Source organism: Budorcas taxicolor, chromosome 13 (genome assembly GCF_023091745.1).
Source record: "Budorcas taxicolor isolate Tak-1 chromosome 13, Takin1.1, whole genome shotgun sequence".
Lineage (NCBI taxonomy): Eukaryota > Metazoa > Chordata > Mammalia > Artiodactyla > Bovidae > Budorcas > Budorcas taxicolor.
In genome coordinates this window covers 10,119,275-10,695,990 of record NC_068922.1, presented here as the reverse complement: position 1 = coordinate 10,695,990, position 576,716 = coordinate 10,119,275, and the positions used below count along the sequence as shown (strand labels likewise).

Sequence of the window (576,716 nt, the reverse complement as noted above, 5' to 3'; positions counted from 1 at the left end):
ATTGCAATGCCTTTTTGTTTCTTGGGTTTTCTTTGCTGTAAAGTGAGTAACCTAAGAGTGCCTAGTTTATTTATAGTGCCGTGTTGTGCTTAGTTGCTTAGTAATGTCCAACTCTTTGAGACCCCATGGTCTGTAGCCCGCCAGGCTCCTCTGTCCATGGGATTCTCCAGGCAAGAACACTCAAGTGGGTTGCCATGCCCTCCTCCAGGGGATCTTTCCAACCCAGGAATCGAACGAGGGTCTCCTGCATTGCAGGTGGATTCTTTACCAGCTGAGCTATCAGGGAAACCCAGTTTAGTTTACAGTGAAGTCGCTCAGTCGTGTCTGACTCTTTGTAACCCCGTGGACTGTAGCCCACCAGGCTCCTCCTTCCATGGGATTCTCCAGGCAAGAATACTGGAGTGGGTTTCCTTTTCCTTCTCTAGGGGATCTTCCTGACCCAGGGATCGAACTTAGGTCTCCTGCATTGCAGGCAGATGCTTTAACCTCTGAGGCACCCAAATTTTATTAATAGTTATATTACATATACATAGTTTATGCTTCCATGTACAATTCAATTCAGCAAATATTTATTGACCATTTATTATGTATGAAGTATTGCAAACAGGCCTTCCCAGGTGATGCTAGTGGTAAAGAACCCACCTATCAATGCAGGGGTGGAAAGATCCCCTGGAGGAGGGCATGGCAATCCACTCTAGTATTCTTGCCTGGAGAATCAATCCCATGGACAGAGGAGCCTGGGGGGCTATGGTTCAGAGGATCAAAGAGTTGGACACAACCTAAGCAGACTTAACACACACCCATTGCAAATAAGTTGCAGTTCCAGCCTTCAGATAGTCCTCAGGGAAGTGATTATCCTTGAGGAATTAGGAACCATCAAGGATTTTACCAACGATGTTCTACATTTGACTTGCCCAGAAATTGACCTTGAGACAAAATACGAAGGCTAGCTGTTTGCGAGGATCTGCCCATATCCATTACCTTGCATTTATCTAGGTAAACAGCCAACAGCTGAATAGTGGAGGATGGGGGTGGGGAGGTGGCAAAAGTCAGTCCCCTGTAATTCCAGAGTGTTACAAAGTCTTGGTCTCCAGAGTGTTCCACAGAATCCAGCTGAAGTCAGACTCCTCCTAAAACCATGCCCTTGCTCAGCCCCTCCCCCCTCCATCCTGCTTCCCAGCATTCATTCAGGTTTCTCCTCAGAGCATTCCCTCAATAAAACTCTTATGTAAGAACCCCTTGCTCTATTTCTAGGGAATCTGAAAGTGGGAGGGAGTCTCAGGAAGCACGGGTGGGAGAAAAGTGAAGTGATTCCAAGAAGGAGGCCAGAACCTTCTACAATATCAATAGATGACCGTGTGGGCAACTGGGGTTCAACTTCTCTGGTGTAGAGTCACTACATTTAGCAAATAAAAGCACTCCATGAAATTTGAATGCCTGATAAACAACAAATTTTTTAATTCAAGAATGTCCCATGCAATATTTAGGATAGACCTAACTGAAAATTTTTTCATTGCTTAACTGAAATTCACATTTAACCGGACATCCTGTATCTTGTCCTACAACCGTTGTCTGCAGGTCCCTGGGTGAGAAAGTGATCTGGAGCATACCTTGTCCTATTCAAGGGGTAAGGGAGCTAGGGGTGTTTATCCTCCAATCCTATCCATCACTGACAAAGTGACACTCCTGATAGCATTAACTCTTTGGTGTTTCTGACTCAGCCTAGACACAGGCTGGGAGAAGGCCATCAAATCGAAAGAAGCAAACTTCCAGAAGAATGCTTTCAACAAGTACTCGGATGGAGGGTGCAAGAGGATGTGAGCAGGACACACACACGTGTCTGCTGCACACCGCAGCTGAAGTGAGAGGTTTTCTGAACTCCCACAAGCAAAGCTGGATGAAAAGGCAGTTTGTCTTTCCTCATTTCTCTGGATGAGTTCACGTTATAACCACAGGATGCAAAAGAGAGAATCAGACTGAAAGGAATTAACTATTACACTAAATTATGGCAGCTTGAAGCATGTGGGTTTGTGCGTGTATGTGACAGGGAGAGAGGAAAGGCCGTGTTTACTAGTCCAGAAATGGCATAAGAAAATGAAGATTTCCTGACCTGTCATTTTCAGCAAAATAATGGTGCAATTATAGGAAGTGTCTGGGTAGTTCTAAAATTCTTTCTGAAACTAGGGACCAAGTTCTCTTTCCATCTTTAGTTGGAATAATGAAGCCAAATGACTGTCTTTCCATCAGCAAGACCAATTAGATTTTCAAAATTCTCTTTACACCAATAAGTGTCAATACCATGGGTATGTATTTTTATCATCAGTTCATTGAGTTTCCATATGCCATCTGCTCTAACACATGGGGCCTGTATATTTTCTCTTGTTTTTACAGTTCTTTGGGAATTGTTTAATCTCTAATCAAAACCAGAGAAAATGAACTACCCATAATTTTAGTGTTATTTCTTCATTCACTGGGTAAATGTGTGTGTTCTTCTGGTGTGAAGGGCCATGGCCTCACTCAGGAACAGTACAACTCATTTAGACAGTGGTAAAAAAGTGTTCCTTCCTTTCTGGGTTTTCATGGCTCAAATTCCAGTTTTAAATTATTGGGAATAAATGTAATTTGGTCTTGTGACATGTGATCTATTCAATTGCTCTAAGCAAAAGGCATAAAATATTAATGAAGTGAAGTGTCCTTTAGTAGTATGGCAGAGGTTAGAAGGTGAATCCCATTGTTTCTAAATACCATTAATGACTTTCAGATTCTTCCCCCCCCCCACCCCCCACCCTTTTTTGTCCTTAAAAGGACAAGGTGAGATTCTATTAGATTAATTTTGAAAGGCAGGGTATGGACCGTAGTCCAACACTGGGCCATAGCCCATTCAAACAGATTTGTGAGCCAGCTAAAGTGTTGCCTCACTTGTGCCATTCCAGTCTTGAGAGGAAATATAAACAAACGATAGCAAAGGCCATCATGTACAATTGTACAGGTTGTCTACAAAGACACCCAGTTAAGCAGGTGAATTGAAATCAAGCCATGTACCCTAACGCAGGGCTATTTATTTCTCAGAAGAAGGGATACTTTTTCTTAATAAACACAGAGGTGGGCAGATGGACTAATGCAAATCTTATCCATAGCCTTCAAAAAGCATGAATTCTTCTGATTTTGAAAACAAGTTATTTAGGCTTTCCTGGTGGGTTTTTCACTATTACCAGTTCCACTACTGTGCTTCACTTCATGGCAGTTTATATACAATATCTAGGATCTCTGTGCCTTGTTGCAGGGCCCTTCTCTGTGCCTCCAGAAAAATTCAGAGCGGCCTAGCTGTCCCACAGTGCAGGGGAAATTGCTGCCTGGTCTCTGAGGTAGGTAGGTAACCCATCCTGGACTGCCTGTCTGCAGATTGCTTCTTTTAAAAAAAAAAAAAATTTTATTTGTGACTGTGCTGGGTCTTTGTTGCTGCCCTGGGCTTTCTCTAGCTGGGCAAGTGAGGGCTGCTCTCTAGTCCAGTGTGCAGACATCTCACGGCGGTGGCTTCTCTTGCTGCCCAGCACAGGCTCTAGGCACGTGGACTCCATAGTTGCAGCTCAAGGGCTCGAGAGCTCAGGCTCAGTAGTTGTGACGCATAGGCTTAGCTGCTCCCTGGCATGTGGACTCTTTCTGGACCAGGTACCGAACCCATGTCCCCTGCGTTGGCAGGCAGATTCTTTACCACTGAGCCACCTAGGAAGCCCTGAGTTAGGCAGGACTTCATTCTCACAGATGCACTGGAACAAGGAATTTTCCAGGCCATTTAGAACTGTCCATCACCACAGATTTCTTGGCCCTCAGAGCTAACGTAACAGCCTTTGCAGCACAGTCCTTTTGGGGGGTGATTTTGTGGAGACATGCTGGGATTGACTGGGGGAGACAATCCTAATCACCATTTTGGTGAGTACCATAATATAGAGTGTCCAGGAGGCTAGTGCCAATTTAAGCTTTAATTATTAATACTTGGGAAGTGTAAATGCTATAAACCTACAACAAATAGCATCTCAAAGATCAGTTATTAAAGCTTTGCAGTAGTAATATGTTCCTATTAAATTCAACATCCCCACCTTCCTGTACTAGGTATCACTCCAGTCAGTTTCGAATGTTGTAAACTTTTATCAGCAGCTGTTCAGTCATCCAGTAACTGAGGCTTCACTTCATCCATAAGAGTTTTAATTAATTAATTAATTTTGGCTGCGTTGGGTCTTGGTTGCAGCCCTGGGCTCTTCATTGCAGCATACGTGAAGGATCAAATTCCCTAGCCAGGGCCCAGCCCCAGGCCCCCGGCACTGAGAGCTTGGAGTCTTATCCACTGGACCGCAAGGGAAGTCCCCATCTGAGAGTCTTTGACGCGACTCCCACAAGGAACAGCCTAATGGGACTACATGAGGTGATGACACTGCCAAGCCAGAGGACCCTACTGCACATCCGCCAGCCTGAGAAAGCATCACCCAGCAACAGCGGCACAGGAAAAACTAAATATAAAATGTATTATTCAAAATTTTTGAAAGTAGACAAGTGTCAAGTAAATGTAAGCGATCAAACTTCTGAAGGATGGGTTTTGTAGGTTGTAACGTTGATACTTCTGAAGTTGTTAAAGCTTAAAACTGCAAGAGGAGTTTTGTGCCACCCCACGAGATCCTTTAGGAATGACGTAGAACTTCCACAGATAATTGTACCTCATCCGCACAGCACATCAGGGGGGCAGCCTTTTGTGCCCACTTTACAATCCAGTAAATTGGATCTTTAGACCCGTAATGGCAACATGGTGGCCACTAGCCCTGTGTGGCTACTTAGCATCAGAGATGTGGTAAGTTGGAATTGAGATCGGCTATAAACCTAAATGATGCTAAAGCTGAAACTCCAGTACTTTGGCCACCTCATGAGAAGAGTTGACTCACTGGAAAAGACTCTGATGCTGGGAGGGATTGGAGGCAGGAGGAGAAGGGAACGACAGAGGATGAGATGGCTGGATGGCATCACTGACTCGATGGATGTGAGTCTGAGTGATCTCCAGGAGTTGGTGATGGACAGGGAGGCCTGGCGTGCTGCGATTCATGGGGTCGCAAAGAGTTGGACACGACTGAGCTACTGAACTGAACTGATAAACCTAAAATATATCCAAGATTTTGAAGACTTGGTAAGAAAAAAATAATATAAAGTATCTCATTAATAATTTTTTAAAAATATTGATCACATATTGAAAAAAAAATATTGATCACCCAAGCTTGGACTGGGGTTAGATAAAACATTTAAAAATTAATTCCATTTGTTTCTTTATAGTTTTCAATGTAGCTACTAGAAAATTAAAAATTATATCTGTGGCTCACATTATTTCTCTTGGACAGTGCTGTTCCAGACCAATGCATCAACGCTGAACAAAAACCAATATAAATCTACTCTATGTCCTGCTCTGAAGTAAGAAATTAACTGGATAGATGTGTTATCCTTTTGGGGAGATTTTAAATTTCTAGATTTTTAAAGGCTACACTGGAGTGGGTTGCCATTTCCTTCTCCAATGCATGAAAGTGAAAAGTGAAAGTGAAGTCGCTTAGTCATGTCCGACTCTTCACGACCCCATGGACTGCAGCCCACCAGGCTCCTCCGTCCAACATGGATGGACCTAGAGAGTATCATACTAAGTGAAGTCAGATAGAGAAAGACAAATACCATATGATATTACTTATATGTGGAATTTAAAAAATGGTACAAATGAACTTATTTACAGAACACAATCAGACTCATAGACATAGAAACAAATTTATGGCTACCGAAGTGGAAGGTGGGGGTAAATTAGGAGTTAATAGATACACACTCGCTCAGCTGTGTCTCTTTGTGACTCCATGGACTGTAGCCAGCCAGGCTGCTCTAGTGAGAAGCTATTCCCTTCTCCAGGGGATCTTCCCAACCCAAGGATAGAACCCAGATCTCCTGCATTGCAAGCAGATTCTTTACCATCTGAGCCAGCAGGGAAGCCCACACACACTGCTATTGTATATGCAAAATAGAGAAACAACAGGGATCTGCTGTATAGCACAGGGAACTATATTGATTATCTTGTAATGACCTATAATAGAAAAGAGTCTGAAAAAAAAAAAATGTATTCAGCCATACATATATATATATTGCTGAATCACTTTGCTATACACCTGAAACTATCCCAACACTGTAAATCTACTATACTTCAATTTTTAAAAATTACATAAAGAAGTAATATGCCCTGTGCCTTGCTCTTCTTCCTCAGCAACTATCTGAAGGATCTGGACAACCAAGGAGATACGTACCTTAGCCTTGAGCCTCCACTTCCTCATCAGTAAAGTAGAAAATAACATCTGCCTCACAGGATTATTGTGTGATTTAACTAAGACAACAGTTATGAAAGCAGCTGCCTTTAGGTTTGTCAGTTAACCTTTGCTGTTTAACAAATGACTCCAAAGTTTAGTAACTTAAGCAAAAAAAATTTTTCTTAAAATTCCATCATTAACCTTATTGTATTCCTGCCCTGAGCTGGTCTCACTTGGACAGCTGCATTCAGCTTCAGGGTTGGCCGGACCATTCTCTCCCTCTCTCTCTCTCTCCATGTGGCACTTCCTGCCCCAATGGGTTAGGTTGGGCTTCCTTATGTGGTGGGAGGCAGCTTTCCCAGAGGGAAAGCCCCAGTGCACAAGCTCTTATCAAGTCTTTCTTCCAGTCACATTTGCCGATGTCCATTGGTGAAGGCAAGTCACACAGCCAACTCTAGACTATGACTGATGTCAACACCAGGAAGCAGGTCATTGGGGCCATTGATTAAACAATTAAACAATACCAGGCGACCATTTATTGAGTCCTTAAAACATTTCACATACCTATATCATCTAACTTATTGGCAACCTGGGGAGTTGGGTGCCTTTGGCTACATTTTACAGATACAAAACTGTGGCTAAGTGAGACTGAGCAACAAGCCCAGGAATCCACCAATAGGAGGTCAATAATTAGCCATATGTTGTCCTGATCCCTCTAAAGTTTGTGTTCTGAAACCACTGATTACATCTCTCACTGCATATTAGGACAAGGAAGGGAAAAAGAACGGAAAGATTCTACTCTCTGCAGTGCCTTAACTTACTCTCAAGGACAACCTCTGGCCTGTGTATTAGAGGGACAAAGCACAGGGACTTCCTCGGTGGTCCCGTCGTTAAGAATCCACCTTGCAATGCAGGCGACATGAGTTCGATCCCTCGTGGAGAAACTAAGATCCCACATGCCGAGGAGAAACTAGGCCCGCGTGCCACAACTGCTAAAGCCCGTGCTCTGGAGACCCCACACTGCTGCCACTGAGCTGCAGCTAGAGAGTCTGTGCAATGCAGTGAAGAATCTTGCACAGTGCAACAAAGATCCCTTGTGCCACAACTAAGACCCAATGTGGCCAAATGAATAAATATTTTAAAAAATAAATAAATAAAAGAAGGAAACAAAGCAGAGCGCTAAAGGAACTAGGCAGCCCAGCCTGGAGCATTGTCATGTGCCTCGCCACTTAAAAGTACATCCCTTAGTGTGAGAAATGGAGGGACAGCAGACAGATGAGGTTGGGGCAACCACTATTACACACATCGCTACAGCCCTGAAGTCGTTGGAGGCTGATAAGAACTATGAAACCCATTGAGATTTTAGTACTATTTGATTTCCCCCTTTGCCCAATTGCACATTTATTTTTAAACCTCACACATGAGGAAGCAAAGATTTTAGACAAATTACATATTCCAACCAGCAGATAAAGTCAACAAAAGCCATCACAGACAAGCTGCAGCAGAATGGGCCTGCCGTTATCTTCCTTAGAAAATGGGATTTGACTTGAAAAGTGAGCATCTCCATAGAGAAGTAAAAATCGCCTCCTTAGATAAAAATCTCATTAATAATTCTTTTCTCAAACAAGAGGAGAGGAAGAAAAGATTTGTTGAGCTGGAGCCCACAGAAGCAGATAGCAGTGGTCCCCTGCTGCAGCCCGGAGGAGCTGGAGGAAGGCACTAAAGGTTACATGAATGAGGATCATTAATATTCACGGCAGCATCTGGTGCTATGTTGCCAGGAGACAGTAATGAGAAAAGAGCATTTTCCAGGTCTAATGGCACTGCGGCTGCCACATCAATCCCGATGTCCCAAGAAATGAGATCTCTATCATTTGCAAACAGGGAAGCACTGGTGGCTTGGCTGTCATTCTGGAAGGTCACTAAAAGATATGCAGATGAGCTGCTCATATTTCTCGGGCTGACACCCACCAGGCTCCCCGCACAGCTTCTCCTTTCCACTGTCTGACACAGCAGCTCTACACACGTAGAGGGAACTGGGGACCTGCTCTTGGTCTTCAGCACACAAATTCTGGCTTCCTGGTTTTCCATCCAAATATCTGCTACATGCACTTTTGGGGAGGCATTTAGCCTCGTCAGACTTGTACTCTCATAACTCCAGTGAAGGTCTTAGCTTGCCCAGCTGTGAACTTCCTGAAGATCAACAAGCTAAACACGTAATCAGAACCCCTTGGCCCTATGTCGCATTCGGTTTCTCCCAGGAGCCGACCCTGAGACAAAGATTTGCCTTAAACAAAATGTTTGCTTCTCTCCGTGGTTAATGAGATTCTAAATGGAAGAGATGTTTCTAGATCTTTTCTGTCTTTACTTCTTGCCTATCAGGGCTGAAGTTCCCATTATATATGTTTAGAGACCAGCTAGGTATACGGCGCCTGTTACATTTGTATCCCCATTTCCCACTTTTCTTAGCCCTTTTGTGTTAACTTCTCTGCAACTTCATGGATCAAAAACTATCTCTTACTTGCTATATGTGGATGAGCACACAGCAGTGAACAAAACTACGCAAAATTTACACCCTTGTGGAATTCCAGACTATGAATGAATATGCACATAAATTCATTCATGCAGTCAACCAGTAGTTTTTAAATCAATTGATATTTTGTTTTATTGAAGCAGAGTTGATTTACAATGTTGTGTTAATTTCCTTTGTACAGCAAAGTGATTCAGTTATATATATATATATACTCTCTATTTTAAATATTATTTTCCATTATGATTTATCGTAGGATATTGACTATAGTGTCCTGTGCTATACAATAAGACTTTTTGTTTATCCATCCTATATATAATAGCTTACATTTGCTGACCCCAACCTCCCACTCAGTCCTTCTCCCAGCCCTCTCTTCCGTGACCACCACCGGTGTGTTCTTTATATCCGTGATTCTACTGCTGTTTTGTACATAGCTTCATCTGTCATATTTTAGATTCCACATATAAGTGATATCATTTGGTATTTGTCTTTCTCTTTCTGACTTACTTCACGTAGTATGATGATCTCTAGTTGCAACAAATAGTTATTGGTCACCTATCCTGGGTCAGGGATCCTTCTAGGCACTGAGGACTCAGCTTGGAATGAGACAGAAAACTGTGCCTTCTTGAAGATTACAACCCAGTAGGGGACAGTGAAGCTTAGGAATAGAAATGCATGGTCGGTGGAAATAAACACAATGAACTAAAATAAGAGAAGAGCAATTGGTTGGGGAATGGTTATAGGATTTTATCCTGTTATCGGGGAAGCCCTCTTGGAGGAAGTGACATTGAGCAGAGACGTGATAACATCACCTGATCACTGATGCCTTGAGTCAGCTGATGCTGCCTCTTGAGAAGAGGACGCACATCTCTTCCCAACTTCACCTTCAATGACCTTACACAGGCAGCTTAAAACCAGCCATAGTGGGAATATTTGCACACCAGAAATCAGCAAATGCTGTGAATGAAGACTTTTTTTCGGATAGTCAGTCATTAACTTGTTTTTTTGGTTTTGTTTTTTTTTGGCTACACCATGAGGTATGCTGGGGTCTTAGCTCGCCAACCATGGACTGAACCCACACTCCCTGCATTGGAAGTTCAGAGTCTTAACCACTGGACCACAAGGGACGTCCCAGTCGTTAAGTATTTGTCAGAACTCAATTACACACAAATATCCAGGGAAAGTGTCTTCCTGGAAGAAAGAGCATCCAGTATGAAGGCCCTGGACTGGAAGAGTCCTTTGTATGTTGAGACATATCAAGAAGGCCAGCAGACCAGCATGTCTAGAGCAATGGTTCTCATCATCTGGGAAGTTTTTAGGATTACAAATTATTGGGCTCTATCTCAGACCTACTGGATCAGAAACTCTGGGGCTAGGGCCTGGAAATCTGTTTTCAAAAAGTGATTCTGCCACATGGACATTTAAGAACCGCTGATCCAGAATGAGCACAATTATCAGATAGGAAGGTGGCTTGGGTGAAGGAAGTCTGGAGACAAGGGCTGCCATTCGAAAGGCAGAGTCAGAGAGGATGAGTAATGATGCCAGGGGGATAAAATCTGAAGTTAAAGCTGACTTGTTGACTACCTTAGAATTCTTGAATTTGTAAATGAGAGTCCTCATACTCAAAGAGACTTATATGAAAGAGTTTGTTGCCTCAAGTAACAGAAAAGTCAGATGGCAGGCATGATTGGATTCATGAACTCAAATAACATCATCCTGGCTCATTTCTCCCTTTCTCCATGGCCCATTTCCACTCTCCTCTATGTTCACATAATTCTCAGGTTGGCCACCATGTCGTCAAGCTGGCATCATTTCTACAGTTAGCAATACCACAGGGAAGATGGTTTCTCTTCTCCAAGTAGTCCAAGAGGAGTCTCAGAATTGAGTAAGTAGGCTCACCTTAGGTCCTGTTCCCTTTGCTGGACCAACTTTGAAGGAAATCAAAATTTGTCACCTTCTTTGGTATAAAAATTATTTTTACCTGAAAGCAATTAAGAAGTTGTAAATGCAGAAAAATCTCCCCCTTTCTGCGTAAAAGCAGGAAATCAATTCTCCTTTTACTGGAGACAGACTTATCAACCCTGCAATGGTACCAGTGGAATCTGCAAGCAAATGTTAAGCTTGCCTAGTTATTTCTTCACCATTTATTAGCCACAGCCCAAACCCCTGTATCTAACCAGTTCTTCACAGATGTATTATTTCTTTGTCTAAAGGACTTAAAAGCTGCCCATTCTGGTTACTTCTTCAGCTCTCCATTCTCTTGGGAAGGCTCTGCTGCTGCTGCTAAGTCGCTTCAGTCGTGTCCAACTCTGTGTGACCCCATAGATGGCAGCCCACCAGGCTCCCCCGTCCCTGGGATTCTCCAGGCAAGAACACTGGAGTGGGTTGCCATTTCCTTCTCCAATGCATGAAAGTGAAAAGTGAAAGTGAAGTTGCTCAGTCTTAGCGACCCCATGGACTGCAGCCCACCAGGCTCCTCCATCCATGGGATTTTCCAGGCAAGAGTACTGGAGTGGGTTGCTATTGCCTTCTCCTGGGAAGGCTCTAATGCACATATAAAATTTTTATGAAATGAGTATGTTTTTCTCTTGTTAATTTTTGTCGGTTTAATTTTCAGACCCAGCCAGCCACCCTAAAAGGACTGAAGAAAACTTTTTCTTTCCCTACAACTTCTTGGGCAACCCATAGGATACACTGATTGGCCAGTACTGGATCATGTGACCGCCATTAAGGCCAGGGGGGAGTGAGGGTCATCTTCAACTAAACTCAAGGCCAAGAGGAGGAGGAGTTTCCTAAAAGAAAAATAGTTTACCTGGAAGGGGGTGAATGATGAGAGATCAAATTAACCAACATCCAGATGGTAAAGTAGATAACACAAATGTTTTAGTATCTGTGGGCAAGTCAAGGTAGGGGCTTCCCTGGTGGCTCAGATGGAAAAGAATCTGCTTGCAATGTGGGAGACCCAGGCTCGATCCCTGGGTTGGGAAGATCCCCTGGAGAATGTCAGGGGATGGCAACCCACTCCAGTATTCTTTCCTAGAGAATTCCATGGACAGAGGAGCCTGGCGAGCTACCGTGCATGGGGTTGCAAAGAGTTGGACACAACTGACCGACTAACACATACACACAAGATGACTGACTTAGACTCCTAATGATGAATAAATGTCTGACCACTGTCTCAGAATTCTTTCTAGTTCACTTTCTCATTCAGTCAGCCTTGGAGATCTCTTTTTGAATGGTTCTATGTCAACTCTCATAAAGAAAGTGTTTAGAAACCAGAGTTGAGAAATAAGATTACTTACATTTTCTTTACTTGCCAAAGTGTTAAGTGCAGACACTAAACTAATATAAAATTTTAAAACTCTTGAAATTTGGAAATCTTAACCCTTCCTTCCTTCACAAAGCCCTGAAAGTAAAACTCTGGTTCTCTCTCCCCACCCTCCATCTGTTATCCTGACATTCAATTACTACTAAAGGGAAATGGGGGAGCCAAATGGATGCCCTCCAGGAGGCCAAAGCTCTGCAGAGCTCCCCGCGGCCCAGTGAAGTCATCAGTCTTCGAGTCTGCACAGCCCACAGTGGAAACAGGGGCCCAAGAGTCTGTAGCTGCGGCAGCAGGACTACAAAGGGGATGTGGCTGGATGGGATTAGGAAAGCTCCCCACCAGGAGCTAACTCAATTTTGATACATGTCAGCTTGGAGAGCCCTGCCCCACAGTGCAGTGATGACCAGGCAACAGAGAAAGAGAGAGGAGCAAGCTAGGTTCATGGGTTGGCAGGCTAGCTGCCCTAGCAGGACCTCCCAAGGGGTCTGCCCTTGACGTGGACAACATGGGCTTGGGGTCCAATCCTCATCTGTGAGCGTACAGGGTTGACATTTATTTTTCACTTCTAATCACAAACCCAACCCATCAAAGGTTAGAATGTATGCCAGAATGAAGCAGTTTATTGATTTGCAGTAAAAATGCCTTTGCAGTATTCAGTGTTCAAATTCTCCATCCAAGATAGCTCTTTCCCAGGATCAAGGTAGTTGGAAAGCTAATTCAGTCACTAGAAGGCTGCTCACAGGTTTTATGAGAAGGCAGAGCCTCAGAGCAAAGGGATGTGGTAACTCTTATACGATCCTTTATCCTGCACATGGTAGAGTCTAGCAGATTTTCTCTGCCACAGAAGGGCAAAACTGGGGCCAGATAAGGTAGGCACCCTCTGTACTTCATATGGTTGGAAGCTGGATGAATTTCAACTGTCTCATTTTCAATTGTATTCTTATTAGCCACAAACATCCCCTGGGCATGTACTTGCTACACACAGTCTCCAAGAATGTAGTTTATCTCAAATTAATTAACTGTTCAATGATGCCGTCTTGGTGAGATTCTAGGTGACACCTTTGAGCCCTTTCAGTAATGCAGGAAACATCTCGGCTTCATCATCCAAGAGCGTTGTTCTGAAAGTCCAGCGACTACTGGATTTGTTCCCAAATTCTGTAGTAAACTTTGAGTCATGAAAGTTCCTGGGTGTTGGATTCCAGACCTAGGTTCTTTATCTAACTCCTTCTCTCCCTTCTCTTTCTTCCTTGAAGCAAGATAACTAAATCTATTCCTGTGTATACCCTCCTCTGATGACATCCCTGGCTCCAAGGGGATGGAAGGAGGGGAATCTCCTGGATGGTGATTTAAGTAATCCTGGCTAATAAAATGTGTAATTTAGGTAATCCTGACTAATAACATATAAGATTTATGTAATCCAGGCTAATAAAATGTGAAGTCTAAGAGAAGTCATTTGGGAAGGATTCCTACTAACCTGAGTAAATAGCTTTGTTTCTTTCCACTGAACAGTTAACTGAAAGTAAGATGTGGCATTCGGAGCCATTTGGAATCCACGAAGGAGTTAACCTGAAGATCTGAAAGAAAGCGGAATCTGACTCTTGATGACCTTTTGGAACTATTGAATTAGTCGCCCTTGGTGCCACTCTCTGGCAATAGTCCTTATGAGAGGTAGGATTCCCCTCACTGCTCAAGCCATTTTAAGTTGAGACTTTTGTTTCTTGTAGCTTGCAGCTCCCTCACGGGTTCATTTGGTTAATGGGTTCTAGACCTACCGCCAGTTGTTCTGTGTGTCTAGGTCATTGAAGAGAGATCAGTTAACTTCTCTAGACTCCCATTGCTTCATTTATGAAGTTGGCAAGTTGAAGGAAAGTCTTTCTTCCTTCTCTTTTAGCCTGGCATTTGGAGTTTCTGATTTCTCTTCTGTGGGATACAAGGAAGAAACCCCTGATTCATCTCTGCTTTTTGTTTTCTGGATTCTCAAGGCAGACAAGCTCTCTGCTCTGCTCCTTTGTTCTGAGATCTGAATTAGATGTTCGATATGTCAGGATGACCTCCTAAATGATTTATTTCTCTTGGATCATCTTAGAACCTGAAGGGGATCAGAATATGCCACCCCCAAATATGCCACTTTGGTATAAAGATTATTTTGAGCTGAAGGGAACTGATTCAGGAACGGTTCTCTGCCCTATCCATATCTCCTAAACTAGACATTAATTTTTCTTTGGGGAAGATGTCTGTCTGTACCAGGACAGAGAGACTGACTCATCTCTGGAGAGGAATGGGGAGTGGTCACACTGAGATGAATTTGCTTAAACAGACTTTACTAAAATAACCCTTATCTTCCAATAGATTTCCTTATATATTTCCTAGCCGTTTCCCCACAATTTATCACCCCTAAGAGCCCAAAGTGAAAGTGAAAGTCACTCAGTCGTGTCTGACTCTTTGCCACCCCATGGACTGTATAGTCCATGGAATTCTCCAGGTCAAAATACTGGAGCGGGTAGCCTTTCCCTTCTCCAAGGGATCTTCCCAACCCAAGGATTGAATCCACGTCTCCCTCATCAGGTGATTCTTTACCAGCTGAGTCACAAGGGAAGCCCAAGAATGCTGGAGTGGGTAGCCTATCCCTTCTCCAGCAAGTCTTCCTGACCCAGGAATCAAACCAGGGTCTCCTATATTGTAGGTGGATTCTTCACCAACTGAGCTATCAGGGAAGCCCAAACCCCCTTTCTTTTTTCTAGTTGCTCCTCCACAATTTATTACCCATTTCTTTAAATGGTATATAAGCAGCCCCACCACCACTTCTGCTTAAATTCAAACTGCTTCTTTGAATTTTTACTTCTTTTTTGAGAATCTTTCATGTTTGTAAAAAATATTAACATCAGTTTTAAAATTGTATATTTTCTTTGTTAATGTCTTTTGTCAGCTTAATTAACAGGATTCAGGTACAAAACATAAGAGGGTAGAGAGAAGTTTTTCTTTCAGACAAATTCCAACAGCTCCTAAGTTTTCTCACAAATAAAATTAGGACCTAACGACTCTAAGACACCTTCCGATCTAAACATTCCACAGATTTTAAAAATCATGGTAAGATTCATTTTCAGTGATAACCTCTATTAAAATGTGGTTATGGAGTAATATATTTATGTTTTCAAACATTCCAACTCTTATTCCACTTCTCCCAGCTCAGCTTCACGTGAAGATAAAAGATCCCCTCAGCCTTTAACCTTTCACCCAATTGTTCCAGCCACAGAAGTACACTTTCTTTAGGAAGGTGAAGCCAGCCTGGACTATTCCAGTTAGTTCACGACATAGCTGATGGGGACTGGGAGAAAGGATGTTAGAGGTGGCAAGTGTGTCTACCCAGGCAGGAATCAGTCGAAGAGGGAGTGTTTGGGGAAAGTGCTGTAATCCATAGCCATTTTGACAAACATTGGAGCTAGACCAATGCCCTCAACACACACACACACACACACACACACCCCTAACCAACAACTACTAATGCAGTATTTCTGGCTCTTAAGCACAACAGCCCCTTTGCCAAAAAGCTGACTAGTTGAAATATCCTGCCAACTCATAGAGAAAACCTAGCCGTTTTAAGACTGGTATTCCCCACACAGCCACAAAGGTGAATATCTAGTTCTCACATAAGAAAAAAAAAAAAAAAAGGTTTATTGACTTCTCTGAATTAGGAAGTTAAATGCTTGAGAATCAACAGTACCTCCCCAAATTACAGATTTAATATCAGATAACATTTTGATATCTAACCACCCCTTTTTCTCTTTAATTCTAGCTCCTTTTTATTTAGAAAGTTATGTATCATGCAAGATTTATGCTCCTGCTGATTGTGTTGCAGTTTATTCAGAACGCGTGGGTTTTTGAGTACCAAACAGGTGCAGTACGGAGAGAAAGCTTAAAAATAAATCAACAGGAAATAACATAATACAGTTACACTAATAGCTTTTTCAGCCAGTTTCTATAACATCTGCAATTAGGTCAGGGTCCCATGAACCATTAAAAGGGGAAAATAATCATGAGTCTTTTGAAAGAACATGTTCACAATCTGATTATCTACAGGTCTGCTCTGTATGGAGTGTTTTCAACTTCTCTGCTTTATGCTAGTATTGACAATGGATTTTTGTTCTTCAATCTACATAAAGCAACATGGAGAAGAGTAATTTGCAAATCAGCTATTGATAATGATTTTAGATACTCAGTGCGGTGAGAAGATGGCAGTAGGGCCACGATTGATTTGATATTAATAGGTTTGTGAGAACCGCTGAAACTGAAACAACACCGCAGCTCACACTGCCACTGTCTTCCTCACCTCATCAAGGCCGTCGACATGCGGGCTCCCCACTGGAAGTCTGGGTTTGGGCATCTGAAGTTTGGGAGGTTGCATTGTTGGTCAGCCTGGTCTTGCCTCATAAACACAGTCTGAGAAAAGTGCTTATGAAGGGTGAGGTAGGCTGGGGTCCCAGCAGAGGCCAACTCCTGATGTAAGTGTTGTTTGGAAGGTGATCCCAGGAGCACTAGTGGTAAAGGACCCTACCAGCGCGGGAGACGTGGGAGACGTGGGTTCAGTCCTTGCGCTGGGAAGATCCCCTGGAGGAGGGCACAGCAACCCACTCCAGTATTCTCGCCTGGAGAATCCCCATGGACAGAGGAGCCTGGCGGGCTACTGTCCATAGGGTCACAAAGAGTTGGACATGACTGACGTGACAACACACCCAGGAAGCCTCCATAGGCGAGGGGAGGAGTGAGAGAAGGAGGGGAAGGAGGCTGTGCTAGTTTGGGTCCTCCAGGAAAAACAGGATTAGAAGTGCAAGAGGTATATTGAGAAACCACTTGTGAGGTTGCAAGCGCGTATAGACAAAATGCAGATGGAGCAGCAGCTTGGCTATTTACAATAGCCGAGACGTGGAAGCACCCTAAGAGTTCATGGACAGGTGACTGGATAAAGAAGAAGTGCATATATAATGGGATATTATCCAGCCATAAAGAGGAATGAAATATTGTCATTTGTAGGAACATGGGTGAACCTAGAGATTATCATACTAAGTGGAGTAAGTCGGACAGAGGGAGACAAATGTTGTATGATATTACTTATATGTTGAATCTTAAAAAATCATACAAATGAACTTATTTACAAAACAGAGACTGACTCGCAGACATAGAAAACAAATTTATGGTTACCAAAGGGGAAAGGGAGGATGGGGATGGATAAGCTGGGAGTCTGGATTAACAGATACACACTGCTATATATAAAATGGATACACCATCAGGTCCTACTGCAGAGCACAGGGAATTCTATACAATATTTTATAATAACCTACAAAGGAAAAGAAGCTGGAAAAATATATATGTGTATATCTAACTGAATCACTTTGCTGTTCACCTGAATCTAACACGACATTATAAATCAACTATACTCCAGTTTAAAAAATACAGGTGGAGCTGCAGGTATCACCCCTGTAGAGCAGAAGGGAGGAGGCTTGGATGGGAAAGTCTGAGACCGTGGTGCAGCTCTAAGGACGTTTTGGCGAAGCCAGTGGCAAGTCCCTGAGCCACAGTCAGCAGCAGAAGAGCCCTGTGTCTCCACTGGGCCTGCCTCAGCTTCCCTGCTGTGCTGCGCCCCAGCAGCACACAGCCCTTGGGAGGCCCAGACGTGGGCCGACACAGTGGTGGATTTCAGAGTGCCTTTGCGGGATGTGCGCCCTCCATACTCTCTGTGGTCAGAGGTCTAAGAGGTGCATTTTCACGGACAACACGGAAATCACGTCAGAGTGGGAGGGTGGGGAAGATTGAGCTTAAAACTACTGGCAAAGGACTTCCCTGGTGGTCCAGGGGTTAAAACTGCGTGCTTCCACTGTAGGGGGTAAGATCCCGCATGCTGCTTATATGTTGAATCCTTTATCCTTTATGGCATGATCAAAAAATAAACAAAATAAGAATAAGAATAAAATACTTGTAAAAAACTACTGGTGAGCTCTTGGAGGTTGTGTAGCACTCACATCAGAGATGTCACATCTAAGAAGTGAGGAAGCTAGATTATTTAGTGGCTCTGGCTTATTCTTCAGGCATTAACTCCCCAGCGCTTCCCACCCTGCTCTGGAAGGGCTCACAGACAGCTGTCAGGAAGAGTCCAAGATGCTTGCAGTTGGAACTAGGAAGGTGTCCACTTACACAAAGCGAGGGGTTACAGGTGGGTCCTGGAAGTGTCCTGTGTTTCCCTGCTAAGAAGGAAGCACAGCCTGTGCAAGCGTTACGTAATCCGCCCTGGGCATGTCATATGACTGGGCCTTCTGCACTGTCTTCACCACGGCTGGGTCAGCCCAGGACTCTCCCCCCACGTAAATGAGCCAGCAGAATTCAGAGCCATGAGTCCAGTCACCGTGAGGCAACAGTCAGCATCCAGTCCTTCATAACGTGGGCAGCTGGGCTCATAGACTAAAATACAGGGAGAGAAACTTCCAAATGAATGTGCCTCATGTGGTCTGTCCAGCAGGGCAGACACACACTTATACTAATCACGAATCAGTTCCAGATCTCGTTCAGGCCAAGGCTTAAACACAAACTGATACATCCAAACATCCACTGTTGGAAGTGGCACATGAGATGCTCTCTTTTAGGTATTTACATACTTAGTTGGAGAGGAAAGTTTTTTTCCTTTATCCTTCTCTAGGTTCTTTGGTTGATTTAATAATCAAATTGACATAAGACAGATTAACAGGAGAAAAAAAAAGATTTAACTAACATACATAAAAGGGACCCCACAAGGATGATGAGACCCAAGGGTAAGTTCGAGATCGAGGCTTATATGCCATGTGAGTTGAAGAATGAGCTAGGGGCCTCAAAAGGAGAAGGGTGACCACACAGGATGATAAGAGCAGATCTTTTGTGGTTAGATGTTTGTCCTGCCACAGAGATGGGTCATTCAGGTACAAAGTTATCTCTTAGTAATAGCTCTCCGTCTGGGTCAGGCCCCCCTATCTAAATTCTTTCAGGCACTTTAGGATAGAAAGTTGTTTTTGTTTTGTTTCTTTGCATCTGCTGGCCTTCGGCTGCTTTCATCTCAAAACAATCAGCATGCCAAAGTGGCACCCATTTTTGGAGGGACTCATTCTGATCCCCTTCAAACTCTTTAGGTATATGTTTCATATATATATATATATATATATATACATATAACACTTAAACATTGTTTATTTATTTAGCTGCACTGGGCATGTGGGATCTAGTTCCCCCACCAGGGATCAAACCTGGGCCCCTTGCATTGGGAGCTCAGAGTCTTAGCCACTGGACAACCAGGGAAGTCCCAAACATATTATATATGTGTGTGTATGTATACATACGTGTGCATATATGTATGTATATATATTTTAGATGTGTATATCTCTTTTAGGTATATATGTATGATATATGTGCATATTTCAAGTATTATGTATCTCTTTTAGATATATAAGATATATATCTTCATTTATATATTATAGTATATTTTATATATTATATATATATTTGTTTGAAGACAGTAACAAATTTGGCCTGGGAGTCATAGCTTTCCAATCCCTGCACTAAATTGTGAAAGTTATTTCTAAGTACTCTGGTCAATAGAAACTAGACTAAAGGGAGTGCATTTCTGGTGCAGGACCACGGCAGCAGTGTGGAATGTGGGTATTATGGATAATGTGGATAATATCATGACTGAGAATATTAAAGGTCTTCAAGGTAGTAAGACCTGGCAGAGGCTGCACTTAAAGCTCCACATAGGAAGAGAGAGGTGGTGGGTAAGCGTCAGCCTCAGGGGATCAGCATCTTCTGTTTTAATTAGCGTGAAAATGGAGAAGTTAGAAGCCGGAGTCCGGAGACCTAGGTGCCAAAGTCTTAACCTTAGTTATTTTATCTTCCCCTGTTGGTTTCTCCTTTGTGACACCAGTGAGAAAACCACTATCAATGTACATTCCCGGCTTCAGAAATGCTCTGGGGGCTGTGGGGTAAGAAGATGAATTTCTTCTCTTCAGAGCCAGAAATGAATCTAGATCCAATTTAGAAACTGCAGAGAAGAGTCCTCCTAAACTCTATAGCTTTAAGCAGGGCACGCTCGATTAGAGGCACCCTAGGGTTCTCGTTCCCCCTCTCTTTCTCTCTCTCTCAGTGAGATTCACAATGAAACACTTTCTTCACACGTACAGAACTTACGGAGAGCAGTTTTGATGTTGTTATACTCCATTAACTTTGTAAGGCTACTCTTTTGGAAAATTGTTTTTGCTTACATGCTTGAAGACAGGGGGAAAAAATATTCTTTCGGAAAGCTGCAGAAACTTTGAATAGATTCAACAGCTTTTCTAGAGGACTTTAGAGCACTCTGTAATAGCACGCATGTTGACATACGTTCTGGTGCACCCACTTCATAATATCTTCAAGTTTGGTCCAGCAAATTCTCTTCTTCTTTTTCACTCTGGACAGAAATGGAAGAAATAGAAATGAAGATGAGTCAGAGCCTCTGGCATATTCCCAACAGCCAGGTAATTTGGTGTGGAGATGACTCTTTTTTAAAATTAAAAAAAAAAGAAAAAAAGGAACCAGAAGATGCCTGTGATACCATGATGCCTCACGTGTTGGAAATTTACCTACAGGCTCGCCAAGCTTAGAACTTCTTCTGAGGGATGACTTTGGCCACCGTCATTCAGGGAGATGTTCAGTGAGGAGAAATGTTGAAAAAGAGAAGGGATGTCACACATTCCCAGGGTGGGAACTCCCAACACCAGCATGAACTTCCAGGGCATGAAACGTTGGTATTAAATTCTAACACAATGTTAAAAGCCAGTGTTTTCAGGTCATCTGTTGTGTATTATTTCATTATCAATTAATGGATTGAAATGATTCATTTCCACTGATGTATGTGAATAATTTAGAGACATTGTCCCAAAGCAGAACTTTCCAGTCTTCTCTGCCCTTCTCTGTCCTTCCTTCTTTTTTTCTGTAATAGTTTAATTATGGTTGTCAAAAGTCACCTGCTTGTAAATAGAAAGGAATTTGAGGCAGGGAGGTAGATGTTTGTAAAACCGTTGGGAGCACAGCAGAAGGGCTCTTGGCTGTTTCCAGGAATGACACCGAGAACAGTCCTCCCAAAGGGGCTGCTTCCTGGCCTCGGTCAGGAAGCCACAAACCCTACCCACGGTGCCCCAGGACACGTGGGCTCTGAAGTGATCTGGGCTCAGGAGGCCATCCTCACACCCTTCCTGCCAAGAACATGTCACCTTGGCTGTGACCCGTCCTGATAAATGGGCCCCTCTGGCTGGGACCTAGGGACCCCCTCATCAGGATGATAAACAGAGCCTGGGACCTCCGCTGCCTCCGCGGCTGGCCAGCTGCGCTGTGCCACAGCCACAGCTCTCTGCAGAAACGTCAAAGGAAAGAAGGACCGGAGGTCTCTGTCTCACAGCTACCTTCCAAGCACCTCAGGCATCCCTGGAGGTAACTTGGTTCCCCAAAGTGCAAGGGAGTCTTTCAAATGTGGGCTTCATCTTTCCAGCCTCTACTGCTAAGGTTATTGGGGTGTAACAGAGTGGAGTGGAGTGGGCCAAACCAGAAAGTCTGCTCCACTCTGTTTTCTTGCCCAGTGACTTCATTTAGAGATCTCTTTCCCACTAAAGTGGAAATGACTGGTGGCAGCCCAAGTATTACGCTTTCCAGCTCGGTCTATATGGACTGAAAATTTAAAAACGGCAGGACTTTCAGTGTGATGAAATAAAATTTATATTTTAAGGCCGGACTAAACATAAAATCTGTGCATTTGTTTGGCCTCCCTTCCCCATCCACCTGTTCTTCCCCGGTGGCGCTAGTGGTAAAGAACCCGCCTGCCAGTGCAGGAGACACAGGAGATGTGGGTTTGATCTCTGGGTCAGGAAGATCCCTTGGAGGAGAGCATGGCAACCCACTCTAGTATTCTTGCCTGGAGAAGCCCATGGACAGAGGAGCCTGGTGGGCTACAGTCCATAGAGTCGCAGAGTCGGATATGCCTGAAGCGATTCATTACAACCCCCACCCCCCTGTGCAGTGTGTATCTGTTACACATTAACCAGGGCTCCTGGAAGATGGGAAGATTACCCAACCATAAAGATCAATTTTTTTCTCTTTTCTAATGCCAGCAATGTAACTTCTTAAAACAATAGAGTTATTTCCCATCTCTGTAGGGAGTCATGGCGACTTTCTGCTTACTTGGTATGTGCTTACCAGGACTGTGTGTCCTTGGTGAACTTTATGTAAAATATCAGTGTGTCGTTTGGGTGTACAACCCTTTGTCTCAAAAATGTATGTGACCGCACCTTCACCTTCTAACAGGGAGATCAGAGCTCAGAGCTTTCCAAGAATCTGCTTCCTGGATTTTAATCCTCAGTTTGACTCAAATAAAATTCGTTTTTTCCCCCTTAACTTGACAGTTAATTGAATTTTTGTCTATAAGTGAAAAGATAGGAAGCTACATGATATTTATAAAATTATTGCATTTTAGGAAAACGATATGGGTGTGCATGCATGCATGTGTGGTCGTGCACATAAATGTGTTTGTGTAGGTATGTGCGCAAACATATACATGTATAAGATGTATTTGCTTATACAAGACTATGAATATAAATATAATATAACATAGAAAAGGCCTAGAAGAATATACACCTCACACAGTAACAGTGATTAATGCTGGATGTAGGAATAAGGGATGATATGAGAGGGAAATTATTAATTTTCATAGCTTTGTTATGTTTTAAAGTCCTGTAAAGAATCTATATGACTTTTTGTAATATTTTAATATTAAAACATGGTAGGGTCTTCTAGGGTGCTGATCTGTGTGGTGTTCACATATGTAAAAATTCACTATACTACATGCTGCTGCTGCTGCGGCTAAGTCGCTTCAGTCGTGTCCGACTGTGCGACCCCATAGACGGCAGCCCACCAGGCTCCCCAGTCCCTGGGATATATATATATATATAAGAGTATACCACTATAGTAAGCTATGCATTCATATATATGTTTGCATAGTTTACTATAGTGGCATATTCTTCAATAAAACAAAGTTTAAAACTAATGGATGATTTAAGTGAAATAGTAAAAGAAAAACCTCAGACACTTACCAGGTGTAAAAGAACCTGAGGCAGCCACACCCAAACAGTAAAAGTCACATGCCCTAAGCAAGTCATGTGACTTCTCTGAGACTCGGTTTTACTCATCTGCAAACGACATATCACAATGGTAGCTATCCCAGTGCTACAGTGAGGATAAAATGAATTAATCTGTATAAATTGCTTACCGAATGCCTAGGCACCCAATAGTAAATGTGGAAAGGGTCTTCGTTCTTCTTCATCAGAGTCATTGTATTACTTTCCTAGGGTGACCATAACAAATGACCACAAGTTGGGAAGCTCAAACCAACAGAAATGTATTCTCTCATAGTTCAAGAGTCCAGAATCCAAAATAAAGGTGTTATCAGCAGGGCTGATTCCTTGTGAATATGCTGATGGAGACCCTCTCCATGCCTCTATGTTAGCTTCTGGGGGCTGCTGGTACCCTTGGCTTTCCTTGGCTTGTATTCACATCTCCAGGCTGCTTCCATCTTCATGCAAGCTTCTTCCCTGTGTGTCTGTCTCCCTATGCGTCCTCTCCCCTTCTTATAAGGATGCCAGTTAGCCCACCCTCACCTAATATGATTTTGTCTTGACTAATTCTATCTGAAAAGACCCTATGTCCGAATAAAATTACATTCTGTAGTTCCAGGTGGACTTGAATCGGAGTGACACTATCTTACTTGGGCTTTCCTGGTGGCTCAGTGGTAAAGAATCTGTCTGCAATGCAGGAAAGGCAGCTTCAGTACCCAGGTCAGGAAGATCCCCTGGAGGAGGGCACGGCAACCCACTCCAGCACTCTTGCCTGGAGAATCCTGTGGGCAGAGGAGCCTAGTGGGCTACAGTCCATAGGGTTGGAAAGAGTCGGACACAACTGAAGTGACTTAGCACACACACTATCTTACTCACTGCAGAAAGGCATCATTATTCAGAGATAATAAACATTTAAGGGCAGGGCAGGGGGAGTATCTCATTCTCCCAACAGGCTGCCTGCAATCAGAATCTCTGACTACCCAATATTTGTAGACTTCTATTTTATTGTTTTTAATAAAAAATAAAAGTGCCAAGTGAGTATAAATCACTAAACTCTTATGGCTATGATCCAGCCTGTTGTGTTGACAGCAATATCATTTGGCATAAATAAAGTGCAAACTTTTCACCACGATCGATAATAAACAAATATTATTAATCTCCCAAGTCTTGGGTAAACTCTGTTTGTTTCCCTTGATTTTAATGGGCAAGACCAGCCTCTGTGTTACTTGAGGTTGCTTTTTAAATGTGCCACTAGAGGGAGAGAAGGTTGTATGTTTGTTTTTGAAGTGCCTGTTGCAGGATAATGAGGTTTTCTTTGTGCAATTACTGAGAGTCTGAGCTCCGTGTGTGATTGCAGAGTAATTTCATCTTAATGTCGATGATGCATGCTGCACCGCAGATCAGAGCGAAACAGTATAAATCACAAGCTGTGTTCCTATTAAAAGCATATTGTTTGGATGGAGATGGGAATCTATAACAATTCAAATGCTTTCTTTAATCACTGAAGTTCAAATGCTCTCTTTAAAACTGAACTTTTGCAAAGTGAGGATGGGCATTGCATTATACACAGAATAGCTTCTAAAAAGAACTGTGGTATAGAAATTTGAGAAGATGGAAAATGCCATCAGAAAGCTTCAAGGTATGACCTCTCAGCATTGTTTTTAATGCAACTTTGGGCACCAGGTAGCAAAGCAGTGGTCCAGCCCTGGGTAAAATAAAAGCAATAATAATTATCACTAAGTAGTACTTCTTCTGCGGAGAAGGCGATGGCACCCCACTCCGGTACTCTTGCCTGGAAAATCCCATGGACAGAGGAGCCTGGTAGGCTGCGGTCCATGCGGTCACGAAGAGTCGGACACGACTGAGCGACTTCCCTTTCACTTTTCACTTTCATGCATTGGAGAAGGAAATGGCAACCCACTCCAGTGTTCTTGCCTGGAGAATCCCAGGGAGCGGGGAGCCTGGTGGGCTGCCGTCTATGGGGTCGCACAGAGTTGGACACGACTGAAGCGACTTAGCAGCAGCAGCAGTACTTATCCTGTACCAGTGCTTTATGTATATTAACTCATTTAGCCTTCACAACAACCTTTTAAAGTAGACATTCTATCATTATCCTCATAAAGGTGGAAACTGAGATCCATGTTTACAAAGGTACTGAGCACCAAGGCTGACAGCAGGGTCTGGACTCAGCCATGAGGCTCTGCAGCCTTCTAAGGTGAACATACATACATCCATCCTTCGTGCGCCCTAGATGCTTTCATGCCATACTATACCACAGTATACCTATTGGAATTCCTGAAATTAAAAAACAAAAACTGACAATGACAAGTGCTGACGAGAGTGTGGAGCAATTGAAACTCTCATCCACCACTGGTGATGATGCACAATGATTCAACCCTCCAGAAAACAGTTTGGCCATTTCTCTCTCAAAGGTAAACATAAATGATCACATAATACAGAAAGCTCGGCACCCACATCACAGGTTGCTAAAAGATCATATGAGTCAGTATCTAGAAAACAAAAGCCACACAAGGTATTTTAACAGAGATAATGTAATTACAGAGATATTGGAAGAAAGCAAAAGGGAATTCCGAGGCCGTAACTGCAGGAAGCAGCTGCAGCATGCAGCTGCTTAAGGGCTAGGGCAACAAGGGGAGGAAATCAGAGTTCGGACAGATTCTAGGAGGAGGAGCTCCGTGGGGCTAGATCCAGACCTCTGAAGTGTGTGGGTGTACCACACAGCTGTGGCAGGTCCTTTTGTGTGTGTGCGCGTGTGTGGCGGGTCCTTCTAAGGGGAGATGAGGCTGATTCTGGGAGAGCAGGATGAGGTTGAAAACTAGAGCCAACCGACGGACGCTGCTGGGGAAAGGGCTCTGGCGGGGCCATGCTGACATGCTGACGGGAATAGCGGCAAAACAGGAACTATGGCGTCTCCCTCCCCCAGCCTGCTGAGCACCACTCCCAGCCTTCCAGTTTCCCTCTGGGTCGCTCCTTGGCAGAAGCTGCCCGGAAGCCAGGTGACAAGGCGCCTCGCAGTTTGCTGAGCTCAGCGTCCCAGGCCGTAGAAGGGGTCGGGTGGGGCGCCCTCTGGAGCAAAGAACCTAGCAACAGTCGGAGGCGTACAGTCAGCACCCCTCACTCACTCATTCATTCAGTCGTTCATTCCTCAAATATTTGTTGAGGATCAAGTACTCAGCTAAGACTCCCATCCTGAAGGAATTACAACTAAATAAGAAAAACTGAAGCAGACGGAGGTCTTCGTGGGTTTTGCCGTCTGGTATAGTGCCATCTCCATGGGGAAGGCACCTCCTCCAGGTGCCACATGCTTGGAGCAGTAAAGCTGGAACCACATCACTTTGTATGGCATTGAGACTGGCTGTCTGGGGAGAGAAAGCACTCTGCATGCCTTCCTGACATTCCTGGGTCACTATAGATTGGCAGGATCAATCACCTCAGATACGCAGATGACACCACCTTTATGGCAGAAAGTGAAGAGGAGCTAAAAAGCCTCTTGATGAAAGTGAAAGAGGAGAGTGAAAAAGTCGTCTTCAAGCTCAACATTCAGAAAATGAAGATCATGGCATCCGGTCCCATCACTTCATGGGAAATAGATGGGGAAACAGTGGAAACAGTGTCAGACTTTATTTTTGGGGGGCTCCAAAATCACTGCAGATGGTGATTGCAGCCATGAAATTAAAAGACGCTTACTCCTTGGAAGAAAAGTTATGACCAACCTAGATAGTATATTCAAAAGCAGAGACATTACTTTGCGGACTAAGGTCGGTCTAGTCAAGGCTGTGGTTTTTCCTGTGGTCATGTATGGATGTGAGAGTTGGACTGTGAAGAAGGCTGAGCACCGAAGAATTGATGCTTTTGAACTGTGGTGTTGGAGAAGACTCTTGAGAGTCCTTTGGACTGCAAGAAGATCCAACCAGTCCATTCTGAAGGAGATCAGCCCTGGGATTTCTTTGGAAGGAATGATGCTAAAGCTGAAACTCCAGTACTCTGGCCACCTCATGTGAAGAGTTGACTCATTGGAAAAGACTCTGATGCTGGGAGGGATTGGGGGCAGGAGGAGAAGGGGACGACAGAAGATGAGATGGCTGGATGGCATCACTGACTCGATGTCCGTGAGTCTGAGTGAACTCCGGGAGTTGGTGATGGACAGGGAGACTTGGCGTGCTGCGATTCATGGGGTCGCGAAGAGTCGGACATGACTGAGCGACTGAACTGAACTGAACTGATAACTTGAGCAGCCTAGAAGGAATCTTACATGGGATTGTTAGGACAGCAAAACAATAAGTCTGAATTTCTCTGGGATCTCAAGTAGTCAGGTCTCTCCCAAATCCTCCCTATTTCCTTAAAAGGAAATTAAAAGACCTGTATTCTATTTGAAAACAAGGGTGAAATTCTGTTCCCTCTTGCCAATCATATATACAGATATTCATGTAGCAGTCTTCATGAAGGTATTGATTTGACCCAATTCCCAGTTTGAGGATTGTTTTTGATTGTTCTAGCTGACGTTATGACTTTATTATGACTCCTGTAGGCAAAATGCCTTCTGGCTTAGCAGCCCTTCTTACACTCAAAAAACCTTGCTCTCCATCCCAGTGATTTAGCTTCCAACTAAAACCTGTCTCAGGCTTTGCTTTTAAGGAACCTGGTGTGAGACATCAGTTATTTCTACTAGTTTTCAAAGTGAACCCTTACAGGAACCCCCAAAGCAGTTAGGGACAGTCGTCACCTGCTGCTGGCGGGCACACTTGCATCAATGCCTCCACACTAAGGATGACAGCACGAGGCATGCTCGGAGGTTACAATCCTCCGGGACCTGGGCTCTGTGCAGGGAGCTGGGAGGTTGAACACACTGCACGGGCCGTCCCGGAAGAGCTGATAGGCCTCCATCCTATACGGAGTGCTTCCGTCCTTGGTGGCCTGCGAATTGCTATCAACACCAGGTAAAAACAGGTTTTCTATAAGTTTTATTGGAGTGTTGCCAATTTACTGTTCATGGGGTTCTCAAGGCAAGAAATCTGAAGTGGTTTACCATTCTCTTCTCCAGTGGACCACATGTTGTCAGAACTCTCCGGCATGACCCGTCCGTCTCGGGTGGCCCTACACGGCATGGCTCATAGTTTCATTGAGTTAGACGAGGTGGTGATCCATGTGATCAGTTTGGTTAGTTTTCTGTGATTGTGGTTTTCATTCTGTCTGGCCTCTGATGGGTGAGGATTAGAGGCTTGTGGAAGCTTCCTGATGGGATGTACTGGCTATGGGGAAACCTGGGTCTTGCTCTGGTGGGTGGGACCATGCTCAGTAAATCTTTAATCCAATTATCTGTTGATGGGTGGGACTTGTTCCCTCTCTGTAGTTTGGCCTGAGGCCAGACTGTCCTAGGGATAATAACTGCAGTAATGGACCTCCTTCAAAAGGGCATATGCCAGCATGCCGCAGCTCCCAGGACTGTTCTATTCAGTGCCCCTGACCCTGCAGCATGCCACTGTCGACCCATGCCTCCGCCAGAGACTCCTGGATGCAAGGCTGAGCACCGAAGAACTGATGCTTTTGAACTGCAGTGTTGGAGAAGACTCTTGAGAGTCCCTTGGACTGTAAGGAGATCAAACTAGTCAGTTCTAAAGGAAAGCAATCCTAAACATTCATTGGAAGAACTGATGCTGAAGCTGAAGCTCCAATACTTTGGCCACCTGATGCAAAGAACTGACTCATTAGAAAAGACCTTGATGCTGGGAAAGATTGAACCAGGAGGAGAAAGGGACGACAGAGGACCAGATGATTGGATGGCAACACTGACTCGGGGGACATGACTTAGAGCAAGCTCTGGGAGTTGGTGATGGACAGGGAAGCCTGGCGTGCTGCAGTCCAGGGGGTCACAAAGAGTTGGACACGACTGAGGGACTGAGCAACAAAGTTGATTTATAATGTTGTGTTAGTTCAGGTGTGAATCAATTATACATATATATAAAACATACTATATATATATAACATACTTTATATATATAACATACTTTATATATGTAACATATATATATATATATGTATATAGCACAGGGACCTCTACTCAATACCCTGTAGTAACCTATATGGGAAAAGAATCTTGAAAAGAGTGGATATCTTTTTAATCTTTAAATTAATATCCACATTAATTTAAAAATGGGAAGATCCTTTTCCCATATGGGTTACTACAGAGTATTGAGTAGAGGCCCCTGTGCTATACAACAGGTCCTTATTAGTTATTTATTTTATATATAGTTATGTCCTTGTGTCAAAACTGAAGACTTAAATGTCAAGGGATGGTGTGCTTGAGCCAATGTGCTCAACCTGATTCCAAATTCAGTTTTTGCCAAACAGAAACCATCTTCTTAGTGATCTGGAGTGCATACCACTCTGCAGGGCAAAGAACATACACTTTGGAGCTAGTTCAGATACAAATGGTGACTTACAAATCACTTAACTTCTCTGTGCCTCAGCGTTCTCAACTATAAGACAGGGCAATGCAGGAATTCCCTGACAATCCAATGGTTAAGACACCACTTTCACTGCCAAGGGGTCAGTTTCAATCGCTGGTAGGGGAACTAGTTATACCATGTGGCTTTAAAAAAAAAAAAAAAGGATAATAAAACTTGACAGGATGTGAAAATGACAATTTACCTGTGTGAAATAACCAACATGAGGCCTGGTGCTTTTCTTTTTTTCCTTTTTTTTTTTTTTACTTTATTTTAATTTACAATACTGTATTGGTTTTGCCATACATTGACGTGAATCCACCACGGGTGTACATGCGTTCCCAAACATGAACCCCCCTCCCACCTCCCTCCCCATAACATCTCTCTGGGTCATCACCGTGCACCAGCCCCAAGCATGCTGTATCCTGCGTCGGATATAGACTGGCGATTCGATTCTTGGCCTGGTGCTTTTTAAGTAACAGTAATGTAGTTCTTATTAAAGGGTAGCAAGAATTGTCCTCACTCTTCCTTTATCAGCTATACCTATTTTGTTATCATGTTGTTATTATTTAGTCGCTCAGTTATGTCTGACTCTTTGCGACTCCACGGACTGTAGCACACCAGGCTTCCCTGTCCTTCACCATCCCCTGCTGCTGCTGCTGCTAAGTAGCTTCAGTCGTGTCCGACTCTGTGCAACCCCATAGACGGCCTCCTACCAGGCTCCCCCGTCCCTGGGATTCTCCAGGCAGAACACTGGAGTGGGTTGCCATTTCCTTCTCCAGTGCATGAAAGTGAAAAGTGAAAGTGAAGTCGCTCAGTCGTGTCCGACTCTTAGCGACCCCATGGACAGCAGCCCACCAGGCTCCTCCGTCCATGGGATTTTCCAGGCAAGAGTACTCACCATCCCCAGTTGACTGCAGATGTTGACAACACTTTGCTGCACCGTCGGCCGCTTGGGACTTCCTCCATCTTCTGTTGTTTCTTTTTCCTCCTCTCACGTTTCTTTGCCTCTTTTTCATCCCTCTTCTGTCTCCTTATCTCATGTTCCCTTTTAACCCTGTTCCCTGAGATCTATTTTAATGTTACTAGAAAGATAGGCTAACCCAACTTTGGGAATCACAAGACGGCATCACAGATCTGCTGTCATGCATTCAGTCTATGAAAGATTTTGTCCATGCCTCGATTGTGTCTCCTTGGCCCTCACCTTTCCATGCGTGCTCTTGAAACATCTAGGACACACTACAGGCTCCCTCTGGCATGCTCAGTCCACCCACACCTCTGTCTGGAGGTGCTGGGGATGTAATCAAGAGCAGCTCTCAGTCAAAAGGAAATGAGATTTGGAGGATAAATGTCCCAGTATACTTGCCTTTCAGGAACATCAATTCTGAGGCATGTTTTCCACAGTTTCCCAGATGTTCCCAGCAGAACTAAGCTCCCGCTACCAGGTGGAGAAGCAACCCCATCAAATTACTCCCCTCAGATTGCCTTCCTCCCTTCCCATCTTACCTGCCTGATCCCTGGCTGCTGTGGTCAAATCTTTATCTCAGGTTCTGCTTGGAGGAGCTGGGAGCAACTCGACAGAAGGCATCACCTCACCTACCCTGCATCTTCAGGCTCAGGGCCATCCCTGGCCTCTTCCTGTCATGATCTAAGAGTTAAGAACCAGGCAACTGGTACAAAAAAGAGATACAGGGAGATTTGCTGCAGGGCTCCTGCCACCAGTTTTCTTTGTTTCAAGTAGAAAACATGATTATGGTCACAACTCACTGTGTGTGTGTGTGCTCAGCTGCTAAATCGTGTGCGACTCTTTGCAACCCCACAGACAATAGCCCACCAGGCTCCTGTGTCCATGGGATCATTCAGGCAAAAATACTTGGGATGCCATTTCCTTCTCCAGGGGGTCTTTCGGACCAAGGGATCAAACTCACATCTTCTATGTCTCCTGCACTGGCAGATGGGTTCTCTACCACTGGGAGGCCTCAGAATTCACTGGATAATACTAAATCTTGTTGGTTCTTGCTTCTATAGGCATTTGGCACCCAGCATTATCTCTTTATTATTTAACCATAACAATTTTTCCATTTCTCAAAAGACAGAGCAACAGTTCTATGAACAACAAAGACAAAATTGGCTGATAGGGGAAATATATTAGGAGTACCATGAGCTCACCAACAGAGTCATTAAAACATCTCTCTGGTTCAGCTAAGAAAGAAACCAACAAATTGTTCCATTTCGGCTGATGTGAGACAAGTCGGTCGGGGAAAGAAAGAAGAGATTCCTTAGAGACGTTTTCATTTTCCTGCTCCCTGCAGTGATTAGATGTCAACCAGGAACACCTATTCTTCATGTATTCCCGTACGTATTTATCTCCAGCCAACATTCTTGCCTGAAATTGGAAAGTTGTGAAAGGTAAATTTTTTTTCTTTCAAGAAATGAAACTAATGGTCAGATTTAAGTGACAGGAAAACATCTCTCATGATAAAAATAAGGCCCAAAGCTCCAGTACTGGTGTACATTGTTTTCAATTCATCAGAACCCCTGATATTAGCAGAAGTGTCCGGATACAGTGATCAAGCATCTCTACTAGATGTGTTCATCAAGAATTCTTCAGGTTTCTACTTTTGAAATATAGAAAACCCAAAAACAGTAAATTCACCCATAACCCCCTTATAATTATTTTCATTGATTTATAAGATAAATAAAATTAACTCCTCTTTCCCACTCTTCCAATACCCTCCCCACTCCATGGGGGGCATAATTCCACTGTGATAGACATACCTCCAGTCCCCTTCTATGTCTACCAGGCATACTTACACTCACATTTTTACATTCAGTTCAGTTCAGTTCAGTCGCTCCGTTGTGTCTGACTCTTTGTAACCCCATGGACTGCAGCACAGCAGGCTTCCCTGTCCATCACCCACTCCCGGGGCTTGCTCAAACTCATGTCCATCAAGTCGTTGATGTCATCCAACCATCTCATCCTCTGTTATCCCCTTCTCCTCCTGCCTTCAATCTTTCCCAGAATCAGGGTCTTTTCCAATGAGTCAGTTCTTTGCATCAGGTGGCCAAAGTATTGGAGTTTCAGCTTCAGCGTCAGTCCTTCCAGTGAATATTCAGGGTTGATTTCCTTTAGGATTGACTGGTTTGATCTCCTTGCAGTCCCGTCACTTCATGGAAAATAGATGGGGAAACAATGGAAACGGTGACAGACTTTATTTCCTTGGGCTCCAAAATCACTGCAGATGGTGACTGCAGCCATGAAATTAAAAGATGGTTGCTCCTTGGAAGAAAAGCTATGACCAACCTAGATAGCATATTAAAAAGCAGAGACATTACTTTGCCGACAATTTTTATATTCACCTACCCACTATTTTCCTTTTTTTGTTTTTTTAATATAAATTTATTTATTTTAATTGGAGGCTAATTACTTTACAATATTGTATTGGTTTTGCCATACATCAACATGAATCTGCCATGGGTGTACATGTGTTATTTGCCTAATGATAATATATATACATTTTTGCAAAATTCTTATTTCTATCATATATCATGGGCATTCTTCTAAGAAACCATGTAAGAGCCTGTTGTAGGCACAGTGATAAAGAATCCACCTGCCAATGCAGGAGACACAAGAGACAGTCATTTAATTATATGCTCATTATAATATTGTTGTTCAGTTGCAAAGTTGTGTTCAACTCTTTGCAACCCCATGGACTGCAGCACACCAGGCACCTCTGGCCTCCACTATATCCCCCAGTTTGTTCAAATTCGTGTCCACTGAATCAGTGATGTTATCTAACCATTTTATGCTCTGCTGTCCCTTCCCCTTTTGCCTTCAATCTTCCCCACCATCAGGGTCTTTTCCAATGAGTCGGCTCTTTGCATCAGATGGCCCAAGTTTTGGAGCTTTGGCCTCAGCATCATCCTTCCAATGAATATTCAGAACTGATTTCCTTTAAGATTGACTGGTTTGATCTCCTTGCAGTCCAAGGGACTCTCAAGAGTTCTCCAGCACCACAGTTTGAAAGCATCAGTTCTTTGGCACCCAGCCTTCTTTGTGGTCCAACTCTCACATCCATACATGACTACTGGAAAAACCACAGCTTTGATTAGATGGACCTTTGTTGGCAAATTGATATCTCTGCTTTTTAATATGCTGTCTACATTTGCCATAGCTGTCCTTCCAAGAAGCAAGCATCTTCCAATTTCATGGCTGCAGTCACCATTCCCAGTGATTTTAGAGCCCAAGGAAAGTAAAATCTGTCACTGTTTCACTTTTTCCTCTTCTATTTTCCATAAAGTGATGGGACCATATGCCATGACCTTAGTTTTTTGAATGCTGAGTTTCAAGGCAGCTTTTTCACGCTCTTTCACTTTTATCAAGAGACTCTTTAGTTCCTCTTCACTTTCTGCCATTAGAGAGGTATATCTGCACATCTGAGGTTGTTGATATTTCTTCCAGCAACCTTGATTCCACCTTGTGATTCAGCCAGCCCAGTATTTTGCATGATGTGTTCTGCATATGAGTTAAATAAGCAGGGTGACAATATACAACCTTTTACTCCTTTCCTAATTTTGGACCAGCCAGCTGTTCCATGGAAGCTTCTAACTGTTGCTTCTTGACCCATATGCAGGTTTTTCATAAGACAGGTAAAGTGGTCTAGTAGTATTCCCCTTTCTTTAAGAATTTTCCACAGTTTGTTGTGATCCACACAGTCAAAGGCTGTAGCATAGTCAATGAAGCAAAAGGAGATGTTTTTCTGGAACTCTCTTGCTTTTTTGATGATCCAGCGGATGTTGGCAATTTGATCTCTGCTTCCTCTGCCTTTTCTAAACCCAGCTTGTACATCTGGACGTTCTCAGTTCATGTACTGCTGAAGCCTAGCTTGAGAATTTTAAGCATAACCTTGCTAGCATGTGAAATGAGCACAAATATATGGCAGTTTGAACATTCTTTGGCATTGCCTTTCTTTGGCATTGGAATGAAAGCTGACCTTTTCCAGTCCTTGTGGCCAGTGCTGAGGTTTCCAAATTTGCTGATATATGGAGTGCGCATTTTAACAGCATCATCTTTTAGGATCTTAAATAACTCACCTGGAATTTGGTCACCTCCACAGAAAGAACTGTTCACACACAAATGAGCTGCTGTTGGCCTCTGATGCTCTGAGCAGTCTGAGAGGTGCCTGGTGCCCACTCCTAGGGTCAGGGCAGAGGGCTGAGGGTGAAGAATGGGCTGCTGGCTCTTTTCTGTTAGCTTGTTTAAAAGATGAGAATTGAAGGGAGAAGATTATGCTACCCCAAACATGCCTCTTTGGAGGCATAAGGTTGTTTTGAGCTGCTTATTTTGAGAAACTGAAGACAGTTTGCAACTCTTTGTGACTCCATGAACTGTACAGTCCATAGAGTTCTCCAGGCCAGAATACTGGAGTGGGTAGCTGTTTCCTTCTCCAGGGGATCTTCCCAACTCAGGGATCAAACCCAGGTCTCCTGCATTGCAGGCAGATTCTTTACCAGCTGAGCCACCACGGAAGCCCAAGGAGAAGCTCTAAAAACAGAATAAAAGTTACCCTTTCAGAAGGGAAATTTACATTAGAAAGAGGGCTGTTTCCAGAAAGAACTTTTTGCTTGACAGACTTCCTTGCATGGCAGGGCACCTTTATTTATGAAACGTTTTATCTTCTCACCTTCCCCTCTTGAAGCCCTGACTCCATCCATTAGCTCAGCAAGGTGTATAAGCCTCAACTGTCTGGATTTCTTTCTAGCCTCATATCTTTGTGGTGCTCTCATACATACATAATAAAAGTTGTTTTTCTTTTTGTCCTGTTAACCTATCTTTTGAGCACCGAAGAATTGGTGCTTTTGAACTGTGGTGTTGGAGAAGACTCTTGAGAGTCCTTTGGACTGCAAGGAGATCCAACCAGTCCATTCTGAAGGAGATCAGCCCTGGGATTTCTTTGGAAGGAATGATGCTAAAGCTGAAGCTCCAATACTTTGGCCACCTCATGCGAAGAGTTGACTCATTGGAGAAGACTTTGATGCTGGGAGGGATTGGGGGCAGGAGAAGAAGGGGACGACTGAGGATGAGATGGCTGGATGGCATCACGGACTCGATGGAGGCGACTTTGAGTGAACTCCAGGAGTTGGTGATGGACAGGGAGACCTGGCGTGCTGCGATTCATGGGGTCGCAAAGAGTCAGACACGACTGAGTGACTGAACTGAACTGAACTGAACCTATCTTTTATTACAGGGGCATCTCAGCCAAGAATTTAGCGCAGAAAGAAAGTTATTCTTCCTCCTCTACGGAATAATCATGGAAAGTGTTGTCTGTGAGCGGGTTGGAGAAGCACTTTCAAACAGAGGCAGAATGAGAGAATGAAGTTTATTAGAGCAGGAGATGCTGTTAAAAGTGCAGGTTGGCTCAAAGGAGAGCTGAAGCCTTTTGAAGGCTAGTAGTCAATTTTTATAGCCTTGAGACAGAGAAAGTTCCTTTGGAAGGGTAGCAATAGGTGGTTGGTTAGGATGCTACAGGGTGGGAAATAGAGTGGGTGTTTTGCCTAATATGGGGTCAGGGAACTGGACAATATTGATTAGGAGGCTCATGGCAACAGTTGCTATGGGAGATGTTTGTCCTGTGACCTTGGTGTAAGGCTCCACATCTGTGACCTTGGTACAGGTCTACACAGAAAGTGAAAACAAAGCAAAATTAGAAGATAGACAGACAAGGAGGAAGGAAGGAGACAAGGAGGGAGGGAAGGAGCTCGCTACTCAGAGGCAGCATGTAGCCCTCGGGTCCAGCTGCAGGAGATGATGAGGGACTGAGGAGCACCACGTGAGGGCATCATCTTTTTCAGCACAAAATCCAGCTCTAAGCTTGAGAGAGACACTGAAGTCCTTTGTGAGAAGGGGGTCGCATTCCTTCTAACAGGAATTCGTAGACAGGAAGAAGATATGGTTGCCTTAAAAGTCCACACAAAACTGATAGTTTCCTTTCCACTTTTAAAATTTTTGTTTTATCTGACTACACTGGGACTTAGTTGCAGAACTTGGGATCTTTAGTTAAGACATGTGGGATCTAGTTCCCTGACCAGGGATCGAATCCTGGCCCCCTTCACTGGGAGTGCAGAGTCTTAGCCTTTGGACTATCAGGAAGGTCTGTCTTTTCCAGGTTTTTGAAATGCTGACTCTGGCTCAAAGTTAACGATGATGCTTGGAGTGTAAGAAACCAACTAGTTCCTCAGCCTTTGGAGAAAGTTTTAATGGTATAAGTCAAGGCAGACCCAAGGCCATGCATCTGTCTCTTTTTTAAGTAATAATAATGCCATAGCTAAATTTATTTAGCACTCAACTGTGGCCAGGCTCTGGGGAAAGAACTCTCTGGGAAAAGCTCTGAGAGCTAATATAAACCTTAACAGAGTAAAACCTTAACTCATTTAACTGCCCTCTAAGTGGGTGCTTAGAATAGCAGGCAAATTAAGCCTTGGAGTACAAAATGAAGCGGGGCAAAGACTAATAGAGTTCTGCAAAGAGAATGCACTGGTCATAGCCAACACCCTCTTCCAACAACACGAGAGAAGACTCTACACATGTGCATCACCAGATGGTCAATACCAAAATCAGATTGATTATATTCTTTGCAGCCAAAGATGGAGAAGCTCTATACAGTCAACAGAAACAAGACTGGGAGCTGACTGTGGCTCAGATCATGAACTCCTTATTGCCAAATTCAGACTTAAACTGAAGAAAGTAGGAAAAACCTCTAGACCATCCAGGTATGACTTAAAGTAAATCCCTTACAATTATACAGTGAAAGTGAGAAATAGATTCAAGGGATTAGATCTGATAGACAGAGTGCCTGAAGAACTATGGATGGAGATTCATGACATTGTAGAGGAGGCAGGAATCGAGACCATTCCCAGGAAAAAGATATGCAAAAAGGCAAAATGGTTGTCTGAGGAAGACTTACAAATAGCTGAGAAAAGAAGAGAAGTGAAAGGCAAAGAAGAAAAGGAAAGATATACCCATTTGAAGGCAGAGTTCCAAAAAATAGCAAGGAGAGATAAGAAAGCATTCCTCAGTGATCAATGCAAAGAAATAGAGGAAATCAATAGAATGGGAAAGACTAGAGATCTCTTCAAGAAAATTAGAGATACCAAGGGAACATTTCATGCAAAGATGAACACAATAAATGACAGAAATGGAATGTATCTAACAGAAGCAGAGGATATTAAGAAGAGGTGGCAAGAATGCACACAAGAACTGTACAAAAAAGATCTTTACGACTCAGATAACCACAATGGTGTGATCACTCACCTAGAGCCAGACATCCTAGAATATGAAATCAACTGGGTCTTAGGAAGCATCACTACGAACAAAGCTACTGGAGGTCATGGAATTACGGTTGAGCTATTTCAAACCCTAAAAGATAATGCTGTGAAAGTGCTGCACTCACTTCAGTTCAGTCACTCAGTTGTGTCCAACTCTTTGCAATACCATGAACCACAGCACGCCAGGCTTCCCTGTCCATCACCAACTCCCAGAGTCCACTCAAACTCATGTCCGTCAAGTCAGTGATGCCATCCAGCCATCTCATCCTCTGTTATCCCCTTTTCCTCCTACCCTCAATCTTTCCCACATCAGGGTCTTTTCAAATGAGTCAGCTATTCTCATCAGGTAGCCAAAGTATTGGAGTTTCAGCTTCAACATCAGTCCCTCCAATGAACACCCAGGACTGATCTCCTTTAGGATGGATTGGTTGGATCTCCTTGCTGTCCAAGGGACTCTCAAGAGTCTTCTCCAACACCACAGTTCAAAAGCATCAATTCTTCGGCACTCAGCCTTCTTTATAGTCCAACTCTCACATCCATACATGACTACTGGAAAAACCATGGCCTTGACTAGAAGGACCTTTGTTGGCAAAGTAATGTCTCTGCCTTTGAATATGTTATCTAGGTTGGTCATAACTTTCCTTCCAAGGAGTAAGCGTCTTTTAATTTCATGGCTGCAGTCACCATCTGCAGTGATTTTGGAGCCCAGAAAAATAAAGTCTGACACTGTTTCCACTGTTTCCCCATCTATTTCCCGTGAAGTGATGGGACTGGATGCCATGATCTTCATTTTCTGAATGTTGAGCTTTAAGCCAACTTTTTCACTCTCTTCTTTCACTTTCATCAAGAGGCTCTTTAGTTCTTCCTCACTTTCTGCCATAAGGGTGGTGTCATCTGCATATCTGAGGTTATTGATATTTCTCCCGGCAATCTTGATTCCAGTTTGTGCTTCTTCCAGCCCAGCATTTCTCATGATGTGCTCTGCATAGAAGTTAAATAAGCAGGGTGACAATATACAGCCTTGACGTACTCCTTTTCCTATTTGGAACCAGTCTGTTGTTCCATGTCCAGTTCCTACTGTTGCTTCCTGACCTGCATACAGGTTTCTCAGGAGGCAGGTCAGCTGGTCTGGTATTCCCATCTCTTTCAGAATTTTCCACAGTTTATTGTGATCCACACAGTCAAAGGCTTTGGCGTAGTCAATAAAGCAGAAATAGATGTTTTTCTGGAACTCTCTTGCTTTTTCCATGATCCAATGGACGTTGGCAATTTGATCTCTGGTTCCTCTGCCTTTTCTAAAACCAGCTTGAACATCTGAAGTTCATGGTTCAGGTATTGCTGAAGCCTGACTTGGAGAATTTTGAGCATTACTTTACTAGCGTGTGAGATGAGTGCAATTGTGCAGTAGTTTGAGCATTCTTTGGCATTGCCTTTCTTTGGGATTGGAATGAAAACTGACCTTTTCCAGTCCTGTGGCCACTGCTGAGTTTTCCAAATTTGCTGGCATATTGAGTGCAGCACTTTCACAGCATCATCTTTAAGATTTTGAAATAGCTCAACTGGAATTCCATGACCTCCACTAGCTTTGTTCGTAATGATGCTTCTTAAGGCCCACTTGACTTCACATTCCAGGATGTCTGGCTCTAGATGAGTGATCACACCATCGTGATTATCTTGGTTGTGAAGACCTTTTTTGTAAAGTTCTTCTGTGTATTCTTGCCACCTCTTCTTAATATCCTCTGCTTCTGTTAGGTCCCTACCATTTCTGTCCTTTACTGACCCCATCTTTGCATGAAATGTTCCCTTGGTATCTCTAATTTTCTTGAAGAGATCTCTAGTCTTTCCCATTCTATTGTTTTCCTCTATTTCTTTGCATTGATCACTGAGGAATGCTTTCTTATCTCTCCTTGCTATTCTTTGGAACTCTGCACTCAACATGCCAGCAAATTTGTAAAACTCAGCAGTGGCCATAGGACTGGGAAAGGTTAGTTTTCATTCCAATTCCAAAGACAATGTCAAAGAATGTTCAAACTACCACACAATTGCACTCATCTCACATGCTAGCGAGGTAATGCTCAAAATTCTCCAAGCCAGGGTTCAGCAATATGTGAACTGTGAACTTCCTAATGTTCAAGCTGTATTTAGGAAAGGCAGAGGAACCAGAGATCAAATTGCCAACATCTGCTGGATCCTAGAAAAAGCAAGAGAGTTCCAGAATAACATCTACTTCTGCTTTCTTGACTATGCCAAAACCTTTGACTGTGTGAATAACAACAAACTGTGAAAAATTCTTCAAGAAATGGGAATTCCAGCACACCTTACCTGCCTCCTGAGAAATCTGTATGTGGGTTAAGAAGCAATAACCAGATATGGAACAATGAACTGTTTCAAACTTGGGAAAGGATTATGTCGAGGCTGTATATTGTCACCCTGCTTATTTAACTTCTATGCAGAGTATAACATGCGAAATGCCAGGCTGGATGAAGCACAAGCTGGGATCAAGATTGCTGGGAAGAATATCAATAACCTCAGATATGCAGATAACACCAACCTTATGGCCGAAAGCAAAGAGGAACTGAAGAGCCTCTTGATGAAAGTGAAAGAGGAGAGTGAAAAAGTTGACTTAAATTTCAACATTCAGAAAACTATGATCATGGCTTCTGGTCCGATCACTTCACAGTAAATAGATGGGGAAACAATGGAAACAGTGACACACTTCATTTGAGTGGGTGGGGGGCTCCAAAATCACTGCAGATAGTGACTGCAGCCATAAAATTAAAAGATGCTTGCTCTTTGGATGGAGAAGGCAATGGCACCCCACTCCAGTACTCTTGCCTGGAAAATCCCATGGATGGAGGAGCCTGGTGGGCTGCAGTCCATGGGGTCACTAAGAGTCGGACTTGACTGAGCGACTTCACTTTCGCTTTTCACTTTCATGCATTGGAGAAGGAAATGGCAACCCACTCCAGTATTCTTGCCTGGAGAATCCCAGGGACGGGGGAGCCTGGCAGGCTGCCGTCTATGAGGTTGCACAGAGTCGGACACGACTGAGGCGACTTAGCAGCAGCAGCAGCTGCTTTTCTTCCTTGGAAGAAAAGCTATACCAACTTAGACACCATATTAAAAGCAGAGATATTACTTTGCCAACAAAGGTCCATCTAGTCAAAACTACGGTTTTTCCAGTAGTCATGTATGATTGTGAGAGTTGGACTATAAAGAAAGCTGAGCACCAAAGAATTGATGCTTTTGAACTGTGTTGTTGAAGAAGACTCTTGAGAGTCCCTTGGACTGCAAGGAGATGAAACCAGTTCATCCTAAAGGAGATCAGTCCTGGGTGTTCATTGAAGACTGATGCTGAAGCTGAAACTCCAATACTTTGGCCATCTGATGCAAAGAACTGACTCATCGGAAAAGACCCTGATGCTGGGAAAGATTGAAGGCAGGAGAAGGGGATGACAGAGGAACAGATGGTTGGATGGCCTCACCGATTCGATGAACATGAGTTTGAGCAAGCTCTGAGAGTTGGTGATAGACTGGGAAATCTGGCTTGCTGCAGTCCATGGGATCGCAAAGAGTTGGACATGACTGAGCGACTAAACTGAACTGAACTGAAGTGGGTTCTCAATTTATAGATAAGGAAACAAACAAAAAGGGTTTAACGACTTGCCTGGGGTCACATGAATGAAGGCCCAGGAGCCCAGGCAGTCTGATGCTGGATCTCCACCCAGTTCCCCCTGGTAGCTCAGAGTGAGGCTCTGTCTTGCTCCATCCTCAGTGCCCTGTGGGTCTAACCGAGGCCAGGCTCAGACCTGCTTTCTCCACCTTAGTTCATGCCTAGATGTCCTTGTTTTGCTCTTGGCCATTGTTGCTTCCCTTGGCTTTCCTACAAATGGGACATTTGAAAAATCCTAATGTTGTCAATTGACCCAGGAATTAAAAGGGATTTTCTTGTGCTTTAGTCAAAGATGGAAAGGGAGGCTAACCCCAGCTTAAAGGTCCTACACAGGGAGGAGTGGAGTTACCACCTCTCATTTGTGGTAAAGGATGAAAGCTGAGGATGGGGTGAGGACTGTGGCAGCGTGGGTGGTCCCCGGAGGGTCAGACAGGGAGAAAGATCTTTTGGGCTGGCCCCTCCCAGATCAGTGAAATGATGGTAAGGACCCCAGCCTGATTCTATGCCTAAGTTTTCTAGTTGATGGGGTTGAGGGGGAGGGAGGAAGGAAAGGAGATGGGAGAGAGGAAAGTGAAGATCAAAGTTGGTGATGGGAATCCTGCGGGCACTGAGCAGAGCAGATCAATGTGTTCCTGCTTCAGATCTCTTTCTTTAGCCCACCCACATGGACGTGCTCACCTAAGCTGTATTTAACACCAGATGCTTACGGGAAAGGAAAAAACATATTGGTCACGTGGAGAAAAGTAAAGAAAGAAGGGACACCCTCCAGATGCCTCCTTCCCCTCGGCCCGAGGCCAGAAGTAATTCAAGGCTCAGCTCTGTTTACCTTGGGAAGGAGGAAGAGGGGGAACCTGCCTGACCTCTCAAGCCTCATTCTCCCCTAAACCAGGGAGAGCTGCCCACCAGCTCAGCAGCCCAGGACACAGCTCACTCCGCATGGCGGCCCACACTCAGTTCAAGCGCTGCCTCCTCGATGAGTAGTTTCTGGTTCTCTCAAGAAGCCTTTGTCTCTCCTTTACATGTCCACCCTTCACCTGTAAAACTGATAGTTCAGAGCTCTCATTCATGTCACAAGGTTGCCCATGCCCATTAAATGGAAACCCCTCAGGCATGCGGGCCCTTAGCTGCCCCAGCACACCTGATGTGTGGTACATTGTCCAGCGCAAAGCAGGGACTAATAAATATTTGCTGAGTAAGTGTAGTTGGGTGGGTGGGTCAGTGAAAAAGCAAATTCATGCCACTGCTTGGTGGGAAACCAAGTGGGAACAGCGGCTCTTGCCCAGATTGCATAGCGCGTTTCTCAGCCGCCTTTGTACTTTGATGTTGTTGCTTAGTCACTCAGTTGTAGTTTTGTGACTAAGTTCTAAGCAATAGGATATAAGTGAAAATACTGCGTGTGATGTCCAGGGAGGCTCCTCAGGTGCAGGGCCTGCCATTGTTTGCCGTTTCCTCTTCCTGCTGGTGAGAACGAGGGCGGAGCTCCAGCTGTCACCTAAGAGCAGTGCTGTCCAGCAGACATACAGGGCAGGCGGCACGTGAATGCCACACACACAGTTTAAACTTTCTAGGAGCCACATTTTTAAAAGTAGAAAGAGAACCTCCCTGGTGATCCAGTGGCTAAGACTCCATGCTCCAAATGCAGCGGGCCTGGGTTCAGCCCCTGGTCAGGGAACTGGATCCCACGTGCTGCAGCTAAAGAGCATGAGTGCTACAATTAAGACCCGGAACAGCCAAATAAATAAACAAATGTAGAAACAGGCAAGTTAAATTTTAATACTACATTTTTTCATCATACTAAGTTTTCTAAAATGTCAGTTAAGACTGTGATGTGGCTATTATGCTGGGCAGCCCAGTTTCAGATCACAAGAAACGAGCTGTGCTTTAAAAATGGCAGAGTATAGCCAGGACATGGAAGCAACCTAGATGTCCATCAGCAGATGAATGGATAAGAAAGCTGTGGTATATATACACAATGGAATATTACTCAGCCATTAAAAAGAGTACATTTGAATCAGTTCTAATGAGGTGGATGAAACTGGAGCTGATTATACAGAATGAAGTAAGCCAGAAAGAAAAACACCATTACAGTATACTAACCCACATATATATGGAATTTAGAAAGATGGTAACGATAACCCTGTATGTGAGACAACAAAAAAGGCACAGATGTATAGAAGAGTCTCTTGGACTCTGTGGGAGAGGGCGAGGGGGGGATGATCTGAGAGAATAGCATTGAAACATGTATATTATCATATGTGAAACAGATCACCAGTCCAGGTTCAATGCATGAGACAGGGTGCTCAGGGCTGGTGCACTGGGATGACCCACAGGGATGGTATGGGGGGGGAGGTGGGAGGGGGGTTCAGGATGGGGAACACATGCAAACCCATGGCTGATTCATGTCAATGTATGGCAAAACCACTACAATATTGTAAAGTAATTAGCCTCCAACTAAAATAAATAAATTAAAAAGTAAAAAAAAATTAAAATGGCAGAGCACACAGTAGAAACAGCCTGGGTCCCTGAACATTATGGAGCTGCCGTGCCAGCACTGAGTAACTCATCTCTAGACTCCATTTACATTGGAGAGAGAGTGAAAACAACTTCTGTTCTCTTTTCAGTTCAGTTCAGTTCAGTCACTCAGTCGTGCCCCATGGACTGCAGCATGCCAGGCTTCCCTGTCCATCACTAACCCCCGGAGCTTACTCAAACTCACATCCATTGAGTCGGTGATGCCATCCAACCATCTCATCCTGTGTCATTCCCTTCTCCTCCTTTCTTCAATCTTTCCCAGCATCAGGGTCTTTTCCAATGAGTCAGTTCTTCCCGTCAGGTGGCCAAAGTGTTGGAGTTTCAGCCTCAGCATCCGTCCTTCAGGACTGATTTCCTCTAGGATTGACTGGTTGGATCTCCTTGCAGTCCAAGGGACTATCAAGAGTCTTCTCCAACAACACAGTTCAAAAGCATCAATTCTTCAGCGCTCAATTTTCTTTATAGTCAAACTCTCACATCCATACATGACTATTGGAAAAACCATAGCTTTGACTAGGTGGACCTTTCTTGGTAAAGTAATGTATCTGCTTTTTAATATGCTGTCTAGGTTGGTCATAGCTTTTCTTCCAAGGAGCAAGTGCCTTTTACTTTCATGGCTTTAGTCACCATCTGCAGTGATTTTGGAGCCCAAGAAAATAAAGTCTCACTGTTTCCATGGTTACCCCATCTATTTGCCATGAGGTGATGGGACCAGATGCCATGATCTTAGTTTTCTGAATGTTGAGTTTTACGCCAACTTTTTTACTTTCCTCTTTCACTTTCATTTTTCTTTAAGCTTTCTGTTTTGTTTAAACCATTGTTATTTTTGGTTTTCCACTGCTTGTAGAAGAACTGAGTTCTAACCACGGTCACTAACCTGTGTTTGACCTCAGCCCTGATATGAAGTGTGCATGCTCAAGCTAGGGGCTCTGCTGTGCTGAGCATGCATGAGTCCAAGAAAATGGACCACTGAAGACACACACAGGGTTTGGTTTGCCTTCCCAGTGTTTGCTAAACATTTAATAGTCCAGACTTTCAGGTGCCCTCATCAGATAACTGGCAATGCCGAGCCAGCTGTAATTGGCTGAGGCAGGGGTCCAGGTGATTCAGACAGAACCTGTATTCTCTGTTTGCCACAGAACCTGCCTCTCTCTTTTCTTTCTTTCATGTTTAAAAGTATTTATTTTTAGTTGTGGCCCACGGGATCTTTCATTGTGGTATGTGGACTTCCTCCTAGTTGTGGCATTCGGGCTCTAGTTCCCCAGCCATCGACTGAACTCACATCCCCTGCACTGGAAGGAGTGTTCTTAACCACTGGACCTCCGGGAAAGTCCCCTGCCTCTCCCCTTTCTTAAAGGCGCAGGTATGCCTCATTCCAACACGTGCAGTAGACGCTGGCTCCGCCCCAGGCCAGTATCCCATCCTCCGTGAATACTATTGTTCACAGCTCTTCCCTCCTCCGGGTCGCTCTTCTCGCTAAACCGAGGCTGCTTCATGAGAAGTTGTGTGTCCTTCCCCACTAGGTGCTCTCCTAGCTAGTGATGGGCTGACACAGGTGTGCAAGAGGCGCACACTACTCCAGCCTCCTCTGCTTCCCTGTCTCAAGCTGGGACCAACTCTGTGATATACTGCTGCTCCAGCGTTCCCCCTGGCACCAGGCTGTGTGCCCACCCCAGCTGAGGCCATGTTCCGGTTCAGCTTCTTCTCTCGCTCTGTCCTTTCCCCTCCCTCCCTCCCTCCCTCCCTTGAGAGTACACAGGCACAAAGTAAATGCACCAAATTTCTTGTACCAGGTACAGCTTCTGGAGAAGAAGCCCCCTGTAGAAATTTGAGTTTTCAGTCCTTGGATTAGAGGGAGAACTGAAGCGTTCTGAAACAGTTAAAATATAACCTCTCTACCAGGCAGGGCTGTAGTAGCTGGCCAGCATGCTTCAAATAGTCACAGTCGATCTTCAGAGATCAGTATAGGCTGCCAGGTTGATGGCATCACGCGGGACCCAGAATGCATTCCCACAGTGATCCGAGAGAGTTACCGTTCTGAACAAGCACTTGATTCTTTGTACTGTACACCATGGGCTTGTGCTGTGTTCTGTCACTAAGTTGTGTCTGACTTTTTGCAACCCCATGGACTGTAGCCTACCAGACTCCTCTGTCCACGGAATTTCTCAGACAAGACTACTGGAGTAGGTTGCCATTTCCTCCTTCAGAGGTATCTTCCTGACCCAGGGATAGAACCCAAGTCTCTTTCATTGCAGCCAGATTCTTTACCACTGAGCCACCTGGGAAGCCCACACATGGGCTTAGTTATCTCCTAATTATTGCCTGCCTTCTCTATCATCAGCTAGGCAAACAGCCCATCTAGAGTCAACCCTATAAAACCAATAAGATCCCTGACTGCTGCCAGCATGGTGTGGGTAAGGGGGATGCCTTCCTTGACATGTGTCCTAGCAGAAGTGCTGCTTTTCTGGGCATTGGGTGGCTAGCTCATTATTCTACACTAAGGAAGTCATGTTCCATCTTCGTACTCTGCTGGAGATAACTGAATCTCTGAGTGTACGCTGAAGGCATCCAGGAATTTTCTAAGAGAACCTGCTGAGAGGAATGTCACTGGCTGAGAGCCTCCAGCTGCTGCAGCTTCAGATCACTCAGCATCCACGCTGAGGCCATGATGAAACGTGGCGGGGGGACTTGAGCCGGGTCATTTTTGCCAGGGGTCACGCCATGAGCAGCTCTCTCTCTGAGGCTCCCCAGTGGTCTGGCTGTGACTTTCTCAGAGCTGGAGTGCAGTCTGAGGCTCCCCTTACCCCACCCCACTCTGTTTCTCTCCCTCCCTTCCCAGGGCTCAGGCAGATGCTCTGAAGGCTCTCGCCACCTACTCCTGTCTCCTCTTCCTGTTATTCTTTGCAGGCATTTCCCCCAGGAAACTTCTCAGTCTTTTCATTCTATCCTGGCATCCGTTTCTCACAGGATCCAAGCCAACATATCCAACTTAAACCTTGAGGTCTGATCCATGGAGTTGTGGGTGCAAAGTGAAGATCAAACATAAACAAGACATTACAATAGAATCCAAGGTAGCAACACTTAAAATTACAGGAAACACTTGTTAATTGGCATGGAAAGATGCTTATGATAAAGTAAACCGAGAAATTACATTAGTATATAGTGTATGTATAATGTGTGTGTGCTTAGTCCCTCAGTTGTGTCTGACTCTTTGTGACCCCATGGATTACACCCCTCCAGGCGCCTCTGTCCATGGGATTCTCCAGGCAACATACTGGAATGGGTTGCCATTCCCTTCTCCAGGAGATCTTCCCAACCCAGGGATCGAACCCAGATCTCCTGCATTGCAGGCAGATTCTTTACCATCTGACCCACCAGGGCTAGCTTGCTAGCGTATATAGTGTAAATAGTATATAGTGTATATTCCAAATTTGTTTTATGATACTTAAATATAAAAAAAAATTAGAAGACTCTACCTCAAAATGTTGTTTGCTTTGCAGAAGTCTTTGTTTTGTTTTGTTTTTTGCACATTTGCATTTTCAAATTTTCTCATAGTAAAAACTGTTTCAGCCTGTAGGAGGAATACCTCAGAGCCTAGAGCATTTTGGGAAAATCACGCTGGTCTAAGATTCCATCGAGCCTCAGGGCTGCTCCATGAAGGGCACCATGGGAGTACCCAGGACCGAGGGAAGAACTTGAGAGATGTGAGGGCGTAAACCTGGAGAGAAGTCCCTGGAGACAGTGTGTGTGAGGTCTCCCTCTGGGTCGATGCAGGGTGCGTCAATAGCTGTCCTCACCAGCACCAACCACTATTTATTAAGCCCTACCCTTCGCTGGTTCTGTTAAGTTCTGAGGATTCTAGGATATGGAAGACACCAACAGTGGCCTCTCGATATCCATTCTCCTATACAAGCAACTCCTGCAGCTCAATTCCAGAAAAATAAGTGACCCAATCAAAAAATCCCTGGAGAAGGAAATGGCAACCCACTCCAGTAGTCTTGCCTGGAGAATCCCATGGAGGGAGGGGCCTGGTAGGCTACAGTCCATGGGGTCACAAAGAGTCGGACTCGACTGAGCGACTTCACTTCACTATCAAAAAATGGACCAAAGAACTAAATAGACATTTCTCCAAAGAAGACATACAGATGGCTAACAAGCACATGAAAAGATGCTCAACATCACTCATTATCAGAGAAATGCAAATCAAAACCACAATGAGGTACCATGTCACACCAGTCAGAATGGCTGCGATCCAAAAGTCTACAAGCAATAAATGCTGGAGAGGATGTGGAGAAAAGGGAACCCTCTTACACTGTTGGTGGGAATGCAAACTAGTACAGCCACTATGGAGAACAGTGTGGAGATTCCTTAAAAAACTGGAAATAGAACTGCCTTATGACCCAGCAATCCCACTGCTGGGCATACACACCAAGGAAACCAGAATCGAAAGAGACACATGTACCCCAATGTTGATTGCAGCACTGTTTATAATAGCCAGGACATGGAAGCAACCTAGATGTCCATCAGCAGATGAATGGATAAGAAAGCTGTGGTACATATACACAATGGAGTATTACTCAGCCATTAAAAAGGATACATTTGAATCAGTTCTAATGAGGTGGATGAAACTGGAGCTGATTATACAGAGTGAAGTAAGCCAGAAAGAAAAACACCAATACAGTATACTAACACATATATATGGAATTTAGAAAGATGGTCACGATAACCCTGTATGTGAGACAGCAAAAGAGACACAGATGCATAGAACAGTCTTTTGGACTCTATGGGAGAGGGCGAGGGTGGGATGATTTGGGAGAATGGCATTGAAACATGTATAATATCATATAAGAAATGAATCGCCAGTCTAGGTTAGATGTAGGATACAGGATGCTTGGGGCTGGTGCACTGGGATGATCCAGAGAGATGGTATGGGGAGGGAGGTGGGAGGGGGATTCAGGATTGGGAACACGTGTACACCCGTGGCAGATTCATGTTGATGTATGGCAAAACCAATACAGTATTGTAAAATAAAAAAATATATATAAAAATAAATATAATAATAAATTCCATGTACCTTTCCAAAAATAAATAAATAAATAAATAATATGTTTCCTTTAAAAAAAAACAGAAAACGCTGATTTTGTTCAGGGCAGCAGCCTGTCTGGTTACAAACCACATGTCCCAGCCCTCCTTGCAGCTGGGAGGGGCTGGCTCAAACTATGGGCTCCTTTGCTCTTCCTCCTCTCCCATCTCTGGAGAGTAGATGTGGGGCTGGAGAGGAAGAGCCACCTTGGGACCCTGAGATGAACATGCGGGACAAAGACTACACCAAAGACACTGGAACAAGAACCTTGAAAGGACCAGTCGTTGGCAGCGTCATCAAATCGCTGAGAAGGACCTCTAGACTTCTTGTTATGTGAGAAAAACAAACCTCCCAGTCTGTTTAAAGCACTGTTCGAGTGGTTTCTGTAACTTGCCACTTAACAATCCTAAGCGGTGCAAACAGAATGAGCCATGAGCCCCGCCCTGTGTATGGGCCGAGAGCAGACAACTGAAAGGCAACCAGGCAAACAGTGCTATCAGCAGGGAAGAGGAGAAACATACCTGGCTCTCTGGATATGTGTATCAAGGACAACCCACCAGAACCAGGGGATCAGAAAGGATTTCCTAGAAGATGCAACACTTGGGATAAGTCATGAAAGGTAAGTGGGGATTTAGGGAGTGAAAGGGAGGGAGAGAGTGTGAATGGTTCTGGGCAGAGGCTGTGTAGAATGGCTGGAGCATAGAAAGAGTGCAGTGATGCGGGAGATGAGGAAGTGAAGTTGCTCAATGGTGTGCGACTCTGCGATCGCATGGACTGTATTACCTCTAAGCTCATTCATCCGTGGAATTTTCCAGGCAAGAGTACTGGAGTGGGTTTCCATTTCCTTCTCCAGGGGATCTTCCCGACCTGAGGATCAAGCCCAGGTCTCCCACATTGCAGGCAGACACTTTACCATCTGAGCCACCAGGAAGCAGGAAATGAGGCCTAGGCTGCAAATCTTAATACTCTGGCCACAGCAAGGAGCTAGATGTTTATCCTTCAGACAACAGAGGCAACCAGGCAACCTTCTCATTTTATCATATAGTGGAGAATGGATAGGTAGGGCAGGGTTGGGTGAAGAACATTGCCGATGCTGTCACCCAGAAGAAAGGAGGCAGTGGCCAAAGGCTCAGAGGATGGAAAAGGATCGCAGGAAGGTAGAGGGGTCTGAGGGGCAGTAGGAAACCATACCCAAGCAGCCTTGAAGTGTAAGAGTCGCACAAAAGGGAGAAGCAATGATAAAAATGAGAGCATTCAGGGAGTGTCTGACCTGGGGCTGAACCACGAGGGCTCAGTAAGGCCAGAGGTGGAAGGAACATTCAGGGATGATGCTCCGTGTACCCTCACGGTGCTCTTGAGGTTTCATGGAAGGGTCAGCTGGGACAGGGGCAATGGGCATGTGGTTGGAGTATATGCCAGAACAGTGTGGGCAGAGAGAAATAAAGGTGGGCAGCTGTGTTTGACACAGATGACAAGGATGTTAGGTGGTAGCTGGTTTCCAAGAGAATTCATCTCTGCAATCCCAGCCTGGGATGAGTCTCTCCACTACTAGGCAAGGGGTTCCTGCCATGTGCTCAGAAAGCTGGATTTCAACAAGTCCTCTTGGGACTTCTAACACCTACCAAAGATTGAGCATCACTTGGCTTGACTGATGCTTCTCAGACTTTAATGTGCATCCCCAAGTTTCCTGCAAAGTGTAGATTTCGATTCAGTAGATCTGGGACTAGGGAGGAGAGTGTGTTTCTAATGCACTTTCGGGGAACGCTGCTGTTGCTGGTCACAGACCACACTTTGAGTAGCAAGGGTCTAGGCAAAAGAACTTGTTGAGATAGTAGAGAAACAGCTTCTATAGAGAGATCAGAGAATTGGCTTCTTAGCCTGCACAAGGCTGAAATGATTTACTGGCATTCTCCAAAGGACGTTGTTTCAATTTTTCTTTTTTTATTGAGGTCGAGGCACTAGAGATATGGGCCAGCTTTGAAACAGGCATAATTCAGGATTGGCTGCTTTTTCCTCAGCCTCAGTAATGAAATCTTCAGAGGGTGCTTGTCCCAAGGTTTCTGCCCACGTGGGATTTCCTGAGAGGTTTCCCCTCGTCACCACCCTGCTAACATCTACAGTCTCTGCTGTGTTAAGTCTGAAGGTGACACATTGGAGGGAAGGCAGGACAAAGACATTGCTGGAGTGAGTTTACTGAAAATGGCAGAGAAGAAATGGAATTTTAAGTACAGTTGTCCCTTGGTGTCCATAGGGTATTGGTTCCAGGACCCTGCAGATACCAAAATCCATGGCCATTCAAAATCCATGAATGCTCATGGCCCTTATAGGGAATGGTGCAGTATTTGTATATAACCTCTGTACACATCCTCCCCTATACTGCATTTTTATTTTAAAAAGTATTTATCTATTTGGCTGTGCCAGATCTTAGTGTATGTTCATTTTGACATGCAGGATTTTAAAAATTTATTATTACCATTTTTAGTTGCAGCACGGGCAATCTTTAGTTGTAGCATGTGGGATCTGGTTCCCTGACCAGGGATCAAACCTAGGCCCCCTGCCCTGGGATCATGGAGTTTTAGCCACTGGATGACCAGAGAAGTGCCCCTCATCTGTACTTCAAGTCATCTTTAGATTACTTATAATACCTAATACAATGTAAATATTATGTAAATAGTTGCCAGCACATGGCAAATTCAGGTTTTGCTGTTTGGAACTTTCTGGAATTTTGTTTCCAAATATTTTCAACCCATGGTTGGTTGAATCCACAGATATGAAACTCGCAGATTTGAAGGGATGACTGTAACTGCTGTGGTGACAAATGAACTGGAATCAATAACTAAGATTTCTCCCAGTTCCTCGGAGAACCCTCCTGGGCTGAGGGAGGAGCTGGAGTGCAGGTCACAAAGAACACTCTTCCTACTTACCTGAACTTCAGTCAGTTCAGTCGCTCAGTCATATCCATCTCTTTGCGATCCCATGGACTTCAGCATGCCAGGGTTCCCTGTCCATTACCAACTCCCAAAGCTTCCTCAAACTCATGTCCATCGAGTTGGTGATGCCATCCAACCATCTCATCCTCTGTCATCCCCTTTTCCTCCTTCCTTCAATCCCTCCCAGCATCAGGACTTTTCCAAAGAGTCAACTCTTCGCATGAGGTGGCCAAAGTATTGGAGTTTCACCTTCAGCATCAGTCCTTCCAGTGAACACCCAGGGCTGATCTCCTTTAGGATGGACTAGTTGGATCTCCTTGCAGTCCAAGGGACTCTCAAGAGTCTTCTCTAACACCACAGTTCAAAAGCATCAATTCTTCGGTGCTCAGCTTTCTTTATAGTCCAACATACATGACTACTGGAAAAACCATAGCTTTGACTAGATGGACCTTTGTTGGCAAAGTAATGTCTCTGCTTTTTAATATGCTGTCTAGGTTGGTCATAGCTTTTCTTCCAAGGAGCAAGTGTCTTTTCATTTCATGGCTGCAGTCACCATCTGCAGTGATTTTGGAGCCCAAGAAAATAAAGTCTGTCACTATTTCCATTGTTTCCTCATCTGTTTGCCATGGAGTGATGGGACCAGATGCCATGATCTTCATTTTTTGAAAGTCAAGTTTTAAGCCAACTTTTTCACTCTCCTCTTTCACTTTTATCAAGAGGCTCTTCAGTTCCTTTTTGCTTTCTGCCATAAGGGTGGTGTCATCTGCATATCTGAGGTTATTGATATTTCTCCCAGTAATATTGACTCCAGCTTGTGTTTCATCCAGCCTGGCATTTCGCATGGTGTACTCTGCATATAAGTTAAATAAGCAGGGTGAGAATATACAGCCTTCACATACTCCTTTCCCAATTTTGAACGAGTTCATTGTTCCGTGTCCAGTTCTAACTGTTGCTTCTTGACCTGCATACAGATTTCTCAGGAGGCAGGTCAGGTGGTCTGGTATTCCCATCTCTTTATTGTTGTTATCCACACAGTCAAAGGCTTTGGCATAGTCAAGAAAGCAGAAGTAGATGTTATTCTGGAACTTTCTCTCTTTTTCTAGGATCCAACAGATGTTGGCAGTTTCATCTTTGGTTCCTCTGCCTTTCCTAAATACAGCTTGAACATCTGGATGTTCATAATTGATGTACTATTGAAGCCTGGCTTGTAGAGTTTTGAGCATTGCTTTGCTAGTGTGTGAGATGAGTGCAATTGTGCAGTAGTTTGAACGTTCTTTGGCATTGCCTTTGTTTGGAATTGGAATGAAAACTGACCTTTGCCAGTCCTGTGGCCACTGTTGAGTTTTCCAAATTTTCAGGCATATTAGGTGCAGCACCTTAATAGCGTCATCTTTTACGATTTGAAATAGCTCAGCTAGAATTCTATCACCTCCACTAGCTATGTTTGTAGTGATGCTTCCTAAGGCTGAACTTGGTAAAGACAAAGCAAGACTGCTGTTCTTACCAGCAGAACAATGGCCTCCAGATACCACGGCAGAGCCTCAGGCTAGGGAGAGACCCTTCCATCCCCATCCTCAACAAGAGTTTTCGTGTGTGCCTCTGGGCAAAGATTTCCCAACTCATAGCTTTCTCCAAGAGGAAAGCCAAAGAGGAAAATGACTATAATAATAGCTCACAGTTCAGAAAGAGAAGCAGTCATAGGTGCCAGTCTCTGAAATCACAACATCTCGGTTTGAGTACAAACTCCAGCATCTACTAGCTGTGTGTCCTTGGACAGGTTTCTTTACCTCTCTGCGCTTCAGTTTCTTTAACAACCAGCTCTATTTGTTCCCTCCCTTTTACCAGGCTGTGAACTAAGGACAGTAACTTCATTTTGCTCATTTTTGCCTTCTGGTAGCATCTGATTGAGCTTACAGTACTTAAGTGACCATTTTAAGTTGGGAACTCCAGGCAGGAAGTGCCACTGACATTCAGGAGAAGGAGAAAGGGGGGCCTCTGTGATTGTGGCAGTTGTGTTGGGAAGGTTTGGAGAAGAAAAGCTGTTCCGGCTAAAACGGCATAATCATACATTCCAGAAGAGGTGACAACTGCAGGGGCTCAAATGATGTCATCAGGATTCAGTCTCCTTTTCACTCCTAAGCCCAACTTGTCCCAGGGTAGGCTCTATCCTCCTGGAAGCTTCCTCTTCAGACCAGGTGGAGTCCCCAGGCAACTCCAGCTGAAAGAGTTTCCTTTTTTAATAATTCTGAAACTCCAATACTTTGGCCACCTCTTGCAAAGAGTTGACTCATTGGAGAAGACCCTGATGCTGGGAGGGATTGGGGACAGGAGGAGAAGGGGACGACAGAGGATGAGATGGCTGGATGGCATCACCAACTCTATGGACATGAGTTTGAGCAAACTTCCGGAGTTGGCGATGGACAGGGAGGTCTGGCATTCTGCGATTCAAGGGGTTCACAAAGAGTAGGACATGACTGAGTGACTGAACTGAACTGAACTGAAGGGAAGTCCTGGAATTGAGCCCTTCATAGGCTCTAATTGGTTCACAAGCCACATCAGGGTCTTCTCTTATTGGTCAGGCCAGTGTCACATGCTCAGCCAGGATGCTGAATGGGGGTGGAGCCTGTTCCACCTACTACACATGGACTGAGGTTGGGGGAAGGTGATGCCCCAAGGAAATAGCAGCGTTGCTACCAGAAGTAGGCAGAAACACGCCCCTGACCCTCAGAGCATCCAGCCCTGCACCCTGGGCTTTCTGACTCTGCTCACAACTCCATCCTCCCTACCAGGGGAGTTGGCCATGAGCGGGCACCAGGTCACGCTCCATGTCCCTCCTATCTTTCCACAGCCTGCATCTGATTCCTGAGCTCAGTAGAGTCAGGGATGATCATAAGAGTAAATGACTCCACACAGGGAGCAGCCCAGCCTAACTTGGATCTTATGGTCAACTTTTATTACATTGTTTCAGTGAGAGATCCAACCAGTCAATCCTAAAGGAAACCAGTCTGGAATATTCACTGGAAGGACTGATGCTGAAGCTGAAACTCCAATACTTTGGCCACCTGATGTGAAGAGCTGACCCATTTGAAAAGACCCTGATGTTGGGAAAGATTAAAGGCAGGAGGAGAAGGGGATGACAGAGGATGAGATGGTTAGATGGCATCACCAAGTCAATGGAGATGAGTCAACTCCAGGGGTTGGTGATGGACAGGGAAGCCTGGCATGCTGATGTCCATGGGATCACAAAGAGTTGGACGTGACTGAGCAATTGAACTGAACTGAACAATGAGAAAATGCACACAACTGCTCTGCAGATGAGATTTTGGAAAACCAGTATTAGAAGCTAGGATGCTCTTTTTCCATTTGGACCAATAACCATCGGTCCATCTTCCCACTTGGGAAAATAAAAGCAGCTGATCAGGATGTCCTCAAGGAAAATCCATCACACTCAGTCTTGGCCCTGGATGGCAGTGTAAACGCTTTCCTCCTCTGGCCACTTTGTCCGCTTTTGTGACTCTCCCACTCTCAGCTCTCTCCATCCATTCCCTGCTTCCAACCCCTACACCAGTCTTTCCTTCCCACTCACTCTGGCCCAACCAGGCAGCCCCTCTGCCTGGAGGAAACAGTAAAGACTGTCCTCATCTTTAAGGATCAGAGCCTCTGCTTTTCAAACAATTCTTCTGTTCATATCACAGCCAGGTCAGTCTTGGAAGCAGGGGCGGCAAGAAGAGTTGAGAAGCAGGTGCTCCAGAAGAAGGCAGCCAACAGGTAAATCACCTGAGTGAGGACTTCTAGGAAAGCAGCTGCTGAAGTGGGGCCAGGAATAGAAAACAAGCTCATGCTTTGTTAAATCTAAAAAGGCTCTTTAAGCACAAGCAGGAGAAATCTGTTTTTGGTGCCATGAAGGGAGCAATGCACTTTGTCACAGGGATGGGGGTGCCCACAAAACAGGAGGAGAATCTGACCAGCCATGTCTTCAAAAGGACGGGAACCGATGAGAGAGTTAATTCTTAGGTAGGTTGATAAGGAGTCCTGGGCCCTCAGGGAAGAAGGGGTCCAGGGCCCTCAAGAAGGAGAAAGGGGTCTGGGGCTTTTAAGGTGGAGAAAAGAACAAACATTCTTTTTTTCCCCCCCCCTACATTCTTTAGTCTTAGTCACATAGGATATTATTTTCTTTAAGCCCAGAGCTAATGATTACATATCAAAACAACTCATCTTAAAAGCTGTACTAAGGATTAAAAGATGCTTACTCCTTGGAAGGAAAATTATGACCATCCTAGATAGCATATTAAAAAGCAGAGACATTACTTTGCCAACAAAGGTCCATCTAGTCAAGGCCATGGTTTTTCCAGTGGTCAGGTATGGATGTGAGAGTTGGACTGTGAAGAAGGCTGAGTGCCGAAGAATTGATGCTTTTGAACTGTGGTGTTGGAGAAGACTCTTGTGAGTCCCTTGGACTGCAAGGAGATCCAACCAGTCCATCCTAAAGGAGATCAGTCCCAGGTGTTCATTGGAAGGACTGATGCTGAAATGGAAACTCCAATACTTTGGCTACTTCATGCGAAGAGTTGACTCATTGGAAAAGACCCTGATGCTGGGAGGGATTGGGGGCAGGAGGAGAAGGGGACAACAGAGGATGAGATGTCTGGATGGCATCACCGACTCGATGGACATGAGTCTGGGTAAACTCTGGGAGTTGGTGATGGACAGGGAGGCCTGATGTGCTGTGATTCATGGGGTTGCAGAGTCGGACACGGCTGAGTGACTGAAGTGAACTGAACTGAAGATCCATTCACGTTTCACATTGTCAGGAGTCTGGTTGACCCACCTCTGAGAGCCCCTCAGTACTGTATGCAGTGAAGGGAAGTGGATTCCCCAAGGAGAGCTGAGGGGCTGTTGCCGAGAGGCAGGCAAACACTGTGGTTCTCCACTATAGAGGTCTTCATGTTGCATAAGGTTTTACCATGTATTTAGACTTTGGATATGCTTTTCTGGACTGTTTCTCTTGGCCTCCATGTGAACTCCAGAGACAAAGTTGTAAGTAATTCATTCAGTGAGGACATTCCCCGGGTATTTTACTAAGGGCCTGTGTCAGACCCTTGTGCTGGTCACTGCAACACAAATAAAACATCACCGTGGCCCCAAGGTTCAGATAGGGAAGGTCGATGCACTGAGACTCAGTGCAGGGGAACAGGCGGCAGGTCTGCCAAGGCAGTGGAGGCTTGAGGAAGCTGTGGAACCTGGCAGGTGGGGAGGTAGGGGCTCAGCTGGGAGACACTCAGGTCAAGAGTCAGCAGCGTGGCGTTCCAGCCAGATGTGGAGTACTCAGCGCAAGAACAAAGGGGCAGAGGCAGCCCCAGGCATTCTGGGTTGTTAGGAAGAGTACGATCTCAGATGCTGAGGAGAAAGTGCAGTGTGGTGCTAGAAAAAGCTAGAGGGGAAATCACAGGCCAGGCCAGATCACAGGTGGCCTTTGCAGGCCATGCTAAGGACTTTGGAATGACTCTGTAGGTAAGGGCAGGCCCTGCAAGGATTTGAAGCAGAGAAGTGATGTGATCCGATTTGCATTTCGGGACGATCCCGCTGTCCCAGGATGAAGGCTAGAAGTGGAGATAGATAACATGTTTATTGCAAAATCCTGGGCAGGGACCAGAACTAAAGTCATAATCGTGAGGGCGAAGAAGAGTCAACAGGTAGTGAGATGTGTAGCAGGAACCATGTAGGACGTAGAGCTGATTTGCCAGGAAAGGTGAGGGTTTACAGCTCGGCAGAGGTGGAAGGTGACGCCATTCTCTCCAATCAGGGTCTTCACAAAAGAGGAAGAACAGGTTTAGAAGAGAAAAACACTAAATTCAGTGTCAGGTATTGGATCTTGGATGTCTGTGGGGCACCCAGGAAGTGCTCTCCCATAGAAGGTGGGACCTCAGTGTCCCAGAGCTGAGAGACAGGGGTGAGTGGAGGTGGGTGTGTGACTGTCGGGGTGGGAGAGGCCTTAGGCTTGAAGGCTTGGGAGTGAAGATGGAGAGGCCAGGAGAGACTGTCGGGGAGGAGGAGAGAAAAGGTGTTCTCAGAAGAGGACATGCTCAACCTCAGATGCCTCAGATTAAGTCCCTGCAGTGAAGCCTGAAAAAAAGTCCCAATTGGATTTGTCATTTATGAGGTCACTGTTGACTGAAGCTAGAGATCCTTCAGTGGGGTGGTTGGGCCAGACACTGGATTGGGGTGAGTGACAAGTCAAAGAGAGGGATCCATGATCATAGGAAGCTAAATTCTAACCCCTGCACCTCTCACCTTGGGCCCCAAGCTGCTGGCAGCAAGATGACCGAGGCTCTCAGGGATGATGAAGGTTTTCACTCGTGTTCATCCATGGGTTTGTCAAGCATTGTCTGTAGAGGGTCTGCTGCATGCCAGGTACTGTTCTGGGCACCCAAACCCGGAAGATAAATAAGACCATTTGCTGCCCTAGAGACACTTATGATCTAACTGGAGAAACACACCCAAAGGTCAGACATGTAGCCATGTGATGAAGTCCCTGTTATAACTGAGTTATTACCAAAAGTGGAAATCAAGGAAGGCTTCATGGAGAAGTGTCAATGGAGAGAACTGGATATTTGAAATCTGTCCTTATTCCAGTGGCCAGCCAAGAAATCCCTTGAAGCAGGGGAGGGACAAGATCAGCTTTTTGTGGTTGTTTCATGCAGATAAGTGTTGAATTTTCATAAGCAGCACCCAGAACGAGACAGAGGCCACGACCAGCCTCCAGAAGTCCCTGCTTGTCTCGTTCCAGTCACTGGTCCCTCACTGTCGTGACTTCCCCACCCCCACCCTTTTTAGATTTTTTTACACTCAAAAGGAATAGTCATTTTCCTTTTGTGTTTTCTGTCTTTAGCTTGAGATTCCATTTATGAGATTCTTCTGTATCACTGCATATAGTACTGGCTGGTCACTCTCTGATGGTCTGTTAGGAAGATGTGCAAAGATGTGAATGAGTAGATTGTGAAACTCAGTCCCTTCCTTTGCTCTGCAGTTCTGGTATATCTAATTCACCAGGAACCTTGGCTCCTTACCCGTCCCCAACTTTAAATGGGCAGGCCCAGCTCTCCCCACTCCTCACCTTTCTCCTTAAGACTCATCATCCTTTTCTCGCATTGCTTACAATGTTCACTTAAGTGTAAGTCCTCTCAAATGTTCACATGTGCACATGTGTATATATGTATGTGTGCGTGTGTGCCAGTAGGGATGGAGCAGGGAGGGACTCTGCAGGGTTTGCTCCCGCCCATGTCCCCTTTGGAGGGGTGGCCTGTGAGGCTGACAGCCTGTCCTGGAGAGAGACAGGCCAGCTTTCAGGGGGAACTAGGATGGACAGTGTGGGAAGTGGAGTGGTGGATGGCATGGCAGGCTGTGAATGATGAAGCCAGAGCCTAGCCTGTTCCAGTAATGAAGGGACCACCCTCTGGGGAGGCCTGAGTCATTACTGTCATTCTAACTGCCACCCTCTTGAACGCTCAGGAAGCTTGCAAATCCCAGAGCAATTCATTCCCCATTTCTGCTGGAAGAAAAACGAGAAGTCATACACTGGGAGGAATAAGTAATTCATGCCTGTCTTCTTAAAAATACATCAAGACCCTGCAGAGAATATGCTTTCAAACCGAGGCCTTCAGATTCCAAGCAACTGGGTGGTTTCTGCTGCCAAGGTCTCTGCTACCTGACAGGTCCCCATAAAATTCCTGAAGGAAGAGGTTATATCACTAATAAAACCTACCCTTGGAGCCGTTCTTGGCTGAGTTTTGCCCTAGGAGCCCTTTATTCTTTCCTTCATCTATTCAGAGGTTAATAAGCTTGTATTTTCAAGGGCAGCTCTAGATGTAAAGGAGCATTGGCTCGGTTCCCTCTCGACCTGGGATGAAGATTTGTTCTTTCTTGACAGTAGAAGTGTTCAGAGACCTGGCCTGCCATTTGAAAGGGCCCTCTTGTAAATTCTACAGGGCTGGGGGACTTGTGGGGAGTGGTGGGATGGGGCTCTGAAAGGTGACCAGGGACTCTTGTCTCTAAAATACATATGGGCTTTCTCCCCACAGGCATCCAGTCCAGTGTTCTGTTTGCTCTGTTTTTCTGAGTTTCCTCGTCTGCAAGAGTCTGATTATCTTAAAAGCTGGCAGGTTGGCCTCTGGCTCCAGCTACCTTAGAATATGGTTGGAGCCAAGACCTGAAAAGTCTGTCCCAGAACTTCTAGCTCCTTAGGGGCAGAATCAGGCCTAGGCGGTTTCAGGAGTGCACCCAGCATTTAAGAGGTGTTCATTGGGAGCACTCATTGACATAAATGTGGAAGGAGTGTTAGAAAGTGAGCCCAGGCCACCAAACAGCTGCTTCATTCCTCTTCAGAGCCAGACATCTCCGGACACCTGAGGCCAGATAGACAATGTTGGTTAGGCCCAGAAGATGCCTGGGCTACAAGTCCAGGCTGTGTACATGATTGGATTATAAATGACATTCCTTTGCCCTTGTTTGATTTTTCCCTACATTGCTTTTCTCTAAAAGCATAGGTCTTTGCAGACAATATTATAGGAGTCAGCCAAATCCATCCCTGTATATTCTCCAAGTCAACCACTGCAAATTCAACCTCACAGAATTTTGTTAAGAACCTACTACGCACCCTTAGAGATGACCCCTGTCTGAATTTTCATAGTCTAGCAGAGAAGATGGAACATTAAAAAATAATCAGAACAAAATGTGGGACTTCCTTGGCAGTCCAGTGGTTAAGACTTGTGCTCCGAATGCAGGGAGCACAGCTTCCATCCCTGGTCAGGGAACAAAGATCCTGCATGATGTTTGGTGCAGCCAAATAATAATAATAATGATAATAAATAAATACAAGTAAAAAAATAACTAGAACAAAACGTAAGCACTTTATATAGCTCATTCATCCAATAAACATTTAGTGAAGATGCTTGTGTCCCAGGCAACAGAGGTTGTAAGTGTAGATGTATGAGTAGACAGTAATAGAAACATTTAGGAGCAAAGATCTCCTTTTGGGTGAAGGGAGGTGTTCTAGGTACTATAGAGCTTTGTAACAAACCCTCCGAAACCTCAGGGACTTAAAATGGCCATTGTATTAAATTCAGGCAGGGCACAGCAGAAATGGATTACCTCTGCTACTAACATCTGGAAGGACACTGAGTCCGGCCGTGACCTCATGGCCCCAGACTAGAGTCATCGGAGAGTACTTCACTCAAATGTTCGGTGCCTGGACTCGAATGATCAAGGAGGAGGCCTTGCAGAAACTGACAACCTGCAGGTAGCCTTTCAGTGTGGCTTGAGCTTTTCACAGTACGGAATCTGGGTCCCAGTGGGGAATATCCCAGAACGAGTGTCGGGAGAGTGGGGGATCCACAAGAATCAGGAGCCCACGGTGAGGCCTTTTATGACCTAGCCTCAGAGGTCTTACAGTGTCACTTCCTCTGCATCCTGCTGGTTATAAGACAGTCACTAAGGCCAACCCAGATTCAAGGGGCAAGACGTGATGCCGCCTCTCAATGTGAGAAACATACAAGAATTTGTAGACATGTTTTAAAACACCACCACAGTAAGGGAGGGTTCAGAACTTGCTATTGTCTTAATTCAATTTTATTTTTACCTTCTTAGGAGCAGAACCCTTCTGTTGATCACCCAATATGCCAGAGAATAAAACCCATATACATTGTAAGGGATCAGCTCGCATCTAATAACTATTGATATAATCAGAAACAATGAAAACACAGTGTTCCTGGACTGATGTTGCATTCAAATTTTCTGAAACAATACAGTGAGTTGTTTTTCTTACAACAGGGGATTGTTTCTTGGGTACATTGTCCAAAAGGAAACTAAGGAAAGATAAAGCAAGCTCTGTACACTCAATTTCTGAACACATACACCACTGTCACCTTCAACTGCTCTGCTGAGAGAAAATAAAGTGTGGTGGTTAATAGCTTAGCTCCTGAGGGCTGACTCCCTAAATAGCTGTGTGATCTTGGTTAGGTACCTTTGTCTCTCTGTGCCTCAACTTCTTCAATATAGCATGGTAATAATTTATGCCTGATTCAAAGAGTCACCATAAAGGTAAAAAGAGATCGGCTCTGAACAGGTTTGAAAGGTAGGACGAATTCATTAAGTGTTAGAAATTGCAAAAAGCTAATTTTCAAAATATGTAGCTTTAGAGCATTCTAGTTCCTCTGGGGCATAAATCTTGCCATTTCCATGCAGTGCTAGTGTGATGTCATACGCTTAGTCAATTCCTGCTTGTTGGTTGAGTTTAATACCTTCTACAAGGAGCTCGTGCACATGTGTAATTGGAAAGGAGCAAGGCTGGGGAGAAATTTGATTTTTGAGATGTTATAGCACATATTCATGATCCAGAAATGCACTTTGATTCATTCATGACTCATTTTGTTTTCAAGGCTTTAAAAAACAAAACTCAATTTGGAAGTCTATTAGGGAATTGGGTAAGTAAACCTGTCTATTTTCTCACATTATTTGATACTGGAATAGTACTTGTCTAGGGAAGGCTTCTTGGAGAAGGCAATGGCACCCCACTCCAGTACTTTGGCCTGGAAAATCCCATGGATGGAGGAGCCTGGAAGGCTGCAGTCCATGGGGTCACGAAGAGTCAGACACGACTGAGCAACTTCACTTTCACTTTTCTCTTTCGTGCATTGGAGAAGAAAATGGCAACCCACTCCAGTGTTCTTGCCTGGAGAATCCCAGGGATGGGGGAGCCTGGTGGGCTGCCGTCTATGGGGTCGCACAGTGTGGGACACGACTGAAGCGACTTGGCGGCAGCAGGGAAGGCTTCTATTGCAGCTAATGTTGGGGGTGCCGCTCTCTGCTCAACCTCTCCATCCATTCAGCCACTAAATCGTCACTGAGCTCCTCCATGTGCCATTGTCAATGCCAGGTGATGGGATTGTTCATGCCCATGTCCATGTCCTAAGTCCATGCCCTCATGCTTACAAACTGATGGAAAGTCACAAGAAAGAAATGCTATGCTAGTAATTGCAACAAGTGCTCTGAAGAAAAATGGGTACAGCGATGTTTCCTGAAGAAGGCGGATGTGTATGCAGGTGTGTTGCCAAGTGCATGTGTGTGGGTGCTCAAACACTTGTATATGTATATACATGTGGATATCCACAAACATCCAACATGTGCTTTAAGTTTAAGGGGAGCATGAATTTTATTGTCAACAATCGGATTCAAACTGCTGCTTTGATGTAATATTGTGCGTAGTCTCTTGCTATTGTGTGTGTCTGTTGCTCTTTTCCAACTAATAATAATAATTGGCATTTGTTGGGCACTAACAGATACTGTGTCAAAAGCTTGAATATTCCAACAACACCCTCAGGCAGAAACTCCCATTAGCCCTAGTTCCAGATGAGGGATCGAGGCCAAGTGGGTTCAGTACCTTGTCCTAAGTCAGTCATGGGGCTTGTGTGTCTGCCCACCTGCTTTTGAGTTCCTTCAACAATCACAGTGGAAGACTGAATCCTGTGGAAGCCACAGGAGCGCAGGATCTGCACAGAGGGGCCGGGAGCATGCACGTGGCGACGGTTCAAAGTAACACATAAGGTGGTCTTGCGAGAGCAGCCCCAGTTGGCTTTTACTGGCACCACCTGGCCCCTGGCTCTCCTTGAGTGAGCTGGATGGCATCCTCCATTTCAGCTGCCTCTGGTGCTTGGACAGCCGCTCATCTCAGTCCGTTGCTGAGGTTAAAGGCGTGAAATGCCAGGTGTCTTCTGAAAACCTCTACCTGGTTGTGTCCAGCCCTTCGAGTTCAGCAGGACCACACTCGTCGCCCCCCACCCCATCTCTTGTTTCTTTCCTGTTCTCTCATCACCACTTATAGCATGGGTTCCAGATTCATCTTCAGCTTCCCCAGCCCCAACACGAAGCAGCTCACAAGGTGAGTGATTGTATCTCAGAGATATTTTGTTCAAATGCTTCAACCCCGTGACTCTTGTCCGATGATGGTGTGGCTGCCAGAGTCTTCTTGGAAATGTGTCTTTCCCCACTGACTTTTCTTGTCCCCTCATTCCTCGAACTCTGGGTCCCTGCATGAGCACCCATAAATTCACCCGTGCCTCTCAGCTCAGGTGTTGAAAATCATTCCCATGCTTGAGATGTGAGTGGCTCTGGCCACACTGAAGGTCCCAGGGGATTTCCATGGAGGGGAAAGTAGGCCGAATGTCTCCTATGGCAGTGGATAACAGGGTCAGCAGATGTACCACTCTTTGAAAACTGAACTTGGCAATTTCTCAAAAGCACCTGGATCCTCCCAGTGTCGTGCTCACAGGTCCGCCAAAGAAGCTGGCTTCTGACTGCCCTGAAGTAATCTGTCAGGGAAGCCAGCTGCTCCGAGAGTCCAAGGCCAGTTTTCCAGAGGCCTGTGCTAAGCTATGCTTCTGTGCAGTGTCTTGGGGCAGCTGTGTGTATGTGCCCAGTGGGTGGGCAGGCAGCATCTACAATTTCTGGGGGAGCAGGGAAAGGGTGTCTAGCCAGAGAGGATTGAGAGGACTAAGATAGTGATTGAGGTACTTTGAAAAGGACTAAATTTAAAAGAAAACTGAGTTCCATATCTGCACCAAATATTAATGACCAGTAACATTTGTCAAGAGGTTGATGGGATTAACAGTATTTCACTTATGGTATCGTTCAGTTCTTGGGAGAATTCTAGAAGAAGCTTCTGTTATTCTGCTGTGTGCTTCACCTTCAGAATATTTGTGATAATGACAACTATGCATTTCTTTCTAGATTTGTTCAATGGTTGTCTTCCCTATTAAACCATAAGAATCATGAGGACAGATCTTATTTTCACTCTGCATTCTATGCCCAGCACCTACAGCAATGCCCTGACATACAACAGATGCTCAATTCATACTCAGTGGATGAAGGAATTTAGTAAGTAAATGGACAACTGTATGATGAGGAAGTGATATTATATGGTAACTACATAAAAAATATTATCTAAGGTAAAACACATCCCTGACAAATATGCATACAGGATTTACCTTTTTGAATGAAGAGAGTCTATTCTTTTTATTATTATTATTTTACTTTATGCCTAATGCAACAGCAGACTTTAAAAAAAATTTTTTTGTTTTGAAATAATTATAGATTCAGAGGAAGTTGCAAAGAAATGTAACTTCCCACGTACCCTTCACTCCTCTTTCCCCCAATGTTGAAATATTACATAACTGTAGTATAATTCTAAAAGAGTTGGAAAGAAGTCATGTTCTAAAAAAGAACCTGAAGAAAACATCATCACCTCCAGAAGCTGCCTGTACCACACCCCTCTCCCCAACCATGTTCACTGAAGCCAAGATATGGAAACAATCTAATTGTCCATCTATGGACAAATGGATAAAGATGTGAGATATATATATATATATATCACCATGAAAAAGGAGATCTTGCCATTTGTGACAATATGGAATTGGACCCTGATAGTATTATACTAAGTGAAATAAATCAGGCTAATAAAGGCAAATACTGTATAATCTCACTTACGTGTGGAATCTAAATGAAACAAAACAACAACAAAATAAACTCACAGATGCAGATTTGTGGTTGCTAGAGGTGAAGGGGTAGGGGGAGGGTAGGTGAAATGGATGAGGGTGGTCAAAAAGGATAAGTTTCTAATTATAAGAAAAATGAGTCCCAGGGATGTAACGTATAGTAGGGTGAAAATAGCTATCTTAAAAGTTCTCTTACATGAAATATAATGTGACTTATATGTATGGTGATGGGTATAAACTAAACCTCTTGTGGTGATCATTTCACAATACATTCATATATCAAATCATTATGATGTGCCCCTAAAATGAATACAATGTTATAAGCCAATTATATCTTTAAAAAATGAGAACCCAAAGAATAGAGTAAGTGGTACCTGACAAAGCAGATCATCTCTTTTTCACTGCAAGACTGAGCTACTCACCCTCTAAAACCCTCCCGTGATCTTCATGTTCCCCTCTCCACTCAACGCAGGTGAGCAAGGAGGGTGACTGACAGGTGCACACGGACCTGGACCCAGAAGCACACTTAGCTGCTCCCACCTCTGTGTTCCCTGGAGCTTGAGAGCCAGGCCTCAGTGTTGGTTTCTCCACTTTCCTGCAGTTACTGAGTCTGAAATCCTCACTCTCAGCACTCGTTAACTCTAGGACTTAGGAGCTAAACCTGAGCTGCTTGCACCTGTGTGAATAGTATTTACAGTAATGGAAAATGAATCTCTGGAGGCTGGTGTATGAGGTATTGTACCTTCCCCACCTGCTCCCTCTCTGTGTATATTCCTGCAACAACAACAGCAACAACAACAAAAAAACCCCAGCTCTGGCAAACATTTGACAAATGGAAGCTTACCACTTGTTTTTCATTTCCAGTGCACCTAAGGCGTTCTTAGCGAGGGGGACCGACCATCCATCCCATCTGCCACTCGTTAGCGTGACAGGAATTAAATGCTCTTTCCTCCAGCCAAATCAAGTTTCCCTGCGGAAGGCAGGCATGAAACTCACAGAGGGGTTGGGGGCACCTGATTTCTATAATATCCTGTTACCTTAGCACTTATCCCGAGGTGTGGAAATTGTTTGTCTCCCTCCAGCAGACAAGATGAGAGCAGGGATCATGACTCAAGTAATTCTCTTAATGCTTGTGGGTTCAGTGAAGAATGAATTAAATCAGTATTGAATGGCAATTCTTGATTTGTTTTGAATAAAATTTGGAGTGATGAATTTGCCCATCTTTACCAGCCAGCTAACCTGGCTAAATTAAATCTTATGCCAACAATCCCTCGTGTCTCATTATGTCTTGGCACTGTCTTGCCATTGCTTTGGGACCAGGAAAGGCATGATCTGGTTTTTTCTCCTAAGTCTCTCCACTCTGCTTATGGATCAGTGTACAGGGAAGAAACAGTCCTGTCACTGCAGTGCCTTTCTGGCACATGTGGGCCTTTCTGGGTAAGCAAAATCTCTAGGAAATTATACATGGAGAGAATTGACTGTGCCGTACATCCAGGGTCTATCCAAGCCTGGTTGCTTCCCAGAAAAGATAATTTAAAATGTGCTGTTTTAATCTTTTTGTTTGTTTAGTTTATTTTTTTTATTGAAGGATAATTGCTTTACAGAATTTTACTGTTTTCTGTCAAACCTCAACATGAATCAACCATAGGTATACATATATTCCCTCCCTTTTGAAACTCCCTCCCATCTCTCTCCCCATCCCACCCCTCTAGATTGATGCAGAGCCCCTGTTTGAGTTTCCTGAGCCATACAGCAAATTCCCATTGGCTATCTAGTTTACATATGGTAATGTAAGTTTCCATGTTGCTTTTTCTATACCTCTCACCCTCTCCTCCCCGTCCCCATGTCCATAAGTCTATTCTCTATGACTATTTCTCCATTGCTGTCCTGTAAATAAATTCTTCAGTGCCATTTTTCTAGATTCTATATATGTGCATTAGAATACAATATTTATCTTTCTCTTTCTGACTCACTTCACTCTGTATAATAGGTTCTAGGTTCATCCACCTCATCAGAACTGACTCAAATGCTTTCCTTTTTATGACTGAGTAATATTCCATTGTGTATATGTACCACAACTTCTTTATCCATTCATCTGTCAATGGATATCTAAGTTGCTTCCATGTTCTAGCTATTGTAAATAGTACTGCAATGAACAATGGGATACATGTGTCTTTTTCAATTTTGGTTTCCTCGGGGTATATTCCTAGGAGTGGGATTGCTGGGTCATATGGCGGTTTTATTCCTAGTTTTTTAAGGAATCTTCATACCTTCTTCCATATTGGCTGCATGAATTTACATTCCCACCAACACTGCAAGAGCATTCCCTTTTCTCCACACCCTCTCCAGCATTTATTGTTTGTAGACTTGTTGATGATGGCCATTCTGACCGGTGTGAGGTGATATCTCATTGTAGTTTTGATTTGCATTTCTCTAATAATTCATGATTTTGAGCATCTTTTCATGTGTTTGTTAGCCATCTGTATGTCTTCTTTGGAGAAATGTCTGTTTAGGTATTTTTCCCACTTTTTGATTGGTTGGTTGTTTTTCTGGCATTGAGTTGTATGAGCTGCTTGTATATTTTGGAAGTTAATCCTTTGTCAGTTGTTTCATTTGCTATTATTTTCTCCCATTTTGAGGTTTGTCTTTTTACCTTGATTATAGTTTCCTTTCCTGTGAAAAAGCTTTTAAGTTTAATCGGGTCCCACTTGTTTACTTTTGTTTTTATTTCCATTACTATAGGAGGTGGGCCATAGAGGATCTTACTTTGATTTAGGTCATCGACTGTTCTGCCTATGTTTTCCTCTAGGAGTTTCATAGTTTCTGGTCTTACATTTAGGTCTTTAATCCATTTTGAGTTTATCTTTGTGCATGGTGTTGGAAAGTGTTTTAATTTCATTCTTTTACATATAGCTCTCCAGTTTTCCCAGCACCATATATTGAAGAGGCTTTCTTTGCCCCATTGTATAGTCTTGCCTCCTTTGTCAAAAATAAAGTACCCATAGGTGCATGGGTTTATTTCTGGGCTTTCTATCTTGTTCCATTGGTCTATTGTCCTGTTTTTGTGCCAGTACCATACTGTCGTGATGACTGTAGCTTTGTAGTATAATCTGAAATCTGGAAGGTTGATTCCTCCAGCTCCATTCTTCTTTCTCAGGACTGCTTTGGCTATTCGGGGTCTTTTGCGTTTCCATATGAATTGTGAATTTTTTTGTTCTAGTTCTGTGAAAACTGCCATTGGTAATTTGATAGGGATCACATTGAATCTGTGGATTGCATTTGGTAGTATAGTCATTTCACAATATTGATTCTTCCTACCCAGGAACATGGAATATTTCTCCATCTGTTTATGTCATCTTTTATTTCTTTCATTAGTGTCTTATAATTTTCCTTAGATAAGTTTATTCCTAGATATCTAATTCTTTTTGTTGCAATGGTGAGTGAGATTGATTCCTTAATTTCTCTTTCTGATTTTTCATGGTTAGTATATAGAAATGCAGGTGATTTCTGTGTATTGGTTTTGTATCCTGTGACTTTGTTAAATCCACTGATTAGCTCTAGTAATTTTCTGATACTAACTTTAGGGTTTTTTATGTACAGTATCATGTCATCTGCAAACAGTGAAAGCTTTACTTCTTTTCTGATCTGGATTCTTTTTATTTCTTTTTCTGCTCTGATTGCTGTACCTAGGATTCCAGAGCTATGTTGAATAATCGTGGTGAAAGTGGACACCCTTGTCTTGTTCCTGATCTTAGGGGGAATGCTTTCAGTTTTTTACCATTGAGAATAATGTTTGCTCTAGGCTTATAATATATGGCCTTTACTACATTGAGGTAGCTTCCTTCTATGCACGCTTTCTGAAAAGTTTTAATCATAAATGTATGCTGAATTTTGTCAAAGGCTTTTTCTGCATCTACTGAGATGATCATATGGTTTTTATCTTTCAATTTGTTAATATGTTGTATCACATTGATTGATTTGTGTATATTGAAGAATCTTTGCATTCCTGGAGTAAACCCAACTTGCTCATGGTGTGTGAGGTTTCTGATGTGTTGTTGAATTCTGTTTACTAAAATTTTGTTGAGAATTTTTGCATCTATGTTAATCAGTGATATTGGCCTGTAGTTTTCTTTTTTTGTGTTGTCATTGTCTGGTTTTGGTATCAGGGTGATAGTGGCCTCATAGGATGAGTTTGGAAGTGTTTCTTCCTCTGTAATTTTTTGAGTTTTGTAAGGATAGGCATTAGCTCTTCTCTAAATGTTTGATAGAATTCTCCTGTGAAGCCATCTGGTCCTGAGCTTTTGGTTTTTTGGGAGATTTTTGGTCACAGCTTCAATTTCAGTGCTTGTAATTAGGTTGTTCATGATTTCTATTTCTTTCTGGTTCAGTCCTGGAAGATGGAACTTTTCTAAGAGTGTGTCCATTTCTTCCAGGTTATCCATGTTATTGTCATATAGTTGTTCACAATAGTCTCTTATAACCCTTTGTATCTCTGCACTGTCTGTTGTAACCTCTCCTTTCCCATCTCTAATTTTGTTGATTTGATTCTTCTCTCTTTTGTTCTTGATGAGTCTAGCTAAAGGTTTGTCGATTTTGTTTATCTTCTCAAAGAACCTGCTTTTAGTTTTATTCATCATTACTATTGTTTCTTTCATTTCTTTTTCATTTATTTCTGCTCAGATCTTTATGATTTCTTTCCTTCCACTAATTTTGGGGTTTTTTTGTTCTTCCTTTCCCAGCTGTTTTAGGTGTAAAATTCGGCTGTCTCTGTGATGCTTTTCTTGTTTCTTTAGGTAGGATTGTATTGCTATAAGCTTCCCTCTTAGGACTGCTTTTGCTGCACCCCATGGGCTTTGAGTTGTCACGTTTTCATTGTCATTTGTTTCTAGAAATTTTTTTTATTTCCCTTTTGATGTCTTCAGTAACCTGTTGGTTATTTAGAAACATGTTGTTTAATCTCCATGTGTTTCTGTTTATTATAGTTTTTTCTTATGATTAATATCTAGTCTCTTAGCGTTGTGGTCAGAGAAGATGCTTGATACAATTTCAATTTTCTAAAGTTTACTGAGGTTTGATTTGTGACTTAAGATGTGGTCTATCCTAGAAATGTTCCGTGTGCACTTGAGAAGAAGGTGTATTCTTCTTTGGAAGGAATGTCCTGAGGATAACAAGAGCCATCTCATCTAAGTTGTATCATTTAAGCCTTGTGTTTCCTTATTAATTTTCTGTTTTGATGATCTGTCCACTGGTGTGAGTAGGGCGTTGAAGTCTCCTACTATTATTGTGTTACTGTCTATTTTTCCTTTTAAGTCTGTTAGTGTTTGTCTTACGTACTGAGGTGCTCCTATGTTGAATGCATTCAGTTCAGTTCAGTCACTCAGTCATGTCCAACTCTTTGCAACCCCATGAATCACAGCACGCCAGACCTCCCTGTCCATCACCAACTCCCGGAGTTCACTCAAACTCATGTCCATCGAGTCAGTGATGCCATCCAGACATCTCATCCTCTCGTCCCCTTCTTCTCCTGCCCCCAATCCCTCCCAGCATCAGGGCTTTTTCCAGTGAGTCATCTCTTCACATGAGGTGGCCAAAGTATTGGAGTTTCAGCTTTAGTATCAGTCCTTCCAATGAACACCCAGGACTGCCATCCTTGCATAGATATTTACAATTGTTATGTCTTCCTCTTGGATTGATTTCTTGATTATTTTGCAGTGTCCTTCCTTATCTCTTGTAATTTTCTTCACTTCAGGGTCTATTTTGTCTGATATGTAGATTGCTACTTCCGCTTTCTTTTGCTTCCCATTTGCATGGAATATATTTTTCCATCCTCTCACTTTCAGTCCATATGTGTCTTTAGATTTGAAGTGGGTTTCTTGTAGACAGCATATATATGGGTCTTGTTTTTGTATCCATTCAGCCAGCATATGTCTTTTGGTTGGAGCATTTAATCTTTACATTTAAAGTATTATTGGTATATATGTTCCTATTGATATGTATGTTCCCATTGCCATTTTCTTGGGCTTCCCTGGTGGCTCAGAGGTTAGTGTCTGCCTCCAATGTGAGAGACCTGGGTTCGATCCCTGGGTCAGGAAGATTCCCTGGAGAGGGAAATGGTAACCCACTCCAGTATTCTTGCCTGGAAAATCCCATGGATGGAGAAGCCTGGTAGGCTACAGTCCATGGGGTCGCAAAGAGTTGGACACAACTGAGTGACTTCACTTTTTCATTGCCATTTTCTTAATTGTTTGGGGTTGATTTTGTAGATCTTTTTTCTTCTCTTGTATTTCTTGACTGTATAAGTCCATTTAACATTTGTTGTAAAGCTTGTTTGGTGGTACTGAATTCTCTTAACTTTTGCTTGTCTGAAAAGCTTTTTATTGGTCCATCAGTTTTGAATGAGATCCTTGTTGGGTACTGTAACCTTGATTGTAGATTTTTCCCTTTCAGTGCTTTAAATATATCCTGCCATTCCCTTCTGGCCTGCAGAGTTTCTGCTGAAAGATCAGCTATTTAAGCATATGGGGTTTCCCTTTTATGTTACTTGTTGCTTCTCCCTTGCTGCTTTTAATATTCTTTCTTTGTGTTTAGTTTCTGTTAGGTTGATTAGTATGTGTCTTGGCGTGTTCCACCTTGGGTTTATCCTGTATGGGAGTCTTTATGCTTCTTGGACTTGATTGACTATTTCCTTTTCCATGTTGAGGAAATTTTCAACTATAATCTCTTCAAAAAATTTCTCATGCCCTTTCTTTTACTCTTCTTCTTCTGGGACCCCTATAATTCAAATGTTGGTGCTTTTGATATTGTCCCAGAGGTCTCTGAGACTACCCTCAGTTCTTTTCATTCTTTTTACTTTATTCTGCTCTTCAGAAGCTATTTCCACCATTTTATTTTCCAGCTCACTGATTTGTTCTTCTGCTTCAGATATCCTGCTATTGATTCCTTCTAGAGTATTTTTAATGTCAGTAATTGTGTTGTTTGTCTCTGTATGTTTATTTTTTAGTTCTTCTACGTCTTTGTTTATTGATTCTTGCATTTTCTCCATTTTGTTTTCAAAGTTTTTGATCATCTTTACTATCATTATTCTGAATTCTTTTTCAGGTAGTTTGCCTATTTCCTCTTCATTTATTTGGACTTCTGTGTTTCTAGGTTGTTCCTTCATTTGGTAGTATTTCTCTGCCTTTTCATGATTTCTTTTTCTAACTTATTGTGTTTGAGGCTTCAAGGTTGAATTCTTTCTTCCTTTTGGTTTCTGGCCCAAGGTTGGTGCAGTGGTTTGTGTAAACTTCATGTAGGGTGAGATTTGTACTGAGTTTTTGTTTGTTTTTCCTCTGATGGGCAAGGCTGAGTGAGGTAGTAATCCAGTCTGCTGATGATTTGGTTTGTATTTTTGTTTTGTTTGTTGTTTAGATGAAGTGTCCTGCACAAGGTACTGCTGGTGGTTGGGTGATGCTGGGTCTTGTATTCAGGTGGTTTCCTTTGTGTGAGTTCTCACTACTTGATACTCCCTAGGGTTAGTTCTCTGGTAGTCTAGGGTCTTGGAGTCAGTGCTCCCACTCCAAAGGTTCAGGGCTCAATTTCTGGTCAGGAATGAAGATTTCACAAGTGGTTTGTTATGGCTTTAAGTGAGATTAAAACAAATGTCAAAAGATAAGAAACCAAAGATGAACCCCAGACAAATGGCAGTTACAAAATCTGGCAAATAATAATTAAAATAATGGAACATATACATATGCATATATACCCATGCTGTTAAGTCGCTTCAGTCGTGTCCAACTCTGTGTGACCCCATAGACGGCAGCCCACCAGGCTTATCCCCGTCCCCGGGATTCTCCAGGCAAGAACACAGGAGTGGATTGCCATTTCCTTCTCCAATGCATGAAAGTGAAAATTGAAAGGGAAGTCGCTCAGTCGTGTTCGACTCTTAGTGACCCCATGGACTGCAGCCTACCAGGCTCCTCCATCCATGGGATTTTCCAGACAAGAGTACTGGAGTGGGTTGCCATTGTCCATGAGCAAAGTCAAAACAGTCCAACAAAAATAAAGTACAGTAGACTGACCTGGTGAACAAAGTAAATCAAAAATTATATTTACCAGTTAAGAACAAAACTAACTAAAGCACAAATGGGAAGACAAGACTAAAGCAAGGTGCCAAGTGGGGAATAAAGCAGTGAAAATCAAACTCACAAATATGTTGAGAGGAAAGCAAAGGAAGAAAAGAAAGAAAGAATAGATGTGCAAAGTTAAATAGAGGTAGCTAAAGAAGATTTATATACATTAAAGATTAACTGCTTTAATGGGGAAAAGAACAGTAGGGACGGCAAACAGAGGAATAAATGTATAAAAAATATAATAGGTTTTTTAAAAAATTAAAATTATAAAAAACAAAAGGGAAAAAATGGAAGAAGAAAGAAAAACAGAAAAAAAAAAAAAAGAAAACTCCACAGAGCTGTAAAAGTCCACCTTAGATGCAGAGGTTTATAGCAACAATAAAAACTGTGAGTGAATATACACATATACATACACACCCATAAGCAAAATCTAAACAGCCCAACATAAATAACGTAAATAGATCAACATGGCGAACAAAGAAAACCAAAAATTATATCTACCAGAACAAAACTAACTAAAGCACAAACTGAAAAACAAAACTAGAGCAAGGTGCCAACTGGGGAATAAAGCGATGAAAATAAAACTAACAGATATGTCGAGAGAAAAGCAAAGAAAGAAAAGAAAGACTAGATATGCAAAGTTAGACGTAGATAAAGAAGAGTTTCTCATTGGAATGACTGATGTTCAAGCTGAAACTCCAATGCTTTGCCCACCTGATGTGAAGAACTGCTCATTTGCTCCATGTTTCCCAAACTCCAGCTCCCAGCCGCTGCGCCTCCCAGGGGACCCTCATCCCTGCCTCGGGCGTGTATGGCTGTGGCAAGGACTGTCTGATTCTCATTCCATTTAGGCTGCCACAGATCAGCTGTTTCACTCTCAGCCTTAAATGTCTCTCGTGTGACTCAGACAATTGCCCTGATGTGGGGATCAGACCCCTGCTTCAGTTCCCCCACCTGCTGAGGGCAGGTCCAGTCCTGATAACACTCCTGTTTTCCCCCTAGTTCCTTTGTCCTACCAAGTTTTGCGTGGTTCTCTGTGTTCTTTCCCTCTGGTCAGGAACTCCTGTCCGCTCTCAGCTGGTGCTCTGCGTGCACTTCTGAAGGTGTAGTCCTGATGTATCATCTGTGGAGAGACATGTATCCATGTCCACCTACTCCTCTGCCATCTTGTTCTCCTCCTGCTGTTTTGCTTTGAGTTAAATTATCTGACTTGGGAACTTCCCTGGTGGTTCAGCAGTTAAGACTGCATTTCCAATGGAGGGACTAAGTTTCAACCTCTGGTTAGAGAACTAAGACTCCACGTGCAGAGTAGCATGGCCAAAAAAGATATTAAATTATCTGACTAGGTTGTCTATATAATGATCAAGCTAGTCAAAGGCTTCCCTGATAGCTCAGTTGGTAAAGAATCCACCTGCAATGCAGGAGACCCCGCTTCAGTTCCTGAGTTGGGAAGATCTTATCCGAGAAGGGATAGGCTACCCAGTCCAGTAATCTTGGGCTTCTCTTGTGGCTCAGCTGATGAAAAATCCACCCATAGTGCAGGAGACCTGTGTTTGATCCCTGGGCTGGGACGATCCCCTGGAGAAGGGAAAGGCTACCCACTCCAGTATTCTAGCCTGGAGAATTCCTAGGTTGTCTACATAATGATCAAGCTAATCAAATAGTTATCTATGTATTTTCATATGATTATACTGAGCCAATCTCAGATTGTAAAAGGAAATGGGGCTTTTTTTCTGATTAGCTGAGAGTTTTTGAATTATTTTAAAAACATAGGCATTTTTCTTATAGTTTCCTTTGTTGTGCAGAAGCTCTTAAGTTTAATTAGGTCCCATTTGTTTATTTTTGGTTTTATTTCCTATATTCTGGGAGGTGGGCCATAGAGGATCCTGCTGTGATTTATGTCGGAGAGTGTTTTGCCTATGTTCTCCTCTAGGAGTTTTATAGTTTCTGGTCTTACGTTTAGATCTTTAATCCATTTTGAGTTTATTTTTGTGTTTGGTGTTAGAAAATGTTCTAGTTGAAGTAAGCCAGAAAGAAAAACACCCATACAGTATGCTAACACATATATATGGAATTTAGAAAGATGGTAACGATAACCCTGTATGCGAGACAGCAAAAGAGACGCAGATGTACAGAACAGACTTTTGGACTCTGTGGGAGAGGGAGAGGGCGGGATGCTTTGGGAGAATGGCACTGAAACATGTATAATATCATATAAGAAATGAATCACCAGTCTAGGTTCGATGCAGGATATTGGATGCTTGGGGCTGGTGCATTGGGATAACCCAGAGGGATGGTATGGGGAGGGAGGTGGGAGGGGGGTTCAGGAGTGGAAACTTATGTACACCTGTGGCAGATTCATGTTGATGTATGGCAAAACCAATACAGTATTGTAAAGTAAAAAAAAAAAAAAAAAAAAAGCCAAGTGCAAAAATAAATAAATAAAATAAAAATATAGGCATTTTTCATTTAGTCTATTTTACTTGTGTCAACTGGGATATTCTGGGATACTTTCAAATCTTTATTCCAGGCAGCCTGCTAGGGTCACAAAAGCACAAAGGTAGTCTGAATAATTCAGCTCTGTCCAAATGTGTGATTAGCCCAGAGGCTTCTCAGGCAGATAACAAGATGCCAAACTTTAAAATTAGAAATTCCTCAGGCTGAGAAAAATAAGCTTGACAGTTGATTTTGTAAGCAATACTGGGTCATATCATTTGGTACTTTTTTATTCCACAAATAATGTTGCCCACCTGCCCTGTTGAACTTCTATAAACAAATACTTGTCAGGACTTCCCCAGTGACCCAATAGTTAAGAATCTCTGCTCCCAATGCAGGGGGCATGGGGTCACTTCCTGGTTGGAGAATTAAGATCTCACATGCCATATGGTGTGATCAAATTTTTTAAAAAATTAAAACTAAATACTTATCATGTGAGCAAAGGTATCTAGGGCTGCCAGGGGTGAGCATCCCAAGAAGCAAAGTTGGTGTGTCTCAGAGACCATCCATCATTTCATTTCTTTGATTTTGGTAGTCTGTGGTTCCACTCCATTCTGTACCATTTCTTACCAACTTATTAAGCACATATAGATCAACGGACCTCCCTCTAGGTTCCATTGGGTTAGGAGAACATGAAAAAACACCCACAGAGTTCTGTCTCTTGAAGTGTTAATTTATTTAATTTAGATCAAGTTGAACCAACACGTCACCACTTGAAAGGAAATTCTTTTATAAAGGCCAGTATGTTGATTATAGAATGTGTTGTATAGTTACTTTCAACATTAGCCTGATAAAGATGGCACTCCACTGAATTAATAACTGTAGGACGTTTACCAGTGGAAATGGCCCATGCAAGGTAAAGAATCCACCTGCCAATGCAAGAAACATGGGTTTGATCCCTGGGTCAGGAAGATCCCCTGGAGGAGGAAATGGCAACCCATTCCAGTATTCTTGCCTGGGAAATTCCACGGACAGAGGAGCCTGGTGGGCTAGAGTCAGACACCACTGAGCATACAGACACACAAGTGAATGACATTGTTGAAGATTTGGACTTGAGCCATTTCATGCAAAATGTGAGGCACAGCAAAGAAGTGGAAGTAAGGCTCCTATTATCTTAGGAGGAGCAAGGTCTGCATGGATAATGAATCCAGTCTTTCTAGGTGTGCTTGCAGCTATGAAGGTGCAATAGTATGATGATGGGTCTCTACTGGTGCGTAGTCCCAACCAAGGGACAATTCTTTCCCAAAGTTGCATACAGAACAACCACCTTATTAATTTCCCTTTCCTAACATCTCCTCAATTTCTTCAAGGTGAATAGTATTACTATCAAATCTAGAAAGGTAATTCAAACAGCCTTTCAATATGTGTCCAGTTACAGTGCTCTGAAATTTTTCCTGGTGCTATTAAATATAACTGTATATATTTTAGCCAAACATTATTGGAGTTTTCCTTTCCGTTTCCATAGCAGTCAGTGTGTTCATGTTATGGAACAGAAGGGAAAAAAATGCTTATTTCCATATTTATTTTGTGTGTCACTTCGCCCCGAAGTGATTGATCACTTAAAGCAAGTTATTGGGCATGCTTCCCGAAAGCTGTAAATTTGTTCTCTTTTCTCTCCAATGCTGACTTTCAGTATAGCAATATAGGCAGCAATGTTAAAAACAAAGTCAAAACAAGCTTACAATTTTTAAAAGCAACTTTATTGACATAAAATTCATATGCCAATGGAACATAGGCACTTAACATGTATAATGCAATGGTTTTAATATATTCACAGAACTATGCAAAATTCCCTAATAATTTTAGAATATATTAAAAGAAATATCCCCATGAGAAGTCACCCTCCATTCTCCTTTTCCCCGAGCTCTCTACTTTCTGTCTGTATACATTTGGCTATTTAACATATTTCTTTTAAATGGATTCCTATATCATCTTTTTGGACTGTTTTCTTTTCCTTAGCATAATAGCTTCATCCATGCTGTAGCATGTGCTGCTGCTGCTGCTAAGTCTATTCAGTCGTGTCCTACTGTGCGACCCCATAGATGGCAGCCCACCAGGCTCCCCCGTCCCTGGGATTCTCCAGGCAAGAACACTGGAGTGGGTTGCCATTTCCTTCTCCAATGCATGGAAGTGCAAAGTGAAAGTGAAGTCGCTCAGTCGTGTCCGACTCTTCGCGACCCCATGGACTGCAGCCCACCAGGCTCCTCCATCCATGGGATTTTCCAGGCAAGAGCACTGGAGTGCGCTGCCATTGCCTTCTCCGCTGTAGCATGTATTCATACTGAATTTCTTTTCATGGCTGGATAGTATTCTGTTGTATGGATATAGCATGTTTTGTTCACCCTTTCATCAGTTATGGATATTTGGGTTGCTTTCACTGATAGCCCAATTTGAATAATATTGCTATGGCTATTTGTGTATAAGTGTTTTTATAGACATGTATTTTCAGATTTCTTGAATTTATACCTAGGAATTGCCGAATTGTATGCTAAATCATACGGATTCCTTGCTGGTTCAGTGGGAAAGAACACTCCTGCCAATGCAGGAGACTTGAGTTCTATCCCTGGGTAGGGAAGATCTCCTGAAGAAGGAAATGGCAACCCACCATAGTATTCTTGCCTAGGAAATCCCATGGACAGTGGAGCCTGGCTGGTTATAGTCCTTGGGGTCACAAAGAATCAGACATAACTTATCAACTAAGCAACAACATTGGTAACTCTGTGTGTGACGTTTTGAGGAACTGCCAAACAGTTTTCCAAAGTGACTAGACGCTCTCACAGCAAAGGGTTTCAGTCTTTCCACATCTTTGCCAACATTTGTTATTGTGAGTCTTTTTGACTGCAACTGTCCTAGTGGATGTGAAGTGGGATCTCATTGCAGTTTTGATTTGCATTCCCCTGATGAATAGTCAAGGCTATGGTTTTTCCAGTGGTCATGTATGGATGTGAGAGTTGGACTGTGAAGAAAGCTGAGCACCAAAGAATTGATGCTTTTGAAGTGTGGTGTTGGAGAAGACTCTTGAGAGTCCCTTGGACTGCAAAGAGATCCAACCAGTCCATCCTAAGGGAGATCAGCCCTGGGTGTTCTTCGGAAGGAATGATGCTGAAGCTGAAACTCCAGTACTTTGGCCACCTCATGCGAACAGTTGACTCATTGGAAAAGACTCTGATGCCAGGAGGGATTGGGGGCAGGAGGAGAAGGGGACGACAGAGGATGAGATGGTTGGATGGCATCACTGGCTCGATGGATGTGAGTCTGAGTGAACTCCGGGAGTTGGTGATGGACAGGGAGGCCTGGCGTGCTGTGATTCATGGAGTCACAAAGAGCTGGACACAACTGAGGAACTGAACTGAATGAATAGTAATGCTGAGCATCTTTAACGTACTTGGACTACTGTATATCTTCTCTAAAGAACTGACTTTGCAGAGCCTTTGTCCATTTTTTAGATTGGGGTCTTTTTACTGCCAAATTGTCTGATTTCTTTAACACATATATGATTTGTAAATGTTTCAAAATATTTTCTGTACTTCTATGGGTTGTATTTTCACTTTTTTAATGATTTACTTGGAAGAAAAAATGTTTTTAATTTTAATAAAATTCAATATATCATTGTTCGTCTTTGACACTTTTGTTTTTGGTATCAGATCTAAAAAAAATTGCCTAACTCAAAGTAATAAGATTTATTCCTATGTTTTCTTCTGAGTTTTATAGTTTTTAGCTATACATTTAGGTCTAAGATTTATTTTGCATTAATGGTATAAGAAAAGAATTCAACTTCATTCTTTTACATGTGGAAATCCTATAGTCTCAGGACCATTTCTAAAGAGATTATTCTTTCCCCAAATAAATTGTCTTGGTACCATTGTCAAAAATCAATTGAACATAAATATAAAGGCTTATTTCTGAATTTTCAATTCTGTTCCACTGACCTATATGTCTATCCTTATCTGGTACCCTCCTGACTTAATTATTGTAACTTTGAAGTAAGTTTTTAAAATGGGAAGAGTGAGCCATCTATCTTTTTTTTTTCTTTTTCAAGGTTGTTTTGGCTATGCTGGGTCCTTTGAATTTTCACATGAATCCTAACATCAACTTGGTCACTTCTGTGAGAAGGTGAGGTGGGAATCTGCAGATCAATTTGAGGAATATTACCATAGTTACTGTAATATGTCTTTTATGCATGAATGCAATAGCTTTTCTTTTATTTACATCTTTTTAATTTCTTTTCAACAGTGTCATGTAGGTTTCAAGGTACACATTTTATGTGTGTCAGGCTGGATTGAAGCCTGTACTTGGGGAAAAAGGGGGATGGAAAGAACTTTTGCAGCAAAGATTCAGCAGCAACCTGATAGCTGAAAACTGCACAGTGGGTCTGGTGATGGGCTGCTGTTGATAAAGCAAGGTCAAGGGCCGGGATATTAAGGATGTGGCTTCCTAGTGAGCAGGGGTAACCTAGGGTAGCAAGTGTAAAAGTGAGGATACTGAGAGCTCTCCTGACGTCCTCACTATGTCCTGGCCCCCTTGATTCTACTGACCTGGGCATGTTTTAGCAATGGATAAGAAATGCACCAGGGAACCCTAAGTTCTTCAACATCAAGCACATCGTTAACCCTTTGCAGCAAACACTTGTCCCCACCAAGTCCACATGTCTGAGTGTCTGCTGACCCACCAGCTAATGGGGGTCTTGGTCTCTCGTAGATGGCTGCCTGCAAATTCTTCAGGGTTCCTGGGCGTATTCTATCTGACAGCTCTGTGCAGATAATGGATGAGTACAGCCCCAACTTTTTCAAAAGGCAAAATACACAGGGATAAGACAGACCCAGAAAAGTCATTTCCCCTGGAAAGAGCTCAAGGAGACTGGAGACTGCCTGTGGTGATGAACTGGTCTATACTTGTGACAAGCTGGTATTGCTCCTGAAAGCGGCAATGGGCTTCAGGCACGAGAGAGCTCAGGAGACAATCTCTCTGAAAAAGACGAAGCACCGATAATGGTTTTATTTCATCTGACCCAAACAGGAAACCACCTCCCAAACCCTTTCAATCACTCTGCCATGTCATTATTCCCCTCCTTTAACACTGCTCATCATCCCTGACAGTGAGAGGAAGACCTCCAGGATGGCATTTATTTCAGGGAAGTGGATGTATCAGCTCCTTGTGTGACCTCGGAGGGGAAATATTTGCAAGCTGAGAAGTGTCCACAGAAGCCATCCCTCTCGGTAGCTGTGTTTGGGAGTAAAGCTGACATGTTGTTGCTGGGATTAGATTTCTTTTTGAAAATAGATGTTTGGGAGAAAATGCCAATTTCTTTCCACCTTGCCTTGTCTGCTCCTCACCATCCCTATCTCCATGCAAGTTCTTCTGGTCTCAGGATAGATACTGCTGTCTAGAATTAGCAAAGACAGAAACAGGACTGGGTATTCATCTCTGGAACTTCACTGGTATCTGAACTTTAGGTAGCCCCCCGTGTCTTGACATCAGGCCACCCTACTCTCATCCTGCCCCTGCCTTGGACCAGCTGGTGTTGAGAACCCCCTGGGAAAGCTCTGCTTCTACACCCCCCAGTGAGCAGGTGATCTATTAGGCAAACCCTTCTTTTGGTTTCTCTTTACACTCCTATTTTCTATTGATTTTTTACAATGCAAAATCAGGCACACCCCACACTGAATATGAAGACTCTAACACTGTCAAACTTTGCAATTCCACAGTCCTCTCTGCAAAAAGAGGCAGCTGTCTAAGGGGTGTTTCAAATCTAGAGTTTGCACTAGATTAGCACTTTCAAGAAGATGAACTGTGCCTCTTGTTCTCAAAGAAGAGGTGAGGAAGCAAATTGCAAATAGATGAAATGATAGGAAATACAGATGACCCTTGAAAAATGTGGGTTTGTGTGGGTCCATTTACATATATTTTTTTTCAATAGCTAATACTACAGTACACTATGATGTGAGAGTTTTTTAAACCGGGGATGTAGAACTGTGGATACAAGGACTGCATAGATGGAGGGCAGACTATACTTTTTCCACTGGGTGGAGGGTGGGTGCCCCTAATCCCCATGTTATTCAAGGGTCAGCTGTACTTGATGAGGTCCTAGGGGCCATAGACACTCAAATAAACGGAGGCTCTTTTTACATAGGCACCATGAATATGTGAGTGTGTATATACGTGTAGTTGTTCAGTCACCCAGTTGTGTCTGACTTTGTGACCCCGTGGACTGCAGATGCCAGGCCTCTCTGTCCCTCACTATCTCACGAAGTTTGTAAAGTTCATGTCCATTGCATCAGTGGTGCCATCCAGCCGTCTCTGACACCCTCTTCTCCTTCAGCAATCTTCTCCTCCTTAATCTTTCCCAGCATCAGGGACTTTTCCAATGAGTCAGCTGTTTGCATCAGATGACCAAAATACTGACGGTTTAGCTTCAGCATCAGTCCTTCCAATGAGTGTTCAGGGTTGATTTCCCTTGAGATTACCTGGCTTGATCTCCTTGCTGTCCAAGGGACTCTCGTGAGTCTTCTCTAGCACCATAGTTGAAAGGCATCAGCGCTTCCGCACTCCGCCTTCTTTACGGTCCAGCTTTCACAGCCACACGTGACCACTGGGAAGACCATAGCCTTGACTATACAGAGCTTTGTTGGCAGAATAATGTCTCTGCTTTTCAACCCACTGTCTAGGTTTGTCTTTGCTTTCCCGCCAAGAAGCAAACATCTGATTTCATGGCTGCGGTCACCATCCGCAGTGATTTCAGAGCCCAGGAAGAGGAAATCTGTCACTACTACCACTTTCCCCCCTCTATTAGTCATGAGTGGGGCCGGATGCCATGATCATAGTTTTTTTAATATTTAGTTTTAAGCCAGCTCTTTCACTCTTCTCCTTCACCCTCATCAAGAGGCTCTTTTGTTCATCTTCGTTTTCTGCCATTAGAGTGGTATCATCCACATATCTGAGGTTGTTGATGTTTCTCCCACCTGTCTTGATTCCAGCTTGTAACTCATCCAGCCCAGCATTTCTCATGATCTGCTCAGCATATTGATTAGACAGAGTGACAGCAGACAGTCCTGACGTACTCTTTTCTCAATATTTATTCCGTACAGTGTTCTAACTGTTGCTCTTGACCCACATACAGGTTTCTCAGGAGACAGGTAAGATAGTCTGGTATTCCCATCTCTGGAAGAGCTTTCCATGGTTTATTATGCTCCACACAGTCAAAACTTTAGAGATACCTAGGGAACATTTCATGCAAAGATGGCCACATAAAGGACAGAAATGGTATGGACCTAACAGAAGCAGACGATATTAAGAAGAGGTGGCAAGAATACACAGAAGAACTGTACGAAAGATCTTAATGACCCAGGTAACCACAAAGGTGTGATCACACACGTAGAGTCAGACATCCTGGAGTGTGAAGTAAAGTGGGCCTTAGGAAGCATCACTACGAACAAAGCTAGTGGAGGTGATGGAATTCCAGTTGAGCTATTTCAAATCCTAAAAGATGATGCTGTGAAAGTGCTGCACTCAATATGCCAGCAAATTTGGAAAACTCAGCAGTGGCCACAGGACTGGAAAAGGTCAGTTTTCATTCCAATCCCAAAGAAAGGCAATGCCAAAGAATGTTTAAACTACTACACAATTGCACTCATCTCACATGCTAGGAAAGTAATACTCCAAATTCTCCAAGTGAGGCTTCAAGAGTATGTGAACCAAAAACTTCCATATGTTCAAGCTGGATTTAGAAAAGGCAGAGGAACCAGAGATCAGGTTGCCAACATCCATTGGATCACAGAGAAAGTAAGCGAATTCCAGAAAAACATCTACTTCTGCTTTGTTGACTATGCCAAAGTCTTTGACTGTGTGGATAACAACAAACTGTGGAAAATTCTGAAAGAGATGGGAATACCAGACCACCTTACCTACCTCCTGCAAAACCTACATGCAGGTCAGGAAGCAATGGTTAGAATTGGACATGGAACAACAGAACTGGTTCCAGATTGGGAAAGGAGTACGTCAAGGCTGTATATTGTCACCCTGCTTATATAAGTTAACTTATATGCAGAGTACATCATGCAAAATGCTGGGCTGGATGAAGCATAAGCTGGAATCAAGATTGCCGGGAGAAATATCAATAACCTCAGTATGCAGATAACACTACCCTAATGGCAGAAAGTGAAGAACTAAAGAGCCTCTTGATGAAAGTGAGAGGAGAGTGAAAAAGCTGGCTTAAAACTCAACATTCACAAAACAAAGATCATGGGATCCGGTTCCATCACTTCACTGCAAATAGATGGGGAAACAATGGAAATAGTGACAGACTTTATTTTCTTGGGCTCCAAAATCACTGCAGATTGTGATGGCAGCCATGAAATTAAAAGACGCTTGCTCCTTGGAATAAAAGCTATGACCAACCTAGACAGCATATTATAAAGCAGAGATGTTCCTTTGCCAACACAGGTCTGTCTAGTCAAAGCTTTGGTTTTTCCAGTAGTCATGTATGGATGTGAGAATTGGACTATAAAGAAAGCTGAGCACTGAAGAATTGATGCTTTTAAACTGTGGTGTTGGAGAAGACTTCTGAGAGCCCCTTAGACTGCAAGGAGATCCAACCAGTCCATGCTAAAGGAAATCAGTGCTGAATATTCATTAGAAGGGCTAATGCTGAAGCTGAAGCTTCAGTACTTTGGCCACCTGATGCAAAGAACTGATTCATTGGAAAAGACCTTGATGCTGGGAAAAATTGAAGGTGGGAAGAGAAGGGGACGACAGAGGATGAGATGGTTGGATGGCATCACCGACTTGATGAACATGAGTCTGAGCAAGCTCCAGGACTTGGTGATGGACAGGGGAGCCTGGCGTGCTGTAGTCCATGGGATCTCAAAGAGTTGGACATGACTGAGCAAGTGAACAACAGCAACACAGTCAAAGGCTTTGACGTAGTCAATGAAACAGAGGCAGATGTTTTTCTAGAATTCCCTAGCTATCTCTATGATCCAGTGAATGTTGGCAATTTGATATCTGGTTCCTATTCCTTTTCTAAGTCTAGCTGGGACATCTGGAAGTTCTTGGTTCGCATAATGCTGAAGCCTAGCATGCAAGTTTTTAAGCATGACCTTACTAGCATGGGAGATGAGTGCAATTGTCCGATGGTTAGCACATTCTTTAGTACACCCCTTCTTGAGAACTGGGATGCAGATTGACCTTTTCCAGTCCCGTGGCCACTGCTGGGTCTTCCAGATTTGCTGAAATACTGAATGCAGGATCTTGATGGCACCATCCTTTAGGGTTTTGAATAATTCTACTGGAATTCTCTTGCATTCTCTAGCTTTATTAACAGCAGTGCTTCCTAAGTCCCACTTGAATTTGCTTTCCAGAATGTCTGGCTCTGGGTGGCTGATCACACCATCATAGTAATCTCGTTCATTTGGATCTTTTTTGTACAGTTCTTCCATGTATTGTTTCCATTTTGTCTTGACCTCTTTAGCATCTACCATGTATATATGTATGTATGTGTGTGTGTGTGTGTATGTATAATTCGTTTATGCAGACACCTGCACATATATATATACACAGAGAGAGAGAGATCACTTAAGATTGAAGCATCCTATGATGTAGGTAATATTTATTTCTATTTTACAGATGAAACAGTTCAAACTACTTGCCCAAGGACACCCCAGACTGAGAATCCAACTCAGATAGCCCGGGTTCAATGTTTTCACCTGCTCAGTATCAGTCTCCTTTCTTCCAGGGCTTCCTTTTTTCAGAAACAGCCTACCCCCATGTTGTGTAGTCTTCTGGGGACTGTCAGTCAAGGGGTCATGCCCTGCTCTGCCCAAAAGCAAGTAGGTGATCGAGGTCACTCTATCCTAGGAGCCAGAATTCTGAAAGGGCCAGCACAGTGACGGTCGGGGCCAGTTCACCCCCGTGATTGTTGCACGAGAAACGGTCTCATCTGTTCCTGCAGTCCACACTCCCGAGGCCACTCTGCGCCAGCCCTTGCTGAGGGCTGCTCCTTTAGGCTGCCCCTCTGAGCTGCGAGCTTCCCTTCTGCACAGGGAGGTGGATGCAGGGGAGTGCCGTCAGATCCCCTCTCCTGGGCCGCAGGGGTGCTGGCCCTGCTGGCTCACAGCCAAGGCCCTCCCACTGCTTGCCCTCAGCCACGCAGAATCTCGTCCAGGGCACAGCCTGCAGGGATACAAAGACCTGGCCCTCTTGGCTCAGCCTGGATTACCAGCAAGGGCATCTCAGGTCCAGAGCTCCCCCTGGGGTCAGCTGAGCCTTCTGCTGCGGTCACAGTTCAGCTGCTTCTCCCCGCCGCCTTCGCTCCCTCGCAGGCGCGGCTCCCGCGGCCGCCCGCAGTGTCCCTGCTGTCAGAGGCCAGAGAACGCGGCCCGAGACTGCAGCGCTGAGTAAGCTGCTGCAGCCTGCTGCCAGAGACCCCTGACTGAGTCAGCCAGGCCTATGTACCTCTGTGTGGGTATCCTAGAGCTGTCCTCACAAAGTACCACAGACTAGGTGACTCCGACAGCAGACAGTGATTTCTCACATTTCTGGAGGCTGAAAGTCTGAGGTGTCAACAGGGTCGGTGTCTTCTAGGCCTCTCTCTGGCTTGTAGACGGCCGTCTTTCCCTTTGTCTTCATGTGGCCTTCCCTCTGTGTTCGTCTGAGTCCTGGTTTCCTTTTTTTTATAAAAATACCAGTTATGTAGGATCAGGGCCTACCCATAGGACCTCATTATAACTCAATTTCCTCTCTCAAGGTCCGCTCTCCAAATACAGTTACATTTTGAGGTACTAGGGCTTCAACATATGAATTTGGGGTGGACACTTGTCAGTGTAGAAAAACCTCTATAACCTGAATTCCTTCCCCATCAACACTTGTCAGTCTAGAAAAACCTCTTTAGCCTGAATTCCTTTCCCACTCTACTGTTTAGCAATACCTGATTTGGAATCTAGTCTGTGAACAGATGAGTCTGGATGCTTAACCCTCTTGGTGCTTAACTCTTCTCACTGCAAACTGGATACAACTGCAATGTGTGACTCTAAAAGGCAGCGAATAATATCACTGACAGTACAGGAGCTAACAAATAGGAAGGACAATTAAGATGCATCCATTTTAAGTGACTAAGAACTGTTGTCTTCCTTTGAGATGTAGCCAAGCTGTCAAATCAGTGGAGGAAGGTGACTGGGTCAGGGTGTCAGGGTAACCAGCAGTCATGTAAAAATAAATCAAGTTGGAGCTTCTTTGTAATTATTATTAGTATGAAAAAGAATATCTTAGGACTTTTTTTTTAATGACTTTGGTATGGAAAGCACCTTCCTAAGACTGTCCCAAGATCTAAAAGCATTTTTAAAGAGGGATCAATTTAGCCACATTAAAAAAAATTACCATCCACATCCTGAGTGATGTGCAGCTAATTAAGACTGGAAAGAAAGGGAGAAGCTATGAGCCCAAGGCCCCTGACAGCATAGACTGTGTTCTTGCTTCCTGGGGGTGTCTGCAGACCCACTGCCCACCTGTGGCGTCGCTAACCCATTCTGTCATCAGCCGGTCCAGGTGATCATGGCTTGGTCTGCGGAAACTGACTATACCTTTCCATTTGCTGCAAGATTAAAGGCCTTTTGGCTGCTGCATGTGTTATTTGTGGCTGCTGCCCCAGCTCCAGCCAAGGTTGTAGGATATGAAGTGTCAGACTGGAATGAGGATATGGAATTCGATCCCTCTGACTAATCACCGAATAGCAACCAACTCTGCTAAACTCTCCTTGTGAAACAAAGAAATAAAGGCTTCCATCCCTTAAAAAAAAGTCATGGAAATAAAAACAATAAATAAAATCAAAACTATGAAAAAATATTTATCACATGTACTACTGAAAATGTTTATTTCCCAAACTTATGAAGAATTTCTACAGGGCAACAAGGAAATGATCCAGTGAACAAAGGGGCAAATGACAGAAACCATTCAGAGTTAAGGAAATACTATTAATAGAAATGATACATTTGAAAAAGTACTCAGCTTAACTAAAAATAAGAGAAAGTCCTATTAAGTCAAGTTAAGACTATTGGGGGTACTGTATTTTAGCTATCACATTGGTAAAGATAAAGATCAAAAAATAAAAATTGTGAGCAGTCTGGGAATTGTTCAGGATGTGGGAGCATTATCACAAAATGTTGGTACAGGTATGCATTATTCCCTTGTCAGTGGGTGGCGACTGGTAATATCCATGAAAGTAAAAATGCACACACCATGTAACCTAGAAATTCTACAGATCTTCCCACATAGTGAAATAGAAGGTTCACAAAGGTATATACTTCAGCAGTATATGTAAGAGTTAATGAACCAGCAACAATTCTGGGACAAAAACGGATTGTTGAATCTCAGTATTCATTCTTCTCTCCTTCTTTCTTAATAGAACCCCCAATTTTCCACTGACTGCCTGGATTGTGATGACATTTCCCATCTTCCCTTCCAGCTAGGTGTAGCTTCGTGACTAGTTTTAGAAAATGAGATATAACTGAAAGGATTTTGTGAGCTGGGATGTGTCCTTCTTGGTAGGGAGCATGTTTGCCTTCAGGCTGGATTGCATATATGAAGGTTGGAGCTCAGGCAGCCACCTTTAAACATGAGAAATCCACATGCTAAGAACAGAGGAACAGCAAGATGAGAGGACATTCAGTCTCTGAGACACTAGCTACCAACACCAGCCCTAAGCCACCTAACTCTGCTCATCTTTCTCATGATATACACTTCCATCTTATTTAAGCCACTAAGTCATTATTTTAGGTATGTTTAAAAAGACTTTGCTGAAATAAACCATGTGTACATATATAACATTGAGCATTAAATAACTTTTTTAAAGAATGAGGCAAATCTATTGAGGTTTACACAGTAGTACATGCAGGTATGCTGCGATGAAATCTTTTACAAGATATACATTTTATGTGGAAAAAAGGCACATAAAGATGTTTTAAATTGTTATAGTTTCTGCAAAGAATAAAAATCTCTAGATTATGTGTTGTTGATTTGTAGACTACTTCTTTTTGGAAGGGCATGAGACACTGGTAACAGTAGTTAACTCTGAGCAAGGGAACTAGGGAAACAGGAAACAGAGACTTCTAGATCTATGCCCCTGGGTACCTTTAAGATTATGGGTTCCCAGGTGGCGCTAGTGGTAAAGAACCTGCCCACAATGCAGGAGATGTAAGAGACACAGGTTCGATCCCTGGTTCTTCCCAGGACATGGCAACCCACTTCAGTATTCTTGGCTGGAGAATTCCATGGAGAGAGGAGCCTGGGAGGCTACGATCCATAGGATCACAGAGTCTGACCTGACTGAAGTGACTTAGCAGGCACTCATGTGCCTTTTGGATTTATCCTTCGTGTATGTATATCTTATTATTTACAGTAAGTAATATAATTTTGAAAAAATGAGAGGATGCAGCTGAGGATGTCTAGCGTGTTCTTCTGTTTAGGGATGAGGCAGAGATATGGGAATTGCTGGGGCAGGGGGAGAGGAGGGACATATGTAACACACAGGATGTGACCCATATGTCACAGGCTAAAGGCTGACGGCACAGTGTTAGAACCAGCAGAGAGGGTGGCTGGCTATCAGCAGAGAGATGCAGAGAAAAGCCACAGGAGGGAGGAATTTGTATAACCAGTCTGAGGGGACCAGGTTCTGACTACATGAGTTTTCTGCCCAAGACAGAAAAATCAGCCTCAGTTACTCCTAGAAAATAACACAATATGATCTGTGCATATTGAAGGCAGAGCCAGAAAGGGATTGAATTCTCTAGGGACCGCCTAAGCGTGACAGCTTGTTTGCTGTAATGAAGCGTGTTTTTCCTTCCTCCATCTTAGAGTGTTTTTGATAGATATATATTTTTTTTCCTGCTGAATCTTACAATTTTTTTTAATTGGAGGATAATTGCTTTGTGTCGGTTTCTGCCATACAGCAACGAGAATCAGCCATATACATATCCCCTCTCTCTTGAGCCTCTCTCCCACCCGCCTACTCCACCATTCTAGATCATCACAGAGTATTGGGCTGAGTTCCCTGTGTTATACAGATGCTTCCCTTTGGCTATCTATTTTTTGATAGATATATTCTTGAAAGTAGAGCTGAGGATGTTTCATCATCTGGGTACAGAAAACGCACATAAACAGAGTGATTAGAGCTAGGTTACAAAGTGTTTTAAAGGTGCCAGAGGAAGTGAGGAGCTGTCACATTGAGGCATCACCTGCAGGGCGGTGGCAAGTAAGACACAGGACTCTCACCCTTAACAAGTGTGCTAAGGAAATTGGCAAGGATGCTGCTTGAGTTATAAACATACTAGTCAAAACTGGACTGACTGAGTACAAGTAATTCCAGTCAGGGTCATTATATGAACTCCCTAATTAACAGGCAGCCAAGTAGCTCTCATATATATATATATACATATATACATATATATATATATAGAGAGAGAGATGTTTAAGATTGATTTTAAGTCTTCTCTGAAGACAGCAATAAAGCCTGTGAACATATTTATTCAGCTTCAAAAATCTGTCCCACATACCTAGTGAAGTGACTTTAAAAAACTGGTGATGCCAAGTGCTCATAAGAAAACGGAGCAATTGAAATCTCCTGTGCTGCTGGTGGGAATGCAAAATGGTACAAGCTCTCTGAAAAACCATTCTGCTTAAAAAAGTAATAACATTCAACATGGACTTAGCTAGACCAAGATATCCACTTCCTGGGTTTTCACCCAAAAGAAATGAAAACTTAGATTCACATAAAACCCTATATGTGAACGTTTATAGTGGCTTCATTCATAATTGTCAAAAAACTGGAAACAGCACGCGTCCTTTAACTGATAAATATACAGAATGTGGTATAAGTAAGTACTGCTGCTGCTGCTAAGTCGCTTAAGTCGTGTCCAACTCTGTGCGACCCCATAGACGGCAGCCCATGAGGTTCCCCGTCCCTGGGATTCTCCAGGCAAGAACACTGGAGTGGGTTGCCATTTCCTTCTCCAATGCATGAAAGTGAAAAGTGAAAGGGGAGTCACTCAGTCTTGTCCAACTCTTAGCGACCCCATGGACTGCGGCCCACCAGGCTCCTCCGTCCATGGGATTTTCCAGGCAAGAGTGCTAGAGTAGGGTGCCATTGCCTTCTCCTAATGAAGTACTACTTAGGAATAAAAAAGGAACTATTGATACACTCAACTTCACGGATGGCTCTCAGATGTATTATGCTCAGTGAAAGAAGTCTGACTCATACTGTATGGTCCATTTATAAGACATTCTAGAAAAGATAAACCATAGGGACAGAATACAGATTAGTGGTTGCCAGGGGTTGGAGAAGGAGGGAGGGATTTACTACAATGATGCAGAGGGGAATTTTTTTTTCAGAGATGGGTCTGAGTGATGGGACAGTTCTATATCTTGATTTTATTGGTAGCCACACAACTATAGGCCTTTGTTAAGACTCATAGAACTGACTACAAAAAAGGGAAAATATTGCCGTATTAAAATGGTACCTCATTAAATCTGACTTTCAGATACAAAGCCTGTAGCTTGATGGACTTACTGTGATGATGGATGTGTTCTGAATCTCTCATGAGGGTTACATGAGTGTATATGCATGAAACAATTCATTAAGTTGTACAGTTAATATCTGTATACTTTGCGCATCCCACTGAATAGATTTTATGTCTTATTTTAGAAAAAATGAAGAAGATAAAAGTGTCATAGTTGTTAAAAACCAAAATTCAACCGAGTAAATTAGAAAGATCTTATTGGCTTTATTCAACAGTTCACGACTTGGGGAACATCCCTTCTTAGCGGAAAGAAGAGAGCTTCGGAGAGCTGTACAAAGTGGAAGACTTGTGTAGGCAGGAGGGGAGTGTGATGAGGAAGTTATACTGGCAAAGAGCTGACTGTGGCGAGATCATCTAATTTTAGGGGATGTTGGGGTTTATCAAGCAGATTACCTCACTAGTGCTGACAGTAATTCTAGAAATTGGTTTGTGAAGAGTGGGCTGGAACTATAATTAGTTTAGTCACTAGGTTGTGTATACTTTGCAGTGCTATGGACTGTAGCCTGCCAGGCTCATCTGTCTATGGGATTTCCCAGACAAAAATACTGGAGTAGGTTGCCATTTCCTTCTCCAGGAGATCTTCCTGACCCAAGGATCGAACCTATTTCTCCATTCACAAGTGGATTCTTTACTGCTGAGCCACCAGGGAAACTGGTATAAGGTAGGTATTAAATCTTGGTTTGGCCTTCCCAGGTAGCTCAGATGGTAAAGAATCTGCCTGCAATGCAGGACACCCGGGTTCAACCCCTGGGTTGGAAAGATCCCCTGGAGAAGGAAATGGCAAACCCTTCCAGTATTCTTGCCTGGAGAATCCCATGGACAGAGAAGCCTGGTAGGCTACAGTCCATGGGGTGGCAAAGAGTTGGACACAACTAAGTGACTAGCAGTGATCAGTTGGTGACATGAGGCTTAGCATAAGTGGCTCCATTTTGGGCCTATTGCCTCTCTCTCTTTTTTAACATAGTTAGGATAGAAAGAGAGAAGGAGAGAGGAGGGGGATTAAATGAGTCTTTACCACCCTGATGGGGTTGACATAAGACCCCAAACCTGATGTTTGATAATGACAGGTAGGAAGGTTGTGGACCCAGGACAGATGTCAACAATGTCACCCTTTGTATCAATGCATGTTTGTGCTTTTTCTCTTTTTATTTAGTTCTGCTTCTGACAGCTGCTTTTCCATTTCTAGCATTTTCTCCAACACATCCTGTGCTGAGGAGAAGGGCTAAAAAAAAAGAAATCCCAGCTCTGAGGACACAGACATTTGAATTCAGAGTCCAGTTTCCATACCTAGAAGCTATATGCCTTCAGAAAATTCTCCATGTTTTTTCATCAGGCAGGTTTTTCTCCATGAGGCACATATGTATATAGAAGTCCTAGTAATCAGGGATCTTCCTGAACATTACGACTCTTTCAATAACAAATTTGAAGCCTCCTATTTTGAACTAACACTTCTTTTAGGGTTTGAAAGATTTCCACAGCAGTAACAGAAGTCCACGGCCTCCTTATGAAGTCATCTGCACAGGGACAGTTCGATGGTAACAATTCTGATAATCTTTCCCTGGAGGGCAGTGGGGCAGAGTCCCATTTACATATTTTGTGCAGAACAGAAACTGCTGCAGCTCCTAAACAGCCCATCTCTGTTCCTACAAACACAAATGTTCAACTGTGCCATCCCCACTGACTGCTGATTAGAGTCACAGGTGAGCCTAGTGGTGTACTCTTAACCCAGATGCCAAGAATACATCCATGGCCTCTGAGGTCAGAGAGAAAGGGAACTTAAACACAGTCTTGGATATATTAGAATATAGAGGTTTGGGTGGTGGTGGGGGAGCATCTCAGGTGGCCCAGTGGTAAACAATCTGCTTGCCAATGCAGGAGATGCAGGTTCTATCCCTGGCTCAGGAAGATCCCCTGCAGGGCGGAATGGCAACCCGCTCCAGCATTCTTGCCTGGAAAATCCCATGGACAGAGGAGCCTGGCGGGCTACAGTCCATGGGGTCACAAAGAATGAGACATGACTGAGCACCCACGAGGATGTTTCTGCTTGTTTGTATTTTATATTCTGGAGGGGCAGATAGTTTATTTTCAAGTGATTTGTCACTCAGAGCTTTTCGGATCCAGTGTCTCTGGGCGCTGATCACTGTGAAACTTCGACCTGCTGCCATCAAGCCTTGGACTCAGCCCAGAGCTACGGAATGCCATGTTGGCTGCATCACCATCTGTCACGAGGCTTGGGGCTGCTTCGCTATGACGGGCCGCTCCGCCTTCCTTCCTTCTGTTGGCTTTGAAATGCTTCCTTCTTTCGGACCAGTGATGCAGTAAAGCAAGTTACTTGGAGCTGTGCCTTCAGCAATTCGAGGTTTCAACAGTCATAGATGGGTACATGGGGCAAAGGTTTAATCAGGTGAATCCAATGAACAAACTGTTTAGTTTCTAGGCTAGTGTTTCATGGTAGCATATTTGTTTCCATATGTAAAGAGAGTGCAAATTACTACCCCATCATCTTCTATACTGTATTGAATTACCAATGTAATTGTCATCACTGCTTCTGGAAAGTGCTGATGGCCTATTTTGTACGCCTTTGTGTTAATCAATGTTAATTACGAAGCAAGCACAGGGGTTAACGAATTATAATGGGCTTAATTAAGCTTGACAGTAACAAATGGCATAACCTTTATGTTATGACCTGGTTAGAGGAACAGAAAAGGACAAAAAATGGGCCAAAGAATCATCACATAGAAATTCATATTTATATACTGGCCATCTACAGAAACAGAAGAGTATAATGAGTTTATTGGTTTTGCCAAGTGTCAATGTTAACATTTGCCAACCTGGCATCAACAGGAAGGCAGACAGCTACTGAGGCCTGTTCTTTACCCTTCAAGGGTTTATACTCGGACTGGGAGAGAGACACAGAAAACCAAGCTTGAAACTTTTCCAGTGAGTAACGAGTGAGTGGTGCTGATTGTGTTATAGGGCATTTGGAAGAGGGAGCAACTGCCAGGAACTGGTGCAGTGGGGGAAGACTCAGTTCAGTTCAGTTGCTCAGTCGTGTCCGACTCTGCGACCCCATGAATCGCAGCACGCCAGGCCTCCCTGTCCATCACCAACTCCCAGAGTTCACTCAGACTCACATCCATCAAGTCTGTGATGCCATCCAGCCATCTCATCCTCTGTCGTCCCCTTCTCCTCCTGCCCCCAATCCCTCCCAGCATCAGAGTCTTTTCCAATGAGTCAACTCTTCGCATGAGGTGGCCAAAGTACTGGAGTTTCAGCTTCAGCGTCAGTTCTTCCAGTGAACACCCAGGATTGATCTCTTTTAGGATGGACTGGTTGGATCTCCTTGCAGTCCAAGGGACTCACAAGAGTCTTCTCTAACACCACACTTCAAAAGCATCAATTCTTCGGCACTCAGCCTTCTTCACAGTCCAACTCTCACATCCATACATGACCACTGGAAAAACCATTGCCTTGACTAGACAGACCTTTGTTGGCAAAGTAATGTCTCTGCTTTTCAATATGCTATCTAGGTTGGTCATAATTTTTCTTCCAAGGAGTAAGCATCTTTTAATTTCATGGTTGCAGTCATCATCTGCAGTGATTTTGGAGCCCCCAAAAATAAAGTCTGACACTGTTTCCACTGTTTCCCCACCTATTTCCCATGAAGTGATGGGACTGGATGCCATGATCTTCATTTTCTGAATGTTGAGCTTTAAGCCAACTTTTTCACTCTCCACTTTCACTTTCATCACGAGGCTTTTTAGTTCCTCTTCACTTTCTGCCATAAGGGTGGTGTCATCTGCATATCTGAGGTTATTAATATTTATCCTGGCAATCTTGATTCCAGCTTGTGCTTCTTCCAGCCCAGTGTTTCTCGTGATGTACTCTGCATAGAAGTTAAATAAGCAGGGTGACAATATACAGCCTTGACGTACTCCTTTTCCTATTTGGAACCAGTCTGTTGTTTCATATCCAGTTCTAACTGAAGCTTCTTGACCTGCATATAGGTTTCTCAAGAGGCAGGTCAGGTGGTCTGGTATTCCCATCTCTTTCAGAATTTTCCACAGTTTATTGTGATACACAGTCAAAGGCTTTGGCATAGTTAATAAAGCAGAAATCGATGTATTTCTGGAACTCTCTTGCTTTTTCCATGATCCAGCGGATGTTGGCAATTTGATATCTGGTTCCTCTGCCTTTTCTAAAACCAGCTTGAACATCTGGAAGTTCGCGGGGGAAGACTAGGGACCATAAAATTCAAAGGGAGAGCTGGAGCCAGAAGAGGAGAGGAGACAGCATTCCTGCTGGGCACACAGGATGTGGTGCAAATAGACAGTGTGTTCAGACAGCATCCGTTCTATGAATTGGCTTCATTGATAAGTTCACTGAGCGGGGGTGATCAGTGGGGAAAGGGGTGTCTGTGGTTATGTTTCCTGTTTCAGCCTTGATCTTCTCACATGTAATATACAAAATGACCCTAAACACTTTCAGCTTCAAACAGTAACTCCGGAGACCCCTGATTGGGGTCCCAGCTCAGAGGTTTGTTTGTTTTTTTATGTTGCTCATATTTCTATATGATTAACAAGGATATTAACAAGGACTTTAACATGGACATCACCAGATGGTCAATACCGAAATGAGATTGTTTATATTCTTTGCAGCCAAAGATGGAAAAGCTCCATACAGTCAGCAAAAACAAGACTGGGAGCTGACTGTGGCTCAGATCATGAACTCCTTATTGCCAAATTCAGACTTAAATTGATGAAAGTAGGGAAAACCACTAGACCATTCAGGTATGACCTAAATCAAATCCCTTAACGATTATACAGTGGAAATGACAAATAGATTCAAGGGATTAGATCTGATAAACAGAGTGCCTGAAGAACTACGGACAGAAGTTTGTGACATTGTACAGCGGGCAGTGATCAAGACCATCCCCAAGTTAAAGAAAGGCAAAAAGATTGTTTGAGGAGGCCTTACAAATAGCTGAGAAAAGAAAAGAAGTGAAAGCCAAAGAAGAAAAGGAAAGATATACCCATTTGAATGCAGAGTTCCAAAGAATAGCAAGGAGAGATAAGAAAGCCTTCCTCAGTGATCCATGCAAAGAAATAGAGGAAAACAACAAAATGGGAAAGTCTAGAGACCTCTTCAAGAAAATTAGAGATATCAAGGAAATAATTCATTCAAAGATGGGCACAATAAAGGACAGAAATGGTATGCACCTAACCCTGCTTATTTAACTTTTATGCCAAGTACATCATGAGAAACGCTGGACTGGAAGAAACACAAGCTGGAATTAAGATTGCCGGGAGAAATATCAATAACCTCAATATGCAGATGACACCACTCTTATGGCAGAAAGTGAAGAGGAACTAAAAAGCTTTCTTGATGAAAGTGAAAGTGGAGAGTGAAAAAGTTGGCTTAAAGCTCAACATTCAGATAATGAAGATCATGGCATCTGGTCCCATCACTTCATGGGAAATAGGTGGGGAAACAGTGGAAACAGTGTCAGACTTTATTTTTGGGGGCTCCAAAATCACTGCAGATGGTGACTGCAATCATGAAATTAAAAGATGCTTACTCCTTGGAAGAAAAGTTATGACCAACCTAGATAGCATATTGAAAAGCAGAGACATTACTTTGCCAACAAAGGTCTGTCTAGTCAAGGCGATGGTTTTTCCAGTGGTCATGTATGGATGTGAGAGTTGGACTGTGAAGAAAGCTGAGTGCCAAAGAATTGATGCTTTTGAACTGTGGTATTGGAGAAGACTCTTGTGAGTCCCTTGGACTGCAAGGAGATCCAACCAGTCCATCCTAAAAGAGATCAGTCCTGGCTGGTCATTGGAAGGACTGATGCTAAAGTCCTGAAACTCCAGTACTTTGGCCACCTCATGCAAAGAGTTGACTCATTGGAAAAGACTCTGATGCTGGGAGGGATTGAGGGCAGGAGGAGAAGGGGACGACAGAGGATGAAATGGCTGGAAGGCATCACCAACTCGATGGACATGAGTTTGAGTGAACTCTGGGAGTTGGTGATGGACAGGGAGCCCTGGAGTGCTGCGATTCATGGGGTCGCAAAGAGTGGAACGCGACTGAACTGAACTGAACAGAAGCAGGAGATATTAAGAAGAGGTCGCAAGAATACACAGAAGAACTATACCAAACCCAGATAATCACAAAGGTGTGATCACCAACCTAGAGCCCGACATCCTGGAATGTGAAGTCAAGTGGTCCTTAGGAAGCATCACTACAAACAAAGCTAGTGGAGGTGATGAAATTCCAGTTGAGCTATTTCAAATCCTAAAAGATGATGCTGTGGAAGTGTGGCCAGCAAATTTGGAAAACTCAGCAGTGGCCATAGGGCTGAAAAAGGTCTGTTTTCATTCCAATCCCAAAGAAAGGCAATGCCAAAGAATGTTCAAACTACCACACAATTGCACTCATCTCACACGCTAGTAAAGAAATGCTCAAAATTCTCCAAGCCAGGCTTCAAGAGTACATCATGAACTGTGAATTTCCAAATGTTCAAGCTGGATTTAGAAAATGCAGAGGAACCAGAGATCAAATTGCCCACATCTGTTGAATCATCGAAAAAGCAAGAGAGTTCCAGAGAAATATCTACTTCTGCTTTATTGACTACGCCAAAGCCTTTGACTGTGTGGGCCACAACAAACTCTGGAAAATTCTTAAAGAGATGGGCATACCAGACCACCTGACCTGCCTCTTGCGAAATCTATATGCAGGTCAGGAAGCAACGGTTAGAACCAGACATGGAGCAACAGACTGGTTCTAAATAGGGAAAGGAATATGTCAAGCCTGTGTATTTCCACACTGCTTATTTAACCTACATGCATGAGAAATGCTGGACTGGATGAAGCACAAATTGGAATCAAGATTGCCGGGAGAAATATCAATAACCTCAGATATGGAGATGACACCACCCTTATGGCAGAAAGTGAAGAAGAATTAAAAAGCCTCTTGATGAAAGTGAGAGAAGAGAGTGAAAAAGTTGGCTTAAAACTCAACATTCAGAAAATGAAGATCATGGTGTCCGGTCCCACCACTTTATGACAAGCAGATGGGGAAACAGTGGAAACAGTGATAGACTTTAGTTTTAGGGGCTCCAAAATCACTGCAGATGGTGACTGCAGCCATGAAATTAAAAGACGCTTGCTCCTTGGAAGAAAAGTTGTGATCAACCTAGACAGCATATTGAAAAGCAGAGACATTACTTTGCCGACTAAGGTCCATCTAGTCAAGGCTATGGTTTTCCTGTGGTCATGTATGGATGTGAGAGTTGGACTATAAAGAAGGCTGAGTGCCGAAGAATTGATGCTTTTGAACTGTGGTGTTGGAGAAGACTCTTGAGAGTTCCTTGGACTGCAAGGAGATCCAACCTCTCCATCCTAAAGGAAATCAGAATAGTCATTGGAAGGACTGATGTTGAAGCTGAAACTCCAATACTCTGGCCACCTGATTCGAAGAACTGACTCACTGGAAAAGACCCGGATGCTGGGAAAGATTGAATGCAGGAGGAGAAGGGGACGACAGAAGATGAGATGGTTGGATGGCATCACCAATGCAATGGACATGAGTTTGAGTAAATTCTGGGAGTTGGCGATGGACAGGCAGGCCTGGTGTGCCTGGTGGACTGCAGCAAAGAGTCAGACTGGACTGAGGGACTGAACTGAACTGAACTGAGCAATGCTCCTGAATTATCCCATTTATCCAAAACCTTTCTCATTAGATAAGATAGGATGTATTTGGGGGCAAGCAATAACATACAGATCCCCTAAGTCAAAGCTGTGGTTTTTCCAATAGTCCTATACGGAGGGGAGCGTTGAACCATAACGATGGCTGAGTGCTGAAGAATTAAAAGTCCCTTGGACTGCAAAGAGATCAAACCAATCAATCCTAAAGGAAATCAACCCTGAATATTCTTTGAAAGGACTGAAGCTGAAGCTCCAATACATTGGCCACCTCATGTGAAGAGCTGAGTCATTGGAAAAGACCCTGATGCTGGGAAAAACTGAGGGCAGGAGGAGAAGGAGGCAACAGAGGATGAGATGGTTGGATGGCATCACTGACTCAATGGATATGAGTTAGAGCAGAGTCTGGGAGATCCGGAAGGACAGGGAAGCCTGTTGGGCTACAATCCATGGAGTCACAGAGTCAGACATGACTTAGTGACCGAATAACAACACCACCCTAAACCAAATGGCTTAAATGACCACCACTGGTTTATTGTTCATGAGTCCTGTCAGGGTGGGAAAAAAAGAGCTTCCTTTACCTTCTTGAGCTGATTACCTGGGTGTACAAAGTAAACTGGCAAAACAGTTTAACAGAACAAAGTGTTCTTTTCACCATCCAGTCTCAATTAAAGTTAAGGTTCAGTTATGTTAAAGGTAAGGTTAGATTAATGTTAGGTTAAGGTTAGCTCTGATTAGACTGAGAAGAAAGGTTTAGTTTTTATCTGCATGGAAGGCATCACTGAAAAGAAGTGAAAAAACCCAAAGCAATTAGGCATTGGAATTTATTATTTTAACAAAAGGCAATACATTGTGGAGAAGTGACTACAAAAAGGAAAAGGGTTCTCATCTCCTAGTGGCTATAAGGACTGGATGGTTGTAAATCATGGGAAAGTAAGTATGTGGGGGAAACAAATGGGAGATCAAAGTTAGCTTAGTAAGGTTTGTTGCCTTTCTACTCTAGTAAGAAGGCATGTTCTTTTGGTATGGGGGAGGGAAGGAGGACCAGCTTCACCAAGGAAATTTCTGTCCTGCTTTTTGGAAGATGGGGGAGGACAAAGAGCTCTTCCTGTGTTGGCTTATTTTTAATTGCCTTCAGATTTAAGATAATTCTTATGCCAAGCTGCATATTTTGGCATCCTGATCCCCGTCCATCTACAGGTCGGCTTGCTGGTTCTGGTGGTCTGGACAGGCTCTGTCATTCTGGGCTGCTCTCGTACATCACTGACCAGCTCATGACATAGCTGGGGCTGGCTGCTGCAAGGGGTCCCACTCCCACGTCTGGGGGTTGGGTGGCTACTGATGGTGGCACTGGGTTTGAGCGGTCATGCCATCATTCAGCAGGCTAGCCTGAGCTTGCTTGCTTCACATGACTGTGGTAGGGTCCCTGGAGTAAGAGTGAAGCACAGGAAACCTTTCAAAGCTTATGCTGCAAGGTTAATTCTGCTGCATTCAGTGGGCCAAAGCAAGTAACCAGGCCCACCATGCAAACAGGTGGAGAAACAGACTCCTTTCCCTGTTTGAGTGCTGCAAAGTGACACTACCAGTCCAGGGCTGTGGGGCGTGGGGAGTGTGAGAAAGTCTCACTGTCTTTATCTTTTTAATATGTATTATTTGGCTGTGGCTGGTCTTCACTGCAGCAGAGGAGAGCTCATCGCCAGGTGTGGGATCTTGGTTTGGCCTGGGGGACCTTGAGTTGTGGCATGTGGGATCCAGTTCCCGTCTAGAGATACTTCCCTGCAATCAGTTCAGTTCAGTGCAGTCGCTCAGTCGTGTCCGACTCTTTGTGACCCCATGAATTGCAGCATGCCAGGCCTCCCTGTCCATCACCAACTCCTGGAGTTCACTCAGACTCATGTCCATCGAGTCAGTGATGCCATCCAGCCATCTCATCCTGGGTCGTCCCCTTCTCCTCCTGCCCCCAATCCCTCCCAGCATCAGAGTTTTTTCCAATGAGTCACCTCTTCACATGAGGTGGCCAAAGTACTGGAGTTACAGCTTTAGCATCATTCCTTCCAAAGAAATCCCAGGGTTGATCTCCTTCAGAATGGACTGGTTGGATCTCCTTGCAATCCAAGGGACTCTCAAGAGTCTTCTCCAACACCACAGTTCAAACATATCAATTCTTTGGTGCTCAGCCTTCTTCACAGTCCAACTCTCACATCCATACATGACCACAGGAAAAACCATAGCCTTGACTAGATGGACCTTAGTCGGCAAAGTAATGTCTCTGCTGTTGAATATACTATCTAGGTTGGTCATAACTTTCCTTCCAAGGAGTAAGCGTCTTTTAATTTCATGGCTGCAGTCACCATCTGCAGTGATTTTGGAGCCCAAAAAAATGAAGTCTGACACTGTTTCCACTGTTTCCCCATCTATTTCCCACGAAGTGATGGGACCGGATGCTATGATCTTCGTTTTCTGAATGTTGAGCTTTAAGCCAACATTTTCACTCTCCTCTTTCACTTTCATCAAGAGGCTTTTTAGCTCCTCTTCACTTCCCTGCATTGGGAGTGTGGAATCTTAACCACTGGACCACCAGGGACGTGCCCTGTATCACTATCTTTAAACCTCAACACTATGCCCTAGGTAAGAGGCTTTCCTTCCTCACTATCTCTGGGGCAGAGAGAAAGGAAGGAAGAAAAGTTGCTCAGTCATGTCCAACTCTTTGTGACCCCGTGGACTACACAGTCCGTGGAATTCTCCAGGCCAGAATCCTGGAGTGGGTAGCCTTTCCCTTCTCCAGAGGATCTTCCCAACCCAGGGATTGAACTCAGGTCTCCTGCATTGCAGGCAGATTCTTTATCAGCTGAGCTACCACGGAAGCCCATTTCTGGGGCAGGACCCTTCCTTTCCTGTCTCTGAATATTTGTTCAAGGTATTTCCTCTACCTCAGAGGTCATCTCCTCATCCATCTTTAGGCTCAAATGCTGTCTGTCCTGCCAGACTTGTCTCTGCAACCAATTCATCCATGAAACTTTTCTTTACCCCTCCAACTCAATGTGGTTTCTCACTCTGAAGAAGTTGAAATGCTTCCAGACTCTACAAAGTCCATCGATTCTGAACTCTTTTCGACAACAGGTCTAGTTATACACAATTGAAAACAATCTTTTTTCTATCTTAGTGTATAAAATGACTGTGATTTAGGGTGATAGCTTCTATTAAATTGAATCTCTGTGATTCCTTCATTCCCTTCTGCAGAAAATTGCCATTCATAGCTACCTGCCTATAGCTTGCCAACAAAATTATTATGTATGACTTTCAAGATTATCTTTACTGTTACTTTGGTGCTCAGGCTTCACTTTCAGGTCCCCAAGTACATTTTCTCAAATGATGGTTGCTTTTAATGTTTAGTATTTTAGGAGATTCTAAATTCACTTTAAAATTTTGTGACTTAGAACATGAAAATCTTCCATGTTTGGATTTGATATCTATGATTTCTGTCTCTAATACAATTATGTATTTGTTTGAGAACCTGAAGAATACTTACTTTAGTTTTTTGGCTCACTGCATACCTCCTAAATCCAACTTAAGTCCCATGATGGACACCCATATGAAGATACTAAGTGTGCTGTGTGATATAATGCTTAAAGTCAGTACCTGCAAAGAGAAAAACAGATGGGTTTCTGAGATGTCAGTTGTATTCTATGTTCCAATTGAAGTGTGCCCGTCTGCTGTTTGTCAAGCTTTTGAAAAAGTCACACTGGTGAGAGAGTAAATCAACTTTGTTCCTTAGAGACTAGAGGAAAAATACATAACTGTACATATAGCAGATAGGAGTGTGTGTGTTTTTTTTTCTGATAATGGTATTTCAAGATGATTCAAATATTTTGCAGTGGAGTAAACATTTCAATGCAATCTCACTTTGAAATGAAGAAGGTAAGTCTCAGGGAGTTTACATGAGTCACAACTATTTGGCAGTACTGAGACTGTGAAACATTAGAGGGGAAAAAAAAGAATACAACAATAAATGAAGACCCAAACAGGCTACATCAAAACAAGCAAACAAAAGCAAACCATACATACACACACGTGGCTTTAAGGGTGATGGGTCAATATTCCATTCTTCTTTGATAGCATTCGGGGTTTTATTGTTTTACAATTTTATCTATTTATTTTTGGCTGTGCTGGGCCTTTGTTGCTTTGCCCAGGCTTTCTCTAGTTGTGGTGCCCAGGCTTGTCATTGCAGTCGCTTGTGGAGCACAGCTCTAGGGCGTACAGGCTTCAGTAGTTGCTGAACGTGGGCTCAACAGTTGCAGTTCCCGTTCTCTAGAGCACAGGCCCAATAGTTGGGGTGCATGGTCTTAGTGGCTCTGCGACACATTGACTCTTCCCCCACCAGGGATTGAACCAGTGTCTCCTGCATTAGCAGGGGCTTCTTTTACCATTGAGCCACCAGGGAAGCCCCCCCATTCCGGTTTTAACATAGGCCTCAGAAACTTTTCTTCTCTCCATCACCATTCAATTTTTTTTTTTTTTTGAAACTAGAATTGCCCTTCACTCATCCAAATGAAATGAATTTCCAAATTGTAGGTTCTTAAATGCTTTTGTGCTCTGGACCCTTTTGTCTGGTGAAATGTCATTTTCAGAATAACCTTTTTAAATGCATAAAATACACGGGATGGAAAGGAAAATCAATTTTAGTGAAACAGTGAGCAAGATATAAAAAAGATAAATTTGTGATAGACTAACATATGTGGTTATATTAAATAACAAGATGTAGTGTCATTCTAATGAGGACCATAATTTCAATGTAACAGCGACTTTTAACAATTTGAGAAAGCTGCAACAATTAAAATTGAACAGGAAAATTTCTAGAGGTGTCAAAATCTCTGGTATTACTAAAGTGAATATATTTTATTTAGAGGCTATAACAGATATTTACACCCCACCCTGCCCAGCCCCGCCAACCCTCCCACCCCTCAATCCAAGTTCAGGGACCTTCTGGTAGATTTGTAATTTTGGTGGCTCTCATGAGTACCTACTCCTGGTGGGTGACGCCCTCCACACGGATGCTGGACTTGCTGCCTTTGACCAATTCGGGAAATCGGCAAACTGACCTACAAGAGTCACCGGGTGTGCCATCCTGAAAGGCTCCCTCGCCCAACTAAGAAACCTCGGCTAACTTTTCGAGGCTAAGAAAGAGAAAAAAGCACAGGATTCCCAGTAATCCCAATTGAGCCCAGCCTCCAGCCCCGGGCCCCATAAATTAGGCCAGGTGAGACCAGCTGCACCCACAGAGTTTGCTGGAAAAGCAGCATCTCAGGTTTCACACCAGAGCTGTCCAATCAGAATCTGCCAGTTCACGTTTCCCCAGGTGACTTGTATAAGCGGTTTTGTTTGCAAAGTATTCCAGGAACGTGCTGTTTACTTTTGACAAGTAGCGCCACCTCCTTATCTTGTTCGTCTTCCCTTTCAGAGACTTCTTTCACTCTGAGTTAAGAAATGTTCTCCAGCCAAGTCTCTGTCCCATCCTGCCCAGCGTGAGTCGAAGACTTACAGCCTCACATTCAAAAGCTCCAGGAGTGCTGGGTGAGGCCAAAGTGTCTGCGGGGCTGTTTCGGTCTGTTTCGTCAAATGGCAAAGTCACGAAGGGATAGAGGGCTTAGAGGCAAGACCAGGGTGTTGGAAATGAATGAATGAACAAAACCTTCCGAAGAGCCAACCAGTGAAGCCCTAGACACAGAAAACAGCTTTTAACCCTGAACTCCTCCTGCAAGCTTGTGTAATTTGTTGTCTTTAAGAATTGGGCTGGCTTTGTCGGCTCTAGGCCACTCGTGTGTTCTGTGCACTGAAGCCCCCGACCTTAATAGAGTGGTCGTTAGCAGGCGCCGCGGCGGCTCACGCAAACGTTGGGCCGCGCCCCCCGGGAAGGCGGCCCGCGCGCAGTTTGTCCCCGCGCAGCTCCCATATAAGGCGGGCTCCGCCCCTGCCCGGGCATCCCCCGCGTCGCGCGAACTTCTTCGCGTAGTCTTTACCCCACCCACCGCTACCGCGCATGCCCGGTCCGCTCCGGGCTCTAGCGCGCCTAGTTTCTCCGCCTCTTGATGGTCGAATCCGCACCCAGCTCTGCGCTCCCCAAGGGAAAAAGCCATGGGTCTCCGGGCTCTAGGAACTCGCAGGGTGCTGATTCCCGGCCAGCGTCAGGGCTCTAGGGGAACTGACGCGACCATTCCTTGTTTAAGTGGGTCACGTGTTTGCAGGCATCAACTCAAAGCGTGAACCAACAACCAAGAGTTTTTCCTGATTTGTAGATAAAGCAAGAGCCTTACAGGCGCCCAGTAATGCAGACTGGGCCACCCAAAGCTAATGTTGGAGCCGAAGCTGAAACCCAGGAACCCAGCCTCCACTTCTTGCGGCCCCCATCATAGCTGGGCTTGTGGAGGAGCAGTGCCCCCCTCCCCAGCTCTCAGGGTGCCCTGGGGGTGTGAAACACCGGCAAGGAGATGAGGGCAGAGCATCCTTTTGTGGCTCCATTTGGAACGTGGGGGCACACTGGCTGTTGAGTATGGGCACTGCCTTGTGTGGATTTTGCTGCCTGCCCCCACCCCCTTTCAGCTGTGAGACCGGAGGCAGGAAGGGTGGGGTCGTGGGGCTGGGATGGGTGGGCTGAGTGGCCCAGAGTGGGGCAGCGGAGGAAGGCAGAATGGATGTCTTGGTTAATGTGGCCTGTGGCTCATAGGTGGGCCCCTGGGTGTGTGTGAACCAATGCCCCAAAGAGTGCATGCTTGAGGGACTGACTGAATGAATGAATGAATGTGCATTCTTCGGGAGAGGGGAGCAGACGGAGCAGGGATAGGACCTCGGACTTCACTTCTCCGAGACCCTAAGCCCCAGGAGAGTCGTTCCCACCCCTAATTCCTTGAAGATGGAACTGTAACGTTCCATCTGAGCAGAGGGCAGCCGCTCAGTCGCTAAGTCCTGTTGGACGCTTTGGGACCTCATGGACTGTAGTCCACCGGTTCCTCTGTCCTTGGAATTCTCCAGGCAAGAATACTGGAGCGAGTTGCCATTTCTTTCTCTAGAGAATCTTCCCGATCCAGGGATGGAACCCCCGTCTCCTGCACTGCAGGGAGCTTCTTTACCACTCAGTCACCTGAGAAGCCCAAACTGTAACATATGTGCAAAAAAAGTCCAATTAAGATCTGATTTCAGACAATAGAGCCATTCTTGCCGTACGCTTTTTATTTTCATTTCTTCGTATCCCTGAGTTGAGGGGTCCAGAACAGCTCAGACAGCTTCAGAGTAGCAGAGAGGACCTGAGGAGTGGCCCACTACCAAGCTGTGATAATCTCTGTGCTCCGGTTTTAAATTGGATGAGTTAACTCCTTCCCGGTGTCCTAAAGCCAGGTCCTTGGTTAGGGCTGAAAAACCGTTTTTGGTAATTTGACCTCAGGATTGTGGTCAAATTCTTGAGCTGGCCCTAAATTGCTGCGAACTCCTCTTCTTCTGCCTCCTGCCAGTTTTTTCAAGGGATGAGGTTGGGTTTTAGGCTTTCTTGAAATCGCCCGGTCCCCAGCGGCGCTGAGGCTCGAACTACCTGATTTCTTGACCTCGGAACCGGCTCCCGGGCACCCTGGCTCCGCCCCTGCGCGCCGCCCGGGCGCCGCCGAAGCGCGGAGCGCGGATCACGCGGGCCGGAGCCGCTCTGGGCATGCTCAGAGGCGGGGCCGGAGGGCGGCCGCTGCCGCGGAGTCCGGCCCGAGCGCAGGGGCGAGGGCCGGGGAAGGGGGCGGGAGCCGCGGGCAGTGTCTCGGGAGTCGCGGGCTGCGGCGGGCGCACGCGGGCCGGGCCGGGATGAGCGATGGCCTCGGTCAAGGTGGCCGTGAGGGTCCGGCCCATGAATCGCAGGTGAGTACAGGGGTTGGGGCGCAGGTGGCCCCCGCGCTCTTCCCCACCCGGAGGGAGCTGGTGTCCAGCTCCCCTCCAGAGCCGTCCTGGACTTGGGGTCCAGAGCCGGTCCCCGGCGCCCCGGGCCCGGTGGTGACCTCTGGGGGCCTGGGGCAACTTGAAGCTTTGCTCTCGCTTTTACACTGCTCGGGAGGAGACTCAGGGGGTAAAGAGTTTAAGGCGCCATGGAGAAGATTCCTGTCAACTCTTCCCGGTCCCGAGAATTTGAGGAAGTTTGCTCCCTCCCCGTTTAAAAAGCATCAAGGGATCACTTTCCTGAAGGTGTAAATTCACGAGCATGAGTACGGGGCACCAGAGCTGTGAGGCAGAGTCCCGTCAATTGTGCCAACTCAGAAGTTCTCTCACTATTATCGGTGTAACTTTTTAATTTCTTAATAAGAGATGATTATGATTGATTATGATTCACCAAACGTGAACCTTGACTTCTTCTGATCCGTAGTTTCGCTGTCCTTAACTTCAGGTTAAAGAGTGGATGGGAAAACTTTAAGTTTTGCTTCCTGGGAGAAAAAAATTCAAGGACCCTTAAGTACACGTGTTTGAAATATGCTGATGTTAATAGGGAGGTGGTTATAATTTAATCTTGAATGTTTCTACTAAGTGATGCTTTTCAGAATGATTTGACTCTGCATTCTCTGAAGAATAATCTGTTCTTCCTTTTCAGTGACTATAATCACTGGCTTTAGAATAGTTACTTTTTAAATTGGTTTAACTTTAAAGAATGAAGTGGATCTAAACGGGATATGTCCTTCCCAGTTGATAGGAGCAGTTCACACAAGGCCATTTGTTTTTATTGGCTTCTCAAGCAAGTTGAACATACCATATGGCCTTTGCTACTTTTCTTGTGTTGACTTTGGAGGTCATTGTTTGTTAGTTCTGACAGCTGATTGAGGCATCAGAGGATTATAAAATCAAGAGATTGCTGGAACCTTCTTTGATTCACCTGAATCTGTTTTTCTGTTGGCAGATAGGGAGTCGTTATTCTGATTTGTAGCTTTTGGAAACCAATGCTTTTGTGATTTTTAAGTTATTTCTAAAGCTTTTTAGGGAATAAGTTGGACTTTTGGGTAAGTCAGATATATACATTTCTATGTGTATTCAGTCCTACAAAACAAATGGGCCCCATTTAGATGTTTTTAAAATATTGTTCTTTATTTTGGATTTACATATACAACATATGAAAGTTCTTTTCCTTCTTTGAACTAAAGAAGCTTTGGAGCACATGCTACAAGATTGTATTGAGTAACTAGAAAGCATTTATTAAGTGCCTGCCAATGCTGGAGACCTGTGTTTGATCCCTTGGTCAGGAAGATACCCTGGAGAAGGAAATGGCAACCCACTCTGGTATTCTTGCCTGGGAAATCCCATGGACAGAGGAGCCTGGCGGGCTACAGTTCGGACACGAGTGAGTGAGCACAAGGAAGCAGAAATCTGGCTACAGGTGGGGATGGGAAGGCTGGAAAGATCCATGGAGACAGTTTGTTGGCAGAATTGACAGGAATTGGTAGTTCATTGGGTGGGAAGGTGGGGAGACGGGAAGAACAGTCACTAACTGAGGTTTGATGCTTAAGAACGTGGGAGAGGTTTGGGGAAGGTGTGTTTTCTTGGGTTGGTGAGTTTCAGGAGATGCAGTAAATGTCAGATACAAGCACAGTGTCCCACTAGAATGAGTGCTTCCCCAAGTGTTGACGAGTCTGAAGTGTCGGAAGGACATCCATTTCTTTGCTGGTGTTGAGGAGACTGGAAGAAAACACGAGTCTCAGGTGATCTGAGGATTGGCATTTGGAAATTTTTAGCACATGGATGACAGTTTAAGAATGTTACAGTGAGGTGTTGATTTCTCAGGAGGAGAAATTAAAAAAAAAAAACATTTTGTTTATTTATTTATTTGGCTGTGCTGGGTCTTAGTTTTGGCATGTAGGATCTAGTTTGCGGGATCTAGTATCCTGATACCCTGACCCAGAGATTGGACCAAGGCCCCCTGCACTGGGAGCATGGAATCCTAGCCACAGGACCACCACGGAAATTCCTGGAAACCTTATTTTTCTGTGTAGAGCACAGATATACAGTAGATTAAAAAAGAAGACTGTTTACCATCAGAAGAAGAGGGAGTCAGGCTGGGCGCTGGGATATGCTTCTCTGTAGGTTCCAGGGAGGTGATTGGCCTGCAGGCGTGGAGGAGAACCAGCACAGCACATGGTCATGAAGGGAAGGGAGAAGGGGCTCCCGGAAGAGATGGTGGTTGCTGGTGTCTGGTATTGCCAAGGGAGAAGGCAGTGGCACCCCACTCCAGTACTCTTGCCTGAGAAATCCCATGGACGGAGGAGCCTCATAGGCCTCATAGGGTCGCTAAGAGTCGGACATGACTGAGCGACTTCACTTTCACTTTTCACTTTCATGCATTGGAGAAGGAAATGGCAACCCACTCCAGTGTTCTTGCCTGGAGAAGCCCAGGGACAGAGGAGCCTGGTGGGCTGCCATCTGTGGGGTCGCACAGAGTCGGACACGACTGACGTGACTTAGCAGCAGCAGCAGCAGCAGCAGGTATTGCCAAGATGGTGCTCTGCTGATGCCAGTACGTCTTTGGTCTTGGAGATGAGTTTTGATAACCTTCCAGAGAGCAATTTCAAGGAGAGAAAGTGTTCCGGAAGTTGGCAGTGAAGTGGAAAGAGGTATACTAATGGCCAACCAGAAATGCTTGACTTAACTCATAAGGAAAGAGTTGCAGGTTATAATATTTGTAAGAAACCATTTTTCACCAATGAGATTGGTGAATATTAGCTGAACTTCGAGTGCTGGTGATGGGATCATAAAGGGTCAACACCTTTGAAACTTCCGTGTTGGGAAATTTGACAGTAGCTGTCAAGATATGAAATTTAAAAACTCTTTGGTTGAGAAATTTCATTTCTAAGATTTTGTTTTATAGATTGTATTCCTGTCTACCAAGATGTATGTATAGGGATACTTCTGCATCATTCTTTGTATAACAACAACAAAAAAATCATAAATGAGCTAAATGTACAGTAATGGGGGAATTTTAAAATTGTGGCCAAGTCATTTGGCAGAGTACAATACTTACAAAAGACTCTTAGGATCTTTGTCTTAAAAAGAGTTCCAAGATAGAGAATTAAGTAAGAAAAGCAAGATACTCACAGATGCATACACTGTTGTAGAGTTGTGTGAATGTTAAAAATGTTAAAAATGCACACACACGGCCGTATCTGTATAGAGTGATTCACAAGAAGCCTGACAGCTAACTCCGGGGAGGAGGGCTGATGAAAAGTGTATTAGGCCGGGATAGAAGACGTTTTTTTCCTTTTACTGTTTGAGTTTTTACTTTGCTCTTGGTAGTTTTATAATTAATAATTCAAAACTTGCTTATGTAATTTTAAAGAGTCATCCAAGAAGTCATTGGTGCCACAGAAAGAACTTTTAGCTCGTTGTCCAGGAGGTTTGAAGGAACTTGTGAAAAGAATTTTCCCCCAGTTTGATTGAAATGTGATTCACATATTTGTAAGTGTCAGATATACAGCCTAATAACTTGGCTTGTATACGGTGTGAAATAATTACCACAATAAGGTTAGTTAACATCCATCATCTCATATTGTTCCAAAAAAAAGAAAAAAATGTTTTTTTCCCTTGTGATGAAAACTCTTAGGATTTACTCTCAAAACAGCTTTCAAATACCTTCCAGAGGTATTAACAGTGGTCATCATGTTGTACATTATATCCCCAGGACTTATTTATCTTATAACTGAAAGTGTGTGACTTTTGACGCCCATCATCCAGTCCTCCTGTTCCCTATCCCTTGCCTCTGCTGCTGCTGCTGCTAAGACGCGTCAGTCGTGTCCGACCCTGTGCAACCCCAGAGACGGCAGCCCACCAGGCTCCCCGGTCCCCGGGACTTTCCAGGCAAGAACACTGGAGTGGGTTGCCATTTCCTTCTCCAATGCATGAAAGTGAAAAGTGAAAGTGAAGTCGCTCAGTCGTGTCCAACTTCCAGTGACCCCATTGACTGCAGCCTACCAGGCTCCTCTGTCCATGGGATAACCACAAATCGAATTCCTTTGACCTAGTTGTTTGTTGCTGTTTTTTTTTTTTTTTTTGATTCCACATGTAAGGGCCATCTATACAGTAGTTCTCTTTCTCTGACTACTTTCACTTGGCATAATGCCCTCAAGATTCATCTATGTTGTTACAGATGGTAGGATTTCCTTCTTCTTTTTCATGGCTGGGTAATATTCACATATTCATATTTATGTGTGTGTGTGGGTCCTGTCTTCTTTATCCATTCACCTGTTGATGGATCCTTAAGTTGTTCCCTGTCTTGGCTTTTGCAAATAAGGGTACAGGCCCTGAAGGCAGGCAAACAGGAAGCAGCCAGTAGGAAGGAGAGGCCTGGGGTGATAAGGCAGTTGGGTTGCATCCTGTTGAAGGATGGGGCAAGGGGGTGAGATACTGACTCTAAGCCAGGAGGCTGTGTGGTCACCAGTCCTCTGGAGAGGCGCCCAGTGCTTGATTAAGGACAAAATATGATGCGTTCCCTTTTAGTAATTGTCCAGGAGGAGGAAACTTCTTCCCCTCCCTCTTGCTGAGTTCTTGTGGCTGGTCTAATAATGAAATTGACAGAAGGTTAACAGGCAGAAAAGAAACAAACTTGTAAGGAATTGACAGGTGAAAGAACCTTAGGTTTTGTGTGCCCAATTAGTGGGGAATCTAAACAGGGTTTGAGCTTGGGGTGGTTGTTTCATTGCTAAGTGGCATCTCGCTCTTTGTGACCCCATGGATTGTAGCCCACCAGGGCCCTTTGTGGAGAATCGCAGGGACAGGCGAGCCTGGTGGGCTGCCATCTGTGGGGTCGCACAGAGTCGGACACGATTGAAGTGACTTAGCAGCAGCAGCAGCAGCAGCAGGGCCCTTTGTCCATGGGGTTTCCCAGGCAAGAATACTGAAGTGGATTGCCATTTCCTTCTCCGGGGGATCTTCTTGACCCAGCCATTGAACCCGCGCCTCCTATATTGACTGAGCCCCCAGGGAAGCCCCTTGGGGTAGCACACTGAAGAAGAACAAGGTCCGGAATCCCCGTCTTTGGCAGTAGTTGGGGGGGTCCTTCCTCCTCCACAGGCAGGGGGTCTGCCTTTCACGTGGAGATTGGTGTCCTGCTTTCAGGGAGACAGAGAGGAGGGCCAGAGTGTCCCTCATAGATTGACCGTTTCTTAAGTAACTTTAATTTAAAACAATCAATGTGCCATGGAGGTGAATTTTGGGGTGGCCCACCCTGAACCCCAGCACTACCTTGTGGCTTTTGGTTATGTGGCAGTAGTAGTAGTTTGAAATTTGAAAAAGCCATTACATTCCATCACTAACAGCCCCTCCCTTTATTGAGAGTTTTCTCTGGACCAGTGGTGCAGAACCTCATTTAATCTTTCTCGTAATATTAGCAGGTAGAGGCTGTGATTATCATGCCGTTTTCCAGACTGAGGAAGATAGTTAGCTTGTCCAAAAGTCAGTTTCCTAGACAGTCACAGCTATGCTTTATAACATGAATGAAATGTCAGCAGATACTCCATTCATAATTTTTATGGGCAAAAGCTTACTATTTATGTACTGTCTCTGCCTTTTTCTTGGTGATTTCTTCCCCTGGTCTTGTTTTGTTCTGGAAACACTAGGTGATTCTTCCGGGTTATCCATCCTATCTAGTTGATCTATTGGGGTTACATTTTCGGGGTCTGAGGGCACACGGCCTGGGTTCCAGTCTTAGCTGTTATTTACCAGCTGGGTACCTTTGAACAAGAGACTTAATTGTCTTAAGCCCCAATTTTTACATCTGCAAAATGGTGATGATAATTATATATGCCTTATAAAATCTTTTGTGAGACAAGGTCTTTTCCACATACTTTTTACTATGACTCACAATAAGAAACACATTTAAAATGGAAGCCCTGTAGATATGTAAAAGATACATGAAGTGTTACATGCAGTTCACTCATAGTTTCAATTTTATCCTATTCTATTCTGTCTCATTTAAAAATTTTCTCTTAAAATTAAAAAAAAATTAATTTCTTGGCCACATCTTGGGACATGTGGGATCCTAGGTCCCTGACCAGGGATCACACCCACAGCGCCAGCAATGGAAGCCCGGAGTCTCAACTACTGGACCACTAGGGAAATCCCCCCACATGTGTATTTTTAGGTCTAGTAAATCCACTTTAAGATCTACTGATGAGTTGCAGTTGGCAGTGTGAAGAACACTCATGAGGTTCAGAAGAGATACATGCATGGGGCAAAGCTCCTGACGTGGTGCCTGGCATATAGCATGGGCTCTGTGAAGACTGCTGCTGCTGCTAAGTCGCTTCAGTCACGTCCGACTCTGTGCGACCCCATAGACGGCAGCCCACCAGGCTCCCCCGTCCCTGGGATTCTCCAGGCAAGAAGACTGGAGTGGGTTGCCATTTCCTTCTCCAGTGCGTGATAGTGAAAAGTGAAAGTGAAGTCACTCAGTCGGGTCTGACTCTTTGAGACCCCACGGACTGCAGCCCACCAGGCTCCTCCGCCCATGGGATTTTCCAGGCAAGAGTGCTGGAGTGGGGTGCCATGGCTGCTGTTATTACTCTTACTTTTAGAATTTCACAATCGCACCTTTATGCAATAACTTGTGTCTTAAAAATGTTCTCCCCCCAAATTTTTTTTTGTTCAGTGCTGGCCACAGACCAGATGTGTTTTCTGGTCTGACAAGGCAGGTCCACCCCACACCTTCTCTCCATGACAGTTCTCAGCCTCTCTTCCCGATTAGCCTCTAGAATCTGCTGTCATGTCTGTCCAGTTAAAAGGGAAAGAAAAAAATGCCAGTGGTTGTCTGACTGGGGTTGCTGTCATTAGGCTCTGCTGAAGTCTTCCCGTTGGAGGGCAGGCGTGGCGGGGAAGATGGGTCTGCGGAGGCCTCTGCGATCTGTTTCGGCACCAGGCTCTGGTGGCCGTGTCCGCTGAGCCGCTGCCTCGCCTTGCACCAGGCATGTGCTCACTTCTTCACCTTGGGGACTTCCTTTTCCCCTCCCACCAACTCACTGACAGAGGCTTTTCACCCCCTTTTGACAGAGGGGAAATGGAACGGCCCCCCCAGATAATGAATCGGGCTGAGCTGGCTCCGCCTCCCTCCGGAGCCCTCTCCCCGGGGACTTGTTGTCCTGGGCTCGCTGATGGCAGAGCTGTTGGCCTCGGGGGATGGCTGGGCTGCTGGCGGAGAAGTCAGGGCCACAGCCACGCACGCTGGCAGCAACAGAATCTGCCTGTGGTTGTCAGGGGACCTCAGGGTGCTGGAGGCTGGAGGCAGAGGTCTCGTGGCTCCCCAGGGTCCCTTCGATGAGTGGGTGGAGACTCAGTTGAGCCCTGAAGACGGGGTGTCAGCGACCACCATTTAGAGGGGATCTGTGAAGTGCTTGACTGATGCCCTTTGAAAGGGCACCGTCCCTCCATTCTGCAGATGAGGAGCAAGGCTCAGAGAGCCTGCCTGAGGTCACACAGCTCGGTCATGGTGGAGAATGGGTTTCCCCCCCATAGTACAGAAGGCTCAGATGAGGACAGGTGGGGATGCCTGGCAGATGGCACTAAATACAGTTACTGGGGATCTTAGACAAACTGGAGATTTTGGTGAGGATTGGTTGAGGGGTTGGTAGGCAGGGTGTTCTGAGGACATTTCTTTGTTCAGCTTGGGAGTTGGGGCTTATTATAGTCCTGTCTTGTGCTGGCTAGCGTCTTAGCCCTTGGCTGCATGCAGCTACTTGTATCAGTATTAAATAGGATGTAAAATGTAGTTTCTTGGCTGTACAAGCCACATTTCAAGTGCTCAGTATCTACATGTGGAACAGGGCACGTCCGTCCTCGTGGAAGGTTCCGTCGGACAGGAAGGCTGGGCTGGGCTGGGCTTGAGCCCCAGTTCTCCCGCTTCCTCGCTCTGGGTCTCGGCGCTCTACTCAGGTGTTCTGTGCTTCCGTTTCTTCGCCTGTAAGGTGGAGATTGTCGCAGGAGCTCCCTCGTGGGGCTGAGATGGCTTTTGAATGAAGTAACCTTTGCTAACAGTATCAGGCCTCAGAGTAAGGGCTCTGTAAATATTGGTTGCTCTTTTTAGGCGCTGAGAGCTGCTGATGGCTTTTCAGAAGTTTCGTCCAATGGCAGTGTAGAGAAACACTACTGCGACCAGCTCCAGCAACAGTGAGCATTGGTTGACTGTTTCCCAGGGGTGATGCTCAGTGCCTTTAAGGCACCATTATCCCACTGGCTTCGCTACCACATTCTGGACTGCAAGGCCCCGAGGCCTCAGCTCTCTGTGCAGCAGGCCGACTTTCAGGGAACTGGAGTGCGACTGAGAGGGCTGCGACCCTGGATGAGGCTGGAGTTCTGAGTAATAGGAAAGGGCATGAGATCGAAACTTATGAATAGGACCCTGAAAAAACTTTCACAGTATTGTTTTGATTGTGAAAATACTGTGTGCTTATGAAAAACGTGTGCGAAAAGTGTACCCAAGAAATCAAATCGAAAATTGATCGTAATTTCATGATCCAGAGATGATCCAAATTTGGTTCAGGTGCATTTGAATCCGGTCTTTTTTTTTTTTTCCCTGATTGTGTAGCAATGTAATGTATAGCTGTTTTATATCCTGTGTTTGGCATTTGCAAGAAACATCTTGAAGACCAGTCAGTAGGGCGTAGAGGGGGGAAGAGCCAGATGACTGAGTGGCTTGGGGCCCTGTTAAGTGGAGGCATGACTTTTCCCAAGGTTAGGATGTGGGCTGAGCAGGTCGGAGTAAAGGGCCACCGTGGTGAACTGAGTTGGCTTAGGATGCTAGTGGGGGATCCAGGCAGGAGGCACTCGGGTGGGTAGCTCTGGGGTCCCCGGGAGACTCCCTGGGGAGTGCTGTGCTGGCGCTGACCCAGACTCATGAAGTCTGGGGCAGATGGAGGCTTTTTCCTTTCTTTTAGGAAAGGCTTGACTTCCTCCGCTTTCAGGGGAGTGGACTTGACAAGTAACGTGAAGCAAATGACTGGCGATGCTTTTTCATACACAAAATTTAAGACTGTCTTAATATGTTTGATGCACTTGCACATGTGAGTTCCAGAAGTTTGAAATAATGTTAAGTGACTTGAGTATTTAGTAAGTGAAATTTGATATTAAACTTGGCTTTATTTTATTCATGGCATCTGTGTGTGTGTGTGTGTGTGTGTTTGTGTCAGAGGTTATTTTGAAATGTCCAGTGGTGCAATGTAGAGAGAGCACTTTGGTCTAAAGCTGATTTAGCCTACACAGTCTTGTTTTATGATTAATTTTCTAAATCATTTCAATAGCTTTTTCTGTTTTTTGTGGATCCTGGAATTGGGACGCAATCTTGCTAAGGCCTGTCTTGTGGGAGGAAATATGTTATACTTCTGGCCTGGGGCCGATGTGACAACGCCCCAGCACCTCCACCCCCTCCCCAGGGCAGGGCCTCCCTCTGTTCTCGATGGCCTGGATTGCCTTCTGTCTTGCTGCAGTGACAGACACCAGTCCTCCAAAACCCCTCACGGAAAGGTAGTCCTTTTCCCCTTGGGTTCAGCCCAGTGACTCTCATCAGGCACAGGGGAGGGACAGCCAGAGGGGCCTGGGTGCATCCCTTCACTTCCTCCGACTCTGCGTTGAGCTTGTGTTTCCTGCTCTGTTCTTTTACAAGTATATTCATTCATTGTTGCTGCCCAGGGGAAGGGAAGGAACTGTTCTGTGACCAGCAGTCCACTCACAGACACGTGGAGCAAACGTCAACACAGAATTTAAAGTCAGTTGAGAAAGTGCTTTCACTTTAATAGTGTTGATAAGTGATTTTTGTCGCCAGTTACTGTCTCTAGGCTTTCACTCACTAGGAACTCTGCTAAATCCTTTGCCATCATTATCTAATTTAATTCTTGACAACAGTCCACAGCAGTGAATATTTTTTAGCTCCACTTTCTAGATGAGGAAACTGGGGATTAGAGAAAGGTCAGGTCCTGGCTCAAATACCACTTCTTCCGAGGAGTCTTTATCATTCTGCATCGGTCATCTGGCTTCATGGCATTTACCGTGATTGAGCTTTGTGTGTGTGCATGTGAAAGGATTTTTGTTTGGTTTGTTTATCATCTCTCTCCTTCTTGCACGTAAACTCCAGGAAAGCCGGTAACATTGTCAGGTTTGTTCGTGGCTGTTTTCCCAGGGCCCAGAACGGTACCTGGCAGGGATGGGCACCCAGAATGTACTTGCTGCATCAGTGACTGTCACCTCCTCCCCAGTCTCTCAGTTCGTGGATGCATACAAGGAATCAGCATCCTTGGGATGCCTCGCATTGCTCCCTGTGAGTGCAGGGGAATCTTGATGATCTTCCTGTCAGATGTTAGGGGATGGGGAGGTAGGAGCAGGCCAAGGAAGGGCCTCGGTAAGGACGGCTTTGGGCTTTCCCTGTGTATGAAGTTCAAAAAGTGAAACTGAAAGTGTTAGCCACTCAGTTGAGCTTGACTCATTGTGACCCCATGGACTGTTGCCTGCTAGGCTCCTCCGTCCATGGGATTCTCCAGGCAAGAATCCTGGAGTAGGTAGTCCTTCCCTTCTCCAGGGGATCTTCCCAACCCAGGGACTGAGCTCTGCCCTCCCACATTGCAGACAGATCCTTTACCCATCTGACCCCCCAGGGAAGCCCGTGTATTAAGTTAATTACACACAATTCATATAAAATTTGTGTTATGTTTATCTCTTAAGGTTAGAGGATTGGTGGTAAAACACTATTTTTCAGTGATATGTGGTTTATGGGACAGAACACTCTTGTTCCTTTGGAATAAGTGTGTTTTAACTTGAAATAGTTATACAGTAAAGTTCCCATATATGCTTCCCCCAGCTTCCTCTGAATCAGCATTGTAAGTAACCACGGTGCAGTTGTTAGGACCATGGTATTAACAAGGGCAACCCTGGTAACTGGACATGGTTTTCCCACTAACATCCTTCTTCTGTTTCGGGATCCAGTGCAGGATCCCACATGCTGTTTAGTTGCCTTGTCTCCTTAAACTCCTCTGGTCAGTGGCAGTTCCTGAGACTCCAGAGACTGCCAGCGAGTTATCTAGTAGCTGCTGCTGTTCACTTGCTCAGTCGTGTCTGACTTTTTGTGACCCCATGGACTGTAGCATGCCAGGCTCCCCTGTTCTTCACTGTCTTGGAGCTTGCCCAAACTCATGTGCATTGAGTCAGTGATGCCATCCAACCATCTCATCCTCTGTCACCCCCTTCTGCTCCTGTCCTCAGTCTTTCCCAGAATCAGGGTCTTTTCCAGTGAGTCAGTTCTTCGCATCAGGTGGCTAAAGTATTGGAGTTTCAGCATCAGTCCTTCCAATGAGTATTCAGGGTTGATTTCCTTTAAGATTGACTGGTTTGATCTCCTAGGAGATCAGCCTTCTTTATGGTCCAACCCTCTATATCTGTACATGACTACTGGAAAAACCATAGCATTGACTAAACGGACCTTTGTCGGCAAAGTGGTGTCTTTGCTTTTTAATATGCTGTTCAGGTTTGTCACAACTTTTCTTCCAAGAAGCAAGCGTCTTTTAATTCCATGGCTGCCGGCACTGTCCTCAGTGATTTTGGAGCCCATGAAAATAAAGTCTGCCACTGCTTCCACTTTTCTCCCATCTCTATGCCAGGAAGTGATGGGACTGGATGCCATGATCTTCATTTTCTGAATGTTGAGTTTTAAGCCAGTTTTTTCACCTTCATCAAGAGGCTTTCTTGTTCTTTTTCGATTTCTGCCATTAGGATGGTATCATCTGCATATCTGAAATTATTGACTTTTCTCCTGGCAGTCTTGATTCCAGTTTGTGCTTCATCTAGCCTGGTATTTCTCATGATGTACTCTGCATGTGAGTTAAATAAGCGGGGTGACAGTATACAGCTTTGATGTACTCCTTTCTCAGTTTTGAACCAGTGTATTGTTCCATGTCCGGTTCTGACTGTTGCTTCTTGACCTGCATACAGGTTTCTCAGGAGGCAGGTATGGTGGTCTGGTATTCCCATTTCTTTAAGAATTTTCTATAGTTTGTTGTGATCCAGTCAAAGGCTTCAGTGTAATCAAGCAGAAGTAGATGTTTTCTGGAATTCCGTTGTTTTTTTCTATGATCCAACCGATGTTTGATCTCTGGTTCCTCTGTCTTTTCTAAATCCAACTTGTATATATGGGAGTTCTCAGTTCATGGAGTGTTGAAGCCCAGCTTGAAGGATTTTGAGCATTATCTTGCTAGTATGTGAAAGGAGTGCAATTGTGAGGTAGTTTGATCATTCTTTGGCATTGCCCTTCTTTGGGATTGGAATGTTAACTAACCTTTTCTAGTCCTGTGGCCATTGCCGAGTTTTCCAAATTTGCTGGCATATTGAGTGCAGCACTTAAACAGCATCATCTTTTAGGATTTGAAATAGTTCAGCTGGAATTCTATCACCTCCACTAGCTTTGTTCTTAATGTCCCTCAGCGTGAGTTTCTCTGACATTTTGTCATGACTAAAGTGAAGTTATTCGGTTCTGGCATATGGAGAATTTGTAGAATGCCACATAAGTGCCCTTCGTCTCCTATCATGGGGGTTCATAATGCCAGTGTGTCTTTTTACTGGTGATGTTGACCTTGGTCCCTTGGTCAAGGTGGTGTCGACTGTATTGTTATATTTTTTCATTTTTGTAATTAATGCATATCTGAAGGAAATACTTTGCAGGAAAAGTTTTTGCCTTCAGTTTCAACAGTATTTATTTATTTATTTATGTATTTTTGCCTGTGGGAACATTTCAGATTTTCTGATAAAAGTTCTTGTGAGTATAAGTTCATTTAAAACATTTTTCTACCTCTGAGTTAGTGAAAAAGGATTAGTCATATTTAAAATGGAGGACATCTGTGCCTTGGAAGGCTGATGACGATTGTGCGGGACTATGCACCTAAAACGTCTGCAGTAAATCATTTATCAGCTCAGTGCGTGCTCGTGTTTTCTACTCTCTAACGTTTCATTTTTGTTTTTTAAAAGATGGTTATTATCCACTAAACTGATTTTATAATCGGCAGTTTGAAAACCCTAGTGTAGTGAATCCAGTATTCAGAGCAGAACTTGGTAAAATCTGATTTTTCTATGTGAGAGAACTTCGAAATTAGGATGTTATTAGAACGTGCGTCTTCTTTTCCTCTGGGAAGCTGGGGGTGGGGGTTGGGCTTTTGACCCCCAAGAGGATAAATAAAGCTTAGAATGAGGATTTTCAGCCAAAGGATCTAGGAACCTGAGCCGACCGTGGGATGTCCACTGCCGGGAGCTTTCTTTCTTAAGTCCTTGTGGCCTTGTGGTCTTGGGGTCTCTGGCCTGGCTGCACCTCCAGATCCTTATTTTCAGGGTTTATTAAACAGAGTCTTAAGTCATCACGGTGACTCAGCTTGGGGTACAGGTAATTCACTTTGTGAGTTCCCTCTGAGTGGGACTTGAACTTTCCCACGGAGCTTTCAAGAAGAACCATTCAGGCTGATGGAGACTAGCTCGGAAGTGAAGCACGTTGCAGACATAAAGCTTTTAAAATATTGGGTTTTGGTCTGTTCGCTCTCTTTTTGTAAAGTTAGTGTTTTTATAGGAGTTATCTCTTGCTCGGTCAGATAGAAGGGCAACTATGAGAAAATGTCTGTAGTCCTGGGCTGGCGCTCATGTGTGGGGATCCAGTTGAGATGTTTTTCTTCTGGTTTGAAAAATATTAAAAAATTTTTCATTTTGAAATATGTACAAAAGTTACAAAAATAGGGCAGCGTTCCCATGTATCTTTCACCCTGTACACCTGTAGCATAATTAAAAACCAGGGTGGGACTTGATACAGTATTATTCAGTGGTCTGATTCAGCCAGATTTCCCAAGTTGCCCCCATAGTATCTTTTTCTCTGGTCTAAGATCACACAAGACATTTAGTTGTCTTGTAAAATATCTACTTTTTTAGCTTTTCTTGTTCTTAGGGCCAACTTTGACTATATTGATACACTATATTAAGGGTGAGAACAGGTACCCTCCTCCCAGGCCGCCAGTACCTCTGTCCACTCAAAGGACTGAGGAATTTTGCCTCCTGGCATCCTTGATTATTTGAGCTGCTGACCCCTTGGTTGGATTGGTTGTTCCACGTGTCAATGAAAAGGACAGTTGGGGACCTTTAATCCTCAATGGGGCTTTTCCCCAAGAGAACCTTATTTCTAGTGGTAACTTAACCTGTGCTTCCTACTAACAGCTTTCAGATTTTCTGTTCTTTTTGATGACTAATAAATGAATTAAAGGACCAGTGGAAGGAATTTATTCTTTCTTTCCTGGAACCTAAGTGCTCTGGAATGGATTTGATTATCTCTAATTTGATCTTGGCTGGAATTCCTCTCTCTTTTGATTATAAAGAGTCAGAGGATTTTGTGGTGGTTTCTGCTTTTACCATCTTTCTCCCTCTTCATTTTATTCTACTCTTGACTTTTGAGAGACAGCTATTGATAATCAGTCTTGGATAAATCTGATTTACTTTCTCTACCGTCTTTTTCAGGCTTTGGCCCATGTTTGTAGTTATTGATTTTCCATTTCTTATTCATTCCTGCCTTCACTCAGCAGACATTACGTGCTCTCACATAAGAGAAAATGCTTTTTTTGTGTGGGATCTTTTCCTTGGAGGGACATCTCAGTACTGTGGCTGGATTAAATTAGCAGGACAGAAATTTCACGGCCTCATAATTCCAGACTTTCACATGGTGTTCAGTGAAGGTGCAAGAGAGGCATGGGTGTTAAAAGATAGGTAAGTCAGATGGTCCCAGAGTTGCATCCTGCTATTGCCAGTAACTACCTGCATGGTTTTCTAAAGGATAACTTTAGTCTTCTGGTCTCTTCTTCCTTCATCTGTACAACAAGGACAGTGATACCGACTTGTATGGTTACTTTCACAGTGTAAGGAATTCATGGCAGTAAAGTGCTTGCACAGAGTGGGCAAGTCAGTGGTAACTTATAATTTCGTGTTGTGCCTTTGGGGATTTCACATGAATATTGTGATGATGGAGCAGAATCTTATATAACTCAGTAATGAGTGGACTTTGTCTGCCTGTCACCTAGTGTTAGGGTCACTGTGTAGATAATAAAATGCAGTATATGTTCTGATAAAGGAGAGAGAATCAATGTGAGCTCAAGTCTACAGGTAGACGTTATAACAGAAATGGAGCTCTGTGGTCTGTATAGGCTTCGTGTGGTGAAGAGCAGGTGTTTTTCTGGTGACCTTGGCATCTGTCCAGCCATTGAGCTTTTATTGGGCTTTTTCTTTCATCAGAGATGAACAGGCTCACGATCCCTGCCCTCCAGTAGCTTATGACCTAGTGGGAGCTGTAGACACAAAGAGGATGTCCCCAGTTCTGTGGGTGACGGTGGGTACTCAGGGCATGGGGGTGAGGGGCTGCAGAGGTGTTGAGTGGAGCACCTTTTCGGGGCTGGGAAGGACAGCTGGAAGACTCCATCACTGAGGACTCCGTACACGAGTTGGCTGCGCAGACAAGGTGGGCAATGGCATTTTAAGCAGAAAGGGTCCATCGGCCCTAAGCTGGGGAGTGTGGCTGGGGAGCTGCGTGTTGTGACGTGTCCAGAACTTCAGATGGCTGCTGAGCGCGGGGGCAGGGCCGGGAGGTCCAGATTCCGGGGGTCCTGCCGTCTGGACTTCATTGTCGTTTCTTCCTTTTCGTTGTCCTGAAATGGTATAACTTAAAGCTGATTCTGTAGGTAATGGGAACTGTTTTACAAATGGATGTAATACTTTTCTAACGCATGTTAGAAAGCCAAGGAGTGAGACTGACAGGCAGCCCTGGGGGGGCATCAGAGGTGACTGAACACAGAGGGGTGGGAACTAGTGCCTTGGAATTGGAGCAGCCCTACTCTCCCAGCCACCTGCCACCACCACCCCACCCCCCACCCACCCATCCATCCATCCACCCCACCCACCCATCAGTCCACCCACCCACCCATCACTCCACCCACCCTCCCACCCACCCATCACTCCACCCACCCTCCCACCCACCCATCACTCCACCCACCCTCCCACCCACCCATCACTCCACCCACCCACCCACCCACCCACCCATCCACCCACCCACCCATCCATCCACCCACCCATCACCCCACCCATCCATCTCCTCTCCCACCCACCCACCGCCAACTAGCTGGGGAATCTGGTTCTTTCCCTTCTTAAGAAAGAGTCAACTTAAAAAAAAAACACCAAAAATCCCTGACCCTTGGGCACCTCTTTTCTCCATCTTTTGTCTGTACCAGACTACAAAGTAGATGTCAGTGTATTTCTAGAAAGAGGTTTCATTTCCCCATCATTGATTGATTGATTGATTGATCAAACTCTGCCAGGTATATGCCAAGTCTTGTATTAGACCAGCAGTTCTCAAAAAGTTTTGGAGATCGTTTAAAAATTATTGATGAACCCAGAGAGCTTTTGTTTTGTGGGTTATATCAGTATCTTTACCACATTGGAGGTAAAAGACATAATACTTGTATTTTTCTATATTTAAAAAAGTGTTTATTGTTTTTAAAATTTTTTGACTGTGGTGAGTGGCATGTGGGATCTTAGTTCCGTGCCTAGGGATCGAACCCGAGTCCCCTGCACTGGAAGTGTGGAGTCTGAACCCCTGGCCTACCAGGGAAACCCCAGAGCAGACATTTTTAGACAAGTATACGAGCACGTTGTCATCGCACGTCTTGTAGCCTCTGGAAAACTTCACTGAGCAGTCATGAGTGAGAGTGAAAAGGCACGTGGTGTCCCGGTGTCTTTATGTAAAGGGTTTGGACCTCTCACAGTTCCCCGCCCCCCACCCCAGACTCTGAGAAGCCGCTGGGCTGCATGTTGGGAGTCTGGTGAGGCTCCAGCCCCGCGCAGGCCCTGCGGCTGTGGGAAAGGGTCCCCTGGTGCTGGGAGCCTGTGATGGGGGTCAGGGCCTCGCTGAGACTTGGGGTGCTGGGGAAGGCCCTTGGAGAGAGAGGCGGCTCAGGCAGGCCTGCAGCAGGCACCCGCGAGTGTGGCGGGTGGAGGGGCAGCACCTGGAGGCCCAGAGGCTGCGCGAGAGCCGCTGAGAGCAGTTCCTCAGGGCTCTGTTACTGCCGCATTCGCTCGGAAGAGAGCGGCAGTTTGCTCTCTCTGTGTGGCTTCAGTGTAGTGTGATTTTATCCACCTGCTTCATCTCAGAGGCAGACACAGCTGCTCTCGAGTCTCTTTCCCATGTGACTCAGGGAAGCCTGGGGCCAGGTCTCAGCACTCCTGTTGGAGAGCCTCCTATTGCAGATGCTGAGCAGGATTTGCCAAGCTTTAAGAAGGCCAACAGCAGAGCCACGAAGCGTGAGGGGCTGAGAAGCAGCGTGGATGGTGCAGCAGAGTGGAGGCCGCATGGAAAAGCTCGATCAATCATCAGAGAGCCGGAGGGCGACACTTGCGAGCCGAGGACTCGAGTGCAGCAGAAGTCCCTGCTCACCCGGTGTCACCGTATTATCAGTGAGAGCCCTTGCAGGAGGGCTGTCTCCCCACCTGCTCACCTCCGCCTTTGAGATGACGTCCAGACTAGAGGTGAACGAACGCCCTGGCCAGGTGCAACCTGAGACCTCCTTCCCCCTGTGTGGCCGTAGGAGGGGCCTGCTTTATTGTGCCAGGACTCTGCGCTTGGCAGAGCCCAGAAAAGAGGCCCGTCCTGTTTTGCTCTGTCTCTGTTTTACTGCAGAAAGCACGGGGGTATCAGAGGACTTTCTGACCTCAGGCCCTTTAGGCTTGATGACGAGGTGAGTGCTCTGATTTCTGTGTGTAAGTTGTGGCAGGGTATTTGGTTTCAAGGAATCTGGGGTGACTTCTTGAATTAGGAGCCTGTGAATGCTGCACCAGCGTTACAGCTCAGGGAAGGGCAGTTTCTTCTTCTTGAGGTGTCTTGAGAACACTCGGGGGTGAAGATACTATCCAGGAGTCCGAAAGAATAACCAGGGAGGGTGCAGCCCACTCTGACAAGGCAAAAGGAAATGAGAGAAAGCCACTTCCTGGTGGTTTCTTAATAAACCCTTAATTCCTGAACAAATCAAACCTTATTTGCCTCTGGCTGAGTGAGATCATGTATCGTTCAAAGTCAGCTTGATGAGCTTCGGGGCCTCTGCCAGCTTTTCCAGGACTCTGTCGCCCTGTCCTGGCATCGTGGGTGGGAGGAGGTCATGAAATCCCGCAGAAGGTACAGGAAGTTTGAAAAGGCATGGTCAGATCCATTAACTCTGCTGGCAGTTGGTCATCTCAAGGGTTTTACTGTTAGAGGCACAGCCCCTTCTGTGACGTCTGTGGGTTTCTGGGTGTGGGGGCTCAGTCCCCAGGCCTGGGGAGCCAGGTGAGGGGCCGGCTGGCAGGACCCTGCGAGGAGACGGTCCTGCTGTCGATGCGGATGCAAGAGGGCCCTCTGCTTCCAGAGAAGTCTGAAACCCAGATTTGTATGTTTGTATGTAAAACCTTCTGATTTTTAACATGTGATGACACGCCAGCTGCCGACACCTGCATTTCCTGCCTGACGACTGTCTTGGGCACCAAAGTGAAACAGGCTGGAAACACTGGGTAATTAACACCCTAGAACCAGCCCTCAACCAGTGATCCACGAGTATAAATTCCCCCACTCCCTCACCCTCCGATGGGGTAACTTTGAAGTCTGTGTGTCACACCATTTCCAGAGTCCCAGGTGAAACTAAGCTCCATCGTCCGCAGTGTAACTGGCTTGATAATACACCTCTAATACACCTCTGTCCTTTCCCCGTCTCGTTTCCCTTGCCTCCTACTGGTGTTTGCCAGGATTGCCTCCCACATCAACGCCATGGATTAAAAAAAACACACACCCCAAATTAAAGGTATTTTATCTATTTACTTTTATAATTTTTTATAGTTTTAGTGAAGTATAGTTGATTAACAGTGTTGTGTTAATTTCAGGTGTACAGCATAGCAATTCAGTTATTTTCTTTTTCAAGTTCTTTTCCATTATAGGCTATTACAAGATACTGAATATAGTTCCCTGCACTATGCAGTAGGTCCTTGCTTATCTGTTTTATGTGTAGTAGTGTGTCTGTTAATCCCAAACTCCTAATTTATACCTCCCCGCGTAGGTGTTTTAGAACACAGCATAGGTCAGCCCTTAGCCCGGGTGTCATTGTAAAACCTTTGGTGTAGAATGGAGGTTTAAAATTCTTCCTCCTTTCTTTATTTTGTTTAGAACTCATATACTTTGCACCTTTCTCTTCCTACTCACCTGCGTGTCAGTGTTGCCCACGTTTTCCAGTCCCACGGTCGAGCCACAAGCATCCCTGAATCTCACCGAGCGCATAGAGATGCCAGTGCTTCCTGGTGGCCGCGAAGATCAGGAGAGAGGGCACATGGGGGCGGGAGCTCCTGGGAGACGCGGGTCTGTAGGGAGCATCTGTGGGCTCCGGGTGCCCCCGAGGCTTGGTCCTCTGCCTAGGGCCTGGGGTCTGCCCTCTGAAAGTGGCGCCCCCTCGGAGGCAGGCTTGGGGATGGGTGGACAGGCCTAGTGGTCCCCAGAGCGTTGGTCGGTCACAGATGTGGAACCTCAGCCTGGCTGTTTGGATCCGAGCCTCAGCTATGGCTCTGAGCACGCTGCCTGCCTGCGTGGGGCGGGGCAGGGCGGGGCGGGGTTCTCTCCTTAGCCCAGGGATTTGGGGGCTTGGTCCTTCTCCGTCTCCCTCACCTGGTTTCTCCCCGGTCCGGGTCATGGTTTGTTCTCCTCTTAGGGCTTTGGTGGTGGCGTGAGTATGGGTGAGCCCTGCCTTGCCCCTGGGACACTGAGTGGGGAGACTGGAGGAGCCAGGAGCTTGAGACACTGGCCTCCTCCTGGACTGAGACTTCCCACCCCAGAGAGTTGGATTTAATGAGTGTGGGGTGCAGGTGGGGTGCAGGGGGCTCCCGGGACAGGAGCCCTGCTGGGAAGGGATTGACGGCACTTTGCTCTGGGGACCGGATGCCTCGAGTGAGGTCTCCATGCTCTCCTGCTGGCGCCCTCGTGTTTCCCAGGTGAGACCCTCTGGTGCCCTACCCCTTCAGTGTCACTTTCCCTCATGATTGTGCCTCCTTTCTGGGCTGAGTTTGTTTCGCGTGCTGACCGCAGCCGAGTCTCTCCTTGGTCTGGACTCTCACCCGTCTGTATGCTGGCTTGCCTTCTACAGCCTGTTTGCTCTCATCCTCGCGGGGTGATCGCGGGCAAGAGCTTTGATCATATGCCTGCATCCCTGGAGAGCCCCGTGAAGGGGAGACCAGTGTGTTTGTCCACTGACCTCCTCCTGCCTCTGGCGACTGTTGCTCCCATTACTTGTGTGTAAGAGTGTGCATTGCACGCTTGCCCCGGGGACGGGGGTGGGGCTGCTGGGCACGGTGCCGGAAGGATGGCGTATCTTCAGGTGGTGCGGCCTGTGTGCTCAGTCAGGAATAACCAGACCTAATCATAGATATTTAAGTGAATTTTGGTGTTTCTGATGTTCTTTTTTTTAATTTTAAATAGCTTTTTAAAAATTATTTGTTCGGCTGCACTGGGTCATAGTTGCAGCACGAGGCATCTTGAATCTTCATGGCAGCATGGGAACTCTTAGTTGCAGCAAATGGGGTCTAGTTCCCTGACCAGGGATTGAACCCGGACCCCCTGCATTGGGATCTTCGATTCTTAGGCACTGGATCACAGGGAAGTCCCTGTTTCTCATATTCTTATCTTTTTTACGAACTATGGCCTCTGGATTTGTTGTTCATCAAATGATAAGCATTGTATGCTTCAAATGATATAAAAGATCAGCTCTATAGTGGTTGCTCATTTTGTGAGATCTGGCTAGAAAATTTGGCAAAATTTGTTTTTTGGATTCCCTCCATTTCCACTTACTTTGGGAAAAGATTGGAAAGGTTTTGTTAAAATGAATATCAGTCCCCAGAGGGCAAGAGAAGCACCGTGAGTATTTGTTGAAGAAATGTTTGGGCCTTGGATTTGTGGTGTCAATGAAAGGGCACTTTGGTTTTCTGCTGGTGTGGGGCCTTGTGTGGTCTGCTTTCCCCTGTCCCATCTTTCAGCGAAAAATTATACATGAAGGAAGCTCAGTGCTTTTATAGGCGAGAAAACAAAGGCTCAGCAAAGTTAAATGAAGTGCTGACATCTCGCAGCTACTCAGAGTCAGAATTCGCGCCCAGCTTACCGAAGCGTGGTGCTCTCCTGATATCAACCCGCTCGGCTGGGCAACACCTGAGGCTGGGCCTGGTGGAAACGCTGCGAGAGACCACGGTTGCATCTCGTTCCACTCTGACGCCAGGTGAAGTCCTAAAGAAATAGCCCTTCAGTTTACTACTTCGTAGCACACCCGTCTGTCAGGTATACTTAGCTGGCAGTGTTGTAAAAGGAATCAGTCTTCTCTTTACCGGCCAGCTATTGTATTTTTTTTTTCCCCTCTCTAAAGCTGCCACTGAGAACATTTTTCTAAAATGGAGGTAAATCTGGAAGGAGTGTTGTAGTGGTGGTGTGGGTACAGGGCAGACAGAACTTGGTATTTCGCAGGGCTGTAGCACTAAGCTGATCTCTTTGTGCATCAGTCAACTTAATGTCTGAACACAGGAGAACAAAAGAAGTATTAATAGATCTTCTTATGTTCTCATTGTTATATTATGCTACCCCTTTTAAACTTTCACTTTAAAAGAAAAAATGAATAGGTCGGTTGTGTGTTTGGAGAGGCACACTGAAGAAGTTTGGCCACGTGCACATCCTTGCTTTTCCTCTTTCCTGTGACTCAAAAGAGAGAGAAGGTCCCTGTGGCTCACTCTTGGGAGTCACAGTCACAGCTGTGGGTCTGCAGCAAGGGTAAGCTTCGTGTCTGCTTTGGAGTTGACATCTGCCAGCTGAACTGGTGTTTATGGGGGTGTGCTTACCTGCGTTGAAAAATTGAAAACATGCCATAAACTCAAAAGCATTTCCTTCACTTTAGTGCTTGAATTTAAGAGAAGTATCTTGCTTTCATCTCAGCTGTTTCATTTATTTCATTCGCTTACTCATTCTTTCGTTCATCCATTCCTCCAAGTGCTTGCTGTATATAAGGACACTGCAGGTCGTGTTGGGGTAGATATCAAAAGCAGGGCATAACCTCTGCCTTTGGAAGCATCTAGACCGGTGGGGAAGATGAAGTGTAGTGGCCCAGCCATAAGTGGGTAGAAAGTGGCAGCTTCCATGGTGTGTTGTGGGCTGTCACCGCTCAGATATAGTGAGTGATGGTAGGACTTCACACGGAAGGTGTTGGCTAGGTCTGTTCTAGGAAAACCTGCTGGAGGAGGAGGCTCGTTAAGCATCTTGAAGGGTAAGTGAGGTGGAGGAGGAAAGCACCTTCCAGGCAGCGGGACCGGTGTGAGGGTCTTTGTCTTGGAAGAAGAGCTAGCTTAGAATGGCAGGGAGCTCAGGCGACCGGCATGGGTGGGGGCTGAGGCTGGATGGGCTTCTTGTGCCCCTCCATCCAGCACCTGATGCAGCTGGTGACGTGCACCTGTTTAGACTAATCTTCCTGTGGGCCTCTTTTAACGTGCTGACCTGCCCACTGGGATCCCATGGGTGCCGAGTTTGCAGAGCTCCCACCTTGAGGAGAATGTCGCTGAAATCAAGTTGGGGTCCTGGCATGTCCTGGACGGTCCTCTGTGGCTGAATCCCTCTAACCTTTCCCAAGGCTGACTCTGGAGGAGCAACTTCAACCCGGTCACTTCATCTCTGGGGCCTTGGGTTCTTTGTGGGTGAGACCAGGGGTGGGCTTGGGCTCCTCTCTCCTGAGCCAACCGCCTCTTGTCGCCTCCACACGGTGACGAGCCTCCCCCTCGGCTCTCCAGCCGTCAGCATCTTGATCTCAGGTGCTTCCCCTGTGTCGCCTCCAGAATTCCCTGAGAAAATGTCATTGTCGTCTTCAGTCTCGAGCACAATTTGCTCCTTCAAGATTTGAGGCTTGAGTTTTGTCTCGTATGAAATTCTTGAGCTTTCAACCAGCTTTTCTCAGCTGGAACCAGGGTTCCATGGCATAATTAAGCGTAACTCCCAGAGTAAGGCATCCATTATATGCAGTGAACTAACCTTGCTCCTATGCTTTTAGAATGCTACTAGCTGTGACCTTCTTTAGGGAAATTGAGAATATAGTTGCTTGGTGTATGCACATGCTGTTTTCTGTTCCCTGCTTGCTTTTTTGCTGCAAACTGCATCAAAGTTTGCACGCTTCCTTGCTCCCTGCTCTTTCTCCCCACGTGAATGGTGTTCCTCAGTTCTGTGATGTTCTAGACTTCAGAAGAGAAGCCCCAGCCAGAAGCAGCAGTGATACGCAGAAGGCACAACCCTGCCCTGGGTTTTTGTCCTGGAATTGGGGATTCAGAGGAAGAGAGGGCATCACTGAGCAGAGGGCGCCTGAGAAGGAGCTGGAAGGCAGTGAGGCTTCCCCACACTTAGGATTCCAGTTTTTCTGGGTTGAGGAGGGCATCACTGGGCAATGAGGGCAGCGGCTCCCAAACCAGCCTGGTCATCAGTGTCTCCCAGGAGGTTAGATACCCACATCTGGTCTCTCCATCCTGGAGATTCTCACCTGGGAAGCCGGGGTTGGGCTCTTGAGATGATTCTGTTGCTCGGCGGGGCTTATGAACCCGGGTTTGGCCGTGTTGCCTTTTGCACACGTCTTCGTTCTCGCCCCTGGTCCAGGGTCTCTGTGTGGCTTGTATTGGCCTCCTCACTGGTCTCCTTGCGCTCTCTTCGTCTCCCTGTGTCTGAGGCTTCCTATCCCACGTCAGTTCCTGGTGTTATCTGGCCCCTGCCTCCTTTTTGGCCTGTCCTGCTCCCCGCCTCCCCTCCTGTAGTCCCACCAACCTTCCCTCTCTTCCCCAGACCTCTGGCTGGGTCCTGCCCCAGGGTCTCTGCACCTGCTGTTCCTTTTACACGGGCTGCCTGCCCTCACAGCTGTCTACCTCGCTGCAATTCAGCCCTTGCTCCCACACCACCCCTTGGAGAGGTCCTGTCTGACTGCTTGCCTCCCCCTGCCTCTGCCACTAGTCCTAGCCCAGGACACCCTTTCATTTCTTTCCAGCAATTACCTGTATCTACAATGGTATTTATTTTTTTCTAACCCCCTCCCTAAAATGAAGACTTCAGACAGTACTCTGTGTTGTTTACCACTTTATCCCTGTGCTGAGAGTGCTGTTTGGCATTTGAAGGTCTCACGAATATTTGTTCACTGAAGGAATATCTGGATCTCTCCATCCGGCATCCTGGATAAGAATCTGTTGTCTAAATCTCCAGCTAAACCTTCTCTGATGATTCTGCATGTCTCAGGGCAGCCTGTTGGATATTGAGACACTTCTGATGGTTAGGCTGTCCTTCCTTCAATGGAAAGCTGAAAGCAGGTGGTGGTTCAGTTGCTCCGTCGTGTCCGACTTTGCAGCCCCATGGACTGCAGCAGTCCAGGCTTCCCTGTCCTTTACCATCTCCTGGAGTTTACTCAAACTCATGTCCATTGAGTCCGTGATGCCATCCAACCATCTCATCTGTCGTCCCCTTCTACTTCCCCCTTCAATCTTTCCCAGCATCAGGGTCTTTTCCAGTGAGTCAGTTCTTCGAATCTGGTGGCCAAAGTATGGGAGTTTCAGCATCAGCATCAGTACTTCCAATGAATATTCAGGAATGATTTCCTTTAGGATGGACTGGTTTGATATGCTTTCAGTCCAAGGGACTGTCAGGCGTCTTCTCTAGCATCACAGTTTGAAGGCATCAATTCTGTGGTGCTCAGCCTGAAAGCAGGTTTAAGCAGGTTTAAGGCCTGCCTGAAGGCCTGCAGCCCTGGCTCCTCACTCTCTGCTGGGGGTTTCAGGTGGTTGAAGCTGCCACTCAACAGCACCTTCTGGTTTAAGAAGACTCGGGGTGGTGGACCCTGTGCCTTGATGCGCAGAGCATCCTTTGTGAAGCATGGGCTCCCTGGCCGCTGGGTGCTATCTGTGTGGCCTTCTGTATCAGCCCCTCGGGGGCTTGAGGTTAGGCCCCTTTCCCAGGCAGCTGATGGTCCTGGTGGCTGGCTGTACCTCCAGAACAGCCCATGGGTCAGCTGGGACCGGCCCTGGGTCTGGTCACAGCTTACTGCACTCTCTGCCCTTCCTGATCCCCTGTCCTCCTCTCCCAGGGCCGGACCCCAAGGGCACACCCTGCCTGCCAGGCTCCGTCAGACCGTCTGCTCCTTGGGGATCCCAGCCCGGAACAGTTGGCTCTTGCCTAATCTTTTAGGTTTATTGCACGCTTTTGCGGCCGGGGAGATTGTAAGAAGCACAGCCTGATGGTTGTGTCCCACAGTGAGGGTCCCGGCCCAGCAGAGGATCTCACTTGGCCTGAGATGCTCCCAGCATTGGAGGCTGGGATGCTGCCCTTGGCTCGCCGTGGACAGCCCCCAGGGAGCCCAGCAGAGCAGGCTCCCCGCTGGGATGTGGGTCACGGCCCTGCTGACATACCGCTCACCGCTGTGTGGCGAGGCATGTTCCAAGGTGCCGTCAGGGTGATGGCCTGAAAACCCACTCCTGTGTGTCTTTGAGGAGAAAAGCCCTTGGGTTTTTTGCGAAAGTTGAGCCAATGCTTTATGATTTTTATGAACAGCAGCTAAGAGAAGTCAGCAAGATCTTTGCATGCTCAGAACCAGCTGGAAAGGCTGGGGAGTAGCGTGGGGAGAGAGGGATGGGGGAGAGAGAGATGCAGGAGAGTGGCCTGCCCTGAGTTTGATTTCAGGCTTTGACATGGGCAGGCGAGGCGACGTGTCTTAATGGAGTCTCTGCTACTGCAGTGGGCACTGAGGCTGCTCCCCCTCTGGGTTGGGGGAGGGAGGTGAGTACAGTTACATCTAAGTGGAAGAGCCGTGGAGTCTGAATAGGTCTCAGGCAATATTTGGAATGCAGTTACATTAAAACATCCGTTTATCTGAGATTGAAGTTTATTTGGGTTTCCCATGTTTTGTCTGGCGTCCTAAGGGAAAAAGTACCATTGGTTGGGGAGGAGGAGTGAATCGCTCATTGGAAATTTGGAGAGCAGGACTGCTTCCTGCAAAGGCGGGATCTCGCCTGGTTTTGAATATTGACCTCGTGGAGCCTGGTGGACATGCGGGTGGCGGGGGGGGCGGGTGTGGCAGAGGCAGATCGAGGTGGTGGGTGGTGGTGGCGGCGGATGTGTCCCCTGTGACTGGAGAGCCGGGGCCGTGAGCCAGCCCTTTGAGAGCCTGGATGCACCCCAGGGTGCTGAGGAACCACCCGATACCTAAAGTCAGAGACTTTTTGCATTTTTTCAGTTAATTCATTTCAGTTGCTCAGTAGTGTCCGACTCTTTGTGACCCCCATGAACCGCAGCACGCCAGGCCTCCCTGTCCATCACCAACTCGTGGAGTTTACCCAAACCCATGTCCATTGAGTCGGTGATGCCATCCAACCCTCTCATCCTCTGTCGTCCCCTTCTCCTCCTGCCCTGAATCCCTCCAGCATCAGGGTCTTTTGCCTTTTAATTAACTAAATTTATACTTTAATCAAAGTCATATCAAATCATGCTGAAATAATTCCCATAGTGAAATATTTCAGTTCATTTTCTCATCCCCTGAGGTCTTGCTCCCACTTACTCTCCAGAGGCGACCAGCTTCGCACTTTGCAAATATTCAGCGGTGTTCTCTGCATCTAGAAGCATCAATGTGCATATTCTCTCTGCTTTATTTATCTACTTATTTGATTGCAAACTGGATGTCATCTGTGTGCTTGGTTCTTTCCCCCACTTAACAGTGTTGCTTGGACTTCTTCCCATAGTAGTGCCCATGGAGGTCTTGCATTCTTTTTATTTTGTATTTAGTTACTGCAGCCATGAAATTAAAAGACGCTTACTCCTTAGAAGAAAAGTTATGACCAACCTAGATAGTATATTCAAAAGCAGAGACATTACTTTGCCGACTAAGGTCCATCTAGTCAAGGCTATGGTTTTTCCTGTGGTCATGTATGGATGTGAGAGTTGGACTGTGAAGAAGGCTGAGTGCCAAAGAATTGATGCTTTTGAACTGTGGCGTTGGAGAGGACTCTTGAGAGTCCCTCGGACTGCAAGGAGATCCAACCAGTCCATTCTGAAGGAGACCAGCCCTGGGATTTCTTTGGAAGGAATGATGCTAAAGCTGAAACTCCAGTACTTTGGCCACCTCGTGCGAAGAGTTGACTCATTGGAAAAGACTCTGATGCTGGGAGGGATTGGGGGCAGGAGGAGAAGGGGACGACCAAGGATGAGATGGCTGGATGGCATCACTGACTCGATGGACGTGAGTCTGAGTGAACTCCGGGAGATGGTGATGGACAGGGAGGCCTGGCGTGCTGCGATTCATGGGGTCGCAAAGAGTCGGACACGACTGAGTGACTGAACTGAACTATATCAATTAATGTATACTTGTATTTTGTTTTTAGATTGAAGTGTAGTTGATATACAATAAGTTACGGGCGTACAACATGCTGTTTGGTCTCGAGGTTGTATTCGACTCTTTGCCACCCCGTGGACAGTAGTCTACCAGGCTCCGCTGTTCATGCTATTCTCCGGGCAAGAATACTGAAGTGGGTTGCCATTGCTTTCTCCAGGGGATTTTTCCAACCCAGGGACTGATCCCGAGTCTCCTGCTTGGCAGGCAGATTCTTTACCAGTGAGCCACCTGGAAAGCCTGTACAATATAGTGACTCACGGTGGAAATTTTTTTTTATTTTTTGGAGTATACTTGATTAATGATGTTGTGTTTACTTTCTGCTGTACAGCAAAGTGGGTCACTTACATACATATCCACTCTTTTTAAAAGATTCTCTTTCCATAGAGGTCATTACAGGGTATTGAAGAGAGTTCCCTGTGCTATACAGTAGGTTCTGTTTTGTTTTAATATTTATTTGTTTGGCTGCGCTGGGTCTTAGTTGCAGCACATGGGGTCTTCAGCCTTCACTGTGGCGAGTGAGATCTTTCAGTTTTGGCTTGCAGACTCGGTTGCAGCTTGTGGGATCCACTGCAGCTTGTGGGATCCAGTTTCCTGACTAGGGACCGAACCCAGGCCCCTGCATTGGGAGCATGGAGTCTTAGCCACTGGACTGCTGGGGCGTCCCCTACAATAGAGTCTTTGTATCTATTTTATGTTAATAGTAGTGGGTATGTCGTTCCCCGCGCCCACCTTCCTACCGGTAACTGTAAGATTGTTTTCTATATCTACATGTTTTCTATATGTGATTCTATTTCTGTTTTGTAAATAAGTTCATTTTTACTGGTTTTTAATTTTTTTAGATTCCACATATAAGAGATATCATAATATAGTGATTCACAATTTTGAACGTTACATTTTATGCATTCTTTTAAAAACAGAGTTTAAAATTTTTGCTCTTGAGTGTCCTCCTGCCCCTCAAACGAAGGCAGTTAAAGTATTGGTTCATAGTATGTAATTCTTCAGGTGAATTTGGGAATGCTAGCTCACTTCAGAGCTAGGCTGAATGAGCCACTCTTTGGACTCTTCAGGCTAGTGATGCAGTTCGGGGATCTCGGCGTCACCCACCCTTGCTGTTCTGTTATGGGATGACCGAACACTATCAGCTGCACAAGGGGAATCAGTCTGAATTGCTGAATAATTTCGAAGCATTTAAAAAATACTTGAATTAACATTAGTTTTTTTTCCTAACAAGTTTTCTCTGCTCTCATATCTGGCAGCTGATATACTTCATCTCTTTCTCCGATTGGATATTTTGCATCTGTTCCTTTCTCCCCCCTTCCCCCAGGATTGATCTGTAACTCAGTCTGATTATTCCAGTGGGTTCATTTGTAGCATCTTATGATTTAGTTTCCAGATCTTTCAAATAAATTACTTATTTATATGAGTGAACCGTAATTGACTTTTCGCTTGAGAAACCCAGTTCACCAAAGTGGCCAGGGAGAGACATAGTTCATTTTGCCCTATTATCAAATCAGTGTTCAAATAATATTTCAAGATGATTTATTTTCCTCAATATGAGAATAATGTCAAGATTTATTTCCCATGTTTCGTAAATGTCAGAGGAAATTGACCCGAACCTGGCATCACGTGGATTTTAGCTGAAGGACTGGAAGACAGAGCGCTGAGCTGTGGTTATGAGTGTTGTCCTTGTGCAGGGGGCTCAGCTTGTGGGGTGCAGAGGAAGTGGGCTTCTTGCTTCCCTGGGATCCTCTAGACGACAGGAAAGGTGACACCAGCAGGGTTGAAGCCCGTGTGGGTGGGATGAAGGGGTTTTCTGAAGGTTCACAGGGTGGGGGGGTCAGACTAGACCTGGGACAAGCCTCGCTCGAGAGCCTGAGTGGGAAATCCAGAAGCAGAAATGATGAGAGGCCAGCGGGGAGCGTGGCCCTCCGGAGGGGAATGCCCCTGGGGAAGAGCAGTCTGCACGGGGAGTGTCCGCTCAACGCTTTGGTCTTGAGTCAGTTGGTCTGTCACAGGAACTGTCCTACGGGCACCCATCCCTCCAGGTGCAGGCGTGCACACCTGTCACATGCCGTCCTTCCTTCTGTGAGGTTCACACTCGGGGTGGGGTGTGAGACCAGCTCACGAGGGTCTGGGGCGGAGGCTCAGTGAAGCCTCAGGAAGATACGGAGGGCAGGCCGAGCACTGCCCGGGATTGGGGGGGGTAGGTGGGTAGTGTGGATGGTTAGGCTGAGTTGGGTCAGAAGGCCTTGGGAATAGCCAGGAGTTGGGCTTCACCCTGTGGCCCGTGGAAGTTGCTATAAAGCTGGGGAACCACGTGATGCTCTGTATGTTCAGAAAGAGAGGAGGAAAAGGCTGGAGGTAGAGACTCGAGGAGGAGGTGGTGGCCGACCTGGGATGGTGGCAGAGGTGACCAAGAATGGTAGCCTGGTGGTAGGTCAGATGGGACTGTTGGTTGGGGGGAAGGGGAGAAGGCAAGGCTGCCCGAGGGAGTGTCATGGGGACCCTCAAGCCACCCACGATACTTAGAAGCCCTGGGGCTGCAGAAGAGGCCAGAGCAAAAGCCAGTCTCCAGGGGACAAGGAGCCTGGGCGGTGGGGTCAGCAGGGTGGAGAGAAAGGAGCCAGGGGTCGCCGCCTTCCTTTCCTCCATCTCTGAAATCCTAGGAAGCCGGAGAGCTGCCTGGAATCCACCAGGGATGAGGGCATCAGGGGTTTGTTTCAGCATTTAATCACCCCAGCCATCATAACCGCTTTCTAGAGATTTCATTGGCTTTCCCGTATTTTCCGTAACTAGACTGAGATTCACTGTCTATGGCTAAATCGCTAGCTAGCTTCTTCATATTTATAGTACTATTCTTAGGGATTACTTTCAGATTAAAGATACATCTTTTTCTTACAATTTTAGTTTTTATGCTTAAGAAAGAAGCAATCTAGGAAATTGTTATTTGTGAAATTTCCTTCTGGAACAGACGGCTTTCCTTATTTATCTTAATGACCTGTGCTGTGACTTAAAATGACTTCAAGCTATTGGCAGCAGCCTTACAATGATTTTGGGAAACCATATGGGTATTGAGAGGGCTGGAAGCTTGGCCGGGTACTAAGGATGTGGGAACCTGGAGGTCAGGACACTCAGATGACTTCTGAGATCTGATGATGTTAGACATGTATTGCTCTTGGTTCGAAGCCACCGTACAACTCAGAACAAAGAGTCAAGACTGTCAGCTGACTGAGGTTATCTCCAGTTCTGTCATGAGATTTTGCAAGTAAGACTTAAAGGTCGAAGTACAAAGTTAGTGTGTTTTCCAGCATAGGAAGCAGATTACGTGGTAGAGTTTGTCCCGTGAGAGTAGCTGTGAGGCCAATTATGACTTTGTCATGTGCAGAGAGTGCCCAGCCTGGCGTCCCAATATCAGTGGTCACCGGGGTCCCTTGGGGCTCCTGTCCCAAGAAGGTTCTGTTCAGTGGGTCTGTGGTGGACCTGAGATCCCTCATTGCTAATGAGCTCTGGGGGCTGCTGGGTCCTGGGCTGCACTTGAATAAGAAGGGTCTGAGCTGGGGTTCCCATCTTTTGGGGCACAGAGCTCTTTGAGGAACCGAGGAAACTGGACCCTCCAAAAAGTGAGCCTTCCACCTCCCCGACCCCATCCCACCCTGCCCCACCCACCTGCTGTTTCTAGGTTATAAACCTGTTGAAACCCACTGAGTGTCCTCAGGTTTTTTTTTTTTTTAATTTATTGGAGCATCTTCAATTTTGATTCGGACGTGGCTGGTAGAAAAGATGCTCGTTCAGTCAGTATCTTCCTTGGTGTCTTTATAGAGTGGATGTTAATTTAAAACTGGACACGTACTGCCGTGGCTTCCTATGGGTTTGGAGTCAATGATCCTGGGGAGAGCCCTTTAAACGTAGTGGCTCTCAAAGACGCGTGGCTTCGAGCCTGGGGCTCCTTCCCCTCTGGCTTCCCACTGGTTAGAGTGGTGGGCACCATGTGACCTGCAATTTCATTTTACTTTATTTAAATAGTTTTTCCTTTATTGTTTTAATCTTTCACATTTAGAGCTATGATCTATCTCTAATTTTTGGGTATAGTGTGAGGTCTGTTCTTTTTTTTTTGGCCATGCCTGGTGGCACGTGGGATCTTAGTTGCCCGACTAGGGATCAAATCCGAGCCCCTGTGTTGGGAGCATGGAGTCTTAACCAGTGGACCGTCAGAGAAGTTTCTTTCTTCCTGTTTTATGAGTAAGAATTGGCTGGTGATGTGAGTGCCTGTCAAGGACTAGTCCTCAGATCCCTGGGTGATTTCTGTGCTCTTGGCAGGTATTTGTTGACAATATTAGTGGTTTTAAAGTGCAAGAGCTAGACACAGTAGGTTGGTGAATGACTAAGAAATGGCCCAGGTGGAAACGGGAGGGATGTCACTAACAAAAAGAATCCTCCTGGCTTTCTCAATGGGCAGAACGTGCTTTGGAAGGTGCATGCTGCCAACATAAGTGTGTGTTTTCGAGCTCCGTGGACATGGGGTTTCTGCGAAGCAGTTCTCACTTTTGGGTTCACGGTGGAGCTGCCCAAAGACCTGGAGGGTGGAGTGGAAGCCCCACACAGGTGAGCGGGGTTCGTTTATTTGTCTCTGGGCCAGTGTTCTGTTCGCCCAACCCCGGACTTCTGCAGACTGGCCTGGAGAAGCTGAATCAGGCCACGGGGACCCATCGTGGCTCTTGGATGGTGTTTACCACAGCACACTCTTCGGCTTAATAGTTCTGGCTGGTGTTCACCCTGAGGTGGTCAGGGTGCTACCCCTTCCCAGTTCCACCTGCTACTAAATTATCTGAAAATAAGTCCCAGACATCATTTCATTTGAAATATTTCAGTGTTTCTCTCTAAAAGGTCAAGACCTTGTAAGACTCAGCATGATAGCATTATTACACTTAATAATTCCTTAGTATAATCACATATCTAGTCAGAGTTAATATTTCCCTCATGTCATATAATTTCTAAAAATGTTTCTCTATATGAATTGAGATCCAGTCAATGGATAAGTCTCCAAAATCTTTTTTAATCTATAGGTTCTGCTTCCATCTTTACATTCCTTGCAGGTTATCATCATTATTGAACAACCCAGGTAGGGAAATGACATGATGTCTGGGCCTCTTTCTTCCCCGAGACACAGTCATTTTGAAAGTGGCCACTTAATAATCCTACTATGGGCTGTAAGTGTTCAAGTGAAAGGAAGAGCGCATGTCTCATCTCAAATCAAAAGCTTGGAACGATTACTCTTAGTGGGGAAGGCAAGTTGAGATAGGCTGAAAGCTAGGCCTCTTGTGCCAAATGTTTAACCTACCTGTGAATGCAAAGGCAAAGTTCTTGAAGAAAATTCAAATTGCTGGTCCGGTGGACACATGAATAAGAAAGCGAAACAGCTGTATTGCTGATGTAGAGAAAGTTTGAGTGGTCTGGATAGAAGATCTAACTAGCTACAACATTCCCTTAATCCAGTGCAAGGCCTTAACTCTCTTCCATGCTGTGAAGGCAAGGAGAGGTGAGGAAGCTTTGAAGGGACAAAAGTTTGAAGGCCGCAGAAGTTGGATCCTGAAGCTTAAGGAAAGAAGTCGTCCCCATGACGTCCAAGTGCGAAGTGAAGCAGCAAACGACGCTGATGCAGAAGGTGTGGTTAAGATCATTAATGAAGGCGGCTGCGCTCCACAGCAGATAATCAGCGTAGACACAGTAGCCTTCGATCGGAAGATGATGTCGTTTAGGACTGCCATTGGGTAGTGCAGTTGGTAGCTTTAAAACCGATACTCATTGGCCACTCCAACAAATTGTAAGACCCTTTAGAATTTATGCTCTGTCTGTGCCCTGTAAATGGAACAACAAAACCTGGATGATAGCACATCTCTTTGCTGCTGCTGCTGCTGTTAAGTCACTTCAGTCATGTCCGACTCTGTGCGACCCCATACACGGCAGCCCACCAGGCTCCCCCGTCCCTGGGATTCTCCAGGCAAGAACACTGGAGTGGGTTGCCATTTCCTTCTCCAATGCATGAAAGTGAAAAGTGAAAGTGAAGTCGCTCAGTCGTGTCTGACTGTTCGCAACCCCATGGACTGCTGCCTATCAGGCTCCCCCGTCCATGGGATTTTCCAGGCAAGAGTACTGGAGTGGGGTGCCATTGCCTTCTCCGGCACATCTCTTTACGACATAGTTTACTAAATATTTTAAGCCTTCTCAAAAAAAAAAAAAAAAGATTCCTTTCAAAATGTTACTATTCATTGACACCTTGCCTGGTCACCCATGTGATGGAGATTAATGTTGCTTTCATACCTGCTAACACAGTATCCATTCTGCAGCCCATGGATCAAGGAGTAACTTCCACTTTCAAGTCTTATTCTTTAAATATGTTTCACAAGGCTGTAGTTGCTATAGATAGTGATTCCTTTAATGGATCTGCGCAAAGTAAATTGAAAACCTTCTGGAAAGGATTCGGCGTTCTTAGATGCCATTAAGAACATTCATGATTCGTGGGAAGAAGTCACAATACCAGCATCAGCAGGTGTTTGGAAGAAGTTGATTCCACCCCCCTTGGATGATTTTGAGGAGTTCAAGGCTTCAGTGGAGGAAGTAATTGCAGAGGTGGTGGAAGTAGGAAGAGAACTGACTTAGAAGTGGAGCCTGAAGATGTGACTGAGTTGCTGCACCTCGTGAAAGAGCTCTGATGGGTGAGGAGTTGCTTCTCACGGATGAGCAAGGAAAGTGGTTCCTTGAGATGGAATCTACTGCTGGTGGAGATGCCGTGAAGATTGTTGAAGTTACAACGATGGATTTAGAACGTTACATAAATTTGGTTGACAAAGCAGTGTTTGAGAGGAGGACTGGCTCCAATTTTGAGTCTGTGGTTTAAGTACTATCAAATAGCATTGCGTGCTACAGAGGAATTGTCCATGAAGGGAAGAGTCCATCAGTGAGGAACACTTCGTTGTTGTCATAGATTAAGAAACTGCCATAGCTGCCTCAGTCAGCAGCCATCAACACTGAGGCAAGACCCTCCACCAACAAAGAGATGACCATTTGTCAAAGGCTCAGATGATTGCTAGAAGTTCTTAGTAACAAAGAGATTTTAAATTAAGGTGTGTACCTTGTTCTTCTTTGGACACAATGCTGTTGCGGATTTTAAACATAATTTTGATCGCTCTGGAGAGCAGCAAAGTTAAGGTGACTCACGGTGTTGTGATGCTCGCTCTACTGCCACCGTCTGGAAGGGACCCACAGGATCTCTGAGGTCTGCCTGAATATTTGAATTGAATCTTCTCCAGTAAGCCCTGGCATACCTTAGTGGAAAATGCTCTTTAGATACTACTTTGGCCCTGGTAGCTAAGATGGTAAAGCGTCTACCTACAATGCGGGAGACCCGGGTTCGATCCCTGGTTTGGGAAGATCCCCCGGAGAAGGAAATGGCAACCCACTCCAGTACTCTTGCCTGGAAAATCCCATGGACAGAGGAGCCTGGTAGGCTACGGTCCACGGGGTTGCACAGAGTTGGACAAGACTGAGCGACTTCACTTTCACTTTGGCGATAAGACTCTAGGCCTTTTCCGAGGACAAAACTGGGGAGTACTTCTTTTCAATTTCAGATAAAGTTCATCTTAGATTTCCTTTTTAGATTTAGGACTAAGGAGTTTTTTACCTTGCATCATCAATCTGTTTAAAAAAATTCAACCGAGTCAATTTGAAGATCTTATTGGTTTTATTCAATGATTCATGAATCTGGCAGCATCCCCACCTGGCAAGTAGAAGGCCCTGCCAGGAGCTGTACAAAATGGAAGGCTTTTATGGGTAGAAGGAGGCTGTGACAAAGAAGTAAAAAAAAAAAAAAAAAGTGAATTATATCAGGCAAAGTCAGCTTCCCTGGGGGACTGCAGGGGTTCTTACCAGGCAAGTTACCTTAGACCAGGAATTTCCAGATGGACTGGTTCAAGACTTACTCTTGGGAGAGGCTGAAGCTGCCTTAAGTTAGGTATTAGGTCTTGGTGGGGCTTAGCTTAAGTGACTCCATTTTGGTGTTACAGTTTCTTTTAACAAATCTGATGTTTCTATCTCCTTTCAAACCAAAAACTTTGGCTATCAGGGGCAGCAACATAATTACTCATGTATTATCCCTCAATATACAGACAGAAATGTTAGGATAAATATACTTATTTTATCACCAGAATATGATGCCTAAAAAAAACTTGACGAATGCTTTGTATTAATAGTTCTTTTTTCCCTTAGCCTAGATTCCTTCTGCCCAAGGAATCTAGCATGAGATCTTTTCTCACTGTCCAGCACACAGATTGATTTACTTCAGCTTACTTTTGGGTTTTAGGTTATTTAAAAATTGTTTTATTTTTGTGTAAATTATTTTCATCATTCTAAACACGATCTACAGATCAAGATGTTTTTGTAGAAATCTAGCTTCGTTCTCTGTCTCTTATTTCTCCCTGGGTGACCTTTTGAAAGATAAACAGGTTATCCTTTTTATCTTTAAATACAAGCGGTGGTATCCTATGTATACTTTTCTCTGCTTTGAATTTCCCACTCAGCGTCCCTTGGCCTCTATCCGCAGTAGTACCTAGAGACCTTCCTCCCCCCATTACCAGGGACACCGCACTCCATTGTGTGGGCGTGGGCTTGTTTATTTTAGGAGTTCTCTTAACTTCCTGTTCGAGTGTTTTCTGGGAATGCCATTTTCTGGATGAAGGTAGAAAGAAGGTGGGGGCGAGGGGTGGCCTGGCTGCCTCTGGGAGCACCCTGGCTGTGAGCCCTCACCCCTCTTTCTTCTCAGTCCTCATCCTGGATGGAGCATAGGTGCCTGTCCTTCATCCCAGGTGGGCAGGGCCCTCTTACCTAGAGTCAGAGCGCCATCCGCCGTCTCTGTCTTTGCATTTATACTCCTGTTGGCTCCCATGGAGAAATGCTCCCAGGGTTTGAGTCATACAGCATTTCCAGTCTTAAGGTTTTGATAAAGGCCTCTGTTTTGTGTGTCCTCGTGTATATGTTCCTAAGGATTTGGGAGGAGGAGTTAAGGGATTGTGCCTCATGTGCTGAATAAAAACAGATCACCGTACATAAAAAGTAAACACAACAAGCATCATAGAAACACCCTTTTCTGTCCTACCTAACCAATACTGAATTACTTGTGTTGCAGGGAAAAGGACTTGGAAGCCAAATTCATTATTCAAATGGAGAAAAGCAAAACGACCATCACAAACTTAAAGGCAAGTAGTGACCTGGCCTGGCTCCAGTTCTGTGAGTTACGTGCTTTGTTTCTGTGTTAAATGGTTTGTGGGTGAATACGACGCATCTGTTTTCACAGCTTTCTTCCCTCAGTTCAGTTAACGATGTCAGCTTGAACTTGGCTTGGGCTCAACCATGAAGCAAATGGGTGACAAGTGATTATCTGTTACCTGTCCTGTCTCTGGTTTTGTTGACCTTAGCTGCAGAGCCAGGCCGCAGCTGGGGGAGGTAAGACCAGGCATTTTTATCCTCTATCCTATTGTGGATTTTCAGCCTGGAAATTAGCTCATTGTGGATTATTATAAACTTTGACCCTAGATTTGTTTTCATTTTTTAAGAAGTATTTATTTTTATCTATTTATTCAGCTCTGCCAGGTCCCAGTTGTGGCACACGGGGTCTTTGATCTTCATTGTACAATGTGGGATGTAGTTCCCTGACGAGGGATGGAACCCAGGCCCCTTGCTTTGGGAGTGTGGAATCTTAGCCCCTGGACCACCAGGGAAGTCCCTGTTTTCATTTTTACTGAAAGTAACTTTGTAAACCTTGCAGGAGGAGCTGGTATTACTATTCAAAACTCAGGAGATGAAAAAATGAAAAAACATGAAATTTTTTTCTGGAAAAAAAAAATTTTTTTTTGAAAAAAAAATCCCAGAATTTTCTAAGATGGCAAGTTCTTTTGTATTTAAAATATCCTGAATACTTTCCACTTATGGGGAAAACAAGTGTGTAAAATCAGTAATAAAGGAATCACGCCCCTAAGGACCCAACCCCCTCCCCTCCGGGGTTTGTCATTAGCTCACAGGTTTGGGTTTCAGAGGCCTGCTGCCCCGCGGCCAAGTACAGATCACCCTCTGGTTGGATTTCTGTTAATTCATGGCTCAGGGGACTGGACATTTTGTAATCCAGTTTCAAAGTCATGCAACCTGAGCCCCAGTGATGGAAGCCAGTAAGTAATGTGCCCATCTTCAAACAGGCCGTGCCCTGGGGATTTCAGAGGCCTCCTCTGAGGCGCCAGTGCCCCTCGCCTGCGGCCTCTGCAATGGAATGTCTTTCTTGCTCTGCTGACCTGCACTTCTTGTTCCTCCTGGCTCTGCCCAGCTGCACCTGGCTTCCTCTCCTCTGAACACCCACATCTTCTCACTTAGCTCACCCTTTCTCTGCTGCTAGTTTCCTTCGCTTTGCTCTGCTTGCTGTGTCTTTGTGTACTCACAGGGCTGTAGACAAAGTCCAATCATTCTAATACTGTATTTACTGGAACCAGTGGGGAGAGCCGAGCATCGGATGAATATCCTTTCTTCATGTGTTATGGAATCTCATTTTCCTTGATTACTCTGTTGCTTTTTGAGTTTTGCAAACATTGCTTTGTTTGATACAACCGCAATAGGTGCCTGGAGTTTTAAACATTTTAATAATAAGAACCTTAAAATTCTTTCTTTTTTACAGCTTATAGTACGCACAGTGTTGTTGTTGAGTCGCTCAGTTGTGTCCGACTCTGTAATCCCACGGACTGCAGCATGCCAGGATTCCCTGTCCTTCACCATCTCCTGGAGTTTGTTCACATTCATGTCCGTTGAATCAATGATACCATCCAACTATCCTATCCTTTGTCACCCCCTTCTCCTGCCCTCAATCTTTCCCAGCATCAGGGTCTTTTCCAATGAGTTGGCTCTTTGCATCAGGTAGGCAAAGTATTGGAGCTTCAGCATCAGTCCTTCCAATGGATATTCAGGACTGATTTCCTTTAGGATTGACTGATTTAACCTCCTTGCTGTGCAAGGGACTCCCAAGAGTCTTCTCCAGCACCACAGTTCAAAAATATCAATTCCTTGGCGCTCAGCCTTCTTTGTCCAGCCCTCACATCTCTACATGGCTACTGGAAAAACCATAGCTTTGACTAGATAGACCTTTTTCAGCAAAGTGATGTCTCTGCTTTTTAATACACTGTCTAGGTTTGTCATAGCTTTTCTTACAAGGAGCAAGCATCTTTTGGTTTCATGGCTACGGTCACTATCTGTAGTGATTTTGGAGCCCAAGAAAACAAAGTCTGTCTCTGTTTATATTTCCCCCCATCTATTTGCCATGTAATGTTGGGACCAGATGTCATGATCTTAGTTTTCTGAATGTTGAGTTCTAAGCCAACTTTTTCACTCTCCTCTTTCACTTTCATCAAGAGGCTCTTTAGTTTCTCTTCACTTTCTGCCATAAGGGTGGTGTCATCTGCATATCTGAGGTTACTGATATTTCTCCCAGCAGTCTTGATTCCAGCTTGTGCTTCATCCAGCCTGGCATTTCACATGATGTACTCTGCATATAAGTTAAATAAATAGGATGACAGTAATCAGCCTTGACGTACTCCTTTCCCAATTTTGAACCAGTTCATTGTTCCATTTAAGGTTCTAATTGTTTCTTTTTGACCTGCAAAGAGATTTCTCAGGAGACAAGTAAGGCTGTCTAAGAATTATCCAGTTTGTTAATGATCCACACAGTCAACAGCTTTAGTGTAGTCAATGAAGCAAAAAATAGTTATTTTTCTGGAATCCCCTTGCTTTGTCTGTGATCCAACAGATGTTGGCAATTTGATCTCTGGTTCCTTTGCCTTTCTAAACCCAGCTTGTTCATCTGGAAGTTCTCGGTTCAGGTACTGCTGAAGCCTAGCTTGAAGGATTTTGAGCATTGCCTTGCTAGCATGTGAAATGACTTCAGTTGTGCAGTAGTTTGATCATTCTTTGGCATTGCCTTTCTTTGGGGTTGGAGTGAAAACTGACTTTTTCCAGTCCTGTGGCCACTGCTGAGTTTTCCAAATTTGCTAGCATATTGAGTGCAGCGCTTCAACAGCATCATCTTTTAGGATTTAAAATAACTCAGAATTTCATCACCTCCACTAGCTTTGTTCGAAGTAATGCTTCTTAAGGCCCACTTGACTTCACATTCCAGGATGACTGACTCGAGGTGAGTGACCACACTGTCATGGTTATTTAGGTCATTAAGACATTTTTGTATGATTCTTCTGTGTATTCTTGCCACCTCTTAATATCTTCTGTTTCTGTTAGGTCTGTACCGTTTCTGTTCTTTATTGTTCTCATTTTTGCATGAAGGGTTCCCTTGGTATCTCTAATTTTCTTGAAGAGATCTCTAGCATTTCCCATTGTATTGTTTTCCTCTATTTCTTTGCATTGTTCACTTAGGAAGGCTCTCTTATCTCTCCTTACCTTCTTTGGGATTCTGCATGCCAATGATGTATCTTTCCTTTTCTCCTTTGCCTTTCGGTTCTCTTCTCAGCTATTTGTAAGGCCTCCTCAGACAGACATTTTGCCCTTTTGCATTCTTTTTTCTTGGGGATGGTTTTGATCACCACCTCCTGTACTGTGTTATGAACCTCTATATGGTTCTTCAGGCACTCTGTCTATCGGATCTAATCCCTTGAATCTATTTGTCACTTCCACTGTATAATCATATATACCTGAATGGGTTAATGGTTTTCCCTACATTCTTCGGTTTAAGTCTGGATTTGGCAATGAGTTCATGGTCTGAGGAACAGTCAGCTCCCGGTCTTGTTTTTGCTGATTGTACGGATCTTCTCCATCTTTGCCTGCAAAGACTAGAATCAGTCTGATTTCCGTGTTGGTCATCTGGCGATATCCACGTGCAGAGTCTTTTCTTGTGGTGGAAGAGGGTGTTGCTGTGACCCGTGCGTTCTCTTGGTGAAACTGTTTGCCGTTCCCCTGCTTCTTTTTTTTTTTTCACTACAAGGCCACACTTGCTCATTACTCCAGGTGTCTCTTGAGTCCTACTTCTGCATTCCAGTCCCCTGTGATGAAAAGGGGACATCGTGTAGTGTCTGAATTATGCTGGCAAATACAATTCCGATTAGATTTACTTAGTGCATAGCCAGGGAGCTGTGTGAGGCATATGCAGATGTTTAAACATGATTTTTTTGTTCAGTTTTGGTATATAGCAAGATAGATCAGATGTATGCAAACATACGCAATAGACTCATAATATGACGTGTCCTGGGAGAGAGGCTCGTGTCTCAGAGGTGGGAGAAGTTACTTCTGGATGGAGTGCCAAGGGAAGCCTAATGGAAGAGGAGGCGTCTGACTTGGAGTTTTCAGTGGGGCCAGTAGATCACACATCTGTTCTCACATTGTCATCTGTATGAACAGCACCCCCTGGAGTTGTGCAGACTCTAGCTTTGGCCGGAATGTCAGGCTCATATAAGGTAATCGTGATGAAAAGTCCAGAAACGTTAGCCTTGGATCGTATTGTAGAGCGCCTGAATGAGAGGCTGGGAGGAGTTATGTTTGCTTTCTTCTGCTTCATTGAGAAGGTGGTCAGGAGGAATTAAATGGATTTGAGTCAGGGTATAAATAATGCACGTTGGTGATTGTTGTGAACTTTTTACACAATTTTTTTTTTTCCCCTTGAATTGGGTGGATTACTTGTCAGCTAACAGTATTCTTCACATTATCATGGTTTTTCTAGTTGCACTGTTATTATCACAATCTTCTCTCTCTAGATACCAGAAGGAGGGACTGGGGACTCAGGAAGAGAACGGACCAAGACCTTCACCTACGACTTTTCTTTTTATTCTGCTGATACAGAAAGTCCAGATTATGTTTCTCAAGAAATGGTATGATGTTTTCAAAAATCTCTATTTTGGTTTATTTTCATGTTGAGAAAAACATGCCTACCCTAAAACTCTTTAGAACGTCGTCTTGCTAATTTTTTTTTCTGAAAATGATTTATATAAAATTAGTCTTTGCTAACTTAGCTTTTTGGTTGTTACATAGCACCATTTCTCTTAGGCCTGAGATAAATTCTATCCCCAAAAGGTGGAGTTTATTTTTCTCTTCTGAGCATGATCGTAATTTTTGTTTGAAAACTTGGCAGTGACTACAGTTTTAAAGGAGCTTTGCAAATAACGCGTTTTGAGGGGGACATTTATAGACATACTTTATTTTACTGTGCTTTGCTTTATTATACTTGGTAGATGGTAGATACTCTTTTATAAATTGAAGGTTGTGGCAACCTTGTGTCAAGTGAGTTTGTGTAATTTTTCCGACAGCATTTGTTCACTTGGTATCTCCATGTCATGTTTTGGTAATTCTTGCAATATTTCAAACTCTTGCCATTATTATGTTTGACCAGAGATCTGTCATATTACTTTTGCAACAAGATAATGACTTGTTGAAGGCTCAGATGATGGTTAGTATTTTCTAGTAAGAAAATATTTTTAATTGAGGTAAGTATATTATTTTTTTAGACATAATGCTACTACACTTAATAGACTACAATACAGTATAAACATAACTTTTATTTGCACAGGGAGCCAAAACATTTGTGAGCCTTGGTTTATTGCAGTTGTTGCTTTGTTGTGGTGATCTGAACTGGATCACAGTGTCTTTGAGGGCTGCCTGTGTGTACTGCTAAGCCTGGCAGATTACTCATTTGACCTTGAGTCCTACCCAGATGCAGAGCTTTAGGATGTAGGCTTCAAACCCAAGTCACATTTCCCCTTCTTGGGTGCACTATTGTAGGTTCCAGAAAGGATTCTAGAAAGAAAGGGCGTTTTGCCCAGAATCTTTCTGGAACATAGAATGAAGATGGGGTTTGTCCAGGACACCTGTGCTGTGGACTTTTGTGGTCTGAAATGTGGACCTGACATTGGCGGGGAAGAGGTCCCTCCAGGACCATCACGTGATGCCGTGCCACGTGGCCAGAAGGACTAGTGCATCTCCTTGGGTGGGACAAGCAGGGTGTTAGAGCAAAGCGGGGTTCTGGGAAGGCAGTGTTGTGGGAGAAACTGGTTGCATCTCTGGGCTTCTTCCTGGCTTGCTAACAGCTTCTTTGGAGATGTAGCTTCGGGTCTCCAGGTGTTAAATGAAGGGTATTAAGGGTGGTGCAAATGTAATTGCTGTTTTGGACCATGCATTTTAAATCATGGTAATGAGGCTCAAACACATTTTTATTAATCAAAATAAGAACCATTACAATCAACACATTTTTGCCAACAAGAAATAAGTTTGTTTATTCCTGTAGCTTAAAAATCTGTGGCTCAGGATTCAACAAACTCTTGGAAAGCATTTTCGCCTCCTGCTGGTTGTGGAAGCATTTTCCCTGCAAAAAAGTCGTTGAGATGCTCAAAGAAGTGGTAGTAAGTTGGTGAGAAGTCAGGTGAATGTGGCGGATGAGGCAGAGCTTTGTAGCTTAATTGTTTAACTTTTGAAGTGATGGTTATGTGACATGTGGTCAGGCATTGCCCTGGAAAAGAATTGGGCCTGTTCTGTCGCCCAGTGTCGAATGCAGGTGTTGCAGTTTTCAGTTCCTCTCATCTATTTGCTGAGCATACTTCTCAGTTGTAATGGTTTTGCTGGGATTCAGAAAGCTGTAGTGGATCCGATCGGCAGCAGACCACTCAACAGTGATCATGGCCTTTTTTTGGTATGAGTTTGGCTTTGGGAAGTACTTCGGAGCTTCATGGTCCAACCACTGAGCTGGTTGTATAAAATCCACTTTTCGTTGCACGTCCCAGTCTAATTGAGAAATAGTTCATTGTTGTTGCATAGAATAAGAGAAGATGATACTTCAGAACAACGATTTTTTTTTAGATTTGTGGTCAGCTCATGAGGCACCCGCTTACTGAGCTTTTTCACCTTCCTAAGTTTCTTCAAATGCTGAACGACCGAAGAATGGTTGACGTTGAGTTCTTTGTCAACTTCTTGTGTAGTTGTAAGAGGATCAGCTTTGATGATGGCTCTCGATTGTCACTGTCAACTTCCAGTGGCTGGCCATTGCACTTCTCATCTTGAAGGCACTCCTTTGCAGAACTTCTTGAACCACCACCACACTGTACGTCCGTTAGCAGTTCCTGGGCCAAATGTGTTACTCATGTTCTGAGTTGTCACTGGTCCTTTTGACCCATTTTGAACTTGAGTAAGGAAATCACTCAAATTTGCTTTTTGTCTAACATCATTTCCATAGTCTAAAATGAATATAAAATATACAGCAAGTAATAAATCATTAGCAAAAACATAAAGCGAGAAATGTGCATTAAAATGATGTATAACATAACTGCATTTATTTAAGAATGTATTCCGGCCAGCCTAGTAGAATTCCCAGCCTGGCTGTCCTACCCATGTGGCAGCATCTTGAAGTGGTATCATCATCTAGTTTCTTGTCAGATGGTGTGTCCACGTGCTGGAATCTCAGCATTGCCTGAGGAAGTGTTAGAAATGCAGAATTCCAGGGACTATTCCTGCTGAACCAAACTGCATTTTTAGAAGAGCCCCAGATGACGTGCATACTCCTTAATCTGAGAAATGTAGTTGGCTTAGAAATGTTTCGTGGAGACGGCTTTCTGAGGCAGTGTAAGTGTTGGGTTAGGGTTAAGATGGGCTGTGAACTTGGAGAAGTTGTTCCAAGGAAGGGCCTGGAGGGATTGTATCTGGAAGATGTCGGTTCACCATCAGGGAAACATAGACAGGGCAACGGGAGAAGGAGCGGGGGCTGTGAGCGGAGGGGAGGTGCCTGGCACGAGGGAGGCGCAGGGAGAGGAGGGGGACTGGTGTTGGGGAATGTGCCCCGGAGTCAGAAACAGTGCTGGGTGCTCATGGCCGCTGCCTGTTTAAGCCCCTCAGGAGCCAAACGAGGTCAACGGTAGCTCCAATTTTCTTGTCAGAGAAACTCAGGTTAAATAACTCAGTATATTAGATCAAGTCCGTAGATCTAATCCACTGAATTGAAAGAAAGTGAAGTCGCTCAGTCGTGTCCAACTCTTTGCAAACCCATGGACTGTAACCTACCAGGCTCCTCTATCCATGGGATTCTCCAGGCAAGAATACTGGAGTGGGTTGCCATTTCCTTCTCCGGGGGATCTTCCCAACCCAGGGATTGAACCCGGGTCGCCCGAGTTGCAGGCAGACACTTTACCGTCTGAGCCATGAGGGAAGCCTGACTGGGCAGCGTAGAAATCCTAGGGTTTCTGTATAGGACGGAGAGATGCCACTGGAAGGCCTTAAGGGTATGGGAGAAAGGGTTGGTGTGTTCTCAGTGGCAAGTGGACAGGGCCGCCCAGTTGAGTGAGTAAATGGGCCAGCGAGGGAATGAAGATAACTTTGGTCCTGAGATTAGTGGACTTACCAATGTTGGTAGCTAGGAGTCTGGCGAAGAACAGAATGTTACAGCTAGTGGAATCCAGACTTGGGCTTTCGTGTAGGGATGGGGATGAGGTGACCGGTGTGAGGAAAGCTGGTTCTTTCCCCCTCCTTAGAGCGTCTTCACCAGAGGATGAAGGAAGTACCACAAAGGCTTCCCTCCTGACTTACACGGCTAGTGGCTGGCTTTCCCTGCCTGGAACCTGGGTTTGAGGCCCCTAGGGACAGGGGCTGTGCTGAGGGAAAGCCCAGGCATGGGAGTGGCGGCGTGGACAGCAGGGCCTGGCTCCCTGGAGGTGCTCAGCATGCGTTTGCTAACCAAGAAGCCTCGTCTGCGGTTGGTGGTCCATTTATGGGAACAGGTGACAGTTCCTGGATTCAGTGAGAGTTAAGGTCAGGGAAGCTGTAACAGGAGGCAAAAATACCTGCCCAGAGTTAAAAATAGACTATGAAGAGTTCTCAACTCAGGAGCACGCTTCGCAGCTTCCGGTCTGAGCTTCAGATGTTTGGGTTCCTTGACTGTGAATAGTCTCAGGTTATTTATACTCACTTCAAAACTGATAAAACCTTTGAGATACGTGAGTGAACGCTGCTTTCTGCTAGAACCACATGTTAATAGAACCAGCAGAGATACAGGAAAATACCTATTTTTTTGCATCCCCCCCCCCAGTTTTACTGAGAAGTAATTGACATACATCACCATGTAAGTTTAAGGTATACAGCATGGTGGTTTGCCTTATAAATGATGACCACAGTAGGTTCAGCTGACATCCATTTTCTCACATAGACACAAGGAAAAGAAAAAAAAAATTCTGCTTGTGATGACAACTCTTAAGATCTTCTCTCTTAACAACTCTACTGTATACTGCGCGGCAGTGTTGACTGTTGTCATCACTGTTTTATTTTTCAACCTTAATTTGTTTCTCTAATAACTGCAGGGTTGTACCTCTTGTCCAGCTTCTTCCAGTTCTCGCTCTCCCTCCTTCCCACGTTTGTAACCACAAATCTGATCTCTTTTTCTATAATTTTGGCATTTTGGGGAAAACACCCATTTTCTACTCTGTTCAAAAGGCAGTCTCCCTCACCTCTGATTTTATTAGCTGGTGTTGTGTGGGCTCACGTTTCCATGCTGGCAGATCCTGCCCAGGAGCTGAGCTGACAGCTCACACACCTGCTGTAAACAGGGGGAAGATCACTAGCTTAGCGTGCGTGAGGTCACCCTTTGTCTTTTTCTTCTCTTTAAAAATGATTAAGATGTAAAGGCACCTTGAGACAGTATATCGTGCCCATTACTGTAGTACAAGTCAAATTTCCCATAATGTGAAACAAATTCCAAGTAAGATGACGGTTAATATTTCTTCCTTCCAAATTAATTTTGAATTTAGAAAAAAAAATCAGTGAGCAGTTAAAAGTCCATACTCATCTTGATTAAAGACCATTTAAGTAAGGTCTGGTTTTCTTAATGGTTCTTCCAGCTCCAAAGGGAGGCTCTGCTCTCAGGCTTGCCTGTTCCTTGATTCGACCCCAGAGAAACTTGAGACTTAAAATCTCCCCCTTGACAGCTGGATGGAGAGTCTTGTTTGCACGGTGCCCCCCTGTGGGCAGTTGCCCTCCAGCGAGGCCCTGCAGTGCCTTCCTTTGCTCTGGAATCAGCTTTACAGCCTCTTAGACAAGCGTGGCGGGTCTCTGGATCCCTGGCCAGGAGGGCAGCCCGTCGGCCTGTCCAGCAGCCCCTCCTTCCCCACCTCAGTTGGTCGACAAGTCCTTGGTGGGAGCTGCCATGGGGAGCCTGTTTCCCTGACGGGGGCCCCGAGGTGTGGGCACTGTCCCGTTGATCCTCTGGGTCCCCAGCCATTTGAAGCTGAGACAGGGCCAGGCCTGCATCTCAGCCCCTCGGGGCCTGCGTTTCTCTGTGCCAGTTGTAGGGTCCTGTCCACCAGCCCTTGCCCTACCCGCAGGCCCCCTGAGTCAGGTGGAATGCCAGCTGAGTAGATTTCTAGAGAATAAAAGAAGAGTAAAGTGGCGGGTGTGGATTTTAACCCAAGGGAAGAATCCCATCTTGAAAACTTTGGGGTTTATTTTTTATTACTGCTGTTATTTTGGCCACACCCTGCGGCATGTGGGATCTGAGTTCCCTGCCCAGGAATGGAACCCAGGCCCTCTTCGGGGGAAGTGTGGAGTCTTAGCCACTGGACCACCAGGGAAGTCCCTGGGGTTTGGTTTAAATACGGTCTTTTAACAACTCTACTGTATACTGCGCAGCAGTGTTGACTGTAGTCATCACTGTTTTATTTTTACGTGACTTTGTTCTAGCCCCAGACAGAAGTATGAGAGAGCGTTCCTTTACTCTTCGGGAAGCTTTTGGAAGGCTGTTCTTCCTCCCCACTGCACCCTGTGAAGTGTCAGAAATGATCATCTGCCATTTGTTTTCTCGTCTGATCAGGAAGAATTACATAAATATTTACGATTTTCTTCCTATTCTGTATATCGTGGTGAAAACCAGCCTCTCAGATGGTTAGTCTGGAGCCCAGAGTCCCTGTGGGATTCCTGGTTCTGCTTCTTCACGGAGGTGTGGGTGTGGATGTGCGTGGAGGGGCTGAGGGAAGGCCTTCCGCGTGGGCTCGGGCCTCCAGGCCGATGCTGAGCGGCGTGCGGCTCGGGGCTGGGGAGGAGGCGGTGGACCCCAGCCCCGCGGCCGCTGGGGGCCCGCCGCGCCTCTCCGCCCGGACAGCGGGCCCGGTGGCCTGCTTGCCGCGAGGGTGGGTCACGAGTACAGCTGAAGGTGGAGTCAGTCATCCAGCTGTGAGAAAAAGATGAGAAAATGCCAGCTCCTACAGCGGAAGTGGATGAAGCTTAAGTCAGAGTGAGGAGGGTGATGAGAGGTCCTCCGTGGAGACGGCTCGGTCGAAGGCGTAGGCTGGACGCCTCTGACTGAGGAGACGAAGCCTGAACGGGAGGGCCGGACGCTGGGGCCGGAGGCGTCCTGGCTGAAGGCCCGTGTTGGTAGCGCGGCGCGAACCTGGGGAGGGGGGAGCAGGGGGCTGGTGGTCATCAGGCCGTCTGGGGTGGGGTCTCCCCGGGGGGCCCAGATCCCCACAGGGAGGCGGTGTTTCTAGAGTCGGCTCGCTCGGCATTGCTCCCGGAGACTCCGCTCTCCTGCGGGGCTGATGCGGATGCTGCCCCGGCCTGTGTGCATCCCACACCTCTTCCTGCTCTGAGAACCTGATCGCACCCCCGCTCTCTGCTGTCTCTTCAGCTGCTGATGTGGCTTGTTTTTGGAGGAGGGAGGTGTTCTTTGTGCCCTTGGTGTCCTGGTCCGAGAGGCCAGGGGGCAACCCGGAAGGCAGGTGGGGGTTAGAAAGCTTTGGCTGGCCCCCTCCCTCGCCGGGGTCAGTAGGATGACCAGGCATCTCGGTCTGCTTCATTCCCATTGATCATGTAGGTCAAACATTTGGCCTTCACTCCCTTCCACTCCCCAGAGCGTCCCACTGCGGTTGTGGGGTGCAGTGGACACGGACTCAGGACTGTGGGCACCGTCCCAGGCCCCACAAAGCTCAACTTCCTGGGAAAATATCCAAAGAGGGAAAATCGCCTGGACTCTGACTCGATGGAGCCCATCATCCCAGCCTCACCTGCACCCACCTGTCACTCAGCTCGTGAGAGCCTCTGGAGACTGACTGTATCCTTAAAACGATGGCGTTGATTTGGCACGGTTTGAGCCATAACTTCTGGCTGCTGTGACTTTCAGGTTTTGAATATTTAGTTTCTGGAAGCTCTGGTATAGAGTGAATCACTTTATAAGTTTATTTACTTCTGAGCTGGTAAATCATCATGCTTTAAAATTGTCTCTGCTTCTGTACATGATTGTCACTTTGCCTTGTTTGCCTTTTTATATTTTAGGAATCTTTTGTTAACTTAAGTAGGGAAAAGGGTGAGACTGCTTTTTGCTTTGTTAAGAAGTTTCTTTCTGATTAAAAACTGGAGTACACATATTCTGTTGTTAACAGCTCTTCAGTGATTTCTTTACATGGTGTAATATTCAAGAATATTGTCAGCACTGAACGGGCTTCTGTTAAAATCCATGGTAATTATATCTTTTTTTTTTTTTTTTGCTTCCAGGTTTTCAAAACCCTTGGCACAGATGTCGTGAAGTCTGCGTTCGAAGGTTATAATGCTTGTGTCTTTGCATATGGGCAGACCGGATCAGGAAAGTCATACACTATGATGGGAGACTCTGTACGTTGCTTACACTGTGTGGGAAGCAAATTTCTCATTTTCTCTTTGGACTGATGAGAGTGTCCCTTTTGTCTACGTGGTTGGTACTAAATGTGCTTTTTGTGTTTTCATCATTCTTTAATAGTAAGATAAAACTCAGTAATAAGTGGGATGAAATTTCCTCTGAGAGATTTTAAAATTAGAAATAGTTTTAAGTTTATAAGCATGAATAATGGATGGGAGTCTCAGTTCATTTTCCGTTTTTAAAGGCTTTATAATCTTATAAAAAAAGAGTGCTGCGCCCTCAAGTAATTTATTCTTCTTTTCTGCCAACCCAACAGTTTGAATAAAATTATTGAACTCTTCTTTTTAAAATTATTCAAAACATTTTTGCCCAAGAAAAATGTAAAAAAAGAATCTCCTTGGTGGAAGGGTACTGCATAAATCCAGTGAATACATAAAAAGTGTTAGAATTACATGGGTTGTATAGAGTCTACGCAGTTATAAACATAGTGTGTAGAGTTTAGTAGTCATGCTATTTAAATTAAGGATGTTAAAATTATACTTGCCCCAAAATAGGCGGCAGAGGAGGAGCTGGGAGTGATTGCAGAACCTTATCCCGTCCTGTGTTTTCTCCAGACCTGGGCGGTGCGAGTGTGTTTCACTTTCCTCCTGTCATGGGTTGGAAAACTGTTCACTGACTCTGAGAGTCGAGGACCTAGCAGAGCGTGGCTGGGCTTCCTGCCGGCAGGCTCAGAGGTGGCCCAAATGCTGCAGGTTCGGTGGTTCATGGGAGCAGTAATGCATTAAAGGAGGGTAGGTCTTTCTGGATGAAAGCCTTTCAGCCCACGCGTCCTGGCGCCTTAAACCCAGGCGTCTGCTTTGCAGCAGGAGTAAATGCAGTGCTGCGAATCCTCCGTCCTGAGAAGCAGGGACAAGGAAGAGAAGAGCCGACGAGTTCAAGAGTCTCACGTTTCCTTTCACCGTTACGCCACCCTTCCTTCTTTCCTGCTGTGCTTTGGGAAAAAGGCCTTCTCTAAAAGTGAAATTTACGGGACTTCCCCAGTAGTCCAGTGGTTAAGACTCTGAGCTTCCGCTTTAGTGGACATGGGTGTGATTCCTGGTCAGGGAACTAGGATGCCACATGCCGTGTGTGGCCAAAAAATAGAAAAAAAATTTTTTTTTTTGCTTGTTGATTTCCTCTTAGCTAGTTTATGTAAGTTCAGCATTTATAAAGCACTCACAAGTTACAGCTATTTTCTCTGACCTTACAATTGAGTACCATTTGAGTATTCTTTTTTTATTTTTTAAAGTAAGAACAAAAAATGTGGTGAAAGGGCCAGTTTTTCTTTTACAAGAATTGGTATTGATTTAATGGTGTAAAGGAAAAAAAGTTCTCCTAAACCTTGTGATGATATATATATATATATAAATGTGTGTGTGTGTGTGTGTGTGTGTGTGTGTGTATATGTGTGTATATATCTTTTTTTTGGGGGGGAATGTGAAATTAAGTGCAAGTAGAGAGAGATTTCAGAAGAAAACATTGAAACCTCAGAGTTTGGCCCCCTAACAGGAGCATTTTTCCTTGTCCTTGGTACCATTCTGAAACTCGTCCAGCTTGTCATTGCCGACCGAAACATGAATACAGTAATTATACCCACGTCACATAAGTAATGTGATGTATTGAAACCTTTCTGTCGAGGGAGGCCAGGGCAGGAATTAGTGCATCACAGTCTGTATGTTTCAGTGTAGTCATCAGCTCCTTTGTAGGACAAATACCTTCTTTGAGGACTTCCTAAGGTTTCTGCCCAGTGTGTACTTCAGCCTTTTTTGTCCTTTGACCAGATCAAATTTTTTAACGTTTGTTTTACAGCAGTAGACTCTCTGGTTTGAGAGCTAGAGAATACATCTTATATTGGCAAGCCACGATTTAGCTGATTGACAGCTGACAACTGTCTATTACTATGGTCCCAGCATGTAGAAATTAGAAGGCTCCATCCTCTTATTTCAGAGGCTAGGAAGCAGCCCTGGAAGGGGTGAGTGGTGAGCCCAGGTCCCTGGGGTGGGCCTGTAGGCCCCCGGAGTCTCAGTCCACCCCAGCGCATTGCAGATGCAGCCATCAGGTGCTTTTATTTCAAGTTACAGCTGAGGCACCCCTCTTTCCCACTGCAGGACGATTCTGGCTTAATACCCCGGATCTGCGAAGGGCTCTTCAGTCAGATAAACGAAACCACCAGATGGGATGAGGCGTCTTTTCGAACTGAAGTCAGGTAGGGCTTGTGGCCTGAGGGAGTGTGTGTGAGCTTGATTCAAGGCATGAGGAATGGACCTTTGCATCCCTGAGAGGAGAGTCTGCCTTTCCCCATCTTGCGCTGTGCTGGTTGGAAGTCAAGCTCAAAGCACAAATGTGTTCAGTGACCTCCTTGAGTACCATGTGGATGAGGGCTTTGGAGGTTAGTGGAGGTAACCCAGCCTGGTCTGAAACTGATGTATGATGCTCATCTCAAATGCAGTGAGCTTTTGACCTTTCAGTGTGTACCCACTTGCCTTATTCTTTTATTTGAATAAGGTTTGTGTTATTCTTTATGTTGGTTGGATCACTTTCATTCTGAGCTTTAAATAAATCTGGGCGGCTGAGGGAGTTTCCCCGCCCCCGCCCCCTGAACTTAAACCTGTGTGGAGAGGCAGTTTGGTCAGTGGTTTGGGGGCAGATATGGCAATCAGGGTATTCTGGCTGCCTGAGCTCTTGGAGGCTGTGAGGCCTCGGACAGGCTGTTTAAATCACCCCAGGTCTCTACTGCTCAGTGTGTAAGACGAGGAAGATAGTACCTACCTTTGAGCTATTATAGGGATTAAAGGAAATAATCCTCGTAAAGTGCTGTACCTGACACATAGTTACCTCCCATAAATGTATGCTGCTGCTGTTGTTGTTATTAGTGCCTGAAGTAATTTTACTGAATTCAACTCTGTTTGACCTTTCTAGCTACTTAGAAATTTATAATGAACGTGTGAGAGATCTGCTTAGGCGGAAGTCATCCAAAACCTTCAACCTAAGAGTCCGTGAGCATCCAAAGGAGGGGCCTTACGTGGAAGGTAAGAGCGAGTGTCTTCACAGCTCTGTTCTTCTTGGGAATTGTTACTAAGAATAATAGTTTCAGAGGAAAACAAAGGAAGGATAATGGTGACATTTAAAACATTTCATTTTGGAGTTTAATTGTAGTAAAAATTACACGTGCTGCCACTGAACGCTGGGGCTTCCCAGGTGGTGCTAGTGGTAAAGAAACCCCCTGCCAATGCAGGAGACATAGGAGACGCAGGGTTTGATCCCTGGGTTGGGAACATTGCTTGGAGGAGGGCACGGCCACCCACTCCAGTATTCTTGCCTGGAGAATCCCATGGACAGAGGAGCCTGGTGGGCTGCCATCTATAGAGTCTGTATAGAGCCCGACTGTACCGTCTACAGAGCCTGACGCGACTGAAGCAACTTAGCACGCCACTGCGCTCTATTCATTTAATGTGCTTCTACTTTACTGGCCATTTGCTGATTTTACAGGGCTTGCCAATAGGTCGAGTCTGCCTTTAAGAACTCTACAAGCTTATTTTCCAAAGTTCTCAGGCAAGATAAGCAACTCTATAGCCTCTTTAAATGGCGTTGCATTTCAGGGGTGTGTTTTTTCTCATCTTAACAGTAACATGACTGTAGGGTGATTCTGAGACCTCTCACCTTTGGGAAGAGTGTTTGAAGTTCCCGTGCTGTGTTCTCGGCCTTTGTGTTGGGATACGTTCGTCGGGTCACGGTCCATTGGGAGGACTGTCCCAAGGAGTGATGGGTAAAGAACTGGCTCCTGCAAACTATTTTAAAAACAGGCTGGATGGAAGGCTGTCCTTAGAATAGTCAGCTCTGCACATTCCTCTGTGTGTGGCAGCTGAGGTGAGGCCGGAGACTAGGAATCGCACACAGACATGCTCGCTTATTGTGGTGGCGTCCTTCCTGCGTGTTTCATTGCAGGCAAGGCTGAGAACTGGTCATGGATTCAAAGATGTTTCTACTTTTGTTGTCTTCTTCACCTGGAAAACCAGGTGTGCTAACAGCACTCCATCTGCATTTTAGTAAATTTTCGATTGAACTTTTGTGTTTCATGCCCACAGCAAGGTGAGTAACTATGTATTTGTTCCATGGAGTGTGGGATAAATACTATCGTTAACAGTTTTTAGCCTAACTGCCTTTTCCCTTTAACTGTCTTATCAAATGTTAAGACATACTATAGAGCTGGGTTTTTGGAGAGACAGGTTAATCAAGCAGGGTAAAAATCCAGAATCTACTGTCAATACTTAATGGGGATTTAGTTTCTACTAAATCTGCTATTCAAACACTGGGGAATATGGGTGATTAAGTTGTCTGGGAGAAAAAAAAAAAAAAGAAAATTGGTACCAGAGCTCAGTTTTTATACTAAAGTAAATGGCAGATGGAGCAAAGATTTAAATGTAAAAAGTGACATAATGATTGCAAGAAACCCTGGATAATTTTTTTTCTGGAAATTTAGAGAAGGGAGGGCTTTTAAAATTTTTTACTTAAAATCCAGAAGCCATGAAATAAAAGTGTTAAATTTGAAATGCTGAAACAAAACAAAACATGAACTTTATACTTGGTAGAAACACCATAGGCAAAGTGAAGAAACAACTTACAAGGCGGAGAGGATATTTTCAGTTCAAGTTTCAGACAAAGGACTTGTTTTCCTAATATATAAGGAGCTCCTGTAAATTACGGACAGCTCCACTACCAAGGAGAAAAATGAAGAAAGGATGTGACTAGGTTGTTCACAGAAATATTGATGATTTTTAATCAGTATTAAAAAAAATTAATTTACAGTGTTGTGCTAATTTCTGCTATACAGCAGTGATTCAGTTATACATTTATACATATGTATGTGCATATATGTGTATATATATATACATATACATTTTAAAAATACTCTTTTCCATTATGGTTGATAATAGGATATTGAATATAGCCCTTTGTGCTATACAGTAGGACCTTGTTGTTTATCCCTTCTGTATATAATAGCTGACATCTGCTGACCTCAGCCTCCAACTCCATTCCTCCCACAACCCCCTCACCCTTGGCAACCACCAGTCCTTGGTCCCTGTCTGTGATTCTGTTTCTATTTAATAGATAGGTTCATTTGCGCCATATTTGGATTCCACATAGGAGTGATATCATATGGTATTTGTCTTTTTCTTTCTGACTTAATTCACTTAGGGTGAGAGTCTGTAGTTGGATCCTTGTTGCTGCACATGGCATTGATTGCTTCTTTTTTAATGATGTGCATACACACACGTGTGTATATATGTATGTATCTCACACCGTGCTTTACCCCTTCATCTGTTGATGGATGTCGAGGTTGTTTCCATGTCTCAGCTACTGTAAATAGTGCTGCTGTAAATATAGCGGTGCATGTATCTTGTCTGGCTGTATGTCTAGGGATGGAATTGCTGGGTCACACGTAATTCTACTTAGTTTATTGATGAACCTTTATATTGTTTCCCCAGTGGCTGCACCAACTTACATTGCCACCAGCAGTGTAGGAGGGTTCCCTTTTCTCCATATCCTCTCCAGCATTTATCTGTAGATTTTTAAAATGATGGCCATTCTGACCAGGGGTGAGGGAGTACCCTGTAGTTTTGATTTGCACTTATCAAATAATGTTGAGCATTTTTTCATTTGTCTGTTGGCCACCTGGAAATACACGTGATTTTTAAATGAAGGAAAGAAAGAGTGACCTCACTAATAATCAGAGGAAAGCAGAATAAAAATTCTTTGAGATAGCTTCTGTTACCTGTCCCCAGCAGCTGTAAGGAACCTGATTGGGACAGTGTTGGGAGACAGGCAGTCTTATGCATTGTTACTGTTGTGTGTAAATTGCCGTCTATGGAGGACAGTTTTGCAATATCCATCAACATTTTGTATATGCTTCAGTCTAGAAATTCCACCTCTTAAGAATTTCAGTTCAGTTCAGTCCCTTAGTTGTGTCTGACTCTTTGCAACCCCATGGACTGCAGCAAACCAGGCCTCCCTGTCCATCACCAACTCCCAGAGCCTACCCAAACTCATGTCCATTGAGTCGGTGATGCCATCTAACCATCTCATCCTCTGTCATCCCCTTCTCCTGCCTTCAATCTTTCCCAACATCAGGGTCTTTTCAAATGAGTCAGCTCTTCGCATCAGGTGGCCAAAATACTTTGAGTTTCAGCTTTAACATCAGTCCTTCCAAAGAACACCCAGGACTGATTTCCCTTAGGATGGACAGGTTGGATCTCCTTGCAGTCCAAGGGACTCTCAAGAGTCTTCTTCAACAGCACAGTTCAAAAGCATCAATTCTTCTGCGCTCAGCCCTCTTTATAGTCCAACTCACATCCATACGTGACCACTGGAAAAACCGTAGCCTTGACTAGACGGTATTCTAGGGTAATTCCCCGGCCTGAGAGAGAGCACACGGCTGTGGGCGTGCGGTGGGCAGAGGCGGTGGCGGGCCAAGTGCCCTTTCCCGCCCCTCTGGCCCCCCTGACCCCCGCTTGCCCGCGTCCACGCGCCCTGCGCAGCCCCCTTGACCCCGCGCCTCGCGCCGCTGCTCGGGCCGCAGACCCGCGCCCCTGCGGCCAGCCTCACCTGGCCGCGCCAGCCACGCGCCACCCGGCCGCAGCCTCCGCACCCACGGTGACCAGCAGCGGTGGGGTACGCTGCTGAGTCGCAGAGAGTGCAGCCTGGTCACCGGCCCTGCTTAACGCGCTTTGCTGATTGTCCATTTTTACGAGTTTACAACTTTTCTAAGAACTTTTGTTTACAAAGCAACTTTTACTTTAAAGGCATCTCCCTTTTGTATTTAATCCAAAGTAGAAGGATGTCGGGCAGTTTGCGGTTTGGTTTTGGGTTCGTTTCTAAATTTTTTCCTCTTCGTTGACTTTGGGGTTTGGGTACCTACCGCTTCGGACTCCCGAGGACCTTTTGGGCCCCCACGTTAATGAGCCACCTGGCGAGTCTGATGTGGCCGCCAGCGAAGCGCCGCTCACGTCCCTCCCCACGTTCGCGTCGAGGGCGAGGTGCCCCGAATGACCGCTGGGAGGAGGAGCTCCCCCACATGAAGCGGCTTCCCCGGTGCTTCCCGGCTGCCCCTATGACCTGGTGGCGGCGACCACGGCCACCGACCTGGAGAGTGGTGGAGTTTGCAGCCGCAGCCCGGCCCTCTTGCTCTGGAGGGAGGCAGGGGAGTTCAGTGATCTCCTGGACCTGTACCTGGACCTTGTCCTCTCCAGCTTGCTGTCGCATCAGGAGCCCGTGGCCGCCATGGCGTCCTGGTAAGCATCAGCCTCGTCCTCGCTCTCCCCGTGGAGCAGCGGCCCTGCCAGTGCGCCCTCCACCTGCAGCCTCAGTGATCTATCCGGGCCGGGGGGCGACCTGAGCGCAGCCGCCTCTGCAGCCGGGAGTCTGCACCCGCTCCGACGGCTCCCTTCAACCCGGCAACATCAGTGATGTGAGCCCCTCTGGCGGCTTCGTGGCCAAGGTTCTGCGGCCCGAATTGGACCCGGTGTGCGTTCTGCCGCAGCCGCCACGTTGTGGACTGACGGGCGCGTTCGCCTGAGTGCCCCTGGCAGCGAGTACGGTGGCCCTTGGTTATCAGCGTTCCCACAGGCAGCCTGGATGGCAGCCACTCGGTGGTGGTGGGCCCAACAGCGGCAGGCCACTGCGCATGTGCCCGAAGATCAAGCGGGAGGCTGTCTCCTTGTGCACCGTCGGTCGGCCCCTCTAGGCCTGCTTGGGCACTGGACTTCCTCTCAGCAGTGGCCCCCGGCTGCCTGCGCACAACTTTCCCCTGGGGCAGCAGCTCCCTGGCAGGGCCACCCCGACCCTGGGTGCCGAGGAACTGCTGAGCAGCCCAGACTGTCATCCTGCCCTGCCGCTCCCCGCGGGCTTCCATCCTCACCCGGGGCCCCAACCACCCTCCCTTCCTGCCCAACCAGATGCAGACGCAGGCCCCACTGCGCCATGACCAAGCGCGTGCCAGCCGGTTCCTGCATGCCAGAGGAGCCCAAGCCAAAGAGGAGGAGAAGGTCATGGCCCTGGAAAAGGATGGCCTCTCACACTTGTGATTATGCAGCTGCGGCTAAACCTGCACAGAGAGTTCTCATCTCAAGGCACACCTGCGAACCCCGCACAGGTGCGAAACCTTACCACTGTGACTGGGATGGCCGGGGGATGAAGTTTGTCTGCTCAGATGAACTGACCAGGCACTATGGCAGACACACCGGGCAGTGTCATAAGGGCGACCGGGCACTCTTGAGGTTGGCCCACCTCGCCTCACACATGAAGAGGCACCTTTAAATCCCCAGACAGTGGGTGGGACCCACGCTGCCAGAAGAGAATTCAGCGTTTTTTACCTTTCACACTGTCTTCCTTGTGAGGGGAGGAACCCAGCTAGAAAGCACTACAATCATCGTCAAGTTCCCAAGGAGTATACTTGTGAATGGAAAATCAGGAGACACAGGAAGCCAAAAGACAAACTCAAAAAAACCAAAAAAACAGATGGATGTGTGCCTGGATCTCCTAGCATTCCAATTCTAAATCCAACTTGAATATATATATCTGGACTTACAACACGTCAAGGGGTGACTGGAAGTTGTGGATATCAGGGTATAAATTTGATCTGAAAGTTGGGGGGAGGGAAGACCAGAACCCCTCGAGTTGTTTTGATGCAGTATAAACATAAAGATCACACTGTATTCTATTTGCCTTCTAAAAGCCATTATGATGAGCCTAGAAGAAGAGGAAGAAATCCAGGTACAGAAAATGGTGTTTAATAGCCTGAACGATGGTTCTCGGTAAGTCTTGGTTCTAAAGGTACCAAATGAGGCCAAAGTTCTGAAACTGCTGCTTGCTTTGACAAGGAAAATCTGTTTTTGTCTTCTGATCTACATTTATGACCTAACTCCAGTAAATACATCTGGTTTACTTTAATCTTTTATATAGTCTGTTACGCATTGTGGTTTCAGATGTGCAATAATTTGTACAATGGTTTATTCCCAAGTATGCCTTAAGCAGAACAAATGCTTTTTTCTATATAGTTCCTTGCCTTAATAAATATGTAATATAAATTTAAGCAAACTTCCATTTTGTATATTTGTAAATTACAAAGTAAAAAAAATGAACATTTTGCGGAGTTTGTATTTTGCATACTCAAGGTGAGAACTAAGTTTTAAATAAATGTATAATATCTGAAAAAAAAAGAATTTGTTCTGCAGAATTATTCACGTATTCATAGAAACTTGTGTACAAGATTGTTTGTAGCAGCATTGCTTGTATTGAAAGCAAACTCTCAACAATGTCATCTCAATAGGAGACTATTAAATTGCCTCTGGTGCGTACATACAGTCTAGTGCTCTGCAGCCGTAGAAATGAATGAGGGATCACTTTGATACACAGAATTCTTCAATGTATTTTACATGGAAAAAAGCAAGATGCAAAACAATGTGTATGGTATGCTACCATGTGTAAAAGGGGGAAAAGATGGTTTAATATTTACGTAATGGCCTGGCCACCTCATGCAAAGAGTTGACTTATTGGAAAAGACCCTGATGCTGGGAGGGATTGGGGGCAGGAGGAGAAGGGGACAACAGAGGATGAGATGGCTGGATGGCATCACTGACTCAATGGACATTAGTTTGAGTGAACTCCGGGAGTTGGTAATGGACAGGGAGGCCTGGCGTACTGTGATTCATGGGGTCTCAAGGAGTCGGACACGACTGAGCAACTGAACTGAATGGCTTGTATACATATGGCTGATTTCTAGAAAGTTTTGGAAAAAGTAAGAATGTTGGATTGCTTGACAGGAAAGTGTGGGGTAGGTTTTCAGATCGTGGAGGGGAAAGACCCTTGAACAGTGTACTTTTTGTAGTTCTTGACTATAAAGGCATATGAATGTTTCTCAAAAAGATGAATGAAAAGTTTCTTTAAAAAGAATTTTAAAGAATGTGGTCGTGTTTTGCCTGGAGGTAGTGTTTGCATTTTCCCTGAGTGTGATTAGGGCTAATGATGTTGATGGCGATATCTCACGGTTATCCTGCATACTGTATGCAATATCAAGAGAGGTGACCGAGGCTCAATGAGGTTAAATGACTTCTTCATAGCCATGTGAGTCCACTGGTCAGCCAGAGAGCTGGGACTGGACCCGAGGCAGTCAGCTCCTGAGTCTGCATTAGAAACCACCGCAGGTTTGCACAGGTTTGCACAGGAGCTGGGACTGGACCCCAGGCAGTCAGCTCCTGAGTCTGCATTAGAAACCACCGCAGGTTTGCACAGGAGCAGATGGGTGTGCGCTCAGTTGTGTCCGACTCTTTGTGGCCCCATGGACTGTAGCCTGCCAGGCTCCTCTGTCCATGGGATTTCCCAGGCAAGAATTGTGGAGTATTGTTGCAATGTCCTCCTCCAGGGGATCTTCCCCACCCAGGAATTGAACCTCGTCTCCTGCATTGGCAAACGGGTTTTTAAGCACTGTGCCATTTGGGAAGCCCACAGATTTGTACAGTCATGAATTATTTTTTAGAAATACCTCTCTTCTTCCCTCTACTATCTATTGGGTAGATTTCTTCACCCCCCTCTTTTTTTTTCAGATTTATCCAAACATTTAGTGCAGAATTATGGTGATGTCGAAGAGCTTATGGACGCAGGGAACATCAACCGGACCACCGCTGCCACTGGGATGAATGACGTCAGCAGCCGGTCTCACGCCATCTTCACCATCAAGTTCACGCAGGTGAGGGCCGTCGCCCCGCCCCCGAGCGCGTCATGCGCTCATCAGCGCCGGCTTCGGACTGATCTGTGCTGAGCCGGGCGCCCCAGAGGCGCCCCACCGCTGTTTTCTTGTTCTTTAGACCTGAACATGCGGAGAAGGCAATGGCACCCCACTCCAGTACTCTTGCCTGGAAAATCCCATGGACAGAGGAGCCTGGTGGGCTGCAGTCCCTGGGGTTGCGAAGAGTCGGACACGACTGAGCGACTTCACTTTCACTTTTCACTTTCATGCACTGGAGAAGGAAATGGCAACCCTCTCCAGTGTTCTTGCCTGGAGAGTGCCAGGGACGGGGGATCCTGGTGGGCTGCTGTCTATGGGGCCGCACAGAGTGGGGCACGACTGAAGCGACTTAGCAGTTGGCAGACCTGAACATGAGCTGCGTGATGGTTTCTCTGCAGTTGCAAACACGCTCATTTGAAATGTAGCCTGATGAAGACCTCTAAGACATATTTAGCAGGCTTCTGCCCTGTTCTCCACATTAAAAAAAAAAGGTGCTCTGTGTTTAATTAAGCCAGAGTTTTCATTGTTGCACGCTTTGTGGTAGATAATGGGTTGCCAGACAGAGCAGCTGGAGGCCAGGGTGAGGAACTCATCACCCTGAGTGGTCTAAGGTGGGTGGTCCTCTATGGCTCCGTGGAACTCACCCCACAATGCTAATTGTGATCATTAAAATGATATTAAAGCACAAGGGATGTTTTTTAAGTATTAATGTTCTGATCTGGAGGTGGAGAGCGTTTAGAACACACGTGGAAATGACTCGGGAAATAATGTTAACACAAGGCCAGTGAAACCAATCAGCCTGAAAGTGTTGGGGGAGTCTGGCCTGTGTTAACCATTGTGCATGTCAGGTAGGAAGACTTAGCATAATTCATGAGGGGGATCGGAGAGCAAAGAAGATGAAAAAATTCTCCAAGGTCAATTGGAACAACTCCTGATAAATTCTCCAGAAATGTATCTTTTATTACTTTTGCTAGTTTTTCTCCTGTTTTCTGGTTAATGTGGATTAGGATGTGGCCATCCCTAGTTCCTAAGAGGCTTGCTTTTGTAGCAAAATGCAGTAACTTCTTCTTGGCATTTTGGTTCAGACTGTAAAACATGGGTTAAAAGTCTTGGGAAAGTAAGATTTTGGTAGAATTCGGAATCAAAGAATACAGTATTTAAGATTTTCGCTATTTTATAATTGTGAAACAAATTGTATTTTAACATCAAATAATGGTTGGATGATCTTTCACGTAATTGTCTATCATATTTTGGAAAGCCATTATACTTGTCTTGTTCAAGATTTTAGGTGAGAGCAAAACTAATTATTTGTGTACTTACATTTTTCTTTATGGAATGAGTGCCCCTCAGGGTCTAGCTTCCTTCTCCCTTCAGCCCTTGTTGAATGACTGAGTGATTTGGATAATGGAATTCGTGGTTCTTCAGAAAGTTTAAGACTTACATATGGTCGGCTTCTATTGTATCCAGTATAATTATTGTGATCAGGAAGAAGCCCAATGAAACAACAAAATTAAGAAAAAATGTACCCTGAGAGATCACAGTGAGGAGTGGGAAATAATTAGAACTTGTATTGGTGGTTTAGTTCATAAGTTATGTCTGACTCTTGTGACCCCGTGGACAGTAGCCTGCCAAGCTCCTCTGTCCGTGAGATTCTCCAGGCAAGAATACTGAAGTGGGTTGCCATTTTCTTCTCCAGAGGATCTCTCCGACCCAGGGATCAAACCCAGGTCTCCTGCATTGTAGGCAGATTCTTTACCAACTGAGCTATGAGGGAAGCCCTTGAACTTATGTTATAAACACAGAAACATATGTGGCAGTCTGGATGGGAGGGGAGTTTGGGGAAGAATGGAGCCATGTATATGTATGGCTGAGGTGCTCTGATGTGCACCTGAGATTATCACAACATTATTAATTGACTATATTCTGATATAAAATAAAAGTTGAAAAAAGAGAGTCAACCAAAAATAATTTGATTGCTAAATATGTTGCCAGTCCAATGCTAGTTATCAATGAGGATGTATAAGATTTTGTTTCTGTTAAGAAATAATAATCTAGTTGGGGAGAGAAGATTAATAAATGTGAATGACACAGAAGAAAAACAAACACACAATGTTATATATATTGGCGTTCTTTATACCTCTTCCATTTTGCATTTTTATTTCACCATAGGCAAAATTTGATTCTGAAATGCCTTCAGAAACCGTGAGTAAGATCCACTTGGTCGACCTTGCTGGAAGTGAGCGGGCGGACGCCACTGGTGCCACCGGGGTCCGGCTGAAGGAAGGGGGCAACATCAACAAGTCCCTCGTGACGCTGGGAAACGTCATTTCTGCCTTAGGTAGATTCACACTTGCCTCCTGCCTGCTCTCGCTCCCGGTGCGCCATGGTGGCATGAAGAGCTTAGGCTTAATGCTTGTGTTACAGACTAGAGTAATAGCTTCAAGGCTTTTTGAAGCCAGATTCAAGAGGAAAAAAAACAAAAAAACCTTTAATAATTGTCGTTGCCTTCCCCCACCTTTTCTTTCTCCCTGCAGCTGATTTATCTCAGGATGCAGCAAACCCTCTCGTAAAGAAGAAGCAAGTTTTTGTGCCTTACAGGGATTCTGTTTTGACTTGGTTGTTGAAAGACAGCCTCGGCGGAAACTCTAAGACTATCATGATAGCCAGTAAGAATTTTTGTTTTTCTTCTCAACATACAGTGTTTCATGTGAATTGATTGTGGCTATTTTAAGTTTAAAGTATTTCATTAGGAAGTAGCACCTCTTTAAAAAAAAACAACACAACTTTTCTATTTTGAAGAAAAGTGCTTACTGTGATCCAGTATGGTATTACTGACTCTTTCCCCTCTTCCTGGTTACGTTAACGTGCCGTTTCTTTGGTTATGCAAACTGACATCCATGCAGGATGATCCTCAGTTGTACTTAGAGGACAGAAACTTCCAACTCTGCCAACTCTAGACATCAACTGGAAATAACCCAACTTTATTTTTCTATTTAAAAGCAGAAAATAAGGATTTTAAGATTAAGAATTCAGAGGAAAAATTGTGATATATATGATAACAATAATATACATCCATATTTTCACTAATTAACAGGAAGAAGCAGAACAGAGGGGAAAATATGCAAGGGGGAGATAACTGTTGAGAATTTCCCTTCCAGCTGCCCCCCGCCTTTTCTTGTCTCCATGTCTCCTCCTGCCCGAGCCATGCAGTCCCTGTGGAGGCCAGGGGTCTTCCCAGGGGTGTGCACCACAGATGCAATTGTGTAGTCACTTTAGCTCTCAAGTTTGTTGGGGTTGAGGTGGGGATGTGATCAACCAAAGCTTTGGGAGGAAGAGCGTTAGCTGATCTACAGACTCTTTACAAAAGTTATCACACTCTGGGTTTTCATAGGTGGTAGGTTTTGCCAGAACTCTTTTAAAAGGATTTAAATTTCTGCTTTATCTTGAGAAGTGTAAATAGTCTTGAAATCCTCTCTTTATATGTTCAACAGAGGAAATTCCCTAAGCGGCAATGGAGTGTTTCCAGTCTCGTTTTAGATTTGGTTAGATGGCTGATTCTAAACTTAAGAAGAGTGAAATGGCATTTAATTTGGCATAGTGGGCACCTTTCCTATGAGTCCCAGATAATTTGTAATATTCACGACTGCAGTAATGAATATTTAGTCTATCCAGCGACCTGGGGTTAATCTGACTTTTAAATTACAAACCAACTTTGTGTTAAATGAAACAGAGTGCTGGATAAATTATTTTTTGAATTCATTCTTCACAGCCATTTCACCTGCTGATGTCAATTATGGAGAAACCCTGAGTACTCTTCGCTATGCAAATAGAGCCAAAAACATCATCAACAAGCCTACCATTAACGAGGACGCCAACGTCAAGCTCATCCGTGAACTGCGCGCCGAGATAGCCAGGCTGAAGACGCTGCTTGCCCAGGGGAATCAGGTTGGCTCTTTTCTGAGACTTACCAGTAATTTTCTTTGAGTAATGGCATCTATTTCTGGATCTTAATGAGACACTCATCTCGGAGTCATATTGACTCGAGTAAATAAGTGCTAAGTAAAGCTTTGAGTGAGTTAGCCCGGTCTCTCCTTAATATCACCCTCCCGTTGGCCTTCAAATTCATTATATGCTCTGTGCTTAAGATTTTATCCACTAAACCCGAGATGATTAACTACCTAATAGTTATCAATTATGGATGGAAATTTAGCATGCAGTAGGGTTAGCAGCATAATCTCCATTAGTGGAAGGGAATTGAGGTGCTTGGAGCAATGTTTAAAATTCTGCCAAAGCATTTTATGACTTGAAGATGTATTTTAACAGAGTGAGAGACTCATATGAGCCCCTTTCTGGGCCTCTGTTTGGTACTGCTCCTTACAGCAATGGTTATAGTGATGCGGGACCCGGAGACATCCCCGTGGCCTGGCTGAGGTGATGGGCCTGGGCCCCCACGTGATGGCGGAAACAGCCTCCCTTCAGGATCCTTTGGGGTTTTTGTGAAGCAGCCTTGTCCTTTTCACTGTAGCCTTGTGCATGGTGTGTGTACCAGGCTACGTTCTGTGATCACAGCGTGATCCGTGCTGGTTGGTTTAGACACAGTCATGAGAGAAAGTCAGGATCACTTTTTAAAACACTCGAGTTAAAGTGGAGTTGGAAATAAAGAGGGACTTACCTGGTGGTTGAGTAATTGAGACTGTGCTTCCAAAGCAGTGGGCATGGGTTCGGTCCCTGGTTGGGGAACTAAGATCCTACATGCTGCATGATGTGGCCAAGAGAAACACCCCCCAACAAAACGAGATACATTTTCCCCATTTCCTAACTCATGAATGGATGTCTGAAGTGTATCATTAAAAGAAAAAAAAAAAGAACCCAGCTTTTCTTCAAATGCACAGAGCTGTCTTCAGAGCAGCTTTCCCTCCAGGAGCATGGGGAAGCCCTTGGCATCCTGTGAGCAGTTTGATTCATGAGACTCAACAGGCCAAGAGCCTCACAGAGTTTCCCGCGTCCTGAAAGCCCCAAGAATTGCTGTCCTCTAAACTGGGGGACTGGAGTGGGCTGGGAGCTGATCTCTGCACCTAAAAATAGCTCCACATAATTGTACTCTTTTTTGTTTTTTTTTAAATCTTTGGCTGTGCTGCTTCGAGTGTGGGATTAGTACCTTGACCAGGGATCGAACCCTTGCGCCCTGCACTGGCAACTCAGAGTCTTAACCCTGGGACCACCAGGGAGGTCCTAGCTGTGCTTACTGGTGTGGAACTTCCCTGTGTGTGCGTGGAAGCCTCAGCATGACGAGTCCAGCAGCTCATGACGTTACCACGCTCGAATCACTGATGACGCCAGCCACAGCTGTCATTTTCATTTATATACTACGTCATTGGGATCTTTTTTCCATGTTTTAAAAATATTTGCCTGAGGTAAACATATAAAGGTGATTTGATAGAGTTACCCAGACTACTGCGTGTGAAGGGAAGGACTTGGAACATTCTTGTAGTTAACATTTAGTAAGTCATGAGAGTGAAGGAAAAGAAAGATCAGCCTGTTAAACGTTAAACCGAGGAAGTCCTTGAAAGGAGCCTTATCACACCAACAGGGAAACTTCATTCAAACGTTTGCACATTCTGTCTGAGGAACGTCTCAGAAGTGTCGTGTACGCCAGTTACCTTATCCTTTGTGATCTTCGGTTGCCTTTTTCTTTCATGGCCGAAGACCACCACAGTCATTAAAGGATTATTTTAGTTACTGTAGCTTTGGGGGTGAGGGTGGAATGGATTGTTGTCCACTTTAGGATACAGTGAAGAACTCTGATAAACAATACATTACAATAAAAACGAGTCCAATTTAAAGTAATTTATTGCACCGTGAAGCTATAAATTGTTGTGAGACAATACAGGCTTATCCAAAATTAATTAAGTTTGTGATGCTTAATAAAATAAGCAGAGGTTCTTAAGCGCTCATTAGAAAAATCTCTGTATAAAATCTTTTGGTGACATTCTTGTTTTCCTACAGTATCCTGTTCCAGATGGCTGCTGTGGTTCATTGAAAATGCTGTTCAAGTCAGAGCTCCATTTCTGTGTTGTTGAAGTACAGTCAGATAAAAGCTCCTGCTTTTAATAATTTTATGTTTAATAATTTGCCAACGCAAAATGCCATGTGTATCAGAGTTTCAAAAGCACAGTTTCAATACAGCGAAAGATTCTGACACGTATCTGCTTCCGTTGCATAGATTATAGACAGATAGATATGTAGTGGTATATATGTATATATATGTCCATGTGGACTCTCCACTGAAGAATGATACCCATTCTGACTGTACATAGCTGTGAATATTCACAAGCTGTATTCACCCATCTGACCTGCATGCTATCAGGAAACAGAATGTTCCCCAGTGCCCTAGAAACTCTCTTCACGTTCCTCTCCTAGACCCGCCTGCTCCTCCCCTCAAGGGTACCCTCTGTCCTGACTTCTTCAGGCAGGGTTAGCTTTTAGTTTTGCCTCTTTTTGTTCTTTATATGAATGTAATCATGTGGTACGTACTCTTGCTCTCGCTTTTATGTAAGAGCAAATTTATGGAATTGCAAAACACAGACCTACAAAAAACCCGTTTCATGAAGTTGCAGACGTGCAAGGGTGCTGGGCTGCGGTACGGCCTGGGGAGGTGACAGTGCAGGCAGCAGGGTTGAGGGACAAGCGGAGACGTGACAGAACAGAGGACAGACTGGGGGGCCCCACGCGGCCGGCGGGGATGCGCTGGCCCCGGATGATCGTGACCAGCTTCCGTCTGAGGCCTTGTGAGGTTCCTGCACGGTGGAGCGTGTGGGTTCGGATCCGCGTCTGAGCATCGCTGTGCTACGCTCCGTCACACGCGTGTGCACCAGCTCACCCGTTCTGTTTGATGGGCTTTGGAGATTTTCCCTTTGCTGCTATTGCTGCTGCTGTGGACTGTCTTGTATGTGTCTTTTTGTGAACATCCAGCTTCATTTCTGTTAAGTTTATACCTAAGAGTGGTATTTGTGTCAGAAGGGATACATAATGTTTGGTTTACAGATAACTGCAAAATAATTTTTAAAGGTTTTTATACCAACTTGTATTCCACCATCAGTATATGAAAGTGCCAGTTCTGGTTGCGTCAGGTCCTTGCCAGTACCTGGCGTTCTCTATTTTTCATCATAGGCCATTCTGATGGGGCTTTGTGGCATCACAGAATGATTGTAGTTTCCGTGTCTCCGATGATTAATGAAGTCAAGCGTTTGTATATCTTCTCTTTTCACATGTTCTCTTTTGTTATATTTAAAGCATCTTTTCAGACTTCTGCTTTGAGTTTGGCAGAGAGAGAATGTCCATTAACTTTTCTCTCTTAAATGTCTCCAAAGATAGCAAGAAAATGAACAACATAGAAATAGGCAGGAACAGTCCAGGAAGCAAAGAAGGCAATGAGTTAGAGAAGATGGAAGGAGAAAGGGTTTCTCATTTGTGTAGCTGAAGTTGCAGATAAACTTTGAATAATAGCTGGATAATAAAAGTGTCACTATGTGTAAACTTTCAAGGTAGACAACATCTCAGGGAGGGTCACAGAGTAAAACTAGGTGATGGGGTGTTTGTGAAGATGGGCAAAAGCAGACCAGGTAGTCAAGGAAATGTGAAAGCCTCTGTGGAGGAGAGACAGTAAAAAAAAGTCGTGTATATAGGTGATTAACAAATTCCCTTCTAGGAATTTATTCTGTTGATACTGCCATGCGTACTGTAGGCGGCTGGTATAGGAAAAGTCACTGTAGCGTCACTGGTAAAGCAGAAGATGAGAAAAAACTACCAGTCCATTAAGAGGAAGTTGTGGACATAAATTGTAGAATAACCGCACAGTGGAGTGCTGTACGGTGGAACTGGAGTTGTTACAAAGAATAAAATAGATTTATTTGCACTGAATTTTTCCCAAGATAGATTGTGAGATGAAGAAGGCAATATTCAGAATAGTGTTCATGCTGTTTATATTTGAAAAGCAACATGAGCACACTTGCATATGACCAGAATAACCGCGCAATTATGTAGCAGAACGGGTGAGACAGGTTGCCCTCGGCCTGCAGAGGTGGAGCGGGAGGGAGACCCCCTTGCGGTTTCCTCTCAGGTAGCCTCGTCTGGAGCCCTGTGTTCCTGCCTCTCGGGCTGCGAGTTACGAATGCAGTCAGAGCCCCTTCTGTGCCCTGCCTGGCTGTGTTTCGCTCCCCCGCCTCTGCCTTGCAAGGGAGAACCTGATTGTGGGGCTTATCACTCTCATATGCATCTTTGCAACACAGATAAGGAAATGGACACAGACTGTGGCCCAGCCTTCCTGTAACAGTGTGTGACCCAGCAGTAGTGATAAAGGAGGGCCATTTGCACGTATCAGTGTGGATAAATCTCAGAAACCTCTGGTTGAATGACCCCTCCTTTTGAACCTGTACTCGGTGCAAATTCAAAACGGAAGAGTCTTTCAGGATCTAGGGATTTAAACTGTGTTTGATTTTGATAAAATGTCAGCCTGTTACGTGTTGGTCTCTTTCCTTGTCTTTGCTGATTGGTGTTGCAAACGTAGTTTTACCAGGATGCTGTGGTTTTTTGAATATTACGAGGCATGTACCCTGTGGATTAAAGATTTCGTGGTGACTAACACTCTTAGGGAGGTGTGGGAACATACTTTTCACCTCTGTTTAATAGTTTCTGTGGTGGTTTTTGATGGCTTACAGCGTCAGGGCAGACCCTTCCTCTAGATTACCGGTGTGTACTCATTGCCTCTGTCTTTTGTGGTTTCATTTCAGATTGCCCTCCTGGACTCCCCCACAGCCTTAAGTATGGAGGAGAAACTTCAGCAGAATGAAGCCAGGGTAAGTGACACCTTAACTTGTTTTTTTTTTAATCATAAGTTTCACTATTTTATTTATTTGTTTTTTTAAGTGTCACTATTTTAAGTGGATACTTTTTTAGTATTAGGTTAGCCAGAAAGTTTGTTCAGGTTTGTCCACAAGATGTTACAGGAAAACCCAAACAAACTTTTTGGCCAGCCCAGGACTTGCTGTCTGAGACTCAGTGTCTTTCTTCATGACAGTTAATGCTCCCACCATTTTTAAAGACCCACACTCGCTGACTTCCAGTGTATCTCCTGTGTCCTCTGTGACTTAATAGATGGGGTTTGTCTGGTAGTCAAGGGTTGAATACAGCTGAGACTGGGCCATGGCACGAGGCAGTGAGGCTGCTGCGCCTTCAGGGGAGGGAGGCTGTGTTCACGTGCTGGTCCCCACAGCCTCACTGTAGGGTTTTTTGGTCATCCTTTTACTTATTAGTGGGGACTGCAGCACTGAGGGAATCACTGGATACTCTGGGAAGGTGCTTAGCTGCTCTTAAGCAAAGTGGGATTTGAGGTTGGGGGAGAGAGTGTCCTGGGCTGAAGCCAGTATTATGTGCTGGTGCTTTCTGAAAACTAGTTTCATGGATGACCTACTTCTATACTCTTTTTCTTTTTTTTTTCTTTTTAAAAGAAAAAGACCTTCTTTGAAAAGAGAAACAGGTATTAATAATGTTTTCAGAGTGGATTTTGTTCACTGTGCCAAATGGTTAAAGCAGATGGAGAAAGAAAATAGGGTTCTGTTGGTAAAGCTCTTTCAAGAATACACAGTATTGAAGATACAAATCAGAGTGTAGTTAGGAACTTGTTGACACTTCCTGGATAATTATGTTGATTAATTTGCTGATAATAGCATTAGTGAAAACATTAGTTTCTTAATCCCTATTTTTCTCCTGACATTTTGTATTTTGGTACTTGAAATTTTAATTTTGAGGACTTTGATGGATGTGTCTGGATAGTGTGTGTTCATCGCTCAGTCATATCCAACTCTTTGTTATCCTGTGGACTATCCCAGCCCACTGGCTCCTCTGTCCATGAAGTTCTCCAGACGAGAATACTGGAGTGGGTTGCCATTCTTTCTTCAGGGGATCTTCCTGACCTAGGGGTTGAATCCGGGTCTTCTGCATTGCAGGCAGAGTCTTTACCATCTGAGCCACCAGGGAAACCCGTGATGTGTCTGAATATAGTCTTAAATTATTTCTTACTGATAGTTTTCAGGAATACCTAGCAAGTTAATAGAAACTAATAAACATTTTAATTTGAATTGTTATACATGTGGGGACAGACATGACTCTTGTTAATAACATCTTCTAAATTTTTACCTCTTCTTTTGCTGACCTTTTAAAATTGTTTGCCATCCACTTGGCTGTAAATCTTATCACCTGGTCACATTGTGAGAGGTGCTATCAGACTTTGCATTTTTTTTTTTCGAATTTTAAAAATGAAGATTATTTGGTTTAAATTCACTGGTGAAAGAAACCCAAGGCATACTTACAGTTCTTCAAAAGCTGGAATTATTTGATTGAATTGGAAAAGGATTAATTGGCTTACGTTTCTTCAGGGAGAACATACCTGTTGGTAAAATCCCAAAGCATGCTTTGTTAAATACTTGGTGTTTCTCAGATAAATTGCCAATGAGAATCTGTTAACTGATTATTATAAATTAGTAAATTCATCACCCCAGTCTCTTCTACGTCTGTAGGGAGAGAAGGTGTAGGAATATTCCTTCTCTGAAAGCTTTTCCAACACCAAAAGCCCTTTGACCCATGGGGCTGGCATCACTTGAGTGATGAAAGGAGAGCCTGTGGGTGTGGCTGGTCCAGGGAGGCGGGCAGGACAGCCTTGTCTGACATGTACCAGTGAGCAAAAGAAGAAGTTAGAGAGGCTCAGTCCTGTTTCTTCTCTTACTAAGAAGATGATAGATTTGACATTAATAACTAGTTAAAAAAGATGTGTGTGTGTGTGCGCTTAGTCACTCAGTTGTGTCTGACTCTTTATGACCCCATGGACTGTAGCACGCCAGGCTCCTCTGTCCGTGGGGATTCTCCAGGCAAGAATACTGGAGTAGGTTGCCATGCCCTCCTCCAGGGGATCCTTCCAACCCAGGGATCAAACCCAGGCCTCCCGCACTGCAGGCAGATTCTTTACAGTCTGAGCCTCCAGGGAAGCCCAAGAATACTGGAGTGGGTAGGCTACTTCTCCGGGGGATCTTCCCAACGCAGGAATTGAACTGGGGTCTCCTGCATTACAGGCATATTCTTTACCAGCCGAGCTACCAGGGAAGCCCAGTTAAAGAAGATATATTTTTAAAACCTTTTGTTTTGTATTGGGGTATAGCTGATTAACAAACAATGTTGCGATAGTTTCAGGAGAACAGGGAAGGGATTCAGCCATCCATATACATGTTTCCATTCTCCTCCAAACGCCCCTCCCATCCAGGCTGCCACATAACACTGAGCAGAGTACCTGTGCTGTACAGCAGGTCCTTGTTGGTTATCCATTGTAAATGCAGCAGTGTGTACATGTCCTTCCCAAGTTCCCTAACTATCCACCCTCTTCTCTCGCCCCAGCCTGCAACCATAAGTTCATTCTCCTTCTCTAAGTCTTTCTCTGTTTTGTAAATAAGTTTATTTGTATCATTTTAAGGAAGATATTTTATTTAAAAAAAATGCTACCTTAGAACTCCTGTAGTTGTTTGCGGTAAGTGTTCAGTTGCTCAGCTGTGTCCAACCTTGCGACCCCAAGGACAGCAGCCCACCTGGCTCCTCTGTCCATGGGATTCTCCAGGCAAGAATGCTGGGGTGGGTTGCCATTTCCTTCTCCAGGGTGTTTGTGATAAATTGAGGAGTAAAATGTCTAGCCATTGAATGAACAAGATGAGTGAGAAGTGTTTTGGTTTTGCTCTCGGGTAAACTATCACTCCAGTCCCTCCTTTTTTGTCAGTAATGAACGCAGCCTTTCTTGAAGATTGCTGACTCACGTCCTTTCCGTTTATGATACTTAATGGCCTGTGGAAAGTATTTTCCTCTTAGCATTGAGCATGTAATCCAGTGTATTCTGTGCTTTCGCTTCGACCTGGCTGAACAGGGTAACTTACTGGTAGGGAGACCAGTCAGGTGAACTGGGATGGCGTCTGCTGCTGGGTGGGGAGGTGGCAGGAACGCTGAAGGACGGAAGGGAAGAGGCTTCAGGAAGCTGTGTGCCCCGCACTCCCCCCAGCCTTGCGGAGGTCACTCTCTTTTAATCTGAAGTATATTCCTTTTGACAGAATTTTCCATTCTTTTTTTTCTACCTCTCAATCAGGTATCACTTTACTTCTTAATGACTCACTCAGGTCATTTAAAAAGTTGTGTGGAACTAGCAGAGTATTTTCATTAACTGAGAAGCTATTTCCAACTGTGCTGTGTTCGACAGTGGGGGATATTTTCTCCCTTAAGTTACTGCAGACTGGAAAGAAGCTGATTATTATCAAAAAGATACTTTTACCTTTACTAAGAGTCAATTAAAGAGCCACCTTAAAAAAAAAAGATAAAATGATATTTAGAAACCTTATTAATTAGCTACAAAAGCAGACTGTCTCCTAAAAGAAAATGGCAGTTTCCAAGGTGACTTAATCATCACATCTAATGAGAAAGTAAAGTAAATCACCATTTCGTAGGACTTAAAGTATAATCAGGAAAAATTAACCCATGTAATGGGATGGTGGCCTCTTTGAACTTGTAATTTTGGTTAATATCCAAGGAAGCAGCTTTTATTTAAGTGCACCTTGAAAAAGACTGCTGTAAAGCTCTAGGCAGCTTGACAGATTTTTTTTCTGTTCTTTCCTTTGCCGTAATGTAGGTTGTAGGGTGAGATCAGCTAGTTTGATTTATATTTGGTAATGGTACTTTGCGGCATTGCTATCTAATTTAAAAAAGTGTAGTACGTTCTTCTGTAGTCTATAAGAGTTTGAAAACTTTCTAGAAGAAAATCACAGTAATTTTTTAATAGAGCAATGACATATGTATTTTTTTTTTCTTTTAGGTTCAAGAATTGACCAAGGAATGGACAAATAAGTGGAACGAAACCCAAAATATTTTGAAAGTAAGAACTGTAAAAAGGTGTCATAATCTTACTGTGCTTGCTTCAGCAGGTGAACTCTTCTCTCTCTGCCAAATGTGGCAGTTGTGTGCTTTGCTTAGGTTGGGACTCTGGTTTGATTTTAAAGAAACAGAAAAGGGAGCTATTAGTCATTAAAGCTGTGTGTTTAGAGACGGTGCTATATTTGAGACATTTACTCTCACTTGTGAAGTTTTTTCCATTTTTGACTCAACATATGTTAAATTCCATTTAATATTCAAGAGCTCCCACTTTGTCTTTCTGCTTTTTGTTAAACCCAATATAAAAGCAATATGTTTGAAAAAATGTAAAATGGGTAGCCAGTCGGAGTTTGATGGATGATGTAAGGCACCCAGAGCTGGTGCTCTGTGACAGCCTGGAGCCTTGGGGTGGAAAGGGAGGTAGGAACAGGGTTCAGGAGGGAGGGGACACGTGTATGCCCGTGGCCGGTTCATATTGATGGTGATGTATGGCAGAAACCATCACAATATTGTGAAGTAGTTATCCTCCAGTTAAGATAAATGAATTACAAAAAATAAATACTTCCCTTGGCAGTACTGTAGAGTATGTGTGTCGCATGCTAGACTTTAGAAGTTTCCCAACTAGTAATTTCCTACTGGAATATTTTTTTCCTGTGTGTCTTACGGGCTAGGCAGTGATGGGCTGCATTTTTGGTAAGATTCATGGTGAAAAGATGTCAGTAATAGCCTCCATGTTTCATACTTTATGCTTCAAAATACACGTTTCTTTGTGGTCCCATATTTTTTTTTTTGCTGAGTTGGTAGGAAACTTGTGTCATCTGTGGAGCATCAGCCATGTCAGATTTGAGGTTCAGCCTGGAATTTCACGCTTTGATAGCATCTGTCTGTCTTTACACGTGAGAGAAGGTGATTCAGAGATGATTACTGAATCCTGTTTTTTTTTTATGATCTGTGGAGGTAGAACTTTCCCAGAGGACTGAGGCCTCCCTTGAATGTTGGTGAGGATGATGAGGTTTAGCTGTGCGTCTTTGCAGAACCCTGACTTGGATGGCCTTCACGTGAGGATGGAGCACCTGGTGACCGTTGCACAGGGTTGAGGGGGAGCTTTTGAAGGCCTGGGATAGCTGCTGCATTACTCGCTCTGAGAGTGGGGTCTGCATCATCTTATGAAATCTTCCTTGTACCATGTAGGCAGTCTGGCCTGCTCTGGGGGCTACAACGCTTATTGCTCACGAGCAGAGTTGAGCTGCAGTCCTCGGTGGCCGTGGGTCGTGGAGGTCCCAGAGACATTCTTTCCAGCTCTGAAAAGGGCTGCAGTAAATAAGGCTTCCGCATCCAGAATTTCTTTTCTTTCCTCCCGATGATGATGATAGCGTCATGTTATTTTAAGGTACTTTCTCATGTTTGTTTTGTCGAGAGGTTTTCGTGCAGGAAAACTGAGCAAAGACTTCAGTTGCATTTCTGAAGAGTTGGGTGGGAATAAGCACGGGCAGAGATGAAACTGTTCTTTATCGTCCCTGACGCGCCCGCTTGGAGGTGTGGGGCCGCACCCGAAGCCCGATCGTTGGACTGTTCATGGCCTGGTGTATACATTCCTCAGCAAATTAGCCTGAGAGGACTAAAATCTGCTGCACATAAGGAAAAGAGAAATCAAGTCATTAGCTATTTGCAAAGCCATTGGTGTGTGTTGTGCCTTATAGCATGGGAGGCAGTGCAGCAGTGAATGTGAAGACGTCAGCCCACCCTTTCTGCAGGGTCGCTCCTTGTCACTGTGCTGGGGGTTTTATAATAGCCCTGCAGAGCTGTCCACACTGAGGCACCATGGTGAGCCTCTGAACCTTTTCTGATGCTTTTTTCTCCTAATGTTATTCTGGACCCTGAAGCTAAATAAATCCTCTTCCAATTCCAACTCTGTTTTGCATAAATCTCACTATTTTTATCTTTTATTAACTTTTGAGATGAGAAGACTAGCGAGGTGTTACGTGCTCAGTGTTAAAAGTTATGAGAAGGGCTCGTGATGTTTCAGATTTCTCCCTTCTTTTGACCCGGCAAGCCCTTTTTTAGATCTCTCTGCTGGTGTCTGGGTTTTAAACCCGCAGTTGCTTTCTGCTCACGTTTGGTATTTTAGGAGCTGTCTTCATCTCTTATTGGAAGACAGCGCCTGAGGGCTGAGGTGAAGAAGAGGGCTACTCAGATGCTTTTGAAAACATTCTTTGGAAACTGTTGGGGAGAGAGATTGCTTTGCGATGAGTTTGAGTCTGTTCCGTTTGTGAATCTTCCTGGCATTCTTGCTGCCTGACTGTTCCTTCATCAGCTCTTGTTCCAGTCGTGCTACGGAGAACCCACTCCAGTCCAGTGGCTTAAAGCCACATGCCTTGCCTCTCGTGCCTGTGGCTGCTTGGCTGGTCTGGCTGGGCTTGGGTTCAGGCTGCGGGTGGGTTCCAGGTCTGTCTCTCGCTCTCTGGGACTGGCTGGTTGTCCTAGGCACGATCCATGGTCAAGGCCAGTGTAGAAGCAGGCACACCTGGTCTTGCAAGCGCATTTCAAGCGTCTGTTCATATCGTGATGGAAGCAAGTCTGAACAGAAAGTCAAGGGGGAAGAAGTGTATTTCACCCAAAGGGCTGTGACAAGGGTGTAAAGATGTAATCTTGCTTTGAGATCAGTGGTTTAATCGCCGTGTGGCCCCGTTAAAATATGAACCTTCAATTCTAGGACTTTGTTTTCCCACTGCATTTGCTTGTTTCTAGAGATGAGCCCCGGAGAAGGTGATGGCACCCTGCTCCAGTACTCTTGCCTGGAGTCCATGGGGTCGCTGAGAGTTGGACACGACTCAGTGACTTCACTTTCACTTTTCACTTTCATACATTGGAGAAGGAAATGGCAACCCACTCCAGTGTTCTTGCCTGGAGAATCCCAGGGACGGAAACCCTGGTGGGCTGCCATCTATGAGGTCGCACAGAGTCGGACACGACTGAAGCGACTTAGCAGCAGTAGCAGCAGCAGAGATGAGTCCAGTGAGGCAGTAGATTCCCAGGATCATCTTCACCATAGCGCTGATTGTTTACTTTGCCGACTTGTCAGTATTATCCCTTCCAAGCCCTGAATCCTGAACATCCAAGGAGAGACCTTTGGAGAGAAGACCGAGTGAGACCGTCTGAGGGACTGAAGGGTGATACAGGATGCTTCAGTGCCTCTTGGCACACTGGGAGCCAGCCTTTGGCTTTTTCTTTCCTGAGCTCTCAGATGCTCAGAAACCAAGGAGTGACTTTGTCCCCTTCTTTGTGATCTGGTCTGGGGCTTTCCTTGCTGGGGATGAGTGAAGTCTCAGGCGTGCTGAGTGGGGTGAAGAGGGGATGAAAGGTGCTCTGATGAGATGCTGGGTGTTTGCAGCTGGGCTGGTGACGCCGTGGTGATAATTGCACGAGCCTGGGGCTGTGACCTTCCAGCTCCATCTCAGGCTTCAGTTCTCTTCCCGAGTCACTTGTGGGTTGTGATACTTACCCACAGGGTCATGTCCCCTCACCCCCAGCTTGAAAGTCAGGGTGGATGGCAACCTCTTCCTTCTACCCAGGTCATGAGGCAAGAGGTGATAAAGTGCTTGGGATTAGGATGCAAGTAGCTGATGACCGTGTGAAGAGTGTTGACCTTGAAGAGGTATTTCTTAGGTGGGTAGTAATGCAGGCTTTATCATCCTCTGCAGTTCACACTGTATATCCATTCTTTTGCCTGTTAATCTAGCTTTCTCATTTTCATGAATCTTCATTTCTAGAAATTAAAGTCTAGACCCCCTTGCTGGTCCCCAGAGGCACTGAGCTCCTTCCCAGTTCCACAGTTGCATCTGCCTTTAGCTCCTGGTCTCCCCCCCGCCTGGCCAGATGCCTCGCTGGTCCCTGTCCGCGCTGGGGGTTGGGTTCTGGGGGTCTCCCGGCCTTTGCCTGTGCTGCTCTAACATCTCAGGTCCTGCCCTTTCCACGGCCATCAGAACCCACCGTGAAGCTCTTTCTGATCCCTATTCTCAGATGGAATGATTTTGTCTTCCTCTGGCGTCTGTAAAGGCTTTTGGTTCTGTCTCTTTTACAGCATTCATCATAATTGGAGTTTGGTGATCTTAGTTTCTCCCTCTAAGCAGGAGCAGGACCTGGGCTCAGACTGTGTCCTTATCATTCTGTGTACCAGCTCCTAGAAACTCAACTGTTTCTCGCAGAGCAGGCATACAGTGAAAACTTACTGGTAGTAGTAGTATCAAGGAACTAAAGCAAAATCTTTATATTAGTTTGCACCTGCTGCTGCTAGTCACTTCAGTCGTGCCCGACTCTGTGCGACCCCATAGACGGCAGCCCACCAGGCTCCCCCGTCCCTGGGATTCTCCAGGCAAGAACACTGGAGTGGGTTGCCATTTCCTTCTCCAATGCACGAAAGTGAAAAGTGAAAGTGAAGTCGCTCAGTCATGTCTGAGTCTTTGCGACCCCATGGACTGCAGCCCACCAGGCTCCTCTGTCCATGGGATTTTCCAGGCAAGAGTGCTGGAGTGGGGTGCCATCGCCTTCTCCATATTAGTTTGCTAGGACTATCATAACGGAACATCACAGACTTGAGGCCTAAGCAGCAGACATTTATTTGCTTGCAGTCCTGGAGGCAAGAAGACCAAGATCAAGGCTTGTCCTGAAGCCTCCCTCCCTCCTTGGCTTATGAGCACTGCCTGCCCTCTGGGCCTCATGTGGCCTTCTGTCTGTGTGCCTGCAGCCCTGGTCACCCTCTGTGGCCTAATCTCCTTTTCTTGTAAAGACATTGGTCAGATTGGACTAGGGCTCAGCCCCATGGCTTCTTTTTTAACATAATTATCTCTTTAAGGGCTATATCTCTGAAACAGCCACATCCTGAGATACTGGAGCTCGGGTTCAGCAGTTGAACTTTTAGGGGGACACGTTTCAGCTTGTAACAGCCGTGACCCGCACATGCCTGGTGAGCTGGCGGGGAAGGCAGTGCGCCGTGTTGTGCAGCAGCAGCCCCGCGCCGGAGCTCCTTCCTGCCTGTGCAGTCCAGCCTGTTTTCCTCACTACCAGTTGAAAGGCTCACACACGTCTGTGTTCTCCATCCTTGGAAGGAATGTGGCCGCGTTCCTGTGGATTACAGTTCAGTTCTTCCCTTGGGTCAGTTAGGTTTTGCTGCTCCATGTATGGTTGCTGGACCAGCAGCATCAGTATCGTCCGTGCGCTGGTTGGAAGTGCAGGCGCTCTGTCTCACCGCAGGCTTCGAAGTTGGAACCTGTGTATTAATAAGATGCCCGGCTGACGTGTCTGCACCTCCAAGTGTGTGTATTGGACCTGAAAAGCTGGGGAAGGAAGGGTGAGGCCATCCTGGACTCTCTTGCCCTCAGTCCGGGTTTTCCCTTCTGTTCTGACCTGTATCGTGGGGAGCTACCAAGCAGGCTGCCCTGTGCCCAGTGGGATTTGCTGTGAGGGGTTGGAGGGAGGAACCAGACATCTCTCATGCCATTTCCTTGAAGAATCCCTGGTGCGGTACCACCTGGCGATACAGCCCTGACTTCCAGAATCTCCTCCTCACCTGCCCCTCCTCCTGGGGCGGTGCTGGTTTCCTGGCCTTGTCAGCTTGTGGGTGGCCTCACTAGCTCCACCAGCTGCCCAGTTCTGCCATCAGCAGGGTAACCAGTTCCCTGTCTTAAAGTCCCCAGGGATGGGAACACCTGGCATTTCTGTCTGATGCTGGGCACTGCCAGCTGCTCAGAATTTTCAGCTGCCCCAGTGCGTTTTTCACTCTGGCTGAATTTGTCTTTAGCTGCTATAACTGTTGGCTCTTGGAAGTTAATGTTGTGATGAATCGGCTTCTGCCAGGCCTGGGGTCGGTGCGTTCCCAGGGCCTTCATGTCAGCCCCTCTTTCCATGGCTTCCATGTGGCATTGGCTGCTTTGTATTTGGGATGGTTTATACGGGGACTACTTAATACCCTGCCCTTCTGGCCTGGCTTTGTACGTCTTACTGCCAATGAATTTTTTCAAGTCACTCAGAATCCCTCCATCCATTGACCCCTCACCCCCACCCCCTCTCCCCCTAACCCCACCCAGTATGCACCTTTTTAGTTTTTCTGCTCAGGATGCATTTTCATTTCTCTGTTCTAGCGTCTTCAAATGATAAAAATGAAACTTTCAGAGGTAGTTTTTTATCTGACTTTATTATCTGACTTCCAAATAATGCGTTGAGCTCTGTGCTTTAGAATAAGTTGCAGCCAGCGTGGGCCGTGCGGGCAGCTCTCGGGCATCGGGCAGCTGGCCTGGCAGAATTGCCCGTGGCTCTGTCTGTGCAGGTCTGTCCAGGGCCAGGCTGCTGTGCGGATGCTCACAGCCTGGAGGGTATGTTCTGTCGAATCCCCCAGCAGGGGTTATTCTTCCCAGTTCTCAGCAAACAGGGTCCCTTCCTTACTGCAGGCATATCCTTGGATTATTCTAGCGCGTGACCAGCTTCTGCGTTTTCATGGCCCTGTGAGGGCCATCTGACTGGTTTGGCACGGTGTGGGGAGGAAGCAGGTTGCTCACGTGCAGAGGCTGTCCCTGCAGAGGCTTGTCCTTGAAAAGTGGGCGACTTGTTGAATTAAAGTGTCTTTTTTTTCCCCCTAGACATTATTTGGAGTTTTTTCTCACGATAATGTTGAATTGAATTGGAGGGTGGTACATACTTGAATCTACTTGATGATGCGATCCTAACACACATGATTTCAGCTTAACTTGTGCCACTGTCTTAAGATTCCGTCTCCGAAGAGGAAGGAAGTATCTCACACATTGACGGAGAAATTTTTTTGTTGTTGTTCTTTTAGAATGTTTTGACTAATAATAAATAGAGTAAAATGAAATCGGAATCCTTGACTGGCTTTAGATTTTCTGAGTTCAAATTTCTTGGAGAGGCATACTTTAAACCAACTTATTTCCATTTTATGATAGAATCTATCAGCTGAACTTCTGTCTCTGGAAGATTACAGAAACCTATCAAAGAATTTTTTCCTGCTGTCTGCGGTTTTCCATTTCACAGAGGAGACGTGTGCTGGGGAGGGCAGTGGATTTGGAAGGAGCGCAGATTCCTGGGGCTGATGCTCGGCAGGCTTGACACCAGCCAGGTCATGGACCTCTGGATTCTTGCCACCCAGGGCCCTGGATATTCTGGTTTCTAGATAACTTACAGACAAACCAGTGGAGAGGTGACATCTTCTGTGGCCGGTGTCTCTATTTGTATCAGTTAAACTTGACCTCTTCTTGGTATAAGAACTGAACCTGGGGGTAGCTCTAGGATAGAATTCTGTTTACAGGCATTGATTTTGCTCAGCTTTCGGATGAAAGGGGAGACAACTCTTTCAGCCATGCATCACCCTCCTTATTAGCAACCATGTGGGGATTTGATGGTTCAAAATTCTGACCTTAGACAGTCACACGTACTGTTTCCAACTTTATGAGAGAAATTGTCTCCCTGCTTCAGTGTGCAGACTAATGTGAATGAGTCTGTGTCTGGACAGAAGTTAACTGTCAGTACCCCTGGTGCAAAGCCCGTGGTGGTCTTGTAATGCATTCGCATAAGCTGCCTTGCTGGCTGGCTCTCAGTCTGAAGCACGTGGAAAAAGACATCACTGCTCTTTATATATTAATGGTACTCAGTTGCCAGTTTGTCGACTTCTCTGGTTGTTAATTTCCATCAGACTCTTGTGTTCTCCGCTTTCTAAAGTTCTGCTCTTGCACCTGTTTTTTTTAATATAAAAGGCGAAGTAATCAAGTTCATTGTGCTCCGAAACCGGGGTTTGATAATTAATAGCGGAGATGACTGTCAGTGCCTTCACGCTGGAGGTTGACTGAGAATGTGGCAGAGTCAGAGGCTCAGCGAGCTGTTCCCAGGACCAACTCTGATGCTGTTAATAATGCCAAGGCTCCCTTATTTTCTGTGGCACTTTTCATCTTGAAGGAGCTGCTCATAAATAAAGGTATTGCAAGTGTATGTTAGTTCTTACTTTTGAATAACGTTTCTTGGAACAGAAGGCTCGGAAATAAGTCAAATGCGCCCTGTTAAATGTTGGAACCACGTGATAAATAATTTTGAATGCGTAGGGGATTTTCCTTCTGATGTTTTGCAGTGAGGCATGCACGCTGACGGGCTCTTACTGCGTACTTATAGCTGCAGCCAGGGAGGAAAGGATTGCCTTGGTCATATGGAAGTAATGGTTTATGTGCACCTGAACTCTCTGGAGGTGCTGAACTGTAGGAACTTGGTTTTGTTGGCAGGAAAGCTTGAACAGTGACCATTTCACGGTACAATCAGTTTATTGTTCATGTCACCCAGAAACACACTTAACTCCCCTTGGAGGAGTCCTCAGAGTTGTGAGTTTGCAGAGGAGCGAGGAGGTGGTCCTCCTCCTGCCTGGCCTAAGGCCTGTGTCTGTGCATACCCTAACCTTGGTCCCTTTGACCTTTCTGTGTCTCAGAATCTCTCTGTAAGATGCGGACAGTAGTACTACCTGTCCTATAAGGTGAGTCCAACACATAGTCAGCATTGCAAGCATTACAGTAATGTTAGCCAGTTTTTCCTTTATTTTTCCTATTGAGGTATTATTGACATCTAACATTGTATTAGTTTCAAGTGTACAACATAACAGTTCAGTGTTTGTGTATTTTGAGAAGTGATCACCACAGTAAATATAGTTAACATTCTTCAGCATCATTACTTTTTTTTTTTTTCACGTAATGAGAATCTTTAAGATCTACTCTCTTGGCAACTTTCAAACATGCAATAGGTTTTATTAACTGTACATTGCATCCCCAGGACTTATTCATCTTATAGCTGAAAGTCTGTACCTTTTGACCACGTTCACTTATTCCACTTCACATTGCCACCCTGTGCAAAAAAGTGTGAAAGTGAAAGTCGCTCTGTCATGTTCAACTCTGCAACCCTGTGGACTGTAGCCCACCAGGCTCCTGTGTCCGTGAAATTCTCCAGGCAAGAATACGGGAGTGGGTTGCTATGTTCTCCTCCAAGGGATCTTCCCAATCCAGGGATTGAACCCAGGTCTCCTGCATTGGAGGCAGATTCTTGACTGTCTGAGCCACCACTGGTAGCCACCAAACCACTAATCTGTGAGCTCACTGTTTTTTTTTTTTTTTTCAGATTTCACATATCTTTCACCATTTTTTTCTTGTTTTATTTTCTCCAAATCCATCTTTTCACATGTAAAACTGGCTTGACAATAATATATGTCTTCTCACTGGCCAGAAAAACCAGAAATTATGTATACACAGACTTTTAAAACAGTATAGTTTTATGCAGCTACAATGCAGCTACTTAGAAGGCATTTTATTATGTAGCGTTTTATGTTTGTTTGTTAATTTCAAATAACAGAAAACCCAGTTTCAAACTGGCTTATAAGGTAGAAGAGTAGTGGTCAGGTGGTAGGGTGGGGTTTAGGCATAGTTTGATCAGGGCACCGGCTCTGCTTCTCTGGGACTTGGTTATGCCTTTTTGGTGTAATGACTTCATCTTTAGGCTCTCGGAATGGCCAGGTGAGAGCAGCAATGATAGCTTTGTATTTACCCACCACACCATCTAAATTCAGAGAGTCTGGGTTGAGTCTCCAGCCAAGTTCTGAAGTTTGCACTGATTGACTGATGTATTTGTGAACGAATCCCTGGGGCCTTGTGCTGACTGGCTTAGGCCCAGAGTATCTCTGCCAGTCACTCTGATAAAGAGAATGGGTTACGTGGATTGGTCGAGGTGAACCAGGGCCCACCTTTGAGCTGGGGCGAGATCACAGTAGCTGCTGTGCACTGTTGGAGCAGTGGGTGCAGGTGGATCCTGGTGATGCCATCCATGTTTTCCACTGGAGACACAGAACCTGGTCACTTAGACTGTGAAATATACATTGTGAAATGTATTCAGGGCAAACAGAAGGTGTAGTGAAGTATTCTTTTAGTTCTTGAAAAGTGAAAGTGTAAGTTGCTCAGTCATGTTTGATTCTCTGTGACCCAGTGGACTGTAGCCTGCCACGCTCCTCTGTCCATGGAATTCTCAAGGCAAGAATATTAGAGTGAGTAGCCATCCCTTTCTCCAGGGGATCTTCCTGACCCAGGGATTGGAACAGTCTGAACTTCAGAGAAAATATTTTCAGTCACTCCTTTCTGACTCAGAAGTTCCGTGTCCAGCCAGGAGACTGTGTGAAAGGCCCCTGGTATCTGTACTCTCGTGGGAACATTCCACGCAGGAGAAGTTGGTCTTCTCTGGTGTTGGACTTGAAGGGTGGCACGCAGTAAATTCCATGTGTTTAAGCACATTTCCCTTCCTTTTCTAGATTGATTATGTGATTTTAAAAAGAGCTCTAAATGAGTGCCTGTTCTCCTTTGGCTTTTTGCATGTGGTTTTAAATTTGGCTTCATTTCCCGTCGACCCCTTTAACTTGATGTTTCCCAGCCCAGCCTGCCTAGCAACTGTTGCTGTGCGCGGCGAGTTGGCACTGCCCTCCATCTTGTGCACAACGGCAGGTTTTAGGAGATTACTGTTCCTTAGCATCTGGGTTGATTTTGCCTTTGCATCATTTAAGGATGACCATCATTTCTCCAAACTCCAGGCGCTAGAGTTCCAAGTCTCTTAGCAGAAGTGCTGGTTTTAGAAAGTATATATCTGTAAGACAGGCTCATTAGCCATGGGCAGATATTGAAAAACAAATATGGACCTAGGTTGTGTGTGAATATTTATTACCAGGATATTCTGATACTTGCAAGGGGAGAGATGGTTATAGATTTGTACTATCTTTTATAATACTTTATATTAATAACATTGGCTTTACCAGCTAAGAACAGCCTTCCCGAGAAGTCATCTGGGGGTCATACATGAGAGGAGTGATTTCCTAACAGCTGTGATTTCTCCTTGGAAGACGAGCAACATGAACATCACTGAAGATGCTCATTTTCTTCTAGATCGAATCTACTCTATATCAGTGTATTCTATTTAGGCTTTCCTGTCCTTCTATTAAAGTAAAAATTACACTGGCATTTCCAGATGATTAAGGGGCTGAAATGAAACCACAGAACTTGCTATGATGCTGTTTCATTCTCCAAGTCCAGTTTCTTATCCAAAGCAACGTAAGTACCAGTTATTCCGCACTTCATACCAGTTGACTTCCCATAGGGAAGTGTTTTCAGCTCAGAATCTCTTGGGGATCTTTTTAAAAGACCATTTTCTGGGCTCTGCAGTGTCATGGAATGAGAGTTGTGGGGGATGATACCCCCAAATCTCTTTTTTTAAACAGTACCCTGGAGCCTCACAGGAGTTGGGACGCACAGGCCTAGAAAGCACATCTTGATATGTTTATCATATGGGTGAAGGCTCCCAGAAGAAAGTGGCCCATGTAACTTCTTGCAGAGTTTTATAGTCCCCAAATTGCACACTCATGCAAGTGTTTGGAGATGTTGGGTGATGGCATTTGAAAAGACATTTCAACTGAGTAGATTATTTGTCATTAAATAAGGTGGTCTGTTTACAGGACCTTTTTTAAAATCCTCACACAGGCGTTTGAATTTATTTTTTAATTGAGATTCAACATACACAAAGTATGTACATTTGAAATGTGCGCCTTGGTGACCTTATAAAAAAGCGCATGTCTGGAGTATCCAGCTCCTGAGTTGTCATCTGTGTATGTCTCCCTCTAACCCACACCCAGGTCAAGATGCAGACTCTTTCCTGCTCCCAGGGTCCCCTCTCGTCCCTCCTGGTCAGTCGCGTCTTGTCCTCACATTCCGGAGGTGTTCGGACAGCTCTTAGGTAGGGGGGTGCTGGCTGTCCCTGAGCTCCCTGCAGCGTGTTCTGTGTCTGCTTCTGTCTGCTTCCATGCAGGCTGTCGTCTTTAAGATTCATCCATGCTTTGCTTAGCAGTAGTTTCTACTGGATTCTGCGACTGTGCTGCTCTCTTTATCCATTCTCCTGTTGGTTAGCTCTGTTTGGGTGGTTATCTCCAGTGTTTCGGTTATTGTGAATAGTGCTTCTAGGAGTGCACGGGAATGTGTTTTGCTGGGTGTGTGCATTCAGCGCCCCCCCCACCACCCCTGCCCTTTTCTGGCTTTCAAACCTGGTAAGAATTTGGCTATGTATACATCTGGCCAGTATTGATGATCAGAGTGCCCCCAATCCAAAGGTCCCTTATCCCTATCCAGGTGGCTCTCAGTGTGGTCTGGGCCACAGAGCAGAGGACCCCCTGCCCCAGTGGGTCAGATCTGGGCCTGGCAGGAGCATCTCCCCCACCCCCGATCCACCAGCAACAGATGTTTGCCTTTAGTCTGTGTGGGTTCCCATGTAATATTTGTTTTCTTCTGTTGTCATCTGAATATAGTCTAACTGGGTGGGTAACACAAATTCTAATTTCTGTAGATTTTTAGAATGATAATTTTGAAGTGGATTGAATACATTCTTTGTGGATTTTTTTGTTTCTTCCTGAAAGTCCTCTTTTCTCACAGCTAGATATTTGATGATTTGTTTTCTGTAAAGCTATAATATTATGGTATGTCTGGTTTTCCTTTGCTCAACTCCAAGGTCCAGAAGGTAGAGACATGTTTAAATTGTTTTTGGACTCTCCTAAATGCCTTGCATTTAATATTAATAATAATAATATTAATAGGGATAATAGTGGATAATATTTACTGCACTGTTACTGTGTGCCAGGCATTGTTCTAAGCCAGCACTGTTTAATAGGAATGTAATGCAAGCCACATATGGGAGTTTAAATTTTCTAATAGCCACATTTAAAAAGAAACAGCTGAAATTAATTTTAACAGTACATCTTATTTAACCCATTATATAAACTTACCACTTGACATATAATCAATATAAAAATTATTAATGAGGAATATAATTTTTAAAATAAGTTTTTAACATGATGTAAATTTGCAGTACCTTTGCATTTATAGTACCTCTCAACTCAGTGTGAAATTTACATTGGATGCACTGGATCTGTATTTTGATTTTATGAAATTTACAGTTGAAAAGCAGATTCTCATTGCAAACTGTGTTCCAAACATATTTAAAAGTTTTCCAGTCGCTCAGCTGAGCATAGTTTATTTTATTTTTTTTTTTATTATTATTATTATTATTTTTTTTTAATTTTAAAATCTTTAATTCTTACATGTGTTCCCAAACATGAACCCCCCTCCCACCTCCCTCCCCATAACATCTCTGTGGGTCATCCCCATGCACCAGCCCCAAGCATGCTGTATCCTGCGTCAGACATAGACTAGCGATTCAATTCTTACATGATAGTATACATGATAGAATGCCATTCTCCCATATCATCCCACCCTCTCCCTCTCCCTCTGAGTCCAAAAGTCCGTTATAGACAGCTGCGTCTTTTTCCTGTCTTGCATCCAGGGTCGTCATTGCCATCTTTCTAAATTCCGTATATATGTGTTAGTATACTGTATTGGTGTTTTTCTTTCTGGCTTACTTCACTCTGTATAATCGGCTCCAGTTTCGTCCATCTCATCAGAACTGATTCAAATGAATTCTTTTTAACGGCTGAGTAATACTCCATTGTGTATATGTACCACAGCTTTCTTATCCATTCATCTGCTGATGGACATCTAGGTTGTTTCCATGTCCTGGCTATTATAAACAGTGCTGCGATGAACATTGGGGTACATGTGTCTCTTTCAATTCTGGTTTCCTCGGTGTGTATGCCCAGCAGTGGGATTGCTGGGTCATAAGGGAGTTCTATTTGCAATTTTTTAAGGAATCTCCACACTGTTCTCCATAGTGGCTGTACTAGTTTGCATTCCCACCAACAGTGTAGGAGGGTTCCCTTTTCTCCACACCCTCTCCAGCATTAATTGCTTGCAGATTTTTGGATCGCAGCCATTCTGACTGGTGTGACGTGGTACCTCATTGTGGTTTTGATTTGCATTTCTCTGATAATGAGTGATGTTGAGCATCTTTTCATGTGTTTGTTAGCCATCCGTATGTCTTCTTTGGAGATGTGTCTATTTAGTTCTTTGGCCCATTTTTTGATTGGGTCATTTATTTTTCTGGAATTGAGCTGCATAAGTTGCTTGTATATTTTTGAGATTAGTTGTTTGTCAGTTGCTTCATTTGCTATTATTTTCTCCCATTCAGAAGGCTGTCTTTTCACCTTGCTTATATTTTCCTTTGTTGTGCAGAAGCTTTTAATTTTAATTAGATCCCATTTGTTTATTTTTGCTTTTATTTCCAGAATTCTGGGGGGTGGATCATAGAGGATCCTGCTGTGATTTATGTCTGAGAGTGTTTTGCCTATGTTCTCCTCTAGGAGTTTTATAGTTTAAAATTTAAACCAGTGTGTCGTTAGCTGCCTCTCGAATGCTTGGTGGCCACATAGTTGCATGACTTTAAATATTGTTTGTATTGATTTGTTCTGCTCTGCTCAGCAACCTTGTGCAAGGTGGAAGAGTATTTATTTTCTCACTCTGCAGACAAGGAAACTGAGGCCCAGAGGGTACTCAGTTAAGGAAGGAATAGATGAGGTCGGAATTTGAACCCTGTCTCAAAGTTGGCTCGTGACACCATTCTGCTGTCTAGTTCTTAATTGTTCCAAACTGACCTTTTTATTCCCATGTTCATTTATTGCCTTTTGTGTGTGTGTGTCTTTCTCTGACCTTTGTCTCTCTCTCTTTTTTTTATGTTTTAAAGATTGATGGAAAAAAAAGTTGTCTGAAAAAGGGATACTTTATTTGCTGTGAATTTGGTTATTCATCGGTGTTTTAAAAACCAACACCGGTGACGGCCACTGTTTCAGCACCATCTGCTCTGTTATCTCCATAAGTGTCAAGACAAGATTTGCTTTCTCTGAAACAGTGGCTCAGGTTCCCTTTTGTGTTTTGTGATGCTCTTTCTTTAATCAGGACTCTGACGTTTATTTCTACCACCATTGGGCGTAGTCATTTCTTCTGCCTTGGCTCTTTTGTAGTTTTTTTCTATGAAACAGTCATGATTATTTCTCTGGGTATCATTTTTTTTTTCTCCTGATGTGTTATTTGCATTTGTTCTTATGTTAATGACTTCTCTGAGCATCTTTCAGATGCTTCTTTGAACTATATTCAACCAGCTGGGTGTTCTTGTCTACCTTTGTAGGTAATATTTTACTTTATATGAGACTTGCTTTTATACAAATGTTCTATTGCTCTTCACTGCAGTGGTGGTTTGTTTATAAAACAGAGATCTGAAACGTGTTCTTTGCAAGGAAGAGTAGTCCGGACGTGCAGAGTGTTATCTTTTTAAGTGCTGTGTGGGAGGAGTGTGCTGTGTTCCCAGGTTCCGCAGGACTGTCTTCCCCTCCCCTCTCTCTGAGCTCCCCTTCTGTCTGTGGATACTGTGTGCACCCGTCACCTTTCACTGCTTATCTCACTTGAGTGAAATGGACAACAGCTGTGTCCTTTCTTGAGTTCTTACCCATTCAGGGTGGTTGCTCAATTCATTCTTTTGAAATATCTTGACCGTTTTATAATTAGTTGTCTTAATTGAGGTGACCCAGCTTTTGCACTTGGATTTATCCTTAACTAGTTCTCAGACTTTGAGCAAATTATTCTCTCTGTCTCAGTTTTTCTCAGTCATGACCAGGTGGGTGGTGAGGTGAGCTCTCAGGATTCCTTTTGTTTGAGAAGGATGTGGGTTCTTTCTCAGGGGGCTGCATGGAATTTTCCCTGTGGGTCGCCTGTCTTGGGTATGGGACCCTTCCCCATTTCTGTCTTCAGGGGTGGCAGGTGGTTTTGTTTTGCTCCACTTGCTGTGGGAATTCTTTGTTTGGACCGCTCTTCCTTTGTGAATGTGCCCTGGGAGCTGTTCTCAGTCTGGGCATTTATGCGTCACGTGTATGCACGACGCACAGACGGTGAGTGTCCTGCCTGATGGATTGCGCAGACTGAAGGCACCCACGTAGCCTGTGTCTGGGTGAAGAAGTGGTTCTCAGTGCCTGCGTGTCCCGACCATGCCCCCTTATAGTCATCACTCCCCGCGAGAAAGATGTCTGGCTTGATTTGAGAGAAGAGTGTTGAAACATGTATATTACCATATGTAAAATAGATGACCAGAGCAAGTTCCATGCATGAAGCAGGGCACCCAAAGCCTGTGCTCTGGGACAACCCAGAGGGGAGGGATAGGGTGAGGAGGAAGGTGGGAGGGGGCTTCAGGAGTGGGGGGGACATGTGTATCTGTGGCCAATTCATGTTGAGGTATGGCAGAAACCGTCATCGTAGTGTAAAGTAATTATCCTCCAGTTAAAATGAATTAAAAAAATAAAAACACAGTTTGGTTTATCCTGCTTTTAAACTTTGTGTGTAAGGAACCATACGGAACATAGTTTTTTGTTTTTGTCTTTTTGGTAAGTGGCTTTATTTGCTCTGCATTACGTTTGTGAGATCCACCTCTTTTTTGCACTGTTGCGTTTATTTTCATTGTTGCATAAACTATATAATGTGTAACGTGGCTATATCACAGATTATCCATTATCTCTTTGAATTTGGGCTGTTTCCTGGTTTGGGCTGTTAGGAATAGTGCTGCTGTGAACCTTCTTGTCCGTGTCGTGAACGAGTGTACACATTTCTCTTGGGTGTCCGCCTAGGAGAAAAATTGCTGGGTTGTAGAGCAGGTGTCTGCTCCGCTTTAGTAGGTGGTGAAAATAGTTTTCCAGAGTTGTTGTACCATTCACACTCCCGCCTGCCGTGTGTGAGAGGGCCGGTTGTCTCACCTCCTCCCCAGCGTTTGCTGGTTTCAGTCTTTTGAATCTTTTGGGGCCATTTTCATTAGTGTGCAGTGGTATCACGTGGTGGTTCTGTTTTGAATTTCCTGATGATGGTAATAAAAAAAAAAACTCGCCATCATTTTTCATTAGCTTCATTTCTCAGATGCCTTTGCCTTAGAGCTTGTCGTCGAGTGCGTGGTCCTGGCGTTGTCTGTCCTCCATCGCAGGGCACTGCTCCAGCCTTCTCCAGCTCCCCTCACCTTGTTTGTCCATAAACTAGCTCTTCATCGCCTCCCACCACCCCCCGCCCCCCGCAATCCTGGAGAGCTGTCACTCATTCAGACAGCAGCTCGTCACAAATGCCCATTGAGGGGAGCTCCCTCCTGAGATCCTTGGGGGATACCAGTGCAGTGATTGGAACCGACCTGAATCTTGCTGGGAGCAGGAGGGTCTTCCAGATGCAACTCACCAAATTTCCCTGTCTTTGTGGGGTTTCACTGCCCCTCATTCTGGTCTCTCCACCCCCACAGGTCACTTATCAGCTCTTCTAAGATAGAACTGTTACTTTTAGCTAGGTGAGCGTTCTCTGCGCAAGGTGAGAGTAATAAACATACGTGTAGTCGGAAACTCCAGACAGATTTTAAATCAGTTGCATCCTCATCCTCATCTTAGCCTTTTCAGTAAACAGTCCCTGTACACTAAAGAAAGACCTCAGTTTTTCTGGTGGCAAAACTTCACTTGACCAGAATGTTTGTGAATATCCTGGTTTAGTGACAGAGCCCACTTGAGTTTCGTGAATTATGAAAATCTTAATTAAAGGGACTCAGCGTTCCTTGTGGTTTAGAATATACAAGGCCTTGGTGCATGGTCAGTCCCTGTGGGGTCTCTGGGTCCTGGTGTGCAGGTTTTGTTTGAGCCCTCCAAGCGTCTCTGGCGGGTATGGAGTTCGATTCTAAACGAGATTTCGCCCCTCCTGCCGTCTTGCTGAGGCTTCTCCTTGGCCCTCGGATGTGGGCTGTCTATTTTGGTGGGATCCAACGTTCTCCTGTTGATGGTTGTTCAGCAGCGAGTCATAAGTTTGAAGTTCTCGCGGGAGAAGATGAGCACACGTGCTTCTTCTCTGCCAGCTTGTCTCTCCAGAAAGCAGCAAATGTTGGGGAGGAGGGCTGAATGCAGCTCAGTATGCCTTTGGTGAAGCTCAGGTTGTCGGTGTTAGTTGCTAGCTTGTGCCCGACACTTGCCACCCCAGGGACTGTAGCGCGCCCGGCTCTCCTGTTATGGCACTCTCCAGGCAAGAGCACTGAAGTGGGTTGCTGTTTCCTTCTCCAGGGGAATCTCCCAACCCAGGTGTCGAACCCGTGTCTCCTGCATTGGCAAGTGGGGTCTTTACCACTGAGCTGCCAGGGAGATACCTTTACGTACTCCACAGTGATTTCACTTCAAATCTCCTTTGTTGAGTCTTCGTTTGTCCTGAATTTCTTAAAGTGCTGTGTCATTGCCTGTGATTTAACTAATTTTAAAAAATGCTCCTAGATTGTGAAGCTCATCTTGTTCATAGAGCGCAGAACATAGCACAAACAACCCAAGAAAGAATTTAGGTGAAACTCTTCCCTCATCCCACAATAGAAAAACTTTTTGTTTTAATGAGGAAGTTGAAGCCACGAGAAATTAAATGAGTTGGTTTTGATGTTCTAGAGTTAGAAGCAGGGCTAGACTGGGTTATTTCCTCCTAATCCAGTGCTTCTTAATTATATCTTACTTATCTTTTAAATGGTTTCCAAATGCCTAGATTCTTAATTCCAAAGTGGTGCTTTACTTTGATAAAGAGACTATGGCTGGCCCACATCTTTTAGAATAATTTTAATATGTAAAATCTGAAGACAAGATTTAGCCCATGGCATATTTAAATCAGCAAGCCATCCTATAATGGGCTTCATCTGCATTTAAATTATTCTCCTTCAGAGATTTTTGAAGTTGGTTTTGAATAAATGGCTTGTATTATATTATTGTTAAATTAAGCCAGAGTGCTTTTTGGTTAATTTTAAATGGAGTCTTTTAATGTCTCCAAAATCTCCTAACTTCCCAGTCTGCTGTTGGTAAATAAAGTTATGTTTGCATTTAAAACAAAAAATTGGAGAACAGAGTGATTTCTTCCCCTCTCAAACAATTGTATCTTCTCAATGGGTTAATCTTATGAGATACTTTAAATTGGGAGTTAGAAGACAATTGAAAGTCAGCAATTCCAGTTATGGAAAAAGCGATATATTTTTGAATTATACATACTCTGATTTTATAGTAGGTGGTTATCGTTATAATAATTGGAAGGAATAGTGTGCTCCACAGTGTATTTCAGTTTCTTAGCACTAGATGTCGCTAGAGATAGGAAGAACCAGCTCTCCTCCCGTCTGGTAGTGAAAGGACTCGGCAGGTATTGCTAAGTGGACTGGCGCCTATTTACTGGTTTCTGGATAGAGTCTGAGCAAGGTAAATTGTGAAGAGTTTAGTAGAAGGAACGTCTTTTTGCAGCCTCCTTTGGAGTTGATCCTGAAAGATGTAAATATGAACCCTCACATATTTGGAGGTTATTTTCTCAATTTTTAAAATAGTTTTTCCTAAGTTGCCTCAAATCACTGGATACTATCTTATAGGTAAAAGATGTATTTTTAAATCTGGGTACTAGGTAGTCATTTTGACTAGCTTGCATTAGAAAGCTTTATTTGTCATTTATTTGTATTTATTTATTCGTTTGCTTGTATTTGCCCCTTAAAGGACTTTTCTTCTTTTACCTCACATTTTCCTCATTTTCAGCTCTTAGTTTTCCTTTTTCAATTAATTAATCTTTTGCAGCTCCGAAAGTTCCTAAGAGAATTAAAACATAGAACCCCTTGCCTCTTTCTCCCCAGTTGTATGTCTGACCATATTTACTTCAGCAAAGTAACCTTGACTCTTGGGATGGTGGCTGCAGCTTTTTCCTCTTTGGTTTCTCCTGGTTTGTGAAGCCAAGAAGTTTGATAGATAATCAGAGTGAATTTTCTCCCAGCTCGTTCCTCGTTTTTGTAGAAACAGGAGGAAGGAGACAGCCATCCTCGGTGACTGAGAGGCAGTGGAGATTGAGAGTTAAGGACTTGAACGCTTGAGTTCAGTTGATGGAATGCAGTCTCAGCCTGGCCAGTTGCTGGCTCTGTGACTTTGGGCAGCTTAACTTCTCAGTGCTTCAGCTTCCTGATCTGTGAAAGAGAGGCAATGGTACTTGCCTCCTCCCAGGTCGTTATGAGGATTCAGTGAGTTGCTTGTGAAGGCGGGCTTCCCTGGTGGCTCAGTGATAAAGAGTCCACCTGCAGTGCGGGGGACGCAGGTTCGATCCCTGGGTCGGGAAGATCCCCTGGGGGAGGAAATGGCAGCCCACTCCAGTATTCTTGCTGGGGGAATCCCGTGGAGAGGAGCCTGACGAGCTGCAGTCCACGGGGGTCGCAGAAAGCTGAACACGACTAAGTGCCTGAGCAGTTGTGAAGGCATTGAAAGCGGTGCTTGGCAGTAGTGTCTCAGGGCTTGTTAGGTGAAGAACCATAGCTTCAGGCACTCTGTGGGCAATTTATAAATGCTAAATAATCTACAGGATCTCCAGTTTAACTAGGGAGGGACAGAGATGAATTTTTTTTTTTTTCCTCTTAGAGTCTTCTCTTAGAAGAGTCTGGGGACAAACTGTGAATGGCTTTGTTGTTTTTTTGTTCATCATGGAACAGTTTTGAGCACCTGCTTGGCGAGATGGATTGTGTGAACATGAATAAGACACTTTCTATCTGTTGGGGAGACCAAACTTCAAACAAATAGTGAGAAAAATTGTTACACGTTCTAGGTTAATAAGAGCTGACTCTATCAGGGAGGCATTTGACTGCAGATAATGGTACCCTTAGTGCAGAGAAAAGGTGCCTTAAGCTAGCGGAGGGTTGTTGGTTTTCCCCTCCCTGGATGACAGAGCTGGGCTGCTGCTGCTGGGAGTTCAGTGGTTTGTCCAGAACCAAGGTCTGTGAAATTCCATTGGCCTTTCTCTCAGTGGCTTTGAGACAGTTTCTGCAACTACATAATCACGTGAGATTTAGTTAGGAGGCCTGGGAATGGCAGCAGGGTGTATCTTTGCAGAATTTATCCCTCTCTTCAGCCCCACTTCTGTCTTGCTGGGGAGCTGCACCGCGTGACCCCTTCTGCCTGCAGGGAAGGCTGGGAATACTGTCTTTAGCTGGGAACCCTGCCATCTCTAACAAAACTGAGATTTTGCCCAGGAGGAAGAACGGGAAAGCAGAAGGCGGTTTTGACCACAAGCACTTGCGGGACCCTGTTCAAAGTGCTCTACAGGTAGTAGTAACTGGTTGCAATCTTTTAACAGTCCTACCATGTGAATGCTGATGGCTCTGTTTCAGGAGATGGAGACTGGAGTTGATAAGAAACTTGTCACACAGCTAACGAGTGAGCCGGCCAGCTGGAAATGAGTCTTAGGATTGGTGGAGGCACAGGAGGCCTTGGTCAACAGGTCAAGCCTTCTGGAAGACAGTCAGAAAGGGTTCAGAGAGGAGTTGCCCTTGAAGGCAGTGTAGAATTAAGTAGCTGTTGGGAGTCCTGGGTGGGGTGATACAGGCTTCCTGATGGCCAGGGCTCAGCTGAAGCCATTACCCTGGGGTATCGGGGCTTCCAGGGAAACTGAGTGGGCTTGGAGCAGGGGGGCAGGGGAATGGGGTCCCAAGCTGGAGAAGGAGCGTGTGTCAGGCCACAGGGAACTCAGTCGCCCCCTTTTAAAGCTCTCACAGTTTCATCATTGCTTCAGGAAACATATTCAGAGCTCATTTAAATTCTCAATGTACATTCTGGAGACGTTTCCAGTTTAGTTTCATTATCTGAGCCATCAGTGTGTCTTTTGAAGTGTCTAAGTAGTATATTGAAATTTCTTGCCCGTTTCTCTCATTTCACATTAAATTAATGGCGTAGAATATTTGAAATGGACGGGGCCCGAGAGCCGATCTTCTTCTGCCCTTCCTGTGCCACGGTTGGGGCGTCTGGCACCTGAACCCAGGGAGTCAGTGTCTGAGTTTAGGTCAGAAAATAATAATCTGGTTGTCCAGTGCCCTTCCACCAAGCAGTGTTCCCAAGGCGTCCTCTCTGATCCCTGTGCATCTTCTTCAGGTCCCTGATACTTGGTTAATCACGTCTAACTTGCGGTTATAACAAGTGTCCGCACCAGGACACTTGGATGTGCTTCTGGTCCTAGCCCTTAGTTGAGCTCTTGCTGCAAAGCAGGGACTCAGAACTGTGTGTGGATAGGCTGTTCCAGTGTTAATACGGTTCCTTGAGGGGGAGGTGGGGGGACACAGTAACTCTTGTTCAAATAAATCTGGGCAGTTCTGGGTGAAAAGAATTAAACAGGCTTGTTTATGAGCCTTGTGCTCTTGTGTCTGTAGCTCTGAGGAGGGGCTGTGTACTTCAGATTCACTTTGTTCTGAGAATGGCTGTTTGGCCCTAAGCCAAAAGTCCTTTTTTCAGTTTTGTGTCCAGACTTTATGAAAACCTTGTAGCCTAAATGGATTCCTTAGAGCAAAAGTGCTTTTTTATTCTTTTTAGGTTGCCTTTTGGTCTTTTGCTATTAAAATAGTGAAAAAAAAATTTTTTTTTTGTCAAAACTCTGTTGTATTCAATATTAGAAGATAGTTATGTTCCAAAAATTGAGTGATGTACCGTTTCTCAGAACCTGGACTTCTCTCTGTCCGTCAGATGCTGACCCTCAATCGTGGGTAGGTTCTGAGGTTGGCCGTCAAAACCTGTTTAGCGCAAGGAACGAGGTGCTGAGATGCTGAATCGGCCAGTCCTTAGGGCATCAGCACGTTGATGGCGCATGGACTGGGTCGACAGGGCTGAATGCAGAGTCAGTGGATTGAGGACCAGCCCACTGAGGGATTCTGACTCAGTTCACAGTGTGTCAGGAGCACATAACGTGATGTCACAGGAACATCGATGATACTGTGGTGCACATCACATGATGGGATTCAGGAAGTGTTTCCCCAGAGTGTTTCCAGAGACTGTCTTCGGCTCTTTACTTTTGTACCAGAGCTTGTATCACACTAGAGTTACGTTATGCCCCACCTCCCACTTGGTAGAGCTTGATGGTTTAGAGTACCTTCTCTGAGCCTGTGAGTTTGGGGTTGAACCGTGGCTTGGCCACTTGTGAATTTGGCCAATTACTTAATCTTGATAGGCCTCATTTTAGGGCAGTGAAGCTGTTCTATGATGGGACATGTGTCAAAGACCCTAGAATATACAACACCAAGAGTGCAGACCGTTTTTCCCCAGTCACGGCTGACCCTCTGAATCTCTTGACATTGTCTTTCGTAGAGCAGAAGTTTTGAATTTTAATGAAGTCCAGCTTGGCAGTCGTTTCTTTCATTGGTGTTGCCTTTGGTGTTGTGTCTGAAAAGTTATCGCCATGGCAGAGGTCATCTAGGGTTTCTCCCATTTTATCTTCTAGGAGTTTGATGGTTTCTGTTTTACTTTTAGATCTGTGATCTGCTTTGAGTTCCTTTTGGTGAAAGGTTCCTCCATGGCCAGTGCCTCTGGACTGTGGGCCTCACAGCGCCTCTGCTTGCCCCGTGTCCCCTTACGTGGGGCAGGGGGCTGGAGTGGGCTGGAGCTGTGTATTTCTCTTCCCCCAGCAAGTTTGTTGTTCTTGTTGAGTCCCTAAGTCATGTCCAAGTCTTTTGTGACCCCGTGAACTATATAGCCCACCAGGCTCCTCTGTCCATGGGATTTCCCAGGCAAGAATACTGGAGTGGGTTGCCATTCCCTCCTCCAGGGGATCTTCCACACCCAGGGATCGAGTCTGTGTCCCCTGCATTGGCAGGTGGATTCTCTACTGCTGAGCCACCAGGGAGGCCCTCCAGGAAGGTGAGATTCCTGTGAAATGTTTTCTCCTTGGTAAGAAGAACCAAGGGTTTTGGGATATGTAAAAATGGCTGTTTTCCCCACCTTCTTCTGAAAGCAAGAGGGACTTTTTCTCTGATATCCTCTATGAGGATATGGGGGAGCTCTGGGAAATTGTCTCACAGGGGTTTTGGGACCTTCCCAACTAGTGGCTGAGGCTTCCTGGAGCTTTTAACCAGCAGAGCTGTCCACTCTGAGCCTCCACTGTGTTGTCAGATGACCAGTTAGGTTTTCATAGCCTGGATTTCTGCTCCAGTGAGATGTGATCGTCTGTGTCTGTCTCTCCAGTCATGAGGATAGCAGTTTTCCCTGTGAGCTCACTTCTCTGATGGATCTAAGAAAAGCTGTTGGCTTTTCAGGTCCTCCCCCGCCCCCCAGTTTTTTACGTATTGTTAGGCTGTTGGGGCTTCTAAACTCCCTGCATGGTGAACTAGAAACCAGAAGTTAGCGCTTTTTTTTTTTTTGAAATTAATCCCAGAATGGAATTCTCGTTCAGGCCCTCATCTTAGTCATGTTTTGCCCATTGTAATAATTCGTATTTTTGTTACAAAACTATGGTAGTCAAACACTATGACCCTGGCATATAAACAGACATACAGACCAATGGGACAGAATTGAGAGCTCAGAACTAAGCTCATGTATATTTGATCAACTAATGTTTGATGAGGGAGCCAAGAATATTGAATGGGAAAAGGTGTCTTCAGTAAAAGTCGTGCTAGGGAAACTGGACATTAAAGAATAAAATTAGATGCCATCTTTTACCACTCACGAAAATAGACTTGAAATTAAAGTCTTAAATGGAAGATTGTTACTGTAATACTATTATAGGAAAACATAGGGAAAAAACTTCAAGACATTGGTCTTGGCAATGAATTTTTGGAAATAATACACCTAAAGTGCAAGCAATAAAGGCAAAAATAAACAAGTGGGACACCTTAAACTGTCAGTGTTTAAACTTAAGGTGTCCCACTTGCTTATTTTTGCCTTTATTGCTTGCACTTTTGGTGTATTATTTCCAAAAATTCAGTGCCAAGACCAATGTCTAGAAGTTTTTATGATAAGGCAGCCTACAGATGGGAGAAAATAATTGCAAACCAGCTATCTGATAGGGGTTAAAAACAAATGATTAAAAAATGGACAGAGGACCTGAATAGATGTTTTTTCTGAAGAAGACATACAGATACCAACAGGTACAAGAAAAGAAGCTCAACATCACTAATCATGAGGGAAATACAAATCAAAACCACAGTTAGATTACTGCCTCATCCCTGTCAGAATGGCGCTTATCAAAGACATAACAAGTGTTGGCGAGGATGTGGAGAAAGAGAACCATTTTACACTGTTGATGCGAGTGCAAATTGGTGCAGCCACTATGGTAAACAGTATGAAGGTTCCTGAAAAGTTGAAAATGAAACTACCATATGACCCAGCAGTTCCACTTCTGGGAATATATCTGAAGGAAATAAAATCACTCTCTGGAAGAGATATCCGCACCCACATCCCTGCAGCATCATTTAAAGAGCCAAGACATGAAAGTAATCCAAGTGTCCACTTACAGATGAATGGATAAAGAAGATGTGAGATAGATATCTGTATAATGGAATAGTATCCAGCCATTAAAAAGAAGGAAGTCTGCCTTTGCATAAGAGGATGCACCGTGAGGGCATCATGCTGAGTGAAATCAGTGAGACAGAGAATGACAGACACTGGATGGTCCCACATGTGGAATCTAAAAATGCTGAACTCCTAGAAATTGAGAGTAAAACAGTGCTTACCAGGAGCTGGGGGAAGGGCGGGGGAAATGGGGAGATGCTGGTCAAAGGGTGCAGGCTTCCCGTTACAAGGTGACTCCGTTGTAGGATCTCACGTACAGCATGGTGACTGTAGTTAATAGAGTATCACATACTTGCAGGTTGTTAAGAGAGTAATGGATCTTGAGTGTCATCACCATACACACGCACACACACACACGAAAGTGACTCTGGGGTGAAAGAGGTGTTAACTAACTTTATTGGGTAATTGTTTTGCAATAAGTGTGGGTATCAAGTCATCACATTGTACACATTAAAACCTACATATATGTCAGTAATATCTCAGTAAAGCTGGAAAAAATAAATTTATCAGTATAAACTAAACAAACTTCACTTAAACTGCTGTGTTGCCTACCTGCCCTCCACACTTGGGTTGTGTGGTCGTGAGACCTCATGCTCTCCATCTGGGTCCCTGTCATATCGTCTGTTTCACAGCGTGGAGCAAAACAGACTTGGTTTCCACTGCCACTGAGCTTCCATCATTCTGATTTTCTCACACATTTCTGAAGTTTAAGGGAAGAAGGAAAGAGAAGTACAGGAGGAATGATTTCATTGTCTCTTCGCTAAGCCTCCTGCTCTGCTCTGCCTTGGCTGTGTAGACCTGAGTGTGTGACGGGGTGAAATAAATGTTCTCAGTGAAAACGTGGACGAGTTGGACACTTACTGGAAGTCTTAGTAAGTGATTTTTTTCTTTCACCTTTGGATGCTGAATTAGTTGAAATAATTCACGTAGAGACTTCGTATACACGTGCGTGCTCTGGATAGGAATGAATGTGTATGTCCAGATAGGTGGCCACATGTTTTAAATTAACACATTTTAAAATGATTTAAAATAAATAGTGCAGGGGCTCTCTGGAATAGCCACCCACACTTTTGAGGTGTGTGGAAGGCATCACAGGAGGATGGCAGAGGCTGAGGGATGGGGTGGGGTTATCTGACCGCTTCCCATGACGAGAGAGGCTGTGGAGCTGTAAGAATCGTTTCTATTCTGAACCTCTGGACTTTCCACTCATGATGGTTAAATACGAGTGCAGCCTGCAGCTCTGCGTGGAATCAGTTGGTTCTGGTTTTATCTCGGGGCAGAGAATACACTAGAATAAATGATTGCTGAAAATCGTTTCTTGTCCCAGTGTTGAGCGTTTCTTTCTTCTTGGAGCTGCAAATGCTTCTCCAGGAAAGTATTCATTTTCTTAGGCCGCTTTTGCAGCAGGATCAGAGTCCTGGTCTCATCCACATTTGTTTTTAAATGGATGGATACGGGCATGAGGGTTTATCAAAGGTCAGTCCTGGAACTCGTGGTGGCGAAAAACTCATCTCCTGGCGTCTCTTCATCTAGTCTGAAGTTCAGCCCATCTGCTCTCCTGTTTCTGATAAATATTCGGCTGGAACAAGTTCTCAAAGAGTAAGGAAGTGCTCTCAGACCTTTGGCAAATATAATTTGATACCATTTTGAAAATCAGCACTTTTTGCCTGACTGTTGTTTGCCATTGTGGCAGGCAGTTGGGAAACAGGTATGAGAGTAAACAAAGGATTTCAGAGACCAGTTATTTGAAGAACCTACCAGCAGGGAGCAGGGCGCCGGAGAGGAGTCACTGGAGCCTGGCAGGCACGCCTGTCGTAAGGTGTGGCCATGCTGGGAAGTAGAGGACAGGGGCCTTCTGACTCTGCACTTGCACACCTGCCCAGGAAATTTTCAGAGCTCTGCATTCCTTGAACATTTGTAAGTTGGTATCTATGTTTTGTTATGTATTTAATATTTGCACAAGGTGTCATTTTTGATGGATTTCAAATACTGACATTTTAAAAGAAAATCACTCCTTTACATGAATCCAGTAAAATGTAAAACCATAGGGATTCAAAATCCACTACCATTCATGCAAAAATAAATGAAATTTATTTACTGTCGGAAATTTTGCCCTGTTCTCTTTTGTCCTTGGACTTGTGTATCCAGTTTGCCCTACAGAAGTTTTCCCTAGTTTAATATGTTTTTTTGTGCTTGGTTGTTTTTCTTTGATCATCTTATCATAATGCCTTATAATAAAATCATGCAAATAAATTTAAATGTAATTAAGACTGTTTGCTACAACCATGAAGCTGTGATCGTTAAGAAAATTTCTTCCAGAGTGCGTGCCATCATACTCATTTGTGGTATGTACTTTAAAGCAATAGAAGTATACACTTTAAAAAATTTGTTAGGTGTTCTTTCTTTTTTAAAAAATGTATGATTTATTTGTTTTTTGTTCTGGGTTTTGTTGCTTGCTCTGATTGTGGCGGGTGGGGGCTGGTCTCTGTTGTGGCCTGAGGGTTCCCCTCTGTGGCGGCCTCTCTCGCTGTGGAGCGTGGGCTCTCGAGCGCTGGCTCAGTAGCTGTGGCTCACGGGCTTAGTTGCTCCACAGCACATGGAGGCATCCCAGACCAGGGACTGAACTGTGTCCCCTGCATTGACAGGCGGGCTCTTAACCATTGGACCACCAGGGAAGTTCAGAAGTGTGCATTTTGATAACTGACTATTAAACATTAGAAGTGCTTTCAGAGACATGTCATTTAATAAAACGTATGGCACATAGCCTTCAGGTAGGTGACTGTTCACAGGGACATCATCGGGGGGCACAGATTTCCCCTTGATGGATCTTTTCACTTATTATATGAGTTGATGGCCGTGGAAGGAGGGCTGCTTCAGCCGCGGCCTTTCATTCTTCAGAGTGGTTTCCGGAGATGAGTGAAAAGTCACGTGATGATCTCTTACATAGATCTCTAGCACTCCGTGTGGTGACCAGCTGAGACCCAGCTCTCCTTCCAGTTTGCTGAAGGTTAAGAATTGGAGACCCCCCAACATCCACAAGTCCTTTGTTACTCAGTTACTGGAACCTTTCACTTTCTCAGTTTCTGGGAAGCTTACCAAAAAGACTTTACCCCGATGTGTCAGATGTCTGTCAATGACACCTGTTGTGTTTTCACTTTAAAAGACACTTTTGAAATTCCATATACACTGGAAAGGCTGAGAATGCATTTCTATATTATTGACTTTAAATGTAGTTTTGTCTCTGTGTGCGTGTGTGTGTGTGTATGTGTAGTTAAAAACCATGGAGCTGTAGAATTACTGTCATTCCAGTGAGAAAATGTAGGCTTTTAGTTTTAAACCATCTGCCTTCATTCTTCAGTTCAAACAGGTATGTTAATATCTATTCCTCTGTCATCTCCATCGCTTCCATTTCCCAGGTCTAAGGTAGTTAGAGGGGAGCAGTGGGGAGAGTGCCTTTGCCACCTTGAAATAAGGAGACTGTCTTCAATATGTGCCATCCATCTGCTTGCCTTGTTGTCAAGACCCTCTGGCATATCTGCATCCAGAGCCTCCCAACACAGGACCGAATACCCAGAGTCTGTCATCAGATTTGCCCAGAGCAGAAATATGTGCCAGAAGAGAAAGGCAGAGAGTTGGCCTGATTGCGGACCCTTAGATTTAAACCAGATATGGAAAATGTGTCTTGCTTGGTATCCTGAGTGCACCGTAGAGAAGTCAGGATGGGTACCGGGTGTGTCTTGCTGGTGTGAACAGGAAGAACAGTTGTGATAAAGAGGTGGGACAGAAGAGGGGAGTCATGGAGGGGTGTACAGCGGGCACTTTCTCAGGAAAACCTGTGTTAGAGACACACACACGCAGAAATCAGAGGTCTGGATACGGATCCCCGTAAGTAGCTGTGCTCAGTATCTTCTGGAAGGTTCCCTCCTTAGAAAACTTCCAGTTTGAGTCTTCTGCTTTTGAACAGTAATTCTCAGATACCCCGCTTTGTTCTAGGAGGCCAGAAACTTAACTGAAGAATCCATGTCTTTGTAATTATTCTGGTCATGTGGTTCACAATTCTCTGGGATCACAGTTCTCTGGGTAGACAGTTCTGTCAGTTTTTGTTTTTATACCTAACAGTTCCTTGTTAGTAACTTATTAGGTCACCAAAACTTGATCCTTATGTGGATGAATTGGAAATTATTCGTCAGTATTCCCGTGAGGTCTGTAATTTTTAGGAAGAGCTCTGTTGTCAGTCAGGGTCCTCAGTTTGGCTTGAGTTGGGTAGTGGTTTTCAATCACTGGTATTCTTTGGGTTTTTTAAAATGTATAAATGATAAATTTCTTTAAGATTGGGTTCACTATGATCAATATACTTTATTATGTTTGTTAAATCTTTTTAGGTGTAGTGATGGATAAAATGGGCCTGTTTATTTTAAGCAGAGGTGACATGATTTCATTTCTTTCCTATTTTTTTTAATTTTTCCATGGAGGGAGGAACCAGTGAGTTTCATGAGCTTTGGGTTCCTTAGTCTAAGTGAGTTAAAGAAGAAAAAGGTTGGAAAACTACCCAAAAGATGCAGATTCTTCATCTTTCTCTTTATTAATTTTGCATATTTGTATTTTCTCTCTATTGTTAGTTGTATTAAAGCTTTGCCTGCCTTTTATTCCTCTGTATGTACCTTCAAGTCTTGTGTTTCTTTGTTTTCAAAGTATTAGTTTCTTCTTATGTCTTATTTCCTTATTCTCTTTTTTGATATTTAAAATTTTTTGATTGTTTTTTGTAGAAAAATGCAATCATACAAGGCTATACATTTTCCTTTGGGTATAAATTTGGCTGTATCCTCTATGTTTTCCTATGTAATGTTATATTTTTGTACAGGTTTTTAATTAAAGTTTTATTTTCTTTGTTGTTGTAATAGATATTTAGGAGAATGTTTGTTTTAAAAGTTTCCATGACTTGGGGTTTTAATTTCAGATTATTGATTTATTGTTATACTGTCTTTTCAAGGTCCACCTTTTCCCTGTATCTAGGCTATATTTAGATTAAACCCAATGCTTTTTCTGATCTTTATTGCCTCTCATCAGTGCATTTGACCACTGGCTGCCCTTTCTTCATCTTGATAGATCTCTCGGGTGAATGGAGGTGCCATGCTGGGGATGTTCATGGCTTTTGCAGGTGAATGGTAGCTGGAGTGTCTGTGGGACTCATAGTAGTCTTATTGAAGCTTAAACCGTATGCTCTAGTTTCTTCCCAATACTGGAGTTGAGAAATTTTCGATTATTTTTGCCGCTTGAAGCCAAGCTGCATTTAATTTTCATTTGTACTTCTTTGTGGCAAATTCTGTTTATCTTACAAGCGTATTACTGTGAGATGTGCAGGTATTGGCCACTTCTGTCTCATTTTGTATGGATCAGTAGCAAAAACTAGGTGAAACTTCCATTGTTTAGATAGTGGGTCCTCCCCCTCTCCCGCCACCCAGTACTGCTCCTCATTTTCTCCATTTTCATACTTAACGGTTCTTTTAAATCAGGCATTTTGTGAGTGGAGAGGTGAGACTGAGACAGGTGAGTTTGATAGCTACCTAGGAAGTAGCTGAGGACTCAGATGGGGGGCCTTTGAGCACAGGTCAGAAGGCAGAGAAAGGCAAGAAAGGATTTGAAATGTGTCAGAAACTTAAGCGAGAGACCCTCCAGTGCATACTAATCTTAAGAAGGATTTCTGAGTTTGCCAGCCCACAGGAGATTAGGAAAAAGCAAATTAGAAGTGGAATAGGAGCTGTGAGGAGCCAGGCCCAGGTATCAGGGATAAGTGACAACCTGCTGATTTTGAAAGAGGCAGAATAATTTCAGCAAATCTAAGCACTTTGATGGCACCTTGGCTTAGGATGAAAGCAGCCTCTGGACCACCTCCACATGCTCCGACCAAAGGCACAGACTGAGTTCTCTTAGAGTAGAGTCATCGGAGGCGGCAGGGATGACTGTGTCCCAGGGGTAGGTGGCAGCGTGCTCAAGAGCCAGCAGAGGGTGCTGTGCTTCTAGGGCAGCTTCCCTGGGGTGCAGAACCATTTTAGAAATCGGTTTGGAGCTTTTCGAAGGAAGGTCTGGACTTTGAGGAAGATTCTTCGGAGAGCGCCTGACACCCAGCCCCAGCCACAGCGCTGGTCAGAGATGATGTTGGTGGATGGTTTTTCTGTTTTAGTTCTTGACCTAAAACAAATAGGCTGCCAGTTATTCCTCCAGTAAAAATGAGTTTATTCGGGATCAGCAGAGTGTTTTTGCTTAGCTAGTCAGTCTTGGCTGTGCTGGGTCTTCGGTTGCGGTGAGTGGGGGCTGCCCGTTATTGGGGTGCGTGGGCTTCTCGTTGAGGTGGCTTCTCTTGTGGAACGCAGGCGCTCGGGCACAGGTTCGGTAGTTGTGGCGCTTGGCCTTGGTTGCTGCAAGCTACGTGGGCTCTTCCTGGAGTGGGGATCCAGCCTGTGTCCCCTGTGTTGGCAGGAGGCTTCTTACCCGGTGTGCCACCACGAAGTCCAGGGTGCCTCTTTTAAAGACAGGTTAGTGTGCTGGCTTCTGGTTGGCTGGGTTGTGACAGTCTCTCAGTGACTGAGCTCTTGCCAGTCTAGAAGAGGACATCTTCCTTCTTTCTGTTGGGCTCTGCTTTCCCTGTGGGGCTTCCCAGGTGGTGCTAGTGACAAAGAACCCGCCTGCCCATGCGGGAGACGTAAGAGACGCAGGTTCCATCTCTGGGTTGGGAAGATTCCCTGGAGGAGGGCATGGCAACCCGCTCCAGTGTTCTTGCTTGGAGAATCCTAAGGACAGAGGAGCCTGGGGGCTGTACTCCATAGGGTCACAAAGAGACGGGCACAACGGAGTGACTCGCCACCAGCCACCACCTGCTTTCCTTGTCGGGCACAAGAGCGCCCCCTTCTGGACTCCAGACTGTCCTAACTGAGGCATCTGTTCGTTACTTTTCACAGCTCCTGTGTCATCTCCCTTCAGTTGCAAGCTTCTTGAGGTCAGGCACTGTGTTCCATGCTTCTCTGTGTTACTTGGGGTAGGTCATCAATAAATGTGCCTGATAGTCTTGGTGAGGAGGGCGCAATTTTCACAAGTGAGCAATACCTCTATGCCTGTAATTAAATTTATAGTAATTTAGTTTGGCAAGAAATCATGACTTGAGGCACTTGTTTAAAAAGTGGTAATCATATAAGCATTGGAGTTGGTGAATAGGGAATGGGTGTTTGCTTAATAGAAGTTCTAAAGAGACTTCTGATTTGATTCATTTTCATTGTTAAAGCAAACTGGATATTAGTTATACTTCATCTGGAAGTGAATGGAAATGCCTTTTAGAATAATAAGAAAACGGATACCTTCTATTTATGTTGCACCTTCTTCCAAAGAATTCAGAGCATTTTCCAGAAATGATCTAATTAATCTCTTTTCCAGCAGCATGGTTGGTGGTGTGTGGAGTGGTGTGCATGTGTGTATGAACACATTTGAACGTGAATTTCTCCCTTCCTTCACTTTTCATTCCACCTAATGGAAGCTATTTTCTGAATCTAATCGTGGCATGAACTTGGCATTTTTTAAAGTCTGATGTTTTAAACAGTTGCATACCATTTTAAGAATATTAAGTCACGTTTATTCATAAAGACAGAGTCTTCTGGAAAAAAACAGCATATGTTAGCCATGCACGTCAGACCATTTATCAAAAATTGATAATCAGAAATGCTGTTAGAACGTGAATTGCAGCAGTGGCTTCCTGTTTTGGCTTTTCTAATAGGATTTGATTTCTTAATAATTGCTTTTATTTTTATGTCAACCGTTGGATGAGCAATCGCCTAGGTGACGAAAGCACGTAACAGAGGAGAAATGAGCACTGTGAGAAGGTGTGGTGTTTCTCATTTAACATTTTCTCTTTAGACGGAGCAACCGTATTTTCTGTTGCCGTGTTTCTTAGTCAGACTTGCTCACTTGGGCTGCTTTTCATGCTGTGTGTGTCCTTTTCTTTAATTGACATTCATCTTTGGCAGCCGTCGCCGCCTCCTTGGACCGTCCTCACAGCAGCTGCATTTGGGCAGGAAAGTGGCCCAGAGCAAAACTACATGGTTTCGATCTGGGTTGTGGCAGAATCTTTAATAGATTTCTTGATGGATTGAAGTAGCAGAGCATTATGAAGTCAAACCTGTTAGCACCCCTGTTCTGCACCGCCCCCACCACCCCCCAAAACACTGGGTCGGGGCTTTCCTCTGGGTGGTGCTTTACTTGGGTAGTGCGGGTCAGCTTTTTTTCTTTTCAAAAGAGTGAAAGGATTTCACATCCATCCTTTTTCCTGTGATCTTGAACCAGTGGTGGAGGCCCGTGGACCTGTGATGGAGGTTTTGCTGATCAGCGAAGCTTCCCTTGATTACCTCGATGCCGTTTCAAGTCCTTCTCCGTGAAAGGGGTCAGTCCAGCGGGCTTACTCTTTTTTGTTTTTGCTTAGATTGTTGTTATTCACTCACTAAGTCATGTCTCCTCTGTCCGTGGAATTCTCCAGGCAGGAATACTGTAGTGGGCTGCCATTTCCTTCTCCAGGGGATCTTCTCGAGCCAGGGATCAAACCCACATCTCTTGCATTTGTAGGCAGATTCTTTACCATCTGAGCCACCAGGGGTTACTCACTTTTATTTATTTGTGGTTTGATCTTCTATTTATTTTTTACGGAAGTATAATTGCTTTGCAATGTCATGTTGGTTTCTGCTGTACAACACAGTGAGTCAGCCACATGTATACACACATCCCCTCTCTGTTGAGCCTCCCTCCCATCCCCCATCCCAGCCTTCCAGGTTGTCAGAGAGCACCGAGCCGAGCTCCCTGGACCGGATGGCAGGTTCCTACTAGCTGTTTACACATTTATAAACATCATGAGCTGGAAGCTTCAAGACTGCATGAGACAAAGACTTTTCAAGGTGTGGACAGTGATCTTTTTTTGTTTTCTACTTGAGACTAGAGAAGAAAACAAAACCTAACTAGTAGGTTAGGCAGCATGCACACCCAGCCTGCTCAGCTGTTTATTACAGCCAGGCTTTTTATGGATGAAGCAGGTGAAGGCTTTGGAGGGCAGGTAGCATTCAGTACCCACCTTTTCCCCTTTGTCGACATCTCATAAAGCAGTGTGAAGAACAGGAAATCACAAGTCTGTGACTTCATTTGAGCAAAGGCAACCATTGAGTTTTTACTCTTGGATAAGGAGCAGTGGCTGTAATTTCTGGGCTGAGATGTTGCTCGCAGACACTTCCAACATTAGGAGTTTTCTGTCCTTTTCAGAATATGTGTAATCGTCATTTGGCAGCAGTGCACACAGATTTAGAAACAGTTAGGTTACTGGCACGATTTGTATGTGTGTATGTATATGTGTATGTATGTATATGCATGTACACATATGAAGAAGGCTCTTCTTGCAGCCCTGAAGTGTAATTTGACCAAAGGTCATCCAGAACCTGTACCAGTGTAAAGGGTTGTTTATCAGCAAGAGTTGTCAGCATGAGTAAGATGTTGCTGGGAAGAGTAAAACCCGGGACTCGTTTTATTTGCCATGCTTGGACTGGCCTGTACATGAGAACAGTTGGGGAAATAGGGTGAGGAGGGGGATTATCCTCATTTATGATTCTGTGTCTTACTTGATATATGACTGGAATCTTCAGGGCTCATAGACTTGTTCGTACCCAGTGGCTTTAGAAATAGACACTTGTCCCCCTGAAGCCCAGAGCTGTGTAGTGAGGCAGGCGTTGCCACGGCTGACAGAGCCGTGGCTCCTCCGCAGCCGTCTCGGCTCACTGTTAGGTAAGCGAGTTAGATCCCATCTTTGTACTGTTCCCGAGCCAGCCAGGGGCAGCACGCACAGCTCTGCAGGCCGGTGTGCTGTGGGGAGTGGTACAGAGTAGTGTTGGATGTCCTGCTCTCTGAAGTCAGGTTACTTAAATCCTCTTCCAGGTGCTCTAGCTCCTAGTTGTGTAACTTGGGCAGGTTAGTTACATTTTTAGCTAGTAGGACATTAGTGATCTCTTGTGGTGCCTCTCATTGTCTTTTTAGTGGCTCAGACAGTAATGAAGCTGCCTACAATGCAGGAGACCTGGGTTCGATTCCTGGGTCAGAAAGATCCCCTGGAGGAGGTCATGGCAACCCACTCCAGTATTCTTGCCTGGAGAATCCCATGGACAGAGGAGCAGGCTACAGTCTGTAGGCTCACAAAGAGACGGACGCGACTAAAGTGGTTTAGCAGGCACCCACGCGCACGCGCGCGCGTGTGTGTGTGTGTATGTTTGTGTGTATGTGTACATGTTTTAAATTGGAATAAGAGAAAAAGCAAGGCTGTTTGTAGCAGGATTATGGAAGCTCTTTTCTGTTTGCATTTTTGTTTCGAGAGAGAAAAATAATTTATTGCAACGGCATGAATGTCAGTTTAAGAATTTAGGCGTCACAGAGCTGTGTATTCCAAACTGGGCCTCCCAGAGGAAATCCGAGCCTGCCATGTGTTTATCTGAATGGAGTGTGTTGAGTTGGATTCTAGATCCTTAGAGATCTTTCCCTATATCAGGTCAGACCTTCAGAACTGTATCTCTGGACTGGATGAAATTAGCTCCCCGTACAAGTGCTTCAGTTGAACTGGTTTTTGGCCTCATCCTATTAACCTGTATTGAAGGACATTGTAAGAAACGCTCTAGAAAGCAGGTTGACACGTTTAATATGAGAGGTTGTCAATGACTTGTCCTTGGGTCTCTGTGAAATCCCATGGGGACTATTCTCTTGGGATCAGGGAAGATGGGGACTGCTGAGGAAGGGTTTTGTTTTAAACTCGCAGACGCTGTGAATCACCTAGCGAGGCATGTCCCCTCTTTGTATTGGCAGATGAGATGTATCAAAGGTCATAAGTTTGTCCTGCCATATAAGAAAGAATATACAGGACTTTGTGGCAGACAGTTTGTAGCTTGTCAACCCTCCTTAATTTAGCCTGCAGCCCTTTTGTCTTGGTTTTTTCCAAGACAAAATAATGAAAATATTAATAACATGTAAATAATAACTGAAATTAATAATAATTTTTGGATTTTGTTTTTATTGTATGCAGAGCCTTGTTGGACACTGGAGTAGAATTAAAGAAAATACATTGTCACTTTAGTTCCTGTAAACTGTTTACCTCTTGGTTTTGACATCAGTTGATAATTCTTGCCTGAATCAGTGATTTCATTAGAAGTTACGGAATGTTTTCTAGGTGTAGTGTTCCTTCCTCGTTTGTTAACCATTGTTCTGTAAAGTTGAGCTTTCCCTTATCACCAGGGCCCATTTAGATCTTCTGAAAAGGCACGATACACACATAAGTTTTTTTCTGTAATTGACATTTTTTTAAGGTAAGGAGTGTTTTTTTTTTTTTTCCTCCCCCCAGGCTTTTTCTATTCTTTTAAAAAAAATTTTATTGTAGTTAAATAACAAGGCTGTGTTAGTTTCAGGTGTACAGCACGTGCATGCATATATATACATCCTTTTTCAGATTCTGCTCCATTATAGGTTCTTAACGTAATATTGAGTGCAGCTCCTTGTGCTCTGCAGTAGATTCTTCCTGGGCATCTGTTTTATGTATGGAAGTGTGTATGTGTTAATCCCAAACTCCGACTTTCTCCCTGCCTGCACCTGGCTTTTCACATTGTTTTGGCCATGCAACAGGCCTTAGATCCCTGACCAGGGATTGAACCCTGCCCTCTGCACTGGAAGCGCCCTCTTACCACTGGACCACCAGACAAGCCTCAGCTTCTTCTTTCGTTGACTATCAGTATAGAATATGGGATTTCCTGGGTTCAGTGTATTTAGTCAACTACAATCATTATTTTTTTTGATGTGCAATCTCTCACAGCTTTGAGAGAACTTTGTTCTTGGTGTTTTTCAGCCAGTGTTCCTATGTAACTTTATGTTTTGAAAGCTTTCTTTCCCTCTGCCAGAACAAGGTGTCCCATGCACAGAGTGAACCTTTTCTGTCTGAGGCTGGAAACCAGCCCTTTGTTTCGGAGACTTTGGTTCCTGTTGGTAATGAGCTGCGTTAGAGACAGACCTTCCTCCTTGCTGCTAGGGTGTTGTGGCTTGTAAACTACTTAGTAAATATAGTTTTTGTGTTTAACTTGCTTAATCTCATAATTATATGTCTTTAACTGAAAATCTTGATTCCTAAGACCATTAGCACATTATTTATTTGATTTAATCTATTTACTATTTGATTTGAAAGCTGTTTCTATATAGCATTACTAATATTACAGCTAATAATAAAATTAATAACTGTCATTTAAAATAAATTTGAGATCTTTTACTCTTAGAATGCTTTCTGTTAAGGAGGGTTGATGGTCAGAATTCTTTGTTGTATGTTTACTTGAAATGATGAGTAATTGTTTATGTGGTTATGTTTTCATTTTGATGAATGATGGAATTCATTTCAGTTCATTTTCAGTTTTAGGATTGAAAATTAAATTATACATATTATTTCCATATTATGTGTTATACGTAAATAAAATGTATATATATGCATACATGTGTTCATTATATAGTATATTTGTTCAATTTTGTAATCTAAACTAATATAGAAAGACAATGTAGATAAATCTTTTATTTTTCTCCGTAAATGACTTTTTATTAGTTATTTATCTTTCATGGTTTTCTTTTGGAAAATAGGAATATATGAAAATGCTTTATGCTTTTGGAAAGCAAATATGAACATGTTTTTATTCTCTACATTCGTTACAAAAGACATCAGAGGGCAGACAGACTGAAACCACAGTCACAGACAACAGGACAATCTGATCACACAGACCACAGCCTTGTCTAACTCAATGAAACTAAGCCATGGTGTGTGGGGCCACCCAAGATGGATGGGTCATGGTGGAGAGGTCTGACAGAATGTGGTCCACTGGAGAAGGGAATGGCAAACCACTTCAGTATTCTTGCCTTAAGAATCCCATGAACAGTATGAAAAGGCAAAAAGATAGGACACTGAAAAATGAACTCCCCAGGTTGGTAGGTGCCCAGTATGCAATTGGAGATCAGTGGAGAAATAAGTCCAGAAAGAAGGGAAGGATGGAGCCAAAGCAAAAACAACACCCAGTTGTGGATGGGATTGGTGATAGACGCAAGGTCCGATGCTGTAAAGAGCAATATTGCATAGGAACCCGGAATGTCAGGTCCATGAATCGGGGCAAATTGGAAGTGGTCAAACAGGAGATGGCAAGAGTGAACGTCGACATTCTAGGAATCAGCGAACTAAAATGGACTGGAATGGGTGAATTTAGCTCAGATGACCATTATATCTTCTACTGTGGGCAGGAATCCCTTAGAAGAAATGGAGTAGCCATCATAGTCAACAAAAGAGTCTGAAATGCAGTACTTGGATGCAACCTCAAAAATGATACAGAATGATCTCTGTTTGTTTAAAAGGTAAACCATTCAATATCTCAGTAATCCAAGACTATGCCCCAACCAGTAACACTGAATAAGCTGAAGTTGAATGGTTCTATGAAGACCTACAAGACCTTTTAGAACTAACACCCAAAAAAGATGTCCTTTTTAGGGGACTGGAATGCAAAAATAGGAAGTCAAGAAACACCTGGAGTAACAGGCAAATTTGGCCTTGGAGTACGGAATGAAGCAAGGCAAAGGCTAATAGAGTTCTGCCAAGAAATGTACTGGTCATAGCAAACCCCCTCTTCCAACAACACAAGAGAAGACTCTACACATGGACATCACTAGATGGTAGACACTGAAATCAGATTGATGATATTCTTTGCAGCCAAAGATGGAGAAGCTCTATATAGTCAGCAAAAACAAGACTGGGAGCTGATTGTGGCTCAGATCATGAACTCCTTACTGCCAGATTCAGACTTAAATTGAAATAAGTGGAGAAAATCTCTAGACCATTCAGGTAGGACCTAAATCAAATCCTTTATGAGTATACAGTGGAAGTGAGAAATAGATTTAAGGGGCTAGATCTGATAGAGTGCCTGATGAACTATTCACGGAGGTTCATGACATTGTACAGGACACAGGAATCAAGACCATCCCCAAGAAAAAGAAATGCAAAAAGGCAAAATGGCTGTCTGAGGAGGCCTTACAAATAGCTGTGAAAAGAAGAGAAGTGAAAAGCAAAGGAGAAAAGGAAAGATATAGGCATCTGAATGCAGAGTTCCAAAGAATGGCAAGGAGAGTTAAGAAAGCCTTTCTCAGCGATCAATGCAAAGAAATAGAGGAAAACAAGAGAATGGGAAAGACTAGAGATCTCTTCAAGAAAATTAGAGATACCAAGGGAATATTTCATCCAAAGATGGGCTCGATAAAGGACAGAAATAGTAGGGATCTAACAGAAGGAGAAGATATTAAGAAGAGGTGGCAAGAATACACAGAAGAACTGTACAAAAAAGATCTTCACGACCAGATAATCATGATGGTGTGATCACTCATCTAGAGCCAGACATCCTGGAATGTGAAGTCAAGTGGGCCTTAGGAAGCATCACTATAAACAAAGCTAGTGGCGGTGATGGAATTCCAGTTGAGCTATTTCAAATCCTGAAAGATGATGCTGTGAAAGTGCTGCACTCATTATGCCAGCAAATTTAGATATCTCAGCAGTGGCCACAGGACTGGAAAAGGTCAGTTTTCATTCCAATCCCAAAGAAAGGCAATGGCAAAGAATGCTCAAACTGCCACACAATTGCACTCATCTCACATGCTAGTAAAGTGATGCTTAAAATTTTCCAAGCCAGCCTTCAGCGATACATGAACCATGAGCTTCCAGATGTTCAAGCTGATTTTAGAAAAGGCAGAAGAACCAGAGATCAAGTTGCCAACATCCGCTGGATCATTGAAAAACTGAGAGTTCCAGAAAAACTTCTATTTCTGCTTTATTGACTATGCCAAAGCCTTTGACTGTGTGGATCACAATCAACTGTGGAAAATTCTGAAAGAGATGGGAATACCAGACCACCTGACTTGCCTCTTGAGAAACCTCTATGCAGGTCAGGAAGCAACAGTTAGAACTGGGCATGGAACAACAGACTGGTTTCAAATAGGAAAAGGAGTACATCAAGGCTGTATATTGTCACCCTGCTTATTTAACTTATATGCAGTGTACATCATGAAAAACACTGGGCTGGAAGAAGCACAAGCTGGAATCAAGATTGCCGGGAGAAATATCAATAACCTCAGATATGCAGATGACACCACCATTATGGCAGAAAGTGAAGAAGAACGAAAGAGCCTCTTGATGAAAGTGAAAGAGGAGAGCGAAAAAGTTGGCTTAAAGCTCAACATTCAGAAAACTAAGATCGTGGCATCTGGTCCCATCACTTCATGGCAAATAGATGGGGAAACGGTGGAAACAGTGGCTGACTTTATTTTTCTGGGTTCCAAAATCACTGCAGATGGTGACTGCAGCCATGAAATTAAAAGACGCTTACTCCTTGGAAGGAAAGTTATGACCAACTTAGACAGCATATTCAAAAGCAGAGACATTACTTTGCCAACAAAGGTGCGTCTAGTTAAGGCTGTGGTTTTTCCAGTGGTCATGTATGGATGTGAGAGTTGAAGTAAAAGGAAAGCTGAGTGCCGAAGAACTGATGCTTTTGAACTGTGGTGTTGGAGAACACTCTTGAGAGTCCCTTGAACTGCAAGGAGATCCAACCAGTCCATCCTAAAGGAGATCAGTCCTGAGTGTTCATTGAAGGACTGATGTTGAAACTGAAACTCCAATTCTTTGGCCACCAGATGCGAAAAGCTGACTCATTTGGAAAGACCCTGATGCTGGGAGGGATTGGGGGCAGGAGGAGAAGGGGACGCCAGAGGATAAGATTGTTGGATGGCATCACTGACTCAATGGACACGGGTTTGGGTGGACTCCGGGAATTGGTGATGGACAGGGAGGCCTGGCATGCTGCAGTTCATGGGGTCGCAAAGAATTGGACAAGCCTGAGTGACTGAACTAAACTGTTACAAAAAATAAGACCAGAAAATATATTCATTGTTCTTCATCTTGTTTTATTCATATATCCTGGTTCTCCTTAGTAGATTTTCCTCATTTTTTTTATAGCTGCACAGTACATCCTTTTGTGGATGGATACACGTATCACAGTATACAGTGTACTGTGATAAAGTATGTCACACTATATATCCAGGACAATGTAGATTGTTCCCAAGAGTTCTATATTACTGAGCATTTTTTTCTTTAACCTTTTTGAATATAAGCAATATTATAAGCATAACTGAATAATTTGTGTTGTATGTATATGTTGTGTAAGAAAACCAGCTCATACTTTTTCATTTGAATTCATAGGATAAAATTCTAGAAGTGAAATTCTTAAGTCAAGGATAAATTAATCTGTTAACTCTTTTCCTTAGAAGATACCTTTTTGCTTTCTCCATAGCCTGTCAATGGTGTGTGTTGTCAAACTATAAAGTTTTGCCAGTCTGATAGATTAGAAATAGGTTGTTTTTGTGTTGATTTGCATTTCTCTTTGCGAAGTTAAGAGAATGTTTTGTTTAAGGGCCAAATAGTTGTCTTAATTTCTTATTTTGTCTTTTTCATCCTTCCTGAGTTCTGTACATCTTCTTTTCTCTTCATATTGTTATCTAGTCATTTCTTTGAATTCCTGGAATGTTTTATGGCCACCTTCTAGCATTGCAGTTGGATTTTTTCTGGTGAATTTTCTTCTGCTGAGAAATAATTATGTTTTTCAATAATAGATTTGGCAATTTAACTTGCTTTTCAGTTCTTATTGGAATTATTTATATTTTCCTAAGTTACTTACTAGCATCAGGGTCCTGTGAGGCTAGGGGGCTTAGAGAAGTCTTCTGGTTTTTCAGTGAAACCTATCTCCCACTGCTGCAATGAAAGGGCAGCTTCTTTGCCACGAGGCAGTGGCTCTCGGCTCTCCCGTTGCCCTCTGTACCTCTTGTGTCTGCCTCGCCCTTTGTCAGGCGTGCGTGGAGCAGGCAGGTGAGGGGAGCCCCGGTCCTGGTGGAAAATGCTGTTGCACCCTTGCCTCGGGTCTGCTCTCATGGAGCCCCTGCCTGTTCCCGCCCGCCCCGTTCTTCCCTGTGGCATCCTTCCCGCTGCACGCAGAGGTCACTTCGGTGCCGTCAGTTCCACTGGCTCCCCCACATCCTCACAGTATTTGAAGTAGGCATCCTAAGAGGCCTTGTTCCTTCTCCTACTTGCTTTTCATGGTTTCTAGGAGAAATGGGAGGATTCAGTTGTGGGCAGTTTCGGTACTCCTCCCAAACCCAAATAGATCCTCTGTATTCCTTTTAAAATAAGTAAACTTTTGAGCTAATTTTTTAATTGGCAGTATTAATTAATTATTTTAATTGGAGGATAATCACTTTACAGTATTGTGGTGGTTTTTGCCATGCATCGAGATGAATTAACCACAGGCATGCATGTGTCCCCGGATCCTGAGCCCCCTCCCACCTCCCTCCCCGCTGTATCCCTCTGTGTTGTTCCAGAGCAGTGGCTTTGGGTGCCATGCTTCATGCGTCGAAGTCGCACAGGTCATCTGTTTGACGTATGGTAATGTACATGTTTCAGTGCTGTTCTCTGAAATCACCCCACCCTCGCCTTCTCCCACTGAGTCCAAAAGTCTGCTCTTTGCATCTGTGTCTCCTTTGCCACCCTGCTTGTACGATCGTCGGTACCATCTTTCCACATATATGTGTTAATATTCGGTATTTGTCTTTCTCTTTCTGACTTACTTCACTCTGTATAATAGTCTCCAGGTTCATCATCTATGAGCTTATTTTTAAAATACTGAACATTAAAGCAAAATGAAACCAAGGTCTGAATAAAAAAAGCCGTTCGCAACCCTTTCTGCAGATATCTGTGGGGGTGTTTTGTGTGCACTGGGTGTGTGATCTTCACCACAGCTAGAAGCTGGATGCTGTGAACGTGAGACAGAGTTTCTCTGATGATTACTCCATATCTTAACTTCCATTTGCCAAGTTCACAAGGTAGGGATTTAAATGAACTTGACTAAAATATTTTGGGAAGTAAGGATTTCTTTTATTTTTTATTTTTATTTTTTGCTTGATGATAATTACTTCAGTTTGATGCCAATGGCATAATGGTCCAAAGAAAGAAGTCATCAGGCGACTTTGGAGAGGGATTTAGGGGTCATTTGTGATTCATTGGGAATCACCACCAGTGAGAATTTAAACACCAAGCAAAGCGCAGTTGTGTGTGCTTCATAAACTTTCCGAGTGGAGAGAGGGGCTGTGTTGTTTTTTCCTGCTCCTCATTATTCTAGGAAATGTATTTTTATGTCTCTCAAGTCTAGCGGGCATCTCACATTTGCTGCTATAAATGCCTCCCATCAGAGGGCCAAATAAGGAAGTTACAATTATAGAAATGTTTTCCCTGGAGACGTGAGCCACATGAAATGCTAATTGACTTGCTCTATTTCAGTCTTTCTCATTTGTATTTTTCTTTCTGTGTGAGCTTGGAAAGCAGCTTGCAGAGTATGTGCTGACAGGTTTATTTTCTCCATAATGTGGAAGAAACATGGGTATATGGTTTTTGACTGACCAAAGCTGTCTGAGAAGATGCAGGCATGCAGGAGATGACACTGTTACCATCCAGACTGCCCTGCAACACTGTTCGTATCCTCACATTACTTGTCACTGAAAACAAACTGCAGTGTTTTTTGGTGGAAAACAGAAAGCTAGAACCCACTCACACCATATTCCTGTTTGTTTCTCTCCAAAGAATGGCATGTGCAAGTCTCTTCAGAATTGAACTCCTGTCAGTTGTATTGTAGATCTGAAATACTGTATTTGTTTCCAAATGTCATGCTTCTCTTCTCACTTAAAGCTCAGCTCAGTCCCATGTCATTGGTTGAGGTTGTACCAGATATCAGGCAGTGTTCGGTGCTGGGATTAAAAACCCCAATGAGATCCTGTCCTTTTTTTTTTTTTTTTTGTCCTTTATTTTTTATTTATTTATTTATTTTTTAATTTTAAAATCTTTAATTCTTACATGTGTTCCCAAACATGAACCCCCCTCCCACCTCCCTCCCCATAACATCTCTGTGGGTCATCCCCATGCACCAGCCCCAAGCATGCTGTATCCTGCGTCAGACATAGACTAGCGATTCAATTCTTACATGATAGTATACATGATAGAATGCCATTCTCCCATATCATCCCGCCCTCTCCCTCTCCCTCTGAGTCCAAAAGTCCGTTATACACAGCTGCGTCTTTATTCCTGTCTTGCATACAGGGTCGTCATTGCCATCTTTCTAAATTCCATATATATGTGTTAGTATACTGTATTGGTGTTTTTCTTTCTGGCTTACTTCACTCTGTATAATCGGCTCCAGTTTCATCCATCTCATCAGAACTGATTCAAATGAATTCTTTTTAACGGCTGAGTAATACTCCATTGTGTATATGTACCACAGCTTTCTTATCCATTCATCTGCTGATGGACATCTAGGTTGTTTCCATGTCCTGGCTATTATAAACAGTGCTGCAATCAACATTGGGGTACATGTGTCTCTTTCAATTCTGGTTTCCTCGGTGTGTATGCCCAGCAGTGGGATTGCTGGGTCATAAGGGAGTTCTATTTGCAATTTTTTAAGGAATCTCCACACTGTTCTCCATAGTGGCTGTACTAGTTTGCATTCCCACCAACAGTGTAGGAGGGTTCCCTTTTCTCCACATCCTCTCCAGCATTTATTGCTTGCAGATTTTTGGATCGCAGCCATTCTGACTGGTGTGAAGTGGTACCTCATTGTGGTTTTGATTTGCATTTCTCTGATAATGAGTGATGTTGAGCATCTTTTCATGTGTTTGTTAGCCATCCGTATGTCTTCTTTGGAGAAATGTCTATTTAGTTCTTTGGCCCATTTTTTGATTGGGTCGTTTATTTTTCTGGAATTGAGCTGCATAAGTTGCTTGTATATTTTTGAGATGAGTTGTTTGTCAGTTGCTTCATTTGCTATTATTTTCTCCCATTCAGAAGGCTGTCTTTTCACCTTGCTGATATTTTCCTTTGTTGTGCAGAAGCTTTTAATTTTAATTAGATCCCATTTGTTTATTTTTGCTTTTATTTCCAGAATTCTGGGAGGTGGATCATAGAGGATCCTGCTGTGATTTATGTCGGAGAGTGTTTTGCCTATGTTCTCCTCTAGGAGTTTTATAGTTTCTGGTCTTACATTTAGATCTTTAATCCATTTTGAGTTTATTTTTGTGTGCGGTGTTAGAAAGTGATCTAGTTTCATTCTTTTACAAGTGGTTGACCAGTTTTCCCAGCACCACTTGTTAAAGAGATTGTCTTTACTCCATTGTATATTCTTGCCTCCTTTGTCAAAGATAAGGTGTCCATATGTGTGTGGATTTATCTCTGGGCTTTCTATTTTGTTCCATTGATCTATATGTCTGTCTTTGTGCCAGTACCATACTGTTTTGATGACTGTGGCTTTGTAGTAGAGCCTGAAGTCAGGCAAGTTGATTCCTCCAGTTCCATTCTTCTTTCTCAAGATTGCTTTGGCAATTCGAGGTTTTTTGTATTTCCATACAAATCTTGAAATTATTTGTTCTAGTTCTGTGAAAAATATGGCTGGTAGCTTGATAGGGATTGCATTGAATTTGTAAATTGCTTTGGGTAGTATCCTCATTTTCACTATATTGATTCTTCCGATCCATGAACATGGTATATTTCTCCATCTATTAGTGTCCTCTTTGATTTCTTTCAATAGAAAATCTTAACAGACCCATCACAAGCACGGAAATTGAAACTGTAATCAGAAATCTTCCAGGAAACAAAAGCCCAGGCCCAGATGGCTTCACAGCTGAATTCTACCAAAAATTTCGAGAAGAGCTAACACCTATCCTCCTCAAACTCTTCCAGAAAATTGCAGAGGAAGGTAAACTTCCAAACTCATTCTATGAGGCCACCATCACCCTAATACCAAAACCTGACAAAGATGTTACAAAAAAAGAAAACTACAGGCCAATATCACTGATGAACATAGATGCAAAAATCCTCAACAAAATCCTAGCAATCAGAATCCAACAACACATTAAAAAGATCATACACCATGACCAAGTGGGCTTTATCCCAGGGATGCAAGGATTCTTCAATATCCGCAAATCAATCAATGTAATTCACCACATCAACAAATTGAAAAATAAAAACCATATGATTATCTCAATAGATGCAGAGAAGGCCTTTGACAAAATTCAACATCCATTTATGATAAAAACTCTCCAGAAAGCAGGAATAGAAGGAACATACCTCAACATAATAAAAGCTATATATGACAAACCCACAGCAAACATTATCCTCAATGGTGAAAAATTGAAAGCATTTCCCCTAAAGTCAGGAACAAGACAAGGGTGTCCACTTTCACCGCTACTATTCAACATAGTTCTGGAAGTTTTGGCCACAGCAATCAGAGCAGAAAAAGAAATAAAAGGAATCCAAATTGGAAAAGAAGAAGTAAAACTCTCACTGTTTGCAGATGACATGATCCTCTACATGGAAAACCCTAAAGACTCCACCAGAAAATTACTAGAGCTCATCAATGAATATAGTAAAGTTGCAGGATATAAAATCAACACACAGAAATCCCTTGCATTCCTATACACCAATAATGAGAAAGTAGAAAAAGAAATTAAGGAAACAATTCCATTCACCATTGCAACGAAAAGAATAAAATACTTAGGAATATATCTACCTAAAGAAACTAAAGACCTATATATAGAAAACTATAAAACACTGATGAAAGAAATCAAAGAGGACACTAATAGATGGAGAAATATACCTGTCCTTGTTTTTAACGACCTTAGAGCCCAAGGAGAGAGACAGCATATCCATTTGAGAAAGTCAGATGGGAATAATAGTATTAATCATGAAGGAGGTGTAACCTGGGGTGCTTGAGCAGAGGGACAGGCCTGTCTTGGCAGGTGTTTGCAAATGTGGTCACAGACCCCCTGACCCTCTGTGTCTCTCCTGTCCTTTGCCTTATGCTGGGAAAGCTTCTGCAGTAGAACCTTGCCAACTTCAAGCCAGTCACCTAATGTTTGGGTGGTTTAACTGGAGGAAACCTGACGGGTGTGTGAGCTGTGTGTGGTAGAGCTGGGGCTTGCTCTTAAAGTCATTTATGTTGTGGTGCTGGTCCTAGGTTGTACAAACACTGACACCCAGATGTGTGTGGAGGTATTAGTGCCTCTCCTGCCTTCATATTTATTTGCTTTATGATCTGAACTAGTAAAAGTCTGTAAAATAGAAAGAGGTCAAAACTCAAATACAAGTGAACTTTTACCGTAGATTAATATGGAAGTATTTAGAATTTTAAAACATTTCTGTCTGCTTTTCTTGTACCATGGCCCAGCTGTCCACAGTATATCTGTTATAAAGCTTCCTTTCCTGAAAGGTAGAAATTTTTCTGTTTTTTTTTTTCAAACCACCTTAATTATTTAAGTTTTTTTCTAGAATTTTGGCAGTTCAGTCTCATAGTCACTGTCTTTGAAGACCGTGTTTCTGGTTCACCTTCGTGTACTGTGGGGCCTGGCTCACGGTGGTGCCCAATGAATGTTTGTTGAACTGGATTATGTGAACTCAGTCTAGTTCTGCTGCTGCTGAGTTGCTTCAGTCGTGGCCGACCCTGTGCGACCCCACAGACGGCAGCCCACCAGGCTCCCCCGTCCCTGGGATCCTCCAGGCAAGAACACTGGAGTGGGCTGCCATTTCCTTCGCCAATGCATGAAAGTGAAAAGTGAAAGTGAAGTTGCTCAGTCGTGTCCTACTCTTCGCGACCCCGTGGACTGCAGCCCACCAGGCTCCTCCATCCATGGGCTCTTCCAGGCAAGAGCACTGGAGTGGGGTGCCATCACCTTCTCCCCAGTTTAGTTCTAGCGCATACTTTTTCTGGTGATTATTCTCCCTGCCCCCACCGTCTGCCATTTCATTTTACTGCTGTTGATGGAGGTTTTATATTCTAATATTAATAATTCTATTTAATTTACCTTTCTATTTTGACATGCAAATCCATTTTTGTAACCTTCCTTCCAACAATTGATAAGAACAGTCTTGATTTTGAATGGTTTCCGTGCTTGTCACTGCTCATTTTAGCCTGTAACTGCCCACATCCAGTCTACGTTTTTTTGTTTAGATCATCTCTGATTTATCATCTTGCAGTGAGTGTGCAGACTGTCTTTTGGTGCTTCTGCTACTTCTGCAAATGGAAGGACCATGTGGGTGTGGAATTGTTTTGTTCTTGATCTTCTCCCTGGAGAATAGTTATGAAGGCCACGGTCTTAGCTTTTGGAATTCGCTATTGCCATGGGGAATGCCTGTTACCAGCATAATGCTTTTTTCTTTTGTAAACATCCTTGCCTTTTATTTTGATACCTGTAGGATTTTCAAGTGCATTTCTTTAATTAAAAATTTAAACGCAGTTCTTCTCCTTCTGCCTTCTTACTCAGAGAGGCCTTTTTCTCCTAGGTGCTGCCTCCTCTCAGCTTCTTTCCGTCGGTTCCGCAGCTTCTCTCTCATCTGTTCTGTCTGCCTTGAGCACGGATATCCATTCTCCTGCCTCTCTCACGGTCATCTCCCTACGCTGGTCTCCCCTCTTTGCTCTTCACCGTCTGCAGGAGGGTCCCTGGTGTTGGCCCTTGTTGCCGCTCTTGCTGCTCGTCTGTCGTCTGTGATGGTGGTCTGTGCTGGCTTCCCTTGTGACGCTGTTGTTACTTACGTCTGTGGTTAGCTGAGCTTGTTGTTCGTTTCGGCTTTTACCTGTTTGGGGGTTTCTTTGATCCCCAACACTGCCTTCCTCCTCCTTTGTTGGAATTCTTTGCCGGACATGAGATGAAGGACTAGTCTGGGTGAACCGTCCTTTGCCAGATTCTTGGTATCTTCCAGTCATTTGTCCTAGCTCAGCTTGCCTTCCTGGAGGGGGGATAGCCTATCCCCATTGTGTTTTGTGGGACGACTTGAGGATTTATCTAAGATAAATGGAGATATCTGTATGTTCCCTCTGGGCAGAGCTGCAGCATGATACTGCGTGGGTAGCCCCCATCCCTCCTTGACCCCTCCACCGTGTTCCAAGATAGAGCAGACAGTGGCTTGTTCCGTCCATCCCGACTGCGGGTGACAGCGAGTGCAGAAAGAGAGCTAGCTTTGCGGATGGCTGGCTTGGGATGATGGAATAGTTCAGGCTGCTTCAGAAAGGAGGTTGCTCCTGCCAGGGATTGGCAGCGGGGGGATGGAGAGGGAGTCTTTCTTTCTGTTTGCTCTTTCTGTTTTTACTCAGACACTTACCTGTCCATAATTTCCTGATAGAAATATCTCTCAGGATGTGACCCATCGTTGCCAATATTTCTGAATTCCAAAGTGTCTGTCAGTTTTCATTTCTTCCTGTGTTTTCATTAGTAGTTCAGCAGGGACAAAGGTGAGAGTGGAAGCCTCTGGCTTCAGCAGTTGCATCAGAAGCCAGGAGCTTTGGACTTGAGGTGGACATTCTTAGTGGACTTCTCCAGTGTATGTTTCTGCACACTTTTTCTTTCTTCAGCGAAAGTGCAGGTCACCCTCTAGGTCCCCTTCACCCGGTTCCTGTGATTAATGAAGCTGAGAGCAGGCCTCTGATCTTAATTCAAGAGGTTCATCAGAAACATTGCGATGTATTTACATTAGAACAAGTCTCTGTAATTTATTACTTATCTACAGCTTTCTTCTACTGTCTAATTGCAGAGTGGATTTCCTTGGTCATAGTAAATCGTTTAGAACAAGAGGAAGAAAAAAATGAAAAGACGTTCTGAGTGGCCCCCATCTAAAGTAGATCGGATAATCCCCTAAAGAGGTTCGTTAGACATTTTCCTCTTTTTCTGTTTTCATGTGCAGTTCATGAGTTGAAGGATTTAAAGTGCTGCTTAATCTGTGAGTGGCATTTATTTTGAGTTTGAGTGTCTGCTCTGTGCTGGAACTCTGAAAGCCAAGTTAAAAAGGACCAGGTTCTTGTTCTTGAGAGGTAATGCGAGAATAAAGTTGGTGAGTGTGGGTGGATTTAATTCAGTGTAAGGGTGATTTTTTTTTTTTTTTAACTTTCTAATGTTTTCTTAAGTTTGTTTCCAAGTTTTATTTGGGAGCACTTGACAATCTGTCAAGTCTTCAGGAACCCACCATCCTACCTAGTATGCCTGCTGAAGTCTTAAGCTTAGTCAGTGCAATAGTTAGGATTTAAGTGGTGTGATCTCTAGGAATTAGATCAACGGAACCCACCATCCTACCTAGTATGCCTGTTGAAGTCTTAAGCTTAGTCAGTGCAATAGTTAGGATTTAAGTGGTGTGATCTCTAGGAATTAGATCAACATTTTCTCTGTATAGCGCTTAGAGCTCATGGACCTTTTAGGTAACTGGAGATTGGTAGCCATATTCTATTTCTCTCTGTTTTGTTCGTTAAAGGTATAGTGTATTTTAGGGGATTGTTATACGTTTTTAGAGTTCTGTTACTTCACTTGGTTTTAATTGGGTTAGTCCAGCAGGAATTGACGGCGCCATGGTGGCATAAGAGGGTGCAGATGTAGAAGGTTCCCATGGGCGGGCATTAGTGGAGTCGAGATGGTGCGGGAGAGCTGCCACCCGGCTCTGTCGCAGCCCCAGAGGCCGCTGTGACGTTTAGCAAATGTCTGCCCAAGCCAGACAGTGGTTCCTTAGATTAATTAAAGTAAGATCGAACCCCGATCTGGGGTTTTGAGAAGACCACAGGGCAGTTGAAGTTGGAATTGGCTGGTGTTCGACACTGTTCTCATTAAAATGACCATGGAACTGCTGTTACGGTTTCTTCTAAACTTCTGAATTTACCTTCTCACAAAGACGTGGCCTTCCAGCATTCCTGTTTACTTTCTCTTTGTTTGGTTGATCCACAAGGCTTTGTTTTAATGGAAGACGAGGCCCTCCTGCCCTCGCTTCGTCTTTCCCACTCTGTCTGGGGCACTGGTGACATCAGGGTTTGGTTCACAGACTGGTCCTCTCCTGTAAGTGGCCCGTTCTGGCAGGAGTTACAGAAAGAGGAGGTTGTTGGCTCTGTCCGTAGTCAGTGCAGGGTTGTTCTACATTTTTTTAATACAAATTTCACTGGCCACTGATACTTATGTAAAATACAGTAAGAATGAATTACTAGAATAATAAAATGGAAATTAAGACAGACACAAAAATGCAAGTCCCAGTATTTTATTAATTAAATTCAATGCTCAAAAAATTAATTGCTCTTAAAAAGTTTCTGAATACTTGTGTTTCTTTTCTGTGCTTATTGTAAAAGTGTGCTTATATCACCCCGAATCACTCTGCTCTGGACCCTGTGACCCTGTGAAGAAAGGACCCGACGTGCCTGCCCTGACTGAGGGCTGTGGTGTGGTGCTGTCCAGTCTCTCAGTCGTGTCCCCTCTCTGCAACCCCGTGGGCTGCAGCCCGCCAGGCTCCCCTTCCCTCCACTGAGCGTGCAGGTGGGCGAAGATGTGACGCAGCAGTGCGTCTGTGCACGCGTGTGCTCAGTCGTGTCCCCTCTCTGCAACCCCATGGGCTGCAGCACGCCAGGCTCCCCTTCCCTCCACTGAGCGTGCAGGTGGGCGAAGATGTGACGCGGCAGTGCGTCTGTGCACGCGTGTGCTCAGTCGTGTCCCCTCTCTGCAACCCCATGGACTGTAGCATGCCAGGCTCCCCTTCCCTCCACTGAGCGTGCAGATGGGTGAAGATGTGACGCGGCAGTGCGTCTGTGCACGCGTGTGCTCAGTCGTGTATGACTCTACGATCCCATGGGCTGCAGCACGCCAGGCTCCCCTTTCCTCCACTGAGCGTGCAGGTGGGCGAAGATGTGACGCGGCAGTGCGTCTGTGCACGCGTGCGCTCAGTCGTGTCCCCTCTCTGCGACCCCATGGGCTGCACCCCGCCAGGCTCCCCTTTCCTCCACTGAGCATGCAGATGGGCGAAGATGTGACGCGGCAGTGCGTCTGTGCACGTGTGTGCTCAGTCGTGTGTGACTCTGCGACCCCATGGACTGTAGCATGTCAGGCTCCCCTTTCCTCCACTGAGCGTGCAGATGGGCGAAGATGTGACGTGGCAGTGCGTCTGTGCACGCGTGTGCTCAGTCGTGTCCCCTCTCTGCGACCCCTTGGACTGTAGCCCGCCAGGCTCGTCTGTCCATGGGATTCTCCAAGCAAGAATACTGGAGTGGGTTGCCATGCCTTCCTCCGGGGGATCTTCCCAACCCAGGGATCGAACCCATATCTCCTGAGGCTCCTGCGTTGCAGGTGGATTCTTTACCACTGAGCTACCAGGGAAGCCCGAAGAGCCATCAAGGCTGCTCCTTATGACATTTGACAACACTTGGAATTCTGAGCAACTTGTGACTTTTGTTTGGTATTCAAATTGCTCACTTAAAAGTATATTTACATTAATTCTTGTAGAGTCTGGTTAGAATGACTTGAGATTAAGGGAAACACACACGCACATACACACATATATAGATACATGTGTATGTATACATACACAGTAAAGTTAAATTATTCTCCTCCTCCAAAACCATAATAAATGCACATATGATAACTAGCACCTGCCCACTTGGCCCCTGGAAACACAGGAGGCTTTTTGGTCTCAATTTAGTGTAGCTCATTTAGAACCCAAGCCCGGAGGGGCGATTCTGCAAAGTTCCTGACAGGTACATGAGAATCAGCTGTGGATGTCTCTCTTTTCCCTCAGCCAGCACTGGAGGTTCATTGTACACACAGTGGTGTTCATCTCAGCGTGATGTTGGCAATAGCCTGCCACTGCAAGATTCTGAGGGCCTCTTAAATGCCTGTGAAAAGACGAGAGGTTAAATAAATTAGAGCTTATCCACACAACGGAATTTTATGTAAGTGTATAAAACCTCAAGAAGCTCTTTACATGTTGATGTGAAATGAGCTCCAGAGATATGGTTAAGTGGAGAGAGAGAGCAAGGCCCAGGGCAGTACCCACTGCGCACCTCTGCTTGTGTGCAGAAAGGGAAGCGCGGTGCAGCAGTGATGACGTCTTCGCCTGTGTCCCTGTGTCTGGGGGAGGACCTGGGTTGGCTGGGGTGTAGGGCTGAAGGGTGATGATTCACTGCATACTCCTTGCACAGTTTGAGTTTTGTTCTGGGTGTACTGCTGATTAAAAAAAAATAGTTGGAATAACACAGTCTGTTGGTGATTTTAAAAAGCAGATCTGAGGACATCATGGGAACAGCGCTACACATGGGATGAGGTTAGACAAAGCTGTCTCTGAGAGGACCACGCCGTTTCAGGAGAGACAACTGTTTCTCGAAGGGAAATCTAGTCCTGTTGAGAAATGACCTGCTTCAGTGATGAAGCTATAAGTATGTAACATTTAGTGAACTTTCATCTGGTTGTCACAGGCACTAAGTGGTTTGGGATGTCAGTTTGCCATCTTACGTAGACTCATGTGCATTCTGAAATAAATATGAGTGTCTGTTATCCTTGCTTCTGTAAAGCTGAGAGAGTGAGCTTAAGAGCTACTCTGAGGCCACGGGGCATGAGTGGGGGCTCAGGATTGGATCCAGCAGGTGGGATGAGAGAGCCCTGGTGCTGCTCAGCACCAGCATGGAGTGCCTGTGAATAGACACTGTTCGGAAGCTCTGTGACTTAATTCTGAGGAAGTAGCCAAGGACTAACCAAGACAGGACAGCACACAGTCACAGCTATTCAGTCTTTGTGTTTGTAGCAGGTGCTGCCCCAGCATCATCTTATCCTTGCACAGTTCAGTTCAGTTCATTTGCTCAGTTGTGTCTGACTCTTTGCAACCTCATGAACCGCAGCACGCCAGGGCCCCCTGTTCATCACCAACTCCCGGAGTCCACCCAAACGTCCATTGAGTCAGTGATGTCAACCAACCATCTCATCCTCTGTCGTCCCCTTCTCTTCCTGCCTTCAATCTTTCCCAGCGTCAGGGTCTTTTCCAATGAGTCAGCTCTTTGCATCAGGTGGCCGAAGAATTGGAGTTTTAGCTTCAGCATCAGTCCTTCCAGTGAACATTCAGGGCTGATCTCCTTTAGGATGGACCGGTTGGGTTGGATCTCCTTGCAGTCCAAAGGACTCTCAAGAGTCTTCTCCAGTACCACACTTCAGAAGCATGAATTCTTCAGCGCTCAGCTTTCTTCATAGTCCAACTCTCATATCCATACATGACCACTGGAAAAACCGTAGCCTTGACTAGATGGACCTTTGTTGGCAAAGTAATGTCTCTGCTTTTGAATACACTATCTAGGTTGGTCATAACTTTCCTTCCAAGGAGTAAGCATCTTTTAATTTCTTGGCTGTAATCACCATCTGCAGTGATTTTGGAACCCAGAAAAATAAAGTCAGCCACTGTTTCTACTGTTTTCGCATCTATCTGCCATGAAGTGATGGGACCGGATGCCATGATCTTTGTTTTCTGAATGTTGAGCTTTAAGCCAACTTCTTGACTTTGCTCTTTCACTTTCATCAAGAGGCTCTTTAATTCTTCTTCACTTTCTGCCATAAGGGTGATGTCCTCTGTATATCTGAAGTTAGTGATATTTCTCCCGGCAATCTTGATTCCAACCTGTGCTTCCTCCAGCCCAGCGTTTCTCATGATGTCCTCTGCATATGAGTTAGAGAAGCCGGGTGACAATGTCCTTGCACAACAAACCAGCAATAGCGAAAGTAGCAGAATTGGAGCGAAATAGCTCCGTAAGGAGTGTCCTCACACCGAGCTGACATCTCTGGTCCTACTAATGTTATTTGTCACATCTTATGTGCACCCACAATAGTCATCAGACAATGATAAAACGCCTACTGTGTGTGTGCACGCTTGCCAGAGGCCATGGAATGTGCAGGGAGGTGTAGGCATAGTCCTGACCTCAGTGAACTCCTGTGGAAATGACTGTAACTTGGTAAATATTTCTTTTTTTTTTTTAACCCTCTTGGGCACATGAGAAGTATGTTAATTATAAAACAGAGTGTTGCAGGATTCCAGTAGGAGGAATCTGCAAAGCTGGAGAAGACATCCTTTCTTTGATTGATGAACACTGCAGGTTGTTGTTACAGTTTCTATTCTGCATAATCCTCTATTTATACATAAATTGATGCATAAAAGGGTGAAAAGAATATAATATCTTTTCCTATTCTCAGTGCCAAGTTAACAGCCTTTGTTAGTCCTGTGTTGAAATTCAAGATGGGAAAAGGAGTGTATGCCTGGGGCTATGCTGAATTCAACAATAAATGAGTCCCCCAGAATTCAAGGAGCTTACACTTCAGTCAAAAGATAGACTTTGGTCTCTGTTCTAGGTGGGTAATAGTTATATATTCTGTTACTTTTCTAATGAAGATTAAAAAGTTGTAAAGTTGATTGACTCAATGCTTAATAGTGCTAGATGAAAAGAAACTACTTATGGTTGCCATTTTTTAAAAAAAAAGATGAGAGAGGGAGGATCAAACTCTTTAATCCATTGACAATGCCGCCTCTGCAAGAGGCACCTCAGTTAAATGAGGAAGGATGGATTGAGAGTATTTTTAGGACAGACATAATAGAAAGGAGGATTTTATTCCTGCAAATAATTTGCTTAACTGCAACTGGGTATATATACAGTTTTTTCTTTGCTAGTAGAAAACTTGGTAGAAAGAATCTAGGTTATTTTCTTATTAGGAAGAAACTTAGTTTTAACTAATCTTAGTTCTGTGAAACTTCAGGTTTTAAGTGTCTCAGAAGGAAAAAAAAAAAAGTACCAGGTTTTAAAGCTGTAAATACCTTTAAGAAGTCACTTACCTTTATTCATTCTTTGGGAGGCAGGGTCCTACGTTGGCTCAAGATCCCTGCTCCTGTTGTGTATACCCTGTGTGACACCTACAGTCAGTGCAGGTGAATGAGACCCATGAATGTGAGGAGGTGTCACTCCTCAGATTGTGTTACATTTATATGAGACTTTGTCCTGGCAGACTCAGGAGAGATTCTCCTGCTGACTTCGAAGTAAGCTGTTATGTTGTTATGGCCACTTGGCTAGGACCTGAGGGTGACCCCTCGCCTACAGTCAGCAAAAAACTGAAAATGGGGACTTCAGTCCTATAGCCATAAGGAACTCTATCACCATCCTGAATGGGCCTGGAAGAGGACCCTGAGCCTCAGGTGAGAGCACAGTGCTGCCAGGTCCTTGATTGTGACCCTGTAAGACCCCGAGCAGAGAACAGCTCCGCGTGCGGTCTCCTGACCCGTGGAAACGGTATGCAGTACATTTGTGTTGCTTAAGCCACTAAGTTTGTGATAGTTTGTTACTCAGCAAAAGCACAGTAACACAGTTTAAAAATTTATATGTACTTTGTTGTTTCATCTTTTACAAAATTGCCCAGAGTGAATTCCTGGTGATAACTTAATATCAAAAGCAACTGTTCCTTATCTGCTTTTGTGACTGAGGCATTTGCTGTAAATTTCTATTTTCTAGGTTATACAAGTTTATGTACTCTAGAGCAAAGAAACATGTTACCCATTTGGGGTGGAAATTTTAAAGAAAGTAGACAGCACACTTCTCCATTATCTTAAACAGAGGATAGCAGCAGAACAGCCATAATAATATAATGTAATATAATATAATCCTTGTCGTGGCTGGGCTTGTTCTGAGCATTGATATGAACCATGACAGGTCACTGGGAAAGGGAGATGACACCTCGCCAGGGCTGGAAAACGGTTTGTACTTGGACTGATTGGGGGAATGATCGAACCTTTGTCCCCTGCATTGCACGGCAGACTCTTAACCACTGAACCTCCAGGGAAGTCCCTGTAAAACTCCTTCTCAGCCCGTGGAGAATACCAATCTAGGCAGCTGGCCTAATGGGGCCTTTGACTGGTGCTGGGGAGCCTGCACTGAGGGTGGGATGATGGGCCACATGGTATAGAGAGTATTTAACTGTGGAAGACACTTCTGGTTTCCCAAAGTAGATTGCATCCGATAGACAATATGTAAATGGCTTTGTAGTGAATGAAGGACGAGGATTTTACGGTCTGAATTTTGTGATGGTTAGAAAAAGGTTGTTTGCTTGCTTTAGACTCTGTCGATTATAAGAAGTTAGATGTTGGTAGATAAGTGGTGGGCATGGCATTTACTAGCAAAAATAATTGAAGTATGTGGTTGGTAAATGTCACGTGTGTACTTTTTATTTTGTTTACTTTGAACAGACCAGATCAGGAAACACAATTTATTTTTTATCTTGAATTTCATGTTTCCTTGAATAATTCTATAACCTTAGCCACATGTTTTACTTGTAAAATGCTTTTCATATGTAATTTCTCATTCACAAGTGGGTTGGGTTTCATATTTTAATAAACTGTTGGGGCCTGTGCAGGCAGTGTTCAAATTCTTGTTTGGGCTTTTGAAAGTCCTCCTCTTGCATAATCTGAGTGAATGTGCCCTTTTGATTTACTGTGTAATTTACCTTACTAAAGGTATAATTAATAATGTTTCCAAGTGTAATGTATCACTTACAGGAATACTTGTGTGAAATATTGTTGACCATAAAAGAGTATTTATACAACCAAGACATACACATATATTCCTGCTAAATTGACTGAGGGAGGAGGTGCTGGTCTTTTGGGATTGGTGTCCATGTAAAGTTATGGTGTGAAGGATGTGAACTCTCATAGGGTGCGATTTGAGTGGCAGACCAGTTGAAAAGTATTAACTCCTTGGATTCCCGGAGGGGGGTTTATCTAGTCCCTCATTAAGTACCTGGTCACATCTCTCTGCACTGGCCTCTCCTTCCTCTTCCTTGACTTTACTGCATGGCCAGGGCAAAAACTCACCTCTGTACCAATGTGTGCGCTTGACATGGTGTATGGAGCTGTCCAAACAGTCTGATTCGTTAGACTCACGGGGTTTTGGTGAGTAGGGTGGATATTAAGTTACTAGACAAAAGAGGTGTGCAAGCTCTCTTCTCCATAAAAAGCAGGTTTTATTATGAACTAGGAGAAGTGGTGAGCCATTCCCTGGGGATGTCTTTACTGAGTTACCAGGATGCTTGAAGTGAGCACCTCCTCGAAGGAGATTGTGGGAAGCCAGAAGTTGGCCCCTTTCTTTTTCCTTTTGTTCTCCTCCTCCTCTTCCTCCTCTCTCTCTCTCGGTTTCTTTCTTCCATTTTTCTGTATTTCCTTTTGATATCGACACTGAAACAAGCAAAATTTCGCACCAAGTCCTGCTGAAATTAACTTTTCACTGATTGGAGACCGCCTCCTCTTTTCTTTTTTTTTTTTAAATCTCTCTACTTTATGTGACAGAATGATACAAAGAAGCTTGCAAACTTGAGGATCTTTGCTTTAATACTGGTTGATTTCCTGCTTAATTAAGAGCTAGGCATCCAGATGCCATGTGACATCACAACTTGATGCAGAGGCACCCTTACTAGTTCGTTCTTACATAGAGTTTTAAGTGTTATTTTCAAGAGTGTAATCATGATGCCTGTGGAGGATGGTAAATTCTCCCGAAAGCATTAATAGGTCTTTCAGGTGTGATTTCTGCTGGTGACAGGGTGACTGAAAGTTCCTTTAGCTTCTGGACACCTGAAGATTGTCCTTTTAGTTTGTTTGGCTTTTGTTTGTTTTCTCCCCAGTTTTATTGGAATGTAATTGATTCAGGAACATTGTATTAGTTTCAGGAGTACAAATGGTTTTATATATGTATATAATGCCAAGTGGTCACCACAGTAAATTTGGTTGTCATCCATCATCTCACTTGGGTACACATTTTTTTTTCTTGTAATGAGAATTTTAAGATTTACCCTATTAGAAATTTTTGATTATATGATGCAGTGTTGTTAACTTTAGACACCAGGCTTCACATTACACCCCTATAGCATGTGTACTGGTATTTTCTAACTGTGAGTGCGTACCTTTTGACCACTGTCACCCATTTCACCTCACCCCCCCACCCCCATCTCTGGCAACCACCGGCCTGATCTCTGTGTCTGTTACTTGGGTTCATTTAGATTCAACTTATGGATGAGATCATATGGTGTTTATCTTTTTCTGACTTATTTCACTTAGCATAATGCCCTCAAGGTCCATTCTTACTGTTGTAGATGGCAGAATTTCCTTCCTGTTTTGGCCAACTGGAGAAGGCAGTGGCAACCCACTCCAGTGTTCTTGCCTGGAGAATCCCAGGGACGGAAGCCTGGTGGCCTGCTGTCTATGGGGTCGCACAGAGTCGGACACGACTGACATGATTTAGCAGTAGCAGTAGCAGTTCATTTTGTGTGTGTGTGTGTGTGTGTGTATCACATTTTCTTTATCCTTTCATGGGCTGATGTGGCATTTTGGTTGTTTTCCTATCTTGGCTGTTATAAATAATACTGCAGTGAATATGGATACTGCAGATGTTTCTTTAAAACCCTGTTTTCATTTCCTTCAGAGAAATACCCCAACGTGGAATTGCTGGATCATATGGTAGTTCTGTTTTTAAATTTTTGAGAAACCTCCTCAAAAAAGTACTGTTTTCCATAGTGGCTGTACCAATTTACATTCCCACGAATAGTGCACAAGGGTTCACTTTTCTTCACATCTTCACCAGCACTTGTTTCTTTTTGATAATAGCCGTTCTAATGAGTGGGAGGTGATGTCATGGAGGTTTTGGTTTACGTTTCCCTGGTGATTAGTGATGTTGAGCACCTTTTCATGTAATAGTCCTGCGTTAGCTGTGGTTTTGCTTTCTAAAGTTTTAGTACCTGTGGTCAGCCTCAGTCTGAAAATATTAAAGGGACAATTCAGACAGAAGCAGTTCATAAGTTTTAAACTACATGCTCTTGTTAGCAGCATTGTGAATTCTTGAGCTTTTGCTTTTGTTGCCTTTGCTTTTGATTGTCATGTCCCAAAAAAATCATGCCAAGACTGATATTAAGGAGCTTACCCTTGATGTTTTCCTCTAGGAGTTTTATGGTTTTAGGACTTATGTTTGTCTTTAGAATTTGTTTTTGTGTATGTTGTAAAGTATGGGGTTAGTTTTATTTTTTACATGTGACTGTCCAGTTTTCCCAACACCATTTAGTGAAGAGACTGTCTTTTCCCCATTGCATATTCTTGGCACCTTTATCATAAGTTAACCACTTGTGTGTGGGTTTCTAATGGGTTCTGTTGATCTCTGTGTGTGTTCTTATGCCAGTATCATACTGTTTTGATTCCTATAGCTTTGTAATATAGTTTGATGTCGGGAAGCATAAAGCCTTCTTTAGTTTTGTTTTTTTTTTCAAGATTGCTTTGGCTGCTCAGTCTTTTGTGGTTCCATACAAATTTTAGGATTTTTTTGTCTATTTCTGTGAAAAATGCCATTGGAATTTTGATAGGAATTGCATTGCACCTGGAAGATCACTTTGAGTGGAATGGCCTGTAAATTTTGACTATTTTTCCATTCCATAAGCATGGAATATCGCTTCATTCATTTGTATCTTCAGTTTTTTCATTAATAGTTTTCAGTGTACAGGTCCTTTACCTCCTTTGTTAAATTTATCCTTAGTTATTTTGTTCTTTTTGTTGCAAGGTAAATGTCATAGTTTTCTTAATTTCTCTTTCTGAAAGTTTGTTATTAGGGTATTGAAATGTGACTTATTTTTGTATATTGTTCTTATGTCCTGAAACTTTACTGCATTTATTTATTAACTATAACATTTTTTTTGGTGGAGTTTGAGTTTTCTGTATATATTATGTCATTTGCACATAAAGACAGTTTTATTTCTTCCTTTCCAGTTTGGATGCCTTTTCTTTCTTTTTCCTCGTCTTGTTCCTGATCTTGGAGGGAAGCTATCAGCTTTTCATTACTCAGTATGTTAACTGTGGGCAGATTTTCTATATTGAGGGCTTTTGGAGAAATGGTCTCTGGGCTTTCAGTTTGCATGGTGCATTTTTGTTTTATCATTTTAGAATTCTATCTTCAGAATGTTATACAACGTACAGTAAAACTTGGCCTTGGAGATTACTTGAGATTATTTTTAAAATATTTTAAATAAGATAAATTGGAATAAATTAAGTTTAAATTTCATATGGAAGTATATTCCTTCTCTTTATTACCTGCATTGTATTATTATAAGTGTGTTTGTCTTAGAAAACTGGGAAAGTGAAAAAGTATAAAGAAAAAACTGCCCAGAGACAATAATCTCTGTTTCTAATTTGCATGAGACATCTCTACTAGGCTCAGTATCTCTCTTCTTGTCTTTCCCATCTACCTCAATACATGTATTGCATTTATAATATAATCTATATTTATAAGTATATAATGTATATATTAGACACACAAACCCTGCCATGGACTGCCAAAATTTGTTTGTTGAAACCCTGATTCCCAGTGTGACTATATTTGGAGGTAAGGCCTTTAGAAGGAAATTAAGGAAAGGATAATGAAGTCATAAGGATGGGACCTGAATTCAGTTGGCCTGTGGCCTTATCTCTCTCTCTCTCCCGCGTTGTGCGTACACACCCAGGAAAGGCCGTGAAAGCACTTAGTGAGACGATGGCTCTCTGTAAGCCAAGAGAGGAGGCCCCAGAATAAAACTTCTTGGTGACATTTTAATCTTGAACTTCCAAGTCTCCAGAACTGTGAAAAGTCCATTTCTGTTGTCTCCACCATCTAGTCTGTGGTATTTAGTTCTGGCAGCCCAAGCTAACACACACACACATACACACGCATGCACGCACGCACGCACGCGCGCACACACACACACACTCTAATCATTGATATATCCTTCACACACATTTGAAACAGAAGCTGAAGGCATTTTCTGTATAGTCTAGCAGACAGCTTTAAAACATTTTCTGTATAGTCTAGCAGACAGCTTTAAGTTGACCTGGCAGGTAGTAGCAGATGCTTGTAAGTGTGAGCTGAACGAGTTGCAGATTCTTCTGCTGGCTGGAGAATGAAGTACAGCACTCGCTCTTTGGAATTCCTGAGTGCACCCAGCAGATCAGAGGTTCATTCCTACTGGGAATACAGAAAATTATGGATGCAAAATACCTGGGAGCTTAAGAAAATACCCTTACTAGGTCCATCTTTAAATGAGATGCTTACTGAAAGGAACTGCAGGGGTCAGTGAAAATGAAAGTCATTTAGGCATGTCCGACTTTTTGCGACCCCATGGACTATACAGTCCATGGAATTCTCCAGGCAAGAATACTGGCGTGGGTAGCCTTTCCCTTCTCCAGGGGATCTTCCTAACCCAGGGATCAAACCCAGGTCTCCTGCCTTGCAGGCGGATTCTTTACCAGCTGAGCCACAAGGGAAGCCCAAGAATACTGGCATGGGTAGCCTGTCCCTTCTCCAGGGGACCTTCCCGACCCAGAAATTGAACCAGGGTTTACTGCATTGCAGGCAGATTCTTTACCAGCTGAGCCACAAGGGAAGCCCCTGCAGGGGTCAGGCATGGTGTTTTTAAAAACTCCTTGACTGACCTACTGGTCTAGTAGCTGAAACAAGCAGGGCATGTAAAGACACTAGTCCTTTTTGACTAAGATGCACGTGATCAGGTGTAATAACTGTGGTCATTGAGAGGAAGGATCTGCTGTGGAGGTGAGGAGACTCTAGGTGTTTCCTGGGGGAGGGGAAGGATGGCTAGGACTCAGGAGAGGAAGGATTTAGAGAGCTGTCCCAGGAACAAAGGCTGGAGGTGGGGACAAGTGGGACATATTTCTGTGGGTAAGAACCATGAGGAAGCCAGCTTTATAAGACTGCAGTTTAAAGCCGATGTAAGATTGGAGCTTTCTGGGTTACAATGCGTCACTTAAAGTGATCCTTTCACTCTGCTTTCTCATCTTGAGTTAAAGTTCGTGCTGTATAAAAATGATAACAAAAAAACGACGCCCTTGTAGATCCTTCTGGTGAACCCTCCTGAGTATTTTGGGCTTCTGTTTAGGTCAGGTACATTAAAGTTCTTCTGATCACAAGATCCTGCTCTACTTTAAAAGTCTAGTTAAATGTTAATGCAAGGAAATTTTCTCTTGCATATTTTCACACGTAATTTTGTTAATTGGGATTATGCATTTTGCATAATTTAAATCCTGACATCTGGGTGATTTGCCTAGCCAGCGAAGGACCGTTTCATCGGAGAGATCTCCGTAGCATCTCTCTGAACTGCCTGCCAGCAGTTAGGTGTTCAGTGTTTACATCAAGAATGTTGTTTCTTCAGTGGGAGGTGTGATGGAAATTGAACTGTCCCCAGAGCTTAGTTCTATTCACTGTGTAGCGGCCGGAATGCCGGGAGAGGTCTGTTTGCTGGTACTGGGGAGGAGGTGAGGAGGTCGTCATGTTCTTCCCTTCCTGCCTCTGCCCTGGTTAGTCCGGGGCTGTTCACCATCTATCTGTCCGGTGTGTCTCTTTTGACCGCGGGTACTGTAACATGGATTGTTTGCGGTTGGGGGGGAGCGAGGCTTTTGCGTTCCTACTTCAGTTTTTATAATGTATTAGTAATAGGTGCCAATCTGACATCAACTTTCTGATGGTTGGTACAGATGTGAACACTCGTTAAATTATTTATGATGACTATCTTTTAGAATCCAAGCTTCCCACGTAAGCAACTTCCCTTATACGCTTCTGACGTCTCTGGCCATTTGAAGCATTCCTTTGAGGTTCAGGAGCTGCTTTTGCCAGGCAGGGAGCCTGCCCATAGGACTGACGCGAGGCAGTCAGCCTTGGGATCAGAGCGGTAGTTTGCCCCTCGCCTACCCCCACCTGCTCTCTTGTTTGCTGAGCTTGGCGTCTTGTATTTGCTTTCTGGGGGACCAGGCAATAAGCTCACATAATTTTGACAGACTGGCTGCTGCTGCTGCTGAGTCGCTTCAGTCGTGTCCGACTCTGTGCGACCCCATAGACGGCAGCCCACCAGGCTCCTCCGTCCCTGGGACTCTCCAGGCAAGGACACTGGAGTGGGTTGCCTTTGCCTTCTCCGATGTGTGAAAGTGAGGTCGCTCAGTTGTGTGGACTCTTACAGACTGGAGTGCTCTGGAAACAGCTAGCTGGGTGGAACGATAGCATGTGGCCGGGGGTGGGAGCGGAGGGGTGCGGTTCTTCTCGTGGCAGGTGAGCTGTCATGAGCAAGGGCCTCGTCCGCCTGACTAGCCGGGCCTTGGGTCTTCAGAGAGCGGGCAGCAGGCGGGGTACGAGCGGGCTGACAGGAAGGGGCAAGCTGAGATGCAGGGGGAGCGCTTCTTCACAGAGGGAACGGCGCGCGCAGAGGCCCTGCAGCGGGCTGAGGCGGCCGGGGGTCCCGTGGAGGGGGAGGCGGGCAGGGCGAGGCGGTGGGCCGCGGCTGCGCAGGCGAGCGGCGGGCGCCATTTTGTGCTGAACGCACGAGAAACCATCGAGGCGCTGTGTGTGCGGCCTCTCAACATTCTGGGAAGAAGGCCGTGGCCGTCGTGTGGAGGACGGAGGGCAGGCTGGCACGAGACGAAGCAGGAGGACCCCTGGGGCTGTCGGAGACCACGCAGGAGGTGGTGGTGGCAGCGGCCGCGGAGGCCGAAGGCCCCGGGCGACTCCGGCCGCCGTGCGGGTAGAGCTGTGGACGTGCTGAGGGTTCGCAGGGGGCTTGGAGGCACAGAGAGGGTCAGGGTGCCGTCGAGGTCGCCCCACCCGATCCTTCCTTTCCTCCTTCGGCCGGTGGAGTGCCGAGTCTGTCTTCTCACCAGAACCACCTCTTCCCTTCATCCGCATTCGGACAGGGCTGGTTTCCGGCCCTCCCTGGCCTCTCTGGGTCTGCGGGACCTGCCAGACGCTTTCAGTGCAGGTGGATTTCCGGTCAGGCCTGGATTCTCACAGGCTGTTCCTTCCCATCCCTGTGTGTGTCATTGAAATCTTAGGATTCCAAGAGCATCAGTAGAGCTCTCACCCGGAGGTTACACGTTACCAGGCAGCCTTGCAGGGACGTGGATGTGCCTCTAGGCAGCAAAGGTGGTGTTTCTTCACCTCATTGTGCTCGCTGGGAACACAGTGAGAATAAAAAGTTATTTCCTGGAGCAAGGTGGAGATCCTGACTCCTTTTCATCCCTGCTGGGTCAGGTTACATGAACAAAGGGTGGAGGAAGGTGCGATGGTATTGCAGGCAGTTGACAGGTACAAGCTTCATCGACTCTGGCTATCTTGGCAGCTGTTTCCTTCCTCAGTTACATGGACAGGATTCTTTCTATGCGCACAAGGATATACAAGAAATTGAAGCTTCTGGGTGAATGCCAGTGTGTATACTTTCAGGGTTTCAGAACTAATTGGTTTGTGTTGACTGTGATTATTTACCATTTGTATATTGTAAAAGAAACATGCAAATTACTTGATAACATTTGCTAGTCAAATTGGTGAGCTATTTTTTTAAAATAAGTCAGCAATATCTACTTGATGAGCTGTCTGGAAAGTATTACTGGGAAGTGTCAGAACTTTTTTTCCCTAGCAATAAAAATCTTTTTTGGATATTTTTCAGATTTTTGCAACTCTTGCAAACTCTCCAGTTCCCTTATTTCTCATTAAGAGAAGTATATAAAACAGTTGAGAAGAGTCTTAAGGTTAGTCAGTCAAATTGTCACATAGAGTCTGTGAGGCTATTCCTTGCTAATTTCACCTCCCTTTTCCCTCTACTCCTAGTCATCCCGCACGTCCTTGCCAGGTTTGTGTTCTATGTGTCAGCCGGTCCCTGTTTTCCGAGTTGTCAGTGGCTTCCTGGTTTTTGTGGAGTGGCCTCACAGCAGAGAGTGCACTTAACTTCTGCAAACCTGACTACAACTCTGCCTGACCACCCTGACCTGCTTATGTGTGATCTGTGGCCAGGAGTGGACACAAACACCAGTCACACAAACCTACATGGTTTCAGGCACAGCTGGTTAAAATTCAGCAAATACTTCACTTGCTTTTCCTTCTGTTAAATTCAAATGAAATCACATACAGGTTTTTTTTTTTTTTTTAATTAAAAGCATCTATGCTAGAGGATAATTTTATTTTTAAGAGGAGTCTTCCCGTCTGCCTGACTCCCTCCCTCCTCCTCACATGTGAGCTGGCCAGGTTCTCTAAGCCCCCATCATGGCGCCCCCTTCTCTTCTGCTGCTATAGTCAGGTTTGCAGAAGTGAAGGCCATAGTCTGCTGTGTGGCAGTTCCGCACAATTCTCCTAGTTAGCGAAACACATGATTCTTCATAAACTGAATTTCCACCAGAAAAAGGCCTGCCTTTTAATTCTTGGCTAGCAGCAACAACAACAACAAAAACCATGTAAAACCACCAACTCTTTACAGTGCCAAATAATCAGCAGTGTGCTGAGTGACTGCTGGGTGCCTGGTGAGCCCTGCTTACCCCACGTACTCGGTGTGTGGAAACAGTTTCTGTCCCTCTGGAACTGTGAGTTCAGGTGGAAGAGACACATTGCTGGAGTTTTCCCAGTATTTCCCAGGCAAGACCTAGCTCTCAGGAAGGCTTCTCAAGAGGGAGAAACAGGCTTTCTTATTGACAAGTTTTTGTCTTGATTTTCACCTACTTTTTCGGTAAGACTGTTGTGTTTTGGCAGACACAGGGCTAGATATTAAGGATGTGGTTATGATGAAAACAGGGATAATTCCTGCTAAGTCTAATGAAGGCCTGTGGAGTCACATGGGACATGCCAGTGAGCAGGTCCTGTGGCCTCCCCCTGTAACCCCAGCAGCCTGTCTGCTCCTCACCTGAACCCCTGGTCACGCCAGAGGAGGCACTGCTGGGGGCAGGTTTTTTTTTGCTGTTTATTTAAAGATTTTTTTTTAAACAAATTTATTTTGGATGTGGGCCGTTTTAAAAGTCTTTATAAATTTGTTACGATATTGCTTCTGTTTTCTGTTTTGGTTTTCTGGCCACAAGGCGTGTGGGATCTTTGTTCCCTGACCAGGGATCAAACCTGGGCTCCCTGCCTTGGAAGTGTGGCTGCTTAACCACTGGGCCGCCAGGGAAGTCCCTGAACACAGGTGTTAGAGTCAGGGCTGAAGAAAATAATTTTGAACGTATTTTTGGAATTGTGATGAACTTCATGTTTAAGTGGACTCTATCTGCTTATATTTTTTGTCAGGCTATAGTTTCCTTTTTATTCAAACACTGGTTGCCAGAAGCTTTGCTTCAATACTGAATACGTGCAGCCACACGTCTTTGACCACATTCTCTCTTTGGGACCCTGTGTGCCTGGCGTTGGGAAAGGGATTGCCAGCTCTGCTCTGTTAAATATTCCATCTTATCAAAGAGGTGTTTCATCAATTATGTATAACAGTAGATACCACTCAATAAATATTTTATATGTGATAGATATTTTTGTCTGAAATTACTTTTTCACTCGAGCAATGATTTAAACCCTCGTTTTTAGTTTTATGAGGTGACACTTTTATAATATCATATAGTGACTGCAGCTTGAATGTCATAGAGCTTTAGGGCAGCATTAATCATAAATTCATCTGCCCCCACCCCTGATCCTCAGAGACTTTCTGTTAATTCAGGTGTTACCCCTTCCATGTGTGGAAGAAAATGTGTGTGTGTGTGTGTGTGTGAGTGTGAGTGAGAGAGTGTGCATGTGTGTGTGTGTGTGTGTGTGCGTGTGCTGGGGATGAGACAAGTAATGCTTTTGACCTAACGGCTCTGAAGTTATAAATTTCAAATGATTTTTAAAGTCTATGTACGAGACTTTAAGGAAGGAAAAAAAAAAAGTGCTTTTCAGTGGGTTAAAAAAAAACAAAAAAGAATGTTAAACTAAGCCGGGATGTATTCCAAGGAGTCTCTCTAGTGAGTGGAAGCTGTAAGAGTTTAAAATACACGCGCCCCCCCCCCCCCCGCCCCCGCCCCGCTCTCCTTTTGGGGTTATTGTGTACTTTGATGGAGAAGGGTAATACTCTGTCTGGACCTTTGAGGACAGCCTCTCTCCTTTTCACATGGACCTGGTGGCCGGGCACAGTCCATGTCCAGGAGCCACCTGCGCTGTGTGCAGCGTCGTCACAGTTCACAGCTACCAGGCCTTCCAGGGAGGACTTTGTTTTATGAAATGAGGCTGTATGATTAAATTCTCCACTGTAATATATATCTTTAGAAAAAAATAACAGACTTTCCACTTTATGGGCAAGAGGAAAGCATGACTTCAGTCGGAGAAGCAGGAGTTGGGGTCGGTATGTTGAGGGTTCATTTCAGCCAGGATTTGCAAGGGCCTTGGTGTGACGAATTGGGAAGACGAAGCCCCCAGCCTCTCAGCCTGATACTCTGGGCCTGGTGAGGGGGCCCGGCTGATAAGAGGAGTAATTGAAGAACAATGATATGCTTCATTTCCTTTTCTTGAATCTAAGTTATGCATTGGTCATTTCCTCTGCGTATCTATTTAATGGTTGTTAAATTAAATTGCTTTCTCTCAAGTGGTGATTTTTATGTGTTTTTTTTTTTTTAACCATCTTTTTTTTCCCACTCCGCTCTGTCACCCTCTGGCCTGACTCCAGCTCCGCACGCATGTGGTGGAGGCTCTGATGTAATATTTAAACCACACAGGATGTATTTATTCGATCCAGGGATGTGAGGAGTGCCAGCTCTGTTTCGGGCTGTGCTGGGCTTTAGAGTCCAGAACTAGAGTGTGCTTAGCATGTCTGGCTGCGTGAGGGGGTGAGGAAGGTGTTCACTCAGAGCACCTCTGCCCCTGAGCCCCCATCAGCAGCACGGGACTGCCTCCTCCACGGCTCCCGTCGGCCTGTGGTCACTGAGCCCGATGTCGTGCTCTGGGATGGGGTGCAGTCTCATCAGCCCAGCCGTATTTCCACCTTCACTCTTCTGGAGTCTGTCTGCTTTCCACCTGTGCCCATATGCCTGGGTTTCCAGTCTGCTGTCTCAGGGCAGATGGGCCTGCTGGTAAAGGGCCTCCCAGTCTCATCCCCGAGACCCTCCTGCCTGCATTTCTCTGAACTCTGAGTGTCTGCCCACTCACTCACTCATTTGACAGATCCTCATCGAGCAGCATCTCTGTGTCAGACATGAAATTAGGCGTTGGGTTACATTCTAGTCGGGAGACAAGGGATATGCTCTTCTTTAACATGCAGAGAGTGGTAACTGCTAAGGGAGAAACAACTCAGGGTAGGAGAGATTGGTGACTGCGGTCTTGGATGGGGTGGTGGGGAAGGAGGCTTTGGAGCAGAGCCCTGAGGAAGTGAGGGCCACGTTTCGTGTGCATTGAAGGCAGTCTTCTCTCCTGAGGCATATTTCATTCCCCAGGGGACATTTCTCGGTGTCTGGGGACATCTCACAGTCTTGGGGGAGGGATGTGTCTCACTGGCATCTGGAGGGCAGAGGCCAGGGACACTCCTAAGGATCCTGCAGTGGACAGGGCGGCCCTGCATGCGGAGAACCATCTGGTTCAAAATGTCAGGCTGCCAGGGTCGGGAAACCTAGTTGGGGAAGGGAAAGAGTAAACAAGAACAGAGGAAGCAGTGGCCACAAAAGCAGAAGGAACCCCCTTAGAAAACCCTGAGGTGGGAGAGGTTTGGAGAGCATCACAAAGCCGGGGTCCACGGAGAGGAGGGTGCTGGGGGCGCATGGCAGGAGGTCAGGGAGTGGTGAGGGCACACGGAGCTCTCTAGAACCTTGCAAAGATTTTGGCTCTCTCGGAGCAAAGGAGGCACGTAATTGACCCTTGCAGAGGAGGGGCCTGCCCTGACATCCCTCTGGCTGCAGAGGAGAGCGTGGGCCCTGGCTTGGGCATGGGCTGGAGCAGCCGGGATTACTGCGGCTGTCTTGCTGGAGGCTCTGGTGCTTGGGGCGAGGGAGCAGTGCGGTGCTGTGGTTTGTTGTTAGATTGGGCGCATATTTTGAAGCTAGAGTCAGTAATGAGTGTGAAGGGTTTAGAGAAAGACATGTGCAAAGGACAGCTTTTTTTTTTTAACTTTTTGTTTTGTATTGGGGTATAGCTAATTAACAATGTTGTGTTAGTTTCATGTGAACAACAAAGGGACTCAGCCATACACACACATGTGGACTCCCCTCCCATCCAGGCTGCCACATAACACTGAGCAGTGTCCCGTGTGCTGTGCAGTGGGTCCTCACTGGTTGTCCATATTACATGCAGCGGTGTGTAGTGTATGTGTAGTGTTAGTTACTCCCTAACTATCCCTTCTCCCTGTCCTTCTCCCTGGCAACCATAAGCTCCTTCTCTAAGTCTGTGAATCTTTATTTTATAAATGAGTTCATTTGTATCTTCTCTTTTTAGATTCTGCATATAAGGGATGTCATATGATATTGCTCCTTCTCTGTCTGGCTCACTTTACTTAATATAATATTTTCTAGAAACATCCATTGGAGAAGGAAATGGCAACCCACTCCATTGCCTGGAGAATCCCAAGGACGGGGGAGCCTGGTTGGCTGCTGTTTATGGGGTCGCACAGGGTCAGACATGACTGAAGTGACTTAGCAGCAGCAGCAGATCCATCCATGTTGCTGCAGATGGCATGATTTCATTCTTCTTAATGACTGATTAATAGTCCGTGATATGTGTATCACATCTCCATAACCCATTCCTCTGTCAGTGGACATTCAGTTGCTTCCATGTCTTGGCTGTTCTAAACAGTAGGACAGCCTAGTTTTTGGTCCAAGCAGCTGTAAGGAAGATTGGCATTTACTGAGAAGGGCTGTTGTGCAGGTGTGGCAGGCAGTGGGAATCAAGGATTGAACTTTCAAGGTGTTAAGTTTGAGCTGCCTGCTTGGCGTTGCCACAGGTATATTGAGGCAGGGGGATTTGTACACGAGGGTGGAGTTTTAAGGGAGAGGTCTGCCTTCCTTCCCCTTAATTTGAGATTTGATCATCATAGCATGCAGTTGAGCTCTCTGTGTCTGTAGATTCTACATCCATGGATTCAACCCACCACTGATGGAAAATGTTTTGGGGAAAAAAACTTCAGATAGTTCCCCAAGATAAAGACTTGAACTTGCCTTGCTCCAGCAAATATTTGCATAGCATTTTCACTATGTTTGCAATGACTTGTGTAGCATTTACATTGTATTAGGTATTATAAGTAATCTAAAGATGACTTAAAGTATAAGGGAGGATGTGTGTAGAATATATGCAAATCATCTCTTATGATGCTCATGAGAGACATGAGCATCCTTGGATCTTGGTATCCTAGGAGGTCCTGGAACCAACCCCCTATAGGATATACAGGGATGACTGTGTAGATTGCTAGTAAATTCAGGAGACTGTCGAGTCCCTGGGATCAAAGACTCCATGGAACGGGAGAGTGTCAGAGGGAGGAAGTGGAAGACCACAAGGAGGGAAGTCTTTGGAGGTGGTTTCCTCTGAAGGGGAAAAGAGAGAAGTTGGTGGTAGCTGCAGGGTGATGCAGGGCCAAGGGAGGTGGTGGCGGTGCTTGGTGGGAGCCCTGCAGGTGGGGGTGGTCAGTGGGTAGAAGGTGCTGCAGGGCACCGAGGGTTAGCTGCCTCTGGTCCATGGGAGATAATGCACAGGAAGGGGCTGACACGCAGAGTGGGACCCTCGTCACCGGCAACAAGAACCAACGAATCAGGAGACATCTAGGAATTAAGTGAAGTAAAGGTTCTGAAGAGGGGGAAAGATTACCTTGTAGTCGACTGGTCCCAGACCCCCTCCTCGGGAAGGCAAGATGTGAGCTTAGCTTCGTGTGAGTGTGTGTGCATTTATAACATATGTATATGAACCTTTATCTGGCAATAAATGTAATTCATTTTATATTGAGCTTTTTATATGTTCCAAGCTCGCTTTGCCCACCATATGCCAGGATTTCAGCACGAAGTTTATGATCCTTTTTTCTTGCAGTTTTTTTCGTGAGCAATGAAAACATCGCTCATTTTTAACACTTCCGTGCTCATGCTCGAGCTCAGTCAGTCTGACTTTTTGCGACCCTGTGGACTGTAGCCTGCCAGGCTCCTCTGTCCATGGGACTTCCTAGGCAAGAATACCGGAGTGGAAAAGAAAAGAATACTGGAATGGGTTGCCATCGCTTTCTCTAGGGGATCGTCCCCACCCAGGGGTCGAACCCCTGTCTCCTTCTGCTGTTATACTGCAGGTGGATTCTTTACCACGGACCCAGTGAAGAAACCCGTGTTAAGTCCAACAAGCACCCAACAGGAAGCTCTCTGTTCCCAAAGTAACCTCTTCCTTTTCTTTCCCTCCTAATTCCAGGAACAGACTCTGGCCCTAAGGAAGGAAGGGATTGGGGTTGTTTTGGACTCCGAGCTGCCCCATCTGATCGGCATCTATGACGACCTTCTGAGCACTGGCATGATCCTGTACCACCTGAAGGTAGAAACTGCTTACCTGGAACATTCCCAGTTTGGTTGCAGCTTTCCCTCGGACACGGGCAAGGTTTAGTGTAATACTCCGTGTCCATGAACACGCTGTGATGGTGAAGAATGTGCAACAAATCCTCGAGCTCTTCGGGGATTTTCAGCAGTTCATTGGGATTCTCTGGCATTAGAAATTCCTGTTCTGTGTAATCCTAAAGGTAAATGAAGATCCGTTCCCTTTGCCTTCTGATTTGTAGAACCAGTAAGAGGGAGGTAAGGAACAAAAAGACAGACTTAGGAAGAAGAGCTCCCAGCACCTAAACTGCAATTGCTTGTATGTACAGTTTTCTGGTCCCTCAGGTTAACTATGAAGTTGTGTCTGAAAGTCGCTCAGTCACGTCCGACTCGTTGCAACCCCTTGGACTGTAGCCCGCCAGGCTCCTCTGTCCATGGGATTTTTCAGGCAAGAATACTGGAGTGGGTTGCCATTTCCTTCTCCAGTGGATCTTCCTGACCCAGGGGTCGAACCAGGGCCCCCTGTGCTGCAGGCAGATTCTTGAACCACCAGGTCCCACCTACATGATTGGGCCTGCTCCCAAACAGAGTAGCCCTTTCACGAGATAAGAATTTCCTTATCCGCATTAGCGGTGGGCTCTGTAACCTTGACTTCAGTATCTTTTCTCTGATCCATGACTTACAATGGGAAGAGTATCATACTGTGTTTTGCGGGCTCCCCTAAACTGTATGTTTAGACACAAAGAAACCCCTGGCCGCTGGAGGAGAGACTTGTTGGAAAGGATTGGGAACAGCCGTGGGATTGCAGTCACGGGCAGGTTACTGGTGCCGAAACAGGCCAGCCTTGCTGAGCCCTGAGCCTCAGGAGTCCTGTGTCCTTTTCCGGACACCATGCACTGTGGTTACGGAGCCTCGGGGGACTCTGCCTAGACCAGAGCTCGCCCACCTGGCAGCAGGTTTCTGGGGCTTCCATGAAAGAGGGAGAAGAGACCATTCTTCATGTTCTTCCTGATAAATTTTGCTTGGCTTTTCTCCCTAGGAAGGTCAGACATATGTCGGCAGAGAAGATGCTTCGACAGAACAAGATATCGGTGAGAATCTTTATCAACTTCCTCTCCCCAGTGGTTTTTAAGAAATCATTTAATGAACTTGCTTTTGAATGACTGACTTTGAAGTAATTATAAAAAAGAAAACATTTCAAATGCAGCATTGATCAGAATGTGTGTTTCCATAATTTTGAACTCAGCTCGAATGACCAACGCTTAGTGAATAGAATGGAATAGCATGGAGCTGCGAATCCTCTCCCGATGCCCCACAGGCCTTCGGTCCTCAGCCTAGTCTTTCAAGTGAGCTGCTCTTCAAACCACCCGGCTCTTGTCGCAGTGGAGATACACGGACAGGTGCAGATAAAAGATATAAGATCCTTTAACGGGAAATCCTTCGCACACAGGCGAGGACAGAAAGTAGGATACACACATGCCCAGCATTCACACACACACAGCAGCATTTCCTGGCTTTTCCCAGTCTCTGTGAGGCACCCGGCTAACCAGGGCTTTAACCCCTGAGCCCAGTGAGGTCCTGGCAGGCTTTATAGCGTAAATTAGAGCGTGCATGTGGTGATAGTGGACTGTGTGTCTGTCTGTGTGGTGGAGGGGCCAAGGTGGGGATTGGCAGGGGAAGAATTGTATCTTTTCAGCTGGCTTTTAGAAATGCTGGCAATGAACTTGCTTTCTTGCCCAGTGTAAGCTATTAATCAAGTCCACGCGTATTTATTGTTTATCGTGAACTTGGGAGAGCTGGAAACCAGTTCCTGGAAGTCTCTGGGTGAAACTAAGCATCAGGCCTCTTCTCATCGTTAAGTTATGTGTTGACCTTAGGGTTTGTTGTACGTGATGCTAAGTGCCCAGCACACGTGTTTTCTGTGAACAGGAAAGCTCTGTTCAGAGTGCAGGTCTGTGGAGCAAAGTGGAAGCTGTTTGGTTTGTGCTTCTGAGCAGCTGGCCAGGAACTACGCCTGAAATTGTGTAGGTTTTTGTGACCAGGGTTCGTGTCTGTGCCTGACCACATGTCACAAGGAGGGTGGTCAGGTGGGAGTAGGTAGCCCTTGACAGCCACACTCAATGAGAGGTCTGTGGAGGTCAAGTTCACCTCAGGACTTCTGGAGACTTCTTGGGTGTCCCAAGATTCATGCCCTCCGATGTTCATCTTTCACCTTTGGTCTGTGCTCCTGGACTGCAGTGTCAGTAAGAGTGGAGGTCACAGTAAGTAAGTCCTTGAACCTTGGGGCCATCTGTCCCTTCCATTTTACTGGGACCTTCAGGTAACTGGAGGAGGAAGTTCATTCAGACTCAAGCAAAGCGTGTCAGCGGTGATCAGCTAAGTCACGTTACTCAGCTGTTTTTTTTTTTTCCTGAAGATGAAATCCTTCGTTTCAGGTGATGTCCAGACCCACTGAGTGACATGCAAGAGCTGGCTCTGTCAGTTGGTGCTGTGCATTCCTGAAGTTCAGTTTTCTCACTGAACATAAGTGTTCCCCTCACAGTTCAAACTGAGAAAAGAAGTGAAGGTTGGGAGCCGTGGCGCCAGGCACCGACGGACACGCTTTCCCCCTTTGTCTCCCACCTCAGTTCTTCGCGGCCTCGGCTTGCAGAGCGAACACTGCATCTTCGAGAGCGTTGGGGGGTCGGTGACTCTCATCCCCCTGCGCGGGTCCCAGTGCTCTGTGAACGGCGTTCAGATCCTGGAGGCCACACACCTCAACCAAGGTATTGGCGTTTGGTTCTCAGTCCTCTGTACATGTCTTTTCTTAAAAACAAGTTGGCTAGGTAATGGGGAATGTGTGAATCCTAGGACTAATTACTGTTCAGGTATAAAAAGGATGAAGGCTTCATTAGACTCTTTTCTGTTTTGCTGGGGTATTTCTTTATAAAATGCCCGTCGTCTTGTTGAGTTAAACTTCGGTGTTGTGGCTTGAAAGTTACTGTTGCTATGGAACTATGACTTTAAAGGAATTTACTAAGTTAAGAAAAGTGCCCTTCAGGTGCAAGTCCTTAACACAGTGGCTTCTTTTAATAATTTTATTACCTAATTTATATTATTTTTATGACCAATTATAACTATAACATGCAGGATCGTGTATAAAATATTTTTTTATTTTGAAGTAATTTCTATATTACAGAAAGTTTGCAAGGACTTTTTCAGGTCATCTGAGAGTTAATTGCTCAGCGTCCCTGAGTACTTCAGTGTGTTTCCTTCAAGCAGTGGTGTTCTTGTACATAATTACAATGAAGCCATCCAAACTGAGGAAGTAACAGGAGCGTTCCCACCACCTGATTTCAGACACCCTTTGAACTTGGCTGTTTGTCCCAACAGCGTCTGTTACTCAGTTGCCACGTCTCTGTAGTCTCCTTCAGTCTGGACATGTTCCTGGGTCTTTCCTTGACTTTTATAACTATGGCAGTTTTGGAAACTGCAGGTCAGATACGCTGTTGACTGTCCTGCATAAATGTAGAATTTATCTGATGGTTCCTTGTGAGTTGACTACTATCATTTTTTGACAGGAGCGTCAGAGAAACGATGCTGCACTTTTCTCACATCTTGTTACCTGATTTTTACCTGTCGCGTCACTGAGGGTATTCACGTTGATCATTTAATTAAGGAGCAGGATGCTAGGCTTCTTCGCTGTGAAGTTACTCTTTCCCCCCTTTCTAGTTAGTAAGGATATCGGGAAGGTACTTCAGAATCATAAATATTCTGTTCTTTGTCCTATTTTCACCCTCTGGTTTTGAAATCAGTTGGGGTTTTTTGAGGAGGGGACATGGTCGGATTTAATTTTTATTCTGATGGCTGCCAAGTGCTGATTTTCTTCTTTCTACACTTATCAGTTGGCTTTTTACTGTAAGAAAGAACGTTTTTTTATTGCTATTTATTTATTTGTTCATTTATTTAAATCAGCAAGGTTACATGTGTTGCTATTTTATTGGTAAGTTTGGTCATTTTCTATTATTGCTAATTTTGATGCTCAGATTGTCCTGGATTTGGGAATTCTTTCAAGTTGTTTTTTTTTTGTTGTTCTTTTGGTTTGTCCCTATTGTCTGTGATTACTTCCTTCCTTTCTGACAGATGAGGTATTCCAGGCTCATCTTTTACTTTTCTGGAATCAGCCAGTTCTGCTTCCTTTTAGTGGAGAGTGGGATTTAAAAACCAAGATCTGGGCCCTTGATGTGCTCATTGCTCATTGAAGTGTTGCTGCTCACATCAGAGTTAGGAAAAATGTGTGTGTGTGTGTGTATAACATATACAACTATACTTCTGTATCTGTTTATATTGATACATTGAAATATCTGTATTTCAGTACCTGTATTTGTAACCAGGAGTTCATGCCAATACCTCTAATTCCAACCCAGCACCATAGAATTCTTTCTAGTTTTCTTATTTGTAGCCCCTTTTTTTGGCGGTGATGAACTGGACTCCCGTTCTGTAACCAGCACCCCGTCACTTCTGCCCTCTCCTCATTCTAGGACCCTCCTCTTCTTGCTCAGGCTGTGACGCCCCACGCTGGGCCACCAGTGCACTCGCCCTTCTAGGGCAGACACACCTTCCTCACCTCACGCCGAAACGGCCTTCCTTTCCCAGTCTGATGCTTGCTTTGTCCGGCCCTGTCTAATGGCTTTTGCACTGAACTTTGCAAGAAGGAGAGGAAGAAAGATGTCGACATTATTGTTAGGTAAAAGACGACCAGGACACCAAAAAGTGTCTGACAGGCTTTAATGGCGAAGCGCTAATGGGTGGGGTTCCTGGACCCGAACGAGGCTGGTCGAGGAAGTCCGCGCCCGGACCATGTTGGGGCGTGGTTTATATACCTTTGTTGTGAGGGATGGTCTGGCAAGATCGCCAAAAAAGGTACGGTTAGTAGATGGGGTTCGGATAGGTCGTTAGGTCGAGGTGTTGTGGGCTGATAGGTCCTTTGCGCGGCCGGGGTGGGGATGGTTTTAGCTGGCGAAGTGTGCCTCGGGATCTGGGAGGATCCTTCCGTGAGGGACTTTCCTGCCCGCGGGAGAGAGGCAGCCCATCATGGCCCCTGGGGTCCGGCCTTACAATTATATCTTAAGCTCTTTTTGGTATATTATACGTAGTTTTTATAGTTTTTCATGCTTACATACTATAATGTGTCTGTGATATAGGAATTGTACAGATGGGGTCTGGAAAGCATGTAGTTTTATCGGTGTTAGTGAAGTTATACAAGAAGTCAGTTGCAAGGAGTTATCTGAGAAACAAAGGGCATGGAGCATGGACAAAGGTGATCATGCTTTCTTAGGAGGTACATAGAGTCCATTGCAGACATTCTAAAGCCAGCTGATGGAGCACCCGCCCATGGACCATCTCCAAATCATCCACCCATTCATCTAGCCATTGATGTCTCCATCACTTTTCACTCTCAGTATTTTTCAGTTTCAAGGTTAATTGAGCTTGGGAGATAGTTGGTGCCCTGGAACTGGCCAGGAAGGCCCAGGGTCAGCAGGAGTAGGTGACCAGCCCAAACAGAGGATGCAGTGAGATCCTGGTGATCATCACCAAAGCAGCGTTCCCTGCTCTTTTGCAGCCAGGACAACGGCCCTGGCAATAAGGGCAGCAGTGCTTGCCAGTCAGCGCTGTTAATCGTGGTGAGAAGCTGTCTCTGCCCTGGGCCCAGAAAGTCACCATAACTGGCTGGCAGACAAGACGTCACCATGTAAGGCTCTTCAGTGGCAGCCCCTGCGTGGGAACACACAGGCCCTCGTGTGAACAGCAGGGCTAACTAGAGGGCACGCAGCTGACAGATGACCCTGCAAATGAATTCTGTAACTGGATCTGGACCACAGCCAGACCACCTGGCTGTCCTCTGTCACGGCCTCAGGACCTCAGGTGAGGGTCCTGCTGCTGTTGCTTCAGGCAGCAGGGTGGTGCAGGGGTCATGATGAGAGGCGAGGGCTGTGTCTCCATGTCCAGCAGAGACCTCTGTGCTGGCTGCGTCTCCCTCAGTTAGGTCAGAGGGAGGTGCCCTTGTGACGATGACTGTGTTTACTGTTACAGAATTTTATAAGCAACTTGTACTGGTTTTCAATATCCTTGTTAATGCATGAGTACAATTCTGGAATCATTTTGAAATATCTCATGCTTCTGAGGTTCACTGGTGTATAAAGTGTAGATCTAATTTAATTTTTCCCCACATTGGTATACCATTAGCATAAACCTTCCCACCACCTCCCTTTGAAGAAACTTAGTTTACCAAAAATAAAAAGTCATGTCTATTTCTTGGCTCTCTACTTTGTTCCAGGACTCTGTGTTTCTACTTTTGTGCCTTTATCACACAGTTTTAATGCTTAATGTGTTATGTTGCTGTTGTTATCCAGTTGCTAAGCTGTGTCCAACTCTTTGTGACCCCATGGACTGCAGCATGCCAGGCTTCCCTGTCTTCCACTATCTCTCAGAGTTTGCTCAAATGCATGTTCATTGAGTTGGGGGTGCTATCTAACCATCTCATCCTCAGCCGCCCCGTCTCCTCCTGCCCTCAATCTTTCCCAGCATCAGGGTCTTCTCAGATGAGTCAGCTCTTTGCATCAGGTGGCCAAAGTATTGGAGTTTCAGCTTCATCATCAGTCCTAGAATACTTATATTATAATATGCTATAATGTCTGTTTTTATCTGGGTAGTTTTTCTGCTATTCATGCCTCTGAATTTTTTCAAAGAAATTTTAGAACTGTTTTGTTGTACTAAAATGTCCTTTGAGAAGTTAAGATTCTCATTTCATTCGGTTTGCTCACATTAAAAAAAAAAATGTATTTCCATCTTGACACTTGGGTTTATTCACTATGCCTCTTCTCATATTTGAATTTTCATCTATTTTCTCCAATAAAACTTGGAAGATTTTTAATTTATGTACTTGTTGAACTGTGTTTATTCATGTATACAAAATTCTGAACGTAGCTGTATACGTTAACTGCTCAAAAGCAGACGGGAAAAAACCCTTTCTTATATTCATTCTGCAATCATCTGTTTTGATCATTTTGGGCACAGAGGAAGGTATTGACTTAAAACTGGGTGGAAAGGAGGCCCGCAGAATCCCGCTGTCTGGCGCATTGTTCTTGCAGATGCAGCCTGGTGTGCTTGTGGGATCACTCTCAGGGAGTTAGAGAAGGGGCTATAGTTGGGGTTGGTTTGGGGACATTCTTTAGCGTGAGCAGTGCTTGAGTACAGACGGCCCACGGGTGTCAGTGTCAGCTGCTGGATCTACCTGGCTCTGCGTCCGGCCATCAGGCGGTCTCCTCCTGTGCATTCGCTGCCCCAGCCGTGTTTCCCTGGAGCTTCTAGAACTCACAGCACCCGCAGTCCTGGCCACTGGCTGCTGAGAAGGCTGCTGAGGGGATTCCAGTGCCCACCTGCCGTGTTACGGGTTAGTCTCTTGTGGATTTTCCTGGAAGCTGACTGTTATGTGTAGTGATGTTTTTGTGAGAAAATGATTCCAGAATTCTAAACAGCATACTGAAAAGGGGACTTTTTAGAGCATATCTTGTTTCATATGTGAACAGCCTAAAATTTAGTATTCAGTATTGGAGTTGTCTTCCCATCATCCTGTAAGAATTGCTAGCCTATTCACTTAGGTCATGGAAATGGCTTATAATTCCATTGTTATTGTTCGGTCATTAAGTCATGCCCAGCTCTTTGTGACCCCATGGACCAGAGCACGCCAAGTTGCCAAGTGTGCTCACATTCTCGTCCATTGAGTCCGGGATGCTATCTGATAGCGTTATTCCTTCATCATCCCGTTGCCGTCTGTTTATGTAGTGATGATTATGTCTCTGGTTCTCTTGTGGAATGGAGCTTGGAAGGTAAATAATAAATGTGTCTCCTGTGCAGTGTTTTCATTAAGTGGTTTTTAAATCTTAAAACTTATAAAGTCCATCTGAGAAATATGCATATTCGAGTTTTAGGAATGGCTAGAACTAACTTTTCGAACTTCATATTGAAGCTATGACTTGTCCTAGGAGAGTAGGAGTCCTAATTGGCATTCAGGGTTAACCTGAATTGTCAGGATAATCTTCCCCTTCAGGGCACTCTTAATTGTTTTATTACCTTGGTGGCATGGTTTTCAGACCTGATGGGCTGAGTTCCTCTGGAATTCTACTGTGTTGCTCAGCAGCTTTCTCAGTGTGGATGTCAATGAAATTGACAGAAAAATGCTACAGCATTAAAACACAGTGCATTGAATATAAATGCCACAGTAGGTCTTAGGGCAGAGAAATGTAAGCCAACTTTATGTTTCAGGGCATTACGGAAGAGAGGTAAAATGGTAACTTAAAAAAAAAAAAAAACCTGCACACTTTAAGACTGTAAGATCCCTTCAAGGGAAAAACGTGTATTTTTCTTCGGAAAATTAAGGGTTAGAATTCTCCATGTAAATTTTCTTCAATTTTTTTTTTTTTTTGAAGATTACTAAAGTAAGAACTGGAACATGTTTTTTAAACAGAGAAAATATGATATATTGTTTGTGGTTACAAAATGTAGCAAAAATAAAAAGATGAACGAGACACATGCCTACTTCTTCAAAAATTTTGTTGAAGTATAGTTAACTTACACTATTGTGTCTAATTTCTGCTATACAGCAAAGTGACTCAGTTATACATATGTATTCTTTTACATATTCTCTTCCATTATGGTTTGTCACAGGATATTAAATATAGTTCTCTGTGCTATACAGTTGGGCCTTGTTATTTATCCATTCAATAATCCCAGACTCCCACGCCATCCCTTCTTTACTCCCCTCTCCCTTGGCAACCACAAGTCTGTTCTTTATGCCGTGAGTCTGTTTCCGTTTCATACATATGTTCATTTGTATAGTATTTTGGATTCTACCTCCAAGTGATATCATACGGCATTTGTTTTCCTCTAGGTCCATCCATGTTACTGCAAATAGCATTATTTCATTCTTTTTAATGGCCGAGTGATATTCCATTTTATGTAGGTACCGCATCTCTGTTTATCTGTTCACCTGCCGATGGATATTTAGATTGCTTCCACGTGCTGGTTATTGTAACTGGTGCTGCTATGAACGTTGGGTGCCTGTATCTTTTAGAATTGTGGCTTTGTCTGGACACATGCCTATTTTAGAATAGTGCTAATCTTTGGAGAAAAGTGGGGAGGGGCTTAATCAGGCAGGAATTCAGGAGGATGTTCAGCTATAAGATTTTATTTTTAAAGGAAAAGAAAAAACCAAACTCCTCAAAAGGTATATGCACTTTATTAAAACCTAATAATAACGAGGACATAGATTAAAAACAGCAGGGTATTCATACTCCAAAAATGACCTTGGCTTTTACTCATGAAGCCATTTTTTAAAAAATTAAAAAAAATTTTTTCATGAGACTATTTTTACGTAAAGGTATCAAGAACAGAGACTGCAGATATTAAAATATAACATGATTTAACTGTGTTAACTCTGCGTTTGACTGGATTTCTGGTTCACTAGCAGCTTCCTATCTTTATATTGTTGGGCTTCCCTTGTAACTCAGTTGGTAAAGAATCTGCCGACAATGCAGGAGACCCGGGTTCGATTTCTGGGTTGGGAAGGTCCCCTGGAGAAGGAAATGGCAACCCACTCCAGTATTCTTGCCTGGAGAATCCCATGGACTGTAGCCTGCCAGGCTCTTCTGTCCATGGGGTTGCAAGAGTCGGACACGACTTAGTGTCTAAACCACCACCACCAGTATATTGCTGGTGCTTGCATGCTCAGTCACTCAATTGTGTCCAACTCTCTGTGACTCTGTGGACTGTAGCCTGCCAGGCTCCTCTGTCCATGAGATTTCCCAGGCAAGAATACTGTAGGATGTTGCCATTTTCTTCTCCAGGGCATCTTCTCAACTTAGGGGTTGATCACACGTCTCCTACGTTGCAGGCAGATTCTGTATTACCGAGCCACGTGGGAAGCCCCAGTAAATATTGCGGATACTTGGTATTTAAATGTCTCTTTCATCAGTATATTAGTAGTCATTTGGAAATGTGCTGGTTAGGCTGTGCCATTAGAGAGCACACCATGTAGCAATCCCCATTTCCTTACAAAAATCGCGTAAGACACTTGTGAATGTCAACTGATAGGAGATTTATCTGTGTTTAGCAGATTGTTGCCATGGCGAGGGAAATTTTTTTACCTGTATCAGTCAACTGCCTTAACTTCATTCAGATTGCGTCAATAGTAGTTCCTCTGCCTTAATTATCTGATCGGTTCAGTTCAGTTCAGTTGCTCAGTTGTGTCCGACTCTTTGCGACCCCATGAATCGCAGCACGCCAGGCCTCCCTGTCCATCACCAACTCCCGGAGTTCACTCAGACTCACGTCCATCGAGTCAGTGATGCCATCCAGCCATCTCATCCTCTGTCGTCCCCTTCTCCTCCTGCCCCCAATCCCTCCCAGCATCAGAGTCTTTTCCAATGAGTCAACTCTTCGCATGAGCCTTAATTATAGGAATGTTTTAATCTGGTAAAGTCATTAGAAAGAAAAGTATTTGCTAATACTCTGAAAAGTAACTGTGGTGACATGTATATTGTATATGTCTAGAACGCTGCACCTGAAGCTTTTCGCCTCTTTCTTGGGTCCTTCTAGGGACAGTGGTAGGATTTGCAGCGTTGCATCGACCCTTGCTCTTCAATGGATGTGTTCTATGAGGTGTAGTTTCCCTCACTCCCATGATTCCATAGAAAGAGGGGGCCTGTGCCAGAGAATGCGTTGACTCAGATGTCTAATCCCTGGGCCTTGAGTTGTGTTTGATAGAGTCTCAGACCTTAGTCTTTTTTTCTTCCATTTTTTCATATGTTTAATATGAAATGTACAAAAAACAGATGAGGTATCATTAAAAATGTATTTCAACATTTGTCCTATAATTTCTAGGCACTATTCTTTCTTATTTTAATTATTTTTTTCTTTTTAGTCCAGTATGTATATATTAAAGGTGATAGTCACTAAACGTAATGAATTTTCCATTCAACATCAGTGGACTCCACTGGTCTTGCTGGTTTGTCAGAGCCATTGCACGCTCACCTCTCCCGTGAGCAGTGCTGCAGCAAGTCCGTCCGGGGACTTCACCCTTTGGTGCATTTGAATGCGCCATGCTTCAGCGCCAGAATGTACTTGTGTGTATTCCAGCTCTTGGAGGGAGCAGGTGGAGTGGCGCTCAGGAGCCTTGATAGCATGCTCATCTGCTGAAAGGCTGCTGTGAATTGTTCAGTGACAAAGTACAAAAGAATTTTAGTGCAGCTAGAAAAGGAGATGAATTTTCGAGCAGTTTAGCCAAGCTGTCTGGAGAACAGAAGAGACCTTCCGCACTTCACAGAAAGCCAGCAGATCACACTGTCTCATCTCCCCTTCAACTCCCTTGCTCTGGCCCTTAAGCTGGCATTAGATGTCTTCCTCTAATTGGAGATCCGCAAAGCCGACACCTGTCACTTGCACGTGTATGCTTCCTTCAGCAGAGACTGTTGAGCGTCAGAGGCCTAACTGTTCTTAAAGACTATACCCAAAGCCAGCGGCTCTTAGTGTGTCCCCAGATCAGCACAGTCGGCATTACCTGGGAGCCTTTCAAAATGCAGTTTCCTAGCCCCATCCCTGACCCACCCAATCAGGACATCTGGGGACGGGCCCAGCAATCTAGATTCTTTTGACCCCACAAGTCCTTCAGGTGACTCCGATGCACACTCTAGTATGAAGACCGAGGGTAACCACACATTCCTGCCCCAGGCTTTGGCCCAGGAGACAACCGTTTGTCAGTTCCTTTAAACCCTTCTCTTCTCTTGTCTGAATCATTACATTTATTGTTCGTGATCGCTCACAACTGAGGCGGAGGGTGCTGCTCCACGTTGGGCAGAACCAAAACTTGCCCTCTAGAGCAGCTTCAGACCGATGAGAAAGACATTTACCCAAAGCTGAGTTCCGAAATGAATGAATTTGTCATAATGGTCCTTGGTGAAAAGTGACTTAGATAGACTTGGGCCAAAGTGACTAGTGAAGAGTTACCTAAAGGCTGGAGAGTGGGTGAGGTGGGGGGCAGAGGAGCAGGAGAACAAGCAGCCGCGCCTGCGGAGTCTTGGCAGGTTTGGAGCACTCCCGGTTTGGCAGGGAGTAACACACCATCCCAGGCTGGTGGCATGGGTTTTCTGCAGAAGGTGCTCACCAGTCAGGGGAACAAGAACGTATTCATGGAGGTGAAGGACAGCCCAGTTTTTATGTAGTCCAGAGGAGGCTTGAGGGTGAGCCGTAAAGAAAAGGAGTTGATGCAGTTAGGAGACTGTCCGTGTTTAGGGAGAGGGGAGAAGGGGGCATTTTGGAAGGAAGGCTAGAATGTGGACAGCTTGGTGGGTGTTGGAAGCAAGAGCTGAATAGTTGAGATTGTTACTGACAGACTAAGCTGTATTGCTGGTAACAGAGAGTATGACCTACTAGGTATGAATGGAAAGAAAATGACAGTCAGCCCTCTGTATGTGGTTTTGCATCCCAGTGAATCCAGCCAACAACTGCAGATTAAAACTATTCAGGGAAAAAGTTCCAGAAAGCAAAACTTGAAATTTTCCATGCTCTGGGAGTTATTTACATATCATTTACATTGTATTTACAACTATTTACATAGCATTTACATTCTGTTAGATACTCTAAGTAAGCTGGAGTAATTTAAAGTGTACAGGAGGCTGTCAGTAGGTATATGCAGGTACTAGGCCCTTCTGCATAAGGGACTTGAGCGTCCCGGACACTGGTCTCCCTGGGGTGGGAGGAGGCGGTGTTCTGGATAGTGAAGGGCCACTGTGCTGAGAGTTTGACCACTTAGTGTCCTGTCTTCCATTCAGTGCTGCAGAATCGAATATTTTATTGTCTACTGTATCTCCCCCGAGGTTTTAAGAGGAAAAGTTTCATCTCCCACTCACCCCACACCCACGCACATGCCACTGAAGATTGCTTTGGCAGGGATGGCACTGGCACATCTTGAAATTTTATAAAGCTTCACACTGAACCTGTGTACACAGTTGGAGCAAATGATCGTTGTCGATTATTTGGCTAGAAATCTCTATAATGAAGACCGAAAATCAGTTTTCTTTATTCTCCAGAGTCCCAGAATCTAATTTGCAATTTTCACTTCACCAAAAGTGAACAGGGGGCTTCCCTGATAGCTCAGTTGGTAAAGTATCCGCCTGCAATGCAGGAAACCCTGGGTCAGGAAGATCCCTAGAGAAGGGATGGGCCACCCACTCCAGTGTTCTTGGGCTTGCTTTGTGGCTCAGCTGGTAAAGAATCCGCCTGCAATGTGGGAGACGTGGGTTTGATCCCTGGGTTGGGAAGATCCTCTGGAGAAGGGAAAGGCTACCCACTCCAGTATTCTGGTGTGGAGAATTCCCTGGACAGTCCATGAGGTCACAAAGAGTCTGACACAACTGAGACGAAGTGAAAAAAGATAAAGTAAAAAAGTGGTTCATCTACAGCAGGAAGTTGCAAATCCACATTTGAGTATAAACATTGAAAAGGAGAGTACAGGGCCCAGGTGGCTTTTTGGTAAGGTGTCACATGCATTTACATCCTTCACAGATGCTAATGGGCCGTCTGATGACAAGCTTTATACCTGCTATGCTTGATGCCCAGTGCAAGTCACTCACCTGAGCCACCTGTCAGCCCCAAGCCATGTGACCTGTAAGAATTTGTTAGTGTTCATGTAAGAATTGCATACCCTCCACCGGCACCATGACAAATCTTAAGTCTTCCCTGTCTTGCTGCCCAAAACCATTTTTGAGATGGAGGGAAATTGCTGTATTTCAGGTGTCTTAAAAGCCAGTGTTACAAGAGTCCAAACCTAGGACATGTTACGTCAGATGTTCTTAAGTATTGGCACGTTAGTGGAGATGAGACTCTGTCAGATCCCCCAATTGGTGCTGTCATCTTAACTTATTTTAGTGTGAAGTATTTTAAAGATCTTTTATATGACTTGAAATTATCATATACAAGGAAAGTTTATTTTAGCTTGAACTAGGAAATAAGAGCTTCACCTGTTCTGCCTCACTCAACTTTTCATGTGATAGCATTCCAGAAAATTTTTCCAGACAAGAGCTTTTCTTTTCTTTTTTTATCTTTAAACTTTTTTAAAATTTATTTTTAATTGAAGGGTAATTGCTTTACTGTATTATGCTGGTTTCTGCTGTACAACACTGTGAGTCAGCCGTAAGTATACATATATCCCTTACCCCTTGGGCCTCCCTCCCACCCCCTCATCACACCCTGCTTTTCTGACTGTTGTATCGAAAATGAATACCTGTCCTTCACTGAGTGTGGTTGAGCAAGGTGTTATATTGTGTGTATGTTGGGGAGGAAGTTGCTGAGGAGGGGCTTTCAGAACTAGGATTAAATGCAGAAATTGGAGCCCTGAAGCAGAGTTTCAAATGGTTCCCTGCTTTTTGGCCAGGAAGCTCATATTACATTTGACCATGCCCTTTTGGGAATACAGTTCTTTTCTGTGTTTTTATTAATAGTAACTCAGAATGAAATAATTCAAACACCATCACCTCAGAAATATTTATTTGACACCATTTGATTTCAAACAGTTGATTTATTTGGGCTGTAGAATTAGAAAAATCTCACATGAAATTTGAGGACCGTAATTAATAGTGATATTAATGATTATTATCACGACACTCCTTAGAAATCACTAGAAATGTCTACGTGATTAATTTTTTTCAGCGTGCCTGAAATATTAAGATAGAAAGTCTCCTATGAAGCTTTGTTCAGTGGTTTCGTTCACAAGAGACGTCAGTAAAGCTGTTTTTGCTGTTAACAAGCATCTTTGTCTACCTTTTATAATGTTGTTTCTGCTCTATCCACTTTTAAGACTACCTGGGATTTGTCTGTCCTCAAGTGTTTAACAGGATCTCAAAGATGCCATCATATATTTCAAGGAGGTTTAGCTATACTCTGAACATGCAAATTAAGTGCATCACAGAAAGTCCATCTGCTGTGATTAATCGCGGTAATCTCAGATGAAGGAGTCAATCATAGAAAAATTGAGATCTAGAAGGAAGTGTTGAGGACTTGATGAGGGTGCCGAGCCCTTGAGGGTTTACTGCAGGCGGAACACAGGCGCTGGGTCTCTTACGAAGGCCTTGCACAGCCAGTCGCTGTCATCCATTCCTTCGTTGCCTCTTTCCCTTCAGCTTTTTGCTTTTTAAATATACTCACAAGTCTCCTTTAAACAAAAATATCCCATGGGATCTGTTATCTCCCTGCTCCAGCTACCACGAACTCTCTTTCTCTTCATACACAGACAGCTTCTTTTTCTGTTTTGTTTATTGAAGTGTAGTTGATTCATGTGTCAAGTATACAGAAGAATACACAAACTTCTTGAATGAGCTGTGCACTCGGGAGACCTCGACCACGACTTCCCTGGCTTCTGAGGTTTTCCTTCTCCCCCCTCTGGTGGCCCTTCTCTGTTTACTGTAGGGGTTCATCCTCTTCTACTCAGCCGTTAAAAGCTGAGTTCCTTTAGGTACTCGGCGTTGGGCTCTCTTGGTTCCCACCTTTCTGTCCTCTCCTCAGGTGACTTTCCCACAGCTGTGGCTTCCTTTGTTAGAGATGACTCATGTATAGGAAGAGATATAGCACACTCTCACGCACACACACATACATGCACATGTGTATGTACACATATCTACCTAGTATCTGTAGAGATGCATGTGTTTATATGTACACGTGTATATGCACAGATCCTTGGCTAGAGATATACATATGTATGTGTGTATAGCCATCTGGCTATATATTTTGAGGTCTGTATCTCATATGTAAATTTTTTTGGTTATTGTTAGGATTAAAAAGCAATTCTTAATCCTCCAACTTTCTAAATTTCGTAATTTCCATCATTCAACAGAATGTACTTGACAAAAACAAGGGGTTCTTTCAAAAGTATACATGCCAACATCAGGAAAACATCGTAAAATATTCTATATTTTAGCACAGAGCACCAGATTATCAAAAATACGCATGTGTATATGTGTATATATGTATATGAGTAAGTAGGTATGAAGGTGGGTAGGTTGGTAGATGGACAGATTGAGAGAGCTCCCAGCCTTTCTTCTGGAGCTTCACGCCCTTCTACCTGCAAAAGGCATCTCAAATTCCTTATGTCTAAAACCAAACTCAGTATTTCTGCCCCAGCCCGAGTTTGACCCTTCTCAGGTGTTCTCATTCGGTGTGAACGGCTCCCTAGCCAGCTAGTTACAGCGAAGCCTAGCCAAGAGCCGTCTTCCTCACCTCCTGGTCCCTGTCTCTTGCCCAGCATGAGTCCTGGCCATGTTATCTCCAGGTGTCTCCCAGTCTGTTCACTTCCCTTCCTCTGAGGCCTCCCCCCCACCCAGTGCTGAGCTGCCCGCATCTTTGACCCAGACAGCTGCAGTAGTCACCTGCCTTGTTTATCTACATCTCCTCTTGCTCTCTGGTTCATTTTTCAAACAGTAGAAAGAGTTGGACTTGAAACTCAAGTCCAGTCACATGATGCTGCTGCTGCACAAAGGCCTTCAGGGTCTTCCTGTTGCCTGGACATGAAATCCAAGGCGCCTCCCTGTGTGCTGAGTGGCTCCGTGTGCTCTGTCCCTCCCTGCCTCTCAAGTCTCATCCTGGGCAGTACTCTGCCTGGTGTCTGCGTCTGTGTCTCCCATCATCATCGCCTGTTCCTGTCTCTGCTGCATCTGCTTCCTGCCCCCCCAACCCCAGGAGCTTGTCTGAGGCACTGCCTCCCGCAGGGCACCCTTCCGTCGCCTCTCCCTGCGCCCCGCTCCGTTCCCAGGTGCCCACGAGCCAGAGGCAGCGCCTCCTTCGATTGCAGCTCTGGGTTTGTTGGTGAAGTTGTTTGCTGCGTGACCTCTCTCTCCTTATTTACAAGCTCCCTGCGGACAAGGCGTGTCTGACTCGTTCTTCTTTGCATCCTCACCCCGGTGCTTATCACAGTGATGAGCACAGTAGGTGCCCACGCAGTGTTTGTTGAGTGAACGGATGCACAGCAGCGTCGTGTGAGAAGGAAGCGCAGCCAGTAGGTTTGTTCAGGAAAGGACTGCAGTGGAGGAAAGAGAAGGGACCAGCCTAAACAGAGTCCCTTTTATGTGCCAAGCAGTTTTTACACACTCTTTGGATGGAAGCAAGGAATAGTCACCGGTGGTTTTTTCTTTTATAACTCCTCAAAGAGATTTTTATGTGTATTTCATGCACATACATGGGTGGCAAGATTATTTTCATTCATTTAATACAATATGAAATATGTCTCTGAAATACTATCCTATTTTTCCATGAACATATTTTAGCAATTTTCACCTTGCATGGCTGAACATTTGATTAACAGGAAAAAAAATTCGATTAGAGGTAATTAACACTTCAAATGAGATTGCCTTATTAATCTCTAATGTCACTTTAAGAGCATTAAATACACATATATCCTGGGCACGGCTGTTTGATTTTTGATTTTCTGTGTGACACACGGTTTTGTGTCCCAGTCATAGAAGGCATGGGAAACACCTTTCTTCATTATGGTCACGGTGCCTTTCCATAATTGGGAAATATATGAATGCAGTTTTATGTGAGGAGGATAAGCAGATTGTTGGATGGATAATATCCACTGCTGCCCTTCTGAGTCTCCCCAAACTGTGTCCTTCTCCTCTTGGCTCCATTTCTGCTAAATAACAGCAGTCACCAGAACCAGTACTTCGGTTACTCCCTTGGTTATGATCCAAACCCATTAGGTTTTAACTGTATTGAATTTGAAGCTCCTTTGAGATTCTGAGATAGTACGTGAAATAGGCATATGGATATGCCGGTCTGAAGCTCCAGAGTGGCCATGTGGGATATCGATGCTACCTTCAGGGTCCAGGGGGAACTGGTACCCAATAGAGACGGATGGCTGTGGCCAACCAGAAGTCACGTGCCCTGTCCAGGGGAGCCAGCAGGCAGCAGCCCAGTGACAGTACTGACCTCCTGACACCAGATCTCCTAATTTTTGAAGGGAAGCCAGAAACTCAGACTTTTATGTGACAACTATGGAGTTTTCACTGTTGATTTTTTTTTTCTTTTTAATTTGCGTGGGATACACAAAACACCTCCAGGACCTGAACTTTTTTCTTTGACCTTTGTGTTGCAAATTCTTTATCCTGGCTGCTAGTTCTCTGCGGTCTCTTTCTACCTCATCTGTCCAATATGGGTTCTTGCTGCTATTTCAGATGCCCTGTGTTTTGGCTGGGCTTGACTCTCCTTTCTCCAGACTCTGGAGACCCATCCCTGGTCTCAGGCTTAGCTCCTGTCCCCGGTCACCCTCACATGGGGCACCTCTCTTGTCCTCTGCTTGTCCTGTGAGACCCAGCGGAGGACCTTGATGCCAGAGTCTGTCTCCCCATTCTGCACCCTGAACTCATCACTTTGATCCTTCATGGTTGAAGACTTCTCATACAAATGTCTTATCTTCACAAATATGTTGCCTTCATTTTCAGGGCAAAGATTGAACATGGGGTCTGTACTGAAGGCTTGATAGACTCTCAGGTGTGATATGTGCTTGTGTGCTAAGTTGCTTCAGTCACGTCCAACTCTGGGCAACCTATGGACTGTAGCCCACCAGGCTACTCTGTCCATGGGATTCTCCAGGCAAGAATCCTGGAGTGGGTTGCCACGCCCTGCTTCAGGGGATCTTCCCGACCCAGGGATCGAACCTGCGTCTCTTATGACTCCTGCATTGACTGGCAAGTGGTTCTTTACCACTGGCGTCACCTGGGAAGTGGGACGAGCTCAGATAGTACATCTTTTAAATGCTTCCAGGGACGGGGAGTTCACTGCTTCCTGTGACATCTGTGCCAGCTTTGGACAGCTCCGACCTTAGAAAGTGCCTTTTTGCTTACTGGCTTAGTCAAGCTGAAAGTTGCCTCCCCACCTAATGATTTTGTTACCCTTGTGCATTTACATTCCATCCTTCTGCCCTTTGTACAGTGTGGACCCTTGTCAGTCAGAAGGAGCCCTCCTTGTGTGTCTAATGTAGCCATTTCAGTTTTAGCAGGATTTTCGCAAGAGGCAGCGTCTTTACAGGAGATAGACACTCCTCATGCACGTTTTCTTTCCTGTCAAATTCTGAGGGAGATTTTAGTAACAGTGACCTGTGCTCTGGCAGTTTCACTGTTTTTTCTTTTGAAAGTTTTTGCTTTCATTGGCATTGATAAACATTTTCTAAATTGGTGACCCTACGCTTTGTTTGCTTTCCCAATATCTCTTTGGTGAACTGCTTTCTGTTTTTCTTCTCAACAGTCAAAAGTCTTAATTATTTGTATATTAAGTTTTAAGTCTTGTATGATTTTGTAGTAGTTAAACCCCTCACTTCTGCCCTGGGTGACATAAATATTGTGACGCTTGGCTGTAAAAAAATAAAAGCATTTGAAGGTTTAGAATTGGCTTGTGTAAGCAGACTTTTGGGATGAAAGCCTCCTCTTGTTTCTGGGAATCCCATCTCAGCTGCGGAATTCCATGTTAGAGTATCCTCCGCTGACCAGGTTGCTCACGGTAAACTCATTGCTATTTCTGTGCGTTCTTAGGTGCCATGATCCTCTTGGGAAGAACCAACATGTTTCGTTTTAACCACCCAAAGGAGGCGGCCAAGCTCAGGGAGAAGAGGAAGGTGAGCAGCGTGGAATCTCGGGGAGCCAAGTCCACTTTGCGGCGGGGGCTAGGGGTGGGGGAAGAGGGGTCTCCGCTCTGGCTCCAGAAATTAGACTTTCTGGGGCAGGAACCAGCCCTCAGGGAGGGCTTCCCTGCGGACGGTGGGCTGGTGGAATAGGATAGAGTGAGGTCCCGCGTGGGAGGAGACAGGCGGCTCTCCAGCCTCCTCTTCAGCCCTGCGTCCCCATCCCCCGAAAGGGGGTGGACACGCTCTCAAATTAAGTGGAGGGTGCCCTCCACTCGGGAGTGTCTGTTTTAAGAGTTACTTCTACATCAGAATCACTTTCATTCAAAACTTTGCTCACTGCTTATTTTCATTCCCAGTAAGTTGAGTTTTTGATCGGGGTGTGAAGCAGAGATGGGGCGAGTTTAGGACAGTTGAACAACTGGAAGAGGTTGCAGCTTGTTTGGATGGGGACGTCCAGGGGCGCTTGAAGCTCTAGATGGGGATGTGGGCCAAGGACCAGAGAGGGAAGGGAAGGGGTGAGAGGGAGCGATGTCTGCCTAGCTCTAGAGCACCGTGCTGAGCTTAGACGGAGGAAGACAGTGAAGTCACAGCAGAGATGTCTGTGAGGCAGGCACCGTGCGGAGCCTCCCTGTGAACCACTTTGTGTCCACAGAGGCTGTTGGTACCCCCAAGTCACAGACGAGCGAGAGGAGAGACTGAGACTGGCCTGTCCTGTGGCCAGCAAGTGGGGATCAGGGACTTGAGCCCTGAGTGCCGGCCCAGATGTGCTAGCCCCTCATACGGGGTGTCAGCCCCCGGCCCCGAGTCACAGCCCCTCATACGGGGTGTCAGCCCCCGGCCCCGAGTCACAGCCCCTCACACGGGGTGTCAGCCCCCGGCCCCGAGTCACAGCCCCTCACACGGGGTGTCAGCACCTGCACCGAGTCACAGCCCCTCACACGGGGTGTCAGCACCTGCACCGAGTCACTCATCCCTCACACGGGGTGTCAGCACCTGCACCGAGTCACTCATCCCTCACACGGGGTGTCAGCCCCCCGCCCCGAGTCACATGGCCCCTCACACAGGGTGTCAGCCCCCCACCCGAGTCACTCATCCCTCACACGGGGTGTCAGCCCCTTGCCCCGAGTCACAGCCCCTCACACGGGGTGTCAGCCCCCGGCCCCTAGTCACAGCCCCTCACACGGGGTGTCAGCCCCCGGCCCCGAGTCACAGCCCCTCACACGGGGTGTCAGCACCTGCACCGAGTCACAGCCCCTCACACGGGGTGTCAGCTCCTCGCTCCGAGTCACAGCCCCTCACACGGGGTGTCAGCACCCGCGCCGAGTCACAGCCCCTCACACGGGGTGTCAGCTCCTCGCTCCGAGTCACAGCCCCTCACACGGGGTGTCAGCCCCTCGCCCCGAGTCACAGCCCCTCACACGGGGTGTCAGCCCCTCGCCTCGAGTCACAGCCCCTCACACGGGGTGTCAGCCCCCTGCCCCGAGTCACAGCCCCTCACACGGGGTGTCATCCCCCTGCCCCAAGTCACACAATGTGTCAGCCCCCCACCCTGAGTCACTCAGCCCCACGCCTCGGCCTGCTTTTCCAGGACTGCCAGGGTCCCCAGTGACCTAGGTGGGAATAATCAGAAAGCGCAGTCCCCACCTCAGCCTTCTCTGGGCTGCTGCTTCCAGCCTCTGAGCCTCCTGTCTGCCTCAGCCCAGGTCTCCCTGGAGGGCCCTTTGGGGACCCCGTTGCAGGGAGGAGAGGGAAGGAAGCAGGCCTGCCCGTAACCTTCTGTGGGAGCAGGGTGCAGCGTTTGCTCTCCTGGTCTCCCTCCTCCTCCCCGTCCCTCTTTGTCACTCAGCAGGCGTGGGTGCTGCTGCTAGGGCACGGGCGTGCCAGGGATGCCAGGACACCCCCTTCCCTGGATGCAGCAGGTCAGGGAGCCCCTTGGGGCTGAGCGGCTCCTGTGCGGGGGTGAGACCCCACTGGCGTTAGCTTAGGGCCTGGGTGCCGCAGCTTCCGTCCTCAGAGGGCGCAGTTGTGTGTGGGCTCCTGGGGGTGCTGGGCCCCTCACTGCCTCTCCCCAGGAGAGAGACGTGCGGGCAGTTACCTTCTCCTGCCGCCGAGGTAACCGCTCTGCCCTGTGTCTGCTCTTAGAGCGGCCTTCTGTCCTCTCTCAGCTTGTCCATGAGCGACCTGTCCAAGTCCCGCGAGAACCTCTCCGCCGTCATGCTGTACAACCCAGGGTGAGTGGACAGCGGCATCGCCTTCTCTGGGGTCGTCCCTGTGGTTGTATTTGCTCTGTCGACCCCATTAAAGTCACATACTTAAGGAAAAAATCAGGTAAATAAAGCTTCTGCACTCAACCCTCCTTTATCAAGTCAGCCATAGCGATTTTTCAGGTTCCTTTCCAGCGCTCGCTGTGTGTGAGTATCCTGTTACGAGCAGAATCAGCATGGGTAAGGCTCATCACGGCGTCCTTCTTGTTTTCATAGCAGTCTAATATTTTGGAGCTGACACGTGGATTGCTCCATGCACGATCCCTTTGGCTCAGGTACTTGCGCTTCGTTTTGTAACTGTGGTGTAATCGCAGAAACGACTTTGGTTCTTAGGGCTTCAGATGCCCAGGGAGTCGTGCTCCCTCCTCCCAGTCTCTAGGAGGCCAGAGACCACGCACGGTGGTGGTTTCCAGGGACTTGGTGCTGGTGACCTTGAGCAATTAGCTTAATTGCCTGAGTCCTCCATGGTTCCATCTGCAAAATGGTCATGAAAATGCCTCAAAACAGCAAAGTGGATGCAAGGACTTTGGAGTCCTTGCCAGGTGTGTGAAGAGTCCATAACTTTATCTTCCCTGCAAAGAGAATCTCATGTAAAACGGTGGAGGTAAATCTCACAGCTAAATGTGTTAAAACTGACAGCACTGCCATCTTCCAGAACTGGTGGTCCGTTGGTTGTCACTGTCCTGGGCATTGTCCTGAGTGCCTCGCCTTCATCAGCTCCTGTATGTCACAGCGACTCTCTCTCTCTCACACGTAGAGAGTTCATACAGGCTTGCTCGCCGGTTTCAGGGTCAGAGGCATGGTGTGAGCCCAGGTCGGCCTGATGCCCAGCCTGTGCTCTGACTCTGTTCCTATCTGCCTTTCCCCACGTGGGGCACGGTTTCCCACCTGGGAACCGGTTCCATGGCCCATTGCCCCCAGCTCAGCTCTTCTCACAAAGTCTAAATATCTCGTCCCTCAGCTCAGGTCAGTCCTCCTGTTTGTGGACAGTAGATACACCTAGAAGAACTTTCTTCACTGTTGTAGGAGTTTAAAGCTGGGAGGGGGCCTTTCGTCATGTTTGTGGACTCTCCTTTCTCTCGGCCAGCAGGCTGGAGCCCAGGTCTGGTTAGTAGGCCACTGGCTGCAGACTCCTGGGCCCTCTCTCCTTGCAGAACTCCTGGACGTGCACACAGGCCGGTCCCTTCTGTGTCAGCCCTTGCCAGCACTGTTCATGAAGCCTTTCCATCTTATGACAGGGTTACTGAGAAGGGTTGTGCTTGTTTAGGTAAATCTGTCTTGGACTAACCCTTGGTGATCGGTAAGACCCCTGAAACATGAGAACAGTCTCAGAGCAGCTGGGTTATTGGTACTTGGGAAGCTCATCAGGTTGTCGGTCTTTAATTAATTCCTCCCTGTGGTTTTAGCAGCAGCTTTCTACCATGACTGAGACTGTGTCTGTCACATGCTCACTTTATTTGGGTTTAATGTAACATGCAGGTGTTTAGGGTTGTCTTCAATTCAAGAAGCACGTTCCCATCTGTTCAGTGTTGTGGGGCTGCTTGAGTCTTTAGGGTGTGTAGCGTGTTTACATGGGTGGATTCGTCTCCCCGCTTGAAACCCATTTCCTGTCCCAGGATTCAGGTACCAGCTTCATTGTCCTCGATGGTGGCAGCTTCGACTCTGAGTAGGCTTGACAATAACACGTGACTGTTCCATGCCTCTGAAAACAGAAAGTGATCTGCATTCTGCCCGAGCTCTGGGACGCAGTGTTGCCAGCTGTGGGCCCCGCTCTCCCAGGCCTTACAGATGGGATCTCCTCCAAACGCGGGAGACTATGCTGTTCTCTTAAAAGTGATGTTGTTTTGTTGTTGTTTACTTACATTTAAGCTAAAGTGGTTTTTCTCAGTGTCTGTGAAATGTAGGTCAGAATGTAGTAGCTTCGCCCTCAGAACTTTTCAGTGATTTCTCTTGGTCTGAAACCTAAGATCCCAGGCCTTGGTGAACCGCCCCACCCTGTTGACAGCTCAGCTCTCCATCATCCGTGCTGGACCCCACCCCACCCTCGCGCCCCTTGCTCTGGGCACCAGCCGTTCCGTTTTTCCCACTTCGTCACTCAGACTGCCTGGGCCAGTCATGCCTTTGGGGCTTCTCTGCTGGTCCCAGAGCCTGGCGTGCCTTTGCTGGTGCCGTCTGCCCGTCCTGAGGCGCAGTACACGCGGACTCCTCTGGGTGCTGTTCCTAACTTCCCTCCTCCCGCGGCTGTCTCACGGCTCATCGCTCCATCTCTGGCAGCCTCGTCTTGTTCTTTGTGATGCTCACTTGTCTGTGAGCAGGTCCTTTCTCAGCTCCTCCTGAGAAGCAGGCATGGTTCTCCGCTTGGGGACACAGTTCCCGATAAGACCCCAGGTGGGCTTACAGGTCGCTCCAGGGGAGCAGCCATCACAGGTCATTTATGAATAAGGGTAGAAAATGAAAATGAGATGAAAGTAGACCGCCTCGGGCAGTGCTAGATGGAGCGATCAGGAGAGGCCTCCTGAGGCGGGGACATTTCTTACAAGGCTCGTGCGGAGTGAGGATGATGCTTGTGTGACCGGAAGCAGGTGGGTATCTCCAGGCAGAGGAAGAGGAAGCAGGCACGTGGCATCCAGCCAGGAGGTGGGGTGAGGGCAGAGCAGATGGGTGCAGTCACCAGAGGGCGGGATGCCAGGAGGGCAGGGGGCCAGCTGATGTGGGCCTTGGAGACCCCCAGAAGGAGTTTGGCTGTTTCCAAAGAGTGCTGGGGAGCTGTTAGATGTCTTTAAGCAGTAGAGGAACGTGAAGATTAATTTACTGCAGATGTTAGTACATGCAGCATTTGGAGAAGGTGGTGTGGAGCGAGAGACCACTTAGGAAGCTGCTGCCTTAGTCCAGGTGGGAGGTACCAGCGGCTTGGGTCTGGGTGGTCATCGTGGAGATGGAGCATCATGGAATTCAGGGCTGTCCCAGGCTTCGGATTTAAACAGTTGGGCAGATGGCAAACCTGCTTCTGAGGTGAGAGCTGTAGGAATGACCCCCCTGGGCTGGCAAAGGGTGAGAGTTCAGTCCGTGTAACTTTCCTATTAGGTTGGAAAGTTTTAGAGGTCAGAGGCTGGTCTTACTAATTTCTATATTCTATAGTGTCATTCACATAACAGGCTTGATGAATGTTTAGCAAACAGATTAAGAATGAATTTATACTGAGATACACATGTCCTTGGGGCTTCCCTGATAGCTCAGTTGGTAAAGAATCCACCTGCAATTCAGGAAAGCTCAATTCAGTTCCTGGGTTGGGATGATCCCCTGGAGAAGGGATAGGCTACCCACGCCAGTATTCTTGGGCTTCCCTTGTGGCTCAGCTGGTAAAGAATCCACCTGCAATGCAGAAGACCTGGGTTCTATCTCTGGGTTGGGAAGATCCCCTGGAGAAGGGAAGGGCTACCCACGCCAGTATTCTGGCCTAGAGAATTCCACGGACTGTGTAGTCCATGGGGTTGTAAAGAGTCAGACATGACTGAGTGACTTTCCCTTCACTTCGTGTATGTCCTTTGTGGGGGAGAAGGTTTTTCACTACTTCTTCTGGGCACGTGTGTTCCTAATGATGGAAAATGGCACATCGTGCAAAGGAATGTGTATCTGAGGCACAGGTCAGTTCCAGAATGACACTGCAACTGGTGCAGTAACCTCAAGCTCATGTTCAAGATCCTCAGGCCAAAGGTGGGAAGAGGGCCTCAAGAAGAAGTGAAGACTTGGGCCAAGGCAGTCTGGGAACACAGTGAAAATCGGTCTGTGGTTGGCCGAGGAAACGGTGCTGGATGAGTGGACGCAGCTGTGGTGACCCGTTCATCCGTGCATCTCGTATCTGCCACCTCTGCAGCGCTCATCTGTACCAATTCAAACTCAGATGACTTGATACTTCATCATACCTTCATTCCCCTGATTCTAGCTGCCCCCTCCAATTGCCACTGGCTACAGAGAACTGTGACCCATGAATTAAAACATAATTGGAGAAAAGTCACTGCCTCTGATTTATGGGAAGCAGACACCCTGTACAGTTTATCTGCTCCAGGAACTCGGCAAAACAAAGTAGGAATAAAGCTGCGCTGGGTTGTTTGGATCTTTTTTTATGTAACAGGTATAAATTTGTTGTCATTTGTTGTCACTAAGTCGTGTCCAACTCTTTGCGACCCCGTGGGCTGTAGCCTGCCAGTCTCCGCTGTCCATGGGATTTCCCAGGCCGGAATACTGGAGTGGGTTGTGATTTCCTTCTCTAGAAGGTCTTTCTGACACAGGGATCGAACCTTCGTCTCCTGTGTTGCAGGCAGGTGCGTTATCACTGAGCCACCTGGGAAGCCTTGCAGATACAAATACCTGTGACCGAGGTTAAGTGCTGCGGGATGAATGGAAAGGGGGGCTTCTCCCTGTCTCCTGTGCAGTCTCATTGCTGTAGCAACACGCAGCCTGTGCTGAGTCGCCAGGGCCCCTGGCAGGAGGAGGTGGTGTGGAAGGCACAGCAGGGCTCTGAGGAGGCTTGGGTGGTGACTCCATCTAACCTAGCACTTCCTTCTCCATAGCTGAGGATGTGAAGATGCTGGAAGTCTGTAAGATGCCTCATCTTGGAGAATAAAGCTCAGGTCGAACACTGAGCAGAAATTTAGCCCTGGACGCTCGTCAGGCAGAACCCCGGTCGCTCCCCTCAGTTCTGTTTGAGGAGGTCCTATCCTGTCCAGTGAACTGGATTGTGTGCTGGGCCCTGAGAGGTCTGCAGGAAGAGAAAGTTTTGCCCTGCATGGTAGATGCTCTGGGGGAGGGAACTAGTTGAGTGCTGGCAGGAGTCGTGCTGAGCGCTAGAAGAGGTAAGAAGATTCTGCAGGTCAGGGCCTGGCTGGGGAGTGCTCTGAAAACCAAGCCAGGATGTGTGCAGTTTGCTTGGATAAACAGACGGCTGTTCTTTGAGGAGATGCACTTTGGCAGGATGGGGCAGGAGAGATGGCAGGTTCTGCTGGCATGTTCTTCAGCACCTGTGTGCAGGTAACATTTTCACAGGTTCTGGTAGGTGTGCTTAGAATAAGGATTGTGATTAAAATGTATGGCCCAAAATACAACAGAGAATTGTTTTCTCTGTACTCGTAAGCATATGCTATCTCATTTCTTCATTCCTTTTTAAAATTGTGCTAAGATGAATCCACCTGCCAGTGTAGGAGATGCAGGAGACACAGGTTTGATACCTGGGTTGGGAAGATCCCCTGGAGAAGGAAAGGGCAGCCCACTCTAGTATTCTTGCCTGGGCAATCCTCTGGGCAGAGGGGCCTGGCAGGCTACAGTCCATGGGGTCAAAGAATTGGTTACGACTAAGCACGTACACACACAAGATGCACTTAACATGAAATTTGCCATCTTAACCATTTTAAGGGAACAGCAGTATTAAGTGTGCTACATCATTGCAGCCAACCTCCAAAACTCCATTGCTATAAAACTGAAGCTCTGTACCCATTAAATAATCTTCCAACCCCCATCCCCCCCCCCCCCCCCGTCACCCTGGCAACCACCATTCTGTTGTCTGTCTCTACTCTAGGTACCTCGTATCAGTGGATTCATACAGTACTTTTTTTGTGTGACTGGCATATTTTGTGTAGTATAATGTCTTCAGAGTACATTCCATTTTGTAACAGGTATCAAAATTTCTTTCTTTTTAAGGCCAAATAACATCCTGTTGCTTGTATATGTCATATCTTACATATTCACTCATCTGTCGGTGGACACTTGGGTTGTTTCCCCTATTGGCAGTTGTGAAAACAGTTATTTTCTGTATTGTTTTTTTTTTTGTTATTTTTTGATAGTGGCCACCCAAATGGGCATGAGATGTTACCTCATTGTGGTTTTTCTTCACTCTGTTTTTCTTCCATATTCTCAAGAATATCCTATCTGGAAAATAGTGTTTGGAAATACAGAAAGATGAAAAATCTCAAGGTCTGCTTCCCTAGTAAGTACAGTAAATAACTAATGAGTGTCAGTCTGAACCAGACATGGAACAACAGACTGATTCCAAATTGGGAAAGGAGTACGTCAAGGTGGTATATTGTCACCCTGCTTATTTAACTTCTATGCAGAGTACATCATGTGAAATGCCAGGCTGAATGAAGCACAAGCTGGAATCAAGATTGCCGGGAGAAATATCAATAACCTCAGATCTGCAGATGACACCACCCTTATGGCAGAAAGTGAAGAAGAACGAAAGAGCCTCTTGATGAAAGTGAAAGGGAAGAGTGAAAAAGCTGGCTTAAAGCTCAACATTCAGAAAACGAAGATCATGGCATCCAGTCCCATCACTTCATGGCAAATGGATGGGGAAACAATAGAAACAGTGAGAGACTTTATTTTGGGGGGCTCCAAAATCACTGTAGATGGTGACTGCAGCCATGAAATTGAAAGGCATTTGCTCTTTGGAAGAAAAGCTGTGATCAACCTAAATAGCATATTAAAATGCAGAGACATTACTTTGCTGATAAATGTTCATCTAGTCAAAGGTGTGGTTTTTTCCAGTAGTCATGTATGTGAGAGTTGGACTATAAAGAAAGCTGAGCACTGAAGAGTTGATGCTTTTGAACTGTGTTGTTGGAGAAGACTCTTGAGAGTCCCTGGGGCTGCAAGGAGATCCACCTAGTCAATCCTAAAGGAAATCAGCCCTGACTGTTCATTGGAAGGACTAATGCTGAAGCTGAAACTCCAATCCTTTGGCCACCTGATGCGAAGAGCTGACTCATTTGAAAAGACCCTGATGCTGGGAAAGATTGAAGGCAGGAGAAGGGGCCAACAGAGGATGAGACAGTTCGATGTTATCACTGACTTGATGGTCATGAATTTGAGCAAGCTCTGGAAGTTGGTGATAGACAGGGAGGCCTGGTGTGCTACAGTACATGGGGTCACATAGAGTCAGACACAACTGAGTGACTAAATTGCACTGTCTGACAAGGACAGATCCAGGGATCCTGATGACCCCCTTCAAGCCCTGCCAAGTTCAGTTCAACCAGCTCACTCGCAGATATCTCAAACCCAGTCCATGGGGTTTGGATCTAGGAAGTCAAGGAGAGATGTGTTCATAATGGCACAGAGATGGAACAGTGAAGGGTGCTGGGGGCACTGCAGGAAGGGTGTGGAGGGGAGCTTGAACTGAGGCGTCAGTGGAAGGAGCCTAGAGGCAGGCCCAGGCTGCAGAAGCGCCCTGAGCAGGAAGTGATGAGGCCTGGGTGGGTAATGGGATGTGGGCAGGAAAGAAGGAAAAGCCATTGGCGTCCATCTTCTGGTTTTAGTAGTTGGTTGGGTGTTGCTAGCTCCCCAGCAGAAAGGCGGATATAGGAGGAGAGGCAAGGAGGACAGTGAGCCCTGCCTTGAAAACCTGGGCCCTGGCCGTGTACTTCCTTCCAGGAGGGACTGCCTGTGAGCTTGGGGTCAGCCACCAGCTCCCTGTAGGGGTGTGGGGTCTGGTCCACCTGTCACAGGCCCCAGGGAAGGCGGGTCCCTTGCATCCCCTCAGCTGCTGAGTGAGGGCCCTTGTTTGTGCACCCTGAGCTGGGGCTCAGACCCCTTGGTGTGTGAGCGCGTGAACTGGGCAGATTTTGGTAAAGCCTGGCAGGAGTCAGGGCACCGGTAGCCTTTGCCCGGGACACTTGGACTCCTCTGGGCTGACTCTGCATTCGCGCTGCTGTGCAGCTCACCCGGCCCTGGCTGCATGCCTCCTCCTCCTGGCAGAAGTCCACGTCCCCCCGCCCTGGGCTCCGTCCCACAGGCTTCAGCAGACACATGCAGAGTTTGGGGTCCCTTACCCTGTATTTGCCTTGTTGCCTCTCTTAGGACTGGTCTGGTGCCGGGGTCCTGCCCTGGTTGGATCCAGGGTATCTGAAGTGTGAGAGAGAGAGAGAAAGAGAGAATGTTCCAGATAAGAAAATAGAGGAGAGAAAGAGGCTGATACTCCTTTGTTTATGCAGAACGCCAATAAAGCCCCAAGACGAGGGACTTGTCTGTTCACGGAGGCCGCAGGCGCCCTCCTGTTCAGGCCTTAGAAGCCCAGGCAGATAAGTGAATGCAGAGAGCCTCTGTGCTCCAAGGGATCGGCCTGAGAAAGAGAGTAAGAGAGAGAGAGAAAGAAAAACATGGGGAGACCAAGCTTCTTCAGTGAGCGAGGCCCCTAACTTTATTTTCAAAAGGGACTTTTATACCTTGACTTGTATGTAGAGGGAAATGAAAGCTGCAAGGTCATGCAGGATCAGCCCAAACACTCCAGCCGTTTTGCCCTTATTGAATCCAGGATTTTTTCTGCAAACCTTTCCCATAAACACTGTTGTGTACATTATCTTTTGGCCTTGGAGGCCTGTGGACATTTTATGATCCTCTTTTGATAAAGGCTGTTCAACCAGAAAACTTATTTTCCCTTGAAATGTTTTTTCTTTATATATCTAATCTATGTCAGCCTCAGAAAGTATCAAACAGAGTTACATTCTCAGGGAGCAAAGGTGCAGCGAGTTACAGCTAAGAAAGAACCAGTTAGCTCAAAGGTCTGATGTGGTTACATTCAAGGCTACTGTTTGTTTTTCTTACATTCCACCTATGTTAACTAATGCACTCCCAGGTGCACAATGGATAAGGGATACGGGAACTTGGCAGCAAGCATTGGCTCGACAGCGAAATCCTACACCAGCACTACTCTAATAGTTTTTAACTCTTCCAAAGACTCTATATTTTTAGAATATTTTAGGCTTCCCGTGCCTCTCACAGTTGGGAGGCTGTAAATAATCACATGTGTAGCTGCAAGAGTCTGGATAAACCTATCAGACAAGCTAGAAAGCCATCTGAGGGGGTTGATTTGAATATTTCTTTCATGTCCAGGAGACTTATTAACTAAAGCCCTAAGTTAACTTTTTCCAGAAAAAGGTGGTCAGGGATAGCCCCCTGTTAATGTCAGAAGAGTTGGTGAAAGACATAAAATAGTAAGACAGACAGATTTCGGTTTTGGGTAGATGCTTGGGCAGGTCCAGGGGGTCCGTCGAGTCCTGAAGCCTTGATTATCAGATCTCTTCCGCATGACCTTGTCATGGGTGGGATCTCCCGTGCTGGCTCCCGGCAGTCTGGGATTAGCATTCTCTTTTGGCTTTTAAACTTTCCCCTCTTAGGTGAACTAGCTTTCTGCCTTCCTGATTCCCTAATGCTTAGTATTAGCTTAATGAAGTCAGCTACCCTGAAGCATGCCTCTCCCCCTCCATCCCCCTACCGACACACACACCCTCTCTTTTTAGTTCCTCTCTCATTAAACCCTCGCGAACACCTCTTTGTAAAGATGCTGGGTTCTTGAGTTTGAGCTGCTCCTTTCGCTTGAGCACCAGCGGCTTTCCTGCCTCTTGAGATAAATCTCAGCCCACTCTGTGCATCGGGAAACTTTTTCTCCCTGAATTGGCTCCATACAGGGCCTCTGCCTCTCCAGCTCCCCACTTGCAGTCTCCCACCTCCTCTTCCAACAAGTTCATTCTGAGAAGCGTGCTGCTCCTCATCGTGGAGAATGTTTGGGAGGGGCTTTCCTCTTTAAGCGGCCAGCGTGGTCAGTCCGTGAGAAGTAGCTGACCTTCTGGAGTCATCAGGACTCCCTTGGTCGTGCACGGGATTCCTGGTTTCCTCTTGAGGTGACACTGGGTTGGGGGGCTACTCATGGACTTGCCCCTGGAACCTGCCCAGCCTGGGGCCACAGGATGGCGCTCACTGCAGTCCCCCCGTTAACCCTTCGTGGTGACCCCAGCATGGGGCCTAGCCCCCGGTTCCTCTGGGATGCCCTCCAGGCCCCAGCCACAGTCACCCATTTGTCCACTACTATCATCTTCTGTCACTTGCTGCCTTGAAATTTATGCTTTGGTTTAAGTGGACAGAACGTCTTTCACAGCTCTCTCCAGGCCAAGTCCATCTATAAAACCTTCTACAAAACCTGCCCACTCTCCTTCCCACGGCCAGTCCTCTTCGTCTTCCAGGGTGCATAGGGTAGTTGTCTCCTCAGAGGCATTCTGTGTGTCTCCAGATTGAGCTCAGTGCTTCCCCTTCATTCTCTGCCAGGTGTCTGGCTCACACCTTTATCACCATAGCTCTTCCCAGGTTCATGTCATTAATGCTTTTGCCTGCTTGCCCACCAGGCTTCCTGAGAGCAGTAGCCATGCCTTACTCATCTTTGAGTCTCCAGCGTCTCACATGTAGTGAGCACGTCACAGATGTTCCCTGAGATGGAGACTTGGCAGCAGCAGGAGGTGTGTCTGCTCATAGGTGTCCAGGGGCCTTGTGCCTCAGATGGTCCCACACTAGTGTAGCTGGGCCTCGTCTTTGTGAGGCTGTCATGCACACAGATGTACTTCTTACACATTTTGTGGCTTTCTTAACTGTTACACATTCATATATCTTTTGGTTTCCTCGGTATCATGTAGATCTGAGTATGTTTATTGCAGTAGGTTAAAACTGTTTGTTACTTAGCATCCAGTGCCTATTAGAGCAGAGCTCTCTGGAAGAATTAAATATGGTTTGCAAATGATTATATCCAGTAAGACGCAACTCATCTTCAAAGCACCTGGTCTCAACAGGCAGCCTAGTAATTCTCCAAAGAGAATTTTTCTCCAAAAACCCATGCTGTGCATCACAGCAAGATTTCGACTTTTAAGAAGTGACATCTTTGTTACCCAAGAACATTTTTTTGGCCCAAGTGGGCACATGGCCTTGGGTATGTCGTGTCCAAGGTCCTTGTTTGGGAACTGACTGCTGGCCTACATCGCTGGCTTTCTGGAAGCCAGGATTTGCGTGCACACATGGGTGGTGCCTGGTGCCAGAGGATTTTTGGAGGAGGCGAAGCAGCCCAGGGACTTCCTTCAGGAGGGAGCTCCACTTTGGAGAAGCGCCCAGCCAGGGTCTTTGCCAGAAAACAGTTTCACTGCAGGGAAAGCATTCCTCCTCAGTGGCCCAGTGTCTTTTAAGAAGAAACCAAGCCCACTCCTCAGGTGTCCTCTGTCTCACTCTGAGGGTGTAAACAGGCTACTAACTTGGCAGAGTGTGGGCACTTTCACAGCTTTTAGAAAGTGCTCAAAGCAAAATTATATGCATTCCAAGTTCATTTCAGTCTTGAAAGTAAAAAGAAAATTTTATTTGTGCATTAGCACAAATTTTTATTTAAGCACTAGCTAGTGGGGAACCTGTATGAATGGATATACTGTATGTGGAGAATTAAATTCTGAAGGGGAAAAATGCCTAGGTTTCAAATCCAGTTGGACCAAAAATACCTAAAGTCAGAAATCACACCTGTGTTTGGCAAGTGGTCCAGGGAGCTTCATGGAGTGTAGTGTTGGGATGGGGTTGGTGGGCGTCAAGGCCAGCTCAGGAGCTGTGCATGGCCCCGACTCTGAAGGTGGTCTCAAGTCAAGTCACCGACATCAGGGGATGAGGACAGATGAATGATGATTTTTTTGAAAAATTTTTTTTGATGTGGACCATTTTTAAAGTCTTTATTGAATTTGTTGCAATATCATTTCTCTATTATGTTTTGGTATTTTGGCCACAAGGCATGTAGGATGTTAGCTCCCTGACCAGGGATCGAACCCGCACCTTCTGCTTCGGAAGGAGAAGTCTTTTTTTTTTTTAAATTTGATTATTCATTTATTTTACTTTACAATATTTTATTGGTTTTGCTGTACATTGACTTGAATCTGCCATGAGTGTACATGTGTTCCCCATCCTGAACCCCCCTCCCACCTGCCTCCCCATCCCATCCCTCTGGGTCATCCCAGTGCACCAGCCCCAAGCACCCCGTATCATCCATCAAACCTGGACTGGCGATTGTTTCACATAGGATAATATACATGTTTCAATGCCATACTCCCAGATCATCCCACCCTCGCCCCCTCCCACAGAGTCCAAAAGACTGTTCTATGCATCTGTATCTCTCTTGCTGTCTCGCATACAGGGTTATCGTTACCTTCTTTCTAAATTCCATATATATGCGTTAGTATACTGTATTGGTGTTTTTCTTTCTGGCTTACTTCACTCTGTATAATCGGCTCCAGTTTCAGAGAAGTCTTGACCACTGGACCACCAGGGAAGTCCCTGAGTGATGATTATTTTTAACCTGACTTTTTATTTTCATGTGTTCATTGTGGAAAATTTAGAAATCACCAACAAGCAAAAAAGAAATTATTGCAGTGAACATGTTGCCGTGTATTCTAGTCTGTACTTCTGTTTGCCCCACTGTCGAGTCACGTCTGTCTTTTTCTGTGTGTGTATGTGTACATATGTGTACTTTAATATTTCTATGCATTTATATGTGTTCTTTTGCCTGATGGGTTCACACTGGGCTTGTGAGAGTTTTTTGCCCTTATGTGTCTTTTCCTCTTCATATGTGTTATCCTCTCTCGTTTTAAGTCCATGTGTGATTCCTTTGTATGGCCATTCCGTACCTCACTTACCTTCTGTTGGTAGGTGTTTCTGTTGTGTAGTTTGGCGCTATGACAAGCAATTGGGGTGAACACATTTGTAGCTAAATCTTTGTGCTGATCCATGAGTGTTGCTTCCTCAGGGGGAGAAAAAAGTTGAATGGAATTACCAGGCCAGAGGGTATATATAATATGTCCTAAGGCTCCTAATATACACTCACAAACTGTTCTGTAGGATGGTTGTACATATCACCACTATTCATTTCCTACCAATACTGTCTGAGAGTTTCCCTTTGCTTGCAAACTTGAAAGGAATCCTTTGAAAGTGTAGACTCTGTTGGTATGAGCACAGCCTTCTGGGTGCAGCTCTTGGCTGTCTTCACAACAGCTAGGGTGTAGGGAATCCCCCTAGCAGGGGCTCTCTCTGCAAGCGTGTTCCGAGCATCCTGGTCAGCAGCAGGGATCCAGCAGGCTCTGGTTTGTCCTGTGCTGAGCTCCATGCTGTGTGTGGTGAGCTCCAGCCTTCCTGCTCCTTTCAGGTTAAGAGTCGGGATGGGATTTTGGAATGTAAAGCCAGAAGGAGCTAGATTCTGAATTAAGAGTCCTCAAGATTGGTATGCAGAAAGCCAGAGGCACCCAGACACTGGTGCAGACTTCTTACCAGCAGACAGTGATTGTAGGAAAAGAAAGTGGTTTCATTTTCCGTCCTCTCTCCAGCCCCTTCCTGGTTTCTTCCTTAGACTCTCCCCCCTCATTTCTTTCCGCCTTCCCTCCCACTCCCCTTACCTTCTTTCAAGGGGAAGGATAAGTGCATCACACCAGGGAAAGAGTAAGGAGACATCAGTAACAAGGTGTGTTCTTCTGTCTGCTGAGCTTAGCTTCTCTCTTGATGCCCGTCAGCAGGATCTAATCTGTTCACTCAGCACCCAGCGTAGCACTTTACTCGCCACGTAATACACGTGGACTAGGTTTTCCCCTTAATTCGTACCCCATGTAGAAGGCACTTGAGAAATAGCTGGTCATAGCTGGAGATGCCCTTGGAAAGGCCTGCACCTTCAGGTGTGATCATGCCCTTACTGGGGATCCTGAGAGGGACGATCACATTGCTCGTGGACACAGTGTCCTGCCACCCCCATTTATCTCTGTTCTTCCCTCTCACTCTCTGGGGCTTTAAACATTGTTTTATCTTCTCTTTTTTTCCTTGCTTGACCTTGAGCGTGAAAGTTTTACGCATGTGGTTGGAAATACTTCTGTTGCTGGTGATTTGGTAGTTAGTCGTGTTTTAGCTGATGTGTTTTGTACTGTGTCTCTGCTGGTTTATTTTATTGGGCTTTCTATTTTTCAGAAGTTTGCTTTGCTACAAGGCTGACTTCCTTTTCCCACCTCTGGTCTCAGTGGTGTCACTTTTTCATGGGCCATTTACTCACTTGGCAGTTGCCGTAGAGCACCTTAAATAGCTTGCAAGATGCACACCGTCTTGGAGAACTTGCGAGGAAGCAGCCGAAAGAAGTGAACTTCTTCCTGCTGTTAACAGAGAGCAGCATCAGTTACCGGCGGGCCTCGGGCTGGGTTCCAGAGCACCGTGATAGAGCAAATATTGCCTTATAGAGAGTCGTACCAAGTGATTAGTTTCCCCATCCTTTTAAAAATTATGCTTATACTGTGTTACTTCATTTTATTTAGCAGTAAAGAACCTGCCTGCCAATGCAGGAGATGTAAGAGACACAGGTTCAATCTCTGGGTTGGAAAGATCCCCTGGAGAAGGGCATGGCAACCCAGTATTCTTTCTTGGAGAGGCCCATGGACAGAGGAACCTGGCGAGCTATAGTCCATAGAGTCACAAAGACTCGGAGCGACTTAGCATGCATGCACGCACTCCATTATATTGTATGTTAAGTGTGCAGTAGGATTCTGTCTAAAAAATATACGTACTTTAATTTTAAAAGTTTATTACTAAAAAATGCTAACCATCATCTGAGCCTTCAGTGAATCATAATGTCTTTGCAACAGTAACGTAAAAGATCACTGATCAGATCACCACCACAAATACCATAATGAGAAAGTTTTCAGTATGGAACGTATTACTAAAGTGTGACACAGGCCTGAAGTGAGCAAACGCTGCTGGAAAGATAGCACTGGTTGACTTGTTTGATGTAAGGTTGCTACAAACCATCAGTTTGTTTAAGGAAAAAAAAGGCAGTATCTGTGGAAGTGTGGTCAAGTGAGGTCTGTCTGTGCTGACTTAGCCTTTTTCTTTCTCGTCCTTGAATGTACTCCACTGCAAGCCACTTTAGATGGTGAGCGCCTTTGTTTTCCATGAGCTGTGGAGTTCCGGGCGCTATCTGTCTTCATTCGGTCCCTTTAGCCTCGCGTTGTCTGCAGTGGTGGCATTTCTGTTTCCCTCGTTGTATTGATATACTTGTATGATCTAAAGCTGAATTATGCGGTGGCTGTGGAAGGGACTTGCCCTGTGCAGTGATGGATGGCAGTTACAGGCAAGGGTGGAAGGTAGTGGATTCCTCTTCGTCCTACAGAGCAGCGTGATTCTCCTCCGAAGCAGCGTCTTGTACTAATTTGATTATCGCCACACGCTGTGTGTAACTGGTCGACTCATCTGATTAGAGCTTGCTGCCGATTCAGTCATGGGTTCCTGATGTACATACATGTCTGTTGTTGCTCCCAGGCCTTTGCTGGAAACGTGCCGTTTCCTCTTCTTGGCCCGCTCGTCCCCATGGCCATTTGCTCTTCACGTGCTAAAGCCCACATCGTCTCTAAGATCTCGGTTTATTTGTGTTTTTAAACTTTTAATTTTATATTGGAATGTAGCCGATTAGCCACGTGATCGTTTCAGGTGCACAGTAAAGGGACTCAGCCACACATTCTGCCCCAAAGTCTTCCTCCCAGCCCGGCTGCTGTGTAACATTGAGCAGAGTTCCCTGTCCTGTGCAGTAGGGTAAGATCCCAGTCACTTAGATGTCACTTCCTCAGGGAGGCCCTGCCAACCCCAACCCAGATTTCATTTCCCTGGCTCTTCACTCAGAGCATTTTCTTTTATTTATTTATTTATTTTTCATCATTTTGCCTGTGCTGGGTCTTCATTGCTGTCAGAGATAAAGAACAAGTTCACAACTGGGGTGAGTTGTTTTCTTTTTTTTAATTGATTACTTTCTGGTTGCTCTGGAACTTTGTTGCTGCACGCAGGCTCTCTCTAGCTGTGGTGTGTGGGGGCTCCTCTGTAGTTGCGGTGCAGAGGCTTCTTCTCCTTAGACTCGCTTCTCTTGTTTCGGAGCATGAGCTTAGGGGGTGCACGCCCAGGAGTTGAGCCTCACCGGCTCTGGACGGAGGGCTCAGTGTTTGTGAGCACAGACTCAGCTGCTGCACGTTAATATGGACTCTTCCGAGAGCAGGGGTGGAGCCTGTCTCCGCTGCACTGGCACGTGGACCCTGAGCCGCTGGACCACCAGGGAGGTCCTGTGGTGGCGCTTAAAATAGATGGTAAGACTGTGTCTCTCGGAGCAGCTCTTTGCTGGCTCTTGATCTGTGTATTTAGTAAAATGCTTTTAGTATGTTTAATGAAAAGCTTTGATTTTTCTTAATAACGCACTCCTGCTTCTAAGTAAGTGTTCTGAGAAGTAATTGTTGATTGTGTGTGTGTGTGTGTGAATTGTTGTGCCCGAAGGAGGACCCTCCGCCCCCTTCTTTTCTCCCAGATCATGATGCTAACCTTGAAAAGCCATGTCCCACATCAGTGACCTCAGATATTTAGTCACCATCAGCAGCCCCCAGATTTTATGATCTTCTGAGGTTAGTCATCATCATTGCTGGAGATGAATGGAAATGAACTAGAAATGTGTAGGAGCAAAAAGGACGTAAGACGGTTGCTATAATCAGGGTAGATTAAGAAAAATGTTTGAAACAGGTACTTTGTCTCATTATAAATTGAAATGCTTATTACAAAAACTAACACATTCAGAAATGAATAAAGTAATCACAAGTATTCACAATCCTTCCACCAGGAAATAATGACTGGTTTATATTTATAATATTTACTTATATTTTATACTCTATATATTTAATTGTACACTGGGTACTGTAATCATGCATTATAAAGAGTATTTTTAAAAAACAACATTGAGCTCACACTTGATATACAGCTCCATGTTTGGCTTTTCCTTTTACTGTTTTCCTGGAAGTTTGTGCCCAGGCCACTGAAGACTTGTCTTCCTTCCATGTTTATATCACCATGTAACTCTTGCTTCATCACTGATGACTTTTGGGACTATTTCTTCTTTTTGCCCCCATAAATTATTGGTTGTGTTCAGTCACTTCAGTAACATTCAACTCTTTGCAACCCCATGGACTGTAGCCCATCAGGCTCCTCTGTCCTTGGGATTCTCCAGGCAAGAATACAGGAGTGGTGCCATGTCCTCCTCCAGGGGATCTTCCTGACCCAGGGATCAAAGCTGAGTCTCCTGCATTGCAGACAGATTTTTAACTACTGAGCCACTGAGGAAGCTCAAATTTTTTATTACATTGCAGTTAATGAGCTTGTGTAAATCTTTCCTGCTTTACTATTCTTTTTTTTTTTTTTTCTTTTTTGGCCTTGCCATGTGGCATGCGGGATCTTAGTTCTCTGACCAGGGATCCAGCTTGCACCCCAACACTGAAAGTGTGGAGTCCTAACCACTGGGCCAGCAGGGAAGTCCCCTGCTTTACTGTTTTATCAGCTAAATCCACACACCCTGGAATTCTCCATTTGACAGTGCCTTCTGCTTACATTACAGTAGCAAGCAGAGGGATGGAGAGAGATGTCAGAGAGAAATAAGGAATGGGAAGCTTGAGACCTAGAAGAGGCGATGGCAGGGGCAGGCTGGGGTGGACAGGAAAACCCTGAGATCACAGGGGCTGCCAAGACCTCCCTCGGTCCGTGAGTTTCAAGCCCTGCCTGGTTGAGCACGTGAGCATCGTGTCCCTTAGCACTCTGTGAAAGGAGCACAGGTGTGCCAAGCAGACCGGAGCTGTTCACCTCAGGGGTGTCTTGCCAGGGCAGAGGAGCTGTGGTGCATTTCAGGCCTTTTTCGAATGTTCAGACCCCCTCCTCTGCCCTGTCTTTCTCTGTACCCACAGATATGCACAGCTTTTCTTTTCATAAATGAACCTTTTCCTTGGTTACCCCATGTGGATCCCACCAAACTGTTTAATCAGACTGATCTACCATGTACATTTCCAGCCTAGAGATTGCTCCCGGAAATCATGGGGCATCTGTGTTCTAAGGTTGCATGATATTAAACGGTGTTGTCGGGTGTTAGTTCATGATTTGGGAGTCTGTCCAAGATATGGATGAAGAGGAAAGGGTTTCTCGTGTGTGTGTGTTCACCTGTGGTGTTGAAAGCCATTTACCAAGACGTTGTGATCATGGTGAAGGGCCTTACTGTATTTTCCTCCCCTGTATTTTCTGCGTTTGCTGCAGTTAATCATTTTCGCCTTGAGTTTGGAAGCAGGGTGTCATTTCTTAGGGCACAGAGAGCTCTGCCCTGGCTGATGTCGTCTGTTCCTTGCCCAAGCGTTCTGTCACTCTCTGTAACTAGCGTCAGGCTCTGAGAGCTGAATACCTGCTCTGTGCCTTGCGGAAGGCCCTCAGGTTACCGAGTCGGCTCAGGTGGTCTCTGTCCTCCAGGTGGACAAGCTCCATCCGTCTTCTAGATCTGCACGGCCCCGGGGGGTCTGGGCCCCGGCCCCCTTTGGGCCGCAGCTGCTCTCGCTCTGTCTCTGCTCCCTGGTTCCGTCGGCTTTCACCACGCTAGTCTTGTTGTGTGCTCCGGGCTTTGGCCTGGCTTCCCCCACATGTGGCACCAGCTGCATCCTCGTGGCCACGCTCTTCCCTTAGCTTTCCCCAACCCTTTCCCAACTTCAGTCTTTTTCACGCGTTTACTACACGAAAGTCTCACTGTTAGTTAGCTACCCACCTCCCCCCGCCCCAGAGGCTTCCCTGGTGGCTCAGATGGTAAAGAATCTGCCTGCAATGCAGGAGGCCTGGGTTCGATCCCCGGGTCAGGAAGATTCCCCTGGAAGAGGGCATGGCAACCCACTCTAGTTTTCTTGCCTGGCGAGTTCCATGGACAGAGAAGCCTGGAGGGCTGTAGCCCATGAGCCACTAACACTTTCACTCACCCTCCTTCTTCCCCCCAAGAATGGAAGGCTTAAGATGGTGGGGACTTGGTTCCTTCTGCGGAGTCTCAGGGCCTGGGACACAGATAGCGTGCTGATCAAGTGAGCTAATGATGCGTGAACCACTGGCCCCTCTGCTTCGTGCTCAGAGCCTTGCTTGTTTCTTTTGTCTCCCTCCTGCTGTTTTTCTTCCACCTCATTTCCCCTCTCCCCACATCGTGGCCCTCGTCCTTCTGTCCATTTGTGAAGGCCCCGCTCAGATAGACGGTGCAGCCTCCTCCCATCGCTGCAGCTGTAACTGTCCTCCCTCCACCCTGACTCCTATTAAAAATGAGACTTTCTCTTTGGGCTCCTCACGTTCCGTGTGATCAATATGCGCACATATTTCATTTCCCTTATGGTTCACTCTGAAGACCTGAAGGCAATTCATCTGTTCTGTACGTCTAAGACGCTACCTTGCACATAGTAGGGGCTTGTTAAAGGCTTGTTGGGTGTGTGACCAGCATGGCTGAACGAAGGCAGGGACGTGCCTTGTGGCGCACTGTTCTGGCGTGTCTGACGGGGAGAGGTCCCTCTTGGAGCTGCGGGGCGCCTTTAACTCTGGGAGGCTGTGTCTGGGGGGCAGGCTGCTGTGCTTCGGTTGAGTAGGGGAGACAGAATTCTAGAGTTGAGGCAGGGATGGAGGAGGAGTAGGAAGCGGTGGACTTTTCTCTTGGCTTCTGGGAAGAGGAGGTCGCCTTGGGCGTCTCCCTGAGCCTGGGTCTCCTGGTCCGTACAGTGTCAGGAGGACAGGAGCTGGATGCAGGTGTGTGCCAGGTTGATGGCTTGGTCTCTTGAGTCCCATTTTGTCCTAATTACCTGTGGTCTTAGGTTTGATCAGGTAGGCCTCCTGGGTTTAACATGTGGTTCTGGCTGTCTTTATTAGAGCAGGTTATGGCACTGTTATGAGAAATAAGCTGCAAAGAAACTCAACTTAAAATGCTGATGGTATCAAATTTTACTGTTTTTTCAAAGCAATCTTCATTTCTTTGAGCACTTACCATTTGCAATACAGAAGGCTTAAGACTGGCTTCTGGGAAATCTTTACTAGTAATTTGTAGACCAAGGATTTGAAAGTTCATTAGAAAACCACTCCCAGAGTCCTGGGGATACTTTTACTATAATCTTCGACTCTGCCTTAAAGGGGTTTAATTTCACACCTTCCTAGATCAAATTGCATTGTGCAGTTGATGTAAGCTCTTGGAATTACAGCTGTATGAACAGAACTCTGTGCTATAGGATAGCGTAATTTGAAGGGGGAAAGGGGGACTCTAGCAGTGATCGATGTGGCAGTTTCAGTTGTCTCGACAAGCAGCTCTCTCATGGTAGTTTGCATGCTGGCAGCTTTCTGACGCTCATAGGAAGGACTGCAGGGCCTCTCTAGGCAGGGTCTAGTCCGGAAGAAGGGCCAGGTTCTTCTTTCATGAGTTTCCCTTTGCCTCCCTTGGGGTAGCATCTGGTTTCTGCTCAGCCTTTCAAGAACATCTTGAATGACAGGGTTCTCAAGGTCAGGGAAATAGTTGGATGGGACCTGCACAAACTCTCACACCCAAATCCAAGCTTTAGTCTTCAGATCCCCTAATCTCGGTGGGATTTGCTTTCTCTACGGTGATTTTCCTGCTGGGAAAATCCCATGGACAGTAGAACCTCGTAGGCTATAGTCCATGGGGTCTCAGAGTCGAACTTGACTGAGTGGCTTCACTTTCTCTTTCATGGTGATTTGAGACTGGCTGGAAGGGAGTTCCCGAGGGTGGAAGGGTAGTGAGAAGATTGGCCGTTCTGGGCTAAACCACTATAGGACCCATTGTGTTGTGGTCAAAATCTAGTCCCTTGTAAGGATGTGGGAGAAGGGAACCTTCTACACTGGTTCTTTCCAGCACCTTTCCATTTATCCCTTACCAGACTCTGGACTGGGTCCAAACATCCCGGCAACAGAGCAGACAGAGATTCCTTCAAAAACGACACATGCTTGATCAGAACCAGCTGCATAATTTGCAGTGCTCAGTGCATAATGAAATGTATTATTAAGAATTTCAGGATGATGATAGCAGAGCATCACATGAGTGCAGGGCCCTGGGCACCTTCACGGACTGACCACCCGTGAGGTCATGCCTGGATTTGATGATAACCTGCAAGTCACATAGGAAAAAGCCCGGCCTCCCCACTGACCAAGAACTTTTCCCTTGCCTGTTCTCGTACCTCCTCTACGAGGGGCTGCCTCCCCGTCGGCTCCTCTCCCTCGTCGGGTGAGCGCTCCCTCCTGGTCTGAGCTCAGCATCCATGTCCCGCCCACTTCCCCCTGCAACTGCCACTCAAGTGTTGACTGGGCCCCAGTGGCCACTTTTTTCCTTTCAGAAAGTGAAATGAGAGGTATCAAACTCATGGCCACTGATTTTAAAGCATTAAAAATTTCCTTTTTTTCCTTTTTCTCTCTTGATAATCACAGTCTCACTTTCAGTGTAATGGCATGAATGGAGAAATTCCCACCCCCTTGTGTTTTCATTGTCAGTAATAACAGGAATATAATTCGCAAGATGTGCAGTGATGTCTCCAAATGCTAGATGTCTTTTAATGCACAAAAGAGGTCATGTCTCATCAGATGGATTGTATGCTGGCCCTAACACTGTGTGTGTACTTCCAACTGTCATTTAAAAACACTAAAAACAGCTGCAAAAATTATATCCTTTTGTGATTTTCCTTTTAATTATAACATTTAGGAAATGAGCATTTGGGGCCAAGATAATTCCAGTAAAGCAAGTTAGTGAATTATACTTATTTAAAATGAAGCCATATTAAAGTACAATTACAGTAGATACTGTTTCCTTGATATTAACACACATTTATATTTTACAGTCTGTTGAGGTTTTGCTCTTTGAAATAATTATCATTGATTATGGAAAAAGGTGCGTTTTTAAAGTATGATTAGTAAGTATGTAATATTTAATAGAAGCCAAACAGTACCAGCAACAGCTGATATCACCTCATATTTAAAATATAGTTCCTGACTTTGTAATTATGACCCTCTCCACAGACTATTTAGAAGTTTAAGACTGAGCATCTTTATCTATTTAACTCTTAATTTCGAGGAAATGGAAATCGTTATTTATCAAGGGGGTCTTCTCTCTCTCTGTCTTTGACTGCTCATCTTCAGCCTGGAGGGCCCCTCCTTCGCCGCCGGTCACTGCCGTGTCTGTGGTGGCCACCACTGGGCTCCTTGTCTCTGGGGATCACATACGGGAAGCAGATTTGTGCCCCTCCTGTGTACAGGCGCTCAGCAGATGGTTCATGGGTACTGTCTCATTCCACACCTGTGTCCTGGGTAACCCCGTCCATCTCTGCTCCCTTCCCGCCTGGATGCTGGTGAATCTCAGGTCTGTGTCTCCGTTCTTGAGAAGGCTCCAAGTATCAGATCTCTGTATTCCCCCTGCTTGCTGGACAGCTCAGTTTGGTTGACCCTGGAACCATTAGATTCAATACATGTAAAACTGAGCTTCCTTTCTTGAAGGCAGAATAGAGACAAATGGTGGCCTCTGGAGTCAGTTGATTCACTTCTGGCGTGTGAAGCGGGGGAAAGATGGCACCTAGCTCACGGGGCCGTGGTGAGAGACGGGGTGTGGCCTGACTCTTCTGCGGACACTGAGCACCCCCCACCTGCACCGCTGTGAGCACAGCCACGGCCACCCCGCTGCTGCTCCCCTTCCCCGCTGGGCTTCTCCTTGTCTCAGGTCACGGACGAGAGGCAGACTTGCGCACCTACTATGCGCAGGCACGCTGCAGTTGTTTCATATGAACTGTCTTGTTTGATGGGATGGGTGTTTGTCTCCTTTGAGGGGACGCCTGTTATTTTCTTCTAAGTCTGTGAAAATTAAGCATCCAAGGTTGAATAACTCATGCTTAGCCTCAGGACCACCAGCCTTTGTATTCAGACCAGCTGACCTTTGAGTGCAGCCTGTTGGCTGTAACGCTCTGCCTCCCCACCCACTGTGTGACCCTGCCAGGAACCGTCTTTGATTCTTTCTGTCCCATCACAGCTCCCGGCACAATGCAGCCCACTGCCAGGTTCTGTCACCTTGATGACTGCGTATCAGAAGATATCAGCCCTTCTTTATCCCAGTTATGTTGGGTCCTGCCTCTGTCATCTCTTGTATCCATGATGGCACTGGCCTCCTGATCTGTTTCTTGGCTTCTCCTCTCACCTGTCATCTGTGGGCTCTCCAACAACCCTGTTCCAAGATACTTTTCTGCCACCATCTTTAGGGTCAAATTCAGAGTCTTCAATATAACTTCTTAGGCCCCGCACCCTGTAGTTTCTGTACTCCCATTGAACTTTGGATCTTGCCTCCCTCCGTGTGCCCCCCACGCCACCCCCGCCCCACCCAGGAAGCCAAGGCATGGCTTTATGAAGCTTTTCCTGAGTTTCTTCATCATCTCAAGGAAGACTGTCATAGCCTAGGTGGAAGTTCCCATGAGAGTCTTGCCTGGATTCTCATCCTGCTAAATTCTGAGATCTGCACCTGCTCTGTTTGCTACATGTAACCCTGTCCTTCCTCACTCTGGCTCGTGACTCACTGGGAGCACTTCCCGTTTTTACCCCATTGTCCCTTACAGACTGGAAGCCCCGTGAGGGCAGGGGCCACAGCTCCCTTCTGAGACACTGTATCCCCTGTGCCTTGCACAGCACCTGGCACTGGGCTCAGTGAAACACGTAGGTGCTGAGTGTCAGCCTGAAGAAGAAGATGCCAACTCTCACATGTTACGACCCTTGGAGACCCACAGTTACCAACAGTTGCAGAGGTCGGCACAAGATTTTAGTACCAAGTTGGTTCAGGGCCTCCCTCTGCTACTTGCGTGCTCCAGGCCTCAGTTTCCTGGCTTATCAAGTGAGGATGAGGCCTGCAGAGGTTCGAGGGCACAGCACGCTCAGCACCTGCGAGTTGTGAACTGTCCTGCGAGAGGGGTTTGTTGTTGTGTGCTGGTGTTTTTTCCGCACCGCAGGGCACGTGCAATCTTCGTTCTTCAACCAGGGCTCAAGCCCATGCCCCCTGCACCGTAAGGACAGGCTCTTAACCTCTGAAACTCCAGCGAAGTTCCTACGTCCTGTGACAGGTTTTCATTCGAACCTCTCAGAGCAGCATTTGGCTTATGACCATCCTTTTGTGACATTGTCAGAGGAGAGCCTGTTGTCTGCTGATGATCGCATTGAGCCAGTGTTCACAAAAAATCAAAATTGAGAATAAAGACAATTTAAGGAAAATCCTCAGGTTTTGAAAGTGCTTTAGCCAGTGATTTTTTTTTGTTTTTTGACTCTGCCTCTAAGAAGGCTAAAACTGTACTGAAGTCTCATACTAGGAATCATTCCCAAGGATCTGTTCACCATTATATAAAAAGAATGATCATATGTGAACTTTAATGAAGCCCTGCCTCTACTTAGTGTAATGGCATGTAGATAAGGCTTGGAAATTGGCAGACACTCTTCATATAGATTTATGATTGACTTCTCATGGATGGCAGTACCTATAATCTACAGATCATTTTCATTTGACAGAAAAATAAATACAGCCCTAAATGATAAGTTTCAATGAAGGATTTAATATTTTTATTATGCATCATAAACTGGCAGCATTGCTCATAAAATGAATGAATTACCATGCTTTGGAAGCAGGCTGTTGTGGGTTCAAGTCCTGGTTCCTCCATGTCTTACCCTCCTGATCTTGGACAAGTTCTTTCCCATCTCTGAGCTCTGGGCTCCTGATATGTTAATGGGTTTATGCTGTGTGCTGTCTTCAGGATTTGCTGGAAGGCAGAGTAAGCAAATGTGTAAACCGCTCAGCACAGCACTCAGTTTTGCTCCCACCCCCCTACCCCACCCCCCCACCGCTGCCCCTGAGACATGTTACTCTCAGTTGTAACCCAATTCAGCTGGTGACAGATCTGTTTGAAATTTCATTAGCTCATCGTAAAGGTAACTGTTGCCAACCTGGATTTGCATGTTATCCAAGGAAAACAGTTGACAATGAATTTTTCTATAGTGTCGCTTTTTGGCTGTATCTGCCATCCCCCACAACAAGAAAAGGTGTAAGTTTAACAATTGCAGTTCATGCTGTTTAAAAATTATAATGCAACCTGGAAGTAATTCAAGCTAGTTATTTGAGAAGAAGTCAACTTTTGTCATCCATATTTTAATGAGTTTTAAATTGCCCAGTGACCTTGCTCCCTTTATTTTCCTACCACTGTGGTCAATCTATTCATCATCTCTGTAGCCCCCAGGAGCTGCTGAATCAAATAATTACTGATTGTAGGTTTCTCAAGATCCTCCTGTATACAGTAGAACCGTCTATAAAGTAGTAAAAAGTATAAATTTGACTTTTGTGGGCAGTTATTATTGGCGCTTAGTTATTATTAGCACTATAATTATCCTGGGAAGTGTGCAAAACCTAACAGCCAACTCTTTGGAGTATTTGCTTGAAGAAGTGGTTGGGAAATGTGATACGTATGAAAAGCCGTTTCAATTTGTGCATGACACTTGGCTATTAAGTATCTTACTGCTTTTCTTGTGATGTTTCCCCAGTTAATTCTCTCCTTAATTGATGTCTGTGCTCTCTTTCTCTACCTCCCTGACAGTTTTTTCCCTATAAAAGGACCCATTTGTCTAAGGTAGAGATTCTTCATTTTTTTGTACTAATCTGTGACTAAACTGCATGGAGTCAGCATGCTTCTCATTTAGAAGTCGTCTTTAACTCTGCTTCTTCCATACAGTGGAAGTGTTTCCACTATATGGACTTTCATATAGTGTTTTCTGTTTCCTTTTCTTCAAGTAAAGTATGTTCCTTCTTGACCTGAATTCAAGCACCCCAAAGTATGTCTAATTTCTAATCATAGTTATAGAGCAGAGAATACGTTTTAAACTTGCTAACCCACAATGATTAAAAATCATGCTTGACAAACTGATACACTTTGGAGAGAAAGAAAGAGTAAAAAAAGCACTTCCAGAAAAGTAACTTGTTTCTCATTTGATTTTCTTAGACTTGAATTTGAGCGGCAGCAACGTGAAGAGCTTGAGAAATTGGAAAGTAGAAGGTAAGCCACGTGCTGTGGAGCCTTATTAACACCGCACAGGGGTGGGTGCCTGTATTGGTGTCTCAGACTGACTCCACCTGCGTCTGTGTCATTCCCCTCTGGCTCAGTGTCCATCCATTTACACATCTGATGACTGTAACTCATTTTTCTTTAGCTGATTAACTTTACTTCATGTTTGAATTTTTAATTGGTTTTAATTACTAATTTTTTTTTTTTTTGGCTGTGCCACACAGCACATGGGATCTTACTTCCCAGACCAGGGAATATCTGTGTCCCCTGCATTGGGATGTGCAGAGTCTCAGCCACTGGACCACCAGGACAGTCTCAATGTTTGAATTTTTAAAAATAGTTCATCTTCAAATACTTGTGAGAGGAAATAAGTCAGTAGGCAAATTTACTACACTCGTTATATGTAATACACCAAATAATAGATGTATTCAAATTTAACTAAAAAGTATATCTTCCTTAATAATATCCCCTGAGTTTTAAAAAAGCCAAAAGAATGGCAATTCCCCTTCTTATGCCTTCTCACTTTTTAAACATCTTTCCTTAACGGTGATTGGCCATTTCTATAACCTTCTTTACTCCACCTCTGCATGTTCTCAGCTCCCTTTTCTTTTGAGGTGTGTCTGTGTGTGCACGCACCTGTGTGCAGACATGTGTGTGTGGTTATTTAATTGATTTGGAGACGGTTTTTTAATATGTTCTGAATATAATTCTTTGAAAACGCTGTATTTTTTTTTCTGTCCTATATAACAAGCCAAGAAATGAACCGACAGATACTAGCATAGAAAGTAAGGCCACAGAAAATCTGTACCCTGGATATTTATTTCCTAGAACGTGGAGTCTGGAGGTTACAGATGAATTGGTTTAGCTCCCAGCATCATGTAAGATAGGGCTTGGGTAGGTCAGGAGAGAGACCGTGCACCCACACTCTTGCTCTAGAGGCCATCCCTCCCAACCTTGAAACACTGAGTTAGCACCCAGTGGGCACCCTTTGCTCTCTCAGACGCATGACACGTAGCCCCTGGAATCATGCATTTAAGTATTTTAATGGAGATTGCCATTATTTTTAATGTTAAGCATTAATAAACTAATATTTTGGGTCATTTGGTGATTGCCATTTGTCCTAAACTAGTGATTAAATGTTCAACAGCGTGTAGTTCTTTGACCTGGAACAATGAAATGTTGATTATGTTGACTTTGATATTTGACCCTGATGAGTTGAGGACAGCATAAGCATTTTTATTTAATGTCATTTTGTCACCGAATTTCCACTGAGTTTTAGCCACTGGGCTGAATAGAATTATTCACATTTAAATTTAAATTGGGCACGGCTCTTTCTCTTTGAGCTCAGGGGTCTTTTAAAATTATATCATGCATAACACATGCTTATAGGCACTACAAAGAGATGATATCAGAGGCTACTTGAGAAGATTAGGCAAATGATATGTTGGACAGTTACAGAGTAAAAAAATTAAACAGCAGGCCACTGGATATTAAAAGGAAAATGTTGTTCTCTCTCTTTTTTAAAATTTTAGTGAAGGGTGTGCAGTGTACGCCCATTTCCAGGATGTATCAGTTCAGGGAGAAGCCAGAGCAGCATGTGAAGCTAGTGATCAAATAACGATCCATCACCGCTTTACGTTTCAGAAAACTCATAGAAGAGATGGAGGAGAAGCAAAAATCCGACAAGGCGGCGCTGGAGCGGTTGCAGCAGGAGGTGGAGACGCAGCGCCAGGAGACGGAGATGGCGCAGCGGCAGATCCGCAAGCAGGAGGAGAGCCTCAAACGGCGCAGCTCGCACCTGGAGAGCACGCTCAAGGACCTGCTGGCCGAGAAGGAGCGCTTCGAGGAGGCGAGGCAGCGGGAGCAGCAGGAGACGGAGCTGCAGAAGCAGCAGCGGGAGGAGGAACGCTTCCTGCGTGTCCAGGAGGAGCTCCAGCGCCTGCAGGAACTCAACAGCCACGAGAAGGCCGAGAAGGTCCAGATCTTTCAGGAGCTGGAGCGACTCAAGAGGGAAAAGGAGGAGCAGTACGCCAAGCTACAGCAGGAGAAGCAACGGCTGGAGGAGCAGGAGCGGGAGCAGGTCTTGCGCGTGGCGCAGCTGGAGGCGCAGCTCCGCGCGAAGCAGCAGCTGCTGCGGCCGCCGCAGCATGGGGAGGTGCAGCGCGCAGCCGAGGAGCGCCGGCACCTGGAGGGCATCCGCGCCGCCCTCCTGCGTGCCAGGGAGGCCGGGGCCGAGGGGGGCGGCGACAGCCCGGAGCTCGAGCAGGCGCAGCTGCGGTTCTTAGAGTTCAAGCAAAGGCAGCTGGCCACGCTGGCCAACATGGAGAAGGACCTGATGCAGCAGAAGGACCTCCTGAAACGGGAGGTGGAGGAGGACTGGGAATTCCTCCGCGAGCGCGTACCATCTGGCAGCCAGGAAGAATTGAGGGGGTCGGAAAAGGAGGAGGAGGGTGGCGCGGACATCCTCTGGGCGGCCGGAGTGGTGGAGCGGACGCAGCCGGCAGAGGGCAGGCTGCAGTGTAAGAAGCGTCAGCTCCAGGACCTCCTGCAGCAACATTTGCCCAGGCTGTCGGAGGAGAAGCAGAGAGTCCGTGAGATCCTCGATCGAGGTCCTCTCGACCTGGACAACACTTTGTACCTAGTGGAGAAAGAGATGGAAGAAAAGGAAGAGCAGCTCGCGCAGTACCAGGCCAGCGCCAGCCAGCTGCAGAAGCTGCAGGCCACCTTCGAGTTCACGGCCAACGTGGCCCGGCAAGAGGAGAAGGTGAGGCGGAAGGAGAAGGAGATCCTGGAGTCCCGAGAGCAGCAGCAGCGAGAGGCGCTGGAGCGCGCGGTGGCCCGGCTGGAGAGGAGGCACTCCGCGCTGCAGAGGCGCTGCGCCCGGGCCGCTGGCAGCGAGCAGGCCGGGCAGGAAGCCCTGGAGAAGGACCGGGAGAGGTGAGTGCGGCCCAGGGCGCACCGGCCAAGCCTTCTGGGCCCCCGGGCGTTAGGTTGATGGCTTGGTTTCTCCCCTTGAGTGCTGTTTCTCTGACTGATACATCAGTTAATGGCTAAGCCTTATTTTCTTTTTCCTTAGAATCCTTGTTTTAAATCACCATCCTAAAGTTGGAAAAAAAACACAAAAACCAAGTCCTGGTCTGTTAGCTCAGTGACCTCTGATCGTGTGTGTAATATTTTAATAAATACGGAATACTGAAAAGGCTTCCAGCCCGATTTCCCCGCCCTCCCCCCTTCTTTTTTCTTGATCTCCACCGCCCCCGGCCCCCTCCTGCCCACACCTCAACATCTCCGTGAGGATGAGCAGCACTTACTCTGGTGAAGGATCGCTCCTGAGTTCCCAGGTTGTGTAGACACTGATTTCCACACCTGGCAGTGAACTGAAAAGACAGCCCCCCCACCCCTGCTCCCCGGGGGGCTCTTAGTGTTTGATGGGTGATTTCAGGATTCTGAATTAAACAATAAAGCTCTCCAGATGTTCTGAACACAGGTCTCGCCAGGCTCATTTGGTGATGATTTACTGATACTACTTTGGAGGTTGTGAGCTAGGAGCCAGCGCTATTTTCATGGTTAAAGAAGAGTGTTTCTCTTCCACCACCTCTTAACTGTCACCATGCTTCCTGGAGGTAGGGCCTCAAAACAAATAAATACACGCACTGGAGGGTGCTTTTCTGCTAACCCTGTAGGTGTGATGCCAAGACTCTCAGCAAGACTGGCAGCCACCTGGTTTGCAGATGTCTCCAGATTTGGTGTTCTGCAAGGGGGCTTCGTCCCCTGCCCAGCCCCGTCCTAGCCTGCTTGCCATGGATAGGCTCTTCCGTCTTGGAGCCGCAGTGTTAGTCCTTACCCTTATGAAGAGGACGTGGACCTTTTCTTTAGTAATTCCAGACCGTTTGGTCTATTGGGATCTTTTTTTTTTTTTGGTCTATTGGGATCTTAACTGAAGCCCCGGTACGGGGGCTGGAAGGCTCCCTGCTGCCCTGAAGTCCTCCCCCTGCCGCCCTGAAGTCCTCGCCCTGCCTCCCACACCTTTCTAGGGGCTGCAGCAGAAGCCACCTGCTGGCTTCTTGGAGCCCAGCTTGATATGGGCAGAGGCTTGAGATCCATGCTGGTGACAAGGCAAGACCTACCGTGAGGTGTTGCTGGAGCCATCATCAGGGTCAGGACAGCCTGCTTTCTAACCATCTGCTTAAGCGATTCTCTTTACCAAGCTCCCTGGTGATTCCCTCAGGCACAACAGTGACAGATGAAACAATCAAAAACCACGATGCTGTGGCTTCAGAGAAGTAGGTCTGAGGCTTAAGACAGTGATCGCAAGTATGTCAGTGAAATTGCTGGACAAAGCTGCAGCCCCAGGAAAGGCAAAGCAGAGGAGGCGTGCTCTCAGTTTATGCCCTGAGCTTCACAGCGAGAAGGCAGCAGGGCTTGGAGCCTGCCGTCCCTGGCTTCTGCCAGCCAGCCTTGCTCCCTGGCCCTTTACTGTCAGTACTAGACTCTAGCAGACACACTTTAGTGATGTCCCAGCGTCAGCATTCCCTGGAAGCTGGGCGGAGGAGGCTTTCAGCTTCGTGTGTTTTGGTGGAGTAGATTTTGCAAAGCCCTGATTGAGGCCGGCAGATTCTCAGCGCTTTGCTGTGGCTGTGACAGTCCTGTAGGTTTCTGGGGGTCTTGGTTTTGTGTCTTATTATTTCTCTGGGCTCTCCCAACTGAGCCAGGGTCTGCCATGCACCCTGACCTGACCACTTGTGAATTTCCAAAGTGCAAAAGACCAGATTCACATGGAGCCAGATTGGACCAACACTGCACTGCGTTTGTCTTTCTCTGCCAGCTTGCTTTATGAGCTAGGTCTAATCCATTTTCTTCTTCTTTCCCCCTCGATGGTTATATAACCATAGGGGACAAGCGTCAGGCACTTGGAAAGTGGCAGGGTTGCAGCTCGACACCAGCTGAGATCCAAGTCTCATAACAGTAAGTGGGCTAGTGTTCCTTAGGACACACTGACTGGCAAGCTTGGCTCTTTGGCCTGATGGCCCTGAATTCAGTCACGCCTGGGCCAGTGGGAGACCAGCCTCATACATACTTGACCTTATATTAGCTGTATCGTCTGCCTTTGGAAATAAATGTTTGGTTCCAGAGCCTATGGTTTATATTAACTTCTGTAGATACTTAGCCTGTTTTCCTAGGTCTCTCTCACCTATTTCCCTCTTCCACACCCTCTGCCTTAGCCAGCACAGATTCCTGGTTTTCGTGGCTTAGTCCCTTTGTTTATGCACCTGGAATACCATTCACTGTCATCTCCAAATGCCAAATTCCCACTGGCCTGTGTGGACTCAATTTAGAACTGCCTTGACCTTGAAGGTTCTCCTAGATTGGTGGTTTTAAAAGATTCTTTAAAACAAAAATCTCTTTTGTCAAATAGACATCCTTGTTGGGATATGATGTATAGTCCACAACCAACAGTTATATTGAAGCCAGGGTCGGGGCTCAGAATTCTGCATTTGTACTTCTGAGGATTTACTGGACACAGTGGGAATACCTTTGCCCTTGACGTAGAACTCTCTCTAACGCCTGGATATCTGTGGCGTTTGTCCTGAAACTCTCTGTGGCTTGTTACCAGCTTATACATTGTCTTATAGGTCTGCAGTACCTTTTCTACCAGAAGGTAAAGCTCCTTGGGCAGTTTTTGTCTGGGTCTCCTGTGGTTTCTAGGGAAGAAGCTCAGGAGATACTGTTTAACGAGTGAATTCACATAACTTCCATCTTTGTAGGTTAGAGCATGAAATCCAGCAGTTGAAGCTGAAGATCTGTGAGGTTGATGGTGTTCAAAAAGGGCATCGTGGGACCTTAGAGGGAAAGCCTGCTGCTTCCAGCTTCCCATCCAGTCCAGAAAAATCTCACCTGGTCCCTCTGATGGATGCGAGGTATTAGACAGCACACTGATGTCAGGCCTGTTTCTGACGTGATTTGATGACTCAGGGAACCCTATATTGGCCAGTTTGCATATGAAGGGCTCTATACAAGATGATGAACAGTACTTGTCCCCAAGACATATTTGTCTTGATCAGTTGCTGCCTGGCCCCTGGTGGGGTGAGATGTCCTTTATAGGGCTCAAGACAGGATACTCGGCCAGCCAAATCAAGAATGCTGGTGCAAGTAGTTTGTGTAAGAAGGTAGAATTGTTAAAAGGTTCAGGGAGGGACTTCCCTGGTGGGCCAGTGGTTAAGAATCTGCCTTGCAATGCAGGGGACGTTTGTTCACTCCCTGGTTGGGGAACTAAGATCTTACGTGCCATGGAGCAGCTGGGCCTGCATGCCACAGCAGGGGAATCTGTGTGCCACAGTGAAAGATCCCGAGCGATGCCAGGAAGATCCCACAGGCCACAATGAAGACCTGGTGCAACCAAATAAATAAATGTTTAAAGAGAAAAAAAAAGGGTTTCGCAGAACCAGAAAGGAGTGATGCCAGGCCAGGTCTAGAGGAACAAGCTAGAGTTAATTGGATTGTACCAAGATGGACCTTGTGTTGATAGTTTACAGAAGTCATTGGTTACAAATAGACACTGCAGAGACACACCATATATTCAGAATGACCGTGAATAGCACGCATGCATACCTGATGTTACTATAGAAAAGTGATTTTCGACTTGGTTGGCGTCATGAATTGATCTGTGGCTTGGAGCCTTCAGCTAAATCGACCTATTCATTCTTTGCCTACAAGAAAACAGACTGTTTTCCTCACTCCATCTATGCCATGGGGACATTTCAAACTGGGCTGTCCAGAGCCCTGGGTACTAGCAGATAGCTATTCAGGTATCAAAATGTGCTCAGAACGGCACTCTGAGGTCCTTTAAACCTAAGTTGTCGTCCTCTGTGGCGCTTAAAATTTAAGTAAAGGTTCAGAGAGAGAATTTGTTTATAGGAGGCCTTGGCTCATATTCAATTGCATATGATTTTCTTTACTGAAATACTGAAATGTAAATACTGTATTCTATTACTGTTGTACCATTCTTTTGGGCTGTTTTACCTATAATACCAATCTCTTTACCCAGCATATCAGAAAGTCCTTTAGCCATGGTCAGTAGTACAGAAATGTTTCTAGAATTATGTGTAGACTTAGATGAAACCAGATTTTTAATTTTTTAGTGTGCTAAGATGTAAACATTTAAAACAATCTGTGTAATTCAGTGTTTGTAGACCCAGAGCCTGGAGCCTAGAACTGAGAAATCCTTGCCTTTTGGTGGCCTGAGTCACTGGAAAGATTTTGATGGGCCCAAAATCTTCTGTTCTCCCTGGTTCTTCTGGGTGGATGGCTGCAGTTTATATAGTTTCCCCTATGTATTGTATGGCGTGCCAGATATTTGGTTGACAGCTGCCTCAAAAGTCAGCTGTTTCTGGCTTCCACTGTCTTGGCCCTTGGCCGGGCCTTTTGGAAGGTAGAGACCTGTAAAACACACGGTCTCATGGCCAGGTGCAGCGAAGAGGCAGAAGGAATGAGGTGAGACAGTGTGCCGTGCAGTGGGGAGATCTGTGGAGGCTGCACCTGCCTCTTTGTCTTTCCTTTTACTCCTCTGAGATGACTTTGTGTTTTGTGAATTCAGTATGTGTGTGAGGAAACCGAGGCTTGGTGAGTGAAGTGCTGGGTCTCAGAGTCCGTCCTGAGACTGTGGTGGGTCTCTGACTCTCCCGTGGCCCGCAGCAGGAGTTCTGCCCGGGACATCAGAGGGAATTTGCATGGGATAACTGAGTCTCCCTTCCGTTCGCAGGATTCGGTAATTTGTCCAGGCCTCTCTTGTTGGAGGAAAACCCTAGATAGTGAACACATGATGTCACATTTCTTAGAAAGAAGGCAAAGGTTGGAGGCTCTGAGTTAACTATGTTTAGTATTTAGAAAAAGAAGGTTTCTGGTTGCCAAGGGTGTGGTAAGCAGGATCTCAGGATGCGCTGTGTGGTTAGACGGGATCATGGACTCCCATCTTCTTGGCTTTCAGGATCAATGCGTACATTGAAGAGGAAGTCCAGAGACGCCTTCAGGGTCTACACCACGTGGTCGGTGATGGCCGCAGTGAACCTGCGGACGCTGTGAAGGTGAGCGAAGGAGCTGGCGGTCCGGGCAGTCGTTTTCAAGATGACTTTCCATTAAGGAGCTGGGGGTGGTGATCTTTTATTTACAGTTTTTCAGTGGGAAAATTGAGATATAAAGTGTTGTCAAATAATTAAATATTACTTGGGTGGAGCTTGTTTACAGATAGTCTTATTTCAGGAGTAACTTTATTTGAACACTTTGAACTTATAGGGGAAATTCAGAAGTGAATATGAAGTTTCCTAAAATGTTTCATTTACCTCAGTTTACAAAAATTCTACACATAACACCTTTCTGTTCTCTCCAAAAATATAATCAATTTCCTAAGTATTTAATCTAAGTGCTAAATTATCCCAAGTAGAAATACAGTTTTGCCTTTGAGAAGTTACATACATGTGACTTGTTGATTTTTATCAAAATGAAGTCATTTCCTTCCTATCCTATAAATTAAGAAGTATCCGAAGGAAATCTTGCCTTTAATGTCATGCTGTGATTTTTAAGGTTAGGAATAAATGGTTCAGTTCCATTTACAGGCAGATGGATCCATACAGTCACGTTTACCTTGGAAATATAAACTCTTCAAGAAAGGTCATTGTTGAATGACAAGTATGTTTCTTTAGAATTTTGTTCTCATAAATATTCTAATCAAATCAGCTTTTTTTCCTTCTATGTGAACATGCTGTAATTTAATATAGAGGGCTTTTATTTTCATTTCAGGATAATGAGAAACTCCACAATGGTACCATTCAACGTAAGCTAAAATATGAGGTAGGTAATGACTTTTCAGATTGATAGGGTCGCCTTAAATTACGGCATGCTTGTGTGATTAAATTTTCTTAATGTTTAGTTGCATAATTAGAATTTCGAAGTCCCAGTGAGATTAATGGCTAATAGGCAAGGCAAGCTATTATATGACTTAAAAATTAAACGGAATCCTGCCGGTTGCAAACTGCTCTGACTTTATTCGAGTGTGTGTAGCTGTGGTAGAGACCCTCTGCCCAGTTTTTCATTTGTAACAGTATCCTTTCTCTTCATCTGCATTTAAGAGGCTGAATGATATAATCAGAATCAGAGAGGGGGTTTGGAGATGAACCCAAGTACTTCCCAACGTGTTAGGAACCCTGCCTGTTTATGGACCGTGCTGGCAGTGGCTCAGAGGAAGCACTCCTGGTTGGGTAGCTTATTTCTCCAGTGGCTTGTCAGACCAGGGTTTATTTGGGCATACGATTTGTAAGGCTTTTCTTGTATTTTCCTCCACTGAGGGACTTGTCCTTCCCATACACCCCTAAATTAAAAAATTTAAAAAAAAGCAAAACTAGGAGGTGGTAGAAATCTTACGTCACTGAACAGAATGAGCGACAGAGGGGTGGATGTCCTACGGGAGACGGACCATCTCACCCTCCATCCGACCCTTCCGGGAATAACGCTGTCTTCCTCTGAACGTCCGACTCCTCAGGAGATGACCTTGTGAAGAAAAGGACGTTGCCTTTCACTCTTTGTATCCACATGTCTAGCCTGTAGCAGGCTGGCCATGAGCCTTTTGTGGTCCTGGTTTGCAAACACCACAATGGTGCTCTAACCAGGGCAGATGTGAGGATTCCCATGAAACAAACCGAGAGGCCAGAGAAACACACGTGAGGTTGGAATACTTGTCAGTTTCTCATTCACGTTAAGTATGCCCCCGGCTACTCTTACATTTTGGACATTTACTCAAGGACTTATTTTCACAACTAAATTTGCCCCCTGGAAAATAGAATCAAAGGCCTTAGAATTTTGTCTTTTTTTCTTTTTAAGAGTAGAATATTAGACCAGGAAATGGATACTGTGGGTCACTCCCATCTAACATATTTCTATCAAAATACTTGGCAATCTATAAGATATGAAATATGGAAATTGATGCTCTGTGTGTGAATCACATCCTCTATTCTGAAATCATGAGTCAATCAACACGAATGGCTTTGGTTATCGATTGAACCTCTGCATTAATCCACATGATAAAACCAATGACCACAGGAATCTTCATTCACGCAAAAAGAATCGCAAAAGATGCCACAGCTCCCTTTCACCTGTTTTTGACAGAAGAGCTGTCCTGCCCCATTGCTGCCCAGAGACGTCACTGATGCCTCCGGCCAAGAGGAGAGGGGCGAGGTGGACCAGAACCACCACTGGAGCCTGCCCATGACCCAGAGCATCCCTGGCCCATCTGCCTGCTGCTCAGCGCCAGGCTGGGGAGCAAACCAGCGGGGGGCTTGGCCCTCGGAGGACGAGCCGTCACACAGCAGCAGTTGTAACAGAGGCGACTCTCGGCCAGAACGCCTCGATCTCACTGAAACCTCTCCTCTTAGCAAAAGCAGCACCAGTAGTGTGGGACATTTTCATGGTGAGTCAGAAAGCCTCAGCGAGCCGACGAGTCCTCAAGGTGGACCCAGCCCGGGGCTCACGTCCAGCTGGACTTGGCTGCAGCACACATCCCAGGAAGTGTCCGTGGACGGCAGGGGCGAGCAGACCAGGCGGAGCCAGCTCCTCTGCTTCGTCTCTGAAAGGGTCCCCCGGGCCAGTGTCCCCCCAGCAGCACTGGCCTCCAAGCTCCGCTGGGAGGGGGCAGCAGCTGGAGCGGTGAGCTCGCCGGAGTCCCTGATGACTGTCGAGCCGGAGGGAAGCCGTGGGTTGGGGTTCGTTTACCAGTGGGTCTCAGACTTTTACAAAGACACCAGGAGCCACCTGCTGCGGGCAGGCACAGAGGCCGTTGGCCAAGCCCGGCTCGTGGGCAGCCTGTGCGACCCCAGCCAGCTCGCATCACAGGCAGCGACCTTCCTCATGAGGTTGCCGATTCTGAAGCTGTCACCCCTGCACAGGCTGCTGGAGATAGGTGGGGCAGCAGCAGAAGCTCTTTCTCTCCCCAAGGAAGGTCAGGTTGGCAGCAGGGATGAGGCAGGGGCTGTGGGGCGGGCAGGGAACCTGGTGCCCTACCGAGCCCTGGGCTGGCCCGCTGGCCCCGCAGCCACTGAGTTCCCAGGCTCCTCACTGGGCTCTGTCTCCTGCCTGGAACTGGAAGGTGCCAGAAGGGGCTCCGTGTTTAAGCAGACCCTTGTGCAATTCTCAGACCAAATGCTGAAACTTCAAGAATGCCCCTTAACAGACTTCTTTGAGCTGGTGGCCGGTTCCCTACCAGAACTCTGGGGCAACACGGATGTACCCCGAGGCATGTACTGGCTGGCGGTGGCCAACTGCGCGGAGCCAGTGCCCCGGCCCGCATGCTTGCTGCTGTTCGGCTCTGCGCTATACGCCCTGGTTCTGGACTCCTGGGGCTCCGTGGGCGTGTTTCACGCCCTGCCCCTCTCTGGGCTCCAGGAGATTCAGGTTGGCTTTGGTGGGCAGAGCGTTCGGCTCCTGGGCTCTGCAGAGAATCTGCTGCTCACCGTGTTCACTTACAACAAGAACCTCTGCCAGCAGATATGCCGGGACCTCCTGTGTGTCCTTGCGTCTGCGTCCGAGGCCGCCGCCTGCGCCGAGCATCCCTTGTTCCGGGAAGATCTGGTCCAGCTCTCCCTTGACTGGAAGGCAGAAATCCCTGACGTAGTTTTGGCAAACGGAGTCCGGTTATCATCCAGGTTCCAGAATACCCTGGTGGACCTGATCTACTTCCTTCACGGGAACCTGGGCGCCGGTGCCCCGTCTCTGGCGGAGGCTCAGCTCTTGCTCTACACGACGGTCAGAGTCGGGGGTGACTCTGGCCAAGATCCCTGTCAGTCGCTCGTCCTTCTGAACACCCACGTGGCCCTGGTGAGGGAAGACCGCGTGTTCCATCCTCGCAGCCCCGCCCTGAGCTCTCCGCCCCCAGGAACGCGGTTTGATGTGGTCAGATGCCGAGCCTTAAGTGAATTCAGGTGCCTCGTCATTCCAGAGACAAAGACATCATTCACCCTCGAACTTGTCTTCCTCCAAAACCTCAGACGCCAGTCAGATTCAGGAAGCAGTGCCTCCCGGCGCCCTCAGGAAGCCCGGAAGGATCAGCCGTGCACCAGCACCTTGGATCTGCAGGACGCCGGGGATGTGGTCCCTGAGGTCTGGAAACTGACCTTCAGCTCGAGGGACGAGGCCCTGTGGCTGACCTCACACTTGACGAGGCTCTAGGGAGGAGGCTCGTAACAGTACTCTGCATGGTTTCTCAGACTGTTGGTAGAATAAACACGATGACAACCGTCCAGGGCTATGAATAGCTCAGTGTGGCTAACTGATTTGAAACTGTGAAAATGCAGACCTCTCTAAATTGGAAATGTAAAAAGTTTAAATATCTCCTTTGAAATAAAAACAGACAATAGCTGAGCACTGATAAAATACCTTTCTCACCACCGTGCCTCACTTTCCGAATGTCAGCCTTGTAAATCGGGTCCGCCTCATTGTTTGTGAGGTGCTGGAAGCACGTAGGGGTGTGTTGACCTTGGCGTCTGTCGGTTTCTGCCGGACGCCAGCAGGTGGACGTGAGCTGCCTGAGCAGGTGTCTGGTCTGGCAGCTCCCTTCCCAGTGTCCTCCGCTGGCTGAGGTTAGGACATCTCTGTCTCAGAGCCCAATAGTGAAGGCTTCCGCCAGCCTTCCCCAGGGGCCCCGAGGGTTTGCAACGCCTGCCCCCTCCCATAACACGTGGGATGGTGGCAGTGCCATGCCCTGCTGGGTCTCCTTCAGGGCATCGCCTTTGTCATCCTCCGCTCAGACTTCCGGCCCTTCCTTTCCATCCTGTGGTTCAGTTCCTCCCTCGTCAGCTCAGTTTTGACTGTTCTCCCCGCTGGGTCATGTGGCCCCACGTTCCAGTCGTTTCTCTGAGCTTCCGCGTTTCTCTGCTAGAAAGGCCCTTAAGCTTTGGGTAAGTGTCTATGCTGCTGCGGCTGTCTCATCAGATGGAGGCCGCCCTGAAGGCATCTGGCGCTTGCCTGCCACCCCCAGCTTCCTCTCAGCCTGCACATCCTTCTCAACCTCTAACCACAGGGCCCTGCGTTCCCTGCTTCCGGGGGGAGCTCACGCCATGTCAGCCTGGGTCGCCTCCTCTCTGCTCCGGGTACCATCCAGCTGCCCTCCTCTTGCATAAGCGGCTTAGAGCCGGCTGTTCAGAGCCTCTCCTCTGGTGGACCCCTTCCTGTGCACATCCTGGTCAACATTCCTATGAGGCGGCTTGCACGTTTTGTGTTTATGTTTTCCGGCATCTGACCCCGGGTTGCTATGCTTCTCTTCTAGTTCGACTGTTCTCCTAGCTTCCAGAGTCTCAGGAGGAAGGAGGCCCCCTCCCATCACCCCTTCTCTGCTCTTTTGCTTCAGCTGGCAGCTGCTCTGCCGTGCATCCGCAGCTCTCGGCCTGGCCTGCAAGGGCCACTTTCTATTCCGGTCAGGTCTTTGCATCACAGACAGTAGAAGTCATGTAGCCCCACACTTCATTTCTTTTCCTCGTTGAGTGGGCCAGTGCCAAGCTGATCCGTCCAGAGACTGACCCTTTGCCTCTGGCCAGGAAGCACAGCTCCTCCCTCTTCCCCGTCAGAGCTGACTACAAGCTGCTGAACTTGCCCTGCGTTTCCAGCGTTGGTTTTCCTCTCCCCAGATTCTGAGGGAGGGAGTGGGGAGAGGCAGGACCCAGGAGACTGTGTCAGGGTCCACACTGCTGGCTGCAGCCTGGCTGGTGGTAGCCAAGCGAGGTCTTTTATCTTTCTGGAGAAAGTGGAATTCCTATGCTTTTTTCCTTTTCCTGTGGAGCTTGTTTTTAACCCTTCCATAACCCCTTCCCCCCCGCCGACACACACAGGCACACACTCTCTCACACATGCACACGCATTCACACCCTCCTTTTGCCTTACACGTGAAGACTTTTGAGTCCGTGATAAAGACATCATTAGAATTAGTTTGTTGACACGACTGAGTGACTGAACAACAACAACAACTAATTAAGTGCTTAAAAAAAAAAGTTTGTTGTCTGCTTGGCGGGTGGATCTTCTATCACAGAAAAAACTTCCAAAATGAACCAGAGTAGTCTTCTGATATCTTACCAACAATATTTCTCTGGATTTGAATCGAGTATTTTCTTGCATGAGAACAGAGTGAATGGTCATGAGGAGCAGAGAGAGCAGAGTGTAAGATCCCAGAGAAGGATAGCGTGGTTGGCGAGGAAATAGTGCATAGGCGGTCCGTTTAGCAGAGTGATACGCCTTAGACAGACTTGCTCATCCTCTCAGGTAAAGAAGCAGGACTCCACCACGTTATAAGTTATGCTCTTCAATGTTGTCCATAGACGGAGCGTGCAGCGACCTGAGTGCTGCGTACAGGTCAGATTATCGGCTGCGACAAAAGTCTGCTCGGTGAGCCACGTAGCCTGAAATGAGGGCTACGGCTACGAAACAGAAGCAGCCTCCGGGCAATTCAGATTCCACCTGTCACTTCGTTTCACCTGAGCATACATTTCACCTTGAGATCAAATGTGGTCCTGATGTGAGGATCTGATTCACCATCACGAATTGACTGGTAAGGGTGTCAGGAGGCCGGGAGAAGCCAGTGGAGGAATGTGTGCCCCCCTTATCGTCCATGGCTTCGGTCCTAGGGCCTCTCTCTGGCTCACAGGTTCCTTTTCCGGGGTTCTGAGCTTGGGATGCTGCTGCAAGGGAGCAGGTGTGGCAGCTTTGGCATCCAGCCTGAGGTACCATCTTCTCAGTGGTAATGAGCTTCTCTATCAGAAAAAAAAAAGGCTCATCCATACTTCATTATGTGGCACTTTGCATTATCATACTGTAGGCATAAACACTTAACATTGCAGAACTTGTTACTGTGTTCTAGACAATACCTCTCTGAGTCCTTTTGAAATAGCAGTTTCATCTGAATTTGATTAAAATCCATTTTGCTCACAGCTGCCTGTTGTGCAGACTTGTGGATGGCAGGGTGAATTTATTTAGTCTTTGTTGAAAAACACTTCAAAACAGTTTGTCTCCCCATTCTCATTACTTTAAAAAAATGTGCATGCATCCTTTGGAGAGAATGCTTATGCCTTCCAGCAGTAGTAATTACAGTAATTTTTATTTACATTCTTTTTCCTAGATGGATGAAAGTTCTGAATGATAACTAGATTAGAGCACTTTTGTTAACACTTCTCAGATAGTCAAGTGGTCTTGTTGGGCAGACTGGTTTCTAATGAGGTCGTTTTGCTGATTGAGTTACACAGCCTCCTCTGTTCACTTTTTAGTTAATACTGCTTCCTTCCTTAACATACCTTTCGTGACGGATGTTATATCAGTCAGCTGTTGCCAAGTATCAGGCAACCCTCAAAATTTTAGTGACCTCCGACAAAAAGAGAGCTTTTATCTCTCACTAATAGTTTGTAGTTGAACCGAGGCGTCTCTGCTTGGCCAGGGTCATCTGTAGCTCAGCTAGGGCTGGTCTGTACCACCTGTCTCACTTTGGGGTCTGTGTGGAAGGGGCAGTGGCCATGAAGTTGATGATAGAACCAGTAGGGGGACCGGTAGAAAAGACACCCATGCATCGTGTCTGCCAGCACCCCGTTGGCCAACACAGGTCACACACCCACATCCAAAGCCAGGGGCAAGGAAGAGCATGCTCCGTTCACCAGGAAGCCATGGCGAGAGTGCCTTCCCCCTCTCCCTCCTCTGGCTACAAGAGAGAGAACTGGGACCACACACGGATGCATTCAGCCGCGCTTCCCAAGGTTCTCTTGAGATAAATTCAGGTAGAACTTGTAGGACCTCTCTGTGATGGAAGTGTTGAGTCTCCGTCATCAGTTGAACATATTTCCCAATTCAGTCTTTGCTTAACCCCTCCATGGGCTGATTTTCGCCTGCCTCTGAAGCAGTTTGTTCACTGGGATCTGCTCTCACTGTTAGGGGCTTCCCTGGTGGCTTAGATGGTAAAGACTCCACCTGTAATGTAGGAGACCAGTTTCAATCCCTGGGTTGGGAAGATCCCCCGAGGAATGGCATGGCTACCCACTCCAGTGTTCTTGCCTGGAGAATCCCATGGACGGAGGAGCCTGGCGGGTTACAATCCATGGGTTCACAAAGAGTTAGACGCGACTGAGTGCCTTTCACTTTTTCTCACTGTTAGACCGTTCCTCCCATAATCCGCCTGATTGTGACCTCCATCTGCAGTCCATCCATCGGTGGCCGCTCTGTGGCAGAATGGAGCAGGTCTGTTCCACAGTTGTATTATACCAACAGCCTTCCAAGGACACAGTGCCCGCTCTCACCTCCTCTGGTTTTTCTTCTTCTACGGCCAACGTTCTTTAGTCCCCCTACTGGTTCCTACATAACACAGATTCCAAGCTACCAACATCCAGTCACTTATCAAGGATGCACTCTTGTAATTTTTTTTTAAACTCCTTTATAAGAAATGAAACTGAATAATCGAGTTAGTAAGAAGGAAAGAGATTCTGTTACAAATCGGCGCTCACGTTGTTTCTTCTGTCATCTCATTAAAATCGCTGGTTGCTGAAGATGCAGTGGATCATCGTGGTAACAGTCCCGACCACCCTTTATATGGTGATTTATAGCCTACTGAGTTCTTTCCTACGTGCTATTCCTTTGGAGCCCCACTGTGATCCTGCTGGGATGGGGAGAGTGTCGATTACCGTTTCATGTCTGAAAGGATCACTTGATTGAGAACTGGAACTCAAACCCAGACCTGACTCTGGGACGGATATTCTTGCCAGAGTCATCTCCTGGTCATGGTTATTCTTGACAGTTCCTGTATACATTTTTTTCTTGATTTGTCTTTTCATAGGCATGAATGATTAATTGGAAGAACTGCTGATTTTTTTCCTGACTTGTAAATTTTTTCTTGGAATTCTAGACATTAAAGATTATGTCTCTTTTTATACGTTTTATTTTTCGAAGAATTGCCTTACAAGTTTCGCAGCATTCCATTGTTTCTTGGTATGCTTTACATTTCCTTTTTGCTCTCTGCATTTTAGCTCTTACAGAAGAAAAGCTGGGATATAACCATTGTGGCATATAGTACAGATAACCCTGTGTGCTCCGAGTTGCTCTTGTAGCTGGCAGGTTAAACAGCATACTCTACAGAAACATAGAAGCGTGGTGATAGAGTCCTCGCTAGGCCCCACTTTAGGTTCTCCTGGACCTGAGAATTCAGCACGGTTTGAGAAGTCAGCAACTGAGTGACGAGTGGCACTTTTCATGGGTCATTAAAGACACTGTAGAACCAGGAGGAAGATCGCCTGTTTTTCCCTCCTTGCTTTGCTGCTCCTAGACTCATGTTTGGTGATGAGAGCCACGTGACAGCTGCCGCCGCATCCTCAGTGAGTCACTCTAAACCTGTTATTTAGTCTTTTTTAAACCGTCCATCTAACGATGGGTTATCCATTGTTAACGATGGGCCATTCAACTTATCTTTGGACTAGAGAAAGATGGGGACATTTTTAATGATTCAAGTTGAATCATTCATAAGATGTTCAGTATTTCCAAACCTTGAGACAAATGTCAGTCATCTCAGATGTGGATGGAATAATCTACTTGTAGTAAGAATCAGAGATTCGGATTTACCGTAAGGTCTTTCTAGCCTCAAGATATTCCACACGAATCTATGTCTAGTACAGTTGGTTATTTTCTGGCTCATTTATCCTTGATGATATATAGGTATATAGCAAAAGGACAGAAATACTCCTTTATTTGAAAACTCGTATTTCTGTGTCCTGCTGTGAGTATTCTGAAGTCACTTTAAAGTAAGGCACAGTTTGTGTTGCTTCTGCACGTCAGCCAGTTGTCAGGCCCCAACCTCAACAAAGGTCATACCGGGAGCAGGTGTGCCACGTGCCTTAGCAAATCTGGGTCAGTGGCAGGTACGGAGCCTTCTGAGCGGCATGGGGCCAGCCCCAGGTCCCTTCTTGGCACAGGGAGGCTTCACCTTCTGGACAGGCATGCAAGCATGTCTTGGCTTTCTGCCATATTGCATAAGGTACACCTGCTCACACAGGCCGCCTTTGTGCCCTGTTTCTTGTGGCGTGGCTCGTACTTGAGAAGATCCTTGCTGCCTATGCCCCAGACCCCAATTTTCAAATTGAGGGGTCACAGTAGGTGCCTGATGCAGAGACCTCTAGTTAAAACTATCACTGTGGCACATGTGGTTGAAAAAGGAAGGGTTAGAAATATGTGCTATGCTGAGAACAGAGAAAGGGGAACCGCTGCTGCTGCTGCTAAGTCACTTCAGTTGTGTCCGACTCTGTGCGACCCCATAGATGGCAGCCCACCAGGCTCCCCCGTCCCTGGGATTCTCCATGCAAGAACACTGGAGTGGGTTGCCATTTCCTTCTCCAATGCAGGAAAATGAAAAGTGAAAGTGAAGTCGCTCAGTCATGTCCGACTCTTAGCCACCCCTTGGACTGCAGCCCACCAGGCTCCTCCATCCATGGAATTTTCCAGGCAAGAGTGCTGGAGTAGGGTGCCATTGCCTTATCCAGGGGAACCACTAGTTTTGTTAAATCTGATAAAAGCTCAGGTTTGCCTGTATTTTAAAAGCAAAGCATGGATATTTAGCTAACAGATCACCCAGCCGTCCTGAGGCCTGACCTTGTCATAGTTACAGCATATAGTGAATTCAACCATCTGGTTTGTAATTAGAGCATTTAGGGGAGACTGCTGATGCCTCCCTGTGGGATCAGCCCACTCCATGCCCTCTGCAGTGCCGACAGCTATTCTAGTGGACGCTAATGCCTCTTCCTATTAATTTCCTTAATTTGCTCCTTTTGAAGGAGACACAGCCTGAGTAAGGAAGAGAAGCTTCTAACCTGAATATTCAAAACATATCCTGTGATCTGTCTGCTTCCTTTGGCTGAGGACCAGACTATAGTATTTCTCTGACACTGGGAAAATAGTGTATTTGTTGACAGTGGACATTGTTTTGGCAAAAGCTATCCGAAGAAAATACTTCTCTGTATCTTATTTTAAAAAGTGGTATTTCTTGTGTATAGAAATGTAGTCTAGGTTACTGATTATGTACTTTTCCTTGACCTTTTATTTCTAAATAGAGCCGCTCTATGGTGCATTTAAACTTGCTTGACACATCCCATGTGTTTATCCAGCTCTCCTGTGAGACGAGCATCCACACTACAGCCTTTCTTGTTTCGTCCCCTCCTAGCATGTTGTGCCACTGGCTTCCCCTTCCCAGTCTAAGACGACTCTTTGCCCCATGTAGAGAAACTGACTGATTCCAAAATCAGTAATTCCATAGATGTTTAAAAGCTCTCACAGAAAACAGGATATGATGTGATGCAGCACACATTTACAGTAAAACTCACGATATTCAAAATATAACTACTTTCAAATTAAAAAAAATAAATTTGGCAGAAATTTGTGTTAACTTTCCTTCCTGCCCAACAGAAATGTAGTTTAGGATAATGTCAGGAACTCTGCACAGTATATCCTGAGAATTCAACATTTTACACCTTGTTGACTTCAAAACATAGCGTCTAAAAATTCCATCACAACAGTGATTCAGTGGAAACACATACTTATGGTTTTTCTCTATAGTTATGCTCAAATGTCTTTGGATTCCTGACTTATTCTTCAGTTATTCATTTCTGCAGGTGTTTCTCTCCACCTGTTAATATTTAATTACTGTGAAATCAGTGAGATTGAAGTAAACTGTGGCCCCAGATGTTAGTGGGAATGCTGACAATATTTCTAGTCCTTGATGTACAAAACAATGAAGAGAAATATCCTCTTCTCAAAGAAGGGATCAGTTATTCTTCACTGTCTGGCCCCAAACAGGGCAGTGGCTTTTGTGTGCCGTCTAGTAGAACCATTTCTTGTACATGTGTGCATGCTGGGGTGGAAAGGGCTGTCCTGGATTTAGGTGAGTTGCCCGATAAGATCCATTTTCTCCCAGGTCACTGGTCTATACAGTATTCATATACCTGTTAAATATGAAGGCAGTGATTTTTTTTCTTTAAAGGATTTATGAGCCTGTGCTTCAAGCAACTTTTTCTTTTTTTCATTAGGAATTTCCACTATGGTTTTTGACACCAAGGATAGCTAAAGAGAGGTGTACCATTGCAATAAAATGAATGGTTTTTATCTTGGGTAACCAGCTGTGCAGTGAAAAACTAAGACACTGTAAAAGGCTCTGGTAGCTTCATATCGTGCCGGGATGTTTGCAGTGTCAGCTGGATGAAAGGAGCCATCTGAGGCAAATCCCACACCTCCGTGTCTCCCAGAGACCTGCCTTTCACACCCGTAGCAAAGCTGGGCCTTTCATGCTCTGCCTGGCTGAGACGCCAAGGGCCCAGGACCCCTTCCTGCCAGAGGGAGAGGGAGCTTGTTGCCCCTGTTGTCTTTGTGGTCAAATAAGTAAATTTAATAATCGTGGGGTCTCCATCTATTCTGTGTGTGCTGAGGTGTTTATTAGCTCAGTTTATCTCAGGTGGACGGATTTACTTTAAAATGTCTTGAAAGCTACAGAGTGAGGCCAGTCAGAGAAAGACCAGTACGGTATGATATCACTTACATGTGGAATCTAAAAAATAATACAAATGAATCTGTATACAGAATAGAAACAGACTCACAGACACAGAAAACAAACTTATCATTACTTAAAGGGAAGAGATAAGAGGATAAATTGGGAATTTGGGATTATCAGATTCCCCCATTGTATATAAAACAGACAGTGAGAACTTACTCCATACTCAGAGAACTATATTCAATAACTTGTAATAACCTATAATAAAAAAGAATCTGAAAAATATTTGTAACTGGATCACTTTGTATACCTGAAACTAAGACAGTATTGTAAATCAACTCTAATTAAAGAAATAAAATACAAGAGTGAATGTGTGTGTGTAACTGAATCACTTTGCTGGATACCTGAAACTTACACAGCTTTACGTAAATCAACTATACTCCAATAAAAAGTTAAAAATATGTAAATTAATACATAAAGGTCATGCTGGCAGTGCAGTGGTGATATACGTGGGCTTTCTCAGTTCCCCTGAGTTTGAATCCTGGCTCTTGGCACTTCCCATTTTTTTAAACTCTTACACGTTACCACGCTCTCCGCGTTGGGCCTCTTATCTGATAAATTGGGTGAATAATGCTTCTTGCCTCATGGGGAGGGCCATGAGGATTAAATGAAATGACACAGTTGAACTGTTTAACACAGTTCTAGTTAATAGTAAATATTCAGTAGATGCTAACAGTAATTATGATTTTAATGATTTTATTACTGCTATTTCAAAAACGTGTTTTTTAGTGTCTTGTAAAGCCCTCCATTGGTAACAGTAAGGATTGTTCAGCCGATCTCCTTCCATTCACACTTAAGAGAATTCCTTTTGTTTTTTTTTTTTTTTTTTTTTTGGCCTCTTCCTCAAACCCCTCCTTGACACCATCCAGACCATAGACATTTGTCGGGAGCTCAGTTGATTATTAATCAGATGGAGCCTAAAAAAAACACTTGGGATTGTTTTAATTGTGGTTTAAAGAGCTTTCCATACTATACTGTCTTATAAAAACGCCTGGAAGTTAAAACTAAAGCGAATGTGAATAAAATCTCGAGCTTTGGAGCTTTATGTACAGCAAGCAGTCTTGTAGTCTGTGAAATAAAAAGGTGTTATTCAGTGATTAAGACTTTCTGAAAAGATTCTGGCTTATACCATATGTATTTTTTTAAGTCAGGATATGTAATCTGTTCTTTGTCGACTCATTCTTATAAATTGAAAGGAACATCAAAGCCAGACATTTGGGAGTGCTTTCGCGCTACCTTTGTGGACTGGTATCTCTTAAGCAATGCTCTTTTGTCATGAGAGAGACAGCATTTCTCTTTCAAAGGAAACCATCATTTTTCTAAATAAACTGCTGGTTGGATGTTCTTTTCTTTGCTTGAAACTGTCTCCTCCGCCTGCCTGGGCAGGGTATTTGCAGCGCAGTGATCTTGGTCTCTCTTTGTTCTCCCATCCAATGTGCCTTTGATAGCGGATGGTTTCCCGCTCTTTGGGAGCAAATCCAGATGACCTGAAGGACCCCATCAAAATCAGTATCCCCCGCTATGTTCTCTGTGGCCAAGGGAAGGACGAGCACTTCGAGTTTGAGGTCAAGGTAAGTGTCCCTTCATCGCTCTTCTGGAGGCTGGAGGCATGAGGCTCTGCAGTGCTTTTTTTTTGTAAAAGGAAATAACGCTCCACAGGCGCATGTGGTTTTGTACAATACTGGTCTTGTCCTTCTTTAAACCAGTATGTGGAAGTCTGGCCTGGAGCAGGTGGAGGGAAGGTGGTGGTGGATGGGGAATCAGGCCGACACGGACATTGCTGTCATCTCCCAGGCCCACAGGTGAGGTCACCAGCCACCCCGGACTGCCAGGGTTTCCTGCTCTGGGCACGGACTGTGCTACGCCTCAGGGAACTACCTAGTGCCCAGGCAAACCAGGACAGTCGGGCCATCCTACCATGGACTTAGGCTCCATGTGTTTTAATCTGTTAGAGCAAGAATAATAATATTTATGTCACAGGGATGCTAAGTGCGTATAAGAGGCTGACTCCAGCTTTTGGTGTATGATAAAGAATGATACATTATGGCTGTTGCTGTTTTCATTGTTGTTTCTGTTATTAGTGAGTAGGAGGCTTTCCTAATCTGTTATTTGACTTATAGGACTTTTCAAGAAGAGACATGCCTGTGTCCTTACCTCATCCTTCCCCAGATAATGACTTCATCTTATTTCTAGTGGAGTTCCATCGACTCATACGCTTCATTACATACTGCTGGCCGCCATCCTCTCCTCAGGGAATTGGTGGGTAATTGCACTTCCCTTTTGAGGATGAGCGAGGGTGTTGCTGTCATGGCGTCCACTGGGATCACCAGTGTCTGTCTGCGGGAGGGCCTTCCTGGAGGTGGTTTTGGTCGCCAGAGTCTGGATGTGGAGTTCTCTAAACTTGGATTCTACTGCGGCTGACTGAGTGACCCAAAGTCTTCACCTTCCTTGAGCTTTGGTTTCCTCACTGGTAAAATGAGGAAATCGGATATGACCAGGGGTTTCCAGATTTCTATTTAGCGAACCCTTTGAACAGAGAATCTCGTATGAGGAGGACACTGTAGAAGCAGATGAGCATGGATCAGCTGTGGGGGGGATCCTGAAGCCAGCCCACCCTCCCCCATCACTTCCCCCACCTCCCAGATGCCCCTCAGGGGAGCCCTCAGGCTCTGGGGATCCCTCCCTTTAGGCATGTTTATTCTTTCTGTCTTCCTGGAGAAACAATGCAAATAACTTATCTAATTAATCAAAGTTTTTAGATTCTTATTTCTACCTACTGATTATCCCTCCCCCCTCCACCCCGCACCCCGCCACCATGTTTTTAGCAAAACTTGTGCCTTAATTTATATGTTTGAGCTGTCTGTTGAGAAGGCATGATTGTTGTGTGGTAGTGGTGCTGGTTGAATTTGACCAGATTCTGCAGTTTCTTATTAAATGTTCCATCGTGTCCTTAACCCAGTGTTTCTACTGCCCCTGACCTATTGCCTGATTCCTGCCCCGTTTCTTTTCTCAGCCATTTGAAATTGTGTGTCTGTAAGGAGAAGGCAATGGCACCCCATTCCAGTACTCTTGCCTGGAGAATCCCATGGATGGAGGAGCCTGATAGGCTGCAGTCCATGGGGTGGCGAAGAGTCAGACATGACCGAGTGACTTCACTTTCACTTTTCACTTTCATGCATTGGAGAAGGACATGGCAACCCACTCCAGTGTTCTTGCCTGGAGAATCCCCGGGATGGGGGAGCCTGGTGAGCTGCCGTCTGTAGGGGTTGCACAGAGTTGGACACGACTGAAGTGACTTAGCAGCAGCAGCAGCAGAGGTCCATTTGGGGCTTCCCTGGCGGCTCTGCAGTAAAGAATCTGCCTGCAATGCAGGAAATGTGGGTTCTGTCCTTGGGTTGGGAAGGTCTCCTAGAGGAGGAAATGGCAACCCCCTCCGGTATTCTTGCCTGGGAAATCCTATGGACAGAGGAGCCTAGTGGGCTACAGTTCATGGGGTTACAAACCAGTTGGACACAACTTAGTGACTAAAGAACAACAAAAAGTTGCATTTGTACCTATGTGTTATATGTTGGATTGGCCAAAAAGTTCGCTGTGAGTTTCTCCATGTAAGGCATATTTATATATATTATTTCTGTATTTTTAAATTAGAGGGTAAAGAGTGACTTTCACCAACTCAGAATTCTTCAAAACTCACCGCACTGGAGGACATGTAATGATTATGGTTGGTACAGAGATGTCTTTTATTTTAGTGGATAAATGTGCTAATAACGTGTAGTTATTTGATTGATTTCATGAATAGAACCTAAGACATGAGTAAAGAACATATTTAATTGTTTTTAACTGAGTTGATTTAAATGAAAATTGTAAGCAGATTACAGGCTGGCCATATGCAGATCTGGCCAAAACTGTGATGCAACTGTAAAGGCAGATAGAGAAACATGAAGTATCTGGAGCCTTTCAGAATCCTGGCTGCGCTCTGAGCTGATGAAAGCCCTGTCTGCAGGCGTGTCACTGCTCCGCTTCCTTCTGTTCCCATCCCGGGTGCTGGCATTGCCAGCGCCAGGACTGGACCGTTGGCATTTGCCTGGAGAATTCCCAGTTCTTTGCAGAGCAAGTGCTGCCTCGTGCATTCTCAGGGCGGCGGCCTGAGGGCCTCACGTCCCAGCAGGGCGCAGCCTGTCCACAGCGCTGTCAGGGTCCGGTCCTAGACACAAACATGAGAATATGCTGTCCCTCCCTTGGCAGGACAGTCAAAGTATCTGGGCTCCAGTAGAAGCAGAGCTGCTGGAGAAGTGCTGGGGGCTGGGTATTCCCCCTCCAGGTAACCTTGCTGTGCCTCATCTGTGAAATGGGGCTGAGGGAGCCTGTGGGCTGGCTTGGTTTGAGGCCTGTAAGAGCTTTTGTATGTGAAAGGCTTGGAATAGGGCCGGCCGCATTCTATGTACTGGTTAAGGTGTTGAGAATGAGTGAGATTTTACTCTTGGAAATCCCTTAATGACTTTCATCTTTATGACTGTTTGGGTGGTGTTGTTGTTGTTGTTTTTCTCCCTCAGTGTTCTGAGTTTGAAAATGAACTATGCTAGCCGTTTCCTGGGCGTCCCTGGTAGCACTAGTGGTAAAGAACCCGCCCTGCACAAAGCAAGAGGCGCAAGAGACACAGGTTCCGTCTGTGGGCTGGGAAGATCCCCTGGAGGAGGAAATGGCAACCCACTCCAGTACTCTTGCCTGGAGAGTCAATGCTAAAGGAAATCAGTCCTGAATATTCATTGGAGAGACTGATGCTGAAGCTCCAATACTTTGACCACCTGATGCAAAGAGCTGACTCATTGGAAAAGATCTTGATGCTGGGAAAGATTGAGGGCAGGAGGAGAAAGGTATGACACAGGATGAGATGGTTGAATGGCGTCACTGAGTCAGTGGACATGAGTTTGAGCAAGCTCTGGGAGTTGAGTTGGTGAAGGACAGGGCAGCCTGGCGTGCTGCAGTCCATGGGGTCGCAAAGAGTGGACGTAACTGAGTGACTGAGCAACAGCAACCACCGTTTTCTTCCATCACTTTATTTCGTGCATAGGCAATGTTTCCTAGAACAGGTCATCACACTTAGGGTAATATTTTGACTGCTACTAAATTCTGTTAGTGAACCAATAGTTTTAAAAAGAAAAGGTAAAAAATAACTATTTTTTGAAAACATGTTTAGTCTTAGATCTCCTTATATATGATGTAATATGTAATATGAACGTATATTGTACATCAGGCTCATTTAAGGGGCCAGGCTGACTCAGGTACAGGGCCCTGGGTGTACGTCCCCAGTGGTTGAAGTGGCAGGTCCCCTAGAGGCCAGGAGGACACCAGTGTGCAGAGTGACGACTGTGGAGAGCGTGTCTCTCAGCCTCTCCCTCCTCCTCCCCGTCCTCCACCTCCTACCTTCCCGCCCACTCTGCTGTCGGTAGAATTGATTAGTTATTTACATTCCATCTTCCTGTCCATTTTCACCTGCAGTCCGATCACTCCAGCTCTCCAGCGTGGTCTGTTCACTGCCAAACGAAGCAGTGATGATCCTTGTTAAGCGAATATTCGAGTTTGGCTGCAGGGCCGGGGACCCGTGGGCAGAGAGGGGGCCAAAATGCTTGTCTTCTTGTCCACAAGGCGTCCTGAGGAACTTTCCATCACTGAACTTTAAAATGGGGGGGGGGGGGGGGAAGAGTTTTTAATTCAAAAGGACATTTATATCTTTTTTATTTGGGGGATTAAAAACAACTTTTATGAACCAACTATGAGAATGGATACGTATAAGGTTTTGGGGTTTTGGTCAGATTTGTAATTTTTTGAATCAACTTTGTTTAGGTGTTATTTACACCCAGTGAAATACCCCATTTTAAGTATAGTTTGATGAGCTTTGACATATATGTACACCCAAATCAAGCACCCCAATCAAGGTTTAGAACTTCTCATTCACTCTAGAAATTTTCTAGTACTCCAGGCAAACACTGCTCTCTGTCATTATAGATTCCTCAGGTCTGTTGTGTGTGGAGGGGATGTGTGGACCAGAGGCATTCACTCTCTCGTGTCTGGCTGCTTCCTCTCACCAGCCTTTTAGAGATGGATCCATACAGTTAAGTGTAACAATAGTTTGTTGCTTGTTCTTGCTTAACAGCATCCCACTGTGTGGCTGCATCACAGCTGGTGGGTTGGTGTCTGTTTTGATGTTCTCATCTGACAGTACAGGAAGCTGTCATCTCCATGTCACCCCCACCCTTATTTTATTGACCCTGAAGGACACATGCCTGGAAAGCCCTGGGTGAAGACGTCATCGGGTGAAGTCATACCTGCCGGTGTCTCCCAGTAGCGCATCCTTCTGGAGCTGAGTATGCATGTATGGTGAGAGGTGTACATCCCTCCAGCTGCTGTCAGCGGCAGACAGGCTGTGGGTGTGCAGCCTGGCTCCTCTTGGCGAAGAGCACATAGTGTGCTGCACTCCATGGGCTGTGGCGGGTGGATCAGCTGAACGTAGTAGCTTGGTGCAAATGTAATCGCAGTTTCAGACCGCGAACTTTTACTTTATTTCAACAAGGCTCAAACACATCTTCACCAATCAAAATTGGAATGATGAGGCAACACATTTTGGCCAATGAGAAATAAGTTTGTTTATTCCTGTAGCATAAAAATCCACGCCTCGGGATTTGATGAACTCTTGGAAAGCATTTTCTGCCTCCTGCTGGTTGTGGAAGTGCTTTCCCTACAAAAAGTTGTTGAGATGCTTAAAGAAGTGGTAGTCGGTTGGTGAGAGGTCAGGTGAATGTGGTGGGTGAGGCAAAACTTTGTAGCCCAGTTCGTTCAACTTTTGAAGCGTTGCTTGTGTGATGTACGGTCAGGGTGTTGTGGTGGAGAAGAACTGGGCCCTTTTTGTTGACCAGTACTGGCTGTGGGTGTTGTGGTTTGTGCATCTCATTGATTCGCCGAGCATACTTCTTAGATGTAACGGTTTTGCTGGGATTCAGAAAGCTGTAGTAGATCAGACCAGCAGACAGCAACCGTGACTTTTTGGGGTGCAAGTTTGGGTTTGGGAGCTGCTTTGGAGCTGCTTCTTGGTCCAGCCACTGAGCTAGTTGTCACCGGTTGTCATATAAAATCCACTGTTACTGATTTTCAGTCAGCTGACGAGGCCTCCACTTACTGAGCTTTTTCACCTTTGCACTTTGCTTCAAATGCCGAATGACTGTGGAATGGTCAATGTTGATTTCTTCAGGACCTTCTCCTGTAGTTGTAAGGAGGATCAGCTTCAATGGTGGCTCTCAATGGGTCATGTCAACTTCGGATGGCTGGCTGCTGCGCTCCTCATCTTCAAGGTTCTCGTGTCCTTTGTAAAACTTCTTTAACCACCACCACACTGTATGTTCTTCAGCAGTTCCTGGGCCAAAAGTATTGTGGATGTTGCAAGTTGTCTCTGGGGCTTTACAACCCATTTTGAACTCAAATAAGAAAATTGCTCAAATTTGCTTTTTGTCTAACATCATTTCCATATTCTAAAATAATTATAAAATACACGGCAGGTAGTAAGTCATTAGCAAAAAACATAAAGTGAGAAATGCACATTAAAATGATGTGTAACATTACCACATTTATTTAACAATGTATTCCAATATCAAACAGCAGAGTTCAACAGTACAAAACTGCGATTACTTTTGCACCAACCTAATACCTGTATAGTCCGTGATGGCATGTAGCTGCAGCCGTCACAAGTTCCTCCACTACCTAGACCACAGCTGCTGCTGCTGCTGCTAAGTCGCTTCAGTCGTGTCCGACTCTGTGCAGCCCCATAGATGGCAGCCCACCAGGCTCCCCTGTCCCTGAGATTCTTCAGGCAAGAACACTGGAGTGGGTTGCCATGTCCTTCTCCAATGCATGAAAGTGAAAAGTGAAAGTGAAGTTGCTCAGTTGTGTCCAACTCTTCGCGACCCCATGGACTGCAGCCCACCAGGCTCCTCCATCCATGGGATTTTCCAGGCAAGAGCACTGGAGTGGGGTGCCATTGCCTTCTCCCAGACTACAGCAGGTCAACTTAACCTGCTTCCACTGCTTTTCAGTGATTGACACGTGAAATCAGTTACCCTGTATTATACTCGCCATCCTCAGTTAGCTAGGACCAGACTGGGTGGAATTTAATTTTTCAGTTGCATTTCAGCACGACACAGAATCCGTGGTTATGGCTAACAGAGGTGGTCATACTCTTATGTTGCAGAAACAAGGCAAGGTTTCCAGCATAATTTTAAGCTGCCTACCTTACATGTTAACATGATAATATAAAGAAATGACCTAACACTGGTATTTTTTTAAAAAAAAACAACACTTTGTTTCCTGAGAGTTTTTATTCCTGTAAAACTGGAAATAACCTCACCCCACCCCACTCAACCCCTTACCTGCTGGCCATAGCCGGTGTCACAGCCATACTCCCACTTTATTTTCTCGTTCCTTCTGGTGTTTAGCACTGGTCTTCCCCACCCCCCACAGGTGTCCGCTCCATGGACCCTCATCAGCCCGTGCAGCCCTGAGGCTCCAGCCCTTCCCCAGGGCCAGATGACTGTCACATGCCCGCATGAGCCAGCTCAAAGTGGACGTGATCACAGCTCAGCACTTTCTGTCTCTGCCATTCTTATTGTTCCATCACGTTGATGTCCTCCATCTTCGGCCTGTCTTATAGGTGATGGGCCTATATTTAGCCCGTCTTATGAGTTCTGCCATTTCTCGCGTGCTGCTTGCTTACTCAGCTGTTCTGACACATTCTGTGCGATTTGCCTGCATCTCACAAGCCTCACTCTCATCTCCTGGCTGCACTCAGCCCCTGTCGGGCTCCGTCCATCCCCTGGAATTGAATGTGCCAGGTGGTCTGTGGGTCCCCTCTGTGTTCCCTGTTTCTACACTCACAGGGCCTCTTGGAGTTTGCTTCCTATCTGATCCCTGTAGGCGACTGAGTCTGCAGCCTTGCTTCAAGTTTGGACACTAACACGTATCAGGCACCTGCTTTGTCCCAGGTACTTTGAAGACTCTTCCCCAGCTGTGGAAAATGTACCAGAAAGGGAGTGCTATTTACATTTGATGAGCTCTTAAGTGACTTGCCTGAGGCCACACAGCTACTATGTAGAGCGCTGCATCACTTCAGTCATGTCCGGCTCTTTGTGACGCCATGGACTGTAGCCTGCCAGGCTCCTCTGTCCATGGGATTTTCCAGGCAAGAGTACTGGAGTGGGTTGTCATTCCCTTCTCTAGGGGATCTTCCCCGCCCAGGGATCAAACCCGAGTCACTTACGTCTCCTGCTTTGGCAGGTGGGTTCTTTACCGCTAGCCCCAGCTGGGAAACCCATAACTAAGTAGATCGAGGTACCGAATGCCCATGGGAGCAGAGCCAGCCATTCAGGTTCCTGTGCTTACGCGTCTTCATGGACCTCCGCGTTGTCATTGCTCCCTGCACGTTCTGGAAGCTGAGGCCACATTTTAGTGCTGCCCCCACATGGGGACCATTTCCACAGCCTCATTTGTTTTCGAGTGTCACCATTATTTCTGTGTGCACTTTAACTTTTGTCATGAAGTCTAGGCCAGGTCACGTGCACTCTGTGAACTGGGGCTGTTACAGTGTTGACAGACTTGGAGAATTTGATAGTGGATAGACCTGCCAGGAGAAATGCCCAGAAAATGTGCAGTTTGGGAGCTGAAGAAATCACATTTAGAGTCCGGGAAATGTCTCTTTATTTGGCAGAACAGAAATAAGAGCCATTCCGGTCTGTTAGATAAACTATGCACACAGACATCTTCTAGAAACACCCCCAACTTGGTAGAATGTAAATGTTGAGAAGGATTTGTGTGTTGTGAATCTCTGCTTATTAGTAACTGATAGATGGTCTCCTCGCATGTGTATTCACAGAGGTGAGATGGATGGGCGGTCGCACGAGCTGTGGTTCATCTAGATTCAAATAGTTAGTGTGTGAACTATTTTCAAACATAAATATCAAGTGGAAGAAATAGAATTAGGACTTAAGAGAATCATATATTATCCTAAATTTTTTTTTAAGCATGCCTCTCATCTCTTTGAGAATGTTGTCTTTCACTTAAAAAAAAAAAGAGCACACATTTTTCCTGTCCCCTATTTTAATACAAAACAACTCATCTTTCATGTTGTTTTTACTTGGGCAGTTGTTTATCTTCACTAAGGCAATACTGCACGCATGAGAAATGATGAAGAATTGATGAGATTGATTCATAAGCCCAGAGGAAAAGCAGTTATCACTTTGTGATCCTACCTTGAATTTCCATTTCAAATTTGTTTTTGTGCTAGAAGAATCTATTAATATTTCTTCATTTCAGAATTTGGGGAGTTTTACATCTCTTCCTAGAATAAAATTTGTTTTAAAAGAAATCACAAAAATGGTTTGAACTCCCTTTTTGCAGTTGCTGTCCACAGGTGCCCTGGCCTTTCAGTATGTGTAATAAAAGGGTTTTTTCAGTAAGGTGACCCTGGGCGCAGCAGTTACTGTTTACTGAGTGCCCAACACTCTGCTGGTTGCTTCACTTCGTTTAGTTCAGCTATAGGTTAGGTGTTAGCTATAGGTTAGGATTTTGGGGGCTCCAAAATCACTACAGATGGTGACTGCAGCCATGAAATTAAAAGACGCTTACTCCTTGGAAGAAAAGTTATGACCAACCTAGACAGCATATTATAAAGCAGAGACATTACTTTGCCAACAAAGGTCCGTCTAGTCGAGGCTGTGGTTTTTCCAGTTGTCATGGATGGATGTGAGAGTTGGACTGTGAAGAAGGCTGAGCACTGAAGGATTGATGCTTTTGAACTGTGGTGTTGGAGAAGACTCTTGAGAGTCCCTTGGACTGCAAGGAGATCAGTCCTGGGTGTTCATTGGAAGGACTGATGCTGAGGCTGAAACTCCAGTACTTTGGCCACCTCATGCGAAGAGTTGACTCATTGGAAAAGACCCTGATGCTGGGAGGGATTGGGGGCAGGAGGAGAAGGGGACGACAGAGGATGAGATGGCTGGATGGCATCACCGACTCGATGGACGTGAGTTTGAGTGAACTCCGGGAGCTGGTGATGGACAGGGAGGCCTGGCGTGCTGTGATTCATGGGATCACAAAGAGTCGGACACGACTGAGCGACTGAACTGAACTGAGGAGTCCATCTTACAGATGGAAAAACTAAGGCTGGAGGAGTTAGTTGCATAATTTCACCAGAGTCACACAGCTAATTAGCTAATTAGTGACTGGGCTGCAGTCAGGATCCAGGTCTGTCTTAGTCCAGAGCCTTTCATTCTCCAGTGATGACTACTGGGTAATTTGCATTTGGTGCTTTGCCTCTGAATAGCTGAGTAATTTGAAGGAACATTGTTTAGGCTGTCATCCTCCCAATTTACCACAATTTTAAGGTAGAACAATCCTGCCTGTTCCTTACCTGTTCCAGAGGTGTTAGGGAAGGGAGAAGTACTCCTTAATAATGATCTTGGATTTGAAAGGCATCCATCTCATCAGAATATTCCAATCTTTCGACAGTCTTTCAGATTTACTTTCAAGTTACCGTATGCCGCTGCTGCTGCTGCTAAGTTGCTTCAGTTGTGTCTGACTCTGTGCGACCCCATAGATGGCAGCCCACTAGGCTCCCCTGTCCCTGGGATTCTCCAGGCAGGAATACTGGAGTCTTCCCATTTCCTTCTCCGTATAAAGTTAAGTGTATTGAGATAAATGGTGTTATCCTTATTTTGAAGGTGCATTCCTTCTGGTTATTGCGGAAGGCTGAGGTTCGGGCCAGCTCCAAAGCCTGGTCTGATTTGGCATCACATCCTGCCATGCAGAGTGCTCTGTAGCCAGCAGTGGGCTGCCAGGCTCCTGTCTGCCTGGTGCACTGGGTTCAGACCAGGTCCAGGAGCCAGAGGCTCCGAGGCACCTTCTTTACTTGCTGGTGCTGCATCTACACAGGGGATGTCTGGGGCACTTCCCGCATAACAAAGCAGAGTGACGTTATATCTGCATGGCTTTCTGGAATCTTCATTCTCTAAGCCCAATAGCCTCCCTTCCACATTATCAGCAGGCGGGGGTAAATCTAGGGTTGCACCTTAGAGCTCCCTCTCCCCACACACCGTGCTGCCTCTAAGACCGTCTCCTCCTGCCAGGGCCCGTCATGTTCCCACAGGTGCAGAGGAGATGGGATTTCTGTAGTTGGTGGAGCTCTAGTTCAAGTTCACAGAGACACTGCAGTGGAGGGGATGCGAGCTCAGCTCAGGAACTCACGATGTGGTCAGAGGACATGGTTCAGATGGCACCCATCCCTCCGCCTCCAGTACCCTGGACAGTCGCTGACACAGTGTCTTTTCCTTCTTGTCCACTGGGCCGAGAGCTGAGCACTCCTTTGGGTCCCTAGAAAGAAAAGTACGTCCGCTTTGCTGCAGTTTCCCCAGGGAGCCAGAGGAGGAAGAACGGTGTACATCTCAGAGCAAAGAACAGAAAATACCCCTTTAGACAGTTAGGTTCTCCCCAGAGTACCAGCATCCCCCCCTTTCCTAGATGGCCCCTGGGAGCTCCAGCTGCTGCCCGCCCCCCTGCTAAGGGTGGGGGGGTGGCGTTAGCTTCAACCCCCTTTCTTGGCCTGTATCCCCACGCCTGCCTGCATACACGGAGACATGATTTTCAAAAACAAAAGTCTCCTCAATTAATAGAACCCACCCTTTAAAGGCAACCTCTCGTTTCTTGATGTGTCTTTTTTTAGTTATTTCTCACCTACCTGTGCTTATTCTTACTCCCAAATCATTTATCACTAAACCAAGACTCCTCTCTCCAAAGGAATCTGGTGAATGACATTTTAAAGAAATTGTATGATCTCGTGACTTTCGCATCTCCTCCAGCCTAGGAAAGTCACAGAAGGCCTGAGCTGCAGGTCATTCTGCTGCCACAGTTCAAGACAGAAGAAGGGAATGGGGGGGTCACAGAAAAGTGTGTGACAAAGAGACTTTGGGCTCCACTGTCTTTATTATTCACCCACTTATTGTTTAAGAAGTGTTTATTTGGTACCTTTTTTTTTAAGAGCGTACTAGAAGTATCAAGACATTGAGGAACAGAAGAGCTGAATAATCAGTTCACGTCCTCTAAGGTCAGTGAAGTGGGAGAAAGAGTACAGAGCAAGGGGGATCTTGAAGGGCACCCGGGAAGACTTTCGCTTTCTGTTCCCACGTGGGAGTGAGAGGGGGAGCAGGGCGCTGGGCCACGCCCATGCGCAGATGAGTTCAGATGATGCTTTGGTAACAGGAAGTAGTACTGCTTGAGGTTGGCGCTGGGGGGTAGCTGCTTTCAGGCAGAAGCCTAGGAGGCTGATTGAAGCTGAAGAGAGGGGGAAAGACAGTAGCAACAGCATCTTTCTTAGATGGGCAAAGCGACTGCTCAGAAGCTGGGCTTGGGTGACCCTAGTCATCTCAGTAAAATATCACTGTCTGTGAGAATTGAAAAGATAGAACATTTAGAAATTCTCTTCACAGAAAGTGTAATTTAGAAGGGTTTCCATGTAGGAGTGACTGCAGAGTTAAGATGTGAAAGTCGCTCAGTTGTGTCCGACTCTTTGGGACCCCGTGGACTATACTCCATGGAATTCTCTAGGACAGAATACTGAAATGGGTAGCCGTTCCCTTCTCCACGGGATCTTCCCAACCGAGGGTTGAACCCAGGTGTCCCACATTGCAGGCAAATTATCTACCAGCTGAGCCACAAGGGAAGCCCAAGAGGACTGGAGTGCGGAGTTGAGATAGCACGCGTTTAGGGTCAGTTTCCTGCCTTTCTGTGGAGGGGCTGTGGGACTGTCTGCAGCAGTGCTGGGCAGCGCGCAGGAGGGAAGGGGATTATTCTGACGGGGGTCCACCAGAAGGTCTAGGGAGCCAGAGAGTTGGGGGCAGGAAGAGTGACCTGGAGTTCGGCCTGGGTGCTCGGCGAGTGATCGGAGGAGGAGAAGGGCTGGGAGATCATGAGCGGCTGGGGCATCGCAGCAGAGGCAGACAGCGGGTGCGGCACACGCAGGCTGAGCATCCCCGCTGGAAATCCCAGCACACTGGGCCGAGTGTTCTCAGAAAGCCTAGGCTGTCCTAGAGGTGGACCAGCGTGAGGAGGCGTGCGTGGCCGACTGATTAACGGGATCTGGCTTCTCCTCCCGCCTCCTGGGCAGTTCCGTTTGGTGTTTGAGGAGAATTTAATTAATGTATTAATGCTTGCTGTTATACAGATTCAAATATTTGTAATATGTTCATGTTTCATCAAGCATGTTCATAGTTACATTACTGCATAACACTATTTTTCAGAAATCTAATAAATCTTGTTTTAGTATATATTAGGGTGGTATTAGACCATTTCCTGTGAACTGTTACTGAATACAAGGAATTTCATTTGTATATACTTGATGCAGCGCCTCCACACGTTATTTAAAGATAAATATTGCTGAGGAGACCTCTGTGAATAACTGCTTATTTACTTGGGGCCAGTTAGAGTATTTTTCTTTGAATGAAAAACTGTTGATTCTCCTCTTACACAGATAGATATACACAAGCAAATAAATACTGATGACAGATCCTGAAACTGACAATCCTTAAACCAGCAAAATATGTATATAACATAAATTTGTGGAAAGCACTCAATTGAGAATTGTTCATAAGTGAATGCAGTTCATCTTGTGGACACATTTATGGTGTTTAAGTTGCGCTTGATCATTTTACGGCCCAGAAAAGATGGATTTGTATCTGCAGGCCTGCTCAGTGAGAGAGAAGTAATGAATTGGCTCCTCAAAGACATGCAGCATTGATGCCCAGCGTTCTCAGCGTGGAAGAGAATAGTTGCGTGTTTTGACCTGATGTGTTGGGTACGCTGATCGTCTGTCCCTTCTCTCTGCATCAGCACCTCACCCCAGGCCCAGTTTTAATTTGGGGCAGAATAGGGCTTTAGTGGCTGTTTCTCCCTTCTGTTGGGTTTCCCTGAATTTCACAGGCACTGTTTCCCCAGCGTGAGGCATGAAGGTGTCCCCATCACAGGAAAGGGATGTGACCGTTTTCCTGCGGGGAGGCGGCCACCGTTTCCATGGTGCTCACAGCGGCCTTCACTCACTGCCACTGTCCACGTCTTGTTTGCGTGTTGATAGATAAGGGGGAGATTTCAGTGGTTTATGTACAAAGCAGGAAGCTTGAACCTTTGTAGTCCCTGTGTTAACTTGGATTCAGGTGAAAACCAAGGGTAAAGAATTTAGAAATCTCTGTACGCCTCAGTATAAACTTGGGTTACAAATACATCGAGAATGCACCCTAGTCTCAGTACAGAGAAAACAAACAAAAAAGATACTACTGTGTGACTAATGAAAATAGTCTTTGATTCAGAGAAGCCTCAGAGAACCCACCAGAAGAGAATTAATGAAGTCAAGATAGTGGAGTGGTATGCTCTTCGAAAAGCACAATAACCGTAAGCACATCGCTCAGAAAACCACTAGCATCTGAGATGGTGCCAACACACAGTAGTAGCGCAATAAATTTATTCTTCAGTGAGAGCCCCTCTACCACCACCCCAGCTACTACCAAAGGCCCATTCTCTTAGAGGGCTTACATCTTGTAGGACAGAGAGACAGATGTCGATGTAATTACTGTTGGTTATATAAATTGATTAGGCAAAGATTAATTCTGCAGTTAATGTCCTGTGACATGTGCTCTGATCAGGGTGTGAGGGAGTGTCTTCCTCAGTGTCCTCCCAGCTCCACAGCCTGCCGTGGCGGCACCCGCCTCCTGTTGTGAGCCCTGGGGGCTGATACTGAGAAGCAGAAGGATGTGCATTGGGTGCTTTGGGTCGGGGGGCTCTCCTGAGGATTTTACGTTCTCTTGCTGTCTTGTCATCTTGTGCCCAAACACCCTGATTCTGCTGCCCGGGGAATCACTCATCTGTGCCTGTCCTCCTGAGGATCTGGTACATGCAAGTTGTTAGAAAAACTGCTGTCCCTTATAAAGGCCTTGTTCTGGGGCCACTGTGGAAAGGAGGAATGCAACCCAAATTAGGAGGTAGATTTGAAGTAGCTGTTTCATTAGTTAGAGGTTTCAAAATACAGTCTGACTTAATGAGCTGTGAAGTCAATGAGGAGGAAGAGGCTGCAGGCCAGAGTCGCGCAAGCTGGTGTCCAGTCATCCACATCTACATCCCGATTGTGCTTAAGGCCATCTCTTCCACCAGAGACACAGAGACGGGCCCTGCTTTCTTGTTGCTGCTGAGCCTGAGGACCTTTGAGATCGGCCCATCCTGAGGCTCTGCCCTCCAGCTCTTCCTCAGGGTGTTCACGCTGCATCAGGTACTCTCCTCAGGTGCAGTGAAGAGCAGCTAGAAATCCCAGCTCTCCTGGGGCTTACTCCAGCAGGGAAGACAGCCAGAAGCGAGGCGTCCAAGTAAGTGTGTACAGGCACGTCTCATTTTATTGCCCTTCCTAGATACTGAGGGGTTTTTTGTTCTGTTCTGTTACATGGAAGGTTTGTGGCAACTTTTAAGTCATCCGATGAAGGGTAGCATTTTTCAGCAGTAAAGTATTTATAATTAAGGTGTGTACATTGTTTTCTTAGATGTAATATATTACACATTTAGTAGACTGCAGTGTAATATAAACGTAACTTTTATATGTATTGAGAAACGAAAAATTTGTGTGACTCCTTTTTTTTTTTTAAACTGGAATATAATTGCTTTACAATGTTGTGTTAGTTTCCTGTACAACGAAGCGAATCAGCTCTGTGCATATATATTTATCCCCTTCCTCTTGGACCTGCCTCCCGCCCACCCCCGTTCCCACCCCTCTAGGTCACCGCAGAGCACCGAGCTGAGCTCCTTGTGCTCTGTAGACAGCAGCTTCCCGCTGGCCATCTATTTTACGCATGGTAGTGTGTATATGTGAGTGCCCCTCTCTCAATTTGTCCCACCTTCCCCTCCCCACCCCCATGTCCACACGTCTACTCTCTAATTCCTGCCCTGCAAACAGGTTCATCTGTACCATTTTTCTACCTTCCATATAAATGCATTAATATATGTTATTTGGTTTTCTCTTTCTGACTTACTTCACTCTGTATAACAGACTCTAGGTCCATCCTTGTCTCTATAAATGACCCAGCTCCGTTCCTTTTTAAGGCTGAGTAATATTCCATTGTGCAGTTGTACTGCGTCTTCTTTACACATTCATCTGTTCATGGGTATTTAGGTTGCTTCCATGTCCTGGCTGTTGTAAATAGTGTTGCAGTGAACATTGCTATATTTTTGAATTATGGTTTTCTCAGGGTATATGCCCAGGTGTGGGACTGCTGGACCATACGGTAGTTCCATTTTTAGTTTTTTAAGGTAACTCCATACTGTTCTCCATAGTGGCTGCAGTAATTTACCTTCCCACAAATAGTGCAAGAGGGTTTCCTTTTCCTCATCCCCTCTCCAGCATTTACTGTTGGTAGATTTCTGTTGATGGCCATTCTGACCAGTGTGAGGTGGTAACCTCATGGTGGTTTTGATTTGCATTTCTCTAAAAATTAGTAGAGAATTCCAGAAAAACATCTATTTCTGCTTTATTGACTATGCCAAAGCCTTTGACTGTGTGGATCACAGTCAACTGTGGAAAATTCTGAGAGAGATGGGAATACCAGACCACCTGACCTGCCTCTTGAGAAATCTGTATGCAGGTCAGGAAGCAACAGTTAGAACTGGGCATGGAACAACAGACTGGTTCCAAAGAGGAAAAGGAATACGTCAAGGCTGTATATTGTCACCCTGCTTATTTAACTTCTGTGCAGAATACATCATGAGAAATGCTGGACTGGAAGAAACACAAGTTGGAATCAAGATTGCCGGGAGAAATATCAATAACCTCAGGTATGCAGATGACACCACCCTTATGGCAGAAAGTGAAGAGGAACTCAGAAGCCTCTTGATGAAAGTGAAAGAGGAGAGTGAAAAAGTTGGCTTAAAGCTCAACATTCAGAAAACTAAGATCATGGCTTACTCCTTGGAAGAAAAGTTATGACCAACCTAGATAGTATATTCAAAAGCAGAGACATTACTTTGCCGACTAAGGTCCGTCTAGTCAAGGCTATGGTTTTTTCAGTAGTCATGTGTGGATGTGAGAGTTGGACTGTGAAGAAGGCTGAGCGCCAAAGAATTGACGCTTTTGAACTGTGGTTTTGGAGAAGACTCTTGAGAGTCCCTTGGACTGCAAGGAGATCCAACCAGTCCATTCTGAAGGAGATCAGCCCTGGGATTTCTTTGGAGGGAATGGTGCTGAAGCTGAAACTCCAGTCCTTTGGCCGCCTCGTGCAAAGAGTTGACTCATTGGAAAAGACTCTGATGCTGGGAGGGATTGGGAGCAGGAGAAGGGGATGACAGAGGATGAGATGGCTGGATGGCATCACTGACTCGATGGACGTGAGTCTGCGTGAACTCCGGGAGATGGTGACGGACAGGGAGGCCTGGTGTGCTGCGATTCATGGGGTCGCAAAGAATCGGACACGACTGAGCGACTGAACTGAACTGAACTGAAAAATTAGTGATGTTGAGCATCTTTTTATGCGTTTGTTGGCCATCCATATGACTTGTTTGAAGGCATGTCTGTTTAGTCATGTGACTGACTGTATTGCAATATAGACTTTACTGTGGAACCCAACCCACCGTATCTGGAAGGTATGACTGTACCATGTTAGGTAGGAAGTTGTGCTTAGTAGAAGAATATGAGGAGTAAGTATTGTGGAGATGGGGAATAAGGGGTGGGGGGTGCGGTGGTGTATCCGGAGGAGGCGTCACTGAGAAAGTGAGCCTTTAAGCAAAGACTTAAAGTACGTGCTAGAGCTAGTCATGTGGAAAGAGCATTCTAGAAAAAGGATAAATCACACATGCGCTTCCTGAGGCCACATCTCCCACGTAGCACGTTTGATGGATTCCAGAAAAGCAAGGAAGGCAGAGTGAGCGAGGGAGAGTGCAGTCACTAGGCCAGGGAGGAGACAGATTGTAGAGGTCCTTGAGGTCAGCAGAAGAACTCCTTGAGAGGATGTCCCATTTGAGCAAAGAAATGGCTCCACCGAGCAGTTTTTAACAAGATCGCTTTGGCTGCTGTGTTGAGAAAGGCATGAAGGGCTGGGGCAGTGGAGGTGATGAAGGCTCGAGGAGAAAGATGGAGTAAATTGTTTAGAAAACTTTCATCCAAGAGAGTAGGAGAGTGGATGGAGTTGGGAAATGTGGTGTAGCTAGCTGGTGGGAGACATCCTGGCTGACCTCAGAATGGTGAAATAGGTGACCGAAATGGTGACTGAAATAGGACCGGGCGGCCGTTTGGTGGTGTGTGTTCCTGCAGCCCCATCCTGCGAGGCAGCTGCAGGCCAGGAATAAGCAGACAGATTTAACCAAGGCTGTGGTTTAGCTTAGTCGAGGGAATTTCAAGAGCAGGACGAAGAGATTTTGGGTTGAATGTTAAGGGGATGGTTGTAATGATTGCCCATGGTTTTCCCATTGGGTGAGGAAGGAACCAGGACAGAAGTCAAAGAACAGGAGGTCAGGGCATTGGAGGGATCATCTGTCATTGACTTAATTACCAAGATTCATGGCAGGAGTTCTGTAGCCTGGGAGCAGATGGCTGTGAACAAAACCCAAGATGTTCAAGGAGTCAGGGATGTGAGTGAGGTGAACTGCCTGTGAGAAGGATGGGTTAACAGTAAGATCTGAAGGCGTGGGTCTTCACGTGGGGGCGTTTAGAGAGGGCAGACGAGCAGTGGTGTAAAAGTTGGATGGAAGCAGAAGAGTGTCCACCGACCTCCCGGGACGATGGGATGCGGAGTGTGGGGAAACACAGTCCCTACTTGAGAGGGCTGCAGGGGGAGGGGTTCCCTCGTGACCAGTTAGAGTGAAGGTGAAGGGGATGTTCCCGAAAGAGGCTGGGGATGGGGGGACTTTGCAGATGATTGACTGAGTTGAAGAGGAACAGTGGAAGCGCTCAGAGATCCAGGGAGCATTAGCATCTGGGGGAGGAGGGGCACCCAGGCTTCCGCGACTTTCTGTAGATTACAGAGTTCCAGGACAGAATGGTCTCCCTGTGAGCATCCTGCATCTTATGGCTCCCAGGTCACAGCTGTGGTTCCATTAATTCCGGGGCTTTCTTGGCAAGCAGGCAGTATCATGCCCACCTTGTCTGTGTGCAGCCAGGGTGGCAAATGGCTTTGCTCCTGCTCTAAGGAAGCCCTTGCTGATTGTGCTCAGTGGGGTCTGTTGAGAAGGAGAGAGCCGGGGAGAAGGCCCCCAGCTGAGCTCCCAGGGGCAGTATTTCCCAGCTTTAGGTGACATTGGTATTGTTTTTGCTAAATGCTTTTTTGTTAACATACTTATCTTTTTTCTTTCCCTTATTTAAATATCTTTTAAAAGGAAACAGGAAAAAAGCTGCCTCAATTGAAGCTTTGTTGTAAATGATGAATCTAGAGCCAGATGATGAACATTCTGAAATGTACATCCTTGTACAACCCCAAATCATCTCATTTGCCACTTGGGGGAAATGAGCGAACCCAAGGCTTGCCCCTCCTCCTGAGGGCTCTGCATGGTTGTCCTCCCCCTGCGGACCCCGGTGGTTTGCTGATCCCTGACGTCCCTGCTCACCCGCTGGAGTTTACATGTGGGCAAATCGGGCTGAATCGCCAGCCTGAGGAGGGTGTTCCTTGCAGGCGTGGGTGAGGTTTCCGGTTAAGGGGTGTGGCTCCTGCAGAGGCCAGCGTGGCAGAGCATGCAGTTAACGGGGTGCCCGTGCGTGAACACACCTGTGGGCAGAGGCTGTCGGCGGGGCACGCGTCTAAAGTGGGGGTCTTTTTCTAGGAGCAGCATGAGGCTTCTTGGGGACTTAGGAGTGGAGGTAAAATGATCAGATTCAAGTGTTAGAAAGCTCCCCTGTCAGTGGTACAGGGAAGGGATTGGAGGGGCAGCTGAGTGGGGACCCTGGGAGGCTTGGCCAGGCCATGTGGGACCTGGTGGTGCAGCGTGAGCCGGCAGTGGTGGCAAAGGGTGAGAAGGTAGAACCCCGAGGAGGGCACGGGACCCGGGGCTTGTCTGACTGTGGTGTGTGGGGCAGCTGGACTAGCGTCTGTCTGGCATGGCTTGGTGGCTGGTAGTGACAGGCACTGAGATGAAGCAGAGTTCAGAACAGGGAGAGTGGATGGGTTTGTTTCAGACAAGCTGACCTTGAAGTTGGTGTGCAGCATCTAAAGAAAAGTCGTCTCCCAGCTGGGGACATGGGTCTGGAGCAGTGGTGCGAGTGAGATGGGAATTGACTCAGGTGTGACCACAGAGGTTGGTGGTGTCTCCCAGCTTCTCCGGGTCCCCGTGAGCTTGGCGTATGATTGAAGGATGCCAGAGTGTCCACAGGACACGTCATCCAACAGGAACAGTGAGTCCCACCGCTGGTTAGAGGCTGGACTGAGACGTCTTCCTCCGACGCAAAGCAGATGATAGTGTGGGTTTTGATGCTAATGATCACTGAGACGCAGCCTTTTCTTTTCTCATTTTTCTCTTTGTCCTCCACTTTCTCCTCCTTTGCCCGCCCCCTTCTCCTCATCCCTCTCCTTTTCTTTGCTGCTACTTCTCTCTTGTCCGTGCTGGTGGCATCTGGAACCGACACCACGTCTTATATGAGTGTAAACGTTCTGTGTGGGCACAGCGCTCTGAGAGGTCCCGCTGTGAGGTTTCCTCTCTGTGCCCCACGTGGAGAGTTGAGGGAACTTCTGATAAGCCCTGAAGAGGAGACTCTGTCCTTCACTTTACAGGGGCACCTGCTGCTCATAACAAGATTTGGGAAGCAGAGATGCATGCGTCAGCAGAGCACAGTTATTATTTATAAGGCTGATTTGTGTCGCTAGACTAATGTTTTCACTTCTGGAGAAATGTACATGCTAATCACTTTTTGTTAATTTATAAGTTATTTTATAGAAACTGAGTCGCCTTTTCCTCTAATTAATGCTGGTTTGTTTCTCTTTTTCCCGTGAATAGATCACTGTCCTGGATGAGACGTGGACCGTGTTCAGACGTTACAGTCGTTTCCGGGAAATGCATAAAACACTGAAACTGAAGCATGCAGAGGTGAGTTATGACATAGTTATTTTCAATTAAGGACATCTGTTTTAAAAAGTAAATACCATTGGCTGCCCTGTCCTTGCCCCTTCCTTCCTCTTTAGGTATTAGCTTACGCATGTCACCAAGTTTTACTCCAGTCACTCATCTTTCAAAGATAGCTTTTTGATTTTTGTTCTCTGTTCCGTTTGTACTTTATACAATTCAGGCATCTTTCTGAACCCAAAAAGTTCAGAAAGTAAGTTCAGAAAGTTGAGTGATAGTAAGGAACAGTAAGTCAATTCTATCCTTTTCTTTAATTTTACGATGTATTTTAAATAAATATTTTGATCAATTTATAACTTCTCAACCATGAGTGAGACCTATTACAATGAAATAGTAATACATTTTTCAGTATGAGTTTGCCCCTCTTTCCCATAAAAGAAGACTACACTAATGCTTAGGCTTCCACATAATGAGGAGTAAAGTCATGAAAGCCAGTTTGCCATCACACGTGCAGGGGAGATGGATAGTAAGTACAGAATTATCTAGGAGCAAGGAGACACTTCATACGCCTGACAAGATGCCCAGAGTGTGTGGATACATTATTGTAGTCGTTTTTTAAAAATTTGGACCAAGACTGGTTTTTTACTACTTTTCAGCAAAGGAAGGTATTCCTAAAATTAATGTGTATCTTCCAAGCGATACACATTATTCCTACTTTTTGTTTATTTTTGCTCCAATTAAAGGAAGCCTTGTGTAGGCATTGATCTTTGGGAGGTTTGGATTGAACTGACTGTAAATCAATCATTAGTCATTGTCTTTTCAGCCTGCTTTCCCTAAGTATGGCTTTTTAGCCCTATTTTTATAGTTTCTTAAGATATTCTGAAAACAATTCAGTCATCCATGTGTCCCTAATTTGTTTCATGTTAATTACATACTATTTCCCTCCACGGCTTCTACTCTCTATCTGATACACAACATAAAGAAGAATTCCTTTTTGTAAATAAAGTGATTCCTTGATGTACAGAAGAATCTTGGGTCCAGGAAAAATTGAGTTATCTCTGAAATTCTGTTCTTAACTCATTAACATAATAGTATTCAGTTAAAAATTGAAGAAGCTTCAGGTGTGAATTTTAGCTCAGTGTTCCCAAGAGGCTTCGGTTCTGAAAGTAACTACATCAAAGTTCTTATTAAGTTTGTTTCTGCAGTTTACTCTTCCTATCCCAAGTTAATTTTGACAATAAGAAGAAGTAATTGTGTACATATTAAATGTACAGAACAACTGGTTTTCGCAGTGAGCTTTGCAGCTCATTAACTACTGGATGGTAAATTACTCTATCAATACTTTAATAACGTATAGATTTTCATGTTAGCTTACTAAATTCCCACAGTAGTAGTAGGTGGAGAAGCAATTTACTTGAAACAAAAGGATACAGACTTTACCATGAATGTGTGTGTGTGTGAGTATGAGTGTGTGTGTGTGAGTATGAGTGTGTGTGTGTGTACCTTCATTCCATTATTTATTTCACATCAGTTCTTTCAGTGCCATTAGTTCAGTGCCATTCTACATAGGCACATTTTTGTAAATTCTCATAATATAAGTAGCAGACAAGAACCAGAATGTCTTCTCTTCTGCATCTTAAAAATTTATATCAGGCAGGCTTGATGATAAACCAGGAAAATATAATAAATACACTTTAAAATATGCATGCTATGTTGCAGTTACCACTTGAAGTGAGGTACAGGCATTCTAGGAAAAATATCAGTAAACTGTGATGGGCAGAAGTAGTATAAGGACGTTTTAGGGTTGCTCTCTAATAAAATGTCATTATAGTTGAAATTTGAGGTGAGCGATATTTAAACAAATTTGCAGAGAAATAATACACAGCTCTAATCAATGTGGTCCACTGGAGTAGGGAATGGCAAACCACTTCAGTATTCTTGCCTTGAGAACGCCATGAACAGTATGAAAAGGCAAAATGATAGGATACTGAAAGAGGAACTCCCCAGGTCAGTAGGTGCCCAGTATGCTACTGGAGATCAGTGGAGAAATAACTAACTCCAGAAAGAATGAAGGGATGGTGCCAAAGCAAAGTCAGCAGCCAGTTGTGGATGTGACTGGTGATAGAAGCAAGGTCCGATGCTATAAAGAGCAATATTGCATAGGAACCTGGAATGTCAGGTCCATGAATCAAGGCAAATTGGAAGTGGTCAAACAGGAGATGGCAAGAGTGAACGTTGACATTCTAGGAATCAGTGAACTAAAATGGACTGGAATGGGTGAATTTAACTCAGATGACCATTGTATCTACTGCTGAGGGCAGGAATCCTTTAGAAGAAATGGAGTAGCCATCATGGTCAACAAGAGTCCAAAATGCAGTACTTAGAAGCATCTCTGTTTGTTTCCAAGGCAAACCATTCAATATCAAGTAATCCAAATCTATGCCCCAACCAGTAACACTGAAGAAGCTGAAGTTGAACGGTTCTATGAGGACCTACCTACAAGACCTTTTAGAACTAACACCCAAAAAAGATGTCCTTTTCATTATAGGGGACTGGAATGCAAAAATAGGAAGTCAGGAAACACCTGGAGTAACAGACAGATTTGACCTTGGAGTACAGAATGAAGCAGTGCAAAGGCTAATAGAGTTTTGCCAAGAGAACGCACTGGTCATAGCAAACACCCTCTTCCAACAACACAAGAGAAGACTCTACACATGGACATCACCTGATGGTCAACACCGAAATCAGATTGATTATATTTTTTGCAGCCAAAGATGAAGAAGCTCTATACAGTCAGCAAAAACAAGACCAGCAGCTGACTATGCCTCAGATCATGAATTCCATATTGCCAAATTCAGACTTAAATTGAAGAAAGAGGGGAAAATCACTAAACCATTCAAGTATGACCGAAATCAAATGACTTATGATTATACAGTGGAAGTGAGAAATAGATTTAAGGGACTAGATCTGATAGAGTGCTTGATGAACTACGGACAGAGGTTCGTGACATTGTACAGGAGACAGGGATCAAGACCATCCCCAGGAAAAAGAAATGCAAAAAGGCAAAATGGCTGTCTGAGGAGGCCTTACAAGTAGCTGTGAAAAGAAGAGAAGCAAAAAGGAAAGGAGAAAAGGAAAGATATACCCATATGAATGCAGAGTTCCAAAGAATAGCAAGGAGAGATAAGAAAGCCTTTCTCAGAGATCAAAGCAAAGAAATAGAGGAAAACAATAGAATGGGAAAGACTAGAGATCTCTTGAAGAAAATCAGAGATACCAAGGGAATATTTCATGCAAAGATGGGCTCAATAAAGGACAGAAATGGTATGGACCTAACAGAAGCAGAAGATGCTAAGAAGAGGTGGCAAGAATACACAGAAGAACTGTACAAAAAGATCTTCATGACCCAGGTAAACACAAAGGTGTGATCACTCACCTAGAGCCAGACATCCTGGAATGTGAAGTCAAGTGGGCCTTAGGAAGCATCAGTACGAACAAAGCTAGTGGAGCTGATGGAACTCCAGTTGAGCTGTTTCAAATCCTAAAAGATATGCTGTGAGAGTGCTGCACTCAATATGCCAGCAAATTTAGAAAACTCAGCAGTGGCTACAGGACTAGAAAAGGTCAGTTTTCATTCCAATCCCAAAGAAAGGCAATGCCAAAGAATGCTCAAACTACTGCACAATTGTACTCATCTCACACGCTAGTAAAGCAATGCTCAAAATTCTCCAAGTCAGACTTGAACAGTATGTGAACCAACTGTTCAAGCTGGTTTTATAAAAGGCAGAGGAACCAGAGATCAAATTGCCATCATCTGCTGGATCATTGAAACAGCAAGAGAGTTCCAGAAAAACATCTATTTCTGCTTTATTGACTATGCCAAAGCCTTTGTGTGGATCACAATAAACTGTGGAAAATTCTGAAAGAGATAGGAATACCAGACCACTTGACCTGCCTCTTGAGAAACCCGTATGCAGGTCAGGAAGCAACAATTAGAACTGGACATGGAACAACAGACTGGTTCCAAAGAGGAAAAGGAGTATGTCAAGGCTGTATATTGTCACCCTGTTTATTTAACTTCTATGCAGAGTACATCATGAGAAATGCTGGATTGGAAGAAGCACAAGCTGGAATCAAGATTGCCGGGAGAAATATCAATAACCTCAGATATGCAGATAACACCACCCTTATGGCAGAAAGTGAAGAGGAACTAAAGAGCCTCTTGATGAAAGTGAAAGAGGAGAGTGAAAAAGTTGGCTTAAAGCTCAACATTCAGGAAACTAAGATCATGGCATCTGGTCCCATCACTTCATGGGAAATAGATGGGGAAACAGTGGAAACAGTGAGAGACTTTATTTTTGGGGGCTCCAAAATCACTGCAGATGGTGACTGCAGCCATGAAATTAAAAGACACTTACTCCTTGGAAGGAAAGTTATGACCAACCTAGACAGCATATTCAAAAGTAGAGGCATTACTTTGCCAACAAAGGTGCGTCTAGTCAAGGCTATGGTTTTCCTAGTAGTCATGTATGAATGTGAGAGTTGGACTATAAAGAAAGCTGAGCACTGAAGAATTGATGCTTTTGAACTGTGGTGTTGGAGAAGACTCTTGAGAGTCCCTTGGACTGCAAGGAGATCCAACCAGTCCATTCTAAAGGAGATCAGTCCTGGGTGTTCATTGGAAGGACTGATGCTAAAGCTGAAACTCCAATACTTTCGCCACTTGATGCGGAGAGCTGACTCATTTGGAAAGACCCTGATGCTGGGAAAGATTGAAAGCAGGAGGAGAAGGGGACGACAGAGGATGAGATGGTTGGTTGGCATCACCGACTCAATGCACTCGAGTTTGGTTAGGCTCCGGGAGTTGGTGATGGACAGGGAGGCCTGGCGTGCTGCAGTTCATGGGGTCACAAAGAGTAGGACGTGACTGAGCGACTGAGCTGACTGAATCAATGTTTTAAAGAAAATTTTAGAGCAGACACAAGCAATCTTTAAAGATATAGTGTAAGACAACTCACCTGAGGTAAAAAACAAGTTAACTGGTGAACTGAAGCTGTTGCCTGGTACCAGGCAAAATTAATGAACAGAGATGATCACATGTATAAAATAATCCTTTAAGGATTATTTTCAGATTGAAGAAGAGTATATGACAAACATGCTGAAAAAATTAAGTGGCTTTCAAAGGAAAAAAAAAAAATTGAGGTGGTTTCCTCTGTCATCCAGTCGTAAATCTTTGTGGAGCAGACCTGCACGGTGCATCCAGTTGTGATCGACAGCCACACCCATCCTCTCATGAGTAGAGAAAATGAGCAACAAACAGACAAATGAAACCCAGGAAATAAGAGGATTGTAAATGGTGTTAAGTGCCATGGGGAAATACGACAAAGCACTGTGATAGTGTGAGCTGGCCGGTGGGCTGCTGTAGATGGCTTGCTGAGAAAGGTGATGTCCGAAGAGTGAGACTGAGCTGAGATCTCTGTGCCGGAAAGAAACGGAGGCATGAAGATCTGGAGGTGAGCTCATTTGAAGGTGAGCGAACAGCAAGTGCAAAGGCCTTGGGGAGGGACCAAGCTCAACGTGTTCCCAGAATTAAAAGACCCATGAAAAGGGGCAAGTGTGGTAGAGAGGAGGGCCGAGACTCAGTGGTTCCATGGGAAACCCACTACATTGGGGTGCTGTGAAGGAGGGTCTGAATATCGAAGCCCAGCTGGAATTTCCATTCTGTTAATAGGCGTCTTTTCCCAGAAACCCATTTCCTGAAGATGGACTCCCGATGTAAATAACGAAGACTGGAAGTTGCTTTTACATGCTGAGTCCAGCTTGGTGACATCGGTTTTTTCCTTAGGAGGACAAAAAACAGTTTATGAAAGAGAAACTGCAGACAGTATGCATGAATTTGAAAGAGAAGAGAGAATGTGAGTAGTGTTGAAATCACATAGTGAGGTCCTAAAACAACACCGCCTGGAGAAAGGGAAGTGGAGCTAATCACAAACCCCATGGGATACCCCAGAGCCAAGGAGCTTTTCCGTGGCCTCGGCTCTGACGGACATCTCACCGTTCACGGAGTGCGTCCCGTCTAGCTATGCTCCGCCTTTGGCATTCGTGGTCTCTGGTGGAAGTAAGAGACTCGCCTCTTGTGACACAGCCTGTGAGCAGAAGCCCGGGCAGTTCAGCTCTGTTTCCTGTTTCTAACCAAACAACAGTATCCTAACAGCGTGTCATTCTAGACCACAGTCAGTCTTGTTTCGCTGAGAGGACAACATTGTCCATTTGAGATTTTCAAGATGAAGCTTGAATATCAAGATGAATATCGGCTTTATTTTTTTTTTCATCATAAAGTTGACATTTCTTTTGTGTAGCCTTACTTGCCGAGTGTTTGTTAGGACTTGAGATCAAGAATCTGTGTGTTAGGTGTTCATCCATTATGGTCACCGTTATTACTGTTCGTATGACCTCCATCCCTGTATCTAATGTGAATCTTCTTGATGTCATCAGCTGCCTCCAAATGGTCTGTAGGCCATGCTTCGCCCTGGGTGACCCAGGAATGACGTTAGACAGAGATCACGGCTTGCCAGCAGGGCCCAAGCACAGAGGGGGCCTGGCAGCAGGGAACACCACAGTCCACATGGCTGTCTAAGCGCTGTTCTCTCTGCCCCATCTCTCCCAGGATATATCCTGGGATATTTAGGTGGTAAGAGAAGAGACCCATGTGGGGAGGCCTGAAGAACCAGTCTGCTATATAGAATCCTAGGCAATAAGAGAGCCACTTTCTCTGGGAACAACTCCATGGGCAGAATGTCCAGAGTCTGCATGTGGGACATGCTGAATTACAAGAGTCACCTCACTCCGAGAAGCCTTAAGCTGTGGCTTCCTCCCAGATAGCTCTGGCTTCCCTAGCTCACAAAATAGTTTATCTGCTTGTTAAGCGATGAATCATTTTCCCATGAGCAGTGGTGCCTGGTGACAGAGTTGGCATGTCACCTGATCAGGTTCCAAGAATCCACTTGATGGCCCTTCAGGCAGTTTCCAGATTTTTGCCGTTGTGACGACCACCCTGTACATTCTGAAAGATACCTACCTATCTACAAGTGCTGACTGTCTCTGGGAAGAACTATCATAATTGTTCACCTGTTCTTAAGGACTCTGTTTATGAAAAAGCAAGATTAGGAAAGAGCACACAGAAACGGGGTGGACTGAGACCCCTGAGGGTTAGTGAGAGGGTTTTAGGAATTCCTTACACATCATTCAGCTAAGTCTTCTAATCTCCCTGTTTATTCACTTTCATTTGCTTAATTATTTACTGTAACGTCTCCTTAAGGAGAATGATGTCAACTGAAGGGCCCCTAAGGGATGTTTTGTATACACTTGGGTGGTGAACCAATTAAAACAGGCAGGGGTTGTTGGTTATTAGGTGTAACATATGTCTGTGAAGAAAATAGAAGGAACTTAGGGGTACTTATATGCAAAGCAGACTTGTGAATTGAAAGGATGAGAAGTCAGTGGATTCCCTGAAACTCTGGGGTGTCGGGGTTGTGGGCAGGGAGAAAGCAAAAATCACAGAAAAATTTAATCCATTATTTTTTTATGGTGACAAATTTCAGAATTAAAAAAACAACACTGAATTATTTGTCCTGAATAATACTGAAGATGAGCAGGTTGCCTGCAGGTGACCGGGCTTGTCTGTAAGCGTTAACGCTCAGTCCGTTTCCGGATTCACTTGTGTGTGCGGTCTGAGCGCTCACTGGGTGGAGGTGCTGCATTATTCAAGGGTTTTTAAATTGTTGTTTTATTTTTATTTATTTATGTTCTGTCATGCTAGCATTTTCCTCTGGATCCTAAGTAGCTTTGCCTTCTGTTTTGAGTTAGTTTGTCCCCTTGATGCACTGACATGTATCATGCAAGATAACGCTCCTCCTGGCTTCCCTTCTCCGTGCCCCTTCATTGACCTCGTATGGAATTGTCATCAGATTAAACCCTGTGTTTTCAGAGTCCACATCTATAAAATGATCATGCCGCAGCTAGTTTGTAAAACATTGTGAGAGCCTCAGATGAAATATGTTATTGAAAGTAACTACAAAGAATCGTGCAGTGTCTGCCAGAGAGCACGCCTTTGAAATTTGGTCATGCAAATCACTGCTGCAGTGCTCTTTATCTACATGAAAACTGTGCATTTTCCACTCTATTAAAATCAGTATAACCCTTTTATTTTTTTTATTATTTTTTTTTAATTTTATTTTTACTTTATTTTACTTTACAGTACTGTATTGGTTTTGCCATACATTGACATGATATAACCCTTTTAAATACAGTGAAGTTATGTGCTCGGAAACAGAGCCCTATTCAATGTCCTCTTCTCTTTATGGCTGAGGCAGAGTTTACTATTGATGTCTAATGAAGTTTACTTGTGGGTCCAGGTCATAGTCTGAGAGTCCATCAAGACAAAAGCATAGCTCATCCAGAAGGTGAAAAGACTATTTTAAAAGCTCATTCCCTTTCAACCATTAGAATGAATGATGAAGACCTTGTGTCCCACCCTGCTCCCCCACTTTGGTTGAGTAGTCTGATGGGCGCTGAGTGTATTTAATGAGGTATAGGACATGGGGCTAGAAGGTCAGAGGGTCACTGAGAGAGCTGCTCCTTTTAGGAGGTCCAGAGATGCCAAGGACTTCATTTTAGTACGTTTAACAAGGAGTCCTCCTGAGTGCTAGAGCCTAATGGACCCCTTATGCCTCTAGAGAAGCATCTCGCGGTGAAAGCAGTTAAGCATTGGAATCGATTGTTGAGGGCCCTTTTATAATCTTGGCTAATAGTGATTCTGAAGCAGGTTTGTGTTCTGCCCAGAGGCAAGAGGATGAACCATGAAAATAGGATATTTTAAGTATTAAAATGTACAATCAAAATAAATGCTAAGGGAACTTTAATGCCCACGTGTGGTGAGAGCCTAAGTTCCTGGGAACAGGCGTGCCTGTCTGAATCATAACTGAGTTATCACAGTGAGTCTTCAGAGTGCCCTAATGTCAGACAGGATCAGCATCCATCAGCCACGTTCCCGGGGGGCCTCCTTTCGCCCTGATGCGGATCTGAGGGAGAAAAGCATTTTCAGAGCCTTCGAGTAGAACATGAAAGATTGCTGTGTTAGAGCAACTGTTCAGTCTCACTTTTGGCAGTCTCCGTGTGCCCAGTAAATATCACTGGGAGAAGAAAACGATCAGGCAGGAGCTTATGTCATTTGTATATGGACTTTCAGTTTGCACTGATAGAACCATTTCTCACCTTCTTTATTTCCCAAGTAATTTCCCCAAAGCAGCACCAAAAAAGGGAAAGAAAAGAAACCGGCTATTGGCTTTATATTTGTCTTAGACAGCTATCTACCATCCATCACTGAAATGCATTCTAAACAGTTTTACAACCAGCATTCCAAATTTAATATAAAAATTGCAAATCTACTCACCACCCAAATTGTAAAGCTACCAACCATAGCCACAGGGAGCATTCGGTAAGCCTTAGATAAATTCAGCTGCATCAAGCACTCAGCCTCCTTGAATTTTTAAATAGCAAACAGCTATGTAGGCAAAAAATAGAACGCTGCCAGCTCCCTGATCTGGTACGTTATCAGAGGCCCAGGTATCTCACTGTATGGCTTGTATTACACCATCCTGTCTGCCCGATAGATAATCCATATTTAAATCACTGCTTTCAAAGGTGGGTTGGGGAGAGAAAGACATCAATTAGCTAAGAAGCTTTTCCAAGATACGTGAATGCAGGCCTCAAGCTAGGAGATTCTGATTCAGTAATCTGACATGGGATCTGAGGGTGTGTGTAGTTAGGGAAAAAAATAGCCCCAAATGATGCTCTTTGAATCACTGGTTAAGATGCTGCCTGTCATTTCTTTTGCATCCACCATGGGAGCGTTATTGATTTTTCATTATTATCATCATTGTTATAGATCACCAAATCTAGAAACTGATTTCCAGTGACAAATAATCCTGTCAAAATTAATGACAAGCAAATTTAAACCTAGACAATGAAAACAGGTTGATAGCCACTTTGAGCACCAAAGGCTTTGAAACACAGATTCATACTAGGCTTTCCTATCCAGCAAGGAGACTTCGGTAACTGGGTTGGAACCATTTGCACATTATGAAACATACATACTCCAGGGGCCCTTAAAGATTGGGTTGTCCAGTTTTCATTTTAGAAATGAGATGTCAAATCCCCAGAGAGAGTTTTGTTCGGAGTCACCTCAAGACTTGGGGCCCAGGCAAGGTTTGTGTCTTCCAACTCCTAGGCCTTCTCCTTGGCCCAGAGTCTCCATGACCATGTTCACTCAAGAAGGGGGAGTTTGCAGAGCGCTCCAGACAAGACCAGAAAGAAGACGGTCCCTTGCCTATGAAGATCTGTTACATAGCAAGACCCCATGGATGAAAACTAGAAATGAGGTTCCTTCTATCGAATGTCACGGCAATGACAGGTTTCTGTCACATTCTCAGTCCCTGAAAGGGACGAATTAGTATCACAGAAGCAGATGGAAAATACAAGCATTTGAGTTAATTCAGCTGCATAATTCTTCTTTAAAATGCAATATGAAATACCCATAGATCCAAAATGTTTCTCACTTTGCAAAATTGTTGCGACATGCATGAATGTCCTCAAATCTGTCTCACCTGGCTCATACCTAAGTAAAATTGATTTTGGCTTTGGGAAGAGTAGGATTTTAAATTACAGTCTTTCTACCAAATATAACAAAGTCAGTGCATTCATAAGTACATTTTTTTGTTTTTTGGCTGTGCCGTGTGGCATGTGGGATCTTAGTTCCCCAACCAGGGATCAAACCCTGTGCCCTCCCCAGAGTGGAAGCATGGAGTCTTAACCACTGGACTGCCAGGGAAGTTCTAGTACATTTCTAGCTGTAGTTTTATACCTAGAATCTCACCAAGTTTCTGTACTTCAGTGATGGTAGGACAGCAGCTTCTGATGGTGGAATGTCCTAGTTATAATTGCTGGCTGTTCCATGTGGACCACCAGCAAAAGATTCTGCCTTGGGAACTCATGTACACCCGTGGTGGATTCATGTCAATGTATGGCAAAACCAATACAGTATTGTAAAGTAAAATAAAGTAAAAATAAAAAATTTTTTAAAAAAAAGATTCTGCCTTGTTCATTGGGCAGATCCTGAAGAGAACCTAGAATGTTCCAGGCTCTGAGCTATGTACCTAGCACATGCTCATAAATATTGCATGGTTCTCTCCTGTTACCATGTGCTGTGCTGTGCTTAGTTGCTCAGTCATGTCCAACTCTTTGTGACCCCAGGGGCTGTAGCCCGCCAGGCTCCTCTGTCTGTGGGGATTCGCCAGGCAAGAATACTGGAGTGGGTTGCCATGCTCTCCTCCAAGGGATCTTCCCAACCCAGGGATCAAATCCAGGTCTCCCACATTGCAGGTGGATTCTTTACTGTCTGAACCACCAGGGAAGTCCAAGAATACTGGTAAGCTATCCCTTCTCCAGGGGCTCTTCCCAACCCAGGAATCAAACTGAGAGCTCCGCATTGCAGGTAGATTCTTTACCAGCTGAGCTACCAGGTGCCCTCATGTTACCATAGCAGAGGTCTAAAGGAAGCTCGTTGCTCCTTTGATTATTTAGGTTGTCCTGAAGAGTGACCACTTCATGCCTCTAATAGGTCAAACTTGGAGGAGAATTACATATTTGTTTGTGAGTATATTTCTCAGTGACAGCTGTTCTTATAAGGCCTTGGGAGCTGCTATTAATTTTGAGTAGTCAGAAATGCTTCCCTCTTGTCAGCTGTGAGAATTATGGTAGCTCTTTGATGAGTTTTCATTATTTGCATTTCTCAAAAGCTGGAGAAGCTGAAATTTACAACCGTAAACCTGCAGTATGTGGGTGTTTCAGATGCTGCCAGTTGTCCTGTAGTTACATCTACTGGCAAGAGATGGGTTAAAGCTGATTTGACCATATAGTTTTGCCATGTAGAATTTTTCCCTTGAATTTTTTTCTTTTTGGCCATGCCATGCGGCATGCGGGGTCTTAGTTCTTCCACCAGTGGTGGAACCCACGCCCCCTGCATTGAAACTGTGGAGTCCTAACCACTAGACCACCAGGGAAGTCCCATTTCTCTCTAATCTTTAAAAAAACTGGGTACTGTTTAGGTAGCCACATACTACAGAAGTAAAGAAAATGCCTAGTAAATGAGGAATGACAATAAAGTACACTTTTATTAGGTGGTAACAAAAGTCAAATGTTTTCTTTTCATTAGTCAGGATTCCATTCTTTATTAGTTGTTGTTCTGTTTTCCTTCAGTGATTTATAACCCAGTTTTAGCTGCTTAATTGTTATAAAGCCATAAAAGATAGGTGAGGTTTTTTTATTGCTGACTTTAATTTCTTTTCTATATTAAGGCTGCCATTATTTATATCCGAGGAAACAAGGATGCCATTTATCAAAACCTATGCTGTCTGTTGCCTGCAAGACCACCTGGCTAACCTAGAGTGAACTTGGCCAAGAGAGAAAGCCTTCTAATAAAAATAGACTTTTCCATTACATTTAATTTGTCTTTTTGATGGCAGGAGCCTGGCCAGCCTATCTTATTATAATGTAATAAACATTGAAGTCAGAATTTGAGCAAGATGGCTCTTAGAAGACATTAGGCTCTGTCAGTTCATTGGGAATCAAAAAGGGAAAAGCCAAGTTGCAGATGAAAATTTCACGCTGAGATCATTTAGAAATATTACAAAGCAGCAGAGAATGCTGACTCTATTTCTAATACACATATAGCTGGCCAACTTGATGAATAAATGGATACTCTGTTTTCATTTTCTCAAAACTGAAATTCACAAATAATTATATACATTGGCAATGCTAGTATTATAAGGAACCACTGTCTTTTCTTACTCTGTTCATGATTCTTCCTATAGAGTTATCATTCAGCCTAAAACTTATGGGCTTGCTTCTCAATTATGCAAAATAAAAGTTGATAACTTGGATTTTTAGACTCCACAGTCAGAGAAAAAGAGCAAGACAGATTTCACTGAAAACCAGTAGACTTCAAAATTATTGATTTCATTTTTTAATGGCTTTTGTTTCAATACATTTATCTTTAGAATAATGTTTTATTTACTGAATTGCAGAATGAGCTTGCCATTATGTTTCTCTTAGGTCAAAGAAATGTGCTCTTTTAGTCCTCATTTGTTTCCTATGTTTTACTCTGTATAATTAGATTTCACAGTTATGCAATGTAGGTAATAGGGCTGTTGTTCAGTTTCCTTCCAGTGGTTTCTAGACCTGCCGTGTCTCTCACAAATATCCAGTGTATTTGACCTCAACCATCATTTTTAACTTTAATGTACAATTTTCCCATAAGAACTCAAATGTCCACAGCATTTCCCACTCCTGCTCTAAGGATAATGACTATAGCAGGAAGTGATACCATTTTAAAGGTTTTCTCATGAATACTGCATTCCCGTTTGTTTCTATCCTTTTTCAATTCTACAACCTCTTGAACGGTAACATTTCATTATTATATTGGTCTGTTTTCCCATACACATGTTCACCTTACTTAAAATAAGAATGCTATGAAGATTTTACAGGAAGTAAGGTACACTCCTCAAAAGTAATATAGCCAAGTTAAGTATCTCCATGGTATCTAAAAGTGCTTCTCGTAACTCAGCGTGGAGAGATTTTAATCATTAATACCTGAGATACAGGATTTCAGAGCTCAAAAATGAAATATCTCAGTTCAGTTCCTTCATTTTAACAGACGATGAAACTAACAACTAGAGACATTATACAAGCAGCTCTTTGCTGAGCTGAGACCTGAAATCTGATTGCCCTGAATCTCAGGTTATTAAGGGAAAAAGGCATGAGATGTTAATTTAACCATTCCATTAAATATATACAGAGAATAATCACTTTTTATTGTTCCTCTAAAAATGATGCATGCTCATTTATAAAAGCATCACATAACACAAGAAGAAAGCAACAGATTACTCAAAAGCATTCTCTAAATATAATTAATCTCACTATTTAATGACCATTATTTAAAGTACTGAAATGGATAGGGACAGGTAAAGGGACGGATATGTATGTAGATTGATACAAAAATTTGGAAGAGAAGAAAAAGAATAGGAAGAATGAATAAAATAACTTTATAACATCAGAATCATTCTGTATATGCTATTTTTAATTAAACGTATTTTACTGGAATTTAACAAAGGGAAAGAAAATCAAGTAAAACTGAAGAAATTTCTGAGCTTCAAATTAAATTTTTCTCCACCATGACCTCTAAAATAATGTGTTTTTAAGAAAAAACAGCATGTCAGGCTTCCCTGTCCGTCACTGTCTCCTGGAGTTTATTCAAATTCATGTCCTTTGACTCAGTGATGCCATCTAACTATCTCATCCTCTGCCATCCTCTTCTCCTTTTTCTTTCAGTCTCTCCAAGCATTGGGGTTTTTTCCCAATGAATTGGCTCTTCACAGCAGGTGGTCAAAGTATGGGCACTTCAGCTTCAGTCCTTCCAGTGAATATTCAGGATGATCTCCTTTAGGATGGACTGGTTTGGTCTCCTTGTACTCCAAGGGACTCTCAAGAGTCTTCTCCAGCACCACAATTTGAAAGTATCAGTTCTTTGGCACTTAGCCTTCTTTATGGTCCAGCTCTCACATCCATACATGACTACTGGAAAAACCAAGCTTTGGCTATATGGACCTTCACTGGCAAAACGGTGTCTCTGCTTTTTGACATGCTGTCTAGGTTTGGCATAGCTTTCCTTCCAAGGAGCAAACATCTTTTAATTTCATGGCTGCAGTCACCATCTGCAGTGATTTTGAAACCCAAGAAAATGAAATCTGTCACTGCTTTCACTTTTTCCCCTTCTGTTCGCCATGAAGTAGTGGGACCGGATGCCATGAGCTTGGTTTTCTGAATGTTGAGTTTTAAGCCAACACTCCCTTCTTTCACCCTTATCAAGAGGCTGTTTAGTTCCTCTTTGCTTTCTGTCATTAGAATGGTACATCTGCATATCTGAGGTTGTTGATATTTCTTCAAGCAGTCTTGATTCCAGCTTGTGATTCTTCCAGCCCAGCATTTTGCATGATGTTCTCACAGAGAAGAGAAGCGAAAAGCAAAGGAGAAAAGAAAAGATATTCCCATTTGAATGCAGAGTTCCAAAGAATAGCAAGGAGAGATAAGAAAGCCATCTGCATTCAAATGGGAATATCTTTTCTTTTCTCCTTTGCTTTTCGCTTCTCTTCTCTGTGAGAACATCATGCAAAATGCTGGGCTGGAAGAATCACAAGCTGGAATCAAGACTGCTTGAAGAAATATCAACAACCTCAGATATGCAGATGCACCATTCTAATGAGAGATAAGAAAGCCATCCTCAGCGATCAGTGCAAAGAAATAGAAGAAAACAGCAGAATGGGAAAGACTAGAGATCTTTTCAAGAAAATTAGAGATACCAAGGGAACATTTCATGCAAAGATGGGCTTGATAAAGGACAGAAATGGTATAGACCTAACAGAAGCAGAAGATACTAAGAAGAGGAGGCAAGAATACACAGAAGAACTGTACAAAAAAGATCTTCACGACCTGGATAAACATGATGGTGTGATCACTCACCTAGAGCCAGACATCCTGGAATGTGAAATCAAGTGGGCCTTAGAAAGCATCACTACGAACAAAGCTAGTGGAGGTGATGACATTCCAGTTGAGCTATTTCAAATCCTGAAAGATGATGCTGTGAAAGTGCTGCACTCAATATGCCAGCAAATTTGGAAAACTCAGCAGTGGCCACAGGACTGGAAAAGGTCAGTTTTCATTCCAATCCCAAAGGAAGATAATGCCAAAGAATGTTCAAACTACCACAGAGTTGCACTCATCTCACATGCTAGTAAAGTAATGCTCAAAATTCTCCAAGCCAGGCTTCAGCAATATGTGAACCGTGAACTTCCAGATGTTCAAGCTGGTTTTAAAAAGGCAGAGGAACCAAAGATCAAATTGCCAACATCCTCTGGATCATCAAAAAAGCAAGAGAGTTCCAGAAAAACATCTATTTCTGCTTTATTGACTATGCCAAAGCTTTTGACTATGTGGATCACAATAAACTGTGGAAAATTTTGAAAGAGATAGGAATAGCAGCCCACCTGATCTGCCTCTTGAGAAACCTGTATGCAGGTCAGGAAGCAACAGTCAGAACTGCACATAGAACAACAGACTGGTTCCAAATAGGAAAAGGAGTACGTCAAGGCTGTATATTGTCACCCTGCTTCTTTAACTTCTATGCAGAGTACATCATGAGAAACGCTGGGCTGGAAGAAGCACAAGCTGGAATCAAGATTGCTGGGAGAAATATCAATAACCTCAGATATGCAGATGACACCACCCTTATGGCAGAAAGTGAAGAGGAGCTAAAAAGCCTCTTGATGAAAATCAAAGTGGAGAATGAGAAAGTTGGCTTCAAGCTCAACATTCAGAAAACGAAGATCATGGCATCTGGTCCCATTACTTCATGGGAAATAGATGGGGAAACAGTGGAAACAGTGTCAGACTTTATTTTTTTGGGCTCCAAAATCACTGAAGATGGTGATTGCAGTCATGAAATGAAAAGATGCTTACTCCTTGGAAGGAAAGTTATGACCAACCTAGATAGCATATTCAAAAGCAGAGATATTACTTTGCCAACAAAGGTCTGTCTAGTCAAGGCTATGGTTTTTCCAGTGGTTACGTATGGATGTGAGAGTTGGACTGTGAAGAAAGCTGAATGCCAAAGAATTGATGCTTTTGAACTGTGGTGTTTGAGAAGATTCTTGAGAGTCTGGACTGCAAGGAGATCCAGCCGGTCCATCCTAAAGAAGATCAGTCCTCGGTGTTCATTGGAAGGACTGATGCTGAGGTTGAAACTGCAATACTCTGGCCACCTCATGTGAAGAGTTGACTCATTGGAAAAGACTCTGATGCTCTGAGGGATTGGGGGCAGGAGGAGAAGGGGATGACAGAGGATGAGATGGCTGGATGGCATCACTGACTCAATGGACATGAGTTTGGGTGAACTCCGGGAGTTGGTGATGGACAGGGAGGTCCGGTGTGCTGTGATTCATGGGGTCGCAAAGAGTCAGACACGACTGAGCAACTGAACTGAACTCTGCATATAAGTTAAATGAGTAGGGTGACAATATACACCGTTATTGTACTCCTTTCCCAATATTAAACCAGTCCGTTGTTCCATGTCTGGTTCTAACTGTTGCTTCTTGACTCCCATACAGGTTTCTCAGGAGACAAATAAGTGGTCTGGTATACCCATCTCTTTAAGAATTGCCCACAGTTTGTTGTGATCTGCACAAAGCCTTCTGTGTAGTCAATGAAGCATAAGATACATGTTTTTCTGAAATTCCTCTGCTTTCTCCATGATCCAGTGAATGTTGGCAATTTGATCTGTGGTCCCTCTGCCTTTTCTAAACCCAGTTTGTTCATATGGAAGATTTCGGTTCACGTATTGCTACAGCCTAGCTTGAAGGATTTTCCATATCACCTTGTTAGCATATGAAATAAGAGCAGTTGTACAGTAATTTGAACATTCTTTAGCATTGCCCTTCTTTGGAATTAGAATGAAAACTGACGTTTTCCAGTCCTGTGGCCATTGCTGAGTTTTCCAAATTTGCTGGTATGTTGAGTTCAGCACTTTGAACAGCATCATCTTTTGGAATTGCATTAGCCTGGCTGGGATTCCATCACCTCCACTGACTATGTTCATAGTAAGGCTTCCTAAGGCCCACTTGACCTCACAGTCCAGAATGTCTGGCTCTGGGTGTGTGACCACACCATTGTGGTTATCCAAGTCATTAAGAAAGACTTTTTTTGGTACAGTTGTTCTGTGTATTCTTACACCTCCTCTTAATCTCTTCTGCTTCTCTTGGGTCCTTACCATGTCTTTTATCATGCCCATCCTTGTATGAATTTTTCCTTTGCTATCTCTAATTTTCTTGATGAGATCTCCAGTCTTTCTCGTTCTGTTGTTTTCCTCTATTTCTTTGCAGTATTCATTTAAGAAGGCCTTCTTATATCTCCTTGATATTCCCTGGAACTTTGCATTCAGTTGGGTATTTCTTTCCCTTTCTCCCTTGCCTTTTGCTTCTCTTCTTTCCTCAGCTATTTGTAAAGCCCCCTCAGATAACCATTTTGTCTTCTTGCAGTTTCTTTTTCTTGGAGATGGTTTTGATCATCACCTGCTGTGCAGTGTTAGGAACCTCCGTCCATAGTTCTTCAGTCACCGTGTCTATCAGTTCTGATCCCTTGACTCTATTTGTCACCTCCACTGTATAATCATAAAGGATTTGATTTAGGTCATACCTGAAAGTCCTAGTGGTTTTCCCTACTTTCTTCAATGTAAGCCTGTATTTTGGAATAAGGAGTTCATGATCTGAGCCAGTGTTAGTTCGAGGTCTTGTTTTTGGTAACTGTATAGAGCTTCTCTATCTTCGGCTGCAAAGAATGTAATCAAATCTGATTTCAGTATTGACTGGTGACGCCCATGTGTAGAGTCATCTGTTATGTTGGAAAAGGGTGTTTGCTATGACCAGTGCGTTCTCTTGACAAAACCCTGTTAGTCTATTAAAACAATGGGGCTTCCCTGGCAGCTCAGATAGTAAAGAATCTGCAGGCAGTGCAGGAGACTCAGGGTCAATCCCTGGGTCTTAAGATCCCCTGGAGAAGGGAATGATAGACACTAGCTTTCATGTGGTGTGTTTCCATTTTATAAATTATCAATTGTGTTTCTCTCTTCCAAATGATCTTATAATAAAGATAAGATTCTCCCAGTGTATTTACTCCCACCTACCTGCTTTTAAAAATTCTATTATTTTTATATTGTCAAACTATAGTACATTTTTATACATAAATTATGCATAATTCTCTCCTAGTTGTGAGTTTAAAATGAGGCAGCATGTTCTTTATCTTGCTTTCTTCATTCCTTAGAACCTTAGACTGTACTGTCTCTCGGTTGAATTTTTTTGGTCATCCAGTATGTTTTTTAAAGGTTCACCTTGATTTGTTTTACCAGAGTTTTATCTGTTTGAGAATGTCTACCTGTGGCCAGCAGTTTAAAGACATTTCTGTGTTAGTTATAAACTTCTTGGACCATATTTTCTTTCCGTTACAACTGTTCTCAGTCATGTCTGGCTCTTTGGGATCCTGTGGACCAAGGAGGCTCCTCTGTCCATGGGTTTTCCCAGGTCAGAATACTGGAGTGGGCTGATGTTTCCTCTTCCGGGGATCTTCCTGACCCAGGGATCGACCGGCTGCTCATCTGTCTCGCACTTTGGTAGGCAGGCTCTTTACCACTAGCGCCACATGGGGAGCCCTTTCTTTCCTTTAGCACACGTCATTTTGCCCTGTTTTTTTTCCTGCTCTGATAGCTAATCTGTGTTCTTATTGTCATCAGTCTAACTTTTTCTTTTCTACTGGGACTTTCTTTCTACTATTTTGTTGTTGTCTTGTTTCTTCCATCTCTTTCTTGAGTTCTTCTTGCTTCTTTCTTTTCTTTTCTTTTTTTTTTTTTTTTTTTGAGCAAGAAGAGGGAGTGGGGAGGAGGGCTTGGTGTCACTGGATTTTATTTTTTCAGTCAACATTTTTCACTTTAGAATAGTCTCATTTATAGAATAGAAAAGACTGCTAGTCTTTTTTTTTTTTTTGGCTTTTAGCATGCCTTGTTATTTCTGTGCAGGCTGGACACAATGTGTCATGTGAAAGCAGCTGAGGTAGACAGGCTTTAGTGTGTGGTTTTATATTTATCTGGCTACGATGTAGGCTAACTTGGGGGAGAGGAGCACCAGTGAATCATGGGGACAAGGAGGGAACAGGTCCTTCGGAGAGGGAGGCAGCAATCTACCATATACCTAAACCTTTGCCTGGAATTTTTCTAAGTTTTGTCCCAGTTTTTTCCTTCACATTGAGACTTACCTTTTCTTGTTTTCTGGTGTTTTCAGGGACTGTGGGGTCACTGCCTGTGACAGTGAAGCCAGGTGTCTGCCCCTGGGCTGTTCTCCCACCTACACCTTGAGCAGCTCTGAGCTTTCCCCCAGCAGCCCACACTACCCGCCTTGGCTTCGGGTGTCCCCCACCTTATTCTTGTCCCCAGCTTCAGTCTTTAATCACGGCTTCATGGAATACCTACCTAGGAGTTTGGTTGCCAGCTCTGGTAGGTGGCTTGTGGTCCCCAGCCTGGAGGGGCGGCGGGGAAGCTGGGCTCCCTGGGGTCACATGGCTGCGTGTGGACTTGGTGGTTTCCTACTTTGCAGTCAAAATCTTTCTTTTACTTTTCATCTCTTTGGTTCTCTTGAAGGCAATAAGGGGAACAAATAAAAGCTTTAGTCCACTGTCTTTATCCAGAGCTGTTCCATCAAATGTTACGGTTTGTAGGAAGAGTATTTCTGTTGCAATCATATTTTTTTAACATGAGACTCTCTCCATGAAAGTTAAAAGGGGAAACTGATGGTTTTTGCTCTTTATGAAACTGAAGTTTTTAAAATTTGTTTCATGGAATGGTGAACTCGAGACTTTATGATGTCACTTCTTTCCAAAGTGATCTGTTCTTTCAATACAATTGCAGTAAAAATCCCAGCATACTCTTTTTAGTAGAAATCAGCAAGCTAACTCTGGCAGAAAATGATTCTGACAGAATTTTGTACAAATAAAAAAGTTATTTTTTCCTTATTACTGAATCCCAGGTACCTTGATCATTTTTATACAAGTCAGAAATACTTATATGAGTTGTGAGGAATATAGGACATCAGGAACATTAATTTTTAGAAATGTAGGGCACTGTGTTTTCCTTTGTCAGAGGTTACAAAGGAAATGAAAGAGGAGTCTCTCCCCCATTCATGGATATTTACTGTTCCTGACAATGTTTCTTACGGAAATCAGACTTGACTATGTGCTAGATTAAAAAAAAATGAAGCCATAAAAATGAAAAATTCTAACTATAAAGAACTTGAGAAGAAATTGTAAATATCCAGATAATATAATTGATTTTACTTTCAACCTTCTGTTTAACATGAGAAGCCAAACAAGTAAACAGCATGTGTCAGTGTATGTAGGACATGAGAGGAAAAGTCAGGGACAGTCACCTCCTTTCTGAGCCTCACTTGTATTCTTAATTTGTTGGAAATACTACTTTTCAGACAGCAACACTTTCTGCACAATAGAAATCTTTTCCCTCTTTTCAGTTCTCCCGGGCACATCATTTGTCCTGACCAGTGATTCTTTCTATCTTGGTAAATTGTCCATTTTAAAAACATTTGGACAGCTTAAAGAATTCATAGTCCAGAAATGAAACCTACAGAGGATGGCTTGCGCTGTTCTGCTTCAGAAGAAATGAGGTGGTCGTACTTGGAGAGAGGAAACGCTCAGGCCTCTCTTCTACTCCATATTTCCAATTCTTCTAAGGGTTTTTCTAATAGTAAAGACACAAAGGATTGTAAGGATTTTTATAATGCTGAGAATGAAGAGTCGATTCCTGCCCTTTTTCTCTCTAATCCAAGAAAAGACTATGATGGTCTTCTCTGCCTTTTTCCTTTCAAAAGATGGGCTGATGTTGAAAATGACCCTGTAATCCATTCTGAATCAACAGCTATTGGCCCCTAGGTGGCTTTGGTGTGCCCTGTACTGTTACCGTTTCCCCGGTTCCTTGGCTGTTGTTTCAGCGCTGCTTTTGTTTTTTGTTTGTTTTGGCCATGCCAGGAGGCACAGGGGATTATAGCTCCCAAACCAGGGGTGGAACCCACATCCCTGGCAGTGGACACTTGGAGTCTTAACCCCTGAACCAAAGAGGTTCCAATGTTGCATTTTTTAAATATATGATGTTTCCAGTTCTGTTTTATTTTTGAGTGCTCTAAGAAAAATATTCCTTTGAAAGAATATTGGTTTAGATGTAGCCGATCAACAATCCCACAACTGAGAACCTTTGCCCTTGGCAGGTAAAAGCAGCTGGGAATGTATGTTCTGTAGCCCCAGTGGTCGTTTAAAAATGTCAGAAGTTTTATATGGAGTTTAACCTGATGGAATTGCTGATAGTCAACCATTTTTAACTTTAAAATTGGCAATTTCATCTCATTCAACCTAAGAGCTTATAGATGGCAAGGCTTAAACAGCACTGTCAAGATTCCCTAAAAAGGAGAAATGGAGGTAGTTTCCATTCTATCAGAGGGAAGAGGTTGGAGAGCTGCTTCTGATGTAAATGTAATTGTTTTAATGGAGGCAATACTTTTTTTTTAATACCTTGCCTCACAGCCTTGCCTTTCTCCTTCAGTTTGTTCATGTCCCAGCCCCACCGAAAGGATGTGGACCAGGTCGTGCACGTTGAGTTATGAGTCGTGTCAACTTAAAAAAAAAAAAAAAATTTATTTTAACACCAAAAACGTTTTGTATTGGGGTATAGCTGATTCACAATGTTGTTGTAGTTTCAGGTACACAGCAGAGGGACTCAGCCATAGGTACGCTGCTAAGTCACTTCAGTCATGTCCGACTGTGTGCGACCCCATAGACGGCAGCCCACCAGGCTCCCCTGTCCCTGGGATTCTCCAGGCAAGAACACTGGAGTGGGTTGCCATTTCCTTCTCCAATGCATGAGAGTGAAAAGTCAAAGTGAGGTCGCTCAGTCGTGTCCGACTCTTAGTGACCCCATGGACGGCAGCCCACCAGGCTCCTCCCTTCATGGGATTCTCCAGGCAAGAGGACTGGAGTGGGCTGCCATCGCCTTCTCCAAGCCATAGGTATACACGTGTCCATTCTCCCCCAAACTCGCCTCCCATCCAGGCCAGCACATAACATTGAGCAGGGTGCCTGCCATGTGCTATATAATAGGTCTTTGTTGGTTGTCCATTTTAAATAGAGCCACCCCCACCCCACCCCCGGCAAAGCATTAGTTCATTTTCTAAGTCTGTGGTGTCTTTCTGTTTTGCTAGTTCATCCCATTTGTATCTCTTCTTTTTAGATTCCACATCTAAGGGATGTCATACGACAGTTCTTCACGTGGCAACTTCTGCTCCCCTTCCCTCTCTCCCTCCCTCCAACGCTTAAGTTTTATTATGTGTGGAGTCAGCTGACAGGAGCTGATCATCCCAGGACAGGCTTCCAGGGACCCTGCCTCCAGTCCTGTCCAGTTCCCATTGTCCCCACGAAGGTCACTGACCCATCACCTTGCTGTTTCCTTGTTAGTGCAGGTCCCCTCTGAGATTCGTGGACAGCTCTTGGTGGGCCCATTGGCCACTGCCAGCAGCTGTTTCTCAGTTTTCTGGAGGAGGGGTTATTGTTTCTCCTCTGGATCCCTGATCCTCGAGGACTTCAGTAGGGCCTTCGTACCCTGTGGATACCCTTTACAGCCTTGTTGTGAAAACCTAGAGTCAGTCCTGGTTCCTCATCTTGACTCGCCCACCTCATGACATGGAACTTTTCTAAGTCACTGAATTCTGTGTTTCTTCATCTATGAAGCTAGATGGTTGAATATTATAGTCTTAGGATTATGTGCCTCAGTGATGTTTAAGGTTTCCCTTTTCTTCCTAAAATCTGAGCGACTGTATTACACATAGTTTATACAGTTATTTCACAGGGTGGATCATCATGGCGCAAGATACGAGCCTCCATCCCAGGATAGAGTACATACTACCATTTGACCATGAGGAAATATAGATGCTTGCTTCCCACCTGGTTCATCTGCCTGAGGTCCTTTCCCTGCACCCGCTCTGATTGAGTGTGCAAATGTGACTGAATTTCCCCAACAGAAACCGCATCATCTCATCAGCCATGTAAGAAAATGACAACCAACTGTGAAAGCATGCTTGCCAAGTTTTCAACATCACTGCATTTGAGGGGGGAACACACTTGTACAAGATGAAATCACGGCTGGATGGAGCCCAAAAGACATGTTCTGAGTACCTGTCTTCTGTAAGCTGCAACATATGGGAAGTGTGCTTATGCCAGTGAAGGCAGGGTTCCAGAAATCTCTTTGCTCCTTGAAGCCACATCACCAGTCTAGAGATGGAGAGAGGGGACCAGAGAATGTGGCATGCTGCATTCTTAGAAATTACCAGATCTCTAGTAAAGAATAAGAGTAGCTAAGGTGCATTCGGCGTTGCTTCACTAAATATACCTGGAAACATTTACTACTATTGTCTGCAGGTTTGTTTTTTTTTTTTTTTTCCCAGCAGAGATTACTCAGGTTCAGAGAAACAAACTAGCTGGCTAATTAGTGGTCATGATTCAGAATTGGCCTGTCTTATGCCCATGGTCTTTCTCTTTACCTTCAACTGATTTCAGATGGAAGCAACCAAATTGAAACATTGGTGAGAAAAGGGGAAAGAGGTCCCACACCTGTCTCACCCCAAGGTTTCTCTGGTTTGATAGAAAGAGCAGTGGAGTTGGAAACTTCTGCACGACTTCAGCTAACTTTAAAAAAAAGGCTCTAAAGACTTCAGATCCCTTGAGAAGAAATCAAAAAGGAGAATTATGCTTCATGAGAAAAAGGCATTATACCAATAAAAAAAGAGTTAAACAGGCACTCCCCATATGGTCAATGAGCATGTGAAAAGATGCTCAACATCGTGGCTCGTTAGAAAAATGTCAGTCTGAACCACAGTAGAAATCATGGCATACCCACCAGAATTGCCCTGATGAGAAAGACCACAGCCTCAGGGGTTGGCGAGGATCTGAAGCCATCTGGTCTTGCAGTCACTGCTGGTGGGAGTGTCGGTAGTAACACTGGGAAAGCCGTTTGATAATTTCAGATACCGCTGAGCACTTGCATTCCACCTCTAAGACTATGACCAACAGGACTCCCTGCATAATGTTTATAGGAAATGTATAGGAAACCTATAGAAAAAATGTTTATAGCAACACAGTGCCTAAGGGCCAAAATGCAGAACCTAGCCAGATGTCCCATAAACAGACTGAACAGACCAGTGGGATGTTCAGCCACAGGACTGAGCCAGCTACTGCTGCACGTGGTTATGGGGTGGACCTCACACACATGAGGTAGAGCAATGACAGACGCAGAAGGGGTCATGCTGTGTGATGCTGTTTACATGAAGTTCAAAAATGGGAAACACTAAGCCATGCTGTTAGAAGTCAGGCTAACACCAGCCTTCCACAGGGCATGTGGGGGCAGTGGAAGGGAGCACTGGGGGTGACTGGGCTCCTGGGGATGTTCTGTTCCTTATCTGGGTGGTGGTTGCAGTGTGTTGAGATGCTGAAAATTCACATGCTCACTTCCGATGTGTGTGTTTTTCTATATGTATATTCTCCTTTGATACTAAGTTTAAGTTTTCAAAGTCCTATATATATATATATATACACACACAGATGTTTTTAATTTTTGATTCCCACTGTGGAAATATAAATGTAAATCAGCCAAGATTTGCATATGCATGAAATAGGAATTTTGTGGCACATTGTGACCTATATTGTGGGAGAAAGGTTTTTTTTTTTTTCTCCCTAATGCTTCATTGGCTTCTCAATGTATCTGAACCTGACAGGGCAAGGAAGGGAGGAAGGAAAAAGTGAATTTCATCAACATCAGCAATTATTGCTGCTCAGTATTCATTCAGCCAAAGCCACATGAGCAGGTCAGGTTTGTACCAGATTAGAGAGTTCTTATTGAACCTGGAGTCTATTAGAAAACTTACCTTTCTGTTATTGATTTTTCTCCTTCTGAGAACAGAAGCTTAAGAATAATACCTGTGAAATTCTAAGACCTGGCTACAACAAATTCTAAATGTTTATTCTTGAGGAAACAAGGTGAAAGACTGAAAGAGAAGTCTTCCTTTTCACAAAAGCAGTCTGCATTTGCAGTAGTAGCTGAGAAAAGTCCACATGGAAAGTTGAAAGAACCACAGCAAGGGTCTAAAAACTCTCTTGCAGACTATGCAGGTAGTGTGCTTGTTGAGTTTTCAAACTTCATCTCAACACAAAAATAATTCTAGTTTAAGAAGAAGACTAAAAGAAGAACAAACTTGTGTTTTAAAAAAGGAAACTTATGAACCACCATCTCTACTCTGTATCTGGGACCAAACATTGAGACCCAAGTCCATCCTTCCTTTGAGGCCCCTCCTCCTGCTTCCGTTGTGAGCCTGGTGGAGCCTCACCTGGTCTGTTTGAAGTCGTACAGTTGTTTAGTGGCCAAGCAAGACAGGACCTACCATCTTGAAACGTCTAACCTCTTTCTCTTCCCACCCCCACCCCCCATGATAGAGATTCCAAATAATAGATTAATAATGATCATAAATATCATAATATTTATATCATCATAATATCATAATATCATAAATATCATAATGGCCCAAAGATCATAAATGTGATATTAATCCATCTCTTATAAAATATGTATTTCAGCTTGTGACCCTTGAATTCCCTCCAAAGAAACTATTTGGAAACAAGGATGAACGTGTGATTGCTGAGAGGCGAAGTCAATTAGAGGTAACAGAATCAAGCTTTTCTTTCTGGGTGTGCAGTGCCATCTGATTGACCAGTGAGAAGTCGTCCTCGTAAACACTTAACGGTTCACGGATGTGAAGGTGCTGCCAATCGTTAACGCAGGAGATGGCAGTAGCAGATTGTAAAGTAATGAGATCAGTTTATTTAAAATATAAGGCCTTCCCCTCACCGCCTCCTCCGCTGTAACAGGGCGTTTTCCTAGGTTTTGAGGAGATACATTTATTCCAAGGATTAGGAAGCAGGTTGTGGGTGAGAACTGAATATTCACGTAGACAGATGGTACGCAATGCAGGATGGGGGTATGGAGCTTGCTGCCAAAAACTTGAATTAATTAACTGAAGATTTATAGTATTGCACTGCTGTTGCTTTTTCAAGATGCTGGAAGCAAAAAGACACATACCTATTTTAGTCACGTTAGGTTTTGTTTGACTTACTTTAACTTCGTCTTCTGAGCCAGCCACATGGAAAACTTTGGTTCAACACAACTGTTGTTTTTCTGACTGCCTCTCTGCCAGCATGCATTGTTGACTGCTTTATATAGTTCGTTTTTCTTTGTAGAATAGAGCTGCTTATTTCATTGGCATCCGATGCTACTGAGGCAGGGTGTCCGTGCTAGGGCATGATAGCAGGTGGCCTTCCATCATGGGCAGCTCTCTTGCCATTCTGAGCCACTGAGGCCGGCAGATAAAATTAAGCTCACTCCAGTCAACAGGCTTCCTGGGGGCCTTGCAGAGTCCCCTCTGCCACTCCTCAAAGAGGAATTTAAAAAATAAGACTTTTTGTAAATGAAATAAGAGGAGGCCTGAGCTAGCCCTTTCTGAATTGTGAAATTCTGCATAAAACTTCACTATTGTTCTCATTCACTTGAGAGAGGCACAATTTAAAATGGCTGCCTTTGGAGTGCAGTGAACACCAGTGAACCAAGGGCAATGTCCAGAGGCTGGAGGTTCCAGTGAAAGCCAAAATGGGGAGTGGGGACCGTGGAGAAATTGGAGGCCAGGAGATTGTGGTCCATGAGGAGGTGGGGCATTCTAGGGTTTTAAGATCCTGAATGCTCTAAGGAAAGATGAGTTTCAGGGTGTGGCCATGCTTACAGACCAGTGAATTAAACTGTAGAATTATACTGTGTTTGAGAAGATCCGGAAACTATTACAACTGAGGTTTGGATGGATCATTGCAGAGCTCTAAAAATCATCCTATGAGATGGCCTGACCCTGATACCCAACTGAAGAGTTTATTACATTCAAAGCAGAGATTATCGTGGTGAGCCTGCTTGGCCAAGTTCTTGTAAAGGTTTAATGGTATCATACAAGCAATGTAAAGCTCACAGGAGAATCAGTGATGGTTTTCTTTACTGAAGCCTTACCCACCTCAGTTATCTAGAGTTGTCTTTAATTAAAACCTGTGCAGAATGACAGTGTATGAAAACGAGTTTGTAAACCAGCAGGAAATAGCTGTTGTCATCTCAGCTTACTCAGAGCTCTGAATAAACACACAAGGTGCCAGCCGCGCCACCACAGAGCAGGCGTGTGTGTGCTGTATGTCTGTGAGCCCAGCTCTCGGGGTCTCCTGTCTTTCCACTCTAGCTTCCAGGGCCAGAGCAAAGTTCAGGACACCCTTTCATTCTTGGTACTTCCAGGTGGAACCCATATTTGTTCTTCCAGGGTCTCTGCTTAACCATGCAGCCCTACTGAGCCATCAGCTGTTGAGCATCAGTGTTAACATCTCTGCACTGAACAGAGTTCAGTGTTAACATCTCCGCCAATATAAGCCTGTGATGGTGGTTTAGCTGTGTCTGTGGCATTAGTCCATATGGAGTGGATTCTACACTTGGGAGGAGAACAGGGGCTTATATTTTAAATTAAGTATATTTCATCTCATGTGGACTGTTAAGTCTTAGAATATTATGTTCTTGTCAAGGAGAGAGTGTAATTCAGCTTCACTTTAATGGAAAATTAACTTGAGAATCTTGAGTTAATTTCATGCAACTATTGTATGATTTTTTTTTCCAGTCTAACACCAAGAGTCACTGACTTAGTGGATTTTCATGTGAAAACTAACATTTATTTTCCCTTTAATTTCCTATGTGATTTAATTCAATATGCATTTACTTAGTTTCCAGTATTGGGGATAGTTTGAGGTGTTACATAGAATATCAGGGTAAATGAGTCCATCTGTTTCCCTCTAAGAGCATGTGTTTACATTGGTGTATGAAACTTTAACTGGAGGTATGATTAAATACATAAGCAACATGCAGAAAGATGGATTCCAGTAGCACACATTTGTACTGGCACAACATAACATACAGAGTGTTTGCACAAGAGGAATTACCTGCCGATTTCCAAAATCCAGAACTACAGTTTTACAAACCTCTTCAGGCCAGTGGAGCTGCACAGAGCAGCGCCATTGGATACTTATGGATGCTTCCATAAGCAAGCATCCGATTGCATTTCAGTCTCCCTTGCTGTTAAAATAGCTCCAAGATTGGGACCTCGTGTTTGAGTTTATCAGCAAAAAAATGTCAAATGTTTTCACATGAAAGACATAGATGCCTACTTTATAACTTTTTTTTCCTAAGTCGCTCAGTCGTGTCCGACTCTTTGTGATCCCATGGACTGTGCAGTCCATGGAATTCTCCAGGCCAGAATACTGGAGTGGGTAGCTTTTCCCTTCTCCAGGGGATCTTCCCAACCCAGGGATTGAACCCAGGTCTCCTGGATTGCAGGCGGATTCTTTACCAGCTGAGCACAAGGGAAGCCCAAGAATACTAGAGTAGGTAGCCTATCCCCTCTCCAGTGGACCTTCCAGACCCAGGAATTGAACTGGGGTCTCCTGCATTGCAGGCAGGTTCTTTACCATCTGAGCTATCAGGGAAGCCTTACTTGTAAAAATGTTAAAATAATTATTGTAAAGATGATGGGTAGCAACAGAAATTTCTGCCTGTCATGAGATGTTCCAGAGATTGATTTTCTCACCACAGAGAGAGGAATATAAGTGGTGTGTGTGGTGGTAGCCATGAGGGTCAGAGTATGTAGCACCAGAAAAGGGCAGGAGTGAGTCAGGATGTGGCGATGCCATGTGGAGAAGTGTAAGTTTGTCCTCCGGAACTCACTCTTATTGGCAGACTTGTATGGGATCCACCCATCCAGAGTTATGGGGCCCACTCTGGCTTATACCTGGAGAAGCTGGCCTGTTACTGCTTTGCATCCCGAGCTCAAATGCCACCCAGCACTTTTGCTCTAAAAGAGCCATAGTCTCTGGAGGTTTCTCACGTGGGCGGAGCTCCCTGTTGCTGCCACTGTGGCCCCACTGGAACTGGTCAGCGTAAACGTGCATGTCGTTGCCAGAGCCGGCCATCGGGCAGCCGGAGGGTTCTGATAGCAACTCTCCCTGTGAGACATGCGGCCCAGCTCCCCCAGCCCTTCTAGTAACGCAGACTACTGCCCAGCAGAGAAGGTTGTGGAGGTACCAGGAAATGACCGCATCACTCTGATGCGTTTATCTGGAGTGGAAAGGTGCTTGTTATCAGTACTCTACTTAAAGGCAGATGCCATTACCGTTGGGTCGATCCTGCCATTGTTGTAGGTCAAAAATGGTGGAATGTTGGCAGTTCCGCAGGCTTTCACACAGTACTACAGCTGACTCCCATTCACTCTGTGTTCGTTACTGAGTGCCAGGCCTGAGTGAAAGGCTTGGTACATCATGCCATTTACTCCACCAGCCAGCTTTTGAGGGCTTCTATTATTATCATCCCCATTTTACACATGAAAAAATTAAGCCTTGGGGAGGACGAAGGTTGTGTAGCCAGTGAGTGGCAAAGCCTCAGTCTGCACTAGAGTGTCTTCAGGGCAGGCACCTCCTCAGCCCTCACACACTCTGAGCCTGACGTGAAGCTGGGTCTGCCGCACACTTTGTTCTGGAATGTCCATGAGACTTCACTTCCCCCTCTTTTAAGACCCTTGTTACTCTCTTGCTTGTATCAAAAGGTACGTTTATGTCTCAAACTTCCCCTGTTGTACCCTTCAGTTACTTGAAGACAGCAGAATCGACATCTAATGGAATTCTCAGTCTCCCGTGATGTTTTACACATGCCTCACCTTCACTGAATTCTCAGAAAATCTGCCTATATTATCTCCAGTAGATGAGTTTTTGTTTTGTTTTTGTTGATTGATGAGAGGTGCATTTTGGGTCACTAATTTCAGAAAATGTTATCATCTACTTGAAACATTTCTGCTAATCATCTTATAGTCTGTCATTTCAAGGAGTAACTCTAATTAATGAAAACAAGGGGAATCCTCTAAAATAATAAAGTTTTCAAGAATAAAACCACTACTTTTGGAGATAGGAACCTGAGAAATTTCTCAGACTTTTTTCTTGAAAGTACTAGAGCAGTCAGGCTTCCCAGGTGGCTCAGTAGTAAAGAATCCACCTGCCAAGCAGGAGACTCAGGTTTGATCCTGATATGGGACGATCTCCTGGAGAAGTAAATGGTGACTCACTCCAGTATGCTTGCCTGGGAAATCCCATGGATGGAAGAATCTGGTGAGCCATAGACCATGGGGTTTAATCCATAAAATGGAAACACTAATAATACCCACTTCATAGAGTGGTTATGAAAGTTAAGTGAGAATACATGTAAAATCCTTGGATAGGTACCAGGTACATAGCAGATCCTAGAAATTCTTCTGTTAAAAATTGCTACATTCCAGTTGCTGTATGACTTACAGTTTACTTTTAAAATTAAACAAAGTTCTAATTAATGCAATAAGATAAGGATATAAAAGATTATTCCGATTCAGAAGGGAGAAATAAAGCTCTTACTCACAAATGACATGATTGTCTCTGTAGAAAATCCAAAATAATTGACAAGAAATCTCCTGAAACTGATAAGTAATTATGACAAGATTGCAGGATACAAGAACAATCACTTTCCTGTATACCAGCAATGAAACATTGGAATTGAAATTAAGAACACAGTAGAATATGGCACCCCACTCCAGTACTCTTGCCTGGAAAATCCCATGGGTGGAGGAGCCGGGTGGGCTGCAGTCCATGGGGTCACGAAGAGTCGGACACAACTGAGCGACTTCACTTTCACTTTTCACTTTCATGCATTGGAGAAGGAAATGGCAACCCACTCCAGTGTTCTTGCCTGGAGAGTCCCAGGGATGGAGGAGCCTGGTGGGCTGCCATCTATGGAGTCACACAGAGTCGGACACAACTGAAGCGACTTAGCAGCAGCAGCAGCAGAATGTACATTAGGACCTCAAATTAAATACTTCGGTAAAAATTTAATAGAATACGTATAAGATCTATATGGAGAGAACTCTGATGAATAAAATCTCTGGTGAAAGAAATCAAAGAACTAAACCAATGAAGATATAGTCCATGGTTATGGATAGGAAGACTCAATATTGTCAAGAGGATCAGGTCTTCCAACTTGATCTGTGGATTCAGTGAAATCCCTCAGTAAGTTATTTGTGGACATGGACGAATTGATTCTCACGTCTGGATGGAGAACCAAAGGACCCAGGATAGCTGGTATAACACTGAAGGAGAAAAAGTTGGAGAACCTACACCACCCAGGCTTCAAAAGCTACCGTAATCCAGACTGCTTGTGAAATGCAGAACTGAAACTCCTAGAAGATAATGCAGGAGGAAGCACAGATGACCTTGGGTGTGGCAGTGGTTTCTCAGATACAGCGACAAAGACACGGTCCATAAAAGAAGCAGTTGATAAGCTGGACTTGACTAACATTGAAAATTTCTGCTCTAAGAAAGACAACGCCAAGAGCATGAGAATGCCAACCTCATACTGGGGATAAAATATCTGCAAAAGACACATCTGATAAAGGACTCAGTCAAAACACACAATGAGCTTTTAAAACTCAACAATAAGAAAATGAAAAACCCAACTAAAAAGCAGGGAGAAGATCCGAACAGGCACATCACCAAAGAAGATGTACCCATGGCAAATATAGGCGGGACATTTACGAGCATTGTTTGTCAGTTGGGACATGCAGAATTGAAATAGCAGTGAGCTATCTCTGTACACCTATTAGAACGGCCAAAATCCAAAACTCCATGGATATCAGATGCCAGTGAGAAGGTGGAGCAACGGGAACTCCTTCATTGGTGGCAGGAATGCATGATACTGCCACTTTTTTGAAGACAGTTTGGAAGTTTCTTATGGAACTAAACACACTCTTACCATACAGTTTGGCATTTGAAATCATGGGTGTTTACCCAAATGAGTGGAAAGCATATGTTCACACAAAAACCCACACATGAATGTTTATAGCAGCTTTATTCCTCATTGCTAAAACTTGGAAGCAATCAAGATGTCCTTCTGGAGGTGACTGGATAAATAAACTGTGGTACATCCAGACAGTGAAATATGACTAACCTTGAAAAGAAGTGAGCCATCGAGTCTTGAGAAGACCTGGAGGAGCCTTAGATGCCAGTCTGAAAAGACCGCGTACTGTATGAGTCCAACCATAGGACACTCTGGAAAAGCCAGAACCGCAGACCCAGCAAAAGGGTCGGGGTGGGGAAGAATTAATAGGCAGAATGCAGAGGAGTTTTAAGACCGTGAAACTGCTCTGCTTGATACTGTCATGGTGGGTACGTGACTTAATACATTGTCAAAGCCCATAGAATAGGCAAGCGTGAACCCTAACGTGAACTGTGGACTTTGAGTGACAGTGATGGCTCTGCGTAGGTTCCTAATTATAACAGATATAACCTGGTGTGAGAAGTTAATAGTGGTTGTGTGTAGAGAGCTGGATATGAGAAGTCTTGCCTCCTCTCTACTTCTCTGTTAACCTTTACCTGCCTGAAAAACAAAGTTTATTTATGAATTTTATTAATTTTTTTTATAAATGTAGTCCTCAAGCATTGGTAATCTCCTTCCTTTCCCTTTTTTCTGCCTTCATTTTCCTTTCACTTCTGTCCTCCCTCCATCCTCTTATTTTTCTCTTGTCCTTTAAGTGCTTTGCTCAAGAGAGGAGGGAAGGGTGGATGGATGGGTGGGTAGGTAGGTGAGTGGGTGAGGGAATGTGGCTCTAGTACACATTTTTCTCAAGAGTTTGAGGTTTAATTATTATAAGGAAGGTGATCATCATCTAAACAAGTTATATTTTTATACATACTTTCTCTACGGCTAAGCATATAATAATGTATGTTTCATTAAGAGTGACTCACTCATTACTCTGAAATTTGGAAGTCGCTATTTTATCTATCTTTGCCAAGCACCATTTTTATTCACTTGTTCTTTCCACACTCAAGGTTAGACGTCTGTCTTTATGAATCAATGATTTTAAGAATATGCAAATCAATGAGGTGCCCACCCAGCACAGACCACCTTTGTAAATTGAGACATTTGAATACAGAAACGTTTCAAAATTAAAACATTTGAATAGTGAGGGAAAAAAAGGATATCTCTTGTAATCACACAGAAGCATGAGCTAGGTGAGAGCACTGGGGGAAGACTGATGTAATTGACAGGCATCAAGATTATCTTTCCCTGTAATTTTCATGTGTCGCCACAAAGGCTTTTCCTCACTGACGCTTGGTGCAGAGGGCCTTCCCGTTCACCTGCCTCGTAGTATCACTTGGGATATTCTAAGTGACCTGTTGCGACTTTTAATTACACTGTCGGTATGATATGTGAAGACTGTTTCTTCAAGGGTCACTTATGAAATCTGAAAACAGGCTGCCCCTTCCTCTGCCCTTTTTCTCTGTTCTTTCTACCACTTTCTACAGTACTAAAACCAAGTTCCCCTTCATCTGGTCAGACAGGAAAGTTGAGATGATCTGCTGTCAAGTTAGTGTGAAGAAGCGGAAGGACTTGAGTATGTTAATTTTAGCATCAAGCTAAAGTTAGAATGTCTGTGTAGAAGAGAAGATCACCCTCTTTCCAGGACATGGCCCTGGTTCTCCTTGGGGCAGAGGGCCTTCTTTGGCAATCCTGTGCAACCCATTCTGGCTCCAAAGAGAAACCGCCTTTACTAAGAGTGTTGGGTTTGTTGATAGCAGGTGTTCACAGAACTCTTAGAATCAAGGGATGCAGCCTGTAAAATTAGCAGATTTCTGCTCTGCAAAAGGATATATAACCATCTCCAGCTTTCAGTACACTAAAGGAACTTTGAGATATCATGAGATAGAGATTGATGGCTTGGACATTTTGTTAAGCTTTATGTTTTATGACAGTGTCTATTAAAAAACCAGAAAGAATGATGTTATAAACCCAGTGCACTCTCTCATATCACCCAGCTTCATCACTGTCAGCATGTGACCTGTTTCATTTCATTTCTTCCTCAGTCACTATACACACACATTCACAGGATTATTAAAAAACAAATGCCAGACACCATACTGTGTGCTTATTTCGCTCAGTCTTGTCCAACTCTTTGCAACCCCGTGGCCAGGCTCCTCTGTCCATGGAATTCTCCAGGCATGAATACTGGAGTGGACAGCCATTCCTTTCTCCAGGGGATCTTCTCAATCCAGGGATTGAACCCTGGTCTCCTACATTGCAGGGGGATTCTTTATCAACTGAACCACTAGGGACATCATATTATTTTATCCATAAATATTTTAGGATGGATCTCTTCAAAAAGTGTCTTATAATCTATAGATTTCCCTTCCCTCTTGTTTTCTCTCCATTTGTTTGTTGATGAAACTATGTCATTTATCCAGGGAATTCTCACATTGGAGGTTTTGCTGGTTGCATCCCATAGTGCCATCCACCATGTGCCTCTCAGTTCAGTTCAGTCGCTCAGTCGTGTCTGATTCTTTGCGACCCCATGGACTGCAGCACACTAGATTTCCCTGTCCATCACCAACTCCCAGAGCTTGCTCAAACTCATGTCCATCAAGTCAGTGATGCCATCCAACCATCTCATCCTCTGTCATCCCCTTCTCCTCCTACCTGCAATCTTTCCCAGCTTCACGATCTTTTCCAGTGAGTCAGTACTTCGCATCAGGTGGCCAAAGTATTAGAGTTTCAGTTTCAGCATCAGTCCTTCCAATGAATATTCAGGACTGATTCCTTTAGGATTGACTGGTTTGCTCTCCTTGCAGTCCAAGGGACTCCCAAGAGTCTTCTCCGACACCACAGTTCAACCAGTTGTTAGATTGAGTGGCTTGATTGAATTCAAGTCTAATTTTCTGGGGCAGAAACTCTGTAGAAGTGGTGCTGCTGTTCCCTCGCATCCCAGAGGAGGCACGTGATGTCTCATGGTCTCCCTCTTGATGGTCTTTGCTGTCTGTGTTAAAGCAATCCATTGACCATGGCAGTCACTGCCCATGCTCGTGACCACTTCCTGTGCACGATTGGGCCTGTCTTGCACATGTCAGTTGAGTGCTTCCCATCCTCCAAGGAGCTCATGGTCCTGTCGGAGCGGAGACGACTTATCAAGTAACTGTTCAGACAATCGTGTACCACCTCCAAGGTTATTAGAGAACGTGGCTCCCAAAGCAGTTGCCCCCAAACCCGTGTGGCCAGTCTTTGAATTTATCTCAAGTAGCTTCTTGAAAGATCCAAATTCTCAGACTGTGTTCTAGTATATTCTGATTCAGTGAGACTGGGATGGGATCCAGGAATCTGAGTCTGCCGTGGAAAGATGAGACTGGTGTGGATGTAGACAGGGAAGGAAAAGCCAGTTCCTAAAGCCATGTTCCTGACTTTGGACCTGAGCCACAGGACAGCGAGGCCCCCGGAGCCCTGTACGCAGATGAGAGGAGGGCTGACATTTGACTACCCTGGAGAGAATGGAGGGAACAGGGGAGACGGAGGCAGCAAGAACGGTGGCTGGGCTGTTACTGTCTCCAGACAAGGTGTGACTGTGGCCTCAAGGAGGGCGTGATGGCTGTTGGCGTGGAGGAAAGTGGGCGGATTAGAGAGACACACGAGGGGCGGAGTCAGTGTGGCTCACCACTGCGACAAGTGAGAGCCGAGGGCAGTGATGACGTGAGCATGGGTGCCCAAGACCCTCAGCATTCATCTGAACCAGACAGTGAGATTCATATATTTACACATATTTGTGTCTTTTGCATTTCTACACACAGTCGATGACACTGAAATAGTGCTTTTTTTTTTTTTTTTTAGCATTTCACTAGCTTGGGGTTTGGAGGTCCTAATATGTGCAGTCAGCAGTCATGGGTCAGGGAGAGCAGCGGTCCAGCCGCTGAGGCCAGAGGACCAAGGGAGCTAGCTGGTGGAGTGCGTTCCATCCTGCATGTTGGTGTTACTGTTCGCACCCAGAGACGGGAAGGACCGCTGTCCCTGCTCAGTGCAGTCAGGCACGCATTCTACTCGGGGGAGGGGCCGCCTTTTCATTCAGCCTGTTGGATGAGGCCCACCCACGTGAGTGAGGACCGTGTGCTCCACCCAGTCTGTTGACTCAGATGTTCATCTCATCCAGAAACAGCCTCGGAAATAGGCTGTGTGTGTTCAGACACACGGAAATAGCGTTTGGAGTAACATGCCAGCCCACTCCAGGATTCTCGCCTGGAAATCCCACGGACAGGGAAGCCTGGCGTGCTGCAGTCCATGGAGTTGCAGAAGAGTCAGATGCGACTGAGCGACGGAACAACAACAAAATATCTGGGCGCCTCGTGGCCCAGCAAGTCGGCACATAGGATTAACCGTGGCAGGGGCCGTTTCTGTCCACCCCAGATACAGCTGCAGTGGCAGTGTTTCCATTTTTGAGGCTTCTGATACTCTTTCACATCAGTCCCAGTGAGAACCCCACCTCAGTCCCCAGTAAATCCTTAACATCTGTCCTCTTCCCAGCTTCCACCCTCATTCACAAGGCGTTTGGGGCTTGGCAATCAGTGGGGATTCTCCGGCTCTTTCCTCTTGATGGAAGTAGCATCAGATGAAAGGGTCGCAGCGCAGCCCAGTACGGTGGGCTTCAGAGCTGGGCCTGCTCCGCTGTGGAGTTCAGTATGGAACGTTTTTCATTTCCCGGGTCACTTTTAAAAGCAAAGTGAAATGAGGCTTGACTATTACAGAATTAAACGATGGCTGGAGGATTGTTCCTGCTCTCCTCCTAGATACAGCAAGGGATCCCTGTTTGTTTCCTTCTCTGTCATGTCTCATGGCCTCTGACGCAGAAGCAGGCATCCCCAGTGACGCGTGGAGCCAGTGGCCTAGCCTCCCTCCTGTCGCCCGCGCCTGGGGGAAGCTAGCCTGCCTCGCTTGGACTCTGTGGGCTCTGTGCCCACAGCCGTCTCAATGGCTGTGAGCTCCAGGCCCCTGTTGACCTCACCGTTTACCCTGCAGAATGAAACGCCATTTTCATCTCTTCTCTTTGCCATCCCTTCCATCTCACACTTGCTGCAGCACAGCAGGGATGGGGAGGGATGGTCTTCTAAACTGAAGCACTTAATTAGCTCCCGGCCCCAGGGAGTGTCAGAAACGCAGCTAACGCGGAGAGAATAGCTGTGCTGGATGATGGAAAGAAAACCTGCCTCCTTCCGGGGACACCAAGTTACTAAAATGGTTTTGGAGTTAGTGGCCATTTGGAGTCATCAGTTCCACTTGCTCATTTCTGCCAGAAATACTGCTTTTTCCTTTTCCCCAGTGTACACATTGTCCTGAGTGTAGATAAAGGGGTGTCCCAGTAAAATTCTAGTCCCTTCTTGGGAGCCAGGTTGTCCTTTAGGGCCCCTGATGATGATGGCGTAGCTGCATCACCATCCTGGTAATCCTCACTGGAGGAGGAGACATGCAGTGGATATGTTACTAATTACAAATAAGATAAAGTGGGATCTTGTTCTTGTTCAGTCGCTAAGTCGTGTCCTACTCTTCACAACCTCGTGGACTGCAGCATGGGCAGGCGTCTCTGTCCTTCATCCAATAGGATACAGAGATTTAACTGTAGATTATATTATGTGAATATGATTATTGGCGTAGTTAGAGTTATATAGGTATGGTAGAGAGGTTATAGCTGAATAGCTGACAGGTGTGTAGAAAGATGTCAGTTTTAGAGATAATCAGTGTTGTGTATAGATATGATTCTGTGGTGGTTTAGTCACTAAGTCGTGTCTGACTCTTGTGACCCCAGGGACTGTAGCCTGCCAGGCTTCTCTGTCCATGGGATTCTCCAGGCAAGAATACTGGAGTGGGTTGCCATTTTCTTCTCCAGAGGATCTTCCCGACCCAGGTATAGAACCCAGGTCTCCTGCACTGCAGGCAGATTCTTTACCAGCTGAGCTATGAGGGAAGTCCTATGATTCTATAGATAGAGTTATATAATACAACACGAGGCCACTCCTGTGAAAGCATGAAGCCCAGGAGTCCGTGGAAGGACTGCAGTGTAGCCCAGGCCCTGGGCTCTGTGCCCACAGCCATCTCGACTTCTCCCACCAACCTGTCACAGTCCAGCCTGGCAGGTGGGGACTCGTGGGCCCCTCTCTCATCTGAATGTTTTGCAGTCACTTGATAGATTCACTTAGGCTCAGTGCATGAAATCCCATTCGCCTGAGTTCTTATCACCTAAGGTTGCAATAAAACTTGTATTTTAATTCCTTTAAAAAGGACTGTTTAGCCTTAGGAAAGTAATGAGTCAGCTTGCTGTGAAATCAGAAAGTCCTCATCAGAAAACCACATGCTGAAGTCACGGTGCGAGGTCAGGGTGGGGGCAGCAGCTGGGCCAGGGGCAGAGACTGACACGCAATGCCCGGCTCCCAGCGTGGGTACCCCCCATTTACAGTCCCAGCTGAGATCCCTCATCCCCCCCAGGCCCATCCCACAGCTGATACGTGCTCCTCCCTACCCCGTAGCCCCCAGGTGATACTGGTCCTGCCCGGCAGGTCCAGCGTGTGCAGGCAGTGTCCCCAGGGTCTCTCAGCTCTTCTCCCCCAGCCTCCTCCAAAGCCGAGGAGGACCCAGCCTGGCTGGGAACCAGAGGGAAGCGAGGCGCTGGAGGGACCCCACAGGGAGGCTGCACATCTTTCCATGGGGAGCCTGCTGGCTCCCCCTCCCTTCCAGGGTGATTGGAAGCACAGTGTTTGTGTTTCTCAGCATCCCCAGCAGGACCCAGCCTAGCCGTATGTGCATGGCTGTGACCTGCTCAGCAACAGCCCCTGTGTGGCTTTTCTCCTTTTTTTTCTCTCTCTCGCTTTCCCCACCCCTTTGCTTCCATGCCCAAAGTGTGTCAGTTGCTCAGTCATGTCCGACTCTTTGCCATCCCATGGACTGTAGCCCACCAGGTTCCTCTGTCCATGGGGATTCTCCAGGCCAGAATACTGGAGTAAGGAGCCATGCCCTCCTCCAGGGGATCCTCCCAACCCAGAGATCGATCCCAGGTCTCCTGCATTGCAGGTGGATTCTTTACCAGCTGAGCCACCAGAGAAGCCTCAAGGTCACCCCCAAATAAGTGACCCCAGTCTTTGCTCTCAGAGGATCTCACGCTGCTTTTATGGGTTGGGCATATACCCTTTCTGACCATTTTGCTGTTCGTTCATGTGTGTGTGTGTGTGAGAGAGAGAAAGTGAGTGTGTGTGTGTGTGTGTGTGAGTGTGTATGTGCGAGCCTGTTGCCCTATTCTGTATGTGTACAGTTTGTAGAATCGGTGAGTCATGGACGCGCTCACAGAAGCCTGGGTCACGTCCGCCCTGACCCGCATCCTCCTCTGCACCCCCTCAGGTTGTTTCCCCTTCCTGTGCTCCATGTTCTCCTGTTTCTTGACTTATTCCCTTGTTTCAGTGGAGCACATCCCTAGGAGCTTTCTGAGAAAGGACACACAGGAGGCGCATTTCTAGAGACATGTCTGATGAGGTCGTTCTTCACCCGCCCCTGGCTGGCCAGGATATATTAGTTGGAAACCATTTCATTCTGTAGTTTAGGGGGCTTGCTTCACGGTCTTCTGACTCCAGTGCTGGTGGCAGGCGGGTCAAAGCCATCTCGATGCCCAGCCCTCTGTGTCATGACTCTGTGCACCTCTGTCCCCAGAGTTTGGAGTGCTCGGGGGTCTTCTCTGGTGAGCAGCCCCTCCCTTCTCTGGGCCTCTGCCTGCGTGGACTTTATCTCGTGTCCTTCATCTCTGGGAGATTTTTGTGATTGCTTCCTCTTCTGAGGATTTTCCTTCCTGGAGTCCCACTTGCCTGTGTTGAGCCTCCTGGCCTGATTCTCCCCTCACCTCCTCCGCTCTGCTTTCCTTCCCTTCCTCCCTCAGCTGGTCCTTCCCTGCAGGTTTGAGAAACTCTGTGCCACGTGGTCCCTCTCACCCTGTCATCCTTTGCTTTAAAGCTCTGCTGGTTACTTTTGCATCTTTTCATGTTATAAACCTGGAGGCCTTGCTTCCGGAAATTGTTGATTTGTGTATTTCCATGCGTCAGTGTAGTTCCTCTTCGTACATTTCCTCTGCTGCGGCAGCCCAAAAGACAGGATCAGAAATCTTTTGTGCTTTTGTTTAAGAGCCACTGTCTCTGTCCTGTCTCCATAAAGTTCTCTGGTCACTATTGATATCAACACTGGCAAATTATCAGTTCTCTCCTACAAACCCCCGCGCAGTCGGCATGAGGCCTTCCTAAAGATGCTTCGGTCCCCTTCACCCCATTCATTCAGATTTGTCTGCCAAGTGAGTTGTGCTTTCCTTAGATGACAGGTGTTCACCACGTCCTGGGCCCGCAAACCTCGTTTGTCGCCTTTGTAACCTGCATCTTTATTTCAGGACTCTACTGGTTATTTGTTTTCCCTAGGCAGTCGTTTTCTCTTCCGTACCTACCACTTGCGTTTTTCATAGCGGTAATGAATCAGTGTAGTTGCAGCACTTTGAGACAGTATTTTGGGGGAACAAATGGAGAAGAACATCAGTTTGTTCAGGTTCCATACAGTTTTTATCTTTATTGTTTGCTCATGTAAAGCTCTCATCCTTTTCTAGACAGGCTTATTTTTATTCCCAGCAGTTCACTGCAAAGTGTTTACATTTACATCTATAATATTCCAGGCAACCAAAAATAAAAGAGACTTTTTCTAATCTATTTTCTAATTGAGATCACCTGTCTCATATTATTTATAAGTGAAATTAAGAAACTGCTATTGAAATCAAGAAAAAATTGCTAATCAGAGGTGGAAATGGCAGTAGATGAAGCCATCATCTTTTTCTCAGTGGATTTTGTTTAGCCAGCTGAGGGATCGAGGTGAGGCTCGTGCTTAAGACGCTGGTGAGTGCTGCGGGCAGTGAGGGGCCCTCTCTGTTCTGTCTCCACAGTCTGGGGTATTCATGCTTCTTGCTGTATGTCGTGATTCCCTTTTCCATTTCCATTTATAGTGCTCATCTTCAGGTTCACAAAATTGCGTTTATTTGCAGTTCCTCATCAGAAAGAATCTGGGTAAATTCAAGTAACAGCACAGTCCCCATAAACTGACCTTCTTACTTTGCCAGGCAGTTTCCTCGTGGCAGAGTCTGTGGATGATGTCAGGTTAGGCCCCTGTTTCTTTGATTAAATGGCCCTGTTGCTGTCCGCAGGGCTCCTTAACGGGCGAGGTTTCCTTTTGATCTGTAAGCTCGTCTCTTTACCCACATCCTGTCAGTCCCTTTTAACTTGCACTGTACTGCTTGCCCTGCCCCACAGTTGAAAACAGTCACAGATAAGAAAAGTCATGACGACTGAAAGATTGATGCTTACAGAGTTTGGGGTTTGTTTGGCATTTCTCCCAGCCAGACGCCGGTATCCATGGAAGTGTGTGTGTCTTTGTGCCCTGGGTCGCCAGCATCCTTCACTCTCTTCTGCAGGAGCTCCTCAGGTTATAGGAGCTGTCCAGGACAGTAGTAAAGTTTTCTAAAGTTTGACTTTGAGTTATAAATTGGCTGGATAGACTTCATTCTCTATAGTAAATAAGTAAAACCCTTTGAGAGAAAGAAGATCCTCTTAAACCCATGATGTTTTGCTACAAGCTAAGGTCCTAAGGAAAGAAAACCCACACCTTTTTTTTGTCTGAGATCTAATTACCTAATGGCCATCTCTGTGTCAGTCATCTAATTGAGTGTGTCTTTCAGGAAGCACACGGATTCAACGTATATATATTTTTCATTGAGATGCTTGACTCTGTAGGTGATATCTGTTTGGTAAAGGAATTTATTTTCATTTCCTTATATGAATTATAGACCCACTCTGCCCTTTTTGAAAATGAGAGATGGTGCATTTAGAGAAGTTTGGTCTGGCTTTTCTCCCTGCCTGCACCTTCCCCGTCATCACCAAACCTCAGTCCCTGTGAGGGGGTCAGTGGAGCAGATAGTCCAGCGTCCCAGCTAATCCTCTCTGTGGGGCAGGGTCACAGGCCCACCACTCGGGGCCACAGTCCTCTTCATACCTGGGACGTGACTGTGGCTCCCTCCTGGGGTGCAAGGCAGCATGTGGACCCTGAGACATAACTCCCAAGGCGGGAGGATAATTTGTCAGGCAAATAGTCCCTCAGGGATCATCAGGGGCTCCTGGCCGAAAGAACAAAAAAGGAGCAGTGGGCCTACTTCCCCCAGAGTCTCCAGAGCTTACGCCCTGGACCTGAATTCAGGGACTCAGTGTTACTCAACAGTGGTCCAGTTCAAGGCCGTCCAGGGAACATGTGCCATCGATTATACAGAAGACCTTAGGTCAGACTTGGAAGGGAAGGATCGTCCTGCTCACCCACAGGCACAGCTGGTAGAAAGGGACGAGATTGTCATTCAGGGTCTCAAAGTGTCTCACTGCACCCTGTTCCTGGGCTGCACTAGGGGTGGAAGCTTAGGGGTGCCAGTAATTCTCAAGTGTTTGGGGACCAGTTCTTCACGTGCCTTGTAGCCAGGACATGCCACACAGCAAGTTCAGTCTCTCAGTTACCTTGGTCCCTGGGAGGAGTCCTTCTCTTTCCAGATGTCAGGAACCTCTTTGAAGGCTATGCCGTGCTGGGAGCAGTCATGAGCCTAGAAACAAAAGAATAGGGCTTGGAGTTTGTTTTTTCCCCAGATGGCACTTTACATAATCTTATTATTCAAAATGATCTTTCAGGGGATAGTTAATTTACCTTATAGTTAGATTTTTTTTAAGCTTATTTTTAATATGATTCCCCATTTTGAAAAACACATGAAGTCATGCTTCTTTTCAAGCAACTCTTGAAATAAAGGGTCTTCCAGTGACTAGGACACTTTGGGGGAAAAAATATTCCAGATTCTTGCTGTCCTCTACTTTGCTTTGAAGGGGAAAACATTAAATACTTCCATGCTTTCAGCCCATGTAAAAGGAGAGAGAGTTAACAGATTTGCCCAACAACTTCCAGAGGACCAAACTGTATAGATAATAGCGTCGATGACTTAATAAAGTCTCCTTGTGAATCGGGCCCTGCCCCAGGTGCTTTTACAGACAGTAGCTCATTTAATATTCTGGTCCTTAAAAGACAGTCGGGTGAGGAAGCAGAGGAGTTCAGGGACTCTCTGTCCCTGTGCGGTAATGCCCCCACGCCCAGCACGGTGGCTGAAGGGTAGCCGAGGGCCTGAGGCGCTGGCTCACAGGGCAGAGTCGGACTGCAGCTGCGTGTGAGCCCACGGGCCACGCTGTGTCTCCAGGGCTTTCTTCCAGCCTCACCTCTGTGCTGAGGGGGTCCAGTTGCTCTGCATCTGTCCTTAGCCGGTTACCGATCTCTTACAGAGACCCAGTAAACAGAAGTCAGAGAACCAGAGTGAGCCCTGGGTGCAGGGCTTCTCTCAGCGTCCTGGCATAGTTTGCTTTCACCAAACAAAGTTGAGAGTGTGGCCCGTGAGACTCCATCACTCCTGGCTCCCAGGTGCACCAAACACTTGACTCCTCTCTTCCGCTCTGGAAGCCGAAAAGAGGGGACCGCTGTTGACTTGTGCTCTGGAAAAAGGCTCAACAAGCTTCTCAGTTCAAGCAGACCTTGGCTTTCTCATGTGGACAGTTTGTTTGTGGGGTTTCACCCTGACCTTGCTGCTCGACCTGGCTGGGTCATCAGGATCATTGAAGCTACTTAATACCCCAAGCCAAAATGTCAACTGATAAAAATTGCATATCACATGGACTTGAAAGGCACATCCCTTATAAAATTTTTAAAGCTTGCTAGATTTTATTAAAATATGTGAACCAGACTGAGTATATTAAATTTATGAGTCTGACTGATGCAGTACCACAATAATTCAATACAATATGCTTATGTCATTAAACTCATAAAGAAGATTCTCTGAATAGCTGTAATGAATAGTTCGGATTCTGTAATCACAGACTAACATTTTCACCCTGATGAATTTTAAGTGGGAGCTCTCAGAATTCTATTTAACATCAAGAAATAAATGCCATATTTCAAATGATGACTACTTATTCTAAGTATTTACTTTAAAACCTAGGGTAGGAAAGAAGTACCTGCAAAGACAGAATTATTCATTAGAAATACGGAAAGGGTTGGAAGAGGTTGGCGTGAAGTAGAATAGGATTGTAATTTATGGCTAGTCATAAATCATAAACAGAAAACAAAGAAACTTCTTCTGTTCGGGTTTGACTAATACCATTTATTCCCTCACCTCTTGCCTTTTCCCCAATATGTGTATTTTGGTAATCTCTCAGTAATAACCTACCCCAAAAGTGAGTGCTTTAAGGAGACTGCTGTCTTGTTGCCTATGGGGCTGTGATTCTGGAGCGTGGGCAGCGCTCCGTCGGGCGCTTCACCTTCTCCACGTGTCACGGTCAGGGCAGGGCACGTGCATGTGGCAGCATTTGGATCATGGCTGCACTGAAGACTGGGCTCAGCCAGGGCGCCAGAACCTGCAAGGTGACCTCTTCACTCTCAGCATTACCTCCAGGCCACTCTCCAGGTTAAAGCAAGTCACAGGACTTGTCCTGGCAGGACTGCATGGTTCAGAGAGAAGAGCGTTTGGCAGGATACATGCTGGACCCCTGGTCTAAGGCCTGGTTGAGAACCCATCTGGTGGGCAGTGCAGAAGTGCCCCCCCATGCTAAATAGAGCACAGTCCAGTCCTGCTGGACCACTGGCCATGCCCCAAGCTCTGCGACCCCACTGTGAGGCTTTATACCCACTCTGCCCTCTGCCTGGAACAGGCTTCCTTCAGAATCTTTCTCCAGTGTCTTCACAGGCTTGATTCTTACCTCTCAGGTCTTGGCATAATGTCTCCACTCCCCAGGGCTGCCTCTCCTAGGCGCTCCAGAAGTATCTCATATCTCATTCCTTTTTTTTTTTTTTTGGAGCCATATTTTAACTCCTGCTTTTCTTGTCCAATCTCCCTGAAAAGCCTGCATGTTACTCAGGATGGACATGAAGCTTGTCTTTTACTGAATCCCCAGCAGCACTGCCAGGAGGAAAGCTCTCAGTTAAGCATTTGTTTGTTGGGTTCATGAATGGGGTCTGAAGAGAGAGGGATCAACAGAGAATAAACCTTGATTTAGTCCTTAAAGGATGAACAGGATTTAGAGGATGGAAGCACAGCACCAGGAAGAAGGACTCTGAACCATGAGGAGATGGCATGGGCAGCCAGGTGCCCTAGGAGGGCAGGCTCTGTGTCTGTCAACACCCACGTGCCCACTGCCCATGTCACTTCGTGGGGAGCAGGTGTGCAGTACCTGTGCAGTGGTTGAGTAAGCTGCTTGTCAAAAACTGTCCTAATTTTATCAGAGCATGGAGGACATTCGGAGACATGTTGGGAAAGGAACCCAGCATGGTTGATCAATGGAGACAAATTTTAGGATTCCTAAAATAGCCAGAGAGAGGTGTTCAGAGTAGAATGTGTGGGAGTTTAAAACTGGGAAGACTTGACTGTGAATAACATCAACCCGCCTGGCTTGGTTCATAACACGTGGCCAGTGGTGACCAGACCTCTCTGGGGTCTAGAAATATCCCAGTGTGTCTCCATCCAGGCCAGATTCATCTTCAGAGCCCATCATTCAATGATTAATTCTCCAAGTACTGCAAGGTAAATGAGACCTCTAAGTCAACTGGACTGAGAGTTGTCTTTAAGCTGCCACCATGGCTAATGAGTTCTGGAAATGAGGAATGCCACTGAACTGCCTTCTCTGTTAATATGTCATGGTGGAAAGGTGGCTCAAGCGCTTTCACATTTTTAAAGAACATTTCAATTTTAATAATTTCAATAACTTTAAATTAAATTATGGATTGGTGTTAAAATTTTGTAAAATGAAAAGAGCTCCACAACAATGAGATGGCCGGGAAATCATTCAGATGACACAGCTGGGGTGAAATATCACCCGTGAAATAAGCAGTAGGCTGCAGTTACAGCCGTGAGCCCTATTAAAGCAGAAACTTTTTAATAACATAAAATGGTCATGATTTTATCCCCCCGTTAATTAAAATAGAAGGAAGGAAGGAAGCCAAAAGATAAAAAAAGGTAAAGTCTTTCAAATGCTTCTGAGGCCCTATTCTCATTCCCACATCTTATACACACACATACATACTCACACACCCACACATGCGTGTGTGGCGGCTGATTGAAAGTCGGGGTAAATTCTGAGCCTACACAAGCGGGGAGGGGACAGCCCCAAAGAAAGGGGCTGCATGCACATTTACATTTATACCTTAACATTACGGGCTTAAAGGACTTGCCTTGAGAATTTCGAGGACTTTCTCACGAATTTGAAGAGCCAGTCATTTTGTCTCTTACAGTCGTTGCCCTTGTCTCCTGAGATCTCTTATGTGGAAACAGAGGATGCAGACACCTGTCCTCCTCCTCCTTAGACTGTCTCAGGGGTCATAGGAGCTCCTGAGCCCGGAAAGGCTTCACACAGATACCTGCAGACCCGACAGCCAGGTTCAAGGCCCCCAGGATTCTCCTTCAGACCCTGCCCTTCCCTAGGCTGAGCCCTCCACATGCTGGCCGTGCTCCGTGTTCACATCCTTCACTGAGCCTGGGTACCACACACCTTCCCTCCTTTCCCTGTTCTCAGACTTGCCCTTCCTTCCAGATTCCAGACCTGAAAGGGGAATGGCCTCGAGATAAGAGTGGCCACACCATGTAATGTCCCTCTGACCTCCCAAGATTTTGCCTAGATGAGCTGTAGAGCACGAGGTCCTCCCTTTGAACAGACTAGCGTTTCATCCAGAAGCTCCGGAGTTGAAAGGAAAAACCCAGCAGAAGCTACTTCAAGTCCAGCTTCTGCCCAGGTTATTCCAGGAACTTAAGTACTTTTCGTTTTAGCCGGAGCTGACACTGAAATCATATTACAGGTCACACATGAATCGTGTTAATATAAAGACCTTCATCAAAAGTGTATAAAGTGAAGTAGCATGTAGCAGCACATTATATTTCATTTTTCCCCCTTAATGCAGTGGATTGATTGAGGTACCAGGCTAAAGCTCCAAGATAATCGACTAAGTTCTTGCTGAATTGCCCTGTATTGCTGTAGGAAGTGTGTTTCGCCTTTCAGAACTCATTAACACAGCCAACAGACCATATTAGCCTGTGTTTTTTGGTTCAAAAGATTAATAATGTTTAGTGGTTGACTTTTGAAATGGTGTTGAATTTTAAAGATTGGCCCTGTGTGTATCTGGGTTTGGAGCGGGAGTCTTCCAGCTGAATGCTTGGCTGGGAATGGACCTCTCACATGGGTTGACCCATCTGAGACGGTATATGTGAAAGCCTCCCAGGACAGACTTTGTCCTAAGAGAGGCACCCTGGGCAGATGTCCTGAGCCCACTGCAGGCCCCCACCCCCCAGAACTGGGTGTGTTGTAAGTGGGAGGTTTCCTCTTATTCTTGACGGGCACCTGCTGACACCCCAGGGGTGTTGATGCAAACAGTAGGGAACAACTTTGGTCCTGGTGAGCAAGTGGGCTTGGGAATGGACAGACCAAGAGCTCTCCTGCTTCCGCCCCGGGTTTCTTATGCAAACTCTTGAAATGCTCCACGGCAGCAGCTCTGCAATCTGGGAGAGGCTTGCCCCAGAGGACCCTACATCCCTGCAGGCTCCACGTGGTATCTTGATGAGCTCTTTAGCTACAGGAGCCCATCCCAGAAGAGGAAGACAAAGAGCCCACCAGCCCTCTGCCCTGAGTCAGCCAGATGACCCATCCTCAAAGAGTGGAGATGTATTTTTTCAGGAGGGAATCTGAATGTCATCTGGGAAGGGGAACAGAAGAAGGGTGGGTAGAGAAATGACCAGTGCCCAGCAAGGCACTGTGAGGAAGGTCTGGGAATGTGAGCAGAGGTGCATAGACTCCGTGTAGAAAAGCAGAAGCATCACAGGAAGGAGGCCTCTGCCCCAGGTTTGCATGGAGCATTCACTCTAGACAACCCTGCGCCTTGTCCCCGTGAGAGTGCCGTCAGGCCAGACGGTGAGACACCCAGTGCCATCAGCCCGGCCCAGTGAGACGGCAGCGCCCAGAGAGGAGGGTCAGCCCGAGAAGAGGGGGCTGCGGACGGCGCCCGGGGACTGAGACCAGTCTCTGGACTCGGGAGAGCTGGGCGTGAGTCCTCACACCCCACGCTGTCACCTTTAGGACGGCACTTAGGCCTCCTGGACTGCGGTTTTTTTTTCTCTGAGAAGATGGAGATAGGAATGGTCCCTGTCTCATACACTGTTGTGATCTTTAAATGAAATAGACCATTACACGTTCTTACTGTGCCTGGAGCATTGCAGGCTGTTGATCAATGGCTCTCTCTGTGAGAGGACCGAGGTGATTGCTGGCTGGCCTGGTGTGTGCGCGTGGGGGACGTTCCCAAGGAGCTCAGGGGTGTCGGCAAGTACAAGTTAAAGGACAGAAAGAACCCCTTTGGAGAGAAGGAGTCAGGACCCTGGTGCACGGTGTCTTTGGCAATCTGTGTGCCCCTCATCCTTCTGCTGATCTCTTGTCCTCCTCTTTTGAAAGCTCATGGTCCCTTACAGGATTTTGTTTTTGTTTTGGGGGGAGGGGTCAGTTTGTTTGGAGCAGACCCATGGGGGCCCATGTCTCCCAGTGACTTCTGCCTCCCCCCACCCTGCTCAAGGCCCATGTGCAGATTGACTTAAAAAATACATACATAGATACATACATATATATATATGCCCACAACTTGTAGAAGAAAGACAATTTCTGAAATCAAGGTGCTGTGCATCAGTACTGAAGTATGCCATAAAGATTTGTCATCTAAATTTGATTTTCCAAAAGCATTGATAAGAAAACACCTTATATTACAGTGTAGGTCCAAGCAGCTAAAGGAAACCTAGATAAATGTCTAACGTATCTATTGTTTGTAAACCTTTTTTTGCCAACTTTGAAAGCAGCTCATGGTCCTCCTGAAGAAGGCAATGGCACCCCACTCCAGTGTTCTTGCCTGGAGGATGCCAGGGACGGGGGAGCTTGGTGGGCTGCCGTCTATGGGGTTGCACAGAGTCAGACATGACTGAAGCGACTTAGCAGCAGCAGCAACAGCATGGTCCTCCATCCCCAGCGTGGTGTGTGGTTTTCCCTCTCTCCCTCTTCTTCTCTCCGCCCCCACCTCTGACCCCACCCCATCCCTTCTCCCCATCCCCTAGCTGGCTCCTTGCCTCTCGTTGGGCGCCTTCTCCTCTCAGTCCCTCCCATCTCCTTGGTTGCTCACTCTCAAGACACCCCCAGACCCCCTCTTGCTCTGCGTTCCACGTCCTGATTTGCAGTCTTACTGAAAGAAGATTGGGTTTCATCTGACTTTCCCAGACGGCTGGAATGTCTCCCAACCATGGCAGGTACAGCCACCATTCTCAGCAGCCCTGATCTGGGGTGTTTCGCAGAGCAGAGACTTGGATGTGACCTCCCCCCACCCTGCCACCAGGGCAGCCAGGTGTCCTGCGGGCCTTCTGTGATCCCTAACAGCTGCTGAAGCTGAAGCTCCAGTACTTTGGCTACCTGACATGCAGAGCTGACTCATTGGAAAAGACCCTGATGCTGGGAAAGATTGAGTGCACTGGGGAAAAGGGGTGACGGAGGATGAGATGGTTGGATAGCATCACCAACTCAATGGACATGAGTTTGAGCAAGTTCAGGGGGATAATGGAGGACAGGGAAGCCTGGTGTGCTGCAGTCCATGGGATTGCAGAGAGCTGGACATGCCTTAGCAACTGAACAACAACAGTGGCTGCAGAGATTGAAATTTGTCTGCTTTTCTGATTCTCATGGAGAAGCCATGTGACGGAAACAGAAATTGGATATTGGATTTCACAGATCCTTCTCCTACTTTGCCCTCTGATCCTGATAAGTGCATAAACTCTCGGAGTCCTTGAGTTTTGTAAAAAGTAAACTGCCCTGGGGAGGTGGCTCAGTTCCTGGACTTATTTTCACACACCAGGGAGGGTAGGGGTGTCTGTGGACTCCACATTAGAGAGAGAGCTTTGACAGGAGGCACTTTAATTTTCTCCCTTTGGCCACAGGTGCTGCGGAAAATACTAGGAGCACAGACAGCAGAATTTATTAATATGAATGTGTGTACTTAAGTATGTGTTTTATATATAATTAGGATGTATATTGACATACATGCAGTAGCAGGGTTTTAGTACATTAGACTGAGGCCTCAAGCCCTAAGGGAACGCTTCTTTATTGTAGGAATAGTAATAAACTTGATTCACCTGACACCGTTACACAGAAGTCGATTTCCTTACTGAAGAAGCTCAGACAAAAGAACCAAACCCATGGCCCCTCCTCAGTAAGTGGCTGGGTATGGGCACGTGGAATACTACGCAGCAGTGAAAACGACCAGACCACGGTGCACGCACCCAGGAGCACAAGTCTCACAGGCGTCACGTTAAGCGGTGGAAACCAGATGCAGAAGAGTGCACCCTGTGGGATCCCGTCGGTTTCAATTTCAAAACCTGGCAAAACTGATGGCTGGCACCGGAAGCCGGAGTGGCTGCTACCCTGGAGGACGGAGTATGGGAGGGCTGCCGGGGCTCTGAAAGTGCTGTAATGCTTTTAGCCCAGTGCTCAGCACACCAGCGCATTCACTTCTTGAAAACTCATTAAGCTGTACACCCATGATGGATGCTGTTTTCTCTCTGTATGTTTCAACTTTTAAAAATGAACTCATCAATATTAGTCATCAAGGTTGCTTGTAAGCGCTTTCCCCCAGCCCAGCAGTGGGCCCAGGACAGTGGGGAATTACAGAGAATGAGATGCTGTCTGTGACCCCGGGCACTTTCCACAATTTTAGTTCTTTCTTGTGTCCCCTGCCCCAGCCCTGGTCCTTTGGGTTCGTCACTCACCAGAAAGAACTTGCTCAGCCCACTGCAAGCCTGTGGCTCTGGACACAGGCAACCAAGGCCACACGTCACCTCTTCACTTCAGAGCACCCCGAGGTCTCCGCAAAGAACACTTCCTACTCACAGCCTTTCTTTGACCAAGGAAGCGGTCTAGGAAGAGGGAGCCAAGGCCACCCGATTCTGCTGAGCAGACACTCATTGCAGAGAAAAAGCTCTTCCATAATGTTTAGAATCAGCTGGATCAGATCCCTCTCTCTGGAGGTTTCATGGAGGCGTGCTGATGTGTTCATTTTAAGGAGCGCCATCGCCGACGACTGCTTCTTTGCTCGCTCTTACGGGGCTTCCCCAGGCAGGGACGGGGGATCTCCGGGACCCTCTCTTTCCACTTTATTTCTGGCTTTTACTATTACTTCTCTTTTCCTCATCCCTTCGGGCTTTCTTGGCCCTTTAAAGGGCCCCTGCTTCATGAACTGATGATGACACATGTTGATACGTCATCTGTTCCCGTCCGTCCGGTCAGAAAGCGTTTGGAAGGCAGGCAGCGTGGACATTAGTCTGCGCTCGAGCATGGCCATGGGGCGTGGGCTGCAGGGAGCTGCTGAGGTGACGGCCCGGGTCCCGCTTCACCCCGCGGAGGGGGTGCAGTCACAGCTCACCCGCAGGGCGACCCCAGTCCCCCTCGTGCCAGAGAGGTATTTCCCAGTAACCGTGTTTGTTGGACCTCGGGTCCCTCTAGGTCGATGTTCCCGGCTTTTCTGCCCCCAGAGAAATCAAGGCATGTACTCTTCTGCTTCGTTGATGCAAATAAGTCCTGGAGCAAGGTGTCTATTTTCTAGCAATTGGTTTTGACACCTTCTTACCTTGACCTGCTTTTTGTTTAGAGAGACTTTCTTGAGCGACTACCATGAGATCAGGAAATTAAGAATATTGAACACGGGAAACAGTCTGAGTTAAAAATCCTTGCTTTCAAGTCTCCTCTCTGGATTACTAGCCTTGCTCACCAGATAATGGGTGTTACAGTAATTAAAAAAAAAAAAAAAAAGAAGAGGTAGGTGGAGGCAGAGTATGAAGATAACCCGCAGGTGGGTGACGCAGGACCCCTTTGGGTATGGTCCGAACATCTGTCACCTTGCTTTGGTGCTGGTTTCACAGATGTCTCCGTGTGCCAGCACTCCGTGTGCCAAGGCCCTGCCTTGGAAGAGTACTCAGCCACTGGGCATCCATTCAGTCAGTTCAGTTCAGTCGCTCAGTCTTGTCCGACTCTTTGCGACCCCATGAATCGCAGCACGCCAGGCCTCCCTGTCCATCACCAAATCCCGGAGTTCACTCAGACTCACGTCCATCGAGTCAGTGGTGCCATCCAGCCATCTCATCCTCTATCATCCCCTTCTCCTCCTGCCCCCAATCCCTCCCAGCATCAGAGTCTTTTCCAATGTGTCAGCTCTTCGAATGAGCTGGCCAAAGTACTGGAGTTTCAGCTTTAGCATCATTCCTTCCAAAGAAATCCCAGGGTTGATCTCCCTCAGAATGAACTGGTTGGATCTCCTTGCAGTCCAAGGGACTCTCAAGAGTCTTCTCCAACACCACAGTTCAAAAGCATCAATTCTTCGGTGCTCAGCCTTCTTCACAGTCCAACTCTCACATCCATACGTGACCACAGGAAAAACCATAGCCTTGACTAGACGGACCTTTGTTGGCAAAGTAATGTCTCTGCTTTTCAATATGCTATCTAGGTTAGTCATAACTTTTCTTCCAAGGAGTAAGCGTTTTTTAATTTCATGGCTGCAGTCACCATCTGCAGTGATTTTGGAGCCCCCAAAAATAAAGTCTGACACTGTTTGCACTGTTTCCGCATCTATTTCCCATGAAGTGATGGGACCAGATGCCATGATCTTCGTTTTCTGAATGTTGAGCTTTAAGCCAACTTTTTCACTCTCCTCTTTCACTTTCATCAAGAGGCTTTTTAGCTCCTCTTCACTTTCTGCCATAAGGGTGGTGTCATGTGCATATCTGAGGTTATTGATCTTTCTCCCGGCAATCTTGATCCCAGCTTGTGCTTCTTCCAGTCCAGCGTTTCTCATGATGTACTCTGCATATAAGTTAAATAAGCAGGGTGACAATATACAGCCTTGACGTATTCCTTTTCCTATTTGGAACCAGTCTGTTGTTCTATGTCCAGTTCTAACTGTTGCTTCCTGACCTGCATACAGGTTTCTCAAGAGGCAAGTCAGGTGGTCTGGTATTCCCATCTCTTTCAGAATTTTCCACAGTTTATTGTGATCCACACAATCGAAGGCTTTGGCATAGTCAATAAAGCAGAAATAGATGTTTTTCTGGAACTCATTTGCTTTTTCCATGATCCAGCGGATGTTGGCAATTTGATCTCTGGTTCCTCTGCCTTTTCTAAAACCAGCTTGAACATCTGGAAGTTCACAGTTCATGTATTGCTAAAGCCTGGCTTGGAGAATTTTGAGCATTACTTTACTAGCATGTGAGATGAGTACAATTGTGTGGTAGTTTGAGCATTCTTTGGCATTGCCTTTCTTTGGGATTGGAATGAAAACTGACCTTTTCCAGTCCTGTGGCCACTGCTGAGTTTTCCAAATTTGCTGGCATATTGAGTGCAGCGCTTTCACAGCATCATCTTTCAGGATTTGAAATAGCTCAACTGGAATTCCATCACCTCCACTAGCTTTGTTCGTAGTGATACTTTCTAAGGCCCACTTGACTTCACATTCCAGGATGTCTGGCTCTAGATGAGTGATCACACCATCGTGATTATCTGGGTCGTGAAGATCTTTTTTGTGCAGTTCTTCTGTGTGTTCTTGCCACCTCTTCTTAATATCTTCTGCTTCTGTTAGGTACAGACCATTTCTGTCCTTCATCGAGCCCATCTTTGCATGAAATGTTCCCTTGGTGTCTCTGATTTTCTTGAAGAGATCCCTAGTCTTTTCCCCATTCTGTTCTTTTCCTCTGTTTCTTTGCATTGATCGCTGAGGATGGCTTTCTTATCTCTTCTTGCTATTCTTTGGAACTCTGCATTCAGATGCTTATATCTTTCCTTTTCTCCTTTGTTTTTTGCCTCTCTTCTTTTCACAGCTATTTGTAAGGCCTCCGCAGATAGCCATTTTGCTCTTTTGCATTTCTTTTCCATGGGGATGGTCTTGATCCCTGTCTCCTGTACAGTGTCATGAACCTCATTCCGTTCATCAAGCATTCTGTCTATCAGATCTAGGCCCTTAAATGTATTTCTCACTTCCACTGTATAATCATAAGGGATTTGATTTAGGTCATACCTGAATGGTCTAGCGGTTTTCTCTACTTTCTTCAATTTAATCCTGAATTTGGTAATAAGGAGCTCATGATCTGAGCCACAGTCAGCTCCTGGTCTTGTTTTTGTTGACTGTATAGAGCTTCTCCATCTTTGGCTGCAAAGAATATAATCAATCTGATTTCGGTGTTGACCATCTGGTGATGTCCATGTGTAGAGTCTTCTCTTGTGTTGTTGGAAGAAGGTGTTTGCTATGACCAGTGCATTTTCTTGGCAAAACTCTATTAGTCTTTGCCCTGCTTCATTCTGCATTCCAAGGCCAAATTTGCCTGTTACTCCAGGTGTTTCTTGACTTCCTACTTTTGCATTCCAGTCCGCTATAATAAAAAGGACATCTTTTTTGGGTGTTAGTTCTAAAAGGTCTTGTAGGTCTTCATAGAACTGTTCAACTTCAGCTTCTTCAGCGTTACTGGTTGGGGCATAGACTTGGATTACTGTAATATTGAATGGTTTGCCTTGGAGACGAACAGAGATCATTCTATCGTTTTGAGATTGCATCCAAGTACTACATTTTGGACTCTTTTGTTGACCATGATGGCTACTCAATTTCTTCTGAGAGATTGCTGCCCGCAGTAGTAGATATAATGGTCATCTGAGTTAAATTCATCCATTCCAGTCCATTTTAGTTTGCTGATTCCTAGAATGTTGACGTTCACTCTTGCCATCTCGTTTGACCACTTCCAATTTGCCTTGATTCATGGACCTGACATTCCAGGTTCCTATGCAATATTGCTCTTTACAGCATCAGACCTTGCTTCTATCACCAGTCACATCCACAGCTGGGTATTGTTTTTGCTTTGGCTCCATCCCTTCATTCTTTCTGGAGTTATTTCTCCACTGATCTCCAGTAGCATGTTGGGCACCTACTGACCTGGGGAATTCTTCTTTCAGTATCCTATCATTTTGACGTTTCATACTGTCATGGGTTTCTCAAGACAAGAATACTGAAGTGGTTTTTCATTCCCTTCTCCAGTGGACCACATTGTGTCAGACCTCTCCACCATGACCCACCCATCTTGGGTTGCCCCACAGGCATGGCTTGGTTTCATTGAGTTCAACAAGGCTGTGGTCCTAGTGTGATTAGATTGACTAGTTTTCTGTGAGTATGGTTTCAGTGTGTCTGCCCTCTGATGCCCTCTTGCAACACCTAACATCTTACTTGGGTTTCTCTTACCTTGGGCGTGGGGTATCTTTTCATGGTTGCTCCAGCAAAGCGCAGCTCCTGCTCCTTAGCTTGGATGATGGGTATCTCCTCACCGCTGCCCTTCCTGACCTTCAACGTGGGATGGCTCCTCTAGGCCCTCCTGTGCCCGTGCAGCCACCGCCCCTTGGACGTGGGGTTGCTCCAGTTACACTTCCATAAAACACAAAGTGTTAGGTGTTCTATTTTTAGAAACTATAAATTACCATACAAGTGTTAATTATTAGTAATCCCTGTTACTGCTTTTAAGAAAGTAGCTAACAGATTTTCCTTGAGCAGAATGTCTTCTTTCAGAGGTAAATTTGAGGTGGGTTATTCATTCAGCCAGCTGAGTTTGGCTTCTTCACCCAGGCCACAGGTTCATTATCCATGTCACTAGTGACATTTGGGGTAAATAATTCTTTGCACAGAGGCTTGTGGGATGTTGAGCACTGTAGGATGTTAGCTGCACCCCTGGCCTTCTCCTGGTAGATGCATGCCCACCCCCCTGCACCCCATTTTCAGTTATAGGTAGCCTTTGCCGTACCGGAACTGTATTAAATATTTCTGCAGGTTCTCTTTTCCATTAACACGTCTTGCTGGTGCCCGTGTCTTGGACTCAGAGCAGCTTTACAAGTTTGGAGCCAGAAGAGCTGGCCAGTGCTGCCACAGACGTGTGCAAAGGTTGGGGTTGGGGTGAGCACGGGGTTCAGAGCCGTTAATCTCAGCAAGAGCTTCCTTTGCTGGGTGGCCTGTAAATGTTCGTGTTTGCGATGGACCCTCTCGCCCGCAGTGTTTGTTTTCCTTTCGTGTATAAGAAGGCTGCAGAGCACAGAGGGCCCGTGCTGCTTGACATTATTGACTAAGGACATCTTAGTGCCAGAGACGTTAGTTTCTGCAGAAATCTCCCGGTCAATAAGAGTGAAAATGTGCATTTAGCATCATGCAGACCATTAGCAGTTTTGTTCTCCTTCCTCTTAGTGGCCTTTCTGTTAGTGAGTTGGGCGGGGGGACATGAATCCGCGGGCTGCAGTCCATAGTGTTGCAAAGAGCTGGACACAACTGGAGTGACTTAGCACATGTGACTTGACTGAAAAAGCTGGGTATTAACTACCAGCACTGTGCTGGAAAGCAGACCCCACCCCCAGCGCCCGCTGCCCAGCGTTCCCCGGGCTTGTCTGCAGACAGCATGTCCTGTGCGTCAGAACCAAGAGGTGTCACTCGCACGCTGGACGCCGTGGCTGCTCCCCAGGTGGGTCCAATGTGGGGAAGGCAGCAGAGGAGGGTCCCTGCGCTGTTTCTAATGGCAGTGGCAGCCCCTCCACGCCAGGAGGGGCGTCGTTTCTAGGCGTTCCTCCCCGCTGACTCCTCCCTGCCTGTGTCTTGACCATGTCTTTGCCTCTTGTCTCTTCCCAGCGGTACCTCAGGGACTTTTTCAGCGTGATGCTCCAGTCGGCCACGTCCCCGCTGCACATCGAGAAGGTGGGGCTGACACTGTCCAAACACACCGTGTGTGAGTTCTCGCCATTCTTCAAGAAGGGTGTCTTCGACTACAGCAGCCACGGGACAGGGTAGGACTGGAGACGGAACCTCGCCACACAGTGCCTTCTCATCCGAGCAGCCCCCGACCAGGGGCCTGGACCCCTCACCGCCTCCTCCGAGTGCCTGAGCAGAGCCAGGGCCATGCTGGCCACGGTGACATTGAGTGGCGGCTGTCCCTGCCCGTCTTGGGTGAATGTGGCCTTCTCATTGTGTGCAGTCTGTCCTGGAGGCTCCGTCACCCTGGGCCCCTGGAGCTGAGCCAGCCTGGGGCTTCCCTGATGGGTGGCTGGTCAGACCTCCCCAATGACTTTCATCTGGTTTCCCCTTTTACCAGAATACTCTTTATTTTTTTTAATATCCCTTCCATGTGGCTGGCTGTATCCCAAGAAAAGCATTTTAAATTATTTCATTGTATTTTCCGTTTTCCCCATTTGAGGCTGAACTTTTTGTATAATCCCTAAGCACCGATGTTTACACAGAATTTCACATTCTGCAAAGGGGATTTTCAATCCAATCACGACTGGAGTCTTCCATGCTTGACACATTGGATGTAGGTTACATCAGCTTCTATAAATCCATTGAAATAGGATATTTGTTCAATCTTGAATATTCAAGAAGTTTTTACCAAATGGCTGTCCTGCATGTTCAAGCTTTCTCTGCTAAGCACAAAATGAGCTCCTCATTGAATGCATATTTTTAAACATTTTGCTCACATTTTTGTTACTGAATCTGCTGGATCTTAAGCTGCAAGACTAGAATTTACTGTAGTTTATTAACGATCTCTTAAATCACTCAGGACTTAATGTAGCATTGTACATCCACGTACAAGTAAAACTGCTTTGTTTTACTAAAGAGAAAAATATGAGAAGAAAAAAGATATATATGGTATATATTGAAATGTATATAATTCTACCTATAAATTTATATGTGTACACACTCCTGTATGATAATTACATCAAAATATATAACTATTCACATAAAATTTATTAAAGGTATTTGCTTTTTCAAGATTTAAGTGGCGCTGCTATCAATATTAAATGAAGTTATGGAATCCACCCTGTAGCTTAGTTTATTTTAAGCTTGTGACATGATCATTCCTCCTGGTCTGTTTAAAAATTTATCTAATGTGCTTGGAAAGATACACAATGTATAATTTAGCATTTGTTTTGTAGAAGATGTGCTTATAGTAATGATTGAAGTCACAAATGAATGGGTAACAAAACAGGCCTGCATTCAGTCTTTCAGAAGATTCCTGTGCAACAGAGCTCTCCAGTCTGAAAAATGTATATTCAAAGATGCAATTATCCTGATAAGGGGGGAAATTATTATTGTACTAATTAGATATCACAGTTTAGCATGAAAAAAAATGAGGGCTTTTTTTTTTTTTTTAATTGCCACAGGAAGACTTCGTGTTGAGTACTGTTGTGATTACAGGCAGAGGTTAGGGGTAATTACTGCTAGGAAATTTAAACCTAGAGATTAAAGGATAAAAACGGAGAGATGATATCAGGTTGGCCAAAAACTTCATTTGGATTTTTATGTACAATGTCCCGTTTTTGCTGAGTAAACTAAATGGTTTTCTTCAACTGACTGGGTCATCTGTCTCCTGCCCTTTTGGACCCATATGGAAGCCAGGCTCATGGGAGGCATCTCACTAGGGTCACACAGGGGACATAACAGTTTGACAAGGATAAATAGACGTGTGTTTGTAGGAAGCGCAGGAATCAGATGATGCTTTGATTACAATCCTCATCTAAGGTGTCAAGTTGAGGGTTGAAATCCTGGTCGGTGCTGGGCAAAGCTGGCTGTAACACATGGGTGTCATTTCACTCCTCTGAACCTCAGTCCCCATCTGAAAATGACACTGTTGCCCAGGGTGACCTCTAGGTTCTGACCTAGCCCAGGGTGACAGGCAGAGGGACCATCACCAATGTATGGATGCAGACTTCTAATCAGACCCAAACAGCATCTTAATCTGAGTAGAACTTGAAGGAATGCTGGCAAGCCAGTGAAAAGTCTCCTCGAAACAAATAATAAAATCCCTTTCTGAGACAAAGAGAAGACACGCGACACAGATATCTGTCTCTGGTGATAAAATTGAAGCTTCATTAATTTGGACTAATTCAAAGGAATAAAAGAAAGCCAGCAAGTATGTATCTTATTACTTTCAAGTGTATCAAATAACAGTGAAGTGCCATCAATTTATAAATGCTTTTGTAGTCAGTTGAACAAATATAAGGCACTTCAACAATATAAGGCACTTCAACAGAATCATTTATTTAGGATGTCTTAGCATGTTCTCCGGAGACAGCAATGGCATCCCACTCCAGTACTCGTGCCTGGAAAATCCCATGGACAGAGGAGCCTGGTAGGCTGCAGTCCATGGGGTCGCTGAGAGTTGGACACAACTCAGTGACTTCACTTTCACTTTTCACTTTCATGCATTGGAGAAGGAAATGGCAACCCACTCCAGTGTTCTCGCCTGGAGAATCCCAGGGACGAGGGAGCCTGGTGGGCTGCCGTCTATGGGGTCGCACAGTGTTGGACACAACTGAAGTGAGTTAGCAGCAGCAGCAGCATGTCCTCCAGGGTCCTGCTTACACACCAAAATATTTGCACCAAACTTGTGTGTAACCACAGGTAGTAGAGTGCCCTTCAGCCTGAGTCCCACCCAGACCTTGTTTCTAAGCCAGAAAAAATCCAATTCAGCCTTGTGATTAACTTAGTGATACGAGGTCATGCTGCCTCCTTAATGATGGACGTCTAGGAGATTCCTGGCCCACAATGTAGAGACGCTCTGAAGATTCGTGAACCAGGGCACTGGGCCCTTCTGTTTATGTTTGTTGGCAGGAAGAGCTCAATCTGTTCCCGACTCAGAACTCTAGACAGCGTCTTTCAGAGTCTGAAAAGAAGCTTTCAGAGCCTAGTGCATCCATGAACTGGAAATGTAGCTGCTGTGGAGATGCAGTCCCAGCCCCAGAGCCAGGCCATGTTGCTGATCTGGGGTCAACTTTTGCATATGGCGGCCCCACCCCACCCCTGCCCCATTTCCCCGGATGCATCTCCTAGCACACAGCTGTGCCTGGCCCACCGTTGCCTCCAGTTTGCTCCTGGAGATGGGAAGCTGCGTGGCATCGTGACGTGGCTGCTTAACACTCAGTCTGCACCCACCACAGGTGACACGCATCCCCTCCAAGAGCACACAGGTAACAACAGTTAAAGCCTGACGTGAGAGACTATTCCGTGACGTACTGCTTTCAAAGGGTGCTCTTGGAGAGGTTTTGAAATTGACCCTCTTTTACATTGCCTAAAACGGTGCCTGGAGGTTTCGTGAGTCCAGAGTTGAACGTGTCTGCCGCATGAGACCTTGTTCCTCCTGTGTTCCTACACGTACCGCAGGAGTGGTCCACACTTTGTTGCTGGAAAAGAATAAGGAAAGCTAGGTAAAAGAACTCCGTGGCCAAATCCAGTGCTTCCATTATATGTACATAACCACAGCAGGTATTTATGTTTTGGAAATACTAAAGAAAGACCATTCCTCGGAGGAGACTCATTCTTGACAGATTTAGCCCGTATACCCTTCTTTGTACAACAGGGCTCTTTCCACCGGCAAAAAGAGGGCCTGACTGTTGACTTTTTTCTTTGGTTTAGAGTGCTTTTTCTAATGCTAATATAGTAGGTGAAAAATTTTTCTCTGATGATGCTCATGTTGTGAATTTTGCACATACAGAGTTATTTCCAAGTTGAAACAAATCTACCTGATTCTTAACTGCAGATTCCTAAAGCATCATATTTCAAATTGATCCCATGGTGGTACCTGAGAGTTAGCAGGACGGAGTTGGAATTGGTCGGGCTGATGCCTTCAGAAGCCTCCTGCATTAGGGAATCCAGTAGGACTAGTTACATGTAAAATAGTGGGAGGGACGTAAAGGCAGGATGGACCCGAAGGGGTTCAGGATGTGAGTGTACCCTTGTTCCCTCCAGATAGCATTTGCGCACGCTTGTAACTGTGGAGTTAACCGAATTCTAGCTTCTAAGGCCACCCCCTGCCTCTCTAAACGGTCTCCCCTCTGTGCATCTCTTGCTGAATGACTAAATACAAAATACCCTTTTTTAAAATTTGTATCGGAGTATAGTTGTTTTACAATGTTGTGAATTTACAATGTTGTTAGTCTCTACTGTACAGCCAAGTGAGTCAGCTATAGGTGTATTTATATATCCCCTCTTTTTTGGATTTCTTTTGCATTTAGGTCACCACAGAGCATGGGGTTCCCTGTGCAAAATAGTAGGTTCTCATTAGTTACCTATTTTATACATAATATCAATAGCGTATATATGTCAGTGCCAATCTCCCAATTCATTTCCCCCTGCTTTCTCCCCTTGGTATCCATGCATTGTTCTCTCGTCCATTTGTGTCTCCATTTCTCCTTTGCAGATAGGTTCATCTGTACCATTTTTCTAGACCCCGCTTATTAACTGCATGTGTTAATATATGATGTCCGTTCTTCTCTTTCTTAGTTCTTTCCGTGTGACCCTCTCTAGGTCCATCCACGTCTCTGCAAATGGCCCAGCTCTGTTCCTTTTTATAGCTGAGTAATATTTCACCGTGCATATGTGCTGTGTCGTCATTATCTATCTATCTGTCGATGGACGTTTAGGTTGCTGCTGTATCCTGGCTACTGTAAATAGTGCTGCAGGGAACATCGGTGTGCATGTATCTTTGGGAATTATGCTTTGGTTTTCTCCAAGTATATGCCCAGGAGCAAGCTTGCTCAGTCAAAATGGTAGCTCTATTTGTAGTTTTCTAAAGGCGCTTCCATACTGTTCGTAGTGGCTGTACCCATTTATATTCCCACCAACAGTGTAAGAGGATTCCCTTTTCTCCACACCTTCTCCAGCATTTATTGTTTGTACATTTTTTGATGATGGCCATCCTGAGTGGTGTGAGGTAACATCCTTTCTTTAACTGTGCTCATGTACGTCTCTATTTGAAAACAAGGAGACTTTTTTCCCAAGTTATCTCTCCCACAATTGATTCTTGCTGTAGGAATTTGAGATTCATCAGTTTGGTTTTGCTCCTCCTGCGTTGCTGGAAAGACAGACTATTCCCCGTTCAGGGAGAGAAGAGTGGATGTGTTGAAAACCGAGAGGTACTCTGGGACACAGTGGGAAATGCGCGGAGGAAGATGCGCCGGCAGAGAGCCGTGGGGTCAGCATCACAAAGCACACGGAGGAAGACTCGCCGGCGGAAAGCCTTTCAGGTCAGCATCACGAAGCTCTTGGGTGCCATGAAGTCAGGTTACCAGTAAGAGAAACCATTCTCTAGAATTTAAATCCGGATTGAAAAATATTGTTAGACATCTTCACTGTTCAAAAGCAGAGTTACTTTCCTCCAAGTAGCAGGAATCCTTACGCCCAGTTAATATTTGCGGAAGGTTCTGTATCTTTCCACTAGCGACTCAAGTTGTGCCTGAGAGCTACTCGCTGAAGAACAGCCTTGGGCTCTGCTGTCACTGAGGCGCCTTCGCTGCCAGGCAGAGGGGAGACGGGAACACAGCTGCTTTTGCAAAGCATTGGGGACTGTCTTCAGAGAAAGGAGTCACAGTGAACAAGAATGCCAGTTTGTGGTGATTAAGAGCTGCTTGAATATTTGCACTTTGCTTAATTCCAAACTCTGTGAGCTTTTCTCTCCCAAACACACCCAGAAGCCTTGGAGAAGGAGGGGGCGGTTTCTGTCATTTATGACTTCTCCTATGGTGTTTTGAGCCCTGATTTCAGTGGATTTAATAAGAAAAGTCGGTTTACAGAGGGCACAGGCCTTCCGCTGCACAGGAATCTTAAGATGCTGGCTCTTTATCATCTGTAAGCAGGTGGATGGGGAAGATCAAGTTTACATTCATAAGGGATTTCCCATGCCTTCAGACACAGGGCGGATGGCCCACTCCCCTTAGGGTCTGGAGGGGAGAGCCTGTCTGAAGAGCCGGTGGTCCCACGCCTCTCTTTCTGGGGGACGAGCTGCCGTGTCTGCGGCTGATCTGCACTGCCACTGCCTGTCCCCGTCTCATTGGCACATGGGGGAGCCCTTCTCTGGGCGTCGGTCCCTCAGCTTCCTTATACCCTTCCGGTGCTGGGACGAGGCGGGGACAGACAGGAGGGAGGTAAGCCTGGGACAGCCCTTACGGTGGGCACTTGCCCTACTTGAAGCCACCAGTGTAAACCCTAGTCCCAGCTACCACCCCAATCCCTTTGTGCAGCAGGAGGGTAAGGGAGGGTCAGCCCAAAGTCTGGCCCTTCTGGTGACCCTGCTGGCCACATGCTGTATCGGGGGCCTGGCTGAGAGAGTTGCACTGAGCATGCTCAGAGCTGGCTGCTCCTTCCTTGTCCTTGGTCCTCGGGGGACCAGCCTGCCCGTCCGTGGCCCACCCTCCACTGGCCCGTCATGGTGCACAAACTCTTATGTGTCACTTTCTCTGTCACGGCCAGGTCCCCCCACACAGGGGTGACCCGTGTGGTCAAGGGCCTGCCCGCAAGGGCTCTCAAGCCACTCAGAGCCAGACTAGTAGTGGCAGTTTCATGACATAAATTGGGATAAAAGAAAGAGCAGGGTGGTGCTAGGGGAGAACGTACTAGAGAAATTATGGAGCCTGGGAAGCGCCGAGGCTTCCCTGAGTAGGTGACGTTGGCGGAGAGATGGCCCCCAGGGGAGGAGGAAGCTGCAGCGTGAAGGGTCTGCCGGAGGGAGACAGAGGTCAGGGTGGGGGCACCTGAGAGCTGCAGCCACGATTCTAAAATGGCATGATGCTTCCCATCAGCTCCCGCTGTTTCGGAAGCTGATGTTCCCGGGGAGGAAGACGAGCACACAACAGCTAAAACTCAACCTTTAAAGCCATGTGCAAGAGGGAGAGGTGAACTTCCTGTTTGTAACAACCAAGGGGCAAGTCCAGGGCCCAGGCATACTGTCCTGTCCTGTGCCATCAAGAGGCTGGTTGTCCTGCTTGTTGAACTTTCACCTTTGGCCTCTCGGGGTTCTGAGATTTCAGAGCCTCTTGCCATCAAGTAACATGATTTCCATAGACCATCAAGTCCAGCTGGGAGTGGAGTCCCCTGCCCTGCAGAGGCTGGCAGTAAAGTTCGTGCCCTCTCTTGAGCCACCACCTCTGTAAACAGAGCCCTCGCTCAGAGCCTGCAGAACACATCAGCCTAGTTGTATGGACCATAGGTGCAGTTGGTATGAGTCAACGCTGTCCTTCACAAGGACTGTTGCTGTTAATGCATTGATTCTCTGGGCTGTGAGCTGTTGTCTCTGCTGAGGGCAAGCAGAAAGCGTCCTCCTTGGTCCCCACCAATAGGGGATGGACTGCCGTTGTCTGTAGCCAGCGAGAGCTTCAGAGAGAAGCAAGAGGCCTCGGGGCTAGGGCATGGTTAGCCCAGTAGAGGCTGGTGGGCTGTGTCTGCCTGGCCACGCAGATCTGAGACAGCCGGGCCCAGGCACCTGCTCTCTGATGCTGGTGCTGCCCCAGAGGGCAGCAGGAGAAAGGGGCAACCGAGGAAGAGATGATTAGATAGCGTCATCGACTCAATGGACATGAATTTGAGCAAACTCCGGGAGATAGTGAAGGACAGGGAATCCTGGTGTCCTGCAGTCCGTGGGGTTGCAAAAGGTCAGACACGACTGAGCGACTGAGCGGCAACAACAGCAAACGCCCTTCAGCTGTTCTGGCCCAAAGGCCTCCTTTCTCAGAGTCAGGATGGGTAAGTGGCTGAATCAAGAGCTTCGGGTTTCTCCCCTTCCCCCCAGCCTTGCAGTCTCTGTCCAGTGCCCTGTCGTGGCAGAGCCTAACTGGGAGTGGCTGGCAGAGCAGAAGGCTGTTTGCAGGATCCCAGTGCCAGGGACCCAGGGCAGATGGAGGTGGGCTGGGCGCTGGTTGTAAGCGCTCGCTAACTGGGGTACTTGAGTTCATGCTGCAGTTGAATCCTGGACCTAATACCCATCAGCTTCCAATTGATTCTTGGATAACAATCTAGAAACCATCCCACACCACCCATCCTGGGCCTCTTTGAGTTGCCGTCTCTCCTAGTTGCTGGGAGTCGATCAGGGTCTCTGCCCTCCAGGAGCTCACCTGCAAAGGTAAAATTTATTCCAAACCTTTACTGGGGGTCGAGAGACTGGACAGTCCTCTCTCAAAGCAGCCACGACCATGTGTCCCTCGCAGTGCGACCCTCATCACATGGGAAATGACATCACAAGCATCCCCCCACATCACCTGGACGTTGTCACAGGCTCGTTTTCTGGAATTGGAAAGAACCATTCAAAGACTCCGGGAGCAAATTCTTAGAGATGGTGAAGGGCAGGGAAGCCTGGCATGCTGCAGTCCATGGGGTCAGAAAGAGTCAGACATGACTGAGCAGCAAATTCAAAGACTGCTTAAAAAAGGCAAGGAACTGAAAACATCCTAGGGCACTCAGCTCTGAGCCAAAAAGACTTGGTTTTTCTCTGTTCTTCCCTTATGGGACCGAGAAAACTGCTTTGGGAGTATTCGCTCTAGTTCCATGGCCCTGTAAGGTAGAGTGACCATCTGGGTAGGACAGAGATGAAGATGTTTCTGGAGCATCTGGCAAGGGAGCTCCTGTGCTGTGAGTAAACGCACTGGTTTCTTGCCTTTTTGTAGCTGGTAGTAGTGCCCTTACTAATCTGCGTTGGAGTCTCATCTGTTCCCCGTGGACTCTGTGCAAGGGGGGTGGCTTCATCCCTTCTGCCTCTATGATCTGAAGTGCTGCTCACCTGAGAAATTACTTCTCTGCATCTGTCTCCTTGATCAGCCATACCATTACCGGGTACTGGGCCATGACATTGACTTTCAGAGACTGGAAATGGCTGTTTTCCTGGATGTTCTGAACTTTAGGACCTGGAAACACCTGTTTCCTAAAGAGGTTTAACAACCCATGAGCAAAGACCTGGGAGGTGGACTTGGTTCCGTTTTTCCTAGTGTGTGGCAGGCTTGATGATTGCTGTTCTAAATTCGAGGCCATATCTGCTCAGTCGGGGAGTCCCAGAGCTGTCTTCCCCTTTGAGCTTTTCTGCTTACTTGCGCCAGGAGGGCCAGAAGGTAGATCAAAGGGAGGTGGGCAAGGTTGGGGTGCAGAGGGTCATGCAGCAAAAGAATTCTCAAAGAGAATTGGCTCGAGGTTGGAAATAACTTGTGAAGGGCCCAGAAAAGCCCTCTGGCTCTGGGGCTCAAACTTATTTCAGTACCACGATAAAATCCTCAAGCAGTGAAATGAACATTTAACCGTTGCTTACTTTCCTATCTCACTCTCCAGCCAGCCCACAATGGCCGGGCTAGTGTTTGTCTCCCTCTCAAAATGAAGGCTGTTCTGGAGGCTCAAAGTACTTCATTTATGTTCATTAAATTTCCTGGTATCAGTGACAGATGATCAGCTCATCGGTGTGGGGTTTGACAAGTGGTGGAGGATACATCTGATCACAAGGAAAGCATCGTCTTGCAACCGTTCCAGAAGGATGGGTTGTAGCAGTCTCTGATTGCTGTTTGAGAAATAGGCTGTCGCAAGCTTATCAGTGTAGACAAACCCAAACCATCCCTGCAAATGCAAGGGAACTCTATTAAAAGTGAGGAAGTCTGAACAGATCAAACATATTTTAGGAAATCTCTATATAACTAGCCATCATCCACTTTGCAAAGAGGAAATGGCAAAATGCAGGTAATCCAGAAAATGCGTTCAGACATTTGCAGGTTCGTCTTTCTCTTCCACTCCCCTTGTAACAAAAGTCTCTAGTTCAGGGTCTCCTAATTTGCGTTGTGCCCCTTTTCCTTTTCTGGGAGCAGGAAGGGTCTCGCAAGGACTGAGAGGACACACAGACTGAGAGTGCACGCACAGGGGGATGGCCCCAGTAGAAGAATTAAGAGCAGGGGCGTGTATCCTTTGAGACACGAGGAGTTGCTGCTTTCTGAAAACCCCTGCTACCCTAAAGTGAAAGTGTCACTCGTGTCTTTTTGAGAGCCCGTAGAGTGTAACCCACAGGCTCCTCCGTCCCTGGGATTTCCCGGGCAAGAGTACTGGAGTGGCTTGCCATTCCCTTCTCCAGGGGATCTTCCCAACCCAGGAATCGAACCCACATCTCCTGCCTTGCAGGTGAGTTCTTTAATCTGAGCCACCAGGGAAGCCCTATCCTAAGAGAAGTTCAAGGGCAGAGACAGACTCAACTTGAAGATATTTAAGCTTAAGCCTCTCACATGCACAAGCTCATTTCACGGTGCCAGGGTTTTCCTGGGAGGAAACAGAAGCCGAGCCATTCATGGGATGGGAGTGAGTGGGTGATCTCTGCCTCTACCCCCACCCCCACACCCCACCATTTAGGCATCACTCTTCACACCTGGGGTGCCTGTAAGCACTGTGGGCAGAGCTGGCAGGCCACCTCCAACACCCACAGCAGCTGTAGGAAGGTGGCTGGGGAGGGAAGGCTGTAGCTGAGTTAGACTAGTACCCTGGGGGCTGGTGTAGGGAGATCAAAGAGCTGGTGCTTTAGGCAAGAAGCACTGCCCACGAGGTTTGGCATCTCTAGTAACAAGTAGTGATGCCAAGGAAAGTCTTTCTGTTCTTCCTGCCCATAATGTTACATCACTATCTGATGCAGAAGTGATCCAAAAAAGCAGAAAAAAAATAGGGGCGGAAAGAAGTATTCTAGAACTGAGTCGAGCAATTAAACATTAATAATGATCTTTTAATATAATTAAGATTCCACCCAATGGTCACAGAAGGGAAGAATTACAGGGAAGGAAGACAGATGTGAGGTTGCAAGGGTCTCAGGTGAAGAGAGGGCAGAACATGTTGGTCCCTCAGTTGTGTCCCAACTCTTTGCAACCCCATGGACTGTAGCCCACCAGGCTCCTCTGTCCCTGAAGTTCTCCAGGTAGTAATACTAGAGTGGATTGCCATTCTTTTCTCCAGGGGATCTTCCTGACCCAGGGACCAAACCTGTGTCTCTCACATTGCAGGCAGACTGTTTACCTTCTGAGCCAGCAGGGAAGCTGAAGAGAGGGTGGGGTTGGCCACAGAGGGGTAGCTGGGGGGATGTTCTGGGGTGAGGGGACGTCTACGTCCTCATTGTGGGGGTGGCTACACCGTTATATGTGTTAGAGCTCATAAAGCTGTACGTAGTAGGGAGAGAATTTTACCACCTGTAAATGAGGCCTTACACGTATTCTTTTTTTTTTTCTTACACGTATTCTGTAATTCAGCCAGTAAACTGCTGACTCTATTCCATGCCACGTCTGTTTCTGTTTCCTTTGTGTCAGAGACAGCTTACAAAGTCCTACGGGAGAAAATCAAAAGCGCAGCCCTAGACTCCAAGGCCTCTTGGTGAGTTGAGGTCCCAGGGTCTGACAGGGTGGGAGACGTCCTTTGTCTGCAAGTCTGCCCCCTGCCTGAGCCCACCAGCATGCAGACGGCAGGGAGCATTCCATGGCTCATACAGCAGGCGCTCAACAGAAGTTGCAGGATAGATAGATGGCGGGCTGCAGGCTCACCAACCTCTCCGGCTCTGGAGCGCCTCCCTCTCCCCGCCTCCTTCCCTCTTCCTCCCCACTCCGCCTTCTCCCGGTGTCCAAAATGTTTCCACCATCTCCAGGGGGAAAGACCATCAGCCCAGCATGATTCTTACAGGAAAAGGATCCAGAAGGCTTTCTTCCCAGCCTCATAATTCTTTAGGGCGACTCCCCGGTGGGGGGCTGTCAGACGTCACCTTCGGACAGGAGAAGGGATTCACCAGGAAAGTTACCAAGGGCTCCCCAGGGTGTCACGCCGGCAAGGGTGGACAGTGGGGATGATCCTGGTGGGTGAGGGGCCAGCGGGGCCCGGCGTGCAGTGACTTCCTGGGGAGGGGTGAGTGCTGGGGCTGCTAGGCCGCTCGACAGGCCCCTGGTGAGTGCTCAGACTTCATCCCCATTTCCACGGGAAAACAGGACACTGAACAAGTGTCCGGCAGCTTCAGTGTCTCTGTCCGACTCCCTCCTGTGTACTGAGGTCAGGGGGACAGGACTACATTCTCTGTTCACTGCTGGTTCCCCTGATTCAGTGCCCAGGGTATCCAATGGAATTGAATTGAGTGTGTATGTATGGAGGCTGGGGGTGCTGTGTGCTAAATCGCCTTCAGTCATGTCTTTTGGCCACCCCATTGACTGTAGCCCACTCGGCTCTTCTGTCCATGGGATTCTCCCGACAAGAACACTACCATGCCCTCCTCCAGGGGATCTTCCTGACCCAGGGATCGAACCCGCGTTTCTTACATCTCTTGCATTGGCAGGCAGGTTCTTTACCCGCTGGGGGCTGGGTAGCAATGGTGAATTTTCTAAAAGGATCCCTCAGGCTACTTCTGGAAATGGACAGGGTGGGGCGGGCAATGTGGAAGAGGTGAAAAAAGTAGGGGGACCACGGGGGACAGGAAACTTAGCTGGGCAGCCTCAGTGGGGATGGAGAGCGGGGAGTGGGCGTCACAAAGGGGAACCAGGATTTGGTGGAGGAGCATCAAAAGTGATTCCCAAACAAAGCTGGTGAGAAAGCCCACTGCCTTCTGAAACTGCCCTGGCCCAAATCCCCTGGGCCTTACATATTTGGGAGGGGAGGAAAAGCCACATTTGGGGTGGATGGACTTCCTTGCTCTGGTGGGAACAGACTGTGGATGCTACCCCAAACGCCCCGGGTGGAAAGCTGCTCCCAGCTCTGAAATGCTGGTGTTTCTTGTTCTAAGACCAAGAACAGTGGAACACGAAGCGGAGGTTTATAACCAGACGCCTGCATACACCCCAGAGGCAACAGATGCCCGCGTGTGTCTGTGGGACATGGAAGAAGGGAGACAGTTGGGTTTCCAGGAGGCTGGGAATGGCAAAGGGCAGCCAGACGGCCCTGGTATGGGGGACTGTCACGGCACACCCGAGCGTGAAATCAGGGTTCAGAGGGAGAGGAGGGCGCGGTTCGGCAGAGGGGTGTAATCCTTAGCCGGAGGTCTGTGTGGGAGCTCAGGCAGAGGTGACCCAAAGCGTGTGTGGGGTGAGGGTGAGTGTGTGCTGCGGCCTTAGTGCAGAGTCTTCCCCCCGCCCCGGTTCACTGTGCACGTGTGACCCACCATCAAAGCAAGATGCGGATCCGCGTCCATCCTCCTCTGTCCCTCCAGCCCTTGGCAGGCTCAAGTCTGGCCCAACCCCTGCAGCGTTCTTCCTCGCACCTCGCCTCTTTCGAGTGTTTCCACCACTGCTCCACCTGGGGGCAGAATTTTCAGCCCAGGCCCCCGTGCTGTCCCCAGGGCAAGAGCAGCCGAGGCAGCCTGGCCATTGGGGTGGCTCCAGTGAGCCCTGCTCATCTCACAAAGAGAATGCGCGTGCACTTGGGGCTGACTGAGCCGGTCTGGGGTCCACAGGGCAGCATTAATGAAGGAAGACCCTGCAGGGAGGAGTCCCACAGGCATAGCCAAAAGCTGCTGTCCACAGGTGGAAGTTCCTCCATCTCTCTCCCTTGCATGCGTGTGTGGCTAAGTTGCTCAGTCGTGTCTGACTGTTTTCAACCCTTGGACTGTAGCCCACCAAGCTCCTCTGTCCATAGGCTTCTCCAGGCAAGAACACTGGAGTGGGTTGCCATTCCCTTCTCCAGGGGATCTTCCCAATCCAGGGATCGAACCCACGTCTCTATGTCTCCTGCACTGGCAGGTGGATTCTTTATCACCAGCGCCACCTGGGAAGCCCCTTTCTCCCTTACTCTCACTTTCTCTCTTGGAGAGCAATCTCAGCCCTACTTCCACAGGTCCACCCAAATTGTCCAAGACAACCTCCCTTACTTAAACTCAACTAGGAGGTGTTTTAATTATATCTGCAAAATACTTTCACAGCAACAACTGGGTAAGTGTTGGATTGGCTAACGGGGGACTGTAGCCTGACCATCACCACCCCATCAGAGAGGCCTGACCCACAGCTTAAAGCTTCTAGGTGTATGCGGCCGCGCCTTCCCCTGCTCCAAACCTGCTCGGAGAGCCTGACTCCTCTGCAGGCCAGGAATGAGGTTCTCCTGAGAGGCCCCTGGCTGGGCTCTGATGCTGCAGTGGGGAAGCTGCTGCTCTCCAGGTAGTTCTACAAGCGTGGGTGGAAACAGTAGCGGTGTCATTCCAGGGGCCGAGGAACAAGCTTAAACTGGTCATTGGCATCTGTGGACCTTTTCAGCTCAGTGATAAACTCCAGGTTCATAACTCCTGTTTAAAAAACAAGTGGTAAACAGTCAAGGGCAAGTGAGAGGACTTTATTTCTCATATCATTCTTTCTTTGAAATGTACACAGGCTTCCCAGGTGGCTCAAGTGGTAAAGAATCCGCCCGCCAGTGCAGGAGACATGGGCTCCATCCTGAGTTGGGAAGATCCCCTGGAAGAGTAAATGGTGACCGGCTCCAGTATTCTTGCCTGGAGCATCCCATGGACAGGGGAGCCTGGCCGGACGCAGTCCACAGGGTCGCAAAAGAGTCAGACATGACTGAGTGATGGCACACACAAAATAAAAACTAGGCGTGATCAGGCCTGCTCACTGTTCTCTCCATCATCTTTGCTCTCAGGAAAGAAAACAAATGTACATAATTGGCCACATCCTGTGGTATTTATCTCATTGTTCTTTGTTTTAGACCACCTCACCCTTCTTTACAAAACCTGATTTTCTGGATTTTTGGGGTGATTCTCCTTTAAAAACGATGCTTCCGAAAGTAGACGAATTATGCAGTTACACTTTTAAAGACTTTCCCTAAATTTCCTGTCTCCTCTTGGGAACTGATTTCCCCTGACACACTTTCAGAAATGAACTTTGTTCACCCCCCGGAGCTCACTTTTGAATAACTATTCTTTTTCTCATCCTTGAACTGATTTAGTGGGAGCCTTGTGATCCTCTTTCTTTTGTTATTAGTGTGGTTTTCTGTAATCCAAATTTGGAACGAATTTTCTGAATATGAGGCCCCAAGAACCAGCATTTAAATTTCTCCCACCTTTTACCCCTCTTCATTATAGTATCCATTTCAGAGATTCTTCACTGTCGTCATCTGAATGGAAGCCCCGTGTGCAACACAAGGAAACCAGCATGGAACCAGCACACAGCAGGTACTCGGTAAACGTAGTGTCTTTTCTTTCCCCAGGATCCAGTCTGCTGCTTGGCCCCAGCCTGTCTGCAGGGGGATTCTCTTTTCCTGAGATTGGTGCATTCGGCCACGTGGGTGGCTGGTCCCGGGTAGGCAGAATCTGAAGCTCATGGTCTCACATTTGGGAGAGATACCCTGCCTTACTGCACTGGCTCCAGCTTCAGTCTGGCCCTTTCCGAGGTCTCTCCTTCAGTATGAGGCTCCATTTCCCTCAGTGCTGGGATTGGTGGCTGGCGATGACTCTCAGCTGAGTCCCTCCCCCAGCATTGCACTTGGCTGAAGGGGTTCCCTTCCTCCAAGGCTAGGGCCTGTCCCCAGGGTCAGTGCACATCCAGCGACCGGTCAATGCAGCGGGAACGAAGGGCTGGCCCCTGCGAAGGGCTGTCTGAGCTCAGAGCTCTTTGTGGGCCAGGCCAAAGGTGTCGGTGCTCTTTCATGACATCCTGATGCCCCTCTGCCCACACAGCTCCCCTCACTCTTGCTGTGTTTCTGTCCCAAGAGCCCGCTTCTAAACTCTAGCTGCACCCATTTCTCCCTCTCAGTCTGTTTTCTAGGAAATGTAAAACTCAAAAGACGCTGAGTCATTCTAAACAACCGTGCTTTTATGTTACTGATGGTGCAATGAACATCGTTGGTTTTTATCAGCACAGCATCCTTCCCTCCTTCTTCATGCGTCCGCCTCCAGATTGTGCCCTGGGCATGGGGAGAGCCCTGCATCAGCCCTCGCTGCCTCCCCAGCCTTGGGTGTGGGTGCGGCTGAGGCCTGGCCTGTGTTGCCTTGGCCGCGGTGATTGGCTGAGAGTTGACAAAGGACTTGAGCTGGGCCAGTAACATCCCTCCCCAGGATCCACACTCTAACCACTGAGGTAGAGAAACTCTCTTTGCCCTGGAGCACTGAACTCGTAGATGGGACAGTATTTCAGAGAAAAGTGGGATGAAAAGAGAGAGAATTTGAAGACATCCTTTGACCACCTGAATCCAGCTGGCTCTGAAGCCAGGTCAACTATGAAGTTTCACTTGGGGAGTTAATGTATTCTCTTATTTACTTAATTGGATGGGTTTTTCTTATTTGAGGCCAACAGTGTACCACCTGATACAGAAGTTTGCCCTTTAGCTCCCATCAATTAATAATAATAACAGCCCTAATGAACATTTTTAATTAGAATTTTTTCTAAGATGTATCCTTTCCTGCTTCTTGAGCAGAGCTCCAGAACGTGACTTTTCCCATTGGCTGGCGTTTGACCCTGAGGCCCGAGATCTGCCCTGGGCTCTTGCCTCGTGTCAGCTGGACTCAGTGACTAAGACACGTGGAGCTCTCCTGTAACTACACTGAGTTAAAAATCTTTCCCATTGTTGCCAGGCTGTTACTCTTGCCATTTCTATCTGCTATCACAGCAGTTGCTTCTGCAGCACCCATCCTTCTCTTCAGTTGCTGCTTTGATTTAGAAATCTGGTCTCTGAATTCATTTAAATTTTGTGTAAGGTAAGTAAACATACATGTTTGTGTGTGTGCATGCTGAGTCTCTTCAGTCATGTCCTACTCTTTGCACCAACCTTATGGGCTAGCCCACCAGGCTTCTCTCTCCATGGGATTCTCCAGGCAAGAATACTGGAGTGGGTTTCCGTGGCTTCCTCCAGGGGATCTTCCTGACCCAGGGATCCAACCTGCGTCTCCTGTGGCTCCTGCATCACAGGCAGATTCTTTGCCACTAAGTCACCAGGGAAGCCCTAAGTGAACATAGGTTTTGAGCAAATACTTGACACTCTCCCCTCTGCCCTAAATGCATACATTTTTGATACGTGGACATTGGGTATTAAATATAACCAATTGCACTTTATGATTTTATACTTATCATGAGACAGGTTCTCAGTCAGGAAACATTTGGGCTAGGAGACCTCCATGTTGGCAGGATGTGAAATAGTCAGCCATGCAACCAGAAAACTTGGTTTTACACAATAGTTTCCATCTGGCATATTGTTCTGTTTTAAAAATAACGTTCTCGAGTGAATTCATTCCACGTGAGTCAATGACTTTTTTGAGTCAAGAAAATTAGATTGAAACCTGTAGTAAATGGATCCCTAAAATTACTCATTAGTCTCTACAAACGCACACCGGCCTTTATGCCAAGCGCTTCCTCACTTCTGTTGGTGTGTCTTGTACTGTCCTCGTTACCGATCTTCCTGGGTGATGTGTATGTGACTGTGTCCAGAGCCCAGAGTGGAATTCCCATCATTTGATTCTAATTGTTTTTTTTTTTTCATGAACTTGACTTAAGGCAGCCAGAATATGATTCCTGGCTTCTGCTAGCACCAAGGACAGAGTCTGGGACCTGTAAGTAGAAAGAGGCATATAGACAGGAAAGACTTCTGTGTTCCCCTTTGTCTGTAAAGCAAAGAGCAGGTATAGAAGGGAGGAAAATGTTCCCAAGAAGGAGGAGATCTGACAGTCCCAGAGAGTCCAACATCATCAATTAGTGTGAACACATTATGCGTCATTTTCGAGCAAAGAAAACTGCTTTTGCCAGTCATTTCCGCTCCTCTTTATCACTTCCAAGGGTGTTTGTTTTGACAGTGTTTTATTTACTCTCTCTTTTTTTTCCAGTGGTATATCAGAAATATGGCCCCATCTGGAGACAGTGCATAACTTGATGTTTTCCATGGCCCTTCCAATCAGGAATAACTACAGCTATCAGGGGAGCACTGAAAAAATGTCAATTAGCTATAAAAGTTTCACAAACAAGCATTATGTCTTCCTCTTACGAGTCTCTGGGTACAGCTCAAAATGGAGCAATAATGTCCATAGTTAAGAATGGCTTTTGGGGGCCCTAGCATCTCTTTTTCCATTAACAATTGCTCGACACTGGCGCTGGAGTCCCTGCCTGGGTATGGTGGAGCCCGGGTAGAGAAGGTGTTTTAAAAATAACTACGGCTCCTACATCTCTGGCATGGGCACACGGCGCTCTCTGTGCAAACCACATGGCCAAGTGCATCCCCCCGGGGAGCCAGGAGTGGGGCCGTCCCACCCTGCTCTCCAAGCACCAGCGGCGTGTTTCCTCCTCATGTCTGAGAATCGCATCACGGCCGCTCTGGCTCCAAGGAGGAATCAAAGAGCAGTCTGACTCCTGGTGTCACCCTCTGTGCTTGTCCAGGATCCCACCCACGTGCCCTGTATTTGCAGACACATGCTCTGTCCTCCAGACTGAAAAGGCACAGAAAGTCTCCTTTCCAGAAGTGAAACCAGACATGTGTGCCCAGTGGATGTGACCTGTCTTGGCATGCAGAAGTAATGAAATCTTGTTTACAAAAGCAGGCAGCTGGCCCATGAGTTTGTCAAGTATATTTTTTAAAAATATTGCATTGAAATAGTATTCATCTTGATTATTGAAGTTTTTGGTGCCCCTTTAATCTTGCACCTGGGGCCAGCACCTCCCTCTCCTCTTTCTACTCCCAGCATGGCCTCCAGCCAGAGAGGAGGTAGGTGGGGTACTTGTCCAAGGGCTCTGCTGTGTGTTGCAGGGGAATGACATCGCATTTAGCGGAGTTAGGGCAGAAGGATTCAGCCATGCATGGCATGGAGGTGGTATCTGGAAAGAGCACGCATCCAGAGCTTGGTTCCAGCTCTTGTTCTGTAGCCATGTGACCCCCAGCAAGTCATCCAGCATCTCTGAGCCTCAGACTCCAGGTCTACAAAGCTGAACAAATAATATTGACCTCCAAGTATGGCTGAAAAGATTAAATGAGATGAAGTTTGTCAAGTGGCTGGCCTCAGTAAGTGGCACTTTAACAGATGTTTGCAGAGTGAATAGAATGTGCAAGCTCTTGGAGGATTTTATAGGACCAGATTGCCTTCTAATCAGCTGGACCTTTTTTATAGTTTGGGCTTCTACATCAGTTTTGTGTGATTTCTGGGCTCATGAATTCTGGGAAGATCCTGCTGGCAGCTTGGGAGCCAGCCCTGTGTAAAGGCCCCATCAACGCTGACCTGAGACCTCCTACTGACAGCACATGAGTGCATGAGCTCAGGGCCTGATTCCCCCTAGGTCAGCCCTTGAGATAACACAACCACAACTAATACCCAGAATGCAGGCTTGTGAGAGACCCCAAAGTAGGACCACACAGTTGAGATACTCCTGGATTCCTGATCCGCAGGAACTGGGTGATTGTACATGTGAGTGGTTTTCAGCTCCTATGTTTTGGGGCAATTTGTTACACAGCAATATCTAACTATCACACAGTTACATCCCCGCTTTGGGCCGTAGCCTCTATAAAGTGTTCAGAACCCAAAGGAGCCCACCAGTGAGTTGATAAAAGACTAGCAGAGGCCCCAGCGGGGACATGGGGAATCTAGAGGCTCTCTTTGACCCCATTGGGCCATCAGCCCCTACTTTTCTGAACTGGGCATTGTGATCTTTCAGAAAAATCAGCCAAGCAGAGAACAGTCCTGTTCAGGTTAAGGTGATAGCAACAAGTAATTTAATACTTTCTTGATTGGTTTAGCAATAAAGGCATTGACTAGCCTCTCTCTGAGAGGAGGAACGTTTAGCCCATCTGTATTAAATCTCTTTGGCATCACTGGTTCCAGCAGCCTTCTTAAGCTGCTCCAGATGCTCTGTACATTTCTGTTCTTGTTCAGGGATGGAGGAGAAGCAGAAATGAATTCTTTTTTCTTGGCTAGGAGGGCCGACCGCCTCCACCTCCCCAGCGTGATTATCGAGGCGTGTATGGCTGAGAGCCACTGAAAAAAGGCATGGATCTGCCTGAATTAGCACCCGACTTGGGTGAGCACCGGAGCAGAAACTGGCCCTCCTTTTAACACTGGCTCAGCCAGGCAGGCCAAGCCCTGTAATCATCATCGATTATCTCATTCGGCCTGACTCCTGGGGGAAATCTTGGGTAAAAGCAAATTGAATTGGATATTTGCTGCCACTCTTGTAAAAGAGGCGCCACTTAGATTAATTTCAGTCGTGATGGTGGCCTGGAAAATGAGGCCTGGACCAGCGTGGTCGAGGCGGCTGTCTGGCCCCATGAGAAGATGCGTGAGAAGATACAGCTCTCATAAGCTGGTGAATGAAAGGGGTGGCTTTGGAGCCAAGCGGGGTCTTTTAACCCAGAGGATTAGTCACAGAGGGGAGGCTACTATGCATATGAGCTCGCCTGGCTGGCACATGGAAAAGGCAGATTGTTAAGGAAGATTAATTAAATAAAGCCCCAGCTGCATTGTTCCTGGGTGTCCTAGGCCCCCTAGGGAGAGGGGCTGAACTAGGGCTCTTGGGGGTAGGATCTTAGAAAGAAATGGAGAAGAAGCCCTTTTGTGGACCCTGGGTCATTCTAAGAAATCCCTAACCTTAGCCGGAGAGGATGAATAGGCAAAACTTGAAAAGGCCAAGGGTTTATTTAATGTCAGAGGAGGATTTGGGGCCGGCAGATCCTGCTGGAGGTGCGAGGGCACGGCTGAGGAATAGAGCCCTCTCACTTAAGCGCTTGGCCGGCATCTCCCTTGCACACGGCCCACCCGGCAGGAAGTGGAGCCTTTCCACCCCGAGGAGAGGGAACCCTGAAAGACAGGGCGCCAAACATGGTGCCAAACAGAGAAGCCAATGATGTGAAACCAGAGCTGAGTGGTCGCCCTGGCTGTCAGACGAGGGCCTGGCCAGGGGAGCACGCAGGACCTCTGGTTGCTAACCTGGTGAGGCCCTTTTGGGGAAGATGTTATGGGAAAAATAATAATAATAGCAACAACTGCAACATTAAACATTATCAAGTGTCTTCTGTGTTTTAGGTCAGGAGATATATATGTATTTATATAAAATGAAAGAAAAATTCTTGTTTGTAGTGTAAAATGATGTTCCACCCAGATCACTTTGGATCCCTTTTCACCCAATTTTTAAACATTAAATATAGTTGATTTACAATATTGTTTAAGTGTCAGGTGTATAGTACAGCAATTTAGATGTATATTCACATATACATATGTGTGTCTTTTTCAGATTGTTTCCTCTGATAGAATGTTACGTGGTGTTGAGTGTAGTCCCCTGAGCTATAGCGTAGGCCCTTGTTGGTTTTCTGTGTTATACATACTAGTGTGTATCTAAATACCAGCCTGTTAATATACCCTTGCCTCCTTCTCTCTTTGGTAACCATGTTTGTTTTATGACCTCTCACTCATTTACAAAGTTATTTACTTACTTTGGCTGCGCTGGGCCTTCCTGCGGCCCTTGGGCTTCCTCTGGTGGCACGCGAGGGCTGCTCTCCAGTCGTGCCCAGGCGTCTCCCTGCGGAGGCTTCTTTTGTTGCGGAGCACAGGCTCTGGGGTTTGGGGTTTCAGCAGCTGTGGTGCACAGGCTGAATGGCCCTACGGCACGTGGGAGCTTCCTGGACCAGGGATTGAACCTGTGTCCCCTCCATTGGAAGGTGAATGCTTAACCATTGGAACACCAGGGAAGTCCACTTTTCATCCATTTTATGTTTTGTGCCTCTCAGGCTGGGGTGTGGTCCTGCTTCTAGCCTTGAGCACCCGTGGCTGTTTTTTTTTTTTCTAAGAGTTCCTCTTGGTCTGATGGAGCTTGCTTTGCAGAGATGAACGTGCCCCAACATTTATGTTCAGAAGTTACCTTCCTTGCCGCAGCCCTGAATCAGAGGCCGGTGGGTGCAGAGATAAGAGAGCACCTCTGGGTGGAGCCAACACCAAGACATCATTTCATTCAATAGTCCAGGGTGTCCCTCCAGGGTCAGGCCACCGCGTGCAGGACTTAGATCCGGAACTCCTCTCCTGCTAGGCTTCCTCTGTTCTTTTCTCCTGCTTCCCTCCCTAACTTCCAGTTTGTCCTGGGAGCACTTCCTTAATCCTACACATCCTCACCTTGGGATATGCTCTTGGGAAACCTAACTTAAGACATTGTCCCCAGTTTGTAGGCTGGAAAACTGAAGCTTATAGTGCGATGAAGTCATTTGCTTGCCCAGGGTCACTCCAGGGAATGGCTGAGCTGGGATTTAACACCAGTTCTATCTGATCCAGAGTGTGTGTTATTTACATCCCTTGTTGGAACACATTTTCAAAGGCGAAGCCTCTGTGTGTGGAAAACTGGGAGGAAAAGTTCTTGTTGTCATGCTTTGGTTCCCTTCTTGGTGTGCTTCTCCCCCGTGGGATCAAGAGTTGGGCAAATTCAAGACGCCTACAGCAACAACTCTTGGGAATGACCTGTGGGGATTTCTCACTATGGTGTATTTCATTTAGTTTCGCTAAAATTTGACGCCAAGAGTCAGTAGATTTACCCCAGTAGAGTTGCCCGCAGAGACACCATCTTTGTCGGCAGATCTGTGGTTTCTTCTACTCTCAGATTATGTCCTGTGCTGACTTGGTATTGGCCTGTGGACTACATCACTATGAGGCATGATTGGCTTGTGTTTATCTCCTTTGAGAGCTACAAGTCGGTCCACCACTGTCATGATCTTGTCATTGTTATCTACCTGCAAAGGGACTGGTTGGGCCCAGAGGTGGACACACTTGGGCGCCTGATAGAGCTCAAGCTCTGGCCTCAGGTGCCTTACCTGACATTGGAGGCGGGGACAAGTGATGCCCAAAAGATCGGCAGATGTTGGGGTTAGGGATGGCTTTGGACTTACAAACACCCGAATTACAATTAATGTGTAGTTTCAGACAAGTTACTTAACTGATCTAAACCTATGTCCTCATGTGCAAAATGAGAATTCCAATCACCCCCGGTTTGTAGAATCGCTGTGAAGTTTTTATACATGGCTTTTATGCATTTAGGCATTCTAACAAATATTCCTGCGACTGTGTCGAGTCTTAGCTGCAGCGTGCAGACTTCTCCCTAGTTGTGGCGCGCGGGTTATAGAGTGTGTAGACTCGGTCATTGAAGTGCGTGAGCTTAGTTGCCCAGTGGCTTAGTTTCCTGACCAGAGATCAGACCTGTGTCCGCTACATTGGAAGCCAGATTCTTAACCACTGGACCACCAGGGAAATCCCAGAATTGCTGTGACTTCTGAATGAAACAGTGCTTGCAAAGGTTCGGCAGATAGTTCTTGGCCACCTGATGTGAAGAGCCGACTCATTAGAAAAGACCCTGATGCTGGGAAAGATTGAAGGCAGGAGGAGAAGGGGAAAAACAGAGGACGAGATGGTTGGATGGCTTCACCAGCTCAATGGACATTAGTTTGAGCAAGCTCCGGGAGAGGGTAAAGGAACGGTATCCTGGCGTGCTGCAGGCGATAGGGTCGCAAAGAATCAGACATGACTGAGCAACTGAACAATGAACGACAACAAAGTATTTGATAATGGTCCCTTTGTTTTAATAGCTTAATTACAAGTAGTTTTTGCTTATGTTAAGCAAGAGGGAAAAGGCGGGAGATTGGAAAAAATATAGGTGGTGTGTCAATGTGGGTCAGCATACACTTGAACTCTAGCAAGCTTCCTGCTCACCAAATAGTTCTTGTATTGTACCTGTAATCAGGAGGAAATCAAGGGAAGACCTGTGTTATTAAAACACTGCTTTCTCTCAGAACTCATGCTCTCTGAAACCTGCCTAATAACGACAGCACAAAATACGAAGCCCATGTCTATGAATTTTTGTATTCCGACGGGGCTCTGTCCCCTTCCGACTCACAGACAAATACTTAATGTTTAGGCAGAAGCTGCTTGGCTCTTGATCTAAGGGCCACTCAAATTCATTTTCTGCACGTGTCCCATTGGCCTTGTCTTCTAGGTAACAGTGGCTTTTGGTTGTCATCTTGAACAGAGCCCTCACAGTGTTCAGATTTGAGGTATGTTTCCTGGAGATGTGCCTGAATCTCTGGGACTGCAGGGATGCTGCCCCCCACCCACCTCAAAACATCCAAACTCCAATCAGTTATAGCAGCAGGGGTTTGTTTTCTTGCTTATGTGACTTCCGGTCAGATGGATAGGTCTGTTTCTAGCCATGGGTGGCATGTGTGCCTTCATTCTGGGGCCCAGGCTTGTCAGAGGCAGCAGCTCTGTGGGCATCCTCTGTTCATGGTGGTCCCAGGCCCAGCTGGGCAGCACACGCGAAGCCTCTGCTCTGGTGACGTTGGCCAATGTGACCATTGGGCCAAACCCAGAACCAAGCACGTGGAGGAATGAGAGCAGTGGAAGGCTTTCTGAAGTCACATGACAAAGCACATGGATGTAGAAGTTAGTTGTGGGAGCGGGAATGAAGGAGGGTCGCAATAATCAAATATATATGAAAATAGTAAGACTTCACACTGGACCCAAAATTAGGACAAAAGACCGCCAAAGAAAGATCAGAATACATACACACACTATTATATAAAAAATATATCAACAACCAGGACCTCTTGTATAACATAGGGAACTATACTCAATATTTTGTAATAACCTACAGTGGGAAAGAATCTTACAAAGAATATATGTATGTATATATAATAGATATATAACTGAATCACTTTGCCCCACACTAGAGACTAACACATCATTGTAACTTAACTATACTTTAGTCAATCAATCTATCAACAACGTTAAAAAAAAAAATGTCTTATTTAAATAAAAACAGAGACCAGAGTGTTAGGACTGGTGCTCTGAGCATCAGTGATGCACGGGACACGGAAAATACCCTGAGGGACACCCACAGGTCTCTCGTTTCTACTGAGGATTATAAGTGCACCGATAAAAATAAATACTCACATGTATGTACTAGGAATTAATACCACAGAAATGATGCTTGTGGGGCACCACCTAGGTTCTTGTGTGACTAGAGTTTCTGGGTCAAGTCACAGTTTTGTGAGTTCTGTCGGATCTCTTAGGCAAGCTTTTGTTTGTTTCTTTTGTCATTTGAATCATCAGAAAGTGGCTCTTGGCTAAGCAGAGCCTTCCTGTAAGTAAATGTTGCTACGCTGCATGCATTTTTGGAAAAATTACACCAATAGGGGCACGTGCCGGGCTCTGATGCTCTTGGCTAATGAGAGTTGGGGGTTGGCTGGAGTGTGTCTGGTCAAGGTCTGGTCATCCATCCTGTCCCCGCTTCTTTCCTAGTAGCTGGGAGAGGCAGTCATCATGTTAAGTGGTGATCTTCAGGGAGGACCACTCCTTGCCTCTGAGGATTGAGCTAAATGGGTTGGGGAGAATCTCTAAAAGGCTATGGATTTCTTATCCCACGTGCTGGACCCAGTACTTAAAGGCCCTCAGAACAATCCTTGTGCTGACATCGCCCCATCCGTTTCTGAGCGTCTGGGCACATCCATGATGGACTACTTGCAGGATGGAAACGCTGACTCTGCCGGGCAGCCGGGAACAGGGCAGAAGGAAAGTCGGCCTTGACAGAATTGATCCTGGCCCCTGCTAATGAGAAGTGCAGTCTGAAGTGGCCAGAGCGCTCACTGGAGTGCAGTCCCCGGGGTCACAGTCTTCTCCTGCCAGAGGCTAATCGCCGGCCATCCATGGCTGACTCCAGCCGGCAGACACAGCAGGTTTAGCTGCTGAGAGCCTGAACTGTCTTCTTCTCTGGTGCCCCACATTCTCCTGTCCTTGGTCAACGCCCCCTCTCCCACTTGATTGACGGCTGCTCTTCGACTGGCCCTGGAGTGATGTAAACCTGCAGCTTCCTAGAGCCTCCTTGTCCATCACTGTCTGAATGAGGCTGATTCACAGGGTTAGAGTGAAATTTCAAGCCAACAATAATAACACGCCCAGAGCGGGTGAGCACCTCTTGAACTTGAATCGTTTCTCTTTCTTTTCCTGCTTCTTTTTTTCTGGCTTTCCCTTTTCGCTTGCCCCATTCCTCCTTCCTCTCCCTCTTCTTGCTTTCTTCTTCTGTGATGCTTTGATACTTGTTTTATCTCTTCAGTAAACTTTAAACAGGTGTCATTAGTCAGTGGGAGCTTTGAGTTGCTCTGGCTTACCCTGAAGGGAAAGGCGTGTTAAATGTCTTCCAGTGACCCCCACCTCCCGTTTCCAGGGTGAAGGAGACATACCTAAAAAGGCACAAGAGTAACTCAGTATCGAAGTCGTCACACTCTGAGTTAAGACGAGGTTCAGTACTCTCCTCTGGATGAATCCAGAAAGTAGGTGAAGATGATGGCCAAGCATCTCACCTGGGGGGTCTTAGGGGGAGTGAAATTATGCTGTCTCACTCTAAGAATAGAAAATAAAAGAAAATGTAATTCCAGTTTTCTTAAGACCCACCTAAATAGGTACATAATGCAGGAATTAAATAGCCAAAGGAGAGTTGTTAGCAATTTATAGAACTCAGAGTGAACAGAGTGACAAATTCTTCCAACTATTTTCTTTTATAGTTAAACAGAAGCTGGTTAGGCCTAAGGGACTTGTTGGAGGCACATGGGTATCTGATGCTGAGGACCTTTGCACCAAGTGCCCAGTTTCCACTCCTTACCCTACAACCCCATTGACTACAAGGGTCCGGACAGTTTTCTGTGTCTGCATTTTAAATAACAAGAATCGAACCGGCAATCATTAGGGGCAAATGTTACATAAACAGTGAAGAGATTATTGAGTACCAGTGCTGACCTTGGTTTGAAAAGACACAAGAAGGCATTCCCATAGAATCCCCAAAAGCCGGGGGAGGGGAAAACCTTCTTTGACTTCACTGAGATCTGGGGATCGGCCCTGATCTGGATACATACTAGCTGTAAACTTGAACATGCCATTTAATTTCCTTAAGTTTTATTTTCCTTATTTGCAAAGTAAAGATAATTATTTATGAACTGCCTGTTTTGAAAACATATTGTGAGTCTCCAAATATAGACGATTTTGTCCAACAAAAACATCTGTACACCTACTATGTGTAGGGTCCATTTGGCCAGACACTGGAAAGTCAAAGATGAATATAGCAAGAACATGCTGGTTATGCTAAGTGACGGAACATTTCATGTGCATAACAGAGCAAATCATTATCACTGCCTCAGGGCTGCTCCCTTTTCCCTGAAAGCAGGAGCTAGACTTCCATCAGTGCCCCCACAACCCACACAGCTCAGAGCTCTCGGATTTCAGTAGCTACCGCAACACGTATGTGCATGCATGTTCAGTCGTGTCCGACCCTTTGTGACCCTGTGGACTATAGCACACCAGCCTCCTCTGTCCATGGGATTTTCCCAGGCAAGAATACTGGAATAGGTTGCCATTTCCTCCTCCAGGGGATCTTCCTGACCCAGGGATCGAACCCGCGTCTCCTGCATTGGCAGGCAGAGTCTTTACCACTGAACACCTGGGAAGCCCCACTGCAACACAGAGTACATTATCTAATGGTCATTGTTTAAAACAGAAAATTTTTTCTGTCTTTCTACACGTGCAAGTTTCAGGGATGACTCATGTATTGTTCTTGACAAAGAATCAGGATCCAAGAGGGAATTGTGAAGGATAGACTGTTAAGGAGCAAGGGCTGAATTTCTCAAGTTGCTTCATTCCCAATTTGCATTACGGGTCTAGATGACTCACTTGTTTATTCCAAGTTTGAATTTCCCTCACTCTGTTCAGGGAAGAAGAATCTTATCCTGCCTACTCCACTCTGTTCAGGGAAGAAGAATCTTATCCTGCCTACTCCAGAGGTTTCTTGGGGAGTCAAGATAGTAATGCTTATGGAAGCATTTTTAAAAACGTATGAGCGCTAAGAAGGAAAACCGGCTGCCTATACGGGGAACCTGGAAAAGGAAGAATGAGCCAGATAAATAATTCTTTGAAAACTCACAAATAACCAGATTTCCTGGAAAGCATACACGTGTGTTCACCAGCAGAAACGTTAGGGAGAATCACGGTCTATGAGTTATTTTTAGCAGGATAAACCCAATCTGTGCTAGTTGCCTATTGTAAATAAGCCTGAAATGTGTGGATTTATGGGACACAGTGGGAAATGTCCCATAACCTATGTCATTTGTTTGTGAATTCTGTGTTCTGCTCTGGCTTGTAAACTGAATTACAAGTGAATTTGGCACTCAGTCTGATCAATGGCCCATGCTGACTGTCCTTTGCATGGTCTCTGTGTCACATCAGGTGCCATCCTAGGTGAGGAATAAGAAGGCATCAGTGTCAAAAGGAGGCCATCTGTAACTGAATGGCTCTTCTTCAAGCGTCATACAAGATCCGGGGCAGAAAGCCCCCATGATCCTGAGCGGGAGCAGCCCCAATGCAGCAGAGATCTGTTGACAGTCTTGGATCTTTGAGAGGGAATGCTGTTTGGCTGGGTTTGGCAATTTCCGGTAAACTTTGAATTGGAAATAAGTCTGGTCCGAGCAGTCATCAGTGAGTCCAGCTGAGTCTTATTTGGACTGTCTTTGGGCTTTCTCCCAGACAAGGCATCATCACTGCACCATTTCTGAGGATCACTAAGGAGACACCTGTAAAACCCAACCCAATCTTTAGGGCAAAGATCTTGTGTATGTGTGAGAGCAAAGCAAGGGGTAAAGATGAACTCTGTGAAGTGGTATCTTTACAAACTGGTTTGTGGAGCTGGGTGAGAAAGGGAATCCCCTGGGGCTTTGCTGACTCAGCTACAATCAGAGGGGCAAGTTAGAGATGGATCTGGGGAGGGTTCGTTGTCCGTTGGTCCGTACAGTGGGTGTGGCCACCAGGACCCACAGTCATTATTTATTTATTTACTTTAGTTTTTATTTTATGTTGGGGTTTAGTTGATCCACAATGTGGTGTTAGTTTCAGGCGTGCCGCAAAGTGATTCAGTTACACATAGACATATATTGATTCTTTTTCAAATTCTTTTCCCATTTCAGTTATGATAGAATATTCAGCAGAGCTCTCTGTGCTATGCAGTAGGTCTTTGCTGTTTATCTATTTTATTTTATTTTTATAATGAAAACTTTTATACTTGGAATTAGCCAGCCGGACTCAGTTTAGATGATTTCAATTTTGTTGGCAACATCCGAAGCGTCTTAGTCTGGAGCCAGTTGGACGTATGCATGCCTTCTTCTCTCTGTCAGGCCCGATCAGGGTGCTGACCTTAGCCTCGTCCGTGTCCTGGAGCCTTTTCACGGCCTGTTTAATTTGCTGCTTGTTGGCCTTGACGTCCACGCTGAACACCAGTGTGGTGGTGTCCTCTATTTTCGTCATGGCTGGCTGGGTGGAGAGGGCGAAATTGATGATGACAGTGGTCAAGTTTGTTTCCCCTGGGGGCATTCTTCCGAGGACACCTGAGTTGCCTGCTGAGCTGCAGCATTTTGGGCTGCTGGGACGTGGATGGCGTCTGGATCTACTCTTTTGTTAGTGGCTCTGGATGCCTTTCAACACTGCTTCTTGGCCTTCAAGGCCTTTGCTTTGGCTTCAGCTTTGGGAGGGGCAGGGGCCTCCTTCTTTGCCTTTGGCTCCATCTTCATGAAAGGTTATCTATTTTGAATATAGCAGTGTGCATAGGTCAGTTCCAGACCCCCGCCTTATCCCTCCCCTGCCCTCTTCCTCCCTGATATCCACAAGTTTGTATCCTAAGTCTATGAGTCTGTTTCTGTTTTGTAAATCAGTTCATTTGTATTCACTTGTATTCATCAGTTTATTTGCATTGTTTTTTGGATTCCATATGTAAGTGATATCATATGATGTTTGTCTTTCTCTGTCTGACTCAGTATGACGATCTTTAGGTTCATCCTATTTCATTCTTTTTTGTGACTGAGTAATATTCCATTGTGTATAAGTACCACATCTTGTTTATCCATTCTTCTGTCAACGGACATTTAGGTTAATTCCAGGTTTTGGCTATTATGAATAGTGCTGTGCATATTAATCAGAATTATGGTTTTCCCTGGATATATGCTCAAGAGTGGGATTGCTAGACCATATGGTAGCTTTACTTTTAGTATTTTAAGGAACTGCCATGCTGTTCTCCATAGTGGCTGTGCCAATTTACATTCCCTCCAACAGACGGTCACTCTTTATGGTTGGATTTTCCTCTCCCACCAGCCCCACCAGCCCCACCAGCCCCTAGACCACTTCTGGCCTCTTCAGGTGCCCCTTAGGATGGTAGATCCTGCATTCTGGCCTTCCTCTTCCACTGTCATTATCTTGACGTGTGTGTACAGCAAAGGGCAGCAGGAGTGAGGTGAGCTGGACTCCCTCCCCACTGCTCTGGGTCTCTGCTCCCTTTCTTCACACATTGTCCATCACCATCCTGAAAGCCAAGGGATAAAAGTCAAGTCAGAGGCAAGAGCTGGATATTTTCTTTAATCTAATAAAAATATTCTTTTGGGGGATTAATACAAAAAGGCAAAAAAAAAGAAAGATTTTATCTTGGAAGCCACAGAGGCTCACTTTTGCAAGCCCCAGACAGAGAGAGAATTGGAGACAACAGTTCTCCACCTTGACTGCAGAATTACTTAAGGTGCTTTAAAAAAATACTATGCCTGGGCCCTACTCCAGAATGGTTAAATTAGAGTTTCTGAGAGTGAGACCCAGGCATGCAATTTTAAAAATGTTTTCCAAGGTGATTCTAATGGATACCCATCATTGCAAAGCACCGGGGTAGGAATCTTGTTGTCGTTTGTTATAGTCCTTAGGAAAAAAAAAATCAAGCGGTTAAGTGAATTTTTTGGACATAAAACAGCTCAAAGATGAAACATTTGCTATTGTGAGATAAGGTACCTGAAAAGGCAGCCCAGCTGCGTACTGGAACATTGTCAGCCCATCTATGAAATCTTTCTTTTGATGTTTACAGCACTAACAGGTCCTGAGATGAGGCTGTCTGATGAGACCATGTTTAATGACCCAGATCTGCCTATGAGCCAGAGAGACATCCTGATTTGACTTCTCTCTTTACCAGTTTATTAACTTCAGGGCGTTAATATTTTTTACCACTTAACAAAATGACTTACAAGTGGGACCTTATTAGAAAGCATGAAATCCACATCACATCAGGGGCATGACCCTCCCCACGTCCTTCCCAGTCACACAAGAGCTGACACTTTTGTGCTCAGGAGAAAAAAACACTGAATTTGTATATTATACGAGAAATTCTGAACTCAGGGGCTAACTGGATCACTTCAAGGATGCTAGTAAGAGGCGTACTTATTGTCGACGTCTGCCCTTGAAAGAGTTTCTCTATGCTTCATTTTGGTTCTTAAGGATGATGGAATGAAGTCCACTTTAATTAAATGTATAGGAAACACTAATCTACTCTGAAAGGCACCACTTAATCCACTTATTGGGAGTCAAGGTATGTAGTTAATAATGAGACTTTCAGGAGAACAGGCACAAAGGAAACTTTCCAGGAAATGCCCACTCTTAGGATGGGCACTGTCTTGGGATTTCCCTGGAAGCCCAGTGGTTAAGACTTTGCCTTCCAGTGTAGAGGGTGTGGGTTTCATCTCTGTTCAGGGAGCTGAGATCCCAAATGCCTTGCAGCCAAGGAACCGAAACATAAAACAGAAGCAATGATGTGACAAACTCAATAAAGACTTTAAAAATGGTACACATCAAAAAAAAAATTTTAAAAAGAAAGGAATGAAAAAGAATCAACACTGTCTTATATGCATAACTCATAGCCAATGGCCACCAAGCAGTCTCAAAATTAATCCCTTATACCCTGCCTAAATACTTACTGTGTCTTCACTCGGGACTTATGGACATGATGCAAACAGTTTTGGGCTAAGTAAATGAAATAATGAAATTATGCATGCATTTATACCTTGGGTCTTGTGCCCAATTATATATTAGTTTGGTCTCCTGATACTAAAGTTTTGTCTATCCACTCCAGACTTCAGGTTATTTTTCTATATATTATTATGGATTTGCATTTCAATCCTGTGGGAAACTTCAAGAAATAAGTTATATGCTACCGCATTTATTGTGTTATTGTGAATAGTTTTATTTTACTATTTCTATTTTCCTTCCTTAAATAGACACTGGAACTTCTCTAGCAAATTACTCACCTATAGAACTGATGTTCAAGAAATGTTTGAATGTTTTCAGCATAGGAAAAGAACAGATGTCATCATCAATTTGATTGGCGAAATAGCTTAGCTATCTAAAAAATATTCTGGGTTTTACCCTGAGGCTTTACTGAAGGATAAGCACTTGGAGAAAGAAACAGACAACTGCTAATGTGTCTAAATTGTCCAGGTTTAATGCAGAGCACATGGGGTCTCTGAGTGGTGATTTGACTTTATCTGCATCGTAATAGGTGGCAACGAGTTAGTTATCAATAGAATGAAAAAGTAACAATAATTTTTTAACATTAAAGGATTCACTTGCAAGCTGTGCCTTCAGTATTGTTGTGGTATTTCTGTATGTATTTATTTGGCTGTGTTGGGTCTTCCAAGGTAGCGCTAGTGGTAAAGAACCTGCCTGCCAATGCAGGAAACATAAGCGACTGAGGTTTGATCCCAGGTCAGGAAGATCCCCTGGAGAGGGGCTTGGTAGCCCACTCCAGTATCCTTGCCTGGAGAATCCCATGGACAGAGGAGCCTGGTGGGTACAGTCCATGGGTTGCAGAGAGTCAGACCCGACTGAAGCAGCTGAGCACACGTGGGTTGGGTCTTGGTTGTGGCCCACGGGATCTTCACTGCATTATCTTCACTGCGTGGGATCTCTCACTGTGGTGCACAGACTCTCAAGCTGTGGCCCAGGGGCTCAGCAGTGGCAGTATGTGGGCTTAGTTGCTCTGCAGCATATGGGATTTTAGTTCTGTGACCAGGGATCAAACCTTGTACCCCTACATTGTGAGGGGGATTCATAACCACTGGGCCCTCAGGGAAGTCCCTGTTGTGGTTTTTAAACTCTATCTTTGCAGAACTCCTGCCTCAAAGATTATTAGACTAGAAATGAGATGCCCCCTGCAAACTGATTAGTTGTATGATCTTGGCTAAGTCACTTTAAGTACTTGAATCTTATTGGCCAGATAAGATACGAGTTATATGATCTTTTCCCTGTAAGTATTTTGTCCCTAACATTGTATAACTCAAATTTTTGACATGTGTTCTGGGATCATTATATATTACTACTTCCTATGCTTTTGTCTTCACGCAGAATATCTTAATGAGCATGGAGTTTAAAAATGATGTCTTTATTCCTCTTCTGATGAGCTTTACAATTATTCACAAATACTTATTCTATTTTCAATTCCCCATTGAATTTAGATCAACTCATATGGCTTGTGGATCAAGACAATGTGAGCAAAGTGACACGTCACTTCTAGGATTAACAGTAAATGATTCTTTATTTGTACTCTCGCTCTTGCTACAGTGACCAGCCTGGGTCTGAGTGAAGATGTGGAATAAACCCCTAGATTTCAGGTAATGAGTTTGCATCATAAAGAAATCATTTCTGTTTAAACCAGTAAGATCTGAGGATCGTTTGTCACTGCAGCATAACCTAACCTATGCTCACTAGTACGCCTTCATTTATCCATTTCAAGTAGTTGACAAGCAGCTTCTGGGGGAATTTACTGAGTGCCACTGAGGTTAGAATCAACAGGTGAACCGTTGCCCCTGTAATACCACTCAGGAAGAAACTTGGCTGCCATGGACCTTCAGTTTACCCATCACTAAGCAAAATCTTGCAAATGATCCAAACTAAACAAATAGCCCCAGCTAATATTGTTTCTCATCTTACTGCAAAATATTTAGGAAATGTCCAATGATAATCGGTAGTGACTTAAAAGAAAATGCCTATATTTTTAGGATATGAGATTATTTGCTTACTCTTTTCTTTTCCATTATGGTTTATTACAAAATGTTGAATATAGTTCCTTATGCTATGCTGCTGCTGCTGCTAAGTCACTTCAGTCGTGTCCGACCCTGTGTGACCCCATAGATGGCAGCCCACCAGGCTCTGCCATCCCTGGGATTCTCCAGGCAAGAACACTGGAGTGGGTTGCCATTTCCTTCTCCAATGCATGAAAGTGAAAAGTGAAAGTGAAGTCACTGAGTTTTGTCCAGCTCTCAGCGACCCCATGGACTGCAGCCTACCAGGCTCCTCCGTCCATGGGATTTTCCAGGCAAGAGTACTGGAGTGGGGTGCCATTGCCTTCTCCGCTATGCTATACAGTAGGACCTTATTATTTATCCGTTCTATCAATATATGTAATAGTTTATATCTGCTAATCCCAAAGTTCCAATCCATCCTTCCCCCACCCTTTCCCCATAGCAAGCATAACTTTATTTCTCTTTAGTAGATAAACTCATTTGTGTTGTATTATATATTTCACATATAAGTGATATCATATGATATTTGTCTTTCTCTGACTTTACTTAGTCTGATAATCTCTAAATCCATCCATGTTGCTACAAATTCTTCTTTTTATGGCTGAGCAATACAGTGGCTAGGGGGCTTCCCCGGTGGCTCAGTGGTAAAGAATCTGCCTGCCAATGCAGGAGCTGCAGGAGCTGTAGGTTCGATCCCTGGGTCAGGAAGAGCCCCTGGAGGAGGAGTTGGCAACCTATGCCAGTATTCTTGCCCAGAAAATCTCACGGACAGAGGAGCCTGGCGTGCTACAGTCCATGGGGTCACAAAGAATCAGACAGGACTGGGTGACTAAAGAACAGCAATACCCCATTGCATATGTGCACCACATCTTTATCCATCATCTCTCGGGGGATGTTCAGGTTGTTTCCATGTCTTGGCTGTTGTGACTAGTGCTGTTATGAGCCTAGGGGTGCATGTATCTTTTTGAATTATACTTTTCTCCAGATATATGTCCAGGAGCTGGATTGCTAAATGATATGGCAACTCTGTTTTTAGTTTTTTGAAGAACCTCCATACTGTTTTCCATCATGGCTGCACTGATTCACATTCCCACCAACAGTCTAGGAGAGTTCTTTTTCTCCACACCCTCTTCAGCATTTATCATTCGTAGAGTTTAATGATGACCATTCTGACTGAGGTGAGTAGGTACTCTATTGTAGTATCGATTTGCATTCTCTAAGAGAGATCATTTGTATAAACAGTTGTTACAAATGAAGCCACGGTGAAGATTGCAGATACTTTTATTGTTGTTTCTATTGTTATATATGATTTTTGAGTGGAATAACGTTCGCTACAATCAATTGAATCACTTTGAGGGTGAGAGGTTTGGCTGTAATCCAGATATACCCAAGTGACACAAGTTCTCTAAATCAGCCATTTCAAATAATTCCCTTGAAAACACACACCATAGTGGGGTATAAAAGAGTTTTCCAAGTTTGCTAATGGCTACTTTATTGTTCTCATTCTCCTGGGACCCATTTCTCTTCTTGCTTTACGTGTTCTTCCTTTGTGACCTCACCCCTCCTGTAGCTCCTAACAATGGGACTCAGCAAAGCAAGCATACAAGATTTCCTGGACTGGTCTGGGAGTGTGCAGAAAGGGAGGGCGTGTGCTAAGCTGAGCGGCAGGACTAGCCATGGGGTATTGGCGTTGGATGCGCAAAGCGTTCTGAGTGGATTCGAGAGGACAGAGCCGGGAAGAGGGATGATGGGGAGCAGAAAGGGAGAGCCAGGCTTTGGGGATTGCACAAGCAGATCTGAAGACTAAGGGGGAAATCCAGCCAGAGACCAGAAGTGCAGTCAGGAAAGGAAGTTGGCAATAAAAATCAGTGACAGGGACTCTGGAGAGTCTTCCAGAGCAGATTGCTGCTTTTCTGCCAGCTTGTTCCAGCTGCTAGCTCTGCTCTGCTCACTCCAGAAACGGCTTCAGGAGCATAGTCCTGCCCGTGGGGGATTCAGCCACCATCTTGTGACCTTCTGGTCAATCTCTGTATTGTCGTTTCAGTCGTGTCTTTCTCTGTGAGATCCTATGGAGTGTTACTCGCCAGACTCCTCTGTCCGTGGGATTCTCCAGGAAGGAATACTGGAGTGGGTTGCCATGCCCTCCTCCAGGGCATCTTCCCGACCCAGGGACTGAACCTATGTTTCTTTTGTTTCCTGCATTGGCAGGTGGGTTCTTTACCACTGGTGCCACCTGGGAATTCCTTTGGCCAACCTTTAGCCTGAGCTTATTGATTTGTTTTAAAGTCTTTACTGAATTTGCTTCTGTTTTGTATTTTTGGGTTTTTGGCCACAGGGCGTGTGGAATCTTAGCTCCCTAACCAGGGATCGAACCCATGCACCCTGCAGAGAAAGGCAAAGTCTTAGCCCCTAGGGTACTAGGGAAGTCCCTAGCCCCAGCTCTAGGGCAGAATTCTAGCTGCTCTCCATCCCTTCCAGTCCGGCTCTTTGCCTATCACTCTGTCTCAGGGAATGGCCTCTGCTCCATCAGGATCCAAGCCAGAGTCCTTGGGGTTATCCTCAGCTGCTCCCTCCCTCACCCCCCACATCCAGGCAGTCCTGATATTTCGATCCTAAAATATCTTTTCAATCCAGACTTTCTCTCTGTCCCCACTGTCCTTGGAGGGGTTTCCTGCCACCAAAGTTTCTGGCTCTATTTTATCAGATACAGAATGTCGGAGTCCATCTCTTCTAGAAGAAATGGGTCAGCCAGGATCCCCAACATGGCAGGATGGGGAAATGGGGGGTTTTTATTTTTCTGAAGAAACCAATGAGCCCCTGAGAAGTTAATACAAAGGATTTAGGGGCTAACAGTATAATACCTGCCAATGTGGGAGTCCTTTCCGCCAGTCGCCTGATCTCTCCAGCTACCAGGGTCCATCTTTCCTCTGTTCCAGAAGGTACCACAAGCCCACCTCCACTTGGGCGAGGAGTGAGACCCAGAGAGACTACAGAGGGATCTTCTCCAAGCTCTGGGTGCTGTTTTGGAACCTTCCTTCAGTGTTGACTACTCATTTTTAAAAATTGTGTACTTAGGCTGTGTTGGGTTGCCGTTGCTGCGTGCGGGCTTTCTCTGACTGCGGTGCATGGGCGTCTCCTTGCGGTGGCTTCTCTGTTGCAGAGTGTGAGCTCCAGGGAGCGCTGCCCCGTTGCTGAGACCTGCAGGTACTGAGCTACTGAAGCTGCAGCTCACAGGTTCTAGAGCAGGGGCTCAGTAGTTACGGCACATGGGCATAGTCGTCCTGCGGCACGTGGGACCCTCTGGATCAGGGATCGAGTTGGTGTCGCCTGCACTGGCAGGCAGACTCTCAACCACTGGATCACCAGGGAAGCCTGAACATCCACTTCAAGAAAGACCGTTCCTGCATCGCACAGAGGTGTGGTCTTATGATGTCTAGCAGATACACCTGTTAAAGTACGGTGAACCTTGTATCTATAGACATGATATATACAGAGAAGCCATCGATTGGGGGTTGAAGGAAATTGGATCCTGGGAATGGCCTGGGAGAGTGTCAGGGCCTGGCATTAGGGAGAAGGGGCAATGGGTGTTTCCAAATAGGCATGAAACTCATTCCCATAAAGGGCAGAGTTGAGTGCTTTGAGCTCACTGGAACGATGCCTGTCTTGAGAGGAAGAGGAGATTCTGGTGTGTGGCCCCCAGTGTCATGTACTTCATCTGATTTGCAGCAGCTTGGGGATACAGTGGAAGCAGAAGTGTGAAGAGATTCAGTTCGGTTCAGTTCAGTCACTCAGTCGTGTCCGACTCGTTGCGATCCCATGAATCGCAGCACGCCAGGCCTCCCTGTCCATCACCAACTCCCGGAGTTCACCCAGACTCACATCCATTGAGTTGGTGATGACATCCAGCCATCTCATCCTCGGTCGTCCCCTTCTCCTCCTGCCCCCAATCCCTCCCAGCATCAGAGTCTTTTCCAATGAGTCAACTCTTTGCATGAGGTTAGGTTTAGGTCAGCGGTTCTCAAACACTCTTTAAAAACTACTGAGAATCTCAAAGAGCTTTTGCTTATGTGTGATATTTCTATCACTGCTTATTAAAACAGAACATTAAAAAAGATTATTGGCATATAGTTGATGTCCAATGTTGAGTTAGTTTCAGGTGTACAGCAAAGTGAATCAGTTATACATATACAGGTATCCACTCTTTTTTCAGAGTTATTTTTTTCCCCCCAGATAGGCCATTAGAGGGTATTGAGTCGAGCTCCCTGTGCTATACGTGAGATTCTTAGCTGTCTCTTGTATTTATAGTAGTGTATATATGTTAGTTCCAATTTCCAAATTTATCCCTCCCCCCTTACCCCCTGGTAACCATAAGTTTGTTTTCTACATCTGTGACTCTACTTCTAAAACAGAAAAAAAATTAAATACAAGAACACACAAGCCCACATTCCATTAACCATGGGTGTGATAATGTCACATGTCTTATAATCTCTGGAAAGCTCCTCTGCCTACTCTTAAGAGAAAGAGAGTGGAAAAGACAAATAACATTGTATTATGAAAATCACTTTGACTTGATGTAGCTCTGAAAGGGGTTCCTCAGGGGATCCCAGACTCTACTTTGAGAACCACCGAAACGGATAACTTTTCTGAGGCGATGTGACTGCTAAGTATGGGGCTGGTATTTCAATCCAGGTCTGACACTAGATCCAATGTTCTTTTCACCCCTATCGGGAACCTGATACTTCATAGGAAAAAATCCAGCATCTTGTGAAAAGTACAAGTATTAGTTGCTCAATCATGTCCAACTCTTTACAACCCATGGACTGTAGCCCACCAGTCCATGGAATTCTCCAGGCAAGAATACTGGAGTGGGTAGCCATTCCCTTCTCCAGGGGATCTTCCCGACCCAGGGATCAAACCCAGGTCTCCCACATTGCAGGCGGATTCTTTCCTGGCCGAGCCACCCGGGAAGCCCGTCCAGCATCTTACTTTCACCTTGATGCTTTGGGAAAGGGCCAGCAATAGAAACATGCATAGCAGATGGGTCATTCTCTACTGAAATATGGATTTCTTTGGATTAATTTGTCATATGTGTTTAGTTAAAATTGCTTTGGGCTTACAATGTGGTCTCTTCCCTGGAATAAAAGTGTCCCTTGTCCTCATACACAGCCTAGTCCAAAACTCTCAGCAAGGGCTTATTGTGGGGCCTGGTGGTGGGCACCGAGGAAAGGTACTGGGGCAGCATGAGCCAGAATCACTGCCGACTTTATCACATCACAGGGTTGCTGGGAAGTGATGCACCTGCCTTTCTAACAGCGGACTCAGCTGTGAGCCCTCAGCACTGACAGAGCCATAGAAAAGAATAAAGTAATGCCATTTGCAGCAACATGGATGGGCCCAGAGATCATCATACTAAGTGAATCAAGTCAGAAAAATAAATACCAACATGATATCACTTATATATGGAATCTAGAAAAAATAATACAAATGAATTTACTTACAAAACAGAAATAGACTCACAGACATAGAAAGCAAACTTACAGTTACCAAAGGGGAAAAGAGGAGAGGCATAGATGAGAAGTTTGGGATCAACATATACACACTAATGTATATATGTAATAGATAACTAATAAGGACCTATTGTGTAGCACAGGGAAATATACTCAATATCTTGTAATAGCCTATAATGGAAAATAATCTCAAAGTGTGTATATTTATTAATATAAATGTATAAATATATGACTTCCAGGTGGCTCAATGGTGAAAGAATCTGCCTGCAGTGCAGGAGATGTGGGTTCCATCCCTGGGTCAGCAAGATCCCCTGGAGAAGGGCATGGCAACCCCACTCCAGTATTCCTGCCTGGAGAATTCCATGGACAGAGGAGCCTGGCGGACTATAGTCCATGGTGTTGCAAAGAGGCAGACACCACTCAGCAACTGGGCATGTATGTGTATGAGTATAACTGAATCAGTTTGCTGTACACCTGAAACGAGCAACATTGTAAATCAACTATGATGCTTCAAGCAAACGATTTTTTAAAAAGATAAGGAGAGCAGAAATGTGAAAGAAGAACCAAATTTTACTAAAAATTATGAAATCTGACTGCCCTTCCTAAGAGCTTTCAGAATTCACAGTGAAAAGAAGCATCTGTGGACGCCGTGTCTCACCCGAGCCCCGCTGACACTAAGCCTGGTTAGGGGCTGGGTTTCTCTTGGGGAACACGAGTCACTGGGTGCGTGGAGGAAGCAGCTGTGGACAGGAGCTCTTGTGAGCTCTTGAGCATCATGGCGTCGCATCAGCTAAGCACCAGCCCCTAAGCAGCAGCCCAGGTGGGCTGGGCTGGAAGGAGCTAGCATTTCAGGAAGGCGTGACTCCACGTGACGTCCATCTGTTCCATGTTGGTCTCTTATAATGACTCTGCTCAGAGGACATACTTGCCACTTGCATATCGCTGGCTCGGCTCCTTAATCCATGAAAGGCCCCAGCAGGAGTTGTCTTGTACATCTGTGAACGCCCGGAAATCAATGCCATTCAGCCAGCCATAGTGACCTTTCAGATACAAAGATGATTTCAAAATGGCTCATGGAAGATAACATTCAGAAGTTATGATAGTATGCACAGAATTTCCATTAGCACCATAATGATCATCTCTTGCACAAAAGGAGAAAAAGTACTAGTTCGTTAGGCTTTGGTGGCAGCTCTTAGAGCTGAAGAAAGCAGGGAGGACAGCCTGGCTCACAAGGAGGGTGTCACCTGCCTATCCCCCTTGTCAAGGGTCACATCCCGTGACTCCAGCCACCCAGGAAGGGAGAGGGAAAGAGCCCCAGGGCTAACAGACTAAAGCTCAAGGTTCGTGCCTCAACTCTGTGTTATGAGTCTGCATGACAACAGTCTCTTTGAGCCTCAACTTCTCCATCTGTGGAATGGGATCATAGTACTACTTGCTGGATATATTGCAAAGATTCAGGAGGAAGTGGTTTTTGTTGGCTTGTTTGTTATTTTTTATATTACATCTCCAGGTTCTGACTTATCTTTTAACTAGAAGTTTGTACCTTTTGGCCACCTTCACCCATTTCACCCACTCACCACCCTCCACCTCTGGCAACCAGCAGCCTGTTCTGAGTTTGATTTTTTATTTTTAGATTCCACGTACCTGAGATCATACAGCATTTGTCTTTCTCTGACTTATTTCACTTAGCATAGTACCACTGAGATCCAGCTCTGTCATTGCAAATGGCAGAGTTCCCCTTTTTATTATTACATAGTGGAATAATACACCACTATGTAATATACATGTTTTCTTGTTCCATCAATGGACAAAAGTTGTTTCCATGTCTTGGCTATTGTGAATGATGCTGCAGTAAACAGGAGGGTGTAGATAGAGGAGGTTTTGAACCTAAAAATTGCTACTGTTATTTTTTTTTTCAATCATTCTTTCAAAAGCAATATACATCTATTAAAAAAAAACACTGATCACAGAGATTAGCTGAAATAAGAAATTAAAAATAACTTAATCCCACACCTGTTTTTTCATGCATACAGGTTTATTTATTTATTCCTTCCTTTGTAAAATGAGATTACATTGTGCATACTGTTTGCTAATCATTTTTTAAAAACTGAAGACTATATGAGCACAGCCTTCCAAGTCATTAACTATTTTTCCTATAACTTTAAATGATTGTACAATATCCCATTGCATGTTTGTAGCATGATCTATCCAACCCGCTCCCTAGTGTTTGACACCCATGTGGTTCTCTCTCTGTTTTTCTCTCTGTATCTTTCCTCCTTCCTTCTCCTCCCTCCCTATCCTTCTTGCCCCTCCCCACGCCCTCCTTCTTCCTTCCTCTTCCTCCCTCCTTCTTGGAAGTTACAAATGATGCTGCTGTGCAGCTCCAGGAGCAGCCACACGGCCGGCGTGGCTCACCACATCCTTTGCTGGGATTCTGGAAACAGACCAAAAGGACGCAGAGAAGGATGACAGGGCCGGAGTTCCTTCATTCTAGACATGGTGCTGCCAGCAGTCCGTGCTACTAAGACTGCTTGCATCTTCCACTTCAGCCCTCTTTCCTCAGCACACTCTCCCCTTCGTCCTGCAATCCTGCAGGAGCTTGCAAAGCTCTTTGATGAATTTGCTTCTTGCCTAAGGTACTCATTGGCCATTTCTGCTGTTTGTTATCAAAAGGTCTCCTGCAAATGCAATCTACTGTGTAGATCTCACAGTACTAACCTGACTTCTTAATGCTTTAAGTTAATCAAAGGAATGGCCTACAGACATTAAAATTAAAGTCAACTCTATAATCTTGTTTATACCGGGATTGAGCTTTATCTTTTCCTTTGTGACTGCATATTTGCCTCTGGAATTAGTAAACTTTAGTAGTTTTTTTTTTTTTTTTTAGCCTGCCAAGTAAATTGATACTTGTTTAATTTGCCAACAAATCTATTAGTGTCTTGGCTGGAAACTGTTGGGAAGAACTTTCAGCCCAGACCCACTTTTTATTGGCTCTTTCTGAACCTCAGAACACAAAGATTTACTATCAGTTTTATGGAAGCGCTGGCACAACCATAACTACGATAACGCAGATGGCACGGTTGTAAAATATATATGTATGTGAGCTTACTAAGCAACACAGTTTGGTAAATAGATGTTCGGATTGCCTAGGGGAGAGAGGAACGTCAGCGTGGCATGGTTTCTGTTTATCCACATGGCCTAACAGAGCAAGTGACAGGATGACGTTCCCTTCCACTCTCTTGTCTGGTTTTCTTGAAGAATCCACAGCCCTCCTTCCTCAGGACTCCTCTTACTTTGCTCCCAGGCCAGGAGTTTATGGGAGGGGAACTCTCTTGAATGGTGGCCTTCAGGAATCCACCAAGGACCAGCCCATGGCTTCCAACTCAGAACCAAGTGATGCCAGTGACAGTGAAGGATGCTTTTCTTCACTCCCTGTCTTGCTCTGATTGGTGGGGAGGATGGTACCTGTTACAGCAGGAAAGAGTCTAGTCACTATGAAACAGTGTCGGAGAATCAGACTGGTTTGGTGGTAGACCTAGTTTTAAACTCAGCTCAGCCGTTTTAACTTTGAATAATTGATCTACCCTAGTATTGAACATGTTCTCCAAACAGTTTCCTCACCTGTAAATTCTTTCAAATTAATGTGAGAATTTATGAGCTTTGATAGCTTGGTATGTAGTAAGTACTCTTTAATGGTGGCCATAATATTTTTTAATAATTATATCAATATTTGCCAGTAAGATATTTGGGGATTTAAAGAACTCCATAAGCTTCAAGTAATGAATCTATTGAAAGCCTACATATGGGATTAGAAAGACAAGAATTCTGGCCGTATTAGTATTGAGGAAAGTGTGAAGTACTTAACAAGCAGGGTCAGGGGATGTCTGAGTGTCTGAGCCTTGCAGAGCATGAAAATGGATCGTCCTTAAAATCCCACCCTGTCCACTTTGGCCAGGAAAGAGGTGATGCAGTGCCAGCTTCAGAATTAGCTTTCTTGACAGCTTTCTCTTTCCACCCCTTGACATGCTCACTCCTGGGAGATTTCCTCTTAGAGCCAGCTGCCGCACTGTGAATGCCGAAGCCCCATGGAGGTATTTCAGTTGACAGCCTCACCTAAGCAGCACTGTCCATGGCTGGCCACGTGAATGCATCAACTTGAATATTCCAAACCAGCCGAATCTTCACACGATGCAGCCTCAGCTGACATCGGATGAATCGCATGAGACGTGCCACATGAAGCTAGACGGCTGAGTGCGGCCACGCCTGAGAACCCTGAAGCTGAGCGCGGCCACGCCCGGGAGCCCTGAGAGGTGATCGTGGCTGGTTTCAAGCTGCTGAGTTTTGGGGTGGTTTGTTGTGCCAGAGTAGAGAACTGGAACAACACCAGCCTTGGATACACCACGAAGTGAATGTCTCCATCAAATGGAGTGAGTGTCAACTCTCACGCTCTCAGGATGGCGGGGAACCCCTCCTGCTTGCTGCCTGCTTTATGGCAGACTAGGCAGTTGGCCTGTGGTTAATGTCTTCACAGACCCGTGAAGTCATGGGTTTGAGTTACCACTTTCTTTTCTCTCTTCCTATGTCCCAGGACTTCTCAGAAATAGTCTGGCTCCTGCTTCTCAGACCGAAGCTGGACTTCTTCCTTCCTCTAAAACGTGGCTCTTCTCAGTATCACGTCCTTCCATCCATGCTTTTTTCCTGTTTATTCATCTCTTCCTGCCTCCTGGTCTTGCCCAGGTTTCCAGCTGGTCCTCTCCTCACTCTGAGTCCACTGTCCTCCCTTGGTCTCCCTGCCAGTGATGACATCTCAGGCTGCTTCCTGCCGTCTCTGCAATCTCTGTTTCACTGCCGTGATGGAGACTCCCCACCCACATTCTCTGTGATCTGAGACTGTCAATCAAGGGCCCTCTCCCAAACCCCCGACCAAGGGTAAGCCATGGGATCAAATATAGGCAAGACTCTTTCTTTCCTGGGACTCCGAGTCTCCCAGTCTTCATTACTGATAGAAAATGGTGAGTATTGAGTGCAGACACTGGACAGCAGTGTCCATTTCTTCCTGCTGCCTGCATCGGGGGAGCTGCCTCTCCCAAGGGCTGCTTGCCTAATTCTTTCCTTTCACTTTATGAACTGTTCTTCCAAGAGGTAATTTTACGTGTGAATCAACCAGAGCTGTTTTCTGTTGTCTGGCACGAATTATTTCCTTCCTCCTCCCTCTTTTATTTTTTCTCTTGTTCACTCACACCACACCACACCCCCATCCCCCGCCCTTAGTTCTCTGTCTTTCTATTTATTTCCGAGCTATTCTCTCATTGTCTCTTTACATAAACGTGCATATACAAGAATTTTCTCTCTCTCCACCATTTCTTTCCTCTTCAGGGTCTGCTTCTTTCCTTTTTATAATTAAGTTGGTTTTAAATTGCAGTCTTCTGGACATTGCTCATGCCCAATCAATTCCGCATGGGCCCTGCTTTCCCCCGCAGGTGGGCGGTGGGGTTACAATGAAGCTGTGAGTCTCCGCCATGCCTGTGAGTTTGCCAAGTCAGAGTTTCATCCCTTCCAGCTCCCTCCCAGGATGGTTTCAGGCTCTTGAGGAAAGTAATGGCCATTTCTTGCTGCATTTCTCAGCTCTCCAAGTTCCAAATCTCCCCTGCTGGGTTTGCAGTGGTGTTTGTACAAGTCTAGCATTAATAGGACACATATTTGGTGCTGCTTTTGGGAGGGGGTGTTTTAGAAATCTGGCAGATGGGCTTGTGTTGAAATAACTTTGGAGTGGAAATAGGAGGTCTGGATGCCAGTCCCAGGCTGTATGGCAGGCAGCCTCCACGCTCTTCACCACTCCATATGCTGCCTCTCATGGGCGCCCGCCTGCGCCTGCTCCTCTCTTGTTTGCCAGCATTGGTCCCGGTCACAGTCAGGATCCTCTGGAGAGAGCGCCCCGGGTCCATTTCTGAAGGATTTCTTAGGAGGGAAAAGACAAATGATAAAAAGGCCACTTGGGAGAGTCTGGATTGGGGAGATTTATACATAGCTTCCTTGGTGGCTCAGATGGTAAAGAGCATGCCTGCCAGTGCAGGAGACCCAGCTTTGATCCCTGGATCAGGAAGATCCCCTGGAGAAGGAAATGGCAACCCACACCATTATTTTTGCCTGGAGAATCCCATGGGGAGAGGAGCCTGATGGTCTACAGTCCGTGAGATCGCAAAGAGTGGGACACAGCTAACTCAATAACAATAACAAGCGTATAGCATGAAGCAGACGTTGTCACTGCCCTGCCTGCACTCACCTGCCACTCACCACTCCAGTGTGCCATGCTGGTAGCTTCCTCCTGCTGGCACCTGAGAATGCCCGGGGGCTTTTGCTGGCTGCTGGGTGTGCTTGGTCTGTGAGGACTGTGAGGGCAGACAGGAGTGCAGAGAGGTTTACCTGGAGCAGCCTTGAACCAGTGACACACGGATGTTGGTGGATAAATACCGCAGCTCTCCTGCCCCTGGGATTCCGTGAGAGGTGTTCCATACACCTCCATATGTAGAGGTGTCCCAGACCCCAGAGGCCAGCCATGGGATGGAGCCCCCGTTGTCCGCAGTGGGGACCTGCTCATCAAAGCCCCCTCTAGCAGGTGCCTCCATCTGTCTCACTCCCCATTCCTTTCCGGTGGCCTCTGAGGTCATCCTTTCCCTGGTAAAACACTGTCTGGGAGAATCCAACCCCGAAAGAGGGTTTTCAAACTGCAGAGCCAATAGTTGGCAAGCCCGAGCGATGCTCCTAGGACAGAAGAGAGACAGTGAGAAACGGAAAACTCAAGTTGGCCCCTGGAGTGCCTCTTCATCAGTTAGTGCATGTATGTGGGGGGAAGAGAGATGGTGGGTTGCAGATGGAAATACTGTGAAAATGACTGGATGAGGATACACGCTGGAAACTAGACTTCAGTACCTTTGAGTTCAACAAATCACTCAATTTTCTCTGTCGAGTTTCTTTCTGAAAATAAATGGCCCAACTGACCTCACCAGGTGCCATGATATGAAAGCAGAAACTGAAAGCTGTGACCCTTCTTAGCCTATTGAAAGATGGTGTCAGGGCATTGAGATTTTTTCCTTATAAAGGTCTCATTTGTTTTTATAGTGAAATGGTTTTGATGACAGTTTCTAAAACACCAGCATTATGCACTAAGTGTTTGCCATGAATATTGCTGATTTTCAACAGCTACATTCGTTATAAATTCACAGACATAAAAAGTGCCATAGTGATGAACACGCGTGTCCTAAGCTCTGAAATCATGAAAGTTTAATGGCTGCACTTTCGTTGCCCTGGGTCTTGTTTCCATTGTTGCTGTTCAGTTCCTATTTAACATGCTCAAAGCATCCACAATTGAACAAGCTCATCCTTACAAGACAGCTTGTTTTTCACTGTGCTCAGGGCTGGGACTTTGGGCTTTGATCTTTCTTGCCGCTGCACTGTGGACCAGGTTATGAGTTTTATTCCAATGCCAGCAGGCTGTTGTGGGACAGTGATATTTTATGCTGGGTCTCAAGCATGTGATAGGTTTGTTTGCAGATCAAGATTTAGGAGTACAGACTCAGAAATTCAGTATTTTTGGTTTCTTCCAGGATGATTCTGGGGAATGGGTCTGAAGAGTAGAGAGGGAAGAATGGTTGGCTTTAAGACCCACAAGGGAAGGATAGAAAAGTGATGATACTATGGGTTTCTCCATGATTGCTGTATTCAATTTCACAGCAATCCTCTCTGTGTATTCACTATGTCCATTTCTACGGATGAGGACCCTCTGGTTCAGAGGAGTGAAGTGACCCGCCTGCGATCACACCGCTCAGGAGTGCAGAGCTGGGATGCCAGCTCAGGCATTTGTCACTCTGTCCTATGGCAGTGTTTAGATATTTGAAGATGAGCGGCATGTAGGAACTTGCAGAACCCAACTTGTGTGGGTTCTTCCAGAGTCACATCCTGTATAAGAGGATGGAGATGGATGCTCATGAAAGTACCTCCCAACTTTTAGGTCCTAGGATGGACAATGAAATGATGAGCCTTGGCCAAAATGTTCTGAGTATTTTATTCGGGTTCTTATGATAGGACTAGTTTACCTCCCAAGTAAGATACTTCTAAAGTCATGAATGGTTTTCATGGTGATTCCATCTGAGACCTTCATTGGAGATCCACTGGGACCTTCACCATGTTGATTTCAGCACAGCCAGCCTTGACCTGGGTAGCTTCTTGGGGGAAGTTTCCTACATGCAACTGATCTTGTGGCATATGGATTCTTTTTGGCTCCCTTCCCAGCACACAGATTCTAAGGTAGATCCATGGAAGCTTTTTGGGGGCTAATGAACCTTGGGCGTCCCCAGCTGGTGTTGGTGCTCCGTGGAGGGCCACAGTAATCATGCATCTCCTCATCTGCACCTTGCAGGTAACCTGCATACCCCACACCATTCACCTACAGACCTCAGTCTCACTATAGCGTAGGTTGTCTCCTGAGAGCATAAGCTTGTTGAATAAAGCATAACGATGGTCAATTTTGGTCAGGATGTCCCTGTTCCAGAGTGGATGGCAATAGTTGTCTCCATGAACTTGAGGGAAAGGCTTATTCTCAGGTGTAAGTATTGCAGTCTGGTCAATGAAACTACTTATTATCTTACATGTAGTCTTACATGTCTTATATGTAGTCTACAAAGACCCATTTAGAATAAATAATAATAATAAATAATAAAGAGTTTTTGAATAGCTTGGGAGAAAAGTGGATTATCTGTTTTATCATGTGTGTATGTGTACATGAGTGTGTGTGTGTGTTGGTGTATCTGTCTCTCATACATGTCCAGGTATGTTGTGTTCAGTCGCTCAGTCATGGCTGACTCTTCTCGAACCTATGGACTGTAGTCCACTAGGCCCTTCTGTCCGTGGAATTTTCCAGGCAAGAATACTGGAGCCGGTTGCTATTTCCTACTCCCCAGAATCTTTCTGACCCAGGGATTGAACCTACCTCTCTTATGTCTCCTGAATTTACAGGAGGATTCCTGCACCCCCTGGGAAGCCCACGTGTGTATGCACACACATAAGCACATTTACACACATATATGTATGGGAATATATGTACATAAGAGAATCAGATCTGGGACTTCGCTAGTGGCCCATTGCAAGACTCTGCACTTGCAGTGCAGGGGCCTGAGTTCAATCCCTGGTCAGGGGAACAGGTCACACATGCCGCAGCTGAAGGATCCAGCATGCTGCGGTGAAGACTGAAGACTCCGTCTGCCAAAAGTAAGACCCGGCGTAGCCAAACAAATCTTAATAATTTTCTTTAAGAAAAGAGAGAATCAGATCCCTCTGTGTGTATCTTATGAGCTGTGGTCTTCCAGGTGTCAGTTTGCCTGAATGGTTTCCCCACCAAAGGAGAGAGGAGAAGACATAGAGGGATCTTTATAAGTCATCCAGCTCCTCCCAAGACTCAAAAAAAGCAGGAGAAGCTATTTTCACAAGAGATCTAGGGAGACCTGGCTGTGGAAGCAGGGCTGGGGTCCCCAGGTGATGAAGGGTGCCATGGATTGACGGAAGGGCCATGTCTCCTAGTTTCTCTTGCAGCCAGACGTGGCTCTGGCCACAGGAAAAGTCAGAATGGTGTCCAGTGCCTGGCAGTCAGGGGAGAGGACCTCAAGAATAAGATCGAGTCTCCAGATGGCACCTATTTGGATCAAGGGCTTCCTCAAATAAGCTTTAAGGAAGGTCAGAGATTTTGTTTTAAAATCAGGGATTGGGACTTCCTTAGTGGTCCAGTGGCTAGGCATCCACCTGCCAATGCAGGGGACACAGGTGTGATCTCTGGGAGCAAGGATTCCACATACTGAGGAGCAGTTAAGCCCCTGAGCCACAACTAGCTGAGCCTGTGTTCCAGAGTCGATGAGCTGCAACGACAGAAGAAGGCTGTGCACCACAATAAAGACCCAGCACAGCCATCAATGAATAAATATAAATCAATAAATGATAACCTTAGAAGTTAAGGAAAAAGCCTGAAAAATATGGGGTATGTCATTCTTTGGGGCTTCAGTGACTATTCCAGCAGGCTGATTGTGGTAGGCAGAACTGTCCTCCCCTGCCCCCACTCGGACCATGAGGATCCTCTCATCCCTAGAACCTGTGGATGTGTTACGTCACTTGGCCGCAGTGAGTTCAGGTTGCAGATACAATTAAGGCTGCCGGTCAGCTGACTTTACAGTAGAGAGAAGAGCCTAGATTACCTAGATGGGCTCGAGCTCATCACCTGGAGATACGAGAAGGAGGACCGTGGCCGCCTTGAGGAGCCAGGAACAGCCCTCAGGTACAGCCAGCGAGAAAACAGGGGCCTCGGTACAACTTCAAGGAGCTACATTCTGTTAGCAACCCAAATGGGCAGAAAACAGATTCTCCCCTAAAACTAGAGACTTCAGAAAGGAACGCAGTGGCCAACCTCTGGATTTCAGCCATGCCTGTCAGACTTCTGACCTGCAGAGCCATGAGGAGATTTGTGCTGCTGCAAACGGTGAGTTTGTGGTGCTTTGTTATGAAAACAAATATATATATATAAAAACTGTCTCCTCACCTTTAAAAACTTCCTTTCCGAATTGCCTCCCAATCTAAGACCATCTTCTCTGTTTCCAGTCTTTTATTCAGATAACACTATGAAGTTATATTTCTCTGATGTCTTTTACCTTTTATTCAGTATTAGCTGGAAATTTGATTTTTGCTTCTTCATTTATCAATTGAAATTTTTCTACCAACACATATTTTGGCAGTTTTTAATCTTATGGCTTTTTTGTTTTTAACCTTAAAAGACCTCTAACTGCCTATATTAGGTTTGTTGAAGGGGCCGTAAACCTGAAAAGTTGTACAATCTCAAGTGACCGTAGAAATATAAGTACAGATAATGAGTTGTTTTGATCTGTCTTTTGGGGAAAATTAAGAGATGTGTATTATGAAGTGTTGATGAGTGTGAAAAGAAGCGTGCCCTTTTATACACAGAGGGAATATAACCCTGCAGACTCTCTTATGGAAAGGCGGCATGACAGTATTTTCATAAATGGAAATGCAAATGCCTTTTGACCGAGAGATACCCATAAAGATAAAGATGTCTATTCTGGTGTTTGAGGTTGTATAAAATTGGAAACCGTGACAAATGGGCATAAAAGCAGATCAGAGAAGGACCGTGGGGAGGAACTGAGTGGGAACGTGCAGCCCTTGTGTCTGAAAACATGAGAATTGTTTTATCTTTTACAGAGAGAACCTGACCTTGATCCCTAAAGTAACGTTAGAAGGAAAGAATTCTCAGGTTCTTTTCTCAGAGAAATCCAGGTCCACTTCTACTTTATAAAGTCAAAACCAGCCCAGCAGGCTGTCAAACCCCAAAAGTTCAGGCAGCAGGTGGACGATTTAGTCATGGAGCTGGCTGGTTAGTTATTTGGATAATTGAATTTCAGCCATCAAGGATAATGTAATCCAGTTTAATTTGCAAAAATGTCATGTCTGGAGACAAATCAGAAGAAAAACATTTGGTAATGGCGGGAACGTCATTGGAGAGACTTACTTTGTGTTATGAGCTGTCTGTAGGAACCAACCCTTTCACAGTATAAGCGCCTAGATTGAAAAAGATGTGATTAAGAACCTCAGCAATCTGGTGTGTGTCATTAATGTTAGCGTTATATAATGTGTTTTGCTAATATATTTATGAAATGTTTGATTTAGGAGTCCATTTGCCCCTTGTCAAAAGCATCTGGGAATGCCTTCATTTTCAATTTGTTTACTGGAATAATAATTTGATTTGGGTTTTCCCATTTGGCAAGTTTTTCTGATCCCAATAACATCTCTAACTACACCACATGGTAGATTCCTATTCTGGAAATTTTGAGCTTCTTTTCAAATATTGGATACGGCACATGGCCCACCATTTGTCAGCTTAAACATATTGGCTTTGAAAAGGGGCTGCAAGTAAAAACTGTATTTATCTCCTTGGATCTATGACCAAACACCCTTCTGCTTGTATAATCTTTTCTTAGTCTCGGCTGTGACCACTGCTTGTTTAGAAGATTTGGGCATGACTTGTGGACTACAGGGAGAGCCCAGCTGATGTTTATTAGCGTGGTGTCTTCTGGAAGGAAACTCAACATCAAAAAAGGGCTATGCTGCTGCTGCTAAGTCACTTCAGTCGTGTCCGACTCTGTGTGACCCCATAGACAGCAGCCCACCAGGCTCCCCCATCCCGGGATTCTCCAGGCAAGAACACTGGAGTGGGTTGCCATTTCCTTCTCCAATGCATGAAAGTGAAAAGTGAAAGTGAAGTTGCTCAGTTGTGTCCGACTGTTTGAGACCCCATGGACTGCAGCCTACCAGGCTCCCCCGTCCATGGGATTTTCCAGGCAAGAGTACTGGAGTGGGGTGCCATTGCCTTCTCCAAAAAGGGCTATATGAAGACTCAAATGATGTGGGAGGGGAGTAGACATTGTATCAAAAAGTACACATGGTGGCTGGAACTCAAATATGGTTTGTTTCAGAGAGACCTACAGATGCTTGGGTTCTAGATACAGAGACTGGAATCCTGGAACACACTGGGGCATGAGGATCTCTGTTTGGCGACCCCACTAAGGTACAATTAACTTGATGCCCTTTGGGCAAGATTGCAGACCAATAGTACTTTGTGGCTCAGTGTCAGAGGGGTGTCGGACCAGGCAGGACCACAGAGATGCCTCTTGGGATTTTTGAACACTTACTGGAAGTGTAAGAGACTTGGGAGTCTCCGAAATAAATGGTATAGACTTGCTGAAGTCCGAATGCAAGCTGATGGTCACCCCGGCACTATGACACACATCTGCACTCACGTGCTAGTGATGACTGATTACACTTGGCCTTCACAGTGAGCCTTGGATGTGGACTCTCCACTGAAACAATCCTTTCACAGTGGTTTGTTGAATCTTCCCAACCCAGGGATTGAACCCAGGTCTCTCACATTGTAGACAGACACTTTACCGTCTGAGCCACCAGGGAAGTCCTTACCAACAATTAAATCCTGCCATTATCAATATGACGGAATAAAGATATGTGTATAGTGGAAACCTCGTTGTGAATGTAACCACTGGGTCCTTTCTGACCCAGCAGAATCTGGCCACTGGAGTCCTCATCTGGTGTCCTCAAGATCATCTCATTATTCAATGGTATTTGTGAATTATTCCCTAGAGGTCATAGGGTGGAGATAAAAGTAAATGGAGAAAATGATGACCTTTCATTTAGAAGTTCAACTATATTAGGAAAAAATTTCAGAACCCAAGGTCCAATTGTCAATAGGTAGTAAAGTGACGAGTTATAACTGTAGACTTGAGATAGGTTTCCAGAAATTACTCAGTGAAATTATATCATTGTCACCAATTCCAAGTGCCTAGAAAAATTTTTAAAAATTTGCCCAGGAAATGCTCTGAATCTTGTATCCCTTCTCCACCCGAGTCCTCAGCCAAATCTGCTTTTCACATAGGTTGTCTTTCTTTCAACCTATGTCGGAACCTTGATAATGACACAATTTCTGTCTTCACACGTGAGGTCTCTGTAAGTATGAGGGTAGCCTGGGAGGTCATTGAGCCAGGCAGGGGCATCACCAGGCTGCCCATCTTATCAGAGTGTCTATAGGCTGGGCTCTTTGAGAATTACAGGTTGACTCTTAAGTCCTCAGGAACCTCAGTTTCTTACCTTAGGTCTTTGCCAAAGCATTTTGTGTGCTTAGGTTGTTCTACAGATAGAGTTAGAATATTACTTCTTCCTGGGAAACGCATCCTTAGACGAGCACCCAGTTATCCAAATAATTTCCTTTGGCCTCGGTCTTCCTATCTGGAGAATGCACGAAACTGACTTTTCCTCCCAGAGGTTTTTATATGTGATGCTTACATGAGATCGAAGACCTAGGACTCTAAGATCTCTCATGTTGGACTGCTCTGATTGTATCCATGGGAACCATCAACCCAACCACCGACCCAAGTTGTGTCCATGAGAGTCACTGATCCAAACATTCTGGTTCTCAACGGAAGTGGGAAAGAGAGCTTGAAAAACTCACCCCGTGGGAGTCAGGTTTAATTGTAAGCACATGGATAGTATTGGAAGCACGCTGTACTTCCATAATGACCTAGAGATAAAGTTTCCATGGAGGAAGAGATGTCAGAGCCACAGACTCTGCCCTCCCAGGAAGGATAAGAGATGCCTGTCAGCTGGATCTGGCCTGGTGCTGTGCTCAGTTGCTGTCATGTCCAACTCTTTTCAACCCCATGGACTGCAGCCCTTCAGGTTCCTCTGTCCATGGGATTCTCCAGGCAAGAATACTGGAGTGGGTTGCCATGCCCTCCTCCAGGGGATCTTCCCAACCCAGGGAACGAACCCAGGTCTCCCTCATTGCAGGTGGATTCTTTACCAACTGAGCCACCAGGGAAACCCAGATCTGGCCTTAGACCACAGGTAACCACTGAGCTGCACGGTGGCATCCATCACCCAGCTTCTTTCACTCAGTTCTGAGAGCGGGCCACCCTCCAGGCCAATGCCATTGGTATCTGTGGGGTGGGACTCGGGCAACTCTGCTCTTAGAGCTTCTCAGGGGATTTGCATGTGGAATCAAGGTGAGAACCACTGCTTGGGCCCCTGTGCTTCTCCCACTGTGGTCCTCGGAGCGGCAGCAGCAGCCACTCCTGGGAGCTGCTTAGAAAGGCAGAACTTTGGCCCTACCCCAGACCTACTGAATCAGAAACTACATCTTAACAAGATCCCCATGAAGTTCTTACTGTCCTTTTGAGCAATCTAGTAACAAGGTTTCTCAGAAGAAGGAAAAAACAGAAAAAAAGGCCATGTATATTTTTTATCTTAATGTAATAAAGTGAAAATGACTCCAGTGTTATTACACACTAATATGTTTTAAAACTACTTAAATACTTAAAATAAAATTTTGAGTTTGGAAGGCTGCCGTTTTCAGGCAGAATGTGATTCTGTAGTCAAGATAATTGTTGAAGATAAATGGCAAGGATTGGGCTTTTTGGCTTAAGGATGCTCTTGAAAGCATCTCATATATAGGACACAAGGTAGAAAAGAATTGTGTTGTGATTTTTTTTTTTTTTTTTTCTGTAAAGGCCTGCATCCACTGGGGGAGGCATTACTTTTTCAAGAAGGACTTTAAAATGAGAGAGGTTGAATATAAAAAAAGGTGGTTGAAAACAATAAATGAAGGCTTTGCCATTTGTAGGAACACAAATATAGACAGAGGTGAACTGTATTTTCAAAGCAAAGAAAAATAATATTCACTCTGGTGAGTGGAATTTACATAGATCTTGATCAAATATGCATCCTCATCCTAAGTTTAAGACTTGGGCACAGCACACAGCCTCGTTACCCAGAGAGCTGGCTCTTTGAAAGAGCAGAAAAGAGAAGTCAGGAGCAATTGAGAGTGAGCACACAGAAAGATAAACACCCAGATTAGGGAAGGGCTAGGCTGGTGAGAGGAAAGGAGCTCTCATTGTTGGGCAGCAAGCCAGGTGCCCCATAAGCAGAGGGCGGCAGGCTGATGGAGCCCTTGGGGTAAGCTCCTTGCCTGCGATATGGTCATGGCTGTGAACCCAGACCTCTTTGCTTTCTCTGTGATCCAGGTCATCTGGAAGTTCTTGAGGATCTTGGTGAATAGCATCACTTTTTCACTTGAGGCCCAGAACCCACCTTGCCACTTTTTAGTGATTTTCAAAACAGCAGAATGATATGTTATCCATTCGCGTCCTTTTCTTCCTTCTTACCTTGCTTGTCACTTCCTTGTTTTCTGGCTTCTTAAACCATAGCCTTCATTTAGAAATCAGCAGCAGAAAAGCTGTTTCCTTATCACAGCGTTCCAGGATTCCCATCAATCCTGCAGTGAAAATTTAAGCATCATTTTCAGGCAGTAAACTTGTCAACTTGCCTGACAGCAAGAGAGATGATGTTTCCAAGATTCTTCCTGACTATTGTGATATTTTAACTGTGATAAGACTCAGCATCCCAGTGCTTTACTTACTTAGTGGGTTTACCATCCCAGGGCCGTAACGTGAAGGTTCACTTTGGTTTTATAGAAACTTCCTGACTTGAATGTCCTTGGCTAACGGTCAAGGGCAGTTTGCTCAGAGACATATCAGGGTCTTCAGTTAAACTCCTCAAGCTGGTCTCCATATACTAAGCCTAACCCAGACGTGCCTGTGAGTGTCCAAGGGTCTCTGGTGGAGGCATGGGTCAGCAACGGCCTGCTGCAGGGCTGGGGCACTGAGTACAGCTTTCTTACCTCTTCTTGCTATTCTTTGGAACTCTGCATTCAGATGCTTATTTCTTTCCCTTTCTCCTTTGCTTTTCACTTTTCTTCTTTTCACAGCTATTTGTAAGGCCTCCTCAGACAGCCGTTTTGCTTTTTTGCATTTCTTTTTCTTGGGGATGGTCTTGATTCCTGTCTCCTGTACAGTGTCATGAACCTCATTCCATAGTTCATCAGGCACTCTATCCATCAGATCTAGTCCCTTAAATGTATTTCTCACTTCCACTGTATAGTTATAAAGGATTTGGTTTAGGTCATACCTGAATGGTCTAGTGGTTTTCTCTACTTTCTTCAATTTCAGTCTGAATTTGGCAATAAGGAGTTCATGATCTGAGCCACAGTCAGCTCCCAGTCTTGTTTTTGCTGACTGTATAGAGCATCTCCATCCTTGGCTGCAAAGAATATAATCAGTCTGATTTTGGTGTCGACCATCTGGTGATGTCCATGTGTAGAGTCTTCTCTTGTGTTGTTGGAAGAGGGTGTTTGCTATGACCAGTGCATTCTCTTGGCAAACCTCTGTTAGCCTTTGCCCTGCTTCATTCTGTACTCCAAGGCCAATTTTGCCTGTTACTCCAGGTGTTTCTTGACTTCCTACTTTTGCATTCCAGTCCCCTATAGTGAAAAGGACATCTTTTTTGGGTGTTAGTTCTAGAAGGTCTTGTAGCTCTTCATTGAACTGTTCAACTACAGCTTCTTCAGCATTACTGGTCGGGGCCTAGACTTGGATTACCGTGATATTAAATGGTTTGCCTTGGAAATGAACAGAGATCATTCTGTCATTTTTTAGATTGCATCCAAGTACTGCATTTTGGACTCTTTTGTTGACTATGCAAATTTGGAAAACTCAGCAGTGGCCACAGGACTGGAAAAGGTCAGTTTTCGTTCCAATCCCAAAGAAAGACAATGCCAAAGAATGCTCAAACTACTGCACAATTGCACTCATCTCACACGCTAGTAAAGTAATGCTCAAAATTCTCCAAGCCAAGCTTCAGCAATACATGAACCATGAACTTTCAGATGTTCAAGCTGGTTTTGGAAAAGGCAGGGGAACCAGAGATCAAATTGCCAACATCTGCTGGATCATCGAAAAAGCAAGAGAGTTCCAGAAAAACATCTGCCTTCTTGACTACACCAAAGCCTTTGACTGTGTGGATCACAACAAACTCTGGAACATTTTGAAAGAGATGGGAATACCAGACCACCTGACCTGCCTCCTGAGAAATCTGTATGGAGATCAAGAAGCAAAAGTTAGAACTGGACATGGAACAAGAGACTGGTTCCAAATAGAGAAAGGAGTACGTCAAGGCTGCATATTGTCACCCTGCTTATTTAACTTATATGCAGAGTACATCATTAGAAATGTCAGGCTGGATGAAGCAAAGGCTGGAATCAAGATTGCTGAGAGAAATATCAATAACCTCAGATATGCAGATGACGCCACCCTTATGGCAGAAAATGAAGTACTAAAGAGCCTCTTGATGAAAGTGAAAGAGGTGAGTGAGAAGGTTGGGTTAAATCTCCACATTCAGAAAACTAAGATCATGGCATCTGGTCCCATCATTTCATGGCAAACAGATGGGGAAACAATAGAAACAGTGACAGACTTTATTTTGGTGGGCTCCAAAATCACTGCAGATGGTGACTGCAGCCATGAAATTGAAAGAGGTTTGCTCCTTGGAAGAAAAGCCTTGACCAACCTAGGGAGCATATTTACAAGCAGAGGCATTACTTTTTCAACAAAGTTCCATCTAAGCAAGTCTATGGTTTTTCCAGTAGTCATGTATGGATGTGAGATTTGGACTATAAGGAAGGCTGAGCACTGAAGAATTGATGCTTTTGAACTGTGGTGTTCCAGAAGACTCTTTGAGCGTCCCTTGGACTACAAGGAGATCAAACCAGTCAATCCTAAAGGGAATCAGTCTTGAATATTCATTGGAAGAACTGATGCTAAAGCTGAAACTCCAGTACTTTGGCTACCTGATGTGAAGAACTGACTCATTGGAAAAGACCCTGATACTGGGAAAGATTGAAGGCAAGAGAAGGGGATGACAAAAGATGAGATGGTTGGATGGCATCACCGATTCTACGGAGTTCTACATGGAGTTTGAGTAACCTCTGGTAGTTGGTGATGAATAGAGAAGCCTGGCCTGCTGCAGTCTATTGGGTCACAAGGAGTCGGACATGACTGAGCGAGTGAGCTGAACCTAACCCACATCTCTTCATGCTCACATGGCTTGTCTGTGAACTGCCCACTTTCCCTGAAACTAGATCTGTGAGTTCTTTGAGGCCCTGATTAAAGCTGAGCTTCTCCACCGAGGGTTTATGGATCCTTACCTGTTTCCCTGGGGCACTGTCTCTTTAAGTCAAATGATTTTGGGGGGTTTCTTGGGCCACAGACATTTCTGACACTGAGGCATCCCAGCTGCATGTAGTGTGTAGTGTGGGGTTCCCTCCACTGGCCTGTACCAAAACACGCCCATCTCCTGAGCTACTGACCCTCAGCCAAGGCTTTGGCATCTGTTCATTAATGAGAAACAGTGATCTGGAATCGTAGAGCCCTGAGCAGTTTCTGAGCAGAAGGTAGCAGCTTGTCAGTGTTGATTAGTAACAATACATGGATTCATGATCTGTTCCTGGTTTTGGCGGAGTCCGGGGTGTGAGATTGAGCTTCAGTGGATAAATCTGGTCATGTAGCTAGAATGTGTCCATAAGAGATGCCCACCACGAGCAGATTTACTAGTACCAAGGTGCTTCACCCACCTCTCCTCCACCCCCTGCCACGGGCACGCACATACACACACCCCAGTGCTTGTTAGAGATGAGGCTTTTCTATGAGACTCAGCTGTAGGAGGACATAGACCCTGTCCCTCTGTTTCTGGGTCCTTCTGAGGATTTCTTATTCCCCATTCAGTTCAGAGATGAATTATTTTATCAGAATTGCTTTCTCAATAGGGCAATTATTCAGTATATCCAAGCTTCTAACAGATGGTGAGTGCAGCCATGAAATGAAGATGCTTACTCCTTGGGAGGCAAGTTATAACCAACCTAGATAGCATATTAAAAAGCAGAGACATTACTTTGCCAACAAAGGTCTGTCTAGTCAAGGCTGTGGTTTTTCCAGTGGTCATGTATGGATGTGAGAGTTGGACTGTGAAGAAAGCTGAGCACTAAAGAATTGATGCTTTTGAATTGTGGTGTTGTAGAACTCTTGAGAGCCCACTGGACTGCAAGGAGATCCAGCCAGTCCATCCTAAAGGAGATCAGTCCTGGGTATTCATTGGAAGGACTTCTGTTGAAGCTGAAATGCCAATACTTTGGCCACATGATGTGAAGAGCTGACTCATTGGAAAAGACTCTGATGCTGGGAGGGATTGGGGCAGGAAGAGAAGGGGACGACCCAGGATGAGATGGTTGGATGGCATCACCAACTCAATGGACATGAGTTTGGGTGGACTCCAGGAGTTGGTGATGGACAGGGAGGCCTGGCGTGCTGTTGTCCATGGGTTCGCAGAAAGTCGGACACGACTGAGTGACTGAACTGAACTGAATCTTCTAAACTGCAAGAGACTAGAATTTTCAATACACACACACACACGAAGAGATATGTTTGTGTATATACATACACATGCCTTTACATGTATATAATATACAGGTGTTTTATACATATCTATATCCATATGTGCACATATATGTAACCATGACTTTATTTTAAAGATTTCTTTGTGGAACATTTTTAAAAATTATTTTTGGCTTTTCATCACCGTGCGTGGGCTTTTCATTAGTTTTGATGCGTGGGGTCTACTCTGGTTATGGCGTATGGGCTTCTTGTTATGGCAACCCCTCTTACTGCAGAGCATGGGCTCTAGGCATGCCAGCTTTAGAAGCTGGGGCACACGGGCCTAGTTGCTCCAAGGCATGTGGAATCTTCCTGGACCAGGGATCCAGCATTGAAAGAAGGATCCTTCACCCCTGGACCATCAGGGAAGCCCGATGTGAACCGTTTTTAAAGTGTTTCATTGAATTTACTACAATATTGCTTCTGTTTTATGTTTTGGGGATTTTTGGCCACAAGGCAGGTGGGATCTTGGCTCCCTGACCAGGGGGCAAACCCACAGCCCCTTCTTGGGAAGGTGAAGTCTGAGTCCCTGGACCAGCAGCGAAGTCCCTGTGACCGTGCCCCTCTCACTCACCGTCATCTGGCTCTCATGCTGCCCGTCCTTCCAGCTGCCCTTTTCTGTGGCTCCATCCTCTCCTTCCTCCTCCTTCTCCGCACCACATCAGGTGATTGCTTGGCCAGCTGCCCCTTGCCGGCCACATGTGGCCCATCGCCTGCTTCTGTCAGTGAAGTTTTTCAGGAAATACAGCCTCACCCAGGGGCTTCTGCATGGTCAGAGGCCATTTTAATAGCGGAGTTCAACAGAAAGGGTTCAACAGAGGTCTGGTCCACAAAAGTCTAGAATGTTTAGGAGGAGTTTGCCGACTCTGCTCGCGTCCTGACACCTGTGATGCTGGCCAGCCCTGAATGTGGGGTGCCGGGGCTCCTGTGTGCCTTGTGTTGGCCTTGTCTGTTTCATCTTTTGGTGTCCGCAATTAATGGAGATCACACGGTGTTTCTAGAGCGAGCAGGTCCTTGTTACAGGGCGTCTTGAGGGGAATGATGCCTTGGGCTGGCTCATGTTGAGTGATGTAGGTGAACGGAGCACGGTGACACCGCACAGGTCCCTGATAGGGATCCTTGAAGAACAGGAGGTTTATTGATTATGGGCGATAGAATTGCTGACCTGCTTGGGATTGTTGCTGCGCTTCTAACATCAAGAAGCAAGGAAGCAAAACCACAGAGTGTCACGGAGTCAAGCCGCAGAGTGGGTGAGCGCAGCTGCCTCTCCGACAGGCTTGGAGACACCAGGAGAGACCGACTCCTGTGGCATGAGCAGCTGTGAAGGCAGCAGTGGCCAGGCTGCCAGGGCCCACTGGAGAGGGGCTCACTCTAGAGCAGCTGCTTGTCCTCTGGGGGACCACAGGGCAGGGAGCCCTCACCAGGATTCAGAGCCCTTCAGGATGGAGGGTCAGGGCTGGAGAACTTATGTTGCCCAAACCAGGGGTCTGCACTGAGCGCTTGGGTGTCACGGGGACTCCATAGCCAGGATGTGGATAAGCTTCCCTACTCAGGTCCGCTCCCCCTCCAAGCTCTCAGAGGACCTGGGTTTGAGTCAATGGTCAGACATCCAGGGAAACTCAGAGCCCAGAGTACTGAGGCACACTGGAGGGGAGGAGTTTGGAGACCACTTTTCTAACGGGCTCTGAAGAGTAATGGGGCTGAACCCCCGGGACTGAGCTGGCATCAGCCAGGATGCAGGTGACGAGCAATGGTGCACTGATTCCTCTTCAGTTGGCTGGAGTGAGGCTTGCATGGCTCTCTTCTGAAGCTGCACCCTTCATTTACCCACCTCCTCGGTCCTCACAGACCTTGAGCCTCCTGACCTGGAGCCACACCCAGTCCACATGGCTCTCCGAGTGCAGACTTGTGCTGGGGCCATCTCTGTTCAGGCACCCAAGTGATGCTGAGCTCAGCTCAGCATGTGTGTCCCTGCCTGCCTTCCTCCCCATGTGGCTCATGGTACCACCTGACTTCTAGTCACAAGGCTTGGCCACTGCTTCACACAAATCCCATTCAAATAGCAACTGAATCCTATCCTTTTAGCCACTCACTCAGGGTCCCATGATTTCTTTCCTGTGTCCCCCCTAAAGTGGCCTCGTTGGTCTCTTGCCCTACTGTTTGTTCTCCAAGCATCAGCCCAGATGCTCTCATGTCATAAGTTCATCCCCCCACCCTCCTCGCCATGAATACTTTTCTCTCCAGGTTGCAGTCCATGTGTTTAATGTTGCTGTGAGTGTCTTCCTGTCCTGCTCTGGTCAAAACTCAGAACCTCTTTCCCAGGCTCACACTTATTCCCTGCCTCTTAGCCGATCCAAATGCTTTCTTCACACCCAGCTTCCCCTGGAGATAAGCCCTGTCCTCATCACTTGCCTGGCTTTATCCACTGCACCCCCATGGGACTGTCCCACCCTGGGCTCAGGTGCCCAGTATCTTGCATTCATTCTGAGCTCACTGGTTTGGTCTCCCTTAGACCTCATGGAGCTGGAATGCAAGCTCTACTTGGGCAAAATCTTAGTTCTCTTGGGGAGTAGATTCCCTTAGCTGAGAGCCGTGCACAGAGTGGGTGCTCCGTGAATGTGTAGAAGGCATACATTTGAGGGTTTCTTTGTAATCCACCGCATTTCCTAACAACCTTTCCTACCAGTGAGTTTTCTCTCTGTTCTAATTAAATCCATATGCTAAAAAGCAAGCACGTTTCCTCATCTGAGTTTTTGATGGAGCTGGCAAGCCAGTTAGACTCTCTTTGCTATAAAAAACAGCAACCTGGATTCAAAGGAGTCTGGAGTCCTTGCTGACAATTTTCTCATCTTAATCTCAGTCATTTTGATTTCTTGAACACGTCTTCTGAAACCGTTATCTATTTTCATAGATTCGCCTGGAAAGAGCCCACATTAGGTAAGCAGCTTCTGATGTTTACAAAACAGCACCAGATTCAGGCCTTTGGTTGTTAAAACCTTCAGTGTTCTTGAAAGAAGCTTGGAAACACTGCCTCATGCTCAAGTGGGTTCACAGTGTGTTTTGGTCTGGGAAAGTCTATGAACCTGAGTGATTTTGGATTGGAACAAAATAATACCATTTGCAGCAACATGGATGGACCTAGGGTATGTTTCTAATGGTCGTCATCAGGGAGGAAAGGGACGTCGAGATGCACACAGTCCAGAGCCAGCTTGCGCTGTGTCCTTGTGGGACGGTGAGGGGGATCAGGAGCGCCAGACTTCCAAGGTGTCTCCTCTCTAGCTGTACTCCCGGATCCCATCTCCATCCTGAAGCCTGAATAACGTTCTAAGTCAGAAGTCCGGCCAACACCTGTCTCTGCTTCTTACCCCTCATGCCTCCCCAGGATGGACAGACCCAAGCCTGCGCTCCGGCCCTCCAGGACTTGACAGGTGCCCCCTCCAGCTCTGCCCTCAGCCTCCTGCAGACTTGATGCTCCAGCTCCCACATCCACAGCCTCCTGTGTCTTCCATCCCTGCCTCCTTACTGTTGCTTTCTTCGTTGTTGTTGTTTATTTTTAAATTAATTTTTATTGAAGTATAGTTGCTTTACAATGTTGTTCGTTTCTACTGAACAGCAAAATGAACCAGCCATCCATACACATGTATCCCCCCTGTCTTGGACTTCCTTCCCATTCAGGTCCCCTCAGCGCCGTGAGCAGAGTTCCCTGTGTGTACAGTGTGTTCTCATTAGTTATCTACGTTACACAGAGTATCAATAGTGTATACGTCATTCCCAAGTCCTCTCACCACCCCCTTCCCACTTGGTATCCATAGATTTGTTCTCTGCATCCACGTCTCTCTTTCTGCTTTGCAAGTATGATCATCTATTCCCTTTCTCTAGATTCCACATATATGTATTAATATATAATACTTCTCTCTTTCTGACTCATTTCACTCTGTGTGACACTCTGTCGCTCCATCTGTGTCTTCACAAATGACCCAACTCTGTCCCTTTTCATGGCTGAGTAATATTCCATTGTGTGTGTATATACATCTTGCTTCTGTCTTGGATGGCCGTCTTCTGTTTTCCCTTTGGACTAAATTCCATCCATCCTATAAGACTCAGTTTTTGGGTCTCTGATGGCAGGAAGGCTTTTAATTGCCTTAGAGTTGGCTGGAAATGTTTTTTCATTTGTAAGCATTGACTGAGTGCCTACTACGTGCTGGGTATTAGAGACAGAGCAGAGATGAAGACTCAGGAGTCATCCCTGAGGAGCACACAGGCTGGATAGTGTCCTTGTCCATGGATAGCAGAGAGAAAATCAGAGGACCATCCCTCATTTGCAATAAACTTTCAGTCATTATGTGATGAATTTTATTTAAAAGTTACAAATGAAACTTGAGCCTTCAAAGTCACCAGAATATTTCCACCACTTGGATAGTCAAGGATGATATTCCTTTATGGTGAACATGGATGCTGATGTTAACACATATTAATTAGCATAATATTGGCTTCCTAGGAGACTCAGTTGTAAAGAATCCACCTGACAAGTAGGAGACACAGGTCTGATCCCTGGGTCAGGAAGATACCCTGGAGGAGGAAATGGCAACCCACTCCAGTATTCTTGCCTGGAAAATCCCATGAACAGAGGAGCCTGATGGGGTTACAGTTCATGGGGTCCCAGAGTCAGATACAACTTAGTGACTAAACAACAACAACATAATGTGCTGTTTTACCAGCATTTCAAGGTTTACTGGGAACAAAAATGGAACTTGACTCCAGTAGGAATGTTTCACCATGCCCTGCACAAAGCTTCCCTTTGTGGGCTTAGAAGAAACATCGGAAGTACAGAGATTAATGTTGCTTGAATGGTGTGCCTATATGCAGGTCAGGAAGCAACAGTTAGAACTGGACATGAAACAACAGACTGGTTCCAAATAGGAAAAGGAGTACATCAAGGCTATATATTGTCACCCTGCTTAACTTATATGCAGAGTACATCATGAGAAACGCTGGGCTGGAAGAAACACAAGCTGGAATCAAGATTGCCAGGAGAAATATCAATAACCTCAGATATGCAGATAACACCACCCTTATGGCAGAAAGTGAAGAGGAACTAAAAAGCCTCTTGATGAAAGTGAAAGAGAAGAGTGAAAAAGTTGGCTTAAAGCTCAACATTCAGAAAACTAAGATCATGGCATCTGGTCCCATCACTTCATGGGAAATAGATGGGGAAGGAGTGGAAACAGTGTCAGACTTTATTTTTTTGGGCTCCAAAACCACTGCAGATGGTGACTGCAGTCATGAAATTAAAAGATGCTTACTCCTTGGAAGGAAAGTTATGACCAACCTAGATAGCATATTGAAAAGCAGAGACATTACTTTGCCGACTAAGGTCCATCTAGTCAAGGCTATGGTTTTTCCTGTGGTCATGTATGGATGTGAGAATTGGACTGTGAAGAAAGCTGAGCACCAAAGAATTGATGCTTTTGAACTGTGGTGTTGGAGAAAACTCTTGAGAGTCCCTTGGACTGCAAGGAGATCCAACCAGTCCCTTCTGAAGGAGATCAACCCTGGGATTTCTTTGGAAGGAATGATGCTAAAGCTGAAACTCCAATCTTTGCTACCTCATGCAAAGAGTTGACTCATTGGAAAAGACTCTGATGCTGGGATGGATTGGGGGCAGGAGGAGAAGGGGACGACAGAGGATGAGATGGCTGGATGGCATCACTGACTCGATGGACGTGAGTCTGAGTGAACTCCGGGAGTTGGTGATGGACAGGGAGGCCTGGCGTGCTGCGATTCATGGGGTCACAAAGAGTTGGACATGACTGAGTGACTGAACTGAATGGTATGCCATGGTTACTATGAAAATTATGACATTGTTTATTACTAAATGAAGAGTGGCAATAAATTCAGAAAAAGAAACCTACAACATTGATACTGAGCCGTCTTGAAGTGTGGTTATTTTGCTTTTGTCTTCTGCATCAGTTGAAAGCTGGTTGAAGAAAAGTCTTCTCCTCAGGGGAAGAGCACACTGTATTGGTGCCAGCGACCTGAGGCAATTCATTTCTGATAATAAAAAGGAGCATTACCTAATTCAAACGTTTATCATGCTGGTCAACTGGGCACCGGTGAAATGCACTGAGGCAAATGATTTACTGATCACCTGATCATGAGGGGACATGTCCCAGCTGCTGGGAGTTTCTCCTCAGTCCGTGGAGACTAATGGGCAGAAGTGATCGCTTTCCAGGCAGAGGTGTTTACCTAGGAAACACTTAGTCCAGCAGGCTGAAGGCTCACGTTGATATCCGATAGAAATTTTGTTGCAGTTATACCCAGTAAGAGATTAACTCTCATATTTAAATTTGTTTTCTGTGGACAGTCATTTGTCAAGCTCAGTGAGAAGACTGAAACAGGCTGATGAGATTCAGGGCTGCTAAACTGGCACTAAAACTCTCCAAAAACTGAGGATTCTCACTAATCCCTCTAGAAAATTTTTTAGAGCCAAATAAAAGGGTTGGATTTGAATGGCATGGCTTAACTCTGCACAAAAGCAGCTCAGTACCCTTGATTTTAGTTCTTCAAGAGAAATGCTGTGTCCCCACTGGGAATAACAGGAAGCATGTTCTGACGCAGAAGGAGGGGATGGCATTGTACCCCATGTCCTCTTTCCAAAGAATAAGGGGCCCTCTGATATTTGAGGCCCTAAAATTGAAGACTTGAGCACCACCTAATTTCTTCATCTGTGAATTCCAGCTAGCACCTCGCCTGTCTGTAAGTGTTCACCAGTCCTTGCCAGATACTAGTCAGCTCTTGCAGCTTAGACAGCCAGCTGTTTCCCCAGTCAAGATTCCTGGGGACAGAATACAATAGAACACATGTGAGACAGGGCTTTGAGTTACTGTTTATTTTCATGACCACACGTGCATCCATATATACATATATACGTTTAGATAAATTTACTCAGTGGATGCAGCAGATTCTGACCCTAGGCCAGGGAATAAGTATGTGGCCACCCCACCCCTCACCCTGGCTCGGGACAGAGCATCATCCCAGAGCAAGAGTAATTCCAAGGTGAGGTCACATGACGCCAGCAGAGCCAATCAGAATCTCCCTGGGACTGATACACTGGCCCTGGAAGAAAGAAGCTCTGTCTTTCTGTGTGGTCACTGGATGGGTTTTTAAAAATCCATCTGTCTTTTAGTTCAGTTCAGTTCAATTGCTCAGTCGTGTCCTACTATGTGCAACCTCATGGACTACAGCACGCCAGGCCTCCCTGTCTATCACCAGCTCCCAGAGCCTGCTCAAACTCGTATCCATCATATCAGTGATGTCATATAACTGTCTCATCTTCTGTTGTCCCCTTCTCCTCCCACCTTCATTTTTTTCCAGCATCAGGGTCTTTTCCAGTGAGTCAGTTCTTCATTTTAGGTGGCCAAAGTATTGGAGTTTCAGCTTCAGCATCAGTCCTTCCAATGAATATTCAGGACTGATTTCCTTTAGGGTGGGCTGGTTGGATCTCTTTGCAGTCCAAGGGACTCTGAAGAATCTTCTCCAACACCACAGTTCAATAACATCAATTCTTCAGTGCCCAGCTCTCTTTATAGTTCAGTTCTCACATCCACACTTGACTACTGGGAAAACCGTAGCCTTGACTAGGCAGACCATTGTTGAAAAAGTAATGTCTCTGCTTTTGAATATGCTATCTAGGTTGGTCATAACTTTCCTTCCAAGGAGTAAGCGTCTTTTAATTTCATGGCTGCAGTCACCATCTGCAGTGATTTTGGAGCCCACCAAAATAAAGTCTGTCACTGTTTCCACTGTTTCTCTATTTATTTGCCATGAAGTGATGGGACCAGAAGCCACGATCTTCGTTTTCTGAATGTTGAGCTTTAAGCCAACTTTTTCACTCTCCTCTTTCACTTTCATCAAGAGGCTCTTTAGTTCTTCTTCACTTTCTGCCATAAGGGTGGTATCATCTGCTTATGTGAGGTTATTGATATTTCTCCCAGCAATCTTGATTCCAGGTTGATTATTGGGATTACCCTTTGTAATACTACCATTGAAAAAGAAAAGGATTGTGTAGGCTAGTGGATAATTTACTCATCCAGGTAAAGTTAGAATAAGTTAAATGAAAACTAACAATGCAGATATCTTTTGGCTTATAGCTCCTGTTACTGATGGCATTTGAGCCGTGACCACACCTCCCATTTCACGTGTTCTTCTGCCCTGTGACCTTGACACTCTGTCCATCAGGATGTGCAGTCTATGCTCCCTCCCTTTGGACCTGGGCAAGCTTGTGTCTCAGTAACAAACAGAAAGTAGCAGAAGGAATGCTGTGTATCTTCCAAGGCTAGGTCGTAAATCAATGCAGTTTCCACCTTGTTAGCTGAGACTTTTTTTTGGAGCAGTGACCTGCTGCAGAGGAAGTTCAACACCCTGAAGTCACATGCTCTGAGGATGCTCAGGCCATTGGAGAGGCCACTCATGGATGCTTCAGTTGATCATCTAAGAGAAGACCCCAGGAGAAAGTCAGCATCCACTGCTAGACGCATGCATGAAGACACTTTCTGACGATTACAGACCCAAACCGTCGAGTCACCCCAGCATGCTTCTAGGAGTGCCATGAAGGACATCTCACAGGTCCCCACGAAGCAGTCTGTCTCTTGTCTCAGCTGTTGTCATGTGCCTCATCATCACTACGTTTCCTCTTGTGTTTATGATGCTGCCTGGCCATACCCCATCCCTTTGTCCACTCTGCAACATACATCTCAAGGTTCAGGAAGAAGAATTCCAAAACTTCCCACTGCATTCCAAAACTAGTAAAGACTCAGTGTTGGGACAGGAAGAGAACGGTGTCTCCAAATTTCAGCCACACTTTGTTACTTGGGCTCCAGAGCATCTCGAGTGTTACAAAGCCACCCCTTAGCAGCGTCATGCTGGCCCTGGTAGCTGGACTTCTTCAGTAACACTTACACAATGCTGACAATGGGCAGGCGCTCTTCTAAGCACTTAAAGAATAGTAACTTCCTTGCGGGGGAAACGATCGGGGGAAGAGATAGGTAGGGAGTTTGGGATGGACATGTACACATTTCAATGAATATCTAAAATGGATAACCAAAAAGGACCTACTGTATGGCACATGAAATTCTACTCAATATTTGTGGCAGCCTGGATGGGAGGAGAGTTTGGATACATGTTTATGTAGGCGGAGTCCTTTCGCGGTTCACCTGAAACTATGACAACATAGTTGTTTGTTAATCGGTTGTACTTAAAAAAAAAAGGTAAGTTTTTAATTTTATTGATGTCTAGATGATTTACAATGTTGTGTTAGTGACAGGGGTATAGTGTAGTGATTTAGTTTACATGCACATATATTCATTTATGGACTCTTTTCTCATATAGGTTCTCACAGAATATTAAGGAGAGTTCCCTGTGCTACACAGTAGGCCCTTGTTGGTTACAAATCTTATGATTTGTCCCTCCCTACAGTGTTTCCCCTTTCGGTAACCACAAGTTTGTTTTCAATATCTGTAACTTCTTATGTTTCATAAATATGTTCATTTGTATCTTTTTAAAAAAGTTAAGTATCACATATGAGTGGTGATATGTAATATTTGTCTTTCTCTGGCTGTCTTCACTTAGTGTGATGGCCTCAAAGTCGGGTCATGTCACTGCAAATGCTGTTATTTCCTCCTTTTTCTGGCTGAGTAGTGTTCCATCGTATGTGGGTACCACATCTTTCTCTGTTTCTCTGCTGATGGACGTTTAGGGTGCTTCCGTGTCTTAGCTATTGTGACTGGTGCTGCAGTGGACACTGGGGTGCATGTATCCTTTTGGATTATGGTTTTCTCTGGAGATATGCCCAGGAGTAGGATTGCTGGATCATATGATAGTTCTGTTTTTAGTTTTTTAGGGAAGGGATAATAACTTTTCAGCCATGAGTTTTTTTTGTTGTTTTTTAGCAGATAAGGACATGGAGGCACATCAAGATTAAGGAACTCTGCTAGAATGTGGGGAAGTCAGAATTCAAATCCAGGCAGTCTGCTCATAAGTCCATGTTCTTAAGTACTGCTTTTGATGGCTCCTCTGGGTTCACATCCAGTCAATGTGGCCAGACAGAGAACAAAGGACATACTATCTTCCTTGCCTCTCGTACACCTCATCCTAATGATCCTGGTAGTTCATCTGTGTGTGTATCTGTGTGTGTGTGTACAAACTAGTGTATGCTTGTGAAGCCAAGTCTTTCTCTGCTGTACACCCTTGGAAGCTGATTATGGCTCGTCTGTGTCTATGGATATAAATAAAACCAGCCAGTGTTTGTTAAAAGAGATGAACAAGCCCTAACCCAGTCAACCCTAAAGTCATCTGGGTTTTTGAGAGCTTTCCAGGTCCTTTGATGGAACCCATCAGGCCAGACTAATGAGGCTGCAGTTTGCCATTCATTCTCATCGGGCTTAATGAAGATAAAGGGCTCTCTTTATGTGTCCAGTTGGGCTTAACAAATTAACCAGGCTGCCCAAAGGGTCCATGTGAACAGAGTATTTGTCCTCATAATGTTCATTAGGAGAGAGCAAGTTAACTAACCTTTTTTTTTTTTCCCCTGTGTTTCTTTTCCCAGGGCCCAGTGAAATCTACAGAGCTAAAATATAATCTCTAATCTTATTTCCAAGGGGCCTTTCCCTAACTTATTCTTCTATGATCTTTTCACAGCTGTTATATTGAATCAGTATCATTATTGTTTAAAAAAATATTATGTTCTGTGTCTCAGAGCTAACTGTCCAGAACTAAATATTCTGGCTCCTTTTTGGGGAGATGACAGGCTGTGAGAGATCTTTCCAGAGTGGAAGGATTGTTTGCTCGTTTCTTCTGCCTTCTTGGCAGCAACTGGTGAATGAATGAAAGCTGTGGTTCTTGGAATTTTTTTGCTATGGGTTTACATGAGCAGCTCCTCATGGCCCATTGCAAAAAAAATCGCCTCCAATTCCTCCTTTCCCTGAATGGACACCTCAATGTGATTTTGCCTTTATTTTCATCAGGAGTGGAGTCTATATTCCATATGTGCTTCTGGACTTAGAAAAATGATTTGTTTTAATTAATAGGGGCTTCCCTGCTGGCTCAGATTGTAAAGAATCTGCCTGCAATGCAGGAGACCTGAGTCCGATCCCTGGGTTAGGAAGACCCCCTGGAGAAGGGAATGGCTGCCCACTCCAATATTCTTACCTGGAGAATTCCATGAACAGAGGAGCCTGGTGGGCGATAGTCCATGGGGTCACAAAGAGTCGGATACAACTGAGCAACTAACACTTTCACTTTCAGTGAGATGTTAGCCAAGCTTGAAGGGTGCATGTACTTTGCTCTCTCTTGCATTTGAATCTTGAGACCCTTATGATACCTGGCCTAAGCTAGCCTTTCAGAGGATGAGAGACCATAAGGAGAAGAACACAATATCCCCAGTTGCCTGACAGCCTGTTACCTGCCAAGCATGTGAGTGAAGCCAGTATAGATTACCCAGCCTCTGGCCAACCTGCCAAGTGATCATAGTCACACAGGAGAGTCCAAAACAGGTAAACTGAGCTAACCTGGGCCAGAACAAGTGCCCAAAAGACTCATAGAATCATTCATAAAATAAATGGTAATTTTAGCCATTAAAACTTGGGATGATTTGTTACATAGCTGAACCTAATTGATACACTTCTTTATTCTCAAAGCATGGCAGCTTACCTCAATGCCAAGAAGTCTCTGAATCATGTGAAAATCCATCTTCTGAAGGACTTGGCTTCCAAGAAGTTAGCTCCTTTCCATCTAAGACCGATGTTTTTATCAGTGATGTCATTGAAACCCGTTTCAACATTGAACCATCATTCAGTACGCATGTCAGCTCTGCTATTTCACCTTGCACAGCAGAGATCAAGGCCATTCACATGCATCTGACTCAAGTAAACCAAGTCCCTATGGAGTTGCCCTTTTGTAAGATCAGACTAGCAAAGCTGAGGATTTGTTTGAAAACCAATTATATAGCATATTACCATGCTTGTGGATATCTGACAGGTTGAATTAAAGTTGTTTCCTCCCAGCCCACCAAGATCATAAGTTGGCCTGTTGGGTTTACTTGATTTAGCTATATTACGTTTATATCCCTAAGGTGGTCTTGTAACTCAAGGCTTTGAAAATAGTTGAGAAGAATTTAAATCACATGGTGGATGAACCAGATGCAGGCTTTCAAAAAAGTACTATCTTAGTGATCACTAAGAAAATAGTATATTAATAAGGTCTCATCTAGTTACTATTCCTTACTCAGTTTAGGATGGCCAAACTTTTTAAGACATGGGTGGTATTCTGGATATCTGTTGCTGTTTAGTTGCTAAGTCACATCCAACTCTTTGTGGCCCTAAGGACTATAGCATACGCGGATCCTCTGTCCACTATCTCCCCCAGTTTGCTCAAATTCATGTCCATTGAGTCGGTGATGCTATCTAACCATCTCGTCCTCTGTTGCTCTTTTCTCCTCCTGCCTTCAATCTTTCCCGGCATCAGGATCTTTTCCAATGAGTCAGCTCTTCTCATCAGGTGGCCAAAATATTCGAGTTTCAGCTTCAGCATCAGTCCTTCCAATAAACATTCAAGGTTGATTTCCTTTAAGATTGACTGGTTTGATCTCCTTGCAGTCCAAGGAACTCTCAAGAGTCTTTTCCAACACCACAGTTTGAAAGCATCAATTCTTCAGTGCTCAGCCTTCTTTATGGTCCAACTCTCACATCCACACATGACTGCTGGAAAAACTATAGCTTTGATTATAGGGACCTTTGTTGGCAAAGTGAGGTCTCTGCTTTTTAACATACTGTCTAGGTTTGTCATAGCTTTCCTTCCAAGGAGCAAGCATCTTTTAAATTCATGGCTGCAGTCACCATCCACAGTGATTCGGAGCTGTGATTTTGAGCATTGCTTTACTAGCCTGTGAGATGAGTGCAGTTGTGCCGTAGTTTGAGCATTCACAAGAAAATAAAATCTGTCACTATTTTCACTTTTCCCCTGCTATTTGTCATGCAGTGATATCTATTGCCGGGTAACAAATCACGCCAGAATTTAGTGACTTGAAACAGCAATCATTTTATTATCTTTCCTAGTTTCTGAGAGTCATGAATTCAGGAAGGGCCTGGCTGGGTGGTTGAGTGTGGCTCAGGTGTGCAGAGGTTGCAGGTAGAAGCTGTTCTCTGCATAGGCTATTCCGGGCTTCCTCACAGCATGTCTGCCTCAGGACAGTCAGGCTGCTTACAGGACAGCTTAGGACTCCAAGCCAGTGACCCAGGAGAACACTGTCTGGCCTTTTGTTACCTATCCTCAGAAGTCCCACAGCATTACTGCTGCCGTGGACACAAGCCTTTGCTCAAGGGAGTGGGATAGACAGCTTATCTTGACGGGAGGAGGGTCATCAAAAAAGCAGTGGGTGTGAGATAATCATTGCTACTCTCTTAGAAGTGTTAGTACGTCTGCTGCTGCTGCTAAGTCACTTGGCTAAAGGCACAATCTCTGATTTGATCTGAGATCTGTTTCCTTGGCTTGTGCTTCCTTGGCATTAGCAGGATTGACACAGTGTTCCCATGTGGGTCCCTTCTGCTACTGCTTGCCTCCTGTCTACCTCCAGGTAAGACAAATCGGCTACAAAGTAAAGTAAAACCCAAGAAACCAACATGACCACCAGGGCAAAGATGAAAAAATTGTCTAAAACCAAAGGGATCTAAGCTGTTCCACCGAATAGCTCTGATATATAGAAGAGATAAGGAAATTTAGAAGCTTGGAAGAACAGTGGGGTAAGAGAAAACCAACAACCAAAAAAGAAACATTGAACAGAAAAAGTCTTGCCTTCTAAGCCCAGGAGGAGGAAAGAAGCTGGGAGGGTCATGCAGTTCAAACCATCTTGTACACCTCATTATTGCATATATTTTTCAGATCTTTTGTGTGGAACTGATTTAATCTCTCTAGAACTCTTAGAAACCCTGGGCTTATGGATGCTAAGGAAATGTCATTCAACCGTGCAAAAGTGAAAGACAAAAGCGAAATAAGAGAAAGGGGGTGCTGCTCACAATTTAAAGGCTCTTGTTTATGGTTTCCCACAAGATGGGGCCTGAGGACAGAAAATCAGAAGTAGGCTGTTGGGCCAAGTCACATGTTCAGAACCACTTCTGTCCCATCCCAAGGCCTTCCTGCTCCGGGGCCTTTACAAATATGCTGCTGGATATTGTGCCTGTCGCTACAGTCTCCCAGGTTTACCAGACTATTTCCTTTAAAAAATTCTTTTTTTTTTTTTTTTTTTTATGTTTTGGCCAGGCCACACAGCATGCGCTTTCTTAGTTCCTTGACCAAGGATTGAACCTGAGTCCTCTGAAGTGCAAGTACAGAGTCTTAACCATTAGGCTGCCAAGGAAGTCCCTGACTAATACAGGTTTTTCTTTTTTAAGATGCAGCTCACTTTGAAAATATCAGAAGCTTGAAATTATCTTCAGATGAAGTTTAAAGAATGTGTGCTCTGCTAGGTCGCTTGAGTCGGGTCCGACTCTGTGCGATCCCATGGACTGTAGCCCTCCAGGCTCCTCTGTCCATGGGATTCTCCAGGCAAGAATACTGGAGTGGGTTGCTGTTCTCTTCTCCAGGGGCTCTTCCCAACCCAGGGATCCAACCAGCATATCTTACATCTAACCTGCATTGGCAGGCAGGTTCTTTACCACTAATGCCACGTGGTAAGCCCACGGTGGCTCCATGCAAAACCTTAAAGTATTTATCTGAATCAGTAGTTTACTGAAAACCGATTTTATTGCTGTTCAGTTGCTAAGTCATGTTCGACTCCCCGTGACCCCATGGACCACAGTGCACAAAGCCTCCCTGTGAAGCCTAACTTGCAGGTAATCCTTGCTAACGTGTTGAATGATTGCAATTGTATGGTAGTTTGAGCATTCTTTGGCATTGCCCTTCTTAGGGTTTGGAATGAAAACTGACCTTTTCTAGTCCTTGGCCACTGCTGAGTTTTCTGAATTTGCTGGCATATTAAGTGCAGCACTTTCACAGCATCATCTTTTAGTATTTGAAATAGCTCAGCTGGAATTCTATCACCTCCACTAGCTTCATTCATAGTAATGCTTCCTAAGGCCCACTTGACTTCACACTCCAGGATGTCTGACTCTAGGTGAGACACCACACCATCATAATTATCTGGGTCATAAAGAACTATTTTTTTTTTAAGTTTTATGCTTCTGTGTATTCTTGGCACATCTTCCTAATCTCTTTTGCTCCTGTTAGGTTCTTACCATTTCTGTCCTTTAACATGCCCATCATTACATGACATAGGCCCTTGATATCTCCAGTTTTCTTGAAGAGATCTCTAGTCTTTCCCATTCTGTTGTTTTCCTCTATTTCTTTGCATTGTTCACTTAAGAAGCCTTTCTTGTCTCTGGAACTCTGCATTCAGGTGTATATATATTTCCCTTTCTCCCTTGTCTTTCACTTCTCTTCTTTTCTTAGCTATTTGTAAAGCCTCCTCAGCCAACCACTTTGCCTTCTTGGATTTCTTTTTCTTTGGGATAATTTTAATCGCCACCTCCTGTAAGAATGTTGCAAATCTCCATCCATAGTTCTTCAGGCACTCCATCTACCAGATTTAATCCCTTGAATCTATTTGTCACTTCCACTGTATAATCATACAGGATTTGGTTTAGGTCATACCTTAAAGGCCTAGTGGTTTTCCCTGCTTTCTTCAATTTGAGCCTGGATTTTGCAGTAAGGAGCTTATGATCTGAGCCAGTCAGCTCCAGGTCTTATTTTTACTAACAGTATAGAGCTTCTCCATCTTCAGCTGCAAAGACCGTAATCAATCTTATTTCAGTATTGACCATCTGGTGATGTCCATGTGTAAGTCATTTCTTGTGTTATTAGAAAAGGGTGTTTGCTATGATCAGTGTGCTCTCTTGACAAAACTCTGTTAGCCTTTGCTCTGCTCCATTTTGAACACCACAGCCAAACTCACCACTTACTCCAGGTATCTCTTGACTTCCTACTTTTGCGTTCCAATCCCCTATGATGAAAAGACATCTTTTTTGGTGTTAGTTCTAGAAGGTCTTGTTGGTCTTCATAGAACCATTTGACTTTAGCTTCTTCAGCATTAGTGGTCGGGGTATAGACTTGGATTACTGTGGCATTGAATGGTTTGCCTTGGAAATGAACTGAGATCATTCTGTTGTTTTTGAGATTGCACACAAGTACTGCATTTTGGACTTTTTTGTTGACTGTGGGGGCTACTCCATTTCTTCTAAGAAATTCTTGCCCACAGTGGTAGATATAATGGTCATCTGAATTAAGTTCACCCATTCCTGTCCATGTTAGTTCACGGATTCCTAAGGCGTCGATGTTCATCTTTTCATCTCCTGCTTGACCACTTCCAATTTACTTTGATTCATGGACCTAATGTTCTAGGTTCCAATGCAAGATTGTTCTTTGTAACATCAGATTTTACTTTCACCCCTGGACATATCCACTACTGAGCATCTTTTTCGCTTCTTCATTCTTCTTCACTCTTTCTCTGCAATTCCCCAACAGCATATCAGGCACCTTCTGACCTGGGGGGCTTGTCTTCTGGTGTCATATTTTTTGTTTTTTCATACCATTCATGAAGTTCTTGAGGCAAGAATACTGGAGTGGTTTGCCATTCCCTCCTCCAGTGGACCAGGTTTTGTCAGAACTCTTGACTATGAGCTGTCCATCTTGGGTGGCCCTGCATGGCATGGCTCATAGCTTCACTGACTTACACAAGACCCTTTGCTATGTCAAGGTGGTGAACCATGAAGGGGAAAACCTATTATATACCCCCACTGGGATGTACACTGTGGAAGACTAATAAACAATAATACTTATTGTTATGTAGGGATGATGAGTCCCATCAGTTCAGTTCAGTTCAGTCGCTCAGTCGTGTCTGACTCTTTGTGACCCCATGAATCGCATAAGAAACTAATATAGCCATCAATGTGCTGATATTCCTTATACTGTAAATTTTTTTCCAGATTCATAATCAGTCATAATTCTTTTCAACATTGAGACTTAGTCTTGGCTTTGAAGGCTTTAAGTTTGTACGATATCATGAACCAAAATGGCATTGGTGGACTTTGCTTTTTTCCAGGGAGTGGTTATGAACGAACATCTCTAAATAACCTTTCCTCACCAGACCTCCAGGCTCTTGATACCTTCCTGTCTGGAGATTGTGTTCAGATGGACTTTGCTTGGAACTACTTTTTCCCCATGTGGTACTTCAAAACTTCTATGCAAGCAGTCCCAATGCCCTATGGGATTAAAATACATTAAAAATCCTCTTTCATTATTTTAATTATTATCTGAAATTACATGGCATTGAAACAGTAGAAGATTTCTTCTTTGCCGTGATAATCTACTTTTGTTGCTTAACTGAGAAACTGTTAAATTTTGTGTCCTGCTTCCCTGTATTATGGAATAAGTATTAATAGCCATGGGTGGGGAGAATTCTAATGAGATGGATGAGATTAGGTGGGAGTAGGGCTGGAATGTTTGCTTCCGAAGTAGCTGAGGCTTAGATCTTCTAAACACCCATCTTAAAATCTGGCATCTAAATGACTTTTCTGGAGATTTCAAAATGAATCTTGCCTTCTTTCCAGCGTTAATTGATCCTGGAACGGAAACAGAAGACAGAAAGCCAATTTGTACCATGCCTGTTTGTTGAAAATGGTAGTGGTTCGTGTTGTAAGCTTCATGAGAAGAGGGACCATCAGGCCATGTTCCTCCAGAGCAAACTGTTCAGAAGTGCGGTGTGCACATACGCAAGGGGACATGGAACCTCTGGAGCTCGGTTGCTTTTCTTAGCTCTTCTCCAGTAGGTTGCTTCGTGGGCACTCACTGAGTGGACAGCCTGAGGAAGGGTTTAAGCATCAGTGCGTGGCCAGGGAAGAGTTCTCAAGTTGTTTCCTAGTGAGGTTTTGATGACTTTTACTGTGAGCTGCCCTGTGGGGCTGAGCCCCAGTTGCCCCGAGTGGAAACCTATCCAGTACCTGACCCTGTATCTTCCCCTGCCCTTCTCTGTCTCACTCCCTTGCTCTGCTGTAGGTGATTCCTGGGAGCATCAGGCACATGGCCTCATACCTTCCTTGTGTCAGAGCCTGCTGCTAGAGGAATCCAACTGAAGACACAACCTTTAGAAAACAGATGCTTAACTCTGCGTGCTCATCTTTCAGTCAGCCTGCACTTTCTCTGAACCCACCACGCGGAAGGCACAAGGCATGGAGCCAGGGAAAGAAAGGCGAGAAATGAGACCGCCGTCCTGTTACTTAGAGGTGAAAAACAGGAGAGGACTCTCTGTTGAAACAAGGACATCATGACAGAGGGATGTGAGCTCCCACAAGATCTCCACCCTAAGGATTCCTCCAGGAACTCTCAGAATGACCCCTGGTGTTCCCTAACAGATAGGGCCTAGGAGAGGCTACGTGACTTATGTTGGCTTTTTCCTACCCACTCCTTCTCGTCTCATTTGTGTCTCTATTTAGTTTGGGGTTCTTGATGATGTTTACCTTGTTTTTAAACATGGCTATAACTTCTTTGAACATTTTTATGTAAGTAGAACGTCTATACAGAGAGGTGCACATTTTGCCCAAGAAGTGTCCCTCATGTATAGCTTCCTCTCCCCACAAAAGTAATCACTGTCTTCACTTCCCACAGTGGAGTTTGCCTCTTTTTCTCTTTAAACGTCCATGTTTGTGAGTTTTGTGCATAGTTTTGTACGTAATTGTGCAGGGTTCATACTCACTACCATGTAGTATTCCAGTGCGTGAATGACCATGATTGACCTGTCCGCTCTAATGCGGATGGACAGTTGAGTGGTTTCTAGTTGGAGTTCATTCTGGATGCTGCTGCTGTGAGCTTTCTAGTGCATCTTTGGATGAATACACGGATGCATTTCTGTTGGTAGATGCTCTGGAACGACACTGTCGGGTCAGAGAATTCACATGTGTGGTCAGTTTCAGTGAATGACTACCTGGTTTCCTCAGTGGGCACACTGGATTACACTCCCACCAACAGATTATGAGATGTCCATTGTTTCTGCGGCCCTGCGAATGCTGGTTTTAGTCATCTCCTTTTCATTTTAGTTATTCTGATGGGTATGGGCTATATGCTTTTTTAACTTTTCTACAGAGAAAGATTTAAGTATTTTATCTCTGTAGCAGAAAACCAGAAGGCTCATAGGAGAGTTTTGTGATTAATAAAAATTTGTACCTGCTATAAAATTTCTCTTTTGTGCACTTTTTGTCCATAATTCTTTGAGATTATGACTCATCTTGGGAGCTGCCTTTTGCTAAGCCACTTTGAATACTGTAACTAGCTAATCCTCCTTCCCACGTCCTGGAAGGTGTCTGCATCACCCCCTTTCAATGAAGTGTGGGTCCACCCACTGGAGAATCCTTTTCTGTCAGTCTCTTCTGCCTCATTATCTTCCTAATGCTTTCAGTTTTCAGGCTATTTTCCGGCTTCATCCCCACCATTCTTTTGAACCCATGTTTCCTCCCAAAAGCCACAAACCTTTCTTTCATTTTCTTTTCAGTATGTGTTCTTTTTTTTCAGAAAGTCCTTGAGAGGATGCTAAAGCTAGTATGCATTGTTACATGGTTTCCTTTGCTTCTAAATGTTATCTTGTCCTCTGAGGTGATATAATGGTGAAGAGTGATTGACAGCACTCTGAGGTCAAGTGCCAGCGCTTCCATCTTTGGCAAATCATATAACCACTGTAAACCTCAGCCTCCTCATCCATAAAGTGGAGGGATTTATTTTAACTCTCTCTTAGGGTTTCTGGAGATGAAGTGAGCTGTTAACCTTAGCCTCATAGCTGGCACATACTACTGTCCAATGAATGTTACTGTTAACCAGATCATACCTTGAATTCCTGTAATGGAATTTCCTTTTCCTTCCCTTCTTTCTCCCTTTCTCTTTTTCTTTCTCTTTTCTTCCTTCCTTCTCCCCTTCATTCCTCAAACATTTGTGAAAGTCTGCCATGTGTCTGATCTTGTTCCAGGAGCTGGGATGTAGTGGTCATGGTTATGGCCAAAGAGCCCAGAATTTGGTTTGTGTGATAGGAAATCAGGTGCTCACATGACTACATCATTACAAACTCTTCTATGTGTCTAGGAAGAAAGGCATGGGCTCCTGGGTAGTGCCTATCAGGAAAATATGATCTAGTCAGATTCCCTGAGAAAGAGGCTTCAGGTCTCACGGGAGGAATTAAGTAGACACCCCACCATCATTGAGAAGTGTATCGTTAACTCTTTCAATAATTATTCATTTCTTTTTTCAAGCAGGCTCTGTTGTAGACTGTTTACCCAGTGCCCCCACCCAGTAAGCCCTGTATCCCGGTATTCCTACCCTTGTGCAGTCCTTCCCCACAGTGACTCTGGGCTTAGTTTTGTTTTGGTCAATGGGATGTTAGCAAGCTTGACCCCAGCAGAATATCCCTTTTTTTTAAAAAAAATTCTTTTTAAGTTTTGTTTTATTGTGGCATGAACTCTTAACATAAGATCTAACATCTTAACAAAAATTTAAGTGTGCATCACCGACTATGGACACTCTACTGGGTAACAGACCTCTAGAGCTAATTCATCTTGCTTAACTAAAACTTTATGCTTACTGATTACGACTCCCCATCTTCCCCTGCCACTAGCCCCTGCCAACCACCATATTGCTCATTACATGAATTTAACTTTTGTAGATACCTGATATAAGTGAAATCTGCAGTACTTGTTTTCCTGTGACTAGCTTATTTCATATAGTAATTATGTCCTCAAAGTTCATCCATGTTGTTACAAATTGAAGAACTTCTTAGAAACTCCCTCTTGAAGCCTTGGACCCCCATGAAGAAGTTAAATTATCCTGCTGGAGGGCTCATGTGGAGAGATGTGGAGAGAGAGGAGTCTCAAGGTGGTGAGACTCCAGGGAAAGTGAATGAGAGAAGTCCAGTCAGCGTCAGTGCTTCTAGCCAAGACCCCACAGTGTGAACAGAACCAGCTTGACCTCTCCATTCCCCAGTCAAGCTGCCCCAGCCAGCAGCGCTTGGAGCAGAGCCATCCCTACCAGGCCCTGCCTGAGCTGTAGAATCCTGACCAATACACGGTCACTCTTCTTTTAAACTGCTAAGCTTGGGGATGGTTTGCTAAATAGCAATAGATACCTGAGTCATGTGGCTTATTCATCCTGTCTGACATGGGCGCTTCCTGTATTTCAGATGGAACGGGATGTGATCAGTGGCTTCTCTCACGTAGCCCAGTCAGACTTAGGGGGTTTAACCTCAAATCCACGCACTCCTTGACACTGTACTTTCTGCTGGTCATATGTTGTATATTTCCTAGGGAGAGGACTTGTGGCTTTAAGTATACTGTTTTCTAAAGGATCTGTGATTCTGCCAGATAAATAGCAAGTGTTTCAGAAGGAAATAAAGACATGTCATATTATCTACAAAAAAAGAAATTTTGAATAAAGTGCTCTGGGGGAACAAAGAGATAGGAATGATTAATTATGCTAATTAGAATCCCTGTGCGTTCCACAGTGGAAGGAGTATAACTTCATCTCCTTCAGTAAAATTGAGCCTTGAACCCATGTGCCAAGCAATTTGTTTTTTCTCTTGTGTTGCAGTGAGTTTATTGTACCCTCATCTTTTAAGATGCGCTAATGTCCTCACAGTTTTCCTAAAGACAAAGAAGAAATTAAATAAGTAAAAAACGGAGAGTACAGTAAATCATAAAAACTCAGCATTGGGTTTGCTTCCAGCATTTGTGGGGTAAAGAATAGGCATAAAAATGGAAAATTAGATACTGTGACTAAATAGTAAACATTATAAATTGAGCTAACAAGCTCTTTTTTAGCAATGTAGTATTAAAAAAATTTTTTTTATTGTTTATTTTCGGCTGTACTGAGGCTCATTGCTACGCACAGTCTTTCTCTAGTTGTGAGCGGGTGTTGCTCTGGAGTAGTGCAACTACTAGATTCCTTATTGGGTTCCTTATTGTGGTGGTTTCTCTGGTTGCAGCTCTCAGGCTCAGTATTAATGGTGTGTGGCCTTAGTTGCCCCACAGCATGTGGAATCTTCCCGGACCAGGGATCAAACCCATGTCCCCTGCATTGGCAGGCAGATTCTCAACCACTGGTCCACCAGGAAGTCCTACCAAACTCTTAGATAACAAAATATGTTCTATTTTCCTACCTTGTTAAATTAGCTTCAAACATAGGATCCTTAGGGATCTCAGAGTTCTTCACTTGCATGCAGTGGTATAGAGAAGAATGGCCAAGCTCTTGGGTCAAACCGACCTCTCCGTCTTCTCTTCCTTGCCCCAGCTCTGTCCTGCCGAGAAATCTCAATCTACTTATCCATGATCTGTTTCTATCTCCCCCACAAGCACACATCTCTCTGGACCTCCTCCAGCATGGGAGTGCACAGAACATCAGCAGAGTTCACCCTCAGCATGGTAACCCCTTCCCTGTGATGGAGCCAGAGAAAGGATCCATCCAAACGTTGGAAGTGGGGGGGGGGTGGTTTGCACCCTTTGGGCAGGGAATTGAAAATCTCACGTATCTGATGTATAATCTAGAAGGAGGTGTGGACGATCTAGGTAGGTTGGTCCCCTTGGCCTCACAGATTCCCCGCCCCCATGATGAGGAGTCTAGCCAGAAGAGGACCAGGGTGGCTCCCCCTGAGGCTGTGTTATCCAGTATGATAGCCACTAACCATGTGCTGTTTTTTAGCACTTGCAGTGTGACTAGTCAAGATGGAGATGTGCTGAATGAGTTGATTAAAAAGTGCATAGTAGATTTGGAAGACACAGTATAAAGAAAAAAAGAATGTAACATACCACATTGAATGTATTACGTTTGCTTCTTTTACCCTTTGGAAGATGTGGCTATAGAAAACTTTTCATGGCCTGCATGGTTTGCATTTGCAGGACTCTTGGTCCATGCAGCTCTAAAGCATGGCGCCCAGGGCAGCAGCCCCTGTTGTCCTGGTGTAGGGCATCATGGTGGTGGTGCTCTTGGCGGCTCTTCTCTTCCTCTCCCGGTCTCACCTACTCTCACACAGCTCAGACTTGTTTTGATTGATCTCATCTCCTAGATTCTATCCCAGATTGTGGATTCATGGCCAAACTTTGGTGTGCAATTCTGGACTCCTACTCTGAGATTTAACAACCTTCCTGACTTTCCCCATGTTGGCTCTCCAACACTTGTTTCTGACTTACTTCTCCCCTTTGCCCCAACTCCCATCCCAGTTCTCTTTGTCTTCAACAAGGGCCCTTGGGGGTGTTAGCCAGCCCATCACTGGGTTTACTTATGGGTAAGAATGGGTGAGATCCCATATGCTCCTTGGCTCCCTGGGGTTCCTTTAGGATCTAGTCTGTCTTATATATTTGCTATAATGACTTGGGTTTGGTGGGCTTTAGCTTCATCTCTTAATTATCTCAAAAAACTTTTTCATTTTTGCTTTCAAGTATTTCCTCAAGGAGAGAATCCAATGGCAGATCCATGAGGAAGACAAATTCTAGATTTTCCTTAAAGATTTTACAAATCCTTCTATTTGCAAATACTTGTTGCCATTCAGTCACTAAGTTGTGTTTGACTCTGTGATCCCATGAACTGCAGCACACCAGGCTTCCCTGTCCTTCACTGTCTCCCAGAGTTTGCTTAAAGGCATATCCGTTAAGTGGGAGATGCCATCCAAGCATCTCATGCTCCGTCACCCCATTCTCCTCCTGCCCTCAATCTTTCCCAGCATCTGGGTCTTTTCCAATGAGTTGGTTCTTCACATCAGGTGGCCAGAGTATTGGAGCTTCGGCATCAATCCTCTCAATGAGTATTCAGGATTGATTTCCTTTAGGGTTGACTGATTTTATTTCCTTGTAGTCCCATGGACTCTCAAGAGTCTGCTCCAACACCACAATTCAAAAGCATCAATTCTTCAGCACTGTCTAGGTTTGTCATACCTTTTCTTCTAAGGAGTAAGGGCTTTTTTCATTTTGTGCTTCAATCACTGGCTACAGTGCTTCTGGAGCACAAAAATTAAAATCTGCCAATATTTCCACTTTTTCCTCATCTATTTACACGTAGCAATGGGACTAGATGCCATGATTTCAGTTTTTTAAAGGTTGAATTTCAAGCCAGCGTTTTCACTCCTCAAGAAGCTCTTTAGTTCCTCTTCACTTTCTGCCATTAGAGTGTTATCATCTGCATATCTGAGGCTGTTGATATTTCTCCTGGCAGTCTTGATTCCAGCTTTTGAATCATCCAGCCTGCATTTTTCATGGTGTACTCTGTATAGAAGTTAAATAATCTGGGTGACAATATACAGCCTTGATGTACTCCTTTCCCAATTTTGAACCAGTCTGTTGTTCCATGTCTGGTTCTAGCTATTGCTTCTTGACCTGCATCCAGGTATATCAGGTGACGGGTAAGGTGGTCTGGTATTCCCATCTCTTGAAGAATTTTCTGCAGTTCATTGTGATCCACACAGTTAAAGGCTTAACAGAGTCAATGAAGCAGAAGTAGATTTTTTCCCCCTGGAATTCTCTTGGTTTTTCTATGATCCAGTAAATGTTGGCAATTTGATCTCTGGCTCCTCTGCCTTTTCTAAACCTGGCTTGTACATCTGGAAGTTCTTGGTTCATGTATTGTTGAAGCCTAGCTTGAAGGATTTTGTGCATTAGTATGTGGAATGAGTGCAATTGTGTGGTAGTCTGAACATTCTTTGGCAGTGTGCCTTTTTGGGATTGGAATGAATCCTGACTTTTTCTAGTCCTGTGGCCACTGCTGAGTTTTCCAAACTTGCTGGCACATTGCAGCGTTCCAACAGGACCATCTTTTAGGATTTTAAGTGGCTCAGCTGGAATTCTGTCACCTCTGCTAGTTTTGTTGGTAGTAGTGCTTCCTTCCCAAGGCCCACTTGACTTCACGGTCCAGGACGTCCGGCTCTAGGTGAGTGATCACACCATCGCAGTGGTCTGGGTCATTAAGACTTTTTCTATATAGTTTTTCCATGTACTCTTTCCACCTCTGCTTAATCTCTTCTGCTTCTTTAGGTCCTTGTCATTTCTGTCCTTTATTGTTGAGTTCCTACTAGTCACTTGTTCTAAGTGTGAGGACTCTATAGTGAGTGAAATGGAGCAGTTCCCTTTGATAAATGAATTAGAAATCAAGGAATCACAATAGCACCCACTGTTGCAGAGAAGCCTTTGGTGCTGTAGATGAGGGAGTTAGGGAGGTGAGAGATAACCCCAGAGAAATCAATAAATTACTGAAAATGTAAATGGCTTCTTCAGACCCTTAGTGAGGATTAACGGTTGTATGAAGAGGAGGGAATCATCATGTCACTGGTGACACCTTGGGGACATGTTGGAGGCCTAGCCTTGCCTTTCTCATGAAGGGACATTTCCCTGCCTCACTGTAAGTGGGCTGCAAACTATTAGCTGTAAACCAGTTCCAGAGCACGTAAGGCTGGACCCTTGGCTCTGTGAAAGACCGTGTGGCTATCTTGTGTGTATTTGGGCCTGTTCTTCATTATAGGAGTCATATTTTGAAGTATTGGCCTAAGCAGTTATTCTTTTTAGAAGTCATTTTCCCTACAAGGCTTGCATTTCTTAAACTAGAAAAGCTGAGTTTGATTGTCTTGAGAAAGAAATATACAGAACCCCTGAGAGTAACACAAAAGTTGAATTCTTGGCTTTTGGGATTCTAAATAGATGCTTCTGAGTCTATGGTGAGAAAAGGGTCTCAAAAGTTAAGAGAAAAAAATCAGACTTGAAAAAGAAAAGGAAATAGGCTGGCTGTTTGTTCTCCATAGAAGGCCTGAGAGTTTGCCCTTAAATAGTACCTGGGTAAAAGAGTCACAGAGATGTGAGAGTTGGTGAATTCTTACTTGTGCTTCAAGACTCCACTCCAAGACCCCTTTCTGAGTGGCCCAACACCATAATTCCATGACACCCCAAGAACGTGGGCCTGTCTTCTGAAAAAGACTTTGGTTCTTTAAGCAGGGATCTTGTTTTATTTTGCTATTTCCAGCTCTATGCTCAACAGCACTGATGCTCAATAAATGTGTGTTAAGTGAATGAGTGATGGAGTAAATTCTCCCTTATTCTCCAGAGTAAAGAGAAAACAGCCAGAGACAAGGCTGACATGAGGACATTGTTTCTCTACCAATAGTCAGGATTTCAAGACACTTTTTATGGGAGTAATGAGCATTGTCCTGGGTTTTTGGGTGGCCATCCTGAGAAATTTTCATGTGTCAAATGAAATGTAATACTTGATCCCTACTGTGTGTCAGATGAAATAGGCCAGTGGGCCCAGAGTGGGGTTCTGATCCTTTCTCTGGCACTGACGAGTTATGTGGCCTTGAGTATTATCATTATTTCAGCTGGAGATACCGCGGTGCCCATCCTGTCTAGCTTCCTCATTTTGCAGGTGAGCAGAGTGAGTGGCTTGCTGAAGTTGATCCACAAGGCTCTGGCAGAGGTGACAGGCTCTTTCTGCTGACCCAGGTGACCAGCTCTTTAGTCAAAGGGATGTGCTTGGTGCGCATCCTTAACTGCCCACAACTGGGTTACAGCATGATCGAAGCCAGGCATCCTGGGCACACGTTAGCTCCAAGACGAGGCAGGAATGACATGGGGAAACATAGGGAAATGAGGGCCGTTGACCAGGTGTCTGGTAAAAACTGAGCGATGCCATCACTACACACCTGGAATGAAGCAAAACCATGAATCAGTCGAGATAGACGTGGGGGCTCCGGGAGGAGAATCAGGCAACTTGAGATGATGCTGAATCCAGACTCAGTGCTTCGTTCCAACTCGCCCTGCAGCAACCTCTTAAAAATGGCAGCCACCACCCACCAGTGCCTACGTGACAACTCTTGCAAAATGTGATGACAGGGCCTGTCAGTGGTATTTACGGGTCTAACGTTGCTGGCTCAGCCTGGCCATCTGTTCAGAAACCCTTCCCTTGGTATATAGCTCAATAACTTTGTCAGTTTCTTAAAGGCAGAGACTGCCTTATGATCCCAGTTATGCTCAGCATCCAGCATGACACTAGGCAAAGAATTATAAAGATTGATATTGGCCAGGTAGGAGAGGCTCTGCTGGGTAACAAGCCTGAAATCTCAGAGGCCACACGCAGTAAGAAGTAGTTTGTTTCTTGTGCAAGATCGGATGGACCTGCAGAGGCTCTTCTCCAAGCAGACACTCAGGGTCCTGTCCCTAGAGGCTCCATTTCAGCACATGCTCATCACGGTAGCTCTCCAGGAGGAAGAGAGCCAGGAGGGAGCACGCTGGCACTGGGCTGCCTTCGCCTGGAAGTGCTCGTGTTGCCTTAGCTCAGAATCCTATCGCGTGGCCCAGACTGACTGCAGAGAAGGCTTCTGAGCACTGATAGCCTTGCCTGGGGGCTTGGCGCTTTTGTCTGAGTGCAGCAGAGCTGTGTGGCGGGTGGATACGGTGCCTACGCCAGCCCGGCCCAGGGGGAGGTCGAGGTCCTGCTCCGCCACTGACTCTTCCTGCAACCTTGGGAACTCGTCTCAGCCTCTCTGTCTTGGCCTTCTCATCTGTAAAATGGATATAATAATCATATCTATTTTCAGAGTTGTTTGGAAGACTCATTGAGATGATGACTGTGAAAAGGGCTTTGTAAAATGTCTGGGACTATTAGAACTTTTACATTTTTTTTCTTTCCTTTTTTCCCCCCAGAGCACTTTGTAATTGTAATCTCATCACAGTACGTGTGAGCGACAGAGCTTGTCCTCGAATTAGGAGGGTTTAAGGAGGACTGGGTCCTGTTTATTATTATCATTTTTAGCTTTATTTTCCACCTCCTCTTGCTTTTCTTCAATTGTTTTATATATGTATCTATCTCTAATATATATTTTAAAGGATCTTGAAGAGACACTTGTTCATTTACTTACTTTGGTTGTGCTGGGTCTCCGCTGCTGTGCACGCTTCCGGCTGGCTGCGGCGAGCGCGGGGCTGCGCTTTAGCCGCCGTGTGTGCGCTCTCCGTTGCGGCGGCGTCTCTTCTCGCGGAGCGCAGACGCTGGGGCGCAGGAGCCTCGGGAGTGGCAGCAGTGGGCTCAGTAGTGGTGGTTCCTGGGCTCTGGAGCACAGGCTCAGTCGTAGTGGCACAGGAGCTCAGCTTCTCCGAGACATCTTCCAGGACCAGGGACCGAACCCGCGTCTCCTGCATTGAAAGGTGGGCTGCTCACCACTGGGCTACCAGGGAAGCTCCGGTCCTGTTTGTGATTACTTTTCCTGTGTCCTCACTGCCCCCCAGGGATCCCAGACTGTAAGGATCCTTAATCGGCATCTTCTAACTGGACGAGTGGTTGAGCATGCGCATTTTATGCCTCGCTAGCACAGCAAAGAAAGGGAGTATACTCGAGGTCTCTAGTACATTTATGACCTGAGTGTAAAACCTCTCAGGGCTCTGCCCCAAGATCCCACATGCATGCAGCAGCATCTTCCCTTTTTCCATCCAACCACCTCACCATCTCTTCCTCTCAACTCTATAAACTCTCTTCCTTACCGCAATGACCAGAATCATAAAACACAATAATATAGTCTTTGTCTTTGAAGAGAACTTTCTTCAGCCGAAGCAGTCACCTTTCCTCCTCTGCTAGGCTGGCACAACTCTAACAGTAATAGTAGCAGTGACGGGAACATGAGTAATAACAGTGACCGTTGACCAAGCACAACTCTGCCAGGCACTTTGTCCATTACATCTGTTAAGCCCCACAACAAGCTTGGGAGTGAGGTAGTCTTTCTGTCTTAGAGATGAAAGAATTGGCAAGGTGATAACAGGGCTGTGTTTTAAGCCCAGGAGAATCTGATTCTAAAACTTTTGCTCTGAAGAGTTTTTCAATATTGCCCTCTTCAGAGTAAGCCATGATTCCCGCTTCCAAACCAAGATGCTGGAATTATTTTGTATCTGAACTCCTTGTAATTGTTTTCATTGTAAGCTTCTCTTCCCTAAGAACTTTGGTTGTATTTTTAGCATTCATGATTGGCTGTTTCAAAGATAAAGCATGATGCAGCTGACAAATTTATACAGGAGTCCCATAGAATTGTCTAAGAATCACAGTTTTTATTTTCCCTGTAGGTTAAGATGAATTCATTTAGACACATCTCTATTCTAACGCTGTCTTTGAGTACATGCTTTTCACCATGCTTCCTAATCATGTTGATTTTAGTCTGTGGCACTCTGAGTGCTATTGCTGGCTCAAACCCCCTGAACTTGGTGGTGTAAATCGATAACTCTCATTTGCTCATGATTCTGTGGGCTAGGAATTTGAACAAGGCAAAGGAGAGACTCTTTCCTGTTCCATGATGACTGAGGACTCAGCTGGGGAGACTTGACTGGCTGGGGGTGACTTGAACATCTGGGGGTTGGACAGCTGGGGCTGGGAGTTGGCTAGCTTCCATGTTGATTTCCTTCCTTGCATGTCTGATGCTGAGGCTGAAGGACAGGCTGTTGACCAGCACACTTACACATGGCCTCTCCATCTGGCAGGGGCTTCCTCACAGAATGGTGGCTGGGTTCCAACAAAATGTATATTGAGAACAAACAGTCTAAGAGCAAGTCTTCTAAGATAGTCAGTGGGAACTGAACAACCTCTTCTGAGCCAGCCTTAGTAGTCACATAGCATCATTTCTGCCTTGCTGTTCTCTTTGCTTCTTTAAAGAATTGTTTGATGTGGGCCTTTTTCAAAGTCTTTGTTGAATTTGCTTCAGCACTGCTTCTGCTCTGTGTTTTGCATCATTGGCTGTGAGGCATGTGGGAGCCTAGCTTCCCGACCAGGAACTGAACTTGCACCCCCTGCGCTGCAAGATGAAGTCCCAGCCACTGACCACCAGGGAAATCCCTGCCTTGTTCTCTTAGTGGCCAATGTGTCATAAATCCAGTCCTGATTAAAGAGGATTCTATATTCTACTTCTCAACTGGAGGAGTTTTAAAAAATGTGCAACCTTTAAAAAACTGAGCACTTCATATATATATTAATATTCTTTAGAGCAACTAGGCCTATTCAAAGAAGAGAAGACAGGGATGGCACAAACAAAAGAGAAAATATATAAGTTGGCAAATTGATGTGTGGCACAATCTTACAAGACAGCAACTGTGGCCACTAAAATTATGTTTTCAAATGATATAAAAAGTAAGGAGAAATGTGTCAATGTATTATTAAGTAGAAAAATGCAACAGATAGTATGTAGAACCCATACCTGCCATCACAGACTGAAAGAATCCGGCATTGTGAGTGATTTCTCTTTTCTTCTGCTCTCCGTGTGCGTGAATGTTTTTACAATAAGCATGTGCTTCTTTTGTAATAAGGAAAACGATCAGATAGGAGGAAGGAGAAGTTTGGAAAGTTGAAAGCATCCGCACTAATTTCAAAAGACCCACAAAATGTTTGGGGTCCAGCTGTTGTTTCTGCACGTGTGTGAGGAGAGCTGACTCTCTGGAGCCTGGGGAGCTGGGGTGATTGGGTGACTGAGGAGCCCTGTGAAGCTGGAAAGGGCCAAGAAATTGTTGTCCCCAAGCCCTGGCTTTGGGGAAGGGACAGTCGGATAGGGAGTGGCTTATGCAAGGCCAAGCAGCTGGTTAGTGGTAGGCCCGGCATGTAGCTCAGAGCTGCTAGTCCTGGCTGGTCAGATCTCCCCCACCTACTGCTGCGGCCGTGGACCGAAGGCAGTGTTGCCTGTGCCCTATAGGGAGGATGTTTCCACGCCTGACGGGCGACGGGCGTCTTGTCTCAGACACTGTCTGTTGGGAACTCTTGAATTTCTCTGGCTTGAGAAAGTAGAGTGTGATTTTATGGAAATTGGACCGGAGGTTGTGATAAACTTAGCAGTCGTGGGTTACGTCCAATGACTGATGGCAACTGTATTCTGTAAGAAGCTGAACTTGAGAGTGAAGAATGGGAAAAACACTGAATGATGGTGAGCTTCCTTGGTTAAAGGGTAAATGAGACAGATCCAGCTTTAGAGGCAGCTTGGGGGGGTGGGGAAAGGAGCCCCACGCTTTGGGCATTCCATTTCTAAAGCTTTTTAGGGGGCCAGATGGCACTGGTACACTGAAAGGCAGCTCGGAAAGAATATATCTTCTCCATCCCTGTCATATCTTCCCTTTGGAACAGGAGACACATGTTCAGCAGAGCCCTGAAAGGAGAGTACACCAGTCAAATGTCTTGCTGTCAATATTGTCTATTTTTCACTTTGAAGTTCCATCCCAGCAGGGCAAATGGCTCATACAGGTGTTTCTGGGCTTTTCATACCTTCTTTTATCATCTGATAATTTTTTAATAAAGAGAGCTTGCTTTTTCTACTCCTGTAAAAAATGCCTTTGGAATTTTGATAGGGATTGCATTGAATCTATAGATGACTTTTGGTAGTATTGACATTTTAACTATATTCCTTTCATCTATGAAACACGGGATAGCTTTCCATTTATTTGTGTCCTCTTTGATATATTTTATCAAACTTTTTGATATTAAATATAAAGAATTGATATACAAAAATAAATTCGTTAGACAGTTGACTAAAATAGCATTAAAATATTGAATTGCATACAAAATACCCCTAAAGGGCACATTTACAGGATAGTACAAATTTAGTATTTAAAATACAAGAATAATTCAGGAGTGCCCACAGGCAAGTTTGTTTTAAAAATGATTAAAAAACCAAGTAAATTTCAGAAAAGGATAGATACTGGCAAGGATTCAGAAAAGAATTAAATATTAGATAACTTGATCATTAGATGACTAATCATTAGGCAAGTAACTTAAGGAGAATTGGCTCAAGCGCGTAAGGATTCCCTGGGAGCTAGGAGCGAGCGTGGCTAATGCTCTGGGGATTGGGAGTGATGGTTGCAGGGTGATGGCAGACGCTTCAGAGATCATTTGCTTGTGGAATATCAGAATGTCCGAATGATGAGGATAACTCTTACATTCTAGGTGTGCGGCTTTTCTTGCCACAATTCCGGGTCAGGAGGGTTGATTCGTTTGAGCAAAAAGCAATGTATTCTTCGCAGATGGGAGAGTCATGTGCTGAGCAGCAAAAGTGCTCGGTTGTGTCTGCCGCTTTGTGACCCTGTGGATGGTAGCCCACCGTTCTCCTCTGTCCATGGAATTTCCCAGGTAAGAGTTGCCATTTCCTTCTCTAGGGAATCTTCCTGACCCAGGGATTGAACCTGCGTCTCTTGAGTCTCTTGCATTGGGAGATGGATTCTTTACCGCTGAGCTAACTGGAAAGCAGCTGAGCAGAGGAGTATTACAATGGGAAAATGAACGTTTGGGGATTGCATAGATATAGCAAGAGAGACAGGGAGATGCTTGACAGCTGCTGTGTGGGCCTCTGGGCAGGGGGAGAAAAAACAATAACTAAAAGTTAGCTTTCGGAGGAATTCCATGACCTTGGTAATGCCACTCCTTTACGGAAATCTAAAAGAAAGGCTAATGTTATTCTCCAAGCTTCTAAAGGCAGATGTTGTCGCTTTTAGATGCGTTGACAAGCAGAGAGAAACCTCAGTCTTGCCTGGTTATATTCAGATTACAGTCTGATGGAAGACATATTGGGAGACATTTTGAGCTCTTTTAACTGATTTTACTTTATTTTATTTTTTTAAAAGCAACAATTGTTTATTTGGCTGTGCCAGGTCTTAGCTGTGGCACTTGAGATCGCCGATCTTTGTTGCGATGGACAGGATCTTTTCTTAGTTGCAGCATGCGAACTTTTGGTTGTGGCATGTGGGATCTAGTTCCCTGACCAGGGATCGAACTCAGGCCCCCTGCATTGGGAGTATGGAGTCTTATCCACTGGACTGCCAGGGAAGTTCCAATAACCCATTAACTAATTTTCCTCTTGATGTCCAGGGCACTGTGAGTAAAAAGTGCCAGGTGAGCTGATACAATGTGCTACCAAACACCTGTGATGAGAAGGTGTTTCTGAGGTGCTTTACGCCAAGGGACCTACAGAATGAAGGGCATATAACTGCAGGCCTGCGGATATTCTATTTTGTTACTTTTTATTTAGATGAGCCAGAGGACAAAAATCTAAAAATTTCACAGTCAAATTAGATTTCCAATTTCTAGTAAAAAAACTGAACAGTCTAAGGATAACTTCCTGCATGATTATTGGCTGGACCTGAGCAGAGGCTGTCTCCTCTCAGCAGGGTACATGGCCCTCCGGCTTGCCACAAGCCCCGGCACTCCTTCCTGCACTGCCAGGCCGGCATCACTCCTGGTGACCCACCCTGAGAGGCCCCACACTGAGAAAACTGGCCTTGCCTTTGAGTCATCATGACCAGGCAAAGGAAACACCAGGCGTGGGGCACATCTCCCACATGCCTTCTTCTGAGAATACTATAGAGTGAGGGAGAAGCAAGGACCCCCGGGAATGAGACTCAGTCTGGCAGCTCCACAGGGTGACTGTGCTCGTGGGTGTTGTGGGAAGGCAGCGGGCTTTGTGAAGTATAGAGCTCCATGGAAGGGATACAGAGTTCTAAAGCAGCAAGTGGGACAGGGAGAGGACAATAAGTAAAGGTAAAAAAGATACAGCTGTTCTTGAAAGGGATGCAGAGCAAGCCAGCCATCCTTGGGACCGTTAGAGGGTGAGAATGGGAAATACGTGATGCAGGAGGCTGGGAGCACTGTGCGTGGAATTTAAATGTTTCCTCAGGTATTTAGGAGAAAGCTAAGACACCGTCTCGGAACTCAGGCTGGAAGTTCCTCCAAGTGTACCTCTTGTGCCTTTTGTGAGCCACAGCGGAAAACTGGAGAAGGGAAGATGGGGGTGGGATCGGCAGAGCCGGAAACCGTCGTTGGCATCGTATCCGGGTGTGCCACGTGCTGCGGGAGATAACCAGTTCCCTTGAGGCCCCGGTCCCCTGGGGCAGCTTACTTCTGCAGCTGCTGCAGCTGAGTGATTAACCCAGGAGGACCCTGAATCCTGTTCCCCTGTGCCGAAGAAAATGAATCTCTGAAGTCAGGAAACATTCCCAAGAGCCCAGCCTGGATGCAAGCAAGCCTCTCTTGAGAGGGCAGCCCCCCAGGGAGAGAGACGCTTGGGCTCTCAGAGTTCAGAGTATCGCTCTGGGGAAGGGTGGAGTGAGTGCTGTTCTGTGTTTAATCACTTAGGCCGTGGAGAAATCACTTGGAGAAGAGCATGTGCCAGTCATAACCACTTAATTAAAGGAAGGGGGAAAAAAAAACACACCCAGGAAGACTAAAAACAATTTGGGTGAAGACAGCTTCCAGCTATTTACAAAGGAACAGAAAAATGCCTGTCAAGTCTCTGAAAATCACACATATTTAAGACTATCTTAAGTCCTGCTATTCTGAAATCCTTGATGAGAGAATCCGCCTGCAATGCAGGAGACCCCAGTTCAATTCCTGGGTCAGGAGACCTGGGTTCGATTGCTGGGTTGGGAAGATCCCCTGGAGAGAGGAAAGGCTACCCACTCCAGTATTCTGGCCTGGAGAATTCCATGGACTATACGGTTCATGGGGTCACAAAGAGTCGGACATGACTGAGTGACTTTCACTTTCATTCACTTTGATGAGAGAATGACAGGCAATTCATTCATTCATTCACTTATTCCCCTTTTTGAACTTTGTCTCTCCTGAAGGCAAGTCACTTTCTCCCTTTCTTACCTAATTTAACAAAGTCTTGCAGATCTTACCTTCTAAACATCTGTGGTTACTTTCTCTTCTGCCCAATGTATTCAGCGCATTTCTCTGTCTGCTAATCCATTCTTCGCACCCCACCTATTGTCCTCTTTTCAGAATGATAACCTGTTGCATGAAATCCCTCAAGAACCAAACTGAGCCAAAGGGGACTTCCTGGTAGTCCAGTGTTTAAGACTCCGTACTTTCACTGCAGGGGGGCACAGGTTTGATCCCTGGTTGGGAAACTAAGATCCCACATGCTGCATAGTGCAGCCAAAAACAAAAAGGCAAAATTAACCAAAGACTGACTCTTGGAAAAACAAAAATAACACCACCCAAAACAGAACCCAAAGTTAAAATATTATACAACCTTGCTACTTAAAGTGTGGTCCCTACTCTCAATAGAAATGCAGAATCACTGCCTTTGTTTTCGCAAGATCTCCAGGTAATTCACAGGTACAATAAAGCTTGAGAGCCACTGACCTGCATGGTTTTTGTTCTTTGACCACTACCTACCTGCCTAGTAAATCCACCTAACATTTGTGGGTCTCTAAGCAAGAGTCGAAATGGGGGCCCATAAGTCCTGTGCCTAAATATTAAATTCTAAATCAAGTAGTTGTTAAAGAAAATATTCCCTACCCTTCTATACTGACAAAGACAACTTCATCATGATCTTGAAAGTTGGGTATCCTTTAGAATTCCTAGACTGTTGGTAGTTCTATATCGTAACATAGCAGAGAAGATGTGAGCCCGGATAGACACCCCACCCACCCATCAAACATCTGTCTACAACCCCACCAACAGCTGTCCTGTGGCCACTTTTCAGGACTAGAATCCCTTCCCAGTAACATGATCTGCCCTCAAAAGTGTGGACTCGAGAAAGAGGTCACTCAGGCCTTGGGAGCAAGCTAGGGGGTTCTGTGGAGAGGCAGTTCTCTACACCCTGTACCTAAAGGGTGCTCTAGAAAGAGAAGAGAATGAACACCTGGAGGACAGCATCTTTCCAGCCCCAGAAGCTCCTTGCCTCCTGGAGAAGAAGAGGGCTGGACTGATCCAACCATCTAGAACTGGGTCCTTTTAGAGTCTGAGCCTCTCTGGCCTATGTTGAAGGTCAGTACTATTCTCTGAGCTTCTGTTGTGTTGTGACCTCCTTCTCTCCCTGACACAGGCATCCTGGTCTTTTTTCTGTCCTTTGTTCTTACTCATTTCCTCTCTCCAGCTGGGGGGCTCTGGTCGTTCTGCCCAAATACATGTTTGCTCTTCAAAATGTGTGCTTAATGCCAGGCATCCCTGAGATATCAACTCAAGCATTCTTTTCAAGGGACAGTTTCTGCACCCTCCCTGCTGAAATCAAATGCCCTAATGTTGAATTGACACAGTTACCTGTGTGGTATATCTATCTATTTATCACCCATTTCATCTTCAAAACCTAAGCTCCATTAGGGTAGGAACCATGGCTGATTTTGGTTTAGCATCAAGCACTGATTTTTTACATACACTATGTATTGATACATATATTTGTGGAGTGACTGTATAAATGACGATGAACTCCTTGACAGCAAGAACAACTAAACCAAATATGCAAGGTTTCAATGACTATGCCAAAGGCTTTGACTGTGTGGATCACAATAAACTGTGGAAAATTCTGAGAGAGATGGGCATACCAGACAACCTGACCTGCCTCTTGAGAAACCCGTATGCACATCAGGAAGCAACAGTTAGAACTGGACATGGAACAACAGACTGGTTCCAAATAGGAAAAGAAGTACGTCAAGGCTGTATGTTGTCACCCTGCTTATTTAACTTCTATGCAGCTTACATCATGAGAAACGCTGGGCTGGAAGAAGCACAATCTGGAATCAGGATTGCTGGGAGAAATATCAATAACCTCAGATATGCAGATGACACCACCATTATGGCAGAAAGTGAAGAGGAACTAAAAAGCCTCTTGATGAAAGTGAAAGAGGAGAGTGAAAAAGTTGGCTTCAAGCTCAACATTCAAAAAATGAAGATCATGGCATATGGTCCCATCACTTCCTGGGAAATAGGTGGGGAAACAGTGGAAACAGTGTCAGACTTTATTTTTCTGGTCTCCAAAATCACTGCAGATGGTGACTGCAGCCATGAAATTAAAAGACGCTCACTCCTTGGAAGAAAAGTTATGACCAACCTAGATAGCATATTTGAAAGCAGAGGCATTACTTTGCCAACAAAGGTCTGTCTAGTCAAGGCTATGGTTTTTCCAGTGGTCATGTATGGATGTGAGAGTTGGACTGTGAAGAAAGCTGAGTGCTGAAGAATTGATGCCTTTGAACTGTGGTGTTGGAGAAGACTCTTGAGAGTCCCTTGGACTGCAAGGAGATCCAATCAGTCCATTCTAAAGGGGATCAGCCCTGGGATTTCTTTGGAAGGAATGATGCTAAAGCTGAAACTCCAGTACTTTGGCCACCTCATGCGAAGAGTTGACTCATTGGAATAGACTCTGATGCTGGGAGGGATTGGGGGCAGGAGGAAAAGGGGACGATAGAGGATGAGATGGCTGGATGGCATCACCGACTCGATGGATGTGAGTCTGAGTGAACTGCGGGAGTTGGTGATGGACAGGGAGGCCTGGCGTGCTGTGATTCATGGGGTCGCAAAGAGTCAGACACGACTGAGCGACTGAACTGAACTGAACTGAACTGAATGATTAAGGAGAAAAGGATTGTTCTATGCTTCATATAGGCTAGGTCCAGTGGGTCATATTTACCTTGTAATGTTGTCTAGAATGTTTTAGGTGACTGTTGACAATCTGCAAGATGGATATAGGGCTTTGCTCTGTTTATTCCAGAAGAGACCATTTGTTCTTTTAAACAAACCTCTGTTTTCTAAAATTTCTTACCATTTTTCTTTGGAAAATGTATTATCTGTACTTTAGCTCCTGGTATAAAGAAACAAAATCCACTACCTTCCAATTTCTTGCTTGTCTTTTGCAATGATGTGATTTAAGCTGCTTACTTTTGTTTTTCAAACTAGCTTCCTATGATTTGCTGTGTGTATCAGCTTTTGCTATGTAGCAACCACCCCAAAACTTACCAACTCAAAATATCAACCATTTTACTTAGTTTGTAATTCTGTGGGTTGGCTAGGAGGTTCTTCTGGACAGGCTAGCTGGTCTGGTCTCTGCTGGATGCCATCATGCATCTGTGGGTCTTATGACAGCTGGTTGATCTAAACTGGCATCACTCACATGTCTAATGGTTTGGTGGCTATTGGCTGGGTGACTAGGTTTTCCTCTATGTGGTTCTTCATTTTCATCAGGCTTGCTAGGGCTCATTTACATCATGGTCTTAAGATTTCAACCAAAGGAAGACAGGTCTCAATCTGTACTCTTTAATCTTCATTTTCGATCACCTTTGCTAATATTCCATTTTCTAAAACATGTCACAAGGACAACCAAGATTAAGGGGGTAAAGAAATGGTCTCCATTTTCTGATTAGAGGGACTGCAAAAGTGTGGCCCCTTTTTCAATCTGTAGCACTGTGCTTAAACCATGCTTTCCCCAATTTATTCTACAGGATTGCCCTGTAGAAAGATACCTTTTTTCCTCTTGGCTTTGTCACCAGTATATTTCTCAACTAATAAAAGAACTAACATGGCTTCAACTGTGAAGCTTAAAAGTGATGAAGAATGAATAATGGGAGGGCCTGTGTGCCTGGTAATGTCTAGGACTGAGTCTGTGAGTGGGGCACCCAGTCCGAGCCCAAGCTGGAGAAGTTCACAGGACAAGATGGCACCAACTGAGTTTATCCCGACTGGACAGCAGGAAGAGACTGGGGCATCCGTGGTTTCTATACTGTCCTCCAGGAAACCTGGTAGAGACTGTATTTCTGGATGAGAGTGTGGTCTGCTCTGTCATATGGAAGCCACTGTAATTCATGTCTTAGGGCTATGAGACTGGAAATCTCACATTTCACCATGTTGCCAGAACAGGATGCATCCAGGGGAAGCAATGTATCTTGTTTCCCAAACCTCATCTGTGTTGACCCTAATACTGCCTATAATATGATGAGGAAGTGTCAGTGTAGGACACCACCCTGGACCCAAACAGCCTAAACCTAAATTTCACCTGTTTGCTGCATGCTTTGTTAAGTTAGTTAAGCAGTCAGTGCCATGCCTCAGTTTCCTCACATACAAGGTTGAGATAATGACAGCACCCATTCCTTTAGTTATTTTGAAGATAAAATGAGTACATATGTCTAAAATACTTATAATAGAGCTGGTATATGTTAGGCACTCAGTAAATACTAGGTCTTTTAATTTGTCAGTGAAATTGGAGAAAATAGGAACTCTATGGTGAATCTCATTGGTGAAATGGATCACTTCTCTATTGGACTTGTTTATTCTCCTGTGCTCAAGGGAGAAGGCAGTGGCACCACACTCCAGTACTCTTGCCTGGAAAATCCCATGGACGGAGGAGCCTGGTGGGCTGCAGTCCATGGGGTCACGAAGAGTCGGACATGACTGAGCGACTTCACTTTCACTTTTCACTTTCATGCACTGGAGAAGGAAATGGCAACCCACTCCAGTGTTCTTGCCTGGAAAATCCCAGGGTCGGGCGAGCCTTGTGGGCTGCCGTCTATGGGGTCGCACAGGGTCAGACACGGCTGAAGCGACTTAGCAGCAGCAGCAAGCTAGATACTCAGTTGGTGTTCTTTTCTCCTTTATACAAGAGAAGCTATTATAAGATGGCTCACTTTCTTGCTATAGTTAGAAGCACTAATAATTAATAATATTATTGTAGGATAGAGGGGGAGATGACAACTGAATCCACCTTATGTGTGACTTTTTGCCCCCCTTAAATATTTTTAATTTTATCACTCTCCAGGTGATCATTAAATTATGATGTTGGCAAAAGGATCATTGGATTGGGGCCCAAAGACCTTATTTCTAGATTGGATCCTGCCACAAATCAGCAGAGTGGTCTTGGGAAATGTTCTTTGCACCTCTGAACACCTTTTCAAAATGGAGTCTGTTTCCATAGACTAGGAAAATCTATAGAAAACGATTGAGTGTATTGGGACGACCAAAAGCAAGCTGGTGAGTGGATGTTTCAAGGTGTTGGCATGAATATTCTGTGACAGATAATCGTGTGGTATAGTCATGAAAGCATCTGAATGCAGAGTTTCAAAGAATAGCAAGAAGAGATAAGAAAGCCTTCTTCAGCAATCAATGCAAAGAAATAGAGGAAAACAATAGAATGGGAAAGACTAGAGATCTCTTCAAGAAAATTAGAGATACCAAGGGAACATTTCATGCAAAGATGGGCTCGATAAAGGACAGAAATGGTATGGACCTAACAGAAGCAGAAGATATTAAGAAGAGATGGCAAGAATACACAGAAGAACTGTACAGAAAGAATCTTCACGACCCGGATAATCACGATGGTGTGATCACTCATCTAGAGCCAGATATCCTGGAATGTGAAATCAAGTGGGCCTTAGAAAGCATCACTACGAACAAAGCTAGTGGAGGTGATGGAATTCCAGTTGAGCTATTTCAAATCCTGAAAGATGATGCTGTGAAAGCGCTGCACTCAATATGCCAGCAAATTTGGAAAACTCGGCAATGGCCACAGGACTGGAAAAGGTCAGTTTTCATTCTAATCCCAAAGAAAGGTAATGCCAAAGAATGCTCAAACTACTGAACAATTGCACTCATCTCACATGCTAGTAAAGTAATGCTCAAAATTCTCCAAGCCAGGCTTCAGCAATACGTGAACCGTGAACTTCCTGATGTTCAAGCTGGTTTTAGAAAAGGCAGAGGAACCACAGATCAAATTGCCAACATCCGCTGGATCATGGAAAAACCAAGAGAGTTCCAGAAAAACATCGATTTCTGCTTTATTGACTATGCCAAAGCCTTTGACTGTGTGGATCACAATAAACTGTAGAAAATTCTGAAAGAGATGGGAATACCAGACCACCTGATCTGCCTCTTGAGAAACCTGTATGCAGGCCAGGAAGCAACAGGTAGAACTGGACATGGAACAACAGACTGGTTCCAAATATGAAAAGGAATACGTCAAGGCTGTATATTGTCACCCTGCTTATTTAACTTCTATGCAGAGTACATCATGAGAAATGCTGGGTTGGAAGAAACACAAGCTGGAATCAAGATTGCCAGGAGAAATATCAATAACCTCAGATATGCAGATGACACCACCCTTATGGCAGAAAGTGAAGAGGAACTAAAAAGCCTCTTGATGAAAGTAAAAGAGGAGAGTGAAAAAGTTGGCTTAAAGCTCAACATTCAGAAAATGAAGATCATGGCATCCGGTCCCATTACTTCATGGGAAATAGATGGGGAAACAGTGGAAACAGTGAGAGACTTTATTTTGGGGGGCTCCAAAATCACTGCAGATGGTGACTGCAGCCATGAAATTAAAGACACTTACTCCTTGGAAGAAAAGTTATGACCAACTTAGATAGCATATTCAAAAGCAGAGACATTACTTTGCCAACAAAGGTCAGTCTAGTCAAGGCTATGGTTTTTCCAGTGGTCATGTATGGATGTGAGAGTTGGACTGTGAGGAAGGCTGAGTGCCAAAGAATTGATGCTTCTGAACTGTGGTGTTGGAGAATACTCTTGAGAGCCCCTTGGACTGCAAGGAGATCCAACCAGTCCATTCTGAAGGAGATCAGCCCTTGGATTTTTTGGGAAGGAATGATGCTAAAGCTGAAACTCCAGTACTTTGGTCACCTCATGCGAAGAGTTGACTCACTGGAGAAGACTGATGCTGGGAGGGATTGGGGGCAGGAGGAGAAGGGGATGACCGAGGATGAGATGGCTGGATGGCATCACTGACTCAATGGCCATGAGTTTGGGTGAACTCCGGGATTTGGTGATGGACAGGGAGGCCTGGCGTGCTGCGATTCATGGGGTCACAAAGAGTCGGACACGCCTGAGCGACTGAACTGAACTGAACTGATAGTCATGAAGTGACATTCTATTGTGTGTTTTATTCTCTTGATTTCTCTATAAAGAGAAGAAGGTGGGTTGGTATTGGACTTTGAAAAATTAAAATTTTTTTGTGAAACTGCAGTATAAATAAGGAGCTTACAGCCTGAAATGATTTCATCTTGGACTCTTTGGAGGACTGAGTCTGGTTGACCTCTAGGTGGAAGCAGCAGCTTCTACAAAGCATCTGGGGCTGTTGCAGTACCTGTGTGCAGGGCCTTCCTGATTGCAAGGTGATTGTGGCTTATGAAGGCGCCAGTGGTGTGGTCATTTGTGATATTTATGAAGATATCTATGAAGTGTCTACTCTGCTGTGAGCACTGTGTGATAGAATGATGGAGAAAGTACACTGGTTTATGATTTCACAAGTGGCTGTGCAATACCAGGTACCATCCAGAATCTCAGGCTTTGGATATATTAGTACTCCAGATGGCGAGTCTTGAACAAGGGCATGACTGTGGGGCAGGGGGTCTTGACTGAGATTAGTGTCCCTTAACTAGAGCTGAGGTGTCCAGTATGATGAATCAAGATATGTGGGATATATATGGAGGCCTGCCCAGTTATGCATTGGTGCTTGTACAATTGCAAGGCTTTATTTTTTTGGCCTGGGAGGTGGCTAAAAGCAGAACTTGTATTTGGTCTAGAGCAGCAGTCCCTAACCTTTTTGGCATGAGGGACCAGTTTCGAGGAAGACCATATTTCCATGAACTGGGGGCAGGGGGATGGTTTCAGGATGGTTCCAGTGCGTTACACTTCCCATGCATTTTACTTCTATTATCATTACATCATCTCCACCTCAGATCAGCAGGCATTACAACCCAGAGGCTGGGGCTCCCTGCTCTGGAGCAGAGTGTTCTTAGAGGTTGAGGATCCATGCCAGGAGATCAACTCACAGCCAGACACTGACAGCATATTTTGAATATGGTCTGAAGAATGCCCATCAGTTCTTAGTGAGAGTCCTGAATTCTGGGTCCCTTAACAGAATATGGCCTTTCTAGTTCTTGATGTAACCAAGCACATGTTACATCACTGCGGGCCCAAGTGTAGGAAGATGGACCTTCTGTAGTCACGTGCAGCACGCTGCCTGCTAAATCCATAGTTACTCCTAAGGAAATGTGCATCTTTCCCTGGACACAGCATGTCTTAAAGGAATAGCCATGTTTTCCCCCTCACCTCCAAGGACAGAGCTTATTATATTAAGCCTAGGTTCTCTACAATGGGCAACCAAGCCTTAGCCTGACTGTGACTCAGGACATTACCAGGAGTGGAGCATTGAATAGATTTATTAGGAATTGTTGAAAAAATGAGTCAGGTAATTCTAATGTTCATTAAAGATCCAGAAACACTCTTCTGGAAGGTGAGGCCCTCAAATCTAAAAGAACAGAGAAAATCATCACCTACTCAGAGTTATCCAGGACACACACTGGGTAGATTTGGGTGTCATCTTGGAGAATGGACCTCCTGGGAGCTTGCTGACTCTTTTGTGAGAACCTCTTTCTTCACGTCTCAGCAGGGCAGAAGCATTAGAGGCAGAGCCCTTACCTGCAACACGTCCTATAGCAAACTCTGATGGTGACGTCTGTAGGGTTGGGCATCTAACAGAAAGATAGACATAGAAGGGTTATGCTTGAGTATGTCTTTATTTTTATTGTTAAGTAACTTCAAAAACTCAATTCCGGACCTTAAGGTCAAAGCATTTAGGCCTTAGGTCAAAAGATCTATTTAAGAGTCTGATTGTTTTTGTTTTACTGAAGCCAGTGATCAGTTGTGAGAGCTTGGGAAGTACATTGAAAGAGGCATATCTTCGTTTCTTAATCTGCAGAATGGACAAAACAGTACCTCCATCTTATGGTCAGTTAGGATGGCTAATCATACATAAAACATTGAAGTAGCACTTGGTATAAAGTCCCTGATAAATGAGACTTTATATTACTCCTGATCAGGCAACTGAGTGATATGAGCTTAAGTTGGTTAGGGTTTTAATTAGTTCACATAAAAATGGCAGTGTACGTTTTCTATGGTGCTAAGAGATACTTTGGCATTTTTTTTTCCTGTAAACTTCTGCTGTTTTGTATAGGTTATGTCTATATAATGCAATTAGATTGATTTTTTTTCCCATTCAATTCTGCATTTTGTTTTTCAGCTGGGATAACGGGCAATTGCAGAGATATTGATGGAAGTTACTGAGCTTCCTTAAAACAAGCAAGCAAACACATCTGTGTATTGCTCCAGTGGAGGCAGCCCTACTGCAACTGCCAGAAAGCGTTTGAGTCGGAAAGTGCTGTTAGAAAATTCTGGCTTCTCCTATCATCCTCTAACCCTTAGCTCTCAACTATTTCTAATGAATCTGAATCATGTGGATTCACTGGTTTTGAGCAAGAAATGAGAACAACGTATTGGTTATCTCAGTGCAGTTCAGTCACTCACGTGTCCGACTCTTTGTGACCCCATGGGCTGCAGCACAACAGGCTTCCCTGTCCATCATCAACTCCCGGAGCTTGCTCAGACTCATGGCCATCGAGTCAGTGATGCCATCCAACCACCTCATCCTCTGCTGTCCCTTTCTCCTCCCACCTTCAATCTTTTCCAGCACCAGGGTCTTTTGCAATGAGCCAGTTCTTTGCATCGGGTGGCCAAAGTATTGGAGTTTCAGCATCAGTCCTTCCAATGAATATTCAGGACTGATTTCCATTAGGATTGAATGGTTTTGATCTCCTTGCAGTCCAAGGGACTCTCAAGAGTCTTCTCCAACACCACAGTTGAAAAGCATCCATTCTTCGGCGCTCACCATTCTTTATTGTCCAACTCTCACATCCATACATGACTACTGGAAAAACCATAGTCTTGACTAGATGAAGCTTTGTTGGCAAAGCAATGTCTCTGATTTTAATATGCTGTCTAGGTTGGTCATAGCTTTTCTTCCAAGGAGCAAGCGTCTTAATTTCATGATTGCAGTCACCATCTGCAGTGATTTTGGAGCCCCAGAAAATAAAGTCTGTCACAGTTTCCATTATTTCCCCATCTATTTCCCACGAAGCGATGGGACCAGATGCCATGATCTTAGTTTTCTGAATGTGTAGTTTTAAGTAAAAAATTTCACTGCCCTCTTTCACTTTCATCAAGAGGCTCTTTAGTTCCTCTTCTCTTTCTGCAATAAGGGTGGTGTCATCTGCGTATCTGAGGTTATTGATATTTCTCCTGGCAGTCGTGATTCCAGCTTGTGCTTCATCCAACCTGGCATTTTGCATAATGTACTCTGCATGTAACTTAAATAAGCAGGGTGACAATATACAGCCTTGACGTACTCCTTTCCTGATTTGGAACCAGTTTCTTGTTCCATGTCCAGTTCTAACTGTTGCTTCTTGACCTGGGTACAGATTTCTCAAGAGGCAGGTCAGGTGGTCTGGTATTCCCATCTCTAAGAATCTTCCAGAGTGTGTTGTGATCCACACAGTCAAAGACTTTGGCATAGTCAATAAAGCAAAAGTAGATGTTTTTCTGGAACTCTTGCTTTTCTGATGATCCAAAACAGATTGGCAAATTGATATCTAGTTCCTCTTCCTTTTCTAAATCCAGCTTGAACATCTGGAAGTTCACAGTTCATGTACTATTGAAGCCTGGCTTGGAGAATTTTGAGCATTACTGTGCTAGTGTATGAGATGAGTGCAATTGTGTGGTAGTTTGAACATTCTTTGGCATTGCCTTTCTTTGGATTGGAATGAAAACTGACCTTTTCCAGTCCTGTGGCCACTGCTGTGTTTTCCAGTTTTGCTGGCAAATTTCCAAAATTGCTTGCATACTGAGTGCAGCACTTTCAGCGCATCATCTTTCAGGATTTGAGATAGCTCAACTGGAATTCCATCACTTCCACTAGCTTTGTTCCTAGTGTTGCTTTCTAAGACCTACTTGACTTCTCATTCCAGGATGTCTAGCTCAGGTGAGTGATCAAACCATTGTGACTCTCCGGGTCATGAAAATCTTTTTTGTATAGTTCTTCTGCGTATTCTTGCCAGCTCTTCTTAATATCTTCTGCTTCTGTTAGGTCCATACCATTTCTAAACTTTACTGTGCCCATCTTTGCATGAATTACTCCCTTGGTATCTCTGATTTTCTTGAAGAGATCTCTAGTCTTTCCCATTCTATTGTTTTCCTCTATTTCTTTGCATTGATCACTGAGAAAGGCTTTCTTATCTCTCCTTGCTATTCTTTCGAATTCTGCATTCTAGTGGGTATATCTTTCCTTTTCTCCTTTGCCTTTCACTTCTCTTCTTTCTCAGCTATTTGTAAGGCCTCCACAGACAACCATTTTTCCTTTTTGCGTTTCTTTTTCTTGGAGATGTTCTTGATTACTGCCTCCTGTACAATGTCACAAACTTCCTTCTATAGTTCTTCAGGCACTCTGTCTATCAGATCTAATCCCTTGAATATATTTCTCACTTCCCCTGTATAATCGTAATGGATTTGATTTAGGTCATACCTGGATGGTCTAGTGGTTTTCCCTACTTTCTTCACTTTCAGTCTAAATTTGGCAATAAGGAGTTCATGATCTGAGCCACAGTCAGCTCCTGGTCTTGTTTTTGCTGACTGTATAGAGCTTCTCCATCTTTGGCTACAAAGAATATAATCAGTCTGATTTTGTTATTGACCATCTGGTGATGTCCATGTGTAGAGTCTTCTCTTGTGTTGTTGGAAGAGGGTGTTTTCTATGACCAGTGCATTCTCTTGGCAAAGCTCTGTTAGCCTTTGACCTGCTTCATTGTGTACTCCAAGGCCAAATTTGCCTATTATTCCAGGTATTTTTTGACAGAGGATGAGATGGTTGGATGGCATCACCAACTCAATGGTCATGAGTTTGAGTTAGCTCTGGGAGTTGGTGATGGACCAGGAGGCCTGGTGTAATGAAGTCCATAGGGTCTCAAAGAGTTGGACACAACTGAGCGAGTGAACTGAACTTAATTTACCTTGATTCATGGACCTAACATTCTAGGTTCCCCCGCAATATTGTTCTTTACCACATCAGATTTACTTCCACCACTAGTCACATCCACAATTGCGTGTTGTTTTTGTTTTGGTTCCATCCCTTCATTCTTTCTGTAGTTATTTCTCCACTGTTCTCCAGTAACATATTGGACAGTTGCCGACCTGGGGAGTTATCAGTTATCTATGGCTGCATAAAAACCCACCCCCACATTTAGTGGCTGAAAACTACAAATTCTGTATATATTCATGGGTCTCTGGGTCAGCCATCTAGACTAGGCCCATCCAGCTGGTTCTCCAGTGGTCTTGGTTGAGGTCACTATGTGACTGCAGTCATCAGACAGTCTGATACTGGCTTGTGGCTAGGTCACACATCTTCATGAGCTCAGCACAGCCTTCCTCACCTCCAACCACAAACAGGCAAGAACACATGGTGTAAAACCACTCAAAAGTTAAACTCAGAAGTTGCATGACATCAAAGCAAGTCAAAGGGTGGCCTAGAGTTCAAGTCATAAGTGAATGGGCTACATGATTTAATGGGAAGAGCTGCAAAGATTTTGTGGCCATTTTAATCTACTGCAGGGAGAGAAGGGAAGAGGGAACAAAAGTAGAGAAACATTTACTGAATACCAGTTATGTTCCTCATCAGACACCTTTCAGTAATGATTGCCAGCCTGAGTCGCGGGCTAGGTGTGTGCTGGCCATCGTCAACACTCACATGCATACCTCATCTGTGTTCTGAACAACCTTAGAAGGTAAATAACATTAGTATCCCCACTCCTCAGATGAGAGATCAGAGAGGCTAAGGATCTTTTTCAAAACAGCCTCACCAGAGAGTAAACTCTTGATTCTTATTGTTTCACAAATCAAAAATTAACAGGAAAACTCATTTCCTCTTTGTTTCTCTTTCCTTGGGTGAGAGGCTGATTGATTGCTGCTGCTGCTAAGTTGCTTCAGTTGTGTCTGACTCTGTGCGACCCCATAGACAGCAGCCCACCAGACTCCGTCATCCCTGGGATTCTCCAGGCAAGAACACTGGAGTGGGTTGCCATTTCCTTCTCCAGTGCATGAAAGTAAAAAGTGAAAGTGAAGTCGCTCAGTTGTGTCCAACTCTTCGAGACCCCATGGACTGCAGCCTACCAGGCTCTTCTGTCCATGGGAGTTTCCAGGCAAGAGTACTGGAGTGGGGTGCCATTGCCTTCTCCGGCTGATTGACTGGCAGTCAGCAAATTGGCAGTTGGCAGGGCCACCAAGGGAAACTAATTTATTTGCTTATGGGTTATCCCAGGTGGCCCTAGCGGTAAGGAACCCTCCTTTTCAATGCAAGTAGCCATAAGGAATGTGGGTTCAGTCTCTGAGTTGGGAAGATCCCCTGGAGGAGGGCCTGGCAACCCGCTCCAGTGTTCTTGCCTGGACAATCCAATTGACAGAGGAGCCTGGGGGGCTGCCGTCCGTAGCATCACAAAGAGTCGGTACGACTGAGCTGACAGCACACGCATGGATCCTCCAAAGACCCAAGATATTCCATGGTCTCTGTAGCCCGCCTGTTGGTATCTTTGAATAGCACCCCGTTACACTGGGTTAGTGCCATTTCTCTTTTTAGAATTTCTCCACTTGGGGGACAGTACTGATCCAAGCTGCAAAGGGATTCAGGGGAGGGCACCTGTCCTAAGAGGTCCAGCTGTACCATGCATGCTGTTTCTTGGTTTTAAAGCCTGAGCTCATCAGATTTAAACATAACGAAGACCCTAGGAAGCCAGGCGGATTGGTTGTCGTCTCATCACAACCTGTAGCCTCTTGACTTTGCTTCTTTTCCCACAGGTTCACTAAACTCTCAGTTCACCCTTTTCTAGACCACAGTGCTACCCTGGTTCTACTGTGTTCTTAGGGAAAAGGACATTTTTGTGGTCCTACTGTGATTTTCTCCTGAAAACTAAGTGACTTTCTGGTTCCGTTGCCACTAAAATGTAAATTTTTTTAAAAAAACAAACAAATTAAATATTCACGGAGGCATCTGCTGCAAAACATTGTGATTTTCACTTTCCTTTGGAATAGCTCCCTCTTTATTTTAATAGCTCGTTTTTATTATTTTTTTAAATTTATTTACTACTTCCTTTGGAATAGCTCTCTCTTTCTCTTTTTTTAAATAGCTCCTTAAAAAATTTCTTTTTATTTATCTACTACTCTTGGCTGCACTGGGTCTTTGTTGCTGGGGGCAGGCTTTCTCTAGCTGTAGCAAGCAGGGGCTGCTCTCTAGCTGAGGTGCCTGGGCCTCTCACTGCAGGGCCTTCTGTTGTGCCGGTGCGTGGGCCCCAGGGCATCCAGGCTTTAGGAGTTGTGGCCCGTGGGCTAAGTTGTTCTGTGGCATGTAAATTCTTCCCAGACCAGGGAGCAAAACCGTGTCCCCTGCATTGGCAGGCGGATTCTTAACCACTAGGCCACCAGGGAAGTCTTTTATCTTATTTTGAATCAAGGTTATTACAGAGAATCTGATGAAATAACCTTACTGAAAAAATTGTACATGTCCAAATACCCAATTTTGGAAATGTCTGTAGCCTGGGTGTCTGCGAACCCTGGGTTAGAAAGACCTGCTGTAAAAGACTTTGAGTCAATGATTCAGAAAAGGGGGCAGAGCAGAGACAGAAACTGTGAGGGCTCTGGACCTGTGGTTCTCAGCCCTGGTGTTTCATTAGAATCACCTGGAGAAATTTAAAACAATGGTGATGCCCAGGCTGCCCCCTGGACCAGCTAAATCAGAATTTCTGGAAGTGGTTCCTGTGCATCAGAATTTTTTCAAGCTTTCCAAATTATTTCAAATTGCAGCCAAATTTGCTAGACCAACACCACTCAAAACCCAGCTCAGACCCTTACTTGCTGCCTAACGTTGGGAATCACTGACTCCCATTGTGGGTTTCAGTTTTCTCAACCACAGAATATTGATGATATTAATACTGAACTTAGAGGGTTGTTTGGAGGAAATAAAAGATTTCCTATATTTAAAGCTCTTAGAACCTGACACATAATATGCCCTTAACACAGTTATTAATATTTTTATTAGGAAATAACAATAACTTGGTCTCCATCCTTCCAAAGTTTATTCAAGAACATCATTCAGAAGTTGTTGCTATCTTGTAGTACCAAGGACTGTTTTTATTTCGTAACATAGGGGAAATCTAAGAGTGAGTGTGCCTGGTTGATTTTTTTGGGGGGTTGGCAAGTGCCATGTTCACGTTTCAAGGGACTGTTCAATCTTCTTGCAATTGTTCTGTGTTGCTGGTCAAAGGTGTCACGTTGGGCCCTGGAGTTGTTTTTTTTTTTTTTAAAATATATTTTTTAATTTTAAAATCTTTAATTCTTACATGCGTTCCCAAACATGAACCCCCCTCCCACCTCCCTCCCCATAACATCTCTCTGGGTCATCCCCATGCACCAGCCCCAAGCATGCTGTATCCTGCGTCAGACATAGACTGGTGATTTGATTCTTACATGATAGTATACATGTTAGAATGCCATTCTCCCAAATCATCCCACCCTCTCCCTCTCCCTCTGAGTCCAAAAGTCCGTTATACATATCTGTGTCTTTTTTGCTGTCTTGCATACAGGGTCATCATTGTCATCTTTCTGAATTCCATATATACGTGTTAGTATACTGTATTGGTGTTTTTCTTTCTGGCTTACTTCACTCTGTATAATCGGCTCCAGTTTCATCCATCTCATCAGAACTGATTAAAATGAATTCTTTTTAATGGCTGAGTAATACTCCATTGTGTATATGTACCACTGCTTTCTTATCCATTCATCTGCTGATGGACATCTAGGCTGTTTCCATGTCCTGGCTATTATAAACAGTGCTGCAATGAACATTGGGGTACACGTGTCTCTTTCAATTCTGGTTTCCTTGGTGTGTATGCCCAGCAGTGGGATTGCTGGGTCATAAGGTAGTTCTATTTGCAATTTTTTAAGGAATCTCCACACTGTTCTCCATAGTGGCTGTACTAGTTTGCATTCCCACCAACAGTGTAGGAGGGTTCCCTTTTCTCCACACCCTCTCCAGCATTTATTGCTTGCAGATTTTTGGATCGCAGACATTCTGACTGGTGTGAAGTGGTACCTCATTGTGGTTTTGATTTGCATTTCTCTAATAATGAGTGATGTTGAGCATCTTTTCATGTGTTTGTTAGCCATCCGTATGTCTTCTTTGGAGAAATGTCTATTTAGTTCTTTGGCCCATTTTTTGATTGGGTCGTTTATTTTTCTGGAATTGAGCTGCATAAGTTGCTTGTATATTTTTGAGATGAGTTGTTTGTCAGTTGCTTCATTTGCTATTATTTTCTCCCATTCAGAAGGCTGTCTTTTCACCTTGCTTATATTTTCCTTTGTTGTGCAGAAGCTTTTAATTTTAATTAGATCCCATTTGTTTATTTTTGCTTTTATTTCCAGAATTCTGGGAGGTGGATCATAGAGGATCCTGCTGTGATTTATGTCTGAGAGTGTTTTGCCTATATTCTCCTCTAGGAGTTTTATAGTTTCTGTTCTTACATTTAGATCTTTAATCCATTTTGAGTTTATTTTTGCGTGCGGTGTTAGAAAGTGATCTAGTTTCATTCTTTTACAAGTGGTTAACCAGTTTTCCCAGCACCACTTGTTAAAGAGATTGTCTTTACTCCATTGTATATTATTGCCTCCTTTGTCAAAGATAAGGTGTCCATATGTGTGTGGATTTATCTCTGGGCTTTCTATTTTGTTCCATTGATCTATATTTCTGTCTTTGTGCCAGTACCATACTGTTTTGATGACTGTGGCTTTGTAGTAGAGCCTGAAGTCAGGCAAGTTGATTCCTCCAGTTCCATTCTTCTTTCCCAAGATTGCTTTGGCAATTCGAGGTTTTTTGTATTTCCATACAAATCTTGAAATTATTTGTTCTAGTTCTGTGAAAAATATGGCCGGTAGCTTGATAGGGATTGCATTGAATTTGTAAATTGCTTTGGGTAGTATACTCATGTTCACTATATTGATTCTTCCAATCCATGAACATGGTATATTTCTCCATGTATTAGTGTCCTCTTTGATTTCTTTCTTCAGTGTTTTATAGTTTTCTATATATAGGTCTTTAGTTTCTTTAGGTAGATATATTCCTAAGTATTTTATTCTTTTCGTTGCAATGGTGAATGGAATTGTTTCCTTAATTTCTTTTTCTACTTTCTCATTATTATTGTATAGGAATGCAAGGTATTTCTGTGTATTGATTTTATATCCCACAACTTTACTATATTCATTGATTAGCTCTAGTAATTTTCTAGTGGAGTCTTTAGGGTTTTCTATGTAGAGGATCATGTCATCTGCAAACAGTGAAAGTTTTACTTCTTTTCCAATTTGGATTCCTTTTATTTCTTTTTCTGCTCTGATTGCTGTGGCCAAAACTTCCAGAACTATGTTGAATAGTAGTGGTGAAAGTGGGCACCCTTGTCTTGTTCCTGACTTTAGGGGAAATGCTTTCAATTTTTCACCATTGAGGATAATGTTTGCTGTGGGTTTGTCATAGATAGCTTTTATTATGTTGAGGTATGTTCCTTCTATTCCTGCTTTCTGGAGAGTTTTTATCATAAATGGATGTTGAATTTTGTCAAAGGCCTTCTCTGCATCTATTGAGATAATCATATAGTTTTTATTTTTCAATTTGTTAATGTGGTGAATTCCATTGATTGATTTGCAGATATTGAAGAATCCTTGCATCCCTGGGATAAAGCCCACTTGGTCATGGTGTATGATCTTTTTAATGTGTTGTTGGATTCTGATTGCTAGAATTTTGTTGAGGATTTTTGCATCTATGTTCATCAGTGATATTGGCCTGTAGTTTTCTTTTTTTGTGACATCTTTGTCAGGTTTTGGTGTTAGGGTGATGGTGGCCTCATAGAATGAGTTTGGAAGTTTACCTTCCTCTGCAATTTTCTGGAAGAGTTTGAGTAGGATAGGTGTTAGCTCTTCTCGAAATTTTTGGTAGAATTCATCTGTGAAGCCGTCTGGACCTGGGCTTTTGTTTGCTGGAAGATTTCTGATTACAGTTTCAATTTCCATGCTTGTGATGGGTCTGTTAAGATTTTCTATTTCTTCCTGGTTCAGTTTTGGAAAATTGTGCTTTTCTAAGAATTTGTCCATTTCTTCCACGTTGTCCATTTTATTGACATACAACTGCTGATAGTAGTCTCTTATGATCCTTTGTATTTCTGTGTTGTCTGTTGTGATCTCTCCATTTTCATTTCTAATTTTATTGATTTGATTTTTCTCTCTTTGCTTCTTGATGAGTCTGGCTAATGGTTTGTCAATTTTATTTATCCTTTCAAAGAACCAGCTTTTGGCTTTGTTGATTTTTGCTATGGTCTCTTTTGTTTCTTTTGCATTTATTTCTGCCCTAATTTTTAAGATTTCTTTCCTTCTACTAACTCTGGGGTTCTCCAATTCTTCCTTTTCTAGTTGCTTTAGTTGTAGAGTTAGGTTATTTATTTGACTTTTTTCTTGTTTCTTGAGGTATGCCTGTATTGCTATGAACTTTCCTCTTAGCACTGCTTTTATAGTGTCCCACAGGTTTTGGGTTGTTGTTTTTTCCTTTTCATTAGTTTCTATGCATATTTTGATTTCTTTTTTGATTTCTTCTGTGATTTGTTGGTTATTCAGAAGTGTGTTGTTCAACCTCCATATGTTGGAATTTTTAATAGTTTTTCTCCTGTAATTGAGATCTAATCTTAATGCATTATGGTCAGAAAAGATGCTTGGAACAATTTCGATTTTTTTGAATTTATCAAGTTTAGATTTATGGCCCAGGATGTGATCTATCCTGGAGAAGGTTCCATGAGCACTTGAAAAAAAGGTGAAATTCATTGTTTTGGGGTGAAATGTCCTATAGATATCAATTAGGTCTAAGTGATCTAATGTATCATTTAAAGTTTGCATTTCTTTGTTAATTTTCTGTTTAGTTGATCTGTCCATAGGTGTGAGTGGGGTATTAAAGTCTCCCACTATTATTGTGTTATTGTTGATTTCCCCTTTCATACTTGTTAGCATTTGTCTTACATATTGCGGTGCTCCTATATTGGGTGCATATATATTTATAATTGTTATATCTTCTTCTTGGATTGATCCTTTGATCATTATGTAGTGGCCTTCTGTGTCTCTTTTCACAGCCTTTGTTTTAAAGTCTATTTTATCAGATATGAGTATTGCCACTCCTGCTTTCTTTTGGTCTCTATTTGCATGGTATATCTTTTTCCAGCCCTTCACTTTCAGTCTGTATGTGTCCCTTGTTTTGAGGTGGGTCTCTTGTAAGCAGCATATAGAGGGGTCTTGTTTTTGTATCCATTTGGGCAGTCTTTGCCTTTTGGTGGGGGCATTCAACCCATTTACGTTAAAGGTAATTATTGATAAGTATGCTCCCGTTACCATTTACTTTATTGTTTTGGGTTTGGGTTTATACACCCTTTTTGTGTTTCCTGTCTAGAGAATATCCTTTAGAATTTGTTGGACAGCTGGTTTGGTGGTGCTGAATTCTCTCAGCTTTTGCTTGTCTGTAAAGCTTTTGATTTCTCTTTTGTATTTGAATGAGATCCTTGCTGGGTACAGTAATCTGGGCTGTAGGTTATTGTCTTTCATCACTTTAAGTATGTCTTGCCATTCCCTCCTGGCCTGAAGAGTTTCTATTGAAAGATCAGCTGTTATCCTTATGGGAATCCCCTTGTGTGTTATTTGTTGTTTTTCCCTTGCTGCTTTTAATATTTGTTCTTTCTGTTTGATCTTTGTTAATTTGATTAATATGTGTCTTGGGGTGTCTCGCCTTGGGTTTATCCTATTTGGAACTCTCTGTGTTTCTTGGACTTGGGTGATTATTTCCTTCCCCATTTTAGGGAAGTTTTCAACTATTATCTCCTCAAGGATTTTCTCATGATCTTTCTTTCTGTCTTCTTCTTCTGGGACTCCTATAATTCGAATGTTGGAGCATTTCATATTGTCCTGGAGGTCTCTGAGATTGTCCTCATTTCTTTTAATTCATTTTTCTTGTTTCCTCTCTGATTCATTTATTTCTACCATTCTATCTTCTATTTCACTAATCCTATCTTCTGCCCCCGTTATTCTACTATTTGTTGCCTCCAGAGTGTTTCTGATCTCATTTATTGCATTATTCATTATATTTTGACTCTTTTATTTCTTCTAGGTCCTTGTTAAACCTTTCTTGCATCTTCTCAATCCTTGTCTCTAGGCTATTTATCTGTGATTCCATTTTGATTTCAAGATTTTGGATCATTTTCACTATCAATATTCGGAATTCTTTCTCAGGTAGACTCCCTACTTCTTCCTCTTTTGTTTGGTTTGGTGGGCAACTCTCCTGTTCCTTTACCTGCTGAGTATTCCTCTGTCTCTTCATCTTGGTTATATTGCTGCGTTTGGGGTGGCCTTTTTATATTCTGGTAATTTGTGGAGTTCTCTTTATTATGGAGCTTCCTCACTGTGGGTGGGGTTCTATCAGTGGCTTGTCAAGGTTTCCTGGTTAGGGAGGCTTGTGTTGGAGTTCTGGTGGGTGGAGCTGGGTTTCTTCTCTCTGGAGTGCAGTGGAGTGACCAGTAATGGGTTATGAGACATCAAGGGTTTTGGAATAATTTTGAGCTGCCTGTATATTGAAGCTCAGGGGTGTGTTCCTCTGTTGCTGGAGAATTTGAGTGGTATGTCTTGTTTTGGGACTTGTTGGCCCTTGGGTGGAGCTTGGTTTCGGTGTAGGTATGAAGGTATTTGATGAGCTCCTATTGCTTAATGTTCTCTGAATTCAAGAGTTCTCTAATGTTTTCAGGCTTTGGATTTAAGCCTCCTGCTTCTGGTTTTCAGTTTTATTTTTACAGTAGCCTCAAGACTTCTCCATCTATACAGCACCGATGGTAAAACATCTAGGTTAAAGATGAATAGTTTCTCCACATTGAGGGACACTCAGGGAGGTTCACTGAGTTACAAGGAGAAGAGAAGATGGAGGGGGTAGTTAGAGGTGACTGGAATGAGATGCGGTGAGATCAAAAGAGGAGAGAGCAAGCTAGCCAGTAGTCACTTCCTTATGTGTGCTCCATAGTCTGGACCACTCAGAGGTATTTACGGAGTTATACGGGGAAGAGGAGAGGGAGGAAGTAGACAGAGGTGGCCAGGAGGATAAGAGAGAGGAATGAGAAGGAGAGAGACAGATCCTGCCAGTAACCAGTTCCTTAGGTTTTCTCCACCTTCTGGAACACACACAGATTCACAGAGTTGGATAGAGAAGAGATGGGGGAGAAAAGAGACAGAGGCCACCTGGTGGAGAAAAAGGAGAGTCCAAAGGAAGAGAGAGTGGTCAAGGCAGTAATCTCGCTCTCAGGTAAACTTGGGTTGTGAAGTTTGGGTTTTTAAATGTACAAAATTGACAACAAAAACCTAAGAGCAAAGATTAAAAATCTAGAGTAGAGGTTGGATTTTCAAAAATACAATATTAAGGAAAAGAAGCAGAAGGAAAAAGGAAGAAAGAAAAAAAAAAACAGAAGAATTATTAAAAGAAAAAAACACCAACAACCATCCAAAGACTATATATGGTGTTTGCCTTAAAAAAAAAACAAAGTCTTTTTTTTAAAAAAATAGTAATAGTAGGTTATAGAAATAAAAATTAGAGGAGAAATAGAAGACTTAACAATTAAAAAAAAGTTAGAAAAAAATAGAAAAAAAAAGAAAAGAAAAGAAAAAGAAATGATTTTAAAAATAGTAAAAATATATCTGGCCCTTCTCTGATGTTGTGGGCTGTGTGGGATCACTTCCAAGGTGGTTCCCTCTGCTTAACTTCTTCTGTTTGCTGGTTTTTTAGGCTCACTAGTTCAGTCGCGCTGTGGGGAGGGGGGATGCTGCAAACAAATAGCACTGTTGTGTGCACACAGTGTCTCAGCCCTGCTTGACTTGTCCCTTCTCGTGGCACACAAACCGCTCCGGCTCTACGATGCTCAGCCGGGAACCGTCTGGGGCCGGCCCTAGGCTGCGTGCACTTCCCCGGTCCAAGCCGCTCAGGTTCGGCGGTCAGGCAGCCCTCAGAGGCACAGATTTGGCTGGGGCTGCGCTTTGTGCCCTTCCCGGGTCCGAGTAGCTCAGGAGTTTGGCGAGCGTGATCACCGCGACTTGTCACCTTTTCTGCCGCTGCTGCTCAGCTTTCTGGGTGGACCGCTGGCGCCCCCCCCGTGAGGCAGGTTGTGAGTGTCCAGCACCCCCAGAAGTCTTAGCAAAGAAGCCTGCTTGCAGTTAGGTAAGTAAAGTCTCTCCGGGTCTGCAATTGCCCCTTTCCAGCCCTTACGGCTCTGGCTGCCTGTCCCCGGCGGGGGATGGTCTGCAGCCGGCTTTTTCCGTTCCGTCCTTTGTTCTGTGCTCGGTCCTGGAGGTGTCTTATGTTCGAGCTTTTCGCGTGGTAGCTATCCCACAGTCTGGTTTGCTAGCGCAAGTTAGATCGTTCTGGTTGCGCGTGGGGCGTTCCTGCCCGATTCTTACAAAGCACTGCAGCCCGCGCCTCCCGCGCGTCCCTGCCCTGCCCCCACTTCCCAGTGGCGGATGCAGGCGTCTGTGCTGCTTTTCCGCTGGGGGAGTTACTGTTGCGCTTGTAATCTGTTGGTTTTAATTATTTCTTTATTTTTCCCTTCCTGTTATGTTGCCCTCTGTGTTTCCAAGGCTCGCCACAGACTCGGCAGGGAGAGTGTTTCCTGGTGTTTGGAAATCTCTCTTCTTAAAATTCCCTTCCCGGGATGGGCTTCCCTTCCCGGGGCGGAGCTCCCTCCCCACCTCCTTTGTCTCCTTTTTTGTCTTTTATATTTTTTCCTACCTGTTTTTGAAGACAATGGTCTGCTTTTCTGGTTGCCTGATGTCCTCTGCCAGCCTACAGAAGTTGTTTTGTGGAATTTGCTCAGCGTTGAAATGTTCTTTTGAGGAATCTGTGAGGGAGAAAGTGGTCTTCCCATCCTATTCCTCTGCCATCTTTACAGTTCCCTCTGGAGTTGGTTTTAATGTCTCTTGGTGCAGAGTCCCCGTGCTCTCTGGGATGTGTTTATTTATTTATTTTTATTTATTTATTTTAGTTGGAGGCTAATTACTTTACAATATTGTAATGGTTTTTGCCATACATTGATATGAATCTGCCACGGGTGTACATGTGTTCCCCATCCTGAACCCCCCCTCCCACCTCCCTCCCCATCCCATCCCTCTGGGTCATCCCAGTGCACCAGCCCTGAGCACCCTGTCTCATGCATCGAACCTGGACTGGTGATCTGTTTCACATATGATAATATACATTATTTTATGTAACATATATTATGTTAGCATATATTATATTATTTTATGAAACATATGTTTCAATGCTATTCTCTCAGATCATCCCACCCTTGCCCTCTCCCACAGAGTCCAAAAGACTGTTCTATACATCTGTATCTCCTTTTCTGTCTCGCATACAGGGTTATCATGACCATCTTTCTAAATTCCACATATATGCATTAGTATACTGTACTGGTGTTTTTCTTTCTGGCTTACTTCACTCTGTATAATAGGCTCCAGTTTCATCCACCTCATTAAAACTGATTCAAATGTATTCTTTTTAATGGCTGAGTAATACTCCATTGTGTATATGTACCACAGCTTTCTTATCCATACATCTGCTGATGGGTATCTAGGTTGCTTCCATGTCCTGGTTATTATAAACAGTGCTGCGATGAACACTGGGGTACACGTGTCTCTTTCAATTCTGGTTTCCTCGGTGTGTATGCCCAGCAGTGGGATTGTTGGGTCATAAGGCAGTTCTATTTCCAGTTTTTTAAGGAATCTCCACACTGTTCTCCGTAGTGGCTGTACTAGTTTGCATTCCGACCAACAGTGTAAAAGGGTTCCCTTTTCTCCACTCCATCTCCAGCATTTATTGCTTGTAGACTTTTGGTTAGCAGCCATTCTGACCGGCATGAGATGGTACCTCATCATGGTTTTGATTTGCATTTCTCTGAGAATGAGTGATGTTGAGCATCTTTTCATGTGTTTGTTAGCCATCTGTGTGTCTTCTTTGGAGAAATGTCTGTTTAGATCTTTGGCCCATTTTTTGATTGGGTTGTATATTTTTCTGGTATTGAGCTGCAGGAGTTGCTTGTATATTTTTTAGATCAATTCTTTGTCAGTTGCTTCATTTGCTATTATTTTCTCCCATTCTGAAGGCTGTCTTTTCACTTTGCTTATAGTTTCCTTCGTTGTGCAAAAGCTTTTAAGTTTAGTTAGGTCCCATTTGTTTATTTTTGCTTCTATTTCCATTACTCAGGGAGGTAAGTCTTAGAGGATCCTGCTGTGATTTATGTCGGAGAGTGTTTTGCCTGTGTTCTCCTCTAGGAGTTTTATAGTTCTGGTCTTATGTTTAGATCTTTAATCCATTTTGAGTTTGTTTTTGTGTGCGGTGTTAGAAAGTGTTCTGGTTTCATTCTTTCACAAGTGGTTGACCAGTTTTCCCAGTTTTCTCTTGTTAAAGAGATTGCCTTTTCTCCATTGTATATTCTTGCCTCCTTTGTCAAAGGTAAGGTGTCCATAGATGTGTAGATTGGGATGTGTTTTATTTCTAGTGCTTATTCAGTCTTTCTCCTGCTCCCAAGGGTAACTCTGAAGGCTGGGAGGTTGTATGTGAGCCTCTGCTGACAAAGGCATCTCTTTCAGGACTTTCTGCAAGTAGGTGGAGTTTTCTGTATACAGTATCGCCAACTTCTCCATAAAATAAACGGGACTGGTGGCAGCTTTAGCTGAGATGCTTTGATCTCTTCTGCCAAGCTTGTAAGCATAAACCACACGTTCCACTCTAACTGCACCTCCAAAAGTCAAAACAGAGACTGTGATGGTCTGCACCTGCAAGTATCAATCATGTCTTGAACTATATTCTCTGTCTGTGCTAGGTATTTTAGAGAAATAGTATAGGCACAGAATTTAGCCAGCTCTGGCCTGAGGAGACATATGATTGAAACGAAGGGCTTAGAGGAATTGTGGCTTTGTAATTATAAAATAAATTAATGTACAGCTGAATTCTTCAAAGCAGGTGATCCTTAGGTGATCAAGCCTGATTCTATAGCCTTGAAAGGACCAAAAAATGTTGGTGAATAGAAATTGCTATACAGGCTATTACTGTAACTTAAGGAAAGTATGAGTTCTTAGATGAAATCAGTGTTTCCTAAATGTTGCACATCAGAATGTCTGACACTAAGAAAAATTATAACTGTAAATAACTACGTATCTACAGTTTATATAGTTTTATGTACTATATATAATTCATGTAACATTTTTGAGATATAAATTACATATAATAAAATGCATTATATCATAAGTGTTCAGTTGATGAGTCTGGATTATTCTATCCAATCATATTACCTCCAGCCAAAGCAAGATAAAGAAGCTTTCTGTCACTCTCAGAAGTTACCTTATGCTTCTTTACAGTCAATTCTCCCCTGGAGACCAGCACTTTCTGATTTCTAGCACAGTAAATTAATTTAGCTTATTCTCCTACAGTGTATCCTATCTTAGGTCTGGCTTCCTTCACTGAATGTAATGTTGGTGAAATTCAATTTCATTGTTATGAAAGATTCCATTTCACTTTTCATTGCTGAGTGCCAGTCCATTGCCTGACTATATAACTATGTCTTTATGTTGATGGACTTGTGGATTATTTCCAGGTTGGAGTTGCTTTTCTAAGGCTTTTATGAACATTCTTATACAAGTCTTTTGTGGATACATCCCTTCATTGCTCTTCAGTCAACATTTAAGAATGAAATTACTGAATCATATGGTAAATGTACATTGTTTAATTTTTTAAGAAGTTGCCACTTATTTCAGTTGGTATGATAATCTCCAGGTCCATCCATTGGAGAAGGAAATGGCAACCCACTCCAGTATTCTTGCCTGTAGAATCCCATGGACACAGCCCTGGTGGGCTATAGTCCATGAGGTGGCAAAGAGCTGGACGTGGCCACACAACTAACACTTATTACTTAAGCATTTGTGGTTAGGGTATTGTATACTTATTTATAGTTTATCCAGGCAAATATTTAATCAGCAATCTCAGGAAAGTTCCTAAGGTTAATAGTAAGCACATGGATTTGTATGATTGTATTTCTCACACTTCAATTTCTTTACCTTTTATTAGTTTATCAGTCTTTAAAAAAATTGAGATATAATTTACATACCATAAAGTTCAGTCTTTAAAAAGTGCCCAATACAGTAGCTTTCAGCCCAATACCAAAGTTGTACAAGCTTTACCACTACCTAATTCCACAATATTTCCGTCATCCCAAAAGGAAACCCTGTACCCATTAGCAGTCACTTTCCATTTTCCTCCCATAGCAACAAATTAATTCATTTTATGTCTATGAATTTGCCTATGTTGGGTGTTTTATATTATGGAGTGATGCAGTATGTAGCTTTTTGGGTCTGGCTTTTTATTTACCATAAGGTTTTCAAAGTTCATTGATATTGTTGCATGTATCAGTACTTCATTCACGATATTCCATTGTTTGAAGATCCTAAGTTTTGTTTACACATTCGTTAACTGATGGTCATTTGGATTGTTTCTACATTTTGGCTATTATGAATGATACTCCTACAGACATTTGTGTACATGTTTTTGTATGGACATTTGTTTTCATTTCTCTTGGGTATATATCTAAGAGTGGAATTTTGGGGTTATATGGTAACTCTATCTTTAACCATTTGAAGAACTGCCAGACAGTGTTCCATAGCAGTATGTGAGGGTTCCAAATTTCTCCATGTTCTTTCTGACTCTTGTTATTATCTGGTTTTTTTAGAGCTCTCCTAGGGGGTACAAAGTGGTATCTCATTATGGTTTTTGTTTGCATTTCCCAAATGATTAGTGATATTGAGCATCATTTCATGGCCACTTGTATAAATGCCCATTCAAATCCTTTGCCTGTAAAAAAAAAAAGTGTTCTTTGCTTTTGTGTAATGATGTTCTGAGTTCTTTATATATTATGAATACAAGTCCCTTCTCAGACATATGATTTACAATTATTTCCTTCCATTTCTGTAGGTTGTCCTTTTACTTTCTTGATAGTATCCTAGCACAGGTTTTAAAAATTTTGATGCAGTTCAATTTATCTTTTTTCTTTTGTTGTTTGTGCTTTTTCTTTGTCATATCTAAGAAACCATTGCCTAATCCAAGTCACAAGATCTATGTTCAAGGTTTCTTAAGAGATTTAGCTCTTACACTAGGGTCTTTGATGCATTCTGCATTAATACTTTTATATGTTGTAGAGATCCAACTTCATTCTTTTGCATGTGGATATTCACTTGTCTCAATTTGTTGAAAAACCAGTCTTTCCCCAATGAATCATCTTGGCATCCCTGTTGAAAATCAGTTGATCATAAATATAAGGAATTATCATTGGGATCTCACTTCTATTCTATTGATCTGTATGTCTGTCCTTAGGCTAGAACCATGCAGTCTTGAAGCCTGTAGCTTTGCAGTAAGTTTTGAAATTGGGAAGTATGAGTTCTTCAACTTTGTTCTTTTTAAAAATTGCTTTAGTTATTCTGAGGGTTGCATTTCCATAAGAATTTTAGGATCATTTTTGTATTTTTTTTCCCGAAAAGGTACGTTCAGATTCTGACAGTGACCACATATATTTTGTTCATCAGCCTGGGGAGTGCTGCCTAGCAGTGACTTCTAGGCTGCTGGCTTTCCTTGAAGTTTGTGGCTGTTAGTTTTCAAGGCTACCATGGAGCTGGGGAGAGGAGATGGGTAGCAAACAAGTTAAAATACCACAAAACTCTCTGTTCTTACCAAGATTTAGACATTTTTCTTGAATAAACCCTCTCCACATTTTTGTAAGAATTTAATTTTCAGAGTTCTTAGTTTATTTTTTGCCAGTATTCTTATTGCTTTATGAAAGAGGAGATTTTTGAAGGTGTTTATTCCATCTTTCCTGCTAATGTCACCATCAATTCCTCCACCTTTCCAACTTTGGGATTAGAAGTCCTGCAGAACAATTCTGGCCTAGTCATCTATCAGCTGGTGACCTTAGGAAAGTTAATTAACTCCTCGGAGTCTCAGCTTCTTCTCCTGTCCAGTGAAACTCCATTGCAGGATGTGCAGGAACGTTGTGACGTATAAGATTGCAACACAAACTCTAAGAGCCCTGCATATACTTATATTTCCCTAGGCTCGTCTTTAAGGTGAAGATCAGTTAATACTAATACGTGTTGATAGTTTCCTATCCAGATGCTTAACATCTGATCACTTCCTCTTGATGTCCCTAGTTCCCCAGGTTGGAACGTCTATTTTTGTTCTCTGGGATGAACAGACTTTCAGATGCCATCATGATTCCTGCCTCTTAGGATTCACACCTTTGTATAGTCATCTCCCTTTGAAGGTGGGTGGGAACTGTGGCTTCCAACCAGTTCAGTTCAGTTCAGTCACTCAGTCGTGTCCAACTCTTTGCGACCCCATGAACTGTAGCACGCCAGGCCACCCTGTCCATCACCAACTCCCGGAGTTCACTCAAACTCACCTCCATCGAGTCGGTGATGCCATCCAGCCATCTCATCTTCTGTCGTCCGCTTCTCCTCCTGCCCCCATCCCTCCCAGCATCAGAGTCTTTTCCAATGAGTCAACTCTTCCCATGAGGTGGCCAAAGTATTGGAGTTTCAGCTTTAGCATCATTCCTTCCAAAGAACATCCGGGACTAATCTCCTTTAAAATAGACTGGTTGGATCTCCTTGCAGTCCAAGGGACTCTCAAGAGTCTTCTCCAACACCACAGTTCAAAAGCATCAATTCTTCGGTGCTCAGCTTTCTTCACAGTCCAACTCTCACATCCATACATGGCCACTGGAAAAACCATAGCCTTGACTAGACGGACCTTTGTTGGCAAAGTAATGGCTCTGCTTTTCAATATGCTATCTAGGTTGGTCATAACTTTCCTTCCAAGGAGTAAGTGTCTTTTAATTTCATGGCTGCAGTCACCATCTGCAGTGATTTTGGAGCCCAGAAAAATAAAGTCTGACACTGTTTCCACTGTTTTCCCATCTATTTCCCATGAAGTGATGGAACCAGATGCCATGATCTTCATTTTCTGAATGTTGAGCTTGAAGCCAACTTTTTCACTCTCCTCTTTCACTTTCATCAAGAGGCTTTTGAGTTCCTCTTCACTTTCTGCCATAAGGGTGGTGTCATCTGCATATCTGAGGTTATTGATATTTCTCCCGGCAATCTTGATTCCAGCTTGTGTTTCTTCCAGTCCAGCGTTTCTCATGATGTACTCTGCATAGAAGTTAAATAAGCAGGGTGACAATATACAGCCTTGACGTACTCCTTTTCCTATATGGAACCAGTCTGTTGTTCCATGTCCAGTTCTAACTGTTGCTTCCTGACCTGCATACAGGTTTCTCAAGAGGCCAGTCAGGTGGTCTGGTATTCCCATCTCTTTCAGAATTTTCCACAGTTTATTGTGATTCATACAGTCAAAAGCTTTGGCATAGTCAATAAGGAGAAATAGATGTTTTTTTGGAACTCACTTGCTTTTTTGATGATCCAGCAGATGTTGGCAATTTGATCTCTGGTTCCTCTGCCTTTTCTAAAACCAGCTTGAACATCAGGGAGTTCACGGTTCACGTATTGCTGAAGCATGGCTTGGAGAATTTTGAGCATTACTTTACTAGCATGTGAGATGAGTGCAATTGTTCGGTAGTTTGAGCATTCTTTGGCATTGCCTTTCTTTGGGATTGGAATGAAAACTGACCTTTTCCAGTCCTGTGGCCACTGCTGAGTTTTCCAAATTTGCTGGCATATTGAGAGCAGCACTTTCACAGCATCATCCTTCAGGATTTGAAAGAGCTCAACTGGAATTCCATCACCTCCACTAGCTTTGTTTGTAGTGATGCTTCCTAAGGCCTACCTGACTTCACATTCCAGAATGTCATAGTCTAACCAGTAGAATCTGACAAAGTGGTGGGATGTCCCTCCTATGGTATTACACTATGTATGACTCTGTCTTGATTCTAGACCTGTTCTTTTCTCTTTTGCTGGTTTTGAAGAAGCGAGTTTCCATGGGGTCAGACCCAGCCTACAGAGAGGGCCAGTGGCAAGGAACTGCAGGTGGCCTCAAGGAGCTGAGGGTGACCTTGTTGTGTGGCTGCTAGGGGTACCAAAATGAATTCTGCCAACAACTAGAGTGAAGTCAAAATCAGGTCCATTGGCAGTCAATGACTTGGTTTTCATAAAAGCCAGAGAGACCAAGTGAAATAATCCCTACTTTGAAAAAAACGTTCTGAGATAGCAGGGAGGTCCGATTCTTATGGCTGACATATGAAGACAGGGTGAGAAAGTGGTCAAGAGTCTAGGTTGTTGTCTTGCTGGAGAAACAGAAGATGAAAGACTGTGTCCTTCACAGACACATTACAAAGCTTCCTCTACCTGCTCCCTGCAGTTGGGCAGCAGTTTGCCCTCCTCTCAGCCCTTTCACAGCATGAGATGCAGGACCCTCAGCTGGGTGTCAGAGAGGCCCCCCATCAGTGATGCCCCACAGTGCCAGAAAACATCCCACCAGTGGACACCTGCTCACAACCCCCCACACAATGCTGGATGTGGAGAAAGCCTGTGCTCCCACCCCAAGAAGTGCACCACCACCCCGGCCTGGTGGAGTGGGGCTTCTCCAGCTGTCTGGCACATTACCACCCCTGTTCATACAAACAAGGCTCCTCTGGGGAGGCCAGCTGTGCTCCAGCCAATGACACACGTTGCTGAAGGTGGTGGAGATGAATGAATGTGATGAGCCATCATCCCAACTGCTCTCATTTCTGCCTTGCTGCCGCAGGCTCTGCTGTCTGCATCTCTGCACAGGCAGGTGTGGCTCCAGGTGGAGGACCGGCTTGGTCCTGCGGCAGGCGCGATTCACTGCTTTCCCTGCAGTTCCCCTGGATCCTATCACCTGGCAGGTTAGTGTGGAAGCTGGTACAATTAGATGTCAGTTTGCCGCCAGGCTGGCAGAGGCCCCCCAGGGCTGTCAATTGCCGTCTGTGATGAGAGCAGGGCTGCCGTTTGCCAGCCCTGAGCATTCTTGGGGCTTTGGCACCTGCCCAGGCCTGCCATGCCTTTGTGATGCCTTAACAGCCACAACTAGGGCCACTGTGAGCTTACAGGACAGTCTTGACTCTCTTATTATCCTGTATCGAAATCTGTGAATGTGAATGAGTTCATTTTTCTGGTGGGAGCATTTGTAGTTTCTATGATATTCTCCAATCAGGAGTTACTGACATTTGTTTTTCCAGCTACTGTTCTAAGCACTTCATATATGTTGATGCCCTTTAATTCTCATAATGACTCACTGAGCTCAGGATTATTATGTTCATTTTATAGGTGAAGAAACTGAGGGCTGGAGATAGTAAGTCACTTGTTTAAAATTGCACCTTGAAGAAGGTAGGAGGGCAAAGATTCAAGTTCAGGTTGCACCACATGAGTGTCTGTGACCCCAAAAGAGATTGTGACACCCTGCTTGGATGAATCCATTTGGAAAATAACATGACTCCCCTGTCCTGGCAGCTCAAGACACAGCTCTTGTTCACAGCGTGGTTGTATCTCTTCCCATCTACCAGTGTGATGCATGGCGTTACCTTTACAAGTGACTTGCTCTAGGACATATTTCTTTATTTTCAGTTTCCCTTCTTACTTTCTGCCTTTCCTTTCCTTCTTTAGGGTTTAGAATAGTCATTGATAATATGTAACTTGATGAAATTTTTTATATATAAACTTGCATGTAACCACTACTCAGATCATGGTCCATAACTGAAGTCAGCAGACCTTTTCTGTATAGGGTCAGGCAGTAATAATTTTTTTTTTTTTTTGGCCAAACTGCACAGCATGTGGGATCTTAGTTCCTAGACTAGGGGTCAAACCCATGCCCCTTGCAGTGGAAAGGCAGAGTCTTAACCAGTGGACCACCAGGGAAGTCCCAGCAGGCCATGTAGTCTTTGTTTGCAAAACTCAACTCTACCTTGCAGGGCAAAGGCCACCATGTCCATGTGCAAATAAGTGGGTGTGGCTGTGTCCAAAGAAAAAAAGGTTATTAACCAAAGCGGGCAGTGGGTCAGATTTGACTCATGGCCTTATTTGCCAAATCTTGTTATGGTGTATTCTTAGCATCTCATAGAGCTCCCTTCTACCTGTTCATAATTGAGAGTAACCCTCCATATCCATACAGATGTAACCACTATTTTGACAGCTGTAACCACTATTTCGACAGCTATCATCATTACAGTTTGTTTTTCTTGTTCTTGGACTTGGTGTGAATGGAATTGTATTCATGTACATATTTCTTTGTGTCTCATTTTCTTTATTCAGCAACATGTGTGATTCATCCGTGTCATTGATTATTTATTATTGCTTTGTAGATTTCCATTGTATGACTATACTGTCATTTATCTGTTCTCCTGTTGATGAAGATTTGCTTTGTTTTTAGTTTGGAGCTATTATGAATACTCCTGGGGCTGAAAAAAAATTCTTCATTTTCTTTTGTGGAATCTATAAAAAGGCAAACAAAACTCTAGATGATATCTTGATTGGTCACCATGTTAATTAAATTAATAAATGGCCTCAGTGAATGCTTTGAAAGCATACCTGAATAGAAGCAGGATTTGTTTGCTTACATTATGGATTCTATCACCATTCCTTACTCTTGTTTAGAAAACGTAAAGATATGTTTTCAGTGGCAATTTAGTGACTGCCCACTCCCAAGTACAAGGCAATAGACTTGGAACCCAAAGGCCTGCCCTTTCACCTGGGGGATCTGTGCCTTCAGCTATAGCAGGGAACCTCTCTGAGTCACTTTCCTCGTCTGTGAAATGGTGGGAGCCAATGTGTAAGAATAAACATGCTTGTGGACTACAAATTTCCACAGATGTGAAACAGTAGTGTTACTGCACAGAGATATATCAATAATGGTCTCTGTCCTCAAAGAGAATCCAATGTAGTAAAAACAATGACCATGACATGTGTTCTGTGAGTATACCAGATAGTCAACACTGAGGAGGCATCTTGCTTGGACCAGCCGCAGTGCAAGGAGGTAGAGAGGATGGCAGAGCCCCCCGGGTTTCAGCCACCAGGGTTTGCCTATGGATTATGGGATGTGAGAGAAAGAATCCTGGATGATTATGACTGCAGGGTGTTTGCCTGATCCGCAAGGCCGATAGAATTGCCATTGATTGGTGCAGGAAGACCAGGAGGACGTTTGTTCTGAGCTGTCCTGTGTGGATGGACAGGATTTCCCTAAGAAGGGGATATAGTGGATTCCATAAAGGGACACCCATCTCATAAAAATGAAAACTAGGGGGACCTTTGGGGAGTCAGTTGGTCAAAGCTGAGAATGTAGGGAAAATGAACAAAACCACATAAAAAATGGTGGAAGATCTTGTGGACCAGCTGATGCACATGGCTGCTCTCCTACGTGTCCAGGAAGATGACTGGAGGGTTTCAAGCCACAGGACCTTAGAGCCTTGGAATAAACCAATGAGACTCTAAACATTTCTTCCTGACTTTCTTCCTCAGGTCAGTTTGCTCAGTAAGTTACTCTTTGAGGGGAATCCAGAAGTATTGAAACTACTTTGAAAGAACAAACGGGTAACTGGGGCTGTGTTGATCCTCATATGTCCCGTGTGGGCCCCATGAGCCACTTCAGGAACTGTTTCTGGGGTCTTATTTGTGGCCGCAGGAACTGAGGTGGGGATGCGGATGATGCCATGCTGAGAATTACAGAAACACTCATTTCCTCAAATGGTTCAAGAGCCGAGGGTATCGAAGGAAGGCCAAGCACAAGAGAAAAGTTAAAGCAAAATCAGACATGAAACACAATGCCTGAAGACCTGGGTATTGTTCTTCCCCAAGCCACACGGTCATTGTGTTGTCTTGGACATGTTACCCACTGCTCACTTCCGGCAGTGAATGATGGGTAACATGTCCCAGTGCCTCATCATTAAAGAGGAGCTGCCAGATCACTTTAGTAAACAGAAGTTTACATGAGTTCCCATGTACACCCATGGTGGATTCATGTCAATATATGGCAAAACCAATACAGTACTGTAAAGTAAAATAAAGTAAAAATAAAAATTAAAACAAACAAACAAAAAACAAAAACAAAGCAAAACAAAAATAATAATAAACAGAAGTTTACAGGAAGGGGTGGTTGATAGTTAAGAGCCAGAAATCTAGCCTTAAGTCAAATTGTGTTCAAATCGTCTCTCTGGCTTTTATGGAGCAGAGGCAACCTTGGACTAGTCACTCTACTGTCTGAGCCTCGTTTTTCTTGTCTGTGAAGTGGACATAGTCATAAGTATCCTTTAAGACTACTGTCTTAAAGGGTAACATGTCCAAGAATTTAGTGCCATGTTCATTTGCAAAGCCAAGGTGGTTGGCCCTTCTTGACCTTCCCTCCAGGGCTGTAACAGAAGTCTGACAAGATGCTGTAAGTCAGACACCGTTCCTTGCTGCAGCGTGTTAATCAGGCTCCTGTCAGGGCGGTGGATTAGGACAGCAGAGCTGCTCACTTTCAGCAGAGCCAGCCAGTCTGCTTTTCCAGACTTTTGAATTCTTGTAATTCTGCAGGCCACACAGGGCTGGGGCAGGCAGGGAGAAAAGGTAAACCCCAAGGGCTCAACTTACAGGGAGGCACTGATGTGATAGTGGCTTCCTTTCTGCATATGGAGCCTGGCTGTTCAGTGTGAGGTTCTTGTCTTCAGGGTTCTCTTCTGAGACCCCCAAGGGTCCCAGGGCACCTTTCTTTCTGAGTTCTTTGCCAATCATGGCCAGTTAGCCAAAGCTCTCTGTGGAAGTTTAGGGAACCTGGGGAACCTGGCTTTGACATCTTGGAAAGTGAGAGAATGATTCTCTTTTCTGTTTTTGGAGCACCCTGGCATACCCTCAGGCAGGCCTGTGGCAGCCCTGGATACAGCTGGAGGACCCCGACCTCCTCCACTCTGCAGTGCTCACCTGCTTCATTTCAGAAGATGCCTGTGGGCAGAGTTGGGCCTTTTTATTGTCTTCACTCCTGGGCCTCCCTGGCCCTGGAGGAAGAACCTTCTGGAAGCAGACATGTCTGCCAGTGGCAATATATGCATAGTAATTACTGTCTTCTTTCATAAATTATCCAGTGCCTCATCATTAAAGGGGAGCTGCCAGATCACTTTAATAAACAGAAGTTTATAGGACGGGGTGGTTGATGGTTAAGAGCCAGAAATTTAACCTTAAGTCAAATTGTGTTCACATCGTCTCTCTGGCTTTTATGGAGCAGAGGCAACCTTGTCACTTTACTGTCTGAGCCTCATTTTTCTTGTCTGTGAAGTGGACATAGTCATAAGTATCCTTTAAGACTACTGTCTTAAATTAGGAAGTCATAAAATACCTGGAGCAACAGGCAAATTTGACCTTCGAGGACAGAATGAAGCAGAGCAAATGCTAATAGAGTTTTGTCAAGAGAATGCACAGGTCAGGTCATAGCAAACACCCACCTCCAACAACACAAGAGACAACTCTACACATGGACAACACCAGATGGTCAATACCAAAATCACATTGATTATATTCTTTGCAGCCAAAGGTGGGGAAGCTCTTACACTCAGCAAAAACAAGACTAGGAGCTGACTGTGTCTCAGATCATGAACTCCTTATTGCCCAATTCAGACTTCAATCGAAGAAAGTAGGGAAAACCACGAGACCACTCAGGTATGACCTAAATCAAATCCCTTATGACTATACAGTGGAAGTGAAAAGTAGATTTAAGGGACTAGATCTGATAGACAGAGTGCCTGAAGATCTATGGATGGAGGTTCATGACATTGTACAGGGGACAGGGATCAAGATCATCCCCAAGGAAAAGAAATGCAAACAAGCAAAATGGCTGTCTGGGGAGGCCTTGCAAATAGCTATGAAAAGAAGAGAAGCAAAAAGCAAGGGAGAAAAGGAAAGATACACCCATTTGAATGCAGAGTTCCAAAGAATAGCAAGGAGAGATAAGAAAGCATTCCTCAGTGATCAATGCAAAGAAATAGAGGAAAACAATAGAAAGGGGAAGACTAGAGATCTCTTCAAGAAAATTAGAGATACCAAGGGAACATTTCATGGAAAGATGGGCTCAATAAAGGACAGAAATGGTATGGACCTAACAGAAGCAGAAGATATTAAGAAGAGGTGGCAAGAATACAGAGAAGAACTATAAAAAAAAAAAAGATCTTTACGACCCACATAATCACGATGGTGTGATCACTCACCTAAAGCCAGACATCCTGGAATGTGAAGTCAAGTGGGCCTTAGGAAGCATCACTACAAACAAAGCTAGTGGAGGTGATAGAATTCCAGTTGAGCTCTTTCAAATCCTGAAAGATGATGCTGTGAAAGTGCTGCACTCAATATGCCAGCAAATTTGGAAAACTCAGCAATGGCCACAGGACTGGAAAAGGTCAATTTTCATTCCAATTCCAAAGAAAGCCAATGCCAAAGAATGTTCAAACTACCACAAAATTATACTCATCTCACACGCTAGCAAAGTACTGCTCAAAATTCTCCAAGCCAGGCTTCAACAGTATGTGAACTGTGAACTTCCAGTTGTTCAAGCTGGATTTAGAAAAAGCAGAGGAACCAGAGATCAATTTGCTAACATCCCTTGGATCATTGAAAAAGCAAGAGAGTTCCAGAAAAACCTTTATTTATGCTTTGTTTACTATGTCAAAGCCTTTGACTGTGTGGATCACAAGAAACTGTGGAAAATTCTGAAAGAGATGGGAATACCAGACCACCTGACCTGCCTCTTGAGAAATCTGTATCCAGGTCAAGAATCAACAGTTAGAACAGGACATGGAACAACAGACTGGTTCCAAATCGGGAAAGGAGTACGTCAAGGCTGTATATTGTCACCCTGCTTATTTAACTTATATGCAGAGTACCTCATGAGAAACTCTGGGCTGGAAGAAGCACAAGCTGGAATCAAGATTGCCAGGAGAAATATCAATAACCTCAGATATGCAGATGACACCACCCTTATGGCAGAAAGTGAAGAGGAACTAAAAAGCCTCTTGATGAAAGTGAAAGAGGAGAGTAAAAAAGTTGGCTTAAAACTCAACATTCAGAAAAGTAAGGTCATGACATTTGGTCCCATCAGTTCAGTTCAGTCGCTCAGTCATGTTCGACTCTTTGCAGCTCCATGAATCACAGCACGCCAGGCCTCCCTGTCCGTCACCATCTCCCGGAGTTCACTTAGACTCACGTCCATCGAGTCAGTGATACCATCCAGCCATCTCATCTTCTGTCGTCCCCTTCTCCTCCTGCCCCCAATCCCTCCCAGCATCAGAATCTTTTCCAATGAGTCAACTCTTTGCATGAGGTGGCCAAAGTATTGGAGTTTCAGCTTTAGCATCATTCCTTCTAAAGAACACCCAGGGCTGATCTCCTTCAGAATGGACTGGTTGGATCTCCTTGCAGTCCAAGGGACTCTCAAGAGTCTTCTCCAACACCACAGTTCAAAAGCATCAATTCTTCAGCGCTCAGCCTTCTTCACAGTCCAACTCTCACATCCATACATGACCACAGGAAAAACCATAGCCTTGACTAGACGGACCTTAGTCGGCAAAGTAATGTCTCTGCTTTTGAATATACTATCTAGGTGGGTCATAAATTTTCTTCCAAGGAGTAAGCGTCTTTTAATTTCATGGCTGCAGTCACCATCTGCAGTGATTTTGGAGCCCCCCAAAATAAAGTCTCTCACTGTTTCCACTGTTTCCCCATCTATTTCCCATGAAGTGATGGGACCGGATGCCATGATCTTCATTTTCTGAATGTTGAGCTTGAAGCCAACTTTTTCACTCTCCTCTTTCACTTTCATCAAGAGGCTTTTGAGTTCCTCTTCACTTTCTGCCATAAGGGTGGTGTCATCTGCATATCTGAGGTTATTGATATTTCTCCCGGCAATCTTGATTCCAGCTTGTGTTTCTTCCAGTCCAGCATTTCTCATGATGTACTCTGCATAGAAGTTAAATAAGCAGGGTGATAATATACAGCCTTGACGTACTCCTTTTCCTATATGGAACCAGTCTGTTGTTCCATGTCCAGTTCTAACTGCTGCTTCCTGACCTGCATATAGGTTTCTCAAGAGGCACATCAGGTGGTCTGGTATTCCCATCTCTTTCAGAATTTTCCACAGTTTATTGTGATCCACACAGTCAAAGGCTTTGGCATAGTCAATAAAGCAGAAATAGATGTTTTTCTGGAACTCTCTTGCTTTTTCCATCACTTCATGGCAAATAGTTAGGGAAACAATTACAGACTTTATTTTTTTGAGCTCCAAAATCACTGCAGATGGTGACTGCAGCCATGAAATTAAAAGACGCTTACTCCTTGGAAGAAAAGTTATGACCAAAGTAGACAGCATATTATAAAGCAGAAGCATTACTTTGCCAATTTATGTCCTTTTAGTCAAGGTTATGGTTTTTCCAGTAGTCATGTATGAATGTGAGATTTGTACTATAAAGAAAGCTGAGTGCCGAAGAGCTGATTCTTTTGAACTAAGGTGTTGGAGGAGACTCTTGAGAGTCCCTTGGACTGCAAGGAGATCCAACCCGTCCATTCCAAAGGAAATGAGTCCTGAATATTCATTAGAAGGACTGATGCTACAGCTGAAACTCCAATACTTTGGCCACCTGATATGAAAAACTGACTCATTTGAAAAGACCCTGATACTGGGAAAGATTGAAGGTGGGAGAACAGAATGACAAGGATGAGATGGCTAGATGGCATCACTGACTCAGTGGACCTGAGTTTGAGTAAACTCCAGGAGTTGGTGATGGACAGGGAGGCATAGCATGGGGTCACAAATAGTTGGACACAACTGAGTGACTGAAATGAACTTAACTGAAGTATAATCAGGAAATATTAGCTCATAGAAGATATTAATTTTACACTTAATTAGAGGTGGTTTGTTGTTATACTGAGGCAATTTAGAGTCAGTAAATGAATTCAGTTTGATTTTTTATTGTCAGTCTAGAAAGTTGGGCTCTGGCCTTTATCACCTGCCAGAACTAGGGAAGAGATTTTAAGATTAGTTACATGACACTGAGTTTACTCTTTAAAAGGTGATGTTGGAGAAGCTGAAAGGGCAGTGAAGCTTAAAGGAAAAGAAGTGGCTAATTAGCTGAAATTGAGGGATGGCAGTGCCTGGTGGGCTGCTGTCTATGGGGTTGCACAGAGTCGGACATGACTGAAGCAACTTAGCAGCAGCCGCAGGATCACTTGGGGTGGGTAGGCAGGAACCAGGCAGGACACTTCACCTGACAGCCCAAACTCTCATCTGCTTACTCAATTTTCTCAACATTGGAAGCAGCACAAGTCCCATAGGAGAGGAGGAAAAGCTTTGATGTCCTAAGTCTAGTCAACCCTTCTTGTTCAGGTTTGGGAAGAGGCTGAGGGGCACTGGTGTTTTATTCTTTATATTGTTAACAACAGTACTAACAATGAATACCGAAAACTGTTGGAGAGGTTCTATGAACCCGCAGTTTATGGGCATTGTCTCTGATCATTACAATATAAGATGTACTAGTCTCATTCCCCACTGAGAGTGGGTCACTAGCTGCCCAGGGGTGTTAAATAACTCACTCAAGTACCCACAGCCAGTTGAGATTCTAACCCAGGGTGCTCATGCTCTTACGCCGTGCTCCACTGCCTCTTGGAGCTTCCCTTGTAGCTCAGTTGGTAAAGAATCTGTCTGCAATGCAGGAGACCTGGGTTCAATTCCTGGGTTGGGAAGATCCCCTGACAAAGGAAATGGCAACCCACTCCAGTATTCTTGCCTGGAGAATCCCATGGACATAGGAGCCTGGCAGACTATAGTCCACGGAGTTGCAAGAGTCGGACACGATTTAGGGACTACACCACCACCACCACCACTGCCTCTAGAAACACTTGAATGTTTACAAGCTTCTTCCAGGTAAGACTAAGTCAAGATCATCTTATATTTATAATGTGCACTGTTCTGAGTCAGATGAGCAGAGTATGTTCACATGTTCATAGAAAATGTTAGGGGCTCTTCTTTTCTGAAATAAGAGGTTCCTATACATTGTTATTCAGAGAAGGCGATGGCACCCCACTCCAGTACTCTTGCCTGGAAAATCCCATGGACGGAGGAGCCTGGTAGGCTGCAGTCCGTGGGGTCAGGAAGAGTTGGTCATGACTGAGCAACTTCACTTTCACTTTTCACTTTCATGCATTGGAGAAGAAAATGGCAACCCACTCCAGTGTTCTTGCCTGGAGAATCCCAGGGGTGGGGGAGCCTGGTGGGCTGCCGTCTATGGGGTCGCACAGAGTCGGACACGACTGAAGCAACTTAGCTAGCTATACGTTGTTAACCCAAATGTCTCTTTTCCTCAGTTCTGCTCACAAAAAGCATGGAAAATTCGTTCACAATGCCTTCTTGGGAAAAAGGAGAAGACAAAAGCTTAACAGTGTAGTTTGGGGCCTCATCAGTGGTCCTTCTGTAAGGCATCCTTTCTTCATTCACTCATTGCTCATTCATTCATTATTTCAATTAAGAATTTATGATATACTATACTTTCTTCTAATCTTGTTTCTATCTTTAGATTGTGTTAGTTGCTCCGTTGTGTCTAACTCTTTGTGACCCCATGGACTATAACCCACCAGGCTCCTCAGTCCATAGGGTTCTCCAGGCAAGAATACTGGAGTGTGTAGTCATTCCCTTCTCCAGGAGATCCTTCCAACCCAAGGATCAAACCTGGGTCTCCTATATTGCAGGAAGATTCTTTACCATCTGAGCCACCAGAGAAGCCCCGTCTTTAGCTTGATTGTCTTCTAAAAGTTTCAACTTATTTTCTTGTAGTCTATAAAAGAAGTATAATAAAGTGGACTCTAATTGAGCCCAGAAGGAATTTGCAACTCTTGGGAATATCATCCTTTCTATAAATGAGGGCACTCCCAAGTACAACTGAAGGCTAAGTTTGTCATGCCTAGAGCAGTTAAGATTTTTGGTTCTTAAGATAAATGGCCAACAGGTATATGAAAAAGTGCTCAGTGTCACTAATAATCAGGGAAATGCAAATCAAAGCCATGATGAGATATCACCTTGTACCTGTTAGAATGGCTATTATCAAAAAGGCAAAAGATAACAAGTGTTGATGAGGTTGTAGAGAAAAGGGAACCCTTTTGCACTGTTGATGGGAATGTAAATTGGTGCAGCCATTATGGAAAACAGGATGGTGGTTCCTCAAAAAATTAGAAATAGAACTACTATTTGATACAGCAATTCTGCTTCTAGGAATATATCCAGAGGAAATAGTACCAGTATCTTCAAGAAATATCTGTGCTCCCATGTTCATCACAGCTTTATTCACAATAGCCAAGACAGGGAAACAAAGTGTTCACTGATCAATGATATAGAAAGTGATATACATGACACATACATTTCATTATCTATCTATCTATGATAGACTATTATTTATCTATTTATAGATCCAGTTCCAGTTCAGTCACTCAGTCGTGTCCGACTCTTTGCGACCCCATGAATCACAGCACGCCAGGCCTCCCTGTCCGTCACCATCTCCCGGAGTTCACTCAGACTCACCTCCATCGAGTCCATGATGCCATCTAGCCATCTCATCCTCAGTCGTCCCCTTCTCCTCCTGCCCCCAATCCCTCCCAGCATCAGAGTCTTTTCCAATGAGTCAACCCTTCTCATGAGGTGGCCAAAGTACTGGAGCTTCAGCTTTAGCATCATTCCCTCCAAAGAAATCCCAGGGCTGATCTCCTTCAGAACGGACTGGTTGGATCTCCTTGCAGTCCAAGGGACTCTCAAGAGTCTTCTCCAACACCACAGTTCAAAAGCATCAATTCTTCAATGCTCAGCCTTCTTCACAGTCCAACTCTCACATCCATACATGACCACAGGAAACACCATAGCCTTGACTAGATGGACCTTAGTCGGCAAAGTAATGTCTCTGCTTTTGAATATGCTATCTAGATTGGTCATAACTTTTCTTCCAAGGAGTGAGCGTCTTTTAATTTCCTGGCTGCAGTCACCATCAGCAGTGATTGTGGAGCCCCAAAAATAAAGTCTGACACTGTTTCCACTGTTTCCCCATCTATTTCCCATGAAGTGATGGGACCGGACGCCATGATCTTCATTTTCTGAATGTTGAGCTTTAAGCCAACTTTTTCACTCTCCTCTTTTACTTTCATCAAGAGGCTTTTTAGCTCCTCTTTCTGCCATAAGGGTGGTGTCATCTGCATATCTGAGGTTATTGATATTTCTCCCGGCAATCTTGATTCCAGCTTGTGTTTCTTCCAGTCCAGCGTTTCTCATGATGTACTCTGCATATAGATAAATAATGAAATTTTATTCGGCCTCAAAAAAGGAAATTTTATCATTTGCAATAACATGAATGAAACATGGAGAACATTTTGCTGAGTGAAATAAGTCAGAGAAAGAAAGATACTGCATGATCTCACTTATATGTGGAAACTAAAAATGTCAGACTCTTAGAAGCAGAGGGTATCCTGGTGGTCACCAGGGATGGAGTGGAAGAAATGGGGAGATGTTGGCTACAAGGTACAAAGATTGAGATATGGAGGAGGGATAAGTCCTGGAGATTTAAAGTACAGCATGGTGACTTTAGCTAATGATACTGTACTGTACACTTGAAATGTTCTAAGAGAGTAGCTCTTATTTCTTTTTACTAAAAAGATGATAACTATGTGAGGTGATGGTTATGTTAATTGTTGGTTAGGTGCTAACTTGTGTCTGACTCTTGCGACCCCATGGACTATAGCCTGCCAGGCTCCTTTGTCCATGGAATATTCTAGGCAAGAATACTGGAGTGGGTTTCCATTTCCTTCTCCAGGGGATCTTCCTGACCCACAGGGTTCAAACCCATATCTCCTGCATTGGCGGGTGATTTCTTTACCACTGATCCACCAGGGAAGCCTGGATATGTTAATTACCTTATGGTAAACATTTTAAAGCGTAAATGTACGTCTGAAAATCACATTGTGTGTCTTAAATGTATACAATTTTTAATTGTCAGTTACCCCCACAGTAAAGCTAGGATTTAAAAAAAGAGAGTTTGGGAGCAGTGGCTGCAAGGATTTTGCTTAGTGCGGGTCTATAGCAAGTATTCAATGAAAGATAGCTATTAAGTTTTGTCATTTAGTCAAACTGCTTAAACCAACTATGATGATTCATTGCATTTTGAGAACTTTTAAAATAATTCTGCTTTATATGGGGAAAATCCAATGGCTTGTGAGCTGGAGAATATAGATTTTCACACTGGCTCTGTCATTTAGCTGCCAGTTCCTGGGCAGATGTTTTCACCTCCTCTGCCTCTATGTTTTCATCTCCACCCAGTAGTAACATTTACTGAGCCTTTCTTATGAACTTCACTTTTTGTAGGTTTTCAGAAGATTAAAATATAGTAAATTAGGATCTGATTCTTGTCCTGACAGTTCTTCTAGCATGGCTGGGAAACTGAGGGGGCATGGCCAAAGGTCAAATCCTGGGACAAACAGAACTATAGGACGCAGAGATGTTGAGAGCAGGGGAAGATGAACGGGGCTCCACAAATTGTGGGGCATGGGCTGAGCCTCCAAGGTGAGGAAATGGTAGGCTCAAACCAGCCATTTAAGCAGGAGCTGGGAAAGGAACAGTGTGGACTCTGGCTGGAATAGCAGGGTGTGTGCAGAGGAATTGAGACCAGCCTCCCCAGGGCAGAGTGCTGGGTTTGCAGTAGTGAGTGAGGAAGGAAAGGAAAGGAAAGGAAGGAAAGTCGCTCAGTCGTGTCCGACTCTTTGCGACCCCATGGACTGTAGCCTACCAGGCTTCTCAGTCCATGGGATTTTCCAGGCAAGAGTACTGGAGTGGGTTGCCATTTCCTTCTCCAGGGGATCTTCCCGACCCAGGGATCGAACCCAGGTCTCCCGCATCGTAGGCAGACGCTTTACCCACTGAGCCACCAGGGAAGGTACACAGGAATTGCTGGATCTTTTTAGGAGTGCCTGCAAAAGTCAAACCCATGAATTACATTGTTCCTCTTTCTTGTTCTGGGTCACCTTCCATGTGATGAACCAGAAGGAGCTTTGTTTTTTTGCTTTGATAACACTTTCAAAAGGAAAGGTGATGATGAAGGTGTTCTCAGGAGCCATGTTCTCCTTTCTTAGGGGATTAATCAGAAAGTGGCCAGAAGCATGTTGGTGCCTGTGTGGGCTGCAGGAGGTAGTGTCTATTGGGATGCAGAACCTGCTCTCAAATGCAGAGCCAGTCTCAAAGAGACAAGCTAGGATTTCTGGTTTTCATTTCTGATGATGCCCTCTGACTTATCAACTGCTAACATGCTTTCTATAAGGTCTATAGTTCTTGAATGGAGAAGGAAATGGCAACCCACTCCAGTATTCTTGCCTGGAGAATCCCAGGGACAGAGGAGCCTGGCGGGCTGCCTTCTATGGGGTCACACAGAGTCGGACACGACTGAAGTGACTTAGAAGCAGCAGCAGCATACTTCTTTTTTTTTTAAAATTTTTATTTTTACTTTATTTTACTTTACAATACTGTATTGGTTTTGCCAGCATTGACATGAATCCACCACGTGTACACGCGTTCCCAAACATGAACCCCCCTCCCACCTCCCTCCCCATAACTTCTCTCTGGTTCATCACCATGCACCAGCCCCAAGCATGCTGTATCTTGCGTCAGCAGCATACTTCTTGAAAGTTTTCCAAGGAAATGTCAAGAGCAAAATGTTTCCTTTCATACTTTTGAAGCTGCATTCTTTTTTAGGAGGAGGGTAAGGGGAGGTTCATTTTCTTAATGTTGGATGAACATCTGGTCTACCTCCTTCAAATGTACCAAGGGGAGAATGGGTCTAGACACAGCAGACTCCAGACTTTTCACAACAAGCTCTGGCTACCAGGTGGGAACAATTTGAAAGCTTTGTTTCAATCCAGTGTGGTGTGGCTGTCAGAGGAAGTGGTGCATCAGATCTCCTTTCTTGCTTAATAATTCTCTTAATGCTCCTTTACAGCTCTCTTGCTAGTGTCTGAGAACACACACATGCAAAGTAGTTTGGAGCAAAAGTGGCTTTTGAGGGATTAAAGTAATGATGATCATGGTTCTAAAGGCGCTAGGACTGAAAATCTGTATTGCCAAATACTTAGAAGGCACATGAAAACTCAGAGGGCAAGGTCACAAGACCCTGACTCCCTAACATTTTTCTATCAATTGGTCAAGAACAGTTTGGCCATAGCATACAAAAAAAAAAAAAAGAAAAAGGTTGGTCAGAGCTTACAAAATTAGAAAAAGGCAAGGAAAAGATACTCATAGTCTCCTGGGCAAAAGCTTAAATCTAAGAGCCCAACTCTCTCATTTTTTAATAGGAAGATGAGAATAAATATGGGTTCAAAAGAATCCCAGAGGAATTCCCTGTTGGTCTGGTAGTTAAGACTGTATGCTTCCACTGCAGGGGGCGTGGGTTTGATCCCTGACTGAGAAACTAAGATCCTCCATGCAGTGTGAGACAGCCAAAAGTAAAAATTAAAAACAAATAAATAATGTCTTAAAAAAAAAAAAAAAAAGAATCCTAGGTTCCCAGTTTGAAAGAATACTTTCCTGATTTCTCAGGGTTATTGAAGAGGCTATTAACATACAAAGGTAGCTTCTCCAGATCACTTCTCTCTCTCTTGTCCTCCTAAACCAGTTGAAATGAGAAGAGGATGAACAAACCAGAAGGCAGAGGTGGCGGGGAAGGGAGCATCCGCCCACCACAGCCTCCGTGCGCTTCATCCTCTGTTCCTGAGACTTGATCTAGTGTGACTTCCTATGCCTCCCACTAAAGCAGACAGAACAAGCCTCAGACATGGATTTTGTGATTTGAATTTTGTGACTCTGTTTGAAACCATAACTAGAGGCCAAATTCTGGCTTAGTCATAGGGGCAAGATTTTTAACAAGTCAAAAGCGATTGGCAAAGGAAGGTCTGCCAGTTCGCGGGTCACAGCTCTACTGGCCTGAGCCCTGGGGGTGTGCTTCCACCGGACAGTGCAGTGAGCTGGCCTGCAGGCAGGTCGTGAAGAAGCCTGAGGAAGGGAGTGCTGGTTCGCAGCTCAAGGCCCTCTTCTCCCTAAATTTGTTTTCTACATCTGACGTTTCCACATGAAAGTGGTACATTTACCACTATACATAAAAACCATTAAAATATTCAAACTCTTTGCCTCAGGAATTCTATTTTTAAAAATATTTTCTAAGTCAATAATTCTAAATATGGAAAAAGTTGTATGCATGATGATATCCCTTAAACTTTATTTCTAGGAATGCAATTTGCAAGTAATTTAAATGGCCAACAAAGGAGGAATGGTTCATAGTACATCCACTGGAGGGAATTATAAAAAAGCAAGATTATATTATAAAAAACAAGATTTATTTGTATAATAAGAAAAGTTTTCCTATTATAGTGATTTAAAAATAGAATATCAGAAAAAAGTAAAAAGCTATAGAAAAGCCTAATGGATTCTTTATTGCTATTTGCGGGATAATGGGTCTGTCCAGCCAAAGCTATGGTTTTTCCAGCAGTCATGTATGGATGTGAGAGTTGGACTATAAAGCAAGCTGAGTGCTGAAGAATTGATGTTTTTGAACTGTGGTGTTGGAGAAGACTCTTGAGAGTTCCTTGGACTGCAAGGAGATCCAACCAGTCCATCCTAAAGGAAATCAGTTCTGAGTGTTCATGGGGAGGACTGATGTTGAAGCTGAAACTCCAGTACTTTGGCCACCTGATGCGAAGAGATGACTCATTGGAAAAGACTCTGATGCTGGGAAAGATTGAAGGCAGGAGGAGAAAAGAATGACAGAGGATGAGATGGTTGGATGGCATCACTGACTCGACGGACCTGAGTTTGAGCAAGCTCCGGGAGTTGGTGATGGACAGGGAAGCCTGGTGTGCTGCAGTCCATGGGGTCGCAAAGAGTCGGACACGACTAAGCAACTGAACTGAATGAGATTATGAGTAATTGTTTTTTCCTTCTACCATTTCCTTTTCCTTTTATCTTTCTTCCATAATCATGTTTGCTTTTTAACTAGAAATAACATTTTCATGAAAAATGTTTATGAAGCAAGAAGAATAAGATTCCCTCTGGAATTATTCTTTATTCCTTTACTCTGGAAAAATAACCATCCTTATATTCCTTTTCTGGGGTAGTTACATATCAACTGAGTCATTTTATATTTTGGGAGGAGTTAGGGTGTGCTTTCTATCCTTCTGAGCCTCTGACTGCTTTGAGCTGTGAAAACCCAAGGATTGTGCTACTGAGACCAAGAACTCTAACAAGTTTCTCCGTCTTAAGTTAGCTTTGTTGTCTTTCCTTGAATTGCCTGTTTGTTCTGAACGCACCAATGTCTCTGGGAGCTCAGAAAAATACTGTGAAAGGATGGAAGAAGGAATATCTGTTCAATCCATCTGACTTTGACAAACACTCATGAAGTAACTGCTTCAGGCCAAGCAAACCCCTCACACCAGAGCTGTGCAAGGATAGCTTCCAGGGACTAATACCTGGTCCAAAAGGCAAGAGGGCTGACTCCTGGCTCTATGGCAAGGTAGACTGTAAGCCTCCTAGGAGAAGAGATGAGTTTTATTTAAGGGTCAGGGGACATGGAAAACCATTCTGGAGGATGAAGTGCAGAACTTGTCCCCAGATCGATCCAACACAAGTAGATGGTCAGGTGCATGGAAAGCTGGGAGGAGCGGTTGAGGCCACAATAGGGAAGTCCTCAAGTATTAGGTTGGGAGTTTCGGCTTTATTTATAGGTGATGGAGACTGATTTTTTTTAATGTAAATTTATTTATTTTAATTGAAGGTTAATTACTTTATGATATTGTATTGGTTTTGCCATACGTCAACATGAATCTGCCACAGGTATACATGTGTTCCCCATCCTGAACCCCTCTCCCTCCTCCCTCCCCATACCATCCCTCTGGGTCATCTCAGTGCACCAGCTCCAAGCATCCTGCACCCTGCATCGAACCTGGATTGGCGATTCGTTTCTTATATGATGTTATACATGTTTCAGTGCCATTCTCCCAAATCATCCCACCCTCTCCCTCTCCCACAGAGTCCAAAAGACTGTTCTATCCATCTGTGTCTCTTTTGCTGTCTTGCATACAGGATTATCGTTACCATCTTTCTAAATTCCATATGTATGTGTTAGTATACTGTATTGGTGTTTTTCTTTCTGGCTTACTTCACTCTGTATAATAGGCTCCAGTTTCATCCACCTCATTAGAACTGATTCAAATGTATTCTTTTTAGTGGCTGAGTAATACTCCATTGTGTATATGTACCACTGCTTTCTTATCCATTCATCTGCTGATGGGCATCTAGGTTGTTTCCATGTCCTGGCTATTATAAACAGTGCTGTGATGAACATTGGGGTACACATGTCTCTTTCAATTCTGGTTTCCTCAGTGTGTATGCCCAGCAGTGGGATTGCTGGGTCATAAGGCAGTTCTATTTCCAGTTTTTTAAGGAATCTCCACACTGTTCTCTGTAGTGGCTGTACTAGTTTACATTCCCACCAACAGTGTAAGAGGGTTCCCTTTTCTCCACACCCTCTCCAGCATTTATTGCTTGTAGACTTTTGGATCACAGCCATTCTGACTGCTTTGAAATGGTACCTCATTGTGGTCTGATTTGCATTTCTCTGACAATGAGTGATGTTGAGCATCTTTCATGTGTTTGTTAGCCATCCGTATGTCTTCTTTGGAGAAATGTCTATTTAGTTCTTTGACCCATTTTTTGATTGGGTCATTTATTTTTCTGGAATTGAGCTGCATAAGTTGCTTGTATATTTTTGAGATTAGTTGTTTATCAGTTGCTTCATTTGCTATTATTTTGTCCCATCCTGAAGGCTGTCTTTTCACCTTGCTTATAGTTTCCTTTGTTGTGCAGAAGCTTTTAAGTTTAATTAGGTCCCATTTGTTTATTTTTGCTTTTATTTCCAGTATTCTGGGAGGTGGGTCATAGAAGATCCTGCTGTGATGTATGTTGGAGAGTGTTTTGCCTAAGTTCTCCTCTAGGAGTTTTATAGTTTCTGGTCTTACGTTTAGATCTTTAATCCATTTTGAGTTTATTTTTTGTGTGGTGTTAGAAAGTGTTCTAGAATCAGAGTTGGAGCAAAGTTTTATCTACTCCTAGGAAGTTAACTAGTGCAGAGACTGCAATTTGGTGACCCTCAGGCTGTACGGGACCACAGGAAGGGCTGGTTTGATTCCAAGATATGTTGTTTTTAATATTTCTTTTCTAACAGATTTAACATTATAAAAATAATTCAGATTTCAAACTTAAAGAAAAAAAGAAAAGGTGATCTGTGAGTACCAGGCCACATCTCTCTCTCTCTTTTCTCAACCCAAACTCTCACTTTCATGCATTTTGTCATTTGTGTTGCTGACACGGGTCGTCTTGCTGGGGACATTGCCTATGAACGCTGTGAGGGAGCCACTGCTGTGCTGTCTGATGTGGAAGCCATGACTGTTTGTATCTATTTAAATTAAAAGTTAAATTTTAAAAATTTCTCAGTCACGGGTCTCAGTGATTTTTCAGTCACTGGTCACGTGGGACTCATGGCTGCCATATTGTGGTTGCTTCTTTATGTCTTTGATGTGGAATATCTTTTTTTGGTAGTTCCTGTGTTTTTCTATTGATGGTTGTTCAGCAGTTACTTTGATTTTGGTGTGTTTGTGAGAGGAGGTGGGCTCAAGGTCCTTCTACTTTGCCATCTTGTCTCCAATCCTCATGGTTGCCATATTGGAATATACAGACATCGAATATTGCCAACGTCACTAAGAGTCCTATTGGATAGCTCTGGTGTTGGGGCGAACTGGAAGGCCTCAGCAGGAGCCCAGAGGAGGAACTACAAGGCCGCCGAGAGTGGTGGAAATGGAGCGTGATGGCTCTCCTCTCTAGAGCACTATTTTGGTTGACTTCTTAATGATGAAATTAGACTGAAGTCTGCTGTTGAACTCATTTTGCTGAGTGTTTGAAAGCACATTTTTGTTTGCTTGTGGGACCATGTTTGACAAGTGTTCCAGGAGGACGTAGTGTTTGTGTTCAACAATCCTGATCATTTTTGCCCTAAGTTGGCTTCTCTGAAGTGCTTACTCATTGGTGAGGTACCTGAAGTGCCGAGTGCTGTGAATGCTCACGAAGCACACAGTGGGGGGCGTTTGGAGTACTTAGGGAAATGGTGCTCCAAATGTTGGAAGCATTATTATCCTCAAAAATAGTATCAAGAGGCTCCTATTTGTGACTGCCATCTATTAAGATTATAGGCAGAAGGAACCTGCTGGCAATGACAAGAATGGATCTAGCAGATTTATCATCCCTGATCCTGATTCCTCTCAGTGTGCTTCTGTGAGACTCAGGACCTGAGAACATGGGAGTCATGCTTGTGTGCATGTTGCTTCCTCAGCACTCACAGAAACACCAACATCTTGGTCATGGTGTAGATATATGTTCCACTTTACAAATGCTTTTAATTGGTCTTCCAAAGTGAGGGCACCAGTTTGCACTGTCTCTGATACTGATTTCTACATATTTTTCTGAACATTTGGTATTTTCAATCTTCAAAATTTTAACCATACTAGAGTGTGTGTAGTGGTATCATTTAGTGGTTTCAGTTTGCTATGTCTTGCTGATTCAGTTCAGTTCAGTTGCTCAATCATGTCCGACTCTTTGCGACCCCATGAATCGCAGCATGCCAGGCCTCACTGTTCATCACCATCTCCTGGAGTTCACTCAGACTCAAGTCTATCGAGTCCATGATGCCATCCAGCCATCTCATCCTGGGTCGTCCCCTTCTCCTCCTGCCCCCAATCCCTCCCAGCATCAGAGTCTTTTCCAGTGAGTCAACTCTTTGCATGAGTTGGCCAAAGTACTGGAGCTTCAGCTTTAGCATCATTCCCTCCAAAGAAATCCCAGGGCTGATCTCCTTCAGAATGGACTGGTTGGATCTCCTTGCAGTCCAAGGGACTCTCAAGAGTCTTTTCCAACACCACAGTTCAAAAGCATCAATTCTTCAGTGCTCAGCCTTCTTCACAGTCCAACTCTCACATCCATACATGACCACTGGAAAAACCATAGCCTTGACTAGACGGACCTTAGTCGACAAAGTAATGTCTCTGTTTTTGAATATACTATCTAGGTTGGTCATAACTTTTCTTCCAAGGAGTAAGCGTCTTTTAATTTCCTGGCTGCAGTCACCATCTGCAGTGATTTTGGAGCCCCCCAAAAATAAAGTCTGACACTGTTTCCACTGTTTCCCCATCCCACGAAGTGATGGGACCGGATGCCATGATATTTGTTTTCTGAATGTTGAGCTTTAAGTCAACTTTTTTGCTCTCCTCTTTCACTTTCATCAAGAGGCTTTTTAGCTCTTCGTCATTTTCTGCCATAAGGGTGGTGTCATCTGCATATCTGAGGTTTTGATATTTCTCCTGGCAATCTTGATTCCAGCTTGTGTTTCTTCCAGTCCAGCGTTTCTCATGATGTACTCTGCATAGAAGTTAAATAAGCAGGGTGACAACCTTGACGTACTCCTTTTCCTATTTGGAACCAGTCTGTTGTTCCATGTCCAGTTCTAACTGTTGCTTCCTGACCTGCATACAGGTTTCTCAAGATGCAGGTCAGCTGGTCTGGTATTCCCATCTCTTTCAGAATTTTCCACAGTTTATTGTGATCCACACAGTCAAAGGCATTGGCATAGTCAATAAAGCAGAAATAGATGTTTCTCTGGAACTCTCTTGCTTTTTCGATGATCCAGCAGATGTTGGCAATTTGATCTCTGGTTCCTCTGCCTTTTCTAAAACCAGCTTGAACATCAGGGAGTTCACAGTTCACGTATTGCTGAAGCGTGGCTTGGAGAATTTTGAGCATTACTTTACTAGCATGTGAGATGAGTGCAATTGTTCGGTAGTTTGAGTATTCTTTGGCATTGCCTTTCTTTGGGATTGGGATGAAAACTGACCTTTTCCAGTCCTGTGGCCACTGCTGAGTTTTCCAAATTTGCTGGCATATTGAGTGCAGCACTTTCACAGCATCATCTTTCAGGATTTGAAACAGCTCAACTGGAATTCCATCATCTCCACTAGCTTTGTTCGTAGTGATGCTTTCTAAGGCCCACTTGACTTCACATTCCAGGATGTCTGGCTCTAGATGAGTGATCACACCATCGTGATTATCTGGGTTGTGAAGATCTTTTTTGTACAGTTCTTCCATGTATTCTTGCCACCTCTTCTTAATATCTTCTGCTTCTGTTAGGTCCATACCATTTCTGTCCTTTATTGAGCCCATCCTTGCATGAAATGTTCCCTTGGTATCTCTAATTTTCTTGAAGAGATCTCTAGTCTTTCCCATTCTGTTATTTTCCTCTATTTCTTTGCATTGATCACTGAGGAAGGCTTTCTTATCTCTTCTTGCTATTCTTTGGAATTCTGCATTCAGATGCTTATATTTTTCCTTTTCTCCTTTGCTTTTTGCCTCTCTTCTTTTCACAGCTATTTGCAAGGCCTCCCCAGATATCCATTTTGCTTTTTTGCATTTCTTTTCCATGGGAATGGTCTTGATCCCTGTCTCCCATACAATATCATGAACCTCATTCCATAGTTCATCAGGCACTCTGTCTATCAGACCTAGGCCCTTAAACCTATTTCTCACTTCCACTGTATAATTATAAGGGATTTGATTTAGGTCATACCTGAATGGTCTAGCGGTTTTCCCTACTTTCTTCAATTTAAGTCTGAATTTGGCAATAAGGAGTTCATGATCTGAGCCACAGTCAGCTCCTGGTCTTGTTTTTGTTGACTCTATAGAGCTTCTCCATCTTTGGCTGCAAAGAATATAATCAATCTGAAATCGGTGTTGACCACCTGGTGTTGTCCATGTGGAGAGTCTTGTCTTGTGTTTTTGGAAGAGGGTGTTTGCTATGACCAGTGCATTTTCTTGGCAAAACTCTATTAGTCTTTGCCCTGGTTCATTCCACATTCCAAGGCCAAATTTGCCTGTTACTCCAGGTGTTTCTTGACTTCCTACTTTTGCATTCCAGTCCCCTATAATGAAAAGGACATCTTTTTTGGGTGTTAGTTCTAAAAGGTCTTGTAGGTCTTCATAAAACCGTTCAACTCACGCTTCTCCAGCGTTACTGGTTGAGGCATAGATTTGAATTACTGTGATATTGAATGGTTTGCCTTGGAGAGGAACAGAGATCATTCTGTCTTTTTTGAGACTGCATCCAAGTACTGCATTTCAGACTCTTTTGTTGACCATGATGGCTACTCCATTTCTTCTGAGGGATTCCTGCCCACAGTAGGAGATATGATGGTCATCTGAGTTAAATTCACACATTCCAGTCCATTTTAGTTTGCTGATTCCTAGAATTTGCTGATTCTTGTTGATTAGTGAGATTGAATATGGTGTTTGCTTTTGCAATAACCTCAGATATGCAAATGACACCACCCTTATGGTAGAAAGTGATGAGGAACTCAAAAACCTCTTGATGAAAGTGAAAGAGGAGAGCGAAAATGTTGGCTTAAAGCTCAACATTCAGAAAACGAAGATCATGGCATCCGGTCCCATCACTTCATGGGAAATAGATGGGAAAACAGTGGAAACAGTGGCAGACTTAATTTTTTGGGCTCCAAAATCACTGCAGATGGTGACTGCAGCCATGAAATTAAAAGACGCTTACTCTTTGGAAGAAAAGTTATGACCAACCTAGAAAGCACATTGAAAAGCAGAGACATTACTTTGCCAACTAAGGTCCGTCTAGTCAAGGCTATGGCTTTTCCAGTGGTCATGTATGGATGTGAGAGTTGGACTGTGAAGAAAGCTGAGTGCTGAAGAATTGATGCTTTTGAACTGTGGAGTTGGAGAAGACTCTTGAGAGTCCCTTGGACTGCAAGGAGATCCAACCAGTCCATTCTGAAGGAGATCAGCCCTGGGATTTCTTTGGAAGGAATGATGCTAAAGCTGAAACTCCAGTAGTCTGGCCACCTCATGCAAAGAATTGACTCACTGGAAAAGACTCTGATGCTGGGAGGGATTGGGGGCAGGAGGAGAAGGGGATGACAGAGGATGAGATGGCTGGATGGCATCATGGACTCGATGGACGTGAGTCTTAGTGAACTCTGGGAGTTGGCGATGGACAGGGAGGCCTTGTGTGCTGCGATTCATGGGGTCGCAAAGAGTTGGACATGACTGAGCAACTGAACTGAGCTGAACTAATTGATTGAGATTCTTCTTGACTGACTACTCTGATATTTTTCTATTGATTTTTTTGTCTTAATGATTTGTTGGAGCTCTTTACATAGCTTGAATATGAACCTCTTGGTTGAATGTGTTGAAAATATCTTCTTCCACTCTGTGACATGTTATTTCATTTTCTTAATGGAGTCTTTTGATGAACAAGGTTGCTAATTTTAATTTAACAATTTTTTCCCTTATGATTAGTGTGTTTTGTATACTCTTAAAACAATCACGGCTTAGTCTAAGGTTAGGAAAATGTTCTTTTATGGGTTTTGAATAGCTTTATTACTTTTCTGATTTGGATTAACAATCTATGTGCAATTCATTTATTGATTTTTGCACACTGATTTCATACATCAGTTTTGGGTGGCTCAGTGGTAAAGATTCTGCCTGCCAATGCAGGAGACTTTGGTTTGATCACTGGGTCAGAAATATTCCCTGGAGAAGGAAATGGCAACCCATTCCAGTATTCTTGCCTGTGAAATCCCATGCATGGAGGAGCCTGGCAGGATATATAGCCCATGGGATCGCAAAAAGAGTTAGACATGACTTAGCGACTAAACAATAATAACATCATTTTCACTATTTCCATATGGATTTTAATACTTTGTCTAAAGACCTCATTTTCTTCCATGTGGATATTCAGTTGATCCAGTTCCATTTAATGATAAATCCATTCTTTTCTCACTGCTCTGTTCTGCAAATTTTGTCATGAATCAAGTGCCCATTTATGCATGGGAGTCAGCTTCCCACATCTGTTATGCCCCATCCCTCCAGTTAACTATTCTTGTTTACTAATTTACCGTATGCTCCAAATATATATATATTTTTTATCTGGGAAAGTAAATCATCCAACTTTATTCTTCTTGTTCAAGACCGTTTTGTTGTCTTTGCTCTTTCATTTGTTTATAATTTTTAAATCAGTTTCTAAGTTTTGACACAAACCACAGTTGGGATATTGTTTGGTATTGCATTAAATCTATAGAGAAAGCTAGAATTTATATCTACACAATACTGTCTTACAAACTCATCTCTTTGGGTATACTTTAATTTCCCTCAATAAAACTTCATGCTTTCATGCTTTTATTAGAGTTTTTCTGAGGAGTTCCCATCTCAAAGAGAAATCATTTATCCTTTTACCATCACGGATGATGGTGGATGGCTCTTGGGTATGGTTTTGCTTTGTTATGAAATATCCTTTATCAAATTAAGGCTTGGAAACAAGACATTTTGCTATTTTTTTCAACCCTGGGCATTTTTAAAGGAACTAAAATAAGCTATCAAAGTTTCAGCTGTGGCAGGGTTATGAGCACAGTCTGCTGCAGTCAGCCTCCGAGCTGCAATCCATCTTCCCTGAGCTGGAAGGAGAGAGGGAAAAGATGGCAGGGCTGAAGCCTAAAGACTGTAGAAGATTCAGGAGCTAATCCCTGGGAAATCCAGAATTATTTTTAAAATAATTGAGGACAGTCTAGTGTTCTCATATAAAGGGTGAGAAAAAGACCAAAGAGATGTCTTGTGACAGACTTATGCGTGTAGCAAAAGCCTGGCACATTTTCAGTCTTAACATCCCATCTGTTATATCACTGGGTCCTTATAACAACCCTGGTTTCAATTTAGTACAGTTTTACAGAAAAAGAAAAAAAAAACAAGATAAATCAGTCATCTAATATCATCGAATGAGAAGAGGATGAGCTGGAAGCAAAAATCAGGTTTCCTGGTTTCTTGGCCTGGACACCTCTGATTAGAACATAAAAGCGTATGAGAAAGCACTTCTCTGGCAGTCCAGCGGTTAAGGCTCTGTGCTTCCACTGCAGGGAGCATGGGTTCGATCCCTGACTGGGTATCTAGCACCCCACATGCCACCTGGCATAACCAAAAAAGCCCCCAAATAAACAGTTTTTTAAAAATCTAGTAAAAAAGCACGTGAGAAACCCCAAATACAAAAGCTATCCTAGGTCACCCAAGAGGAGACTATTACATTAGAACATGCAAAATGTAAAAATACAAATCAGTTTATAAAAAGTACCTCTTATAAAACCATGATTTGGGACTTCCCTGGTGGTCCAATGGCTAAGACTCCACACTCCAAATGCAGGGGGCCTGGGTTCGATCCCTGGTCAGGGAACTAGATCCCACATGCTGAAGCTAACACACGATGCAGCCAAACAAATAAGTAAAATAAATATTAAAAAAAATTATGATTCATCCTCATAACAAACTGTTATGGAGGACTGCAAGCTGGGAACCTCTCCTCCAGGCCCCCACCAGATGCAAGTCTGCTCATTCTTCTCTCTTCCTCTTCCTCATCTGCTCTTCCCTCTGTGACTTGCTTTGGCCAAAGAAATGTGAGCATATCACTTCTAGATGGAAGCATTCCACAGCCGGTGCTTGGCTCCCAGCCCACTCCCCCATGTCATGGAAAGCACAGGATCTCAGGTTGATGTGGCAGTGCCAGAAGGTAGAAGCCAACTTGAGATTCTGAAATTTCCCAGAGTTACCCATATCCACAGCAGGTTTCATGTGAGGGATAAAGCCACATCTGTTCCTTAAGCCACTGAGACTGTGGGTTGTTTGTTACTGCAGCATCACCTTGCCTATCCTGACGGATATAGCAGACCAAACAGGATCTGCTTCTGCCAGGCCAGCTCTGTGGTTTGCATTTTCTTCTGCTGCGCCTTTGGACAAGCCCCAGTGCCTCTGCTCTATAGGGGCAGCTATCCTCCCTCGGTTCAGTCGATGGGAAAGAAGCGAGAAAGAGACAGGAGGGTCACTGTAGCCGTATGTCCAGCTGTGATCTCCAGTCCCAAGCCAGCATTAGTGAAGTGTTTTGCTTTTTGAGGTTTTAGATCCCACCGACATTCCTTGGCTCATAGCCCCATTCCATCTTTAAAGCCAGCAGAATTTTCATCACATTAGTTATATATATATATATATATATATATATATATATATATATATTTTTTTTTTTTTTTTACAAAAAAGAATGCTTTGATCCTACCAAGGTGTCTGTTTCTAAAATAGTTTAGATTAAAAAACCAAAACTTTATTAGGTTGTGCCTTGCAGTGTGTGGGATCTTAGTTCCCCCACCAGGGATCAAACTGATTCCCTCTGCATTAGGAGCACACGTCTAATCCACTGGACCACCAGTGTTAGTGGTTGTTTAGTTACTAAGTCATGTCTGACGCTTGCAACCCTGCGGGCTGTAGCTCACCAGGCTCCTCTGTCCTTGGGATTTCCCAGGCAAGAATACTGGAGTGGGTTACCGTTTCCTTTTCCAGGGGGGATTTTCCCAACCCAGGGATTGAACCCGGGTCTCCTAAATTGCAGGCAGATCCTTTACTGACTGAACCACCAGGGGAGTCCCTAAAAAAGCCTGGATTTTTGCTACTCAGTGATCCATGGGCCAGCAGGGTCAGCATCGCCTGAGGACTGGTTGAAATGCGGAATCTCAGGCCCCGCCCCAGACCATCTGAGTCATAATCCACATTTTAAGATCCACTTGATTGGCATGAACATTTCCATTTCAGAAGCACTGGCTTAACCTTGGCAGTGAGGAGAGAGGAGTATTTTGGTTTTCCTCAGTTTCCATGGTCCTCGGAGGGGGTGAATGATCACCCTCCCCTGACCTCCCGACCCGCTATTCGCTCTTTTGAGCCCTGTACAGATTCCTGCTGCAGTTTCTGTAACAGAAGGTGAGCCTTGAGGTTTCTGGTCCTCTTTTGCATCACATCACAAGTAAGAAGTGAGCCCAGATGTCATGTGTGAGGATTCCATATAACTCGCCTTCCTCTAGGTGAGACTGCCTGCTATCCATGTGGGAAAGGCAGCCGGAAGGTTTTTCCTGCTCCGTGCTCCCATCTGGTGCTCTTGACCTTCTCGGGTCTTCTGCAAACAGATGGACTTGGCAAATGCTGGGGCTGCCGCCGCCGCTCACTCCTAATGTGCCCTCTCATTTCCTTCCTGGCCCCAGTCCCTGCTCTTGCCTGTCTTCTCCAGTGCCCCCGGAAGAGTGCCAGGCATGAGGCAAAACAGCTCCCTGGCCCTGCTCCCACACGACGGGAAGCCAGAAGGAGCTGAGCAGGAAGGATGCTGAGCTGAGACCGGGGCTGATGCTCTTGGAGTCCGGGCTGCGTCTGCTGGTTTTCGGAAGACAAGGCCCAGGCTTGTCTTTGCTGCTCCAGTCCCCTGCCCTGGGCTGCCCTGAGTCCTGGCACCTCCTTCTCTGCTATCCATGCGCTGTTGGCAACCCGAAGCCAGGGGGCTGCCAACGGGAGGCCACTGGCTACTCCTCGGAGCTGCTTCCTCTCTGCTGTTTGTGGAAGCAGCTCTCCATTGGGATCTGACCTGATGCCTTCCACGAAGAATGCCTTTCCTCGGGGCTGTGGCTGGGGCTCTGCGGTGGTGGCTGCTGGACTGAATGAGGGCCAGGAGGGAGGGAAGGCGGTCCGGCTACAGCGGCAGATGGAATACGGCCCAGGGCGGACAGCGAGTGCCTTCTTCAATATGGCTTTCTCCTTTTAATCTCCTCTTGAGCAGAGGAGATTAAAATCTCCTCTGCTCAATTAGAGCTGTAATTATTTTAATCTTCTTCTTTGCTGTCCCTGTCTGCCTGCCTGCCACCGCCCGTCGACCCTTTCTGCTAACGATGTACTCAGGTGGCAGCCTTGCCAAGGCCACTTCAGGCAGCCCATCTTCATAACAGGCCACACCAGGATGCAAGCTTGCCCGATCAGGGACTGTTACCTTCCTTTGTTGGGGGGGCCTTTAGCAAAGCAACACTCCTGAGATGGTTTCTCCTCTACAAAGTGAGTCCGCTCCATGGGTGGGTGAGAGAAACGAGGCATCAGAACGGTAGCTATGCAGCATAGATGGCATGCATTTCAGCATCACTGTGATGTTCACAGCAGCATTTTGGAATCAGAAAAATCTGGGTCGTCTACCTGGGCATCAATCTTGTCATCTCTGAGCCTCGAACCTTCATCTGTTAAATGGATATCATAATAAGTTCAAGAGTTGTAAGGAATGGAGGACTTCCTCAGTGGTCTAGTGCTTAAGACTCCACTTTCCAATGGGGTTCCGGGGGTGCAGGTTCAGTCCCTGGCCGGGGAACTAAGACTTCACATGCTGTGGGGTGTGACCCAAAAGTTTAAAAAAAAAAAGTTGTAAGGAATGGGCAAAGTGATGCATATATAGCTCAGAGCATAACATTGGGCCCTAATGTCACCTGGATAAGCAAGTTTTGTTTTTGTTTTTTATCATTAGTTATTTCCAGATTTCCCCTATGACTGAGGGAAACAGGTGTTTGGAGAAAGGAGTGAATTAGTCATCTTGGATATGTGCTGTTATTATGGGTTAATAGAATCTCTTCCTATCCCATCATGGGTGGTAAAATGAGGAAAATAATGCAAACTAGAAGTCTTTGGGATATTTGAATACAACTTTTTTTTTTTTTTTTCATATAAACTCTCATGAAGTTAAGGAGGCAGGTAGTCCCTGGCTCACAAGACAAGGACTTTCATGTTCTGAAGGGTCCTGAGCCAGATAAACATCAGTTTGGAAGCTTGATGGGTGTGGATTGTCCTGTGGGAAGGTTTGATGCTTCAGCCTGTGAGAAAAGCAAACCGTTGCTGACAACTTTCTCCCCCTCACTCCAGCTTAATCAAGTATCCCATTTTGTTCAGTCCAGCATAATGCAAAGAAATGCATTAGGAGCTTGAAATACAAAGGCAACTGGGACAGAGTTGCTGGCTCTAAGATCAAGGGTCAAGGGCAGGCAGAGAAGCAGAAGTGGAAATTATAGTGGTAAGCATTAGGCAGACACAGACACGTATCCTACAGGAAAACATACAAGGGGTCAGCAACTTAGCAATGGAGGGTATATTGGGGGCGATGGTCAGGGAAGGCACTACAGAAGCGGACGCACTTCTGAGATGATTTCTCTTTTCAGGTAATCTTTAGATGCAGTGAAGACAATTTTAGTGTAACCGGGTGTGTCCGTTTTTAGCTTTTGCTGCGTACAAAGCAACCCAAATATTAGTGGTTCTGAAGAACAGCAGTTTCTTTAGTCCCCCATTTTGGGGCTCACTTGGGTGGTTCTTCTGTCTGGACCAGGTTGACTTCTCTGGGTGTGCTCTTTTGTGGTCATTTGATAAATTAGCTGACGGGGTGATTTAGGACGGCTCACTCACAGCCAGAGTGCATTGGTCCCCCTCCACGTAGGGAAAGCACCAGCTTGGGACTCGTTTACATGATGGTCTCAGCAAGAAAGCAAGCCCAAATGCTAAAGAGCTATTCAAGTCTCTGCATCATGGTTTCAAACATCCCAATAGCTGAAGGAAATCACAAGGCAAGCCTGGATTCCAGAGCCACAAAGCAGCGTCCACTAGTGTACCATACGGCTTAGATTTAGGGTACAGAAGGCAAGAGGGGACAGACAGAGATGAACTCAGGCGGTAAACATCTGAGGGAGGTGATCTATTCCCTACTAGGGAGAGGAGTCAAGAACCCAGCGCTACATCTTTGAAGTGTTTAGCCTAGTTCATCCCATTGTCCTTGTTGGAATGAGTATACCCTTGAAAGGTCATGACACTTTCAAGTATAATTAGTCACTTTGAGCTGTCACTTAAGAGCGGCAAAGGCCATGGCAGAAACCTCCTTGGAGAATTAGTGGCAGTGGATGAAACATGGGAGGGGTCAGGAAAGGCAGAGAGGGAAGATCAGGCTTGGTTTTAGCTCCCTCCCAATTTTGCCTGAAGCTAGACCTGCATCTGTGTGTTCAAGGGTGAGCCCCATTGCAAAGTCGCTTGCAGAACTTAGAAGCCAGATGTCCCTGAAAGGATGGTAGCAGTGTGCCAGGGCACCTCACTGACAGCCTGATAAATGGTCCCCTTTCTTGTCCCTCCCAGCCCAGCCACTCTCTGAGCAGCCGGTGCCTGTGGCCGGCTGTGGGCCCTGCCTCAGTTGCTGCTCTCTAGTCCACCTTCTAGGGGGTCGTCTGGTGTGGGATGCCAAGGACTTAGAGTAGTAGTTTCTCACACTTTACCAAACCCCAGATTTCCCTGGTTGTTGTTGTTTTTATTCACTATGTAGTGCCCAACTCTTTTGCAACCCCGTGGACTGGAGCCTGCCAGTCTCCTCTGTTCATGGAACTTCCTAAGCAAGAATCCTGGAGGGGTTGCCATTTCCTCCTCCAGGGCACCTTCCTGACCCAGGGATTGAACCCGTATTTCCTGCACTGGTAGGTGGATTCTTCACTACTGAGCCACCTGAGAAGCCCAGGTTTCCCTAGAGTTTGTTAGAACAGCTCTCTGGGCCCTGCTTTCAGGGTTTCTGATTCTGTAGGTCTAAGGATCTAAGCATCTGTTATGCTAACAAGGTGCGAGGTGATGCTGATGGTGATACTGAGGATTCAGGACTGCATTTTGAGACCTGCTGACCTAGGGTTTGGATACCTCATCCTTCTACAGAGGGTTTTCCTTAAAGCAGAGGTTCTCAACCTTGGCTGCTCCTGGGTACCACTTTAAAAAGATAAATATTCAGACTTCACCTGCAGAAAGGCTGATTTAGTTGGTCTGGGTGACCCTGGTATTTACAGTTGTTAAAAGACTCTTGGGTGATTCAGATACACAGCTAGGGCTAAGGAACCCTGTCTTGTTGTAGTGGTTTTCAGAGTGGTCCCCAGACCCACAGCAGCAGCAGCAGCAGGGTCGCCTGGGCTTTTGTTAGAAATGCAAATTCCTAGGCTCTACCCTAGCCCTTCTGAATCAGAAACCTGGCGGATAAGACCTGGCAGCCTGGGTTCTAACAAACCTGCAGGGGAATCTAATGCATACTGACGTTTGAATCATCAGCTCTTTGAAATGAAATCGGGCCCATGGGACACTGTCTTGGAGGTGTTCCTTCAATACCCCCTGTCTTCAGAACACAGCCTCTGGGGAGGTGACATACAGTTTGTAAGTATGGGGTGTTTGATGTTCCATCAAAAATTTTTGAAATACATCTTAGACAGAAGCATGGAGTATGAAAGTGAAAAGTGAAGTGAAAGTCGCTCAGTCATGTCCGACTCTTTGCGACCCCATGGACTTTATAGTCCATGGAATTCTCCAGGCCGGAATACTGGAGTGGGTAGGCTTTCCCTTCTCCAGGGTATCTTCCCAACCCAGCAATCAAACCCAGGTCTCCCGCATTGCAGGCGGATTCTTTACCAGCTGAGCCACCAGGGAAGCCCAAGAATACTGGAGTGGGAAGACTATCCCTTCTCCAGGAGATCTTCCTGACCCAGGAATCAAACCAGGGTCTCCTGCATTGCAGGTGGATTCTTTACCAACTGAGCTATCAGGAAAGCCCCAGCATGGTGTATACACAGGCCTAAAGAGAGGTCTCAGGCTAGCATGGGGAAAGGGCTTCACGCGTCTGCCTCTCTCTGGCCTCCAAGGTAGTCCCTTGAGATCCCTCCCCTCAACTCCTCTCCCTCTCAGCCTGGAGTGGAACCAGGAACTTCTGCCTGAGCTCTAGCACTAAATCTTGTGATCTCTGTGCCTTTGCTTTCTTTTCTAAATGTACAACAGGATTTGCATCAGATAAATCATCTACCTTGCCTTTCTAAGTAGGTCAATGAGATTTCACAGGTATGGTTTGCAAGTGTTTTATGGTTATCGTTCAGGAAAAAGAATGTTAATGGAAGGCCTGCTCTTGTCTCATGTACATGCAGCTGGCAGGGCTACCTTCCTCAGCTCGGGGAAAAAGCAAAGTTAAAAATCATATCCTTTAGATTTTTATAAATCAATTGTTTGAAATGTCCAAAGTAACAAGGAATATATAGGAAGGCAGGGATTCCTCACTGGGGCCTCTGCCACTCCCAGTTGTCTGAGATCTCTTAGAGTTTATTCCTGGGGAACCTAAAGCATCAGACCTGCTTCTGGATGCTTTGCAGAGCATCTTGAACATGATCAGTGGGGACCATGGCTCATCCTGCTTCTTCCACTGCACCGGCAGATCTGGGCAGCCCAGGGGATTCTCTCTACTTGGTGATGCTCTTGCCGGTCTGACAGGTTCTAGAATTGCCCTCTTCTTGGGCCCCAGAGGAATGTTTAAGAGTTATTGAAATTCATTTATGGAATATTTTCATGGAGAAGGAAATGGCAACCCACTCCAGTGTTCTTGCCTGGAGAATCCCAGGGACAGGGGAGCCTGGTGGGCTGCCGTCTATGGGGTCGCACAGAGTCGGACACGACTGAAGTGACTTAGTTTAGCTTGGGCCCCAGAGACACAGTAATTTCGTAGATGGTCCCACACACACACTCAAGCTACAAGGTTGTAGAGTCTAGAGGGGCTTTCCGCCTGGGTCTTGAGTTAGAGCTAGCCCTCGCCATGAACCTGGAGAACAGGTGGAGTCAGTCAAGTGCCTCCCAGGGGTTAGCAGGACACTTAAATGAGAGAAGTGACACCAGAAACTACAGTTGAAACTAGACCCAGTTCCACTTGGTCTAGACCTAGTTCCAGGCTCATTGCCAAAGTCTGGTACTCTCTTGAAATACGTAAGAATGAGGCTCAGAACTAAGAACTTTGGGGTCTAAGCAACAGAAAGATTCTCTTTCCACTGGATGTTGTCTTATTGGGTGTTGGCTTCTTGAGGCATCTCATCGGAGCCAGATCAACGTGATGGGAAAAGTGTTTGCACTGATGTTATAAGTGGTTCTCAAATGGTGGTAATCAGGCCAGAGTAGCAACACTGCCGAGGAACTAGTTAGAACTGGGGCCTCGCCTGCACCATTGAATCAGAAACTCTGGGATGCAGTGTTGCAGTCTGTGTTTTATCAAGCCTGCTAGGCATGTCTCAGGTGTGCTAAATTCAAGAACCATTGCTGTTTCTCTATGCCAGTGGATTTTAACCTTGACTGCACATTAAAACCACCTGGAGAGATTTAAAAACTCCCCATGCCCAAGACGTACCCCAGACCAATTAAATCAGAACCTCTGGAAGTGCGACCCAGGCATCAGTATTTCTTTTAAAACTCTCTAGATGATTTCAGTATGAGCCAAGGTAGAGGCCTATTGCTTCAAATAACCAAATTAAATCAGCTGTAAAACTGGTCTCTTCCATTGCAACCATTACTGATGGCTGAAAATAAAGACCTTAACAAAATGAAATTGACCTAAAGAAACAGTTTAAAAAACAGACTGGGTCTCACAGGCAACTTGTAGCAGGGAACAGGGCATTGACTTGTAAATTCTATCACCACAAACAGTCCCACAGATAACTCGAGCTATTTCCCCTTTGTCCTCTGACAAATTCTTGGTGTGGACGAATCATTTATTGGTGCAAGACAGAAAAAAGGGCAGGATCTTGTGAGGATCACATGCCACGATAGGTGTGATGGGAATTTGCTTCAATATAGTGGCTTAGAAAATCCAAGACAGGATTTTTTTTTTTTTTTAGAAGCTAAATTCAGAAAAGGCAGTTCTTACTCATCAATGCCTTTGCTTATAAAAGTGCCTCAGTCTGTTTAGCACGACTGAATTTAATCAAAAGTGTTATAAAGCAGTCCTGCCCCTTCAGCTTTTATTACACTGCCCAGTGAGATCATCCTGCCAGACTCTTCCAGTGGCTTGCCTCCTTTCTCTGGGCTCAGAGGATGAAGCAGTGAGTCTGACCCTCTGACACTCTCAGGCTCAACTTCAGCAACGTTCCGTCTCTATAGCAACTTCAACCTTAAGAAATGTGTGAGGTGATTTCATTTGGATTTAGAAAATCAAGCCCTCTGATTTGGATGGTGGCCCTGATGGTCGGTTCACCTGTGTGATTGATTTCATTAATCTGTTCTGTTGCTTCTTGGTATTGTGAGCCTGGAAGCATGAAAGAGAGGGACGGAGGGATGGAGGGAAACAGAGGAAAGTCTTGGAAGGAGCTACCTGCATGCAAGAGTAGCAGGTGGCTTCTATTCTGACTTTGCAAGCTGCCTTTAATGAGAGTAACAATCTCTTAATTGCCTTAGCGGGGCACACCCTGAGGTCGGCTGCCCACAGTGCCGTTTGTGTGTTCTCTGGGTCCGGATCTCATTACACTTTTGGGTTTCCCTGGAGGCTCTGTTCTCACAAAAGCAGCAGTGGCCTAATAGATTTTGCTAAATAGTTGATATCAGAATCAGGCCAGAGTCGCAACATTGCTGCGGAACTAGGTAGAACTAGGGCCTCACCTGCACCATTGAATCAGAAACTCTGGGATGCAGTCCTGCAGTCTCTGTTTATCAAGCCTGCTAGACATGTCTGAGGCGTGCTAAATTCAAGAACCACTGCTGTTTCTTTATGCAAGGGGTGCCTGTGGCATCTTCCATGGCAGATGACTTAAAATCTTCATGGACATTTCTCTTCTCCAACGTTTCTCTTTAGCTGGAACATTGTGGGATTTTATTTTCAATCTGTTCTCCTCCCTAAGATTTTCCCTTGGAATTTCAAAATGCTCTTATCCCGAATTGGTGTTCCCAGGAGCGATGGATATGGAGGGAAGATGAAAAGGGATGAAGGAAGTGTCATAAAAGAACAGGGGTCTGCAGAGAGAGGGCTAGTGTGTCTCCTCCCACCCACCTACCCACCCTCTGCTCCCCATGTTTTCTCCTTCAGTCACTGGAAACTCTTGACTTTGGCTACCAGCCAGAAGATTCTTGGCAACCAACATGGACTTTGTCTCAGCTGAATTTGGTGGGTGCCATTCTGTCCCTGGAAGACCCCCTATGTGACCTCTGCTTTGACTCAGTCCCCAGCTGGTTAAATGGCATTGACTCACCAAATATTTATCCAACACATAGCCTAAATCCCTCTATATTACCGTTGAAGTTCTTCCCTCTTTGTTTTGTCTTTGGCAGGGAGGTGGGGTGGGGGTGGGGGTGGAGGTTGCAGGAAGTCAGAATACCCACTGTTTACAAAAAACGCATCTTACCAGATTGACAAAGGGAAGGTCTTATTTGCACTTGAATAAGCTGGTTCTCATCAGTCTTCTTGGAGATAAAGAATAGCTGGAGATTTGGGATCACGTAGAAGGGATGGCTTCTCAGTTCTTGTGACTTCTGTCACCTTATCAAGGGTACCAGGTGAATGTCTCTGAGTTGTGGCGACTGAAATGATCTGTCATCAGGGAAGAGAGCCCTAAAATAGACTGTGTGGGACGGTGTTTCTGAATGCTGCCTCTTGACCTTGCATTTTGGGCAAAAGTTATAAAGGAGCGAAGGCAAGAATACAGCTTAGCCTGTACTCCTGCCATAAGAATTCGCTTCAAAAAAATAAAGCTGAACAACAGTAGCAGAGCATAAGCGTAGTTTTAGAAATGCATAAATTCCATGTAAGCTGGAAACACAATCCTCTTCTCCTTCAGTCGGGATAAATAGGAAAGTTGTTGCAACACAGATTAGGGCACATTCTTTTAAGATTTCAGAGCTAATAGGAAAAAAATGCAAACTGTAGCAAACTTGATCTTGAGAGAAAATAAGTGTGAAGATGCTTCCCTCACAGCTGGGGCTGTTTACAGGTGCTGGTCATCAATCTCAAACACGTGTCTTGCATCCCATTCATGATGGTCTGATTGATTCCTCCCTCTTTTTCTGTGTTCATTCTGCTTCTCTCTGTGTCGAACTGCTTTTCCTGCAGGTTAGGATATGGCTTGATTTTTTTTTTTTCAATTGGGTTTAAATCTTGTAATTAAAGCTCTCTTCTCATCCAAAAACATATAAAAAGAGGTTTCACTTAAAATGCATCTCCAGCCAGCTTGTGTGAAGCATCTGCTCAATGAGTGAGGTTGTGTAACTTCCAAGTATAGAGCAGGCCATGGCAAGCCTGGCTTTTCCAGTGCCCCTCCCTCCAATTTACTCCATGCTTACTTGGTTGGAGACATGCCTGACTATGGCAGCACACGGACAATTAGAAACCAGATCTAGGCTTCCTGGGAGATGCGCATCTTCCAAGGTGCCCGTTAGCGCATTTTCCTAGGACAGCTTGTAAGTAACCACCACGTAGTTTGTACTGGATGGAGCTGGACTTGAACCTATGACTGTAAGCCTCCTGCATATCTAACTACTCAGTAAGCTACCAAATTGTCATAAAAGGCAGCATTAGCTCTAGGCTCAACAGTGGTAGAAAGGAATTGATTTAGAAGGACAGAGAAAAGAGAGGTCAGTTCTGACTTCATTAAGGAAGTCTTATATGAGCAGAGCCTCAGAATCAGCATGACTTTGATAAAAAGAGACAGGGATGTGGAGAAATACTGGCAGGTATTGGACCTGAGGCCACTGAAGAGGAACCACCCCAGTTTCACCCATTGCCAGCTGTGTGACCTTCGGAATGTGCCCAGACTTTAGTCTCCTCATCCTGTAAACACTGCTAATAACAATAAGACCTCAAATGGTTTATGAGAATTCGATGAAATGATGCATGAAAAGTGTTTAGATCAATGCTCTTTAAGGGCTCAATGAATCTGAGCTATTATTATTTTAGCCACAGGCAAGAGAGGGCATGTCATGTTGTGATTTTTTTTTCCCCATTACATTAACTTTAGCCCACATGTTTGGAACACTTTGGTGCAGCATGAACACACAGAGCTGCTTGCCCTGAGTTTCCACAGGAGATGCTGTGATGGAGAGCCTTGAGGGGACTCTAGAGGGTGTCACTTTTGTCTTTGCATTCAGACCCTTGCGGTGGCGCACACCATGCTGATTTTAAGTAAACAAGCTTAAAAATACTTATTGCATTGTGTTTTGAATTCCAAACCCCAGCTATCCAGCCTGGGAATAAACTCCAAAAGGAAGAGTGATTTCCAGAATCCGTTTATCCCCATTCATGGTTCTCCGCCTTGTCCTTCTTAAAGGATCCTGCTGCAACCCCCAAGAAACGTCCAGTGCTTCTCATATCTCCATCCCCTAGGGAATCAACTGAATTGTCCTACTCATCAGTGTGTCCTTTTCTCGAAGCTAGTCACTTTTGGGGTCCAGAGCATGCCACCCCAAAATGTGCCTCAAGTATGTACTGATTATTTTGAATAAAGTCACTTGAGAAATGGCTGATGCAAGAGAGACACTCTGACCCTCCTCTCAGTCTCCCTGAAGGCAGGAAATAAAACACCTCTGAAATGTGCAGTCCTTGCATCTGGTGGTAGAAGGATGCCTTTATCACCAGAGGTAGGGAAGCTGGGCAGAGAATTCCTCTTTAATTGACTACCCCAAGCCTAAGCACTGTTCGTAGATTCTTCACTAACTAACCCACTCAAAGCCCATATTTCTTTGTTCCATCCATTCTTCACAAATTTATTGTTTCTTACTCTAAAAGGTATAAAACCTGCCTGTTTTGGCCACTTCTTAAGTCCTATTCCTATGAGACCTCTGTGCATATGAATTAAATTTGTTTCTTTTTCTCCTGTTCATTGTCTGGTTTCAATTTTTCTCTTGGGCCAGTCACAGAAAATCAAGGAGGTAGAGGGAAAAATTCCCCCCTACTCAAATGCCCCCTTTTCCTTCCTCCTCAGCCCATTCCCCACCTCTCAAAACTGAGATGAGACTGAAATGCTTGCTGGTGGCTGGAGTGGGGATCGTGCAAAGGAATAATGGATGGAGAAGCCCAAGAAAACAGCTGGAATATCCAGCTGGTGGCTGGAGCCAAATGTTAAGACGGGGTGTTAAACCAGAGTGTAGGTGCCAAACAATGAAGGCAGATATATGTGTACTAAATGGGGGTAAAAGCATAGTCCCTGGCAGTCCAGTGGTTGAGACGTCACCTTTCCTTGCGCGGGGTGTGGATTCAGTCTCTGGTTTGGGGGCTAAGACCCCATGTGCCTCATAGCCAAAAACAAAAACAAAAAAACCCAGAAACAATATTGTAATAAATTCAACAAAGACTCTAAAAACAACCCACATAAAAAAAAATCTTTTAAAAAAGAAAAAGAACATCAGAGCTTTGAGGCGCTTAATTCTGCTTGTTCTTCCCAAGCACTTATTGTCCTAGTCATGGGGTCTACACTGCGGGAAGGACTGAGCAGGGGCTAGCCTGCATCTCTGTTCTCATGGATGACATCCCAGCGGAGCAAACAGGACGTGGTGCGGGAAGCAGGGTGTTCAGGGCCATCTCCAGAGAAGGGTGCTGCTGCTGCTACGTTGCTTCAGTCATGTCCAACTCTGTGCGACCCCATAGACGGCAGCCCACCAGGCTCCCCAGTCCCTGGGATTCTCCAGGCAAGAACACTGGAGTGGGTTGCCATTTCCTTCTCCAATGCATTAAAGTGAAAAGCGAAAGTAAAGTCGCTCAGTCGTGCCCGACTCTAGCGACCCCATGGACTGCAGCCCACCAGGCTCCTTCGTCCATGGGATTCTCCAGGCAAGAGTACTGGAGTGGGTTGCCATTGCCTCCTCTGAGAGAAGGGTGAGGGTTGGGAAAGAAAGGGAGAAGCGCTGAAGGGTGGGCGATCGATGTGCTCAGGGGAGCTGAAACCTGGAGCATGAGGAGGAACCTGCCACATTACGATGGGGAAGAGCAATTGGCGGGGGTGGTGGCGGGGGGGGCGTTTCAAGAGCAAAGATCTTGAAGAGGGGACAGAGCTGGCATTTTCAAGGAAGAAAAAGAAGGTATGGTCAACACGTTTGTCATTTATAGTCTGCCCTGTTCTGAGCCCATTTCCTAATTTTGGGGGAATTCTCCATCAGCAAGAGGGAGAGTCCACTTTTCACTAAGAAAGAAAGAAAGAAAGGAAAGGATGATATTGGCGCTCTCATTGTCTTAGCAGCCAGAGCTGAGCACAGGGCTTAGGGCCATCCAGCCAACTGGGTGCCCCCAGTGGGACTTTGCGCCTTGAGTAGGTCATTCAAAGACAAAGGGTCAGAAATATGAGGACCTTCCTCCCCTATAGTTGGTGAACACAGCCTGTAGTTGGTGATGGAGTTGGTGCTTGCACTACTGCTTTGAAAACTTCTGCTTTTGACAACTAGGAGTAGGAATGGCCAGGTGTCTCTGGCAGGGCCAGGAGAGGGCAGCAAGGTTTTCCTCTCCAGTCAGAGCTTGCAGAGATGGGCTGCAAGACCTGCAAGACCCATTCCACATAAGACCTGCTCTCACTAAGGCATGCCTTGGCTTAGGGCTGGGCCCAAACAGCGCCTTTCACCTTCCACCTGGTCAAGAGCCCCCACCATAGCTGCCGTTCCCTGCCATGTGCCTGGGGCTGCTGTGGTTTCATGCTGGTGTGTTGAGTTTCTTTGGCTGCATAGTGTGGTAAGCCTAAGATGGAGAAAACCCTAATTATTTTCCCTGTAACGTGGAGTATGTTGTCAAAGTCACAATTCTACTGCCTTGCTGTCTATTGCTTTTTCAATTCGGTATCTAACAACTGACTCAGGAGTGCCAGTATTGGTGCTAATGTTGAAGCTTGATTCCCATGCCGAGAGGCCGGTGGGCCTTCTGTTACAAGATAGGATCATTTCTCTGGCAGTTTGCTCATTTGGTGCCTATGGGTTTCCTCACTGGGGTTTTAGGATGTCAGTAGTTAGATCTGTGTAAATAAATCACTTGTATAAATAATAGAAGTAGAAAATAATATGCTCCCTCCAAAGAAGATACATAGATGATAAAGAAGTATATGAAAAGGTGCTCCACATCACATATCATCAAGGAATTGCAAATTAAGACAACAGTGACCGTGTCCCACGTGTCCATTCTCTATGTGTAAGTCTCTATTTCTGCCCTGGAAATAGGTGCCCTGTACCGTTTTTCTAGATTCCATCTATATGCATCAATATATGATACTTGTCTTTCTCTTTCTGACTTTACTCTGTATGACAGAGGTCCAAGAGGGAGGGGATATGTATATGCACATGGCTGATTCACTTCACTGTACAGCAGAAACTAACGCAAATTATAAAGCATTTATACTCAAAAAAAAAAAAAAAAAAAAAGACAGTAGTGAATTATCACTACCTACCTGTTAGAATGGCCAGCCCCAGAACAGTGATAACACTAAATGCTGGCGAGGATTTGGGGCAGCAGGAACTCTCATTCATTGCTGGTGGGAATGCAAAATGACTTGGCCACTTTGGAAGACAGTTTGGAAATTTATCACAAAACTAAACGTATTCTTACCATATGATACAGCAGTTGTGCTCCTTGGTATTTAACCAAAGGAGTCGCAAATGTATGTCCACACAAAAGCCTGCACACAGATGTTTATGGCAGCTTTATTCATAATTGCCAAAACTCGGAAGCAATCAAGGTGTCCTTCAGTTGGTGAGTGGATAAGTAAGCTGTGGTACGTTCAGACAATGGAATATTATTCAGCACTAAAACGAGCTAGCAAGCCATAAAAAGACACAGAGGAACCCTAAATTAGTAAGAGAAAGAAACTAATCCATAGAGGCTCCATAAGGTACGATTACAACTACATGGCATTCCCCAAAAGACGAAACTGTAGTGACAGCAAAAAGGTCAGTGGTTGCCAGGCGTTCAGAGGGAGGGGCGGATGGATAAATGGATGAGTACAAAGGATTTCTAGGTCAGAGACACTATTCTGTATGATGTTACAGTGGTGGATACTGTCATTTATTACACATTTGTCCAAACCCATAGAATGTACAACATCAAGAGTGAGCCCTAATGTGAGTCTAATGCAAACTATAGACTCTGTGTGGTAATGATGTGTCAACGTAGATTATAATAAATATACCACTCTGGTGTGACATGTAGATAGGGATGGATTAAAAAAAAACAAAAAAACAAAAAGAAAACCATAAAAGCTCTATAGAATTAATCTTTCTAAAACAATGAAAGCTGCATGTAACACTAGAAATGCTATAAAATAATACAAATAATAAACTTAAATGCATGGAAATAAAAATAATAGTAAAAAAGTTTTAAATGCTGTCATGATTCTATTAGGTTTTTAGAACGTGGAGCATCACCCAAAATGTCTGATAGCCGGTTGTCATGACAACAGATCAGGAGTCCCAGAATGAGCATCAGGGACACTGAGGTTTGGAGGGGTCCTTCACAGACCATCCACATAGATGTCAGATGGTTCTACCCTGGTAAACAAGCAGAGGCATTGTTGAATTTTAACAGCTGGGGTACAAGCAAACATCTCTCCCCATACGGACTTTTTACTGTTGTTTTTGAATTTGGAAGACCGTCACTTCTGTTGTCATAAAACAGCAGCTCAGCAAGGGATAGACGATATCATTTCAAATTGCAACCACATTTAGCTTATTTAATGAAAACTGCCCTCCACACTCAACCTTCACCTAGAATTCTTATCAACGCCAGAAACCTGGCTCATTAATTAAAGCTGCCCTTGGACTGAGTCGCATCCAAAATGATGATTGGCTAGAGAAAAACAAAATGTCCTGGTGAGGCAGAATAATGCTGGGAAGGGCCTCTAGGGAAAATACCATTGGTGTATCTGGTCTGTTGAAGGTTGGGGGCCCCAGCCTGACACCCAAGGACTCAGATCCTCAATGTCACATAGACCTTTAATGATAGAACCCTGATGTCCAATGGACTCGTGCAAAATCAGAACAGATTTCATATCTCTCAAACAGAGTAGATATGAAAGCCTCATGGTAAAGCAAAGTTGTAATAACATTTTACATTCATAGAGCATTTACTTTAAAAATGATGGAGAATCTGGTCTTGAAGAACAACGTCATACAATTAACAGGTTGTGGAATCACAACCTGAACCCAGGTCTCTATTACTTGAAAATGTATGTTAAGCACTTAGAACAATGCTGACATTCATTAAATACTCAAGAAATTGTATCTATTGGTAGTTAGAAAAGAAGATCATTATTGAAATTCTGAGATGTTTCTGCCAGCAGGTGATGACAAATGGAAATGAATCGACAGTACATTCTGTTCCCTCTGTTCCTAATTTAAAATGTGGAAAATGTAAATCATATTCTACTAATCAGCACTTTGTGGGGTTATTATTTTTTTTTTTTGGATGAATGAGTTTATAAAGAACTTTCTTAGGCTTCTTCTCATCTTGTACCTCCAATGAAACACTTTTCTTTGTAAGGTTCTAAGTGGATCAGTTTGAGTTCTCCTAACAGGAGTTTTGAAATGCTTTAAGTTGGGCAAGGTTTAATATTTAGGTAAAGCAAATAAGCACCTAACAGCATTTAGGAACACTCTTCTGAGAGCTTTAGCCGAAGCACATCTTGCAACTGATTTTTTCCTCCTCAAATATCATCAGCCGGTTATTTCCGCCTTTCGGGATGCTATAATTGCATTTTTCTATGTAAATGTCAAATCAGGGTATGAATACAGTATAATTACTGCACAGGAAGGAAACTAAACAGGTGACTATGGGTTTTAGAGGGAGAACTTAGAAGAACTTGAAGGTGCTTTCCCTGGAGAGGCAAGAGAGCCAGACAGGGAGCAGGCTGGACCTGGGGCAGCTGGTGGTGGATCCGGAATGAGGAAGCGGTCAAGAACAACAGAGAGCAGCCTTGGTGTGTACGTGCTGGTGGTGAGGCTGCAGACAGAGGCATCCTTGTAAAGCGTGCAGTGCAGTGCTTCAGGCTGAATGCAAATCAAGAAGTTGGGTATAAAAACTGAAAGAGACAGGATTTCCAAGTTGGGGCTGAAGTTTGCACATTCAGGTCCAAATCAATTCTTGCTACCGAAAACTGCAACAAACAGTCCATTGGTTGGGCTTTTCTCAAGTGGTGGCTTTTAGCTATTAAAAAAAAAAGTCCCTAACATCCAAATCTTGTTGACTGCCTCATAGGACTGATTTTATCTATATGGCTTTTAACTTGTTTTTGTCAACAAGTTCTGCATGGAATATAGGAAACACACTTATCTGTCTGAAAACAAACAAGAAAGCACTATTGAAATAAAATTTAAATACCATACAATTCACTTATTTAAAGAAAACAACTCAGTGATTTTTAGTGTATTCACAAAATTGTGCCAACATCACCACTGTCTAATTTCAGGACATATTCATCATTCCGTAAACAAAACCCATACCAATTAGAAATTATTCCTATCTCACTTCGACATCTCCCTGGTCCCAGGCAACCGTGAATCTACTTTCTGTTTCTACAAGTTTACCTACTCTGGACACTTCATATAAATGGAATCATGTAATATCTGGCCTTTTGAGTTTGTTTTTTGCATTTTCTTAATAGTTAGTGATGCTGAACTCTTTTCATGTACTTATAGCCCTGCTGTATATCTTCTTGGGAGAATGTTATTCAAATCCTTTGCCCATTTTTAAATTGAGTATTTGTCTTTTATCATTAAATTATGAGTCTTTGGTGTATTCTGGGTACAATTTTTTATCAGCTATATGGTTTGAAAGTATCTCCCCCCATTTCATGGGTTGTCCTTTCATTTTGTTTCACGGTGTCCTCTGAAGTGCAAATTTTAATTTTTATAAAATCCAGTTTATCTACTTGTTCTTTTGTGATTCATTCTTTGAGGTTCATATCTGAGAAAATAGTCCCAAAATCATGAAGATTCATACCTGTGTTTTCTTCTAAGACTTTTATAGTTTGAATTCTTATAGGTGAACTCTGATACATTTTGAGTTGATTTTTTTCAATGTGATATGAGGTAGGGGTTCAGTTTGCTTTTGTTTTTTTCCCTTTTGTGTTTCATTTTTTTGCATGTGGCTATCTAGTTCTCAGTACTATTTGTTGAAAAGACTATTCTTTCTCCACTGTATGGTCTTGGCACCCTTGCTATATATAAGATCATGTCATCTCACATAGAGGAAGTTTTATGTTTTCCTTTTCAATCTGGTTGTCTTTTATATAATTTCCACCCCAATTGTTGAAAATCAATTGACCATAGTTTTATGGATTTACTTCTGAACTCTCAATTCTATTCCATTCATCCAGAAGTTTGCCCTTATGCTGGTACTACACTGGTTTTTGACTATTGTAGCTTTGTAAAATTTGTTCTTCTTTTGCAAGATTATTTTGGCTATCCTTTCATATTTTAGAAACAGCTTATCAATTTCTTCAAAGAAGTCAACTGAGATTTTAATAGGGAATGAGTTGAATTTTTAGATCAGTCTAGGTTATATTGCCCACTTTACAGTGTTATCTTTCAATCTGTGGACATGTGATATCCTTCTACTTACTTGGATCTTTCATTTTTTTAAAGAATGTTTTACAGTTTTCAGAGTGTACACTTTATACTTGTTTTGTTATTGCCAGATATTTTATTATTTTGATGTTATAAATATCATTGTTTTCTTAATATCTTTTCAGTTTGTTTACTGTTGTGTAGAAATACAGTTGACTTTTTAATGTGGTTCTTGTGTCCTGCAACCTCACTTAACTCATTTATTAGTTCTATTTTTATAGATTTTTAAAAAAATTTGCTATATATAAGATCATATCATCTCACATAGAGGAAGTTTTATGTTTTCCTTTTCAATCTGGCTGTCTTTTATATAATTTCCACCCCAATTTCCCTGGCTAGAAATTGTAGTTCGATGTTGAACAGAAGTGGCAAGAGCACAGATCCTTGCCTCATTCTTGATTGTAGGGAGAAAGTATTCAATCTTTTTACTGTAATGTCATTTTCTAACATAATATCACTAAGTATGATGTTAGCTGTTTTTTTTGTAGATGCCTATTATCAGGTTGAGAAAGTCCCTTTCCATTTCCAGTTCATTGAGAGTTTTTTAAATCATGAAAGGATGTAGGATTTTGTCAAATGCTTTTTCTGCATCTGTTATGTGATTTTTGTCCTTTATTAATATGGTGTATTAATGAAATGTGAGAAGTGTGGAGGAATCAAACTGTTACAGCATTTTGCTAGGAGGGTCTTTCATAATTACTATGAATATCATCTCTTGGAAAATTGCTTTTGGGGAGATATTGTTACATCCATTCAAAATTTAAGAAAACATTGCTTTAAAAGAAAATACTACAGAAAGTAGTTTCTTTTCTTTGAGAACTCTTTTCTAGTTAGGTCATCTGAGGTAACCAAAACTTGAATTTAATTAATCAAGCAATGCTCTAGCTTCTGTCCCAGACTCTCCGTTTTATCTTCACCAAGGTTTTAAAAAATAGAAGTCATGTTGACATGGATCTGGGCACATGCCTCTACATTTCATCCCCCTGTAGAATACAGACATTAACATGAGGAGCTAGTTTCCGCTTTCTTAGTGCGTGTGTATCCATTTAGTTCTTTTGTCATTTAATCACCCATTATTCATTCAAATGTTTGTTGAATTTCCCCTATTTGCAGATTTAGTAACTCTTCCCATGTCTAAATGCAATTTCCACTTCCTGATGCTACAGCACTTAACCTATGCTATTATAACTGTTTATGAAACTGCTAATCGATACAATAGACTGCCATCTCCTAAAATAAGAACTGTCTGATTCTTTATATCCCTAGATTTTTATACAGGTGCTCAAAGGTGTTTGTGAGAGTGAATGAACAAATGAGTGGGTGAATGAAAAAATGCAAAACAATAGGTGTGGTCCTGTGTGACAGGAAAAGGTATTCTTCATGGTCTCCCAGTGATATGACTTCAACTTGGGCAATGAAATGGCAGGCATGATGACAGACACTGATATTTACCCATCCATTAGCCATATTCCCTTTTTCCCTGCTCATAGAATTCCAAGTTTGTTTTCAGGTTGTGAGTGGCAACCCCTCGATTTCCAGGAAGACTGGCTGCTCCCCCAGAATGAGTTAGAATTGGTCCAATCACAACCACCTCACTTTTCTTTGCTGGTGATTGGCCCAGAAGTAAACATGTGATCCATTTTGAGCCAATAAGGCAGGAAGGCAGTCTTCTGGGAAGTTAGCTTTTCCCATATAAAATATGAGAGACATCTAAAGATAACACCTTTCGCCTCACGCCCTTTCCCTATTGCTTGGAGAGTCTACCATGATAGTGGTGAAAGACAGCCATGGTCTCAGTCCCGTGGGGATTATAATCTTGTTATAAAGACAGAAAATGAACAATGAACACATACAGAAATAAGAAATATATGCAGAGGGAAGACAAAAATCATGGTTGTTTCATGGAGAGAGATGGGTTGGGAGGAATGTAGTCTTTTTAAGCCAAGAACAGAAAATATCCGTGGAAACAATATTCCAGTGAGTGAAGAGGTCATTCTAGAAACGTGAGTCTGGCCAGTGTAGGTAGAGGAGGGAGAGTCAGGGTGAGCTTGGGAAGGGGGTGGGAAATGAGGGAGCAGAAAAGGCCAGAACAAACGATGCAGTGAGTTAAATGCCGTTACAAAGAATTTGAATATTTTTGCTTAAATGTGATGGGAGCCACTTAAGGGTTTTAACCTGGGGAATTATTTCTATAAAAATGTTAATGCAAACTAAGCTTTTGATTAATTACCATGAAATGTAAAGACCTTGAGTTGAAAGAGATTAATCTAAGTAAGAAAGACCTAATTTACTAGCAATCCTAGGCTTGCTTATTTCTTTATTTACTTAATGGCATTTTCTATTAATCTTATTTGATAATTTGGGTATTTAAAAATGTTTGGTTTTATTTTTCACTGCGATAACATTCTTTTAAAACCTTTGACAGACTTTTATAGGCTTTATGACAGAAATGGATTTGACAGATGTTTTCCCCCAGAGTCAATAGGTTTTGACAACTTACTGGGTGTGAAAATGAAGGAAAAAGTAATGTAAAGGCTACATTATGTCTTCAGGACTGCCCTCTGTTGTAGCATCTTCCAGTTTTACTGCTATTAAGCTCTTATCACAGTTTTTGTTCCCTAAACTAGACAGTGAGTTCTTTTAGGCAAAGGTCTGTGCCTTCCTAGGACTCCCTCAAAGCGGCATGGTGCCTCATGAGAAGGAAGTAACCACACGTTGGGTTGATTAATTAACCGAGTAAAAAATAGGTTACCGTTATATTGTAGTTCTTAGACCATGCAAAGGGGGCTCCACATCTGTCTTCCTCTTTCTTTTGCTTCTGCTTCTCTCTGTGTGCCCACTTAATTAGCCCACGTCAACTTTTCCAAATGATGAAAACACGGCTATCAATATCTCCTGGCCTGGGAATCACTGAGCATCTGTTTTTTCTTTTTGGTCCCAGGTTATGAAGTCAAGGAAGAGCTCTGAGCACTTGTGTTTGAGTTGGATGGCCACCTTTAGGCCAGTCACCACAGTTACCGAAATACGGCCCACCTGTGTCATGCTCTGCCCCTCCCCGCCCCAACCAAGAAGGAGTGGGCCCTGTTTGAAGATGGGACTCCAGTCTGAACCAGCAGGCTGAAGTTAGAGGATGACATTTTGAGTAGGACAAACACCACCTTACCTCTCGTCTGAGATCCCTACCTGCACACGCAACTTCCTCCTCTATCTCTCTGTTGAGTGTTTCACAGACATTTCAGATTCAGCATCTTTTCCTCACACTATCCCCAAAGCTGATTCTCCACAGTACATGGCTCTGCCATATATCCAGTTGTTCAAAGAAGACATCTGGAAGTTATCCTTGACTTCATCTTCTCTCTCTCGTGCTCCTTATTTCTTATATTTTCTGAGTTAGGCATAATGTGTTGCTCTGTTTCTTGCTGCCCTCACATTGTTTAAGCCAACATTACTTCTCTCCTGAAGGAGTTACTCTACCAGTATGCTAGTATCTACTTTTGCCAGACTGCAGTCAGTCCATTCTCTGCACTTGCGCTGTCCAATATGGTAGCCATAGGCCACGTGTGGCTATTACATTTACAATTAAGATAAAACACATTTAAAAGTTCCTCAGTTGCACTAGCCATATTTCCGGAACTCAAACAAGAGCCCCTTCTGGTAGATAGGGGCTACCGCATTGAGGCTGCCATGAAGGATCCAGCTGGAAATGTGGCAGGTCTCAGCTGCAGGTGGAGCACTCAGAAATGTGATGATCTACAAACCTCGCTTTACCCAAGCTTACAGGATGCTTGTAAGACTCTTTCCTGCATCTTCCCAGTCTCAATAGCATCTTCCTTTTCTGTAACATAGCATGTTCTTCTTACCTCAAGGGTTTCATTAACACTTGGCCTACACTTCCTCATCCTTCTAGTTCTCTTTCTACCAGGAGGCCAACGGGCACAGTTTGACCACTTAAAGTCCAACATCCCAGGAAACCCCTCAGACCCAGGCAAACCAGAACAGACATCCTATCTATTTTTAACATGGCCATCTATTAATTATCCTTCTGGTCTCAGCTACAGCATCCTCCTGCAAAGCCTCCTTGGCTTTGCTACTCAAAATACAGTCCCTAATGTGGTCCCTAGACTACTACCCTTATCCTACTTAACTGTGACTCAATGGGTTAACAAAATGTGGAGGTGATTCAGATGAACATTAATGCTGAAAAGCTTCAGTGAATCTGTCCTACCTTTCAAACCAGACCATATACAACTATCTTATTATTTATCTCCTAACTAGAAGCTTGTATCTTTGAACCACCTGCCTCCAATTCCCCCTCATAAGTCAGTCTTTTTTTTAAAATATTCATTTATTTTTATTTATTTGGCTGCACCAGGTCTTAGTTGCAGCATGCTGGATATTCAGTTGCAGCATGCAAACTCTTAGTTGTTGTATGTGGGATCTAGTTCCTTGACAAGGGATCAAACCCAGGCCCTCTGCCTTGGGAGCTCAGAGTCTCAGCCACTGGACCACCAGGAAAGTCCCCTAAGTCAAAGGCTTATCTCTATGTCATTCTAGGGCCCTTGATTCTAATCACTCATTTTCCCTGGTATATTCCTCAAAGGGAACTTGAGGTGAAACCCACTTATCAAAGAGAAGTGAACACAGTATGTATTCACAACACTGTGTTCTTCCTTTGGCAGCATTCATCCCAATTGTGTTATTAATTCATTATGTATGTAATTGTGTTTTTAATATCTGTCTTTCCCACTAGACTTTAGAGGCTGGATCTTCTCTGTTCACTATAATCTTTTGTGCCTAAAGCTGTACTTGGCAAATGGCAGGCACTTATTAAACATTTTGGAAAAATGACCTAATGAACTCCTTTTATATCAGTTAATATTAATACGTCCTACTGAAAAGCTATTTACCAAGCATCTTACTATAAATTCCCATTTTATTCTCTAAAACCATGAGAAGTAGAATAGACATTTTTATTAATATTTTCTGTTAGGACTGATCAGGTGGTTCTTATGTCCCAAGCTCTTTGCTAGGACCTGGGATACAGGATATATGAAGTGGTGCTTCTGAGACTTCAGTGTGCATTCAGATCATCTGGGAACTTTTCCCCTCCCGAGCTCTTTGATCTTCTTTACGATCATCACCCTGAGCTCTTTCTCAGGCAGGCTGCCTGTCTTCACTTAGTCCCTCTACTGGGCTTTTACCTTGCCTCTTCATCTAGAACGTTTCCTGTGCCACCTCATTTTGTCTAAGGTGCTGTTTGTATTTTTATGTATGTGGTAGGTTAGATCCCTATCTCAGCCTTGGAGAAGTGGCCTCTGTAGGAGGTATCCTATGCCATCCTAGCAGGGCACACCCCTGTCATCACCCAATCTATATACTCAAGGGGTTCCCCTTAAGAAGCTGCAGGGGGTCCTTCTGTTGTGGCAGGCTGGCTATGTAGGTGGTCTGGTGGGCTTGGCTGACCTTTAGTCCAGTTGGTTGCCAGGCCCTGCCTTGTGTAGTTGCTGCTGGCTGCTGTTTAGTGGAGCCTGGTCATGAGGTGGCTCGCTCTGGGATCCTTAGGGGGCCCCAGGGCTAGTGGCTGGCTCACTGGTGGCAGGGTCAGGAATGGCAGGTGAAGCCAGGTCCTGGGGTTAGTGGCTGACTATTAGCAGGAAGAGCTGATTCCTGAAGTCTGGCTGCAGGGCCCAGGGATCCCAGAGCTCATTTCAGATTGGTGGTGGTAGGAGGGGCCGGTTCCTGATACAGTTGGGTATTGGGTCTGAGGTGTCCTGAAGGTTGTGTTTTCCTGCCAGTGAAAGAGCCAGGGTCTTGCTGGTCCCGGGGCAGGGTCTGGCTTGTGTTGCAGGGTCATAGTCTCCTTGCTTCTGGTCTCTGCTCCCTGGTGGCAGAGGTTGGACTAGAGGCTTATGT

The 576,716-nt window shown here is 44.9% G+C and overlaps 1 protein-coding gene across 3 annotated transcripts; it reads left to right on the top strand.

The window, feature by feature from the left end:
- The first annotated feature begins 107,534 nt into the window (after window positions 1–107,534).
- Window positions 107,535–402,215, top strand: KIF16B (kinesin family member 16B). 3 transcript variants are annotated; one of them, XM_052650602.1, is made up of 28 exons: window positions 107,535–107,633; window positions 144,399–144,468; window positions 149,005–149,118; window positions 156,761–156,877; window positions 159,029–159,126; window positions 159,840–159,949; window positions 167,519–167,661; window positions 169,870–170,038; window positions 170,235–170,366; window positions 171,470–171,645; window positions 173,707–173,781; window positions 176,490–176,555; window positions 180,596–180,655; window positions 253,126–253,245; window positions 254,284–254,335; window positions 255,872–256,009; window positions 272,855–272,937; window positions 275,089–275,177; window positions 300,479–300,511; window positions 300,881–300,934; window positions 302,588–303,880; window positions 306,709–306,861; window positions 308,928–309,024; window positions 309,737–309,787; window positions 322,982–323,104; window positions 343,572–343,661; window positions 370,029–370,112; window positions 401,233–402,215. In XM_052650602.1, exons 1-28 carry the CDS (start codon window positions 107,587–107,589, stop codon window positions 401,389–401,391), a joined length of 3,996 nt encoding a protein of 1,331 aa, XP_052506562.1. In that variant the 5' UTR covers window positions 107,535–107,586; the 3' UTR covers window positions 401,392–402,215. The 3 variants fall into 3 exon arrangements, with proteins under 3 accessions (XP_052506562.1, XP_052506563.1, XP_052506564.1); XM_052650603.1 differs by lacking the exon at window positions 173,707–173,781; XM_052650604.1 differs by lacking the exons at window positions 173,707–173,781; window positions 300,479–300,511.
- Window positions 402,216–576,716: the final 174,501 nt, after the last annotated feature.

What these genes read in the sequence shown, in the direction of transcription:
- KIF16B (XM_052650602.1), top strand. Translation starts at nt 107,587, where the DNA reads ATGGCCTCGGTCAAGGTGGCCGTGAGGGTCCGGCCCATGAATCGCAG. An exon ending in GTCCCTCTGATGGATGCGAG is followed by an intron (nt 306,862 to 308,927) that starts GTATTAGACAGC and finishes CTTGGCTTTCAG; the next exon opens with GATCAATGCGTACATTGAAG. An exon ending in AACGTAAGCTAAAATATGAG is followed by an intron (nt 309,788 to 322,981) that starts GTAGGTAATGAC and finishes TGCCTTTGATAG; the next exon opens with CGGATGGTTTCCCGCTCTTT.